At 40.0% G+C, this 559,487-nt stretch overlaps 10 protein-coding genes, 2 long non-coding RNA genes, 10 other non-coding genes and 2 pseudogenes across 54 annotated transcripts; 16 read left to right on the top strand and 8 right to left on the bottom strand.

Annotated features, from left to right (window-relative positions):
* Positions 1-15,552: 15,552 nt before the first annotated feature.
* Positions 15,553-27,772, bottom strand: ZBTB37 (zinc finger and BTB domain containing 37). Of its 7 annotated transcripts, none has more exons than XR_008714992.1 (6): positions 27,658-27,772; positions 26,928-27,126; positions 24,957-25,913; positions 23,194-23,293; positions 22,915-23,044; positions 16,428-16,564 (listed from the first exon to the last, which is right to left on the bottom strand). XR_008714992.1 is itself a non-coding variant. In XM_055582704.1 (5 exons), the coding sequence occupies exons 3-5, from the start codon at positions 25,877-25,879 to the stop codon at positions 16,076-16,078; spliced, it is 1,512 nt and encodes a 503-aa protein (XP_055438679.1). In that variant the 5' UTR covers positions 25,880-25,916; positions 26,928-27,126; positions 27,658-27,772; the 3' UTR covers positions 15,553-16,075. The 7 variants fall into 7 exon arrangements, 5 of the variants coding, with proteins under 5 accessions (XP_055438679.1, XP_055438678.1, XP_055438681.1 ...); XR_008714993.1 differs by lacking the exon at positions 16,428-16,564 and adding an exon at positions 22,354-22,626; XM_055582704.1 differs by lacking the exon at positions 22,915-23,044 and having other exon boundaries at positions 15,553-16,564; positions 24,957-25,916.
* A 544-nt stretch (positions 27,773-28,316) lies between these two features.
* On the top strand, positions 28,317-28,396 carry LOC129654382 (small nucleolar RNA SNORD74). The gene has a single exon (XR_008715461.1). It is a non-coding gene; the product is annotated as a small nucleolar RNA SNORD74 (small nucleolar RNA).
* Positions 28,397-28,749: 353 nt separating this feature from the next.
* LOC129654407 (small nucleolar RNA SNORD75) lies at positions 28,750-28,812 on the top strand. Its single transcript, XR_008715484.1, has one exon. It is a non-coding gene; the product is annotated as a small nucleolar RNA SNORD75 (small nucleolar RNA).
* A 159-nt stretch (positions 28,813-28,971) lies between these two features.
* On the top strand, positions 28,972-29,053 carry LOC129654365 (small nucleolar RNA SNORD24). The gene has a single exon (XR_008715446.1). It is a non-coding gene; the product is annotated as a small nucleolar RNA SNORD24 (small nucleolar RNA).
* A 294-nt stretch (positions 29,054-29,347) lies between these two features.
* Positions 29,348-29,416, top strand: LOC129654402 (small nucleolar RNA SNORD77). The gene has a single exon (XR_008715480.1). It is a non-coding gene; the product is annotated as a small nucleolar RNA SNORD77 (small nucleolar RNA).
* A 268-nt stretch (positions 29,417-29,684) lies between these two features.
* LOC129654383 (small nucleolar RNA SNORD44) lies at positions 29,685-29,745 on the top strand. Its single transcript, XR_008715462.1, has one exon. It is a non-coding gene; the product is annotated as a small nucleolar RNA SNORD44 (small nucleolar RNA).
* Positions 29,746-29,988: 243 nt separating this feature from the next.
* On the top strand, positions 29,989-30,053 carry LOC129654404 (small nucleolar RNA SNORD78). Its single transcript, XR_008715482.1, has one exon. It is a non-coding gene; the product is annotated as a small nucleolar RNA SNORD78 (small nucleolar RNA).
* Positions 30,054-30,298: 245 nt separating this feature from the next.
* On the top strand, positions 30,299-30,379 carry LOC129654377 (small nucleolar RNA SNORD79). Its single transcript, XR_008715457.1, has one exon. It is a non-coding gene; the product is annotated as a small nucleolar RNA SNORD79 (small nucleolar RNA).
* Positions 30,380-30,548: 169 nt separating this feature from the next.
* LOC129654384 (small nucleolar RNA snR60/Z15/Z230/Z193/J17) lies at positions 30,549-30,629 on the top strand. Its single transcript, XR_008715463.1, has one exon. It is a non-coding gene; the product is annotated as a small nucleolar RNA snR60/Z15/Z230/Z193/J17 (small nucleolar RNA).
* Positions 30,630-31,306: 677 nt separating this feature from the next.
* On the top strand, positions 31,307-31,383 carry LOC129654381 (small nucleolar RNA SNORD47). The gene has a single exon (XR_008715460.1). It is a non-coding gene; the product is annotated as a small nucleolar RNA SNORD47 (small nucleolar RNA).
* Positions 31,384-31,515: 132 nt separating this feature from the next.
* LOC129654376 (small nucleolar RNA SNORD81) lies at positions 31,516-31,592 on the top strand. Its single transcript, XR_008715456.1, has one exon. It is a non-coding gene; the product is annotated as a small nucleolar RNA SNORD81 (small nucleolar RNA).
* A 2,411-nt stretch (positions 31,593-34,003) lies between these two features.
* DARS2 (aspartyl-tRNA synthetase 2, mitochondrial) lies at positions 34,004-63,227 on the bottom strand. 4 transcript variants are annotated; one of them, XM_055582699.1, is made up of 18 exons: positions 63,089-63,227; positions 62,494-62,654; positions 61,752-61,851; positions 60,431-60,497; positions 58,545-58,646; positions 58,059-58,154; positions 56,501-56,624; positions 54,791-54,837; positions 52,532-52,638; positions 51,660-51,729; positions 50,530-50,709; positions 49,139-49,246; positions 46,209-46,271; positions 42,335-42,487; positions 38,619-38,837; positions 38,304-38,414; positions 36,321-36,396; positions 34,004-35,418 (listed from the first exon to the last, which is right to left on the bottom strand). In XM_055582699.1, the coding sequence occupies exons 2-18, from the start codon at positions 62,612-62,614 to the stop codon at positions 35,204-35,206; spliced, it is 1,959 nt and encodes a 652-aa protein (XP_055438674.1). In that variant the 5' UTR covers positions 62,615-62,654; positions 63,089-63,227; the 3' UTR covers positions 34,004-35,203. The 4 variants fall into 4 exon arrangements, with proteins under 4 accessions (XP_055438674.1, XP_055438675.1, XP_055438673.1 ...); XM_055582700.1 differs by having other exon boundaries at positions 63,101-63,227; XM_055582698.1 differs by having other exon boundaries at positions 62,494-63,227.
* Positions 37,952-56,710, top strand: LOC129653232 (uncharacterized). Of its 2 annotated transcripts, none has more exons than XR_008714994.1 (3): positions 37,952-38,103; positions 39,239-39,325; positions 56,508-56,710. It is a non-coding gene; the product is annotated as an uncharacterized LOC129653232 (long non-coding RNA). The 2 variants fall into 2 exon arrangements; XR_008714995.1 differs by lacking the exon at positions 56,508-56,710 and adding an exon at positions 41,423-41,637.
* A 136-nt stretch (positions 63,228-63,363) lies between the features above and the next one.
* Positions 63,364-85,706, top strand: CENPL (centromere protein L). Of its 5 annotated transcripts, none has more exons than XM_055582714.1 (6): positions 63,364-63,679; positions 69,993-70,008; positions 71,340-71,516; positions 79,695-79,946; positions 83,291-83,833; positions 85,047-85,706. In XM_055582714.1, exons 3-6 carry the CDS (start codon positions 71,343-71,345, stop codon positions 85,116-85,118), a joined length of 1,041 nt encoding a protein of 346 aa, XP_055438689.1. In that variant the 5' UTR covers positions 63,364-63,679; positions 69,993-70,008; positions 71,340-71,342; the 3' UTR covers positions 85,119-85,706. The 5 variants fall into 5 exon arrangements, with proteins under 5 accessions (XP_055438689.1, XP_055438685.1, XP_055438684.1 ...); XM_055582710.1 differs by lacking the exon at positions 69,993-70,008 and adding an exon at positions 66,464-66,665 and having other exon boundaries at positions 63,364-63,947; XM_055582709.1 differs by lacking the exon at positions 69,993-70,008 and having other exon boundaries at positions 63,364-63,947.
* On the bottom strand, positions 73,782-74,141 carry LOC129653231 (40S ribosomal protein S20-like; annotated as a pseudogene).
* A 13,680-nt stretch (positions 85,707-99,386) lies between the features above and the next one.
* KLHL20 (kelch like family member 20) lies at positions 99,387-168,353 on the bottom strand. 9 transcript variants are annotated; one of them, XM_055582681.1, is made up of 12 exons: positions 156,581-156,793; positions 155,402-155,465; positions 138,252-138,825; positions 123,670-123,828; positions 122,876-122,970; positions 120,259-120,374; positions 113,964-114,147; positions 112,933-113,076; positions 107,569-107,702; positions 106,749-106,957; positions 103,096-103,202; positions 99,387-100,930 (listed from the first exon to the last, which is right to left on the bottom strand). In XM_055582681.1, the coding sequence occupies exons 2-12, from the start codon at positions 155,422-155,424 to the stop codon at positions 100,846-100,848; spliced, it is 1,830 nt and encodes a 609-aa protein (XP_055438656.1). In that variant the 5' UTR covers positions 155,425-155,465; positions 156,581-156,793; the 3' UTR covers positions 99,387-100,845. The 9 variants fall into 9 exon arrangements, with proteins under 9 accessions (XP_055438656.1, XP_055438655.1, XP_055438653.1 ...); XM_055582680.1 differs by having other exon boundaries at positions 156,586-156,793; XM_055582678.1 differs by lacking the exon at positions 156,581-156,793 and adding an exon at positions 156,387-156,539.
* Positions 168,354-168,388: 35 nt separating this feature from the next.
* On the top strand, positions 168,389-219,492 carry ANKRD45 (ankyrin repeat domain 45). 2 transcript variants are annotated; one of them, XM_055582688.1, is made up of 7 exons: positions 168,389-168,448; positions 172,877-173,246; positions 183,281-183,448; positions 196,863-196,957; positions 199,714-199,852; positions 215,215-215,287; positions 219,074-219,492. In XM_055582688.1, exons 2-6 carry the CDS (start codon positions 172,892-172,894, stop codon positions 215,241-215,243), a joined length of 786 nt encoding a protein of 261 aa, XP_055438663.1. In that variant the 5' UTR covers positions 168,389-168,448; positions 172,877-172,891; the 3' UTR covers positions 215,244-215,287; positions 219,074-219,492. The 2 variants fall into 2 exon arrangements, with proteins under 2 accessions (XP_055438663.1, XP_055438662.1); XM_055582687.1 differs by lacking the exon at positions 219,074-219,492 and having other exon boundaries at positions 168,390-168,448; positions 215,215-219,057.
* TEX50 (testis expressed 50) lies at positions 188,320-190,092 on the bottom strand. The gene is made up of 2 exons (XM_055582689.1): positions 189,752-190,092; positions 188,320-188,868 (listed from the first exon to the last, which is right to left on the bottom strand). Exons 1-2 carry the CDS (start codon positions 190,073-190,075, stop codon positions 188,653-188,655), a joined length of 540 nt encoding a protein of 179 aa, XP_055438664.1. The 5' UTR covers positions 190,076-190,092; the 3' UTR covers positions 188,320-188,652.
* LOC129653505 (putative 60S ribosomal protein L32') lies at positions 206,957-207,411 on the bottom strand (annotated as a pseudogene).
* A 3,997-nt stretch (positions 219,493-223,489) lies between the features above and the next one.
* SLC9C2 (solute carrier family 9 member C2 (putative)) lies at positions 223,490-317,722 on the top strand. The gene is made up of 27 exons (XM_055583805.1): positions 223,490-223,686; positions 230,762-230,862; positions 234,682-234,810; positions 236,859-237,024; positions 246,082-246,198; positions 247,316-247,477; positions 250,871-250,970; positions 255,054-255,197; positions 257,467-257,635; positions 262,740-262,821; positions 268,563-268,729; positions 269,299-269,397; positions 275,470-275,567; positions 276,789-276,908; positions 282,582-282,780; positions 283,488-283,676; positions 287,428-287,577; positions 288,303-288,354; positions 290,304-290,452; positions 292,509-292,634; positions 298,375-298,473; positions 303,317-303,484; positions 306,164-306,295; positions 313,051-313,236; positions 314,074-314,158; positions 315,576-315,631; positions 317,603-317,722. Exons 1-27 carry the CDS (start codon positions 223,551-223,553, stop codon positions 317,720-317,722), a joined length of 3,501 nt encoding a protein of 1,166 aa, XP_055439780.1. The 5' UTR covers positions 223,490-223,550.
* Positions 317,723-321,777: 4,055 nt separating this feature from the next.
* On the bottom strand, positions 321,778-333,561 carry PRDX6 (peroxiredoxin 6). Its single transcript, XM_055582676.1, has 5 exons — positions 333,373-333,561; positions 329,188-329,344; positions 327,186-327,332; positions 324,194-324,340; positions 321,778-322,897 (listed from the first exon to the last, which is right to left on the bottom strand). Exons 1-5 carry the CDS (start codon positions 333,465-333,467, stop codon positions 322,769-322,771), a joined length of 675 nt encoding a protein of 224 aa, XP_055438651.1. The 5' UTR covers positions 333,468-333,561; the 3' UTR covers positions 321,778-322,768.
* A 94-nt stretch (positions 333,562-333,655) lies between these two features.
* On the top strand, positions 333,656-490,027 carry AADACL3 (arylacetamide deacetylase like 3). 8 transcript variants are annotated; one of them, XM_055582671.1, is made up of 8 exons: positions 349,561-349,635; positions 352,053-352,159; positions 358,653-358,710; positions 411,030-411,267; positions 480,329-480,462; positions 483,257-483,473; positions 485,500-485,563; positions 486,736-490,027. In XM_055582671.1, the coding sequence occupies exons 4-8, from the start codon at positions 411,258-411,260 to the stop codon at positions 487,508-487,510; spliced, it is 1,200 nt and encodes a 399-aa protein (XP_055438646.1). In that variant the 5' UTR covers positions 349,561-349,635; positions 352,053-352,159; positions 358,653-358,710; positions 411,030-411,257; the 3' UTR covers positions 487,511-490,027. The 8 variants fall into 8 exon arrangements, 6 of the variants coding, with proteins under 6 accessions (XP_055438647.1, XP_055438646.1, XP_055438649.1 ...); XM_055582674.1 differs by lacking the exons at positions 349,561-349,635; positions 352,053-352,159; positions 358,653-358,710 and adding an exon at positions 410,443-410,646 and having other exon boundaries at positions 486,736-486,787; positions 486,965-490,027; XM_055582673.1 differs by lacking the exons at positions 349,561-349,635; positions 352,053-352,159; positions 358,653-358,710 and adding exons at positions 410,443-410,646; positions 465,119-465,197.
* On the bottom strand, positions 409,472-412,291 carry LOC129653222 (uncharacterized). 3 transcript variants are annotated; one of them, XR_008714990.1, is made up of 3 exons: positions 411,354-412,285; positions 410,329-410,449; positions 409,472-410,001 (listed from the first exon to the last, which is right to left on the bottom strand). It is a non-coding gene; the product is annotated as an uncharacterized LOC129653222 (long non-coding RNA). The 3 variants fall into 3 exon arrangements; XR_008714991.1 differs by lacking the exon at positions 409,472-410,001 and having other exon boundaries at positions 411,354-411,505; positions 412,035-412,285; XR_008714989.1 differs by lacking the exon at positions 410,329-410,449 and having other exon boundaries at positions 411,354-412,291.
* Positions 490,028-506,015: 15,988 nt separating the features above from the next.
* Positions 506,016-545,471, top strand: CFAP107 (cilia and flagella associated protein 107). The gene is made up of 4 exons (XM_055582668.1): positions 506,016-506,129; positions 530,745-530,858; positions 543,386-543,563; positions 545,107-545,471. The coding sequence occupies exons 1-4, from the start codon at positions 506,016-506,018 to the stop codon at positions 545,289-545,291; spliced, it is 591 nt and encodes a 196-aa protein (XP_055438643.1). The 3' UTR covers positions 545,292-545,471.
* Positions 545,472-559,487: the final 14,016 nt, after the last annotated feature.

The following is a 559,487-nucleotide window of genomic DNA, read 5'->3' as shown; positions in this document are numbered from 1 at the left end:
ATTTCACAGGGTCTGCCTAGGGTTCTCCCTCCTCAACTCTCCTCCTGAAGTAATCTGGCTTCGGGGCCAGGAACAGCCACTCTCCTTAGGAATTAAAGTGCATTTTTTTCAGTAAAAGTGGGGATAGGGGGAGGTGTGGTTTACACTTAAGTGATAATGATTACAAGAGGGTGGGGTGAAAATCCTATTCCTATATATAGGTATTTATAGTTAAGGGCATAATAAAAACAGATATTCTCTAAGGAAATAAGATGTACAAACCCAGTCCAGCACCCTCAGGGGCATGAGAGTGCTAGCCTTGGCTCACTGACTGTTCTGAGACATCTTTATGGAGTAATCATTGCAGACGAAAGACACAAACCTCAAGTGTTATAGTTTTTTCAAAGGGAAAAAAAAAACAGGTTCTTCTAGTTAAAAACTATCTCATTCCCTTTCAGGGATAACAACATTTTAGAAACTGATTGTCGGTTTTAATATGAATCCTTGATTAACAAGTTGTGGAAAAAATGTTAGATAACTTTGTTGCTTAGAAATATTATGCTATCCTTAGAAACTGAGGATGAGGAGGCATAGTTGGTCCTTGCTATAATAAATATCATCTGAGGGGAAGCTAAAATGTTCTTGTCATCTCTTTGATAGCTACCACCAGAATCGTACTTTTCCTTTAAATGCTTTACTATTTCTTGGGGGGGTCAAACCCAAGAATTTTCCAAAGAGCAGTATATGCTACATTATTAGCTGTATGAAGAAGTGATGAGAAGGGGGAAATCGTCCTGGATTCTGGCCTCTGAGTCCAGTGTGATCTGCTTTTCACAGTGACCAGTGGGAAGGCACAGTGCCAGGGACGGGAAGATGGGAGACAGCTGTCACCCATCATGTAAGCACCATTGAGAACAGCTGGACAGATGTCTTTGCGACTATGTCCATCTGAAGGAAACCACATTTCGACTACATTGACTTTTCTATCTTTGAACCCTCTGTCTTTTCTTCTCAGACACAGAGCGTAAGTGGGTCCCACCTGAAATTATGAGAAGCCAGGAAATCTAAGTGGCTTGCAGGATCCTATCAGTTCCTCAACCAGGGATTGAACCCCGGCCCTCAGCGGTGAAAGCACGAAGTTCTAACCCCTGGACGGCCAGGGAATTCCCTGTGTTCTTTCAACGTACTTCTCCCTTTACTCACTTGTGCTGACAAGCCAAAGATTGAGAGTTCTGGTGTTAAGATTTCTTAAAGAAGCCAATGGTTCCTGACTCATTATGTGGCAGATCTATTTAAGTTCTGCCATTATATTGCAAAACAATGCAATAGGCTACAACAGTGAACACAGACCATAAAGGATGAAAAGTTAACGTACTGAGACTTTTTTTTTTTGCCTATAGTTTGGGTATGTTTTTCTTTTGTTGTGAGTAAGGGAATGGGGCAGGGTGGTGAAACTGCAGTCAGACCAGTTTCTGTTTAGCTCTTTCAGAAAGGATTACTTAGAGGTTTAAGAGGAATCAGCAAGCCTATCAGTAGGACAGAAGAATATGGCTGGTTAGTCCTGACAGAGAATTCCTGATAGGGAATTTGTTTAATTACTTGTGTAAAATATAGTACAAGTTCATATATATATACTTTACCATTAATTACTTCCCCTTCTCCTCCTCTACTCTCCTTCCCCTAAATCTTAAAATCCAGTGCGATGTGATCTGCATAAAGTTCAACAACATTTCACAGTACTCTACAAGGTTTCTCAGTATGAGAACCCTAATGGGCTTCTCTCTGGATGCAGACAAGTCTCCAAGGCTACTATTGCTTTTCTGTTCCACCCAACGTTAAGGAAGCCTTCTCAGATCTTCTAAGGCATAGGAGGCATTTCTGACATTGCAGCATATACATGCTAAGCAAATAAGTCAGGCCTAAATGTTATTTTAATGAAATGTCAGAGTCTGATGCTAATTCAGTCCTCTGCACTTAAACAATCTTTCCTTCCACCCACTTGTTTCTTCTCAAACACACCTATTTGAAATTTAAATCATCGATTATTTGCAGGCAGTATAGGAATCAAAGTTTCCACAGTGCCAGCAGTCTCTCAGATGTGACCATCACATTTGAACTTGCTCTTGAACACAAATTTCTTTCATGAATTAGAAATCACTTGGTAGTTTATTAGTTTGAATGGTGGCTCTCACTTTTTAAAGGCTAATCAAACAGTCCTCCTCTGCCCATTACCACACTGAGGTTGCCATGGGCAGGTTTTTTACACCTGGGTGAGTGAATGAATTGACGATATGAAAACTTATTTGGGAATTACTGGGTTAAGTCTTTGACATCCTGGAACAAAGCTGCTAAAAGGACTCATTTCACATTTCATGTAAAACTCAGAAATATTTACGCCTTAGCTAGTGCATTTAATTCACAAAGGAACATGGAAAAGTGAAAGTCACCATACACTGAAATCCCACTTAGAAGACAGGCTAAGGGACAAATAATCAACTACATCACCATCACACCAGGAAGGACCCTTCTATTTCTTCATTAACTTTAACAATGCTACCTGATTATTTTACAAATAAAAATCACCCTAGGTGGCTTGGGCCTGGCTCTTTTTTTGGGGGGGGGGGGGGCTGGCTCTTTTAATAAGTTCAAGTGCTCTATTTTAGCTAGCAGAGTTTTAAAAATCTCCACTTAAATCACATATGAAAGGGAAAGAGGATTCTAGGGAACGGACTCAGAAAATGTCTTTTGCTGACTTGTGCAGACTTTGGTACAGAGAGGAAACTGGGTGCATGGCAACAGCTCTCTGCTGAATGACTCTGAGGACAAACGGATGGTCCATTTTACCACCTGAGCCGTGGCCCGTGCTAAGTTTTAAATGCCAAGCCATGCCTGTGATACTGATAAAGGAACCTCTGACAAAAGACAACCGGGTGGAGGTTATCCTGCCACAGACCCTTCAGGACTACTTAGAAAATGATTCTCAACCTTGGCTGCCCATTAAAATCACCTGAGCAGCTCTTAAAGCCCAGGCTGCACAGCCAGCCAATTAAAGCCCAGGCTGCACAGCCAGCCAATTAAACATGCATGTCGGGAGGGGGCCCTAGGCGGCAGTCATTTTGTAAAAGCCCCAGGTGATTCTAATGTGCAGCCAAAATTGAAAACTACTTGCCGAGGTCAACTAGCTCTGTAGTATTTTAATAGAAAGCATTAAAGTCACTGTTCACCCAAGCCAGATAGAAGATAAGACTCTATGCTTCCTCCCAGATTCATAGGTTGATTCAACTTGCCTCCAAGAAATGACCTAGGCATCTCTCACTTTTTTTGTTTTGTATTTCAATAAATCACTTTGGCTATAAAACAGACTGCATGGCTGACAGTGTATTATCGACTTAGGTAAGACTGCACCTTAAGTATGTGTTTGTAGCAAAACAGCTGGGGACAGGTCTAGGCCAAGACTCTGGGCACAAACAAAAGATAAGCCAGAAGGAAAAATTTTCCTAAGCAGGAGTTAATTCCTGAGTCTAGGTTTTTAGTAGCATGGCTTATAGGCTGACAATTATTCTATAGTTAGAAAAAAAATAGCTGTGGTGAACAGATTCACATGATTTTAGTATCTCATCTCCTTACAGAATTCATACTGTTACACGGATGAAGGTTACTATTGGGCTGGCCAACCCAATACACCAGTCGTCACCAATGAGTACTGCTTATTGAATTTGGAATTTCACACTGTCAGTACTGTCACTTGCCCTATCCAGTCAACAGGAAAAGTAAACACTTATCAGTTAGTACCTAAAACATGGATGTGAAAACTCTCAAAGTCTGCAAATAGATCGCTCTCTCGTTTTCACTCCTAACCAGTGAGTCCCTGTTTGGACATTACAACCAGCTATTCTAACCAGTGCATTTGAATGAAAAGGTGGAAAGCATTCTGAGATATTTCTGAAAGGCCCAAAGTCCTTTTTCAGCTGTAACAAATGTTCAAAAGGTAGGTAACCTGATTTGGCTCGGTGGGCTAGGGTGCCCCCAACAGCAAATCAGCTGAGTGCTCCAACTGCATTTAAAGATTAGGTGGTCTGCCTAGTGGCATTTACTACTGAAACTGAATTTCCTGACACCCACAATAGGCCATCCTAACTATTATAACATTCTTGGCATTATAAAGAGAAGAATTTTAGAGTGTCTAAAAGCAAAATAGGTCATCCAAAAATCCAGGTCATGCAAAACTGCATGTCAAGATACTGGCAGAAGGCTCAACATCAGGAAAATATGATTGATATTCCAGTCCCCAAAATGGGCTGCAAATGGCAATTAAAAAATAAAAAAAGCAGGATTCAAACAAAATTTTCACATCATTAAAAGGAACTGAGTGCATCTTTAAAAACAGCAGAAAGACTCCACTTCCAAGGGCTACTCTTGCCAAACAGAGGCCAGTGGATAAAAGTACTAAACCCAAGTGTTCTGACACTGATTTGGGCAACAAAACCAAACATTAACATGTGAAGATGACAAAGAGACATGAGATACTGCAACCTCCATATTTCGGGTCTGGCTTTCCTTTGCTTGCTACAGAAAGCTACACTTTCTTCAGCCAAGTGCTCAGAGGTAGAGGAGCTAAAGCGAGTACAAAAGAGAATGAGGTGGACAGTGGCTGAGGAATCCAGCCTCCTGCGTAAGGGGCTACAGGGCAAACTTGGAATATTCTGTCTTTAATGGGAGGTAGAATTTTCTACACTGACTTATCTGCCTTCACCAGACATTTTTTTCTCACACACATACACACAATCGCATACATACAGCGGGCAATTCATAATGATATTGCAACCTGCAGTGACTGCACACCTATTCCAACATATATTTTCAACCTAAATTTTCTATTAACCCCCAGCTTTTCTCCGGTAGATGCAAGCCAAATTTGTTCTTTTGAGAACCCTCCTTTTGCCGGGCTTCTAAACATACATTTCACTTTAACGCCTACATCTTTTGTCGCTAAAGAACAGCTGCACTAAGTGGGTGCAAAGTGTTATAACATCTTTATAAATACAAAGTGCAAGAAATAATTTTCTTAGCCAAAATACAAACAAAGCAACTAAAAGCTCTCATAGCCTACTATGCCAAGAAATTGATTTTTATAATCAATGATACAGCTAACAAAATGTTTCTAAAGCTACCAAGGTTATAGTGGATGAGTAAATATATTTATAAACATACATTTATGAAAAAAAGATATTAAGAAAATAGCCAAACTTCCCACAAAAGTTATTTGCATGAACTATCTTTAGTATACCACTCTGTGTTCAATGCACATGCATATACAATTGAATTATATTAGTGTTATTTTTATTGGCCCACTTTTCCAAAAAGAAAACAGGCTCACTTTTCAAGTTACATGATTTAAAATCATTTTTGTAAAAATAGAAAATACCATATAAATTTTACATATCTTTGCTATCTGACTGATAGCCATTCTTGAAGTGGATTTCAGCCACACTCTTAGTGACCCCTGCTTTAGCATCTTGGCTTCCAGAGGAAACACATTTTAAGTTTTGTTCCCTGTGTTGTAATTCGGTTTTGCAATAGCTCTTTAAGAACCACTAGAGTTAGGACTCTGTTAATTTACAGGAAACTCAGTAGATCATCTTCAAATATGTCAAAAATATCTGCTTTAAGATGTGCTAAATGCAAAAATCTAAACCATAGTAATTTCTCAGGTAGTTGTTATTAGCTTTAATAGTTTAGACTTATGATGCTGAAAAGAAAAAATAAGTATTTTGAAAAAAAAAAAAAATTTTGTCAATCTACAGGTTCCCTTTCTTTTTTGTCCTCTTTTTCAATTTGAGACCATAGTACAGTTGACCCTTGATCAACATAGGTTTGAACTGCATGAGTCCACTTATACCCATGTTTTTTTCAATAGTAAATGCTACATTACTACACCTCCAGCAGTTGGCTGAATCCCCAGATACAAAGGAACCTCAGAAACAGAGGCCCAACTATTACGATATAGGTGGATTTTCCACTTGCAGAGGGCTGCATCCTAACTCCCACATTGTTCAAGAGTCAACTGTACTTAGTTTTTGTGCAACCACCAGATGATTTCAAATTTAAGAGTCAGAGAATCTAGAGGAGGGCCCAAAGGACTATAAGACACCGAACAAGAGGCATCTTCATCGATTATCAAAGATTTTTCAAGTAACCAGTATTTTTGCTATGAGCTTCTTTGCTGCAAACATTTTTGCACCATGACTAACTGGCCATAAGACAATTTTGCCACAGAAGATAAAATAACTGGGTGACAGTTTTGCTTTGATAGTTTGGTTTTGACAGGCATGTCTCCCAGTTAGTGACATTACTGATGGTTTTATTGAGCTGACAGATGATGATGATTGGCCCCATGAGTTGGTGTCTTATTTTGAAATACACTACACTGGAGGATAAACAGGCCAAAAGTCTCAGGTGTAGAGCTGAACCCACATTTCCTATACAACTATGGAAAGTATGAACAGACATGTGACAAGATGCCAAGATCAAACAATAGTGCAGAGGCTTTCAAGACGCGATAGAAAGAAAGCATGGTTACGAATACGCATCCTGGCTTTTTGGAAACTGACACCTCTCTCAATGAAAGAAGAAGTTTAAGAAAAAAGAAAATGCACAATGCTGATGAGGAGATGATCAAAATACTCAATACTAAGAATGAAAGACCTGGAAGACAAGTACTTAGGTACAACACACAAAATATGAAAATCAAGTTATTCGTGCAGGATTGTCATGAACTACACACATTTTAGATGTATTCAAATATTCTGTAATTTGCTTTCAAGTTTTCTAAAAAAACTGTCATTCATTTATCATGTTTCATTATGTCCTCTTTAATATCCCTCTTTTATTTTTTACAATTTTATCTTTTACAGGAAAATTGCCTTGCAGTGAATTAGTAATTAAGGTGAAAATGCCTGCAGCAGAGATGTCTATGGCGAAGATGCTTAGAGCAAAAGTACCTAGAACCAATTTTTCATTCCCTGGGAATATATTTTCAAAGGTTTTCTCTGTCACAATGGGCAGACTTTGAGGTACAGCAGAGCGGAAAATGTTAAGGCTCACTGATTTTTATTCATCAAAATTTGCCCCAATCATGATATAAAATCTAATGAATCTGGATGCCTAAATGACTCAAACATTCCATACCTGGTTATTCAACTACAAATACCAAAGTCCTTTTTTCCTGTCCCAGGATTTTCTAGAGTCCTAAATTTTCAGCCCTGAGTACCCTTTTTATTTCCTGTATTTGTAATTCCTGAGGCCTGACCCAAGAACAGAGATCCCTTCGACCATATGATCTAATTGGGACTGACCAACAAGAAGCCCTCACAACTAATTCTCTAAGAAACCACTGCAGATGGAACGCATAGATAACACCAAACCTTTCTTCTCTTAGAAAGTTGATTTGGGGATGATCATTTTTCCAACATAATTATTCTTTGCCCTTATTTCTTCTGAAAGCAATAAAAGTCCTTTTATAAGGCAGCAGGAGTTAAAGCATCCTAAACTTGACAAATCTAACCCCAAATCATAACACTTCAATGATATGTCATTTCAGACAACAAAAGCCAGTAGCAACTGATAATTTTTAAAGGATTAACAACTATAAAATGGAGCAACAGAGTGTACAAAATGCAAGGTAATATAAATGGAATGAACTTCTTCTCCAGCACAAATTTGTGCCAGAGGTGGCAGTAAAGATAGGTAGGGGGCTTCCCCAGTGGCTCAGTGGTAAAGAATCTGCCTCCCAATGCAGGAGACACAGGACATGAGGGTTCAATCCCTGGGTCGGGAAGATCCCCTGGAGGAGGAAATGGCAACCCACTCCAGTATTCTTGTCTGGGGAATCCCATGGACAGAGGAGCCTAGTGGGCTACAGTCCAAAGGGTTGTTGCGAAGAGTTGGACATGACTGAGAGACTGAGCACAGAACAAAGATATGTAGTATATGTAGGCAAAATTTTCAATTATGTCAAAAATATAATCCATCTAGCCACTTAATAGAAACTCCTGTTGAAACAGATTTAGCAGCTATATGAATTTTCCATACCACAGGAGTTTATGCCTATTTGAAAATGAACTGCAGCTGACATCTCTAATAAATCAAGGTCTGTAACAGCAAGGTTTTTACTCCCTCTATAGATTATTTCTGGTTTAGCATGGATAATTACTGTTGCTTCACAGAAAAAAACAAAGGGCAAATGCAATAATTTGGAACTTGTACAAAATAAAACATGGAAACTTTGCTGTAAGTGAAACTTGGGGGTGGGAAGCTAATGAAATCTGTTCCAGATATTTGTTTCATTCTCCTTCTAGCTTCTTCTAACCCATGGTAAGTAGAAGAAATGGTTTCTTACAGCACAAACAACTGACCTAAATGAACACACGAGTTAAGACAAATCCAGAACACATACTGCTGCCTGTAACAGATTAAAGATGGTCTCAAATTCTTGACACATCTTCCATCAAGTGGTAAGGTATCTCCTCTCCTTTCGAATCTGGGCTGACCAGTGACTTCTTTGACCAATAATGTGTGGTGATGACTCTTATGAAAGCTCTGGGCCTGGCCTTGAAGAGGACTTGGAGGCCTGAGCTGCCATCTCCTAAATTTGACTACTCTGACAGAGAGATCAGATGGAGGGTCCCCGAGGCTCCAGAGATGCGGAGGAGGCCTGCTGGGCCAAGTTTTCTGGTCAACCAAGATGTCAGGACCGTGAGCTCATCTTGGACACCCTGACCAGTCCAACCACCTGCTGAATACTATCAGATGACCTGAATCGTCACCACAGAGAACATGAAACTGCGTGGACAAGCCTTTTCTGAATTTTTGATTCACAACATCATGAAATACATAAAGTAGTTGCTGTTTTAAGTCACTGAGGTTTAGAGAGTTCGTTACATGGCAACAGGTAACTGGAATGCGATCTTTCAATTTCTGCCTTGGTAGTAGTAACTCAAGCAGTTGTTCACAATTAGAACCACCAAATGGGTGACTCCTCTAAATTGGTGGGCAATATCCCCAGAAAATGTTCACCATGCAATATCTGCTCGAAATCAACTGCATTATCTCTTGGAGAAACCTTCCGATCACTTATTCCTGAATTTAAAGTTCACTAAGACCAGTGCTGTTACTGGCTATGGTATATTCTAGTTCACTCCAACTCTGTTAAGTAAACAGAGTTAACATGATGTACTGGAGATATAGTCTGGGCTTTGGAATCAGATTGGTAAGTATTGGCTCTGCGATTTATTGATCGTATAATCTTGGGCTCAACAGTTTCCTCATCTATAAAATATGGTATAATTATACCTGTTAAAGGCAACATAGTCCATTAAGAGTGTCAAGTCCAGAGAAAGACTGCCTAGGTCAACTTCTCTCTTTTTAAAGCGAGGATAGTAACAGCATCTACTCTAACAGGTTTGTCTAAGGAGCAGCAGAGTTAATTAATGTGAGGAACATTAAACTGTGCTTAACACATAGTTAACACTCAAAGTCAGTGATTTTTAGCTACTTCTGTTACTACCTCAGAGAGTTATTTTGAGAATTTACTGCAGTTATGTCTCTAAAGCACTTAGTATGGTTAATTCCATCCCCTTCTTTTTGACCCTCATGGCTTTTAAACACATATATCAGCCTCTAACCAAGTGGGTTTAGGACTCTCAAGTACAGGAAGCCACATCTAAACTATGTATAAAATCAGTTTTGCTGTATACAAATTCCAAGCACACTGTCTGGTACCAAAAATTACTTAATGGAACAAAAATGTACTTAACAGATTCTCCTCTTGCTACCTACCATATAAGTGATTTCACAGGGTAGGAAATATTTCCCCATGAGATACATACTTTGACTTCCGGCATTATGGATTAATTCAGATTCTAAGATTCACAGTATATTAAATTATGCTGTTGGTCGTATGAGATGCTGAACAAATATCTTAAGTGGGTGGTGAATTCTAGTTTCCTTAACAGGACTTACTGAGTCGACATAAAAAAAGCAAGCATTAGAAAAGTGGTTTTTCCCCCCTTAACTGCTCTGCCTTTGTAACTAAGCTTTGTGTTTAAAGCTTCCACTATTTGAGCTAATGGACCTTTCTTAATTACGTTACAGATAATGGGGAAGGTGTAAGATAAATTTATTTATATGTGTACCCACTGTGAATGTAATGCATATTTCAGGCAATGCTTGCCTTCTAAGCCACTGCTGTTCTTCACAAAGGGAAGGATAGTCTGCCTACACAAAACCAGATAGTCTGTACAGATATCTTGCAGGTGTGGAATGTAATTAAGTCAGGTTTGAAAGTATGAAACTACCCAACTTTGGTTTGTCCTGAGCAAGAAAAGTTACTTAATGCAAAGTAAAAAGACTGGTCCTAGGAAAAGCACCACTTAATAATAAGAACAGTGAAAAACAGAAAGACACTAGAAAGCAAAGGAGGCAAAATCACATTAAGACTGATAGTTATCAAAGAAGTTATAATGCTCGGCAAACTCCATTATTTTCAACAGATTCTTATTTAAATGACATCTGTTACCAAGACCTCAAATGGAGGTGTATACAAATAATTCACTGGACTACCTAAATACAATTTCTTTCAAAGTCCTATACCCTAAATTAACCGGAATCCCAAATTAACCAGGAAAACAGTACTCTAAAATCTCAAGAACTCATTATTAATATAAGTGCTCCAAGACAAAGCAGATCTGACCTATGCAAATATACTGGAACCTTCTAGATGAAGATTATTACTGAGAGTATAACATATAAAACCTGATTTCCAACTTAGAAAAAGGCAACTTTAAGAATAAAATGTATAGTGAAGAGGTGCCGTATATGGGGCTAGGTAACTCATCCAAACTTTGCATGTGTTGGTAGAACTCACAACAAAGAATCAAACTCACTGTATTGTATGAGTGTGGCCTAGAACACTTTGCCCAGATAAACTTAACTCAGAAGTCCATGCACTGTTTACAAATGGGGAGCCATTATATTTTCCTCTTGCAAGGAATTATGTTTATTATCATCCTAACATTTTCCATTTACTTTTCCACATCTAGCATAAACTAATTGAACAGTTAAGAATGAACATTCACAAAGCAAATATATAATGTCCCAATATATATTGAGAATTACAAACAATAACAGAAATTGGACAATAGTTCTAAAAAGAACTTTCAATCTTCAGATGTTTAAGTTTTAAAATATTCTTTTCTTTTTTTAAAAAATGAAGATTTTGGCTTTTTACTACTCCACATAGAACAGAGTGAGTTTACCTGAGTAAATTAAAATGAAGATTTATAGTAAAGAAATGGATAGTTTCTAATCTAGAAAAACAGATTTTGGATAGGAATCAAACCACTTATTCTTAAGAGAAATTAATTTTAATACTAGAGAGAATAAATCCATTCTGGCCATCATCATCTGTTAACTTAGAGAAATGGCAAAATTTACTTATAAAAACATTACTTCTCTTCCCCAGTATTTTCTCTAAACATGATATTCATTTAACTTTATGTTATTATGCATGGGAGTTATTTTTTAAAATTACTTTCTTAAATCTGTAATTACCATCCTCAACTTAATCTACCTTAAAGGAAAGGACAAATCATAAGGCCTGCTCGAAATGCTTTAAAGCAATGGGATTCAAGAAGGAGCACAAATGAGACAAGCATCTAGAAAAAGATGGCAACTTCTTTCAAGAAACTGATGGACACACGGCAGTACAAACTTAAAACCTCAACCAACCTGTTATAAAGGCAAAATGACAAAAGCGACAAATTGAGGGGGATGGCATAATTTTTTCAAATCTATTAATAATTCTGGATGTGGCAACCTTTTCTGTCAAGAGCCAGACAGCAGGCCCTGTGGTCTCTGTCAGCTTTGCCAGGACTGTACAAAGGAGCCGTTACACCTAAATGAATAGGGGTGGCTCTCTTCCACTACCACTTTCTTTATACATAAAGGTGACCTCAGGATTTGGCTTGGGGACTGTGGTTTGCTGAATCTTGATCTAATTCCTAAATCCTAGAGATATACTTTGCCCCCTTAGGACATCCTCTCAAATGGAGGGATTTATCTGGCTTAATTGCTCTTCTTTTTCTAAATCTCAGCAACCAAAATACTGAATGAATGAATACAGATAAGGAGAACATCTGAGGAAGAGAAAAAACAAAACAAAACAAATCCACATGCCGGGTTACAGCTGAAAAAATAAAACCTTCCAAGATTCCAACTCCTCCCTGATTAAACGCCTTTCCACTATGACTAAGACTTTTTAATCTTTGTTCAAATTTAATTTCCTTTCTATTGCTCATTGCTTTCATTTCTTTAAATTAGATCTTTTAGTCAAACAAAATGTTTTTACCAGTTAAAATAAAATTAATGTTAAGAAACAGTTAAAACTTTTGAAAGTTATTTCCTGACCAAAGACTATTCAGCTATTATAGATGAAGTTCGCTATTTCACTCTTCTATCAAACCACTTCCAACCAAGGTCAGATTTCAACTATGAAGTTAGTAGGAAAATGGTTTATTTCTATTGTCATTCCATCTTTGGAAAACCCTGTTTCACTGATATAGAGGGAATTGGAAACACTAAAAAAAAAAACAAACCCCAAAACTTCTCTTAACTGCCATCTCCCTTATTTACCAATCTTTATCCTTTAGGAACTAATTCATGCTTAGATATCCAAGACTAGCTTTGACCCTCTGGTATAATGAATAACTAGGGGGTAGTTTGCAACTCACAGAAAACTCAACTCTGTTCAGAGGTAAATACGGTTCTGAGTAAAGAGAGAACAAGTCATTAGAAAGAGCCTTCTGCCTAAAGTACAGTATTACTGTTCATGCCAATGCCATATTTTAAACTGGTATCAGAATTCTGAGAGAGAAATAAAAGGTACCTTTTAGAATGAAAGTAGATTAATGTCATCTCTCTTCTTTTGCTGAGAATATTAGGTAGCTCCTTTGCTATTAAGCGCCACTCAACAAATCAAAACAGTCCCAGTGTTTGCTATTTCACGGCATTAGAGTATTTAATGATGATTTAGCTCTCAATGCTAATGCTGTTCCCTTCACAAGGTGACACGTGCAAGTTAAAATTTGGTAATGAGTTTTCAGCGTTAGCTAAAAGTCCATGTAGTACATCCTTAAGAGAGGTATCCTCTGTGCACATACCTATAGAGCTTTTCATTAATGTAGATAGAACACTACTAACTCCTATGTCCCTACAAGGATGTTAGCTAAGAACTAAGACAATGTCACAGTGAATCTGGGTAAGAATCTTGGATAGTTATTTCGAATAATAATATCTCTTCTAACTAAAATGAAGAAATTGTTTTCAGAAACTTCTATCTGTTTAAAAGTTAGGCTGGTTTGAGTTTTCATGAATTTCATGGCTCTGCACTAGGCCAATTAAGAGGCGAGAACCAGCAAATGTGATTGAGCTGCAGTGGTCCCAGACAACCGAAAAGCACTCTGTTCACAGTATAGATACAGCAAAAACCTGTTAGCAGTGAATAAAAAGGGAGGGGGGAACGCATCAAACCCTCACAGCATTTCCACGTCTATCGAACAGTTCCTAGTTCACTTAAAATGTCTGTTGCTCACCCTGGATGGAGCACTGACAAATGCTGAAGTTCCTCTTCACAGAAATGACTGCACCTCACTTTTACAATTTGGTAATAGTTTTAAAAGCTGTATTTTCTCATATAACATCTAAAAAACTAACAAAGCAATACAGAACTTTCCAGCCTACTTCTCAAAAGTAAGATGGACGTATATATTTTTGGTAGGCTTCAACAATCCTTCTAAAGCAGCATATTCTGTACCTCTCACCTCCGGCCTATTTAGTAACGGCAGAATCTGTCCACTGAAAACCTTGACTGCCAGCTAAAATGAAATCTTTAAAGATTTCAGTCTAATTTCAGCTCCACTTTTTCTATGCCACAGAGCACAGTTGCTCCCTAAGATGGCCCGCGGCGGCAGTTTTCACCCTATCATGCTGTTGCGCAACTAAAGAGAATGCCAAAGTCTGTTTTCTGAAGACAAACATGGCTTCAACATGACTTTTAAGGGTAGGCGCTGATCAAATGGTAGTAGCCTCATTACATTCCTATTAAAAGACGCATTCTGTTTTTCCAGAAGAGAAAAATAACCATTCACTAGTGATAGGGTACAGCTGTATGTATATATACAGGTCTCAGATTGCTTAAAAGTTACCCTCTGCATTCTAACTTCCGATCATCAAAGCAAGGCCATTCTTTCCTACCCACTTTTCCACATAACCAAAGCTTTCCCAGGAAGGGGACGCACCGCTAATGTTCTCATGAATGGCTCACCACCAGTGCAGGCATGATCAAACTCTCTCCCAAATCTCTTTTACAATCATCTATGCCCCTGTACCAAAACAATTTCTTAAACCACTATGTATTTAAATACTCTCTAAAAGATCAATGATCAATTATGAGAAGCCAGAGTTCTCTCCTTTCTATTTGCACTGTAATTTGTAAGCATCTACTTGCCTGCATCCCTTAATGATCCTCCTTCATTCTCTGCATGCAAGACAGGGCATCCGAAGCTCTACATTTGGTAAACTCTTTCTGACTCTTGGTGCTGGATTAAGAATTTCAGAAATACCCAGAATTACCAAAAAGGTCCCTTGAAGTTTCAAAAATCTTAGGAATGATTAAGTAACCAAACCTGATCAAAATTGATCCCCTTGATCAATTTATTGCAACATGATTGTGCATGATGTTTTCTGGTAAATGCCCTGTAGTGTATTATTAAAAAGCAAAGCTCTTGGAGTCACCAGCAATTTGCTAATGGTTGGTTTATGAATTACTAGGTTTGCAGACGCAAGACATGGATTAGTGAGGTTCTTCTATTGGACTGAAAATATAAACTATCACATATGCAGGAGGAAATGGAATTGTGGCTGCAGTAAGAACCATAGTGTTGAATTTCTACAACCACAATATTGCAGAAAAAATGTTTAAAATGTCATATAAAAGTTATCAAATATGGAGACCTGTGAATTTAAAAATAGAATCCAGGCTCATTTCACTGTAAAGTGACATTTTTGATGTATAATATTGCTGTTATGTGAAACTAGGAGCCGAAGAGACTAGATGAAACTTTGGTAGTCAGCCTTACACGTTTATCCATCTGGACTAGAGCCATTTCTTAACACCCGAAGATATGCAAGCATTATGGCTTACAAACACTGATCAGGAAGTTGCAGTACAGCTGGCTCTGTGTTACTCGATATTCGGTAACTGCGAAACAAAAACACTTCCTTCCCTTGCTCCCCTCTTGCTCGACACAACACTCAAGCCCCCAAATGCAGGAATACCTATTGTAAACACTTCGCTGCTCATTTCATTTCCAGGTGCCTAAAGTGCTTCAGATGATGCTGCCCATTAGAATACTGCTCCAAGATGGCCAATTGCGTGAAACAATCAGGCAAAGTATCCGGTGCCCTGCCTGGGCAAAGATTAAGTCTAATCTTTCAAAACAAAAAGAACTACCAGGATTCTTTTTTTTTTTTTCCTTGAAATATGAAACTGCAAGTTCTGGCAGGGAAGGAAGAAGAGAAGCTCCCCTTTATCATCACCATCATGACGACTTCCTTCTCTTTCATGGCTGGCTGGTTCAGATGACCAAGGCTCCTGCTTTGTGTTTTACACCTGGGCAATGACAGCCACCAGGGTGATATGGACCAAAGTACAGTGTTCAAACATGACTGGTAGAGAAATGATCATTTGTCACTGTTTAGTTAAAAAAACTTTTATAAAGTTAACAAACCAAGGCTGTTGATCCCTGAATTACAAAGTTGATTTGCTTGATTATTTTCCAAGTGTGAGGTGGGAAGAAAGAGGGGAAGAGCCTCTAGTGCTTTTGTGTATGTTGCTGATGCTCTAGTTTGGCAACATCTTGGGAGCATCTTCTGATCTGGTGATGTGGCATTTCATGAATTTAAGTACCAGTCCATGGCCCTGATGCTGGTTACTTATGGCCCAAAGGGGAAGAGGGTCTGCCCCCTTCCCCTCACTGTTTCAATCTGGTCCAGTAGTGGACACAGAGCCCTGGGCAGTTTCCCCAGAAGCAACTGTCTCTTCTTGTGAAGGTGATTCTTCCTCGGCTTGTCCCCGAGATGTGACAGTCGTTTCAGGGGAGATGCTATGAGGCCCCTCCAGGGGTATACAGCCAGGGTGGTTTTTGCGAAAGTGCTGATTCAAGATGGCCTGAAAGGGGAAACTTTTGCCACAAACATGACAGTGAAAAGGCTTGTTGCCTGTGTGTTTGCGGATGTGGTATTCCAGCTGATCTTTCCGGGTATATTTCTTGCCACACATGCGGCAGACAAACGGTGTGATCCCCATGTGCAGGCGCATATGGCGGTCCAGGCTCCCCTTCTGGTTGAAAGATTTGGCACAGTAGATGCAGGTGAGACGGGGGTTGTACCGGAACCACCGCTCAGATACTTCCTGCTCTCGGAGATACTCCACATAGCCACTTACTCCCATCATTGCTGACTCTTCTACCTGTACCAGGTGAGGACAACAAGCAAGGGAAACTGTGTAAGTATACACAGTAAAAGACATCAAATCATTTTTTACTTCTGTCTCTACGCTAAATAATTTTTAGCAGAGATCCAAACAGTGAATTAATTACTACCCAAAAGTAAAGATTTTAAGATAGGAATCTTTTAGAACACTGAGGCCACTCTACTCTATCACCATAAAAGAACAGGACAAATGAGTTACTTTCTGGCTGAAAAACCTCACGCTTATTAACCTCCTGCTAAATTTTTAATTTACAGTGATAGGAGAATCTAAGCCCCCTCTTACCATCCATTTGGACTCTAATTTGCAATCAGAATCTAGACAACCAGGTAGGTACTTTGGCAGTGTTGGTCCAATAGAACTTTCTGTGATGATGGAACTATTTGATAATCTGCACCATCGAATATAGTTGTCATCAAACACATGTGGCTATTGAGCATGTGTAATATGTAGTGTGACTGAGGAACTGAATTTTTCATTTTAAATGCTTTCAATTAATTAAAATTTAAATAGCCACATGACACGGCTAATGGCTATTATATCTGACAGTACAGAATACACTATGGCAAGCACATCATAAATCATATTTTTGGCATTATCATTAATACCAAAATTTAACCCAGCAGTAACTAGCTTTATAAAAATGTATATAACTTGTAGGTGACAGTATTCCTTTTTATCCCAAAATATTTTAGTACCACATCAACATATTTTCTTTATTCTAAAGACTGATCAAAGTTTAACTGACCTCAGAGAAAATTAGCAAAAGAACTGGGAAACTAGGCTGAGATATAAATTTACTAACTTAGTTATTCCTTCCTATAACCTCTTCACAATTTGATATCCAGTAAGTATTTAGCAACTGGCTATTGTCTACCAAATACAATGACAGGTGCCACAGAGAAAGAAGTACAAGACCTGATTTCTGATTTTGCCTTCTGAACAGAAAGATAAAACTGAACAAAAAACAGACAAAACAAAGAGAAAGGGAATACATATTCCTAATGGTTTTGCTAGTTCACTCTAATCGCTCTTAGTTTATAAAGTATCTCCCTACCTAGTTACATTTCTTGCATTGTGAATTACTTAAGACATTCAAAAAAAGCAATTACTGTAAAAGCATTAAACCTCTGCTGTTGCTACTTAGATAACTAAGCCTTTACATTATTGAAAAATAAATGCTTTCCTTTTCTGATTTAATTTTTAAATCTCACTTATTTACTTATGGCTGTGCTGGGTCTTCACTGCTGCATGCAGGCTTTTTCTAGTTGTGGCGAGCAGTGGCTGCTCTTCATTGTGGTGTCCAGGTTCTAGGCATATGGGCTTTAGTAGTTGTGGCACACAGGCTGAGTCTCTCCATGGCATGTGGGATCTTCAGGGACCAGGAATCGAACCCATGTCCCCTGCATTAGCAGGCAGACTCTTAACTAATGGACCACTAGGGAAGTCCCTAATTTTTTTTTTTAATTAAAGAGGAAATAAATATAGTTTAAAACTTTTTATTAAGTTTTAGACACAACAGTATATTGAATCCTCATCACCCAACAATTTCAACCCATGCAATTTTGTTTTTTCTTTACCTTCACCTATTTGTCTTTTTCACATTATTTTTTGAAGAAAATCTCAGGCATAATTTCATATGTAAATATTCTAGTATGTATTTTTAAGAGATAAGGATTCTTTTCTTCTTAATGTAATTAAAATACCACTATCACACCTAAAAACTTCCCAGTAATTCCTTAATACCAAGTAAAATCTTAATTTTGTTTTACCTAATCTGAACATAATCTAAATAGTTAAAGTATTTAATATGTGAAATAAACAAGTCTTCCTCCTATCTGAAAGCTAGAAGGGAAAGGAAATACTATATTCTTTTGAATGAATAATTGAAAAACCTTGCATTTAAAAGCTTTGCATTCAAAATTCTGTATTAAAATATCACCACTCATAAATTTCTGATTTATCCTGATGACTTCTGAAGTCATTGTGTGTGTGTGTGTATATATATAACACATGTATGTTTTATGTATAATATTTTGAACAAAAATTATATACATATACACAAATATATATAAGCACTTAAAGTATGTAGGAGGGAAACACATATATCTAGCAGAGGCAAAGTACCAATGCAAAGAGGAGAATATGTGAAAGCTGACTCTGGATTAACTGGAGAAAGATGAATCTAGCAATTAATCTTACATCCTTTTCTTGAACTTCTAAAAATGCATTTTATCTCCTTTCACATTTGTTAGCCAATAGTGCTCTTCAGTATTTCCAACAAAAAAGAGGCACTTCTCAGCAGGTTTGGGAAGCAGTATGTAAAGAAAAGCATGGACTGGTAAGGCTTTAGATGATTCTGATTTATTTCATGTAACATTTCTGCTCTAATTCACTGGATAATCAAAACTGAACTCACATAAAGAATGAGGGATTATCCCAATAAAAGGTCCTGGATGAGCACTGACAAAGTACAGAACAACTTCTCTGAGGCTTAGTTTCCTCATCCATAAAATAAAGTTAGTGTATGTTTTGCCAATTCTATTATATTCTTATGAGAATCAAATATGATAACAGTATACCTTGAGATGTCCCTGAAAGCCTCTGGTTATACTTTACAGCAATTTAAGAATGCTGGAACCTGGGTTTAAATCTGGGAACTTCCCTGGTGGTCCAGTGGATAAGACTCCATGCTTCCAGTGCAGGGGACCCAGGTTCGATCCCTGGTCAGTGAAGTAAGATCTCACATCCTGCAACTAAGCCTGCACGCTTCACCTACTGGTCCTGCACACTCTAGAGCCACCACACCACAGGGAGGGAAGTCCATGCACCACAACGAAGGCCCAGCGCAGCCCCATCCCCCAAAAAGGAACAAGCAAACAACAAATCTCCATCCTACTTATCATTTGATTTTGAACAAGTTATTTAAGTACTCTGTGCATCAGCCTCTCCATTTGTAAAATGAATATAATAATAGCATCTACCTTGAGCAGATGCTATGAGCACTGAATGAATTAATAAAGTGCTTAGCATAACTCAATGTTAGCTATTATTAAACATTACAAAAATTGCTAATAATATTCATAATCTTGAGGATACCAATTCCCTAAAAAATAAAGGCCTAACTTTAAGGAAAATAGTGTCATAGCAGTACTGTCCACAAAAAGAAAGTAAATTTATTCTAGTTATCTATCATGAACCATAATCAGAAAACTCACACATTATGATCAACTTCACCTAAAAATCACTGCAATAAAGTTGCAATAAAAGAGCAAATAAATGAGCATAAAATGTAGATTGGTCCTTGTCATAGGAAACAATGTCTCTTTGGTAGTTTTATTCCTTTGAACTCTAAAAAGAAGCAAGGACAAAAACGGCTGCCACCTGGTTGTCTCTATCACAAAGAGCTGGATCAGGCTTCCCTGGTAGTCCAGGGGTTAAGAATCTGCCTGCCTACATGGGACACACGTTTGATCCTGGTTTGGGAAGATTCCACATGCCTTGGAGCAACTAAGCCCTCATGCCACAACTACTGAGCCCACAGGCTGCGACTAATGAAGCCCGAGCGCCCTAGAGCCCAGACTCTGCAATGAGAGAAGCTACTGCAGTGAGAGGCCCGAGCACTGCAACTAGCAAGGAGCCATGCTTGTCGCAACTAGAGAAAGCCCAAGCACAATGATGAACACCCAGTGCAGCCATAAATAGATGAATAAATAAAAAGTGGAGTTTTAATGAGGTGGATGAAACTGGAGCCTATTATACAGAGTGACATAAAAGAGAAAGAAAAACACCAATACAGTATACTAACGCATATATATGGTATTTTAGAAAGATGGTAACGATAACCCTGTATGCGAGACAGCAAAAGAGAAACAGATGTATAGAACAGTCTTTTGGACTCTGTGGGAGAGGGAGAGGGTGGGATGATTTGGGAGAATGGCACTGAAACATGTATAATATTATATATGAAACGAATCGCCAGTCCAGGTTCGATGCATGATACAGGATGCTTGGGGCTGGTGCACTGGGATGACCCAGAGGGATGGTACAGGGAGGGAGGTGGGAGGGGGGTTCAGGAAGGGGGACACGTGTATACCCATGGCGGATTCATGTTGACATACGGCAGAACCAATACAATACTGTAAAGTAATTAGCCTCCAAGTAAAATAAATAAATTTATATTAAAAAAAAAGTGGATAATTTCACTTTTCCCACTTGGCAATTCCCTAGTAGACTGTAAACTCTTTACACACAGGGACAATCCTACATTGCTGAATATGCTAGAACCTGACAGTCCCTGATATGTAGCTAGTGTTCAAGAACTGTTTTCTAAATGAATTATTCCATACAATGAATAAATTCCATATAAATGGATGCTTTCCATATTTTCTAAAATAAATACCCGTCTAGATTCTTGACAAGGGCTTCATAGCTGTCCACAATCCCAATAGACTCGAAGAACTGAAGGGAATTAAAAAATCATCTGATTAGTTCTTAATTTTATTTAATGATCTCTAAAACTGAGGACTTAATTTAGTAGCTGTCTCTTTACTGGGCCCCTTTTCAGTAATTTTAGCTATTCAGAACTACTTAGAGGTAAAATGACTCCCATTTAGTGGCACTTGATAAGACAACATGAGATACTAAGAAGATCAGAAAATGTGGGCTTTGCTATCAAGGAGATTTCAATTTAGGAGACAAATTAATGTAAATCAGAAAAGAATCATTTATACGAGTCAGTAGAGAATTAGGAAAAAATTACACGTTGCCACGTGTAAATGCTATAGTGGTTTAAGAAGGGGAGATCAAAGGGGACAGTCAGGACAGATGGAACTAAGAGTCGGGCCTTGTGTGGACCCAGATGCCTGGGTGAGTATCCCTGACTCAAGAGGCAGAGACAGAAGTTTGATGTGGTTCTGAGGCATAGAATCTGTCTGTTTGGGATGGTTAATGCTGATGAATGGTAGGAAAAGCCAGGTTTGAAAGATTATAAATGACTTAGAAAATCAGGCCAAGTATTTTAACCTTCCTGTGAAAGAAAAAGGAAAAACACAGAATGTTTAGAATAAAGGAGTGCCCTTAATAGTCTTTTCCAGTCAAATCACTCTTATAATCAAGTAGCGCTTCAAACCTATCAAAATTTGTTCTTAGTATAATGTAAGTCATGTCCTGTTTTGGTTCTCTGTGGTGAGAAAACAATAACCGGTGAGTAGACTCACCATAATAAACTTTCATGCATGTGAAGGCATATATTAAACTCGTCTCTTAATATCAATTCCAAACAATACTACTTATCTTCTATTTCTTTACAGCCTGTACCTTCTGTTTCAGTCTGGTAAATACCCTTGTAGAATTCCAAGTTTTACTCCTATCCTATTCACATATGGAATAAATTATCTCTTTCTAGTTACTTTAAAAACCACACTTAAACTCTCCCGAGTAACACTTCCCTTAAGCAGACACTGATTCCTATAACTGCATTTTAAGCACTCCTATTCCCACAACACCATTAAGTCTATATAGTCTTATCTGTATGTGTTTTGTGTATTTGTTAGTTTGTCTTATGCCCACATTAAATTGTACGGTTGGTCTCACTGCTGTTATTTATTTTTACAATAGTTTTGGTCACATAATCATCACATTCTATTGGAGAGATGAGGAGAAAAAGAGCCCTAATAATATGAGTAAATTTACTTTTCCTTCAAGTTCATAAACACTTTTTATGACACCTTACTAAAACTAAAAAATTCTTTAATGATTACAATTCCTTTTCTGGTACCAAACAGCATGATAATATACACATAGATACAGTTGATAATAATGTCTTGCTGCTGTTACTACACTATATACATAATAAACATCCAATGGTTTAGATAAAAATTTAAAAAGATACTATCAGTATTGTGCAGAAGATAAAAAATTAGCTATGCAATCTTAATCTACCAGTGTTTCCTTTTAAAGGGCCACAGTGTTTATAATTTATTGTGCTCTACTTGGTGAGTTCACCAACTTTTTAAAAACCAATCTTCAATGATAGACACCTGTGAGAAAATATGAACAAAAATATCAACCAACTACATACTTATACTATTTGCTAAGGAGTCACAAATTAAAGACATCATTTCTATCCTCTCTCAAACATTTTAGTCTAACAAGACATTTAGGAAGAAAATAGATGAAAGGATACAAACATACTAAAAAGCAAGCAGGATATAAAAGGCATAAGCAATTTGTTTACAAATACATAATACATATAAACTAGTAAATATGTAGTCTTATAACCACATATGTACAAAATCAAACTTTCTCCATCCCAGGTCCTAAATTACCTGCATGAAGTTTTCAGAGGTTATTTTTATTACTCTTAGGACTACAGACTGGCTCCTATAATCAGCAAAGAGTTCCACAATCTTATCCTTTTCTACTTCCCAAACTCTGCTGACACCAAAAGTGCATTTCCTGCATGCTCACAAGCAAAAATAAAGAGAAAAGTAATCAAATGCAGCATTTATTTAACAAAACATCTTTCCTTTCTTATTCATTATACTATGTTCACACACAGTGGCAATTTCTTCAACCACCGCAGCAATCTCAAATCCACTACATACCTGGGAAGTGGGTTGCTTAGGTTCATCCATTCTCCCAGGAGACTCACTTCTGGCTCTGTGTCTCTCCGTCAAGGGAACAACACTGCCGGAGGGGCTAAATCTGTTGGAAGAGGAGCAAAAAGGGGACTAACAGGAAAGTAGTGTGGAGGAGCTTAAAAACTGCTGATGTCTGCCTCCTTTATAGTCTAGGAAGGGGGAACAAATCGAACAACAGATTTCTAAGAAGTCCTTTCATGGAGTCAATATAGAATCATATGCAATAAGAAGGCTTCTCAGGTGGCGCCAGTGGTAAAGAACCTGCTTGCCAATGCAGGACACATAAGATACACAGGTTTGATCCCTAGGTCAGGAAGACCCCTGCAGGATTGCATGGCAACCCACTCCAGCATTCTTGCCTGGAGAATCCCACTGACAGAGGAGGCTGGCTACAGTCCATGGGGTCACACAGAGTTGGACACGACTGAAGCGACTTAGCACGCTGGCATGAAATAAGACAAGTTTGCCCTACTAAATTTTTAAGAAATAAAAAATGACATAGCTGATAGACCATATGATCTGGTGAAGCTAAGGCTAAATATAAGCTTCTATCCTTATGTTAAGTACTAGAAAACTAGAAAGGAATAAATTAAAACTAGGTCTTTTGTTTCTTCTATGTAAATTTTAGGTTTTTGGTTAATCCTTTCCCCAAGTCCCATGATAATTTGCTATATATTTCAGATACAGACCGTGGAGATCAAAAACCTTTGCCTTTAAAGCTATTTAGTTCCTGATACAGTTCTAACAGGGGGACAACAATGCTCCTACAGGTGACAGTAAGTATTAGGCTCAAGAGTATTTTAACTATTAAGGACAGAAGGAAAATACTCAAACCAACTGAAGTAGATACAGAAAATACTCTCCGAATTTATGACACATTTCTCTCTCAAGACCAGATGCAAACCAAAGGAACAGCTTCTTTAGTTACCACTGTTCATTCACTCAATTTTAAACTTTTAAGAAAGGAAAAGAATATTACCAATCTAAGTTGGTAATACTTTTCTCTTTAAGACTTTCTTTCAACTTAGATTAAAATTATTGTTATTTCCCCTCAAAAGAAACAATCGCAATGTATTAGAAAGAGAAAAGTAAGGCATAGCGCCTAGGAGCGCTGGTGAAAAAAAGAAACTCAGGTTTATGGTGCAGCTGTCATCAATGAAAGAAATGGAAAAGATACAGTCAAATGACAAGTGAAAAAAAGGGATGAAAAACACTCAAAAAGCTTTTCTTTGGAATTACTGTGATTACACTAAAAAGAACCATCACTGCTCGTACCATACTTCCTCAACTTTGGTAGCAGGGGAGGCAAAGAAAGGTAAACTGCTACAAAGGAAAGTGAGACTCCCAGAGGCCACCTGCCTGTGTGAGACCATACCAAGGAAGGGCAATGCTGTCAGATTCACAGCTGATGATCAGCTCTCTTCCTGAATTCTGAAGAGGCCCTGGCAATTACTGATCCTAGTGTGACTGCAGATACTATTCTGATTCATGAAGTGTCTAACTTTACCAGAGTTCTCACAACACTGTGAACACTTCAGGAGTAGGAGCTTCCTGCTTTAAAAAAATTAGAATGCAAGTCTTTTGGCACACTTTCAGTTTCCCCAACATGAACTTATTTTGATGAAGAACATCAAGTAAGGAAGAAGATGCTCTTTGTGTCACACAGAGGGCCTGCTTTAGCTATGTCTACACAGTAAGCCACTAGATGGGCAAACAAAACAACTTACCTGTCAATCTCACTGCTTGTTGGCCTAGCCACCTTGGCTCCTGAAGATCCTAAAGCATAATTTTCCTGTCCTACAGAACCATGGCCTGTGGTGTCAATCACCATGGCCGTGACTTCCTCTGCACTACTCCCATCTTCTCCGGAAGGCTGATTCTCAGGCCCAAGCCACTCCTCTAGATTTTCCGTTTTGATGTGTACTGCTCCCAGGACTCTAACTTCATCGTCACTCCGGGCTCCTCGGTCTGCTACCCCTGTCTCCACGTACCACTGTCCTGCTCGGTTGATTCGAAGAATGGGTTCCCGGCTCTCTATATCAGAACTCTGTTCAATAATCTGCGGGCTGGTGGACTCCTCGGGAGGACTGAGCTCCCGGATATCCAGGACAGCACTCACCTGACCTCGCCGGTTTCCCTTGGGGGTATTATGTCGGGGGCTGAGGGAGCGGTTTAGATTTGGTGTAACTCTGTGAGACTCCGGAGGTCCCTCTGCATGCTTGGTCCTCGTTTGACTTAATTCGGCTTCAACCTCAGCCACGTTAATTTTGAAATGAATGCCCTCCAGGATCTGGGTACATTTGTCTATAATGTGCTGCATCTGCAGAAAACTGGCAGCGGTCAGGTAGCTGATGATATCCGCCAGTTGCAGGCATATCCGCCCCGTGTAACAAAAAGAAAGGAGCTGTTCAAAAACAGTAGGGTTCTTGATGACTGATATGGAGACAGTACTCATCTCATTCAAGGACATATGATCCCGGAAATAGGGGGAGCTGGCAGCCAGGACCACTTTGTGAGCCCGAAAAGCTTGTCCTTGCACGTTGACCACGATGTCACAGAGACGGCCCTGCATGCGCAGCTGGTTCAGATGGCTCAGGACAGAGTTGCTGAAGTCAGGGATCTCCAGTTGTATGTTCCCACTTTTCTCCATGGTCGTGCCTGAGGGTGTAGGCAGGCATTCAACCCTGCTGCGAGAGAAAACCGAACCCTCATCAGTAATTATTTGCAATTCAAACCTATTTTAAAATATTATTCAGAGAAATTTCAAAATCTCCAAGTAGATTAAGATACCTTCCTTATGTTTAAATATGGAAAAGAAATATCAACAGGTTTAGTAGGTTAGGTTTCATAGCAAGATACCATTACAACCAAAAAAGATTGTTAGACTTCTATAAATTCAAGTTATGCCCACACTTTCCTTATTAACAAATTATGTAACATCAAAACTGAAGTTCAACAGAATAGAGGGGGTTAAAAAAACCAGTGTGACAATTTTTACTTTCTAAATGTTGATCATAACGTATTTGCATACAATATAAGGAAGGAGCTTTCTGAATAAATTTAATTATACACAGGTGGGAGATCAAATACCCCTCTGAACATTTTACTACTTGCTGCCATGAATTAACGTTTGCTATTTTACAAAGTGACCAATATCCCACATAAACCATTATTTCTAAGCTGAAGAGTCAGAGCCCACACAAAAAGACTTTGGGTTTAGCACTTGGAGGGAGACTCTAGGAAAAACTCCAAGTTTTGTCAGCATGAAAATTTAGATTACTTGAAGAAGTTCACCCTCAGAATTAGGAATGGGTAGATAAAGCTGCCTCTATCTAAATCCAAAGTTGGAATTTTCAGGGTGGTAATGATACTTTGATTCTAAAGTTTAGTTGCCCAAAGCTGGTGAAAAACGGCATTTACCAAGTATGGCCAATATTTTTACTTTAAAAGATTTTTTAAAAAACATCTAAACCAGTAAGCCTGTAACTGCATCCAATAATCTTCACCGGTTGAGAGTAGTTTGTATAAATCCCATTAGAAAGACACTGACTTGAGCACACGTAGTTACCTAAGATCTGAAAGTTCAGTAAGTTATCCTGACAAGCTCACAGTATTGCCCGAAATTACAACACACTTATCAGTAAATAGGGAAGTGTATGTATACACTGCATTCAAGAACCAACTTTAGTCAATCTGACCTTTTTCCAAAGCGTTTTTGTTTGTTTTGAAACTTTTAATCCAATAAGAGCCTCTGTCGATGCCATCATGAATTCAGATGTTTATTTTGGAGCCTACACCAGCGCCTTTTTTTTGTTTGTTCTTTCCGGCAATTCCCCAGTGAGGAGGAAGCCCCTGGAGTAAGGTCTTTTTCTACCGTCGGCACTGGAGGGGTGAGAGCTGCAAGAGGGAGAATCGGGAACGGCATGGGGTTGGCCACTCCGGTATTCAAGTGGCTTTAGTCCGCGGTGGGAAGCGTGGGGAACGGAGAACAGGCAAAGGGGCGAAATGTCACTGAGGTGCGGGGGCGAAGAGCAGAGGAAGGCGAGCGGATCGGGAGCGAGCAATCAGGTGAGGGTAGAGGACCGGGAAGGGGGCGGCGCCCCGGGACCCGGTCCAGGCGGCAGGCGTAAGCGGGCGGGGAGCTGCCCAGAGGTGGGTGTGTGTATCTGGGTGTGTCGGGCTGCCGTGGGGGAGGGGGCCGCCCATCCCGGGGTCCTGAGGGAGGGGCCCACGAGGGGGCGGGTCCCGCAGCTCGACGCGGCCCGGGGCCAAGAGGGTGGAAGGTCTCCGGGTTCCTTGAGGCGGGGTGGAAGGAAGTGGCTGAGCGCCCCAGGGGTAGGCTGCGGCGGAGACCGGGCGAGGCGGCCCCAGTGCAGGGCAGCGGGACTACCGTGTGGGGCCCGAGCCCAGTCAAAGAGCAGCACCTACCTCCGGGGGTGGAAATGGGCCGGAATGGGCCGGAACACCGTCCCGGAAGTGAAACCCCCCACCCCCTCCCCCGGAGCGGGCGACGTGCCGGAAGGAAATCACTCACCCTTATACCGCCCCCCTTCCCCCTCCCCCAGCGCTTTCCGTCCCTCGCGCCCCCTCCCCTCTCTTCCCCTCCTCCTCAGTCTGCAGGAGGGCGGGAATCCTGCATCACGTGGGCAACTCTATCCCCGCCCACAACGTCGAGGTGAGGCGGGGCCGAGGGGCGGGCTTGGAGGACTGGACGGGGGTGCGGATAGAAGAGGAGGAGACTGAGGCGGGGGGGAGGGGCTGAAGCCGTCTCTGGCAGAGAGCGTGCGTCATGACGTCATGGCGCAGAATACTTATATACAGGCGCCTGGTCGCCATCTCGGTCTTTCGTGGCTGCGAACCGGCTGTTCCTCTCGGTTGTTCTATGCTGCTAAGTAAGTACTTAGTCTGAGTCCTCTAGACCTTAGCAGTTTGGGTATCCTTGAGTTGGCTGGTATGCCTAGGCCACTGGCAGGCCTTCGCAGGGCTCTCTCAAGATGAGATGGTGGAGGATTGCGAGTTGAGTGCGGGGAGGATCTAGTTTATACTCTGTTCATTATAGGGCCTAACTGCGGGAAAAACCGCAGCTCGTTCTCTGCCTCTGATGAAGCCTGTGTTGGTAGGGACATCTGAGATTGTTGATGAATGCCAACGGCTCTGATGGCGGCGTAACCCGACTCACCGAATGGGTCTTTGTTAATACCTGGGAATGAACCTTCCTCGGTCTCCTGTTCTCGGGAAGGCCACGTGGTTCTTTAAATGGCGGCGTTTCGCATTGCACCATTTTGTCATCGTCTAACCTTAATTTTGAGGGGTTCTCATGCAGTTATGGATGTGTAAACGATTTGTGTACATGATATGTAAGTGACGTAAACTTAGAGGAAAATACATTTTTAAAATTCCTCACCTTTTCTTAGGAACCGCGGCAGGCATGATTCCAGTGTGGATTTTGATGGCTTCTGGTGGGCAGGTAAGAAACTGCTGAATACGGTGGGAAGCGTGAAATCTTAGACGTGATCTTTAAGCCTGTGATGGTTTACAGAGTAGTGGACAGAAGGGATTTCTGAAAATTTCTATTCTGAGGCTTAAATACTTGAGGCAATGATTAGCTTAGCACCACGGTATGTTTCATTGGATATTCTTTGTCTGTTTTCTAGTTGTGTACCAGAAGGATGACAACTACTGCTGTGGTGAGTTACTGCAATTCTCTCGCAAGGGAAAGTTAGGTTGAAAGTCCACTGAATGTGCCACAATGATGAGAGTTTATTTGCTACTCTTGACTGTGAGGATGACGAGAATTATTACCACCATTATTCTAACTGAGGCACACGAAATGGCTGTTCAGAGAGCGCAGAGATTGCACCTATCTTGACGTGAAACTTTCTTCCCAGGTCTTAAAGCACAAGCTTGATGCTGTATCTATGAGCAGACAGGTGAGAAACCATTTTTTAATTATAATCCATGTTTACCTACTACTATGATTTTTTTTTTTTTTTTTCAAAAAGGGACTAGTGAGTGCCAGGCGGATACTGGTGCTTATATTAGGAACTTCTCCCTTTTCAAATGTTAATCTTTGCGTTCTTTTATTATAATGAATACTAGGGGGAATCTGAAGAAACAGATACTGTGATGGTTGCATAGTTCAACAGATATGAATCATGAAAGAGAAACCATTTTATCTGATGTATCTGATTTAGTAAAACTTGCTGATAGTAGATGTAAACTACTACTACTAATCTGGTTTCTCTTTGTTTGTAGCCATTAAGCAGACTTGACTGGAAGTTGAAGAGGTAAGTAAAATTTCCAGTGAACTAGTGACTGGGCAAACACGACAGAATGCCACTAATGACTTTAGGGCTGCCTTCAAATGCACAGAAAGCAGTCCTACCTTGAAATGTTTGAAAAGTGTACTGAAAGCATTAAATAAAAGCCAGGTCCTTGTCCTTTCTTAAAAATAGCCTGTGTGATGATAAGCAAATGCTGACTGAATATGAAGGTCTTAATTAGCTCTATCTGATTTCAGGCATTTTAAAAATTTGTGGGGAGAAAATTTATCTTTGGCTATTAGAAAACCACTCTCTTATTTCTTAGGTGAAACTTGAGTCCTTGACCTGTCAAAAGCAGTTGGCCTTTTTGGTGAGTATTAATGGCAAAAACATTGTTACAGAGACTGCTGATGAAGTTGAATGTTTAACTACCAAGCTAATCTGCCTGGTTTGTAATTGCATGTTGAGCATGGTATGAAAAGGTTGGAGAGGGTTTTTGCAATGATGTTGAGCAAATGTCTGACCTGAAATTAGCATGTTGACAAGTCTAACTCTGAAGAACCCTTTGACAAAACACTTGAAAATTTAACAAAAAGATTGACGTTTTAATGAAAAGGTCTTTTTCCTTACAGGATGATGGCTACATGTTTTTTTCTATGGATGACTTCTTTGGGGTAAGACACGAAAACACTGACTACTGGCATTTGGGCTTACATTGTTTCTGAAATGTGCTGGTCCAAGTAGTTGACCTTTGATAGTGTTCTCTGATGTTGGACAAATCAATCTTGCCTAATTACTAAGCAAGGTACTGTTAGTGATGATTTTTATAATAAAACAGATGGGAATCTCTCTGAAAAAGAATGAAGTTTTTAAAAACTGAAACAGTATCTTGAATCAGTATCAATAGTATTTTGAAATCTATTACTACTTATTTTAAAAGTAATTTAATTCTGCAGGTGTGAAGAGAGGTAGTGACTACTTCAATGCAAGGAACCAGGAGTTCCAACCAAAGGTATGGAAGTCTCAAATTTGGTTTTTGTGTTTTGTGATTTAAAGCCGATACAATGATGAAAACATAGTTCAGCAGACTAACAGTGATGAGCAAATACTGTCTTTCGCTCCTATCTGATGTATCTGGCTGCAACAATTCTGTTTTATACCCTTGAAAGTGGAAATTAGTCGAATTAGTCCTTGTCTCACTGAAATGTTCAGGATTTGGATAAGTATAATGTAAATATCCTATATAGTTAATTTCAGGATTAGGAGTTAACATTTTGATAAGACGGGCTAAAACGGAGGAAATTTCCATGTCATAACTGTAGACAACACCAGAATGAGTAGTTACTCAGCTGATGTTTGATAGTAACTTTTTAGAGCAGTTCAGGTTCACAGCAAAATGGAACAGTAACTTCCTAGGTAGCATCCTCGTCTCACTATCAACATCTAGCAGGAGATTGGCACGTCAGATTCTGAATCTAGGGCTACAGTCCGTGTGATCACAGCTGAGCTTGCACACTACATATTGACTTACACTGGAGTTAAGTCAAGGTGTTGTATATTCTGGGTTTGGCCAAATGTATCATGAGAAAGATTCACTTTGCCCAGGACAGACTCACTGACCTAGAATTTTTTTTGAAAAATGTTAAAATGGGAGAAAGGGCAAATTTTTAAATGAAGATTTTAATGGCATCGTATATACAAGGCCATGTTGTAAATGAAAGTCTTTATTGTTCATTTTTAATCAGGCAGATGTTTTGTTGTCCTGAAGATTTCAAGGTAAGTTATTTTCTGGTATTTTTGATGAGTTATAAGGTAACCAGTGATGTGATGATTCTGCCAAATGAATAGAATGATATCAACCAAAAAACCGTTCCATTTTGATTCTGAGGTTACTTTAGCAACAAGTATCACACATTTTTTTTTTAGTTTACTGTGATTTAACATATGGTTGTGTCTTTTCAGGGCATTTATGATACCAGTCAGACATAACAGGTGAGCCTTGAAAATAACTACTGTTTTGTTTAAGAATATGTGATGATCTCAGCCCAACTTGAACTCTCTCACTGATGCCTTGATGATGTTCAAAGATCTGATATTCTGTGTGTATCCCAAATGGCATTAGAATTGAAACATGGAAAGGGGACTGAAAATGGCTTCTCTCTTCTTACAGGCAGCCCGATGGATGCACATGGGATAGAAGAACAAACAACTGTTAATTGGCTGCTGCTCTGCACAGCTTTTGGGAACCTAGCTTCCTGACAAGGGATCAAACCTGTGACTGCTGCAGTGGAAGCTCAGCACTAACCATTGGACCCCAGGAAATTCTCTAGCTTTCTATTTTAATAAATGTTTATAAATCATTCTGAAGTATGCTCATTTTAATTTCATAAGGTGTAGGTAGGAAAATGGGACACTCGTAATCAGGAAGATCCCATGGCATGTTTTTTGAGATCTTGAAGGTAAATACTGCAGTTGTAACATCCTTCTCTTTAGAAAATGGATACTGGTTTTGCAGATGTTGGGGGTGAGTGTGGTTCAAGTTAATGAGAAAATTAGCCAGTGAGTTGCTAATTCCTAAATTACCAAGGAAACCATTAGCTCTGGCAGCATCCAAAAGTGTAAGTACCTGCTAATCAAATTTAAGCTTTATAATTTGGCACTCAGGTGTGTAGCAACATTAAGTTGGGGTTTTAAGTCTTGGTTGGTTGCCAAAACATTTAAGTTCCCACTAGCTAAAAGAGCCAAAAATTCAGTTAATATTAGAAAGCTTAGCAGTTTGGGATTTACTCCTGTAAAAGGTTGACAGTATTTTTTTTTGGCCATACTGGTTGATCACTGTTGACCCAGGGATCAAACCTGGACCAGGATGGTGAACCTGAGTATCCTATATTACATGCAGATTCTTTACTGGCTGAGCCACCAGGGAAGCCTCAAGTCTCATTACCTAGCACTAGGGGTCCACTATAGACCCTCAGATTCAATCCCCGAGTTGGGAAGATACCTTGGAGAAAGAAATGGCAGCCAGCTCCAGTATTGCCAGGTGTGCTGTGGCCCATGGGGTCACAAAGTTGGACAGGACTAAGTGCATATAGTACTACAGTAGGTCCTACGAGGATTTTGAAACTTCCAGTTTGAACATGTTTATTTCTTGGAATATTCTAAACCATGACAGTTTGAATTAGCTTTAAGATATTCTGGGCATAAAGATCTTCATGATGCAGAAAACAATATATTGTAAAGCAATTATCCAATGTCCAGAAGGCTCTTCCCTGGTGGCCGAGAGGAAAGAATGCCCTTGCAATTGGGAGATAGAGTTTGATCCCTGGGTTGTGAAGATCCCCTGGGGAAGGAAATGGCAACCCACTCCAGTATTATTGCTTGGAGAAGACCCACAGACCATGCTTGACAGTCCATGGGGTCCCAGACATGCCTCAGGGAGTAAGCAAAGCATGGTTATATGCTCTTCAATCCATGAGATTTTCCAAGCAAGAAAACTGGAGTGGGTTTCCTTAGCCATTGTTGGCTCTAAGATACTGAGAAAAACCCCTGGTGTTGGTGGTTTAGTTGCTAAGTCGTGTTCGACTCTTGAGATTCCATGGACTGCCCGCCAGGCTCCTCTGTCCATTGGATTCTCCAGGCAGGAATACTGGAGTGGGAGAGAAAAACCCCTAAGCAAACATAAAGGTATTTTGGGCCAAGTTACTGAAACCTCGCTTATAGTTTACAATTAGCTTGTGTGCTTCAAAACCCTGGTTGTGTTATTTCCGATTTATGATCCCCTGTGTTTTAGCATAAGCCTCTTTTTGCCCTGACGGGACTGAACGACTGATGGCAACATGGCATTGTATGAACCTCTGAGGACTTGGGGTGTGGTGTCTAGGCTACAGTAATTCTTTGGATTTAGGGAGTCACTTGAAACTCATTTTCAGGACAGAAAGACATTATTGTGGTCAGAATTAGGCTCTAAACAAGGAATTGTAAGTTACATTTAGAAAGGTATTGTACTTGTGGGATAAATAAATGTAAAATTGCATTTACTTAACTAACAAAGGGCATCTATAAATTACACTGAGAAAGGGTAGGCAGAGCTGGACACCTTTCTGCCAGCAAGGATTTTTCTGGCTCGAGTACATCCACAAATGGGAAAAGATAGGGTTAAGGGACAAACTAGGGAAAAGCTCCACCTCCCTGATAAGCTCAGCTGGAAAAGAATCCGCCTGCAATGTGGGAGACCTGGGTTCGATCCCTGGGTTGGGAAGATCCCCTGGAGAAGGGCAAGGCTACCCACTCCAGTATTCTAGCCTGGAGAATTCCATGGACTAGAGTCTATGGGGTCCCAAAAGTTGGACACGACTGAGTCACTTTCACTCACTCAAAAGACCCTGATGCTAAAGGCGGGAGGAGAAGGGGATGACAGGATGAGACAGTTGGATGGCATTAACGACTCAATGGACATGAGTTTGAGCAAATTCTGGGAGCTGATGATGGACAGGGAAGCCTGTCCATGTGTGTGCTGCAGTCCATGGGGTTCAGAGTTGGACACAACTGAGCGACTGGACAGCGTCATGAAGGACATAAACACTCTTCACAGCCTACTGAACATCATAAATTAGACCTGGACAGATGATTACTGTATCACACTGCTTATGGCAATGTGAGAAAAACAGACTGGAATGTAAGAATATTTGGTATTTATAAATTGTAAATCAAAAGAATGTCAAGGCAAAAGGTAAAGTAGAAAAGAAAATCAAGACCTTATTCCCGTTTTATAAATCTATTTGTGTCAACAGAATGTGTAAAAAAATGAGTAAATTCCAGTTTTCTACATTTGAGGTTGGTTTAAGGTTAATATTTTCAGTTATAATTGAGGAAAATTTGTTCAGGGATTCCTGATTGCTTTAAAAAATAGAAATATAAACAATAATGATTAGTGAGATTACTGTTTTCCTTTTTACCACAGATGTCAGTTTTCGTAGTATTCTAATACAAAATACCAGTATTCTGTTTCCAGGTGGATAATATTTCATTTAAATAATGCCTGAAAGATTTTCAGAGCATATTTACTCACATTATCTTCCACATATATTTATCTCCTAAGATTCTGACAAGAAGAGAGATTCAGGGAAAGTACCATTTATATTTCATGTATGCAGAAAGGGAGGCCAAGAGAGATTTACACAACTTGTGGGGTAAAGCACTGATTAACATTTGTGACCTTTATTTCAGTGATTTTTTTTTGCTTTATGTCATGTTGCTTCTCACTATATTACATTGATAGTATAAATGTCATTATCCAGGTTATTTTATAGGATTCTTTTGGTGAAGCTGGTTGCATTGACCCCTCCATCAACTGACCAGTCTAATGGAGCAAGAATTTTTCCACATTTTTACATGTGATTTGACTACCTCTGTCCTAAGGAACAGTCTACTATTTAAGTATAAAAAATGTGATTAGAAAATACTATGCCTTTATGTTACTCCAACAAAGAGCCATCTTTCACACCTTTCCAGGTAAAAAGAAACTTTTAAAAAGTTCCAAATAATGCTAGTATTGCAGGTTATCATGAAAACTGGATACCTTTTATCTGTTTCTTCATTGAGATGAAGAATGTAGCCTGGATTTCTTCTATCTAAAAACTTGAAGTCAGATCTGTGGCCGAACTCCAGATCTGATTTTAGCCTTGGGGAAACAAAGGACAAAATTCAATAGCTCAACTTTCTGAACGGCATGGATGATTCGATGAGCTCTTTTCTGTTTCTGCATCCGTTGGCCAGGAGACCTGGATGTGATATGGCTTCAGTTCCTCAGGAGGGATAGAATCTGGGGCATTGCTCATGAGGTCGTGCCCCCGGAAGGATTTGGGGAAGGCTATGACATCTCTGATGCTTTGTGCTCCAGTGACAAGGCACATCAGTCTGTCTAACCCTGTAAAATACAAAGTTGATAACTGAGAACATAATCTAAGGTTGAGGGTGACTTAGTTTTTCTTAAAGGTTGTATAAAACAAATAAGAGCCTTTAATAAGTTGCAGCTAATCACAGTTCCCTGGCCTTTTTAGGGAACTTCTGTTTGTGAGGTTCTTTTCTATCTCATTCTAGAAAAGTGCTCAGGACTAATATTCACATGTGACTGGGATTAATAGTCACAGCAATTAATGAGACCTTAGCAAGTGCTCACTGAAGGCTGAAAAAAATTAGGTACTGTGCACAGGACTCGAAAAATACAGAAGGACGTCCCTGTTGTTGGGGGCCTACAATCTAGGTAAGCTGCCTAGAACCTCTCACACTTTTCTTGTTTGAAAAAACTAGCAATGTGAGCAACCAGGGCCATCAGAAAGGCACTGGCATATTCCTAATTTCATATAAACTGAATACTGTGGAGCAGTACTTTTCATACTCCTATGAACATGTCTGAGCCTCCAGGGAAGTGAGCAATATTGACTTAAGACTGTCTGGTTTTATTCTATTAAAAAACATTTTCAAATGTAAATGATCAGTTAAGTTTTATCTTTATAACTGGTTAAATATATTTTAAAAAATATATCATCAGGGAATCGCCTGGTGGTGTAGTGGTTAGGACTCCACGTTTTCATTGCTCAGACCAGGTTCAATCCCTGGTCTGGGAACTAAGATCCCACAAGCCCCATAGCATGGGCAAAAAAATATCAAAATGAAAAACACCAAATTCTTTTAGAACTCTTGGGCTCACCTCATACCCTCTTTACTCCTCCACTTCCCCAACCCCACCCTTCCTCATAAGCTGAGAGCCCAAATTTGACACTTAGGCAATGGACTGAAACAAGGCTTAAAAAAGGATAGATTGTTTACCTAAGGCAATTCCTCCATGAGGGGGCGCCCCATAATCTAAAGCCTGGAGCAGATGGGAGAGCAATTTCACATCTTCCTGAAATTCAAAAAATAATTTAAATACATACTGAGGGCCCACTAGGTGCCAGAATAATATAATTAGTTGCTAAAGGGAAAATAAAAGTTGAATTTAAAAAGTACCTTTAGAGGCCTATATTTAGCAAGAGAATATGACAAATCAGGGGTACTACAACATGCAGAGAAATGCCTGGGGCTCAGTAAATGCAGCTATTATGCTGATAATGCAGACAGAGTTAAGACCAATTAAGGACATGAGATGTGGCCTCAGAAAAAGGGTGAAGAGGAGGACCTGGTCCTGTCACATGGGCTAAGAGGCAAGATTATCAGGAAGGCAACAGTGCAGATGCTGCCAGAAGATAAGACAGCTTGTGGGCCAACAAGAGGCTGCTGGATCTGATGACCACGGGCAAGATAGCTTTTATGGGCAATGCCTGTGGAAATGTTGCAGCTGTGTCTGAAATGGTTCCCCAACCAGACTACAGGTCACAATCAACTCGGGGAGACTTCAAGGAACAAATGTCCAAATCTCACATCTAGAGCTTTTTTATTTTAATTGGTCTGCTGAGGAAAAGTGAGTGGTTTTCTCGTTTTGGTTTTAATGCTTTACCGGTGATTCTATTCTAATGTGCAGAAGGGCTGAGAGGCACTAGTGTGTATGAAGAGAAGTTCAAGCAATATATTCTCACTGACATTTTGAGAAGCTTGAAAGGAATTCCCACTAGTGGGAAACTAGTGGTTAGAGGTTTTGACTTAAGAGGAGAAAAGTTAAGGGAGTTTGTAACGTTTTTAAAGCTAGAGTGTTCTAAGTTCTCCAATGCTGTTTTCAAAGTTCCTCAATCCCAAATAACCCATTCCACAAAATGATCTTTTAGGATCAGACTCTCTTGGACTTCCTGGACCAAAGATTTCCAAGGATTTCTTGGGCCTCCTGAAATCCATCCTAGCCTCCTGAAGAGTCATCAACAAACCACAGATTCTTAGGCTTGCATCTATACAGACTCTTCTGAAAATTCTGATTAACCCACTCTCCATCAGTATCATTAAAATCTACCCCACCTCAAATACTAAGTGACATAAAATTCTTTCAAATCGCTCTCCTTTTCTCTAGCAGTATCAATATTTTCAGGACTTCCCTAGTAGTCCAGTGGTTAAGATTCTGTACTTCCACTGTAGGCAGCATGGGTTCGATCCCTGGTTGCAGAACTAAGATCTTGCATGCCCTGTGGTGTGGCCAAAACTGCACCCTCCCACCCCCCCAAACAACACAATTTTCAGCCACTTCAGACTGCATCCATTTTGGAGCAGTGCAGTGATTAGGAGGTTGGGAGCTTGGGAGCTTGGGTTCAAGAGCAACCCTGCCTGGGCCTGAATCCTGGCACTGCTTGTTTCTGTGCTATGTGACTTTAGGCTAGGTTCATTAATCTGTTTATCTTTAAAATAAGTAGAATAAGGGTCTTAATTTAAAAAGTAAGTGTGAGGGAACTACCCTGGTGGTCCAATGGTTAAGAATTTGCCTTGTAACACAGAACATGTGGGTTCAATCTCTGGTTGGGGAATTAAGGTCCCACATGCTGCCGAGCAGCTAAGCCCTTGCACCACAAGTACTGAGCCCATGTGTTCCAGAGCCCGTGCCTAATGACGGAGAGTGGGTAACTATAGAGTCCACAGCTAAGCTGACACAAAAGAAATAATTGTGAGGATTAAATGTGTCCATGCATATAAGGTACTTAAACAGTGCTTGACATATAGTAGTCACTAAAAAATACCCATTATTTTAATTTATTTTTCAAAGTCTAACACTAAAGGTAGAGAAATAAGCTGACACTATTCTGTAGCTAGTGAATGCTCCATTCATGACAAATTTTAACAAAACAGACAAATAATAGGGTTTTAAAAAAAGGCCAGGTTAGAAGATGATGTTACCTTTAGTACTGTGGCCAGGACGTAATGCTGAAGCTCTGAATTATGAATTCGGATAGAACCACCTCCTATCTCATTGCCGTTTAAAACCAAGTCATAGTGTTGGCTACGGACCTAGAAGATTCAAAGAGCCTTTGTGTTAGAGAAAAATCTCTGATTTTCTGTTTTGTAGGTTGAAGAAACTGTAGCTACTTAGGGACAATGGCTCAAATCTGACAATTTCTTCTGGGGCTTCTGGAACTGGGTCAGACCATGAAACCTGAAGTTCTCTGCCTTGTTTCCATATTTCCGTTTAATTTGGAAGTATAGCTATCATACCTTGTGGGGCTCAGTGTAAAGAAGGTGAATGTCACTCGGATGGGGAGCAGTAAATGGGTGGTGGGCTGACTCCAGCTCTTGGGGATTTTCCTCCTTGGGAAGGAAGAGGGGGAAATCCACCACCCAAAGGAAAGAGAACAGAGCTGGGTCACGAAGCACCACTCCTCTTGCTTCTAGAAGGTCAGCACACTCCAGTCGTAATTTTCCCATCAAAGAGCACTGCAAACAGAAGATACAAATGTTAACTGCTGTGACAGAACAGGCAGCAAATGACACATGTGGATTCTAAAGCCAGGCCTTTCTCTGAGAGGTGAAAGGCGCTCAGTTGTGTCCAACTCTTTGTGACCCCACGGCCTATTCAGTCCATGAAATTCTCCAGGCCCGAATACTGGAGTGGGTATCCCTTTCCTTCTCTAAGGGATCTTGCCAACCCAGGGATTGAACCCAGGTCTCCCGCATTGCAGGCAGATTCTTTACCAGCTGAGCCACAAGGGAAGCCTAAGAATACTGGAGTGGGTAGCCTTTCCCTTCTCCAGGGCATCTTCCCGACCCAGGAATCGAACCGGGGTCCTCCTGCATTGCAGGCAGATTCTCTACCAATTGAGCTATCCAATTTACAGATGAGACACTCTCTGCCTCTCAGGAGAGAAGGATCTGAGGATGATCTGCGACATTGCTGAGGATGATGGCCACACTCAGCAGATTTGGTGAGTATTTGCTAACACAGTGACTTGAGAACACAGGTACCAGAGCTTGATTAACATGGGTCTGTATCTCAGTTTGGCTACTGACTAACTCCTGTGCACCTTTCCCCATAGTAAAATGGAGATAAAATATCTACTCTAAAGACTGTTGTGAAGATCAAGTCAGATAAGCTCTGTAATATGAACCAGCCATTATGATGAGTATTTCCTTACTGTGCCTGAAGGAATGTGGGGAGGAGCTGATGAGAGGCTGTATAAACTTAACATTCAATAAATGTTGGCCATTATTAGAGAGGCAGTATGGGTTAGAGGTTACATTAAGAGTGTGACTTCTGGAAACAGACTTTGTGGGTTAGAAGTCAGAGTCCTCCACCTCCTAGCTGTGTGAGTGTGAACAAATTCTTAATCTCTGTGCCTCAGTTTTCTTGTTGTTGTGTAGTCACTTAGTCGTGTCCAACTCTTGCAACCCCATGGACTGTATGTAGCCTGCCAGGCTCCTCTGTCCATGTGATTCTCCAGGCAAAAATACTGGAGTAGTGTTTATCTATGACTGATTCATGTTGATGTTTGGCAGAAAACAACAAAATTCTGTAAAGCAATTATCCTTCAATTAAAAAATAAAAGAATACTGGAGTGGGTTGTCATTTATTTCTCCACTCAAAGTTTTCTTATCTTTTTTTTTTTTCCCGCACAACATGTGTAATTCCCTGGCTAGGAATCAAATCCATGGCCCCTGCAGTGGAAGCACAGAGTCTTAACCAACTAGACCACTGGAGAAGTCCAAGTTTTCTTACCTTTAAAATGGTAACAATATCAGCACTTCTCTCAATAGGGTTGGCATGAGGGTTAACTGAGTTAATATACACCAAGTACTTTGAACAGTGCTAGGCAAGCAGAGCGAGCTAACTGTGATAAGTGCTAACTGTGACAGGCAGGCCACTCCTGAGAAACAGCAGTTAGAATAGGAGACACGCTTGCATACGTGCATAGGTCTCACTCTACAGCCTATTCTGACACTTAGATAGCCACACCGGGCACCTTCACCGTGACATATTCAGAATGCTAATGTTAACCCTCATAAATCAGGTTTCCAGTGTTCTCTCGAGGAAGTCCCAGCAGGAATCAGAGCAATACCTTGCTGAGAGGAGAACATGAGCAGTTTTCAGTTCCTATCGAGGAAAAGTTTAATAGTCAAAAGAATCGGCAGCAGGATTTTTAATACAAAATTCCAAATTCTTTTTTAAGAAATGCATTGACACACTGTAAAACAATCATCAATCAACTAAAGTAAGTATTAAAAAAAAATGCACTGACAATAAAATTTGTAATTAACTGGTGAAGCCCCCAGCAAATTTAACAGTACTGGCTCATGGCTGGTATTCAAAAATAATGTTCATAAATGAATTAATTTAAAAAATGACTGTAGTTTCAAAAAAAGTTGTAATTAAATACTTTCTTCACTCTTACTGCAGGGAAAGGGAAGGGTAGATTAACTTAGGCTTGTAGCTGAACCCTGAAACTATTCCTCTGGAAGAAATAATGATAAATAAGCAGAGAACAAATATAAATTAGTAGAATAAACTTGATAAAGTACAAATTAGGCACTATAAAGATATACTATAGGGCAAGAATGACTTTTTATCATGCTTGACAGTTACTGTATATTTAGTATATTTTCTTTCTTTTTCTTGGCTGTGCCATGTGACATCTGGGATCTTAGTTCTCCAACCAGGGACTGAAACTGGTTCCCATGGGGTGGAAGCACAAAGTCTTAACCATGGGGCCACCAGAGAATTCCCTACAGTATATTTTCTTTTTAAGTATTTCTTTTTATTTTTTGGCTGCATGGAACATGGGATATTAGTTCCTCAATGAGGGACTGAACCCATACCCACTACAGGCATAGAGTCTTAATCACTAGCCCATCATGGAAGTCCCCCCCCCGCCCCCCATTATATTTTCAATATTCATGTTTGAGTTTTATACCACACTTTGTATATTTTACAATGAGGGCACAATACAGTCCATAGGGTCACAGAGTTGGACACAACTGAAGCGACTTAGCATGCACACACAAACCACACTTTGTATATTTTACAGTGATCTCTAAAGTTAAATCCACTGTTCCATATATCTCCTGAAGAATGGTGATTTAGCCAGTGTGTGGCAGCATGTAACACCTGCCAGTTGCTGCTCCTGAGGAAAAAGGATTCTGTTTCAGCTAAGTAGGACCAGGAGTGTCTGCCAGCCCAGCAGCCCTTCAGCAGTCTGATCCGTCCCTCCACATTTTCAGAAATGCATTCTGTACAAAAGTTTGGGACTACCAACTTTTCTTAATCTGCTAAACTTCAAAACTGAAAAATTTTTTCACAGTTGTACAATGAGTATCAATAGCCCTCTCTCCACCTAAGTGGCTTTCCTAATCAGCCAAATCTAATCTATGTAAGCAATGCCAATGGAGGCTGGCAGATGATGCAAAAACTATAGGTTTTACATAATGCATTATAAAATGCCAAAAGACATTTATTAATATAAAAACTGGCCTTCTCTATTGGCGCACTGGATAAGAATCCACCTGCCAATGCAGGGGACACATGGAACTTTATCAATAAGACCAGAATCCTGGTCTGGGAAGATTCCACATGCCATGGAGCAACTAAGCCTGTGCACAACAACTACTGAGCCCGAGCTCTACAGACTGCGAGCAGCAAGAACCAAGCCTGAGTGCTGCAATTACTGAAGACTGCATGCCCCAACTGTATGCTCCACAAAAAGAGAATCCTGTGCAATGAGAAGCCCCTACTGGCTACAACTAGAGAAAAGCCCATGCAGCAACCAAGACCCAGTGCAAATTAAAAATCAATAAAATTATAAAATATATATATAAAACCATGCAGAGCAGCTCCATTTTATGAAATTAACAGTCAATTTCAAATATGTACTATACACATAGGAGAAGAGAGGCATCACTCAATACCAACAGCACAGAAGCCTAGAGGTAATTTTCCTTACCGCTTTCTTGTGCTCTCCAGCAGTGAGCAGGACCACGTCCTCCTCTTGGGTCTCCAACAGTTTGATGAGTCCCAAGCCTTGCTCCTCCATTATGAACTTAGCAACTGGAGAATTCCAGTTTTCATTGGTTTTCAGGAATATAGGTAAGACTTCCTGATAAAGAAAAAGACTTACAGTTTTTAAAAAGCAGGGGTGATTTATTTTTCCTGTAGTACAAAGATTTCTTGTCTCCAAAAGAAAAAGAAGAGGTTATCTTGAGATTATCTCTATTTCCTCCCTGATACTAAAGGAATCTAAAAAGTAATCTCACCAAAACGAAAAAAAACAAAAAAAACAAAAAAAAAAAGGAAAGAAGGATGGGAAGGGATGCTAGCAAATAAGAGATTTGTGAAAATTTTTGGCAGGTTGCATGTGAATGAAATAGGAATGACCAAAGAAGCAAGATGAAGGAAACTCTAGCCTAGAGAACACTGGAGAAGCTTCAGCACAAGAAGGAATTGATATGGCCTAACACGTGGATCGGAGAAGGCAATGGCACCCCACTCCAGCACTCTTGCCTGGAAAATCTCATGGATGGAGGAGCCTGGTAGGCTGCAGTCCATGGGGTCGCTAGAGTCAGACCCGACTGAGCAACTTCACTTTCACTTTTCACTTTGATGCATTGGTGAAGGAAATGGCAACCCACTCCAGTGTTCTTGCCTGGAGAATCCCAGGGATGTGGGAGCCTGGTGGGCTGCCATCTATGGGGTCGCACAGAGTCGGACACGACTGAAGTGACTTAGCAGCACCAGCAGCAGCAACATGTGGATACACCCCTATCTTCATCCCATGCAAGGAAGAAGCTCATTTCTGTCCCCTGCCCACCCTGTCCCCATCCTCCAGCGAACAAACAATTAAGGGAAACTGTCGTTTGTTTTTGCTCCCCTCTGTTGCAGCAGGGGCCCCAGTAAAGAATTGCCTGAATTTTTTTTTTTTAAAAAGAAGGAACTGATCTCACCCTGCAAAATTCTGAGGCACAGGGCCCCCGGGAAACAGGCAACCATCTTGCTGCTCACTTGAAAGTAAACCTAACCATTTACAAAGGGCCCTTTAAACAGCTTTTGAAATAGCTCATTCTTAAATATGTATAACTTATAATCACTACACATTGAATAAGCTATAGCATTAAAAAAAAAAAAGACCCTTCGAGGAAAGAGATAATTTAGGAACCAAAAAAACCCTGAATCTTCAAAGGTATTAAAAAAGATACTTTATCAATAAAACCAGAATAAAATGCAAAGAAGCAAGCAAGAACTAATAGGATATAAAAATATGACTACTTAAATTTCAACAAGAGAGCTGAAGAAATCTTCCTGAAAGAATAAAAAAGACAAAATGATGGAAAGGACATGAAAACAAAAGAGACAGGCAAGTTACAAAGAGAGGTCCAACACACAAGTAAAGATGAAAGAAATTAAGCTTCATATTTACAAGGCCCCTCAAGTGTGCAACACACGGAATGTTACTTCCATGTCTTGGTTATTGTCAATAGTGCTGCTGTGATCACTGGGGTGCATGTATCTTTTCAAACTAGAGTTTTCCTCTTTTCTAGAGATATGCCAGGAGTGTGATTGCTAGATCAAATAGTTAACTCTATTTTTAGTTTTTTAAGGAAAAAACTCCATACTGTTCTACATATTGGCTGCATCAATTTACATTCCCACCAACAGTGTAGGAGAGTTCCCTTTCCTTCACATCCTCTCTGGCTTTTATTATTTACATAGACTTTCTGATGATGGCCATTCTGACTGGTGTGAGGTGATATCTCATTGTAGTTTTGGTCTGCATTTCTCTAATAATTGGTCATCTGTATGTCTTCTTTGGAGAAATGTCTACGTAAGTCTTCTGCCCAGTTTTTGATTGGGTTCTTTGGTTTTTTGATATTCAGTTGTATGAGCTGTTTGTAAACTTGGAAAATATGCTCTTGGTGGTCACATCATTTGCAAATATTTTCTCCTAGTCCATAGGTTTCCTTTTTGTTTTGTTTATGATTTCCTTTACCGAGCTAAAGCTTGTAAATGTGGCTAGGTCCCATTTGGTTGTTTTTACTTTTATTTCTTTTGCCTTGGGAGGCTGATCCAACAAAGAATTGCTACAATTTATGTCAGAGAAAGTTTTGCCTATGTTTTCTTCTAGGTGTTTACAGGTGTCATGTCTTATATTTTAAATATTCAAGCCATTTTGAGTTTACTTTTGTTTATGGTGTGACAGTATGTTTGAAGTGTGTTTTTACATGTGACTGTCCAGCTTTCCCAATACCACTTGCTGAAGATACTGTCTGGGTAGTCCATTTTCAATCCACAGAGTTTATACAGTTATGATCAGTGAATATATATAATTCTGTATTCTCCTTTTCTTACAGATCATTATAACCTGAACATTTCCCCTACGTTACAAACTTCAAAAAGGAACTTTAATATTTATTTCCTTAATTCTTCCTTAATTAAGCAACTCCCATATGATTTCATTTTATTCCTGTAAGTAATACTGAGAGGGTAACAGGCAGGAAGGCCAGGGGTCTCCAACAAGTGTCAGACATTTTTCTCTCTCTTAAGCGGCAGGAGGGAAAAAAAACTAGTGATATTTTTTTCCTTCTCTATACAAATTTAAAAGGAGGTTTCTCTTAAAATACTGTGTTGCCATATGACACCTGGTTTCACCTGAAGTTAACTATTCTCAAACCTTGAGATAACCAATGCATTTTTCTATGGAAATGTTTGTCTTAAGCTATGCTAATGTGTTATGCATTTATCCCAAACTCTGTCTTCAAGTCGGTTCACCTCATGGCTCAGAACCTACTTGACAAACCAGTATGTTATACTCAGATATTGTTGCCCTAATCTATGTAAATGAAACTATTTGTATGGTAATCTGTCCTTCTACAAGATTCAAGTTAATCATTTTATGGCCCAGGATGAACCATTTGGTGCCAAGATTATTCCAAAATGCATCTTATGGATGAGGGGCCTGGTACCATTCTGAGTTTTAAGACATTCCTTTCTTTCATTAACAGACTGCTAGTGACTATATAACATCCAGCTGAAGACTAGCAGCTGGGTACTCTTTCTGCCCCCTTCTGATGCCTGTGTCAGAAGCTTTCTCTATCTCCTTTATACTTTAATAAAACTTTATTACACAAAAGCTCTCAGCGATCAAGCCTCGTCTCTGGCCCCGGATTGAATTCTTCTCCTCTGGCGGCCAAGAATCCCGGCGTCTTTTCATTCAACAACAACCTTTCAATACTGTCTGTAAGTGTCCTCATATCCAAGATCCTTCCTTTAAGGTATAGAAAATTACTGACTCAAAGAGCATGACTATTTTTAAAGTTACTGATTCCAAAATGATTGAGGCAATTCATACTTCCAGTGACAGTGTAAGAATGCCCATTTCCTGCTCCTTTTCCTCCAGATTTTAGTGTTACCATTCACCAAGCCAAGATCACAAAGTATATCTAAGGACAGGTATATTCAGAATTTAAAAAAAGGGTATGAGAAGAATAATGAATATTGGCTTTCTTTCACACTAACCATGCTTCATTTAAACCTTGGGCACATTAAACCTTGGGCTTTATTTAATCTTCCCAACTGCATTAAAGTACTATTATTTATTTTAAAAGGCTATGGTTGAAATTTGCATTCTGATTAATGGTAAATTCAACTAAGTTGGAGTCTTGGAGTTATACCCAGGGGTAAGATTAACTCTCAAAAGAAAAAGAAAAAAGTAGAAGACTGATGTGAAATAACAAACCTCAAGACTAATGATAGCATAAGAGTACAAGCAATTAATAGTTAAAAATATTGAATCCCTAAAAGAAAGGAAAAAAGCTGCTCCTTACCTCATTAAAATGGTCAGCTGCAAATTTTCTAATGGACTCAATGTCCTTCCTTTTCAAGTATTTCTGATGAAAGAAAAAGTAAATTCATCAATATGACAGCTTCACAAACATGTCTATGAAATGGGAAAGATAAGATTCAATAAAGATTTAATTTCTATTGTCAAATGACAAAATTTTAAGGCTTGTTTCAGGGTGTATTCTTTCTAATTATGTAGGTCCAATGGAAACAGCTGTGAATGTATTCCACAGAAGACTGTGCATACATAATATGTTCAAAATGTATCTTTACAACTGAATTGTGAAAGATCAACAAAATCAATAAGAAGGCACAGAATTTGATTATTTCAGGTCACTTAAAACTCTGTATATCTTATTTCTTTAAATTATCCCAATGTGTTTCTAAGTGAGACACTATGGCTATCATCATTACTAATACTCATGGAGCTCAGGTACGGGAGATATAAAGAGGTGAAAACATGGCTCATGACCTTGTAGTTTACATGCAGTTCATGACCCTTCCAATCTACCTGGGAAAGAATGGATATACTCAAATTGGGATAAATAATATCAAGCAATATATGTTATACTGAGCTTACCTGAACACATTCAATATATCTGGACTAGAGTATGGGCACCAAATTACTTTCCACTGAACATATGAAGTGAATAAAAAGTAATGAGACTGAATTCTTATACCCATTTTAAATATAATAATATGCTTATATATTCAACTGAGTAGTCTTTCAAAATAGTCATCCTATTCAAAATACATTTGGAATTCCTCTTTCTAAATTATTTCCAAAGCAGATGTGCTAACTACAGAAAAAAGACACGTCCCATTACTAAAGAGCCCATGCTTACCCAACCCAACAATTCTCCTACTCTCATTTCCACTCCTTTTGCTTTTCATAGCTCCACCTCCTTTCTCTTCCTCTGTTATTAATACAATAGACCCCAGAGCCTCAGAAAACCCGAACCAACAAGCAACGGCTATGCTAAAACTGATACAGAACTGGGAGCCTTTGGACAAACTGAGGCTGGAAACAGAAAAATAATCCCAAAGGAAGTACAGAAGAACTTTACATCATTAAAAAGAAAAATAAAAGCGCTAGATCTTGAGAGTGTAAACTCAAATTCATAACGTTTTATCATTCTCTCCTTATAGTTCTAGAGACACTCAGTTCAGTTCAGTTGTTCAGTCGTGTCCAACTCTTTATGACCCCATGGACTGCAGCACGCCCGGCCTCCCTGTCCATCACCAATTCCTGGAGTTAACCCAAACTCATGTCCATTGAGTCGGTGATGCCATCCAACCATTTCATCCTCTGTCGTCCCCTTCTCCTCCTGCCCTCAATCTTTCCTAGCATCAGGGTCTTTTCAAATGAGTCAGCTCTTTGCATCACATGGCCAAAGTATTAGAGTTTCAGCTTCAACATCAGTCCATCCAGTAAACACCCAGGACTGATCTCCTTTAGGATGGACTGGTGTGATCTCCTTGCCGTCCAAGGGACTCTCAAGAGTCTTCTCCAACACCACAGTTCAAAAGCATCAGTTCTTTGGCGCTCAGCTTTCTATATAGTCCAACTCTCACACCCATACGTGACTACTGGAAAAACCATAGTTTTGACTAGATAGACCTTTGTTGGCAAAGTAATGTCTCTGCTTTTTAATATGCTGTCTAGGTTGGTCATAACTTTCCTTCCAAGGAGTAAGCGTCTTTTAATTTCATGGCTGCAGTCACCATCTGCAGTGACTTTAGAGCCCAGAAAAATAAAGTCAGCCACTGTTTCCCCATCTATTTGCCATGAAGTGATGGGACCGGATGCCATGATCTTAGTTTTCTGAATGCTTTAAGCCAACTTTTTCACTCTCCTCTTTCACTTTCATCAAGAGGCTCTTTAGTTCTTCTTCACTTTCTGCCATAAGGGTGGTATCATCTGCAAATCTGAGGTTATTGATATTTCTCCCGGCAGTTTTGATTCTAGCTTGTGCTTCATCCAGCCCAGCGTTTCTCATAATGTACTCTGCATAGAAGTTAAGTAAGCAGGGTGACAATATACAGCCTTGACGAACTCCTTTTCCTGTTTGGAACCAGTCTGTTGTTTCATGTCCAGTTCTAACTGTTGCTTTCTGACCTGCATACAGGTTTCTCAAGAGGCAGGTCAGGTGGTCTGGTATTCCCATCTCTTTCAGAATTTTCCACAACTTATTGTGATCCACATAGTCAAAGGCTTTGGCATAGTCAATAAAGCAGAAATAGATGTTTTTCTCGAACTCTCTTGCTTTTTTGAGAATCCAGTGGATGTTGGCAATTTGATCTCTGGTTCCTCTGCCTTTTCTAAAACCAGCTTGAACATCAGGAAGTTCACGGTTCACATATTGCTGATGCCTGGCTTGGAGAATTTTGGGCATTACTTTGCTAGCGTGTGAGATGAGTGCAATTGTGTGGTAGTTTGAGCATTCTTTGGCATTGCCTTTCTTTGGGATTGGAATGAAAACGGACCTTTCCCAGTCCTGTGGCCACTGCTGAGTTTTCCAAATTTGCTGGCATATTGAGTGCAGCACTTTTACAGCATCATCTTTTAGGACTTGAAATAGCTCAACTGGAATTCCATCACCTTCACTAGCTTTGTTCATAGTGATGCTTTCTAAGGCCCACTTGACTTCACATTCCAGGATGTCTGACTCTAGGTGAGTGATCACACTATCCTGATTATCTGGGTCATGAAGATCTTTTTTGTATAGTTTGTGTATTCTTGCCACCTCTTCTTAATATCTTCTGCTTCTAAAGACACTATTAGACTCTATATGACAAATTACATTTTTATTTAAAGAGAATGTTTCTCTCTGAAGCTTAAACATGCCAATGTTGAACATATTTACTTCCCAAATACAGATTCTAGAGAAGACATAGAACTGGCTCCACTTACTGCTCCTTTATGGATACATATGGCTTTGACAGTTCCTTGGGGTTTACTAAGGGCATCTTGGAGAAATCCAACTTCTGTGTTTCTGAACATGTCACTGATATCTACAATCTGGAAAACAGAAGAGAAGAAGGTAACTCAACGTGAGGTCATTTTTATCACAAAACCTTTTACAAACAAGATTTTAAAGAGGAGAGTAGATCTTAACATTTACAGAGCACATTCATCCAGTGTTTACTGCAGGTTGGGCACCATAAAAATGTTAAGGTACTAATGTATCAGTAATAGTTCATTTCATCTGTACAACAGGAGTATGAGGTAGGCCCTCTTATTATCTCCATTTAATAAAGAGGAGACCAAGGCACAAAGAAATGACTTGCCCAAGATAACACAGCCAGTAAGTAGCAGAGCCAGAATTTAACTTAGGCAGCCTAACTTAGGAAGAACCACCATTTCATGTTACAAAAGAAACAAGGAGTAGTTAACCTGGCTGCTGTAAGCAGGTAGGTAAAACTTTTTCTGTGTTACATTTTTTTCATTATAAGAATTAAGTGCTGCCTAGTTGTGGACCAGGCAGAATTCAGTTTCTAAGGAATCTACACTGAGAACCAAGCTAAATGTCATCAGCATTACAGCAATGAAGAACTGGTGCTCTCTAAGAGGAAATAAAAAGCGGCTTCCTAAGGGAAACTGCTCTGTGAATAAATATTTCCCATGTTTGAGCTCTTTATAGACCAGGGAAAGAGAATAAATAACCCTTAATCATTTGCCTTCCAAGTCCATTTTAGCTTAAGAAAAATTCAAGAGGAAAGAGTAAGTTTTTTTTTCTTTCAAGTTACCATTCACATTTATATAACTAATAACTTGTCAGTAGCAAAAACCTTGCTCTTGAAAATGGATCTTGGAACACACTAGATAGAGAAAAGGTATTGTAATGTTGCTGCTGCTGCTAAGTTGCTTCAGTCATATCCGACTCTTCGCGACATCATAGACGGAAGCCCACCAGGTTCCCTCGTCCCTGGGATTCTCCAGGCAAGAACACTGGAGTGGGTTGCCATTTCCTTCTCTAGTGTATGAAAGTGAAAAGTGAAAGTGAAGTCGCTCAGTCGTGTCTGACTCTACGCGACCCCATGGACTGCAGCCCACCAGGCTCCTCCATCCATGGGATTTTCCAGGCAAGAGTACTGGAGTGGGCTGCCATTGCCTTCTCCGATTGTAATGTTAACATGCTATTATTCTCTCTTGCTGTAGCTGGGTAACAACAAAAGTAACAAGCTAAGGGAACAGCAAAAAATATGATATAACAGTGTAACTGGTTGTAAAGGTTAAAGTGGTTCAAAATTGACTACAGGACCATTTGGGGGCAGAGTCCTGGGAAAAGTGAAGAAAAGTACCTTCATCCCAAAGCGAGTGTCAGGTTTATCAGTTCCATAGCTGGCCAGTGCCTCAGCAAAAGGCATAGAAGGAAAAGGGACCACCAGAGGATCTTTGTCACTGGGCCACGAATACTGGAGCAAGCCCTCAATTAGACTCTGGATGCCCATCTGGTCTACAAAGGACATCTCTATGTCAATCTGAAACCGAAACAACATATGGAAATTAACTTGAAGAGCCACCATATTAATATAGACATACACAGTTATGTATTCCTCTTGTTTCAAATTACCATTGGATTCTGTTCTTACTACGTGGGGGAGCAGGTTAAATATAGTAGTATGTCTATTTTGCGCCAGGCACTGTGCTAATGCTCTACATACATCCAACTGTTAGTTCCCACAGCTATCTCATGGCTGAAGGCTCAGAGAGGCTAAGTGACTTCTGAGTGTGTGCAGTTAAACTGTATTCGATCTTAATGTCTGTCCATCTCTAAATCTTACGGCTTTTGTGCTTCACCTACACTGGTTAATATGATATCACATAGAAACTAAATCATAATAGCTTTGTTCACACTGACTAGATCTGTTAACAGATTAAATATCAACACAAGAAATTGTTGGTTTTAGTGCACAAGAGATTTTTTTAAAAGAACTTTATCATATCATGATCATTGAAACACTTTAGGAATCTGTCCGTCCTTAGTTTATGACCATATTCTTTTTCTTTTAATTTATTTTTTAATTGAAGGATAATTGCTTTACAGAATTTTGTTGTTTTCTTTTTTTTTTTTTTAAATTTTATTTTATTTTTAAACTTTACATAACTGTATTAGTTTTGCCAAATATCAAAATGAATCCGCCACAGGTATACATGTGTTCCCCATCCTGAACCCTCCTCCCTCCTCCCTCCCCATTCCATCCCTCTGGGTCATCCCAGTGCACCAGCCCCAAGCATCCAGTATCGTCAAACATCAAATGGATCAAAAATGGATCAAATGGATCAAAAATTAAATAATTAATGCCTTAACTACAGGTTGGTTTAATTAAATATCTGATAGATAAAATGGAATGAGAAGAAAATATAATTTCTGTCCACATTCTTGGGTGTAGCAAGGCTGAATCGATAAGAGACGAATGAATATAAGTACCTGAGTAAATTCGGGCTGTCTGTCTGGTCTCGAACCTTCGTCTCGATAACATCGGGCAACCTGAAAATATCTACAATTGGAAAATAGCATTAATTCAGTCAGGATTCTAGAAACACACATACACTTTCCCCTAATAGTTCCTGGCAACGCAGGCTATGAAATAATAATAATACTAAAACAACGTAAGAAACTGTAAAATCCTTAATGATGCTCTAACCTAATCAGACATATGGTTGACCCATGAGAAGTTAACTACTCTGTATATTTTCTTAAAAACATACAATGGCACCTTTGGTTGTCCAAATATTAGACTGACACACAGGACAGTCCATGCTTCTTTATATACATACTCTTTTGCTTCAGCCAAACAGAAATACCCACTGCTCCATGAATACACTTGAGCCTTCCTGGGCTATGCTGTTCCAACTTTCATTTTCACCTGCAGAAATGCAGCTCTGTCCCAGAAGGCCTAGATCACAAAGTTTTTAATGATATTCCCCAAAACAATATAATTTCCAACTACTTAATGCAACCAGTTTGCAACTCTCAGCATACTTATTTTTGGTTTACGTCACACTTCGTTTTATTATCCTGTTTTGTCTTATTAGATTCATCAGCTCAAGAGCAAAACCTATTCTTTTTTGTTTTTAACCCCTTGTCCCATCTATTAGCGTAGAGCTTTGTACATAATGGACACCTAATAAATCTTTACATAATAACTGCACATTTTTAGGGTATTTTACAAGTATTTTCCAAACTCTCACACATTTTTGAAACTTCTTTTGAAAGATTAGACAATTTTGTGTTTCCTTTCCCCTCTTTCCCCTCTCTTTTCCTTTTTTCTGACCACTGCTAGCATAAAGAAAGCTCACCTGTCTAGACCACCAACCATCAGAAGCTGCTTAAACTGCTGAGGACTCTGAGGGAGAGAATAAAACTTCCCAGGTTCCCTGGATGGTATTACAAACTCTTTTGCACCCTTTGAATGAGAGAGAGGGAGTGCAGAAATATTATTAAAAAAACATATCCAACAACTGGTAGAAGTCAATACTTCAGTTCCTCAATGAAATCAACTAAAGAGTAAAGTTCCCACAAATGACAGTTCATTTCTTACTCATCCTTCAGTCCCCAAAAGGTTGGCACATAGTAGGCTTTAAATAATATTTGTACATATTAAGTGTAATAATATTTGTACATATTAAGTATACTTAATATTCAGTTCAGTTGCTCAGTCGTGTCTGACTCTTTGAAACCCCATGAACCGCACGCAGCATGCCAGGCCTCCCTGTCCATCACCAACTTCCGGAGTCCACCTAAACCCATGTCCATTGAGTCGGTGATGCCATCCAACCATCTCACCCTCCGTCATCCCCTTCTCCTCCTGCCCTCAATCTTTCCCAGCATCAGGGTCTTTTCAAATGAGTCAGCTCTTCACATCAGGTGGCCAAAGTATTGGAGTTTCAGCTTCAACATCAGTCCTTCCAATGAACACCCAGGACTGATCTTTAGGATGGACTGGTTGGATCTCCTTGCAGTTCAAGGGACTCTCAAGAGTATTCTCCAATACCACAGTACAAAAGCATCAATTCTTTGGCGCTCAGCTTTCTTTATATCCAACTCTAACATCCATAATGACCACTGGAAAAACCATAGCCTTGACTAGACAGACCTTTGTTGGCAAAGTAATGTCTCTGCTTTTTAATATGCTATCTAGGTTGGTCATAATTTTCCTTCCAAGGAGTAAGCATCTTTTAATTTCATTGCTGCAATCATCATCTGCAGTGATTTTTGAGCCCCCCAAAATAAAATCAGCCACTGTTTCCCCATCTCTTTGCCATGAAGTGATGGGACCAATGCCATGATCTTAGTTTTCTGAATGTTGAGCTTTAAGCCAATTTTTTTCCCTCTCCTCTTTCACTTTCATCAAGAGGCTCTTTAGTTCTTCACTTTCTGCCATAAGGGTGGTGTCATCTGCAAATCTGAGGTTATTGATATTTCTCCCAGCAGTCTTGATTCCAGCCTGTGCTTCCTCCAGACCAGCGTTTCTCATGATGTACTCTGCATATAAGTTAAATAAGCAGGGTGACAATATACAGACTTGACGTACTGCTTTTCCTATTTGGAACCAGTCTGTTGTTCCATGTCCAGTTCTAACTGTTGCTTCCTGACCTGCATACAGACTTCTCAAGAGGCAGGTCAGGTGGTCTGGTATCCCCATCTCTTTACGAATTTTCCACAGTTTATTGTGATCCACACAGTCAAAGGCTTTGGCACAGTCAATAAAGCAGAAATAGATGTTTTTCTGGAGCTCTCTTGCTTTTTCGATGATCCAGTGGATGTTGGCAGTTTGATCCCAACTTAGTATTATGCTTTTTGAGATGAATGCCCAATTGTGTTACTAGTTAAAAGTTTTTTTTTTTTTTTAATTTGAATCCTGTTTATTTATTATTTTTGGCTGTGCTGGGTCTTTGTTGCTATGCGGTGGTTTTCTCTAGCTGCAGCAATCAGGAGCTAGTCTCCAGTTGTGGTGTGCAGGCTTCTCATTGCAGTGGCTTCTCTAATTGCAGGGCATGGGCTCAGGGTGCATAGGCTTCAGTAGGTGTGTTGCATGGGCTCAGTAGTTTCAGTACGTGGGCTTAGTTGTTGCGCGGCATGTAGAATCTTTCTGGACCAGCGATAGAATCCGTGTCCCAGCACTGGCAGGCCGATTCTTAACCATTGGACCAGCAGGGAAGTCCAACTAAAAGGATTTTGTGCATCAGTTCCTATGCAAATAATTCTTAATTGCTTATCTAAACTTAAACTATAATTTTATAAGTCCATGGATTGTATAAATACCAGTGTTTGGAAATGTCAGTTCTTAATGAACATGTGATTTAGTTTTAAAGAACCAATTCATTATTGATTGGTAGCTATAAAGCTCAATGGAAAGAAAATGATATAGGATTAAAACATTCTGACTAAAAGTACTAACCCATATTATTTTCTCAACTCTAAAAATACCTAGTTAATGTGACCATCATAAGGCAGTAAAATAAAAGAAACAGAACTAAGGCAATATAAAAGCAAAGTGGTCTAGTTTCGTAACTAGCAGGACATTATTAGTAGGTTGACTTAAGGAATATACATACCCCTGGAGTCCTCTTGAATAATGTTGGTGTTTCTACATCCACAAAACCTAAAAAAGAAAGAAATGTCAGAATTTAATAGATGGGAATTTACCAAATATGAATTTACCAAGTATTGTCCAACAAATCTGAAGCCACCATTTAATTAGGAATTTTGACTGTAATTAAGTTACCGAGCACATTAATGCTGATTTCTACCAGTTTAAGAGGGAAGCTGAAGATTTTCTATTCTGTTCATAAAGTTTGTACTCTTGTCCTGAAATAATTCTGTTGACGGATTCTTGTGTATTGAACTGTTCTGGTTTTCCTGTTCTGCTAGCATAGCAAATATAACACAAATATAGTAGAAAAAAGTCCAGGGCTGATTGAAAAGTCTGGCTTCATTCACATGACATTTCTTCTTCTTCTTCTTTTCTTAAATTTTATTTAATTGGCTGCCTCAGGTTTTAGTTTGGGCATGTGGGATCTAGTTTTCTGACCAGGGATCAAACCTAGGCCCCCTGCTTTGGGAGTGCAGTCTTAACACTGAATCACCAGGCAAGTCCCTCATGTGACATTTCTGAGCTCCCAATAAATGATGTATAAGCATGAGAAACAATTAAGAAAACTTACAGATTAAAACCAAAGGGCTGGTCCACCTCAATGTGATGGACAATATATAGCCGATGTACACAGGCACTATCACCTTGAAAAGTCTGTATTTATGACCCAGGTTCCAAATAGGAAAAGGAGTACGTCCAGGCTGTATATTGTCACCCTGCTTATTTAACTTATATGCAGAGGACATCATGAGAAATGCTGGACTGGAAGAAGCACAAGCTGGAATCAAGATTGCCGGGAGAAGTATCAATAACTTCAGATATGCAGATGACACCACCCTTATGGCAGAAAGTGAAGAGGAACTGAAAAGCCTCTTGATGAAAGTGAAAGTGGAAAGTGAAAAAGTTGGCTTAAAACTCAACATTCAGAAAATGAAGATCATGGCATCTGGTCCCATCACTTCATGGGAAATAGGTGGGGAAACAGTATCAGACTTTATTTTTCTGGGCTCCAAAATCACTGCAGATGGTGACGGCAGCCATGAAATTAAAAGATGCTTGCTCCTTGGAAGGAAAGTTATGACCAACCTAGATAGCATATTCAAAAGCAGAGACATTACTTTGCCAACAAAGGTCTGTCTAGTCAAGGCTATGGTTTTTCCTATGGTCATGTATGGATGTGAGAGTTGGACTGTGAAGAAGGCTGAGCGCCGAAGAATTGATGCTTTTGAACTGTGGTGTTGGAGAAGACTCTTGAGAGTCCCTTGGACTGCAAGGAGATCCAACCAGTCCATTCTGAAGGAGATCAGCCCTGGGATTTCTTTGGAAGAAATGACGCTAAAGCTGAAACTCCAGTACTTTGGCCACCTATGCGAAGAGTTGACTCACTGGAAAAGACTCTGATGCTGGGAGGGATTGGGGGCAGGAGGAGAAGGGGGCGACAGAGGATGAGATGGCTGGATGGCATCACTGACTTGATAGACATGAGTCTGAGTGAACTCCCGGAGTTGGTGATGGACAGGGAGGCCTGGTGTGCTGTGATTGATGGGGTCGCAAAGAGTCGGACACGACTGAGCAACTGAACTGAACTGAACTGAGGGAACTAAATTATGCTTTATGTTACTAAATTATACTCTAGGATACAACACATGGAAATTACTGTTTCTTTCCTTACCATGTAGATTACAGAGATATTCCCGCATTTTCATGACCATCTGGGATCTCAGTCGCAGGTTATACTGCATTTGGACACTACGCAAATCTAAGTAGCGGTACTGCAAACGAAGAGTCTCTGTTTTCTAAACAAATGTAAAGATTTTTATGTTTAAATATGCTTCAAATGTTAAAATATTTCAAATGTTTCAATCATTAAAAAGATATTAACTTTAGACACACACTGAATTTTCAAAAACTTTAGCTCTGTCTTTAGCTTCTACCAGTTGCATATACACCAGCATCCTTAATTCTCACAATTTCTAGGCTTGTTACTAGTACAGATTTTACATTTTTCAGGGAACCACACTTCACTGACTGAAATTTATCTACTTTTCTAAACTTGTATCCATTCATTTCCACCCCCCCCTCTTTTTTTCTTTTTTGACCACACCATGTGGTTTATTGAAATCTCCGTTCCCCAACCAGGGATTGAACCTGGGCCATGGCAGTGAAAGGATTCTGGAATCCTAATCACTAGGTCACCGGGAACTCTCTATCCGTTCATTTTTAAGCCTGGAGTTTGATCTTCAAAAAACAGAAGAAGTAAAGATTTCAAAGATTATTAAAAAATCAATAGCAGAGCCAAAAACAGCCACGACTTTATCACCTGAATGGGAGAAGTGTAAGAAATGAAGGGGACGAGGACGGCACTACAACTATACTAGCGGGGACATAACGAGGAGGTCTGCTTACTTTTTAAGACGGTGAATCTCTGCCTCCCTCTTGTGCTGACAACTTTTTTTTAAAAAGTCCTTTCCCCAGAATAGGTTATTTCTTTGATACTAAAATAGAAATAGAAGAACTGTCTGCCACTTCTCTTTTTAAGAGCTTATAGCTGGGGGAAAACTGTACATTTCCTCCCCCCCCCCCCATAACAAGGTCAACTCTGTACTTACATTGCTTTTTCTAATTAAAATATTAAGTACTGGGAACTCAAATATAAGACAAAGTGGCCATACAATTTAAAAATGTTTTATAGGTTAGTTTACAAATTAGGTATTATACAGGTAGCTATAGATTACTTGTGACAATTGTAGATAATTGTCACAAAGCTGAAAAGTAGCTGGGCTTACATATTCAGGGCTGTCTAGCTTTCTCAAAGAATATCCTAAATTAAAGTAATCATATTTGTATGATTTATAAACATTTTATCATTGTTAGAGGCTTAAACTTAACATGTGCATTGCTCAATATATGCCATTTGGCCATTCCAATGGTAGGTATAAATTTCCTTTCAAAACGTAAAACCATAGCAACAAAAAAACTTGAACAAAATGACACTGAAGTCTTAAAGAGAACCATGTTTCCAACTGTCTGAAAAAACATTCTAGCTTAATGAAATGTTGATATTTAAGAACAGTTTACCAGGACATTATAAAACTAGAAGAATATTCACGACATAGCTATAACAGAATGCTTAATTTCGTAGAAAAACTTTTTCTTAAAATTCCAAAAACACTTTGCTGGTTACCAACATTTTCTAGACACTCTATTTTATTAGTAACAGAGGAGGGCACCTTCATAAAGTCCTTAATTTCAAAGGGCAGCTTCTTGCAGGAATTCAGAAGTTTAGCTGTCTTAACTTTGATTTCAATCTCACCTGTTGGCATTTTCTTAAAGAGAGAGAGAAAAGACCTATTTTAAAACTCATTCAATCAATCATGTACACAATGAATATTTATGAAACGCAAGCATTTATTTACATATGTAAAATGCATGGGGTGCTAATAGTGCATAGTCTAAAACATAAATGTCTGTGTATGACTCTGACGTTCTTATGCGTCTTTGTGGCTGATGAGCTCATTAACAAATGTCTTAACATGCATATTTATTTAGCTGCTTATGTTCGCAGTGATGATTTTTAAATCTGTAGGTTCATCTGTAGAACCTGCAGAGCTTTAGTGCTAGATATCTAATAGATACACAGTCTCTGTTGCTTGAATGTATTGATTGTGCAAATGTACACAGGTAAAACTTAAATAGACAGTTTCTAAATTACTAACTGGATTCTTTTGTCCTGGAGGTCGGGAAATTACTGTCCCAGACACTTGCACCACAGATTCCATGGGGGCTTCACATAAAATCTTCTTCACCGAAGCAGCAGACTACAGAGTAAGAGGGAAAAACAGTTCCAACAAACAAGTGAACTTAAAGAACTCTGCAGCAACTAGATTATGGCTGAGAAAAATGTTAATACTCATAGCTTAATTACCATAAATACCAGGGCTGCCGTTAATGACTTTATTAAAGAATTTGGTTAAAAAAAAAAAAAAGAACTTGATAAATTGAATCCCCATTTTGATGCCATATAACCGAGCATATAAAACTATTAGTTAAGAATTAAATTTGTTTTTCCTTAAGAGAAACTAAGAAGAATGATTAATGCAAACAAGCCCCACATAAAGGCAACTGTCTCCAAATTTTTTTTCCTTAATAGAAAGTAAGAAGAATGATTAATGCAAACAAGCCCCACATACTTGAAAGGCAACTGTCTCCAGGGTTAAACTTAGGGACAGTTAAATCCAGAAGCAATGAAAGACTTCTCCTAGGTTAGCTATGCTCATCTCTGATACCTGAAAGATAACCCATGACTCTTTACTTAATTCAAACATTAACAGCTGAGTAAATCTTATTTTTCCCAGGCATATAAAAATTTGTAAATATGACCACATTAGAAACCAATTGGCCAAGAAGCATGGCGAGAATTCTTTATCTAATTTTAATGGTAATTATTTCTGGAGCAGGTAGTACTTCATATGGCTCAATCTCAAAGGGTACAAACAGATCTACAGTGAAAAGTCTCTCTTCTATCTTTTCCCTCCACCCCTTAATTCCCCTCCTCAATGTTATGTGTCCTTTCAGGTATATTTCGTAACACACACACACACACACACACACACACACACACATACACACATACACACGCCCTTTTTAGTACAGATAATATCACTCTACATGCTCTTCTGTATCCTGTTTTCGTATCTAACAATACAATTTGGATTTTTTCTTGTATTAGTATATAAAGAGCTTCTTCCAGCTTTTCCTTGCTGTGAGGATGTACGTTAATTTTTATACCAGTCTCTTAATGGGGAACGTCTAAGTTATTCCCAACTTTCTTTCAATTAAAAACAATTCAGCAGTGAATAATCTGGTATTATATTTGTGTCATTTTGCATCTATGTTAGTCTGTTTGTAAGATAACTTTAAGATAATTGATTGGAACTGGAATGAATGGTTCAAAGAATATATGCATTTATGATTTTGATATTGCCAATTGCCCTCCATAGTGCTAGTGCCAATTTGTACTTCCTCCAGGAATGTATGAGCATTTATTTTCCCAAACACTGTGTGTTGTCAATCTAATGCATCAAAAATAACAATTCTGTATAATTTTTTTTTTTTTTTGCCATGCTGCATGGCTTGCAGGGTCTCAGTTCTTCAACCTTGGGCCATGGCAGTGAAAGTCTGGAATCCTAACCACTAGGCCACCAGGGAATTCCCCAATTCTGTGCAATTTAATTCACATTTTTCTGCCTATGAGTGAAGTTGGCACATTTTCATATGTCTACAGACATATAAAAAAACAGCCATTTATATCTTCTTTTCTATAGATTTTCTGTTCATATTCTGCATTCTGTTCATATTCTGCATATTTCTACTGGATCACTGGTCTTAAAAAAATGTTTTTATTGATTTGTAGTAGCCTTTAGGTATTAGAGAAATTAGTCCTTTGTCTGTAACATGAATTGTACATATTTTTCCCCAGTTTGTCATCAGTCTTAATGCTGCTTACAGTAGTTTTAACAAAAACCTCAAGCACACTGATCCAACATGCTTTGTTTCAAAGCATCAAAGAAACTTTCAAATAATAGGAGGACCCTTCTATTACCTCATCCTGGGGAATGACAACTTGAACAAGTCCATGGAAATCTCTTAGGACCAGGAAGATATTTTGCCTGATTAATGAAGAAAATGAACATATTAGGATAAAATCTCTGAGACCAAAATTTAAGCAGGCAAAACAAACTAAACAAAAAACCCATGCAATTTCTCACGTTCTTTTTTTATAATAAATACTGTGCTTCATAGCTATCTATATTCATGCAATTATCTATGTAGGTTATTAAGGAAAAAACACTTTTTTCATTTGCAATATCAACTTTTATTAGCTGTATGTACAGCTTACGAATACTATCCAGATGACTTATTAATAAAAAGGCAGATTTTTAAAAATTTTATTAGCTTAAGTCTTTATAAGAAGATTTAACTAAATTTGGAAACTTTCCACATATTAAAATCCAAAAGTAATATTTTAGGATATTAGAGACATCTGATTGGTCATTTTTTTAAAATGCAGCAATATAAAATCTTACCTTTTTCTAAATATAAGACTCAAGGATATGTGTTTGAGCAAACCCTGGGAGATAGTGAAAGACAAGGAAGTCTGGCATGTTGCAGTCCATGGGGTCGACTTAGCAACTGAACACCACCACCAAATATGAGATGCAATCTAAAATTTTCTAAAAGAGGTCTAATACTAACTTAAACCTCTACAAACCATCAAAAGGTCCCCAAATCCCAATATTTTAGCATTCAACCTACATTTCTCACGTTTTTAGTACCAAGAAGAGGTACAGAAAAGGCTCCTCAGATTTTCATTTCAGGAGATAGAAGTCACCAAAGGTATGGGTCAAATATCCACCCAATGGGGACATATTTTTTAGGAAAGACGCAATCTATGTATTTTGGAGCTCTTCATTGTGAATTACTGTGCTATTCACATATGTTCTAGAAATATAGAGCCAAACAACAAAAAAATGGACTCAACATCAAGGAATCATTGTTCATATTTTTAGGCTTTTCTCTACCTAAATTTAGAATAAAATATGCTTTTTTATGCTATTGATGCTTATCAGCTTACCCAATTACTGGTCCTAGGAACTCTTCAGTCTTAGTAAATCTAGAGACATTTCTGTCCTCTGGTGGATCATACTTCATTATTATACCCTTCAACAGATGTTACTGGTACTTACTGAGTGACACTATTTGAGTTTTTCAAAACAAAATAAAACTGAAAACTCAATGACTTCTGAGAATCCTGCAAGAGTTGCAAAGCTTTTATTCTTCTGACGGTTAAAAATTAATAAGGGTTTGAAACTGCCTTGGGAAAACCATCATCATGTGTTCTTACACCACTTGCCTCTATCTACCTTCGGAACTGAATCCATCCACACAAGGTGACTTCTTGGCCTAAGTGAGAAGAACGCAACTCTCCACACGTGTTGGTCCGGGCAACAAAGCTACTGAGTTCTTTTGAAAAAGAAGGGGAAAAAGGCAAGATTAAAAATATATCATTTGCAAATTTCTGAGAATAGACTCTTAAATCATACCATCTTTGGTATTTCATGTCAATGGATAAAATCTAAAGTTGAAGAATGTAATCAATCACTATTAAAATTGCCTGCAAATGTGTCAAAATCCAAGTGAATAACTGTCAATGTAAAATTTTGCCTCCTCTTAAGACTATAAATATTTTTGATCATTCAGTGTTTGCACCGATCTGTTCTTTATAGTGCACATTCTTCCTCAAATGAAGTAAAAGTCCTGGAAATTACAGAAGTTTGTTGGTGCAGTAATTGGTTTTAGTATATGAATCTAGAGTGAAACAGTCACTTGTACACTAGAAAACCCTATTTAAAGTATTCTCAAGTATGCAAGAATATTTTAGGCTTCTTATTTAGGCATCAACTAAATGAATAGACTATTCATGTGATTACTCTACTGGTCTTTTTAAACTTCAGGGGAAAAAATAAAAAAGGAAGAGGGTGAATAATGTGCTTCTACACATAAAGCTAGCCAGTCAAGACTTGTGGGGAAATGGAATAAAGCACTCTGGCTGCAGAGAACAAGAGGCAGTGCTGTTCAGAGGACAAAGTTCCATACTGCATTCACCTGGAATTCTCTGTGAACTCAGTACCAGACTTCGGGCGGCAGAACTCCAGATCAACTGGGTGGTCCTTCTGGTGGGTGTGGATAATTCCCCGCACAGTCGACTTAACCAACAGGAGAACATGTTGGAACCGCAGGATGGTAAAACGCTCAGGAATCTCACGCTGCAGGTGTTGGATGGTGGTCAAAAGTCAGTTTAGGAACTGTAACAAATCCCTTAAAACGCCAGGAGTTCCCACTCTTTTTAATATTGAAGCCCTTGTCCGCTGAACATTCAAATGCTCGTGTAGGTAAACTAGCTAAATCTGCAAAGTCGTTGGGGCCTTTGGGGAAAGTGAGTAGGGTAAAGATTTTTTAATACCCTTTCCCCCTTCTCAATGCATCCGTTTGCACTTCTATTAACAAAGGTAGGCCAGAAGCGACAAGCGAATGACTCCACACAGCAGCGCAAGGCGGGATACCACGACCGTGCAGAGGCAGCAAGGGGCCGGTCAGCAGGCGCACGCCCTTCCCGTCTTTCCACGCTTTCCTGAAGGTTCCCTTAGGCAGAACCGGAAAACAGGGAAGAAATCAACCCCACATTTCAAATCTCCCAAACCTGTCGGCCGACCTCTAGTCTTCAGAAGGAGGAAGGCAAGCAAATCCACAATGTTTTTAGGAACTGGAACCACACACACATGCCCCTGAGCGCCATTCACTCCTTAACCCACCCCGCGACGAACCAAAATTACGGTAGAAGGAGTCAACCAATCAGAGCGCGGGGGAGGAGGCAGGGTGTAGTCGCAGCCATATTTACTACGGGAGGAAATTGGAAGGAATGCTTAACGCCGGTAAAAAAGGAAGACAGTGAGAGAAGGGAAGTAGACGGTAACGGTTAGGTCGTTCCCCTGCCCTCAGTTAAAATGGCGACCGTAGTTGCTTCATTAACTTCACAGACTTGGTATCGGCACCGCGGAGACGTCCTGCGTCCGGCCGCAGAGCGAGTCGGGAAACGATTTTAAACGAACGAGGTGGCTGAACGCCAATTTGCCGCTTCTCAAAGGCGGGATTTCCGAGCTGGCGTTGGCCTCTGAGGGCTCAAGTGGAGAGGGGCGAGGTGGGACGCACTGTCCCTTGCCCTTTCCCTCCGCGGGCTGGAGCTGACTCCTTATGAGCGAGGGTCGCGGAGCTGGTGGTTGAGGCAGCGGATATATCCCTTCCGGCTTGAGGTGCCAGGCTGGGCTGGCGTCTTTGGGAGCGGAGGTCTTTCTGGGCTCGTTTGCGTCCGTCTTGAAGCGTCTTGTGGTGGAGCTTGAGGGAATTTGGGAGGGCCAGGGGTTCCTCTGGACTTTCTCTTTGCTGTCATTTTGGCGGCTTTTTTACCTCGAGGGATTTCAGTTTTGATGGAGTTTTGGATCCCGGCTTGAAGAATGATTCGTGAAGGGAATGGGTGACAGCGTCATCACGGCATTTTATTGGTAAGATACTTCGTTATTGGTTCAGCCACAGCAGTAAACTTTGTGTTTTGCCCTGTCGTGTGGTCGTTACCTTTACAATACTTGGCTGCTCAAGTGCGTTTCACAGGACCTGCTTAGCTCTGGGCTAAGCATTTGTTGCAGGGTAAAGCCAGTTCTGATTCCGTGTTGAAACTGTTTCTTTGACTTGCTTTTAGTTGCTTTTGTTATTGTAGTACATAGTGGCCTGCCTCAGAATTCTGCACCTCTGCCTGACTGTTATTAAAGTGCCTTGGTTTAGAACCCTGCCCGCCTGTAGATGACAGGAAGGAAGAAATTAGTACATCCCCTGCCTAAGGCTTGTTCTTCTAGGAGATACTTTCAAGATTAATGGCCTTTTTACTTTGTTTCCTCACCTCCTCCCATCTCTAATCTATAAAAGAACTGGCATCTAGCGCCAGATAAGATGGTTATTTTGAGATGTTAGTCTACCATCTTCTTGGTCAACTGGCTTTCCGAATACAGTCATAAAATAAAGAAAATTTATTTTCTTTATTGGAAAATAATTGGCTTCCCTGAACACCTCATCTCTGAATCATTGACCTGTCTTGTGGTGAGCAGAGGGAGCTTGGATTTGGTAATACATTGGTGTTATTGGGCGATTGGACTTAGGTGTTGGTGGCAAGGTACAAAGGTGATTTAAGTAAGGGTCCATTTCTTCACAGACTTAACCACAGGGAAAACAAGACCTTTCTTCACCCCCTTCTCCTACCATTTACACATGCATAAAACATTTTGCATTCAACCTTAGAGGGCTGTTAGATTTTGGGAAGACCGTTTGTCCATGGATCTTTGGCGCTCAGCATTCTTTATGGTCCAAAACTCAATTCCGTACCTTACTACTACTGAAAACATAGCTTTCACTAAACAGACTTTTGTTGGCCAAGTGATGTCTCTGCTTTTTAATACACTGTCTAAGTCTAATACACTGTGTCTAAAGAGCAAGTGTCTTTTAATTTCATGTTTGTAGTCACCGTCCGCAGTGGCTTTGGAGTCCAAGAAATCTGTCACTGCTTTCACTTTTTTTTTTAAATTTTATTTTATTTTTAAACTTTACAATATTGTATTGGTTTTGCCAAATATTGAAATGAATCCACCACAGGTATACATGTGTTCCCCGTCCTGAACCCTCCTCCCTCCTCCCTCCCCATACCATCCCTCTGGGTTGTCCCAGTGCACCAGCCCCAAGCATCCAGTATCGTGCATTGAACCTGGACTGGCGACTTGTTTCATACATGATATTTTACATGTTTCAATGTCATTCTCCCAAATCTTCCCACCCTCTCCCTCTCCCACAGAGTCCATAAGACTGTTCTATACATCAGTGTCTCTTTTGCTGACTCATATACAGGGTTATTGTTACCATCTTTCTAAATTCCATATATATGCGTTAGTATACTGTATTGGTGTTTTTCTTTCTGGCTTACTTCACTCTGTATAATAGGCTCCAGTTTCATCCACCTCATTAGAACTGATTCAAATGTATTCTTTTTAAGGGCTGAGTAATACTCCATTGTGTATATGTACCACTGCTTTCTTATCCATTCATCTGCTGATGGACATCTAGGTTGCTTCCATGTCCTGGCTATTATAAACAGTGCTGCGATGAACATTGGGGTACACATGTCTCTTTCCCTTCTGGTTTCCTCAGTGTGTATGCCCAGCAGTGGGATTGCTGGGTCATAAGGCAGTTCTATTTCCAGTTTTTTAAGGAATCTCCACACTGTTCTCCATAGTGGCTGTACTAGTTTGCATTCCCACCAACAGTGTAAGAGGGTTCCCTTTTCTCCACACCCTCTCCAACTGCTGTCACTTTTTACCCTTCTATTTGCCATGAAGTGATGGGACCAGATACCATAATCTTAGTTTTTTGAATGTTGAGTTTTAAGCCAGCTTTTTTCACTCTGCTCTTTCACCATCATTAAGAGACTTTTTAGTTCCCTTTCACTTTTTGCCATTAGAGTGGTATCATCTGCATATCTGAGATTGTTGATATTTCTCCAGGTAATCTTGATTCCAGCTTGGTATTCATCCAATCTCGCATTTCCCATGATGTACTCTGCATAGAATTTAAATAAGCAAGGTGACAATAAACAGCTCCTTTTGTTGTACTCCTTTCCCAATTTTGAACCCATCCTTTGTTCCATGTCTTGTTCTGATTGTTGCTTCTTGACCCACATACAGGTTTCTCAGGAGACAGGTAAGGTGGTCTTGTGTTCCCATCTTTTTAAGAACTTTCCACAGTTTGTTGTGATCCACACAAAGGCCTTAGCATAGTCAGTGATACAGAAGTAGATGTTTTTCTGGAATTCCCTTGCTTTCTCTGTGATCCAGTGAATGTTGGCAATTTGATTTCTTGTTCTCTGCCTTCATGTACTGTTGAAACTTAGCTTGAAGGATTTTGACGTCATCTTACTAGCATGTGAAATGAGTGCAATTGTATGGTAGTTTGAACATTCTTTGGCATTGCCCTTCTTTAGGATTAGAATGAAAACTGACCTTCTCCAGTCCTATGGCCACTGCTGAGTTTTCCAAATTTGCTGACATATTGAGTGCAGCACTGTAAAAGCATCATTTTCAAGGATTTGAAATAGCTCAGATGGAATTCCATCACCTCCTCTTGTTTGTAGTAATGCTTCCTAAGGCCCACATGACTTCACACTCCAGGATGTCTGGCTCTAGGTGAGTTAACACACCATTGTGGTTATCCAGGATCATTAAGACCTTTTTTGTATAGTTCTGTGTTTTCTTGCCACCACCTCTTAATCTCTTCTGCTTCTGTTAGGTCCTTGCTGTTTCTGTCCTTTATCATTCCCATCCTTATGTGAAATGTTCCCTTGGTATCTCCAGTTTTCTCTCACCTAGATAGACTTTAATGATTTTTTGGAATTTATAGCATTTCTCTTTTAAGAGGAGTCAAATTTAGTTAGGCTTATTTTGTCTTGAAATTGATGCCTACTGAAAAGTGGCATGAAACAAGGAGGTAAGAGCACCTACTCTGGTGTTAAGACTGCATTTAAATTCTGGCTTTTGCATCTTTAACTACATGACTGTGGCAAGTTACTTGATTTCTTTGTCTTTGCATCTGTCAGCTGGGAATATATAACTCACCTCATAGGATTGTTAAAGGGTTTAGGAAAGTACCTGGCACATGATGAATACTCAATAAATGTTAGAAATTATTCCAAATAACAAATTTGAAAAAGAAAACATTCTCTGTAACTGATATTGATTGAAATTCCTTTCTGAATAGAATTCTGTGCAAATTTAAAGCTAGATTGCTTTGCAGTAGCTGCTATTTAAATTGTATGGTATATAATCTTGCTCTGGGCATTATCACTCAGGAGCTTTGAGAACTATGTACTTTATGTATGGAGTTTTGTGCAAGATAATAGAGTGTGTCATACTTTGACCTAATGAAATTTAAATATAGTAATAAAAACTCCTGTGAAAAAAATTTTAAAAGGGTAACTATGCCAATTGTAGTTTAGTTGCTAAGAGTCCAACTCTTGTGGCCCCATGGACTGTAGGACACCAGGCTCCATGGGATTATCCAGGCAAGAATACTGGAGTAGGGTGCCGTGCCCACCTCATGGGATTTCCTGACACTCATCTCTTGTATTAGTGGGTGGATTCTTTACCACTAGCCACCGGGGAAGCACAACTATGCCAGTAGTTGGAAATAATTTTTATAACTTTTAAATCATCAGTTCAGTTCAGTTCAAATCCTCAGTCGTGTCCGACTCTTTGCGACCCCATGAATTGCAGCACGCCAGGCCTCCCTGTCCATCACCAACTCCCAGAGTTCACCCAAACTCATGTCCATTGAGTCGGTGATGCCATCCAGCCATCTCATCCTCTGTTGTCTCCTTCTCCTCCTGCCCCCAAGCCCTCCCAGCATCAGAGTCTTTTCCAATGAGTCAACTCTTCGCATGAGGTGGCCGAACTATTGGAGTTTCAGCTTTAGCATCATTCCTTCCAAAGAAATCCCAGGACTGATCTCCTTCAGAATGGACTGGTTGGATCTCCTTGCAATCTAAGGGACTCTCAAGAGTCTTCTCCAACACCACAGTTCAAAAGCATCAATTCTTCGGCACTCAGCTTTCTTTATAGTCCGACTCTCACATCCATACATGACCACAGGAAAAACCATAGCCTTGACTAGACATACCTTTGTTGGCAAAGTAATATCTCTGCTTTTTAATATGCTATCTAGGTTGGTCATAACTTTCCTTCCAAACATGGCTGCAATCACCATCTGCAGTGATTTTGGAGCCCCGCAAAATAAAGTCTGACACCGTTTCCACTGTTTTCCCATTTATTTCCCATGAAGTGATGGGCCCAGATGCCATGATCGTAGTTTTCTGAATGTTGAGCTTCAAGCCAACTTTTTCACTCTCCTCTTTCACTTTCGTCAAGAGGCTCTTTAGTTCTTCTTCACTTTCTGCCATAAGGGTGGTGTCATCTGCATATCTGAAGTTATTGATATTTCTCCTGGCAATCTTGGTTCCAGCTTGTGCTTCTTCCAGCCCAGGGTTTCTCATGATGTACTCTGCATATAAGTTAAATAAACAGGGTGACAATATCCAGACTTGACGTACTCCTTTTCCTATATGGAACCAGTCTGTAGTTCCATGTCCAGTTCTAACTTGCTTTCTGACCTGCAAACAAGTTTCTCAAGAGGCAGGTCAGGTGGTCTGATATTCCATCTCTTTAAGAATTTTCCACAGTTGATTGTGATCCACACAGTCAAAGGCTTTGGCATAGTCAATAAAGCAGAAATAGATGTTTTTCTCGAACTCTCTTGCTTTTTTGTTGATCCAGTGGATGTTGGCAATTTGATCTCTGGTTCCTCTGCCTTTTCTAAAACCAGCTTGAACATCTGGAAGTTTGTGGTTCATGTATTGCTGAAGCCTGGCTTGGAGAATTTTGAGCATTACTTTACTAGCGTGTGAGATGAGTGCAATTGTGCGGTAGTTTGAGCATTCTTTGGCATTGCCTTTCTTTGGGATTGGAATGAAAACTGACCTTTTCTAGTCCTGTGGCCACTGCTGAGTTTTCCAAATGTGCTGGCCTATTGAGTGCAGCACTTTCACAGCAGCATCTTCCAGGATTTGAAATAGCTCAACTGGAATTCCATCAGCTCCACTAGCTTTGTTCGTAGTGATGCTTTCTAAGGCCCACTTGACTTCATATTCCAGGATGTCTGGCTCTAGGTGAGTGATCACGCCATCGTGATTATTTTGGTCATGAAGATCTTTTTTGTACAGTTCTTCTGTGTATTCTTGCCATCTCTTCTTAATATCTTCTGCTTCTGTTAGGTCCATACCATTTCTGTCCTTCGGAGAAGGCAATGGCACCCCACTCCAGTACTCTTGCCTGAAAAGTCCCATGGACGGAGGAGCCTGGTAGGTTGCAGTCCATGGGGTCGCTAAGAGTCGGACATGACTTGAGTGACTTCACTTTCACTTTTCACTTTCATGCACTGGAGAAGGAAATGGCAACCCACTCCAGTGTTTTTGCCTGGAGAATCCCAGGGATGGGGAAGCCTGGTGGGCTGCCGTCTGTGGGGTCACACAGAGTCTGACACAACTGAAGTGACTTAGAAGCAGCATTTCTGTCCTTTATCAAGCCCATCTTTGGGCTTGAAATGTTCCTTTGGTATCTCTAATTTTCTTGAAGAGATGTATAATCATAAGGAATTTGATTTAGGTCATACCTGAATGGTCTAGTGGTTTTCCCTACTTTCTTCAATTTCACTCTGAATTTGGCAATAAGGAGTTCATGATCTGAGCCACGGTCAGCTCCTGGTCTTGTTTTTGCTGACTGTATAGGGCTTCTCCATCTTTGAGTGCAAAGAATATGATCAGTCTGATTTTGGTGTTGACCATCTGGTGATGTCCATGTGTAGAGTCTTCTCTTGTGTTTTAGATCATAACTCCTTTCAATTTCGGGGTTCTATGAAATACTTCTGTTCAGTTAAACCAATACTTCCTTAACAAAGAGTATTCAGCATTATAGTAGGGTAAGTATACAAGATAAATATAAAAAGCACAGTTTCAAAGTAGTTTAGTCTTACCGGGAAAAGAGGAAATACACACCAAAAAAATAATACAAGGAAGTATGAATTTGGGCCAAAATTAGTGGTATAGACTATGTGATCAAAGAGAGCTATATGGGCTGGTTTAGTCATTAAGTCGTGTCTAACTCACTGTGACCCCAAGGACTGTAGCCCACCAGGCTTCTCTGTCCATGGGATTTCCCAGGAAAGAGTACTAGACTGGGTTGCCATTTCCTTGTCCAGAGGGTCTTCCTGATCCAGGGATCGAACCTGTGTCTCCTGCATTGGCAAATGGATTCTTGACCGCTGAGCCACCGGGGATGGGCTGGTGCATTATTAATCTCCAAAGACTTTGTAGAATATTCTTGAGGGATTTTGTTAGAGTCATCTAGAGGGCTTTGGGGCTTTTTCAAAATATTTACCCCTGAGACCTCATTCTATACGCACATGTACACTGCTTCCGGGAATGAGCCACTGATACGGACACAGAAGTGTGTAACATAGGTCTTCTGGGGGGTGGGAAATGGTTAATAAAACCATGCTGTTTGAAAGGAGATTAAATTCAAACATAGTCTTAATGGAGATGGAATGGAAAAAGAACACTTGAGATAGGGAATATAGTTGATAGGCAGACACATGACGATGAGAATGTGTTTATGTCTAGGAGAAGGGTAAGAACAAGCTGCATTATGAAATAAAGAGTACCCAGCAGAAGAGGAGACTTTATCTCACCACTGTAAAGTGTTTGTACAGGTCACTAATAATAAAGTGTCATTTCTTTTTGTTTGTTTTGTTTTTTCATTATTTTAAAAGTGCCATTTCCGAAAAATGGATTGCCCTCAGATATGGAACGCTCAGTTGTGGTAATAAGCCCTGGTTAAGGAAGTAGCTTTGGGAATGAATGGGGAAACTGAGGGAGAAAAAAACTGAAAAGAATATGCTTAATGACTGTATGTTAAAAAGTTGAAATGGGAGACTACGTAAATAAATTTAAATTAACTTAGAAAGTTGACAGGAATTTGAAAATGGACCAGCTAGCTTTTAGAAGGAGGAGAATGGAAGGAGTTGAATTTAGTTTTGAACATACTGTGTTTGAGGTATCAGTAAGATGTTCATGAAGATAGCCTGTTAGCTAATGAGAAATACACGATTTGGTTACAAAGCCAAAACTTGAGGCAAAGAGAGGGAGGGAGAGAGAAAGAATTCCTTTACAGGAGGGAGAAGAATCAGTGAAACTACAGGCATGAATTAACTTCTTAGTGTTTGGAATTCTGGTTTTATTTCTTTTTATGCAGACCATGGATTCTTATGATGCACCGGAATTGACTCCTAGACAAGACGCCTCCTCAAGGCTTAAAGATTTCTTTATAGGCGCCACCCCTCTACAGAAACGATTAGAATCAGTCAGGAAGCAGACTTCATTTATCCCAACTCCACCACGAAGGAAAATCCCCCAGGGTTCACAACTGCAGGTATGTTTTTTGTGTTCCTTGGTATTCCCAGTAACTGAGAATGTCTGTGAGCAAAACATTTAAAAATTTTGTTACTATTTATTATATATATATTATAAATATTTGCAACTAAAAGATACTTTTAGTATCTTATTACTCCCGCAAGTAATGAATGAGAAATGGTTAAAACAATTATTTGTACTATCAGTGCCATATGTTTTTTAACTTCCTTTAATTTGGAATGTTTCCACAATATTTCTCTCTTACAATACTGACAGTTTTGAAGAATATGTTTCCTCCTCTTCCTTTTTTAAATAGAATGTCCTTCATTTTGTATTGGAGTGGGTGGCCAGGCCCTCTGCCAGGGGATCTTCCCAGTCCAGGGATGGAACCCAGGTCTCCCGCATTGTAGGCAGATTCTTTACTGTCTGCGCCACCAGGGAAGCAATACAAAATGAGGAATATTGTAGTTGTCTGATGTTTTCTCAAGATTAGACTGAAGTTAGGTATCACTAACTGGAATATCGTATAGGTGCTGTTGTGTCCTTTTTGGGGGGATAACACCTGATAGCACATAGGTGATGTTAATTTTGATCACACTGTTAGAAAGTGTTGCCCCAAAATTATTGTTTTATTTCCCCTGCAACTAATAAGCAGTCTGTGGGGAGACATTTTAAGATAATACATATATCTGGTGCCTTGTCAAAATTTCACCTTAAACTTAACATCCCTTATCCATTGATGTTTTTTGCCTGATCCTATTTTTTAAAATTAGTTTTTATTTATGTTTTAATTTTTTCAGTCTTACTGGTTTTCTTTTTAAAATTAGTATTTATTGGAGTATAAATTGGAGTATAAAGTTGCTTTACAACATTGTGTTAGTTTCTGTTGTATAGCAAAGTGAATCAGCTATATATATACGTATGTCCCCTTTTTGTTGGATTTCCTTCCCATTTAGGTCTCTACAGAGCATTGAGTAGAGTTGCGTAATTCCATCTTTATCATAATGGTTGCAGAATAATGATTTTCCATCTCTATTTGCTCCGTATTTTCCAGCTAGCTTTTGGCATTATATTTTAGGCCCTTCTCATTTCTGTTCCATTTGTTTATCCATTTATCAGTATGGATTCATTAAATATTGTTTATTTATTATTTTAAATTTATTTTTTTGTTGGGGTATAATTACTTTACAATGTTGTTAGCTTCTGCTGTACAACAAAGTGAATCAGCTATATGTGTGTATATATATGTATCAGCCATATATGTGAATCAGCTATATGTGTGTGTATATACATGTATCTCCACTCCCTCTCGGAGAAGGCGATGGCACCCCACTCCAGTACTCTTGCCTGGAAAATCCCATGGACGGAGGAGCCTGGTAGGCTGCATGCAGTCCATGGGGTCGCTGAGAGTCGGACACGACTGAGTGACTTCACTTTCATGCATTGGAGAAGGAAATGGCAACCCACTCCAGTGTTCTTGCCTGGAGAATCCCAGGGATGGGGGAGCCTGGTGGCTGCCGTCTATGGGGTTGCACAGAGTCGGACACGACTGAAGTGACTTAGCAGCCACTCCCTCTTGGACCTCTCCCCACCCCATCCCACCAGAGCACTGAGCTGAGCTCCCTGTGCTACACAGTAGGTTCCTACTAGGTATCTCTTTTATACATGGTAGTGCACATACATCAGTCCCAGTCTCCCAGTTCATCTCAGCTCCCCCTCACAGCCATGTCCACATGTCCTTTCCCTACATCTGCATCTCTATTCCTGCCCTGCATATAGCATCTGTACCATTTTTCTAGATTCCACATATATTCGTTAATATACGATATATTTTTTTCCCTTCTGATTTACTTTAGTCTGATTTACTTCAGTCTGTATGACAGATGCTAGGTCCATCCATGTCTGTACAGATGACTTGATTTCATTCTTTTTTATGGCTGAATAATATTCCATTGCATATATGTACTACATCTTTATTCACTTGTCAGTGGACATTTAGGTTGCTTCCATGTCCTGACTATTGTAAACTGTGCTGCATTGAACATTGGGTCTTTTTGAATTATGGTTTTCTCAGGATATATGCCCAGAAGTGGGATTGCTGGGTCATATGGTAGTTCTGTTTTTAGTTTTTTTAAGGAATCTCCATACCGTTCTGCACAGTGGTTGTATCAATTTACATTCCCACCAATAGTGCAGGAGGGTTCCCTTTTCTCCACATCCTCTCCAGCATTTATTTATTTATTTATTTTTAACAACTGATTATCAGTTTACTAAAAAGTTTGATTTACGCGTCAGCAGTGGGGACTTCCACCTCGACTCTTGGCTCAATACTGACAGAAGTGATCTGCTTGACAATCTCACAGGGACTGTGCAGGTCAGTGAGTCATTTTTGGATCCTCATCTGGAATTGATCCCAATTCTTAGAACCTTCACCACAAGGAGTTTTCCCTGTAGTTATTCTCAGAGTCTCGGTAGGCATCCGAAGAGGTCCTTTCACTTTGAGAGTCTTTTCCTTCATGCCTCTGATCAGGTAGGCACATTCCTTCTCTAGAGACTTGAGTCTGTGACTGGTGAGGGTAATCCTAATCTGGTGAATGGCCACCTCTGGCTCCTCAGGAATCTTGCTGGTGCCTTTAAAGGCCATGGCTGTGATGTGGCTTCCTGACCTACTTGTTTGTCCACAAGAGCACAGTGATGAATCATGGGCAGGGGCAGGTGGCAAGGGCTCTGCTGCAGTGGCAACCATCAGAGATCAGATCAGATCAGATCAGATCAGTTTCTCAGTCGTGTCCGACTCTTTGCGACCCCATGAATCGCAGCACACCAGGCCTCCCTGTCCATCACCAACTCCCGGAGTTCACTGAGACTCAAGTCCATCGAGTCAGCGATGCCATCCAGCCATCTCATCCTCTGTCGTCCCCTTCTCCTCCTGCCCCCAATCCCTCCCAGCATCAGAGTCTTTTCCAATGAGTCAACTCTTCGCATGAGGTGGCCAAAGTACTGGAGTTTCAGCTTTAGCATCATTCCTTCCAAAGAAATCCCAGGGCTGATCTCCTTCAGAATGGACTGGTTGGATCTCCTTGCAGTCCAAGGGACTCTCAAGAGTCTTCTCCAACACCACAGTTCAAAAGCATCAATTCTTCGGCGCTCAGCCTTCTTCACAGTCCAACTCTCACATCCATACGTGACCACAGGAAAAACCATAGCCTTGACTAGACAAACCTTTGTTGGCAAAGTAATGTCTCTGCTTTTGAATATGCTATCTAGGTTGGTCATAAGTTTCCTTCCAAGGAGTAAGCGTCTTTTAATTTCTTGGCTGCAGTCACCATCTGCAGTGATTTTGGAGCCCCAAAAATAAAGTCTGACACTGTTTCCACTGTTTTCCCATTTATTTCCCATGAAGTGATAGGACCGGATGCCATGATCTTCGTTTTCTCAATGTTGAGCTTTAAGCCAACTTTTCACTCTCCACTTTCACTTTCATCAAGAGGCTTTTTAGTTTCTTTTCACTTTGTGCCGTAAGGGTGGTGTCATCTGCATATCTGAGGTTATTGATACTTCTCCTGGCAGTCTTGATTCCAATTGTGTTTCTTCCAGTCCAGCGTTTCTCATAATGTACTCTGCATATAAGTTAAATAAACAGGGTGACAATATACAGCCTTGACATACTCCTTTTCCTATTTGTAACCAGTCTGTTGTTCCATGGCCAGTTCTAACTGTTGCTTCCTGACCTGCATACAAATTTCTCAAGAGGCAGGTCAGATGGTCTGGTATTCCCATCTCTTTACGAATTTCCCACAGTTTATTGTGATCCACACAGTCAAAGGCTTTGGCATAGTCAATAAAGCAGAAATAGATGTTTTTCTGGAACTCTCTTGCTTTTTCCATGATCCAGCGGATGTTGGCAATTTGATCTCTGGTTCCTCTGCCTTTTCTAAAACCAGCTTGAACATCAGGAAGTTCATGGTTCACATATTGCTGAAGCCTGGCTTGGAGAATTTTGAGCATTACTTTACTAGCGTGTGAGATGAGTGCAATTGTGCGGTAGTTTGAGCATTCTTTGGCATTGCCTTTCTTTGGGATTGGAATGAAAACAGACCTTTTCCAGTCCTGTGGCCACTGCTGAGTTTTCCAAATGTGCTGGCATATTGAGTGCAGCACTTTCACAGCATCATCTTTCAGGATTTGGAATAGCTCAACTGGAATTCCGTCACCTCCACTAGCTTTGTTCGTAGTGATGCTTTCTAAGGCCCACTTGACTTCACATTCCAGGATGTCTGGCTCTAGGTCAGTGATCACACTATCGTGATCATCTGGGTCGTGAAGATCTTTTTTGTACAGTTCTTCTGTGTATTCTTGCCATCTCTTCTTAATATCTTCTGCTTCTGTTAGGTCCATACCATTTCTGTCCTTTATCAAGCCTATCTTTGCATGAAATGTTCCTTTGGTATCTGATTTTCTTGAAGAGATCCCTAGTCTTTCCCATTCTGTTGTTTTCCTCTATTTCTTTGCATTGATCGCTGAAGAAGGCTTTCTTATCTCTTCTTGCTATTCTTTGGAACTCTGCATTCACATGCTTATATCTTTCCTTTTCTCCTTTGCTTTTCACTTCTCTTCTTTTCACAGCTATTTGTAAGGCCTCCCCAGACAGCCATTTTGCTTTTTTGCATTTCTTTTCCATGGGGATGGTCTTGATCCCTGTCTCCTGTACAATGTCACGAACCTCATTCCATAGTTCATCAGGCACTCTATCTATCAGATCTAGGCCCTTAAATCTATTTCTCACTTCCACTGTATAATCATAAGGGATTTGATTTAGGTCATACCTGAATGGTCTAGTGGTTTTCCCTACTTTCTTCAATTTAAGTTTGAATTTGGCAATAAGGAGTTCATGGTCTGAGCCATAGTCAGCTCCTAGTCTTGTTTTTGCTGACTGTATAGAGCTTCTCCATCTTTGGCTGCAAAGAATATAATCAGTCTGATTTCAGTGTTGACCATCTGGTGATGTCCATGTGTAGAGTCTTCTCTTGTGTTGTTGGAAGAGGGTGTTTGTTATGACCAGTGCATTTTCTTGGCAACACTCTATTAGTCTTTGCCCTGCTTCATTCCGTATTCCAAGGCCAAATTTGCCTGTTACTCCAGGTGTTTCTTGACTTCCTACTTTTGCATTCCAGTCCCCTATAATGAAAAGGACATCTTTTTTGGGTGTTAGTTCTAAAAGGTCTTGTAGGTCTTCATAGAACCGTTCAGCTTCTTCAGTGTTACTGGTTGGGGCGTAGACTTGGATTACTGTGATATTGAATGGTTTGCCTTGGAAACGAACAGAGATCATTCTGTCGTTTTTGAGATTGCATCCAAGTACTGCATTTTGGACTCTTTTGTTGACCATGATGGCTACTCCATTTCTTCTGAGGGATTCCTGCCTGCAGTAGATATAATGGTCATCTGAGTTAAATTCACCCATTCCAGTCCATTTTAGTTCACTGATTCCTAGAACGTCGACATTCACTCTTGCCATCTCTTGTTTGACCACTTCCAATTTGCCTTGATTCATGGACCTGACATTCCAGGTTCCTATGCAATATTGCTCTTTATAGCATCGGACCTTGCTTCTATCACCAGTCACATCCACAGCTGGGTATTCTTTTTTGCTTTGGCTCCATCCCTTCATTCTTTCTGGAGTTATTTCTCCACTGATCTCCAGTAGCATATTGGGCACTTACTGACCTGAGGAGTTTCTCTTTCAGTATCCTATCATTTTGCCTTTTCATACTGTTCATGGGGTTCTCAAGGCAAGAATACTGAAGTGGTTTGCCATTCCCTTCTCCAGTGGACCACATTCTGTCAGATCTCTCCATGACCTGCCCATCTTGGGTTACCCCACAGGCCTGGCTTAGTTTGACTGAGTTAGACAAGGCTGTGGTCCTAGTGTGATTAGATTGACTTGTTTTCTGTGAGTATGGTTTCAGTGTGTTTGCCCTCTGATGCCCTCTTACAACACCTACCATCTTACTTGGGTTTCTCTTACCTTGGGCGTGGGGTATCTCTTCACAGCTGCTCCAGCAAAGCGCAGCCATTGCTCCTTACCTTGGACGAGGGGTATCTCCTCACCGCCGCCCTTCCTGACCTTCAGCGTGGGATAGCTCCCCTAGGCCCTCCTGTGCCCGTGCAGCCACGGCTCCTTGGACTTGGGGTTGGTCCTCCCGGCAGTGTCAACCATGTCTTCCTCAAAGAGTCAGCATGTGATACTTAGATATTTTTTTGATGATGCCTGTTCTGAGCAGTGTGAGGTGATACCTCATCATAGTTTTGTTCTGCATTTCTCTAATAATTAGTGATACTGAGCATCTTTTCAAGTGTCTGTTGGCCATCTGTATATCTTCTTTGGAGAAATGTTTGTTTAGGTCTTCTGCCCATTTTTGATTGGGTTGTTTTTTAATATTGAGCTTCATGAACTGTTTGTATATTTTGGAGATTAATCCCATGTCAGTTGCTTTGTTTGTAAATATTTTCTGCTGTTCTGAGGGTTGTCTTTTTGTCTCATTTATGGCTGTCTTTGCTATGCAAAAGCTTTTTAAGTTTAATTAGGTCCCATTTGCTTATTTTTGTTTTTATTTTAATTATTCCAGGAGGTGGATCAAAAAAGATCTTGATATGATTTATGTCGGAGAGTTCTTGCTCTGTTTTCCCCTTTGTGATTGGTCTTACATTTAGGTCTTTAATCCATTTTGAGTTTATTTTTGTGTATGGTGTTAGGGAGTATTCTGATTTCATTCTTATGAATTCCTGTTTTTGTTTTTTTTAATTTTTCTAATTCCTTACTAAATTATTTTGGTTTTTATATTGTCCCAGATTTGTCTAGTGGCAATATGCTGTTTTGATCATTCATTAAAAAACCCTAAACCTTGTATATAACATTCATAATTTTTAATTTTATTGAAGCATGAAATAAAGCCCTAGTGGATACAAGTTTGATGGATGCTTCTGAGTCACTTAGCAAGAAGTCTGACCAAGTCACCCACACCTTCCTTACAACTTTGTTTTCTTTTCTCTGTTGTAGGTCTAGTATCTTTTGGAATATGGGAAAATTTTTGCTTCTTAATGAAAACTTCCTTAAAAATTCCTAGTCCTGGTAATGAAAGTGATAGCTTTTAACCAGAAAACAGAGATTGTATATAAATTCAAGAATGGAATGCCTGGTTCAGTGTTTCCTTTTCTCTATGTGATACAAATGATTTTGCCAAATCTTTTTTTGGTTGCACCAAATGGGCTTGTGGGATCGTAGTTCCCTAACCAGAGGTTGAACCTGGGCCCCTGCAGTGAGAGCACCAAGTCCTAACCATTGGACTGCCAGGGAATCTCCCCCCAGCCTTTTTTTGCCCCAAATCTTTTGAAGTAATAAGAAAAAAGTTTTATGACTTTTCCGTGAGTACTTCAGTCAGGACAAATATTTTTGTCAAGTGGACAACTGTGTTGAAAGTTCTAAAAGAGGTGGAACTGTGAGACTACATCAGGAAGTATGGATTCTATAGAAAATTTCAATTCAGGATACACTAGAAGCTTATATGGGGGTGTATGTGAAGACCCTCAACAATGCCCTAGGGCCAATAGAAATGAACTATTTTGTTTTTAATGGTACCTGTGATTCCAAAAATATAGACAAATACATAATGTTACATAATAAATGCTGTGGGGGGAGGGGGGAAGGCCGGAAACATGTTCAGGAGATACAGAGTGACAAAGTTGGAATGGATACAGGTGCTGCTTTAGATAGGGTGCCCTCTTGAGTGAAGTTCGGGCAGAGAAAGGGAAGGACCATGTCCTGTAAACACTCTGGGAAGAACATCAAAAAGGGAAGGCACAGCAGATGCAAAAGTCTGTTCAAAGATCTTCAAAGAGTCCTACAAACTCAGTTTGACTGGAATGCGAAGATTGGGTATCCAGTAATAGATCTGTATTAAATACTTAAAATACTGTAATTAAGTTCTTAGTTTCCAAATTCTTTTATTTAATTTAATTTATTTATTTATTTATGATTGCACAAGCACAGGGGCTTAGTTGCTCTGTGGCATGTGGAATCTTCCCAGACTGAACTGGTGTCCACTGTATTGCAAGGCAGATTCTCAGCCACTGGGCCACCAGGGAAGCCCCTAATGTTTCCTTATTCTCTGACTTCTTTTGTCTTGATTTTTTTTAGGAAGATGTTGATCCTCAAAAGTTTGCATTCCTTCTGCATAAACAATGGACTTTATATAGTTTAACTCCCTTATATAAATTCTCCTATACTAATTTCAAAGAGTACTCTAAACTTCTGAATGCATTTGTTGCTGCTGAAAAGCAGAAAGGACTTGCTGTGGAAGTGGGAGATGACTTCAACATCAAAGTGGTTTTCTCTACTCTCATGGGAGTGAAAGGAACACAAAGAGATCCTGAAGCATTTCTTGTCCAGGTATATCGTAAAAGTCGTACTTGCTTCCTAGGAGAAAGGAATGTGCATTGTTTTGGTTTAGAAATTGTACTATATTCTTACTGTTTTTAAAATTCTCAAGTGTGTGATTTATAACCTATGTTATATCTTGTTTGATCAAATTACAGCAATTAGATTTTTCCTTTTACAATATAACCCTGTTTCTTTTAAGAAAACTTAAATATTTAAGTACAAACAAAGTTAAAAACCACAGGATAACATTTTGGTATACATCTATTTGGCAGTAGACAATCTGAATAGACCTAGGCCTAGTAAAGAAATGGAGTCAATAATTAATAACCTTTCAAAACAGAAAGCAACAGGTCTGGATGGGTTCACTGGTGAATTCCACCCAACATTTAGAGAAGAGGTTATACCAGTTTCCTACAAGCTTTTTCAGAGGCTAGAAGCAGAGGGAATACTTCCTAAGGGGAAGGCCAGTATTACCCTAATACCAAAACTAGGCAAAGACATTGTAAGAAAACTGCAGACTCCATCATGAACCTAGATATGTCTGTTTGGCTATTTGTATCTATTAAAATCGTGATCATATTGTCCATATTTTTGCAGTATGATTATGGCTTCTTTTTAAACTAATAACCTGCACTGTAACTAGTTAACTCATGTTTGAGTAACTAAATGTAAATTTTGCATTTTTGTAAATTTATCTGTATATTTCTATGGTTTTTACTGGGATTAAAATCCTAGAAGTAGACATATCATGCCAAATTACTCTTAGAAATGTAACATTTTATATTTCTTCCTATATGTAGTGTATAAAAGTAGTATGACTATCCTTTGTTTTATTAAGAAACCAGATTTATTTTATTATTTATGCCTGCTACTTCTGTTTCTGCTGAGTTAACTCATTTTAGTCATTGGTAAGTTCTGAAACAGTTAAAATTTTGTTTGTTCGATAAGGGGTCAGCAAACTATGACCTGAAGCCCAGATATAGCCTGCAGCTTGGCTTTGTAAGTTATGTTTTCTTGAAATAGATCCCCATTCATTTGTTTCCATAGTCTATGGCTGCTTTTGTGTTACAACAGCAGAGTTGAGTAGTTGCTACAGAGACCATATGGCTTGCAAAGCCTAAAGTATTTACTTCTATCTGACCCTCTACAGGAAAGGTTTGCTGACCCCTGGTATAGATCATGGTATTGGCAAGGTTTTCAGGATTATTGGGATTAGGTTCAGGTGCATATAACAGAAAGTCTAAATAACAGTGATGATAGAGGTTTAGTTATTTTGCAAAAAAGTGTCCAGAGGTAAGCTTTTCAAGGCTGATAAATGCTTCATGAAATTATTAATAATCTAAGCTCCTTCTGTCTTCTCTATCATCCTTGGTGCGTGGCTTCCATGCTTATGGTCTCATTGTAATCTAAATTGGCTCCTGGAGTTCTAAATATTATATGTAAGTTCAAGGCAAGGAGGAGAAGGAGGATGGGAAGGGCAAACAGGTTGCCTGCCACTGAGTAAATTTTGAATGAGACTTGCTGAGAGCCAACAGTAACTTCTCTTTACATCCCAGTTGGAAGGGAGACTAGAAATTTTTTTTGTAGGTACTTTGCCAGCCCAAGTAAAATCTCTGTATTATTGTGGAAGGAAGAATAGATACTGGGTAGATAATTAGCAGTCTGTCATGTAAAACGGTTGAGGCCTTAAGAAGTTACATGGTTTGCATGTCATCAGGCAAGCAAATATTCTTGTGAGAAATATAAATGACCTCTTGAATTCCTATTGTAGTATCCTAATAGTTTTCAAATTAAATCTATTTCTTGACAGAGTTATAGGACTTTTAGATTATGAAAATATGATAGACATACTATATCTGGGCTTTAAATGTATTTTAAAGTCTCTTATAACTTTTTGAACAAGGAGGAGAGTGGTCAAAATAATTGTTTACATGATTGTCTCTAAAGGGGTATAATATAGGGCTGTGATCTTCACCTTGTCCTGGTTGAACTTAAATTAAAACTTCTGTAACTATCTGGAAGGTATGTTTGTTATATAATTTGAAGATTTGACATTTGAGGGGTTAGTCAATCTACTGGAAAATATAATCAAGATTCTAGAAGATCTGAATGGATTGGCACAGTGGGTCAAATTGAAAGAGATTAAATTTTTAATAGGTATACGTTTATTGCCTTAGTATAAGTTGTGGGGGGTGGGAGATTTACTTATTAACAATGAAAATGAGTATGTAGGGCTAATTTATGTAACGTTTTCAACTAAAAACCAGAAAACTACTGCAATCTAAGGTAGATTAGTAGGAGTATAATATAGGTTAAAGGTGTTAACAGTCCTGTAATCAGATGTTTTTGAAGTAATTATGTTCACTTACGAATGACTCTTGTGCCAAAGGTTTTCAGAGAAGTGTGTCCAAATAGTGTGAGAACTTGAACGTATGTCATAGGAAGAATGGTTGAAGAAACTGGAGATATTGACCTTGGCAGCATATGATAGAGACCATCAAATATTTGCAGGGCTTTTTCTGTAGAAGAGAGATTAGATCAGATTTGATCTATATGCATGTAAGGAAAAAAGTAGGACCAGTGGTTGGAAACTATGGGGTCTAACACACAAAAGAGCATTTTAAGTGGATAGACAGAGCTGCCTTAGGAAATAGTGGCATCTTTCCCAGTGGAATAATTCCAGCACATTGGATCTGGTGAACTTTTTACTTTACAGTCCCTTCTCAGGTTGAGGTTTTTTTTTTCGGGATACTGTACCTGATTATACCTTATTGGTATTCCTTATTTTGCATTTGATTGCGCCAAGATCTTGCCATATACTTTGTCATAATCAGAGTACTAGGAGAAAGGTCAATTAACTTGAATAAACCCTAATAATGATTAGGGAGACAATTCTTTGTGTGGTTTTTGGCAGGTAATATTAATTCAACATATCTTCTTATTTTTAAATGTACTATATTAATTAACAGTGAGACGATGTAGTTTAGGAGTAAATGTACTTTTGTTTTTTATTTTATTTATTTTTGGCTACATTGCTACTCCTCTACGAGGATCTTTGTTGCTATGTGAGGGCTTTCTCTAGTTTTGGCGAGTTGGGGTTATTCTGTAGTTGGCAGTGTGAGGGCTTTTCATTTTGTGGCTTCTCTTGTTGCAGAGCATGGGCTCTAGGGCACAGGTCCAGTGGTTGTGGCTTGTGGGATTAGTTGCCCCAAGGCATGTGAAATCTACCCTGGCCAGGGATCCAACCCCTGTTCTATGCATTGGCAGGCGGATTCTTAACCACTGGACCACCAGGGAAGTCCAGAATAAATGTACTTTTGAATTTAATGAACCTGTTTGATTTTCCTTCATAGATTCTGTCAAAATCTCAATTGCCATCTGAGCACAAAGAAGGGAAAGTGTTGTGGACTGGTTGGTTCTGCTGTGTATTTGGAGACAGTCTTCTGGAGACTGTTTCAGAAGATTTCACCTGTCTACCCTTATTCCTTGTAAATGGTGCAGAGACTAATACAGCTATAATTGGAACCTGGTTTCAGAAAACTTTTGACTGTTACTTCCGTCCCTTGGCAATCAATGCATTTAATCTTTCCTGGATGGCTGCTATGTGGACTGCATGCAAAATGGACCATTATATGGCAACTACTGAATTTCTTTGGTCTGTACCCTGTAGCCCTCATAGTCTGGACATTTCTTATGCCATACATCCAGAAGATGCAAAAGCTTTATGGGACAGTGTTCACAAAACACCTGGGGAAGTTACCCAGGAGGAAGTTGACTTGTTCATGGACTGCCTGTATTCACATTTCCATAGGCATTTCAAAATTCATTTATCAGCCACAAGATTGGTTCGTGTTTCAACATCTGTAGCTTCAGCACATACTGATGGAAAAATAAAGGTTAGTTTGAACAAATCTAGTTATTTTTCCTTATTTTTGCATAGTTTTCAGAATGCATAGCAGTTATATAACGATGAAGGAATACTTTGGAATACTCAGAATTCAATTTCATGAAGTCCTTGTATATTTTTAAATTTTACTTCCATATGCTCACATTCTATTAATAAGTATATTTTCAAACTATTTTATATAGTGTGTTTGTATCCATCTGTGAATATGAGGGTGGCCCTGTTTTATCTGGACTATTCTAAGAACCTCTCTTAATGATGTAAGACAGTAATTGTGGTTCCTAGGTTCAAATAATGCCAGATGATAGCTAACATTTGTCAAGCACTAACTGTGCCAAGCATTAGTAAGCATTTTTATACATATTGTCCCATTTAGTTTTCACAACAACCTGCTTGCATAGGTTGTAAAGAGGAAATTGTGGCACAGAGGATAAATAGGCTCCCTAAGGATCACACAGCTAATAAGTGGAGTTGAAATTTAAACCCAGGCATCTGACTCAAAGACATATATTTTTAACTGCAACACTGTACTGCCTCTCAGAAGTTTGAAATTAATGTGTTAACTAAGTTTCTGCCTCTGGTTTGTTTCTACAAAACATTTTTGGCGTTGTGTATAACTTTGAGAGGTGGCCCTAGTGGTAAAGAACCTGCCTGCCAAGGTAGGAGACATAAGAGACGTGGGTTCAATCTCTAGGTCAGGAATATCCCCTGGAGGAGGACATGGCAACCCACTCTAGTATTCTTGCCTGGAAAACCCCATGGACAGAGGAACCTGGTGGACTATAGTCCATCAGGTTGCAAAGAGTCAGACACGGCTGAAGCATCTTAGCACGCACGTACATACCTTTGAGAAGGAAGCTATGAAACTTTTTCTAGAAAGTAGAGATATATACGTCCAAGGAGTTCATAGATACCCTTCCCCTACCCCCCTCTCTTTAAGCAGGTAGGTAGCTAATCAGTGGAAGCCAGGATAAATAAGAACCTTAATCTAATTCCTTCTAAGCACCATTGACTAATAGTTGCAAATTTATTAAAGTCAGGCATCTTTATTAAGTAGTGTTTGGCTTAGAATAACAATAGTTTAGGTTCCTATTCATAGCTTAGCTTATAGATACGGAATTTAAAATAAGTCTGGAATATTTATCAGATATCAAGCTATATTATAATTAATTGTATTTTAATTTAAATGTCTTTTTTTTCCCCAGATTTTGTGTCCTAAGTACCTTATTGGAGTGCTGGCGTATTTGACAGAACTGGCGGTTTTTCAAATTGAGTGAGGTCTTATAGGGACTATAAGTTATGGATTAAATACCTTTTTCTCACTGACTGTCTGCTTAATTGCCAAACTGAGAGGGACTAGAGGAGAAATGGGCATCTGTCCATCTGTTTTCCTCACAGTGCCTTGGAGTTACCCAGATGAAAGCCAAGAAGGATCTAGAAGAACCAAGAAGGTGGTAGTGGATGAACCACAGCCAGTTGCCTGTGTAATAGTCATGATTGTCTGGGATTCTAGTCTCTAGACTATGTGGAGTTGTTCATTTGTTGGCCATCTTCCTCACAAATATATTTTTATTATGTCAAACATTTTAGGATTCAAATCAAATACCTCTAATACTGGATACTTCTGGTTTGCATCTTTAAAACCTTTAATCCCTATTTTTAAGCATTTTAGACTTGCATTCAGAGAGATTTTCTGTCTTCTACAGACATTTTCCTAGCATCGTTTTGCTGTAGACAACCGGCAATCAAAATCCTGTCCAAAGGAACTAAAGTTGCTGTCCTTTTTAAGCCACTAATATGCTTCTGTTTTTAACTGTTTAATTCTTATTGCAATGTTGAATTAAATATTCACTTTTAAAATGAAATCTTGTGTTTATCAGTGTCTTGATGACAAACCTTTATTTAATGTCCCAGGAATGGGAAGTTACAGGCTTTTTCTCTGTAAAGGTTACACAATGGCTATTGTGGAATCATACAAATCAGAGAGTTGAAAGACAGCTGTGAGTCTCTGTTGAGGGCAGGGATTATTTTATGTAACTTTCATGTCCTTAGTTTTGTTTTAGCACAGTGCTTACTAAATATCTGTAGATGAAGTGAATTAATTTTAACCTACTTTTCCATTTTACAGATGAAAACTGCAAAATAGTGCAACATAGACTTGCATAAGATGTTATGTCTAAAACTGCTTTTTACTCACTGAGCAGAGGAACAGTTTGTTTAACTTAAGAAAAAATGTTTTTTAAAATCTTCTCGGAAAGAAAATAACTTTAATAGGCTGTGATTAAAAAGCAAAGACTAACTTCTGGAATGGGTTATTGTTTCACGTATACTAGGAACAGCAGAGGTAGTGAAACAAGCATGGGCTTTGGAGTCAGACATTTTTTGATTCAACTAATATTAAGCTCCTACTCTGTACTTAGAATTGTATTGGGTTATAAGAGATTTAGTAGTGAGCATAAAAAAGAGCCCTGGCTTATGAAAATTATATTCAAGGAGAGGAAGGCAAAAAATAAATAAATTCAGGTACAGATAAATGCTATAAATAAAGCAGTGCAATAAGAAGAGTGACTGGGATGGGGCCTATTTTATATACAGTTGTCAAACAATGTCTCTATGAGGACATTGAGCTGAGTCCTAAATGATGAGAGAGAACCAGCTGTATGAAGATCTGAGGAAGTGTGTGCTAGACAGGTGAAACTGCAAGTGCAAAGGCCTTGAGAAAGGTAAGAGCTTGGCTTCTTTGAGGAATGAAGGAAGTCTGTGTGGCCGTAGCGTGGGGAGTTTGGGTGGAGCAGCATGGGATGAAACTAAAGAGTGTTCATCAGAGACTTACTTAGGCAATGGTGTTATGTCTCCCAGTTTTCACCTGGGCATGTGGCTGCCCAGTATAAAGATGACATTTTTAGCTTTTCTCAGGTAGCTATAGTCAAATGACTTGAGTTCTGACCTATGGCATAAAAATGCAAGTGTCATATAGATCTTCTAGGAGCTTAGTAAACAGGCATGCACCCCTTGCCCTTTTCTTATTTTTCTTCCACTTTTGCTGTTTGGAATGCATATAATGACTGGTTCTCTAGCTGCTTTTTTAGGTCATTAGGGTGAGTGTCAGGTCATAGGGATGGCAGAGTATGGCCTGGAAGGAGTTTGTGCCCTGAGGACTTTTTTTTGGCTATGCTTGGTCTTGGGCCTTCCCAGATGGCTCAGTGGTAAAGAATCTGCCTGTCAATTCAGGAGACACGAGTTTGATCTCTGGATCTGGAAGATCCCCTGGAGGAGAAAATGGCAACCCACTCCAGCATTCTTGCCTGGAAAATTCCATGGACAGAGGAGCCTGGCAGGCTGTACTCCATGGGGTTGCAAAGAGTCAGAAATGACCGAGCACACATACACATATGCTGAGTCTTGGTTGAGGTCTGTGGGCTCTTCTTTGCAGCACACAAACGTTTCTAGTCATGAGGGCTTCTCCAGTTGTGGCATGCGGCCTCAGTTTCCCTGAGCTGTGTAGGGTCGTAGTTTCCCAACCAGGGATCCCAGTCCCCTGCATCGGAAGGCAGATTCTTATCCCCTGGACCACCAGGAAAGTCCTCCTGAGAACTTCTTGAAGCTGAACCCCAGTGCCATCCTTGGATGATCTTTATCCAGACTTATGTATCAGAGATGTAAACTTCTATCTTGGTTAAGTTCTTGTTACTTTGGTTCTCTTGCCTATAGTCCAAACCTAATTCTAAGTGATAGAAGAGGGATACACATCATTTACGTTTTTACTGGTACTGTGAAGGAAGTGGATTTTATTCTAAATGCAATGGAGAGCCACTGATGTTTTAAGCAGAAGAGTTAATGTGACCCAATTTGTATCCTACAAGATTTTATAAGATATAATGGAGAAAGAGTTGTAGGTACGCAAGAGTGGAAAAGGGAAAAAAGTTTGCTAGAAATGGTGCTGCCTCATGGGGAAGTTAGCAGTATCTAGCAAAATTATGTATGATTTACCTTTTGGCTAGCAATCCCACTGTGGGATTCTGTCTCCAAAATTCACTAGCAAAAATACAAATTGAAGTGGGAATGAGGCTATTTATTACAACAGTATATGTAATAGCAAGACTAAAAAAAAATCCAAATGCTCATCAGAGAGGGATTGTTTGAATAAATTATGCTACGTCTGCATAGTGAATTACTACTATGTAGTTACAAAAGGGTTTGAGGAAGATAGCTAATATTGCCATGGAGTTGTCTCTGCTTCTGCTGCTGAGTCGCTTCAGTCATGTCTGACTCTGTGTGACCCCATAGACAGCAGCCCACCAGGCTCCCCTGTCCCTGGGATTCTCAAGGCAAGAACACTGGAGTAGGTTGCCATTTCCTTCTCCAATGCATGAAAGTGAAAAGTGAAAGTTAAGTCATTTAGTTGTGTCCGACTCTTAGTGACCCCATGGACTGCAGCCTTCCAGGCTCCTCTGTCCATGGGATTTTCCAGGCAAGAGTACTGGAGTTATCTCTAGGATATAGTTATGTGAAAGAACAAGATGAGGACAGAGTGTATCGTATGCTTTTATGGAAGGAATGGGGTGGGGAATATGAGTATGTGTGTGTATTTCCTTCCATTTTCAGAAACAGTGGAAGGATAAACCAAAAACTAGTAAAAGTCATTGCTAGTGGAATGAGGGGAACCAACTGGGTAGAGAGGGGACAGGAATAAATTTAGAAGTTTTCTGAATATTCCTTGTTTGTAGTTTGGAACCATCTAAGTGTTTTATATAATTACAAAACAAAATTAGATCAAAATGAAAAAAAATCCTTAAAACTTGAAAATGAACCTAACTATATGATGTTTAGGCCATAAAGATACAAAGAGTTATTTTTAGTATCTCTAAATCCTTGTATTTTGACTATACATTTGAGTGCGCTATATCCTAGGAAAAGATTCCTAGCAAAGGAATCTTTTTTTTTGTTTGTTTTGTTTTGCAAAGGAATCTTAAATTGCATTCAGTTACCTTATTATTAATAATATCAGTATTGTTATACCAATATTCACAGGTGGCTTAGTAAAGAATCCACCTGCAATGCAGGTGACATGTGTTCAATCCCTGGGTTAGAAAGATCCCCTGGAGAATGAATGGCAACCCTCTCCAGTATCCTTGCCCAGAAAATCCCATGGAGAGAAGAGCCTGGCAGGCTACAATCCATGGGGTCACACAGCTGGACATAATTTAGCAACTAAACAACAACAACATTGTTATTTTATCACTATTCATAATAAAATATATGTAATTATAACAATGTTAGAAACCAAGATTTTCAGTGTACAAGTGTATAATTTAACACAATTATAAAATCAAGTTAAGTAGAAACTATAGTGTTAACTTTGAATTGGAAATAACAGAACTCATTTATTTTTGAAGTGGAGAAATTTTAAATTTTGAAGAATCCCAATTTGTCAATTTTTTTTCCTTTTTTATTTTGTGCTTTAGGTGTGGTATCTAAGAAATCATTGCTTAGTTCAAGGTCCCAAAGATTTATTCCTATGTTTTCTTATAAGAATTTTATAACTTTGGCTCTTAAATTTAGATCTGTAATACATTTTGAGTTTTTATGTATAGTGTGAGGTAAGCATTCAAATTAATCATTTTGCATATGAATATTCATTTGTTCCAGTACCATTTACTGAAAAGACTATTGTTTTCCTATTGAATTATCTGTTACCTTTCTTAAAAATCAATTGACCATAAACGTTTGGGTTTATTTCTGGACTTTCAAACTTATTTCATCGATCTAAATAATCCCTATGCCAGTACCACACTGTCTTGGTTACTGTAGCTTTGTAGTCTGTTGAAATCAAGAAGGTGAGTCTTCTAGCTTTGTTCTTTTTCCAAGATTGTTTTGGTTCTTGTTTTTTTACATTGTCATAAGAATTTTAGGATCAGCTGGTCAATCATTGTAAAAAAGCTGGGATTTTGATAGTAATAGCTTTGAATCTGTAGATTAATTTGGAGAGCATTGCCGTCATAATGGTACTAAGTTTTCTAATCTATGAACATGGGCTACCTTTCCATTTATTTAAACCTTTCAAGATTTTATTCTACAGTGTTTTATCATTTTCAGTGTCCAAGTATTGCACTTTTTTGTTAAATTTATTTCTAAATTGTTTCTTCGTGCTATTGAGAATGGAATTGTTTTCTTAATTTCAATTTTGAATTGTTTGTTGCTAATGTGTAGAAATGTAATTGATTTAGTGTCTTGTTCTTGTATCCTGTGATCTTGCTGAACTTGTTTATTCTAGTAGTTTTTTCGGTGAATTTCCTCAGATTTTCTATATATGAGTATGTCTTTTGTGAATAATGACAGTTTTACTTCTTTTTTTTTTTTTTTTTTTCCCAGAAAGGTAACCTTTATTTGCACCTTCTCTCTGAATGGAATTCATTTAACAAATATTTACTGGGCATGTACCCTCCCTCTTCTGGACACAAACTGCATCCTCAACTACAAACTCCCTGGCTGTTAGAGCCAGGGGCTGAGGTCTTGGCTGGTCACTACGTACTGCTCTTTACCTGTGTTAAGTGAGGACAGCAGACTGCTGCTAAGTCGCTTCGGTCGTGTCCGACTCTGTGCGACCCCATAGACTGCAGCCTACCAGGCTCCTCCGTCCCTGGGATTCTCCAGGCAAGAACACTGGAGTGGGTTGCCATTTCCTTCTCCAATGCATGAAAGTGAAAAGTGAAAGGGAAGTTGCTCAGTCGTGTCCGACTCCCAGCGACCCCATGGACTGCAACATACCAGGCTCCTCCGTCCGTGGGATTTTCCAGGCAAGAGTACTGGAGTGGGGTGCCATTGCCTTCTCCACAGTTTTACTTCTTAATGCCTTTTAGTTCTTTTTCTTGCCAAATTGCTGTGGATAGAATTTCTAGTCCAATGGCAAATAGAAGTAATGAGAATGTACAGTCTTGTCTTTTTTAAAATTTATTTTTATTTATTTATTTTTGGCTGCACTGGCTCTTTGTTGCTGCGCGTGGGCTTTGTCTAGTTGGAGAGCAGGGCCTACGCTCTAGTTGTGGTGTGCATGCTTCTCACTGCAGTGGTGCCTCTTGTGGAGCGCAGGCTCTAGGCTGCAGGTTTTAGTAGTTGCAGTTTAAGGGCTCTAGAGTGCGGCCTTAGTAGTTGTGTTGCATGGGCTCAGCTGCTCTCCAAACCTGAACCTGTGTCACCTGCATTGGCAAGTGGATTCTTATCCAGTGTGCCGCCAGGGAAGTCCACAGTCTTGTACCTCATCTTAGTGAGAAAGCATATTTCACCATTACATATGATGTTAGCTGTAGGTTTCTGTCTTTTTCTTTTTTCTATTTTTTTAATTTAAGTGAATAGTTGTATTTGACCAGTGGACATTGCATCTTTTTTTAATACATGTTTTTAAATTGGAGGAAAATGCTTTACAATGTTGTGTTATTTTCTGCCATACTGCTGCTAAGTCGCTTCAGTCGTGTCCGACTCTGTGCAACCCCATAGACGGCAGCCCACCAGGCTCCCCTGTCCCTGGGATTCTCCAGGCAAGAACACTGGAGTGGGTTGCCATTTCCTTCTCCATTTTCTGCCATACAACAATGCAAATCAGCCATAATTATACATATATACCCTCCCTCTTGAACCTCCCTCCCCTCGCCCTATTCTCACCCCTCTAGGTCATAACAGAGTGCCAGGCTGGGCTCCCTGTGTTATATAGGAACTTCTCTTCTATCTGATTTACACATGATAGTGTATATATGTTAATACTACTTTCTCCATTCATCCCACTCTCTCCTCCCACTTTGTCTGCAAGTCCATTCTCTACATCTGCATCTCCATTTCTCCCCTGTAAATAAGTTCATCAATACCATTTTTCTAGATTCCATATATATGCATTAATGTATGACACTTGTTTTCCTCTTTCTGACTTCACTCTATATAACAGGCTGTAGGTTCATCCACCTCACTAAAACTGACTCAAAATTTATTACTTTTTATGGCTGAGTAATAGTCCACTGATACATGTACCACATCTTCTTTATCTGTTCATCTGTGGATGGACATCTAGGTTGCTTCCTAGGTTTTTCATAGAATCCCTTTATCAGGTTAAAGAAGTTCTTTTCTATTCCTACTTCATTTAAGGTTTTTTTTGTTTTTTTTTTGGCCTTGCTGCATGGCTTGTGGGCTCTTAGTTCCCCAACGAGGGATTGAATCCGTTCCTTCAGCAATGAAAACTTGGAGTCTTAGCCACTGTACCACCAGGGAATTCCTCCTGAAGGTTTTTTTTTTGTTTGTTTGTTTTAAGTTATGAATGGATGGTGGATCTTGTCAGATTATTTTTTTGCATCTATTGAGATGATTCATGACTTACTATTTTTTTAACTTAAAACCACACCTTTCATTTCTGGTTTTCATTTCTGCATGTAAGGATCCTGAAAGTTGCCACTCTGTCCTAACAAGTCATTAGATCAACAGATGGAAAAATGAACTATTCTTGGATCTGTTAGAAGTGGGAGGACAGAACAAACAGCTGCCCCAAGTTTGGGGAGACAAACAGGCCAATACAGGGAGTTATGGCTTGCAGGAGCAGCAACTCATGAGCAAAAACCAGTGTGGAACCAGTGCCTGGGTCAGAAAACCTGAATTATAATGGAATTTCTGGAGCCTCAGTGTGGATAAACCTCAGAACTCCAGGGGCACTTGGTCATAGGGGAGCCCTCACAGTATTGTGAGATTTACCTCCAGGAGCTCAACCAGGTTTTCACAGTAAATATCGGAGAAAAATTCTCTTAGGTTTCTGGTAGAGGGGAGGGAAAAAGAACATTTTGAAATATATCAGAGCACTTGGTTTTTCTTAACAAAGTCTGCCCTCAGGGGAGATTAGTTAAGCAGAGCCCAACTGACCTGGGGAAAGGGAAATATCTAACACTAGCCTACTCTAGCCATCTTCTCCCACCTCAGCCGGGACAAAAAACTGAGAAACTTGTGTGAAGTTCACAGTCCATAAACATAGGCTCGCTACAAGGCTGAGACCTAATCACAGAACTGTACAGCATTTCCCTTCTCCCAGTACCTCACTACCACATTACTAAAAGCCTTTTTATATTAATAGCCGTTTCATTTACCTGGTTCATCATGTCTGACTATCAAGAAAAAAATTACAAGGTATGCCAAAAGGCAAAAATGAAAAACATAAAAAACAAACACAGCAATTTGAAGGAACAGACATGGTAGATGTTAGGATTATCAGAGTTTAAAACAATCATGATTAATATGTTAAGGGATCCAGTGGATAAAGTATTTCCATGCAAGAACAGATGGGCAGTGTAAGCAGAAAAATGGAAATCCTAAGAACCAAGAAGCAATGCTAAAGATAGAAAAGATTGTAGCAGAAATGAAGAATGCCTTTGGTGAGCTTATTAGTAGATGATACAGCTGAGTAAAAAATCTCTGAGCTAAAGAATATATCAGTAGAATCCTTGAAAAGCAAAGAGAACAAAGATTGAAAAAACAAACCAACCAACATTCAAGGTCCGTGGGACAATTGTTAAAGGTCTAACATGCAGTTGACTGAACAGCATGGGTTTGAACTACAGTGGTTCACTTACACACAGATTTTTTTCAGTAGTAAATATTGTAGTACTACATGATACAAGGTTGGTTGAATCTGCAAATGTGGAATGGCAAATACATGGATATGGAGGAATTGTGTATATGGAGAGCCAACTATAAGTTGGCCAGTTTTCAACTGTGCAGAGGGTTGGTGTCCCTAACCCCCTGTGTTGTTGCTAAAGGGTCAACTGTTAACATACAATGAGAATACCAGGAGAGAGAAAGACAAAATATGGGAAACAATAATGACTGAGGATTTCCTCAAATTAATGCCAGACACCAAACCACAGATAGAGGAAGCCCAGAGGACACCAAACAGAATTGAAAAACAAACAAAAAACAGCACAACTGTATTGAGGCATATAATATTCAAACTACAGAAAAATCAAAGATAAAATCCTGGAAGAAGCTAAAGGGAAGAAAACACCTTTCCTATAGAGGAACAAAGATAAGAATTATATCTGACTTCTCAGAAACCATGCAAACAAGACTGTGGAGTGTTTAAAGGAAAAAACCACCAACCTAGAATTCTGTGAAATTATCTTCAAAAGTGAAGGAGATGCAAATATTTTTCTGGACAAATAAAAGTTGAAATTTGTCATCAGTAGACCTTTCTTGCAAGAAATGTTAAAAGAAGTTCTTCAGAGAGAAAGAAAATAATATAGATAAAAACTTGGATCTGTGTAAAGTAAGAGCATCAAAGAAGGAATAAGTGAAGGCAAAATAGTTTATTTTTCTTATTTCTGAATTGATATGACTGTGTTCAAAATAATAATGCAACAATATATTTTATTATGTGTCTATGTAATATATGTAATATAAATGTTATATATATGTATATATACATATAAACATTTATTTATGGAGGTCTATATATAAGTGGGTGACAGTAATGTTATAAGGGACATAGTGGGCTGTTTAGATATTACATATGCCCTGATTGATGCAATAGAATGCTTATGAAGTATTTACAAATATTTAGATATTTTTATAGAGAAATAGAGGTTTGACTACTTTTACAATGGGGGATACACACATATACATAGAATAGAGACTACAGAGGCTAAAGAAGAATTTCAAAAAATGATTGAGCAAAGAAACAAAAGAGCAATTTAACCAGATGAGTAAATGGAAGGACAGGAAAAAAGAAAACTCCAGGGTATAATTGTAGAGATAAATGGTAATTAGGGAAATTTTAATATGGACTGGGTATTAGGGATGTTAAGGAATTGTTAATTTTATCAGATGTGATAGTATTATTGTAAGTAGATCTTACCTGCTAAATATTCAAGTATGAGAAATAATATGATGCCTGGAATTTGCTTTAAAATTCTCCAGTGGTGGTGGGAGAAGTGAGAGTGGGAGGGAATAGTAAAACAAGATCAGCAAAGTATTAATTTTTGAAGCTGAATGGTAGGTACATGGACATTCATGGATTTGTTGAACCTGAGTTGGACACAACTGAGCAACTTAACACTTTCACTTATATGTAGATTTTTTTTCGATAGTAAAGACTACAGCATTATACTGTTGAGTTTGGTTGAATCCAAGTTTATAGTAATTGTATCATTCAGGGTTCTCCAGAGAAATAGGATCAACAGGATTGATATCTCTGTCTCTATCTGTCATCTGTCTCTATCTATCGATTTATTATGGGCATTGGTGCATGCAGTCCTGGAGGCTAAGCAGTCCCACAGTCTGCCTCTGCAAGCTGAAGAACCAAGAAAAGCCAGCAGTATAAGGAGTCCAAGTCTAGGGGCCTGAGAACTAGTAGCTCTGATGTTCAAGGGCAGGAAAAGATCGACATCCCAGCTCATGCGATAGAGAATTCTGCCCTCTTTTGCTTTTTTGTTCAGTATGGCCTGAAATGGATTTCATGATTCCCACCCACCTTGGTGAGTGTGGAAGTCTACTCGGTCTACTGAATCAAATGCTAATCTAGAAACATCTTCACAGACAACAAGAAAAAATGTTTTACCAGCTATCTGGGCATCCGTTATCCAAGTCAAATTTGACACAAAATTAACCACCACAGTGGGTCCATACAACTGTCCCCAAAATTTCTCTTGAAAACTTGAATTTTATTATTGATGATAAATGTTGTCAGTTGTTTTCCTTGAAGTAACAGCCTCACTTTGTTCATTTTCCAGGAAATGTCTACCAACACATCTGAATAACCATGTCATCCTTTCAAAAAGAAGTGGCTTGTTAAGCTTGTAACTCAAGACAATCACACAAGATTTTTCTTTTGACAATCACTGTGTTTTGGTATTAGCAGAAACATTTCATATATCCAAAGGTTGAAATTTCTTAGATGCAATTGACTTTCTGTCTTTTGAACTCTAAGTGGATGGTGGTGAATAATTAGTAGTAGCCTTTGAATTATGCTAATACCTCAGCAGTTTTATCTACCATTGTTTTTGTGACAGTGCAAATGTCATCACAGTAAAAAAAAAAAAAAGTAAAAAAAACTTCCTAGAATTACTAAAGAAAAAGCTTTGACCTATGGATATTCTGAAAGAATCCTGAGGACTTCAGGGTTCACTTTGAGAACCACTAACGAAACTCAAAAGTGTGAAGCTAAGCTTTTTGAAGGCAAGGACTGTACCTCTTTAGTAGGAGTCCAAATGTACGTTGATCTAAATTCACACCAGAGATATCTGTCCTCTTTTCCTAGGAGTTTGGAGTACCTTTAGTAAATATTCTAACTTTCTAGGATATAAATAGGTTACTGACAGTTATTGGTACACTGAATATTTGATGTTGTTATAATACTCAAATGGTAAAGAATCCACCTAAAATGCAGGAGACCCAGGTTTGATCCCTGGGTCAGGATGATCCCCTGGAGAAGGAAAGGGCAACCCTCTCCAGTATTATTGCCTTGAGAATCCCATGGACAGAGAGGAGTCTGGTGGGCTGCAGTCCATGGGGTTTCCAAGAGTCAGACATGACTGAGTGACAGTTTCATTTTTTTTAATACCATCCATCTTCTACATTTATAAGAATGTAAGTTCCTAACCCAAAATGACTAAATAACTTAAAGATTACTATTGTTAAGGACCCTTGAGGCAACTAAAGTTGAAGTTTTGTCATTTCTTATGAATCACTCCCAGTACAGAGACTTCAGAGCAATATACAGAGCTAATGTCATAAACTACTTAAGACAACCAGCCAGTGATATTTGGGCTTACTAAAATGGCAACCCACTCCAGTGTTCTTGCCTGGAGAATCCCAGGGACAGAGGAGCCTGGTGGGCTGCCGTCTATGGGGTCGCACAGAGTCGGACACGACTGAAGTGACTTAGCAGCAGCAGGCTATTTTTGCTTCTTCCATCTTCTCTTCTCTCCTGTATTTCTTTCCTTATCCCATCCCCTCCATCTGCTTCCTAAATTAATATAAAATTTAAAATGCTTTTTCCTTACTTTCACCTAAATATTGTTCAGGAAGGACCTTTTCTACTTCATACTTAAGAACTAGTCTCTGCAGTGTAGATATTTGCAGGTAAGATATTGGAGAACAAAACGGGAACAGTGACATCAGTTATGGGAAATGTGGAGCATAGAATAAAGAAGAATGTATTTGGAATCAGGAAATGTGCATTTGAGGTTCAGCTTCTACCATGTCATTTTACTTATGAAGTTAACCACCAACCCAATTCCAAGTTTACGGTATAGAGTTGTGAAGTTCAGTTCAGTTCAGTCGCTCAGTCTTGTCTGACTCTGCGACCCCATGAACCGCAGTATGCCAGGCCTCCCTGTCTACCACCAGCTGCTGGAGTCTACCCAAACCCATGTCCATTGAGTCGGTGATGCCATCTAACCATCTCATCCTCTGTTGTCCCCTTTTCCTCCCCTCAATCTTTCCCATCATCAGGGTCTTTTCAAATGAGTCAGCTCTTTGCATCAGGTGGCCAAAGTATTGGAGTTTAAGCTTCAACATCAGTCCATCCAGTGAAAACCCAGAACTGATCTCCTTTAGGATGGACTGGTTGGATCTCCTTACAGTCCAAGGGCTCTCAAGTTCAACACCACAGTTCAAAAGCATCAATTCTTTGGCGCTCAGCCTTCTTTATAGTCCAACTCTCACATCCATACATGACTACTGGAAAAACCATAGCCTTGACTAGACGGACCTTTGTTGACAAAGTAATGTCTCTGCTTTTTAACACGCTGTCTAGGTTGGTCATGACTTTCCTTCCAAGGAGTGTCTTTTCATTTCATTGCTGCAATCACCATCTGCAGTGATTTTGGAGCCCCCCAAAACAAAGTCAGCCATTGTTTCCACTGTTTCCCCATCTATTTGCCATGAAGTGATAGAAATCACTATGCAAATATTCTATTTTATACCAATGTCTTCTGTAAAATACATACATTTCACTTAATAAAACTGTAGCACCTTCAGGAAGGAAGAAAAAACCCTTTAGGCTCCAACAAACACTCTGGGTGTTCATTCATGGGTCTCTACTCATGAATTACTGCCATGTGAATTGCTCTTACCGGGGACTTCCCTGCTTACGGACAGTCTAATTCTTAGAATTTTGTTCCTGTTATCATTCCTCTTCTTTCCTTCAAATATATGAAACAGTCTTAGGAAATGTGATTTTTGTCTTGAAGACTGACTATTAATGATGCAGTACCATAAGGATCTCATACAAGTTTTTATACTTTTTCAATGTTGCATACTAGAATTAATTTTAGGTCTATTATTATATTTAATTCCAGACCATGTTTCGGGTCCAGCAGTGGCTGTGTGGCACAGAAAGAGACATGGAGTAGGAGTTTGGGGAACTGATTTTAAATGTTGGTCTATCATTGACTATTTACTTGTAGGTAGGATTTCCTTGGTTTTCAGTCTTAAATCAGAGAAATAAATCGGCTTGGACCAGATGATTATTAAAAGAATGTGTAGCTCAAAACTGAACGATTTTTAAGTTCAGAGAATGAGTTTAGAGGTTAGGTAATACATAGCTATTATATAAAATAGATAATCAGTTCAGTTCAGTTCAGTTGCTCAGTCATGTCTGACTCTGTGACCCCATGAATTGCAGCACACCAGACCTCCCTGTCCATCACCAACTCCTGGAATTCACCCAAACTCATGTCCATTGAGTCGGTGATGCCATCCAGCCATCTCATCCTCTGTTGTCCCCTTCTGCCCCCAACCCCTCCCAGCATCAGGGTCTTTTCCAGTGAGTCAACTCTTCGCATGAGGTGGCCAAAGTATTGGAGTTTCAGCCTCAGCATCAGTCCTTTCAATGAACACCCAGGACTGGTTTCCTTTAGAATGGACTGGTTGGATCTCCTTGCAGTCCAAGGGACTCTCAAGAGTCTTCTCCAACACCACAGTTCAAAAGCATCAATTCTTTGGCACTCAGCTTTCTTCACAGTCCAACTCTCACATCCATACATGACCACTGGAAAAACCATAGCCTTGACTAGACGAACCTTTGTTGGCAAAGTAATGTCTCTGCTTTTGAATATGCTATCTAGGTTGGTCATAACTTTCCTTCCAAGGAGTAAGCGTCTTTTAATTTCATGGCTGCAATCACCATCGGCAGTGATTTTGGAGCCCCCCAAAACAAAGTCTGACACTGTTTCCACTGTTTCCCCATCTATTTGCCATTAAGTGATGGGACCAGATGCCATGATCTTAGTTTTCTGAACGTTGAGCTTTAAGCCAACTTTTTCACTCTCGTCTTTCACTTTCATCAAGAGGCTTTTTAGTTCCTCTTCACTTTCTGCCATAAGGGTGGTGTCATCTGCATATGTGAGGTTATTGATAAAATATATAATAAAAATTAATAATTCTAGCTATCAATCCCTTTATTCCTTCAGGTTGAAAGTACTTATAACTTTACATATAGAAAATATAAATGATATAGAAACAGAAAAACCTAAATTAACTAGTAAAGATACAGGCATTAAAAAAGCATTAACCAGAAATTTTTATGGTAAGTACTACCTTTATTTTAAAAAGTTATACATGCTAGAAAAAAGCATAAATGATACATGTAAACAATTATTTACCAAATACTTATATTTTTCCTTGTAAAGGTGCAAATGATCTTTAAATGTAAACACAAATGTTGCCAAACATTTCTGTAGTGAGGGGAGGGAGAAAAGATTATTCCTTTTGGTTGTGGTTAAAGTCTTATTCAAAGATTTTCCTGTAAAATACATTGAAAAAAACTGATCTATGAACACAATAACAAAAAAACTTAAAGCACTGTAATATGTATCTTTTTTTCCTTAAAAATGTTAGCTTTTTACCAGAAAGTGCAATTTGAGAGTAGTAGTAACAGTGGCTGTATAGTATGAGGATAATGATATATAGTTTTTATAAAAGAACGAAGATTTTGTTAATAAAATGCCTCAAGTGACTTTACACTCGTTAGCGTACTATTAGACGAACTGAAGAATTCATCCCCTTGAAGGCTATGATTACAGGTAAGCCTCAGCTTCAGCAGGCCTGAGCATCAAGTGTAAATTGCATAACAGTATTCACTGCTGGGGAGAGGACATTTCTCCCTGCTGGTCCTTAGTAGCAATAAGAAATAGAAAGGAAAGTTGCTTCAGTCAGTAATGTTTTTGAGCAAAAACTCTTGCAGAGTTGCACGTGATTCTACCGGGGGATTCTCAAGACAGTATAAGAATTGTGCACTGTTTTGTAGAGGCACTGAGCAGAGCTCTAGATCTAGCAGAAACTCAATGAAAATATTTGAAAAAAAGACTTTAAATATAGCGGCAAACAAGTTTTATATGGAAGGAAACAAGATGTGAGCTTCCACTGATGAGAACTTTGGCATGTGAGTCCTGGTTTTATCGATTTAATATTCCTTTTGAATTATCCTAGTTAAATGAGATGTTTGTTTTTTAGATTTTTCAAGTCTTCTGGTGCTTAGTGCAAGAATGATGGCTAACTAATACACTTTGTATTCCTATCTTTGTCATTGGTATGTCTCTGTAAGTAGTAAAGAGTCTTGTGGATGGAGTGCTCAGAACTGACAACTAGATCACATATAGCCCTCTTCCCTTATTGGTGGTTTCAAACTTAATATCTTAAAAATAAGGTTTTACTGCTTGAAATTTTTTTTTTTGTCTTTTTTTTCTTTTGATGGGAGGAAGGCTAAATCCAAAAACAGAAACAAAAAACCACCCCCCAACAACAAAAGTCCCATGATAAATTAAAACCGAAAATAAATATTTTCCTGCACAGAACCAAAAATTATTGTGCAAAGGTGGCATCTTGCAGGTGAAGTACTTTCACTGTATTTGCATTTCCACATGTTGAGGCACCGGCAAAGAATAAGATTTGTTTAGTGTTTTCTAGAGCTGTACAAAGCTCCAAAGTCAAAGCGCTCCAGAATACAGAGGAAGATATACATGACCGTCTTCTGTGTGTTCACCATATATGGGATTCACAATGTGTCATTTTTATAACTCCTACACCACCCCCAAGCCGACGGTAATTCATCCCACCGTACAACCTGCAAAGAAAGAAACACAATCAGAAAAAAAAAAAAAAAGAAACACCATCAGATTTCCAATTGAAAAAAGCATTGTTTCTTCCATAACATAAATGTTAATAAAACATTTCTTTGTCTATCACAACTAATATTTTTAGCTTTGTACATCTCTTCCAAAGATTAAGAGCTGGAACTGAGCACTGGAAAGCAGCAGAATTATTTGAGACACCAACTAAATCCTCTGACTTACAGAATACTATTTTAAGAGAAGTGCCATATACACTTTTTGCCTTATAACTTTATAACTCTACATCTAGACTGAATAACAATTATGCAGTATCACATATTCTACATTTTTGTGGCTAATTTTGACCCTGGCTATAATATTTCCCCACCTACATTTTCCTTTTGCCTAACCTTTGGTTAGTTATTTTTATCCTTTTGTTCTGTATGGACTCTTAGAAGTCTTGTCAAAGCTTTATGGAACAAAACTGGATATGATTATAAAGAAAACTTTATAATCCCTCAACAGTTGGTCCTTAAGAATTTCATGAATATCACTTGGTCAAATACTACAAACATATATTAGTAATAGTTGCTGAGAAACAAGTCCTTACATAGGATCATGGTCAGAAAGTGAGAAATAAATTTGGCTGTCTTCCCAAATTATGCTTACTGTTTTGTTCACCTTTGTATCCCTAGGGTCTAGAACACTCAGTAAACCTTTACTTTATGAAGGAGGTTGTGAAAATGGGAGGTAGAAGCAAAGAGTGCGACAATGTTATAAGTCTGACTTTAGTATTGTGACCACTGAGCCTTGCAGAGCATGAGAGAGATGCAGAATCCAAAGAATGTCATTCAGGTATCTGTCAAAGTGGTTTTCCCAGGGATGAAAGAACCCAGTAAACCTATGAGTTAAATCTTATAAACTAATGGCAAAAACCTGGGTGGGTAGTTACAGGTTCTCAATTAGAAATACTTAGAATGCAGCAGGAATGGACTTCCAAGACTGTCCCTTCTGGAATAGTGACTATAGAGGACGTCAGCTTATTTTGCATGGTCATGAAAAAGTCTTTCAGAGCTGCCTCAGATCTCATGTCCAGACTGTTATCTGTGGTTAATGTGCAATCTCAACTGCTGAGATGGTTACACAGACTTGTTTAGGCAAGTAAGTCCGTCTTACTGAGAAAGAAACCTGCAAATGCTTCAGAGGTCAAACTATTTTCTTAGAAAAGCTAGTATGTAGAATAGATATTAGTATAAAGTACCTCAAACCCATACTCCTAATGTTTTATATTAAATTTGAGAATTAACTATATATTAGACCTTTTAAGATCTTGTAGTGTTTTAAGAGACTTTGGAATATTAAAGCATCTATCAGATTAGCTTTGTGAATGAAGAAAAACTGCATGACTGAACAAAGATTGACTTCAGATTTTAAGTTGAAAGGTTTAAGAGAATTTTGCTAAATTTGTAAACATTTTTGAATATTTAAAATCAATTCAAGAGTTACCTGATGATGTGAATTTGTAAGAACTACTTAATTAGTTGGGAAGGATTTGTTAAGACAACTGACGATTTAAAAGCAAAGTCAAGTCAGACCTATAAATACAGTTTAGCTTAGTTAAACTCTCCTAAGATGTAGCCTCTTCTCTAAAAGTGACTTAAAATTTGCCAGACTTTAAAATAGAATAATAACATATTTAAGTATTTTTAAAACTCAAGGAAAAATATCAGTTTTAAAATGAAACATTTTTTAAAGAGTAACTGCGATTTGTTTTTCCTGGGCATAAAAACTGCAATGACAGATTGGGAGACAAAAGTCCAGGTTCTAATTCTAATGCTCACTAACTTGCTTAGGCAGGTCATTTTGTTTCTCAGTGCCTTAGTTTCCTGAGCTGAACACGGTGTGGCTAGCAAGGAGATTGTTTTTTTCGGTCTTTGCTATCTCTAATTTTAAAACTGAACAGTTACCAAAGAGAGGGATTTTGTATGATATCAGCCCCTTTACAGCAATGAGGTCAAAATAAGCCATCGGATGTGGGTAACTTTGAGTCCTTTTCAACATATTGCCAGAGGTAATTCAATGTACTGACCATCCTGATTTTGATGGTCATAGACTATTATCTCAAGCCCATGAATTTCAGGTCAGCAGTGAGGTGATTTGAACATAGCTTAAAAGTTACCTCCATGTATTGGCATCGGGATCAAAAACTTCAATTGTCTTCAAGTACGTTGTGCCATCAAAGCCTCCCACAGCCATAAGCTGTCCATTCACTACTGCCAGGCCAACCTATGGGACCAAAACATGGTGGCTGCTGCAGAAGCTAGACAATCACTACGAAATTTAGACTGGTTTCTAGATAAATCTCTTTAATAACAGATAAGTCTTTATGGCCTTACATTCTGGTTTACTTGAACACAGAAGGAAAAAAGTAATCACAAAAGTTATTTAATTATGAGAACTATAAAATTATATCCCAACTAGAATATTTACACAGAGTTGAAAACATTTATTTCTTGAATGTTAGGTAAAACATTCACTGGGAGTGAGCAAGAACCTTCAAACTGCTCTCAGTTCTTTTAGTATTTGCCTGTTCTGATCCACTACCTAAGTTGTCAATAAAATTCTCTTTTAAAAGATAAATTTAAAGTCCTTATTATATCAGGACCTTCAGAAATCGATACTTTCCTTCCTTTTAACCTCACTTTCTAATGTAATCTATGTTGCATTAATATCAGATTAGTTGCTAGTCCCAGAAAATAACATACTTTTTAAATGCCTCCATACTTTTGCATGTTTTGTTCCCTGATATTTTCTTTCCCTCTTTCTAGAAAGTCTTACTCTTCTTTCATGGTACTTTACGTGTAACTTACTCCGGTAAATCTCTTCACTGTTCCAAAAGTGTTAAGCATACTCTCCCATGTTCTCCTATAACGCACAGGCCGCTAGTAGAGGATTTGTCTTCTGTGTTGTTTAGTCAGTAAGTTGTGTCTGACTCTTTTGTGACCTAATGGACTGTGGCCCTCCAGGCTCTTCTCTCCTTGGGATTTCCCAGCCAAGAATACTGGAGTGGGTTGCCATTTCTTTACCCAGGGGATCTTCCCAACCCAGGGATCAAACCTATGTCTCCTGCGTTGCAGACAGATTCTTTACCACTGAGCCACCAGGGAAACCTTAGTTAGCTGTAAACACTTTAATTTCCTTTACTAAATTGGGAACTCTTTGAGGATAGGAATCAAGTTATACTGAACATCAGTTCAGTCACTGAACTGTATCGGACTCTTTGTGATCCCGTGGACTGCAGTATGCCAGGCTTCCCTGTCCATCACCAACTCCTAGAGTTTGCTCAAACTCACATCCATCGAGTCAGTGATGCCATCCAACCATCTCATCCTCTGTCGTCCCCTTCTCCTCCAGCCTTCAATCTTTCCCAGCATCAGGGTCAGCTCTTCACATCAGGTAGCCAAAGTATTGGAGCTTCAATTTCAGCATCAGTCCTTCCAATGAATATTTAGATTGATTTCCTTTAGGATTAACTGGTTTGATCTCCTTGCAGTCCAAGGGATTCTCAAGAGTCTTCTCCAATGCCACAGTTCAAAAGGATTAATTTTCCAGTGCTCAGCTTTCTTTATGGTCTAACTCTCACATCCATACATGACTACTGAAAAAACCATAGCTTTGACTAGATGGACCTTTGTCGGCAAAGTAATGTCTCTGCTTTTTAATATGCTGTCTAGGTTGGTCATAGCTTTTCTTCCAAGGAGCAAGCAACTTTTAATTTCATGGCTGCAGTCACCATCTGGAGCCCAAGAAGATAAAGTCTGTCATTGTTTCCATTGTTTCCCCATCTATCCGCCATGAAGTGATGAGACTGGATGCCATGATCTTCATTTTTTGAATGTTGAGTTTTAAGCCAGCTTTTTCACTCTCCTCTTTCACCTTCTTCAAGAAGCTCTTAAGTTCCTCTTTGCTTTCTGCCATAAGGGTGATGTCATCTGCATAATTCAGGTTATTGATATTTCTTCTGGAAATCTTGATTCCAGCTTGTACATCATCCAGCCCGGCATTTTGAATGATGTACTCTGCATGTAAGTTAAATAAGTAGGGTGACAATACACAGCCTTGACGTACTCCTTTCCCAAGTTTGAACCAGTCTGTTCCATGTCCGGTTCTAACTATTGCTTCTTGACCTGCATACAGGTTTCACAGGAGGCAGATAAAGTGGTCTGGTACTCTCATCTCTTGAAGAATTTTCCACAGTTTGTTGTGATCACACAGTCAATGAAGCAGAAGTAGATGCTTTTCTGGAATTCTCTTGCTCTTTCTATGATCCAACAGATCCTTGCTATTTGATCTCTGGTTCCTCTGCTTTTTCTAAATCCAGCTTGAACTTCTGGAAGTTCACGGTTCATGTACTGTTGAAACCTAGCTTGGAGAATTCTGAACTACTTTACTAGTGTGTGAGATGAGTGCAATTAATTGTGCAGTAGTTTGAACATTCTTTGGCACTGCCTTTCTTTGGGATGGAATGAAAATTGACCTTTTCCAGCACATAGTAAGCACTTGATAAAGAAAAGTGAAGTCGCTCAGTCATGTCTAACTCTTTGTGACCGCATGGACTGTAGTATACCAGGCTCCTCTGTCCATGGGATTTTCCACGCCAGAATACTAGAGTGGGTTGCCATTTCCTTCTCCAGGAGATCTTCCCAACCCAGGGATTAGAACCTGGGCCTCCCGCATTGTAGGCAGACGCTTTACCGTCTGAGGCACCAGGGAAGTACTTGATAAGTATTGGCTAAATGAGTGGATATATAATCAACACAATGTAGCAGTGAAAACAATAGGAACATGACAAAGAAGCTGCTGTTGACACTAATAAAGAGCCACAGGCATGTGAATGCTTTGACTAGCTGATGCCCACTGGTGGTGTTCTTGGATCTTTGCAAACCAGAATTCACTCCCTTTTATCAGATTATGAAATTGTTAGCTAAAGCTGGGTTATCCCACCTGTTAATCCTGCATTGATGAGCTCCTGTTGGGATCAATGGTTTATTGGTTAAATCTCCTAGAATGGATAACTTCTACACTTCACTCTGGAAGTTTCTTGTAGTTACAGGTCATGGTTCATGGTCTAGACCACGACACAGGTCATCTATACTATAGATGGGATGGACTCAAACCAGTCTGTGTAGACTGGGGGTGGGGCCAGATGTGTTTTTGCCTAAACATTTCATTGGTATGTCAACTACTTAGAATATCACCTAGAAACATTAGGTAGGAATATTTACCTTCATTAGGTATAGATGAACCCATATATCTGATAGATATCAATGAACATGAGTAAAATTAGGAAACGTAGTAGACAGACAGGGAGATGGCTTTCAAAGAAGCAACTGATTATAAGATAAAACATAAGATGCAAATTATTACATATAGAATGGATAAACCACAAGGTCCTACTGTATAGCACAGGGAACTATATTCAGTAGTCTGGGATAAACCATAATGGAAAAGAGTATTAAGAATATAACTATACACTTTGCTATACGGCAGAAATAAACAATGTAAATCAACTATACTTCAATAAAAATAAGTCATAAAAAGGAATTCTCTAAGTAAAGATATGATTGGATATAAGTTACGTATCTTCTTGGGATAACAGTAATCAAAAGAAATTAACATTTTTTTTCCAGTACAAAAGTAATAGGGGTTGTTCTGCGTCCAGAGTGCACCCCCTCTGTGCCCCTTGTATTATATTTTACAGATCAGACTTCTTCTGCACAGCCCTCCCTCTTTTGGTGCTTGCTTTTCAGTTTCCAGTAGCCAGGCACTTACTCCACTACGGCGGGATGTCATAGCCACCACCGGAGACCACTGGTTAGTTCTGGGGTTGTATCTCTCAGCACTGCTAAGCTCTGTAGTGTCATCTCTGCCTCCTACGGCATAGATCATATCCTGATACACTGCACAGCCTAGGTGTTTCCTCCGGGTCCCCATAGGGGCTATGGTGTGCCATCTGTTTTCCTGAGGATTATAACGCTCCACTGCAGGGAAAAGAAAAACCAGTAAGTGACTGTTCAATCATTTCCTCCCACCTCTAGTTTTCTTCATAGCTACTCTGCTTTTTGATAACATGTTTGTTTGTTTTTTTTCCAATAAGCAGTCTGATTTTTGCTTTTGAGAAAGACTCATCTACCTTTGGACAATACCACTATACTCTCATCAGGGACTGATTTCTTTTAGGTATGGTTGGTGGAAAGGACATGTGTTGGAGTCAAAGTACCTAGTTCTAAGCTAGGTGACTTGTGGCATCTCTTTGTATGTTTAAATGAGAGGATAGCTATAAAATGGTTTATAGTAATAAGTTTCTCTCTCTAGCTTTTATATAATGTTAATTTATATAGCATTATATAAATGCTATAAATTCCCAGTAACTTGTGAAACTAAGGGAGAAAGAAATACTTAGGAAATACACCAGTAGACTATGGCTGCAGAAGACCTGATGAACAGCTATGAGTTGCACTCTCCTAGTGGAAAAATAATTTTCTTAATAAATTATAGGATAACATGGACGTCTTATACTTTTTGTGAGGGGACTCTCCTAAGAAAGATGTGTTGATTTGGGGGAACCAGACTGACTTTGGAAGGGACTAACCTGTGTTGAGTGGAGATGTCCCATCAGAGCCACCTACAGCATATAAGAACCCTCCTAACACAGCCACAGCTACGCCTAGTCTTCTGGTACTCATAGAAGCCACCCGAGTCCACTTGTTCTCCTTTGGATCATACCTGCAGTAAGAGAAACCAAAGACTGCACGCATGTTTTTGTTAAGTGAAGCTGTTTCCATAAGGTATGAAACCATGCTAAAGATATGTTAGATATATAGATTTGCTACGGTTCAGTGTATAGTGATTATCTAACATATTTTCTATTGTTATTAGTATTCTGACTTATGATGCTGTGGCTAGAAATCTGAAAACTACATTTGTCCTTTGCTAAGGTGGCTCTCTACTAGATTTTGCCAAAAGGAAAGACTAGACACTTTCCGTTTGTTTGCCAACCCTGTCGATATTGTCTCAGCAATGGCCCTTCACTCTGGCTGTCACAGTTAATTTCAGCTTCTAGACTTTTTCTCAGAGAAGGCAATGGCACCCCACTCTAGTACTCTTGCCTGGAAAATCCCATGGATGGAGGAGCCTGGTGGGCTACAGTCCACAGGGTCACACACTGAGTCAGACACGACTGAGCTACTTCACTTTCACTTCTCACTTTCATGCACTGGAGAAGGAAATGGCAACCCACTCCAGTGTTCTTGCCTGGAGAATCCCAGATATGGGGGAACCTGGTGGGCTGCCGTCTGTGGGGTTGCACAGAGTCGGACACGACTGAAGCAGCAGCAGCAGCAGCAGCAGCTTTTTCTGGTACTTCCAAAGCTAAGCCTTGTTGGAAGTTTTAGTCACAGCTCTGAGAAGCAGTTCCAGAGTTCCTGAGATAACAGTACCAGTGCTCCAATTATCTACCACTGTGTAACAAACCACCCCAAACTCAGTGACTTTCCACACTAACCATATGTTTCCATGAATCAGGAATTTAGGAAGGGCTTCACAAGGAAGTCTCTTCAGTAAGTGGTACTGAGAAAACTTGAACAGCTACATGTAAAAGAAGGAAATTTGAACACAACCTAACACCATACCCCAAAATAAAATGGATTAAAGACCGAAATGTAAAACCAGATACTATAAAACTCTTGTAGGAAAACATATAGGCAGAACACTCTCTGATATAAATTGCAGCAAGGTCTTTTTTGATCCACCTCCTAGAGTAATGAAAATAAAAACAAAAATCAACAAATGAGACCTAAACAAACTCAAAAGCTTTTGTACAGCAAAGGAAACCATAAACAAAATGAAAAGACAACTCTTAGAATGGGGGAAAATATTTGAAAATGAAGCAACTGACAAGGGATTAATCTCCAAAATATACAAACAGCTCCCTGCAGCTCAATTAAAAAAAAACAAAACAACAACTCAATCAAAAAATGGGCAGAAGATCTAAACAGACATTGCTCCAAAGAAGACATACAGATGGTTAAAAAGCACATGATAATATCTGTAATTATTAGAGACGTGCAAATCAAAAGTACAATGAAGTACCACCTCACACCAGTCAGAATGGACATGATCAAAAAAATCTACAATAAATGCTGGAGAGGATGTGGAGGAAAGGGAACCCTCCAATACTGTTGGGTGGAATGTAAACTGGTATGGCCACTATGGAGAATAACATGGAGGTTCCTCAGATAACTAAAAACAGAGCTTCCTTATGATCCAGCAATCCCCCTCCTGGGAATATATCCAGAGAAAATCATAATTCAAAAACTTACATTCACCCCAGTGTTCACTGCAGCACTACTTTACAATAGCCAGGGCAAGGAAGCAACCTAAATGTCCATCAGTAGGAATGGATAAAGAAGATGTGGTACATATATACAAAGGAATATTGCTTGCTTGCTTGCTAAGTCACTTTAGTCGTGTCCGACTCTGTGTGACCCCATAGACGGCAGCCCACCAGGCTTCCCTGTCCCTGGGATTCTCCAGGCAAGAATACTGGAGTGGGTTGCCATTTCCTTCTCCAATGCATAAAAGTGAAAAGTGAAAGTGAAGTCGCTCAGTCATGTCTGACCCTGAGTAACCCCATGGACTGCAGCCTTCCAGACTCCTCAATCCATGGGATTTTCCAGGCAAGAGTACTGGAGTGGGGTGCCATTGCCTTCTCCAACAAAGGAATATTACTCAGACATAAAAAAGAATGAATAATGCCATTTGCAGCAACATGGATGGACCTAGAGATTGTCATACTGAGAGAAGTCAGAAACAGACAAACTTCATATGATATTGTCTATATGTGGAATCTAAAAAAAGGGCTACAAATGAACTTATCTACAAAACATAAACAGAGTTACAGATACAGAAAATGAACTTATGATAACCAGGGGGTAAGGGCAGGGGAGGGATAAACTGGAAGATTGGATTGACATATACAGACTATTATATATAAAATAGATAATTAATGAGGAACCAGAGATCAAATTGCCAACATCTGCTGGATAATGGAAAAAGCAAGAGAGTTCCAGAAAAACATCTATTTCTGCTTTCTTGACTATGCCAAAGCCTTTGACTGTGTGGATCACAATCAACTGTGGAAAATTCTGAAAGAGATGGGAATACTTGACCACCTGATCTGCCTCTTGAGAAATCTGTATGCAGGTCAGGAAGCAACAGTTAGAACTGGACATGGAACAACAGACTGGTTCCAAATAGGAAAAGGAGTACGTCAAGGCTGTATATTGTCACCCTGCTTATTTAACTTATATGCAGAGTACATCATGAGAAATGCTGGACTGGAAGAAACACAAGCTGGAATCAAGATTGCCGGGAGAAATATCAATAACCTCAGATATGCAGATGACACCAGCCTTATAGCAGAAAGTGAAGAGGAACTCAAGAGCCTCTTGATGAAGGTGAAAGTGGAGAGTGAAAAAGTTGGCTTAAAGCTCAACATTCAGAAAATGAAGATCATGGCATCCGGTCCCATCACTTCATGGGAAATAGATGGGGAAACAGTGGAAACAGTGTCAGACTTTATATTTCTGGGCTCCAAAATCACTGCAGATGGACCTGCAGCCATGAAATTAAAAGACGCTTGCTCCTTGGAAGGAAAGTTATGACCAACCTAGATAGCATATTCAAAAGCAGAGACATTACTTTGCCAACAAAGATCCATCTAGTCAAGGCTATGGTTTTTCCAGTGGTCATGTATGGATGTGAGAGTTGGACTGTGAAGAAAGCTGTGCCAAAGAATTGATGCTTTTGAACTGTGGTGTTGGAGAAGACTCTTGAGAGTCCCTTGGACTGCAAGGAGATCCAACCAGTCCATTCTGAAGGAGATCAGCCCTGGGATTTCTTTGGAAGGAATGATGCTAAAGCTGAAACTCCAGTACTTTGGCCACCTCATGCGAAGAGTTGACTCATTGGAAAAGACTCTGATGCTGGGAGGGATTGGGAGCAAGAGGAGAAGGGGATGCCAGAGGATGAGATGGCTGGATGGCATCACTGACTCGATGGACGTGAGTCTGAGTGAACTCCAGGAGTTGGTGATGGACAGGGAGGCCTGGCGTGCTGTGATTCATGGGGTCGCAAAGAGTCGGACACGACTGAGCGACTGATCTGATCTGAAGGACCTATTGTGTAGCACAGGGAACTCTACTCAATACTCTGTAATGCCCTATATGGAAAAAGAATCTAAAAAAGAGTGGATATATATATATGTATAACAGGTTCACTGTGCTGTACACTTGAACGTAACACATTATAAATCAACTGTCTTCCCAGAATCCCCTTGCATAGAGTTTTCAAAGTGGAGAAGTAAGTGTCCTGACAAACATAAAAGGGAACTGGCATTGCTTTCAAGAGTTACCTGTAACTTTAAGACAGAGTTAAACTCGTCCACTTAATTATGATAACACTATTAGTAAATGCTATTTCAAAACATTTCTTTTTAAGAAGAGAGGATGAAGTCTAACACTGGTCAGAATGGCTGCTATCCAAAAATCTACAAACAATAAATGCTGGAGAGGGTATGGAGAAAAGGGAACCCTCTTACATTGTTGGTGGGAATGCAAACTAGTACAGCCACTATGGAGAACAGTGTGGTGACTCCTTAAAAAACTGGAAATAGAACTGCCATATGACCCAGCAATCCCACTGCTGGGCATACACACCGAGGAAACCAGAACTGAAAGAGACATGTACCCCAATGTTCATCACAGCACTGTTTATAATAGCCAGGACATGGAAGCAACCTAGATGTCCATCAGCAGACGAATGGATAAGAAAGCTGTGGTACATATACACGATGGAATATTACTCAGCCATTAAAAAGAATACATTTGAATCAGTTCTAATGAGGTGGAAGAAACTGGAGCCTATTATACAGAGTGAAGTAAGCCAGAAAGAAAAACACCAATACAGTATACTAATGCATATATATGGAATTTAGAAAGTTGGTAACAATGACCCTATTTGCAAGACAGCAAAAGAGACATAGATGTAAAGAACAGACTTTTGGACTCTGTGGGAGAAGGAGAGGATGGGGTGATTTGAGAGAATAGTATTGAAACATGTATATTATCTTATGTGAAATAGATTGCCAGTCCAGGTTCGATGCATGAGACAGGGTGCTCAAGGCTGGTGCACTGGGATGACCCTGAGGGATGGGATGGGGAGGCAAGTGGGAGGGGGGTTCAGGATGGGGAACACATGTACACCCATGGCAGATTCATGTCAATGTATGGCAAAAACCACTACAATATTGTAAAGTAATTAGCCTCCAACTAAAATAAATAAAAAAAGAAGAAGAGGGGATGAAGCATAGTAAGCTCTTGCCAGTAATTAAGTGCATGAGATTCCAAGACCTAATCTTTACGGTAGAATGACAAAAAAATGAGGGAGCAAGAAATTAAGAATAGAATCTATTTCACCAAAATTCACTGATCTATAAAAGTATAAAGTAACTCAAGGCAGCCCACTAATATTTCCCTAAGTATACTTCAAGAATTAATGAGAATCTATATACAAAATACTTTATAGTCCTTATAAGATATATGCTGCACCAAGAATTAATCATTTTCCTGAAGGAACTCTGAGGAAAGTCATTCTAAATATTGGGGGAAAAAATCAGAACAGATTTCAGAAGTGGTATGCTTGATATCATACATAAAATGTAATTTAAAGTATGATTCCAACATTTCAATGTTAGGCTCAGCCTATATAACATATAAGTTTAAAAACTGGGTTATATCTTTCATCTTCCTAGACTATACGGTTAACTGAAAACCTTTTCCTCACAGCTCATGGGAAATCTACTGGATAGTGAATTTCTAGTGTTCTAAATTATTCCTTTAAAAAAGCCCTCTATATTCTTTAAAAAAAAAAACTGAAAATGAGTTAAAACATTCACCTTTCAACAATGTTGAGGCAGGACACGCCATCCTGGCCACCCACAGCATAGAGAAAGCCGCCAAGCACAGCCACACCTACACTTGTCCTGCAGGTGCTTGTGGGAGCCACATCGCTGCTCCACTGGTTTGTTTTGGGGTCGTACCTATGGAGAACACATCAAGACAGGGTCTGTGTTACACAAAGAAAATGTGGCTAGGCTTATAAATGCGGTGACATATGATATAGTTAATATTTAATCATTTCCACCCTATTTAATTCAATTTGTTTTTAAGTGTGTGTTTTTTTTTAACTTCTATGGCACTGATTCTTCTGACGTTCATGTTATTTTCAACTACAGAATCTGTATCTCTAGATCTTGATACACTGAAATGTTTCATAGATGTATTTCATAAGTATTGGTGGGCTGCCGTCTATGGGGTTGCACAGAGTTGGACACGACTGAAGCAACTTAGCAGCAGCAGCAGCAGCAGGAACATGGCTGAATGAAAAAGGGTAGGTGACAAGAAGCTAGAAGTTATTAAAAAATCAATTATTGTATGTTTCCAGTGTGCCAGGCATTGTGATAGATATGGGAGAAGATATTTTAACAATTATAGCCAATGTGACATGTATAAGTATATTCAAAATACTTGTGAAAGATCAGAGGACTGAGTAATTAACTAGTCTGCATGGTGCCAGACAAGGCTTTATATAATAAGTAACCCTTGAATCTTTAAGAGAGATTCCAGGGGAGAACGGCATGCAAACATATAGGCAAAAAGGACAAAAGGGGATAGCATGTCCAGGAACTGCAAGCAATTTGGTGGGTCTGCACTAGAGTGTTTAAGAAATAGTGGTGTGCTGAGGAAGACAGACTGGAAAAATAAGTGGAGGTCAGATCATAAAGGACTTATTTGTTACAGTAAGTGGTTTAGGCTGCCAACTAGTGCCACAGACACAAAACTAAATCAACAAGTTACATCAGTTTCTAATTAGTATCTCAAACAAAACAATATGGATAGTAGAGAAAAAAATTCAAATTGACCTTACCTTTCAACACTGTTGAGATAAGAGGATCCATCATGGCCTCCTACTGCATATAACAGGTCATCAAGAACACTGACTCCAACTCCACATCGCCTTTTGCTCATTGAAGCCACCATTCGCCATTCATTAGTCTGTGGATCATATCGTTCAACACTAGAAATGGCATCTCCACTGCACCAACCACCAACTGGGGAAGTAACAGAAACGGTCAGGAGAATATCTGTCCTAAAGCATATCACTCACTGCTAACCATTAAACAGCCCTAATGCTTGAACACTCCAGCACTCTTGCCTGGAAAATCCCATGGACGGAGGAACCTGATGGGCTACAGTCCATGGGGTCGCAAAGAGTTGGACATGACTGAGCGACTTTAGCTAGCTAGCTAATGCTTGGACTTGCCAGATGCCTCTAGAAGCAAGTTAAAATATAAATTATGATTTTTGCTTATTCCACTGGGATTACCTTAATCTTATTCTTTTTGGGGAGGGATTTTTGGCTCATCTACTCATGATCTCTTTATAGACTGTCTTGTGACTAAAAATAATACAAATTCTTATGACATATTTCAAAATATTTGCTTTCTGTTTATCTGGTCTGTATTGAATTCTACAATATCCAACATGACATTTAAGATCAGAAAACATTTTGAATAAATTTTTCAAAAGTAACACTCAGAATAAAAGGTTCAAACAGAGTTCAGTAAAGCTCTGAGTGCTCCCTGAAAAAAAAATAAAACTAATTATAGCAGAAAATTTTAATTTGTTATTCTTTAAAATCATCTCTATTTCAATCTAAAATAAGAGCTAGATTCTGGAGCATAGAGGGTGAGGTCTAAAGATAACTTAACTTCAAAACATTTGAAAACTAATGGTTTCAAGGAGGTCTCTAACTTCCTGCTGCTGCTGCTACTGCTGCTACTAAGTCACTTCAGTCGTGTCTGACTCTGTGCGACCCCATAGATGGCAGCTCACCAGACTCCCCTGTCCCTGGGATTCTCCAGGCAAGAACACTGGAGTGGGTTGCCATTTCCTTCTCCAATGCTTGCAAGTGAAAAAATAAAGTGAAGTCACTCAGTCATGTCCAACTCCTAGCGACCCCATGGATTGCAGCATACCAGGCCCCTCTGTCCATGGGATTTTCCAGGCAACAGTACTGGAGTGGGGTGTCATTGCCTTCTCTGCAATAACTTCCTGAGCCAGAATAAAATGAGAATGTCTCTAACCATCTTCTGCTGGATTTGAAAACTCACTTCCTTATTTCAAATCTCAATATGTTGTATACATTTTATTATGGTTTCATTTAAATTAGGATATTGCCAGTCCAGGTTCGATGCACGATACTGGATGCTTGGGGCAAGTGGACTGGGACAACCCAGAGGGATGGTATGGGGAGGGAGGAGGGAGGAGGGTTCAGGGTGGGGAACACATGTATACCTGTGGCGGATTCATTTTGATATTTGGCAAAACTAATACAATTATGTAAAGTTTAAAAATAAAATAAAATTTAAAAAAATAAAATAAATTAGGATATTCAACTAATACTAAGTATTCAACTAAGTCACAGTAAGTTTTGTATATATCAGTTTGCTTCAATTTGAATTCTGTTCTGGGATATATGCCTGGAGTTTCAATATCAGAGAAAGCACCTTCACTTCTAACATAAGATTTGGCTGCAAATATGAGGGTTATAAGCACCTGAGACAAATCAAACAACCTAATTATTAAAACTCAGGCACAATTTTATAATGAAAGCCATTGAAACCAGCTTTTTATTGGATTTCATGGCTGCAAATGAAGTTAATATCACTTCATAAACTGTGTTCTTTGATACAAAAGGGAAAAAAAGATAAGCCATTAAGAAATCAAATTTATACCTTTCTTGTGACCTGGGGAAACAAGAAAAGGAAAGAGCTGTTCAATTCCACTGCCTCATGGCAATTTTATGTGAATTATAATTTCCAAAGCAGCAGGTGAGTGCAATAACTGGGACTGAACTAAGTTATTATTAGAAGTCAAGCACACTGTGCGTGGGGCATCCCAGGTGGCTCAGTGGTAAAGAATCCGCCTGCCAGTATAGGAGATGTGGGGTTCAATCCCTGGGTATGGAAGATCCGTTGGAGGAAACGGCAACCCACTCCAGTATTCTTGCCTGGAAAATTCCAAGGACAGAGGAGTCTGATGGGCTACCATACATAAGGCTGCACAGAGTTGGACATGACTGAGTGACTGAGCACACATACATGCACATGGTATTTAGCAAGATAAAGTGTATGCACAGTTTCTGCTGTGAGAATTATCAATTTGTGTGAAGTGATGTACTTAAGGAAAAATATTGCTGAAAAGGGGACATATAGTTTTATATGTGTGAGATGCTGACTCTAAAAAAAAATTACTTCAAAGACAGATTTGGTCAAAAAGTGTTACCTTAAAGTAGGCAACTTTCATAAAGTACCTGCGATAAAGATCAAAGAACTGTGAACACTAAAAAAAAAAAAAAAAAAAAAAAAATAGAAACACAGAATTGAGAAGCATCAAGAAACCTAATGGAAAACAAGAGGAAAAGCCAGAAGACATCAATAGGAGTAAATGCTTCTGAGTAAAAAAACTACTGAGGTTATAGATTTGATCTTAGGCTTCCAGGATGAAGAAAGGAAGACTAAATTTTCCAAAGTTAAGTGAGAACTGGTAATTTGCATTCCAAAGATAATGTAAACAAAACTGCAATAATAATCAAAGAATAAGGATTAAGTTTTAAGTAGAGACAGATGAGTCAAGATCTAAAATATCAGTGTAATAGTATGACTCAAGAACAAAGGTCAGATCTGGCATAAAGAGACTAAGAAAGCAGGGAAAACCAATACCAGTTGTAGAGAAAAGCCATTAGAAAAGATCAGCCATTAGAAAAGACCTAATGGCTTTTCTCTACAAATGAAAATAGAAACCTTGATAGTGTAAAGAAGTGATAGATGTTTTAACTTTTATTCTTTACATTTTTCTGTTAATCAATTTCTATATTGCATGTGTGAGTGAGTGAAAGTTGCTCAGTCATGTCTGACTCTTTGTGACCCCATGGGCTATACAGTCCATGGTATTCTCCAGGCCAGAATACTGGAGTGAGTAGCCATTCCCTTCTCCAGGGGATCTTCCCAATCCAGGGATCTAACCTAGGTCTCCTGCATGGCAGGCAGATTCTTTAGCAGCTGAGCCACCATATTGCACGTGTATTCACTTCTATGTTCAGAAAAAGAAAATGTTACTCAAAAATAAATCTTTCATTTACAAAGTGACATTAACAATCCATTATTCTTTCCAAATTTTACTTTTCTATTCATTATGATGGGTCAATGCTAATTTCTCACTAGTGTTCAGCAGGATCAACAGCATGCAATTAATCTTTATTTAGTGTCTGTTCTGACAAGATTGCTATACAATCTAGAAACTACAAAGATAAATAAGAACTGGTCCTTGCTCTGAAGTAATAACAATATAGTGGAGGAATCAGATACCCAATCAGCAATATGAAATTATGAGATTACTAGCAAGAGTTTGAGATCATAAAATTGATCCAATTTAAATGGCTTCTAAAGAAGGCAAAGTGTGATTCATTAATACCATTATACAATCAAAAGAGGCGAATGAGATTTTAGTGAAGATGGTTACACACTGAAAACACGGCACCTGACAATTTATAATCATGCCACATTGGAAGAAAATGGTGGGAACCAGCAGGATAAAGATGGCAGTTGTTGAATAATCCAAGTGAGAGAAAGAAAGAACAAAAGAAAGAAAGAAAATTAAGTTGCTCAGTCATGTCTGACTCTTTGTGACCCCATGGACTGCAGCCTACCAGGGTGAAGTCAAGTTTAAATCTGTATTTAATAGAGCTACATTATTTTCTCTCAGCATCCCCAAAGGTGTACCTTGTCTAGTTCCACTGGATTGGTACCTTCCCACCACTGAATCCAGAAAGAACCCTAGATGTGAAATATACTTCCCATACACCTATTTGGTTTAGCCTCTAGGTTTTGATCATATAGGGGTTCTCTTCTGTTCCACTTTCCCCTGAGTTTCCATTATCCTCCCCTCTTCCTTAATCTAGTTGTTAATCTCTGCCAGAATGTTCTGAGGCTCATGGAGCAGTAGTATATTGTTATCCCTACTTCAGGTACTATAACAGCCAGGTAAAATATTTAATAGATCTTGATAACAATGTATATACCTCCACAAAGATGGCCCTACTACTAGAATTCCTGAAACCAATCTGATATCATGAAAATAAACCACAGGTATCAAATAATTAGGTCTTGCATCCTTCTAATTAAAAAAAAAGTAGACAACCAACTTTCACAATTGGGGAAATAGAAACTCTGATGTTTATAGCATTCTTATATGTACAGGGAGCTGGCACAACAAACTGCTTTTATAAATAAAAGACCTTTAACAATATAATTTATCTAGTTTAACCAACAAAGCTAAACTAATGTTATAAAGATTTCCCTGGGAACTTAACCAGATCTGGCAATAATTTATTCACCAACTAACGGCAACTATAGATGCTATGTGGGAGTGAAGAGGCAGACGTATATAGGTGTGAGCATGCAAGCAAGTGTCTGTGTAAACCTATATGAGTATGTGAATACATACCTGAGCGTGCATATATAGGAATGAAAGTCATAGGAATAAATAAGAATGATAATAGAAATAAATTTGCTAATAACAATGAACAGAGGCATTAGGATACTAGGAGTATAGGAGAATTCAGTACATGATAAATTAATAATTGAGTTTGAAATCTAAAACAAGAATGAAGGAATGCTTTCAAAAGAGAGAAAAAAAAGCCTGATGAAGATTAGAGAGAAAAAGAAAACTTGGCATCCATTTTCTTCTTGAAGAAATACAGCAATACTCTATGTGAAGAACTTGAGATGAAAAAATTTAAAAAGGAGAAATTAAACATAAATTGTCAAACTTTTCCTCTAAAAATGTAAGGGAAAATATATTCCCACATACCAAGAGAAAATAAAACCGAAGGGGAAAAGATAGGCAACTGATTAGGTTGATGGGAAAGGATACTATGACCCAGTGATTCTACGGGATTTCCTGATGAAAAGTGACAGAACACTTCACACATCAAACAGAATCCCAGGAAGCCTATATTTAAGAGTAATGGAATTCTGAAATGTGGGAACCATAAATAAAAAGATTACCATAGGTTGCATTTTCTCCATGAATCAGGATTTGAAAAGAAAAATTGAAGAGAAAGAATTTGCTATAGATTGAATATGTCCCTCCGAAATTTATATATTGAAATCTAATCCTCAATGTGGTAGTATCAGGTGGTGAGGCTTTAGGGACGTACTCTGTCCTCATGAATGGAATTAGTGCTTTTATAAAAGAGACTTCACAGAGATCCTGTGCCTCTTTCTCTACCTGAGGACATAACAAAAGATGAAAAGATGGAGTCTATGAAGAATGAAGCGGGCCCTCAAGAGACACCAAAATACTTCCCAGCCTCCAGAACTATATGAAATAAATAAATTTCTACTGTTTGTAAGCCACCCAGTATATGCTTTTCTATTATAGCAGTCTGAGTGGACTGAGACAGAACTAGTGAGAAAATGTTTTACCAAACATTGTGAGAGTTGTTATTCAAGTGACTAAGGGAGCTGAATTTATGTGGATAGAAGTAAAACATCTAAGATTGAAAGTTCTCAGATATTTAGGGGCAGAGGGCAGCAGCAGAATGATACAACATGATGTCTTGGGCTCAATCTAGCTCAGGAGAGCTACAAAAGAGTGTAATTGTCTGATGTAAGACAATGTTTTTTGACAGTTCCATGTACTTATGAGGTGACTTGCATACTGGAATATAAAGTCATGCATATGATTTATTATAACAAAACATCCACTGCATGACATTTTTAGGTTATATAAAAATACAGCATTCTTTCGAAAGTACAAGTGTTGGATCATGAGTTAAGAGGCAAGATACATAAATTATTTTTTGTTTCCAAAAGGGGTGTACATTTTTTTTAACATTAAAAAAATTTTTTTAATTTATTTCTTAGCCACACACTGTGTGGCATGCAGAAGCTTAATTCTCCAACCAGGGATTGAACCTGTGCCTGCTGCAGTATAAGTGTGGAGTCTTAACCCCTGGACCGCTAGGGAAGTCCCCATGGTAAGTCATTATGTATTTCTTATGACAGTGGATATCACAACTGTCCAAAGGACTGCTCAAATGACAATTTCTCATGTGGAAAATATTCAGTTTAGCCACAGTATATTAAGATCCAAACCTGCAAAGAGTACTTCTCCACATCGAATAGGTTTCCGTGGTCTTGTCCTTGGTCCTTGCATTAATGGTCGTTCTTGAGGCAATAGGAGATAGTTTTTAGCCTCATCTACCAAGTCTCTGTGAAAAAAATTCTGCCTTTATTCCAAATGTCTAAATAATATTGTTAGTCAAATCCCAATATGGTTAAGGCATATGTAAGATGGCAAAGGGGAGCAGCATAAATCAAACCAAATCATGAATGCCAGCTAGCACTTTTATTAATTTAGGCTAGTTATTTATTTTTTTGGGCACATGGCATGTGGGATCTCAGAGATTGAACCCGTGTACCCTGCACTGGCAGCCTGGAGTCTTAACCACTGGACTGTCAGGGAAATCCCGCCAGCCAGTATTATAAAGGTCACAAACATGACAGCAGTGATGCCAGTCACACTAGGAATTGTGAATTGACTGGTATTTCCATCATGACTTCATCTCTTACTGCAAAGTAGTCTAAAACTCAACATACTTGAGACTAACAATGACTTATGGGAAACTAAAAATTACAGCTTAATTACCCGTCTGCATAGTTACTGCCTTCTAGTGAATTTGATTGGCTTTTGCAGGATACTGGCAAAGGAGCACATCAGCCACAACTCTAGATATTTGCTAGATTAATTTAAGTAATAAAACTAGGTCAAAATTTGGATTGCTAAAAAGAAATACCCTACTATCATTGAATATTAATTTTCTATTTGGGACTGTATGAGTAGTTCACTTTCAATAAATCTACTGAGGATGAACAGTTTTGTCTTTTTCTATGAAGGTACTTTATGAGAAGAACCTAGTAATTACACTTGTTAAATAAAGTATCCTAACTTAAACTATTAATGTACTTACTTCACTTGAGTCCTTTGAGTGATTCAGTATCTGACTATACAAATTCAATCTGTTACTCTGTTCTTTCTCAACTCTGAAAGTGAAAGTGCTTCCTAAATTACACTATATTTCCATTTCTCTATTTATATTACAAGTAATTTATTTCTGCTGGACCAGTGCCAGGCGTGACCCAATGATGTACATCCAGTATATGATTTTGCTAAGGCCTCTTCCAAATTTATGCTAAAAATAAAAACAAACCCCCTCAAAATCCCAACCTGATGACCAAGAACTTATTCTAGCTTCCTCAGCTAAATACAAAAGACTGTGATCTCCTTCTTGCTGGTTTTTAATTAAGTTGTTCAAGCGTTCCTAGAAAGAATATTATAGAGCTAATACTTAGGGGCAAACACAAAATTAATAGTAACAAGAATAACAGGGGCTTAATACATATTAACTCATTTATTCTCCACAACAGCCCTATGGAATAGGTACTGTTTTATAAATAAAGGAACTGTACCAGAAACAGGTTCAAGTAACTTGAATAAGGTCACACAGCTAGTAAATAATAAGGTCATGATAAAAGGAACAGGCTGCTTCCTTTTTTAAAACTTTTTATTTTGTATTGGGGTGTAGCCAGTTAACAATGTGGTGATAATTTCAGGTGAACAGCAAAGGGACTCAGCTATACAGTAGGTCCTGTTGGTTATCCATTTTAAATATAGCAGGGTATACATGTCCATTCCAAACCTCCATCTCTTCCCCTCCTCCCACCCCCAACAACCTTTAAGTTCCTTCTCTATGTAGGAACAGGCTTCTTTTAAAAGTAACTTTGTGAGTATTCAGGGGAATTAATTACCATTTCTCTTTAAGTTTAAAAGGTAAACACATAAAAACCCTCTCTAACACCTCCTGTTAAGGGAACAGGCTTCAAATTATTGAAGAAATGCAAATGAATCTATTATGTTCTATCTCTGCTTTAGAGATCCCTGATTCTGGAACAAGTTTCTTTAGTCACTAAGGGAGATCCAAAGGTTTGTGTAGTTTAAAGAGAGTTCTGACTTCCCATTTCTGGGAAGAAATGGTTAAAAACACCATGAGGTTTCATATTTGAAAATAAACCATAAAATCTGTCAAATGGAAAAGTAGTTTATTAAATTTTATATACACTGTAGTTCAGAGACAGACCAATAAAATAAATGTTTTGTCTTGTAAAAACATTTAGAATTTCTTTCAATCAAAAAAAATTTATGAAACTGTGCCATCAAACTCTAGTGGAAATCTTTCCACAGCTGCTTTAAGGGTGTAGCAGACCTTTAACTCTGTCTACAAACTCAGAAAGCAAGGCTGGTCCTATTCCTAACAAGGCATATGTGATGGAATGAAAAAGTGCTTCTGCACACTTTTATGATGGAGTCAACAACATTATTTAACTTATCTCAAGAAAAGATATACTAGCAGAGAATTGTCTCTTCAAACTCAAGCTTGCACGAAATCTTAGAAATCTACCTCTTTATTGCCACTTGTACATGAATAAATATCACGCATTAAAAAAAAAAACTAACTAATGGAATGGAATACTGGAAATTCAGTCTTCTCTTCTTCCATCTCCTCTTGACTCTGGCCCAGAAGAAAAATCTGTTAAATACTGCCTTGATTACACCACTAAAAAATATAATATTTAGGAAGCAATACAAATAAGGAAATTAGGAGAGAACAAGAATGTTTAGTTGTCGATTTTTCCCATCCAGGACCATTCATACCTGCATTCTTCATCACTTTTGATGAGGGGATCAGAGCCTACAGTGCCCACCAGGAACTTGGGACTAAGCAAAGGCAAGCGCACATGCTGCAGCACCTATGAGATAATAGACACTATTAGAGGCACAAACGCCATCTGTAAGGTATTTAAGAAAATATATAACTCATGCTCCCCGATTGTGTTTCCAACTGTTTTGCGATCTAATTGGATTAATTAATTGATCTAATAAATAATGAGGGTAGAAGGCATAAATGCAAAACTAAATTTATTCCAACCACCAGTTCAGTAATTAGAACAGTCAGTATCACTTTAGCATGCTTCTTTATGCTTTCAGCAGTATAAGCTCTTTGAATAACAATCTAGAAGAATATACTATCAAATTGCTAAGGACTGTAATCATAATAACAAGAACATCAAACATGTCATTTAGTGACCACTTATGACCCATATCATTCCTTTACTCTTCAAACTGTGGTGGGATTTCCAAATCATAGAGAAGGGAGACATGATAACAGCCATCCTTGTTTTCTTTTGTTCATTATGTACCCTTTAGGTTCTGATTTATGCTACAGCCCAAACCTAGAGTTGATGCAAAACAGAGGAAGCAAAGGAGCAAAAAGTTCATAATGATAAACACTTAAAATGCTTAACACTTAATCTCCTTGGTTATTTGGAAAGAGATGGTCTTTCTTAAAGTCTAATACGAATGACAGTGATAACTGTTTTTTGCAAATCAAGTATGTATTATTTTATCCAGTACAAAACAGTTACTTAAAGAAGCATTTCCCTGCATACCTGGGGTAACTGAGGACGTCTTTCTTGAATACTGTATTTAACCCAGGCCATCACTGCATTGAACACCTGTTCTTCACTGCGAACATTTAGTTCATCACTAGATATTATATCAATGAGTTGATTGGCTGGAAGCAACATGAACTCTTCACTTTCCATCACCTGTTTGAAGTTAGGTAAGAATAAAAGGGAAAACACCCTGTGATCAGATTTGACTGTTTCAATATTTTCCTTCAGGGTTGTAGGGCAAAGCTTTATTTCACAATGGAGATGAAGTTCAATATAGTACCAGAGGACAAGAAAAGGTTAAAAAGAAAAAAAGATAGGTAGAGCACAGAAGGTTTTTAGAACAATGAGACTATCCTGTATGATACTACAGTGGTGGACACATGTCAAAACTCATAGAATGTACAATACCAAGAGTGAACCATAATGTAAGTCATGGACTTTGGATGCTAGCATGTCAATGCAGGTTCATTAGTTGTAACAAACATATTTCTCTGGTGCAGGATGTTGCTATTGGGAGAGGTTATATGTGTCACTTACTAAATGGACATGAATTGAGCAAACTCCAGGAGACAGTGAAGGACAGGAAAGCCTGGTGTGCTGCAGTCCATGGGGTCACAAAGAGTTGGTCATGCTTAGCGACTAAACAACATGCGTGTGTGGAGAGAGTATATGGGAACTGTACTTTCTGCTCAATTTTCCTGTGACCCTAAAACTACTCTAAAAAATAAAGCTTATTCATTTTTAAAAGAGGGAACATAGGAGAATACAGATGGCACAATTAAAACTTAGGAAAAATAGTAATTTGTGATTTAGACAATTTAAGAAAAAAATGATGCTTTTTTTCCCTCAGTATGAAGTATCAAGAGGAAAATTTATATTCAAAATATAAACTATACCAAATTATAACTCCAGAAATTAAGAGGCATATAAAAAAATCAGGGAAAACTTTCAGAGGAAGGTTAGTTGCTGAAAGGGCAATGTCTAGGACAGAAACACCAAGGGGCCAGTTTGAAAAAAGAATGAGGGTGGCAGCATGTCTATAAGCAAGAATAACACAATGATATAAGCCATTAGACCCAAGAAAACCCCTCGAGGACTGCACCACTCAGATATATTCATATTCTCATATGTATATATGAAACTATAAACACATATAATTTATCTGTATCCAAGATTTGAAGAACTGTCAGAATGCAGATGAAATGGCAACAAGGATGTTATCTGATTGTGCAGTTCAGCCACAAATCCCCCAATCTTGTAAATCTTGTCAAGATTGTATGTAGAGTAAAAGGGACAGGGTGCAATGCAAACAGTCACTGCTACACTTCACGGGGCTTCTGTCTCATTCAGAACATTGTTCTGCCTGTGACGTCTATTAGTGTAGGAAGGATATAGTTTAAGAGCTTGAATTCCCACCATGCAACCTCTGATGCATATGCTATATTCTCTCAGGACAGGGCTATTTACATGCTCATGAAAAAAATCAGAATATTTAGCAGGATTTGAGATAAGCCATAACAAGTTGACTACTTGGTTAAGAATATTTTCCCAAGGACATCAGAAAAAAATACAAATCTCAAAACAATTAAGGGCCATAAAAAGTCAGCTGTACTTATAGTAGAAAATACTAAAGAGCACTTCAATTTTTATGGCACAAGTCTTCATATCATCTGAGCAAGAGACCCTCTGGGGCTCAGGAAATGAAATTGGAAACCTTTAAATTTTACATGAAGTTGCTTAGCCAGGTCACTTAGTAGTTAGAATGCCTGCACTGTATCCTCTGTAGCAGTATTATTGGATTTAGCAAATAATATATGGCATGATTATACTAAAAACTACTTGTTCATCTGGAATAAATTCAACTGGGCACCCTGTATTTTGTCTGGCAGACTTATGTTGGGGGGTGTAAAGTTAAGGGCCAGATTTGGGGCCTAGTTCCAGATGAAGTATGCTGACCTTCAGCATGCAAAACTTTAGCAAGGTTGTATGTTTCTTCTTAATTTTTCTTCAGTCTGATTTCTTTACTAAAGATATCTTTGTGAAGTTCCTTAACATTCTTTTAGGATCTTGTCAGAGTATAAAAATTTCCCCCAATTTAGTGATTATAAAACAAATATTATATAAATATCAAGGATCACCATGTTTAAAGTTTATGAATAAACTACTCTGATATTAATGAGTCACTTAATGGAAACCTTAGAGGACAAGAAGACAAAAACATCTGTGTGAGAAAATATTTTTTGGTATTAAGAGTAAAAAGAATACTTTTGATGAACAAAGATATTAATGATCTACCATTAGGGCAATGACTGAACTGACTTAGCAGCAGCAGCAGCACTAAATTCTATTCTCGAACCAAACAACCAGGTTAAGAAAATACTGCTTTAAAATATCCGCTTTTTATTTATTTTTGAAGTTTTTTTTTTTAATGTGGATCATTTAAAAGTCTTTACTGAATTTGTTACAATATTGCTTCTGTTTTGTTTTGTTTTTTGGGGGCTGAGGCATGTGGGGTTTTAGCTCTCTGACCCATGTAGGATCGAACCTGCATCCCCGACATTGTAAGGTGAAGTCGTAACCATTGGGCCACCAGGGAAGCCCCCAAATAACTGCTTTTTAAATAAGAGTTTGCAGGAAATTTTAAGTCCCACACTATTATGGCAAAAGCTTACTTTTAGTTTCTTCAGATAAACGTAGATGCAATTTGAAGAATTAATAAAGCTGAAAACAAGAAGAATGAATAAGGAAAATATTCTAGAGTTGTAACAGAAATGAATGGTGAACTCAGTGGCATTGAATTGAAAGAAAAAAATTATGTTTATGAGCAAGCATAACACTGTATGAATTAAATTTGTTGTTGTTTAGTTGCTAAGTCATGTCTGACTCTTTGTGACCCCATGGACTGTAATCCACCAGACTCCTCTGCCCATGGGATTTCCCAGGCAAGAATACTGGAGTGGGTTGCCATTTCCTCCTCCAGGATGAATGAATTTAGGCATAAGAAAATAGAAGGAAATTAAATAGAGATTTTAGTCTGAAAATAATTTAAATGAATCACAAGTGGTAAGCTCTAAGTGGTGACTTATTTTGCATCTACACAGAACCATTCTAGTCCATGAACAAAGTAAGGTTTTTCTTCACTGGAATTTCATTATATCAGGTTCACTTTGGAGGCAGGGTTAGAACTGCAAGGGATTCTAAAACCTTCTGTACTATTAAGAATATTCTTCAGATATTTGTAACTATCTTAGAACTAAAACTCAAGCTATGTTTATAGCAAGAAAATTTAAAAAATCAACTTTATTTAAAACATCAGATCAGATCAGATCAGTCGCTCAGTCGTGTCCGACTCTTTGCGACCCCATGAATGGCAGCACGCCAGGCCTCCCTGTCCATCACCAACTCCCAGAGTTCACTCAGACTCACGTCCATCGAGTCAGTGATGCCACCCAGCCATCTCATCCTCTGTCGTCCCCTTCTCCTCCTGCCCCCAATCCCTCCCAGCATCAGAGTTTTTTCCAATGAGTCAAGTCTTCGCATGAGGTGGCCAAAGTACTGGAGTTTCAGCTTCAGCATCATTCCTTCCAAAGAAATCCCAGGGCTGATCTTTGATAAATGTACACACGCATGTAACCATTACCACAATCAAGATATAGAACATTACCATCATCCCCAAAGATTCTAAAGCAGGGATTTCTTAATCTGGGGTCCAATGACTTTGGCAAATTATTTTGGAAATCCTCAATGATGGCAAATCTTTATTTTTTGCAGAATGGAACTGATTTTTAAAAATAGTGGAACAAAGTTAAATCTGTTAAAGAAGTAGTAGGAAGTTTACTCTGAATGAAAAATTAAGTTTGACTATAAAATACTGATGCAATTAATTTTAATGAAGTATAAACTCCATTTAGTCATGGTTATTCCTCTTTTATATTTTGTTGGAATCAATATTATATTAAGGATTCTCCCATATAAATTCATTAGAGGTACTGATCTGCAGTTTTCCTCTAGTGTTTGTGGTTTGCACATTAGGGTAAGTTTGACCTTATTTGGCAACCTCCTGCACGTTTTTCTGGAAGATTTTATATAGGGTTACATTATTTCTTTCTGACATGTTTGACAGAATTCACCATTTGGGATTGCTTTTTTGTGGGAAGGTTTTAAAATTATTAATTCAATTTCTTTCATAGATACAGAGTTATTCAGGTTTTCTGTTTCTTAAGTTTTTGTAATTTGTGTTTTTCAAAAAATTTGTCAATTTCATCTCAGTTGTTGAACTTAGCAAAATATTGCTCATGATACTCTGTTTTATCCTTTTTAATGTCTGAGGGATTTATAGTACTGTCTTCTTTTTTATTTCTGATACTGGTAATCTGTATCTTCTTTCCTTTTTTTCTTGATAAGTACAGCTAGAGGTTAATCAGTTTTTTTCAAAGTAACATTGATTTTTGCTCTATCTTTTAAACTTTGTTCCTTCTATTTTGGGTTTAATTTGCTCTTCTTTTTCTAGTTTACAAAGGTAACCATCAGAACAAAAATACAAACCTTCCTATATACTAAAAAAATTAAGGACTTCCCTGGTGGTCCATTGGTGGGGAATTTGCCTGCCAGTGCAGGGGACACGGGTTCAGTCCCTGGTCCAGAAGATCCCACATGCCACAGGGCAACTATGTCTGTGTATCACAACTACTGAGCCCATACTCTAGAACCCAGCAGCTGCAACTGCTGAGCCCATGAGCAGCAATTACTGAAACCCACATGCCCAGAGCCCATGGCTCTGCAATAAGAGAAGCCACTACAATGAGAAGCCCAAGCACTGCAATGAAGAGTAGCCCCCGCCTGTTACAACTAGAGAAAGCCCATGTGCAGCAACGAGGACCCAGCACAGTCAAAAATAAAACAAATATATCTTTAAAAAAGAGAATCTATAGGAAAGAGAAAATCATAATAGGAAAAGCAAATATATAAAGGGATTGTAGATCACTTAAATAAACCAGTACAGAGGTTTCTTTTTAAGTAAAAAAAAAATTATGAAATTGATTATAAATACAACAGCAAAAGGATTAACATGAATATGTAAAATAGGACATCGAAATGATAAAATATAGGTGAAGGAAGTAAGAAAATGTAAAAATTTTTAGAATGTGTTTGAGATGATATAATTACCAGTTTAAAGTAGATACAGTAATGGGTTAACATACTTGAAAACCAAGGTAACCACAAATCAAAAACATACAATAGACTCACAAAAAGCAAAAAGAGAACTCACGCATAATACAAAAGAAAACCATCAAACACAAAAGGAAAAAGAAAAAGAAAAGAATAAAGAAATACAAAATCAACTGGAAAATAAGGTTTAAAATGGAAATAAATAAATATATGTCAATAATTACCTCATATGTCAATGGACTAAATGCTCCAGTCAAATGACACAGAGTGGCAGACTGGATAATAAAACAAAAGCCTAAAATATGCTGCCTATAAATGATGCACTTTAGAAAGAAAGATACACACAGAATGAAAGTGAGGGGATAGAAAAAAGATTCTTCAGGCAAGTGGAAATGATAAGAAAGCAGGGGTAGCAGTACTCATATCAGACAAGATAGACTTTAAAACAAAGACCACAGAGAAAGATAAAGACATCATAAAAAGACATTGATAAAAAGATCAATATAAGAAAAGGATATTATACTTGTTAAAATATAAGCCCACAATATAGGAGCTCCTAAATACATCAAATTAATACTAATAGACATAAAGGGAGAAATTGCAAGGAATACAATAATAGGAGACTTTAACATCCCACTGACATCAATGGACAGATCATCTGCACAGAAAATCAATAAGGCACCAAAGGTGCCTTAGGTCAGTCTACTAAGGCAAAAGCAAAAATATACAAGTAGAACCTAATTAAAGTTATAAACTTTTCCACAGCAAAGAAAACCATAAACAAAACAGAAAGACAGTCTACAGAATGGGAGAATATATTTGCAAATGATGCAGTTGGCAAGGGCTTAATTTCCAAAATACAAAAATGGCTCATATAGGTCAATACAGTAAAAAAATGAGCAATCACATCAAAAAATGGGCAGAAGATCTAAAAAGACATTTCTTCAGAGAAGACATACAGATGGCCAACAGGTATAAGAAAAGATATTCTACACTGTTAATTATTAGAGAAATGCAAACCAAAACTACAATGGGATATTACCTCACAATGGTCAGAATGGACATCATCAAAAGTTCTACAAATAATAAATGCTGGAGAGAGTGTGGAGAAAAAGGAATCCTCCTACACTGTTTGGAGAAGGCAATGGCAACCCACTCCAGAACTCTTGCCTGGAGAATCTCATGGATGGAGGAGCCTGGTAGGCTGTAGTCCATGGGATAGCTAAGGGTCGGATGTGACTGAGCGACTTCCCTTTCACTTTTCACTTTTGTGCACTGGAGAAGGAAACGGCAACCCACTCCAGTGTTCTTGCCTGGAGAATCCCAGGGATGGAGCAGCCTGGTGGGCTGCCATCTATGGGGTTGCACAGAGTTGGACATGACTGAAGTGACGCAGCAGCAGCAGCAGCAGCAGCCTACACTGTTGGTGAGTATGTAAATTGATGTGGCCACCATGGAGAGTATGGAGGTTCCTTAAAAAACTAAAGATAGAGCTATCACATGATCAAGCAATCCCAGTTCTTGGCATATATCCAGAAAAGATGAGAACTTTAATTCAGAAAGATACAGGCAGCACAGGGTTCACAGCAACACTATTTACAATAACCAAGACATGGAAGCAACCTAAGGATCCATCAACAGATAAATGGATAAAGAAGATGTGGTGTGTGTGTGTATACACAAAGACAATGGAATATTACCCATCCATAAAAAATGAAATAATACCACTTGCAGCAACATGGGTGAACCTAGAGATGATCATACTCAGCTAAACAAGTCAGACACATAAATATTATATGATACCACTTACATGTGGAATCTAAAAAAAGGATACAAATGAACCAATTTACCAAACAGAAACAGACTCACCTCACAGACATAGAAAGCAAATTTATGGTTAGCTAAAGTGGAAAGGCCAAGAGAAGGATAAATTAGGAGTTTAGGATTAACAGATATATCCTACTATATATAAAATAGATAAACAACAAACAATAATGTCCTATAGTATAGCACAGGGAACTATATTCAGAATTTTTTAATAACCAAAATGGAAGAGAATCTTTAAAATAACCAAATATGTAGATATATAAAACTGTCTCTCATATATATGTATATAAACTTATATGCTATATCATATATTTTATCTACATAAACTGAATCACTTTGTTATACACCATAAAATAACATAAAATTGTATATGAACTACACTTCAATTAAAAAAAAAAAGGGAAAGGGCCCAAATCAATAAAATCAGAAATGAAAAAGAAGAAGTTAAAACTAACACCACAGAAATACAAAGGACAGAGACTGTGATGAACAGCTCTATGCCAATAAAAGGTACAACCTAGAAGAAATGGACAATTTCTTAGAAAGGTACAGTTTCCCAAGACTGAACCAGGAAGAAACAGAAAATATGAACAGACCAATTACCAGTACTGAATCAGTAATTAAAAAATTCCCAAAAAACAAAAGTCTAGGACCAGATAGCTTCAAACATACTACCAAATATTTAGAAATGACTTAGTACCTATACTATTCCCAAAAACTGCAGAGGAAGGAACACTTCTGCAATCTTCTGTGAAGCCATCATCACTATGACATGAAACCAGACAAAGATATCACACATACAAAAGAAAAGTACATGTCACTATCACCAATGAACAAAGATGCAAAAATCCTCAACAAAATAAAACTGGCAAACTGAATCCAACAATACATTAGAAGGATCATCTACCATGATCAAGTGAGATTTATCCTCGGGATGCAAGAAGTTTCAAATATCTGCAAATCAATCAATGTGATACACTATATTAACAAACTGAAGAACAAAAACTATATGATCATCTCAGTAGATGCAGGAAAAGCTTCTGATAAAATTCAATGTCCATTTATTATAAAAATTCTCCCAAAGGTAGGCATAGAGAGAATATACTTTGATATAATACAAACTGTATAAATGAGAAACCCATAGCTAACATCATCTTCAATGGTGAAAAGCTGAAAGCATTTCCTGTAAGATCAAGAATAAGACAAGCATTACCACTCTCACCACTGTTATTCAACATAGTTTTGGAAGTCCTTGCCACAGCAACCAGAGAAGAAAAATAAAAGGAATCCAAATTGGAAAGGAAGACATAAAACTGTCATTGTTTGCAGATGACATACTATACATAGAAAATCCTAATGAGGCCTTCAGAAAACTACTAGAGCTCACCAATGAATTCAGTAAAGTTCCAGGATACAGAATTAATACACAGAAATCTGTTGCATTTCTATAAACTAAGAGTCAAGTATCACAAGGAGAAATTAAGGAAACAGTCTCACTTATCATCACATCAAAAAGAATAAAATACCTAGGAATAAGTTTGCCTGAGAAGTAAAAGACCTGTGCTCTGAAAACTATAAGATACTGATGAAAGAAACTGAAGACAAAATAAATAGATTGAAAAATATATTGTGTTCTTGGATGGGAAGAATCAACATTGTTAAAATGACTCTACTCCCCAAGGCAATCTATAGATTCAATGCAATTCCTATCAAATGACCAATGACATTTTTCACAGAACTAGAACAAATATTTAAAATTTTGTATGGAAACATAAAAGACCTCAAAGAGCCAAAACAATCTGAAGAAAGAACAGAGCTGGAGGAATCATGCTCCCTGACTTCAAATTATACTACAGAGCTACAGTAATCGAAACAGTATGGTGTGTGTGTGCTGTGTGTATGCTCAGTTGCTTAGTCATGTCCAACTCTTTGTGACCCAACGCACTATAGCAAGTCAGGCTTCTCTGTCCATGGGATTCACCAGGCAAGAAACTGGAGCAGGTTGTCATTTCCTTCTCAGGGTATGTTCCTGATCCAGGATTGAACCCATATCTTCTCTGTCAAGCAGGAAGATTCTTTACCACTGAGCCACCTGGGAAGCCCAATCAATACAGTATGGCACTGGCACAAAACAGACAAATAGGTCAATGGAACAGGACAGAAAGCCCAGAAACACCCACACATTTATGTTCAATTATGGTTTTTGCAGTAGTCATGTATGGATGTGAGAGTTGGACTGTAAAGAACACTGAGGGCTGAAGAATTGATGCTTTTGAACTGTGGTGTTGGAGGAGACTCTTGAGAGTCCCTTGGCCTGCAAGGAGATCCAACCAGTCCATTCTGAAGGAGATCAGCCCTGGGATTTCTTTGGAGGGAATGATGCTGAAGCTGAAACTCCAGTACTTTGGCCACCTCATGCGAAGACTTGACTCATTGGAAAAGACTCTGATGCTGGGAGGGATTGGGGGCAGGAGAAGGGGACGACAGAGGATGAGATGGCTGGATGGCATCACTGACTCGATGGACGTGAGTCTGAGTGAACTCCGGGAGTTGGTGATGGACAGGGAGGCCTGGCGTGCTGCAATTCATGGGGTGGCAAAGAGTAGGACACGACTGAGCAACTGAACTGAACTGAAACTGAAGGAGGCAAGAATATACAATGGCGAAAAGACAGTCTCTTTAATAAGTTGTGCTGGAAAAAACTGTACTGCTACATAAAAGAATGAAATTAGAACATTCTCTAACATCATATACAAAAGTAAACTCAAAATGAATTAAGAGGTAGGGATTCAAATACATATAATATTATATATAAATGGAGAAGGAAATGGCAACCCACTCCAATATTCTTGCCTGGAGAATCCCATGGACAGAGGAGCCTGGTGGGCCATGGTCCATGGGGTCACAGAGAGTTGGACATGACTGAAGTGACTAAGCACGCACTATATATAAAATAGATAACCAACAAGGACCTATTGTCAAGCACTATATTCAATACCTTATAATTTATAATGGAAGAGAATGTAAAAAGAATAATAATGATTACTTTGTTGTACATCTAAAACTAACATAACATTGTAAATCAATTACATTTCAATAAAAATTAAAAAAATAAACACCCCCCACCAAAAGTTCTATGAATAATACTATGAATTAAACTGTTTTTGAAAAAAATAGAAAAAAAACCTTCAAAATGGATTAAAGACCTAAACATAAGACCAGATACTATGAAACTCCTAGAAGAAAATATCAGTAGAACACTCTTTGACATAATTGCAGCAATATTTTTTTGGATCCATCTCCTAAAGTAAAGGAAATAAAAGCAAAAATAAACACATGCGAGCTAATTACACTTAAAAGCTTTTACACAGCAAAGGAAACCACTGACAAAACAGAAGAACAACCTACTGAATAGAAAGATATTTGCAGATGACACAACTGATAAGGGATTATACACGCTGAAAAGTTCAGGAGTAAAGGAATATGATGTATGCAACATACCCTCAACTGCTGAAAGAAAAATATTAATATAATAAGGAGAAAATGATAAATAAAAAGTGGCAAAATGTTAACAAGTGATGAATCTCAGTAAAGGGTACGTGAAAGTTTCTCCTTTTTCCTACAGTTTTTTATATGTTTATATTTTTTTCTTTTGTTTTTTCAAATAAAATTTAAAAATTATTTTTTCCAATCTGATAGGTTAAGAAATGTTGTTTTAATGTATTTTTTTTTAGTTATGTGTAATGGTATCTTTTCATGTTTATTTTACATTTAATATTTTTATACATTGCTTATTCATATCTTATTTTTCTGTTGTGTTTTTTTAATGGTTTTTCTCATTCAATTTGTATGCGTCTTTTAAGAATTCATGTTTCTTCTGTCATGTATGCTCCAAATAGGTTTTCAGAGTTGGCATTATTTAATTTAGTTTAAGGTGCTTTTTGCTTGTTACTGTTGTTATGAACAATAATATTTAACTTTTATGCAGTCAAATTTATCAGGCTTCTGGTTTATACCCTGCCTGCTGCTGCTGCTGCTGCTAAGTCGCTTCAGTCGTGTCCGACTCTGTGCGACCCCATAGACGGCAGCCCACCAGGCTCCCCTGTCCCTGAGATTCTCCAGGCAAGAACACTGGAGTGGGTTGCCATTTCCGTCTCCAATGCATAAAAGTGAAAAGTGAAAGTGAAGTCGCTCAGTCGTGTCCGACTTTTAGCAACACCATGGACTGCAGCCTACCAGCCTAGAAAGTCCATTTTTACCCTAAGCCTAGTAATGTTTTCTTCTAGTACTTTTAGAATTTAAATTTTTGGGTTTATTTATCCATTGAGAATTCCATCTGTTTAAAGAGTTTATCCCCCCCCCCAATTAACCAGTTTTACTAATGACATATATTAAACAATTTTACCTTCCTCCACTGACTTGATCAAACCAGTCAATCCTAAAGGAAATCAGACCTGAATAATCATTGGAAGGACTGATACTGAAGCTGAAGTTCCAATACTTTGACCACCTGATGCAAAGAACTGACTCCTTGGAAAAGACCCTGATGCTGGGAATGATTGAAGGCAGGAGGAGAAGGGGACGACAGAGGATAAGGTGGCTGGATGGCATCACCGACTTGATGGACATGAGTTTGAGCAAGCTTGAGGCATGCTGCAGTCAGGGAAGCCTGGCATGCTGCAGTCCATGGGGCCGCAAAGAGTCGGACATTACTGAGCAACTGATCTGATCTGAACATGGACAATGGTCCTGATTTGAAAACCACTATTTTTGGACTCAGAGCTACACCGATTTGCTCTGTCTTTAGTTTCAAAATGTTTTCATATTTCTTAAAGACAGTGATTCTAATATTAAATTTTAGAAACTTCCTGGATGTTCTAGCATAAATAGTTTTTCCTTGGTATCTAAGGAAGATTGGTTCCAGGACTTTTCCCTATTCCACCTCCTCCATGTCCCCAGGATACCAAAATTCCTAGATGCTCAAGACTCATATAAAATGGCATAGTATTTACATGTAACTTACACACATCCTCCCATATACTTAAGAACTCTAGATTAATTTTAATACCTAATAAGACTCTTGAGAGTCCCTTGGACTGCAAGGAGATCCAACCAGTCCATTCTAAAGATCAGCCCTGGGTGTTCTTTGGAAGGAATGATGCTAAAGCTGAAACTCCAGTACTGTGGCCACCTCATGTGAAGAGTTGACTAATTGGAAAAGACTCTGATGCTGGGAGGGATTGGGGGCAGGAGGAAAAGGGGACGACAGAGGATGAGATGGCTGGATGGCATCACCAACTTGATGGACGTGAGTTTGAGTGAACTCCGGGAGTTGGTGATGGACGGGAGGCCTGGTATGCTGCCATTCATGGGATTGCAGAGTCGGACACAACTGAGCGACTGAATTGAACTGAACTGAATACAATGTAAATGATATGTGAATAGTTGCCAGCACCTGACAAATTCAAATGTTATCTTTCAGAACTTTATTAAATTTTTTTTCATATTTTTGATCCATGGTTGGTTCAATCTGTGAATGCAGAACCAGCAAATATGGAAGGCCAACTGTGTGTGCGTACGTACATATGTGTGTGTGTATATCCTCCTTCCTATACGGTCCCTGCCTTTGCATTTCATGATGCCCATGCTGGTTTTTCTCCTCTCTCTCTTCTAGTTATTCCCAGTTTTATTTGCCAATTGCTTTTTCACTAATCATTCTTCAATACTGGAAAAACTTGAGGGCTTTTCTCTCCTCCTACTAGGTGATCACATTGGCATTGATTTTTTTAACCTTGTTTATGATGCTTTTTGTTATAAAAGTTTTAAATTTATATACAATCAAACTTATCAGCCTTTTCTTTTATGGCTTCAGGGTTATATCCTGCCTAAAAAGGGCTAAGACACATTTCAATTATTATATCTTCATCACTATGTTCTTGTCTTGTGCTTAGTCACTCAATCGTGTCTGACTCTAGTGACCCCATAGATTGTAGCCTGCCAGGCTCCTCTGTCCATGGGATCCTCCAGGCAAGAATAATGGAGTGGGTTGCCACTTCCTTCTCCAGGGGATCTTCCCAACCCAGGAATCGAACCCAGTTCTCCTGCATTGCAGGCATTACTATGTTGATAACTACTAAATTTTAATCTCAGCCTAACCTCTTTGCCAAGATACAGACTTATATAAACAGTTACTTGCTCAATATCTCTATGTAGATATTTCACAGGTGTCTCAAACTGAATATATCTAAAATGGAACCCATGGTTTTTCCTCCTCAAGCTGTTCCCCTTTCCATTACATCTATAGTACAGATTCCCAGAAATGGGATTGCCAAGACAAAGAGCATGAGCAAAATGTGTGTAATTTTGATTTACTGCCCAATTTCCTTTCAGAGGGGTTATATCAGTTTATACTTATGCTAGCAATTAGCTATTTCTCCATGTTCTTGTTAACAGGGTATGTAACCAAACTTCTGGATATTTGTAATCTGGTTGATTACAGATTTGTAATCTGATAGATACAAAATAGTACTTTGGTGTAGTTTTAATTCATGTTTCAGTTATTATGAATAAACCTGAGCAGATTTTCATGTTTAAGGGCAATCTGAACTTCTTGTTTACTACCCATTTTTAGGTCATTGGCCTAGGTTATTGACCAATAAGGAGCTCTTGATGTATTAAGGAGATATCATCTGTAATATGAGATGCAAATGTTTTTCCTTAGTCTTTAATTTTTTGTCTTATTATTGTTTTACCATGCAAAATTTTTAAATATTTATATAGTCAAATTTATCAATATTTTCTTCTATGCTTTCTGGGTTAGTCAATTAGAAAGGCCTCTTCAAGATTATAAAGGAATTGTTTTGTGTCATCTTCTACTATTTTCATGGTTTCACTTTGTATTTTTTAAATCTTGGATCCATTCACTGGACGTTATCCTGTTGGACAGAAGAGTGATACTAAAGAATAAAATGGACATGCCATTCCTTTGCTTAAAATCCTTTAATGGTTTTCTATTGGTCTTAAGATCAAATTTCAAATTCTTAACACGGTCTATTAACTCCAATGTGATCTGGCCCTGTTTCTTCTGTAAAATCATTATGTAACATTCTTTATTGCTCTCTGGATCTCATTGGGTTTCTTTCAGTTCCTCAAACTTGTTATGCTTTTTCATGTCTCAGAATCTTGGATGAACTGTTCCAGAACCAAAGTTAAATCTCTCTGTAATACATTGTTAAATTATCCAGGGCTTCTTTGTAGCACTCATTAACTCTAATTATTTACGTAATTATGAATTCAGTAGCTGTCTTCTGTGCCAGATTATAATTCTCCACTAGAACAGACACTCTAGGCATCTTGTTCACTACTGTAGCTTCTGTTCCCAAGCACAGTGGTGGAAGTATAGTAGCTTCACAGATATTTATTAAATGAATGAATAAATGAAAAATAACAGGTTTAATAAATTCTTTGGTAACATCTAATTTCATTTTTCTGATTATTAGCTCACCAAATAATCTGATATACTATATTGTTCTCCTAACAAATATATTGTGGATGCATTCAAACCACCAAGTACAACTCACCTCTTGAAAATTATGTTGAGTGAACTTGTCTGCTATCCTTAGCAACTCACGACATGAATGTGTGTCAGCAAAAGCCCGAATGCCCAGGCAGTTTGAAGGATCTAATTGTCTCTTCAGGAATTCACAACAGGCTTCTTGTATTTCTGCCAGCTGGAGGAGGCAAGCAGCTGGTAGGAGGGTCTGAACATTGCCCTCTTCCACAGTTATCTGGGAGGTATATGCAAAGTCTATCAGTAGTTCCATAGCCCTCTCATCTATGTCTCGGATCACTACTTCTGTCTGACGGCTCTCTGCCAATTCTCCTGTAAACATAGCTCGGAAGTAGGGACTACAGGCTGACAAAATGACTCGATGGGCATATATCTTCTTAGCGCCCACAACTAGCACCACATCGCATAGCTCCCGGTGTTTTCTCAGAAGGTTAATCACTTCCAAGGTTTGTCGAGGGTGCTTGTCTGAGATATAGGGCATGCGGGCAGGTTGGGGAACCCCTTCTGGCAATTTGTTGGGGTCTCCAAGGGTGCAGCGGCTTGTTACATCCATTCCAGTCTCTCCTGGCCGAATGTTGGTACACCTGCAGGAATGGGGGTAGGAGAGAGAAAAGAAGATGGCAATATTTTTAGAAGCTCCTTCCAGCATTTCATTTGTATTTCATATGTAGAGATTCAGGTGTTAATTTAGTAAGTAAATGCCACAAACAAATTATTGACAAATAATTAGAACTAAAATATTTGGATTTTTATAACCATCACACTGTATCAACATGGAGAAAAAAAGAGAATCTGTGCCCCTCAGTTAAGATGGTAACTATGTTTTTGACAAATATTTACTTTTTTTTTTTTTTACTATTTTTTATAGTTTACAAAGCATTTAGCTATGGACTAAGGAAAATTCAAAGGACTATAAAGAGGCAATCAGGAAACCTAATTATCTAGAATAAGGAGATATACATGAATAGCCAGAAACAGGGTAACCAGGATAAAAAATGTGATTCAGAAAGGCAAAATCTATGAAATATTTGTTTATACTGGAACATATACATGACTGGCATAAGCTCTCAGTTATTACAAGGGTATGTATTTGTGTGTGTGTGTGTGTGTGAAGTAGGAATATCACATTGGGTTTTTCCAGAGTTTAGGTGAAATATGCAGCACACATGCTTCAGATCACTATACTTCTGTTTCTGATTCTATACTTGCTAGGCAGTCTTCTGATGTACAATTCTTTCAAAGGTATCATGTTATTTAAAAGGGAGGTAGGTGACTCCAGTGTCCTGATCACTGGGTTTCAGGTCAGCCTAAAGTTAGTCTCAGAAACTAATCATCTATGACTGTACTGAGATAATTTAATATCTGGTCCACAAGGGACAGTATTTTTTTAGTTTACTACCTCTAAAGCTGTAGCACCAACAAAACCTACAATATAATAAAACACTAGAGTGTTAAAAGAATCCCCTGGAAAGGAAAGGAGACTCTAAAAGAACATTTTAGGAAGAAGAAACTACATTCAGTTCTTTGCAATCTGTTTTTCCAAAGCACTTATAAATTTAATCTATGCTTGGCCTGAGCCTACAGGTAAATGTATTCTACAGTACAAACTATTCATAATACCTGACATCTGGCAGAAACAGCACTATTTATGCCTGACAATTTAAAACTGAAACTGAAAGCTGAGCAGCTAAAAAATAATTTTTACCACCCACATAAACAACCAAAAGAGCCTTTAGCCACAGTACTTTATTGGTGTCGTTTGTAGTAGATGCTGAAAGAATAAATCAAGAGGTTAACAGTGGTGCACTCCAGCTTTAAAAAAGAACCACCATTAAAGACAAGACCAATTCAAAAATTCCCATTATAACACTGACATTGTATGTTGAAATTAAAGAGTTTTTGTTGCAATCTTAATTATGTACACAAAGATGGTACTGTTGAACCCAGATATAAACAATTTTTTATTTCACCCAAGTACAACATGGAAGCTAATTTCTACATATCTACATAAGTTCTGTTTTCTATGCTCTCTATACACATTCTTGAGAAGTACATTTAATCTCATGGTTTCCATCGCCCGTATATAAATGAAGGATTCTTAACTCCTACCTGGGTAAGTTCTGAATTCAGATCCATATGGATGTCCCCAAATCACTCAAACTCAATACATCTCAAATACTAAAACTGATTCCTTGACTTCTTGACTACTTTCACCCAAGTACATGTCTCTCCTCTAGTCTTCCCAGATCAATTAAAGATAATTTCATTGTTCTACAAACATTTTGGAGCCCCTTTCCTTCCACATACCCTCAAATGCAACCCATCAGCCAATTCTGACATCCAAATACCTAGAATCCAACTATTTCTCTTTATTTTCCACTAGTCTCATCCTAATTCCTGATCCCTGGGTTGGGAAGATCCTCTGGAGAAGGAAACAGCAACATACTCTAGTATTCTAGCCTGGGAAATCCCATACACAGAGGAGCCTGGTGGGCTACCGTCCATGGGTTTGCAAAAAGCTGGACACAAATGAGCAACTGAACACACACCCTAACTCAGGCTATCTTCACACTTCTTTATATGGTAATAGCTGCCTAAGTGATCTGCTTGCTTTCACCTTTGCTGATTTATATTCTCTTCTCTAAACAACCAAAACAATCCTTTAGAAAATTCATATTGTACCATTTCTCTGCTCAAGATCTTTTAAACACTCATAGTAAAAAACAAAGCCTGTAGAGCTTACGAACTTCTGTATGAGTCCTCCCCAAGCTAACTCTCTGAATTCATCTTCCATTCTCCCCTTGCTCATGGTTTTCTAGTCACACAGACTTCCTTGCTGTTTCTGGGACATGCCAAGGCCTTTCTTGGCTTCAGAGCCTTAATTCTTCTTCCTGAAAGGTTCCTTCCCAAATATCTGCAGAGCTCATTCCCTTATTTCTTTCAGATCTCTGTTCACATGTCAACTTATCAGACCACCTTACATGAGAAAGCATCTCTTACTTCTACTATCCTGTACCCTTTACTGGGCTCAATTTTTCTTCTTAAATAATAATTTCCTGATAAAATGTATTGGCTTTCTCTCCCAAACAGAGCATAAGCTCCATGAAAACAAAGCCTTTGTTCTCTTTTGCTCAATGCTATACCTCAACACCTGGATTTAGTGCTCATTAAATAGTTGTCAAATGAATTAAACTGTTCTTCCTGCCAAAATAAAACTATACCCTCCAAACTTTCTTGTCTGGTTCTCCTGAAAGAATGCCTAGTCTGTAGCCAGGCAAACATAGACTCAAATCTTAGTTCCATCATTTACAAGGTATAATCTTGGGCAAATTGTTTAACTTCTCTGATCCTCAAGTTCATCATTTGTAACGTGGGAATAATGTACACTTACCTCACAAGGAAAGTGACAGTGTTGGAATTTGTCTAAATGTATTAATAGGTACTAGGTACTCTGACTCCAAAGGCTTCCCTTGTGGCTCAGCTGGTAAAGAATCCGGCTGCAATGCGGGAGACCTGGGTTTGATCCCTGGGTTGGGAAGATCCCCTGGAGAAGGGAAAGGCTACCCACTCCAGTATCCTGGCCTAGAGAATTCCATGGACTGCATAGTCCGCGGGGTCAAGAAGAGTCAGACACGACTGAATGACTTTCATTTTCACTGACTCCAAAGTCAGTGCTTTATCCTGACCTGTTTTGGTCAATTGGATGGAGCATTTGAAATGGAAATGATCTTGGCAATCTGGTTGACATGACTGTTGTTCTTAAAGGGGAGAAAAAGCAAGCATGCTGCCACATGCTAGAGTACACTGCTCTTTTAGGAGCAAGAACAGGGATTACCAAGACTGTAAGAGGTACCTCATTGTAAATCTCCTGAGAAGTTATATTTAATTCTAGAAGTTATAATTAATTCTATACATTGTTATTTCTTCTGTGGTTCTGCTATTTGTTTTTGTAAACGTATACTTAAAAAAAAAAAAAACAACTGCTCAGCCCGCATCCTGCATCATTCTCATCACCTCCAAAAAGTTCTGCTGGCAAAGATGCTCCCCATCCTCAACACTCGCCATACATACCTGTACGTTTTTCTGGGCAACTTTGAAGGGAAATTATAATAAGCATCTTAGAAATGGATTGCATTCACACCTTGTCACATCTATATTCATATCTTTGTTTGGATTCTGATGGATTAAGTATTCTAATGATTTGAGGGGTGGGTGATAAACTGAAGTGTGAACTGCTCCCCCAAAGAGGAAAGTGCCCTAGGAGAGCTTTTTTTAAAACCGTTTTTTAAAAACTGAAGTATAGTTAATTTACAATGTTGTGTTAGTTTCAGGTATAGAGCAAAGTGGGCTTCCCTGGTGCCTCAGACAGGAGACCAGGATTTGATCCCTGGGTAGGGAAGATCCCCTGGAGAAGGAAATGGCAACCCACTCCAGTATTCTTTTTTTTTTTTTTGCTCTCTGGTATTCTTGACTGGAGAATCATATGGACAGAGGAGCCTGGTGGGCTACAGTCCATGGGCTCGCAGAGAGTCATACAGGACTGAGCGACTAACACACACACAGCAAGGTGATTCAGTTGTACATACACACTCATGTATATGCATTTGCAGATTTACATACCTATATGTTCTTTTTCAGATTTTCCATTATAGTTTATTATGTGCTATACAGTAGGTCCTTGCTGCTTATTTTAAATATAGTTAAGTGTATATGTTTATCTTCTAAACTTCTAATTTGTACCTCTCCCCCCAGGCCCCCATCCCTGGTTATCCTCTTTGGTAACCATAAATTTGTTTTCTATGTCTGTGAGTCAATTTCTGTTTTATAAGTAAATTCATATGTATCTTTTTTTTTTTTAGGAAAGCCTTTAATTAAAGGTTTGGGGGAGCAAGCCTGACTGTCCAAGTGAAAATTCATCTAGAGAAACCAGAGGATCTCAAACTATTTAATTTCTCAATCTGTGGATTTCTATCCCAATAGTGAATGAAGGATATTACAATAAATATATGTATAATATATTAAATAAAGAAGTTGAACTCAAATAGTATTTTTATTAACTTAATTTGCAAGAATAATCTACATGTGTCTTAAGGTTGAAGAAGCTAAGTGGAAGGATTTTTCTGGATTCTATCCAGTTAACAAACTATGGAGACCAAACGGAGCTTTTGCCTTCTCCTACAAAAGGACTGCTAATTCTAAGAAAGAGTTAGTCTTTCTAAAACCAAAAGGGTATAAAATTTGCCAATAAGTTTAGTAGACTTTGTATTCACTAAACACTTATGAAAAGCAGAACTTCAAGATAAAGTCTGTAAATGGCATGCTGCTGCTGCTGCTGCTGCTAAGTCGCTTCAGTCATGTCCGACTCTGTGAGACCCCATAGACGGGAGCCCACCAGGCTCCCCTGTCCCTGGGATTCTCCAGGCAAGAACACTGGAGTGGGTTGCCATTTCCTTCTCCAATGCATGAAAGTGAAAAGTGAAAGGGAAGTTGCTCAGTCGTGTCCGACTCTTAGCGACCCCATGGACTGCAGCCTACCAGGCTTCTCCATCCATGGGATTTTCCAGGCAAGAGTACTGGAGTGGGGTGCCATTGCCTTCCCCGCATATTTACCATCAATTCTCTCAAACCTTAACATAACCTTAGTTTGTTCTTTACTAGCCATGTACTTCAAGGGAAGCTGATCATGTACCCAGCTATAAGGATGAAGCCTGAATTCTCTTGCAATCTTAGGTTAGGATGAAGCTAATGGCACCCCACTCCAGTACTCTTGCCTGGAAAATCCCATGGATGGAGGAGCCTGGTGGGCTGCAGTCCATGGGGTCGCTAGGAGTCGGACACGACTGAGCGACTTCACTTTCACTTTTCACTTTCATGCATTGGAGAAGGAAATGGCAACCCGCTCCAGGGTTCTTGCCTGGAGAATCCCAGGGACGGGGGAGCCTGGTGGGCTGCTGTCTATGGGATCACACAGAGTCGGACATGACTACAGCAACTTAGCAGCAGTAGCAGCAGCAGCAGCAGAAGCTAATATTGAAGAGGTTACACTGGAGACACAGAGAAAACTTGGGTCCAAGATGGTACTATCAAGTCATGCATTGACCAACCCTGGAGCCCACCTTACTTCTGGCCTTCTTGTTAGGTAAATAAAAGACTGCTATATTGATTAAGCCAGTTTGAGTCAAGAAACTGTTAATTCTAACCCCAAACTTTCTGATACCAAAACCAAGTAGTTAATATGTGAAATTAGCCACATATTCTAAATTTACTAACCAACTTGAATATAGATAATAACCCTTGCTTTGACTGGCCAACTACTTCTGTATATTATAGAGACTCTTGCTCCATTATTATCCAATTTTCTAAAAATGGTATTGGTAAATTTAGAAGTATGGTTTAAATTTGTATCTTTTCTTTCAAATGAAGTAAAAATGTTGGAAGAAGACTAGATACTCTTTCTTCACAGTGGCTGGCCCAATTCCTATTGGGCTGTTACATTAAGTATTAAAATACTATTTCTCTAACACCAGCTAGGGAGAAGGCAATGGCAACCCACTCCAGTACTGTTGCCCAGAAAATCCCATGGATGGAGGAGCTTGGTAGGCTGCAGTCCATGGGGTCGCTAAGAGTCAGACATGACTGAGCGACTTCACTTTCACTTTCTACTTTCATGCATTGGAGAAGGAAATGGCAACCCACTCCAGTGTTCTTGCCTGGAGAATCCCATGGACAGAGAGGCCTGGTGGGCTGCAGTCCATGGGGTAGCACAGAGTCGGACACGACTGAAGCGACTTAGCAGCAACACCAGCTATGTGAGGGTGCTTGGTAAAAACACAGATTCTTAAGAGGGGGCTAGAGAATCAAAATCTCTGAGGGTATGGTTCCAGAGTCTGCATTTGCAAGTGCATTATTTTAACACAAATTAAAGCTTCATTAATAACTGACTAATGATTCCAAATAGGAAAAGGAGTACATCAAGGCCATATATTGTCACCCTGCTTATTTAACTTATATGCAGAGTACATAATGAGAAATGCTGGACTGGAAGAAACACAAGCTGGAATCAAGATTGCCGGGAGAAATATCAATAACCTCAGATATGCAGATGACACCACCCTTATGGCAGAAAGTAAAGAGGAACTAAAAAGCCTCTTGATGAAAGTGAAAGTGGAGAGTGAAAAAGTTGGCTTAAAGCTCAACATTCAGAAAACAAAGATCATGGCATCTGGTCCCATCACTTCATGGCAAATAGATGGGGAAACAGTGTCAAACTTTATTTTTTGGGGTTTCAAAATCACTGCAGATGGTGACTGCAGCCATGAAATTAAAAGACGCTTACTCCTTGGAAGGAAACTTATGACCAACCTAGATAGCATATTCAAAAGCAGAGACGTTAGTTTGCCAACAAATGTTCATCTAGTCAAGGCTATGGTTTTTCCTGTGGTCATGTATGGATGTGAGAGTTGGACTGTGAAGAAGGCTGAGCACCGAAGAATTGATGCTTTTGAACTGTGGTGTTGGAGAAGACTCTTGAGAGTCCCTTGGACTGCAGGGAGATCCAACCAGTCCATTCTGAAGGAGATCAGCCCTGGGATTTCTTTGGAAGGAATGATGCTAAAGCTGAAACTCCAGTACTTTGGCCACCTCATGCGAAGAGTTGACTCATTGGAAAAGACTCTGATGCTGGGAGGGATTGGGGGCAGGAGGAGAAGGGGACGACAGAGGATGAGATGGCTGGATGGCATCGCTGACTCGATGGACGTGAGTCTGGGTGAACTCCGGGAGTTGGTGATGGACAGGGAGGCCTGGCGTGCTGTGATTCATGGGGTCGCAAAGAGTCTGACAGGACTGAGCGACTGAACTGAACTGAAAGAATTTGACTAATAAATAAAATTTCTTAGTGGAAGCTGTCAGTTTTTACAAAAAGAATGTTGACCTAAGATGAAAGGAAAAAACAATGTGAAAAAAAGTAATGATTCAAAATGCAGCTATAAAGAGAAAAAAATGTAACAGCAAAGTCACTGACAAACACATAAAATAAAACAATAAGGATTCGGATTTACCAAAATGTCAGTAAACCTAAAAACTTCTGTAAACAGGCATCAGACATTATATATGAAATAATTTAAAGAAATAATTCCTACACTTGAATTTCTATATATAATGGGCACAAAAAAGGTGTTATTAATTTTTTTAAATTATTCTTTCACATTCTGTGGGAATGGGCAACATTTACTTCAGAGACAGATGGTGCTTTAAAAAAAAATATCTGTTTAGGCCTTTTAATTATAAAATGCAAGGTGACAGCCCTTGGAATGATCATTAGATGTCCTTCATTTGCAGTACTTTTTGGTTTCTTATGTTTTGAAATTTAAATTGAATTTAAATATGATTAGGAGGGCTTGGAATCTTAGTTCACACAGTCCCCACCACTCTCTGTCTTACATGAATTTATGCCATGCACTTACATGAACTATCTAAAAGATATATGAGGACTTTGTTTTTTAGTCTCTGTTTTTATTCTTGCCAGGAAAATCCCATGGACAGAGGAGCCTGGAAGGCTACAGTCCATGCAGTCACAAAGAATGAGACATGACTGAAGTGACTGAGCACAGAGCACTAGAGGTATCAAGATTGGAACAAAGAGACCCCAACTACTCAGTATAAAAAAGTAACGGTAATTTCAAAGGGAGAAAGTTTTAGGGGGAGAAAGAGAGAATTAAAGCAGAAAGAACTGCCATACGACCCAGCAATCCCACTGCTGGGCATACACACCGAAGAAACCAGAATGAAACGTGTACCCCAATGTTCATCACAGTACTGTTTACAATAGCCAGGACATGGAAGCAACCTAGATGTCCATCGGCAGACAAATGGATAAGAAAGCTGGAGTACATATACACAATGGCATATTACTCAGCCATTAAAAAGAATGCATTTGAATCAGTTCTAATGAGGTGGAAGAAACTGGAGCCTACTATACAGAGTGAAGTAAGTCAGAAAGAAAAACACCAATACAGTATACTAACGCATATATATGGAATTTAGAAAGATGGTAACGATGACTGTATATGCGAGACAGCAAAAGAGACACAGATGTAAAGAACAGACTTTTGGACTCTGTGGGAGAAGGCGAGGGTGGGATGATTTGAGAGAACAGCATTGAAACATGTATATTATCATATGTGAAACAGATCACCAGTCCAGGTTTGATGCATGAGACAGGGTGCTCAGGGCCGGTGCACTGGGATGACCCTGAGCGATGGGATGGGGAGGGAGGTGGGAGCAGGGTTCAGGATGGGGAACACATGTATACCCATGGCAGATTCATGTCAATGTATGGCAAAAACCACTACAATATTGTAAAGTAATTAGCCCCAACTAAAATAAATAAATTAATTAAAAAAAAAAAAAAACAGAAAGCAAAAGAAATGAAGACTGGTTAAAAATGGTGGCAGGTTGTGACTTAAGGACAGCAACAGCCAGTGAAAAAAATGTTGAATGGCTAAGAACTTTTATGGCTTCTTTCATTATTCCTAAACATTCAGTAAAAATCTGATGTATTTGATGGCAGTTCTCAATAAAGGCAAAGAAAGCAACAATGGGTATGCAGTATTTCTAAAAAGAAGCTTGGCTGTGAAAAGAGACATAAAGTTCTATGTCTACTTAAAGAGAGTAACAGCAGGAAAACAATTATATATTGAAGCAATGAAGCAGAAGGAGGGAGAAGTTTTAAAATATATGTAAAGAGGGAGAGAATAAATGATGGAGCAAAATTCTTGAACAGTGGAATATAATGAAATACAGAAGGATGGATCATAGATAAAAGGAAGAAGGGCTCCCCATAAGATATCAGGGGACAGGAGTGGGAGGAAACACAGTGCGGAAATGGATAGATATTTTTGGGTAAGGAGGTGTCAGAGCCGGAGAAGTTCATACCTGATGGCCTCTATTTTTTTGTGAAGTAGGAGCTGAGGGAACAGATCACTTGCTGCTACTGAAAGGAGTGTTAAGAGGGTCATGAGAGGACTGGGTGAGGATGTGGAACAGCTGCTGTGGGGAATGAGCAAGCATTGATTTTGGATAACACTGTTGGCTCAATGATATTAAAGACTCTGACTACAGTAGCATGAATTCCCCGTGGCTGGTTTTATCCAGCAACAATCTGCAGCCCAAATTAGAGAATATAAATGTCTGCATTAATCTAGAATCGAGAAATGCCATGTACAGACTCAAGAGTTGAGTGAGTAGCAGCCAGAAAATGGTTGAAGTGGTTGTAGGAGTAAACTGTGTAAAAACACAAGAGACAAAAGCCATGTTGATTATGACTAGGTCAAAGAACAGATGGAGTGAGCATTCAAGAGGTTACAGTCAGAACACAAGTTATTAGGACTTAGCGATTTCAGAGAGAGCCTTTCTGAGTGAGAGTAGGAATGAATTTTTGAAGTGAGTGAAGGTGAAATTCCTAAGAATTTTTAGGAGGTTAAGGAAATGCAGGCTAGGTAAATGGATGGGTCATTCCCATGAAAATAAAAATCTCCTTAAAAGACAGAAGAATCAAGTAATGTGCATGTAGAAAACATAAACCAAACAACAAGTAAAATATTTTAAATCTTCTTCATTTTTACTAAAGGAATATTACAGTTTTAATACCTTTCTATACCACTTCCCAGGTAGCACTAGTGGTAATGAATCTGCCTGCCAATGCAGGAGACACAAAAGACACAGGTTCAATCCCTGGGAGGGAAGATCACCTGGAGGAGGAAGGAAATGGCAACCTGCTCCAGTATTCTTCCCTGGAAAAATTCCATAGGCAGAGAAGCCTGGTGGGCTATAGTCCATAGGGCCATAGAGATGGACATGACTGAGCGACTAAACAAAAAGTACATTCAAAAAAAGCCTTTCCACATATCCAAAATGTGTGAGTCAACTTAAATTGCAAAGCTATCATGGCACTTCTTCCTCAGATCTACTTCAAAAGTAAGTCTTAACTGAGGAAAGAGTCATTTTCTCTTTCTTTAGCTTGGAATTGTGCTCCCTATCTACTAAACAAGCATCTCTCCTTTTATACTTTAAAAATTTGTCTTAATTTGGACCCAGATTACCTCTCTTGGGGCTTCCCCAGTGACCCAAATGGTAAAGAATTTGCTTGCACTGCAGGAGACTCAGGTTCGATCCCTGGGTCAGGAAGATCCCCTGGAGAAGGGAATGGCAACCCACTCCAGTATTCTTGCCTGGAGAATTCTATGGACAGAGGAGCCTGGTGGGCTACAGTCAATGGGGTTGCAAAGAGTTGGACTCGACTGAGTGACTAACACTGCCTGCTGTTAAAAGATTCAGCTGAGGTCACCTTCATTTAAAGTCCCAAGCACACCTGGATAGAGAGAGCTAGAGATTTGTGCACACAAATCCTTAAAACAGAAATAACATCTCAATGCTCCAGTGCTGCTTATTAGAAGAACATCCACTAGGCACTACATTCCAGACCTGATTCTGTACCAGAAAGCCAGGCTGTTAATTCCTTAATCTGAAAATAGGTCATGAATACTTCAATTCTAAGACATCTCATCTCTGTTTACTGGATGAAACAAGGGTCAGCACTAGGTGCCTTGGCCCAGCAATCAAGGCAAGATGGAGGAAGGTCATGCAAACAAGCTGGTTTCTCCCTTTTGTCAGAAAAACAAATCTTCCTAGGGTGCCTCTCAGCAACTTCCACTGACATCTCATTGGCAGCACTGCGTTACACGTTTTTCTTAGTTGCTAAGTCATGTCTGACTCTTTTGAGACCCCATGGACTGTAGCCTGCCAGGTTCTTCTGTCCATATGATTTTCCAGGCAAGAATACTGATATGGGCTCGAATTTCCTTCTCCAGGGCCTCTTCCCAATCCAGGGATCGAACCTGTGTCTTCTGCATTGGTTACTTTATCAGTGAGCTACCAGAGAAGTCCCATACGTGTTACATAAGCCATCCCCAAATGAAAATAATATTAAAGATATAAAGTATAACATTTATTTTTCTTGTGTCTAAATAGGAGGAGGAGGAAAGGGAGATGTGTTGAGCAAGCCAACCTACAGGGCATGCCACACCAAGAAAGAGCCAAATCAAGCTGGTGTATCTTATAATTTATTTTGAGGAATACATTTTAGACTGACTAGAATAAATCAGCAGAGAAGGCAATTGCACCCCATTCCAGTACTTTTGCCTGGAAAATCCCATGGACGGAGGAGCCTGGAAGGCTGCAGTCCATGGGGTCGCTGGAGTTGGACACGACTGAGCAACTTCACTTTCACTTTTCACTTTCATGCACTGGAGAAGGAAATGGCAACCCACTCCAGTGTTCTTGCCTGGAGAATCCCAGGGACGGGGAAGCCTGGTGGGCTGCCGTCTATGGGATCGCACAGAGTTGGACATGACTGAAGCGATTTAGCAGCAGCAGCAGCAGAATAAATCAGAAATTCTAAAGACAAGAGATCTGAACGGGATTTGCCTTTTGATGTTGAACTCAAGGAGCTCATCTGATCTTCACCATGAGTGCACACTGTCAATAAAAACTCTAGATACAACTAAATAAGACCCAAAGAATCTAAAGCTTCTTACCCACTGATGAACCTTCACTGGGTTTTCATCTTAGGCCCCACCTGAGACACCCCTGGTACTCCCTAGGATTCTGTTTTTGGCATCCTCCTTTTCTGTTCTACTCTCATTCACACATACAACTTCAAGAATCTTCTGCATACTGGTGACTCACAATTTTCAAACCATTCTTCTGCTATTAGACCCATATTCCAATTACATGCTGGCTATCTCTGCCTGGCTGTTTCCTAGACATAATAATCTAAAGAATGTAAGAGAGAATCTATTCTTGGCTTAGTGAAATCTGTTCTCTTTCTGTATTTTTTATTTCATTATGGCAGCACTAACCTGAGATCTTTGGAGTTGCTTGTATCATTACCTTTTCCTCACTCTATATTCACCAAATCCTTTTGATTTTACTATTAAACAATTCTCAATTCCAAACTCTTCTCTCAATCCCTACTGCCATATATCTACTTCAGGCTCTCATCAGCTTTAACTACCACAGCTTCTTTTTTCCTTCATTGCTGAACAGCTTGTGGGATTAGCTCCCCAAGCAGGGGTTGAACCCAGACCCTCAGCAGACAAAGTGCAGAGCCCTAACTTCTAGACCACCAGAGAATTCCCCACAAACTCCTTTAAATTAGTACTTTTTGCTATCCTTTCTTCCTTCTTTCTAGTCCACATTCTATCTTCTTAAATATCAGCCCAAAGAACAAATCTCAATTGTATAACAACATCCATTGGTTCTTAAATACCTAAAGAGTATAGACTCTTTCCAGTGGTTGTAGCCTCACTTTTCATGCTCTTTTCCCCTACCTTCCTTTCCCTTCTTCCTCCCTCATATACTCTATACTCCAGATATACTTACCATTCTATACATGTCATACAGTTTCAGATCTTGGGGTCTTTTTGTTTTTTGGGCAGCACAGCTGTTCCTTCTGTTTATGGCATATTTTACTATCTCCCTTCTTTAATTCTTATCCTTTCAAGTATATTCTTTACTTTAAAACAAATTCTTATCCTTTCTAGAAGATCCAGCTCAAATATCACCACCTCTGTGAAGCTTTCTTCATCTCTACAAAGCAGAGGTGTACACCTCTATTAAAATCCTTCATGATGCATTATAGTATCTATTTACATGTCTTTCCATCACTTTACCTGTATATATGCAGTATACAAACATAAAACGAGTACGATATAAATGATGAGTGAATAAACCAATTCATAATAAAATCGGGCCCAGTTTCCTATATTTAAGATGGAAGAATTACACTGCAAAATATTTTAGTGTTTCTAAATTATACCAATGATTAAAAAATAATATCTTGGGAACCAGTCACACTGTTGGTTAGACTATAGACAGGTATAATCTCTAAGGATGGGAATTTGTAATTCAAAGTTTTAAAATGCACATACTCTTGGGGGAATTTTATATCTAAGAATCTATTTTATACTTACACAATTGGTCAAAAACCACATACAAGGACATTCATAGAAGAACTGGTTGTAACAGCAAACTATAAAATAACTTAAATGTCTCTCAAAGGGACTGGTTAACAGTACCTACAAGTAACAGGTGGGTCTAAATGTATTTGTCATAATTTACTGCTTATTTAACTTATATGCAGAGTACATCATGAGAAACGCTGGGCTGGAAGAAGCACAAGCTGGAATCAAGACTGCCAGGAGAAATATCAATAACCTCAGATATGCACATGACACCACCCTTATGGAAGAAAGCAAAAAAGAACTAAGGAGCCTCTTGATGAAAGTGAAAGAGGAGAGTGAAAAAGTTGGCTTAAAGCTCAACATTCAGAAAACGAAGATCATGGCATCTGGTCCCATCACTTCATGGCAAATAGATGGGGAAACAGTGGAAACAGTGTCAAACTTTATTTTTCTGGGATCCAAAATCACTGCGGATGGTGGTTGCAGCCATGAAATTAAAAGACACTTACTCCTTGGAAGGAAAGTTATGACCAAGTTAGCATATTCAAAAGCAGAGACATTACTTTGCCAACAAAGGTCCATCTAGTCAAGGCTATGGTCTTCCCAGTAGTCATGTATGGATGTGAGGGTTGGACTATAAAGAAAGCTGAGAGCCGAAGAACTGATGCTTTTGAACTGTGGTGTTGGAGAAGACTCTTGAGAGTCCCTTGGACCCCAAGGAGATCCAACCAGTCCATCCTAAAGGAGATCAGTCCTGGGTGTTCATTGGAAGGACTGATGTTGAAGCTGAAACACCAATACTTTGGCCACCCAATGCGAAGAGCTGACTCATTTGAAAAGACCCTGATGCTGGGAAAGATTGAGGGCAGGAGGAGAAGGGGATGACAGAGGATAAGATGGTTGGATGGCATCCGGCTCAATGTTCATGGGTTTGGGTAGACTCCAGGAGTTGGTGATGGACAGGGAGGCCTGGCATGCTGTGGTTCATGGGGTCGCAAAGAGTCGGACACGACTGAGCGACTGAACTGAACAAGATAATATGTGAAGTGAAAAAAAAATAGAGAAAAATGTGAATAATTGCAAATATCAGTGTTTTTTAAAAAGAGGAGATGTTCTACATATGCATTACAATACTGTGAAAGAATATGTAAGAAATTGCTTTCAAGTGGTTCCTCTGGAGAGGAAAATTCGGAGCTACAGTCAGCACTGGGAGACTTAAGTTTTACTGAATACCCTATTTTATCTTGGAAATTCTGTAGCATTTACACATAATAGCTAGTTAAAAAAATTAATGCAATGAAGCTTTGCTAACAAAATGCTAACTGGCTTCATAAAACTTTATGATTAAGCATCAGAATACCCTAATGTTTTTGCAATCTTTTCCTGTTCGTAGCTTTTTTCCCCCTCATGGGAAAAGTCTGTAGGTACTTCAGCTATTCAGTCATTCAACAATTATTCAGTGATCACCAGGTGCCAGGGATACAAAGATATAGAAGACACATGAGACTCAAAGAGCTTCCACTGTAGCAGAGAGAATGAACACATATTCAGTATAAACAGTTATTGCTCATTCAAAGCTTCTCCAATACCTGGTAAGCAGAAACCCAACCTTCTTTCCAGAGACTGCTGTCTGGGTTGCTGGCAGCAAGAATCACAGCCCAATAAGGAAAGGGTAGGGAAGTGTGACCACAACTTAACGCAGGTAGCAGGTAAAAGTAAAACCTGGGAGCAATGATAGGCCAGGCTCTGGCCAAGTGATGGTGATGAAAAAAGAACAGTAACTTAACAATTAATGGCACCAGAATTCTCCAACATGATTTTAAACAACTGGCAATATTTCATAATAAAGCAAGACAGAAAAAAGAATAGGTATGAGTGATTAAGTAAATATTTTATACAGGAATTACTGACAAACTAAAAACATCCCCATGCTGCCTTCTCTTTTTTTTAAAAAATAAGTTCCTATTTTAACAATTACATATGACATTTATGGCAGCTGAGGATGAGAAGCCATCAGTGGTTTTTGCAACCCCGTTAGAAGCTGAAGTGATGAAGCATTTAATATACATGTTGTTAATGTCTTCATGTACTTGCAGTCAAATATTATTTCTACTTTAGAGTAAGATACAAATAAGATTAAGTGTACTATGATTTTATATCCATAACATCTTTACATCTGGAGATCTCAAATCATTTGCAAGCATTCATTAATTCCCAATATCCTGGTCAGGTACATTAGGGAAATAAACTGGGGTGACTTCTAGCAAAAGTGACACAATGAAGGTGACTAGGTCAAGGTGAATCAATAAATCCTTAACAGATTTGGAAAAAATATTTATATTCTAGTTCTTCCTCCTGGTTCTAAGTCATACTCCTATCACAACATGTTTCTTCTAAGGGTCTGCTAGATATATTTATCTTTGATGTTAAACAAAAAAGATTAAATACAGTTAAATAAATGTAAAATGAGTTTTAAAAATGGAGGACTAGAACTGGGTGATTTTCAATAAGGATTTGAGTCCTGTTTGTTAGAACAGATTGACAAAAAGCATTACTAAATTCTAGGGTTAGGAAGGCCTAAAATTGTCTATATTTTCCCATACATTGTTCTATTTTTCTATGGACTAAGTTATTACGTCCAATACCTTTTTTAGTCCTCAAACAATCTTCCCTGCAATGCAGCTCTTTTAATTAATAGAACAAATGTACATTGAACATCAATAAAATAACCAAAACCATAATTACACATTCAATACAGTGTATTATAAGTAATCATTAGTCTTATATGGCAAAAGAAACCTCTACATTCTATAGGTAATTGAAAACCATAATCAACTCATATAGTATTATAGTATTTAATGATTACCACAAAAAATTACCATGTGAAAAGGAAAGTTGAAATGTTAACTACACAAACCTCCTAGCACTCTTTAGAAATTTAACTTTTATATTTTACTCTATTTAAAAAACTATTAATTTCTGACATTACTTTTGATTTATTTTACAACAAGAATCATTAGTTCCAAGCAGAATTTGGTAAGATTTGAAAAGCTTTAAAAATTTTTTTAAATGAAACCCTGGATTATTATGTGAATTTCACTTAGTGAAACTGAAGGATTTCTTCCTAAATGCCTACCTGCGCATTGGCTTTCCTTCCATGCACCATGAAAAGTACCCTTCACCACACTCTAAAGCCGAACCTAAGACAACAGAAAAGCAGTAACTTAATAAAAACTATTTCTGATCTTTCCAGTAACAATCTCTGTACAATGATTTCGTTCAGTGATAAAGAATTTTATATCCTATTATATTACACGACAGGCCTTTTGCAGAAGCACACTCATAACCCTTACCTAGTTCCTTTAAGATGACCATCTTTACTGTGAATGCTAAAAACGATTATACGTAAAGTTGAGGGAAAGTGCGCCAAAAAGCCCCAATTGCTAGGCTACTCTTGTCTCTCTCCAAAAAGTACTCCGGAGACATTTAACTCTGACCGCACTATCAACGATTCCGTACAGAGTATTCACCAGATAGCCACAGCAATACTAGCATGATGGATCGGGTAGGGAACACGCTGGCTTAACAACGGATCTGAAAGCTGGTGACTTGTCCCGCAGCGATCAAGAATGAGCAGGTACTTGCCTTTAAAAATAAACAACTCCCTTTCCGACAGCCCAGACAGAACAGCAGAGAAACTATGGCTCCAATACTCTCTTTACCAGCCCTTCCCTCAGTTCCCGAAACGATGTCCACCACCCACCTGGCAAGATCTCGCTGGTCCCCGGGTTAGGCGGGACGCACAGTATCCACTTCCTTCCCCCCAGATTTCAACCTCTGTCTAGGGAAGCTGTCCAGGGTTGGGAACCTCACGCCCTCAGGCAGACCAGCCCAGCACCTTCCGTGGCTCCGGGGCAGGGCTGCAGCCCGCTTGAACGCCGTCTGGTGCCCCGCAAGGCCCAGCCCCAGTGCCCCAACAGTCCCTTCTCGGTGCCCACTGACAGGTGGCGGGCGAAGCACGGCCCCTACCCAATGGCCAGCCCCGCAACTTGAGACCACAGATTTGCAAAGCGAGTCCAGGGCGCTGTCCACTGTCCTCTGCTCTAAGACTGCTAACCTACCAGCTCCGACACTTTCTCCTCTGCCTTAGTCTCCTCTGCCTCCTCCGCCCGCCGCCTCCTCTCTGGCTCCTTCTCTGCCTCAGCTAGAGCAAGGAGGATGCCGCTCCCCCAGCTATTTCCTCCCCACCCCTCGCCCCACTTTAGCCGCAGGAAGTGGTCCTGTTCCTAAACCGTTCCCTCTGGAACCCACATACTTTACCAAGAGGTTCCGGCCCAGATCAGATATAGCTGCGCTCTTTGTTGGGGCTTCGGTCCCCTCAAAGACTGCCTGTCTTTGTACCCAGTTCCTTGTATCCCGAGGATGTGCGAGTTCATTGCTGAACTGGCAGTATTTGACTACTGAAGGCTTCTCCTTTCTGCTTTGTTTTCCTCAACAGAAGTCAATAGGAAGATGGGAGGAGTCACAGAAAGCCAGGAATTGTGATTTATTTGTAGCTGGTACGTCTCCTGTTGGCACGATTTTTTCCCTAATTGTGGGTTGAATGATTGACACATGTCTACATGTGGTTGACATATATCTATGAGGCCACTCCCGTGTGCAAGCTGCTGAGGATCCTCAGACAGATCAGAAATAGACCTGATTTTTCCAGATTTCCCAGGTTGGCTTTCAAGACCCCAGGGTTTTAGTCAGGATTTTAAGGTTATGTCAAATTGCCCTTTCACTTAGTATTCTATAACAAACACTTCACCAAACACTGCTCTGAATTCACTTTAGCATTAGGGAGGAAAATAAATTTTTTTTTTCAATTTGTCCCTTGCCTGATTTTCCCACAGCACATAGCCATCTATTTTTCACTATATAAGTGATAGGGTGGAGGATACAATGTCAGTAATATTAGTGAAAGGCTGCTGCTGGTTTCCTGAAAACTATTATAGGCTAAGCATGAACTTAACCACATTTTCTTTAGCTGTTCTTCACAATGGAATCTACACAGATTTTTGCAGTTGTTTCTGAAAGGGAAAGAATATCTTTTGTTAATTAGCTTGTAGTGGGAGATGCATGGTCTTTAGATCCAGACACCCATAGTTTCAAATCCTAGCCCTACGACTCACTAGATTGGTGGTCTTGGTCAAGTTTCTTAATCTCTTAAATATTAGTTTCTTTTGTGTAAAAGAGAAACAATACCCTTTTTTACACAATTTTTGAGAGGGGTAAATTATAATGAAGATCATGTTCTGTGTCTGGCACTTAGTAGGCACTTAACATATGTCAGTATTCTCTCCTCTTACCTTAAATGGACTCATTAATTGAGCACTTATTGCATGTCAAGTACCATGCTAGGCTTTGGAAATGGTCGTGAACAAGATAGACAGCATCCTAAAGTTCTAGTGCTCATTCATGTGGTTATTGTGGTGCCCTGAGGACAAAAGAACAAGATGAGCAAGAAAGGTGTTGGAATGTAGGAACAGAAAAAACCAGACCCTTATCACCCTTCCCAGCATGTTGTAACTGTTGTGGAATTTTTGAGCCCTCTTGAGTAGCGTGGCCTGTCCCCCTCTTACCCCATGTAAGGAAAGGTATTTGTCTTACTCTTCTCCCAGGCCTGTATAGGGAATGTATACATACCTCATTCAATCAGCAAATGACTCACAAGACCCCTAACCTGTTCCTTGTCCCCTGACTATAAAAACAGACCAAAGACCAACATTCAGAGTCAGCTCTCCCTGACTCTCAGGAAGCTGGCCCATTTTACTGGCAGTACCCACCTCTTCCCCCACTCTAATAAACTCTATTCTCCTTTCATTCTGCCTCGTGTTTGGAAATTCTTTTCCAATCTGTGCATGGACCACGACATTTATGATAGTTGATTTTCCAACATGTTTTTCATTATGAGTAATTAGTGTAAACCATCTCCACGCAAATGACCAATACAGACTAATAAGAAATCAGAAGAAATCTAATGGGGACTGTGGGATAAGATTCCCTAGCATTTTTAGAAGAGATACAGGAAGAGATAGCATCTTTTCCCTTTGGCCACTGTTATGTCTGGATGAGACACCTGGAAGCACCACAACAATTTTGTAACCATGAGGGAAGGCAGAGGAGAATGAAGCTAGACAATAAGGGAGGTAGAACAGAGAGACTGAAATAATTTGGGTCCTTCAATGTAATTTTTAAACTACTCATTCTCCCTTGCCCACAGACTTTCTTGTTGCTGGATTGTAGTTATATGAAATAATAAATATCATATTTTTAAATGGGGGTTTCTATTACTAGCAGCCAGAAGCATACTAATGTGTGTAAAAGGATATAGACAATAATCAAGTAAATAACTAAGTAAAATAATTTCAGCCACTGGCAAATGCCATCTAGGAAGGAGCCAAACAGGTGATGGTATGGAGATTGAGTATTTTGAGACTACTTTAAATAACATGGTCAGGGAAGCACTCTCTGAAGAGGTAGGTTGAGATCTGAAAGGTGAGGGAGAAACATCCAGGTGGAATGCTGGGAGAAGAGTGTTTCAGGTAGAGTGAATAGCAAAGGGAAAGGACCTGAAGCATAAATGAGCTCTTCCTGTTTAATGAACATAGAAAAGGCCAGTTTGACTAGAAATAATATTAGACATGCTGCTGCTGCTGCTGCTAACTTGCTTCAGTCGTGTCCAACTCTGTGCAACCCCAGAGACGGCAGCCCACCAGGCTCCCCCTGTCCCTGGGATTCTCCAGGCAAGAACACTGGAGTGGGTTGCCATTTCCTTCTCCAATGGATGAAAGTGGAAAATGAAAGTGAAGTTGCTCAGTCGTGTCCAACTCTTCGCGATCCCATGGACTGTAGCCTACCAGGCTCCTCCGTCCATGGGGTTTTCTAGGCAAGAGTACTGGAGTCGGGTGCCATCGCCTTTTCTGAATATTAGACATGAGGTAAGAGAAATAGGTATTTTGGTCATCTGATGCGAACAGACGACTCATTGGAAAAGTCTCTGATCCTGGGAAAGATCGTGGGGAGAAGGAGAAGAGGGTGTCACAGGATGAGATAGCTGGATGGCATCACTGATGCAATGAACATGAACTTAGGCAAACTCTGGGAGATGGTGAGGAACAGGGAGGCCTGGGGTACTGCAGTTCATGGGGTTGCAAAGAGTTGGACATGACTGGGCAACTGAACAACAACAACAAAGAGAAATAGGCAAGAACAAGGTCATATACTGTCTTCTAGGCTATTGTAAGAAATTCTGATTTTATTTTAAATTCTCTGGAAAAATATGTGGAGATATTTCAGCTCAATTTAGGTTTAACAATTGATCCTAAATTCAAAACCTTGAAAATTAGAAGAGGAAAATGCAGATGTTCCATTATTAACTATAGGGACAATCACATGTGGGAAAGAATATGGACGAATATTTCCAGAAATGTTCTTGCTATGATTGATGGTAAATAAAGGCTGATTTTATTTAAATTTGGGAACTTTAATAAAGATATTTTTCCTTTGTATGAATCAATCATTTAATTAATGGCTATAATACAAAATAGCTGCCTTTCATAGCTAATCATTAGGCCTAGAGTGTGCGAATGACCTATAAAGGAACCAAATGTAGACACTAAGATGCTCTCAGTTTTTACTTCTCATCTGGGAATTTGAGGCAGACTTCGAGTGCAAAGTAATAAGACTAAGCCAGAAAGCAGTGAATTTTGAGAGGGGGTATAGGACATCCTAGGGATTTTTAGGATCTTTGAATTGGTATATGGTTGGTTTTAGGTAACATCAATTTAAATCTATGATTTAACAGTGATGAACATGGATCTTGAGTAAACAACCCAGTTGTACTTATATAAACTCCTCTGTAAAATGGAAAAAAAGCACATTAAAATATTCATGGTGCTATAGGAAGTATTAGATAATCACCACAAATTCTACAAAAACAGCCTTAAAAACAAAACACTAGAAGAGACAGATTATCCCCACTCTACAGATGAGGATGTTGAGGCATACAGGTAATTAAATGACTGACTTAAGATTCTGCAGCTAGTTAGTGTTAAGCTAGTAGGTAATGAAGTATTCACTTACATAAAATCAATCTAACACCACTCCCCCTCATCTTAAAATTTAAAAATCTATCACTATGAATTGTGGGAAAAGCTTCTGCACAAAGTGAAAAGGCAACCTACTAAATGGGAGAAAACATTTGCAACACATATATCTGATAAGGGGTTAGTATCCAAAATATAAAAAGAACTCACACAACTGAACAGCAGAAAACAAACAAAAAGCAATCTAATTTAAATGGGCAGATGATCTGGATACACATTTTCCCAAAGACATACAGACGGCGAACAGGCACATGAAAATTTGCTCAGCATCACTAATGATCAGGGAAATGCAAATCGAAACCACAATGAGATATCACCTCACACCTTTTAGAATGGCTGTAATCAAAAAGACAAGAAGTAACAAGTGTTGGTCAGCTCCCCTGATGGTGCAGTGGATCTGCCAGCCAATGCAGGAGACAGTTGGATACCTGATCCACATGGTGCATGATCCCACATGGATCCCACATGGTGCATGATCCCACATGAGTCTATGCACCACAACTATTGAGTCTGTGTGCTGAAAATACTGAACCCATGAGCCACAACTACTGAAGCCCAAGCACCCTAGAGCCTGTCCTTTGCAACAAGAGAAGCCACTGAAATGAGAAACCTACACGCTGCAACTAGAGAGTAGCCCCTCTCTCTGCAACTAAGGAAAAGCCTACACAGCATCCAAGACCCAGAGCAGCCAAAATATCAGTGAAAATGTGGAGAAAAGGGAATACTGTGTACTGTTGGTGGGAATGTAAACCAGTGCAACCATTATGGAAAACAGTATAGAGGTTCCTCAAAAAATTAGAAACAGAGCTACCATATGATCCAGCAATTCTGAGTATTTATCTGAAGAAAATGAAAACACTAACTTAAAAAGATATATACACTTCCAAGTTCATTGCTGCATTATATACAATAGTCAAAATATGGAAACAATCTGTGTCCATTGATGTATGAATGGATAAAGAAAATGTGGAGGGACTTCCCAGATGGTCCAGTGGCTAAGACTCCGTTCTCCCAATGCAGGAGGCCTGAGTCTGATCCCTGGTCAGGGAACTAGATCCCAACTAGGTATTGCTTTTATCTTTAAAATATGTATATGAATTATAGGCAAATTGTTACTGTTTGAATGGTGAATATGTTAATGTTTGAACCTCCTTTAAATGATTTAATTATGCTCTTTAAAAACTATAACTTAATCACATTCCACCCTTGCTTAAAATATAATATGGATTCTCAGTTATCCACAGGATAAATTTAGACTCATAATTAAAGCCTATCAAAATCTACAGGACTAGTCAGCACCTAATGCAGAGGTTCTAAATCTGAGTTGGGTGTACGCCTTCAATATACTGTGAACCCTCTGCATTTAAATGTGAAGGCATGTGATGTGATTGCCTCCAGAGTCCCACTGCTTTCATTAAGGAGAAAGTGACCTAAATTAGTTTCAAATTCAAATCTGTTCCCTGCCTCCTACTAACACTCCAGTCATATGATGAATAAGTTATTAGCTAGGGTAAAGCAAAGTCATTTCACAAAATGGGATTATTTTGTGGTAGAGAAACAATCTAACATTTAAGTAACACCAATCATAAATGGAATCACCCCTGGATATTCATTGGAAGGACTGATGCTGAAGCTGAAGCTCCAATACTTTGGCCACCTGATGTGAAGAGCCAACTCAGTGGAAAAGACCCCGATGCCAGAAAAGATTAAGGGCAGGAGGAGAAGGGGACGACAGAGGATGAGATGGTTGGATAGCATAACCGACTCAGTGAACATGAGTTTGAGCAAACTCTGGGAGATAGTGAAGGACAGGGAAGGCTGGCGTGCTGCAGTCTATAGGGTTGCAAAGAATTGGACAAAACTTAGCAACTGAACAACAACAACGACAAAATCACAAATGGGTACAATTTTATTTCCTTATTAATAACTTAGGAGGCAATAGGTAACTGAGGTCCATAAAAATGCAGGCAGACTGTAGAGCTATTCCCATAAGTGAAGAAATGGAGATTAAATAACAAAAAGGATACCTCTAAGCATGCTGTGAACATATTACTGAGGAAAAGAGTAAATTCTCTTAGATGAGTTCTATTCAGATACTGGGTTTTCCCAGTGACTCAGTGGTAAAGAATCCACCTGCAATGCAGGAGAAAGACATTCTTTTTACTGGGGAAGACAACTCAGCTTTATAGAGATGACGGTGCTCCATAAATACATTTATAAATTTAATGCAATTCAAGTAAATCAATATTAGAGTTTTGACAGAGTTAGTTGAGTTGATTATAACATTCATATGGGAGAATAGACAAATGAGAATATCCAGAAATAGACTAAAAATGGAAGCAGGAAATGGGAGGGCTCACCCTAACAGATATTAGTACAACATGTTCTAAAACCTCTATAGTTAAAACTATGATTTTGGTGTATGAACAGACAGATGAATAAAGCAAGGTAGAAAAATCCAGAAATAAACCAAAGAACACATGGAAATTTAGCACCTGATAAAGCTGTTATCTCACATCAGTCAGGAATATATGGACTGTTTAATAAATGATACAGTGTAACTATAGAAAAAGGTAACATTGAATGTATTCTGCATAAGGAGCTGGACCCCACTGTAGTCTCAAAAAAGACCTCTATGAGGGTCTATGGAGACACTATGGGAAGTTCAGAAGCAGGGATGGCCCTTCAGAGTTGTCACAAGTTGGAATAAAGGAGCTGGGTCTTTCTACCTCACAACAACCAGATGTATCAGAAGGTTAAATGCAAGTAATGAAAGTCTAAAAATAGTACAAGAAAACAAGGATGGACTTTTTTTTATTAAATATGCAGGAAAACTTCCCTGACTATAAATAAAAATCTAGAGGCAAAAAGATTGACAAATTTGAATGCATAAAAAAGTTTCCATGGAAAAAATATTACAAATGAAGTTAAGAAAATGACAATTAGGAAAAACATATTTGCAATATAGGATTCATAATGTATTACATCCTCTAAAAATGGAGAAAGAAGAAATAATACAGATAGTCTGGCAAACATACGGACAGGCAGTTCACAGAAATAGAAATGATCCTTAAACTCTTGCAAATATATTCAGTCTTGCTCACAATAAGATAAATTGCAAATTATAGCTACACTAAGGATGAGATGGCTGAATGGCATCACTGACTCGATGAACGTGAGTCTGAGTGAACTCTGGGAGATGGTGATGGACAGGGAGGCCTGGTGTGCTGCGATTCATGGGGTTGCAAAGAGTCGGACACGACTGAGCGACTGAACTGAACTGAGTCTTGTCTACCAGCGGCTTCCCTGGTGGCTTAGATGATAAAGAATCTGCCTGCAATGCGGGAGATCTGGGTTCCATCACTGGGTTAGGAAGATCCCCTAGAGGAGGGCAACCCACTCTAGTATTCTTGCCTGGAGAATCCCAATGGACAGAGGAGCCTGGTGGGCTATAGTCCATGGGGTCACAAAGAGTTGGGTATGACTGAATGACTTTTCACTTGTCTACTAGGGCTTGCCTGGTGGCTCAGTGGTAGAGAATCTGCCTACTAATGCAGGAGAAGCGGTTCCATCGCTGGGTTGGGGAGATCCCCTGGAGAAGGACATGGCAACCCACTCCAGTATTCTTGCCTGGGAAATCCCACGGACAGAAGAGCTTGATGGGCTACGGCCCATGGGAGTCACCAAAGAGTCAGACATGACTTAGTGACTAAAAGACAACTAAGTCGTGTCTACTAAGCTTTGGATTCAAATAATATGTTCGATGATATCAGGCAGACTGATATATCTACCTTTATTTTTTACAACTGAACTCATTATCCTGGTTCTGTCCCTGTCCTTTTTCAAAATCCATATTTAGGAAACCACAAGCCACCTGGTCACAAGAGACAGAAACCCAGGAACAGCTTAGGCTCCTCTTTGTCTACAATTTTGTCCTCTCCAAACCATTCTCCCCACTGCTGTCTGACCTCTTCCAATGTCTCTAACTACATCTCTTACCTCTCTCCCAAACACATACTCTCTTGCTGTTTCAACCCACTTAGGTTTCACTAATGCACTTTGCTGTTTACTTTGTGCCTCCGTGAATTTTACATTTCTTTTGGATTGCCTTTTCCCACTCCTCTGCCTGTTGAATTTCTAGTTATCTTTTGAGTTTGGATTTTCACTCTGCCATCCGCTATCATATTATTCATTATTACAAGCCTTTGGTTATCTGATAAGTATGTCTTATATATTTACACTTAAGTCACTAACTCAAAGATGTTGAAATCAAGAGGGTGACAGAATATTAGGGCATTTTACTAGAAACCTGCCTCCAGATTAACATTGATCAACTAACCTATAATATCAAGCACAGTTGTTCATCTGTAAGTGAAACACATAACTGCAATATTATCCATTCCAAATTTCAGGTATTTACCCCTAAGGATAGCATGTTTCTAAAATAAAGCCATCCTATATATTCCCCCTCCTGCCTCCTCCATATTATGGGGCAATGATGTTACAAGTAACAAAAATCCAATCTCTTTTGGATTAATTAGAAAAAAGTAATTTATTGACTTACACAATTGAAAAAGGAAGGTAAAAAATGGCATTGGGTATTCTAGCTCCAGAGCTCAAGTGGCACCCTCAGGATTCACTTCTTGGCTCTTCCGTTGCTCTGTCAAGCTCTCTCCACATGGTGGCAAGATGGTACTGGCAACTCAGCCTGACCTCCTTTCATCAAATCTTGCTGAAAAAAGAATGCCTATTTACTTACTGCTCTGGCAAAAATTCAGGACTAGCTTTGATTACACTGATCTGTGTTCCATGCTTTTTCCTGATCTAATCACTGCGGCCAGGGGTGAAGAAAACACTGCTTGGCCAGGACTTGATCTGGAGTGGGATCAGCCCCATCTAAACAACACAGGCTGAGAGTATGAGAAAGGGATTCTGTACTAGAAAACTGTGTGCTGTTACCAGAAGAGGAAGGAGGGGCAGGCACAAACAATGGATGTTCGGTACCTCCTTCCTCAAGTTTCAGCTGTGGAGATTAGCTATATGCAGAAACAGTCCTGTCGTCATACATCAGGAGTGGCACTATTATCTAATCACTGCCAAAATAATGGCTCAAGATATTTTAAAATTAACTTACCAGTTTGGACAGGCATCCTCTAACACGTAATTAGTCTATAGCTAACAGGTGGCAATCCTGTGGTAATTTAAACCCAGACTGACCTAGGTTCAAATTCTGGTTCAGCCCTTTCCTTGCTGTGTGGTCTTAGGTAGGTGACTCAACTTTGCCGAGTTTGCTTAGTTTGAAGAATAAAATACCACTTTCATTGAGGTGCTCTGAGGATTGGATACTATTTATATGAATCACTTAGCACAGTATTCAGCACATAATAGGACTTCAGTAAAAAAATATAAATATTAATATAGCACATTAAGAGGCTTCCCTGGTGGCTCAGTGGTAAAGAATCTGCCTACCAATGCAGGAGACGTGGGTTTGATCCATGGGTTGGGAAGATCCCCTGGAGGAGGGCATGGCAACCCACTCCAGTATTCGTGCCTGGGGAATCCCATGGACAGAGGAGCGTGGTGGGCTGCAGTCCATGGGGTTGCAATGAGTAGGACACAACTAAGCAACTAAACAAAAACACAGTACATTGAGTTACCTTAGAGTAACTTTCTCAACTAGTTAACTTATCCTATTATTTTATCAGAAATAAAATTGTATAAAGAGTATATTCTGGGACTTCCTTGGCAGTCCAGTGGTTAATCTCCAAGCTTCCAACATATGGGATGTGGATTCAATCCCTTGTCAGGGAACTAGAATCCCATATGTCATGTGGTGCGGCCGATAATTTTTTTAAATAAAAAAAATATTTTAAAAAGAATGCAATTCTTAGTATAAAAGTATGGAATTCAAGAAATATAATAATTAAAATAATTTAAATTCTACTCCAAGGACCCATTCTCTTAGAGTAGAAAAAATTTAAATTCAATCAATTTGGAAAGCTTTCTACCATAATTTCTTGAAGCTGACCTAATTTCAGGGGGGCTTGAAGAGTGCTTCTTTTCTCTGTTCCTTAAGTCTTCTGTACAACAAGCCTTCACTGTATTCCTTGACCCCCATTGATAGCACTCACAGGTTGTTGCTGATATGCCTCTGGTACATTAATTTGTCTCCTTCAGATCCAATGCTCTCTGTTCAATACTCTCATCCTAAGCTTTTGGTGAGGGGCATGGGAGTTAGAAGTGATGGTAGGAGTCTATCTGCTGCACCTGGTCCATGGTAGGGGCAGGAATCTCTTTCCTAAGGCCAGTTTCAAACCTGCTGCTGCCGCTGCTGCTAAGTCGCTTCAGTCGTGTCGACTCTGTGCAACCCCAGAGACGGCGGTCCACCAGGCTCCCCCATCCCTGGGATTCTCCAGGCAAGAACCCTGGAGCGGGTTGCCATTTCCTTCTCCAATGCATGAAAGTGATAAGTGAAAAGTGAAGTCGTGTCCGACTCTTAGCGACCCCATGGACTGCAGCCTACCAGGCTCCTCCATCCATGGGATTTTCCAGGCAAGAGTGCAGGAGTGGGGTGCCATTGCCTTCTCCGAGTTTCAAACCTAGCCTGCCCCAATGAATCATGCAGCTGTTTCTGACATGAAGTTAAGAATAGAACAAGGCTCCTCTGTTTCTAGTATTCTCAGACCTATTTAATGTCTTCCCATTCTTCCTGGCTTTCAGAGTACTACAAATAATCTTTAAGCACTCTATTTATTTTTTAGTTATTTAATTCAATTTTAGACTTTCAAGAAACACTTGTATTTGGGAATACACAAATACATCCAATGAAGATTAATTAAAAACAGAATCATGCACAATCATGCATCATAAGTCATCTTGCATCCAGACACTAAAAGACTCTCCTGAAACTAAAGACTACGAAAAGGAACATATTAAAAGTGAAACACCTAACATGTCTTGCTCTTCCACCAACTTCAGTAGGAAATGAGTGTTTAGTAAAGCAAATGTGCTATATCAGTGATCGCAGGAGCAAGCCAAGAGCTGACAAAGCTACTAGACTATTGTTTCCGACTGCAATGTCAACTCTACAATTCTGATTACCAGAACTTATTTGAATAAGAAATTTTAGTATTATACTTCAAATTTTTTTTTTTCAAAATTACTCTTGTATTCCAGAAGTTCAGAACTATGATAGTGACCATTTGCTTGGGCCTAAGCCAAATATTCGCTTTAACACTAGGCTATTTAGCCTCCAGCTAAAATGTCTATAGAGTTCCTCTAAAATTACCCCCTCCTTAATTATTTCCTTGTAGAAATAGTAAAGAAATGAATGTTTTCCTCTTCAGTACAAAAACTTCCTGGTTTTCACTCCGTGATCGATGTGAATATTTACATAATTTCTGGGCAAGCTTTGCCCTTCTCTGCTGGTTTCTTTCGATGCTCCTATCCCACCTCCATCATTCTCCCCTTTTTAAAAAGTCAACTGTTTTGTATCTTAAATTCCTGAATCAAGAGAAATGGTGTCCAAGGTGCTTCCGCTCCTGCCATAGTTGGCACTTGTGAGGTCTCTTGTAACGTTTCTTGTTGGTGACAATGACCATAAATCATAGGAGAAAGAGCCTCAGTAAACCAGAAAATTAAGCAAGTTACCCGTTATAATTACAACCTTTCGTAGTTTAGACTGCATCCTCATATTTCCCGAAAATTCTTCCGTTTAAAGGCCAAAGGTCAGACTAAGACTGGCTGGCAACCAACACATGTATCTCATTTTAAATTTTTATTTTTTAAGTTGTAAAATAAATACGGACCATATAACTGTAAACTTACAAAATGCAGAAAAATCCCGCACTCCACCGTCCAAACACAGCAAATTAAATAGTTTTGACGAAATCTCCCGCGTCTCTCGCCTCTCGCTTCCTGCACCTTGCAACCTTGACGTTTGCGCGCCGCAGTCGCAGCGCTTGGGGTGGCGCTGCCGCGCGCCGGGTGCGCCGTCGCCATGGTAACCACGCAATCCTGGGGCCTCGGGAAAGGTGAGTCTGAATCCGAAGGTCCTGGGTCTGGGTCCGCGGTCAGAGGGGCGAGGGTCGGCGCACCGCGTGGGTGTTGAGGAGAATTAGCATCTCCCTGCCACTTTGTTCGGTTTGGCTAGAGGAGAGTGGGCGCCACCGCGGCGTCCTCAGGCTTTGCCTCAGAACCGAGCGCTGCGTCGCGGGTCGCTCCCCGAGGGCCGACCCTCTGCTTCAGGTGTCCCCTCCGGCCCACTCCCAGCTCTTCACTGAGGCCGCCACTCTCCGCATCCTCGTCGTCCGGCGTTCCCTTTGTTTAACCCTAGGAGCCCTTTGAGGCCTTCTTCTTGAGCTGGCACTTAAAATCCTCAAGGGACTACATTTTTCGAAGAAAAAATTCAGTTGGTTTAAAAGGCCCTTGAGATTTATCCCTCTACAACTTCATACAGCCTTGTCTGCCTTCCTGCCCCTTTGTTTTTGCTTATCCCATTACCTTCTTTTAAGGCTCCTGCTCTTCAATACCAAGTGTCACCTCTTCTGGGAAGCCTTCCGGGGAGTCCAGTTTCTTTCCTTTCCAAGCACCCTTTACTTATCACGTCCTTTATCCCACTGCATCATTGCTGATTTGCTTGTGTCTTTCCCACCAGACTCTGATGTCTGTGAAGTAGAGACCTATGTGATTTTATATTAGGAGTGCATTGTTGTTGTTTAATTTCTAAGTGGCATTGAACTCTTTGAGGCCCTATATACTATAGCCCACCAGGCTCTTCTGTCCATGGGATTTCCCAGGCAAGAATACTAGAGTGGGTTGTCATTTCCTTCTCCAGAGGATCTTCCTGACCCAGGGATGGAGCCCACATCTCCTGCATTGGCAGGTGGATTCATTACCACTGAGCCACCCAGGAAGCCCCATGAGGGCCTTAGCAGCCTCCAAAGAATGCAACTTTTATAGTTAAAATTCACACTAATTTAGTAAGGCAGAGCTATTCTCAATTCATTGTTGAGAATGAGTTCAGAAAAGTTGCATTATTAATAAACCAGGACTAAAGCATGGGTCTTCTGACTCATAGTCTGCTCTGCCATTCTGCCTTCAGAGTTCCAGACCTCCTTTCCTCTCCATGGTCATGTTCTGTATGAAGTGTTGGTTATATGTGGTGGGGTTGCAGTTTTGATTCATGTTAGAACTTTTCTGGGCCAAGAAAATATCTATCCATACAGTAACTATTACAAATCTATTAAGAATTAGAACTTAAAACAGAATTTTAAAAAAGATATATTAATTATTTTAACAATAGCATAAACCCAGTGCATAGTAAACATAAGTTACATATTTCTTATGGGAAAAACTATTATCTAAAACAAACATATTAGTTTTTTCAATATCTAAAAAGTTGTCTGAGGAGACTTTACAAATAGCCAAGGAAAGAAGAGAAGTGAAAGGCAAAGGAAAAAGGGAAAGATATATCCAACTGAATACAGAGTTCCAGAGAATAGCAAGGAGAGATAAGAAAGTCTTCTTAAGTGAGCAATGCAAAGAAATAGAGGAAAAAAATAGAATGGGAAAGACTAGAGATCTCTTCAAGAAAAATAGAGATACCAAGGGAACATCTTATGCAAAGATGGGCTCAGTAAAGGATAGAAATGGTATGGACCTAACTGAAGCAGAAGATATTAAGAAGAGGTGGCAAGAATACACAGAAGAACTATACAAAAAAGATCTTCATGACCCAGATAATCATGATGGTGTGATCACTCACCTAAAGCCAGACATCCTGGAATGGGAAGTCAAGTGGGCTTTAGGAAGCATCACTACAAACAAAGCTAGTGGAGGTGATGGAATTCCAGTTGAGCTATTTGAAACCCTAAAAGATGATGGTGTGAAAGCGTTGTACTCACTATGTCAGCAAATTTGGAAAACTCAGCAGTGGCCATAGGACTGGAAAAGGTCATTCCAATCCCAAAGAAAGGCAATGCCAAAGAATGCTCAAACTACTGCACAATTGCACTCATCTCACATGCTAGTAAAGTAATGCTCAAAATTCTCCAAGCCAGGCTTCAGCAATATGTGAAATGTGAACTTCCAGATGTTCAAGCTGGTTTTAGAAAAAAAAGCAAGAGAGTTCCAGAAAAACATCTATTTCTGCTTTATTGACTATGCCAAAGCATTTGACTGTGTGGATCACAATAAACCGTGGAAAATTCTGAAAGAGATGGGAATACCAGACCACCTGACCTGCCTCTTGAGAAACCTACATGCAAGTCAGGAAGCAACAGTTAGAACTGAACATGGAACAACAGACTGGTTCCAAATAGGAAAAGGAGTACGTCAAGGCTGTATATTGTCACCCTGCTTATTTAACTTCTATGCAGAGTACATCATGAGAAACGCTGGGCTGGAAGAAGCACAAGCTGGAATCAAGGTTGCCGGGAGAAATATCAATAAGCTCAGATATGCGGATGACACCACCCTTGTGGCAGAAAGTGGAGAGGACCTAAAAAGCCTCTTGATGAAACTGAAAGAGGAGAGTGAAGAAGTTGGCTTAAAGCTCAACATTCAGAAAACGAAGATCATGGCATCCAGTCCCATCACTTCATGGGAAACAGATGGGGAAACAGTGGAAACAGTGTCAGACTTTATTTTTTTGGGCTCCAAAATCAATGAAGATGGTGATTGCAGCCATTAAATTAAAAGACGCTTACTCCTTGGAAGTAAAGTTATGACCAACCTAGACAGCATATTAAAAAGCAGAGACATTACTTTGCCAACAAAGGTCCATCTAGTCAAGGCTATGGTTTTTCCTGTGGTCATGTATGGATGTGAGAGTTGGACTGTGAAGAAAGCTGAGTGCCGAATAATTGATGCTTTTGAACTGTGGTGCTGGAGAAGACTCTTGAGAGTCCCTTGGACCTCAAGGAGATCCAACCAGTCCATCCTAAAGGAGATCAGTCCTGGGTGTTCATTGGAAGGACTGATGGTGAAGCTGAAACTCCAATACTTTGGCCACTTGATGCAAAGAGTTGACTCATTGGAAAAGACCCTGATGATGGGAGGGTTTGGGGGCAGGAGGAGAAGGGGACTACAGAGGATGAGATGGCTGGATGGTATCACCGATTTGATGGACATGAGTTTGAGTGAACTCCGGGAGTTGGTGATGGACAGGGAGGCCTGGCGTGCTGTGATTCATGGGGTCGCAAAGAGTCGGACACGACTGAGTGACTGAACTGAACTGAAGCAGAGGATATTAAGAAGAGGTGGCAAGAATACACAGAGCTATCTGTGATCAAAATAGATCTTCATGACCCAGAGAACTACAATGATGTGTTCACTCACCTAGAGCCAGATATCCTGGAGCGTGAAGTCAGGTGGCTCTTAGGAAGCTTTACTATGAACAAAGCTAGTGGAGGTGATGGAATTCCAGCTGAGCTGTTTCAGATCCTAAAAGATGATGATGTGGAAGTCCTGCACTCGATATGCCAGCAAATTTGGAAAACTCAGTAGTGGCCACAGGACTGGAAGCGGTCCGTTTTCATTCCAATCCCTAAGAAAGACAATGCCAAAGAATGTTCAGACTACCACACAGTTTTGCTCATTTCACATTGTTGTTCAGTTGCCAAGTTGTATCCAACTCTTTGCAACCCCATGGACTGCAGCATGCCAGGCTTCCCTGTCTTTCACTATCTCCTGGAGTTGCTCAAACTCATGTGCGTTGAGTTGATGATGCCATTCAACCATTTCATCCTCTGTTGCCCTTTCTCCTCCTGCCTTCAGTCTTTCCCAGCTTCAGGGTCTTTTCCAGTGAGTCGGCTTTTCACAAAGGGTGGCCAAAGTGTTGGAGCTTCAGCTTCAGCATCAGTCCTTCCAATGTATATTCAGGATTGATTTCCTTTAGGATTAACTGGTTTGGTCTCCTTTTTGTCCAGGGGACTCTCAAGAGTCTTCTTCAGTTCCACAGTTGGAAAGCATCAGCCTTCTTTCTGGTCCACCTCTCCCATCTGTACTTGACTCCTGGAAAACCATAGCTTTAACTATATGGACCTTTGCTGGCAAAGTGACCTAATTTTTAAGGTCTTAATAATCTGGCTTCAATGATCCAACTGTATTGATTACTTCTCCCCAACATGGATCCTTGTTTAAACAGATGAGTCCCTTTAACATTCTCTTTCAATCTTTTCCTAATGAATCTCACCCACATTGATGTTTTTTCTCCTGTTCCTATTGAATTTACTGTTTGCATCACACATTCAGCATTTTAATATGTACTCAGGCAGTCTATTGGTGCATGAAAAACTTTACTGATTGAATGAATGAAGTATCTTATTTTATAATTATTTTGAACCAATTAAGTATTTTCATTCCATTCATATTGTCAGTTGACTGATCAAACAAGTAAATAAACAAATGCTGATTTGTTTGAGTATGTTTCTATTACTTTTTCTCTTTTTTGGTCTCAGGTATTTTTGGAGTTAATGGAGTCAGAAATACCCCCAGAGTCAGAGAGTTCAGAAAAATTAATATTTTCCTCACCACAAGAAGAAGAGGAAGAAGAAGATGATAGTGAAGAAGAAGAAGAATCCAAAGAAGCAGAGGAAACTGCCACCATTAACCCCCTCTTACCACCTGCTCTCACAGGGGATGTAGAAGGTTTGCAGAAGATTTTTGAGGATCCTGAGAACTCTCACCATGAGCAGGCCATGCAGCTACTCTTGGAGGAAGACATCATTGGGAGAAATTTGTTGTATGCAGCTTGCATGGCTGGGCAAAGTGATGTGATTAGAGCTTTGGCCAAATATGGTGTGAATCTGAATGAGAAAACCACCAGAGGTATTTTGTCTTTTTTCTCTCATCGCTATTACTTATAGCTACCTAAAGATACCATGTATTGTCTTTAAATTTGGATAAATTTGATGTCCCCGCTTTAAATTTTGCATATGTTATGTGTGTGTGTATGTATATATATATGAATGTGTGTATATGCATGTTATTATAGTATAGCTTAGTAATTAAGAATACAGACTTTGATATTTATTAACTGGGTGACTTGGGCAAGTTACCTAATCATTTTGTGTCTCTGTTTCATCTACTAAATGAGGATGATTGTATTTTCTTTATAGGGTTTTCCTTGTAGGTTATGAGGATTAAGTATGATAATATAAAGTTGGTATATAGTAAATGCTCAATAATCTTATTACCTATTTCCTTGGAAGATTTATTCATTTTTATATCCATTATTCAATTAGCTCTTTAAGTTAAGTCACTGTTTTTTTCAGATTGGACCTATAAGACATGGTCATTGTAGAAAATGAAACAGTGGTCTTTAGCAAATAGCAAATATACATTTTCTTCATGCTTAAATGGAACAGTTAAAAAAACTGATCATGTGTTAGACCATAAAGGAAGTGTCAACAATTATCAAATAAACTATAGCATGCAGTCTGTGGTCTCTGACCACAGTAAAATAAAATTAGAAAATAGTGACAAAAAAGATAACTCAAAATCCCTATAATTTTGGAAACAGGAACATACTTTCAATTATGTTGAAATATTATTATACTTTCTGTCTTGGTGACAGAAAATATAATAGAAATTATGAAATATTTAGGTGGCAACAGGATTGCTATGTCAGACCCTGTGAAATAAAACTAAAATTAAAATTCTAGTTTAATGCATATATTAGAATAAAAAATATTGAAAATTAGAAAGCAAAGTATTTAACTCAAGGAGTTAGAAAAATAACAACTGAAAATCCAAAGAAACAAGAAGATAAATAATAGAGTAAAATAATGACATTGAAAATAAAGAAACAATAGAGAGGGAATTCCCTGTCAGTCCAGTGGTTTGGAGTCCACCTTGCACTGCAGGGTGCCAGGTTTGATCCCTGGTGGACTGAGATTCCTGATCTGTAAGCTGCACAGTGCAGCCAAAACAAACAAGCAAACAAACAAACACAATAAAGAGAATCAACAAAACCAAAATCTGGTTTAGTGAAAAAAAGTTGAAAAAACATTTGATAATATTGATAATTTTTGATATGTGATATTATAAGAAGGAGAGAGTGTAAATAATATTTGGAATTTTAAAATGAAGCATTCACACAGGAAAAGATAAGATTTAAAAAATTATTAGAAAATACAATAACTAACTTCATGATAATACATTTGAAAACATGGATGAAATGGACAGTTTCTTCAATAAAATATATATTATCAAAATTGAGTCAAGAAAAAAAATAGAAACTTGATTAGATCTATGATTATTTTAAAAAATTGAATAAGTAATCAGAATCTGCCTGATTCTCCCACCCTTTCCAATTCCTAACTCAAATGTTTTAAAAGATATGGTTTACTACCCTTATAAGGAAGAAATAATCTCTAGCTTATACAGATTTTCCATAGAATATAAAGAGAGTTGGACAACTGCTTATTTTATGAAATAACTTTTATAGCAAAACTAGTTAAGGACAAGCATTAGAAAGGAAAATTATAGGCCAATCATTTAATAACACAGATGCAAGCATCTTAAAATATTAACAAATTGAATCTAATGTTGTGTGTTGAAGCATTTATTGGACTAGCTTGGGTTTATCCCATTTATGCAAGAATTTGCTTTTTTAAAAAAGAATTATCTATCAATTTTGGCTGCACTGGGTCTTTGTTGCTGCTCGAGTGCTTGTGGAGAGTGGGGGCTCTTCTCTCGCTGTGGTGCATGGGCTTCTCAATGCAGCGGTTCTCTTGTTTTGGAGCACAGGCTCTAGGTGTTCTGGCTTCAGTAGTTGTGGCTCCTGGGCTCTAGAGCGCAGGCTCAGAAGTTGTGGTGCATGGGCTTAGTTGCTCCGCAGCATGTGGGATCTTCCTGGAGTAGGGATCAAACCTGTGTCCCCTGCATTGGCAGGCAGATTCTCAACCACTGGGCCACCAGGGAAACCTCAAGGATGGCTTTAACATTAGAAAAATTGTTAGTATAATTCACTACACTAAAAGATTATATAAACAAAACCACCTGATCATCTCAATAGATGTAGAAAAGTCTTTTGGAAGAAAATGTAGCATTCATTCATGATGAAAGCTTTTGGGTAAATAGGAACAGAAGAAGCCTTTCTTAAGGCTGTGGAAAACTTGTAGCAAAATTTATCTAATATCGAATTTTAAACTATTTAACTTGGGCAAGTTATATAACCTTTCCATGCTACAGTTTCTTCATCCATAAAAATGGAACTAATAGTAATATCTAATATTACATCCATAAAAATGGGACTAATAGTAATGTCTGAAAATCATACTATATAAAAGAAAATGAGAGCCCTAAATCAAATATCTGATAGTGTACCTCCAGCACTCCAGGGAGAGGGTGCTCTGACTAACTGATATGGGTATTGCCATCCTCTTGTTAGGTATTTTCCAGTGTGTGAAGATAGGTGTAGTCTTTTGATTTTGATGATGTACTCTAAGATAATCCATATCTTCATTCTGATTTCATGCTTACCATGAAATCTTCTCCGTTAGCAGAAGTTGAAGGTGCATCCTGCTTTTTTCTTGCTGCTTATAGTAAAATGCCAGAGGAGACAGAGAAATTGAGAGAAGAATCACTAAATTAAAAGGAACCAGGACTTAGATGATATATGATGTTCTGGGAAATTGTAAGCCTGTTTGCCATTTCAATGATTTTGTAATGAAATGTTTGCATGAACTGGCTAACCTAATTGTACCAGTCAACTTGGTGATTATTACTTCAGTTCAGTTCAGTCACTTAGTCCTGTCCGACTCTTTGCAACCCCATGGACCGCAGCAGGCCAGGCCTCCCTGTCCATCACCAACTCCCGGAGTTTACTCAAACTCATGTCCATTGAGTCTGTGATGCCATCCAACCATCTCATCCTCTCTTGTCCCCTTCTCCTTCTGCCTTCAGTCTTTTCCAGCATCAGAGTCTTTTCAAATGAGTCAGCTCTTCACATCAGGTGGCCAAAGTATTGGAGTTTCAGCTTCAGCATCATTCCTTCCAATGAATATTCAGGACTGATTTCCTTTAGGGTTGACTGGTTGGATCTCCTTGCAGTCTGAGGGACTCTCAAGAGTCTTCTCCAACACCACAGTTCAAAAGCATCAATTCTTCTGCACTCAGCTTTCTTTATAGTCCAACTCTCACATCCATACATGACCACAGGAAAAACCATAGCCTTGACTAGACGAACCTTTGTTGGCAAAGTAATGTCTCTGCTTTTGAATATGCTATCCATCTAGGCAGGGGCTTTGGAGCCCCCCAAAATAAAGTCAGCCACTGTTTCCACTGTTTCCCCATCTATTTGCCATGAAGTGATGGGACCAGATGCCATGATCTTAGTTTTCTGAATGTTGAGCTTTAAGGCAACTTTTTTACTCTCCTCTTTCACTTTCATCAAGAGGCTCTTTAGTTCTTCACTATCTGCCATAATGGTGGTATCATCTGCATATCTGAGGTTATTGATATTTCCTCCAGCAATCTTGATTCCAGCTTGTGCTTCATCCAGTCCAGCATGTCTCATGATGTACTCTGCATATAAATTAAATAAGCAGGGTGACAATATACAGCCTTGATGTACTCCTTTTGCTATTTGGAACCAGTCTGTTGTTCCATGTCCAGTTCTAACTGTTACTTCATTTCAGTTCAGTTCAGTCACTCAGTCGTGTCCGACTCTTTGCGACCCCATGAATCACAGCACGCCAGGCCTCCCTGTCCATCACTAACTCCTGGAGTTCACTCAAACTCATGTCCATCGAGTCGGTGATACCATCCAGCCATCTCATCCTCTGTAGTCCCCTTCTCCTCCTGCCCCCAAACCCTCCCATCATTAGGGTCTTTTCCAATGAGTCAACTCTTTGCATCAGGTGGCCAAAGTATTGGAGTTTCAGCTTCACCATCAGTCCTTCCAATGAACACCCAGGACTGATCTCCTTTAGGATGGACTGGTTCGATCTCCTTGCAGTCCAAGGGACTCTCAAGAGTCTTCTCCAACACCACAGTTCAAAAGCATCAATTCTTCAGCGCTCAGTTTTCTTCACAGTCCAACTTTCACATCCAGACATGACCACTGGAAAAACCATAGCCTTGACTAGATGGACCTTTGTTGGCAAAGTAATATTGCTGCTTTTCAATATGCTATCTAGTGTAATGTCTCTGCTTTTCAGTATGCTGTCTAGGTTGGTCATAACTTTTATTCCAAGGAGTAAGCGATTTTAATTTCATGGCTGCAGTCACCATCTGCAGTGATTTTGGAGCCCCCCAAAATAAAGTCTGACACTGTTTCCACTGTTTCCCCATCTATTTGCCATGAAGTGATGGGACCAGATGCCATGATCTTCGTTTTCTGAATGTTGAGCTTTAAGCCAACTTTTTCACTCTCCTCTTTCACTTTCATCAAGAGGCTTTTTAGTTCCTCTTCACTTTCTGCCGTAAGGGTGGTGTCACCTGCATATCTGAGGTTATTGATAATTCTCCCGGCAATCTTGATTCCAGCTTGTGCTTCCTTCCAGCCCAGTGTAAATAATGAATTACATTACAGTTTTTCAGTAAATTTCTTGTTTGGTTGGTATTGATTCAGCTCTCATGAGCTTGTTTACATGGGAGAACAGATCAGTGCAAAGATTTTTTTTTTTGTCAAAACATTTGAGTTCTATTCTCAGGAAATTTCAATTATATAGTACAGTTATTAACTATAGTCATTGTGTTATATATTAGGTCCTGGGATCTTTTCCTCTTCTAACTGAAGTTTTTACCTTTTTTCCAATCTCTCCCTATTTCCCCTATTCTTCAAGCCCCTGGTACCACTTTTCTACTCTATTTCTATGGGTTTAATTTTTTATTTTATATTTCCCCACATAAGTGATACCATGAGTATTTGGCTTTTCCTCTCTGACTTATTTCACTTTGAATAATGCCCTTCAGGTTCATTCATGTTGTTACAAATGATAGAATTTTCCTTTTTTAAGAATCTGTGAACACTATTGATTTTTGCAACATAAAGAAGCCATTGGCCTAAAATTAAGGGACTTTTGGGTGAAGAACTGTGGTAGATATCTCTTTAAGAAGATGTATGCCATTTATTTGTGGATGATTCTCAGAGATAACATTTGTATTCAGGATTTCCTTTCCTTTTAAATATTGGAGAATTGGACAATTTTGATTCAAAGGAAGGATGAAACAGTTCTTACAGTTTCATCTCTTTGATCTGAAGGAAGAAGGGTGAAACAGTTCTTACAGTTTTAGCTCTTTGATCCAAAAGAAGGAGGGTGAAGCTCTCTGTACTACTGACTTCTGGACTGTTGGGAAGTGCCTTGTTTTCTGTTTGAGCCAAGGACATTTGTGTGCAGTTTGTAGGTTACTGATGGAACCACCTTTGGTTCTGGTAAGGCTTTGGTTTCTCAACCTGGCCACACTCAAACAAGCATGATTGAAACTGAATACTGTTTTAAACTCGGCCTTTCCCTACAATCAGTAAATATTTGTTAAAGTGAAGAAATAGCCAGGTCTTGAGCTGGGAACTGGGGATAGAAAGATGAATGAATTCCGCAACCTTGATCAAGTTCACAGTTAGCAGAAAACAGATGTGTAAATAGATGATATATGATGAGACAAGGTACAGTGATAGCTCAGAGGAGAGGTCAATCAGATTTACCTGAAAGTGCTGGACATGGTCAAGGAATGCTTTATAGAAGAGGCAATATGTTGAGCTTTTTTTTGGCTGCACCACGTAGCACTTGGGATCTTAATTCCCTTACCACGGATTGAACCCATGTCCCCTGCAGTGGAAGTGTGGAGTCTTAACCACTGGACCACCAAGGAAGTCTAATATATAGAATCTTGAATAATGACCAAGAGTTTATCAGACAAAGGAAGTTGAAGGATAAGGTGTGGCAGGTGGCAGTAGCTGCAGTATCAGATAGTAACTGCAATAGCAGATTTTAGTGTTAAAATATTTTTGCTATCCTGGTGTATTTACCCAGTATTTTAGGTGATGAAATACTGGCCTTTTTATAGGTATAATAGTTTTATTTGGTATTTTAAACATATGAAATTAGAGTCATTTTTGGATTGAGAAAAATTTCAATGATTTAATTGCTCAGTGTATATAAAAAGACAAACTGAAGATTACAAATGTAGATGGTCCATATTGTGGTATTGCAAATTCTATTGTAAGAATAATTCTTGAGTTCACAAGCCTCCCAAACCAGTAGAATGTGAATCTCACAGCTTTGAAATTGATAAGGAAACTGAAATGGACTCTCTCTCTTTTTATGTGGAAACTAAAAAAGACAAATATGAACCATCAGTGTTTTCTTTGGAGAAAATGATTACAGCCTACTCTCAATAGAAAGATTGCAATTCTATTAAAAAAGCAAAAAACAGTTCGGACATATCTCTGTCTTTTAAAATTAGAAATGAGATAATTTGAAGGAAAGTGTTTGGTGTTGGTTTATAACTACTTTCAACTAATGTTGAGTGAGAAAAACTTTAATAGCTGAAAAAATTTGCATAGAAATGTCCTGTTGAAACCATTGACCCACTTAAAAAATAAAATAATGTTTTATTTGTGATTTTCATGATTATAGTTTTTCATTTTTAATAGTATTTGCTTTTTATTTATTTTTTTTAATTTTATTTTATTTTTAAACTTTACATAACTGTATTAGTTTTGCCAAATATCAAAATGAATCCGCCACAGGTATACATGTGTTCCCCATCCTGAACCGTCCTCCCTCCTCCCTCCTCCCTCCTCCCTCCCCATTCCATCCCTCTGCTTTTTAATCTTTAATTTTTATTAGTTTTATCTGACAGTTTATATTGCTAATAGAATGACAGTATATACTTAACATTTGTTTGATAGTTATGCTTTTATCTGATATTTTATGTTTATATATTTTTGTATTTAAAATGTATAAGTCTTGGACTTCCTTGGTAGCTCAGTGGATAAGAATTCACCTTGCAATGCAGGGGACATGGTTCGATTCCTGGTCTGGGAAGATTCCACATGCCATGAAGTAGCTAAGCCTGTGGGTCACAACTACTGAGCCTGAACTCTAGAGCCTACAAGCCACAACTGCTGAAACCTGTGCACCTAAAGCCTGTGCTCTGCAATAAGAAAAGCCCCTGCAATGAGAAGCCTGCACATAGCAAGAGTACTCCCTGCTCACTGCAACTAGAGAAAGCTCATGCAAAGACCCAAGGCAGCCAAGAATAAAAATAAATTAATTTAAAAAAGTGAACAAAAAATTAAAATGGGTATTAGTTTCACTAATTTAAAAAATGAATTCTGAACTCAGTTTTACAAATACTGGTATTAATGCTAAATAAATATAAAATTTATACTTAAAAAATTTCTCAGACAGAAAAAACCAGCATATGCAAAATTATAGAGGCATGAAACAATATGATTTGGAGAATTCAGAGTCTGGTACTGCTGGTGGTAGGCTGCTGCTGCTGCTAAGTCGCTTCAGTCGTGTCCGACTCTGTGCGACCCCATAGATGGCAGCCCACCAGGCTCCGTTATCCCTGGGATTCTCCAGGCAAGAACACTGGAGTGGGTTGCCATTTCCTTCTCCAATGCGTGAAAGTGAAAAGTGAAAGCGAAGTCGCTCAGTCGTGTCCGACTCTTTGCGACCCCATGGACTACAGCCTATCAGGCTCCTCCATCCATGGGATTTTCCAGGCAAGAGTACTGGGGTGGGGTGCCAGCAGGTTGTGAAAAATATTTTAGCTAAGTGAGTATTTTGCTCCATGGCCTATTACTTGTTTGTGACTATCATCATCTCAATTTTGGGATTTTGACCTTATCAATGACCTTCCTCAATTTAAGCAACCTTGAGAAAAGTTCTTATCCTCTCTGTGCTTTTTTTTTAATCTATAAATGAGAACAATACTACTTTGTACATCATAGGACTGTAGAGAGGATTAAATGAATTGATACTTGTGGAGCACACAGAACAGTGCCTGTATAGAGAAGAAGATTGCTTTTCCTCTTGTCTGATCTTTTGCCTTGCTGTGAACTGCATGCTCAGTTGACTCTATTTAGTAACCAGTAGTGCAGCAGTCTTCCATGTTGGAGAAGGCAATGGCACCCCACTTCAGTACTCATGCCTGGAAAATCCCATGGGTGGAGGAGCCTGGTAGGCTGCAGTCCATGGAGTTGCGAAGAGTCGGATACGACTGAGCGAGTTCACTTTCACTTTTCACTTTCATGCATTGGAGAAGGAAATGGCAACCCACTCCAGTGTTCTTGCCTGGAGAATCCCAGGGACAGGGGAGCCTGGTGGGCTGCCGTCTCTGGGGTCACACAGAGTCGGACATGACTGAAGTGACTTAGCAGCAGCAGCAACAGCAGCAGCAGTCTTCCATGTCGGAGAAGGCAATGGGAACCCGCTCCAGTACTCTTGCCTGGAAAATCCCATGAACGGAGGAGCCTGGTGGGCTGCAGTCCGTGGGGTCGCTAAGAGTCGGACAAGACTGAGCAACTTCACTTTCACGTATTGGAGAAGGAAATGGCAAGCCACTCCAGTGTTCTTGCCTGGAGAATCCCAGGGATGGCAGAGCTTGGTGGGCTGCCGTCTATGGGATAGCACAGAGTCGGACACTACTGTAGTGACTTAGCAGCAGCAGTCTTCCATGTAGAGATTATTTTTCTCTTGGAACCAATTCTGATTTTTTGGTATTCCATTTATGGTCCCTTTCTTCCTGCTGAGATTTCTATGCCTCGCTTCTGGGTTCAATTATTCATTGCCAATATCATGGGAGAACTTTAGGAAAATCCCCCCTCTTGTCTGGATGCTTTCGAAATCATCTTATTTAAATGTTCTTCTTCTGGGAAGGCTATGGAATTAATGTAGTACAAAGATCTGTGTGTTTCCTTCTAGAAAACACACCGTCTCCCACAAGGGGGAAAAAAACCACATATGAAGATTTCAAATTCTTTGGCAAAAGCCTCTCTGTGTTTAGAAATCATGTTTTCTTATTTTTAAACTATGTATATTAAAAAATAGGAAAAATTTTAGATGTTACCTCTGGCCTTTTTTGTGTGTGTGTGTGCTATTGGCCTAAAACATTGTATTTAATAGTAACTTCAGCCCTGAGAAAAGCAATGTAAGGACCGAGAATATCTCATTTGAAATGGCCTCCTGCTCATGCTATCGTGGTGTCTTTTCCATAGATGGTGTCCCCTTTCCCAACAAATCAGGGGCCGCGGGCCATTTGGCTGAAGAAATACATCTTCGGGAAGGTGATATCTGGGTATTTCTTGGCTCCCAGTTTTGTGGGGTAGTTGCCTCAGTAAATCTAAGAAATAACTTTCTAATTTGATAGCTCACAATTTCAGTTTTAATTCAAATGATTAATTTCCAAATCAAAGGCATGCTACTGCTACTGCTAAGTCGCTTCAGTCGTGTCCGACTCTGTGCGACCCCATAGGCGGCAGCCCACCAGGCTCCCCCATCCCTGGGATTCTCCAGGTAAGAACACTAGAGTGGGTTGCCATTTCCTTCTCCAATGCATGAAAGTGAAAAGTGAAAGTGAAGTCGCTCAGTCGTATCCTGCACTTAGCGACCCCATGGACTGCAGCCCACCAGGCTCCTCCGTCCATGGGATTTTCCAGGCAAGAGTACTGGAATGGGTTGCCATTGCCTTCTCCAGGGGATCTTCCTAATCAAGGTATCGAATCCAGGTCTCCTGCATTGCAGGCAGATTCCCTACCATTTGAGCCACCAGGGAAGACAGAGGATAATACTTGGCCTGTAGTAATTGTTCAACACCTGATTACCATTATTATCTTCTACTCTGTAGAAGAGCCTGAAACAATGTAGTCTTTTTAACCTGACCATCCTCATTGTGTTTGTTAGGTTACACACTCTTACACTGTGCTGCAGCCTGGGGTCGATTGGAAACTTTGAAAGCACTGGTGGAACTGGATGTTGATATAGAAGCTCTGAACTTCCGGAAGGAGAGAGCTCGAGATGTTGCTGCTCGATATTCCCAGGCTGAGTGTGTTGAGTTCCTGGATTGGGCAGGTAAGGAAGCTTACAAGGTAGTAGTAGCAAACTGACTGCTGGGTTCCCTCCTGTAAGTTCAGAGTTACAGGCTGTGTCACTAACAAAGCAGAGAGGTGATTAACATTTTCACCTAACCAAATGAAGTGAATTAAATAATCACTTTATTAGGATTTTTATTTGTAGACATAACCGTAGTCACCGTTGGTGATAATATATCAAATCTGCCTTTTTTTTTTTGCTATTGGCCTAAAACATTGTATTTAGTAGAAACTATATTCAAAGCTGGTTGATTTACCACCTTCTAACAATTTCTCCAATAATCTTCTATAATAATGTATATATAATATACATACATGGTTCAAGGCCATTTTCTGAGAGACCTCAGCAGAGTGGACCATTCCTTAAATGTTTAAAAGAAAAGCATACTTGAGGAATATGTTTGATTCCCCAAGTAGAAACAGTTGTAATAATTTAAAATGGTTTGCTGTGCAGAATTAATCCGTGGTGTTAGAAGTCTGAAGAGCAGGTTTCATTATGGCATGAGGGAGGGTACTTCTGGGGCATAATACTCTTTTTTCTTAATTTGGTGACTGCTAACGTGGTGTGCTCATTTGTGAAAATTCATTGAGCTGTACCCTTGTAAATTTTGCACTTTTCTGTATGTGTTTTGTGCTTTAATCAAAGGTCAAAAAACTATGTACTATTTTGAGTTTTACTGTTTTTCTTACAATATTTCCTTAACCTGTAGAATAGAGCTTAGAGATTTCAGGAAGATACACCTGTGTAATTATGTATGTGACAAACATTGGTTATAAAACTAGTACCAAGGACATTCATGGCATTCATTTTATGTAGTTCTCTGCATTTGTGTTTCTAGGACTACAAGCACAACATTGTTGTGGTACATAGATTGTTCCTGCTCTCTGGACATTTGTTATATGTGGGGTGATAAACTATTGATGCATCCTACAGTTAAATAACAATATCAGAAAGACTATAATTAAGAGTTAAAATTGGCAGAGCAGATGGGTCATGCTATGGGGTGGTCAGAGAACATGAAGTCAGAGTATGGTGGAGTTGAGATGGGCCTTGAAGAAATGGTGGGATTTGTATACACAGACTGAGGAGAAAGGGTATGAGCAAAACCTTATGACTGAAAGTGACATGTTGGGGAACCAGTGATGAGCTTGCCTTACTGGAAGAGCAAGTCAATATAATTTACACAAGCAGGCTACAGCACAGGCAGGTTACTAAAAGAGAAGTAAGTACATGGGCTCTTGAATCAAACTGCTTGAGTTGAAATACTGGTATCTCTACTTGAAACCTATGTGACCTTGTGCAAGATACTTAAATTCTTTATACTTCAGTCTTAATTTCCAGAAAAGGGGGCCCATAATAGTCCTTATCTCTTGGAGGAGTTGTGAGAATGAGATGAGATGCTATAAACCATGTCTTAGCACAGTGCCTGTTGGGTGATCACACTTTAAGTATGATGCTGCTATTATTCCAGTCAGATTTTACCTCCAAATGTCAGGCTAAGGTGTTTACATTTCATTTTTGTAGCCACTGGGAGCCATTGGAAGATTTTATGTAGAAGAGGAAGAGGATTAAAGTGATATTTAGGAAGAATCATATGGCAGCCTTAAGGAGTTGTTTATCAGTAAAATAAAAAGGGAACTGGGAGGATTAATAGAAGTAAGGAAATTGAGGGAAGATAACATATTTGGGAAGAAAAAGATGAGTTATACTTTGTAGATTATTTGGTATATAATTGTCCACTTGCACTAAATATTTTTGAGGGGCCATATTTCTGTCAGTTACCTTCAGTTTTATGATCAGATGCATAAGCAAAAAGAAAATAGCAAAAAATTTAATTGATCTCCTCATGAATAGTTCTAGGTGAAATTCACATTCATGCATGCTAAGTTGCTTCACTTGTCTCCAACTCTTTGCCACCCTGTGGACTGTAACTGCCAGGCTCCTCTGTCATTGCGATTCTCCAGGCAAGAATACTGGAGTGGGTTGCCATGACCTCCTCCAGGGGATCTTCCTGACCCAGGGATTGAACCCATGTCTCTTATGTCTTCTGAATTGGCAGGTGGGTTCTTTATTACTAGCACCACCTACTGCTGCTAAGTCACTTCAGTCGTGTCCGACTCTGTGCGACCCCATAGATGGCAGCCCACCAGGCTTCCCCGTCCCTGGGATTCTCCAGGCAAGAACACCGGAGTGGGCTGCCATTTCCTTCTCCAGTGCAAGAAAGCGAAAAGTGGAAGTGAAGTCGCTCAGTCGTGTCCGATTCTTAGCGACCCCATGAACTGCAGCCCACCAGGCTCCTCCGTCCATGGGATTTTCCAGGCAAGAGTACTGGAGTGGGGTGACCTGGGAAGCCTAAATTCACATTATATAATTTTTATTTATTTATTTTAAAAATTAATTTATTTGGAGGCTAATTACTTTACAATATTGTAGTGGTTTTTGCCATACATTGACATGAATCAGCCATGGGTGTACATATGTTCCCCATCCTGAACCCCCCTCCCACTTCCCTCCCCATCCCATCCCTCAGGGTCATCCTAGTGCTCTGGCCCTGAGCACTCTGTCTCATGCATCAAACCTGGACTGGCAATCTACCAAAATTCACATTATATAATTTAAAATCCAGTTTTGAAGAATGACCCATGGTACTTAAAAAAATACAATCCAGGAACAAACTTTGCTGTAACTTTTCTGAAAGTTGGGGCTTATGAGCGTAGATTTCATTGGTTTTTGTCACTGAGCGGAAGTCCACGGGCCCAACATGCAGTGAGACCAAACAATACCAAAACGTGAGTCTGGAGCAGAGAAAGGTTTAATGGAAGTCCATATAAGTAGATGGGTGGCTCATGCCTTAAAAAACCCGGGAGCTACCTGAAAGCTCTCAGCAAAGCCCTTTTATAGGAAAGGCGAAGGAGGGGGCGTGGTTAGTTGTTGCAGACTTCTTGGTGTCAGATCCTTTATTCTTGAGGTCAGGTCACAGCTAGGTAAAACTCTACCAAAGCAAATGTTATTCTCTATTCTACAAGAAAGGCCAAAGTCCCGATCCTCAACTTTTGCCCTCTAAGATCCAGGCCCTGGCTAAGAGGAGTGGTCACTGCATGGGCCAGTAACCCTACCCAGGAGTGTTCATCCAGCACCCAGTCTGGGTCCTCCTGCCAGTGCTCAGGTCCAGCTGAGGAGTCAGATCTCAGCGGGTGGCACCCTCAGGGCCAGGTCCCCAGATCCCACCCAGCTGTCATCACTGTGGGAGCTAGGTGCCTAGGACCAACTGGCCCTCAGTCTGCCCAAATGGGGGCCAGGTCCCATGGACTACGACCTGTGGAGACCACCACCCTTAGGTTGGAGAAATAGGGATGGGTCAGCAGCTGCTTCAAGGCCTGAGCCTGGCCAGTGGGCGCTGTGGGGAGGGCTCTGGAGCTCTGCAGGACGCAGCCCTCAGCCTGTACCTGGACCCCCCAGCTCACCAGCTTGAGGTTGGAGGGCCTGGAGGGCCTGGAGGGCCCCGAGGAGGAGGCTGCAGTCTGCCTCACACAGCACACTGTGCCCTGAGGACCACTGTGTGCCCTTCCCACCCAATTTCAGTTTCCTTCTCACTAATGTCCATCTGTTTAGTTTGGGTCCTTACCTGATGCTGGGAAGGATTGAGGGCAGGAGGAGAAGGGGACGACAGAGGATAAGATGGTTGGATGGCATCACTGACACAATGGACATGGGTTTGGGTGGACTCCAGGAGTTGGTGATGGACAGGAAGGCCTGGCATGCTGCGGTTCATGGGGTCGCAAAGAGTCAGACACGACTGAGCAACTGAACTGAACTGAACTTACAGTCTTGGAAGAATTAGACCTACCATTTCCTAGTAATGAAGATAAAAGACTATAATGTTATAAACTAGTGTTCTGTTTCCAGATCAGTGATGAAATTGTAAGGATTCATGGTAATGTAGCTGTGGAGTGTCAAAAATGCTCACTACTCAACATAAAGTTAAACATTTGTTTAATTAAGACTTAACAAGAATATAAACCACTTCCATTTCTTGCTCTAATGATCAGAGTAGGAGTCACCTGGAGAGGTTTACAGGGTTGAGGACTCCCTACCCCAGAGACTCCTCCATGCTACTGAAAATTTGACTATTAGAGATCAATTTCTTTGGGTTTTCAAGGTTTATAGACTTTTTAATTGTTCAAGGGTCCTATATTAAAAGAAATACATATATATATGTACACACACACATATATGTAGAATTAGTTGATCAGAACTCTGAAGGTATGGAACAAATATTCATGGAAATGTGGGAGTAACGTTGCGTTAAGAGTGAAAGTAAGGAGCAGATTCTGAAAAGTGGAACTATAAGTAAACTTTTAATAATCCACAATAACGCAAGGCAGAACTTATTCCTTTCTGTTATTTGTTAAGACTATTGCATTATCTGTTACTTACAAAGGATTTAAGTTTTTTTTCCTTTTATTGATGGGAGGTATATTATATATCTGTCATGTTTTTCTGGGATTCTTTTATATGTTGTTAAGAAAATCTGTCGGTCTCAGTCTCTCAGTTTTTTTTTTTTTTGAAAAATATAGAAACCATACTTTAAGAAATGAGGTGACTTATCAACAAAAGTGAAATATTTTAAAAACTGATGTGTCTTATCAATAGAAGTTTGAAATTAAAAAAAAGTATTGATACTTAATTCTTCATTTATTATACTGAAAAGGGGAACATTTATACTTAGAAATTAATCTGTTCCTTATTATTTACATACTATTTTAACAATTTGAGATGGGAAATTAAACATCTCCATGTGGCCATAAAATTTGCTCAGGAAAGTAAGAGAAATCACAAAAATTGCTTAAATCAGAGATTTATTGAACACTAAATCAAGATTCTGTTCTACAGTGTGCTTAATGATTAGCAATCTAACACATTAAAAAAAACAGAACACTTAAACATGAAACGGTGGTTGTATATGGTCTTTCCCCTAGTACTCTTTAGTAAGCATGGATGCTATTTTAGCTGAATAGAAATAACTTTTCAGTACAGACTTCGTTGGAAAGTTTCAGTAAAGAGTTTAGCCAAAAAATTACAAAGCATCTCAAAGAATCACTTTTGTCCTTCCATGATTTTCCTCAATAGATTTCTTGTGTAGTCTCCACAGTGGATTGAGTTATATTTGCATATGGATGTGTCTAATATACTCTGCCTCCTTCTCCTCCTTCAGTCTTCTTTCTTTTTAGTTTTTGGTGCTTGGCTTTCTTAGCCTGAGGGTGATGGGACATCTGATTTAGGTACTTGGTCATCATTGATGTTGTGGCCACCAGTCTGCAGAGTATTTGATCAATGTCATAGACAGACTGGGTTTCTAGATCGTTACCAGGTGTATCCAAGGAGACTTGTTTCTTTAGCTAAAAGAAGAAAAACAAATGATATTACAGAATTTTTTCATTACTGTAGTTCAAATTAAATTTGTTTTCTGGATATATATGCTTAAGCTCCAAATATCACACTTTACTTATTTATACAAAGAAAAAATTGTTATAGAAGAGAGGTAAAAATGCAGAAAAAATGCTCGTTTTTATATGCCCTTGTGTAAGGTTGTAGTGATCAGGATCACCATTCAGCAAACATTTAATAAGTACTTTCTATGATTATTAGAGTATTCTGCGGGGAGAAATTATTTGAATGTTAGTAGTACATTATTTTCCTTTACTAAATCGCCTTAAGATGTAATGTGATAAAATCATAGACATTTTATAAATATATAGTTGTTGCCTCAAAATATAGTAACACTGGCAAAGTGGAGAATCAGTTTGAGTGTTATTTTCCAGAAAGTTATCCTAAAATTAGAAATTAGTTTACAGTACATTAAAAAATATACACACCAACTTTAGTATACTTAGTTTTCTTAGATAGACCAGGAAGGGATCTAACAAGATCTCTTGTTCTACATCCTTCATTTTATTGATCAGAGAAAGATACAGTGATTTACCTAAAAGCCCAGACAGATAACTGCATTTCCTATACATTCTACTCATTGTAGCTCATTACTTTCTTAATGTGTTTTGCAACTTTAAACTATCTAAAATAATAGGTTATTTTAAAGACCTTCTAGTTCAGTACACCTTTGTTGAACACCTGATAATGTGCAAGAAAGTATGATAGATGCTGGGGTGAATGGTGGGAGTGGGGAAAGTTATGAAGAAGAAGACACAGTTCTCTCTCCAGAGAAGATGATCATCTTATCTTTTAAACGCTTTGATATTCTATAATTATTACTATTAGCATCACCTTTTTTTTGTGTTTCTTCCACTTCATCCACAGGTAATGTGCAGATAAAACAGAGAGGATTAAAAAGAGAGCTTGTATTAAAATATAAATAAGATTTAAACAACCGTGAAATATATCCATATTAGCAAAATTGCAGCATAGTTTGTCCAGAGGGTAAGGTAGACAGTGAGATGGAGCTGTCTTAACTTTCAAATAATGCATTTCTTCTGGAAAAATCTCCCATCCAACCTTTGTCCAGGTAGTACCATCACAAATGCAGAAGCTCTCCCTGAAAAAGCAGATAAACAACAGAGTAAAAATCAGGGATAGTCCTTGAGTAGACATCTTTCTTTCTCAAATGGAAAAAAAATTACAGCCAAAAATTTTTTTAGAGACAGAGCAGAAATGCCCTGGTACTTCAGTCAAGGCACTCAGGATAACTAGGCAGCAAAATATACACTGATGATCATTGTAACATCATCAGCCATGGTGACTCAGGGATAAATTCAGTGATGTCATAAAGAACCACACTGGGACTAAAAGATGTTGGTTAACCAATCACTTTGGGTTTCTTAGGGATACTTTTTTCTTGCCTTTTTTTTTTTTTTTTTTTTTTTGCCAGAATGGTTTGAGCCTCTTCAGTTTTCTTTCTTTTTTTTTTTTTAAACTTTACATAACTGGATTAGTTTTGCCAAATATCAAAATGAATCCGCCACAGGTATACATGTGTTCCCCATCCTGAACCCTCCTCCCTCCTCCCTCCCCATTCCATCCCTCGGGGTCGTCCCAGTGCACCAGCCCCAAGCATCCAGTATCGTGCATCGAACCTGGACTGGCAACTCGTTTCATACATGATATTTTACATGTTTCAATGCCATTCTCCCAAATCTTCCCACCCTCTCCCTCTCTCACAGAGTCCATAAGACTGTTCTATACATCAGTGTCTCTTTTGCTGTCTCGTACACAGGGTTATTGTTACCATCTTTCTAAATTCCATATATATGCGTTAGTATACGAAAAAAATGAAGACTTGCTAATATTTTGATAGCCAATAAATTTAAATCATCATTATATTAACAGAATTTCATGGAAACCATTTACCTGTATCCTTTCCAACCCTTTTGAAGTATGGTACTTTAGCATCTACTTAAAAGCTTGTGTGTATGTGTGTGCACTCAGTTGTGTCCGACTCTTTGGGATGCTATGGACTGTAGCCTGCCAGACTCCTCTGTCCATAGAATTTTCCAGGCAAGAATAATGGAGTGGATTGCCATTTCCTACTCCAGGGGAGCTTCCCAATCCAGGGATCAAACCTGTGGCTCTAGAGTCTCCTTCCCCACTCATTGGCAGGCAGATTCTTCACCACTGCACCAAGTAGCTACAGTCATATATCATGGTAATATCATTATCATGGTAATATCATACAACCTAGCTTCTGCTTCTGTTTTTTATTATATTCAGGAATGTCCTTCTCTTCATTTAGTCAAGGAAATACTGAGTGACTCCCCCTTTTGACATATCTTTTTGGTGACAGTGTTGTAACTACCAGGTAGTGGGTGAGGGGTGGGGAATTTGGCATGATTGTATGAAAAAGAGATGGTGGATTAGTGTGGTGTATGATAAGGTGAGACGGACTGCTTTTAAAGAACTTAAAGTCTAGCAGTAGAAGCAGAAAACAGAAAAATAAAAAAATTACAGGACAGATTATCAGTTCAGTTCAGTCAGTCTTTGTGACCCCATGAATTGCAGCATACCAGGCCTCCCTGTCCATAACCAACTTCCGGAGTTTACTCAAATTCATGTCCATTGAGTCAGTAATGCCATCCAACCATCTCATCCTCTGTCGTCCCCCTTCTCCTCCTGCCCCCAATCCTTCCTAGCATCAGGGTCTTTTCCAATGAGTCAACTCTTCGCACAGATTATCAGTTCAGTTCAGTTCAGTTCAGTCTCTCAGTCATCTCCGACTCTTTGTGACCCCATGAATCTCAGCACGCCAGGCCTCCCTGTCCATCACCAACTCCCGGAGTTCACTCAGACTCATGTCCATCGAGTCAGTGATGGACATCCAGCCATCTCATCCTCTGTCGTCCCCTTCTCCTCCTGCCCCCAATCCCTCCCAGCATCAGAGTCTTTTCCAATGAGTCAACTCTTCTCATGAGGTGGCCAAAGTACTGGAGTTTCAGCTTTAGCATCATTCCTTCCAAAGAAATCCCAGGGCTGATCTCCTTCACAATGGACTGGTTGGATCTCCTTGCAGTCCAAGGGACTCTCAAGAGTCTTCTCCAATACCACGGTTCAAAAGTATCAATTCTTCGGCGCTCAGCCTTCTTCACAGTCCAACTCTCACATCCATACATGACCACAGGAAAAGCCATAGCCTTGACTAGACGGACCTTTGTTGGCAAAGTAATGTCTCTGCTTTTGAATATGCTGTCTAGGTTGGTCATAACTTTGAGTAAGCGTCTTTTAATTTCATGGCGGCAGTCACCACCTGCAGTGATTTTGGAGCCCAAAAAAATGAAGTCTGACACTGTTTCCAGATTATACTCAGGGCTAAATCAAATTATAATCATGTAATGGATGATAGAGCACTCAGTTCTACCAGGGGGAATTAGGAGTTTCACAGGAGTGCGTTTTGAGTAAGCTTTGAAGAATGAGTAGAATTTTGGTGGATGGCAGAGAGGGCCATCTAGGTTGAGGAAACATGATAAGCAAAGAAATTCTGTGTAAACCATTCAGTTTAGTTCAGTTCAGTCACTCAGTGGGACTCAGTCATGTCCCACTCTTTGTGACCCCATGGACTGCAGCACACCAGACTTCCCTGTCCATCACCAACTCCCAGAGCTTGCTTAAACTCATGTCCATCAAGTCAGGGATGCCATCCAACCATCTCATTCTCTGTCTTCTCTTTCTCTTCCTGCCTTCAATCTTTCCCAGCATCAGGGTCTTTTCTAAAGAGTCAGTTTTTTGCTGACCCTCTAATGAGTCAGTTTTTCATCTCACCCTCTCCTCCCCTCTACCACATGTCCATAAGTCTGTTCTCTATGTCTGCTTCTCCATTGCTGCCTTGCAAATAAATTCATTAGTACAGTTTTCCTAGATTCCATATATATGCATTAGTATATAATATTTATCTTTTTCTTTCTGACTTACTTCACTCTGTATAATAGACTCTAGGTTCATCCACCTCATTAGAATTGACTCAAATGCATTCCTTTTTATGGCCGAGTAACATTCCATTTCAGAGGAGGCAACCGCACCCCACTCCAGTACTCTTGCCTGGAAAATCCCATGGACAGAGGAGACTGGAAGGCTGCAGTCCATGGGGTTGCTGAGGGTCGGACACGACTGAGCGACTTCCCTTTCATTTTTCATTTTCATGCATTGGAGAAGGAAATGGCAACCCACTCCAGTGTTCTTGCCTGGAGAATCCCAGGGACGGGGGAGCCTGTTGGGCTGCCGTCTATGGGGTTGCACAGAGTTGGACACGACTGAAGTGACTTAGCAGCAGCAGCAACATTCCATTTATAAATATTTATTGAGCACCTCCTATGTGCTAAATACTGTTCTAGGGGCTGAGGATACTTACACACCTAGGCATAAAACTATGTTTATGGAGTTTACTTTCTAGTAGGGAGATACATAAAATAAAATGATCTAAATCTATTTATCTGTGAAGTGCTATGAAGAAAAATAGAGTGGTAAGGAGGTTATGAAGTTGCCAGCAAGTGAATGAGTGAGTGTGTGCTTACACTTACAGGGGGCCATCAGGAGAGGCCTCTCCGATAAGGTGATGTTTGAAGACAGACCTGAAGAACTAAAGGAGTGAGCCCTATTGATATCAGCAGGCAGAGGGAACAGGAAGTAAATGATTGATAGGGTCTCTGGATGAATGTAGGAAGGGATGAAGCTGGAAAGATTGTTTGTGGCTAGATAGGTCTTGGAGGGCCCTGCATTTTATTCAGTAGCCAGTAGGGAGTTACTTACAAAGTCTGGAGGAGAGGAGTGACTTAATAATAAACTTACTGAGTACTCTTCTGTGTGCCAGGCACTGTGTCAAGAAATTTGCATGTATTATACTATGTTTTAATTCTTAGAACAACCGTATGTGGGTGGTATTATAATATTTCCACTTTATGGATGGAGAAACTGAGATTAGAGGGGTTAAGATACTATTATGGTCTGAATGTTTGTGTTCCCCCACAAATGCATATGTTGAATTTCTAATGCCTGATGTGATGGTGTTAGGACATGGGGCCTTTGAGAGATGCTTAGGACATGAAGGTGGGGCCCTCATAAATAGGATTAGTGGTCTTATAAAAATGTGTCCCCGCAGAGTTCCCTGGCCCCTTCTACCATGTGAAGGCACCTTGAGAAGGTGCTGGCAGTGAAGGAAGAGGGATCTCACTAGACTGCAACCATGTTGCAGCTTGATCTTGGACTTGCCAGCCTCCAGAACTATGAAAAACAAGTTTCTGTTGCTTATGAACTTCCCAGTCTGTGGTATATTGCTGCCTGAATGCTCTGATAGGTCTGGTGGCATTAGAAGATGCTTGCAGTAAGCTGCTTTCTCTACCAGGCCACCCAAAATAAATATATGCACTCAGTAAAATCAGCATGCTTATTATACAAATACAGTTTTATGACAAGTCCCTTAGTCTCCTCTTCAAACTAATTCCTGTACTAAATTTCCTCCTGTACTGAAATTCTGGAACCACCACTGGCTCCAGGTCACCAACTAGTGGAGCCAAAACCTAAACCTTAGATTCCAGTTTAGAGAATTGATTCTGCTTGCAACATGAATGGTAGATTTGAAGCTGTAATTGACAAGACGGTTCAGCTGCAAAAACTTTTCATCTTTCATGAAAAAGGAAGGATGACTGAGGCTGGAGCTGCAGGCCAAGAGATATCACTCCCAGGCTATGATACCTCATAGAATTTGCCTTGTGGGATTTCAGAATTGCTTGAGACTGAGGTGACTCCTTTTTTCCTTCTAATTTCTCATGTTTTGAATGGCAGTATCTATAACTGTTGCTTTGTGCCTGTCCCACCAGTGTATTTTGGGATAGAAAACTTGTTTTCTAGTATCACAGGTCTGCAGATATAGAGGAATTTTACCCCAGGATAGATGGATCATACCAATGTCTCACACATACCTTGTTTGTATGAGGAGATGAGACTTTTGAGCTAATGATATTTTAGATGAACATTTGAACATGAGTTGATGTTGTAATGGATTGAAACTTAGATGCTGGCATGGAGTAAATGTATTTGCATGTGGGATAGATGTGAGTTTGGGGAGGTCAGAGGGCAGGCTATGGTAGGCTGAAAAATGTCTACCAAAGATATCTAGGTTCTAACCCCTGGAACCTGGGCATGTTACCTCATATGGGATCTTGTTGATCCTTAAACTAAGGATCTTTAGATGGAGAGATCATCATGGATTATCCAGCTGGGACTTAAATGTAGTCACAAGTGTCTTTATTATAAGTGAGAGGCAGGAGATTTGACACAGAAGAGGAGGTGATTTGATGATGGAACTAGATATTGGACTGGTGTATTTTGATTGAAGAAGGAGCCACCAGCCAGGAGTATAGGCTGCAGCTAGAGGTGGAAAACAGCAAGGAATAGATTCTCCTTTCAGAACCCATAGAAAGAATCTTCCCCACCGACACCTTGATTTTCACTTAGCTAAACTGATTCCAGACTTGTGGCCTCTAGAATTTACTCAGGATAAGCTTGCATTGTTTTAAGCCACCAGATTTGTGGCAATTTGTTACAGCAGTCACAGGACATGATCAATTGTTAAATTAATTTGAAGTATTATTAATACTTTGCTAATTCTGTTTTGTTGTTCAGTTGCTAAGTCCTCTCTGACTCTACATGGGCTGGAGCCATGTATAAGCCCCAGGTGGCTCAGCTGTAAAGACCCCTCTTGCCAATGCAGGATATGCAGGTTCGATCCCTAATCTGGGAAGATCTCCCAGAGAAGGAAATGATAACCCAGGCATTCTTGCCTGGGAACTCCTATGGATAGAAGAGCATGGCGGGCTGCAGTCCATGAGGTTGTAAAGAATCAGACACAACTGAGCAATTAAACAACAACAACAAATCTACTGTTTATTATATTCAATCTGTCCATCTCTATATTTCTTTCAGTGTTGTGATTTTGTTTAAACAAGTCTTGCAAATTTTGTGATGGGTGTTTATAGAGAATGGAATTATTTTAAACACTTTTTTAAGAGGGAAGCTATTTTTAATTTATTTTGAAGGGTAAAACAAATGGCATTTACTTATTTGGCTACACTGAGTCTTCGCTGCAGCATGCAGACGTGCAAACTCTTAATTGTGGCATGTGGGATCTGGTTTTCTGACCAGGGATGGAACCTGGGCCCCCGGCATCAGGAGCTTGGGGTCCTAGCCACTGGACCACCAGGGAAGTCCCAATAATTTTTCTATTGGAAATACTTTTTGTTCCTTTTTCCAGATTAGCTCAGCTGGTAAAGAATCCACCTGCAGTGCGGGAGACCTGGGTTCGATCCCTGGGTTGGGAAGATCTCCTGGAGAACGGAAAGGCTACCCACTCCAGTATTATGGCCTGGAGAATTCCACGGACTGTATAGTTCATGGGGTCGCAGAGTCAGACACGACTGAGCGACTTTCACTTTCACTTTCCAGAGTAGATATTTTGATAGACTGTAGTTTCTTTGGTGTCACGTTTTGTATTTATTTGCGCTTTAAAATTTTTAGCACAATTGAAGTTCTACTGGAATAGGATATGGCAACCCATTCCAATATTCTTGCCTGGAAAATTCCATGGACAGAGGAGTCTGATGGCAATAGTCTATGCGATTGCAAAGAGTCAGACATGACAGAGTGACTGAGCATGCACGCGTGCGCGCGCGCGCGCGCACACACACACACACACACACACACACTAATATAGTAAGTACCCCAAATCACTGTGTTAGTTAAGTGTTATCTTTCTTGAATTTCCCCAAGGAAAACTGTAACAAATCTCCTATACAGTCTTTATAAAGCTCTGGATTTATAAAATTACATTATAAACTGTGGAGTGAATTTTCTTGGTCTTTGCCTTATTATTAAGCATTTTACTGTCCTGTTCTTTCAGAAGCAAGGCTGGCACTGAAAAAATATATTGCAAAGGTCTCTGCAACTGTTACAGATACAGAAAAGGGACCAGGGAAGCTTTATAAGGAAGACAAGGTATAACATTGTGCTTATATTTTGTTCTGAAGTCTTTTGAGATTTTTCCCCCTTGTATTTAACTGCTACACTTAAGCACTAGAGGTAGGTGGTGATCCTCACTGCTCCGTTCTCCTTCCCTTCCTTCCTTTTTTTTCCCCTTTCTTATTAAACTGCTGACAGAAGCAGCATTAACAGTACTGGCAGCATTCTTGTTCTTCTGTTGATTAGTGGGGTCCACTGATACTCATTTCATTAGTTTGCTTCAAAGCTTATATATACATCATATATTTTGGTCTATATGTTTACATATATACTTATATACACTGCCTATTTTTTCATGTATCAAAATTTACATGATAGAAAAATACACAGGTGTAAAGATAGCTAATTGTAAAGCCAGCTTGCCACATTTGTCATATACTAAGTACTACATGTGAACTAGTTGATTTCTTTTGATGTATACTAAAAAAAAAGGTATGCTAAAGGTATTAGAAATATGTTTGGGTTTTAAATTATTTCTTGCATTTCTGGGCAGGACATTGTATGTATTTTCTGTGACTTTTAATTCTGATGAAAAAAAATTAGCTACTGCTAAAAGTGTAAGACAGCAGCAAGTCTGAGAACATGATAAAACACACATTTCACCTGTTTGTAAAACATTTTACAAAATCTCTTATGAAACAAAGTATAGATAGAATTCTATTAGAAGAGCTACTGTATCTATAAGATTTGCAAAACAATCTTTCTGGCACAAACAGTGCTTTGTCAAACTAGTTATAATGAAAGCCTTTTTAATTTCAGTTTTTAAATATTTGATTATTTGAGCTAGAAAATATTATGTACCTATACTAATGGTTAGAATAAAACAAAACATCTAAAGTAGACTTAATAATTATCTTTTTACCCTATCAAGTCTTATTACTCTGTGATTCTAATAGCAATTTTGTGCTAATCTCAGTATACTTTTCCTCACTTATATAAATATATGTATGCATACATATAGTTTTATTAATATAAGAGATTTTGCTTTTATAAAAATAGGATCATACTATACAAATTATTCTTTAATTTTCTCTTTTCCTTTAAAGAATATATTATGGACATCTTTACAAATCCACTTCATTCTTTATACTTCTGCATATAATGTTGCTTATTTAATAATATGGACAGGACATGTAATAAATTATTCATGTCTCCTTATTATTACAAATCATAGAATAATGAACATCTTAAATCAGATACCAGCAGTTTGCTGCTCATGTGCAAAGAGATGTTTTGAAATGCAAATTGAGAGGTTTTCAGTGAGGTTTTGCTCATTTCTTGCACTTCCTCCTCCTGTGAATCACCCAAGAAGGAATAAATATTGCATTGTCTGTTGAGTTGCATGAAGTGCACACCATCCACCTACTTTTTCCAAATTTTGCAAACATCACAGTTCAGTTCAGTTCAGTCGTGTCCGACTCTTTGTTCAGTAGTGTCCAACCCTTTGCAACCCCAAGGACTGCATGCAGCATGCCAGGCTTCCCTGTCTATCACCAACTCCCGGAGTTTACTCAAACTACGTCCATTGAGTTGGTGATGCCATTCAACCATCTCATCCTCTGTTGTCCCCTTTTCCTCCCGCATTCAATTTTTCCCAGCATCAGGGTCTTTTCCAATGAGTCAGTTTTTCACATCAAGTGGCCAAAGTATTGGAGCTTTAGCTTTGACATCAGTCCTTCCAATGAACACCCAGGACTGATCTTGTTTAGGATGGACTGGTTGGATCTCCTTGCAGTCCAAGGGACTCTCAAGAGTCTTCTCCAACACCACAGTTCAAAAGCATCAATTCTTCCCCGCTCAAGCTTTCTTTATAGTCCAACTCACATCCATACATGACTACTGGAAAACCCATAGCTTTGACTAGATGGATCTTTGTTGGCAAAGTAATGTCTGTGCTTTTGAATATGCTGTCTAGGTTGGTCATAGCTTTTCTTCCAAGGAGCAAGTGTCTTTTAATTTCTTGGCTGTAGTCACAATCTGCAGTGATTTTGGAGCCCAAGAAAATAAAGTCTGTCACTGTTTCTATTGTTTCCCCATCTATTTGCCATGCAGAGCTCACTGAAAATAAAGAAATAGGGAGAGGATGTAGACTGGCCCAAGGCATCATGACTCTAGATTAATGAGTTTCATTATACACACATTTCACTAGTGTTAGTACTGCACTGTCAGATACAGTACCCCCTAGCCTCATGTGACTATAAATTAGAATTAATTAAAATTAAAAATTCAACTCCTCAGTCACACCAGCCACTTTTCTAATGCTCCCTGGCTTATATGCATCTAATGGTGACTGTATTAGACTGTGCAGATATTTCTGTGATCATTTCCATCATCATAGAAAGTTCTGTTGCAGAGTGCTGGTTTAGAGATACTATAGAGATTCATTTTTTTTTTTTTCATGAACGGGATTTATTATTTAAAGTTTCATATATTCTTGATGTGTTTCTAATCATTCTTTTTTTTTTTTTAGTTTTTTTATTTTTATTTTTATTTTTTTTCCAGCTCATTACTTTTATTTATTTATTTTTTATTTTTTTATTTTTTTTAATTTTATTTTATTTTTAAACTTTACATAATTGTATTAGTTTTGCCAAATATCAAAATGAATCCGCCACAGGTATACATGTGTTCCCCATCCTAAACCCTCCTCCCTCCTCCCTCCGCATACCATCCCTCTGGGTCATTTTTTTAAATAAACAAGTGGAAAGTAAATTCCTTGTTTCTGTCTCTAGAATATCCTCCTCAGTGCATGCCGTGTAAAAAATGAATGGTTGGAAACCCATTTGGAAGCTTCCATTAATGAGCTGTTTGAGCAGAAACAGCAATTGGAAGACATTGTGACTCCTATCTTCACAAAAATGGCTACACCACGTAAGTTTTGAATAAAAATGATTTGAAAGTTGCATAAAAATTAGATGCAGTGTTGTTATTTCTGAGATAATCAGATTTCAACAATCTTCATGAAGTAGCCATTAACCTTATTATAAGCTCTAATCCATAACTCAGTTTCATTCAGTTCCAATATTAATAATAGTTAAAAATAATGACTGAGTTATTTCTATAATGTCTAGTACTAATCTTATTACCATCACTAATCATTTAATTTTATGCAATTTTCTATGGTTTTGACTAACGATTTTCAACCAGAAAGTATGTCTTTCAAGGAGACAGAGAGGCAGAATTTGAAAAAAAAATTTTTTTTTCAGTGATGGAAGTCTATACTTTCAAAAGCCTGTTGTGGGAATACTGTACTGTCATTGGAGAAGGTACACTGTCAGAATCTTGGTGGCACGTGTACCTAAGATTTTAACGCTATCAGCTTTATTGAGATAGAATTCTCATACCATGAAATTTACCATTTAAAAATGTCCATTTCAGTGGTTTTCGGTGTATTTTCAGTTATATAATCATCACCACTGTCTAATTTTACTGCATAATTTCTCCATTTTATTACTCCCAAAGAAACACCATACCCGTTAGTAGTCACTACCCATTCCTTGGTTCCACAAGTCCCTGGCAACCACTAATCTACTTTTTATCTCTATGGATTCCCTGTTCTGAACATTTCATAGAATCATACAGTCTGTCACCTTTTGTGTCTGTCTTCTTTCACTTTGCATAATGTTTTTAAGCTTCATCATGTTGTAATATATGTCAGTATTCCTTTTTATTGTTAAATCATAGTCTATTGTGTGGATTCAAATTTATCTATTCATTAATAGACATTTGAGTTTCTGTTCATTTGACTATTATAAATAATGCTGCTGTGAACTTTTGTGTACAAATTTTTATGTGGCTGCATGTTTTCATCTCTCTGGGTCTGTATTTAGAGGGGGAATTGCTGGGTCACATGGTATCTCTATTTCTGACCTTTGGAGGAATTACCAAACTGTTTCCAAATTTCTATAAAGCAATATAGAAAAGGATTCTAATTTTCTCCACATTGTTATCAACATTTGTTATTATCTTAAAAAATATTTTTTAGCTCTTCTAGTGGGTATGAAGTATCTTAATGTAGTTCCCATTTGCATTTCCTTAGTTACTGATGATGTTAAACATTCTTTCATGTGCTTACTGGCCATTTGCATATTTTCTTTGGAGAAATGTTTTTTGAATCTTTTGCCTATTTTTAAGTTGAGTTGTCTCCTTGTTTTTTAAATTGAACTATATACTTGATTTATAATATATTAGTTTTAGGTATACAACATAGTAATTCAGTATGTTAATAGAATTTAAAGTTCTATTAACAAAGAAGCAAATGGCACCCTACTCCAGTACTTTTGCCTGGAAAATCCCACGGATGGAGGAGCCTGGTAGGCTGCAGTCCATGGGGTCGCTAAGAGTTGGACACAACTGAGCGACTTCACTTTCACTTTTCACTTTCATGCATTGGAGAAGGAAATGGCAACCCACTCCAGTGTTCTTGCCTGGAGAATCCCAGGGACGGGGAAGCCTGGTGGGCTGCCATCTCTGGGGTCGCACAGAGTCGGACACGACTGAAGCGACTTAGCAGCAGTAGCAGCAGCAGCAATGACTATACTTCCCTGTGTTGTTCAGTATATCCCTGTTGCTTGTTTATTTCATGTGTAGTAGTTTATATCTCTTACTGTTCTACCCCTATTTTACCCCTCTTGTCTTTCCCCTCCTACTGGTAACCACTAGTTTTTTCTGTATATCTGTGAGTCTATTAGTTTTATTACTTTCATTGTTTTTTGCAAAAAAGTTTTAGATTCCACATGTAAGTAATTGTATGTAGTATTTGACAAGACTTTCTGAGATACAGTCTATCAGAGATATTGACTTGTAATTTTCTTTTTTTTGAAGTTATTTTTGGCTGGTTTTGGTATCAGGATAATGATGGCCTCATAGAATGAATTTGGGAGTATAGGAATTAACTCTTCTTTGTATGTTGGGTAAAATTTTTGTGAAGTCATTCAGTCCTGTCTTTTGCTTTCTAGAAGTTTTGAAAATTACAAATTCAATTGCATGACTGCTGATTGATCTGTTCAAATTGTTTCTTTTTGATTTAGTGTTTGAAAATTTATGTTTCTAGAAATTTGACCATTTCTTCTAGGCTGTTTAGTTTGTTGGCATGTAACTGTTCATAGTATTCTTTTATGACTTTTTTATATCTCTGTGATATCAGTTGTTATTTCTCCTCTTTCATTTCTTATTTTGTTTATTTGGGCTCTCTTTTTTTCTTGATTTGTCTGGCTAAAGGTTTATCAATTTTATTTATTAAAAAAAGTACTGATTTCATTGATCTTTTATACAGTCTTTTGGTCTCTATTGTATTTATTTCTTCTCTGATTTTTTTCCTTCCTTCTGCTGATTTTGGGCCTTATTTGTTTTTCTTTTTCTAATTCCTTTATATGAAATTAAAGGAAGGTTAGGTAAGTTAGGTTGTTTATTTGAGATATCTTTTGTTTTGTGACATATTCCTCTATTGCTGTAAACTTTCCTCTTAGAACTTCCTTTTCTACATCCTGTAGATTTTGGAAAGTTGTGTTTACGTTTTCATTTGTTTTGAGGTATTCTCTGTTTTTCTCTTTGACTGACTCATTAGCTCATTGGTTTTTTTAGCATCATGTTGTTTAGTCTCCACATGTTTGTATTTTTCTTCTTATTTTTGAATTGTAAAAGTTCTTTGTATATCTTGGGTATAAAGCTCTTATCAGATATATAACTTGCAAATATTTTCTTCCATTATGTGAATTATTGTTTCATTTCCTTAATTGTGTTCTTTGAAGCACAAAAGGCTTTAAGTTTGATGAAATCTAATTTATCTATCTTTCCTTTTGTTGATTGTGCTTTCAGTGTCATATCAGAGAAACATTGCCTTGTCTAAGTTCTCCAAGATTTACTTTTATGGGTTTTTTTTTTTTTTTTTGTAAGACTTTTACAGTTTTTTGACCCTTATGTCTAAACATGTCTGTGATTCATTTTAAGTTATTATTTGTTTATGGTGTCAGGTAGGAATCCAACTTCTTTCTTTTGAATGTGAATACCCAATACCTAAGATATTTATGTTTATCAAAAGGAACTGTGGTTTTTCAAAAGTGAAGGTATTGAATGTATCCTCAGTAGTATGACAGACTGTCCCTTGCCATCTGTATCTAACATTGAATGAGCATACCCACTGCACTCTCTTAGGTCCCTGAAGGGAAATAGATACCTTTACATTGTTCTTGTCTTTCAGGAGTCCATTACCCAGTTTGTGAGTAAACAAGTATTCTTGAAAGGATAAGCTAAATGCTGTGTAACTCGGGGAGGCCTAAACATAAAGAGAAAGCATGAAGAAAGGAATTTCCTGGAAGGATAGGTAGCCAGGGTGGAGTATATAGGGAATTATGAAATGAAAATACAATATGATGATGAAAAATTGAAATATGAAAATAGGGAAGTGGTCAGTATCCATCTGGCTGATTGTAGTTGAGTCTGAATTGGGGAAGAGTAGAAAATAAGGTTGAAAGTTAGCTTATGATCATTTCATTAAAAGTACTGAATTAGAAGCTTAGATGTTTGGGCTTTACTTTCAGGGCCATGGGTTGCCATTAAGGGCTTTGTTTGGAGTAGGAAAAATGAGGGATTATGTAGTGGAAAATAATCTGGCTTTCCTTGCAAAATGGTTTGGAGGGAGAAGAGACCAGAGGGAGTGAGACCAGTGTAGTCCAGGAAGGAGATGGTCAAGATGCTTATACAGTCAATTCCCACCTTTCCCTGAGCTATCACTATTGTTAGTCTGGCCCCTCTTTCCCTTATCACCTCTGGGAAAGAATTGCAGAGGCTTCAATCAAGATGGTGGTATAGAAGGACATGGAGCTCACCTTTTCCCACAGATACATAAGAAATACATCTACATGTGGAACAGTTATCACAGAATAACTATTGAACACTATTGAATGGAAAATCTCAGATACCTAGAAGTGCAGGGAAGATCTCCATGTAACTGGGTAGGATAAAAGAAAAAGAAGAAAGGAAGCAGGACAGGATCTGTGCCCCTGGGAGAGAGCTGCAAAAGAGGAAAGGTTCCCATGCCATAGGAAGTCGTCACACTGGAGGTGAGATCACCCAGGACAGAAAGGGAGCTTCAGAGGCTTGGAGGAGAACACAGCAGTCAGTTTGTAGCAGGCACAACAGAGAGAAACCAGCACAGAGGGCCTGTACCACCTTGCTGCAGTCCCCAGCCAGAGATATGCACCTGCTGGTGTGTGCATAGGCTGTGTGCTGAAACTCATGCTTCAGAGGACAGACTTGGGGAAAGAACTGGGGTTAGCCTTGCGAAGACAACCTGAAGGGGCTAGAGTGTTGTATGGACCAAAACCAGAGGTGTATGTGGAAGAAGCCCAGCCTGCCATAGAAGTGAAAGGCCATTGTTAAGAGGTGCACAAAAGGAAGGACGGGGCCCGTCACAGCAGCCTCACTTTTGACAGTCTCATGGCTGGCCTGTGCCACCTTTGAAACCCCATTGTTAATGCAGGAGTGAAGGGGGTGGTGGGGTCTGCCATAGGTGCTTCTTTCTCAGAGCTGCCTGTGTGAACTCTGGGGGTATGTAAGGATGCCCACTCTCAGAGGCAGAGTTGAAAGCAGAGCCCTCTCCCCAATGGCTATATGATCCACAACACTGTTGCTAGCTTTGTAACTCAGTGCCTCTGGGACATGCAAGTGGATAGTGGGTGCTCCTGTGGCTGGGATAGGTCTGGCCTTAGCAGCTGTGGGCTTTGTGGGTGCATGCACATGAAGGTGGGGCTGGGGTCTGGGCTGCTTCCATATCTCCCAGTTGTGCAACTGCTGTGGTCCTGGTGCTTGACTTCAGTGGATTGGCGCCTGTGGATCTGCATTAGTGGCTTTTTGAACATAGTGTGTGAGGGACACAGGGCTGATTGTCTGTATTCCCACAGTGGAGGTGGGGCCCAGGGTAGTGTACACAATAGTGTACTTTGTCAGCCCCCACAATGTGTGCTCCCTGGTGAACAGCTCCAGTGGAAGAATGCTCAGTTGCTCCTCTTGCAGTGGGAGCACTCCAATCCTGCCTACCACACAGTGAAGCTTAGAAATGGATCTGGGGGCTTCTTTTCTAACAACTAGGGAGCAGACCCTGACTCTAACAGCGCTGTGACAACCACAGAGCAAAGAAGAGGCCCCATTCAGCATCCAGTGCAGGCTATGGTCACCACATCATCAGTCATACCTTCTGTCAACGGGATAATGGCCAGCACACACTGAGGAAAAATGCTGCAGGCATCCATACTAAAAAAACAGCCCTTGTACCAAAAATATTAAACAGACACAAGCTACGCAGGGACACTTTTACATAAAAATAGCCCTTCAAGACCACAGTAGATAATTGTTTATCCTAAACTCATAGAGTAAGAGAAATATAAGTAAAATGAAGAATCAGAGGAACCACTCCCACTTTTAATCTTTGATTGAAAGATCAAGAGAATTCCCCTGAAAGAACAATGAAACAGACCTCTTCAGCTTAATAGACACCAAGTTAAAAAAGGAAATATGAAAATGCTGAATGAATTAAACAGGGCTTTCATTAGAAATGCTGCTGCTGCTGCTGCTAGGTCGCTTCAGTCGTGTCCGACTCTGTGCGACCCCAGAGACGGCCGCCCACCAGGTTCCCCCGTCCCTGGGATTCTCCAGACAAGAATACTGGAGTGGGTTGCCATTTCCTTCTCCAATGCATGAAAGTGAAAAGTGAAAGTGAAGTTGCTCAGTCATGCAGATTACTGTAAAAAAAGAACTAGAAACTATAAAAAGGAACCAAGAAAAATTAGAAAATTCATTTGCTGAGATAAAAACTGAATGTAAGGCAATATGTAGCAGATTGATAATGTAGAAGAATGAATAAGTGATCTGCAAGTTAAAATAATGGAAATCTCCCAGTCAGAAATTTCCCAGTTTGATTCCTGGATTGGGAACATCTGCTGGAGAAGGGATATGCTACCCACTCCAGTATTCTTGGGCTTCCCTTGTGGCTCTGCTGGTTAAGAATCCACCTGCAATGCAGGAGACCTGGGTTCGATTCATGAGTTGGGAAGATTCCCTGGAGAAGGGAAAGGCTACCTACTCCAGTATTCTGGCCTAGAGAATTCCATGAACTGTGTAGTCCATGGGGTCACAAAGAGTCACACATGACTGAGCGACTTAAATACTTTCACCCAGTCAGAAGAGCAGACAGAAAGAAAAATTAAAAAAAAAAATGAAAGCAATATAAAAAGATCTTTATATTATTTTGTTGTTCAGTCACTAAGTTATGTCCGACCCTTTGTTACCCTATAGACTGCAGCACGCCAGGCTTCCCTGTCCTTTACTATCTCCCAGAGTTTGCTCAGATTCTTGTCCATTAAGTCAGTGATAAAGTGTGCCAACCTACACATAATAGGGGTCCCAGAATCAGAAGAAAAAGGGGAATGAAAATGTATTTTAAAAAGTTATGGCTGAAAACTTCCCAAATCTAAAGAAAGAAACAGATATCCAGGTACAGGAAGCACAGAGGGTACCAAACAAGATGAATTCAAACAGACCAAAACATAATTAAAATGGCAAAAGTTAAAAATAAAGAGAGGGTTCTAAAGGCAGTAAGAGAAAAGTGGTGGTTTAGTCGCTAAGTCATGTCCAACTCTTGAGTTATTTACAAGGGAACCTCCATAAAGCTATTAGCTGATTTCTCTACAGAAATGTTGCAGGCCAGAAAGGAGTAGCAAAATATACTGAAAGTCCTAAAAGGAAAAATTTGCAATCTAGGATACTCTACGCACCAAGATTATCATTTAAAATAGAAGGAGAGATCAAGAGTTTCTCAGACAAGTAAAAGGTAAAACAATAGAGCAACACCAAACCTGTTCTGAAGGAAATATTGAAAGATTGTCTCTAAATAGAAAAGAAGCAAGAATCTATAGGAAAGAGCCAATCACAGGTGGAAATAAATTAAATGAGTCAGTAACAGATTTTTTTTGATGAGTTTCATGGTTTTATTAACACAAACACAATGTGTACATGAGCTGTCTCTTCATTTTATTTGCTGCATAGCCTGATGTTGGGATTGCTGACTCTAATAACCAGCTGGACTGCTCTTTCCACAATGGCTTTTCAGTCTTTTCAGTTCTTGGAGGAGATGTGAGCAATCTCAGCATAGTTAAGATTTGTTTCACATCAGCAGCACTTCAAACTCTTCGATGTTGTGTCCAGGAGCTTCCAGAGTCTCCTGGGCAACATGTGCCCTGGTTTCTTGTTGCTCCTGTAACCAGTATTAGGCATCAAGATGTGGCCCTTGAATCTCCCATACACCCTGTTGTCCGTGTTTCTGGGTTTCTGCCAGTTCCACTTAATTTTGACATATTGATCTGACTGGTGTCGGATGAACTTCTTGGCCTCTTTTTGAAGATCTTGAACTTCACAAGGGGCCTGGGGGCAGCCATGATGCCAAGTAGGAGATGGCTGCCACTTCTGTATGCATAGCTGAGGAAGAGAGCAGTACACAGATTTTTAAAAATGCAATAAATTTTTTTCTATGAAAGTGATAACTGCAATGAACAGCAAAAGGATAAATGAAGATGTAAAATAGAACATCAAAATCATAAAATGTGGGGGAGGAAAGTAAGAAAATGATACTTTTTTTTAGAATGTATTTGAACCTATTTGACTACCAGTCTAAAGCAAATGGGCTTCCCAGGTGGCTCAGACAGTAAAGCATCTGTCTGCAATGCAGGAGACCTGGGTTCAATCCCTGGGACAGGAAGATCCCCTGGAGAAGGAAATGGCAACCCATGCCAGTACTCTTGCCTGGAAAATCCCATGGATGGAGGAGCCTGGTAGGCTACAGTCCATGGGATCACAAAGAGTCAGACATGACTGAGTGATGTCACTTTCACTAAAGCAATTAGATGTAGGAAGGGGTTAACATACTGAAAACCAGGGTAACCACAAATCAAAAACATACACTAGATTCACAAAAACCAAAAAGAAGAGAGCACAAGAATAATACAAAAGAAATCAAGCCACAAAAGGAAAAGCTAAAAGAAAAAGAACAAAGAAGAAATACAAAGTCACCAAGGTGAAAAGACAGCCTTCAGAATGGGAGAAGATAATAGCAAATGAAGCAACTGACAAACAACTAATCTCAAGAATATACAAGCAACTCCTACAGCTCAACTCCAGAAAAATAAATGACCCAATCAAAAAATGGGCCAAAGAACTAAATAGACATTTCTCCAAAGAAGACATACAGATGGCTCACAAACACATGAAAAGATGCTCAACATCACTCATTATCAGAGAAATGCAAATCAAAACCACTATGAGGTACCATTTCACACCAGTCAGAATGGCTGCAATCCAAAAGTCTACAAGTAATAAATGCTGGAGAGGGTGTGGAGAAAAGGGAACCCTCTTACACTGTTGGTGGGAATGCAAACTAGTACAGCCACTATGGAGAACAGTGTGGAGATTCCTTAAAAAACTGGAAATAGAACTGCCTTATGATCCAGCAATCCCACTGCTGGGCATACACACTGAGGAAACCAGAAGGGAAAGAGACACGTGTACCCCAATGTTCATCGCAGCACTGTTTATAATAGCCAGGACATGGAAGCAACCTAGATGTCCATCAGCAGATGGATGGATAAGAAAGCTGTGGTACATATACACAATGGAGTATTACTCAGCCATTAAAAAGAATACATTTGAATCAGTTCTAATGAGGTGGATGAAACTGGAGCCTATTATACAGAGTGAAGTAAGCCAGAAAGAGAAACACCAATACAGTATACTAACGCATATATATGGAATTTAGAAAGATGGTAACAATAACCCTGTGTACGAGACAGCAAAAGAGACACTGATGTATAGAACAGTCTTATGGACTCTGTGGGAGAGGGAGAGTGCCGGGGACCAGCCCCGGCTGATCCAGGGTATTCGAAGGAGAGACGGCTAGGCGAGGGTCAGGGAATAACTGCTTAATTACACTTTAATTAAGGATACAAAGAGTAATAGAATAAGGATAGCTCAGTGAGGAAATTCAGTGGAGAAAAGCGGCTGAAATAAGGATAGCTCAGTAGGAAAATTCAGTGGAGAAAAGAAGCTGAGTGGCTTGGTTTACGCGGAAAATCAATATAACCCGTGACACCAAGTTAGCTCTGACCACGGAGGCCGCAGGCGCCCTCTCGAATAGCGGAAGGTGCCCCACCTTAGACACCTTCTCGAGTGGGTCTTAGAAGCCCAGGCAAATAAATGGTCGCAGAGGACATCCGCGCTCCAGATGGACACTCAGCTGGAATTTGGGAGAGAGAGTGACATGGGGAGACCAAGTTTCAGTGAACAAGGCCCGCACTTTATTTTCCAAAGTAGTTTTTATACCTTAAGGTATGCATAGAGGATAATGGGGGAAGGGGTAGAGTCATGCAGCAAGCCAGGCTTTCTTCCTGCAAACTTATCATATGCAAAAGTTCAGGTGATTGACATCATCTTCTGGCCCGGAGGCCTGTTAACATTTTAAGAAACTTATTTTTCTCTAAAGGTGATTATTCCAAAGTCAGGCACCAGCCTCCAAAAAAGCATTGGACAAAGCTGCATTTTACATTTCTATACACCCATTATATCAATCAATACACTGCCAAGGACACAGTAGGTAAGGAGTATGGAGACTTAGCAGCAAACATTGGCCCAACAAGTGAAAAACCCTTCACCAATACAATTTCTAATCAATCTTTTAACTACTCAAAGGAATCTGTGTTTAGGCAGTTTAGAACATCTCCTGCCTCTCACAGTTGGGAGGCTCTGAACAATCACATGTGGCCGGAAAAACCCATTCAGGCAGGCTAGAGGATTTCCAAAGGAGTTTGTAGGTTGAAACACTGTCACATCCAAGAATTATTAACTGAAGCTGTAAGCTAACTCTTTTTTCAGAGAGAGGTAGTGGGAGACAGCCCCCCGTAAAGTCAGAGGTGTAGGTGAAAGCACAAAGCAGAAAGTAGGCAGACTCTGGTTTTGGGGGTAGATGCTCGAGAATTTCCAGGGGGACTCCTGAGGCTCGATCCCGCCTTTGCGTATGCCGAGCCTCCTTCCTCATGACCTTTGTCATGGGCGGAGTGCCTCACGCTGGCTCCCAGCAGTGATAGAATTCCAGTTGAGCTATTCCAGATCCTGAAAGATGATGCTGTGGAAAGTGCTGCACTCAATATGCAATATGCACTCAATATGCAATATGCCGGCTCCCGGCAGGAGAGGGTGGGATTATTTGGGAGAATGGCATTGAAACATGTAAAATATCATGTATGAAACGAGTTGCCAGTCCAGGTTCGATGCACGATACTGGATGCTTGGGGCTGGTGCACTGGGATGACCCGGAGGGATGGAATGGGGAGGGAGGAGGGAGGAGGGTTCAGGATGGGGAACACATGTATACCTGTGGCGGATTCATTTTGATATTTGGCAAAACTAATACAATTATGTAAAGTTTAAAAATAAAATAAAATTAAAAAAAAAAGTCACCAGGAAAAAAGTTTAAAGTGGCAATAAATACATACATATCAATAATTACCTCAAATGTCAATGGACTAATTCTCCAATCTGAGGACATCAGTGGTAGATTGAATAAAAAAATAAGAGCCTACAATACGTTGCATTGAAGAAGTGGGGAAAACCACTAGGCCATTCAGGTATGACCTAAATCAAATCCCTTATGATTATACAGTGGAAGTGAGAAATAGATCTAAGGGACTAGATCTGATAGACAGAGTGCCTGATGAACTATGGACGGAGGTTCATGACATTGTACAGGAGACAGGAATCAAGACCATCCCCAAGAAAAAGAAATGCAAAAAGGCAAAATGGCTGTCTGAGGAGGCCTTACAAATAGCTGTGAAAAGAAGAGAAGTAAAAAGCAAAGGAGAAAAGGAAAGATCCAACCAGCTCATCCTAAAGGCGATCAGTCCTGGGTGTTCATTGGAAGGACTGATGTTGAAGCTAAAACGCCAGTATTTGGCCACCTGATGCAAGGAGCTGACTCATTTGAAAAGACCCTGATGCTGGGAAAGATTGAGGGCAGGAGGAGAAGGGGACGACAGAGGATGATATGGTTGGATGGCATCACCGACTCAATGGACATGAATTTGGGTGTACTCTGGGAGTTGGTGATGGACAGGGAGATCTGGTGTGCTGTGGTCCATGGGGTCGCAAAGAGTTGGACACGATTGAGTGACTGAAAACTGAATATGTTGCATATGAGAGACCCACTTTAGGGCAGAGGACACACATAGATTGAAAGTGAAGGTATGGAAAAAGATATTTCATGCAAATGGAGATGACAAGGAAGTGGTTGTAGCAATGCTCATATCTGACAAAATAGACTTTAAAGGTCATAGAGAAAGATAAAAATGAAGATACTATATAATTATAAAAGGAACAATACAATACAGTCAATCCAATACAAACAATCCAATCCAATCCAATCAATCTAATACAAATAATACAATACAATCCACCTGACATAGAAGCACCCAAATACATAAATACTAATAGATGTAAAGGGAGAGATTGATGGCAATACATCAATAGTAGGAGACTTTAACACCTCACTCACATCAATGAATAGATGTTTCAGGGAGAAAATCAGTAAGGCAACAGAGATCCTAAATGATAAAACTCAACATGCTGTGTGTGCATGTGTGCTGTCACTTCAGTCGTGTCTGACTCTTTGCAACTGTATGGACTGTAGCTCGCCAGGCTCCTCTGTCCATGGGATTCTCCAGGCAAGAATACTGGAGTGGGTTGTCCTCTTCTAGAGTATCTTCCCGATCCAGGGATCAAACTGGTGTCTTCTGCATTGCAGGTAGAATCTTTACTGCTGAGCCACTGGGGAGACCAAAATCTAACAGACAATTGATTTTGTCCAGAATATTATATCCAAAAACAAACAAACAAAAAACCAGAATGCACATTCTTTTCAAGTGCACATGGAGTATACTCTAGGATTGACCACATACTAGGGTACAAAACAAGCCTGAATACATTTAAGAGTATACAAGTTATTTCAAGCATCTTTTCTGACCACAATTTCATTAACTAGAAATCAACCATAGAAAAAGAAAAGAAAAAAATCAATTACATGGAGCTAAGTAACATGCTACTAAAAAATGAATGGGTCAACAATGAAATCAAATAGAAAATAAAAAAACTACCTTGAGACAAATGACTATGAGAACACCACCATATAAAATCTGTGGGATTCAGCAAGAGCAGTTCTTAGAGGGAAGTTCATAGTGATACAGGCCTTCTTCAAGAAACAAGAAAAATCTGAAATAAATAAACTAAACTACCACTTAAAACGCTGGGCTGGAAGAAGCACAAACTGGAATCAAGATTGCCAGGAGAAATATCAATAACCTCAGATATGCAGATGACACTACCCTTATGGCAGAAAGTGAAGAGGAATTAAAAAGCCTCTTGATGAAAGTGAAAGTGGAGAGTGAAAAAGTTGGCTTAAAGCTCAACATTCAGAAAACGAAGATCATGGCATCTGGTCCCATCACTTCATGGGAAATAGATGGGGAAACAGTGTCAGACTTTATTTTTTGGGGCTCCAAAATCACTGCAGATGGTGACTGCAGCCATGAAATTAAAAGATGCTTACTCCTTGGAAGGAAAGTTATGACCAACCTAGACAGCATATTAAAAAGCAGATACATTACTTTGCCAACAAAGGTCTGTCTAGTCAAGGCTATGGTTTTCCTGTGGTCATGTATGGATGTGAGAGTTGGACTGTGAAGAAGGCTGAGCACTGAAGAATTGATGCTTTTGAACTGTGATGTTGGAGAAGACTCTTGAGAGTCCCTTGGACTGCAAGGAGATCCAACCAGTCCATTCTGAAGGAGATCAGCCCTGGGATTTCTTTGGAAGGACTGATGCTAAAGCTGAAACTCCAGTACTTTGGCCACCTGATGCGGAGTTGACTCATTGGAAAAGACTCTGATGCTGGGAGGGCTTGGGGGCAGGAGGAGAAGGGGACTACAGAGGATGAGATGGCTGGATGGCATCACTGACTTGATGGAGGTGAGTCTCAGTGAACTCTGGGAGTTGGTGATGGACAGGGAGGCCTGGAGTGCTGTGATTCATGGGGTCACAAAGAGTCGGACACGACTGAGCGACTGAACTGAACCATTTAAAACAGAAAAAGAACAAGCAAAACCTAAAGTCAGCGGAAGGAAGGAAATAATATAGATCAGAGAGGAAATAAGAAGATATAAATTTAAAAAGCAATAGAAAATCAATAAAGTCAAGAGTGGTTCTTTGAAAAAAGTAAACAAAATTAACAATCCTCTAGCCAGACTCACCAAGAAGAAAAGAGAGATGATCTAAAAAAAAACAAAAACAAAAACAAAACAAAATCAGGAATGAAAGAGGAGAAATCACAACTGATACTGCAGAAACACAAAAACCTATGAAAGAATACTGTAAACAATTATATGCCAACAAATGGGACAACTTAGAAAAAAAGAAGACATTTCTAGAAACATATAGCATACCAAAATTGAATCAAGAAGATATAGGTAATTTTAACAGACCAATCTCTAAAGTGAAATACAATTTGTAATAAAAAGCTCTCTACAAACAAAAGTCAGGACCAGATGGCTTCACAGGAAAATTCTATGAAACATACAAAGAAGAACTTACATGAATCCTTCTCAAACTCTTCCAAAAGAGTGAAAAGAAGGGAACAGTCCCAAAGACATTTTATGAAGCTGCTATTACCCAGATACCAAAAGTATACAAAGATACCACCAAAAAAGAAAATTATAGGCCAATGTTTTTGACAAATTAGATGCAAATATTCTCAACTGAATACTAGCAAACTGAATCCAGCAACACATAAAAAAGATCATACACCAAAAAAAGCAAACAACCCAATCAAAATATAGGCAGAAGACCTAAATAAACATTTTTCCAATGAAGACATATGGATGGCTAATAGATACATGAAAAGATGTGTATCATCACTAATTATTAGAGAAATGCAAATCAAAACTATGAGGTATCACCTCACACTGGTCAGAGTGGCCATCATAAAAGGTCTACAAAGAAAGAAATGCCAGAGAGGGAGCAGAGAAAAGGAAGTCCTCCTGTACTGTTGTAGGAATGTAAATTGATGCAGCCACTATGGAAAACAGCATGTAGGTTCCTCGAAAAACTAAAAATAGGGTTGCCATATGATCCAGCAGTTTCACTTCTGGGCATACATTCAGAAAAAATTATAATTCAAAAAGATACTTGCACCCCTATTTTCATAGTAGTGTATTTACAATAGCCAAGATATGAAAACAACCTAAATGTTTATTGACAGATGAATGGATAAAGATGTGACACACACACACACACAATGGGATGCTACTCAGCCATGAGAAGGAATGAAATAATCCCATTTACAGCATCATGGATGGACCTAGAGATTATCGTACTAAGTGAAGTAAGAAAGAGAAAGATAAATACCATGATGATACCACTTATATGTGGAATCTAAAATATGACACAAATGGATTTATCTACGGAACAGAAACAGACTCACAGACATAGAGAACAGACTTGTGTCTGTCAAGGTAGGGGAGGGGGTTTGGGAAGGGATGAATTGGGAGTTTGGAATTAGCAGATATAAACTATTATACATAGTATGGATAAACAACAAGGTCCTATTATATAGCAGAGGGAATTATAGTCTGTAAGAAACCATAATGGGAAAGAATATGAAAAAGTTGTTTACATACACAGACACACACTGAATCACTTTGCTGTATGGCAGAAATTAACACAACATTGTAAATATACTATATTTGAATTTTAAATATCGCCTCTTTACCCAGGTCCTCTGTATCCCCTCCGAGCACCTCAGTATCTTACACCTTCATATTAGATCTTGATGGAACCTCTGAAACGACCCCTTTGTTTTACAGCGAAGAAAGTGCAGACATGTGAGGTTAAGCAGTTTACTCAAATGGCTCAATTAGGAACAGTAATACTGTTTATATGAGAAGTGTGACTTCACAGCTTTAAATATTGTGGGAAAAGAAAAAGGTTGGGGGAGAATTGACCTACCAACATCAGGATTTCATCAATGACTGCTTCAGGCTTGGATATACTGATTTATTTCATGCCCAGTGTTTTAAAAGCTGGCTTCATTTTTGTTTTCTGTAGCATGCTAATTAAATGTAATTTAAAAATCTTCTTCCTTTCAGGTCAAGTGAAAAGTGCCAAATCTGTATAGTAAGCCACGGTCAGAAAAGAAGTCAAGATCATATCTTCTATTGAGTATGTGTTTTAATAACAGGCCACATCGTCTTCTATGTCTATAAAGGCAAACTAATCTGTGCTCACTGAAGTTAGGAAAATAGATGTGGGGTTTTAGAAAAATGTTTAAATATGAAATTAAATCATGCTTGTTTTGTTTTATCCCATTCAGCATGCTTATGTCCAGACTTTCTGGCCTTGCCTCTGCCCTTGCAAATCAGTCTAATGTGAGTTCCAGAGAACACTTGAGTATGAGTCACTCACAAAGACCAGATGGGAGTTATAAAAGCCGCTTAGAGAATCTGACAGTTTTCTATGTAATTGAGGCAGGGAGTTTCTCTTCAATTGAGGGTTTTTTGTTTTTTTTTTTTTTTTTTTTTAAGACACGTTGACCATTTCTGGAGGAAAAATATGTTCTCCCTTCCTCAAAAGGAAAGCTATGGGATGACATTCTGGAGCAAGGAAATATTAAGGATGGTTCAGATCAGAGTCCTCTGCTTATACAAATATTACTTTCTTACCTCCAAAATAAAATTCACCTTTAAGGTGGGATGTGGTCTCCTAGTGGGCTTCCCAGGTGGTACTAGTAGTGGTAAAGAACGCGCCTGCCAATGCAGGAGATGGTAAGAGGTGTGGGTTCGACCCCTGGGTCAGGAAGATCTCCTGGAGGAGGACATAGCTACCCACTCCAGTATTCTTGCCTAGGGAATCCCATGGACAGGTAACAGTTCACAGGGTCACATAGAGTCAGACACGACTGAAGTGACTAAGCGCGCATGCATACACGTGGTCTCTTAGTAAATCTTCTTGTTTCTTTAACCTCCTTCTGTCTTTAAATTGATAAACAGAGATCTGTTTAGTTTTATATTTAGATTTTGCCTAATCTGTAGGTTTGGCAATCGGTTCAGTTCAGTTCAGCTGCCCAGTCGTGCCCGGCTCTTTGCGACCCCATGGACTGCAGCATGCCAGGCTTCCCTGTGCATCACCAACTCCCAGAGCTTGCTCAGACTCATGTCCATTGAGTCAGTGATGCCATCCAACCATCTCATCCTCTATTGTCCCCTAACTGTATTGCATGTCATTTTCCTTCTGTTTTATATTACTTAGGTTTTAAATATAATTGTTGGTTTCATGTTAGTGATTTGAAACGTCATTTTTTCTAGTTTGTCTAAGAGCCCCTGAACCTTCTGCTACTCTGTGACTTTCTAGAAAAGTTCTATAGGAAGAAAATTATTCTCTTCTTTGTCCCACCCTAAAAGCTAGTTTTTCATTGTTGAAGGGAAGGAAAAGAAATGAGCAGTTCAGTAATTCCTTGTCAGTTGACATTTTCTCAGGCACAATTTTGAGATAACACTGTATCACAAATGTAAAAGTTTTGAGATTTTTTTTTTAATGTATGAGCTATTCACGTTTAGTTGCCTTGAGCAGAAGAGCAGGGCAGTGCCTCTCAGCCCCCTCATTGATAGATCTAGTGGGTATTTATGGAGTAGTGCAAAAAAGGAGACCAGTGTTTGTTCCATTCTCTCAATATTATAGATTGTGAGAAGTCTATTCCCTTTAAGCACGGCAATAATTTGGGCAAAGGCCAGATGCCATTTTTGTCGTTTCTGCTCCAATTCTACATTTTCTGAGCCTTGATCGTGAATATGACACTGCTTTCCAGTCATGTAGTTCTAGTGATGAGGAAAGGATTTCTGAATCTCACTTCAAAGATTCCTAGATAAGACCGAGTAGAAAATAAACTCTCTCCTTTATTTATCTTTATATCTTGTTCTTGAAATTCACATTGGCACCTTTATGTCATTATGGTTCCTTTACTTTCTTACAGACTACTTTTCTCTTTTCAGCAGCTGCTATGAATATGTTTGTGTCCCCTCCTCCAGATTACTATTTTGAAACTTGATGCCCTCTGTGAGAGTATTAGGAGGCAAAGCCTTGGCAGGTGATAAGGTCAGTGAGGCTGCTGATGAGGCCCTTTATATAAGAGTCCCTAGATGGCTCCCTTGCTCCTTGCACCATGTGAGGTTACAGCAGAAAGATATCCATCTAGAAGGCACACTCAAGAGAGTCTACTTGTGTCATGAACTTGGCCTTCCCAGCCTCCAGAAATATGAGAAGTAAATGTTTGTTTATAAGTTACAACAAACCTTATGATGGGTTTGTTACAGCAGCCTGAATGGGCTGGGACACCAGCTCTTCTTTTTCATCCGGCTTCAAGATAGGGGAACTTTTCGAAAGTCAATGCTATCTTTCAATTTTACTTGTCAATTGTACCTCAATAAAGCTGAAAAAAGTCAATCCCAACCTTTGGGAAAGCAATCTGTAATTCTCTATTCCGTGATCTCTATCCCCAATGTTAGTAAGAACTAATCCCTTGGGGCACACATAACATTAATAGCTCTGTACTATATTCTATGTAATTGTTCATATATGAACTATAAGCTTTTTTTAAAAAAACATATTTAATTGTTTATTTGGCTGTATCGGGTTTTAGTTGCAGCATTCGGAATCCTTTGTTGTGGTACATGGACTCTCTAGTTGTGCATGGACTCAATAGTTATGGCACTCAAGCTTAGTTGCTCTGAGGCATGTGGGATATTAGTTTCCTGACCAGGGATCGAACCAGTGTTTTCTGCATCGCAAGGAGGATTCTTAACCACTGGACCACCAGGAAAGTCCCAACTGTGAGCTTTTTCAGGGTAGGGACTTTGTCTTGTTTTTCTTCATTCCCAAAGAGCCTGTAACATAGTAAGTTAGTGAATAATAGTTTTGGCACCACCTTATTCATAGAATTCACTAGTCTTCATTCATTTATAGAGCTTGTTAACCTTTGTAGAAATGACTCCTGAATCTTGTCTCCATATTTTGCTGTGCCAATGCTCCATGTCAACTTCTGCTCCTCCAGAAGATAAGCCACACTTACATCCAGAATTACGATTGTGTATTTAGTTTGTTCTCTATTTCTAAGCTTTCTTCTTGAGTCCCCTATTACTTTTTAGTCATGTGATCCTAGTGATTATCAAGGAATTCCTGAATCTCATTTTAAGCATTTCACTAATGTGAGGGTCTGAATATATGCTTTATATCTATAGATCTGTAGCTTTAGTAAGTTTTGAGAGACATGGTGTATCTTGTGACCTAATGTTACATTGAATTATAGGTATATTTACAGGAGTGTCAAAGGTCCTGATACTTTTTGAATCCTGTCTGAATTCTGTTTGAGCTGTTATTCTGGTAGCTGCATGACTTTGAGCTGTACTCAGGTAGCTGCATGACTTTGAAGATGAACACCCACAGAGTAATTACTTACTATTTCAAAGTACATACTAGTAAATTAACTCACATTATTTAAGAGGTAGTAAAAGGTACATAAGAGTGTTCTGATTACTTTTAGATGGCGGTTCCTTAGGCTTTTGTGTTTTTTCATTGATTGGAAAACTGTGAAAAAAAAAAAAGACGAGGGAGAGGAGATTGGTATGACATCATTAAGAAAACAGCTAATGTCTGTTATGACTATCATTTAATAAAAGAAAAGAAATATTAACTCCAGAAAAAACAGGAAGATATGACCTCAGTATAAGGCTCTACCCTTTAAAATTGAATAAATTAACTTTTAGTATAGACTTCTATGTTTTTCATTTTTCCATGTATGAGGGAACTCATATAATGAATTACAACAACTGGCATATGGTCTAGCCTTTGAGATATGTTGCTCTAGACTAAGCTAAAGCAGTCGGGTGCTACTTAGGTTACCATAATTGTGAAAGGCTGACAGTCCATCCCAATGTTTCATCTAATTTGTGATAGATTGCATTTTCTAAGATGGCTGCATCTCTCATCCCACCTGCTCTTCTTCAATGTGATCGTGACATTCCTCACATAGAGAGGTGGGTCTCTGTTCTCTCATCATGAACCTGGGAAGGCCTGTGACTACAGTAGAAGTAAAACTATGTGACTTTCATAGATCATAAAAGATAAAGATGATACAGTTTCTACCTAGTTTTCTTGAGATGCTGTTTCGTGGAAACCAACCTGTGGAGAGACCTATATGGACAGGCACTGAGGCCCAGCTGGTAGCCCTGGCTGAGCTCCAGCCAGCAGTCATCAGTGATGTGGGTGAATCATCTTGGAAACAGATCCTCCAGTTGACCCACCACAGCTCGTGCTGTATGGAGCAGAGACAAGCCTCTGTTGAGCCTTGCCAAAACTGTAGATTTCAGCCAAATAAATAATTAATGTTTTAAACTACTAAGGTTTGTGTCTGTTTGTTATGCGGCAATTTATAACACATAAATTTTAGAACTTGGAAGTGAGAAATCCACATAACAAACCCTAAAACATATGGCATTGCCTTTTGGGACTGGGTAGTAGACAGAAGCTGGAATGGGCTAGAGGAGAGTGTTAGTGAAAGCCTGCAGAGCCTTAGATTATTCGAAGAATCTTTGAGGCTGTCTGGGAGGCTCTTGGGGCTTCCCTGGTGGCTCAGATGGTAAAGAATCTGCCTGCAATGTGGGAGACCCAGGTTTAGTCCCTGGGTCAGGAAGATCCCATGGAGAAGGGCATGGCAACCCACTCCAGTATTTTTGCCTGGAAGATTCCATGGACAGAGGAGCCTGGAGGGCTACAGTCCATGGGGTCGCAGAGAGTCAGACACGACTGAGCACAAACTCATGCACAAGAGGCTTGTAGTGGGAATTTTTAGGAAAGAGAGGAAAATGTTATTAGAAGCTAGAAAAAAGGTACCCTTCTTATGTGATGGTGGTAAGTTTGGCCACACTTTTATCCAAGTAATGAACTCAGTGATCCTGCTCAGGACTTTTCCAAATAGTGTTCAAGTGCCACCTGTATTCTCCTACTAAAATTGGAGAGAGATGAGCCTAAAAGGAACAGTTCAGTTTTCAAATAAAATTTAAAAGAAATACAAAGGATTCAGTACTTACTAGGTTTGAAAATAAAATTAGTTCTCATTCCTAGCCTTTGTAGATGGCAAAAAAGTTATCAAACTGAGAGATGGCTTCTGGGAAAAGATAAAATCTCAGGCAGGATTGGGAGGTCATTGGTTAAGACCTCAGTAATATTTAGCTGGTATGTCATGGAAATGTTCAGACTCAGAAAGGCTTTGCTCAGCTTCAGATTTGAGGTCGGCTTTCTCAGTGTAGCTGGAAAGATGGCCTGTAGCTTCACTAGGGGTTATCACCACAACTAAAGTCAAATGGAAAGAGACCAGCTGTCTCTCGATAATAGATTGGTTTTGAGTCTCATGCTCTGAACCAACCATAGTGTTAGGGAGACAGAGAGCTATGACTAACCAACCTGTTTTGTGCCTGTCTCTGACAGACAGTGTAGTCTATCATCAGAGGATGGAGTTTGGGTGAGACTGACTGGGAAGCCTCTCAGCTCTCAACTCTCAAAGCCATCAAAGTATTCAACTAGCTCTACCACAAATCAGAAGTATAGAAGTTTTAGTCATTCAGTCCTGTCTGACTCTTTGTGACCCCATGGACTGTAGCCTGCCAGGCTCCTCTGTTCATAGAATTCTCCAGGCAAAGATACTGGAGTGGGTTGTATTTCCTTCTCCAGGACATCTTCCCACCCAGGGATCAAACCTGGGGTCTCCTGCATTGCAAGCAGATTCTTTACCATCTGAGTCACCAAGGAAAGTACTGTACCAAAAAAGGTGAAATATAAATTTATTATTGCTTTTTTTTAAGCTTTATGGGAAATATTGTTGTGAGAGAAATTTGATCACCTCTTCAGGGTTTCTTGAGGTATGGGTATTTTTCCAAAAGCCATGGAGAATCTGACTTTTAAAATGTAAAAACTGCATGACTCTTACCTGGAGGGTCTGGATGAACCCAGTGAGCCTGAGGGGATAGCACTGGGATAAGAACTAGACAGAACTGGAGGGACATTACTCAGAGTGATGTGAGTCATGGCAGTTTAGGAGAGAAATCAAGGTGACAAGCAATAGAGATGAGGTTAAGATGAATATGGGAGAAAGAGCAGTGAACTTGGTAACCAGAAAGGCTCAGTAAGGGCAGGTTGGGAATGAGTAAGGAATGGGTCTCTCAGGAGACAGCCTGTGTACAAGACAGCTTTTAGAAAAACATAATCCTCAGGATTTATGGTAGGAATGGGTCCAGTGACATAAAAGAACCACACCAGACAACAGCAACAAACCATTGTAAAGGAAATATTTTGGGAGAATGGTGTGTGAGTGCTAGTCGTGGTTGTTGCAGTCAAGGCAGACGTGGAGCTGTTGACTGAAACCAGTCAGTCTCAAGAAGGAACGGGGGCTTCTATGTGTCAAAATTTCCTTGATACAGTGATGGAGAAGATCAACAATCGGTGAAGTCATCTCATTGTGGTGGTGTTATCCTTGGTGCCCTGATTAGTGTGGCACAGGAATGAGAGAGTAGAATTTCATTGTCATAGAATAACTCTCTTCAAAGTAAACTACAAGTTGATTAATAACTGGTACATTTGTTTAAATTTATACTGTATTTGATTTTATTGATTGGATTTGGCATAAAAAAAATCACATTGGGTATCACAGAATTTGGGATGCATTTGTCCTATGAAGAATGGATGATATTGTTTCTTCAAATCAAGGACCAAAAGCAAATGACAAATAGGAGTTAAGGAGAAAAGGGGGAGTGAGAAACTCCATGGAAAATAAAGGAGAGGCAGAAAAAGAGAAAATAGAAAAGGATGAATGGAAAAGTCAGAGAGGAGACAAGGCAGTTGAAAAGGGTTAGAGTTGAAGAAAGAAAACCAGAGTATATATTAAAAAACCATATAGGAGGAAGTTCTGTCTACACGGTCAATGACCATTTCAGCCATTACACCAGGCAAAGAAAATCAGTTAAAACAGTTATGTGTATAGACACAACTTGAGCATTAAGAAATGCAAGTTTCCCTGGGAACACTTAAGCTTCTTCTGGATTGGGGGTGGGCATAATGTTTGTAGCCAATCAGAATGAAAGTAAGTTGGGAAGCAACCAATAGGAATTAGGTATGGAAATAGCTTTCAGTGTGATATCAGTTGGCAGTACTGTCCCTGGCAAACAGATGCAGAGCTGAGCATTTTTTATAATTTTCAGTGCCTTCACCTTGGTTTCAGCTCTGAACCTGCTTAGCCTTGGCTGAAGGTATTGCTGGTTTTGAAAGTTTGGAGAACTTGATTTGGGAGCAAGGCTGTCCTGACAAGTTGAGTAGAGGCTGTGAAGGTGTGGAGGATGTGAGGTGCTGCTGGAGGGACTGGTTTCAAGATACAGTGTTTTGAATCCCATTTCTGGGCTATCCTCCACTTCACGTCAGAATCACTGTGACTTTCAGACCCAACAGATGCAAAGCAAAGATCCAGATATTATTGGGGATACTTCAGGAACCTCTAGGAATTTTAGGTTAAGGCTAGCTGCAAGGGAGAGAAAAAGAGAATGAGTCCTCAGGACCTTCACATGTATTTATGCAGACTAGGTTCCACACAAGGGCAGCAGCTTGAGGGGGTGGGTTGGGTCCCGGGGTTGAAATCTAGCCTGTTATTCATGTGCTAAGCTGTGTGCACTATTGTTAGCAAGGGGGAACTTTTTCTAATTCACTCAAAGCTACCATATGATCAGACCTCAACTTTTGTCTTTTTCCTTTGTTTTTAGGTTATTCACATTCTTCTGCACCCCCATCCTTAACCAATAGGATTCAACTTTGACCTGTTTCCCACTTGCCATTTTGCAGTTGGAGGGGCCTGAGAAATTAAAAAGGGGCAAGAAATGGCAATAGTAGAAGAAAATTCTAGAATGATTTGTACTCCCAGAGAAAGAGTTCTCCCTCAAAGAGTTCATCCAGTATTTATGGAGAGCCTGTTATGTGTCACACGCTCTGTGCATAGCCTTAAGGGAAATTAATAGTTGGCCCCAACCCTCAAGAAACTCACTGTTCCATGGGGAAGACAAACATTACCATATTGTACAACAAATGGTACATGCAAAAATCGATACCATCTCTCCCCAGTACATGTATAGCAGTATCAGGAAGAAACACAAACGCTGCTATTAATGTTCCCATAGAACGTTCTTGGAGCAGAGGTGGAACAGGAGGTATTAATTTGTACCTTGTGGGCTCAGATCTGAGTGTAGTATAATCTTAGGTAGAAAGAATGTGGATGGATTGGATCCTGGCCAGTCACATGGTCTTCTTTTTTGTGTATCATAACAGGTTAGTCTGTACTAGTGAAAGTGTCAACAGTAAATCTCATCCAGGTTCATCAACTGGGACTGATAAAACAATGTCAAAAGCTAATGTGTCCTTCTGGGTACAAAAAGAAGGTAACAGACCTGATTTACTCTGTGGAAGGGCCGCTGACTACACTGTTGGGAAGGGACATTTCCTGATTCTTGTATGGTCCACGCTTGTTTTGGGAGGTAGGTGATTGTTTTTACATCTCATCTTTCCTCTGACCTCTGAATCTTTCTGCAGAAAGCGATCACAATTACAACAAAAGAAGAAAACCAATGAAATTATAAGATGTGAGTGAATGATATCAATCTTGTTTCATTTATTTATAAGTCTGATCTCTACTATGCTCCTTCATTCATTCATGACATTTGCTGAGCATAGCAGTGTGGAGAATATGAAAGTTCTTAGCCTCAAGGAGACTTTTCGTGGGGGAGACAGGCAGACACATAATTGCAATGCAGTGTCATTATTATAACTTTAAAGGTATAGTCCAGAATCTCTGGTAACAAAGGAGAGGGAGAGCTTTACACTGCCTGGCTTCCTTCTTGCCTGCCAGGCCTGCTGCAGCTGCTGCTGCTAAGTCGATTCAGTCATGTCCAACTCTGTGTGACCCCAGGGATGGCAGCCCACCAGGCTCCCCCGTCCCTGGGATTCTCCAGGCAGGAACACTGGAGTGGGTTGCCATTTTCTTCTCCAATGCATGAAAGTGAAAAGTGAAAGTGAAGTTGCTCAGTTGTGTCCGACTCCTAGCGACCCCATGGACTGCAGCCCACCAGGCTCCTCCATCCATTGGATTTCCCAGGCAAGAGTACTGGAGTGGGGTGCCATTGCCTTCTCCGGCCTGCCAGGCCTAACTTGACCTAAATATCTGGGATGCTGCTGCTGCTAAGTCACTTCAGTTGTGTCCGACTCTGCACGACCCCATAGACAGCAGCCCACCAGGCTCCCCCGTCTCTGGGATTCTCCAGGCAAGAACACTGGAGTGGGTTGCCATTTCCTTCTCCAATGCATGTAAGTGAAAAGTGAAAGTAAAGTCACTCAGTCCTGTCCAACTCTGAGCGACCCCACGGACTGCAGCCTACCAGGCTCCTCCGTCCATGGGATTTTCCAGCAAGAGTACTGGAGTGGGGTGCCATTGCCTTCTCCATATCTGGGATGAGGGGAGGGCAAATAGAACCTAGATACATGGTTCACAGTTTGCTTAGTTAACATCCTTTTGTCCATTCTACTATGACTTTTGATGTGCTTTTTCTTTAGGGAAGATGTACCATTCCACTCACTGTGGGGGGGTGGGATTAGGAAAAGTTTTACCTATAAGGTCTCTTACACAATGATAAAGTATTCAATAGGCATGAAGAATGATATTCATGCAGATAAAATAACGTATTAAAAAACACAGATGCTTTATTCCATAATTCAACACTAGTGATTAGAGAACATTTTCTAGTTCCCTTAAAATTTTTTTTCATTTGGGCAAAATGTCAGCTGGTTTAAAATGCTTTCTGGAACAAAAGTGAAAGTTTTAGTTGCTCAGTCGTGTCAAACTCTTTGCCACCCCATGGTCTGTCTGTCCATGGAATTCTCCAGGCAAGAATACTAGAGTGGGTTGCCATTCCCTTCTCTAGGGGATCTTCCCATCTCAGGGGTTGAAGCTGGGTCTCCTGTATTCCAGGCACATTCTTTACCAGGGAAACCAGTACAAAGACTACAAAGAAGCAACAAAGCAAACACCCATGAAGAACTTCAATTTTACTCCCATTAGGGAGTGAAATTGCTTTCTCTGGGGTCTTTAAAATGCTCATCATCAACCTTGGTCCCTTTTGGTACAATAAAGTGCTGCTGACCATGAATCTCACTAGCTTTAGATCTTTTATGATTACATAGAGACAGGTGCTCCAAGCAGTAAAGGGCATTGCAGAAATTGCTTGAGAAACATTTCTTTGGCTAACCTTATGCATAAGTATTCAAAAAATATTTACTGATTTGTCATGACCTGTAGGTGAAAGGCAAGAAATACAGACTCTGAGATGCCAATGAGTCTCAACTTAGACACAAGTTAACTGGATTGTAGTCTATATAGTGCCTCTGGAAATGATGAGCTGAATAATCATAGAGTAGGAAGTTTTAGGGGCTTCCCAGGTAGTGCTGGAGACATGGGTTTGATCCCTGGGTTGGGAAGATCCCCTGGAGGAGAGCATGGCAACCCACTCCAGTATTCTTGCCTGGAGAATCCCATGGATGGGAGAGCCTGGTGGGATACAGTCCATGGGGTTGCACAGAGTTGGACATAACTGAAATGACTTAGCACGCATGCATGGAGGGAGTTTTAAGGCAAGAAGATTCATATAAACAGAATAGCTAGTGTCCTTTAACACTTAATTGGTAAAGGAAGTTTTCCCTATGATTAGATTTCATTTAAAAGTATTTCTGGTGTTTAAGAAAACTACAGAATATATGTTACTATGGCTTAGGATGAGTAGTGATTAACATGTAGTAAGACATTACAAGATGGCAAAGTAGGAGGACGTGTGTTCATCATCTCCTGCGATAACTCCAAAATTATAACTCACTGCTGAACAACCGTTGGCAGGAGAATGTTGGATCCCACCGAAAAAAGATACCCCATGTCCAAGGGCAAAGGAGAAGCCCCAGCAAAATGGTAGGAGGGGTGAAATCGCACTTAGAATCAAACCCCATACCTGCCAGAGATGCTTGGAGGGCTCAAAGAAAACATTCTGCGTACCAGGAGATGCCACACAGACTGAGCCAGATCTGCCTTTGAATGTTTGAGTGTCTCATGTGGAGGTACAGGTCAGCAGTGGCCTGCCACAGGGGCAGAGGCTCTGGGGTGCAGCAGACCTGGGTATGGCATAAGCCCTCTTGGAGGAGGTCGCCATTAACCACACCATAGAGCTGAAGGAACTTAGAAAGGACTGGGGAAACAGACCCTTGGAGGGCACAAACAAAACCTTGTATGCACCAGGACCCAGGAGAAAGGAGCAGTGACCCCACAAGAGACCCAGACTTGCCTGTGAGTGTTCAGGAGTCTCTGGCAGAGGCTTGGGTCAGTGGTAGCCTGCTGCAGGGTCAGAGGCACTGAGTGTGGCATTGTGTGCATGGGACCTTTTGAAGGAGGTCCCCATTATCTTCATTACCTCCACCATAGTTTGGCCTCGGGTCAAACAACAGGGAGGGAACACAGCCCCACCCATCAACAGAAAATTGGATTAAAGATTTATGGAGCATGGCCCCACTCAATAGAACAGACCCAGTTTCTACCTCAGTCAGTCTCTGCCATCAAGAAGCTTCCATAAGTCTCTTTCTTATCCAGGAGGGCAGACAGAATGAAAACCATAATCACAGACAACTAATCAAGCTGATCACATGGACCACAGCCTTGTCTAAGTCAATGAAACTATGAGCCATGCCATGTAGGGCCATCCAAGACACATGGGTCATGGTGGAGAGTTCTGACAAAATGTGGTCCACTGGAGAAGGGAAGGGCAAACCACTTCAATATTCTTGCCTTGAGAACCTCATGAACAGTCAGTTAGTCAGTCAGTTCAGTCGCTCAGTCGTGTCCGACTCTTTGCGACCCCATGAATCGCAGCACGCCAGGCCTCCCTGTCCATCACCAACTCCCGGAGTTCCCTCAAATTCAAGTCCATCGAGTTGGTGATGCCATCCAGCCATCTCATCCTCTGTCGTCCCCTTTTTTTCCTGCCCCCAATCCCTCAAAAGGCAAAAAGATAGGACACTAAAAGATGAACTCCCCGGGTTGGTAGGTGCCCAATATGCTACTGGAGATCAGTGGATAAATAACTCCAGAAAGAATGAAGAGATGGAGCTAAAGCAAAAACAACACCCAGTTGTGGATGTGACTGGTGATGGAAATAAAGTCCAGTGCTGTAAAGAGCAATATTGCATTGGAACCTGGAATGTTAAGTCCATGAACCAAGGCAAATTGGAAGTGGTCAAATAGGAGATGGCAAGAGTGAATATCGACATTTTAGGAATCAGTGAACCAAAATGGACTGGAATGGGTGAATTTAACTCAGATGACCATTCTATCTACTACTGTGTGCAAGAATCCCTTAGAAGAAATGGAGTGGCCATCATAGTCAACAAGAGTCTGAAATGCAGTACTTGGATGCAATCTCAAAAACGACAGAATGATCTCTGTTCGTTTCTAAGGCAAACCATTCAATATCACAGTAAGCCAAGTCTGTGCCCCACCAGTAATGTTGAAGGAGCTGAAGTTGAGTGGTGCTATGAAGACCTACAAGACCTTCTAGAACTAACACCCCAAAAAGATGTCCTTTTCATTATAGGGGACTGGAATGCGAAAGTAGGAAGTCAGGAGATGCCTGGAGTAACAGGCAAATTTGGCCTTGGAGTACAAAATGAAGTAGGTCAAAGGCTAATAGAGTTTTGCCAAGAGAATGCAATGGTCATAGCAAACACCCTCTTCCTACAACACAAGAGAAGACTTATACATGGATATCACCAGATGGTCAATACTGAAACCAGATTAATTATATTCTTTGCAGCCAAAGATGGAGAAGCTCTATACATTCAGCAAAAACAAGACTGGGAGCTGACTGGCTCAGATTGTGAAGTCTTTACTGCCAAAGAAAGAAAGTGAAGTTGCTCAGTTGTGTCCAACTCTCTGCGACCCCATGGACTGTAGCCTACCAGGCTCCTCTGTTCATGGGATTCTCCAGGCAAAAGTACTGGAGTGGGTTGCCATTTCCTTCTCCAGGGGATCTTCCCAACTCTGGGATTGAACCCAGGTCTGCATTGCAGGCAGACGCTTTGCCATCTAAGCCACCAGGAAAGCCCAATTCAGACTTAAATTGAATAAAGTAGGGAAAACCACTAGAGTCTTCAGGTATGACTTCAGTCAGTTCCCTTACAATTATATAGTAGAAGTGAGAAATAGATTTAAGGGATTAGATCTGATAGAGTGCCTGAAGAAATATGGATGGGGGTTTGTGACATTGTACAGGAGGCAGTGATCAAGACCATCCCCAAGAAAAACAGATATGCAAAAAGGCAAAATGGTTGTCTGAGGAGGCCTTACAAATAGCTGAGAAAAGAAGAGAAGTGAAAGGTAAAGGAGAAAAGGAGAGATATACCCATTTGAATACAGATTTCAAAGAATAGCAAGGAGAGATAAGAAAGCCTTCTTTAGTGATCAATACAAAGAAATAGAGGAAAACAACAGAATGGGAAAGACTAGAGATCTCTTCAAGAAAATTAGAGATGCCAAGGGAACATATCATGCACAGATGGGCACAATAAAGGACAGAAATGGTATGGACCTAACAGAAGCAGAAGATATTAAGAAGAGGTAGCAAGAATACACAGAATAACTTCACATAAAAGATCTTCATGACCCAGATAACCACAATGGTGTGATCACTCACCTTGAGTCAGACATCCTCGAATGTGAAATCAAGTGGGCCTTAGAAAGCATCACTAGGAACAAAGCTAGTGGTGGTGATGGAATTCCAGTTGAGCTGTTTCAAATCCTAAAAGATGATGCTGTTAAAGTGTTGCACTCAGTATGCCAGCAAATTTGGAAAACTCAGCAGTGGCCACAGACTGGAAAAGGTCAGTTTTCATTCTGATCCCAAAGAAAGGCAATGCCAAAGAATGCTCAAACTACCACACAATTGTGCTCATCTCACACACTAGGAAAGTAATGCTCAAAATTCTCCAAGCCAGGCTTCAACAATACATGAACCTTGAACTCCCACATGTTCAAGCTGGTTTTAGAAAAGGCAGAGGAACCAGAGATCAAATTGCCAACATCCGCTGGATCATGGAAAAAGCAAGAGAGTTCCAGAAAAACATCTACTTCTGCTTTATTGACTGTGCCAAAGCCTTTGACTGTGTGGATCACTACAAACTGTGGAAATTTCTTAAAGAGATGGAAATACCAGACCATCTTACCTGCATCATGATAAATCTGTATGCAGGTCAAGAAGCAAGAGTTAGAACTGGACATGGAACAACAGACTGTTTCCAAATAGGAAAAGGAGTACATCAAGGCTGTATATTGTCACTCTGCTTATTTAACTTACATGCAGAGTACATCATGCAAAATGCCAGGCTGCATGAAGTACAAGCTGGAATCAAGATTGCCGGGAGAAATATCAATAACTTCAGATATGCAAATGACACCACATTTATGGCAGAAAGCAAAGAAGAACTAAAGAGCTTGTTGATGAAAGTGAAAGGGGAGAGTGAAAAAGTTGGCTTAAAGCTCAACATTCAGAAAACTAAGATCATGGCATCCGGTCCCATCACTTCACGGCAAATAGTTGGGGAAAGAACGGAAACAGTGACTGACTTTATTTTTTGGGCTCCAAAATCACTGCAGATGGTGACTGCAGCCATGAAATTAAAAGACCCTTGCTCCTTGGAAGAAAAGCTATGACCAACCTAGACAGCATATTAAAAAGCACAGACACTACTTTGCCAACAAAGGTCCATCTAGTCAAGGCTATGGTTTTTCCAGCAGTCATGTATGAATGTGAGAGTTAGACCATAAAGAAGGCTGAGTGTGGAAGAATTGATGCTTTTGAACTGTGGTGTTGGAGAAAGCTCTTGAGAGTCCCTTGGACTTCAAGGAGATCCAACCAGTCAACCCTAAAGGAAATCGGTCCTGAATATTCATTGGAAGGACTGATGCTGAAGCTGAAACTCCAATACTTTGGCCACCTGACGCGAAGAGCTGAGTCATTGGAAAAGGCCCTGATGCTGGGAAAGATTGAAGGCAGGAGGAGAAGGGGATGACAGAGGATAAGATGGTTGGATGGCATCACCGACTTGATGGACATGAGTTTGAGCAAGTTCTGGGAGTTGGTGATGGACAGGGAAGCCTGGCGTGCTGCAGTCCATTGGGTCGCAAAGAGTCTTATACAACTGAGTGACTAAATGAGTAAGCTGATACTTTGAGGATATGAAATTTCATTTTCATAATTTCTCTTCATCAGATCCAGAAGCAAGATACCCAGACAGTGCCACTGGGTAGGCAAATGGGAGGTTGTTGGAACTTCAAAATTTTCCAAATTCACATGAGTGCTGTCTCACTATGTGTGTCTTATACTAAGAGATAGGTTTATGTAACAGTTGTCAGTTATTCATAATATGACATTCAGAGGAAGTTTAAAATCAAATACCTAAAGAGAGATAATAAATTGTTTTTAAATTATACCTTATGCCCAAATAACACATACTTTTTTTTTTTAGGACTTCTGAGGGCATTTTTAAAGAATTCTGAAGTCATCGTCTTGACGATTCTTTCTCTATTTGGATTTTTGATAGGACAACTGGCCTACAATTTTGTTGAGGTAACTTACATACGATAAACTAGAGGATAGACTAAAGATCAAAGACCAAAAACAAGGTCAACTCCTGTCCCCATTCCTGAATGAATGGATTTTTTTTAATGTGAACAGCTACTGAGAAAAGTTTATCTGGTATTAAAATTTTTGAAAATGAAAAACCATCCAAGAAAGGAAACATGAATTAGAGAGGCTTAAAATAGTACTTTGAAAGTGAGTAAATCCAATTGCCTTCTTGGATTCTTCACCATCTGCCATTGGTCCTTGCTCTTGTATCCTTTCTCTGTACATACAACTGGACTCTCTCATGTTACTGTCTTCCACACCTGCAGGGACTCTAGTTACAAAAGGCTCAGTTACTGTCGTGATGAATTATGATTACTCTTTTCTAATTGCCAGGTTAAGTGCAAAACATGCATCCTACAAAAGATTACTTAGATCTAAGAAAAACTTTGTTAATTTATTGACACAATTTTAAATGTATAGCAGCAGAGTAATGAATAAACAATTTGAATCCACTCATTTTTTATTAAAAACAAAATGAAGACAGTGCTTGTATCTGTTAAGGATTGTAAAGTTCAGTTCAGTTCAGTCGCTCAGTCGTGTCTGATTCTTGCAACCCCATGGACTGCAGCATTCTAGGCTTCCCTGTCCATCACCAACTCCCAGAGCCTGCTCAAACTCATGTCCATCAAGTTGGTGATGCCATCCAACCATCTTATCCTCTGTCGTCCCCTTCTCCTCACACCTTCAATCTTTCCCAGCATCAGGGCCTTTTCCAATGAGTCAGTGCTTCATGTCAGGTGGCCAAAGTATTGGAGTTTCAGCTTCAGCATCAGTCCTTCCAATGAATATTCAGGACTGATTTCCTTTAGGATGGACTGGTTGGATCTCCTTGCAGTCCAAGGGACTCTCAAGAGTCTTCTCCAACACCACAGTTCAAAAGCATCAATTCTTCCACACTCAGCCTTCTTTATGGTCCAACTCTCACATTCATACATGACTGCTGGAAAAACCATAGCCTTGACTAGACGGACCTTTGTTGGCAAATAAATGTCTCTGCTTTTTAATATGCTGTCTAGGTTGGTCATAACTTTTCATCCAAAGAGTAAGTGTCTTTTAATTTCATGGCTGCAGTCACCATCTGCAGTGATTTTGGAGCCCCCCAAAATAAAGTCTGTCACTGTTTCCATTGTTTCCTCATCTATTTGCTGTGAAGTGATGGGACCAGATGCCATGATCTTCATTTTTTGAATTTTGAGTTTTAAGCCAGCTCTTTCATTCTCCTCTTTTGCTTTCAAGAGGCTCTTCAGTTCTTCTTTGCTTTTTGTCAAAAGGTGGTGTCATCTGTGTATCTGAGGTTATTGGTATTTCTCCTGGCAATCTTGATTCCAGCTTGTATTTCATCCAGCCTGGCATTTTGCATGATGTACTCTGCATATAAGTTAAATAAACAGGGTGACAATATACAGCCTTGACATACTCCTTTCCCAATTTAGAACTAATCCATTGTTCCATGTCCGGTTCTAGCTGGACATGGAACAATAGATTAGTTGTTCCATGCTTCTTGGACATGCTTCTTGTCCTACATACAGGTTTCTGAGGAGACAGGTAAGGCGCTCTGGTGTTCCCATTTGTTTAAGAATTTTCCACAGTTTGTTGTGATCCACACAGTCAAAGGCTTTGACGTAGTCAATAAAGCAGAAGTAGATGTTTTTCTGGAATTCTGTTGCTTTTTTGATGATCCAACAGATGTTGGCAATTTGATCTCTGGTTCCTGTGCCTTTTCTAAATCCAGCTTGAACATCTGAAAGTTCACAGTTCACAGTACTATTGAAGCCTGGCTTGGAGAATTGAGTATTTTGAGCATGTAGGATTGTAAAAGCCTCTTGTTATTCTTTGAAACACCACCACTACAACTAGTATCTTTTGAGTGTTAACTGTGTGCCAGATTCCCTTTTAAGTTCTTTGGTTTTTAAATTTTAATAATTTATTAACTTACTCTGCATCCTAAGTCACTTCATTGTGTCTCTTTGCAACCCTATGGTCCATAGCCCATCAGGGTCCTCTGTCCATTTGATTCTGCAGGCAAGAAAACTGGAGTGAGTTAGCATGCCCTCCTCCCAGGGTTCAAACCCACATTTCTTTCTCTTTTTTTAATATAAATTTATTTATTTTAATTGGAGGTTAATTGCTTTACAATATTGTATTGGTTTTGCCATACATTGGCATGAATCCGCCACGAGTGTACATCTGTTCTCCATCCTGAACCCCCCTCCCACCTCCCTCCCCATACCATCCCTCTGGGTCATCCCAGTGCACCAGCCCCAAGCATCCTTTATCCTGCATTGAACCTGGACTGGCGATTCATTTCATATATAATAATATACATGTTTCAATGCCATTCTCCCAAATCATCCCACCCTCCCTCTCCCACAGAGGCCAACAGACTGTTCTATACATCTGCGTCTCTTTTGGCATACTAGGTTATCATTATCATCTTTCTAAATTCCATATATATGCGTTAGTATACTGTATTGGTGTTTTTCTTTCTGGCTTACTTCACTCTGTATAATAGGCTCCAGTTTCATCCACCTCATTAGAACTGATTCAAATGTATTCTTTTTAATGGCTGAGTAATACTTCATTGTGTATATGTACCACAGCTTTCTTATCCATTCATCTGCTGATGGACATCTAGGTTGCTTCCATGTCCTGGCTATTATAAACAGTGCTGCGATGAACATTGGGGTACACGTGTCTCTTTCAATTCTGGTTTCCTCAGTGTGTATGCCCAGCAGTGGGATTGCTGGGTCATAAGGCAGTTCTATTTCCAGTTTTTTTAAGGAATCTCCACACTGTTCTCCATAGTGGCTGTACTAGTTTGCATTCCCACCAACAGTGTAAGACAGTTCCCTTTTCTCCACACCCTCTCCAGCATTTATTGCTTGTAGACTTTTGGATAGCGGCCATTCTGACTGGCGTGAAATGGTGCCTCATTGTGCAAACCCACATTTCTTAATATCTCCTTCCTGGCAGGCAGAGCCTTTACCACTAGTCCCACCTGTGAAGCCTGTATTAGCTTTACCACTAGTCCCAGCTGTGAAACCTGTATTAACTTATTAACTCTTGAGTTAATTAATTTATCCTCAGAGCAATCCAATGAAAGTAGATACTCTATTCCCATTTTACTGATGAGGAAACTGAGGCACAGAGATGTTAAGTGGTGAAGATTAAACTGTTAATTGGGCCAAGGACTTTTTAGGATATATTTACTACACTTCAGTCATTGTTGCTGTGTTTTCTATTCATCTGTATATAACCTTCATGATTTACATCCTATGTATACAATCTATACTATTATCCATGTATTATTTTTATCTACTTAATTCACTGAAATATTTTAAAATCCTAAGCAAATGTCTGTGAAATCACAAGTACCCATGCAAAGGTCTTTCTCCCACTCTTACACAAATGAAAATAATTACCTAATGGTCAAATAAAAAAGCACCACCTAAAATCACCTCAGGGGTAACCAATGGTGAAGTACCATTTTTGAAAACACTAATTAGTTATCACAAGCAATCTTTACATAGCCTAAAGTCACACATATTTCTGGTGAATAGAGGACTATGCATTTATCTCATGTGGATGGTTAGATCAAGAAATCTACCACAAGACTCCCAGGACTGGCATTGTAGATTATCTCTCATTAGTTACAAATTAGAATATTGTAAAATTCATATTAATTGGCAGATCATAAACCTAATTTCTAATACTTCAAAATGGTAACAAAGTAATTTTTTTTTGCCTTTGTTTATTTAGATGCACCAAGTCGTCTACCCTCTTCTAAGAACATCAAGTTTTTCACTTTATTGTTATTTTTCACCTTTAATTATATTTATGGCTGCTTTGGATGTGGACTTCTATATACTCAAGAATGTGTTTTGGCAGGTAAGAACACATTTTAAGACAAAGTATGGTCCATTATTCCTTATTCATGTTGACAGAGAATCTGTCTAGAGAGATTAATAATTCACCAATCTCACATTAATATTTCACCAATCTCACATTTTTAGTTGACTCTTTTTGCTGTACAGAATCATTAATTAAAGAGAGTTGAGGGGAGGGAGAAGGAATAAATATTTGCTGATCTGTAACTAAGATTAGTTACTGTGACTAAGGCACTGAGTTAATATCATCTCCATTTCACATATAAGCTGACTATAGTTCAGAGGTCACAAGACTGACCAATGGCAAAGCCTGGGTCCAAACCCACCTCTGACTGCCTCTCAGCTGTGTCTGTAGATTTGTCCATTTTCACTGCTATGGTGGTTTTATTAATGCCTTCCTCTTTTTTTGTTAATCATGCTTGCCAGATTATTTTCCTTTTCAAGCTGTTTTATTTTCTTTGATTTTATTCTGTACTTTTTCTAATATCTTGAGCTAGGTATTAGTTGATTGACTTTTAGCTTCTTTTATTGTTGTTATTTTGTGCATTTAAAGTTTGAAGTTTTCCGCTAATAACTTTTTAGCTTCACCCCACATGTTTAAGTCTTTAGTGTTTTCACTCAGCAATAAAAAAGAAACAGAATATTGATAAGTAGAATACGGAAGAATTTCAGATGTATGATGATAAGAGACAGAGAAGTCAATGGCAACACTCTCCTGTATTCTTGCCTGGAAAATCCCATGGATGGAGGAGCTTGGTGGGCTGCAGTCCATGGGGTGGCTACGAGTTGGACATGACTGAGTGACTTCACTTTCACTTTTCATTTTCATGCATTGGAGAAGGAGATGGCAACCCACTCCAGTGTTCTTACCTGGAGAATCCCAGGGATGGGGGAGCATGTTGGGTTGCCGTCTATGGGGTTGCACAGAGTCAGACACGACTGAAGCGACCTAGCAGCAGCAGCAGCATGATAAGAGAAAGAAACCAGGCTAGAAGGGTACCTATGGAATAATATAATTCCGTACATAGACCTTCCTTCTAGCAAAGGCAAAACAATACTTTGGAAAACAGATCATTGGTTGCCAGGGAGCAGGATGAGGGAAGAAATAAAGTGGCAGAATGAAGAAATTTTTTGGTGTGTTGGATCTGTTTTGTTTTTTCATTGTGATCATGTTTACCTGACTACATGCATTTGTCAAAACTCATATAACTATACAGAGAGTTAATTTTACTGTATGTAAGTTAAAGATAAATTTTTTAAAGATCAAAAGAAATAGATTTGTATTTATCTGTCCCATGTGATTTTGTACTTTTAATTTATAATGCTTTTCCTTTGCTTTTCCTCATTCTTTTTCCCTTTCTCAGTCAATTGATTCAATTTTCTTTATTTTTTAAGAAAATTTTTTCTTTATTCTTTTTTTTCCGCTTCTGCTGGTTTAAAAGTTTTGCATTCTGTTGGTCTTTTTAAGGCAGGCATTGTTGATTGCCCGTCCCTTTCTCTCTCAATAATGGAGTGACTTACTGTATGTATAGTATGGTAGCGGGCCAAGTGTGAAGTAGTGCTACATTTCCTGGCATCCCTGACAGGTGTGGTAGTGTTAGAAACCTATCGGGCAACGAAATGTACACAACAGTTTGCTAACTATGGATTTTTCCTGAAAGCCCTTAATAAGGGGACCAAGTCAACTGGCATATAGTTTTCATCCATTGTTGCCTGCCTGGAGCCCTGTAGATCATCACTGTGGAAACAAGGAAATGCTTTGTATGGAAGCAAGAAAAATTTGCACTCCATCTTAGAGCGTTTTGATGTGGAAAACTATTAATCTTGAATAGCAACAAGAAAGATGGGTGCATTTGTCTTCTCATAGCCAGGTAGAATCGTTTGAAAGGGATGGTTTTGTGGAGGCAGGTAAACTAGAATACCTTTTAAAGTTATCTTCCTGAGTAATTGTATAAAATATATAGCAAGATCTGATTCTTACATGAATAAATGGAGTCATGCCATGCTTAGGTGTTAAATTTAATACTGTATTGTGAATTGGTTTCGCAGGTCTTCTTAACCGGATTAATTAGCTTTGCTACAACATTCATCATAATTGGATATGTGGTTCTGAAATTCAATAAGTATTCATGGGATTTGCAGTCTTGCCTCCTCTTTAGCATGGCCCTTGGCATTACAGATCCTATTTATTCTGTGAATTCACTGAAAACTGTTGGTATGTTGGATTTATTTCTCTCTCTTATTTTGAAGATATGAGGATAAATTTCCTTTTGATAATATTCTTGAGTGAATTGTGCATCCACCAGAGTAGCCATTTTATGCTGTTTTTCTTGGAGATGGAGTATGCAAAGTCAATAAAGCAACCCAGGACCTGGGATAAATGATCTCAAATAATTTTTTTCAAGGAGAAAATGTTATCTTTCTAGAAGGTGATTAAAATTGGTATTCAGTTCCATTCCATTGAGTTCTAAGCCACAGGCTAGAGATTTGGCACTATATCTTTGCAGCACTTTTCTAAGTCCTGGGTTCTTCTTGTTAGAAAGGCCTTTATTTTAAAGCAGCTGACTTTGGGCAGGTGGGAGAGGGAGCTTATTTAGAAGAAATGAGGTGAAAGTATACTCTGGCAAATATGTTATTCAATAAAAGCTTATTCCCAAGAGGGCTAGGGGTTCTGAACTACTTCCCATATTATTTGGTAAAAGATAATTTCACTCTGAAATATCTGTTGTCATGTTTTATTAACACAGCAGTAAAAAAACACATAACATGGTTAGATGCTGTTATTTCTGATTTTGACTCAGAAATATTTAATTAACCAATTTTAAGGTTTCAGTTATATTTAGTGGAAATATATCACCTTATGATTAGGGTGGGACACCTACCTTCTGGCAGGTGATATCCCCTTCTATACACATTTATACTTACAGTTGAGGAAACATAAAAGGTTTTGACACTTTTGCTGGTGATATAAATTGTTGCCAGATATTTTTCAAAGAGTCTGACCCTATCTTCTTTTTCTCTCTCATTTTTTCCTGTAGGTGCAATATTTTTCTGTCTTTTCTCCATCTGTTTTTCTCTCTAAGCCATTTGTATTTGCCACTTGTTTTATTCACCTCATTATCTTGCTGCTCCCCTTTCTGCAATCTCTTAATTGTAAGAGGCTGTAATAAACTATATTTATTGCAGTTTCTATATTAAAAATTTTTTTCAAAAAGAGAGTAGAAAGTCTTCTGTTTCTTTACAAGAAAACTATTAAAGGTATTTGACTCTTAGTTGATATTTTCTTAATGCCAGTTATACTCAGATGGTACATAGTTCTGGATTCTATGATGTCTTTACCTTTGTGTGGATTAGATAAGAAGGATCCTCTATCTAATTGTTGTAATACATTATCTTTTTTAAGGAAAAAATATATTTTTTGCCATGTGCCTAAAATTGCCAGAATAATATACAAAACGGCAGTTCCTACAGTGTGAGTGTTTCTTCATTTGATGTGGTGCTCTGGAGCACTATGAAACCTGCACAGTCTGAGTCTGAGGTGGATTGACTCACTGAAAAAAATAATGGATGTTCACATACATCCATTAGTTAAAGGATCCAGTTAAAAGGAACCTGTCTATTACCTGTTTTAAAAGAACGCAAAGGCTCAAACAGTTTTTACTTTAAAATGAATCTGGACTGGGAGCTTGTAAAGGGATAAAATACCAAGTTTTAGTATGATCTCAGTTTAAGTAAAAGGAATTATATGCTTTGAAAAAGTCTTCAACATTCAAATGGTTTTATCTGGGTCATGGAATTACAGATGATTTTCTGTTTTATTATTTCCTTTAAAAAATTTTACAGTGAATTAATAAAGTTAGTTTACATTAAGCCAATAAAAATGTGGGGAGTAATTCTTGTGGTATTTTACTATTAAAAATAACTATACATCAAATTCAAAACTTTATACAATAAACCTTATGCTCTGTTTGCTCCTGGTTGACTTATTGAATCTGAGGGAAGAATTAAAGGATTTCTTGACCAGCTAAATCAAATGTGCCAATAATCTTCAAACCTGTTTAACCAGTATTTTGTGTCTTCTGTCATAGTCAAAATTAATAGCAAGTAGTAGTATAAGATAATTATAATTTACCTTGCCTTTTATTTTCTTTGCTTTCTAAAGAAAGAAAGCAAATTAGAATTGGCTACAATAATGAGGCACAAAGAAAAGAAATAAACAGCCCGAATATTGATCCATAATCAGGCACTGAGTTATCAGAAATTCTATATTATCCTGGTATCTATCCTATCTTTCAGAGGGTTTTTGTAAAGATAGATAGACTCTTTATAATCTGATATTTCATATACTCAGATCAAACACTGGAAAGCAGAGATCTGCTGTCTTCTCAACTATGCATAGTATCTTAGAAATAATAATAATGAGAACCCTCAGCTATATATTTTTAATTATTTTGTGTTTCAAAATATCAAAGGGAAAAAAATAGAATCTTCATAAGATCATTTCTGCTTGCATTAAAAAAGTATCATTTAATGTGATCAGTTTGGATTTTAGTGCAATGGAATGTATTAAATAGCTGCTTTTAAAAAACTATGTAGTTGTATAATTCTTTCTATATTATTTTGTATTTACATTAGGCTCCATAATGCACCACTGTGTGTCATATGTTCTTAAATTTGAGTTTATGCTTTTAAGTAAAAGAAGTCCAGGGCTGGCCTGCAATTCCATGAAATCATTGAGGACACTGGATTCCTCTATATAACTCCTGTAGTTCAGATGGAGTAATAGGATCAGGTCTGTGAAGGATGGGTGCTGGAGACGAGTTGGTTGATGACATGTTGTAAGTTGACCAAGATGAAAAGGGAACATATTTCCCAAGGACAGAAAAGGCTCTGAGGTATATGAGAGGGTAATGATGACAAAATACTAGTTAATATATGTTGAGTGTTGACTATGTGACAATCACCATACTTAGTATTATATACTTTGTTCATTTTTGTGCTCACAATAGCACTTTTTGGTTAGTACTATGGAAGGCAGAATAACTTAGTGTTTTGGCTAGTAGATGGGGAAGTTATAACCCCACCTCTACCCGTTACCAACTATATGCATGTGTGCTAAATCGCTTCAGTCATGTCCAACTCTGTGTAACCCTATGGACTGCAGCCTGCCCGGCTCCTCTGCCCATGGGATTCTCCAGGCAAGAATACTGGAGTGGGTTGCTATGCCCTCTTCCAGGGGATCTTCCCTACCCAGGGATCAAACCCAAGTCTCTTGTGTCCCCTGCATTGGCAGGAAGGTTCTTTACCACTGGTGTCACCTGGGAAGCCCCTACCAACTCTGTGATCTTGGGCAAATATCCTAACCTATATTTACCTCAGTTTTCTCATCAGTAAATGAGGGTAATAACAGTTTATACCTCATGAAGTTGTTAATGAGTAATCAATGAGATTATGTAAATCTTAGAGAATTGCTATTCCTATTGAAGTACTTCAAAAGTAGATAACTGAGGCTCTCCACAGTCTTAATTTAACAAAGATTCAGAATTGGACTTGAATTTATTTTATTTTTTTTAATTTTATTTTATTTTTAAACTTTACATAACTGTATTAGTTTTGCCAAATATCAAAATGAATCCGCCACAGGTATACATGTGTTCCCCATCCTGAACCCTCCTCCCTCCTCCCTCCCCATTCCATCCCTCTGGGTCGTCCCAGTGCACCAGCCCCAAGCATCCAGTATCGTGCATCGAACCTGGACTGGCGACTCGTTTCATACATGATATTTTACATGTTTCAATGCCATTCTCCCAAATCTTCCCACCCTCTCCCTCTTGGACTTGAATTTAAAATCTCCACTGTTAATGCCATCACTGTTGATTTAGTTTCATGTAAACAACATTATATGTCTTTTAATTAGTATTCTTATTTGAAATGTGTCTTCAACACTTAACTTGAATTTAATTTGTATCTTTATTAAAGTTTTAGAGTTAAATGATATATTAGTAAATTTGCTAATAAATTTGCTACTCACTCAGTTCAGTCACTCAGTTGGGTCTGACTTTTTGTGACCCTGTGGACTGCAGCACACCAGGGTGCCCTGTCCATCACCAATTCCCAGAGCTTGCTCAAACTCATTTCCATCAAGACAGTGATGCCATCCAGCCATCTCATCCTCTGTCGCCGTTCTCCTCCCACCTTCAATCTTTCCCAGCATCTGGGCCTTTTCCAATGAGTCAGTGCTTTGCATCAGGTGGCCAAAGTATTGGGGTTTCAACTTCATCATCAGTCCTTCCAGTGAACAATCAGGACTTATTTCCTTTAGGATTGACTGGTTTGATCTCCTTGCTGTCCAAGGGACTCTCAAGTGTCTTCTCCAACACCATAGTTCAAAAGCATCAATTCTTCGGTGCTCAGCTTTCTTTATGGTCCAACTCTCACATCTATACATGACTACTGGAAAAACCATAGCTTTCATTAGACAGACCTTTGTTGGCAAAGTAATGTCTCTGCTTTTTAATATGCTGTCTAGGTTGGTCATAGCTTTTCTTCCAAGGAGCAAGGGTCTTTTAATTTCATGGCTGCAGTCACCATCTTCAGTGATTTTGGAGCCCCAAAAATAAAGTCTGTCACTGTTTCCATTGTTTCCACATCTATTTGCCATGAAGTAATGGGACTGGATGCCATGATCTTCATTTTTTGAATGTTGAGTGATTTCATTAATATTTGCTATATAAATAAATATCTTTGTTAAATTAAAAAATATGGAGTAACAGTGGCTAGACTTACCTTTCTGCCTGAGCCAACTAAAAAGCCAGACAAAATATATGAAAATGAAAAATAGTTCTCAGATAATGGACATCAGGCCATGCGGGACAGTAATACTCAAGAAAGGAAAAAAGAAGTATGTTCTTGATTGCCCTTACCATAGCTTATTACCTGGAGAGAGTTTCTAGGTCTTTGTGCAGGGAAAGGTAACCTAGGTGGAGCTTGGTAGTTTCTTTGAGTTGAGGAGACCTAGAGTTTGGAGTCTAGGAAGGCCAAAGCAGTTAAAGTTCATGGGGCAAATTGCTGCAGAAATGAAAGCTGTACTGAAGAAGGAATTTTGAGAGCTACCCACTTGAGTCTTTGGGTGAGTGAGTGCTCATTAGTGCATGCATGCGAAGAAGCTGCACAATGCTGGGAATGAAAACACTCAAAGGATTAAAGGGAAAAATCCCTTTCATGTTCACTACAGCCAAAGTGGAAAACCATCATAATTTGTAGGACATCAGGTAAAGGACTCAGAAGGTTATTGCTTGAGTAGTGGGGAAAATTAACCTTTGACTAAAGGCTGCTCTGGCCCTACCTAACAAATCTAAAAAACAAGCCTCAAAAGGGTCAAATTCTTTCAAAGTAACAACTGCATTACAAAGCAAAGCTCAAGAATATGAGACTACAAAAACATATAGCACCTAATTAGGTAATACATACAGTTATGTTACCTTAATAAAAAATTGGAAGACATGCAAAGAAGCTGAAAAAATGGCCCATAAAGAGTACATAAACAAGTAGAAATAGACCTAGCAATGCTGCAGATGGTAGACTCATTTAGTTCAGTTCAGTTCAGTTCAGTCGCTCAGTTGTGTCCGACTCTTTGCGACCCCATGAATCGCAGCACTCCAGGCCTCCCTGTCCATCACAAACTCCCGGAGTTCACTCAGACTCACGTCCATTGAGTCAGTGATGCCATCCAGCCATCTCATCCTCTGTCGTCCCCTTCTCCTCCTGCCCCCAATCCTTCTCACCATCAGAGTCTTTTCCAATGAGTCAACTCTTCGCATGAGGTGGCCAAAGTACTGGAGTTTCAGCTTTAGCGTCATTCCTTCCAAAGAAATCCCAGGGCTCATCTCCTTCAGGATGGACTGGTTGGATTTCCTTGCTGTCCAGGGGACTCTCAAAAGTCTTCTCCAACACCACAGTTCAAAAGCATCAATTCTTCAGTGCTCAGCTTTCTTCACAGTCCAACTCTCACATCCATACATGACCACTGGAAAAACCATAGCCTTGCCTAGATGGACCTTTGTTGGCAAAGTAATGTCTCTGCTTTTGAATATGCTGTCTAGGTTGGTCATAACTTTGCTTCTAAGGAGTAAGCGTCTTTTAATTTCATGGCTGCAGTCACCATCTGCAGTAATTTTGGAGCCCCCCAAAATAAAGTCTGACACTGTTTCCACTGTTTCCCCATTAGACTCATTTGACAAATATATTAAGACACTTGTAACTATATTCCATTGGTTCAAAAAGTTAGAAAAAGATTGAGTATGGGGTAGAATTGCTCCTGTCAGCTTAAGAGAGCCAATTTTTAAATCAAGAAGAATTTTGCAAGCCAGTGGTTAAACTTTTGGTAGCTTTGAATTAGTTATGGTAGGAGTGTTTACATATGACGTTGGCAAATGCTACAAATCAGTACAAATCAGGCCTTTTTTAATTTTGGAAAGCTGGTTTATCAGTACACCACTGGACATGGTAGATATAAAAGAGACCTTAAATAAAATTTCTAGAGATGAAACCTACAATGTCTGAGATGAAAAATACACTGGATGGAATTAACATCAGATTAGACAAAGCATAAGAAAGGATTAGTGAACTTAAAGTTCAAAGCTCAGTCGTGTCTGACTCTTTATGACCCCATCGACTGTAGCCTGCCAGGCTCCTCTGTCCATGGGATTTTCCAGGCAGTATGGATTTTCCATACTGAAGTGGGTTTCCATTTAGTGAACTTAAAGAAGTAGTAATAAAAACTATCCAAGATGGGCTTCCCAGGTGGCACTAGTGGTTAAGAACCTCCCTACCAATGCAGGAGACATAAGAAATGCAGGTTCAATCCTTGGGTCAAGAAGATTCTCCTGGAGGAGTGTATGGCAACTTACTCCACTATTCTACCTGGAGAATCCCATGGACACAGGAGCCTGGCAGGCTACAGTCCATAGGGTCACAAAGAGTCAGACACGACTGAGGCGACTTAGCATGCACAAGATGAGGCACAGACAGAAGAAGGCTGAGAGAATAAGCAGAACGTTAGTGAGCTGTGGGGCAACTTCAGTGCCTATATTAAGGCACAAGTTCCTAAAAGAGAGGAGAGAAAAGGAAGCAACAAGAACTATTTGAAGAAATAATGGATTAAAATTTTCTAAATTTGATGAGAACTATAAAGCCACAGACTCAGGAAGCTCAGCAAACTCCAAGCCCAAGAAATACAATTGAAAACTATACCATGGCACATAAAAATCAAACTCCTAAACACCAGTGTCAAGAGAAACTTTCAAAGGTAGCCAGAGGAAAAAGACACATTATATACAGAGACACAAAACTGATAATGATAACAGACTTCTCTTCAGAAACATTACAAGCCAAAATATGGTATGTAACACTTTTAAAATACTGAAAGAAAAAATACTGCCAGCTTAAAATCCTCAGTGAAAATATCTTTCAAAAGTAAAGGAGAAATAAAGAGTTAAATATAAAAGCTGAAAGAATTTATCACTAACAGACCTGCACTACAAAAATGTTAAAGAAGCCTTTCAGGCTGAAAGAAAATGGAACCAGATGGAAAATTTCATCTGCAAAAAAAAGAATGGAAAGCACCATAATTTTAAACTGATGGGAAAATATGACTTTTTCTTATTTTTACTCTTTTAAAAAGATAATATTTAAAGCAAAAACGGTTGCTGTCTATTGTGGGGTTTATTTATCTGCTCCTCCCTTTTGTGTATGGCATCCGTCATCAGTATTACAAGTTGACTGCTAAAGTTCCAACTATCATTCCATATTTCAGGCAGGAAACGGAAGAACAAGGGATGGAAAGATGTTCCTTGCAGCCAAGTCACCTCTCCCTCCAAGGAGTTTCCCAAAAGTTCCACTCAGTGACTTCCACTTATATGTCAGTGGCCACTCTTAGAAGCCCAGGAGTTGGGGAACAGTTGTCATTTAGCTGAGCCCATTGCCACCCTGAGTAAAACCAGTCTTGTTACCAAGAACAGAGGATAGATACTAGATGGGCAGGTACCAATCACTATCATCCTTCTTACAAGTTGTATAACAGTGGGCTGTTAATTTGATTATATTTTCTATCAAAATGTTGGTAAATGTTAAATGTCAATAAAATTTTATATTTAATTTTAAAATACCAGCCTTATTGATATGTAACCCACACATCATAAAATTTAGCCTTTTAAATTATAAAATTCAGTGGTCTTTAGTAGATTTACAGTTATGCAAGCATCTTCACTACTTAATTTTAGAACATTTTCACTAACCTCAAAAGAAATCTCATGCCTGTTAGCAGTCATTCATTCTCATTCCCTCATCCCCCAAGTTCCTGGCCACCAGTGTTCTATTTTCTGTCTATGAATCTGCATATTCTGGACATTTCACATAAATCAAACCATACAATATGTGATTTCTGTGTCTGGCTTCTTTCACTTTGTAATTTTTTTAAGGTTCATCTATGTTGTAACATGTATCAGTCAGTGCTCCCTTCCTTTTTGTGGCTGAGTAATATTCCATTATGGCACCCCACTCCAGTACTCTTGCCTGGAAAATCCCATGGATGGAGGAACCTGGTGGGCTGCAGTCCATGGGGTCAGTAGGAATCAGACACGACTGAGTGACTTCACTTTCATGCATTGGAGGAGGAAATGGCAACCCACTGCAGTATTCTTGCCTGGAGAATCCCAGGGACGGGGGAGCCTGGTGGGCTGCCGTCTGTGGAGTCGTACAGAGTCGGACACGACTGAAGCGACTTAGCAGCAGCAGCAGCAGCAGCAATATTCCATTATAGGGATAGATCACCTATAGATAGACTGTCCATGTACAAATTTTTGTGTGGACATATGTTTTCAGCTCTTTTGGGTATATGTCTAGGAGCAGAATTGCTAAGTCATATTTTATACTTATTTCTAAAATGTGGTTCTTTTGGAGTCTAACGATTCATATTTATTCAAGCTAAATGTAGTGACCTGAGAAGTGCTTTGTCTCAGTTTGAAGTTCTAGTATGCTTTGAGGCAATGGACATTTCAGGATGTGCCATCACCATGTGCCTTTGCCATTGGAGATACAGAGGCACAATGGAGAAGTTAAAAAATGGTGATCGTGATTATCTTACAGATCTATCACAGTAATGACTGCCTTCTTTTTTTTTTTTCTAGCATATTCCTTCTCTTCTGTTTTTGTATTTCCTGTGAAAGAGCATCATTATCATGTACCATACTAAATTATGTTTTTCCATTTCCAGGCATTTCTAAGATGTATACTGATATCATTAGAGGAGAATCAATGATCATCTGTGGCTTCACATCCATTTTTTTTGCAATTTTTAAGACAGGCATACTTCAAATGTCCAACTTTAGAGGTAAGAGCATTATTTTTCTCTATTTATTTATTTATTTTTTATTTTTAAAATTTTGGCTATCCTCCATGGCATGTGGAACTTCAGTTCCCTGGCTGGGAATTGAACCCATGCCCCCTGCATTGTAAGGTGGAGTTTTAACTGCTGGATCACTATTGAAGTCCCATCTGTGTATTTTCTAAAATCATTCTTATGTAGTCCTTTTTAATTCATACCAAAATTAAAATATATTCAAGGTGTCTTAACTTTGCTGCTTCCCCTATTCTTTACTTATGGACCAATTAAAATAGTATATCAGGTAACAAGAAAATAATTGCCACTGTGTGTTTCCTTAGATTAGAGGGGAAAGTTGTGAAAGAAATGATTTCATATCTCTCAACATGCATCGCACACACACATGCAGTTGTGTCATCTAGCTCAGATTAACCTCTTTCCTAGACCAATCTGGATCTCAGTGAGTGACTGTTGAGAATTGATTCTCACATTGTTATACAAACAGAAAGAAACAACACTGTAAAGCATTTATCCTCCAATTAAAAAAAAAAAAGTGGCTTGGTCCTGAGTTTGAGTCTGAGGGTGAAAGTAGTGCCGTGGAGTCAGGTTCTAGAAGTGATAATGAGCAGAAGTCGCAAACAGGCTGCAGCTTGGCGGGGATCCTGAGCACGGTGTGCTTGGCCCTGATGTAGTTTGTAAAAAAAATATATATATATATATATTTAAATATATTTTGGCTCATTGTTCACTCACCAGGTGAGTTTTTCCACATTTATCGGTTCAGTTCAGTCACTCATTCGTGTCCACCTCTTTGCGACCCCCGACAGACTGCAGCACACCAAGCTTCCCTGTCCATCACCAACTCACATTTATGCTCTTTGCCTAACTCCTGAGAGCATTTGAGTCTGCTGTCCCCAGATAAGCAAACCTCAAGCTGCAGACTGTGGGGTAAATGTATCCCCAGAAAGCCTCTTTTGCCAGGCTTTCATGGGAAACTTCCATCTGCTGAAAAACAAGGTTCTCACTCAGAATCTCAAGAGCAAACTGACGGGAATTGCCCAAATGCAATTAATAAAAGAAAAAATATATATTTTCACCTTTCTTTTTTCTTATTTCCTTTTTCTAGAGTTACATGTAATCATGGGCCTCACCTTGGACATTTTGGGGAGCATAGCATGTGGATATTGGTGTGCAAGGATCATTCAGTTTATATTGACTGACCTGTTCAGCAATACACTGACCAATATAATTTTTTGCATCTCAATGGTGTACATGACTTTCTACATTGGTAAGACAGAAACAGATACAAAAATTCCATCCTTGATGTATATTTTATGTTTTTAAATTTTCCCTTGTTTTTGAATCCAGCTTCCTCCCAACAGCTTTTCTGCTTTTTTTTTTTTTTTAATGTGGCTCCTTTGTGTGTCTTGTCATACTAACTTTCTGCCACCTCTAGCTCTTTCCTGGATTGTCTTAACATTCCCTAAATTTCAACTCCATGTTCCTTCTCTTGCATTCCTCCTCCATGTGGTTACTCTCTTATTCTTTTTTTAACTCTACCCTTTGACCTTACATTTATTACCTGACAGTCCCCTGGAACAGGAAACAGACCTGAGCCAATTTCTGCTCTGACCCTTAGCAACCCATCTCTAAAATGAGAAAGCTAGGAGAGAAGCTCCTGAGATCTTTTCCAGTTCAGCAGTACCCATTCCATGGGTACCAGATTGAGGGGACCGTAGAAATGGTGGCCCTTACCTGACGCTAGGAGGCAGGAAAGGAGTTGGAGAAATCAGGTATATCTACCTCTGGAAGAAAAGCAGGACAGAGGACTAATCACAGGAATCAGAGTACCTAATGCTGGGAGACATTCAAACAGTCATCTTCTAGTTTAGTCCAGTGAGCTTGGGAACTAAAGTTTTTACCCCATTAAAACTGAGGTAACCAGTCCCCCAAAGCCATAGTAACTATGGCAAAAACACAGCCAAATCCTGCTTCTCCTCTTAGCTCACACAGTGGAGCAATTCCATCCATGAAAGGCCTCAGGTATTAAGAGGTTAATTACTCCTCTTTTCACCTCCATTTACCAAACAGCACTGCTTTCTCTACGATAAAGTGCTACCTATTGTTTCTCACCACCCCAAATTAGTAAAATTACAGAAAAACGTTCACTGAAAATTCATTTCCTTGCTCTCTTCATTTTTCTCCTCCCTTATGTCCCTGTTATGAATGCCTTAAGTGCCTGAAGAAATAAAGTTAATTTAATATTTCCTTTTTTCCCCCCTTGGACCATAAGTTCCTTGAGACAGAGCTGTCTCTTATCCATCTTTATATTTATTATCTTTTCTATGTTCCCCGAGTCAAGCCCAATGCTCACCATAGGCCCAAATAATTAAACACATGTTGGTTGAATAAACTATTAGTCGTTAAAGAGCTTGAAAGTTAGGGAGAGTTCACTTCAAACCTGAGCTTTACGATTTATTAGCTTGGTAACTTTGGAATATTTCTTAACCTCTTTAAACTTCAGTTAGTTCCTCATCTATAAACATGATATAATACAGCCTAATTTAGAGGGGCGTGCCAGGCGTTAGTGAGGTAGTATGTGTCGTGTGACTCACTCATGCTGGCGTCCTGGAGGTAACTTTGACTGGCTCACGAGAGCTGACTGTTCACATCTCTTCCCAGCACTTTATTCAAGTGACATAACGTGGGTGTAGCTTAAAATAGGCCATAGTGGGACCATGGAAATTGGCAGACACAATCAATTTTTTTTTTTTTTTTTTAACCACCCAGACTGCTGCTGATAAACATTTACCAGCATGCCACTAGGCTCAAGGTAGGGCAGCCAATAAATGGTGATTCCTTTCCCCTTTCCTCCTAATTCACGTAGGTGCTCTCGGTCAAGTGCTTGAGAGGTCTGGAGTAGATGCTCCCTCACTTGCTCTCAGAAGGAATCTGCTACAAAGCCTTGATCTTGGACCCCTAGCCTCCAGGCTGTGAGATAATACATTCTTGTTGAAGACACTTTGGTAACAGCCCTAGGAAGTGAATGCCCGTTCCCTCATCCATAACACTTTTTATGCTTCAGGAATTAAAAACAATTTTCTGGCCGTTCTCCCCCTGCTTGTACATTTAAAATACTATTTAAAGTAATAACATTTGTAATTTTCAAAAGATTTTGTTTTTCTAATTTTAAAACTAACACATGTTCCATGTAGAATTTTGGAAAAAATCTGAAAAGTCAAAGAAGAAATCACCCATAAATTCACCAATGATACATTTTGTTATATGTACTTAGTTTTCAAAAAATACATATGTACATATTAATGTATGCATTTACACTATACATTCTTGTTACATTGGGATTATGCTAAATAATATCAGTTTAAAAATGAAGTTACTTAGTGGTTTCCTTGTAGCAGATGTTTCTTCTAAGTAGTGACTGTTATTTAAAAAAACCATAAGCTTTTAAATCCCATAGTTGGAGTTATAGGAAGTTGGAAATAAGATTTCGAGGAATAATTTTCCTATTATCACAGTCCCTAATACTGCTGGTTTATTGTCATTGGTTATTTATGCTAAATTCAGTTAAATAAAGAGGTTAAAAGAAATCTAAAGTGGCTTTAAGTGATTAGATAAATCAAAAGAATAATATAATCCTCTTCAAATTAATAAACAGTAAAGTGAACATTAAAAATAATAATGCAATAATAATGATGACCATTTATCCCTTGTTTTAAAAGTAAGCCAAGCACTTTTCATGTAATCTGATTTTATTCTCACAATTCTGTGAGGTATTATTCTTTTACACTCATTCTACAGATACAGGGACACTAATGGAGAAAAGCGAGGTGACATTCCCAGAGCAACCAGCTCTGCCCTGCTTAAAGGGCTTCCACTCTGACCTTGCATGTACTTTCCCTTCCTTCTGTCTGACATTTATAATGTGCTATTTGAAGGCTCTGTAACCTTCAGGACTGTTTGTATTGATGGTGTTCAGCCACTCTTCATAGTTGGTTTTCCTGCCTCAGACTGCACTGACACATTTGTTTAGAGCCCAGGGAATTACATAGGGGAGCCTATATCACGCAAAAAACAGTAGGCTTGAGGACCTGCAGTCACCAAGAAAGCACTGAGCTTGGGCCCCAACCCCTAGGACATGCAGCACAGAGTCCTTGAGGTGCTGGGTCGAGGCTGTTAAACTTATTTTTCATTAGCTCTGTCCTCAAGGATGGTCTATGGCAGGGGTTGGCAAACTATAGCCAAATATGCCTATTATTTTTGCATTGCCTATGAGCTAAGAATAGTTTTTACATTAAAAAAAAACCCAAATAAAAATATTTTGCAGCATGCAAAAATTATTTGCAGTTAAAATTTCAATGTCCATTTTTTATTGGGTGCTCATTTGTTACGTATTACCTGTGGCTGCTTATGCACTAGAACAGCTGAGGTGAATAGTAGCAACTAGGACCATGTGACCTGCAAATACTAAATATTTACCATATGATCCTTCACAGAGAAAGTTTGTCAATCCCCAATCTAAGGATTAGGCCAACCCCTTTAAGCAACTTTCTAAGAAATTCAATTACTGACTGTTTTAAATTTCCCAGTTCATCACTCAAGAGAAGTAGCTCCATGTACAGATTTGAACACGACTAATTTTATTCTTTTTTTTTCTCTTCAGTGGAATTTTGGGGAATGTCAGGTACAGTTGCTTTAGCCACTGTAGGACTAAATTTAGATTCCTTAAGCTTTAAACCGAGGATCAAGTTGATAATTACTAAGTAAGTCTCATATTTTGTACTTGGTATAGGTCTCATAGAAGTTTAGTGCTTAAATGCCTTCACAAAAATAATAAAATTTCTTTTTATAACTTTTCTATCTTTTAATTTTTAATTTTACTGCCAGTCATATTTGAAAAGAACTTAAGTTACCAATAATTATTGACATTCCTATTATGAATTGATATTCCTATTATGAATAATGTAATATCAGTGGCTCAGAGATCATAGTACTTCTTAGAACTCTTTGATAAAAATTGAATTGTGAGAAGTTTAAAAACTACTTTATTCCTTTGTTTTCTACATAATATACCTGAATGACAGAATCATAGTACAGAAAGAGCTGGGAAAAGAAAAGTAGCAGAAAGGTGCAATACCAGCAGACTCTAATCTACCTTTACCTCTGGTGTAATAATGATATCTGTGGACAGAGTAAAAGCCATTTGCCTGTCTTCTCAGACAAATGCATTAGCCATTCTCTGAGCAGCTGTGCTAAATTATAGAATTGTCTCAGGATTATTTCATACCAATTCATAGTCTAGTGTATAAATTCTCACATTGGATGAAAGCCAGTGTTGAGAAAAATAAGCCATTATCCTGAGTTTTCCTGTGAAGATTTGTTGCTTTAATATAAAGGACTATTTTTTTGTTCTGGAATTCTGTCCTTCATACTTTTTAGATGTTTAAAATGTTTTAAAAAAATTACTCTGCAAACTTTTTTTAAAATGGCCTCTGTAGCTTATTTTAGTCTTGTGTATATGTGAATGATACTTTACTAGTTTTCAAAAACCAGAAGCTTAGAAATAACTAGTTCATAGAACATATCCTTTTTGTCTGAATTTTGGACAGTTTTCTGAGCTCTGTCATGCTATTTGTCAGCATCATTATAAATTACTCATTCTATTCATTCAACTGTTTATTCTTTTATGTATTCAACCAGGCCTTTCTTATTATCTCCTATGGCCTGGACATTGTATCCTAGGTTTGGGGCTTTGAAAATAAGTCCCTTCTCAGAAGACACTCATTGTTAAATGATGGATGTGTTTATTTAAAAGACTATGAATAAGTATAAATAATTATATCTTTATTGGAGAAGGCAATGGCAACCCACTCCAGTACTCTTGCCTGGAAAATCTCATGGATAGAGGAGCTTGGTAGGCTGCAGTCCCTGGGGTTGCTGAGAGTTGGACATGACTGAGAAGCTTCGCTTTCACTTTTCACTTTCATGCATTGGAGAAGGAAATGGCAACCCACTCCAGTGTTCTTACCTGGAGAATCCCAGGGATGGGGGAGCCTGGTGGGCTCCTGTGTGTGGGGTCGCACAGAGTCCGACACGACTGAAGCGACTCAGCAGCAGCAGCAGCAGGAGCAGCAGCAGGATCTTATTATATGTAAGGCATTTCTTAAGGTCCTGTGGAGACATTTAAAAAATTCTTCTACTCAGTCAGTTATTCCATCATTTCTGAATTTTGATAAAACTAAGCTGTGGGGTTTGAGGTCCCACTGATACCCTTTTCTGTTACGAGTTCTGAATCAACTGAATCAAGTGACAGAAGTCAGGTAGAGAGTTGGACTGTCTGCTTGATTGGAGTAATGCTGTATCAGAGAACATGGTTTCTATCTGCAGCTAAAATGAGGCTTCCTAACGCTTCTTTCCCAGTGTAGATCTTGAGGCTTACCTATAGGGAGGCTGGTTTGTGGGTCAGACAGACGGTCACCCAGTCCTCTGAAAGGGGAGGTCTGAATAGAGGGGTTCACGAAGGGGCAGGATTTGAGATCTGACTGTACAAGTCAGACCTGGCTCAGACCCAGCTGTGATACCACATGGAGCCAGAGCAGCCCCATGCCCTAAGCACTGAATCTTTGGAGGTGAGGCTAGATGTCTATATTTTTGTTTTTGCTTTTTTTAAGGGTTTTTTTTTTTTTGATGTGGACCATTTTTAAAGTCTTTATTGAATTTGTTACAACGTTACTTCTGTTTTATGTTTTGGTTTTTTGGCTGCGAGATGTGGGTTCTTAGCTCCCAGACCAGGAATCAAACCCATACCCTCTGCATTAGAAGGAGAAATCCTAACCACTGGAAGGCAAGGGAAGTCACAAGACATGTAGATTTTTGGAAAGCAATTTGAGTGGTTCTAATATGCTTCTCTGCTTGAGAGCCATAGTGTTGTAGATGACTGGGACTGTGGGGACTCAGAGGAGTATCATGTCCAGCGAGCGTGCTGAGGATATTTTTCCTGAAGAGTATGGGATTAGAGTCAGCCTCACAACATCTTTAGGAATTTGGTAGATTAGAAATCAGACAGAAGAGACCTTCAAGATAAGGGCATGAGTGTGCCCATATGACCCAGCAATCCCACTACTAGGCATATATTCTGAGGAAACCAAAATTGAAAAAGACACATGTACCCCAATGTTCATTGCAGCACTATTTACAATAGCTAGAACATGGAAGTAACCTACATGTCCACTGACAGATGAATGGATAAAGAAGCTGTGGTACATATATACAATGGAATGCTACTCAGCCATAAAAAGGAATGCATTTGAGTCAGTTCTAATGAGCCTATTATACAATGTGAAGTAAGTCAGAAAGAGAAATATAAACATCATATACTGATGCATATATATGGAATCTAAAAAGATGGTACTGATGAGTTTCTTTTCAGGGCAGCAATGGAGAAACAGACATAGAAAACAGACCTATGGACCCGGGGAAGCGGAGGAAGGAGAGGGTAGGATGTATGGAGAGAGTAACATAGAAATTTACATTACCATATGTAAAATAGACAACCAATGGGAATTTGCTCTATGACTCAGGGAACTCAAACAGGTGCTCTGTGACAATCTAGAAGGGTAGGATGGGGAGGGAGATGGAAGGGAGGTTTGGAAGGGAGGGGAGATGGGTGTACCTATGGATGATTCATATTGATGTATGACAGAAAACCACAAAATTCTGTAAAGCAATTATCCTTCAGTTAAAAAAATGAATTAAAAAAAAAAGATAAGAATGTGAGTGTGCCTGCTCAGTCTCTCAGTCATGTCCAACTCTTTGTGACCCTGTGGTCTGTAGCCCGCCAGGTTCCTCTCTCCATGGGATTCTCCAGACAAGAATACTGGATAAAGGACTTTCATGCAAATCACAAAGGGAGAAGTAGTGCAGAGCGTGTGGAGGGGATCCAGTCAGCTATTACAAAGTCAGGGTTAACCAGACAGGGGGCTCCTTGCAACAGCCTCAGCTATGGTTTCAGTCATGCGTCTGACATGGATATGCTGCCAACTCATCTCAGCAAAATCACCACATCACCAACTTGGTGGGAGGTGAAATCTTTATTTTTCTGCCTTGATCTTACTACTCTGCTGCGAGAGAGGCAGCCCACAGATATTGGTGTGATGTGGGTGATGGGAATATGAAATGATGTATTTTAGTTCCAACAAAATACTTTTAATGAAATTCATTAATTTTTATTTCAGTTCAGTTCAGTTTAGATGCTCAGTTGGTCCGACTCTTTGCAACCCCATGAATTGCAGCACGCCAGGCCTCCCTGTCCATCATCATCTCCTGGAGTTCACTCAAACTCACATCCATTGAGTCGGTGATGCCATCCAGCCATCTCATCCTCTGTCGTCCCCTCTTCCTCCTGCCCCCAATCCCTCCTAGTTTATTTATAATATTTATTAATATCAACATAATACAATGTAGTGACTCAATATTTTTATAGTTTTTACTCCATTTAAAGTTATTATAAAACGATGGCTATATTTTCCTGTGCTATATATCTTTTTCGCTTATTTATTTATTTTTGCTTATTTATTTTATACATAGTAGTTTTTTTCTCTTAATCCCCTACTCCTATCTTGCTCTTCTTTTTCCCCACTGGTAACCACTAGTTTGTCCTCTATATCTGTGAATCTGTTTCTGATTCCAACAAAATAGTTTTAAATGTTGATAGTAGCGGTGATAGAGGCAAAGACCTCTACTAAGACAAGAATGGTAGATATGTGATAGATGCTTTTATGTGAAAAGGAAACTATTAAAAAAAAAGCACATCCCTTAAAGTGTGATTTCCTTTCCATTTATCCTAGGTTTCTAATAATGTTTTCATGTATATTCCAACATTTAATATACACTTTCTTTGGCATCGTAATTGGATGTGGAGAAGTCAAATATTTTCAATTTCACACTGTAGTTTTCATGTTTATCTTATTTGTAACAGTGAATTTTGTAAGGTAAGGATTATAATTTAAAGTTTGCTTACTGGACTCAGGTTCTCAAGTCCAGAATTAGAATTGAGAAGTGGGTTATAGCAAAAGGAGCTATGGACATGCAGTCAGGAAACCTGTATTGTCAAGGTCCTGACAATAGCTTGCTGTGGAACTGAGGGAAAGTCTGTTTACTCTTCAAGGTTTCATCTGTAAAAAGAGAAGGGGCAGAACAGCAGCATCAGCATAACCCATGAGCTTGATAGAGATGCAAATTCATGAGCCCATCCCATTTAACTGATTTGAATCTCTGGAGATAAGATGCAGGGAACTGTTTCAACATGTTTAAGTGTGAGCACCCCAGGAACCAGATTAATGGCTCCTAACATTTTGTTGACTTCATCATCATTTATTATTGTCATAACTATGATAAAGCCATTTATTTAACATTAACTGTGCATAGTATGTCACAAGAAAATAAAGTGTCACGGTTTCCATTGTTTCCCCATCTATTTGCTGTGAAATGATGGGACCAGCTGCCATGATCTTAGTTTCTTGAATGTTGAGTTTAAGCCCGGTGTTTCACTCTCCTCTTTCACCTTCATCAAGAGGCCCTTTAGTTCCTCTTTGCTTTGTGCTGTAAAGAGACTTATTGAGAAAAATGTTTTGGAGATGGTGAGTCAAACAAAGGCCTGGATGTCATAATCATTGCTAGCATGTGTTATATGCGGACCACCCTCTAAACACCATTCTAAGCCCTATGAATGTTACTTCATTTAGTTGAATCTTCATGAAAGTCCTTTGAGGCAATTCAGTGACTATTATTTTTCCATTTTATAGATGAAGAAATTGAGGCTTGAAGAGATTAAATAACTTGCTTAAGGTTTCATAGTAATAAAAGTCTAAATTTGAACCTAAGTAGACTGACTCCAGAGTCTTTGCTAAGCTGCCTTTTTCTTTTTGATATCAGGAAATTACATTAGTTGTTCTATTTCATCTGCCCTCAATGGTATTTTAGAGAAAAATCGTTTAGTAAGGCTGAAAATGTTGCTAATTACTTTGTGAAAGACTTAAATGCAAGGTGGAGGTGCTGAGCTGTGCTAAGTCGCTCAGTCATGTCCGACTCTTTGCGACCCCGTGGACTGTAGCCCACCAGGCTCCTCTGTCCATGGGGATTCTCCAGGCAAGAATACTAGAATGGGTTGCCATGCCCTCCTCCAGGGGATCTTCCCAACCCAAGGATCGAGCCCAGGTCTCCTGCATTGCAAGTGGATTCTTTACTATCTGAGCCACTGACAAGCTCCTTAGAAGGTCATGGCAGGATTCAGAAATTAGACCAGGAGAACCTGTAGATCATGAAGAGTTTGTCCAAATTAATTATATATATTATAGATGGCAAATTGTAGATAACAGGAATCCTCTAAATTGTCTTATGAAATTCATAGCTAAGTGACTGATACACAATATCTTTTTTGAAGCTGAAATATATCAATTGTATTTCTGTTGAAATCTCATTTGAAGGACAATGAGATGCAAGTCGATTACAGATGGAATTTAAATTTTAGCATAAAGTCCTATAGAAGAATAATCTATAGTGAAAGGAGGCAGGAATTGAAATTATTTGTGTGATTTAGTGTATGATTCTTAGGGTGGCTCAGCTGGTAAAGAATCCGCCTGCAATGTGGGAGACCTGGGCTCAATCCCTGGATTCAGAAGATCCCCTGGAGAAGGGAATGGCTACCCACTCCAGTATTCTGGCCTGGAGAACTCCAAGGACTGTATATCCATGGGGTTGCAAACAGTCGGACATGACTGAGTGACTTTCACCTTCACTTTCTTGTAGCAGCTCAAAAAAATTTGGTTGAGCTAAATTTATTAAAGTGTCTACAATGATTTTACTTTTTCCTCATGACAGGTCCTCCTGGTCTAATTTCTGAATCCTGTCATGACCTTCCAGGGAGCTTGTCAATGTTATCTGAAGAAGTTTCCCTGCAGGGATTTACTACTAAAATCCTAAGCAGCACACACTAGTATTAATGATAATTTCTTATACTTGTATAGAACTTCTAGCCTTATTTTTCAAGATTTGAGTATTATATGCAAAATTTAGATAGTAGATTTGGTTAGTCCCAGAAAGTTTGAACAACTCATCAATAAACTGGATTGACTTCTTTTTTCTGAAAAAATTTTCATGAAATTTAGTATTTACTACATAATATCAACCATATTAAAAAAAAACCCCAAAACACATGAATACATAAAGTGTGATTTAAACTAAGTGTTTTTCTTTCAATAGGTTTGTTACTGTTGTGTTAGTGAGCCCTATTCTGATGCATTCAAGTTATGAGTACAACTGGAGGTGGGGAATTGTTATAGCATGGTCTGGAATTAAAGGAGTTTTTAGCTTACTCTTTGCTCCTGAAGTTCATAATCTGGCTGAACAAAGAGTAGAGTCACCACAGCTGGTAAGAAAAATCATATCCCATGATTATTCATATTTACTCATTTTTATTTTGTAGCACTTTCGTAGTACCCAGTAATAAAAGCTAACCATTTAAAAAATTAGATTTGGAGAATGCGTTATTTTAATTAGAAAGGAACTTATGGAGGAAAGTTTATGTTGATGGTGTGAAAGGGACCAAATATCAAGTAATGGTGATGGCTGTGGGAGTGAGATACACTTGGGATTTGAATTTGGGCCCCACCATTCACAGGTTGAGTGATCTTGGGTGAGTTTTTTATACTTGTGGGACTTCAAGTTGAGGATCGCAATGATGCTTAGTAAAACACTTGACAGCTTAGTAAATGTTCATTGGTGTTGAACATAAAAATGCTGTTTTTCAAGAGCTGTCAGAAAGTATGAAAAAACCAGTACCTTGTCTAGAGCATTCCAGTTCCTATAGCGTCAGAGTGAAAACTGAAGTGCTTATTAAATATACTAAGGAAAAAAAGATTTTATAAATGTTTGAATTAAGGATCTAGTGAATATTTATATCTTTTCAGTTCAGTTCAGTCGCTCAGTCGTGTTCAGCTCTTTGCAACCCATGGACTGCAGCATGCCAGGATTCCCTGTCCATTTCCAACTCCCGGAGTTTACTCAAACTCATGTCTACTGAGTTGGTGATGCCATCCAACCATCTCATGCTCTGTCATCCCTGTCTCCTCCCACCTTCAATCTTTCCCAGCATCAGGGTCTTTTCAAATGAGTCAGTTCTTCACATCAGGTGTCCAAAGTATTGGAGTTCCAGCTTCAGCATCAGTCCTTCCAATGAACACCCAGGACTGATCTCCTTTAGGATGGACTGGTTGGATCTCCTTGCAGTCCAAGGGACTCTCAAGAGTTTTCTCCAACACCACAGTTCAAAAGCATCAATTATTTGGCACTCAGTTTTCTTTATAGTCCAACTCTCACATCCATACATAACTACTGGAAAAACCATAGCTTTGACTAGATGGACCTTTGTTGGCAAAGTAACATCTCTGCTTTTTAATGTGTTGTCTACATTGATCATAACTTTTCTTCCAAGGAGGAAGCATCTTTTAATGTCATGGCTGCAGTCACTATCTGGAGTGATTTTGAATCCCCAAAAAATAAAGTCAGCCACCATTTCCACTGTTTCCCCATCGATTTGCCATGAAGTAATGGGACCAGATGCCATGATATGTTGAGCTTTAAGCCAACTTTTTCACTTTCCTCTTTCACTTTCATCAAGAGTGTCTTTAGTTCTTCTTCACTCTCTGCCATAAGTGTGGTGTTATCTGCAGGTTGTTGATATTTCTCCGGGCAATCTTGATTCCAGCTTGTACTTCATCCATTCAGCCCAGCATTTCTCATGATGTACTCTGCATATAAGTTAAATAAACAGTGTGACAATATACAGCCTTGATGTACTCCTTTTCCTATTTGGAACCAGTCTGTTTTTGCTTCCTGACCTGCATACAGATTTCTTAAGAGGCAGATCAGGTGGTCTGGTATTCCCATCTCTTGAAGAATTTTCCACAGTTTATTGTGATCCACATAGTCAAAGGCTTTGATGTAGTCAATAAAGCAGAAGTAGATGTTTTTCTGGAACTCTCTTGCTTTTTCAATGATCCAGCAGATGTTGGCAATTTGATCTCTGGTTCCTCTGTCTTTTCTAAATCCAGCTTGAACATCTGGAAGTTCACAGTTCACTGTTGAAGCTGGCTTGGAGAATTTTGAGCATTACTTTACTAGCGTGTGAGATGAGCACAATTGTGTGGTAGTTTGAGCATTCTTTGGCATTACCTTTCTTTGGGATTGAAATGAAACTGACCTTTTCCAGTCCTGTGGCCACTGTTGAGTTTTTCCAAATTTGCTGACATATTGAGAGCAGCATTTTCACAGCATCATCTTTTAGGATTTGAAATAGCTCAACTGGAATGCCATCACCTCCACTAGCTTTGTTCGTAGTAATGCTTCCTAAAGCCCACTCAACTTCACACTCCAGGATGTTTGGCTCTAGGTGAGTGATCACAATATCCTGATCATCTGGGTCATGAAGATCTTTTTTGTACAGTTCTGTGTATTCTTGCCACTTCCTCTTAATATCTTCTGCTTCTGTTAGGTCCATACCATTTCTGTCCTTTATTGAGCCCATCTTTGCATGAAAAGATGCATAGTATCTTTCCCTTGGTATCCCTCTATCATTTGAAGAGATCTCTAGTCTTTTCCATTCTATTGTTTTCCTCTATTTCTTTGCATTGATCACTGAGGAAGGCTTTCTTATCTCTCCTTGCTATTCTTTGGAACTCAGCATTCAAATGGATATATCTTTCCCTTTCTCCTCTGCTTTTTACCTCTCTTCACAGCTATTTGTAAGGCCTCCTCAGACAACCATTTTGCCTTTCTTTTTCTTGGTGATGGTCTAGATCCCTGCCTCCTGTACAATGTCACGAACCTCCGTCCATAGTTCTTCAGGCACTCTGTCTATCAGATCTAATCCCTTGAATCTATTTCTCACTTCCACTGTATAATCGTAAGGGATTTAATTTAAGTCATACCTGAATGTTCTAGTGGTTTTCCCCATTTTCTTCAATTTAAGTCTGAATTTGGCAGTAAGGAGTTCGTGATCTGAGCCACAGTCAGCTCCAGTCTTGTCTTTGCTGACTGTATAGAGCTTCTCCATCTTTGGCTGCAGAGAATTTAATTAATCTGATTTCAGTGTTGACCATCTGGTGATGTCCATGTGTAGTCTTCTCTTGTGCTGTTGGAAGAGGGTGTTTGCTATGACTGGTTCGTTCTCTTGGCAAAGCTCTATTAGCCTTTACCCTGCTTCATTCTGTACTCCAAGGCCAAATTTGCCTGTTACTCCAGGTATTTCTTGACTCCCTACTTTGTATTCCAGTCCCCTATCATGAAAAGGACATCGTTTTTGGGTGTTAGTTCTAGAAGGTCTTGTAGGTCCTTCACAGAACTGTTCAACTTCAGCCTCTTCAGCATTATTGGTTGGGGCATAGACTTGGTTTACTGTGATACTGAATGGTTTGCCCTAGAAACGAACAGAGATCATTCTGTTGTTTTTGAGATTGTATCCAAGGACTGCATTTTGAACTCTTTGGTTGAATGTGATTGATACTCCATTTCTTCTAAGGGATTCTTGCCCACAGTAGTGGATAGAATGGTCATCTGAGTTAAATTCACCCATCCCAATCCATTTTAGTTTGCTGATTCCTCAAATGTTGATATTCACTCTTGCCATCTCCTGTTTGACCACTTCCAACTTGCCTTGGTTCATGGACCTAACATTCCAGGTTCTTGTGCAGTATTGCTCTTTACAGCATTGGACTTTACTTCCATCACCAGTCACATCCACAACTGGGTGTTGTTTTTGCTTTGGCTCCATCTCTTCATTCATTCTTTATGTCCTTTAGGGCTAAATAAAAAATTAATTTCTTAAAAATTTTGGCCTAGGCTACATTATCCACAGTGCAAGACAGAACTTGGTTCCTTTCTACTCTCTCTCAAAACCTTTTCCCCATGGGCCACCCAGTGGATTTCCAGGCCAGTGGGAAATCAGGCAGTGGCAGCATCAGTGAGATGCCAGGGAAGGTCCAGAGAGCGCAGAACATCTGCTGACAGTGTTAGCGTACCTTGGTATTTGTGACAGTACTCTGTGAGCTCGCTGGATAGGTTGTTAGAAGTTTCTAGAAGTCCCAGGATACCCCTGCCACTTCCTGGTGAGATGAATCTCAAACCTACTCCTGGGAAGGCAAAAAGCACCTAAATAATGTGAGTTAAGAACACTACCCATCAGGACTTCCCTGGTGATCCACTGGTTAAGTCTTTACCTTCCAATGCAGGGGGTGTGGGTTCGATCCTTATTCAGAGAGCTGAGATCCCGCTTCCACTGGGGCCAAGAAGCCAAAACATAAAACAGAGACAATATTTTAACAAATTCAATAAAGACTTTAAAAATAGTCCATTCCAAAAAAAATTCTTACATAAAGAAAGAGTACTACCCACCTCCCAAGGAACCTTAATCTGGAGGTAAATGTACAGAGTTTTTTGATATTATCCTACTGCAAGTACAGAATTTTCTCTTCTTTGCTCTTTTATTCCTGTCCTAGAAGATCCTAGGAGTACGGTAGTTTTCAGATGTCTTTTCTGGAAGGAGCAAATATCACCTCCCTCATCTTGTATGTGAGGAAACCAAAACCAAAGAAAAATAGCATGTTAGTGAAAGAACTCAGGCACCCTAACTCCCCAAAGAGAAAGAGCTGATTTTTTAATGGTGCTTTAAAAAATAATGGAGTATCATAATCCTCGCCATCTTTCCTGAGGATTTACACTCTATGTCTGTGGGCATGGTCTGGAAATGCATTTGGAGTCCAAATATACCTGTGGTTTTGCAGGGAGTTTGGGTCCTTTTATGATCCAGAGGAAAAGAATAATGACCAATATTTGAGTTCCCTCAGTTTTCTTTTGTGCAGGGAATTGGCCTAAAACCAAGACAATGAAATGTTAACTAACATGTGAGTATCATTTTCCAGTGTTTCCCAAATTTGTCTGATGTTATGAATCTGTTTGATGCCACCCCAGACCTACAGAGTCAGAATCTGCAGGGAATTAACCTGGGAGTCAGTGTCTTTAAGAAGCATTTCAGGTGCTTATTAAATAAGATTAGTCATTTGGGATATACTCTCTGAAGACACACTGCTACTAACTCCATGTTTCTGTAAAGGACGTTGAGACTCAGAGTAGTTAAGTTCACTGGCCTCAAATTCCATGGTTAGTAAATGGCAGAGCCAAGATCTACAAATGTGGTTATGCTTCTGTGCGGTGCCTCTCTGAACCCCACTGCAGTTCCTGTCTGCTTCTTCAGAGCTTCTTATAAGGCTTTATGTAGTAACTGCTTGTGGTAGGTGCACTTCCTTGTCACCACTGCCTGCTGTTGCTGAACTTCCTGCACCAAAACAGCCCTTTTGCCTCTTCTTACTTATCAGAGGTAGGATTTAAAAATGTGGATTAAGGTCGAATTTTGTTGGAGATTAACTGAACAATGATTCCCTTTGGAGAACTTATTAATGTGTGTCTGTTTTGTCTTTCAGTTTATATTGTACATACAAGTAATATCCTTAATGACCTTGGGAATAAATTCATACGTGATGACTCGTTTGGCCAGGACATTAGGTAAAGTCTACTTAACCAGGAAGAATAATACAAATAGATTGTTGAGGGAGAGGGTGGGATGATTTGGGAGAATGGCATTGAAACATGTATAATATATAAGAAACTAATTGCCAGTCCAGGTTCGATGCAGGATGCAGGATGCTTGGGGCTGGTGCACTGGGATGACCAAGAGGGATGGTATGGGGAGGGAGGTTGTGGGGGGGAGGGCGTTCAGGATGGGGAACACGTGTACACCCCTGGAGGATTCATGTTGATGTATGGCAAAACCAATACAATATTGTAAAGTAATTAGCCTCCAATTTAAATAAATAAATTTAAATTAAAAAAAAAAAGAGGTGAGGAGGGAAGGCCTAGGATGGAATGGTCAGCCCTGAGCCAAAGAACATGGAGCAGTGAACTTGAAAAGGAGCTAAGAAGCTTAGCTCAATCCCATTTATAGACTGAAAAACACTCAAATCAACTTTTGTGGTGATTTTAATGTTTTCTGTAACTCACTAAACCTGCCATTTTTGCATCTCTGTCTTTTTCCCAAAGTTATAAAAATTTTTAAAAAACAACAAAGTTTTCAAATTTTGGAATAAAGTATAGAAAAAGAAAAGATTGTTGCTGGAGGTGGGACATTTCTTCTGGAGCTCAAGGAATTAATCATGAAATCACTCAGTTTTCATTCACTCCCTGTTAATAGAAACCACATTAAGAGTGACTTAAACAAGATAGAAGTTGTTTCCCACCACCCCCCATCAGAAAATCAAGAAGAGTGGGATGGTTCTGTTCTACGAGGTTGTCCAGAGATTTCAAATCCTTCTCTTTCATTCCTCCTCTGCTTCCCAGAGTGTTGCTCTTGTCTGCAGGGTAGAAGTGGGCTCACAGTCACAGTTGTCTTCAGTCCAGTCAACTAGAAAGGGAAAATGGGGTGGGAGTGATTGTGGTGGTGATGGTGTCAATGGAGAGTAAGGAGCTTATTTAAAGAAGCTTCCTTCTGCCTCTAGAAGTTGTACATATCATTACCACTCACAGACCATTGGCCAGAACTTAGTCTCATGGGCACACAACAGCAAAGGAAGATGGGAAGTACTATCTTAACTGACTGGTCATGTGCTTAGCCAAAGCATGGAGATTCTATTGGGGAAGAAAGAAGAGGAGAATGAAGGGGAGCAGTAAGCAGGCTCTGCCAGAGTTGCCTGTTTCTAGAAAATATGTGAAGCTGTTAATAATAAAATATATAAATATAATAAAATCACAAAAAGGCCCATGATCAATAGAGAAATCAGGATAAGATAATCAGTGGTTTAATGGCAACCCACCGCAGTACTCTTGCCTGGGAGATCCCATGGATAGAGGAGCCTGGTAGGCTGCAGTCCATGGGGTCTCAAAGAGTCGGACACGACTGAGCGACTTCCCTTTCACTTTTCACTTTCAGAGAAGGAAATGGCAACCCACTCCAGTGTTCTTGCCTGGAGAATCCCAGGGGCAGTGGAGCCTGGTGGGCTGCCGTCTATGGGGTCACACAGAGTCAGACACGACTGAAGTGACTTAGCAGCAGTGGAGTCCATGAGGAGAGAGAGGGTGGGGCGGAATTACACAGAGTCTTGGAGGAGTAAGGCCTTAATATCATTCAGTGTCCCATGGCCTGATCCTCAGCTTTGCTGGTGCAGAGACCTGATTTTGTCAGAGTGTCTAGAATTAATCAGATGGCTGAAAATTTACATCTGTTGCACTCCCAGGAGAATAGAGAAGCAGCAGAAAATCAATTTATTAATTTATAATGAGGATGATTTCTATGTCTGAAATAATTGTGATCATTATTCAGGGTATTCACCTCTAAATACCAATTTCCTTAATAAATCAAATTAGTAATCAGAAGGTTTTTTGGAAGGTGTGGAACTTGGGAGAGGTTGATAGAAGGGTACTGAGGAAGGAGAGTTCTTATAAATAGAGAAATAGCTTGGTGAATTCAGCTTCTCTGCTTGTGTCTTGCCATAGTTCTGCCCACTCCTGAAACTGTGCCATATCAACACTATGGCAGAGCTTCTTGTGAAAGCTGACCTCAAAGTCCAGGGCTCCGGTATATGAATAGGACTAGTAAATGGGGCAGAGTTTTGGCAGCGCTCCTTCTCCCCCAGTCATGGGATTCCCTTGTTTGCAGTGGAAAGTTGTGCTCGGGCCAGCACGAGCTTGCTATGCTGGAGTGTGAGTGAAGTTAACTCGATCCCTGAAGGTTTGCTTACACCTCCCTTCCCACCAATTTTCATAGGGTTTCAGGGATCCAGTCCCACTCTGCTCTCTTGGCTTATGACATGGCATCTGGGTTTCTCCCGTGCTTGTTTGCTTGAGGTTGCTCTTACTCTGATACTCAGAAACAAGATCAAGAGGTTTTACTATCATGGAAAAAATTTTTTCTTCTCCTTTTTTTCCCATACAATTTTTTTTTTTATTGTATTTACGTGAACTGTGAACTTCCAGATGTTCAAGCTGGTTTTAGAAAAGGCAGAGGAACCAGAGATCAAATTGCCAGCATCTGCTGGATCATCAAAAAAGCAAGAGAGTTCCAAAAAAACATCTATTTCTGCTTTATTGACTATGCCAAAGCCTTTGACTGTGTGGGTCACAATAAACTGTGGGAAATTCTGAAAGAGATGGGAATACCAGACCACCTGACCTGCCTCTTGAGAAACCTATATGCAGGTCAGGAAGCAACAGTTAGAACTGGACATGGAAGAATAGATTGGTTCCAAATAGGAAAAGGAGTAGGTCAAGGCTGTATATTGTCACCCTGCTTATTTAACTTCTATGCAGAGTACATCATGGGAAACACTGGGCTGGAAGAAGCACAAGCTGGAATCAAGATTGCTGGGAGAAATATCAATAATCTCAGATGTGCAGATGACACCACCCTTATGGCAAGTGAAGAGAAACTAAAAAGCCTCTTGATGAAAATGAAAGAGGAGAGTGAAAAACTTGGCTTAAAGCTCAACATTCAGAAAACGAAGATCATGGCATCTGGTCCCATCACTTCATGGGAAATAGATGGGGAAACAGTGGAAAAAGTGTCAGACTTTATTTTTTGGGCTCCAAAATCACTGCAGATGGTGACTGCAGCCATGAAATTAAAAGACGCTTACTCCTTGGAAGGAGGGTTATGACCAACCTAGATAGCGTATTCAAAAACAGAGATATTACTTTGCCAACAAAGGTCTGTCTAGTCGAGGCTATGGTTTTTCCAGTGGTCATGTATGGATGTGAGTGTTGGACTGTGAAGAAGGCTGAGCGCCGAAGAATTGATGCTTTTGAACTGTGGTGTTGGAGAAGACCCTTGAGAGTCCCTTGGCCTGCAAGGAGATCCAACCAGTCCATCCTAAAGGAGATCAGTCCTGGGTGTTCATTGAAAGGGCCGATGCTAAAGCTGAAACTCCAATACTTTGGCCACCTGATGCAAAGAGCTGACTCATTTGAAAAGACCCTGATGCCGGAAAAGACTGAAGGCAGGAGGAGAAGGGGACGACAGAGGATGAAATGGCTGGATGGCATCACCGACTTGATGGGCATGAGTTTGAGTGAACTCCGGGAGTTGGTGATGGACAGGGAGGCCTGGCGTGCTGTGATTCATGGGGTTGCAAAGAGTCGGACACAACTGAGCGACTGAACTGAACCTCAGAATTTTCATTATGAAACAAATATGTATGGCACATACTTTATCCTCAGAATCGATGCTCATCCTTTCTGGAATTACTCTCATGTTACCATGTAATTGACAAAACTGAATTTTATCAGGAAGAATTTCAAATTAGCTTCTTCCACCTGGTCTAATGCTTTTAAGAGATCCATCCTCTGAATCTAGAGCTTGTCATACTAAGTGAAGTAAGTCATTAAGAGAAAAACAAATACCATATGATATCACTTATATGTGGAATCTATTAAAAATAATACACACATGAACACATTTATGAAACAAAAACAGGCTTATGGATATGGAGAACAGACTTGTGGTTGCCGGGAGGGAAGGACTGGGAATTTGGGATTAGCAGACACAAACCTTTACATATAGGATGGATAAAAAGCAAGGGCCTACTCTATAGCACAGGGAACTATATTCAATATCCTGTGATAAATCATAATGGAAAAGAATATGCAGAATGTGTGTGTGTGTGTGTGTGTGTGTGTGTGTGTGTGTGTATGTATATTAGAGCAAGGCCTCCCTTGTGGCTCAGCTGATAAAGAATCCGCCTGCAATGCAGGAGACCTGGGTTCTATCCCTGGGTTGGGAAGATCCCCTGGAGAAGGGAAAGGCTACCCACTCCCAGTATTCTGGCCTGGAGAATTTCACTGGACTGTATAGTCTATAGGATCTCAAAGAGTTGGACGCGACTGAGCAACTTTCACTCACTCGTGTATATATATAACACTATCACTTTGCTGTCCAGCAGAAATTAAACACAACATTGTAAATCAACTATACTTCAATAAAATTTAAAAGAAAGGAGAGAGAGGGAAAGATTCATCCTCATATTCTTCCAGAATCATCTTAAACACAGGAGTTCATTCAAATGTACTTGTACAACCAATCAGTCCCCTCATACCCGTGTTTTCCCAGAGCAACTGGAAAGTGGCTGTTGCTCATCCTAATGGGTGGGATGCAATTACACAAATGAATAAACTTTCTCCTTGTGTGCTCTATGCTATGGGAATTTTAAATCCAAAGCTAATACATTCTAACTCTTTAGCATGCAGTCAAATGCATCTTTGCTGTGGACCATAGAGAACTGAGAGGGATGTGATTTCAAATCTTTTTGAATTCCTGAAAATTTCAAATATCAAACACCACGGTGTCCTGTAGAGAATACAATAAAGTTAAACTGAAACATTTTAATAACGTTTTAAACTATTTGAGATCTCATATGCAGTTATGAAGAGATTAACATTTAATTGATGTATAGTTGATTTAGATGTTTTGTTAGTTTCTGCTGTACAGCAAAGTGATTCATTTATACATATGTGTACATTCTTTTTTATATTCTTTCCATTATGCTTTATCATAGGATGTTGAATGCAGTTCCCTATGCTATACAGGAGAATCTTGTTTTTTTTATCGAGAACAGTTTTATTGAGATGGAATTCTGAGTGTGTAGGCTGAGCTCACTAATTAAATTTCTCCTTTTGGTAAGCAAGCTTGATAGCTGTAACTTCAAATTGATACTTCAGGATGATACAAACTGCCACAAATTTTGGTCGTAAAGATTTGCTGGTCAGGAAACAGAGATGTTAAATTGGAGGCATCTCTATTGCAGTGGTCTTTAAATTTTATTATGTATAAGAATCAGTTGGAGAAGTTGCTAAAATGAAAATTCTCAGGCCAGTCAGATTCTCCAGACATGGGGCAAAGCCCAGGAATAATTCAACAGGCAATTCTTCTACCTGTAGAAGGTACAGGTAATTTTCCATACTTTGAGAAATACTGACTGGATGACTTGAAATAGCGAGTCATGTTTCTAGCTATAGGAAACAAAAAGAAACTAAGAAAACATTCTTTAGCAGTTGAGTCAGATAAAGTTGAGCTGCACAGCCAAAAGGAAATGGGTATTTGGGTAATTTTCTGGAAAATTTTGGGTAAATAGTTGTCCTTGCTCTAAGCACTCTGATTTGGCTCTGCAGGTGATGCCAAGATTTCACTACATCATGCAACATTTTGATTCCCTGTGCATTCTTCACTATTTTATTAAGGTCCTTCCTTTTCTTTGTCATAGATTTGTGTGTCCTTTCCATTCCAAGACAGATGGCCATGCAAAATGCCATTAAGCACATCCAGGAGATGATACAGAGCAGAATAACTTTATTTAAAACAGAAAAACTTTTGACAAATGTTAATTGGACCTTAGTAGAAGAAAAAACAAAGATTGAATACATCATTCCTGTGAGTTGATTCCTGGCAAAAACTAGTCCTTTCCCTTTCTATTTCTTTTGTTTATTATGCAAAACTTGATTCTGCTGGTTATAGGTCAGGATACTGAAGAGAGATACATTTACTAGCTTTTTTCTATCAGCCAAAATACTCTGAATTCTGTCTCTGAACAGATGTTGGTGATCTAGCCTTATTTGCCAAATGCAAGAGAACTGGTGTTTTTACAAATAGGCTGATTGAGTAACTATGAATGGCTTCTGCCAGGGTGATATTTTCCAGCTGGTTGAGAAAGTGAGCGCTCTCTCCCTATACAAGTACTATTCAAAAGCAGAAAACACAGGCAGCTTCAGAGAGCAGTCAAACATAGACCAGTTTGGGGAAGAATTTGGTTTCTAAATCTCCCCAAATGAATAGTTACTTCACCACAATTGAAATCAACATTTCTAACATGAGAATGTTTTTCACTTACACACAGCCCTTCATTTTAGCAATTCTGATTTGAGTTATTGGAATCTTGGTCAAGCAGAGTATTTGACAGCTCCTAATCCTTTTTACTTATTTTTAACTCTGTCTCTGTTCAGACTCCTCATGTTTCAAGTGACAATAAGGCGAAGAAGGAGTTCCCAACAGATGAAGTTTTAATAGAAGAAGCCCGATTGCATGTGGCTATAATCCAAATAGTTAGTATCCTTTACATAATCTGCTTTTTATTTATGTATTTTATTCTTGCAATGTTTTTAATTCTTACATATGGTTTTCAGAGGACTAGAAAAATTTTCACCTTTTGGTTGGTTGTTAAACTTTAAGTTTGATTTATGAAAGTTAGAAAAATAAATTTCTAAGGCTTTAAATTCAAGTTACAAACCTTATTCTATTTCTAAGTCTAGCAAATTTTAGCAGTTCACTTTTATGGAGCCTTTGAATAATATTTTGTGCCATTTACACAATTAAACATCTTCAAATATTTGAAACTGCTTTCACAGATTTAAGTATGTTAGCTCCTTTTATATAAAATGTTCTCAAGTGCTTATTTAACTCTTGTAAATCTAATAAGCTAAAATCTAATGAATCAAACATTCTCTTAAAATATTTAAGATTTAATATTTGAATGTTATAATGTAAACATAGATTATGAGATAAAATCAAGTTTGAATCAACTTATCAAATTGTACATTTAAAACTAGGGTTTTATCCTAATAGTACAATTTTATTCAAATTTATAAGTATATAAAATGCTCATTATGCCCAGAATCCTTCCTTTTTATTTTCAATTTAGAACCTATTATGAAGAATTTCTAACGCATACAAAAGTAGATAAAATAGTGTACCAAACCTCCACGTACCTATCACTCAGCCTTCACAAACATCCACACATGACCAGCCCTGCCCCGTCTGCACCCTCAGTCACTCCCTCATCTCCCAGTTTATTTTGAAACAAATCCCAGATGTTATTCAATATATCATTTCATCTGCAAATATTTCAGTATGTATCTTGAAATTTTAAAGTCTTAAAAAACAGTAAAATACTAATATTGTGCCTAAAGATTAATTCCTTAATAACATCAAATACTGGTCAATGATCAGTTTTCCAGTTATCTCATAAATGTGATCAATGCATAGTTCCAGCTTACATCTTTAAATTGCATTTCAATGAAATCATATATTGCAATTAATGAATATGTACTTTGCTTGCATGCGTGCTATCGCTTCAGTTGAATATGACTCTGCAACCCTATGGACTGCAGCCCACCAGGCTTCTCTGTCCATGGGATTTTCAAGGCAAGAATACCAAAGTGGGTTGTCACACCCTCCTGCAGGGGATCTTCCTGACCCACATCTCCTGTGGCTCCTGACTTGCAGGTGGATTCTTTACTGCTGAGCCATCGGGGAAGCCCAGAATATGTACTTTAGGTCTCTTTTAATCTATAAATTCTTCTTTTTTTTTCCTATTGAAAAAAGGACATATTTCTTCTTAATACAAAAACACTAACACTATATTGATTTAAAAACATTTCTATAGTTAATTTAAAATGTTCTCAGAATTTGCAAGGTTCTTACCCAGAGATATAAAGTATGGTCATGAATTCTTTGTAGAACCAATCTCCTATTGAGAGGTAGTATCTATATCCCTCCCCATCATTGAACTTGGGTTGCTCTTATGACTTGTTTTGACCAGGAATATATAGCCAAATGACTTTGGGAATGTACTGGAGCCTTGAGGAGAGTTACAACTTCCCCCTTCTTCCACTTTGAATACCACCCTGAGATTGTCATGTGAGGAAGCTGGCCTAGCCTTTGAAGAATGAGAGGCATACAGCGGAGAGTCAATACCCTACTACCAGACTTTGCAAATGAAGCCACTTTAATTTAAGGCTTGGGATAGTAGACTCAAACTCTTGATGGTAAGAGATGCAAAGAATCTGTGACCATATATAATGCACCATGTTCTGCTCACTGGCCACAAATATTTATATCCCTCCTACGGCTTCCCTGATGGCTCAGTGGTAAAGAAACTGCCTGCCAAACAGGAGACATGGGTTCAATCCCTGGGTCAGGAAGATCCCCTGGAGAAGGAGATGGTAACCTACTTCAGTATTCTTGCCTGGGAAATCTCATGAACAGAGGAGCCTGGTAGACTACAGTTCACGGGGTCACAAAGAGTTGGACATGACTTAGCTTTCAGAGGAGGTACAAAGCAAAACACACTCATCTTTTTCTAAGACACATCCCACCCCCAACCCAGATAAGCTTTATCGCATTATGGTAGCAAATTCAAAGTCTGGTATCTCATGATGTTCATTTAGTCTAGGATTGCTCAGGCTCCTTGGTTGTATCTCTTTAAGTATGATTCCTCTTGATACACAGAACAGTGGACTAAAAAGAGAAGTTACCTGTCTCCTCAGCCTCCACCTCTACCACCATCCCTAATCCCAACTTTCAGTGGTAATCAACAGACACTTCTGTTCAAGAAGGAAGAGGACAGGAAGCGTTGATTAATCACTGGTCCTTGGCAGCTCTGAAATCCAGCTGGGCATATGACCTAGTTCTCCTCATTCTGTTATCATAGGAGGTAACCCATGTTTGAGCTTCCCATGTGGCACTAGTGGTAAAGAACCCACCTCCCAATGCAGGAGATGTAAGAGATGAGGGTTTGATCTCTGTGTTGGGAAGATCCCCTGGAAAAGGGAATGGTAACCCACTCCATGCATTGGAGAAGGAAATGGCAACCCACTCCAGTGTTCTTGCCTGGAGAATCCCAGGGGCGGTGGAGCCTGATGGGCTGCCATCTGTGGGGTCGCACAGAGTCAGACATGACTGAAGTGACTTAGCAGCAGCAGCAGCAACCCACTCCAGTATTCTTGCCTGGAGAATCCCATGGACAGAGAGGAACCTGGCAGGCACTGTCCATAGGGTCACAAAGAGTTATACACGACTGAAGTGACTCAGTATGCATGCATGTAATCATGTTTGTAACAGTGTCTTTTAAGCCCACCCTGATACAATTTCCTTAAAAACTCTGTGTTTTCAATGAGTCTGGTTCTACTCTATTCTACTCTGTAATTCCTTTTCATACAGACCACATACCAGACAACATGGGTCTGAGAAACCCTTTAGTCTGCTTGAGAGGGTAAACTAAGCACTACCTTTAACCTCTAAGTGGTCTTATCCAGGGGTCTTGAGCCACAACCTTGACTTGATCTTGAAGCTGAGGCCATATTTTACCGGCAAAACTCTAGATTTGATTTTCATTCCCTGATATTTTACCACCTGGAGAGACTGCAGATGGAAAATGGGTTTGGGTTTTCAAACCAATCATGGCCTCTTTATATTTTCTGTAATATCTGCTTACAGATTGAACTGTTACCCTTTGGTTTACCTCTCTCTTCTCATACATTATCACATGCTGCTGCTAAGTAGCTTTAGTCGTGTCCGACTCTGCGCGACCCCAAAGACGGCAGCCCACCAGGATCCCCCGTCCATGAGATTTTCCAGGCAAGAGTACTGGAGTAGGGTACCATTGCCTTCTCTGATTATCACATGCAGCTAGAGATAAAAACAAATCTTGTATATTAACACATACATGTGCAATCTAGAAAAATGGTACAGATGAGTCATTTCCAAAGCGAGAATAGAGATGCAGATGTAGAGAAACAGACATGTGGACACAGGAGGGGAAAGGGAGGGTGGGACAAATTGGGAGAATGGGATTGACATATATACACTACCATGTATAAAATAGTTAGTGGGAATCAGCTGTATAGTATGGGAGCTCAGCTTGGTGCTCCATGACAACTTAGACAGGTGAGATAGCAGGTGGAGGTGAGAGGGAGATTTAAGAGAGAGAGGATATATTTATCCTTATGGCTGATTCATGTTGTTGTACAGCAGAAACTAACACAACATTGTAAAGCAATTATATTCCCCCCAAAAGTTTATTTCTAGAATATTTGAAATCCAGAAATCTCTTTAGCCAGATTCATAAATTTATTAGGCACATCTGCTTTCCAAGTTGCCTTAGGTGACAGTATGGCCAGTTGTGCTGACTCATCATAGCTCAACTGCCTCCCTCCAGCCTTCTGCATCAGTTTTCTCACTGCTTTTCCTACTTCCAGTCTCCTCATTGCCCTTCGAGCCTCTGCTCACCACCTAGTCCCAAAACTAACAACACATGGTTTAGCTTTTTGTTGTGGAGACTCTCCACAATTGGTACTCATTTCTGTTTTGGTTAGCCTTTGCTCTACTACAAAACTTAGTGGCTGAAAACAATGATTTGGTATTTCTCACAGTTCTGTGGGTTGGCAATCTGGATGATTTTGTTGCTGGTCTTGCCTGGGACCACTCATGTGTCGGCTACCATCTTAGTTGAATTGGGGTTGGAGGGTCCAACATGTCCTTACTCACCGATTTAGCAGTTGACTGTGTTGTATTGCAGGGCACTTTGGTTCTCCGCCACATGGCCTCCTATCTTCCAATAGAGTGAACTGGGCTTCTTCACTACATGGTAATCTCTGGGTTCCAACAGGGTTAGAAGAGGAGCTGCAAGGCCTCTATCTCCTAGGCTCTGGAAGTTGAATAACATCATTTTCACTCCCATTCAATTAGTCAAAGTAAATCCCAAAGCTAGCCCAGATTCAATGAGTAAAGAAAAGCCTGCCTTTGAAGGGAAGAGCAGCAATGTTAGTTACAAAGAGACATGGGCAGCTATGTTTCATTGGGACCATTGTTACAATGCCCTACCACATTTACTTTTCAAAGCAATAATCCCATGTAGTGATCCACTCCATGTTATTTTTTTTTAAGAAATTGAAATATATTTGATTTACAATATTGTACTAGTTTTAGGCATATAGCATAGTGATTCAGTTTTTCAGATTATATTTCATTATAGGTTATTACAAGATGTTGAATATAATTTCCTTTGCTATACAGTAAATCCTTGTTGCTTATCTGTTTTATGTATTCTAGTTTATATCTATGAGTATCATATTCCTAATTTGTCCTCCTCCCTTTCATTTTGGGTAACTATAAGCTTGTTTTCTATGTCTGTGAGTCCATTTCCATTTTGTATGTAGATTTCATTTATATTATATTTTAGATTCCACATATAAGTGATATAATATTTGTCTGACTTGCTTCACTTAGTTTGATAATCTCTGCTGCTGCTGCTGCTGCTGCTAAGTTGCTTCAGTCGTGTCCGACTCTGTGTGACCCCATAGATGGCAGCCCACCAGGCTCCCCAATCCCTGGGATTCTCCAGGCAAGAATACTGGATTGGGTTGCCATTTTCTTCTCCAGTGCATGAAAGTGAAAAGTGAAAGTGAAGTTGCGTCCAACTTCTAGCGACCCCATGGACTGCAGCCTACCAAGCTCCTCTGTCCATGGGATTTTCCAGGCAAGAGTACTGGAGTGGGTTGCCATTGCCTACTCCATGATAATCTCTAGGATGACCCAAGTTGCTGCAAATGGCATATTTCATTATTTTATATGGTTGAGTAATATTTCATTATATATATATTCTATTATATATATATTCAATGATATATGTATGTTCCATGATATATTTATGTGTATATATATAATATAGTTATATCTTCTTAAGCCAACTGTGTTAGCGGGCACATGGGTTGTTTCTGTGTCTTGGTGATTATAAATAGTGCTGCTATGAATGTTGGGGTGCATGTATCTTCTTGAAATAAAGTTTTGGGGTTTGGTGGCTATATACCCAGAAGTAAGATTACTAGATCATATGGTAGCTCTATTTTTTATTTTTTAAGGAACTTGCATACTGTTTTTCATAGTGGATGCACCAATTTACATTTCATACCAACAATGTACAAGGGTTCTGTTTTCTCCACACACTTTCCCCAACATTTATTATTTGTAGCCTTTTCTGATGACAGTCATTCTGTCCAATACGAGATGATACTTCACTGTGGTTTGGATTTGCCTTTTCTCTAATAATTAGTGATGTTGAACATTTGAAGTAAACTCTTTGAGTTGTACAGATTTTGAGTTTCCTGAAGCCAGAAATCTTTGTGTCTTTTATAATATCCAAGGGAGTACTTTGCAAAAATTGAATATTCCATAAATATTCAAATTGAATGAAATTTATTTCTTGCTATAGTTTTTGAAAAGTATATTTTCATATACTGAGTTCAATAATAATAATGAGGGCTATGTAAAGGTCAAGAAGAGTATATTTCACTAATGATTTTGTCCTTTGTAATTTTTATTTAAAATTTTATGTTTAGAGTAGCTTTGAAAAGCAGTGTAATGATGGAGTCCTCAGTGTTGAGGCAGCCCGGACATTAATTGGTGCAACCAAAAGCTATTGCCACATCCAAGGAAAGTAAGTATAATACTTCTTTAATTGATATTTCCAAAATTGAATGGGTATGTGATAAAGAATGAAGTCAGCTGAGTGTCCAGATTGATCAATCTTTTTTTAATTTATTTTTTAATTGAAGGATAATTGCTTTAGATTGATCAATTTCTAAAAATCTTATCTCTCTGTCCATCCATCTACTTCCTATTTTACTTGTTTATACTTTTCTCCCTGAAGATTCATGAGTTTGATGACATTGGGAGTTTCTGGAGTAAGATTTAATTGCAAAGCAATTATATGAGAGGAAAGGGGAGCCATTAAAAAGAACCCACGTAGTTTTAATTATGATTATAATTCTTTTATCTTTATGTCGTATTCACTAAATTACTGCATAGGGGAGGTAAGAAGGCCTGGAGCCTACTATTAAATTGCTCCCTGGTGTGGAGCAGGATCTGGAGGAATTGATCCAGCCTGTGAAACTGATAGGGGCTTCCTAGGTGGCTCAGTGGTAAAAAATCTGCCTGTCAATGCAGGAGACGTGAGAGATGCAGATTCACTTCCTGAGTCGGGAAGATCCTTTGGTGTAGGAAATGGCAACCCACTCCAGTATTCATGCCTGGAGAATCTCATGGAAAGAGGAACCTGGCAGGTTACAGTCCATAGAGTCACCAAGAGTCAGACACAACTGAGCATGCGTGTGTGCATGGACCTGATAGATGCAATTAAATATGATGGGAAAAGCTCAATATCTTAGAGATATATTGATATCTGGTTACAGTTCTGGTAAACATTAAATAATGAATGTTCTAAGACAAAGTTGTAGAGCAACTTTAGGAGATTCTTTCTGGGTGATAGTTAACATTTCATCAGCCTGGTGATATATTTGGGAGATGTAGCATCAGTTCCTACATAAAGTTTGGGAAGAATAGGGAGTTCAGGGCCAAGGAGAATCTTGGGCTAGGCAAGGCATGACAAAAGGAAGCTTGATTCTGAACCTCAAAGAATTGGACTGGAGAAGTTTTAATTATATTCTACCTCAGGTCAGAAAAGTTTCAGGGACATGGACTTTAGGAGTCTCATGCTAAAATTGTTTCTGTTCCATGACCATGGGTGGTTAGGTGGGTGGATACAGAGGCATATTTAACAAATGTATATTATATTTATATTTAGTATAACTTTTCATTTTATATTACCCAAAGGTATAGCACTTGGTTTTCATCATGTATGTATATTTTTCTTTATTAGATTCATGAGTATTTATGATGTTTCAACTTATGTAAGAGCTAGAAGTTGGCTTGTGAAGTTTAAAAACATGTTAACTTTCTTGGAATATCATAAAGATAAGACACCTCTTATTCTATATGGGTAAGTACTGTGAACCTTTAATAGCAATGTACTTGAAAATATGACCTTTTCTACATTGTTAAAATCGGCTACCTTGATTTTTCCTAAGGAAAAACCTCAACTAATATTACAGTCAACTCTTATTGATTGAGTAGGGAAGCAGCAGAGTGCTTACTTCTCTTTTTCCATTCTGTTTTAGCAATTTCACTGACACCTCTAGTAGAATGTGGGTAGAAAAAAGAAGAAAAAGATGGTTACATTTGGGTTCTTCAAGTCCTAACAGTCTTGTCTTAGTGTCACATTACATGTTGGACTTCTTTCATATTCTTCTGGGGTGCTTGTGGGTGAGAAATAGCAAACTCAAAGACTAGATTTAACTCTCAACTTAATTTCACCTGTGGCATGGGATGGTTCTGTTGATGTCTATATTTAGGAAAAACACAGCCTGGCCTTAATAAACACCTACAGCCAATGTCCAAAATATCATAAGATACGTATTTTACTAACTCGTGTAGACTCTTTTGTTATATAAATTGTAAACTTACACACTTTTTAGACTAGAAAGACAATATTTTTCTACTAACAAAGCATGACAGATGAGAAGATACTGAGACCATTAATGTTAATAAATTTTAAATGGATGTTAACATACTTTTCATAGTAAATTATGGTCATTTTTTTTTACTGTCTTTGATTTATTAAGTTTACAGAAAAATATAAAAAATTAAAACCCAGAGGGATGGAATGGGGAGGGAGGAGGGAGGAGGGTTCAGGATGGGGAACACCTGTATACCTGTGGCGGATTCATGTTGATATATGGCAAAACCAATACAATATTGTAAAGTTAAAAATAAAATAAAATCTATATAAAAAAAAGAAAAAGGATGCAAAGATGGTTCAATGTTTGCAAACTTATTGGTGTGATACACCACATTAACAAATTGAAGAATAAAAATCATATGATAATTTCAATAGATATGGAAAAAACTTTTGACAAAATTTAACTCTCAGCAAAGTGGGTATAGAGGGAACACACCTCAACATCATAAAGGTCATATGTGACAGTCCCATAGCTAACATCAAACTCAACAGTGAAAAGCATTTCTTCCAAGATTAGGAACAAAACAAAAGTCCACTCTTGCTACTTTTATTCAATACAATATTGGAAGTCTTAGCCACAGTAATCAGATAAGAAAATAAAAGGAATCCAAATTAGAAAGGAAGAAGTAAAACTGTCACTGTTTGCAGATAATGTGATACTATACATAAAAAGTCCTAAAGATGCCACCAAGAGACTACTGGAACTCATCCCTGAACTTGGTAGAGTTTCAGGATATAAAAATAATTTTTAAAAATCTGTTTCACTTCTATATACTAACAATGAACTATCAAAAAGAGAAATTAAGAAAATAATCCAATTTGCAATTATGTCAAAAAAGAATAAAATACCTAGGAATACATCTAATTAAGGAGGTAAAAGAGCTGTACTTGAAAAGTATAAGACACTGATGAAAGAAATTGAAGACAATGCAAACAAATGGAAGGATTCACCATGTTCATAGATTGGAAGAATTAATTTTGTTAAAATGACCATACTCCTCAAAGCAATCTATGGATTGAGTGCAATCCCTATAAAATACACTTTCCCCAGAACTAGAACAAATGATTCTAAAATTTATATGGAAACACAAAAGACCCTGAATAGCCAAAACAGTATTGAGAAAAAACAAAGCTGGCGGTATCATTCTTTCTGACTTCAGAATAATACTATAAGGCTACAGTAATCAAAACAGAATGGTACTGGCATGAAAACTGACAAATGGATCAACGGAACAGAATAGAGAGCCCAGAAATGAACCGACACCTATATGGTCAATTAATCAATGACAATAAGGCAAGAATATGCAATAAGGAAAGACAGTTTTTTAAATAAATGCTGTTGGGGAAACTGTACAGTTATAACCAAAAAAATCAATCTGGACTACTCTTTTACACCATACATAAAAATAAATTCAAAATGGGTTAAAAATTTAAATGTAATACCTGACACTGTAAAACTTCTAGGAGAAAACATAGTCAGTAAACTCGTTGACATTTGTCTTATTAACTTTTTTGTGCGTATGTATGTGGCCTCAGGCAAGAAAAACAAAAGCAAAAATAAACAAATGGGACTACATCAAACTAAAAAATTTCTGCACAGTTAAAGAAACTATCAACAAAATAAAATAAAAAAACCCACCTACTGAATGGTAAAAGATATTTGCAAACAATATATTCTGTAAGGGGTTAATAGCCAAATTATCCAAAGAACAGGTTTCCCAGGTGGTGCTAGTGGTAAAGGATCCACCTGCCAATGCAGGAGATGTAAGAGATGTGGGTTCAATTCCTGCATCTGGAAGATCCCTGGAGAAGGGCATGGCAACCCACTCCAGCATTCTTGTCTGAAGAATCCCATGGACAGAAGAGCCTGGTGGGCTACAGCCCATAGGGTTGCAAAGAGCTGGACACAACTGAAGCAGCTTAGCACAAAGCGCACATACAAAGAACATTGAAAAAAATAGCCAAATAACCTGATTTAATAAGGGCATAGAATATGAATAGACATTTTTCCAAAGAAGACATACAGATGACCTGTGGGCACATGAAAAGATGCTCAGCATCATCAATCATCATGGAAATGCAAATCAAAACCATAATGAAATATCATCTCACACTTGTCAGAATGGCTATTATCAAAAAGATAAATAACAAGTGTGGGGAGGATATGGAAAAAAGGGAACCCTCACGCACTGTTGATTGGAATGTAAACTGGTGCAGCCACTGTGGAAGATAGTATAGAGATTCTTCAACAAATTAGAAATAGAACTACCATTTCCACTCCTGGGTATTTATCTGTAGAAAATGAGATCACTAGAAAAGATATGTGTACCCCTGTGTTCATTGTAGCATTATTTATAATAGCCAAGATATGGAGACAACCTAAATGCCCATTGATAGGAATGGATAAAGAAGATGAATGGACATATCTAGATATATAATAGGCATGGCATCCAGTCCCATCACTTCATGGCAAATAAAAGCTGGGAAAAGTGGAAACAGTGACAGACTATATTTTCTTGGGCTCCAAAATCACTGTGGCTGGTGGCTGCAGCCATGAAATTAAAAGATGTTTGCTCCTTGGAAGGAAAGCTATGACAAACCTAGACAGCGTATTAAAAAGCAGAGACATCTCTTTGCTGACAAAAGTCCATATAGTCAAAGCTATGGTTTTTCCAGTAGTCATGTACCCATGTGAAAGTTGGACCATAAAGAAGACTGAGGGCCAAAGAATTGAGGCTTTCAAACTGTAGTGCTGGAGGAGACTCTTGAGAGTCCCTTGGACAGCAAGGAGATCAAACCAATCAATCCTAAAGGAAATGGAAAGGTTGTTGTTGAACCATACAAAGACGCTGGGATTCTTGGCCTTCGGAGAAGAAGAATTCAATCTGGGGCCAGAGACAAGGCTTGATGGCTCAGAGCTTTTGTGGAATAAAGTTTTATTAAAGTATAAAGGAGATAGAGAAAGCTTCTGACATAGACATCAGAAGGGGGCAGAAAGAGTACCTGCTTGCTAGTGTTAGCAATGGCGTTATATACTCTCCAATGAATCAAAAGTATGTCTGGAGGTTGTAAAGACCGCACCAGACCTACTCCCATAATTTACATTTTAAAATAACCAGATTAGCCAGAACAGAAATCCAGAGACTGTCCTCAGGCAGGATACATTATTGTTATATAATCCTAAGGAATGTAGGGGGAAAAAAAGTTTGTCCTTTCTTCCTCCTTGAGAATTCCAGACCCCTCTCTCCTTGGGGACCCCTAGACTTCTTATCAACCTGCCTAGGAAATGACTCTCTCAAAGTCAACCCTGAATACTCATTGGAAGGACTAATGCTGAAGCTGAAACTCCAGTACTTCGGCTACCTGATGTGAAAAGCTGACTCATTGGAAAAGACCCTGATGTTGGGAAAGATTGAAGGCAAAAGGAGAAGAGGGTGGCAGAGGATGAGATGGTTAGATAGCATCACTGACTCAATGGACATGAATTTGAGCAGACTCAGAAATAGTGAAGGACAGGGAAGCCTGGTGTTCTGCAGTCCATGGGGTTGCAAAGAGTTGGATACAACTTAGTGACTGAACAACAACAACAAATGTATATTCATGTGTTTGTATAATGAAATATTACTCAGCCCTAAAAAGAAGGAAATCTTGCCAAATGGATGGACCTAGATGGTATTATCAGAGAAGGCAATGGCACCCCGCTCCAGTACTCTTGCCTGGAAAATCCCATGGACAGAGGAGCCTGGTAGGCTGCAACCCATGGGGTCGCAAAGAGTTGGACACTACTGAGCGACTTCACTTTCACTTTTCACTTTCATGCATTGGAGAAGGAAATGGCAACCCACTCCAGTGTTCTTGCCTGGAGAATCCCAGGGACGGGGGAGCCTGGTGGGCTGCCGTCCATTGGGTCACACAGAGTCGGACACGACTGAAGCGACTTAGCAGCAGCAGCAGCAGCAGATGGTATTATACCAAGTGAAATCAGACAGAGAAAGTCAAATACTGTATGATTTCACTTATATGTGGATTTTAAAAAACAAAACAAATGAATAAACTTAGTGAAAGAGAAATAATCTTAGATAAAGAGAATAAATATGTAGTATCCAGAAAGGAGTGGTTAGGAGAAGAAAGAAATAGTGAGGGAAATGAAAGAGTACACAATTCCAGTGGCAAAATAATTGAGTAACAAACATGAAACGTACAGTGTGGGGAATGTAGTCAGGAATTATGTAATATCTTTGTATGGTGGCATATCGTAGCTAGACTTATTTGAGTTATTATTTTGAAATGTCTAAAAATAATTGAATCTGTGTTATGTAATAGGAACTAGTGTGTTGTAGGTCAATTATATTTTAAAAACAAAGCAAACTCTTAGCAAAAAAGATCAAATTTATGCTTACCAGAGGTGCGGGGTAGGGGAGGTGGAGTTGGACGAAGACTGTCAAAAAGTACAATTTCCATTTATAAGATAAATAAGTACTAGGATTGTCATATGCAGCATGATAAATATAATGAACACTCCTGTATGTTATATATGAAAGTTGTTAAGGGAGTAAATCCTAAAAGTTCTCATCTCAAAGGAAAAAATGTTCTGATTCTTTAATTTTATATCCATATGAGATGAAGGATGTTCACTAAACTTATTGTGATAATCATTTCATGATGTACATACGTCAAATCATTAGGTTGTATACTTTAAAACTTATACAGTGCTGTATGTCAATTATATCTTAAGAAACTGGAGGAAAAACACCCCTTCCCCAAAATACTACCCCTCCCAAATGAATATGTATTTACAGTACTTAATGTTTTTACAGAGGTAATGAAAGTGTTTTTTCTACTTATGTGAATGATAAGTATAAGATATTAACTTAAAAAAAAAGCTCCCCAGCCTTGATATAGATTACCAAGAGCCATATTTTTATCTTTTTCCCTTATGAATTTTATGTATAGAAAGTATGTTTTAAATTTTAATTATCTGTTATTTTATATCTTTCTGCAAATAAATGTTAATATTTACTTAAATAAACTTCAGATTTTAATTTTTGTACTTTTAAAGTGACCTGACATTTTATTTGATCTCTTTTTTTTCAGGCATAATAAATTTCTGATTTTTATATATCACATTGTATTTTCAGAAGAATTTGAAAATGCAGAACATATTATAGGAATAATGTACATTTATCCTATGATAATGCATCTGTGGCCAACGGCAAGAAAATTAAATGTGTCAGGACTGATATTTGTAAACTACTATTTTGTATTTTTATATCTGTTAGAATCAGCATTGAAGGTATCATTTAAAATAGAAATGTATCCTATATAAAAAGAACAATTTAGATAGCTTGAATCTATTTTGTCATTTTATTGGAGTAATTCCTACCAGAAGCCTTTTGCTGTAATAGTTGATAGGATTATGGAATTTTAGTACTCTTTTTGAGTTTTCTGAGTGAAATCAGTATAATAGTCACAGTCTTGAATATCAGATAAGAGAAGTATCATAAAAGTGGAGAGAATCTCAAAGATCAGATAAAAGAGAATTGAAAATCTAGGCATTTGATATTTTCCTCAAATACTCCTTGTAACAATACAAAGAATAAATAAACTAATAAAAGAAAAACAGGTTGCTAGGTTCTTATCATGATGTAAGATGAAGACCACTTTTTAGGATAAATGCTTCAAAGATGATTTATCAGCATACTGTTTCATACTTCAATTATAATTAATAGTGTTTCAGTGAATTAATTCACTATTTTTCATTGCTTTTCTTTGGTGTTCCAGATTCATAATAGATTATATATATTTTAAATCAAATTATACCCTTTGATGTCAGACATTTATAAAGGATTTTTTTGAATTTCAAATGAATGACTTAAAACCCAGCTTTTGGAATGTAATGCATTTGTAGTTGAGCATTTAACTGTTAATTTTTAAGAGTCCCTCTCCCCACCTTTGTATACTGCTATGAAATGATGTATGTTCTATATGTTTTCTAAACAGATAATAATTTTGAAAAGGAAATATTTTCATCAACACTGGAATACTTTGGAATTTTTTATTGTGCTTATTGGAATTGTTGATATATTTTGTATATACTTTGTGAGACTGAGACCAGACAACTTGATTCTTATTCAGTTTACAGTAATAATAGGTTATTTCAGAATAATTAGATTTTTTCCTCTTCTCAAGGTAAAACTTCACATTAAAAAAATTTTTTTTTCTATACTATTTGTCAACTGAATTAAGAAAACTCATTATTTTAGAAGAAATGAGGGAGGGAGCTGCCTTTTCTCCTGGAACCCTCCCCCCACAGGTATCTGCTTGGTTCACCCTCTCACTCCTTCAAGTCATCACTCAACTCTCACCTTCTCATGGAGAAGGCCTTCCCTGACCATGCTACGTAAAATGGCAACCTGCCCTCCATACTCCCAGCTTTCTATCCCATCTCCCTGGTCCCTCTTCATTTGCTTAAATTAATTTTTTCTGCATAGCATTTACCACCTTTTTACTATATGTTGTATGTACTTTCCATGAGGTAAGTGTCTTTGTTTTGGTTACTGATGTAACCTAGAATGACACCTAGTATATGAAAGTAAAAGTATTAGTCGCTCAGTTGTGTCTGATTCTTTGCGATCCCATGGACTGTAGCCCACCAGGCTCCTCTCTCCATGGGTTTCTTCAGGCAAGAACACTAGAGTGGGTTGCCATTTCCTACTCCAGAGGATCTTCCTGACACAGGGATCAAACCTGTGTCTCTTATGTCTCCTGCACTGGCAGGCAGGTTCTTTACCACTCGTGCCACCTGTGTAAGTACTTACTAAATCAGGTATTGAATGAATAAATGAAAATGATAGCTCCACTTGAAGCAGGATAACCTGGAAACTAGTTCTCCAAGTTTTAGTAAAATTTTCTCATAAAGCCATAACTGCAGAAACATAAAATATTTACTCTAGAGTACACACTACTTCCTTAGACTACTGCCTATGGAGTTCAGTTTTACTGTGGCCTTCAATCTCCTTCAGTTCAGTTCAGTTCAGTCACTCAGTCGTGTCCGACTCTTTGCAACCCCATGAATTGCAGCACTTCAGGCCTCCCTGTCCATCACCATCTCCCGGAGTTCACTCAAACTCATGTCCATCAAGTCGGTGATGCCATCCAGCCATCTCATCCTCTGTCGTCCCCTTCTCCTCCTGCCCCCAATCCCTCCCAGCATCAGAGTCTTTTCCAATGAGTCAACTCTTCGCATGAGGTGGCCAAAGTACTGGAGTTTCAGCTTTAGCATCATTCCTTCCAAAGAACACCCAGGACTGATCTCCTTTAGAATGGACTGGTTGGACCTCCTTGCAGTCCAAGGGACTCTCGAGAGTCTTCTCCAACACCACAGTTCAAAAGCATCAATTCTTTGGCGCTCAGCATTCTTCGCAGTCCAACTCTCACATCCATACATGACTACTTAACAATGACCATTTCTTCATTTCTTCTTTTCGTGGCTCTCATTTTGATTCTGAAAGTAGATCTTCAGATTTTTCAGTCTCAGTTCTTAAGCTTCCTTTCTCTCTTTCCAATGGAGTTGCATGATATTAATATAGGCTTTTAACTTGGGAGCTTTAGATGAGTTCTCTTGCCACTCCATATTTTTGAGTTCTTAATTCTTATTAGGGAGCTTCTGTGGTGGCTCAGTGGTAAAGAATCTGCCTGCCAAAGCAGGAGATGCAGGTCCCATCCCTGGGTCAGGAAGATCCCTTGGAGAAGAAAATGGCAACCTATTCCAGTATTCTTGCCTAGGAAATCCCATGGACAGAGGAGCCTGGCTACAGTTCAGGGGATCGCCAAAGAGTTGGACATGACTTAGTGAATAAACAACAATTCTTACTACATTAAATAAATCTATTAGTATGTATTGAAGATATATAAACTTAATATTAAAAAATATTGCTCTAAACCCTGACGGTGAAAGGCAGACATTAGAATCCTCCACCTGGTCCCTATTTGCCAAGAATTTAATAGTTGTCTTAGGTAGAATTGTCTGAATTCCCAGACATGTGCTTGTTGATTTTCCTTTTTTTGTTCCTTCCTTGATTCTATATTAAGTGTATATACACTTAGGGCTTTCTTGGTGGCTCAGTCAGTAAAGAATCTGCCTGCAATGCAGGACACCACCTGCAGTGCAGGAGACTTGGGTTCTATTCCTGGGCCGGGAAGATCCCCTGGAGAAGGAAATGGCAACCCACTCCAGTATTCTTGTCTGGAAAATCCCATGGACAGAGGAGCCTGGTGGGCTACAGTCCGTGGGGTTGCAAGAGTCGGACACGACTTAGTGACTAAAACACCACCATATATATACTTAATATAGAATAGAAATAAAGTATGTTACCATTCTTTAATATTCATAAGAATGACTTTAATAGTTATATACATAAAACCTGTTTCAGGGGTAATTTTGATTATTATTTTTTCCTTATGAGCTGAGTTTAGAACAAAGTGCCCACTTAGGGTATAATCTCATTATAATACAAACTATTCTAGGATATGTAGAGTGAGGCTAAGTCTTAATATAGAAGGTAGAGGCTTTCATAAGTAATCAGTTTTTACACTGGGATCTTATTCAGATGAATGTAAAATAAGTATTTTAGAAGGAATACTTTGCAAAAAGTCTCTCTGAGTGAAATAAAGATTTAAAGGTGTGTTAGTACAGAAGTCAACCCTGTTTACAGTGTGAACCGTTTGCTATTTCTGTTCAGCGTGCTCTGAAAAATCCCAGTGGAGTGCAGTTAAGTAAATATAATCATGAGTAGCTTTTTTATTTTTTTTTTTAAACTGAGCACTTACTGTGTTCTAGGATCTGTGCAGACCACTTTACATACGTATCTAGTTAAATTGTTAACAATACTGGGAAGTAGGTGTCCCCGCTTTATCAAGTTAGGTGTCCTAGTAGCCAGTCTCAGCAGAGTGAAGCTTTCAAAAAAAGCAAATCTGTAACCTGGAAGAATATTGAAGAACTTTACTTTAGATCAGCCAGTGCTTCATGGAATAAAACTTCATATTAAAAAAATCCTCTTCAATATGTCCCCTTCTCCCCAGTTTCACAACCAAAATAACAGTTTAAGAAAAGCTCTGCTTTCTCTGCTTGTGTGATTCCTTCGCTGTGATGTTCTTTTCCTGATCACGTCTTCCCCTTGTGTTACTTGGCCCCTCACCACCCTGCCTGTACTCTGTTGTGCCTCTGTGATTGACTACATTGCTTGTGAGGGGCAGCTCCTCGGGAATCCTGGTACTTAGGTGTTATCCTCATTGAACAGATGAGGACGCTGAGTCCTTGGAGTCCCTAAGTAACTTGTTCAAGGTCACAGCACTGTGAGTAGCAGAGAGCTGGTATTTGAACTCAGGGAGGTTCTTATTTAAAAATCCCGCTCCCTTTAGTCACTATACTCTCCTGCTTCAGCTTGTCATTTGAGAAATTTAGAGTTAAGGAGAATCTCAGATGACCCTAAGTTCCTTATCTTGCAAGTGAAGAAACTGAGGTGTAGAGAGATTTATTCTGTTGGTAACTACTGTCCAGGTTATTGGGGTGACCTCTCTTGTCTTCTGAAAACTGGGAGTATGGAAAATAAGGGAAGAGGCAGTGAGTGGTAAGCACTTTGCCTTAAAGCTACAGAACCAGTTATTCATTGAGCTTTCTTTTCTTTAGAGAGGGGCTCTCAAACTTGAGTGTACATAGAAACACCTGGAAGACTTGTTAAAGCATTGATTTGGGGGCCTGTCCCCAGCATTTCTGTTTCAGCAGGTCTGGAGTGGGGCCTGAGAATTTGTGTTTCAGCAGTGGATGTTTCAGTATTTGTATTCTAACAAGCTTGTTAGAAATGGCATGTTGAGAATATCTGCCTGAGAGGGTGCCTTTCCTCATCAAATTTTCATTTTTTCCCCCTCTCCATTGTTCCAGATAATAATACCACTGCTGATAAATATTGTAGATGTGCAGATCAAAAAGCGCCTCAGCTTGACATATAGTATTACAAAAGGCTATGTCAAAAGTCTAGAGGATACCAAGTTTTTAATAAGACAGATTTCTAGCCGAAAGTCAATAGATCAGGTGAGAGACAAGTACTGGTCATTTGGGAAAAACATCCCTTAGGTGTATTGATTTAATTTAAGACCATTTCTGCATGTATTTGACTCAAAAGATAAATTATGTTAAGTGAAGGGGATTCAGTTGTTTATTATGTGATACGAGGTGCTGCAGAGAACAGTTTCTGTTCTTTAAATTTCAGTTCTGATTATCAAACTTCAGGAAGACCCAAAGCTCAAGAGCATGCCTCGGCCATGGTGGGAAGTTGACAAGTAACAATTGTATGATTGAACAGAAATTGTTTAGCCCAGAGTGGAGCTATTTCTTCAGTTATGTCAGGAGTTATCTGTAGGAAACATGACCTACCTGACACCATATTTTTCATTATTCCACTTGTTTTTGCACTCCCAGTAGATTGGCTCCCCAGTTGGCTGCTCTGTTTGACACCCTCTAGTGGGGTGCTATCTCTGAGGATTCTCTTTGGCACACAATGAAGTGCACACTAGTCTTTTCTGAGAAATATTAGATACAATACTTATGTACTTATGTAAGCTACTACACAGCATTCATTGCACTATGAGAATGAGCCTGGGAAAAGCAGGTGAATTTACAAAGAGAGAAGAATTAAATATCTCCCCCAAATGATAATTAAGTGAGATTTTTCTACCATCCTTTTTTTCCCTCAAATTTTAAAGCCAGTAACGTACTTGGTATAATTAGAAATTAATACATTTCTTAATTTGTCATAGAAATTATATGAAATTTTGGAAACCAACAAACGGGATGCTGTCAAAGAACTAGGTAAGTAGTTGGGATATCTAATTTCCTGAAATCACATCTTATCATCCCATAATTTAACCAAAGGAAGACAAGTTCATGCTTTCATTCAATCACAGACTCATTCATTTATTCATTCAATAAGCATTTATTGAACACATATAATGGGCCAGGTGTACCTAAAATTCAGATCCTGGTGGGAGGTGTGAGCGTATCAAGAGATAATTGCAAAAAGTTAGAGGAGTTCTGTTATTCGCTATGGGAGCATAAAAGCAAGAATGGAAAGTGCAGAAAGTGTGTTAAGGTGGCAAGATCATATTCCTTAAGGTTGTAAGAAAAAGATACACAAAGGATTACCTATGACAGAGAGTGTTGTTTTTGTTTCGCCCTACTTTGTTTGCAGGGGTACTCAAACAAAGTGAGTTTGTGAGGGATGAAGTTTTTTGAGCGTCTTCTGCCACTCTGCTTGAGTTGAAACATTCGGGGGAGCCCTAGGATTTTATACAAAACTCCTTGGATCTGCTTTCCTCATAAGGGGGCTGTGGACCAGGCTCTCAGTGTTTGCCAGAATATAGTTCCTGGTAGAGAGCCTGGCACCTGATATGCCCTTAACAAATGGATGTTACTGTAAAAGAAAGAAAGCAAAGCCCCTTTGTTTTTATAACCACATTGTAAGATGCCATATGGATTTATGAGGATCACACTTACCTTAACAAAACTGAAAAAGCATGGTCTAAGGAATGAAATTGTAAATTTGGAGACAATAGGTCAGAATATTTTGTCACCGTCTCAGAAAATCCAGGACCCAGTGTTTCCATTCACATATCAGGCGGGTTTTTATTTCCATGCTTTTAAAGGTCAGGGGCCTAGGAGCTGCTGTCTTATGTTTTAGGTCAGTATGGAATATTACACAGTGTTCTTGATTCAGTCATGCGAAAGAGTGCCTGTTTCTGTATTGTTACTGCAACCTACTATTGAATGCTTATTATGTTAGGAATTGTGTTAATGGCTTTATATGCATTATTTCACTTGATCTTTATAACTCCATGAAGCAAATACTACTATCATCTTCATTTACAGATAATGAAACTGAGGGTTAGAAAATTTAACTCCCCTGAGGTGCTATGGCTGGTAAGAGGTGAGCTAGATCTCACACCAGGTGAGATCTCCTGTGCTCTCCACCATGCTGTCCTTCATTTCACTGCTCAGCTTATTTCAGTTCAGAAATGACTGAGTCCCTTCCAGATGTCAGGCATTGTGCTCAAGATGAGTATTACAAGGATGAAACAGATGCATTTTAAGCCTTGACTCCCAGTTCATCTCATGACTTCTCATGCTCATTGAAGAGGAAAAAATAAGCAGTTCGATTTCAGAAAGACCCACAGTGCAAGTCCAGGCACACTTTCAGTCATTTATTCATCCAACCAATAAGAATTACACAATACGAAGGATGGACAAATAAGGAAGAATGATAATACTACCACGTAATGAGTTCTGTAATGAAGATATGTAGGAGATACCTTGGGAAAAAGATGGAGTGAATTTCTCTTAATTGGTGAAAGTGAAGTCACTCAGTCATATCCGACTCTTTGCAACCCCATGGATTGCAGCCTAAGAGGCTCCTCTGTCCATGGGATTTTCCAGGCGAGAATACTGGAGTGGGTTGCCATTTACTTCTCCAGGAGATCTTCCCAACCCGGGGATCAAACCCGGGTCTCCCGCATTGTAGGCAGACGCTTTACCATCTGAGCCACCAGGGAAGTCACTAATTGGTGAAGGAAGCCTTTTTTCAATTTTCTCATCTATAAAATGGAGATGAAAATAACTGTAGTCCTACTGGCCTCACAAGTTCTATACAAAACAGGAATGAAAAGATATTGAGTAAATGCTTTGGAAATTGTAAACTTATGCAAATATTCATTACTATTGTGGTTATTGAATTGTTTGCTTACTGATACTTTTATTTGCTTCAGGACTCATAGAGCATGAGGGTCGTGATGTTGTCATTGCTTTGAAGACCAAGCAGGCAATCCGGAATGTGATTGCTAAAGCTCTGAAAAGCCTCACCTTCCTTTCGTCAAGAGGCATTATTGATAAATATGAGAGCATCGAGATGAATAAGGTAAGTAAGCAATTTCCCATACTACTTGATTCCTAGGGAGATTGGGAAAAGGGTGAGTCAGGACAGTTGTTAACTCTGTAATTGTTGAAGTCTTTGTTAATGCCAGTGGCAACTAGTGCCATTGCTACCTGGTTCCCTCTATGTCAAAACCACTTGGTTTTTCTGAACCAACCTGAGCTAGGTTTGGTTAATTAAGCTAGGTTAGTTAAGCTAGGTATCTCCTACATATCTTCATTACAGAACTCACAAAGAAATGGAGCATTTATCATGAGGACACAGAGTATCTTACAGATCTCATGGTAACCAGACCACACGGCCAGGCCTCAGAAAGGGACTTGAGCTTTCAGCTTCTCCATTTCCTATCAGGGTTGCCCTCTGTGGCATCTTCTTTTGGCTCTCTACAAACTCATTAGATTTTTCTGCTTCTCTATCCACTGGTGGAATATCTACAGTCCAGTCCCAGTAGCTGTAGCAAGGAAAGTGGTAATTACATAATGTTAACATAGGTGGGAGGGGACCCACGTGTGTGTGTGTGTGTGTGTGTGTGTGTGTGTGTATGTGGAGATCAGGGAGGGAAGAGTTTGAGAGGAACAGGGGAGACACCCTAAGTGGTTGGCTGATAAATGGACTTGGAAAAATTACAAATTTGCAAAAAATTAAGACCATAAGAGGAAAAAATGTTTAATATTTAATTCTACCAGGCTATCACATCCACTGTCTAGACTGCGAATTGTGCAAATAGTAATGCTTTTTTCTCTCCTGTACAAGGAGGGTCTTATCTGCTTCATACCATAAAGAAGAAAAATAGAAGTTCTGGTCCCACATTCTGCCTGTGTTTCCAATGATAAGCTCTTCCTGGGTGTCACATGCTCATTCTTGTCCCTGGCACTTTTCAGCCACATGCCACCTGGGCTGTGCTTCAGGACATTCTCTGAACGTAGTCCTCTCTCCATGGCCCTGGCAGGGAAGTGGGCATGGGACAGGCCAGCTTTTCCCGTTTTAATTCTGCCTCATTAGTCTCTATAAGGTCACGGCACAGGACTAAATAGTAATATGATTTTTCCTTAGTATCTGTCAGAGGGATGAGAAGGGCCACTTTTTAGTTTTCTTCAAGTTACACCTCTGTTCATGTTGTGTTTTTTTCTATTTTTCCTTTATTACTTTGAAGATTGTATAAGGTTCAATTGAATGATTGATACCCATTAGTTAAATAAACAATAGCCTTTATGAAGAGAGAGACTTATTTTTTCCTATAGGTTTATTTAGAAAGGTAATGGACAAATCAATCATTCAACAGTTATTTGTTGAATGCCTATTAATTAATTGCCTAATTGTTAGCTGAAGAGGTATAATTATCAATCCCAGGTTGTAAGGAGCTAGGTAAGTCTAACCAATTTAGCTGAGTAAATATATGTTGAATACCTACTATGTCCCATGACTCTTGAGGAGACTTGGATACTTAATGAGTACAACATTGATTCCAAAGTCCATGGACACTCTTCCTCTTTTTTTCATTTAGTCATTTATCCAGGCAATCAACAAAAGTTACATATCACAGATAAGTAAACATAATAATACTACAATGTAATGAGTTCCATAAGGGAGATTTGTAAGAGATACACTGGGAATAACGCAAGTAAGTGATTACCTCTTACTTGGGGAAGTCAGAGAAGACTTCTAAAAGGCCTCAAAACTAGAACCTTATCCTCCAAAACTAGAAGAATGTAGAGAAGCAACTCACTCACATGTAAAAAGAATTTGAGAGAATGTGGCATTAAGTCATATAGTAATCAACAGTTAAGTTTGAGACTAAGACAGGGTAGAATATAGCTATTAATTGGATTATAAAAAGGATAAATTCAATATGAGTTAATATACTAGTGAAAATAGTAAGTGGAGAAAAAGAACCCCCCCCCCCGCAAAAAAAAAATTAGAAGACAATTTAAAGAAGAAAAGCTCTGCAAAACAGTATTTTATTTAGATTTCCTTCATTTTTACCTGATGTCCCTTTTCTGTTACAGGATCTGATCACCATTATTTTGATTGTTTGTTTTAGGTACTTCTTGAAAAAATAAAATCATTGAATAACTTTCCAATGGCAATCCCTCTCCCTACTCCTGACAAGTATCTTCATAATATCATTTGGCTAGAAAATAAAGATGTTCTCATTGAATTCTTCAAGGTAAAGATTCTGTCTTATATTCTAGCTCATGTTCAATGATAATTATTTTTCATTCCCTAATATAAGATTAATAATAATAATAAAAAAAAACATATCCAAGGCAAGACTCCTGTAATGGGCAGTAAAGGATGTCAAAATGGAGGCCCAGCAAAACCAAGTAGAGTGGATTTCATTTTGAGCCTAAAGCACAAAGATTTTTTTTTTTATAATTGCTTATCTGCTTAGGATGATATGTTTTTTAATACATTACCCAATTATTACCAGTCCCAGTCCCATCTTATTTTCTGATGAAGAGCCCCAGACTTCCAGATGCACACTCTATAAAAGACTTTTTTAGATCAAGGGTCTCATATTTAAGTTACTTTGCAGGCCAGGCAGATAATATAAAAGTAAAACCATCTGGGTGTAATATAAATAGGGAACAGGACTGTAGTATATTCCAGAGTTCATGCTTTATCTGAAGTCAGCTGAGTATTCCTACAGGAATGTGTACTCTTTCAATAGATAGCTATTGAGTAGCCTCTTTGAGCCAGAGAATGTTCTAGGTTTGGGGATATGGTGGTGAACAAAGTAAATAAATTCCTGCTTTCATTGACTTTATGTTATATGGATGGAGACGGACAATAAACATACCCATGCATAAATATATAGTCTGTCAGGTGGTGACAAATGCTATATGGAGAAAAGGTGAAAAAGGAGAATATAGGTAGGCAGCTATTTTATATCGATGGTTAGAGAAGACTGCTCTAGTACCTTTCCTCTGGACAGAGATCTGAAATAAGTGAGCGAATACACCATTTTGATATCTGGGAGAAGGCAGATGCAGTGCCCTGAGATGGATATGCTTGCTGTGTTCAAAGTGAAGTCGCTCAGTCGTGTCCAACTCTTTGTGACCCCATGGACTGTAGCCCACCAGGCTCCTTTGTCCATGGGACTTTCTAGGCAAGAATACTGGAGTGGTTTGCCATTTCCTTCTCCAGGAGATCTTCCTGAACCAGGGATCAAACCCTGGTCTCCCGCACTGCAGGCAGACTCTTTACTGATGGAGCCACCAGGGAAGCCCTGACTGCTCTGTTCAGGGAACATCACAAAGGCCCCTGTGGAAGGACCAGTGCTGGAGGGAGGAGATAAGACTAAGCATTTGTGGCAAGCTTGAGTTTGTAGAACTTTGTAGGTCATTCTTAGGATGTTGGCTTTTACTCAGAATTAAGTGGAAACATGTTGAAAGGTTTTGAAGAGAGAAGTGACATGATCTAACTTACACTTAAAAATGATCATCTGCTGATGTGTTAAGGATAGGCTGTAGGGGGTCAAGGGCAAGCCAGGGCATCCAGGTAGGACATGATTATGATAATGTAGGCAAGAGATGATAGTGACTTGGATGAGTGAAAGTGATGAGAAGAGTTCAGACTCAATAGGCTTTGAAGAGACAGCATATAAATGTTGATGGAGTGAGTGCTAGAGAGAGAAAGAATGACTTCTAGAATTTTAGGCTGAAATAGAAAATAATCTGAAAATGGATTAGCCCTTTATTTAGATGGGGAAGAGAAGATTTATATAGGGTGGGAGTTGGGCAAGAGTTTGATTCTGAATAGGTTAAATTTGAGAAGGCTATTAGACATCCAAGTGGAGCTGTTGAGTAGGCAGTTAGATACATGACTAGAATGTAGGTGGGAGGTCAAATTGGAGAAAGACATTTTGGAGTTGTCAGCATAGAGATAATATTTAAGACCTTGAAACTTGATAACTCAAGGAATTGTTATGAACATCCAAGGGTTGAGTTGTGAGCTATGAATCAGATTGATGGTTGCCAGAGGAGGGGAGTGGAAGCTGGGTAAATTAGACAAGTGGGTTAAAGGGTACAAACTTCCAAGTTACAAGATAGAAAATTACTAGGTATGCAACATGATGACTATAGTTATATAGTCATATATGTACAGTATATTTGAAAGCTCTAGGAGTGTAGAATCTAAAAGTTCTTGTCACATGGAAAAAAATTTTTATAACTGTATGAAGTGATATATGTTAACTAAATTTATAGTGATAGTCATTTTGCAATATGTGCATGTCAAGTCATTATGCTGTATACCTTAAACTTATATTGTGTGTGTGTGTGTACTCAGTCACTCAGTTGTGTCTGACTCTTCACAGCCCTATGGACTGTAGCCTGCCAGGTTCCTCTCTCCACTGTATTTTCCCTGGCAAGAATACTGGAGAGGGTTGCCATTTCCTCTTTCAGGGGACCTTCCTCACCCAGGGATTGAACCTGCGTCTCCTGCATTGCAGGTGGACTCTTTACTGCTAAGTAGTTATGTCTCAGTAAAGCTGGAAAAGAAGAATTGAGGAGTTATCCATCAAATAGGAGAAAAAAAAAAGAATGGTGTCCCACAGCTAAGTGAAGAAAGTATTTCAAGAAGGAGAAAGTGATCAACTATGTCATATGAGGCTGAGAGATCACATAAGATGAAGTCTGAAAATTGACTATTAGATTTAATAATGTAAAAGTCAAATTTTTAAAGGAGAATCCATACATTTGTGTTTTTATGTGAATTTTAAAACTTGGCAACCAATTCAGAATTTTAAAGATACTGTGCAAGCCAAACAAAATATATCTGTGGACTGGATATGACTCATGGACCACCAGTTTGTGGTTTTAGTTTTAAATGGCTATTATATGAGTGAAAGTCACTCAGTCATGTCTGACTCTGTGACCCCATGGACTATACACTCCATCCCTTTTCCAGGGGATCTTCCAACCCAGGGATCGAACCCAGGTCTCCCACATCGCAGGTGGATTCTTTACCAGCTGAGCCACAAGGGAAGCCCAAGAATACTGGAGTGGGTAGCCTATCCCTTCTCCAGCAGATCTTCCCGATACAGGAATCGAACCGGGGTCTCCTGCATTGCAGGTGGATTCTTTACCAACTGAGCTATCAGGGAAGCCCTGATAATTATATGAATTATATCATAGTTAAATGAATTATATGAATAATAACTGTTTCATCAACTTGCTGAAATCTATTGGAATCAGGAAAACTCTGTGACAAAGAGTGGTACTTGTTTTGCTGTAAATTTGGTTGTGCTCTACCTTGTGATCTAGACACGGAGATATATGTCATCTGTTTAACTATGAGGGAACATTTTCCTTGTTTTCTATAAAGAGAGCAGTCATAAGAGGGTTTTACTGAGCTTTGAAGATCTGATTTCATTTAGGCCATAGTGTTTACTTTATGCCAGAAATTTTTGAATTTTCCTTTTGAAATTAATTTCAAATTTAATTAAAGTAAGACTTGTATGGTTGAAAGTAACAAAACCCTATCTGAACTAGTTTAAGCAAGAGGGCATCTTACTAACAATATATTGCAGTGGTATATGAGAAGAAAAGGGCAGCAGGGAATGAGATAGATAGCATCACCCACTCAGTGGACATGAATCTGAGCAAACCCTGGATGATAGTGAAGGACAGGAAAGCCTGGCATGCTGCAGTCCATGGGGTCGCAAAGAGTGAGACATGACTTAGCGACTGAACAACTGACACCAAGAGACAGTTGACAGACTAACCCTGAACAGGGCAGGAATCAGGCCAGCTCTGGAATGTCAGTGGTGGGAATTTGTGGACTCTTCCTCTAGCACATGGCTATGATGACCCAGTTCTCAGTCCCAGGCTCTTTGTCCTTTAGTTCAAATTCTTGAGAGAGAAATCCAACTAGCTTAGCTTGAATCAAACGTCCAGCTTTGGGGAGTACAAGTGTGACTGTGAGAAGGGGGAAACCTAATGGTCAGGGGCCGTTGAAGGTAGTCTGGGGAATAGAGGGTGGGAGGTGAGGGGTGGGCTTGGACTGGGAAGAAGGTATCTAAGGTGTGTTGATTACAATCTGCATCCTCTTCAGTTTTTTAAAATATCCAAGTTTAAAATTTGAATTTGGTTCTTTATAGGTAATGCTCTCACAAGTATAATTAACTGACCATCCTGCAGTGAATGGGGGAGGAATGGGAAAAACAATGGGTAGGAACTCCATAAATTAATGATTTCCATACACCTGAGATGAATCTATAACCAGGGCACAAGCTTCCTCCACTCCTTAGCCTGCCATGCCTAAGCAAAGCTGTCAGACTCTCTCCACTCCCTTTCAGACATGACTCACTGTTTTTTAAAAAATGTTTATTTATTTTTAGTGGTGCTGGGTCTTCACTGCTGTGTGGATTTTCTCTAGGTGCGGAGAGCAGGGGCTACTCTTCATTGCAGTGCTGGGGCTTCTCATTGCGGTGGCTTCTCTTGTTGCGGAGCACAGGCTGTAGAGCACACGGGCTTCAGTAGTTGCTGCACGTGGGCTCGGTAGTTGCGGCTCTCCGGCTCTAAAATGGTTCACTCATTAAGTGGCCCTTTTCCTTAATATGTTGGTTATTGGTAGCCACTTAGGTCAGATTTCACTGGGATAAAGAAAAATGTAATGAACTGGGAGCACATGAGCATTATTCTCATCAGGGTTAGCCCAGGGAATGCATGGAAAAATCCTTATAGTAAACAAAAGAAACACCCCCTTATTATAGATGTTAATTTCAATCTTGGTCTCTATCGCAGCAGCAACAGTTAATTTTCACTACTCCTTCCTCCTTTCATCCTTCAACTGTTGTGGTTAATTAAAAAGGTGATAGTATATGAGGATAAGCCTAAAGACAACAATTGAAAAAAATAAAGATCTGAATAATACATAAGCTGGATATTATAATAAAAAAATTTATTTGGATGTGTCAGATCTTACGTGGCACATGAGATCCTCATCGCTTCATATGGGATCTTTCCTTGCAGTGCATAGACTCTAGTTGTGGCACATGGATTATCAAGTTGTGGTGCCTGGGCTCCAGAGTGTGCGGGCTTTTTACTGTGCATGTGAGCCCCTTGGAGTCCTGGCTCCGGCTCACCTCTCCAGTCCTGCATCCACCCGGACTCCAGGCACTTCTAGCTTTTCCTCCATAAAAAAGCACCAAAAAATTATACTTTGTGATTTTGTTACTATAAAGATGACTATATTAGCATTAGATGCTTTAGTATTAAGACATTTTACTCTACCTAAAAGTCGTCTTATTTTCTTCTGATTTTAAAAGAAACTAAAGCACTGTTGTGAATCCCTAAAAGTACTGTGAACTCTGGACACTGTGCCTATTGATGCCTAATGGAGAGCTCCACCCTGGTCTCCATCCCTCCCTGCCTGAGATGTATTGAATCTTCTGTGTTACCCCACAATGCAGTTATTCTATTTGCTAATGGGTCTTTGCGTAAACTGAAACCTCTGCCCTGAATGGTCTTCAGTTCATGGTATCCTGGCTGCCTTGTTACTCTTCCTTCAGGTCTCAGTTTAGCTGTTCCTTCCCTAGACACCCAAGTCAGGGTTTCTGTGGCCTTTCTGAATTTGTTTCCCAGAGCGCCCTGCCCCTGTCTCCTTGACCAGAATTATTATACTTTATTGTAAACATTTATCCAACCTAGCATTTATTGGGTGTTTCTGCCAGTCACTCTGCTAGGTCCTAAGCACAAAGTCTGCAGTTTGCTTACTTGTCCCTTTTTTCCCTAAAAGTTAATGAGATTTGTCAAAACATTATAACTCATTAACAAACCAAAGAATATAGTTTGTTTTTATGCTACTTTTTAGCTTTTAAAATCTTATTTCTCTTTAGAGAAGTAGATTATGAAGATTTGTGTTGATTCTTTTTCTTTCCTTTCCTGTTTCTTTTCTTTCAGGAAAGAGCTAAACTTGCCTATTTTGACTATGGAGATGTCATTTGTAAAGAAGGTGAAATGCCACAAGGAATCTACTTGATTATTTCAGGAATGGCAATAGTAAGGAACTAGTCTTGAAATTTGTAATTATCACATAAGGAGAAATTTAGGAACCAAGAAAATTTCAAATTTTTAACATAATTTCTTTTCAAATGAAACCATTTCTGTTTGGAGCTAACACAACAGCTGAGAGATAATTAGAACACCCACCATCTTAAAGGTGCTTCCCATCTTACAAAATGTTTTCATAATTATTACTTATTCTTCACAACAATCCTGGCAGGGACAGTCTTTTCTGTGATGGTCATATAAGGAACCCAGTACTTGGAGTGGTTGGGTTACTCATCTAAAGGAAATGAGAGTCAAGGTTGAGGAAATAGACCGCAGTGTCACTTTCTCCCAGAGGTCAAATAGGGATGAAGAACATACCATTTTTAACTTATAGGAGGTCTTTATCCTCAGTAAGAGTGATAGGGACAAGAAGCCTTTAGAAACTGAATACCAGTAGCTGGATCCATGGGTGAGCCCCAGCTATGACAACATAATTAATAGAGCCTATATGACAGTTACGAGTGACAAACCCTTATTATTAGCGCAAATATATTTGGCTTTATATTTTTAGAATGAGTGTTTCAGACCTTAAAAAAACCAAAGTTAATCATGGAAATAAACTATAATTATAAACACTAACTAACACATGTATCAGTTCAGTTCAGTTGCTCAGTCGTGTCTGACTCTTTGCGACCCCATGAATCGCAGAACGCCAGGCCTCCCTGTCCATCACCAACTCCCGGAGTTCACTCAGACTCACATCCATCGAGTCAGTGATGCCATCCAGCCATCTCATCCTCTGTCGTCCCCTTCTCCTCCTGCCCCCAATCCCTCCCAGCATCAGAGTCTTTTCCAATGAGTCAACTCTTCACATGAGGTGGCCAAAGTACTGGAGTTTCAGCTTCAGCATCATTCCTTCAAAAGAAATCCCAGGGCTGATCTCCTTCAGAATGGACTGGTTGGATCTCCTTGCAGTCCAAGGGACTCTCAAGAGTCTTCTCCAACACCACAGTTCAAAAGCATCAATTCTTCGGCGCTCAGCCTTCTTCACAGTCCGACTCTCACATCCATACATGACCACCGGAAAAACCATAGCCTTGACTAGATGGACCTTTGTTGGCAAAGGAATGTCTCTTTTTCAATATGCTAACTAGGTTGGTCATAACTTTCCTTCCAAGGAGTAATTGGAAGGAAAATTTTAATTTCATGGCTTTAATTTCATGGTCTTTTAATTTTATGGCTGCAGTCACCATCTGCAATAATTTTGGAGCCCAAAAAAATAAAGTCTGACACTGTTTCCACTGTTTCCCCATCTATTTCCCATGAAGTGGTGGGACCGGATGCCATGATCTTCGTTTTCTGAATGCTGAGTTTTAAGCCAACTTTTTCACTCTCCACTTTCACCTTCATCAAGAGGCTTTTTAGTTCCTCTTCACTTGCCATAAGGGTGGTGTCATCTGCATATCTGAGGTTATTGATACTTCTCCCAGCAATCTTGATTCCATGTTGTGCTTCTTCCAGTCCAGCATTTCTCATGATGTACTCTGCATAGAAGTTAAATAAACAGGGTGACAATATACAGACTTGATGTACTCCTTTTCCTATTTGGAACCAGTCTATTGTTCCATGTCCAGTTCTAACTGTTGCTTCCTGACCTGCATACAGGTTTCTCAAGAGGCAGATCAGGTGGTCTGGTATTCCCATCTCTTTCAGAATTTCCCACAGTTTATTGTGATCCACACAGTCAAAGGCTTTGGCATAGTCAATAAAGCAGAAATAGATGTTCTTCTGGAACTCTCTTGCTTTTTCCATGATCCAGCGGATGTTGGCAATTTGATCTCTGGTCCTCTCCCTTTTCTAAAACCATCTTGAACATCAGGAAGTTCATGGTTCACATATTGCTGAAGCCTGGCTTGGAGAATTTTGAGCATTACTTTACTAGTGTGTGAGATGAGTGCAATTGCGCGGTTGTTTGAGCATTCTTTGGCATTGCCTTTTTTTGGGATTGGAATGAAAACTGACCTTTTCCAGTCCTGTGGCCACTGCTGAGTTTTCCAAATTTGCTGGCATATTGAGTGCAGCACTTTCACAGCATCATCTTTCAGGATTTGAAATAGCTCAACTGGTATAACACTTATTAAGTGTCTGGCACTTTTCATTCATTCATTTACTCATTCATTCAACAAATATTTGCTTCATTACTATCATGCAGTAGACACGTTCATTCTAGGCATAGAACTGAGAAAACATAAAAAAGCCCTGTCTTCTTAGAAGTTAATTTCTTGTAGAAGCATAGAAGGAGATGGAACAATGGACAAAATACCTAAGTTAAATACGTAGTATGTTAGCAGTGATCAAGAGTTGAAGAGGCTAGTTGTGACATTTAAAAAGATGATCGAGAATGGCAATATGTTATGACATTTTGTCCTTCTATCAACCTCATGAGAAAACTGACGGACAGAGAAATCAACTCATTTGTCCCTCTCCAGTCTTGATGACTACTTCCTTTTCTACTTGGAGGGCTCATGTGATTACATTGGAGCCCATAGGATAATCCAGAATCATCTCTTTAAGTTTAGCTGATTAGTAACCTTAATTCTATCTGCAAAATCCCTTCACAGCAGTTCATAGATCAATGTTTGATTGAATAACAAAAAGATAGGAACCTTGGAAGGCCTTCTTTAAAATTCTTCTTGCCACAAATGTAATCGTCTTTCCTTGGTTTGTAAAAAGCAGAACCATTCTTCTTTACTGTTAAGTCCCCTGCGTACAGACCTTCAAGTTGCAAACTTTCAAATATACAAGTATGTCCCTGTATGCCAGCTGTACTGCTGTACTTTTCAATATACTGTACTGTAAGCTTAGAAATGTTTTCTTTATTATTTGTGTTTGTTTTCATGCGTTATTTGTGTGAAAAGTATTATAAACCTATTACAGTACAGAACATATAACCAATTGTGTTAGTTGGGCACTTAGGTTAACTTTGTTGGACTTACAAACATATTGGACTTAAGAACACACTTTCAGAACGGAACTTGTTTGTGTGTAGGGGACTTGTACTCAAAAGGCTTTTGGACTTCATTAAAAATTAGTATGCAGGTCAGGAAGCAACAGTTAGAACTGGACATGAAACAACAGACTGGTTCCAAATAGGAAAAGGAGTATGTCAAGGCTGTATATTGTCACCCTGCTTATTTAACTTACATGCAGAGTACATCATGAGAAATGCTGGGCTGGACGAAGTACAAGCTTGAATCCAGATTGCCAAGAGAAATATCAATAACCTCAGATATGCAGATGACACCATCCTTATGGCAGAAAGTGAAGAGGAACTCAAAAGCCTCTTGATGAAGGTGAAAGAGGAGAGTGAAAAAGTTGGCTTAAAACTCAACATTCAGAAAATGAAGATCATGGCATCTGGTCCCATCACTTCATAGCAAATAGATGGGGAAACAGTGGAAACAGTGTCAGACTTTATTTTTGGGGGCTCCAAAATCACTGCAGATGGTGACTGCAGCCATGAAATTAAAAGACGCTTACTCCTTGGAAGGAAAGTTATGACCAACCTAGACAGCATATTGAAAAGCAGAGACATTCCTTTGCCAACAAAGGTCCATCTAGTCAAGGCTATGGTTTTTCCAGTGGTCATGTATGGATGTGAGAGTTGGACTGTGAAGAAGGCTGAGCGCCGAAGAATTGATGCTTTTGAACTGTGGTGTTGGAGAAGACTCTTGAGAGTCCCTTGGACTGCAAGGAGATCCAACCAGTCCATTCTGAAGGAGATCAGCCCTGGGATTTCTTTGGAAGGAATGATGCTAAAACTGAAACTCCAGTACTTTGGCCACCTCATGCAAAGAGTTGACTCATTGGAAAAGACTCTGATGCTGGGAGGGATTGGGGGCAGGAGGAGAAGGGGACGACAGAGGATGAGATGGCTGGATGGCATCACTGACTCCATGGACATGAGTCTGAGTGAACTCCAGGAGTTGGTGCTGGACAGGGAGGCCTGGCATGCTGTGATTCATGGGGTCACAAAGAGTTGGACACGACTGAGCGACTGAACTGAACTGAAAAATTAAATTAAAAAATGTCAGAGTTCTTTGGAAGCATGAGTGACTCTACAAGTTTGAATGGTGGAACTCACTAGGAGAGGGTACAACTTTCACAGCAATTCCTTCAGTGACTTTTTTCCATTTCTTGTGTCTTGGGCAATAGCCTTCCTCTTTGGCACTTACAACTAAACTTTCTGGAAAGTTCTGTAATCCTTCTGGTTAATTCTTGCATCTTCCTCCTGAAATCTGATGACTTTCTTTTACCCCCACCCATGCCTATCAGTTCTTTTCCTGAAGTAACTCAACTATCCTGTGTTAATCCTAAAACCTTTTTCTGCTAATGTCTCATGGTGATTACCCTTAAGCATCTTAAGGGAGGCAAGATTTCTGCTGATATTATGACTTGGCTTGGGGGCATATTCGTTCATGAAATCTGGTTTATGCATCTATACCATCAAAAATTTTTTCCACCTGAGGCACTAGCCCATTATGCTAAGAATATCTAATAGACTTAGAGGGGGTACTTGCATTTAGTGACTACTTTTGGTGGAATTTTTATATAAGGCAGGTAAATAGGGGTCATCTGTAAAGCTAAAGATTAGAAACAGTCTCAGCTTGGAGAGTTGAAATGTGAAAGAAATGATTTTTGGAAGCCCAATTCCTCCTTCCCATCTGAAGGGATTCATAAAGAATCTTTTCCTTTTATTGTAATAATTGCAAGAAACACTGGGAGCTCCTTAGGTTTGGTCAAGGGCTCTTAATTTTGTATTTCCCTTTGCTCAATTATTTCCCCATTGCAGTTGGAGAGTTCGCCTCCTACTTTTGGAATAGACAGGAGCCTAAGGCCTGACAGAGAGTCCACAACTAGGTTTACAGAGTACTGTACCAGTGGAGACATAATTGGAGAATTGAGCTGTCTACTTAAGCGTGAAATTGAATATACTGCCATCTGTGAAACTATTTTGCAGGTAAGCACCTGGATGTGTCTGTATTGTGCGTGTTAATTCTTCCTCAAGTTAGTAAGGAGTAGCAGCACTTTTTTTTTGTTTTGGTTCTATTATCTTAGTCAACCCAACCAGCTATTGTAAAGCAGTCTAGCTGAGACAGGCCAATTTGATGTCTCACATCCACTATGGTGTCTGAAGGGAGATTTTTTTTTAAAACAGTTAAATTTATTTATTTTTAATTGAAGGATAATTGCTTTACACTATTGTGTTGGTTTCTGCCAAACGTCAACATGAATCAGCCATAGGTATACCTATGTCCCCTCCCTCTTGAAGGGAGGCAGATGTTTTAACCAAAGAGTCTTTGTCACTTTTTTTAATTAGAAGAGAAAATATCTAACTTCTGATGTTATAAAGATAAGGAAAACACATAGATAAGATGCCTGGCATGTTTAGGTGCTCCATAAATGGCTACCATTATGGGAGTAGTGTTTTTAAAGAATACTTGTGTTTCACATCTCTTTCTTCCATTTTTCACTTGCTAAGTAAGAATTTTATTTAACAAAGAAGTGATCTGATAGTGGGCTAGCTGTGGGCAATTCAAATAGAAATTAGTGAAAGTTCCTACTTACAAAGAAATCTCAAGCTTTGGGGACTGTTAGATGCAATGGAGCAAGGAGCAGAGTCTTAGGAGTGTGACAGACAGAAAGGAATGTTGCTTTATCAGTTTCATACCATTTCACTTTTGGAAGAGAAGAGAAAGCATGAATGTATTCACAAGGCTGAACTGAATTCACTGAAGTTCAGGTAGCTTGAATTCTGAGAGTTATCTTCTTTGTTTGGATTGGCACTTTGCTCTGAAAGCAAATACTATGAATGAGTCCACGTTACCTACTGTGGCAATAAAAATAAATAAGTTTATGTGGCTTAGTTCCATAATCTTGGGCTCATGATTATCCTCAGTTCAGTTCATTTCATTTCAGTCGCTCAGTCGTGTCCGACTCCTTGCAACCCCATGAACGGCAGCACGCCAGGCCTCCTTGTCCATCACCAAACCCATGTCCATTGTGTCGGTGATGCCATCCAACAATCTCATCCTTTGTCACCCCCTTCTTCTCCCACCTTCAATCTTTCTCAGCATCGGGGTCTTTTCAAATGAGCCAGCTCTCCGCATCAGGTGGCCAAAGTATTGGAGTTTCAGCTTCAACATCAGTCCCTCCAATGAACACCCAGGATTGATCTCCTTTAGGATGGACTGGTTGGATCTCCTTGCAGTCCAAGGGACTCTCAAGAGTCTTTTCCAACACCACAGTTCAAAAGCATCAATTTTTCGGTGCCCAGCTTTCTTTATAGTCCAACTCTCACATCCATACATGACTACTGGAAAAACCATAGCCTTGACTAGATGGACCTTTGTTGGCAAAGTAATGTCTCTGCTTTTTAATATGCTCTCTAGGTTGGTCATAACTTTCCTTCCAAGGAGCAAGTGTCTTTTAATTTCATGGCTGCAACCACCATCTGCAGTGATTTTGGAGCCCCCCAAAATAAAGTCTGACACTGTTTCCACTGTTTCCCCATCTATTTGCCATGAAGTGATGGGACCAGATGCCATGATCTTAGTTTTCTGAATGTTGAGCTTTAAGCCAAGTTTTTCACTCTCCTCTTTCATTTTCATCAAGAGGCTTTTTAGTTCCTCTTCACTTTCTGCCATAAGGGTGGTGTCATCTGCATATCTGAGGTTATTGATATTTCTCCCAGCAATCTTGATTCCAGCTTCTGCTTCCTCCAGCTCAGCGTTTCTCATGATGTACTCTGCATATAAGTTAAATAAGCAGGGTGACAATATACAGCTTTGATATACTCCTTTTCCTATTTGGAACCAGTCTGTTGTTCCATGTCCAGCTCTAACTGTTGCTTCCTGACCTGCATATAGGTTTCTCAAGAGGCAAGTCAGGTGGTCTGGTATTCCCATCTCTTTCAGAATTTTCCATAGTTTATTGTGATCCACACAGTCAAAGTCTTTGGTACAGTCAATAAAGCAGAAATAGATGTTTTTCTGGAACTCTCTTACTTTTTCAATGATCCAGCAAATGTTGGCAATTTGATCTCTGGTTCTTCTGCCTTTTCTAAAACCAGCTTGAACATCTGGAAGTTCATGATTATCCTAGCTATTGATTAATATGAAATTTTCTGGACTAGTATTAAGTCTATAGCTTTAATTGGACTGTACATTTTATCATCTTATACTTAAATAGCAGAGTATCATAATTAATATACTAGAGTTGATAGTTTTTCTAGGAGTTTAGCTGAAGATGAAACCTACAGGCTTTTTAAAAATTTTCAGCTGTGCTAGGTCTTCATTGCTGCTGAGGGCTTTCTCTAATTGTGGGGAGTGGGAGCTACTTTTCTTTGCGGTGCATAGGCTTCTCATTGCTGTGGCTTCTCTTACTGCAGAGCATAGGTTCTAGGCACAAGAGCTTCAGTGGTTGCAGCGTGCAGTCTCAGTAGTTGTGGTTCATGGGCTTAGTTGCTCTGAGGTACATGGAATCTTCCTGGACCAGGGGTTGAACCTGTGTCCCCTGCATTGACAGGTGAATTCTCATCCACTGTACCACCAGGGAAGTCCTACAGGCATTTGTTTTTATAATAATTTAATAATTTATTTTCAAGTCAAGCATACTGTTTGATGCCTTGTCATTTCAGGTCTGCTTTATCTCCCTGGAGGATTTATATGAAGGCTTTGATTTCTTCTGGCCATCCCTGGAATATAAAATATGGCTGAAGCTTGCTCTCAGTATTGCCTATCAGTATTTTGAATCAAGTCTTGTTGATGAGGTAAGTTTCATGATTAAAATATGAATTAAGTTTTATTTCCTGTTTTTTTTTACAAAATAAATTTCATATTTTGGAAACAGAGAAAAGAAGGTATGTTTAATCTTTCAAAGTAAGATTTCAGAATCTTTACCACTCTGTTAGTCTGAGTTCCTATAGGTCATCGGTCCCCTTGTGACAGCTGATTTTTCCCAGGCTACCCCAGTCATACCTTAAAAATAAGAGAGTAAGCAAATCTTAAATAGGTAGATTCCCCAAGAATCAAGCATAGTATTAATTAGTGAGTTACTGAGCACAAGTTTGGTGTTTATTAGTCTATTCTATCTACCTATCTACCTATGTTATTATAAATTATTTGCCTTTTCAAATTTTTATTGAGTTTACCAAGCCTCATCTATGAACTTTCTCTTGAAAAAGTAGCGGTTCAGGTCTATTCTTGGACTGGTACAATTTACAACCTATATTTGCATTCCATTTAGTAATTTTTTGAGCCCCTACCATGAGTCAGGAACTGGGGAAATGACAAACCTGAAGTTTAAGAACATTCATTGAATTGTGATACTGAATATAAATATTGGGTTAAAAATGAGCAAATATCAAGAGAATTAGAAGACAAACCACAGACTGGGAGAAAATATTTGCAATAGACATATCAGATAAATAACTATTATCCAAAATATACAAGGAGCTTTAAAACTCAACAGTAGGGAAAAAACCCAGCCTGATTAAAAAATGGGCCAAAGCTGATAATAGATAACTTCACCAGAGAAGATATATGAATAGCAAATAAATACAGGAAAAGATACTCCACATCATATGTCATCAGTTCAGTTCAGTTCAGTTCACTCACTCAGTTGTGTCCGACTCTTTGTGACCCCTGACAGGCACGCCAGGCCTCCCTGTCCATCACCAACTCCTGGAGTTCACCCAAACTCACGTGCATCGAGTCGGTGATGCCATCCAACCATCTCATCCTCTGTCGTCCCCTTCTCCTTCTGCCCCCAATCCCTCCCAGCATCAGGGTCTTTTCAAATGAGTCAACTCTTCGCATGAGGTGGCCAAAGTATTGGAGTTTCAGCTTCAGCATCAGTCCTTCCAATGAACACCCAGAACTGGTCTCCTTCAGAATGGACTGGTTGGATCTTCTTGCAATCCAAGGGACTCTCAAGAGTCTTCTCCAACACCACAGTTCAAAAGTATCAATTCTTTGGCGCTCAGCTTTCTTCACAGTCCAACTCTCACATCCATACATGACCACTGGAAAAACCATAGCCTTGACTAGACGGAACTTTCTTGGCAAAGTAATATCTCTGCTTTTGAATATGCTGTCTAGGTTGGTCATAACTTTCCTTCCAAGGAATAAGCGTCTTTTAATTTCATGGCTGCAGTCACCATCTGCAATGATTTTGGAGCCCAAAAAAATAAAGTCTGACACTGTTTCCACTGTTTCCCCATCTATTTGCCATGAAGTGAGATGGGAATACCAGACCACCTGACCGGCCTCCTGAGAAATTTGTATGCAGGTCAAGAAGCAACAGTTAGAACTGCACATGGAACAGACTGGTTCCAAATAGGAAAAGGAGTAGGTCAAGGCTGTATATTGTCACCCTGCTTATTTAACTTATATGCAGAGTACATCATGAGAAACGCTGGGCTGGAAGAAACATAAGCTGGAATCAAGATTGCCAGGAGAAATATCAATAACCTTAGATATGCAGATGACACCACCCTTATGGCAGAAAGTGAAGAGGAACTAAAAAGCCTCTTGATGAAAGTGAAAGTGGAGAGTGAAAAAGTTGGCTTAAAACTCAACATTCAGAAAACGAAGATCATGGCATCCGGTCCCATCACTTCATGGCAAATAGATGGGGAAACAGTGGAAACAGAGTCAGACTTTATTTTTTGGGGCTCCAAAATCACTGCAGATGGTTACTGCAGCTATGAAATTAAAAGATGCTTACTCCTTGGAAGGAAAGTTATGACCAACCTAGACAGCATATTCAAAAGCAGACATTACTTTGCCAACAAAGGTCCGTTTAGTCAAGGCTATGGTTTTTCCAGTAGTCATGTATGGATGTGAGAGTTGGACTGTGAAGAAGGCTGAGTGCTGAAGAATTGATGCTTTTGAACTGTGGTGTTGGAGAAGACTCTTGAGAGTCCCTTGGACTGCAAGGAGATCCAACCAGTCCATTCTGAAGGAGATCAGCCCTGGGATTTCTTTGGAAGGAATGATGCTAAAGCTGAAACTCCAGTACTTTGGCCACCTCATGCGAAGAGTTGACTCATTGGAAAAGACTCTGATGCTGGGAGGGATTGGGGGCAGGAGGAGAAGGGGACGACAGAGAATGAGATGGTTGGATGGCATCACTGAATCGATGGACGTGAGTCTGAGTGAACTCCAGGAGTTGGTGATGGACAGGGAGGCCTGGCGTGCTGCGATTCATGGGGTTGTAAAGAGTCGGACATGACTGAGCGACTGAACTGAACTGAACTGATGGGACCGGATGCCATGATCTTAGTTTTCTGAATGTTGAGCTTTAAGCCAAGTTTTTCACTCTCCTCTTTCACTTTCATCAAGAGGCGTTTTAGTTCCTTTTCACTTTCTGCCATAAGGGTGGTGTCATCTGCATATCTGAGGTTATTGATATTTGTCCCAGCAATATTGATTCCAGCTTATGCTTCTTCCAGCCCAGTGTTTCTCATGATGAACTCTGTGTATAAGTTAAATAAGCAGGGTGACAATATACAGCCTTGACATACTCCTTTTCCTATTTGGAACCAGTCTGTTGTTCCATGTGCAGTTCTAACTGTTGCTTCCTGACCTGCGTATAGGTTTCTCAAGAGAACAGTATGTCATCAGGGAAATGCAAATTAAAACAATGTGATACCATTGTTGTTGTTGTTGTTGTTGTTCAGTTGCCCAGTCACGTTTGACTGTGACCCCAGGTACTGACTACAGCTTGCCAGGCCTCCTTGTCTCTCACCATCTCCTGGAGTTTGCCCAAGTTCATGTTCATTGCATTGGTGATGCCATTCAGCCATCTCATCCTCTGACACCGTCTTCTTCTTCTGCCCTCAATCCTTCCCAGCATCAGGGACTTTTCCAACGAGTCATCTATTCACATCACATGACCAAAATACTGGAGCTTCAGCTTCAGCATCAGTCCTTCCAGTTAATATTCAGGGTTGATCTCCCTTAAGATTGACTGGTTTTATCTCCTTGCTGTCCAAGGGACTTTCAGGAGTCCTCTCCAGCACCACAGTTCGAAGGCATCAGCTATTTAGCATTCTGCCTTCTTTATGGTCCAGCTCTCACAACTGTACGTGACCACTGAGAAGACAATAGCCTTGACTAAATGGACCTTTGTCGGCAGAGTAATGTCTCTGCTTTTCAACACATTGTCTAGGTTTTTCATTGCTTTCCTGTGAAGAAGCAATCGTCTTCTGATTTTATGACTGCAGTCACTGCCCGCAGTGATTTTGGAGCCCAAGAAGAGGAAATCTGTCCCTGCTTCCACCTTTTCCCCTTCTATTTGCCATGAAGCAATGGGGCTGGATGCCATGATCTTAGTTTTTTTTTTAATATTTAGTCTTAAGCCGGCCCTTTCACTCTCCTCCCTCACCCTCATCAAGAGGCTCTTTAGTTCCTCTTCTATTTCTGCCATTACAGTGGTATCCGCATATCTGAGGTTGTTGATGATTCTCCTGCCTATCTTGATTCCAGCTTGTAACTCATCCAGCCTGGCATTTCTCATGATGTGCTCAGCGTATAGGTTAAGCAAATAGGGTGACAGAAGACAGCCCTGTTGTACTCCTTTCTCAATCTTGAACCAATCAGTTGTTCCATACTTCTATTGCTGCTTGACCCGCTTACAGGTTTCTCAGGAGACAGGTAAGATAATCTGGTATTCCCACCTCTTTAAGAGCTTTCCACAGCTTGTCATGGTCTACACTGTCAAAGGAAACAGAGAGAAATGTTTTTCTGAAATTCCTTTGCTTTCTCTATAACCAGCAAATGTTGGCAATTTGATCTCTAGTTCCTCTTCCTTTTCTAAACCCAGCTTGGACATCTGGAAGTTCTTGGTTCACATAAGGTTGAAGCCTAACCTAACACGCAAGATTTTAAGCATGAACCTTACTGGGCTTCCCTTGTGGCTCAGCTGGTAAAGAATCCACCTGCAATGCGGGAGGCCTGGGTTCGATCCCTGGTTGGGAAGATTCCCTGGGTTGGGAAGATCCCCTGGAGAAGGGAAAGGCTACCCACTCCAGTATTATAGCCTGGAGAATTCCATGGACTGTATAGTCCATGGAGTCACAAAGAGTCAGACATGACTGAGTGACTTTCACTTCATTTACTAGCATGGGAGATGAGTGCAATTGTCCAATGGTTAGCACATTCTTTGGTACACTTTTTGGGAATTGGGATGAATATTGACCTTTTCTAGTCTTCTGGCCATTGCTGGGTCTTCCAGATTTGCCAACATAATGAATGCAAAACCCTGATGGCATCATCCTTTAGGGATTTGAATAGTTCTGCTAGAATTTCATCTCATCCACTAGCTTTATTAACAGCAATGCTTCTTAAGGCCCACTTGATGTCACGCTCCAGAACGTCTGGATCTGGGTGACTAAACACACCATTATAGTAATCTGGTTCATTAAGATCTTTTTTATATAGTTATTCTGTGTATTCTTTCCATTTCTTCTTGATCTCTTCTGCTTCTATAGATCTCTAGCATTATTGTGCCCATCTTTGGGTGGAATGTTCCCTTGTTTCCAGTTTTTCTGAAGAGATCTCTAGTCTTTCCCCTTTTGTTGTTTTCTTCTATTATTAAGCACTGTTTATTAAAGAAGGCCTTCCTTGTCTCTTCTAGCTATTTTTTGGGACTCTGTGCTTATTGGATGTACTTTCCCCTCTCTCCCTTGCTTTTTGCTTCTCTTCATTCTTCCACTATTTGTAAGGCCTCCTCAGATAACCACTTTGCCTTCTTGCTTTTTTTTTTCTTTGGGATGGTATTGTTTGCCGCCTCCTGTACAGTATTACGGATCTCTGTCAATAGTTCTTCAGACACCCTGTTAACTAGATCTAGTCCCTTGAATCTATTCATTACTATTGGTAATTCTCCTCTGCTCTTCCCCAGTAGCATATTGGATGCCTTCAGACCTGCAGGACTCATCTTTTGGTGTCAATATCTTTTTGACCATTTAAAGAATTAATGAGGTTCTCGTGGCAAGTACACTGGGGTGGTTTGCCATTCCCTCCTCTAGTGGATCACGTTTTGTCAGAACTCTCTGCTATGACCTGTCTGTCTAGGGTGGCCCTGCAGAGCATGGCTCATAGCTTCATTGCGTTATGCAAGCCCCTTTGCCAGAACAAGGCAGTGATCCATGAAGGAAGTGATACTGTTACACACCTATTAATTGGCCAGTGACAACACCACATGCTGGCAAGGGTGTGGAGCAACAAGAACTCTTCATTGCTGGTGAGAATGCGAAATGGTACACAGCCACTTTGGAAGAGAGTTTGGTGGTTTCTTACAAAACTAACATGCTGTTGCCATATGATCCAGCAAGCACTCTCTTTGATATTTAACCAAAGGAATTAAAAAACTATGTCCACACAAATACCTACACAGGGATATTTTTTAAACAAATTGAAATATATTTGATTTATAATGTTTTGTTATTTTCATGTGTACAGCAATGTGATTCAGTTATATATATATTTTTTCATATTCTTTTTGCCTTATAGATTATTACAAAATATCAGTATAGTTCCCTGTGCTATATAGTACATACTGCTGCTACTGCTACAGCTAAGTCGCTTCAGTCGTGTCCGACTCTGTGCGACCCCAGAGACAGCAGCCCACCAGGCTCCCCTGTCCCTGGGATTCTCCAGGCAAGAACACTGGAGTGGGTTGCCATGTCCTTCTCCAATGCATGAAAGTGGAAAGTGAAAGTGAAGTCGCTCAGTCATGTCCGACTCTTAGCGACCCCATGGACTGCAGCCTACCAGGCTCCTCCGTCCATGGGATTTTCCAGGCAAGAGCACTGGAGTGGGTGCCATTGCCTTCTCCTATATAGTACATACTTGTTGGCTATCTATTTTATATATAGTAGTGTGTATGTGATTATCCCTCCCTCACTCTTTGGTAATCATAAGTTTGTATACAAGTTCATGTGTATCATTTTTTAAGATTCCACATAATAAATGATGCCACATGTTGTTTTTCAATGTCTGGCTTCTTTCACTTAGTATGATAATCTCTAGGTCCATTCATGTTGCTGCAAATGGCATCACTTCATTCTATGACTGAGTAATATTCTATTGTATATATGTACCACGTCTTCTTTATCCATTCCTCTGTTGTTGAACATTTAGGTTGTTTCCATGCCTTGGCTATTGTGAATAATGGTCCAGTGAACATTGGGATGCATGTTTCTTTTCTCTGGATATATGCCCTGGAGTGAGACTGTAGATCATATGGTAGTTTAATTTTTAATTTTTTGAGGAACTTCCTACTATTTCACATAGTGGCTGCACCAATTTACAGTCTACAAAAGATTCCCCCTTTTCTCTACATCCTTGCCAATACTTGTTACTTGTTGTCTTTTTGATGATAGCCATTCTGTTGAGCTGGTTTGCATTTCCCTGATGATTAACAATGTTGAACATCTTTTCATGTGGAATATGCCATCTTCTTGATATCATGTGTTATTTTCTATGATTTATAGAAAAAAATCTAATTTTATTGTAGGACCTAAAGTTTCAGAAGTGTGTGATGCTCAATCATGCATATGTGGAGACTTTATCAAGCTATAATGAAATGATTATTGATAACGTGAACATGAAATTTGTTATTCTTGTGTATGGCAGTGTTATTGATACCAAGACGGAGGTACCATATTTTGCACCTTGCATTTTACCTAAAACCTGTGAACAGGTAAGGAGGGTCATTTCTTAAGAGTCTTCTGCTTTTCATGGTGCCCCATAAGTGACTTTAAAAACTCAACTAACCACCTTAAAGAAATTTAGGTTTCTCTAAACCTAGAAAGACCCTATAGTTCTCACCTGCCCTTAACAGAACAGTCAAAATGTCCCCAGGGCTTGTGTGCTGTGTTGTGCAAGTTGTGCCCTGCATCAGAGTGTACCTGAGGGGCCAGTGGGGCAGGAATCTGCCTATTCTCTGCTTGACAAGCTTAAAATGTGGTAATATCTAGAAATGATAGTTATATGTGACTTACGTATGCTGCTTGCATTCTGGGAGGGCAGATTTTGTGGCAGTTGGGCAAAAGCTCAGGGAAAAAGCTTATTTTTTTCCTGTCTGGGAAGGCTAGGGCCTGAGCCCTTGAATGTCAATGTCAGAATAAAAGTAACTCAGTGGATGCTGGGGATTCCATTTTCCAAATTGGTTACAAGTAAGGTGTAGACATTTCCTTTCTGATATTTATAAAAATGCAAAAGATAATTTCCTGGTCCAGGACTTCTTAAAATTATTTTACATTTTTGATCACTTACTTTTTCACGTATTAAGCCATGTAAGAATCCATTCATTCATCTGTTCTTCCATCCTTCCATCCATCCATCCACCCATCCCCCACCTATCCAAGACTCTTTGAAACAAGGTAAAAGAGGATTTGAAATGAAAAAGCTAGCGCTTAGGTTGGAGGTTAGTTCTATGTTTTGGCTTATTTTTTTATATTCTTTGGAAAGGCTAGGAGGCAGACAGTTTAGAGGTCAAAGAATGCTCTTTTGACTGATTTTGACTTTTCTCCTTTAGGTGCAGGGAACTTCAGATTTAAGCAAGCTGTTGGTTATCCAAGCACCTGCGCCTGACAAAAATGATGGCAATGCCAAGGTCATGGGTAAGGGGGTAGCTCTTTAGTGGTAGGCAAACCACTGAGAAAGAATTTTGATACGTGAGCTTCATTGTATTCTAAAAAATGATTTGAGGGCACTATGTGCGTTTGTCATCTGTCTCCATTCTTGGGCCCACCCTGGCTGCCACACTGCTTCTGGGAGGTCACATTTCAGAGACTTTCACACACTGAAGTCCAGGTGGCTCTGATTCTCTTGTGTGTCTCCTTCCACAACCCTTTTGGGGGTAGCAGCTGCTACCTTTACTCTGATCCTATAGGCTGGAGCCCCGTAGTGCTGCTGGGAGACAAAGCAGGAGTGGGGGGTGGGGGAATAGACTCACACAGCAGGCCCAGGTGTGGGATCCGGTTTTCTCTCAGTGACCAAAGGGAATATAGAATCTAACCCATGCTCATGGAATAGTCCAAGCCACGGTCACAACCAAAACTCAAATGACTTGCTTTGAGGTGACTTTGATAGTCACTACTGAATTATTGTCACTAAGTGCATATGAGTGCCCATTTGCTTATATCATGGTGCTAAGCATACTGTAAAGAAGACTTTCTAGGAAGGCCTTGCTGCAGGGAAAATGCATTCAAGATCTTTCGTTCAGTGCTTAGCATCCTGCCTTACCAAGCCCAGGGTCACCATTTCCCCAGCTACTTCAGCTTGAAAACACAACCATCCTTGATTTGCTCCTCTAATTTAGCCTTCACAGTGTCTTTAGGTCTGCCACTCTGCTGCTTTCACAGCACTCCTGGGGCACAGGAGTATATGGCAAGGCTGGGAGCTCAGGGTCTAGTGTCAGCCCCCATAGGGCACCCCAAGGGCTATTGAGTTGGCGGAACTTTTAGAGTGAGGGAAATATATTATCTGCATTCCCCAGTGAGTCTGGGATGAAAGTCACAAGTGGCAGTCCCATGGACTTGATCCAGCCAGTACCTGTATTTGGCTTACATCTGTGTTTTCTTTTAAAATTGTCAAGTATAAACATCCAGAAATTTCACATTTAAAAAAATACAAATTTTGAGCTTTTCTTAAAAAAAAAATTGGAAAGTCTTTGAACACTCAGTCCTTTTATCTATGTGTGGCAACAACCAGATAGAGCTGAGCATCGCTGGCTCCTACACAGGAAGCAGATGCTCTGTGGTTTGCCACAGTCCACACCCTCCCTCTTGTGTTATATCCAAACCACTCGGTCTGTGTGACCTGCCTGTTCTCATTTGGATTTGCCAGCCCCTGTATTGGAATTTCGGGAGCCTAGTTCACAAATCTCCTTGAGGGAAAAATGTAAAAAGCCCATTTGAATGGGGAGACTTACAGGGAGGGAGTGAACTGAGATTTCAGAATATCCTCTTGCTACCAGTACTCTGAAATTCCTAATGTAATTTTTCTCTTTTATGCATTTATTTTGAATTGGCTCAGGCAACACTGGTCTTGGAATGACTAAGAGAAACTACCAGTGGAAGAAAAAAGATGAGGTAATTAACTTGACACTTTGGATTTTTCTTATTGTGACTATTCAACTACACAGTGAAAATAAATTGTGAAGTCAAGTAGCAACACGTAGGTGGCGAGAAAAGAAACTCTTAGTGGCAACGCTTTAATATGGGAAAATTGGGATTAGAGTTCACCTGAATTACTTAACAGTTAAAATTATAAAATATTTTTGAAAATCCTAATTTTGCCGTGATTCCCTCTCCCAATTTTTCCCCTCCTAATTCCCTTCCCTGTTATTTATTTACTTTAAAAAAAGTTAATTCTGGCTGCACTGGGTCTTCATTGCTCTCCGTGGGCTTTCTCGAGTTCTGGCAAGCAGGGACTGCTGTCATTGTGGTGTGCGGGCTTCTCACTGCAGTGGCTTCTCTTGTTGCAGAGCACAGGCTCTAGGCATGCAGGCTTCAATAGCTGCAGCTCCTGCGCTCTAGAACGCAGGCTCACGTAGTTGTGGCACACAGGCTTAGTTGTCCCTCGGCATGTGGAATCTTCCCAAACCCAGGGATCACTGGCAGGCAAATTCTTAACCACCGGGGAAGTCCTCCCCTGATATTTAGTTCAAAAGTAGGGATCAGGGATCTGCGATCAGGGATGGGGAGGCCCATCCGTCATGCACACAGTGAGACACTAGCATTTAATTATGGATGTTTCTCTTTGGAGTGTGTATTCCCATGGATCTGTAGGTCTCTGGTGTGGGTGTGTAGAGCACAGGTTGATCATGGGCATTTTCCTGGGGTTTCAATTTTATCTGACAATCTTTCAAAGGGAGACATTAACTCATTTTACTATTAGGTTATTTAAAATGTATATTGAAATAAACATACTATGGAGTAGGATGACAAATTTGCATGAATTTAAGATAAAACAAGAGGCCTCAAAATATTTTATTAGGGAGAGTCACTTAGGTGTTGCCCTGATGACATTTTTTCCTAGTTTCCTCATCAATCAGAACTAATTTAGAAAAGTCTGAGAAGTGCTGGAAACTGTGCCTCGAGTTAGGGAGGGAGAGGGCTGGTCACACTGGGCAAGGACAATATGGAGGCAAGTCTGGTGGGGAGCAGGGTAGCCTGCAAAGCTTGTTACTCAAGGGATCCCTGTGAGGGCCCCTAAGAGAGTTCACCTGGGCCAGAGCCCACTGCTGAGCGGAGTGGATTGGAGAAGACAGCTATGACAGAGCAACGGGACGGTGGGCAGACGCAGGAGTGGGCCATGTAGCAACAGCGGTGCCAAGAATGGGCTTCAGGAGCCTTCAGCACCCTCCCCCCCCAGTTGCCAAGTCACTCCAAAAACATGTCTTCTATGAAAAAAGGATGTGCTGTGGAAATGCAGCTTCGTAAGTCCCTTTATCATCACACCCCCAACCAGATCACCACCCTAAGAAACTTTTAATAGAAATTCTGGGCCTATGACTATCATTTATGACAATCAGGGTGGTCTGCAGTGTGTCTGTTGGGGAAAGGAAAGTTGCATTGACCAAACTGGTGGTTATTGGTTCCTCTAAACAAAGCCATTGAATTCCTTGTAGGCCGCCTTCCTAGGTCATCCTCTCGTCTTTCTTAAAGGGATCTATTTCACAAATGTGACACCTCATTAGGCATCTAGCGATTTGGCTTGTCCCTTGCCAGTCTCTTCCAGGTCCCCTTATTTAAAAAATCCTCATTACAATTTAGGAGAAAAGTTTCCAGTTTACCTTGCAATCAGTCACAAAGTTAACAGGAATTTAGCTCTCCTCACATTTCTCTTTAAGTGAACTTTGATACACTACTCTAACTAAGTGAATGTATCTCTTTACAAGATAATGCTTGTTGGGATAGTGATGCACACCTACTTAATTACTCAAAGTCTTTAATATGTAAGCTCTTCTAAAGAGAGTGTTCCAGATAATTAAATGGAAACTTTTCAGTAAGTTTTCCGATTGCTCTTACTGTTTTTCTTTTTTTCTGAAATGCTCATAGTCTCATATTTTACTTTTGACTTTCTTTTATAGTTGGAAACTGGATCCCATTTTAGAAAAGGACTTTAATGGCGCTTACGTGATATGTGGAGTCAGTTTAGAGACCGAGCTAATATCCTGACTCAAGTGCTGAAACATTACCTGGCAAGTTTACTCACACACTGCTAAAACAATTTACCTCTGCGTTTATTTTACAAACAATTTTGATGGACTGCTGCAAAAGCTCTAATTTTAAGTAGTTGCATTTATACTTGAGATGTTCAAAATCCTTCAGATACCTTAAACTTACGGTTTAGCAAATGAAATCCTGCATCCAGCTGAGAGCAACCTATGATAGAGTAGAACTTATCAAAAGCATTGTACAATTAACCCACTACTATCTAAAGCATAAGAACTATAATTTTGACTTGTGTTATTACTACAACTAGTGCCTCCCTAACATTTTACAGAGTAAAATCTAGTAAATCCTCAATCTAGTAAATACTGAAAAATGGAACCATGTTCCATAATCTTAGTTATTAAAAGCAGTTTAGGAGAAATTAACAATCTTACATTGCATAGTACTATTTAATATCACTTTTCATTTTACTTTAAAAAGTCAAATAAAATTGAATTTTATGATGTTTAATATTTAGGGTCCATTATTCCTTTTCATTTCAACAAGATTTTAAAAGAATACACGATTCTCTACTCCACGGAAAACCATAATAGAAGAAAGAATAGAAGAAAACACAAGAGAAAAAGTCAAGCCCCTCCAGATACCTAGAACAGGGCAGTATTTCTCAGAGTGGCTCGTGGAGCACTTAGGTGTCAACAAACGTTAGGTGCAGCCACACCGAACAGCAGTCCTGCAGCCGGGACTGTCTGCTGTCTAAGGAAGTTATCACAGACCCGGTTTCCTTTCAGATTCCCTGTATTTCATCCTTGGCCTGTGACTTTAATCCTCAGGGTGGCAAAATGACATCTGTAACTCAGTCATCCCATTTGCTTTTCAGTGAGGCAAGGCACTTTCAGGAAGAGACCCCACCACAGGCCAACACTGTCACATGACCACACCCACCTAGCATCTTAGGATGAATTTTAACTGGCACCTCAACTTGCCACCCTTAATACAATCTGGGTATTTTTCATGAAGAATAAGGGGAGATAGCTATGGTGAACTGCAGCGTCTGCTGTATACTGCATCACGATCACCTGGGTTGTGACAGATGAAGAACTTCTGGCCACTTGTGGAACCCATGTCTGGGGGAAGGGCCCTGGCCGGCTTATTTTAACACACTCCTCATGTGGTTTAATGCATATTGAAGCTTGAGTTCCACAAGATAGGGGGTAAAGAAGTAGCAAAAAAACAGACGTCTGCTCTACAATCTTATGAGGCACATTATCATGTTATTTGAAATAACTAGAGAACACTTAATTCTATGTGTATCAGTTAGGAAGCTTTTGTCCTCGTACCAGAAAACCCAACTCAAAAATGCTTAAACGCTAAGGTGATTTATTTTTATTACTTAAAAAAATTTTACTTATTTTTGTCTGTGCTGAGTCTTCATTGTGCGCAGGCTTTTCTCTAGTTGCGGAGAGTGGGGACTGCTCTCTAGTTGCGGCGTGTGGGCTTCTCACTGTGGTGGCTTCTCTTCTGGAGCCCAGGCTTCAGTTGCTGCGGCAACAACGTGGGCTCAGTAGTTGCAGCTCCTGGGCTCTGGAGCACAGGCTCAATAGTTGTGGCACACGGGCTTAGTTGCTCTGTGGCACGCGGGATCTTCCCGAATCAGGGATCAAACGAGTGTCTTCCGCATTGGCAGACAAAATTCTTTACCACTGAGCCACCAAGGAAATCTGGTAATTTATTATTTTGTGTTATAGTAGTCCAGAGGTAGGATGGGTTCACACTTGTTAGACCCAGTGAAGATCATGAAAGGTCAGATGTTTTCCTTTCTCTCAACTTGGCTGTTGACCTTTACAGCCTCATTCTATGGCTAGATCCCTGCTCCCAGGTTGTAAGTTAGCTGCAGCAGCAGTGTCTCATGTTTTTTTGTTTATATTCAGTGTGTGAGAGAAAAACAGCTTCTAGTTGCTCTTGTTTGAGAAAGAATTCTTGTAGAAACTCATGATCCTCTGTGTCTCAGTGCTCATTGCTGAACCAATCACTGACAAAGTGGCAATGCCTTTTTAAGTAGTTAACGTATCCTTTAAGTTTGAATCAAAGTTGTATTTCCTCAATTTGCATTGCCCAAAGCGGTGGAGGTCAAATCCAGTAAACACGGTGGCAGTTCACTGCATCCAAGTGCCAGATCTTGATATGCCCCTTTAGACCCAGCCATTCTAGCTCCTTACCCCTTCCTGAGCCTCTCAATGAGGATTCTTACCCTCAGGGGAATGGTTGGAGGTAAGGTCAGACTTTTGGCAAGACCACCCAGGAACCTCAAGTCACTCTGCCAATCTTAGATGGCTATCTCTTCTAGCCAAAGCATTTGCTGATTCTTTGAGAAGGCACCCAGTAGACTGCCTCTTAAATTCTTAAGCTTCTCTCATAGCCACAACAGCCATATAATTCATTTTCACTTAATAAATTATTGGACTTATTAAATCTATTCTCCCTATAAAGTTGAGAGCAACAATTCTGGAAAGGGGAATTCTCCTATCCATGCCAAGTTTAAAAAAAAAAAAAAAAAAGGACTTATAATCACTGCTACCCCCTCAACATACATTCATTATGTAACATTTTACATTTGGAGAATACTCTCACACTCCCATGGCCTCATGGCTGCTTTGTGATAGAACCAGAAGTTAATTTGTGGGTACATGACCTCCCTTTTCCTTGAGTTTTTCAGCATTTTTATATGGACATAATCTATGTGGGTAGGGTAGATACAGCTAAACAAAACATCAAGGTTTGGATGCCTGAGTGATAAGAGGGGCAATGTATTTATTGAGGGAATAATTGATGAATTTGATTTTAAATTTATAAACTTAATGGCCAATGTCCCATCAATCAGTAAAGGTAAGACTCATGTGTGAATAATTAATGTTGGAGATTTAGACTTAAGCCAGACCCTCTCTGAGAGGCAGGACTGAAGATGAATAGCCAAGGGAAGAGAGCAGTGAGGAACCTAGCAGGGAGGTGACAAGATTTGAGGAGCCAGGGGTTACTCAGAAGAGATGTGCCAAAGAGCACCAGATAGTCTTGGTTCTTTACATACAAAACACAGTGACTTGGAGAAAAGGTGACAGCAAGATGCCAGCCCAGTTAAATCTCTCAGACCAGCATTCCCAAGGATATGACTTGGAATTTTCACCTTCCTTCTCAACCTTCTTAGCATCACCCAAATTTTACATGTGGTGAAATCAAGGAAATGAAAAAGTAATGACTTCTCTAAAACACGGCACCAGGGATCAGATTTTACGTTATTCTACTCAATAAAAGTATAGAGGGCTACATGCAAGAGATTATACCAGGTATGGGACCCTTCTTTCTAAACCTAGGACAGTATACTAAGTCTGAGAGACTCTCGAGTTGGGAATCCTTCATACTCTTTCCAGAGAAGGCAATGGCAACCCACTCCAGTACTCTTGCCTGGAAAATCCCATGGATGGAGGAGCCTGGAAGGCTGTAGTCCATGGGGTCACGAAGAGTTGGACATGACTGAGCGACTTCACTTTCATGCATTGGAGAAGGAAATGGCAACCCACTCCAGTGTTCTTGCCTGGAGAATCCCAGGGGCGGTGGAGCCTGGTGGGCTGCCGTCTATGGGGTCACACAGAGTTGGACAAGACTGAAGCAACTTAGCAGCAGCATACTCGTTCCAGAAAAGCAAAAGATGTCCCATCACCCTCAAGATTGGTATACTTAAATCTAGCACCCCTGTTAAGGTATTAGGTTAGAGGAGCTCTTTGTTGCAGGGGTCAGAGATTCCACAGGGCCCAGTTAATACAAAGGTGCAAAGTAGGCCAGGAGATGTGGCAGGATCACATTTTCATCAGCAGCTCCTCCATTTTCATTACATGAACTTTTATATACCTGTCTTTGGAGAGAAGCATCAGTGTCAGTCCTAGCGAGGAGACGTCTTGCCTTCAGGACATGAGTCTGAACTAGTACTTCAAAATGTGACAAATTTGATATTTGGCAAAACTAATACAATTATGTAAAGTTTAAAAAAAAAAAAATGTGACAACAGATTTCTCTGATCACGTTTTTGACAAAGGATTTATTTGCTGATCCCTAAGAAGCAAAAATCAGAAAAACATCTCCATCCCCCACTGCAAGAATAGATAATAAAACATTTTCAGTCATCCTCTTCCCTCTTCCCATGGTGGGCCGTTTCACATGCACATCATCGTGGAACAGACTGACAGCCAGAAATTCTCCAAAAGGCACCTGGCACCATCATGTTGCTCATGCCTTCTGCTCCACCTCTCTGGCAGGCAAGTGGAGCCTTTTCTGTAGCTTCTCGCTTTCAATAGAAATTTATTGAAAAATTTTCTTGATAGCAAAATATTTAAAGATTCTCTCCCCAGGCTCATCTTTCATTTATCTACTAGAGAAGTACTGAATTGAAAAGGTTTTTTCTCCCAGTTGTGATCAAAACATGGAAAACTGAAGAACTTGCGGGTTACTCTAAGTTCTTAGGTTACACACGTAGATATGTACAGAGGAAGTTGAACCCCAAGTTCTATTCCTTCCCAAAATGGGTAACAGAGGATTTGATTAGAACAGAAAAAAAAAAAAAAAGAAAAAAAAAAAACCCAAACCTGATAGTCATTCTATTGGCTTGGCCAAAACGTTCGTTCAGGTCTTAAAAAGCCAAATGAACATTTTGGTCAACACAGTATGATGGAGCAAAGCAGGCTTTTTCAACCGTAAACTGATACCACCTCTTGGTCATAAACCCTGCAGAGATCCAAGATAAGTCCCAAATTTCAAAGAAAGTCAGCAGAGAGTGTGAAGATATATGAACAGAGGAGAAAGCTGCTGAAGGCACAAAGGATCCCAAGGAATTTTTAGTGCTGTTTTCATTTAATAAGCCAGTAGTATAGCAACCTAAAGACCTTGGCTGTGATCACACCAGAATGTTTTTAATGGACTGCTGCGGGGAAACATGATGGACAGTTGGCATCCTCTGGCTCATGGTGCTAAGTGGGCAGCTCCAGAACCAACTCCGTGGCGAGCCTATGGCTGGGGTGTGTAGCGGAGGTATTTCTTGCCAGATGGGAGCTCTTTGGTGAAGACTCCTTTAGGGAAAAGTTTTTTGGCTTCCTCTTCAGGGATGGTTGGAAGGACCATCACGCTGTCCCCATTCTATTGAAAAGACATTGAGAATGGTGAAGTTCAATCTTTCATGATGAGAATAATCAAGTCTCCTTTGCTTTGCTCTCTCCCCCTGAGGAATTTTGCTTTCACAAATTGATCTTTGACACTTTTGGGAAGAGAAGTGTTTCCCCACCTTAATAAGAAATAGTCCTGCTTTAAACCCAGTAATGGTTTGCTATTACATTTTAAAATTTATTCTAAATAAGTCCTTTTCACTACCCTGTGTGACTGAACCCAGCTTCCTCTTTCACCCTTGGTCCCTACCTTCACCTCCTGCTGCTGCTTTTCCAGGCATGTTGGCTCTCCTGTTCCTTGAACGTGCCAAGCTCACTTTTAGGAAAACTCCTTAGCTGTTCCTTTAAGCCTGCAGGGCTCTTCCCTCCTAAAGATGCATGACTTGGTCTCTTGCTTTCTTTACGTCCTCCCCAAAGGTCTCTTCAGAGAAGCTTCCTTCCTTGACAGCCAAATATAAAAGCAACTCCTCCCACCTCTGCTCCCCTTCTCCCCACCTTTGCATGATTACTCTCTGTCATACACTGTCACCTAAGATACTGTAAACTTTACTGTTGGTCTTTACCCACCCACTTTACCTATCAAGTTTTGTGAGGGCAGGGACTTTACACTGATTGTTCACTGCTAAATCCCAGTGCCCACTGTCTGGGCTCAGTAAACATAGGTTCAATGAATGGACACAGAATTTCAGTGGTTTGCCAGTCAGAAGAAACAAAATAACAAGACCAGGTATTCAGGTTATTGAATTAAAAAATGTAGTGACGTTAAGAAACTCTTGTGGTATTATCCATGTCCTACATATTGCTGGAATAATAGAGATTAAAAATTCATGAACAGGTTTCAGAGAATTCTACATAGGTTTAAAAGACTGGAGCTTAAGAGAAATATTTCAAGACATTAATACACCAAATAGTTTTATACCCATGACTTAAGTGGTCAAACTAAGTTCTGCTATAAATATTTGCCATCAGGGAAGAGTTCAAGTTTTTTTTTTTAAATCCTTTTATTTAGGAAAAGGAATCATTCTAACCAATTAATCTGTCCAAATAACCTAAAAGTTAGAAATATAGGAGTTTGTATTTTGTATAAAAGGTGTTAAAGACACTGAAAAATGGCCTCGCAGTAAATCCTAAACTCAGCCAGGAGGAAAAATCCTCCCAATATATCTGCATGCCAGAAACAGAGCCCTAGATAACACCCTAAAGGGAGCCATTCAGATGGCCCCATAGGCCTTCTAGGCAAGATGGGTTTCTGCCCTTTTAAGATCTTTACCTTCCAGTCAACTGGGGTGGCCACCCTCTTTTCTGCCGTCAGCTGGAGAGAGATAATTACTCTGAGAATCTCATCAAAGTTCCTGCCAGTGGTAGCTGGGTAGAGGATGGACAGTTTCAGTTTCTTATCAGGACCAAAAATAAACACCTGCAAAGTACACAGACACATAAACAGGAAGAACTCTCTGAGTGTTTTTGATATTAAAGCCTCTTATAAGGCTCTTTAGTCATTAAAAATATTCAAGGGTATAACAAAACAAAATAACAAAAGCCCCCAAGTATCTAGAAAGACATGCCAAACAAACTGGGTAGTTGGAATAGTTATGATTTTCTTCTCTATATTTCTAAACTTGAAGGGAATTATATTTGGTTTTGGCTGTCTCAGTAAGAAAAACTAACTTGTGAACTGAATCCAGAAAAGGCCTCAGGAAGGTACTATGTTAACTATGGAAAATGATCATAAAAATAATAATAATGGGAGTTGATGGTGTTGTTTACTCGCTAAGTTATGTCCAACTCTTTTGTGACCTATGGACCACAGCCTGCCAGGCTCCTTTGTCCATGGGATTTCACAGGCAAGAATACTGGAGTGGGTTGCCATTTCCTACTCCAGGGGATCTTCCCAACCCAGGGATCAAACCCACATCTCCTGCTTTGGCATGCAGATTCTTTACCACTGAGCCACTTGGGAAGCCCTATGGGAGTTGACACTGGTCCTCAAAATTTTGTATATTTTTGCAGATGTGGGAATAAGTTTGTTCTCTGGTGGATAAGGACAGAACAAATAAGAATTCAAAACGAGAGATGCCTTAAGAAGGCTATGACCCACTGCTTTAAAGAGGGCTGTCAGGAGAACTATAGCAAAAGATTTCACTATTCTAGATGACAGGATAACTTTTAATGTAGATTTTCAAAAGCTGTGAATTAAGCAGTTTATGTCTGGGAAGGCCTTACAAATAGCTGTGAAAACAAGAGAAGCGAAAAGCAAAGGAGAAAAGGAAAGATATAAACATCTGAAAGCAGAGTTCCAAAGAATAGCAAGAAGAGATAAGAAAGCCTTCTTCAGCGATCAAAGCAAAGAAATAGAGGAAAACAACAGAATGAGAAAGACTAGAGATCTCTTCAAGAACATCAGAGATACCAAAGGAACATTTCATGCAAAGATGAGCTCAATAAAGGACAGAAATGGTATGGACCTAACATAAGCAGAAGATATTATGAAGAGATGGCAAGAATACACAGAAGAACTGTACAAAAAAGATCTTCACGACCCAGATAATCATGATGGTGTGATCACCGACCTAGAGCCAGACATCCTGGAATGTGAAGTCAAGTGGGCCTTAGAAAGCATCACTACGAACAAAGCTAGTGGAGGTGATGGAATTCCAGTTGAACTATTCCAAATCCTGAAAGATGATGCTGTGAAAGTGCTGCACTCAATATGCCAGCAAATTTGGAAAACTCAGCAGTGGCCACAGGACTGGAAAAGGTCAGTTTTCATTCCAATCCCAAAGAAAGGCAATGCCAAAGAATGCTCAAACTACCGCACAATTGCACTCATCTCACATGCTAGTAAAGTAATGCTCAAAATTCTCCAAGCCAGGCTTCAGCAATATGTGAACCGTGAACTTCCTGATGTTCAAGCTGGTTTTAGAAAAGGCAGAGAAACCAGAGATCAAATTGCCAACATCCGCTAGATCATAGAAAAAGCAAGAGAGTTCCAGAAAAACATCAATTTCTGCTTTATTCAATATGCCAAAGCCTTTGACTGTGTGGATCACAATAAACTGTGGGAAATTCTGAAAGAGATGGGAATACCAGACCACCTGATCTACCTCTTGAGAAATTTGTATGCAGGTCAGGAAGCAACAGTTAGAACTGGACATGGAACAACAGACTGGTTCCAAATAGGAAAAGGAGTTCGTCAAGGCTCTATATTGTCACCCTGTTTATTTAACTTATATGCAGAGTACATCATGAGAAACGCTGGACTCGAAGAAACACAAACTGGAATCAAGATTGCCGGGAGAAATATCAATAACCTCAGATATGCAGATGACACCACCCTTATGGCAGAAAGTGAAGAGGAACTAAAAAGCCTCTCGATGAAAGTGAAAGTGGAGAGTGAAAAAGTTGGCTTAAAGCTCAACATTCAGAAAACGAAGATCATGGCATCTGGTCCCACCACTTCATGGGAAATAGATGGGGAAACAGTGGAAACAGTGTCAGACTTTATTTTTTTGGGCTCCAAAATCACTACAGATGGTGACTGCAGCCATGAAATTAAAAGACACTTACTCCTTGGAAGGAAAGTTATGACCAACCTAGATAGCATATTCAAAAGCAGAGACATTACTTTGCCAACAAAGGTCCATCTAGTCAAGGCTATGGTTTTTCCTGTGGTCATGTATGGATGTGAGAGTTGGACTGTGAAGAAGGCTGAATGCCGAAGAATTGATGCTTTTGAACTGTGGTGTTGGAGAAGACTCTTGAGAGTCCCTTGGACTGCAAGGAGATCCAACCAGTCCATTCTGAAGGAGATCAGCCCTGGGATTTCTTTGGAAGGAATGATGCTAAAGCTGAAACTCCAGTACTTTGGCCACCTCATGTGAAGAGTTGACTCATTGGAAGAGACTCTGATGCTGGGAGGGATTGGGGGCAGGAGGAGAAGGGGACGACAGCGGATGAGATGGCTGGATGGCATCACCGACTCAATGGATGTGAGTTTGAGTGAACTCTGGGAGTCGGTGATGGACAGGGAGGCCTGGAGTGCTGCGATTCATGGGGTCGCAAAGAGTCAGACACGACTGAGCAACTGATCTGATCTGATCTAGCTGAAAATTTTACTTTGTACCAGCATTTAGATAAAAAGTGAGAGTGTCAGCACAGAGTTATTTCCTAACTGGAGATATTCACTCATTTACTTGAGTTGCCCCAAGCATTTACTGGGATAGATGTTGCCTGGTCAGATTATCTAGTAGTATACAACTCACCACACGAGCAGTCACAGGCATGCCCTTTTCGTCTTTCTCTGCTGGGTCCAGCATGCCCAACTGGATGGCAAGGTCCCGATTCTTATCATCAATGATGGGAAAAGGTAACTTTTCTGTGGGCTCTTCACCATTGTAAGCGTTGATATCCTGAAATGCAGGGGAAAGGGAAAAAGGGAAGTCTAAAGCAGGCATATTCTCTAAATGCAATCAGTTACCAGCCATCATTTTGTAAGACAGGGAAGAGAGGACCATAATCATAATAATTTCTCTACACAATTTTAATAAGAAAATTAATAAATGAACACTCCTTATCCCAACTGTTCACTGACAGAAATAACAGTAGGGTATAGTACTTAGGTTATAATCTAGAGCCTTTTCATGCCCAAGGCTCTTCAAATTCAGCGTGTTTTTATTGCTTTGAGAAAGCAGCATTAAACTCTCTAAAAGTGGAATAATACAGAGTTAAGACATCAATCCCAGGTACCTCTGGGTACCCAAACACTGTAAAAAAAAAATCAGTAACAATGAGTTCATATCCAGAAATTATGGCACAGGCAAAGATAATTCTGTAGATATGGTACTGATCTGACCCCTGCCTCAAAAGCACCCTGACTCAGACATTAAGCTACTGAAACAAAGATATTAAGAAATGAGAAGAAACACAAAGCTTAGAGCAAAAAGAACAGAGAGTTGAATATTCACTTCAGGAACAAGTCAAAGGTAAATCTCTTATGGGTAAAAAGGCAGAGGTGAGTTTACACTAGGGTGAAATGCACATAAAAAGCAAAGCATTCCAAGTCTGAATTGAAGGACAATATACTTGCTTCCGCTCTATGCCTTCCTCCCCTAGTGAAAAAACTTTATTCATTTTTCTATCCTGGGAAGTTTTTTGGGGAGAAAAAAAAATCTAGCTTTATTATTTGATCTGGCATTGAAATTGCACTTGAGGTGGGCTAGGCATTATGGTAAGTACATGTGGGATACAGATAAGTAAAGTTCCTGCCTCTAAGGGAACTTCTAATTTGGTTAGATGATTTCCATAAGAAGCTACAACAAATACAAGACGGTAATATGCAAAAGGCAGAAGCTGAAGTACACCAGCCTCCCCATGTGTAAGACTGCTGAGCTAGGAAAGGGTTTAAGGATGGGGTATGACTTTGAACTGGGCCTTGAAGGATGGATACAATTTTCACAAGGCAAAGGAAGGCATTCTAGGGAAAGGGAGCAATATTAATGAAACATGTAGGCAAGTTTGAGTATAAACTATTGACTGGAGAATGAGGAATTTATCTGGGTAGAGTTTTAGGAAGTAAGGAAAAAGAGTTAATGCTGGAATAAGGTCTATGTATTCTGTGGCACCGTGAAAGTAAAACAAGAGTTGGTGGCATCACAGATTAAGAACCTCTGTGGATTTCGCCACAGAGACGCCACAGGATAAACGTAGCATTCATGAACTTTGAAATGGATAAGAAATTATACCATGTTTCTTAATTCTATTAGCTTAACTTTCTTCCTTCTGTCACTAGCAGTCTATCATGTCACCACCACTAAAATAACAACGGATATGGTTTCATGCTGCAGGCACCCTGAGGTTTCCTATATAACCAGGTGTAAAGTTGGGACTTGTTTCCTATTTAATGTGATCACAATTCTGAAAATTCTAAGGCACAAGCTCACCAGGAAACATGAACCTGGGTGTGTTCCTATACTTTAAAGAGTATCATATCATTGGCTATAAACTCTTCTTTCTGCCACCTTGTAGTCTCAATGATTGCTATGCAGTAACTCTCAACCCTGCTATTTGCATGACAGGCATTACATTACACTCATGAAAAGCAAAGAACCATATGCTTTGGCTTTATTCTATATTAAATCAAGCTAATTCCTACCCTCTATCATTTAGTATCAAAGAAAGTATCACCTTCATCTCAAAAAAGCCAAGCTACTCTATAAAATTTATAACATGATCTGTAACCTCAAAGCTTCTGCCAACAGGTAATACCTTGCTCCATGCAAGATGGTCTTCCACACTGTCTATGGAAAGAGCAATCATCTTAACATTTCTCTTGGCAAATTCTGGTGCCAGCTTTGCTGCTCTGCCGAGCTCCGTGGTACACACTGGGGTAAAGTCCCGAGGATGGGAGAAGAGAATGCCCCATCTGAGTAAGGAAAAGAAGGTCACAAGTGAACGAAGAGATGATCACCAACATCATGTACAGTGAAAACTCACACATCCAAGATCAAAAACGGCTTTCTTTTTAAAAATGGATGCTTATGAAGACAACTGGGGCTTCCCAGGTGGTGCTAGTGGTAAAGAACCTGCCTGCCAAAGCAAGAGATGTAAGAGATGTGGGTTCCATCCCTGGGTCAGGAAGATCCCCTGGAGGAGGGCATGGGAACCCACTCCAGTTGGGATACAGCTGAAGCGACTTAGCATGCACGCATGAAGACAATCACTTTTAAACTTTTTTGTTGAGGAATGCTTTTCAATTATCCCCAGAAAAACCTGTTTCATGCCCAATTCAATCAAATATATGAAATTCAATAAGGTAAATATTTAAAAAGACCGTCAGGGTATTGCTACTTTAGTAACTCCAGAGCTACCCTGAGTCCTTTTCAGTTAAAAAAATCTGTGCTATTCAAACTAAATACTTACTAAAATAGCTTCCCCCCTCCTTTACACTTTCTACATTTTTTTCTAAGCGCAGATATTCTGACATTCACCTCCAATAATGGATGAGCCAGTATGCCTGAATCTAGACCAATGCCTGACTTAAATAATAAACACATTATGTAACCTGAAATAAATAGGCTTCTATCCTCTATTTATATGTAAAGTTAAAGCTGACACTTGGCTTCTTTTACATGAACAGATATAAAAACTTTTGTAAAACTAGTTTACTGATCTAACCTGCTACACAGGACACCCAATATTTGTACCCTGACAAAACAACAGCATTTTAAGAGTTTCACCTATCTCTTCACGTGCAGTTTCTTCTTCCTTTAGACCAAGTGTGTAGAAAAAATATAGCCTTTGATGTTGATTTCTACAACTACAGATTCTTAGGGAAACAGTATTATTTAAATCATCATTGCCTAAGATTAAACTTGTATGAATTTTAAGCACATTTCAAGCTAAGTCACCAAGAATCTTTGGAGTATTGTCTTCTCCTGGGCAGCAGAAACTATTCTTTTAACTGAAAATCTAACACTCAGTTTCCACACTCGAGTCGACTTAACAACATTAAAGCAGGACCTTAAACTAGTAGATTTCTCACGGTAGCCTAGACACCACGCTGTCCTCCTCGAAGTTTGCCAAATTTCCTGAAGCACAAATAAGAAAGCAGAGACAGGGTACCTAATTCCCACCTACATCTGCCACTCAGCTCCCAAGGTTTCAGGAAAGGAAAAGACTTTCTTATAAAAAGGATGGATGGCTCTGTGGCAAAACTGGGAAGAGAAAGGTAATATTTTTAAGATTGTGGGAGGGTGTAGTATGTTTTTATATATATATAAAGGGCAATAAGATTTATTTAAAATGTTTAAAAATAATCTAGTTATGAATACAATCTAGGCCTTAGAGTCCATGGTGAAGGATCTATTTAAGGGTCTGATGAGACTTAAGGAAAGTCTCCAGAAGTTGAGGAAAAAAATGAACAGGGCAGTTCCTCTTGTATTGTTAAAGAGGTGATTAGTTAGAAAAATCAGGCCTTCTCTTTGCATTGTGAGTCAAGAGACTGTTTTGCTGAATCATGTTAAGAAAACTTGTCTGAAGCCACTTCACATCCTCCCCTTCAGAAGCCACACTCTATAGTTTGCTCCAGGCGAGGAACAGGATAACCCCTGAGAATGTCTTACTGTGGCCTGTTCCCTTCTAAGTCTCCCTACTGCTGCTCTTCAGAGGAATACAATTACAGTATCCCCTTTCCTTCCTTCTTCATTTTCAAAAGACAAAAAGGTTTGATGGTCCCAACTCACTAACCCCCTGGAAAAACCCATGTTTTGTTTGGTGAAGATGTACTGGGAAGAAGCTGCTTCTGTCACATATATATGGTGACTGGGCTCAATAAACTCATTAAATAAGCTCCCAAACCCCTTGGCTGTTTCCAGGTGTCCAGGGGAAGGGTAGGTACCCATAATGTTTGAAATTGTAATTTTTTTTCTTCAAAACACATCTGATCAAAAATTGACAGTCTGAACTGAAATCACATGAAGAATGGAGTTGGGAAAAATTCTGTTTGGCACAATCCATTTATTATAGTGTTATAAAAGGCTCAAACTTATTTTGGGGGTAAGGCAGGAAATAGTACTCTTCCATACTTGACCCAAGGCAGACTTGTGTATTATTTGTTTATAGATGCAGTTTTCTCTCTCATCTTCCTCCTGCTGATTCCCTGAGAAGGTACCACTTTTAATCAGATCAACAAAAAATCCAAACAATTAGGGTTAGCTTAAATGGTGACATCATTTATAACTATTGCTACAATCAATATGCTTCATAATAATATTTAGCTTTAACCTATACAACTTAAGAGCTTTGGCAAGATTTTGTTTTATGTGGGTGGGGGCTGTAGGTAAGAATGGGAAGAAACATTCTCTGAAAATCCCATGGAGTTTTGGAGAAATACTAATAACTAGATACTTGAGTATGAGACCGGACATGGTCTGTATTTCTGGTCTTTGCCTGCTTTTAAGGTCTGAGTGTTCCATTTCTCATCCTTTTTCTAGCCTAGTCCTCTCTTTCAAAGAACTTAGCTTTTCCCTTAATCAGTGGTTGGAAAAAATCCCCAGTGGCTCAGGTGGTAAAGAATCCACCTGCAATATGGGAGACCCAGGTTTGATCCCTGGGGTGGGAAGATCCCCTGCAGGAGGGAATGGATACCCACTCCAGTATTCTTGCCTGGAGAATCCCATGGATTCTCCCTGGCAGGCTACAATCCATGGGGTCACAAAAAGTCAGACACAACTGAGCAACTAACACACTTAGAAGAGGTTGGTTAGGCCTAAGAATCTCTCCCAGGTGGGGGTATGTGTGTGTGTGTGTGTGTGTGTGTGTCTCGGGGGGCGGGGGGTGGGGGGAGAGGGGTGCAGGCACTGGAATATAACTAGACACAGCTGGGATGTTTCATATTAAATCTAATCATCTTGACGTTTGCTGATTCAGAAGCTGTAAAACCACAGTTCCACCAATATACTCCTAGTCATAATTTAGTATGATTGCCAGGCTAGATCACGGGTCACCAGTTTGGCCAGACTGCGTGCGGCTGGGAGCAAGGCAGAAGGGGGAGGGGCAGTAAGAGGCACTCTGCTGTGAAACAAAAGGGCCTCAAAGTGGGAGGTGTTGGTGTCCATGACCTACCCATAGTTACTGCAAACTGAACAACCTCAGAAAGCCCTTCCCTCAGGGTGCTGCAAGTTCTGGAATAAAGGACACACCCGCAAACAGAGTGTTCTGGGTTCCTCCCAAAGCCGCTATCAAATCAAATTCTAGCAGCTGGGGGAGGCTCTGGACAAAAAGTCTTTCAGCCACCAATTTGGCAGCTGGTGGTCTAAATTTTTTTGTGCTGAGAAGCCTGCAAATACCACTGCAGCAAGCAGAACCCTCAGATAACACGCTGGGCCCTTCCTAAACCTTCAGCCAGCAGCAGTGCCCTTTGACTGGCCTTGGCTACCCACCTTCCCCCGAGAATGAACTGCAGAACGGAGAGAGGGAGGGAGGTACGACCCTGGGCACGAGTCCCAGGAACTGACCGCCGATGCTGCCCGGCCCCTGCCCGCTCCGGGCCTCGGCTGGACCATGCTACTCGCACAGTTTACCCAACAGGAAGTAAATGGACTTAAACTCTCCTCCGCACCGGCCTCCCGTTCCTGGGACCCGCGGGAACCCAATTTTGCTTCCCCTCCCCCTTCGTCATCCGGGAGCCAGCCCAACCACGCGGGGGCCGAGAAGCGAGAGGCGATCAAGTGGCCGGTGCAGGGTGAGCCGGAGGGTCGCTGCCCCTCCGCAGCCCCGCCGCGAAGAAGCGGCCAGACAACGAGACGCACGTGCAGGAACCGGTGCGGGGAGGAGACGGGCGACGAGCTGGGGGCCGAGCGGTGAGGAGGACCGAAGGGAGGAAAAAGGGAAGGCACCTCTGAGTTCGGGCGTAACCCGAGGCTAGGGCAGGGCGACGAAGTGGCCACTTACGAGTCTCCCAGATAGTCGTGGAAACGGATGCGGCCGATGGTAGTATTTGCCTCGAAGTTGGGAGCCTCGTCCCCGAGGAGGAGACCTCCGGGCATGGCGGCAGCAGTGACGCGGGGAGTAAGAGGAGGTGCAGTACCGACAGCCACTAGCCTGCGGGTTCTGGCGATGTAGGTGCTGGGGGCGGAATAAATAGGGCTTTCAGGGGCGGGACCAAAGCCGAGTCCAGATAGGCGGGGTCGTGGCGGGAGCTATGGGCGGGGCCAGGTCATTTGCAGGATGGGCGGGGCCGCGTCTGGCGTCTGGCAGCGGCGGCGACCCGGGCGAGAGTCTGGAACCGGCGGGAATCTGAGGCAGGGCTCGGGGCGGGTTGTTCTGGGCCCGGTCCAGCACCCCGCCAGGCCTCTGCCCTGCCGGGAGCCTGTGAACGCTGTCGCGCCTTCCGTGTGACAGGGGACTCAATGACGTTGCCCTTTGGAGGCTTGGAGGTGCGTTCTGGGCTTTGGAGGTAAAGGAAGAGGAACGCAATAGGAAGGGGTGCCCCTAGGCGGACAGCCGCCCTACGGAGCGGCCAGAATCCGCGGAGACCCTCCTGCCCACCTCTTCATGGCCGACTGCAGGCCGAAGCGGTCCAGAGACCCCTGCACTCCCGGCTCTGTTAGCATGAGGGTCTGGAATCCTGACCGCCCCAGCCAGCCTAGCCATCCTGAATTCTGTTATCAGAGGATGTGGCAAGACGCAGGCATGTGGGCCACCTTACGTCAGAGGAAGTGGCTTTCTTGTTGCCCCAAAAATTCCAGCAATCATGTCAGTACGTGCTTGGGGGAATGTGACGAAACTTTTAGTTTTATTCCACTCCCAGAATTCATTATGGACCATAAGATATTCAACACAATTATCCTGAAATTTAAGCATAAATATAAAAACCTACTTGTGATCTACTGTGTGCAAGTCAACAGGGCCACCCAAGGAAATGGAAGTTTAGATTCATTTATTTAACTTTCTACCTGCCAAGCCCAAGTTAGGCAAGATGACTATTCTCTTGGAGCTTTCATTATAGTGAGGGAGACATCATTAAACAGGAATATATTAGACAGTAGCATGTGCTGGAGGGTAACAGGTGCTACTTGGACTGGATGTTCTGCTCAGGGAAAGCCTCCAGGATAATGTAGATAAACTGTAAGTAGTTAACCTCTGCCATAGTGCGCCAAGGGCTCTTTCGTAGGGATAAGACCCTCAACTTCCAGGCCAGTAATACCAATTGCAGGTGCATCTGTTTTCATAACTATGTAAACTACTAAGATAAGTAGTTTACATAGTAAGTGCTCTGGAAATGGTAGCTATTACTTGGATGATAGTAGTTTATGCAATAACCCTTGCTTTGCCAACTGTGTTCTATGTGCTATGCTAGGCCTGGTGATACAGAAGAGAGAGTCTTTCCTCTTAGAAGGAAAGCAGGTATACATACAGTTATGATAAAAACAGTAAATGCTGATGGAGGTTTGGGGGAGGGCAGGATGCCAAATTGTTAAAAGGTAGGAAGGAAAAAGTGAAGGGTTTGGCAATGGCCGTTTGGAAGAACAATAGTACATTACGATTGTGAACTCCTAAAAGTTAGACCATATTTTACTGATAAATGTTTGTGACCTGTTAGATGTAATGGGTGTGGAACTAGATTGCACAAAGTATTGGAGAACCATTTGGCCACCTTCCTGCAGCCACAACAGCAAAGTTTCTTGTCCATTTTCTGCTGGGAATGAAAGAGCAATGTATCTCTAGTTATAATAGTAGCTAGGCAAAAATTCTTACCCACTTTGGGCTTCCCTTGTGGCCCAGCTGGTAAAGAATCCGCCTGTACTGCGGGAGACCTGGGTTGGGAAGATACCCTGGAGAAGGGAAAGGCTACCCACTCCAGTATTCTGACCTGGAGAATTCCCTGGACTGTTTAGTCCATGGGGTTGCAAAGAGTCGGACACGACTGAGTACCTTTCACTTTCACTTGGGAGGAAATACTTAAAACTTGAAATTAATGTCAGAAAGGTGGGATGATGTTTTTAAAAGTAATTCTTATAAAGCTTTCTTGTTAAATTAGATTTTCTTTTCAGAAAAAATATAGAGGGCTGGAGTACAGGAAACTCTTGATCAGGGCAGTACTATCAAGCTGCTGTGTGAGTGGGGCTGATAATCTCCACTGCTCTTCTGTATCATATTTAATGTGGTTACTCCTTCCTGTCATGTCTGCTACAAGACATCTACAATCTGGAAAGAAAGCAAAATAGGACATGTGGGAATAAAAATGAAAAGACAACAGCTTATGAAATGCTAGAATGATGAATCGTTCTCAGAGGGACATGGGAGCAGTAAATTCTGACACTTCTTTCCCCAAATACAGCACTCTTCCTGAAAGTTTACTGTTTACAATGAAAGAGACTGTTTAGTAGGTTTCACAAATAATGATTTGGGGGGGGCGGTGGATTTTTTTCATTAATGGTTAAAGAATTAGATTTTAAAACATAATAGAACGAAGACCAAGTTAACATAATAGAACGAAGACCAAAAGTCAACTTGGAATTACTTAAAGGATGATGAATTAAGTTACCAATTTTCTTAACTGCTTTTAGTTAAGCATAGGAGACTTGATGCTATAATGGAAACAAATTAATATTTTTAAAGAGTGAGCAGTGAATATCAAGTTGTGAAGCTTCATATCTGTATATCTACAGAGATTATCATAGAGAGGAGACGGGAAGGGTAAAGAGGGAGAGAAGAGAAAGCAGATAGCAGACAAGTAGTAAGAACTGAGAAAGGGAAGAAGAAAGAAAAAGGAGAGAAAAAGAAGTGTTTGGGGAGAGGAACCAATTTGAATGCCTGCCTTGCCCTGATTTCTCCTCAGCAAAGTCAACCACATGGCCCTGCCACTCTGGCTTTTGGTGGTTGCCCAGGACTGGGTACTTGACTCAAAGGCAATCAACCTGCAGACTGGGTAATAGCCTGTGGGAGCCTGGTACAAAATGTTTTGTTACTGGTTCTTCTTTTGATGACTGGAATGCAAGACAGCCAATTAAATTAACAGTTCAAAGTAGTTCACAGGAAAGGTAGAAGCTGAAAAATGGTTAAGTAAGGTAGTAAGCAGAAGCCATGAGATGGCCCAGAGAAGAGTGGAAGTGGCAGAAACTCTAGAAGCAGAACAGCAGATGACTGATGCTGAATGGTACAAGATAACCCACGTAGTCATTAAGGGATACTTTATACAGGATACTAACTAATAGCCTCCTAGCTTCCCAACTTAAATTCTTTGAGGCTTACTGCCAGGGTGAACTTGGAGAAGGCAATGGCACCCCACTCCAGTACTCTTGCCTGGAAAATCCCATGAATGGAGGAGCCTGGTAGGCTGCAGTCCATGGGGTGCTAAGAGTCGGACACGACTGAGTGACTTCACTTTCACTTTTCACTTTCATGCGTTGGAGAAGGAAATGGAAACCCACTCCAGTATTCTTGCCTGGAGAATCCCAGGGATGGAGGAGCCTTGTGGGCTGTCGTCTATGGGGTCGCACAGAGTCAGACATGACTGAAGCGACTTAGCAGCAGCAGCAGCAGCCAGGGTGAACTAAAGCTAGGTGGTGAGAGAAGTCCTCCCCAGGTACAGGCAATCAAGCTATGAATTTTCTGAGAATTTAAAGATGATGATGATTATAATAATATCAGGCTGCTTGTCATTAGCACCAAGATCTGGAACTTCTAAGCAATGTTCATGATAAAATACTTAGAAAAATCTTAATGTTGGTCTAAATTGTAAACAATTGCTTCAGTCACTGGTGAGTATTAATAATGTAATATATACCTTAGCTCTAGGTTAGCACATTTAACTTATTTGTGTTCTGTGCTTAGTCGCTCAGCTGTGTCCAACTCTTTGTGACCCCATGGACTGTAGCTCACCAGGTTCCTCTGTCCATGAAATTCTCTAGACAAGTCTGTCGCCATGCCCTTCTCCAGAGGATTTTCCCAACCCAGGGATAAAAACTGGGTCTCCCACAATGCAGGCAGATTCTTTACCATCTGAGCCACCAGTGAAGCCCACATTTAACTTACTTATCCTTTTTTTCTTTTTAAGAAAGTCTTCTACATAGAAGTTAATTTGGAGAATTCTCCACTCTTCAGTCAGCTCTCTCAGTATTTGTAGACCTCATTTATTTCAATTATAAATTCATTGTGGTTCAAGCTGTTTTCCAGCATTGTTTCTGTCTCTGAGTCCTGAGGTAATAATTCTTGCATTTAAACAACAGGTTTGAAGTAAGCAACAATAGCTCAATGATTATAAAGTTAAAGTAACAGAACTCAAGTTATGTCATTGTGAGTGACCACTTGGAATTTTTGTGTATAAAATGTGTAGGGTATCATGTCATCTGCAAAGAGTGATGGTTTTACTTCTTCTTTTCCTACTTGGATTTCCTTTATTTCTTTTTCTTCTCTGTTGTGACTAGGACGTTCAAGATTATGTTAAATAAAAAGGGTAAGAATGGACATCATTGTCTTGTTCCTCATCTTAGAGGAATTGTTTTCAGGTTTTCACCGTTAAGTATGATCTTTGCTCTGTGTTTGTCATGTATGGCCTTTATTATGTTGAGATCTGTTCTGTCTGTGCCTGCTTTCTGAAGAATTTTTATCATAAATCGATGCTGAATTTTGTCAAAAACTTTTCATGCGTCTATTGAGATGATCATATGGTTTTTATTCTTCAATTTGTTAATGTGGTATATCACATTGATTGATTGGTGGATTTTGAAAAATCCTTGTATTCCTGAGGTAAATCCCACATGATCATGGTGTATGATCTTTTTAATGTAAAGATATAACCAGAGATCAAATTGCCAACATCCGCTGGATCATCGAAAAAGCAACAGAGTTCCAGAAAAACATCTATTTCTGCTTTATTGACTATGCCAAAGCCTTTGACTGTGTGGATCACAATAAACTGTGGAAAATTCTGAAAGAGATGGGAATACCAGACCACCTGACTTGCCTCTTGAGAAACCTATATGCAGGTCAGGAAGCAACAGTTAGAACTGGACATGGAACAACAGACTGGTTCCAAATTGGAAAAGGAGTATGTCAAGGCTGTATATTGTCATCCTGCTTATTTAATTTATATGCAGAGTACATCATGAGAAACGCTGGGCTGGAAGAAGCACAAGTTGGAATCAAGATTGCCGGGAGAAATATCAATAACCTCAGATATGCAGATGACACCACCCTTACGGCAGAAAGTGAAGAGGAACTAAAAAGCCTCTTGATGAGAGTGAAAGAGGTGAGTGAAAAAGTTGGCTTAAAGCTCAACATTCAGAAAACGAAGATCATGGCATCTGGTCCCGTCACTTCATGGCAAATAGATGGGGAAACAGTGGAGACAGTGTCAGACTTTATTTTTGGGGGCTCCAAAATCACTGCAGATGGTGACTGCAGCCATGAAATTAAAAGACGCTGACTCCTTGGAAGGAAAGTTATGACCAACCTAGATGGCATATTCAAAAGCAGAGACATTACTTTGCCAACAAAGGTCTGTCTAGTCAAGGATATGGTTTTTCTAGTAATTATGTATGGATGTGAGAGTTGGACTGTGAAGAAAGCTGAGTGCTGAAGAATTGATGCTTTTGAACTGTGGTGTTGGAGAAGACTCTTGAGGGTCCCTTGGACTGCAAGGAGATCCAACCAGTCCATTGTGAAGGAGATCAGCCCTGGGATTTCTTTGGAAGGAATGATGCTAAAGCTGAAACTCCAATAGTTTGGCCACCTCATGCAAAGAGTTGACTCATTGGAAAAGACCCTGATGCTGGAAGGGATTGGGGGCAGGAGGAGAAGGGGATGACAGAGGATGAGATGGCTGGATGGCATCACTGACTCGATGGACGTGAGTCTGAGTGAACTCTGGGAGTCGGTGCTGGACAGGGAGGCCTGGCATGCTGCGATTCATGGGGTCGCCAAGAGTCGGACAGGACTGAGCAACTGAACTGAACTGAACTGAATGATGCCACCAGAAAACTATTAGAGCTAATCAGTGAATTTGGTAAAATTGCATAGTTGCATCTCTATACACTAACAATGAAGTACAGAGAGAGGAATTAAGGAAACAAGCCCATTTACTGTCACATAAAAAAGGGTAAAATACATAGGAATAAACCTAAGTAAGGAGGCAAAAGACCTATACTCTGAAAACTAGAAGACACTGATGAAAGATATTGAAGACAACACAAACAGATGGACAGATATACCATAGTCTTGAATTGGAAGGATCAATATGGTAAAATAATACTACTCAAGCAATCCACAGATTCAATCCAATCCCTATCAAAATGGCAATGTCATTTTTCACAGAACTAGAACAAATAATTAAAAAAATTTTGTATGGAAACATGACCCTAAATAGCCAAAACAATCTGGAGAGAGAACAGAGCTGAAGGAATCACATGTCCTAACTTTAGGCTATATTACAAAGCTACAGTGATCAAACAATATGGTACTGGCACAAGAACAGACACATATCAGTGGAACAGGGTAGAGAGCCCAGAGATAAACTCACACACTTATGGTCAATTGATCTATGACAAAGGCAGTAAGAATATACAGTGGAAAAACAATCTCTTCAATATGTGATGCTGGGAAAACTGAACAGCTACCTGTAGAAGAATAAAATTAGAACATTCTCTAATACCATATACAAAAATAAATTCAAAGTAGATTAAAGACCTAAATGTAAGACTGAATACTATAAAATTCCTAGAATAAAACATAGGCAGAGCACTCTTTAACATAAATTGCAGCAATTTTTTTGGATCCATCTCCTGAAGTAAAGGAAATAAAAACAGTTGGAACCTAATTAAACTTAAAAGCTTTTGCACAGCAAAGGAAATTATCAGTAAAATGAAAAGACAGCTTACTGAATGAGATAAAATATTTGTAAGTGATATGACCAATAAGGGGTTAATATCTAGCATATATAAACAGATGATACAGCTCAACATTAAAAAAAAAACAAAAACTGAGCAGACATTTTTCCAAAGAGGAAATGCAGATGGCCAACAGGCACATGTAAAAATGTTCAGCATCACTAATCATTGGGGAAATGAAAATCAAAGCCACAATGAGATAACACCTGTGATTTTATTTAATCATACATTTTGAGCCTTTGACATTTTTGACAAACTTCCCAAATTCAAATTCTGAATGAAGTTTTTTGACCATAAACTAACTTTGGGAATTTATCAGAGAGCCCCAGAATATATCAAGAAATTTCTTTTCTTATAAAAAGAGAGATAATAAACTAATTAGGCTTACTTGACATGTTAAATTACATGAGAAGTGTTGTCAAGTAAGACGTGATGTTTGACTTTTTTGGGTTATATTGTGTATAAATTATATATTATTCATGTAAGTGTTACAGAAATTACATGAGATTCTGAGAAATCTCATATGTCCTGGTATAATGTTATCAGTTAAATTCCAGTTATCATCTTAAAACGTTGTATGTCTCAGAAATAACCATTTTTTCCCCAATTGTATCTAAATAGACTCTTATTAAGTCCTTCACTTTGGATATTTTTAAATCTTTTGTTATTCACAGTTATTGTTTTACTCTGATGCCTTCCTGAAAACTTGCAAGCAACTATGATCCAAAATTGCTTGTCCTCAAAGGTTAGTGGAAAGGACCTTGATGAATACTTTAGAATACAGAATTCTGATAACTTTTAAGATTGTGCCATTGAACTGGGTGTAAATTTCAGAACTCAAATAGGGAAATTGATGGATTCTTCAAACTGCAAACCCAATATCAAACATCAGTTCAGTTCAGTTGCTCAGTCGTGTCCGACTCTTTGCAACCCTATGAATCGCAGCATGCCAGGCCTCCCTGTCCATCACCAACTCCCGGAGTTCACTCAAACTCATGTCCATCAAGTCGGTGATGCCATCCAGCCATCTCATCCTCCTTCGTCCCCTTCTCCTCCTGCCCCCAATCCCTCCCAGCATCAGGGTCTTTCCCAATGAGTCAACTCTGCATGAGGTGGCCAAACTATTGGAGTTTCAGCTTTAGCATCATTCCTTCCAAAGAACACCCAGAACTGATGTCCTTTAGAATGGACTGGTTGGATCTCCTTGCAGTCCAAGGGACTCTCAAGAGTCTTCTCCAACACCACAGTTCAAAAGCATTAATTCTTCGGCCTAATAACAATTAATTATATGACACTGAGTGAACTGGTGAGAATGATTATAATTTTTATGAATTTTTGTTTGGAACATTACTAGTTCTTTAATATTTTGTTTTTCAGATTTAAAGAAACCTTTTCCTCTCTTCCCTGAGCTACCTCTAACTTACAGCAGCTTGGTAAATTATACCTCTAACTTTCAGCAGCTTGGTCAATTATACCTTTGTGGACAAGGGTGAAACAATTACTCTTTTCCCCTATATGATGCCTCCAGAATTTGGAAAAGCTTATTGAATGTTTTTATTTTCATGATAATATATTTTCATAAATTCAGTAAAAATCTGTTCTTATCAGTTCAGTTCAGTCACTCACTCGCATTTGACTCTTTGCGACCCCATGGACTGCAGCACATCAGGCTTCCCTGTCTATCACCAACTCCTGGAGCTTGCTCAAACACATGTCCATTGAGTCAGTGATGCTATCCAACCATCTCATCCTCTGTCATCTCCTTCTCCTCCTGCCTTCAATCTTTCCCAGCATCATGGTCTTTTCTAATGAGTCAGTTCTTTGCATCAGGTAGCCAAATATTGGAGCTTCAGCTTCAACATCAGTCCTTCCAACGAATATTCAGGACTGATTTCCTTCAGGATGCACTGGTTGGGTCTCCTTGGTGTCCAAGGGACTCTGAAATGTCTTCTCCAACACCACAGTTCAAAAGCATCAATTCTTAGGCACTCAGCTTTCTTCACAGTCAAACTCTCACATCCATACATGACCACTGGAAAAACCATAGCCTTGACTAGATGGACCTTTGTTGGCAAAGTAATATCTCTGCTTTTTAATATGCCATCTAGGTTGGTCATAACTTTCCTTCCAAGGAGTGAGTGTCTTTTAATTTCATGGCTGCAGCCACTATCTGCAGTGATTTTATAGCTCCAAAAAATAGTCTGACACTGTTTCCACTGTTTCCCCATCTATTTGCCATGAAGTGATGGGACCAGATGCCATGATCTTCGTTTTCTGAATGTTGAGCTTTAAGCCAACTTTTTCACTCTCTTCTTTCACTTTCATCAAGAGGCTTTTTAGTTCCTCTTCACTTTCTGCTGTAAGGGTGGTGTCATCTGCATATCTGAGGTTATTGATATTTCTCCCAGCAATCTTGATTCCAACTTGTGCTTCTTCCAGCCCAGCATTTCTCGTGATGTACTCTGCATATAAATTAAATAAGCAGGATGACAATATACAGCCTTGACATATTCCTTTTCCAATTTGGAACCAGTCTTTTGTTCCATGTCCAGTTCTAACTGTTGCTTCCTGACCTGCATATAGGTTTCTCAAGAGGCAGGTCAGGTGGTCTAGTATTCCCATCTCTTTCAGAATTTTCCACAGTTTATTGTAATCCACATAGTCAAAGGCTTTGGCATAGTCAATAAAGCAGAAATAGATGTTTTTCTGGAACTCTGTTTGCTTTTTGATGATCCAGCAGATGTTGGCAATTTGATCTCTGGTTCCTCTGCCTTTTCTAAAACCAGCTTGCACATCTGGAAGTTCATGATTCACGTATTGCTGAAGCCTGGCTTGGAAAATTTTGAGCATTACTTTACTAGCATGTGAAATGAGTGCAATTGTGCGGTAGTTTGAGCATTCTTTGGCATTGCCTTTCTTTAGGATTGGAATGAAAACTGACCTTTTCCAGTCCTGAGGCCACTGCTGAGTTTTCCAGATTTGCTGGCATATTGAGTGCAGCACTTTCACAACATCATCTTTTAGGATTTGAAATAGATCAACTGGAATTCCATCACCTCCACTAGCTTTGTTCGTAGTGATGCTTTCTAAGGCCCATTTGACTTCATATTCCAGCATGTCTGGCTCTAGGTGAGTGATCACACCATCGTGATAATCTGGGTCGTGAGGATCTTTTTCATATAGTTCTTTTGTATATTCTTGCCATCTCTTCTTAATATCTTCTGCTTCTGTCAGGTTCATACCATTTCTGTTCTTTATCGAGCCCATCTTTGCATGAAATGTTCCCTTGTTATCTCTAATTTTCTTGAAGAGATCTCTAGTCTTTCCAATTCTGTTGTTTTCCTCTATTTTTTGCATTGTTCGCTGAGGAAGGCTTTGTTATCTCTCCTTGCTATTCTTTGGAACTCTGCATTCAGATGCTTATATCTTTTCCTTTTCTCCTTTTCTTTTCGCTTCTCTTCTTTTCACAGCTGTTTGTAAGGCCCCCTCAGACAGCCATTTTGCTTTTTTGCATTTCTTTCCATGGGGATGGTCTTGCTCCCTGTCTCTTGTACAATGTCACGAACCTCCATCCATAGTTCATCAGGCACTCTATCAGATTTAGTCCCTTAAATCTATTTCTCACTTCCACTGTATAATCATAAGGGATTTGATTTAGGTCATACCTGAATGGTCTAGTGGTTTTCCCTACTTTCTTCAATTTCAGTCTGAATTTGGCAATAAGGAGTTCATGATCTGAGTCCTGGTCTTGTTTTTGATGAGTATAGAGTTTCTCCATCTTTGGCTGCAAAGAATGTAATCAATCTGATTTCGGTGTTGACCATCTGGTGATGTCCATGTGTAGAGTCTTGGGTTGTTGGAAGAGGGTGTTTGCTATGACCAATGCATTTTCTTGGCAACACTCTATTAGTCTTTGCCCTGCTTCATTCCGTATTCCAAGGCCAAATTTGCCTGTTACTCCAGGTGTTTCTTGACTTCCTACTTTTGCATTCCAGTCCCCTATAATGAAAAGGACATCTTTTTTGGCTGTTAGTTCTAAAAGGTCTTGTAGGTTTTCATAGAACCGTTCAACTTCAGCTTCTTCAGTGTTACTGGTTGGGGCATTTACTTGGATTACTGTCATATTGAATGGTTTGCCTTGGAAATGAACAGAGATCATTCTGTCGTTTTTGAGATTGCATCCAAGTACTGCATTTCGGACTCTTTTGTCGACCATGATTAAGGAAGTAAAGTTGACTTAAAAAGCCAGAAAAGATAACTTTGAAAATCCAACTTGTATTTTGCTTATAGGGTTCCCACATCACAGTGAGTGAGGGAGGTCACTACCTCGTAGGGCAGGAACCTCAGAATATTTGGGGGACTTTAGAAAGAGAGGAATTCACCCAAATCAATATGTGTTGTAGGCAAAGTCTTGTGATGACTCCTTGACTTGGCTTACTAGCCTTGAGAAGCTTTTAAAAGTCCAATCTGAGATTCCTTATGAAAAGTTCCAGCAAAGAAAAATCAGAAGAACTTTGGTCAGTCTTGCTGCTCTTATATAAGTAATGAGGCCAAATCTAGTGAGATTAGACTATTTTGCCAAACAAATTTGTCTTACTTTAGACAGAAAAATTATCAGTGCCATAAAAAGTGGCACATCTGTTTGGGTATTAGATTCTAGCCCTTTTCATTGTCTTTGAGGTTTTAGTCCCTACCTGTAAACTGTACTGGTTCCTGAATTCTTCAGGTTTTCTCAACACCTGGCTACAACTCACCAAATTATTATTTTCATTTTTTCTCCCAACTTTCTGACTTGGAATCACTAAGAACTACAACTGCCCTTTTCCCAGAGCACTGCAAACTAGATGAATTGGTTATAAATTGAAGAGAAATCAGTACAACAGATGTGATGTATGGACATTCTTCATGCCTGCTGCTTTGTGGGTCACTCAGAAAGTTTACTAGAACATCCAACACCAACATAGGCATTCAAACTGCAAACCAGGAAATTCATCAAAAATTGACACTGCCATTCTTACTTTAAAGAAAGGATGGGGTTTACTGAAAGAAACCCCATATCTAGATATATTCTCTACTGCTTGGTCTCCAGACTAAAAAAATTGGTTTGTAAGTTTTCTCCTATCATTAAACTTTGTTTTTAAAATTTCTATAGGAATACGTTTTATTCAATACCTGATTGCTTGCACCATACACAGAGACCATGTTTAGGTGGAAACCTGCAACATTGCCTCCTTAGATGAAACACAATTGTTTAACTGGACTGACCTATTCATAAGAGACTGAAGTAAGATATGGGACATTGTAATTAGATATATTCTTTTCTGCTTTTTCCAATTTTTTTTTTTTTTTACCCTTTGACTTGATCTCTTATTTCACAATATCTAACTCAAGTCTTTCTGCAGCTTCAAACTCAGCCTTAATACATGAAACCTCCTGAAGATAAAGTTTCAAATGGGAAACGGAAGAAAATCAGAATGTCACCTCAAAATATGCTTCTTTGACATGAAAATTATTTGAGCTGAAGGCAATTAAGAAGCATCAAAGCCAGACAAAGCTGCTCCCTTTCTTTCTAAAGGCAATATGTAAATTCTCCTTTTGCTGGAGACAGACTTTTATCAACTCAGAGATGGCACCAGAGAAATCTGCAAGCAAACTTAACTCCATTAGTTTCCTCACATATATTTACCTTCCTTTGGCTTGCCAGTCTTGGAAGCCTAAAACCACTGTCCTCTGTTCTGGCATTTCTGTTCAAATTTATTCCTCCTTGTTGAAAATGCTACATAAGTCACACTTCTAAGCAGGTATCTCTCCATCCTCAGGGCAGCCAGATGCCTCAGGGAGGCTGACCTCACCTTCAGCTCCAGAGATAGTCCTAATTTGTCCAAGATAATCAATATTAGCATTACCTGGGGACTTACAAGAAATACACATCATCAGGCTCCATGCCAGACCTACTGAATCAGAAACTGGGGATGGGACCCTGTGATATGTGTTTAAATAAATCTTCCAGGGGATTCTGATGCTACAGACTAAAACAATACCTTGTCATTTATTGGAATTGGCCCAGGAATAGACATTTGATCTAGTTCTTTCTACTGAGACATGACATCTGCTAAGAGAGCTTCTGGAAAAATTGTCCTTTCTCTGAAGTGAAAATCAAAGGGAGTCATTTTTCCATCTTCCTCTGAGAATTGTGCCTGGATGCTTGAAAATACTGCTGTCATATTTCTACAAGACTAGCAATGACATAACACCAAGAATGGCACAGAAGAGACATGGAAAAAAAAATCTGGATTCTTAATAACATCATTGAACTGCAGCCTGTCCTAAAACTTAACTGTACCTCTAGACTTCCGTCTGAGTCAAGAAATACTCATGTGGTTAAAAATAATTTGAATCACGGTTTCTGTTGGCTGCTGTCAAAAGTATCCTATAGTGTGGTAAATTAGATTTGTTAATATTTTACTTTGGATTTTAAAATTTATATTCCTTGGTGAAAATGACCCAAGGTTTATTTTATTTTTGCTAGCATTGTTAGTTTTTATTTATAATTTTTTATGATTTGTTTGGTCGCACCGTGTCTTCCTTGCTATGCGAGGGCTTTCTCTAGTTACGGTGAGCAGGGGCTACTCTTTGTTAGGGTGCACGGGCTTCTCACTGTGGTGGCTTCTTTTGTTGCCAAGCATAGGCTCCAGGCCCATGGGTATCAGTAGGTGCAGCATATAGGCTCAGTGGTTGCAGCTCTTGGGCTCTAGTGTGCGGGTTTAGTAGCTCCAAGGCATTTGGAATCTTCCCAGACCAGGGATCGAACCATGTCCCCTGCATAGGTAGGCAGATTCTTACCCACTCTGCCAGCAGGGAAGTCCACATAGTCACTTTTTAGAGTCAGGATAAACTTCTTAAAAAAGTAAATTGGGAAGCTTGTCATAGTTTTTATTATCTGAATGATTTAAATAACTCAGAAATTATCTGTTCTTTAAAATATATTGGACTTTCTGGTAAAACAGTCTCAACTAGTGCTTTTTTGAAGTTAGAACTTTTGCTACATTTTTAAGTTCTTCTCTAATTATTAGGCTAGTTTTCACTCTTAAAGAGTCAATATTAGTTATTTATATCTTTCTAAAATACGTCTATTTCATGTGAAAGTAAGTGAAAGGAAAGTGAAGTCGCTAGGTCGTGTCCGACTCTTTGCGATCCTGTGGACTGTAGCCCACCAGGCTCCTCCGTCCATGGGATTCTAATTTATTGGCATATGTTGGAAATTTTAATTTTAGTCCATTTTTGGTTATATTCACTTTCTCACTGTATATATTTTTATTTCCGCTTCCTTTTTTCTTGGTTCTGCTAACTAATGGTTTTTATGTTGTAGTATTTAACAACAAAACAAAAACAAAATTACTGTTTTATCAGGTTTATGCAGTTTTCCTATGCTTTCTAGTTCATTAATTTCTACTTTTACTTAGTTTCCCCTATTCTCTGTTGGTTTATTTTGATGTTCTTTAATTGTTGTTCAGTCACTCAGTCATGTCTGACTCTTTGCGACCCCATGGACTGCAGCATGCCAGACTTCCCTGTCCTTTATCATTTCCTGGAGCTTGCTCAAACTTGTGTCATTGAATCAGTGATGCCATCCAACTGTCTCGTCCTCTGTTGTCCCCTTCTCCTCCTGCCTTCAATCTTTCCCAGCATCAGGGTCTTTTCTAATGGGCTGGCTCTTTGCATCAGTTGGCCAAAGTATTGAAGCTTCAACTTCAGCAAGAGTCCTTCCAATGAATATTAAGGATTGATTTCCTTTAGGATTGACTGGTTTGATCTCCTTGTTGTCTGAGGGACTCTCAAGAGTCATCTCCAATACCATAGTTCAAAAACATCAATTCTTCAGTGCTCAGCCTTTTTTATGGTCCAATTCTCACATCCATACATGTGTACAGGAAAAACCATAGCTTTGACTATGACTATATTGACCTTTATCAGCAAAGTAATGTCTCTGCTTTTTAGTATGCTGTCTAGGTTGGTCATAGCTTTTCTTACAAGGAACAGTGTCTTAATTTCATAGCTGTAGTCACCATCGGCAGTGATTTTGGAGTCCAGGAAAATAAAATCTGTCACTGTTTCCATTGTTTCCCCATCTATTTGCCATGAAGTGATAGGATCAGATGCCATAATCTTTGTTTTTTGAATGTGAGTTTTAAGCCAGCTTTTTCACTCTCCTCTTTCACTTTCATCAAGAGGCTCTTTAGTTCCTCTTTGCTTTCTGCCATAAGGGTGGTGTCATCTGCATATCTGATGTTATTGGTATTTCTCCCAGCAGTCTTGATTCCAGCTTGTGCTTCATCCAGCCTGGCATTTCTCATGATATACTCTTTGTGATCCCCTCGAGTATGCAGTCCATGGAATTCTCCAGACCAGAATACTGGAGTGGGTAGCCTTTCCCTTCTCCAGGGGATCTTCCCAACCCAGGAATCAAACCCAGGTCTCCCATATTGCAGGCGGATTCTATACCAGCTGAGCCACAAGGGAAGCCCAAGAATAATGGAGTGGGTAGCCTATCTCTTCTCCAGTGGATCTTTCTGACTCAGGAATCGAACTAGGGTCTCCTGCATTGCAGGCATATTCTTTACCAACTGAGCTATCAGGGAAGCCCTGGTGTACTCTGCATATAAGTTAAATAAGCAGGGTGACAATATACAGCCTTGACATACTCCTTTCCCAATTTGGAACCAGTCCATTGTTCCATGTCCAGTTCTAACTGGTGCTTCTTGACCTGCATATAGGTTTTGCTGGAGGCAGGTAAGGTGGTCTGGCATTCCCATCTCTTTAAGAATTTTCCATAGTTTGTTGTGATCCACACAGTCAAAGGCTTTAGTGTAGTCAATGAAGCAGAAGTAGATGTTTTCCTGAAATCCCCTTGCCTTTTCTGTGATCCAGTGTATGTTGGCAAGTTGATCTCTGGTTCCTCTGCCTTTTCTAAATCCGGCTCGTACATCTAGAAGTTCTCAGTTCATGTACTGTTGAAGCCTAGTATGGAGAATTTTGAGCATTACTTTGTTAGTGTGTGAGATAAGTGCAGTTGTGCGGTAGTTTGAATATTCTTTGGCATCGCCTTTCTTTGAGATTGGAATGAAAACTGACCTTTTCCAGTCCTTTGGCCACTGCTGAGTTTTTCAAATTTGTTGGCATATTTAGTGCAGCACTTTAACAGCTTCATCTTTTAGGATTCGAAATTGCTCCACTGAAATTCCATCAGTTCCACTACCTTTGTTCATGGTGATGCTTCCTAAGGCACACTTGACTTCGGGTGGCACTCCAGGATTTCTGGTTCTAGGTGAGTGGTCACACTATCATGGTTATCTGGGTCATTAGATCTTTTTGTTAGTTCTTCTTTGTATTTCTTCTGTGTGTTCTTTTATTAGCTTCTTGATTTGAATGCTTAAGTCATTTAGTTTGTCTTAAGTATGTTAAGAAAATCACTAAAATTCTGAATGTTTCCTTCTGTTAAGGCTTTGGTGGGATCAGATGAATTTTGAAATGTAGTTTTTTGTTTTTTTTTTTTAATTTCTAAACATTCTGTATTTTAGTTTTGACTTCCAGATAACCCAAGAGTTATCTAGAGAACTGTTTTATATGGTTCATGAGGTTAGATTGAGTTTGCTGCCTTTTTCTTGTGAATTTCTTATTTTCTTGCAATGTGAACTGTACCTTTGAAAGCATATTAAGATTTTATTTGCAGCCTTCAGTTCAATTCAGTTCAGTCACTTGTTTGTGTCCAACTCTTTGCAACCCCATGAATTGCAGCACGCCAGGCCTCCCTGTCCATCACCAACTCCCGGAGTCCAGCCTAGACCTTGGTAAATGTTTATTAATGCTTCATAGCCATATATAAAGATTGGATAGCCTCTGTTTACTGGAGAAGGAAATAAATGGCAACCTGCTCCAGTATTCTTGCCTGGAGAATTCTATGGATGGAGGAGCCTGGTGGGCTACAGTCCATGGGGTCGCAAAGAGTTGGATGTGACTGAGTGCACACCGTTTCTTTTTAAAGGATATGAGAAATATTTGCAGGTGTACATCTGTCTTTCTCTCTGTCTATCAATCTATGGTTGTTTCCCCACTTCTCCTTATCTCTTAAAGCTTATTTATGATTTCCCTCTTCTGCTTTCTCTTTCTACATTTATCAATCTCTGCTTCTCCCCTGCTCATTCTGTTAGCATGCAAACATGCCCTAATACAGTTCTCTCTAATAGGAATATAAAGTGAGCCATGTATGTATTTAAAATTTTATGATAGCCACCTTAAAAAAGTGAAAAGATGGATATTCCTGGTGGTCCAGTGGATAAGAATCCGCCTGCCAGTGCAGGGGACATGGGTTTGATCCCTCATCTTGGAAGATCCCACATGCCACAGGACAACTAAGCCCGTGCACCACAACTACTGAGCCCTCAGACCTAGGGCCAGTGGTCCACAACAGAAGAAGCGGCGACAGTGAGAAGCCTGAGCACCACAACTAGAAAGTAGCCCCTCCCCCTTCGCTTAACTAGAGAAAGCCCACACGGTGCAGTGAAGACTCAGCACAGCCAAAAATTAAAATACATAAATAAAATTCTACCAAGAAAAGTGAAAAGAAGAAAAACTAATTGTAATACACTTTATTTAACACATTATATACAAAATTTACCATTTTAACATGCAAGTAATATAAAAATTATTAACAAGATATTTTATACTTTTTTGTACTAAGTTTTAAAAACTTGGTGCATTATTTATACCTGTAGCACATCTCAATTTGCACTAGTCATATTTCAGGTGCTCAGGAACTACCTGTGACTAGAGGCTCTCATATCAAACAGCTCAGTTTAAAAGTCCTACCTTGACCCACCGTTTCCTCTTGCTACAACTCACTTCTCTGCTCCTTTCTCTTTTCCTCTGTTCATTTAAACTCATCTTATTAAATCCAGTGGAATTGGTATTTGACAGAATTGACTACTTTGGGGGTAAGCCCTTCTTACTCTGCCTCCATAACCCCAAATTCTCCTGATTTTTTCCCTCTTCTCTCACTGGCTAATTTGTCTCCTTTACTCGCGCCTCGATCCCTTCTCTGATTTCTATAAGTGTTCGAGCTTCTCAGAGCACACTTGTTGCCCTTTTATCTAAGTACAGTTTCTCTGTAAGTGATGTCCTCTAGTCCTTTGACCTGAAATAGCATCTACCTGCTGATGATGCCCATTTTTATCTTCAGCCAGCCTCAAGTTTTGCATTGCTGTCTGCCATTTGACACCTTGACCTCTGTCATAGATATATGGAATATGCCCAAAATGTAATTCTTAATTCCCTACCTCCCCCACCAAACAAAACTCATTTGATACAAGACTGAACATCCCCAGTTTTCCCCCTTCTCTCTTAGGAGAACATCATCCTGAGCCCTCCTTTTACTCATTTCCAAAAGGACTCAAAATCAAGTACAAGTGCTTCTGCCTCTAAGTATATCTTGTAATTATTTACCTCTTTCCATCTTTCCTCCTAGTGTTTATGTTCAGGTATTCCAATTGCTCATTCATTTTCCTTTAGCTCCACATCTGCCTTTCATCATACTGCTATATGATCCTGGAACTGTACTCTTGCAAGCTACAGTTTTTTCTCTGCCAGATGTTGGGTTTGACCAACTGGGGGTGAAGGGTGTGCTGATGGGATTCTCCAAACTGGAGAATGAAGGACTCATCTTGATTGTTTTTCTCCACATGACAGTGAATGAATCAGGCCACAGCTGGCCTTGTCAGTATTCCTTGTGGTGGTGAATTGCTCCCATGGCTCCAGCTAGTGAGTGTCCTCTAGGTTTACTCTTCATCCAAGTGGTGAGTGACGTGTTTCTTTAATAGCTGAGCCATCTCCTTAGAGACCCAAATCTTAGCCTGGAGCAGCTTTTCTCTACATTTTGAAGTTTCCTCCTTATTTATCCTTCCCTCAGCTCTGAGAATAATAGCTGTATTCTGTGGTTGCCATTTCTATTCCCATAAAATTCTCTTACACTCTTTTAGTAGCTAACTACCTTTTCACCAAGTGAATAATTCATTATATTATGCTTTCCCTGGTTGAATTGCTGCAGTTTCTGCATCTTAACTGAACCCTGACTGAAATAGAAATTGGTATTAGGATTAGTCCGAGGAGAGAAACTCTTTTGAAGATTGTTTCTGTGGTTGGGTTGGTCTGAGCCCCTCGCCAAGGGGAAAGGTGATGCTACTTATACATGACACTCAGTGGCATCACAATCAAATAGCCACATGTGGTTGATGGTGATGAAACACATGTTCTTTGGGGGCCCAAGTGGCTGCCGCACCTGTTACAGAAGCAGCAATCACTGCAAGGACCTTGTTCCAGATTGGCTGTTACTGAGTACAGTGGAGGGCTTACAGAAAGAAAGTGAAAATCTCAGGATCTTAAACTCTTAAACAACTTAAACAACTTCATTTCTTGGCCTGAGAACCAGAGAGTTTCCACAGAAACCCTAAAAGGATCTTTTATTTCTTATAGTCGTAGGCATGATATTATTGAAAATCAAATGCAAAATTTGATTGTGCAGATTGCAGAATTACATCAGTTTAGTTCACAGCCTTGCAAGGTGTTCCATGGGAAAGTAGGTCATTGATAAGGAAGGAATGAGGTCCCAAAACTTGAAATAAGGAGTTTTGGTTGAACTTGAAACTTGAGAATCTTGAGTCACTCTTAGTCTCCCTTGCCTGCACCTCTGTATCTGAGGAGTCTTTTTCTCCCTCAAAAACCCTACAGTTACCTCACCTGGAGCAGATAGCTTACAAAAGAGAAGATGCCCATCCTCCTTAAAACCTACCCAAGGGATTTCCGTGGTGGTACAGTGGTTGAGACTTCTTTCAATGCAGGAGGTACAGCTTTGATCCCTAGTTGGGACGATAAGATCCCACATGCCTCATGGCCAAAAAACTAAAACATAAGAAAAGAAGCAATAAATTCAATAAAGACGTTTTAAAAAGCTTTAAAAAACCTACCCCAAACACTCCTATTGTCATTAGACCCATAACTAGGGTTACATTTCAGCATGTTCTAGTGGCTTGGAAGTGGGCAGGTCTCTGCATATAACTGGTGCTGAATCCAGGTTCCCAGTTTTGCCCCTTCTTTCAGAAATCACTATTTGCTCTGTAGAGTGAAGATGGATCAAATAACCTCAATAAATACTAGGTTCCAGATTCTCAGCCAGTGTGTTTTAAAACCATGATTTTGAAAACTAAATTTGAGAGGTACTTTTCAGGCTCTTGAGTAGAGGAATTCTCCTTAAATATATCTGTGGTAACTATCGTTCACTTCTGGACCGATCAGCATTGTCTCTTTGATGGCTTTCAGACTACATGGGTGATACTTAGGTGGCATGTAAATATTGGGTGGGAGAAGTGGGGCATTTCACAGAGGCAGTTTCTCTTTGAGATTTGTTCTCCTGAGCTTTCTGGGCACTGAGTCATCTTTAGCATATGGCTGGAATTTAGTTGTTGAAATAAAAGATCTCTGTGTTCCTAGGAGAAGGAATGTAGTCCTTAGATACTGAGCTCAAATGTCTCTGAACTAAATTCTTTCATTTTTCAGGAAGCCAGACAATTAAGATTATTTATGCAAAGTATTTATATATATTATCCAGTCAGTGACACTGTTTCCCAAGGGTCTCCATGGGCAAATAGGCTTATTTTGCAATTAACAATAAGATCTTTTGTGAAATTTTTGTAGATTGGAAGCCCAGAATTTCATCTTATACCTTTGGTTTATTTTTTTTTTGTATATGCACTAGGTATGTAGTCAGTTCTTATAAATAGGCATTCAGCCTTCATTTCCGTCTCATGTTAGTTGAGAGTATAGTTCCACTGGAAACCAAATTGTGGGTTCAGATCTAATAGGCATCTGTTGCTCTTTTCCATTCTGGGATCAACATCCTGGTGATAAAGGGAGATGGGTAGGATATATGGCTGATTCATATCCAATAGAGGATAAACAATAGGAAGTACATATTTCTGATTGGAGGAGCTTGGAAGGAGTATCACTAGTGTTATCTTTTTATATAAAGGCACATGTGCTTAGTATTTAGAGAGTTAAACCTATTCATAAGTTAACATATTCATGTATCTTGTTTCTCTCTCATTTTTCATGAATGTTCATTCATTCATTCATTGAATAAGCATTTCCCTCTCTAAGTGCAAGGTACTGTACAAGGTATTGGTATATGGCCTCAGTGAACTTATAGGGTAATGTTCTCCTTCCTTATTTCTTCTCTCTTTTTTTAATATAAATTTATTTATTTTAATTGGAGTTAATTACTTTACAATATTGTATTGGTTTTGCCATACATCAACATGCATCCGCCACAGGTATACATGTGTTCCCCATCCAGAACCCCCCTCCATCCTCCCTCCCCGTACCATCCCTCTGGGTGGTCTCAGTGCACCAGCCCCAAGCATCCAATATCATGCGTCAAACCTGGACTGGCGATTCGTTTCATATATGATATTATACATGTTTCAATGCCATTCTCTCAAATCATCCTTCCCTCTCCCCCAGAGTCCAAAAGACTGTTCTATACATCTGTGTCTCTTTTGCTGTCTCGCATACAAGGTTATCATTACCATCTTTCTAAATTCCATATATATGCATTAGTATACTGTATTTGTGTTTTTCTTTCTGGCTTAATTCACTCTGTATAATAGGCTCCAGTTTCATCTACCTCATTAGAACTGATTCAAATGTATTCTTTTTAATGGCTGCGTAATACTCCATTGTGTATATGTACCACAGCTCTCTTATCCATTCATCTGCTGATGGACATCTAGGTTGCTTCCATGTCCTGGTCTACTTTTTCATCCCTTTGTTGTTCTCTTTCCCCTAAACATCTCTCCTTTCTCATCCCTTTTGCCCTTTACATTATTATTGAAGTATATGATTAAAATATATATATATATATATATATATATATTTTGCTTAAAGAAACAACTCAAATCAGGAACATTTAAGTAGTTCTTATAGCAGTGATGGGCTTTACTCCTGGGGTTTACCTTGTCACCAACAATACCTGCTGGTGGGATAGTTGGGGACTTGGGGTAGCACAAGCAATGAGATCCTTACCTTACTGAGATCAGTTCCATGATGTTGGACACTAACCTCTAACCACCTGCTCTTTCAAAGTCTATCTTTATCCTCCTCCAGCGTAAGTACAACCCCTATTTCCCTTAGAAACAACGGAATTGAGTTTTAGGAGATTCTCTGCCTAGCTACCTTGCGCATATGAAGCCTAGAAACTTTAGTCACACAGAGGCATGCCACCCAATGAAAAGAGTTTGGAATTGCTCTGTAAACACAGTCTGTGAAAACATTAAGGTATATGCTTACTCTTCATCAAGAATGGACTGTGCACAAATCTGGCTTTGTGTCTTCTCGTGGTTGCATACTACATGATCAACTTTAATTGCACAATAAATCTCTTGTGATTACTTAATAGATATTTACTGATTGCAGTGAATAAAAACTGAGAATCTGAGCTGGTTATTTCAGTGGTCATGGGGACAGATTCTGTGAGAACAAACATTTCTACCTTCCCTTCCAAGCTGGAGTTTGCTTTTATACTTCAGCTTTGGGTCCTTAGTTGGAGCCAGAAACTGTGGGTCAAAGGATTATATAACCACTGAAAATAAACAAGGCCAGAGATGGGAGCTACACATACTGCAGTCTTTTTTTTTTTTTTTTAATACTTATTTGTCTTTATTTGATGTAGTTGCAGCATGTGGGATCTAGTTACCTGACCAGGGATCAAACACAAGTCCCCTGCATTGGGAGCCTGGAGTCTTATCCCCTGGACCACCAGGAAAGTCCCACCTCAGACTGTTTTATAGCAGGTGTTTAGTGAAGGCATAATATATAGATTATTTTGGTCCATACTTATTCTGAAGAATAGGTAGTGCTTCCTTGGAAGAAGGGGCAAATCTGAGAACCTGCACTCAGCACCAGTTGTACCCAGAGATGTGCTACCACTTCCAGGCCACCAGGACATTGCAGAAATGTAACCTTTGTTATGAGACGAATGAAAATAGGGATATTTGGGGTAGGTTTTAAGGAGGATGGTCATCCTCTCTTTTGTGAGGTTTCTGCTCCAGATGAGGTAATTGTAGGGTTTTTGTATATTGGGGAAGGTTCCTTAAATACAGAAGAGCAAGCTAGCTACGTGTTTTTTTTTTTTTTTATGCTGAGGTATAATTGACACATAACATTAAATCTAGTCACCACAAAAAATCTAGTTAACATTGTCACTGGACATAGAGAATTTTTTTGTTCTGATGAGACTGCAAGCTACTTTTTCTCCCTAGAATTTTATTAGTTTTAGATTTTTCATTTAGGTCTGTCAGTTGATTTTGTATAAGATAGAGGGTATTTGTCAAGGTCTATCTTTCTTACATAATATGTATATACACACACATATATATACATATATGTATAATACATATATTATTAGCTTCTAAATGTCCAAATGTTCCAGCACCATTTGTCAAAAATAGCATAATTTCTCTGTTGAACTGTTTTGTAACTTTGTTAAAAACCCACTGACCATAAATATAAGGGTTTATTTCCAGACTCTCAATTCTGTTTCATTTATCTATATTCCTATCTTTTAATTTCATGGCTACATTCACTGTCTGCAGTGATCTTGGAGCTCAAGAAAATAAAATTTGTTACTGTTTTCACTTTTTTCCCCTCTATTTGCCATGAAGTGATGGGACCTGATGTCATGATCTTAGTCTTTTGAATGTTGAGTTTTAAGCCAGCTTTTTCACTGTCCTTTTTCACCCTCATCAAAGGGCTTTTAAGATCCTCTTCACTCTCTGCCATTAAAGTGATATCATCTGCATATCTGAGGTTATTGATATTTCTCCTGGAAATGTTGATTTCAGCTTTGCTTCATCCTGGCATTTTACATGATGTACTCATACAAGCATGGTGACAATATACAGCCTTGACATACTCCTTTCCAAATTTTGAAGCAGTCCATTGTTCCATATCTCGTTCTTACTGTTGCTTCTTGACCTGCATAGTAGTTTCTCAGGAGACAGGTAATGTGGTCAGGTATTCCCTTCTCTTTAAGAATTTTCCAGTTTGTTGTAATCTACAGTTAAAGCTTTAGTGTAGTCAATGAAGTAGAAATAGATGTTTTTCTGGAATTCCTTTGCTCTTCTTCTATGATCCAACAGATGTTGGCAATTTGATCTCTGGTTCCTCTGCCTTTTCTAAATCCAGTTTGTACATCTGGAATTTCTTGGTTCATGTACTGTTGAAGCCTTGCTTGAAGGACTTTGAGAGTTGCCTTGCTAGCATGTGAAATGAGCACAATTATACAGTAGTTTGAAAATTCTTTGGTTTTGCCTTTCTTTGAGACTGAAATGAAAACTGACCTTTTCCAGTCCTGTGGCCACTGCTGACTTTTCTAAATTTGTTGTGAGTACATACAGGCAGCGTGCAGATTAAGGTACATGCAGTTAACCAGAGCTATGGGAGCCCCCTGATCCTGAGGTTGAAAAGTTGGAGGTGGCATCCAAGCTAGTTCCTGAAATGTGAAGTCAAAGGGCTTCTCAGCAGGGAAGTACAGTCGGACAGACCAAGTGGAGCTAAGGAGACATGTGCTTGGAGAAAAATGCTTAAGTCGGTCTGGGCAAAGGAGAAGTTATTGGAGACGAGGTGGAAAGGCACAGTGTGACAGACCTTGATGAAAGTGATGATTGAGGGAGGCTGAGCTGGTGGCAAATGGCTGTGTTTGGTGCATCACAGGCACCAAGAAGATTTTTTTCTGTTGACGAAGTGCGGTCTTTCTACACCAATGCCAACATATAACTGGATAAGAGGAGGTGACTTTCCTCAAGGAGGTGTGTGGGAGCTGGCTTGTACCAGTTTATGAGAACAAAATGTTACATTTTCAGAAATTTTGCAAGCTAGTTGTCCAGTATAGCCATTATTAAAAAATAAATTATGTATTCTTAAACTTAAATAAGTTAAACTGTGAACAAAGGTAAAAATACTAAAACCCCATTACTTTCTAATTATTTTAGCAAAATTTAGTATTATCTGTCCTTGAGGTTATTTACATCTAGTGTATCTGCATGGTAGAAATACTGTTTAACAGTGGGCTTACTGTGCATTGACTCTCAACTCCGTGTTCAGTGATGCCATGGTAGTAGCTTGAAATTGGTCATGATGGGAGCATTTACGCCATAGTAACCAGCAAGTGCTACAACTCAGATTTTACCCTTGACCAAGTTAAATATTACTGGCATGACATGACTTCTCATTCCTCAGTTTGCCAGAGCAATTGGAAACTCCAGCCATCTTTTGGGGGATGCTTCGTGTGAACCTGGTAAGAACGCGTCAGCCCCCTCCTCAGGACTTTATCTTCAGGTGTCTGTGCATCCAGAAGAGATAAGTGAGTTCAAGCAGATTTGAAACGGCTTGTCCCAATGTATTATAACTCTAGAGCATATATCCTTTTTCTCTTTCAAGGTCCACTGATCCTCATGGGGAACACTGTGAACACCTGTAGGCACAAACACACATCCGTGGGAAAAGTAAATGTTTATTTTAGAGTTAAAAATGGAAAATATTCAAAGCACCCACTTTAAAAATGAAAACAAACAGTTCTCAAAACAAACAATAGCAATTTGTGTTTGGACTTCATTTTATAGCCTTTGAATGGCAAGGAATGAGAGGTGCAAGGGAGGGCAGGGAAAGACTGAGTTAGAGAATGGGGGAAAGAGGAGGGGGGAAATGGAGGAAAAAGAGGGAAAAGATAAGAAAAAAATGTGCAGAGAGGAAAATATGTAAAGGGCAGGTAGGAGAAAAGGTAGATGGTGAGATAAAGGATGAGGATGCTGCTGGTGGTGTTAGAGTTAATTCTGTTCTGGTTTCATTTAAATAAAAAGATAGGATATGTGTTACTGTACTCTGAACAGCACTCCAGGGGTGAGCAACAATAGAAGTAGCTTTAGTGTTTTTGTTTCTTTTTTTCAAATTGAAGTATAGTTGATTTACAATATTGTATTAGTTACAGGTGTACAACATTAGTTTCAGTATTACGTGGGAGCCTGCTGGGCTGCCGTCTATGGGGTCGCACAGAGTCAGACACGACTGAAGCGACTTAGCAGCAGCAGCAGCAGTCCATTTAAACTTACTATAAAATATTGGTTATATTCCCTGTCCTGTACCATTATACCTTATTTATTTTATACATAGTACTTTGTACCTCTTAATCCTCTACCCTTATCTTGCCTCTCCCTTCTTCCTTCTCCCCACTGATAACCAATATTTTGTTCTCTATGTCTGTGAATCTGTTTCTGTTTTCTTATATTCATGCAATTTATTTTACGTTTTAGATTCCACATGTAAGTTTTATCATATGATATTTGTCTTTCTGTTTGACTTACTTCTTAAAGCATAAGGCCCTCTGAGGTTCATCCATGTTGTTGCAAATGGCAAAATTTCATTCTTTTTTTTTATGGTGAAGGAAAATGCAGCATTTATTGTTTTGTTGTTTAGTCATCAAGTCTTGTCCAACTCTTGTGACCCCATGGACTGTAGCCTACCAGACTCATCTGTCCATGGGATTTCCCAGGCAAGAATACTGGAGTGAGTTGCCATTTCCTTCTCCAGGGGATCTGCTCAACCCAGGGATCAAACCTGTGTCTCCTGCATTGGCAGGTGGATTCTTTACCTCTGAATCACCAGGATAGTTAGTGCTCAAAGAAACTCTAACTTCTCATTTTTTTCTTATGGCTGAGTAATTTTCCACTGTGTGTGTGTGTGTGTGTGTGTGTGTGTGTGTATCTCAATTCTTTATGCATTCATCTGCTGAGGAAGCTTTTATTCTTTTTTGGGGAGCTTTGATTCTTATTTTCCATTTTATTGTTTATTTTTGACAATGAAGGTATTTTCTCACAGAATTTTGAACGTCTTCACTTTGTGGCAAAATTATTTAGAATTTAAGATTTTAGTAATTTATATTACATTATATAAATATAGGCTGCATTTTGGTTTGAGGGATTTTAAACTTGACAGATTGTATTATTTTAAGAGAGATTTAAATGCCTCATCTCACAGTATCTATAGATTATACCTGAAAACAATGTTTATTTAAAAATAAATCTTAAAAAAACTCTGTTTTTGGTCTATTTAGGACTCGGTATGAAGAACATACAATGCAAACAAATATAAATGAGAAGAGGTATTTCAACAGGAGGCTTCACTGGCTTATTGTTTCATTAATGGCTTTGAATGAAATGCTTGGTTCTTACTTAAATGAGAAAGTGAATGAGACTCAGGTATCTACAAGGATGAAAATTAGATTCTGATTGAAGCTTCTGCTGCCAGACAACACTGTCTCCTCTAGCATGGATGAGCAGCACTGTCAAGCAGGTGAAATTAAGAATGTACAGAACTGGGTTTCCCACCACGGAGGAGTGTACATTTGATTGATTATTTACAAGTTGTGTACTTGATGGTGGTGGTAGGGGTAGGGGTCGTACTTGCCTCTTGATCACAAGCAAGTCTCTAGAATCATTCAGCAGCTTTTCTGGCAGACTTAGCCTGTGTCTCAGGGTCACTGACTTTCTCCTGAAGTCATAATTGGTGGCCCTTAACTTCTCATCATATATGACGCATGGGGTGTGTCTCTTTTCTTCTCAGGCTCCTTCTCAATTTCTGTGAAAGATAATGAGATCGTGGCCACTGACTGCCACTTGGGGTGTGTGAGAATGATGCATGGGGTGGCATGGAATCCCATCTTGAGGAGATGGGGTTGGTGGAGGCCGCTGATACCCCTGTTTGCACATGCTGCAGGCAGTTGATCCATCAAAAGGAAGGCAGCTGTGATCAGCAATGGCAGAGTCTCACTATGGAGAGAGTAGAGGATTCCAGAGAAGAAAAGTGTCAGCTGGTGCTGAGTCAGTAGGAATTGATGCTGTAGGTGGCAAATGGCAGAGCAGGAAAAAGAAAAGCAAGATAATGCAAGCCTGAACAGGGAGTAATTGGAGTGAGAAGAGTCCTGTTGGCTGTAACAATCTCAGATATTTGCATGTACAGCACGTTTCTGGTTAGAAAAGAAGGTCTTTATTTTGAAATGTCTTCATCAGTTAAAGTCAAGGAAATGAGCTCAGCAGGGACGCAGTGAACACAAGTCCTCTCCTCTTCACTGATGAGGTGTCAGGACTTGTCTGCAGAACTCAAAGTTACCTTCTGCAACAGCTTTTCCTGGCTCTCAGCCTACACATGCTCCTCTGTCTCTCAAGTTCCTGCAGTCCATCAGCTTAGCAGGCGTTGATGATTGATGGTGGGAGCAGTCTCAAATTGTTTTCCAAGTTTTTACTCTGTTAGATCAAAGATTATGCTTTATATTTCCCCTGTACCCCCATTTATCTGTCATATAGTCGGTGTGTTGCTGGCTAAAATCTTGTCTTCCTCTGCCCAATGAAGCTGAATGAAAAATGTGGAGACAGAGTTTGGAGGAAATAGAAAGGGCTTTAATTCTCAGCCAACGGAGAGGGGAACACAGTAGGCTCCTGCCTTGAAACTTGTGCCTGCCCCCCCCACCACCCTGCCACCTTGAGGAGTCTCGGTTCAGTTCAGTTCAGTCGCTCAGTTGTATCTGACTCTTTGCAATGCCATGAACCACAGCACGCCAGACCTCCCTGTCCATCACCAACTCCCGCAGTTCACCCAAACTCATGGCCATTGAGTCGGTGATGCCATCCAACCATCTCATCCTTTGTCGTCCCCTTCTCCTCCTATCCCCAATCCCTCTCAGCATCAGGATCTTTTCAAATGAGTCAGCTCCTCACATCAGGTGGCCAAAGTATTGGAATTTCAGCTTCAACATCAGCCCTTCCAATAAATACTTAGGGGCTTATATAAGATAAGGGCTCACAATCAGAAGTTGGTGATGAGGAACAAAATGCTTACAGGTCTAAGAAAACATATACCTGCTTAGTCTTCTCTTTATCTTCTTTGTTCTCAGGAAAGGGATAGAAAAAACTCATTTGTTGAGTTCCTTTAATGGACCAGAACCTTGTGGTCCAGAGTCGACAATAAGAAAGTAAAAGAGAAAGAGGCTGATATTCCTTGGTTTACGCAGAAAACCAATAAAGCCCTTGCCATGGGGCTTGCACTGCTTCACGTAGGCACAGGGCGCCCTCTCACGAGGGTCTTGCAAGCCCGGGCAAAAAGTGAGCTCAGAGAGCTTCTGTGCTCCAAAGAATTAGCCTGAGAGAGAGAGAAAGAAAGAGAGAAAAAGAAAGAAAGACACGGGGACCCAAGCTCGGATGGAACAAGGGTGTTTTATTCAACACAGTGTGGGTATATATACTGTCTTACAAGGTAGCTTTGTTCAGCAAAGATAAAGATCAAAAGTCCAGACTTACAAATTATCAAGGAAACATAAGGAAATCAATATCAAAGAGAGAGGGTTGTAAATAATCACTTTTACCATATGGTTCATAAAAAGGAAGAGGGTCGTAAATAGTTACTTATCACCGTATGGAAAAACTAACGAAGGAAATGCATGCATTCCTCAGCCCTGGGAGCAGTTTGCCACTCCTTTTAATTCCTGAATATTCAGGAATTAATAAGGAACAGAGGATTCATGACAGATCCAAAATAGCCACAGGAAGCCTCCTGTTAAATGATTCCTGACAATTGCCCCTATTTTATTATATTTGTAAAAAGGGTCCTGACCAATTGAGTTTGCCAACCTTATAGAAAGGCAACGATAAACAACAAATATAATTACCAAGACAATCATCAAAGTTACAGTTCCAGACCCGATGCTGTGGGTAATACTTTGAAACCATCCTCGTGGTCTAGCCCAGATAATTGATCAGCTAGTTGTTCAGCTAAAGTTTCCAAATTAGTGGAAGAGGGCAGACGTTTAGAAAAGGTTTCAAAGATTTCCTTTTGCAGTAATTGTACATTCAGAGAGGCATTATCATGTATGTTTTGTAAATGAAATTTGATTTGTTCCCAGTTGTAGGCACTATGATTGAAATGAACAGGAGTAACACAAAATTCAGTAGAATTCCAATCACATCTTAGTATCACTTGTTTTTGCAAATCTATTAATTGATCTCCAACCCATTTGATGGCTCTTTTTAGTTCCTGTATTTCCTCTTGAATATCCTCATCTTCCTGAGGCTGAGTAGCCCATATATTATGAGCATCTTCAGTCCAATTTTGGATAAAATTATGTGTTTGAATCGAGGTATATAAAGCAGCACCGGCGACAGCAGCAGTGGTGCAAATAGCTATTAACCCCAAATGCCAAGAATCAGCCATCCAATGAATTGTTTAGATTGTTGGAGCAGCTTAATAAATAATCTGGAAGCAAGTCCAGCCATGGGACCTTCTTCCCAGGGTCGTTGGAGATTTATTGGTAACCACAAATTATGTTGATATCGAAGAATCAAAAGCGAATAATTTCTTAAAGAAATAGAGGAGTTAAGACAAGTATATAGTTTGCAATTAATACAAGTTACAGAACGTAAAGTCTTATTAAATTGTAAATTTCCCATGGCTATAACAAAAGGAAGTGGGACACAGGCCTGTATAAAATATGATTGATTGCAGCGAAAGAAATAGTTACTATGACTATGACCGCTCCCTGTGAAATGTCCGGTCCAAGTCCCAAGTTCTTCAGTGCTCCCAGCAAGTTTCAAAATGTCCCATTGTTCAGGCCCACTCTGTTTATCAAGGACGATCCTAGGACGATGTGGGGCTAATCCACCGTCAAGCCACCCAAGAAGTCCTTTGTCATGGTAATGCTCCATCCTAGTGTCAGTGACCTCCCATGTCCCTTGAGTAGCATAGTCACACACACAGTGCTGTTAATATCATCTGAGCAGTTAGATAACCACATACCATGGGGTCCCCAATCAACAATTGTATGATTAGCCACAAACATTAATTTTCCTGATTTGGCTTGACATTTGTCCCAACGAACAGGAGTATATGTAAAGTTCTTATAAGTAAACCCTTTGTATAATGTTTTTTGTTTTTTCCCTAACTCTTTCCCTAAAGTCTCAGTAGTATAAATGTGGTTCACAGACAAAGAAAGGACAGTAAATAATCCAATCAACTTCCGAAAGTCCTTTTTGGGAGGCAGGGCAAAAGCCCAAGTTTGTCGGCTAACGTTTATGCATAATTCTGCTGGGCCCATGCACAAAGGAAGGACTTCATAACCTAGAGAAATATTAATTAGCTTTCCTTCTTCTTCAGGGTGTGAGGGCCCTTTAATGCTCCAGGGAGAAGGCATATGTATAGAGTCATTGGTTGAAACGATTGGTCCTCTCTCCATCCATTCGACCACCTGTAGTAGAGGGGTGTTGGATATGTAAGCTCAGTAAGTATGATTAGTTAGAGCTCGAATGGGGGAGGCACAGGCAAGCAGACAGTATGCCAGGAGAATGTATTCAGGACTCCAAGGCATTTCCTGTTGAGAGACCAAATTTTCAGCTCGATTAGTAAGGGTTTTTATTTGTCCCCACATGGAGAGATCATAAGGTTGATGTCGTCAAGGGTGGTGCTTCCTGGAGATCTTTAGAGCTGCCATGGCCCGTATTGGAATTTCTTCCTCCTGGGGTTTTTGTTGTTTTGTCTCTATTTTGAAGGCCGGGGGCCCCCTTGGGTTGAATCTCCTGAAGAGGAAGCCATGATTCATTGGATACATCTGGGGAAACACAAGCATACCCCTTTCCCTGTAAGATTAGTTTCCCAGATTTCCATTGTTTTATTAACCCGTCTTGGTACCAAATGGGCAGAGGAAGAGAAGTATCCTTCAATTTCTCGAAATGCTTTTCTGCTCTTGTTAAGATATCTCCCTGTGGTATGTTAAAAAAATTAAAACAAATAAAGCTGTATTAACAATAGTTACAGGTATAGAAATTATCTAATGTTGGAATCTAGTAAAGTCTGTTTTAGATAAGGAAGACTGTAGTGTTCCTGTGTATTCCCCCTTTAAAAATTTTTTTATTTGCAACTTTAGTGTGTGATGTGCTCGTTTGACTATTCCTTGTGCCTGTGGATTATAAGGAATACCTGTAATATGTTTAATAGAAAAATATTGTAAAAATTGTTTAAAGTGTCTAGAAATATAGGCAGGGCCATTGTCTGTTTTTATAGAACTAGGAGTTCCCATTACAGCAAAACGTACAGCTAATAAGTGAGTTATAACATGTTGTGTAGCCTCACTGTGAAGAGGTGTGGCCCAAATAAAAGAAGAATTAGTGTCGATACGGACATGCAAGAAAGAAAATGGAGAAAATTCAGGACAATGAGTTACATCCATTTGCCATAGTTCATTAAGTTGCAAGCTGCGAGGATTAACACCTTGTGCAATGGGTTGAAGGTGTAGGCATCTACAAGTAGAGCAATTACTAATAATTTCTTTAGCCTGGCGGTATGGGATTTTCCATAGCTGGTATAGGGAGCCAGCAGTGTTATGCAACAGAGCATGCTGTTCCTCCGGAGTAGCAAAGGAAATCAGTTTATCAGCCTGCTCATTACCATGAGTCATGGGGCCGGGAAGGCAAGAATGTGCTGAAATATGTGTAATATAAGTGAGAGAATTGCAGTTTCTAACAACAAATTGTAGTTCGAAAAAGAGTTGTTGGATAATAGGTTGATTGGAGTTTATGGTGGAGATTTCTATATTTTTTAATACAAAAACTGAATATATAGAGTCAGAGACTATATTAATGGGGTAAGGATGTAAGCAAATAACTTTAATAAGAGCGTATAATTCATTTTGTTGAGCAGAATGAAATTTAGTATAAAAGACTTTATATTCCTTAAGAGACCAGAATGAAGCTTTGGCGTTTTTCAGTCAGTTCAGTTTGGTCACTCAGTCATGTCCGACTCTTTGTGACCACATGAATCACAGCACGCCAGGCCTCCCTGTCCATCACCAACTCCCAGAGTTTACACAAACTCATGTCCATCGAGTCGGTGATCCCATCCAGCCACCTCATCCTCTGTCGTCCCCTTCTTCTCCTGCCCCCAATCCCTCCCAGCATCAGGGTATTTTCCAATGAGTCAACTCTTCACATGAGGTGGCCCAAGTATTGGAGTTTCAACTTTAGCATCATTCCTTCCAATGAACACCCAGGACTGATCTCTTTTAGAATGGACTGGTTGGATCTCCTTGCAGTCCAAGGGACTCTCAAGAGTCTTCTTCAACACCACAGTTCAAAAGCATCAATTCTTTGGCACTCAGCTTTCTTCACAGTCCAACTCTCACATCCATACATGACCACTGGAAAAACCATAGCCTTGACTAGATGGACCTTTGTTGGCAAAGTAATGTATCTGCTTTTTAATATGCTGTCTAGGTTGGTCATAACTCTCCTTCCAAGGAGTAAGTGTCTTTTAATTTTATGGCTGCAATGACCATCTGCAGTGATTTTGGAGCCCACCAAAATAAAGTCTGACACTGCTTCCACTATTTCCCCATCTATTTCCCATGAAGTGATGGGACCAGATGCCATGATCTTAGTTTTCTGAATGTTGAGCTTTAGGCCAACTTTTTTACTCTCCTCTTTCACTTTCATCAAGAGGCGTTTTAGTTCCTCTTCACTTTCTGTCATAAGGGTGGTGTCATCTGCATATCTGAGGTTATTGATATTTCTCCCAGCAATCTTGATTCCAGCTTGTGCTTCTTCCAGCCCAGCGTTTCTTATGATGTACTCTGCCTTAGCCGCCCGTAATTTCTCTTTCGTGAGGGGCTACTGCTCTGTCTAAATAGGCTCGTCATTCTTTCAAGTTATTTTAATAATTGTATTGTTTGTTAAATGAGCAGTGGCCCCTAGGAAAAATGTGGAATGTATATCTGAGTTTGCCATTGCGTAAGTAAGTCACTTCCTATTAGATTAAGGGGTGTATCTATCACATAAGGTCTTAATGTTGCAGGTTGGCCTTCTGGTCCCTCACATGGGTAAATTTGAGTACTCTGATAAACCTCTTGTACTTTGGTTTGAGAAATCCCTGGAATTTGGCAAGAAATTTTTTGTACAGGCCAGGATTTGGGCCATAAATGTTTGGAAATAATAGTAATATCAGATACAGTGTCAAGGACACCAGAAAATCTTTTACCATTAATTTTGATGTTTATAGTCGGTCGGGCAAATTCAGATACTAATGATGTCCAAAAGGACTCTTTTTGATCTGTACTGCTGAATCTGCCCATCCGTACATCATTAGAGGAGTTAATAGAAATGTAAGATAAAAGAAATAATTGAGCAATTTTATCCCCCTTTTTGAATTGCCATAAAATCTGAGATGACATCATAATAGGAATTTCTCTTTTATAATCTGAATCAATTACTCCAGGGTGAGCAGTAATTCCTTTAGAAGTCAAACTAGATTGGCCAAGTAAAAGACCAAAGGTTTGTGGGGGCAGGGGTCCAAAAAGTCCGGTAGGTATTCTAGAGGGGACTGCTTGAGGGTAAAGGAGAAAGTAATTTAGGGCTGGTATATCAATGGCAGCACTGCCAGATGTTGAGGGTTTGAGGGAAAAGATGAAATTTGCCCCTGGATTTTATTGAAGGGGACCTGTGGGGTCCCCTGCTTGGAGTTTCCCAGAATAGGTTTCCTTTCAATGTCAAATTTAGATTTACAATCTTTGGCCTAATACATTCCTCTATGGCAGTGAGGGCAGATTTTTGGAGGTGTTTTTTTGTTAGCTTTCTTAGAGCAGTCTCTTTTAAAATGGTTCTTATCTCCACATGTAAAGCATCCTTCATTTCCCTTTCTTAAGGCAGCAACCATTGTTTCAGCTAGCATTTGCATCTTTTAAGTTTCTGATCCTAGATTGTGACAAGCCTTCAAATAATCAATAATAGTCCCTGTTTCATGAATTGGAGCTATAGCCTTTTGACATTCCTGATTTGCATTTTCATAAGCAAGTAATTTCGCTAGTTGCCTTTTGGCTTCTTCTCCAATTACAGTACAGGAAATAGCAGTTTCTAAGCTAGCTAAAAAATCAGCATACGTTTCATTAGGTCTTTGCAATATTTTAGTGTGGCTACCTGTAGGCTTCGCTTGAGGAGTAATTCGATCCCAACCTTCAAGGGCCACTGTTTTTAATTGTTCATGCAACAAAGGAGGGCACTGTATTTGAGCTTCTATAGCATCAAATTGTCCTGTACCAGTTAGCATCTCAAAAGTAATTTGATTTTGGGGAGCGCCAGCTCGAGCATTTCTGTTAGCATGATCTCTGGCTATATCATGAAACCACATTATCCATTGAAGATATTCTCCTGGTTTAAGGAGAGCTTTTATTGAAGTTCGCCAATCATGGGGAATAAAATTTCCAATACAGGATGTTATAGAATTTAGAAGTACTTTGGTAAAAAGCGAATGTGCGCCGTACATAGTTATAGCTTTTTTAATTTGTTGCATGTGATAAAAGTTAATACCCTCATATTGAGGTATTATGTGCCCTTGAACGTCAGGATTTCTAAAAACTGGAAAGGTGGAGAAACCATCGGCTTCAGAGACTTGTGATTGCAAAGCCAGCAATTCAGAGAGCCTCTGTCATGAAGGAGAGTGAATAGGTAGCACATTCTTACAATTAAGAGTATGTGGTAAAAACTTATTATTGTTATTCAGAAAGGTGTTGTCGGTTTTAATGTCAAAGGGTGTCTTAGGGGAGTTGTTGCCAGAATCATTAGGTTCTAGCAAGGGAGAGACTTTGGGATTTGTGCCCACTGGCAGGGGAGGAGCACTTGGAGCAACTGGGGCAGGGCTTGTAGGAAAATTCTGGAATATTTTATGTTGTTCTAATGGGGCCTTCTGTAAGATTTCATCATCTGAATCATATTCATGTAATAAGTGTTCTGCCTGTTGCCGAATATCAGGAGGGCTAGACTTACCTTGAAATGTCAGAATCACAGCTTTAATGAGAGCCCATAGGGGCCAGAAATCTATCGGAATATTTTTTCCCTGTCTGGTGGCTCGTTTAACATTCTCTTTCACCCAGTGCCAAATTTCTAAATCAAAACTAGCTTCATCAGGGAACCAAGGGTTACATTCAACCACTGTCTGAAGGCAAGCCTCTATTCGCTGGCACGAAACTGAAAGTCCCTGAACTTTAAATACGTGATGAAGTAAAATAGAAAAGTGATGGGGCTTTCCAGCCGTTTGACCCATGTCTTAATACTTACCGACCTCAATAGGTCCTTAAGTCACTCTGTCCGAATCTGCCACGTGTACCAGGCCTGTTCTGGGTGCCACTTGTTGAGGTCCTTTAATGGACCGGAACCTGGTGGTCTGGAGTCGACGATAAGAAAGTAAAAGAGAGAGAGAAAGAGGCTGATATTCCTTGGTTTACGCAGAAAACCAATAAAGCCCTTGCCACGGGGCTTGCAATGCTTCACGTAGGCACAGGGCGCCCTCTCACGAGGGTCTTGCAAGCCCGGGCAAAAAGTGAGCTCAGAGAGCTTCTGTGCTCCAAAGAATTAGCCTGAGAGAGAGAGAAAGAAAGAGAGAGAAAAAGAAAGAAAAACACGGGGACCCAAGCTCGGATGGAACAAGGGTGTTTTATTCAACACAGTGTGGGTATATATACTGTCTTACAAGGTAGCTTTGTTCAGCAAAGATAAAGATCAAAAGTCCAGACTTACAAATTATCAAGGAAACATAAGGAAATCCATATCAAAGGAAAAGTGTTGTAAATAATCACTTTTACCATATGGTTCATAAAAAGGAAGAGGGTCGTAAATAGTTACTTATCACCGTATGGAAAAACTAACGAAGGAAATGCATGCATTCCTCAGCCCCAGGAGTGGTTTGCCACTCCTCTTAATTCCTGAATATTCAGGAATTAATAAGGAACAGAAGATTCATGACAGATCCAAAATAGCACACAGGAAGCCTCCTGTTAAGTGCTTCCTGACACTCATTCTTTTTTAAAAATTCTTTTTCACTGCAACAGGTGCACAAAAATACATTCTAAATGAAACTGGAGAATGCAGAGGGTTTTGAACTTGGAGGCAGATGACCTGGACTTTAATTCAGTTTTATACTTGTCAACTGTCTCATCTCTATGCAGAGAATACTGAGATCTGCTTTGCCTGCTTCACTGGATTAATGTAATAATTCATAAAAAATGCTGTTGGTTTGCAAACTGGTACCTGTACATGAAGGGCAAGGAGAGACTGAAGAAAGAGACAGAGCACTCCAGATGGGCAGGTGATGTTTTTAATAAGCAAGGGAACTTACTTGTAAGGCTTGCCTTGGGGGAGGCCACTAAATGAGTAGATCTCCGTACCTGCTCACCAGAATCTTAAAAAGTTTTACATATAGCTGGGTTTGTTACCCAGTCCAAGCTCACTCTCCTTGCCATGTGATGGGCCAATAAATCTGAGAGATGAGGGGTTGAGGCAAGGAAGAACCTTTATTCAGGGAGCCATCTGACTGAGAAGATGGCAGGCTAGCACCTCAAAATAACCATCTTATTGGGGTCTGGATGCCAGGTTCCTTTGTAGAGTCAGAGAGAAAGAAGCAACTAAAGTCATAAAGCAGAATAGAGAGGGAGAGACAGTGGGGAAGAAAAGTGAAAGAGTCTTCAGTCTTGAAAAACATCTCCAAGAAAATGGCCAGCCTTTGGAAGGGGTGTGTTAATCTCTTCTCTCAGCAGGGAGCTTTCTGGGAGCAAAGGAGGAAACAGACAGAACAGGCTCCATCTTGAAAGCAGGACTCCATCTTGGGCTGGACTGTGGAGTTTGAGCTATATGCCCAGTATCTATGGAAACAACATACCAACTGCAAAACCAGACCCCTGGATGGAAGAGCCCCAGGGCTTGCACCTAGACTCTCCATTGCCTGAAAGAATACCCTAAATGTCTGTGTAATCGAATAGAATCATAAATTCTATTCTGCTTATTGGGGTATGACCACAGGCCTATTGATAATTGTCCACTGTTAACACCTAGGCCTAAGGCATATGATCACAGGTTAGCTTTGATTGTATCTTTCTTTTCCTTTGTTCACACCAGTTTCAGGGAATTTGGGGAGGTAGATTTGGGCCTGTACACTTAGGATATATAAGGTTTTCACAAAAACTGGTTGGGGTCCTTGGCTAAGAGGAGACTCTGCCTTGGGCCTGCCAGTGTAATAAACTGGACTCCACTATCTGCATTGTCCTTCTGAGTGAGTTTGTTTCCTGGAACATGTGGCTATAACAGGAGAAATATCAATAAGCTCAGATATGCCAATGACACCATACTTATGGCAGAAAGGGAAGAGGAACTAAAGAGCCTCTTCATGAAGGTGAAAGAGGAGAGTGAAAAAGTTGGCTTAAAGCTCAACATTCAAAAGATGAAGATCATGGCATCCAGTCCCATCATTTCATGGAAAATAGATAGGGAAACAATGGAAACAGTGACAGCCTTTATTTTCTTGGGTTCCAAAATCACTGCGGATGGTCACAGCAGCCATGAAATTAAAAGATGCTTGCTCCTTGGAAGAAAAGCTATGACAAACCTAGACAGAATATTAAAAAGCAGAGACATTGCTGACAAGGATCCATCTAGTCAAAGCTATAGTTTTTCCTGTAGTCATGTATGGATGTGAGAATTGGACCATAAAGAAGGCCAAGTGCCGAAGAATTGATGCTTTTGAACTGTGGTGTTGGAGAAGACTCTTGAGAATCTCTTGGATTGCAAGAAGGTCAAACCAGTCAATCTTAAAGGAAATCAACCCTGAATATTAATTGGAAGGACTGCAACAAAGGTCCGTCTAGTCAAGGCGATGGTTTTTCCTGTGGTCATGTATGGATGTGAGAGTTGGACTGTGAAGAAGGCTGAGTGCCGAAGAATTGATGCTTTTGAACTGTGGTGTTGGAGAAGACTCTTGAGAGTCCCTCGGACTGCAAAGAGATCCAACCAGTCCATTCTGAAGGAGATCAGCCCTGGGATTTCTTTGGAAGGAATGATGCTAAAGCTGAAACTCCAGTACTTTGGCCACCTCATGTGCAGAGTTGACTCATTGGAAAAGACTCTGATGCTGGGAGGGATTGAGGGCAGGAGGAGAAGGGGATGACAGAGGATGAGATGTCTGGATGGCATCACTGACTCAATGGATGTGAGTCTCAGTGAACTCTGGGAATTGGTGATGGACAGGGAGGCCTGGTGTGCTGCGATTCATGGGGTCGCAAAGAGTCGGACACGACTGAGCGACTGATCTGATCTGATCTGATGCTGAAGCTGAAGCTTTGGCCACCTGATGTGAAGAGCTTACTCACTTGAAAAGGCCCTGATGTTGGGAAAGATTGAAGGCAGAAGGAGAAGGGGATGACAGAGGATGAGATGGTTGGATGACATCACCAACTCAATGGCCATGAGTTTGAGCAAACTCTGGGAGCTCGTGAAGGACAGGTAAGCCTGGCATATTGCAGTCCAGGGTGGTCAAAAAGAATCGACACAACAGAGCTACTGAACAGCAACAATCTTTTCTATTCACAAGTGGGCAGGGACAGATTATCTGTCTATGAGCTGAACAAAGGCACTTCAGTTTACAGTCAGGCAGAAGGATAGGGTCCTCTGAGGCAAGTTATTAAGTATGATTATAATAACAAAAGCAATGACCATCACGTCAAAGAAACAGTTTCCAACATGGAGTCAGAATTGGCTTCCTCTCTACAAGAGGTTCCATTACATATACTCTCCAGATGATCTCAACAATGCCTTAGTCCCTCAAGGCTATGTCTTTGAAAATGGTTCTTAAGCAGAAGTGTATGGAGTGTACGCTCTAAGGACAGGGGCATTGAATAAGAATCCTGATTGCCTGGGTCCAACTCTAGGGTCAGCCCGAGGTCACATCCTCTCAACAAACTTCTCCAACAAATGTGAATCTCCTTTTGTGAGCTTGTGTACTGAATCTAAGCTCCTTCTGCTCACTGCACAACAGGGCAATAATTGGGAGGTGAGGTTTGTGGCAAGAAAGAGCAGCTATTCAGAAAACTGAGCTTCTGAAAAGATGGTGGATAGGTGTCCTAAAGCAGTGGTCCCCAACCTTTTGGGCACCAGGGACCAATTTTGTAGAAGACAATTTATCCACGAACTGGGGGTGGGGGGGATGGTTTCAAGATGATTTAAGCACATTACATTTATTGTGCACTTTATTTCTAAGCTAATGAATGCTGCCACTGATCTGACAGGAGGTACCAGTCCACTGCCTGGAGGTTGGGGACCCCTGTCCTAGAGTACCATCCATTGGGGTCTGGATGCCAGTATCTTTTATACAACACAGAGGTGGAGGAGGTGAGGAAGTCAAATAAAAAGGCCATGAGTCTGGCAGAATATCTCCTGGCTTAGTTAGCATTGGGAATTGGATGTGTTAATTTCTTCTTTTCTGTAGCCATTCACAGGTGGGCAGGGTCAGAAAGTCTCCCTGTGACCTGAACAAAGACATTTTAGTTTAACATTCAGGGAGAGGGGCAGGGCTCCTTGAGGCAGGTTGTTATATATGCTTAAAGCTATAGACTCACATGCTAGCAAAGTAATGCTCAAAATTCTCCAAGAGAGGCTTCAACAGTAGGTAAACCAAGAACTTCCAGATGTTCATGCTGGATTTAGAAAAGGCAGAGGAACCAGAGATAAATTGCCATCATCTGTTGGATCATAGAAAAAGCAAGAGAGTTCCAGAAAAGCATCTACTTCTGCTTTATTGACTATACCAAAGCCTTTGTGTGGATCAGAACAAACTGTGGAAAATTCTTCAGGAGACAGGAATTCCAGACCACCTTACCTGCCTCCTGAGAAATCTGTATGCAGGTCAAGAAGCAATAGTTAGAACTGGACATGGAACAACGGACTGGTTCCAAATTGGGAAAGGAGTACATCAAGGCTGTATATTGTCACCCTGCTTATTTAACTTATATGCAGAATACATCATGAGAAATGCCAGGCTGGATGAAGCACAAGCTGGAATCAAGATTGCAGGAGAAATATGAATAGCCTCAGATATGCAGATAACACCACCCTTATGATACAAAGCGAAGAGGAAGTAAGAGCCTCTTGATGAAAGTGAAAATGAGAGTGAAAAAGCTGGCTTAAAACTCAACATTCAGAAAATGAAGATCATGGCATCTGGTCCCAACACTTCATGGCAAATAGATGAGGAAACAATGGAAACCGTGACAGACTTTATTGTTTTGGGCTTCAAAATCACTGCAGATGGTGACTGCAGCCATGAAATTAAAAGATGTTTGCTCCTTGGAAGAAAAGCTATAACCAACCTAGACAGAATATCAAAAAGCAGAGACATTACCTTACTGACAAAGGTCCATCTAGTCAAAAGTATAGTTTTTCCTGTAGTCTTGTATGGATGTGAGAGTGGACCATAAAAAGGCTGAGTGCCAAAGAATTTATGCTTTTGAACTGTGGTATTGGAGAAGACTGTTGAGAGTCCCTTGGACTGCAAGGAGATCCAACCAGTCCATCCTAAAGGAAATCAGTTGTGAATATTCATTGGAAGGACTGATGCTGAAGCTGAAGCTCCAATACTTTGGCCACCTGATGGGAAGACGTGACTCATTAGAAAAGGCCCTGATGTTGGGAAAGATTGAAGGCAGGAGGAGAAGGGGACGTCAGAGGACGAGATGGTTGGGTGGCATCACCAACTCAATGGACATGAATTTGAGCAACTCTGGGAGATGGTGAAGGAAGGGAAGCCTGGCGTGCTGCAGTCCATGGGGTCACAGAGTCGACATGACTGAGTGACTGAACAACAACTAAGCTATAGATAGCATCCTTTCAGTGATTATAGTAACAAAAGCAATGGGGAGAAAAGCTTAAAATGAGAGAAACAGGTGTAACTTGGAGTCAGGTTCTCTTCTTCCTTGTTACACTTGGAACTAATACAGAGACATACTCTACCCATCCTTTAGGGTTTTTTTTTTTTTGTTTTTTTTTTTTCAGCTGTCACCTTCACTGTAAGAACTTTCTGGTTCTTTAGACAGATCTAGACTTGGGGAAGTGACTGGCCTGAAGCCTGGACTTACCTTTGCCTGTCACACCCTGTCCTGTGAATGAGTTATTTGCAAAGGCTCAACTGTTTCCCTAAATTCAGCTTTTTATTGTGGACGCTTAAGAGGTGTACGCTGCTGAGGTGGTACAATCTTGGTCTGTGTTGTTTATAGGGAGCAGGCAGGCTATGTTTCTTGTTTATTTATTTATTTATTTGGCAAATTGTGTCAAATGTTAAAGAATCAGAAATCAATTTTTAAAGAAGACTTACAGTCCAGTGAGGGAAACAGAACACAAGCAAGTAGACAAGTATATGATTACAAATTGTGATAAGTGCCAAGAAGGAAACTAACAGAGAGGATATAGTTGGAGGGAGGTATCCTCTGTTAGCAGGGACCTGAGGGAGAAACATGCCAGCCATGCAGAGAGCTGTGATAAGAACATTGTGGGCTGAGAGAGCAGAATGTAGGAAGGCCCAGAGGCTAAGTAAATTTTCTAAATGAAGAACTGAAAGGTGGCTGGCAGGACTGGAGTCTAGTGCAGAGAAGCAGAAAGAGAATGCCCCAAGTGAGTTGGGAGGGTGGACTAGGGTCAGGTCACAAGTGACTGAAAACTGTAGAGTGTGTAGTTCTAAATCACCTCATTGTCTGAGTCCGAGACATTCTCTGTCTCAAAGCCAAACTCAGAACATTGCCTTTGATGCTCACACTTTCATACTCATTAAAACCTGGGAGATATTCTCCTCTTGTTAATGATTTCAAACTCGCTCTGTTTGCTGCATGAGAGGTCGATGAATCCAAGATATGAAGTGTTGAGGCAAGGAATACGACTTTATTCGGAAAGCCTGCTGATGGAGAACATGGTAGACTAATGTCTCAAGTTAACCATCTTGTGGGTTCTGGATGCCAGGTTCTTTCATAGAGCCAGAGGGAGAAAAGCAATAAGGAAATAAAGTCAGAAGGCACAATAGAGAGGGAGAGGCAGTGAGGAAGTAAAGTAAAAAGGGGTGTTCAGTCTTGCTGAACATCTCTGGGAAGGGCCAGCCTTTAGAAGGGGTGTGTTAATCTCTTTTCAACAGGTGGGCAGGGTCAGATTATCTCCCTGTGAGCTAAACAAAGGCACTTGAGTTTAATAGTTGGGCAGAGGGGCAGGGTTCTCTGAGGCAGGCTATTATATATTGTTGTAATTTAAAAAGCAATAAAAAGCAAATCAAAGAAATAGCTCCAACATGGAGTCAGAATTGGCTTCTCCCTACAACACTCTCTCGCCTCACCTTGACCACCCCATCCCATGTCCAACCTGTCAGCACCTCCTGCTGATTCCATCTGTAAATAACTTTCCAAACCCATCCACTTCCCTTCACCTCCACTGTCACCACTCTGGATCACACTGCCTCTCTTCCCTGATCCCCTGTAGAAGCTTTCTAGCCTCTCCAGTGCTGGTAAACTGGCTCTGGAGGGTGGACAGGTAGGGAAGTCCTGATTTGTAGTATTTGCAGGTTTATTTGGTATAAATATTCACACCATGGCTTCCTTCAGCCTACCAACCTGAGGCCACTACATGTGGCTTTGGGAAAATTATGGACACAGTCAACTTTCTTGAGCCAGAGCAAACCAGCAGCTGCATGCCACCATGTAGGCATACCTGCTCCCTTCTTACAGCATTCCCCTCCATTGTCCATACAGCAACCAAAGTTCTTTTTTTCTTTTCAATTAAGTATAGTTGATTTATAATGTTGTGTTAGTTTCATGCATATGACATATATACTATATATATAAAAATATATATATATAATAAATTCTTTTTCATATTCTTTTCCATTATAGGTTATTATAAGATTCTGTGCCATACAGTAAGTAGATCCTTATTGTTTATCTGTTTTATATATAGTAGTGTGTATCTGTCAAACCCAAACTTTAAATTTGTCCTTAACCCTCCCCACAACTTTTCCTTTTGTTAACCACGTTTGTTCTCTATGTTTGTGAGTCTAGTTTTTTTTATAAATAAGTTCATTTGTAAAATTATTTTTAGATTCCACATATAAGTGAGATCATATAATAGTTGACTTTGACTTCCTTCACTTAATATGGTAATCTCTAGGTCTGTCCATGTTGCTGCAAATGGCATTATTTCATTCGATTTATGACTGAGTAATATTCCCTTGTGTATATATACCAACATCTTTATCTGTTCATCTATCATTGGACATTAGGTTGCTTCCATGTCTTAGCTGTTGTAAATGGCGCTGCTACAAACATTGGAGTAAACGTATCATTTCGAATTATGATTTTCTCCAGATATCTGCCCAGAAGTGGGGTTGCTGGATCATATGGTAACTCTGTTTTTAAAGAAATATCCATACAGTTCTCCATAGTGACTGTACCAAGTTACATGCCCACCAACAATGCAAGAGGGTTCCCTTTTCTCCACACCGTCTCCAGCATGTTATTTGTAGACTTTTTCATCATTGCCTTTCTGACCATTATGAGATGACACCTAATTGTAACCAGAGTATTCTTTTTAAAGCACGGATCTGATCATATCCCTCCCTTCTCAATGCCTTTCCCTTGTGTGTTTTTTAAAAAACTTGTTTATTCGATGCACAGGCTCTCCATTGCTGTGCGTGCGTGGGCTTTCTCTAGTTGCAGCAAGTGGGGGCTACTCTCTAGTTGCGGTGTGCCAGCTTCTCCTTGTGGTGGCTTTTCTTGTTGAGCACAGATTCTAGGGCACGTGGGTTTCAGTAGTTGCAGCATGGGCTCAGAAGTTGTGGTGCATGGCCTTAGTTGCTCTGTGGCATGTGGGATCTTAGTTCCCAGACCAGGGACTGAACTCATGTCCCCTGTATTAGCAGGCATATTTTTAACCACTGGACCACCAGGGAAGTCCCCTCCCATTATGTTTTGACTTTATCCAGACTTAGGCAGTTTCCCTGAAAGAAGAGCCCAGACTTGGTCCTGGGTTCATGTCAAGAATTTTGAACCTAATTCTTATAGGTACACAAACACATCTTTGAGCCAGCCAAACTTTTTTATTTAGTTGGCTGCACCAGTTCTTAGTTGCCCCATGTGGGATGTAGTCCCATGACCAGGGATTGAACCCAGGTCCCCTGCACTGGGAGTGCAGAGTCCTAGCCACTGGACCACCACGAAAGTCCCGAGCTAGCTAAACTTTTAAATCATTTTACAAGTATCCCATTGACTCCACCCAACTTGTATGTAAATTTATCTCACTTTCTCAGTCCTGTAACTGCCCAAGGATGAGAATGTAGTTAGTTCATACTTGCAAACACCCTCTGGCCTATGATATATGTGCCAGTGATATTTGTCCATAATGAATCGTTATGGACCTCATGAGTCTGATACAGTGAAAATTAAAGCAAAAAGTGCCAGGACTGGCCTCATGTGTCTCTATTTTGCTAGCATATCTTTCAGTGCTCCACATATGGTAGGTACTCAATAGATGTTATTCCTCTTTTTCCTTCCTAGACACAGTGCTTACTTTCTTGAAGGCTCCAGGCTTAAGCTAATGTACTCTCTGCCCTGGGAAGTGCTATGGGCAGGAAGCATGCATGGTTCAGAGGTGGGGCATGACTCGAGAGGAGGCAGTGGGTGTCCATATAGTGTTTCCCCAGGACAGGCTGAACAGGCCAGGGACAGCAGGTGTTACCTTCTCCTCTTGAATTAGAAAAGTAGAGTAAGTTCAATTATAGGCTAATTAATAGCTACTAATGTTTGGACCTGTGCATTACAGTTTACATAATATATCCCTATAATTTTTCTCATTTAGTTTTTGCAGTAGTCCTATGAGGTCACCCGTTTTATAAGAGAGGAAATTGAAACTCATTAAAATGATTTATGAAGATCAAATCACTGGTGTTGGAACAAAGACTCCTGGCTTTCAGACATTCAATATAATGTTCCTTGTACTGTACCGTATTTGATTTCGAGAGAGGTTTCTCCTGCTTCTTAGGTTTGCTGTGTTGATAGTACATTGCTGGAAATCTTGAACCAGATCTGCCAAACACATTTGATTTCTCAGAGAGTTTTGTTTCCCTTTGGTTGTAAGAATGCCAAACTTGTGAGTGTAAATTAATTCTCTGTACCCTTGGGGGATTGAGCCTTCCAAGTGATTTGTAGCAACACATTTTTACAGATGGTGCTGGTAAAACAACCTCTTTAGCTCTTTGCAACTTTCAGAGGACTCAGGAAAGTCCTAATGCTATGGCAAGTAGCAGTTGAATGATACACAACATTCTTTAAGCTAAAAAGTATCTTGTTAGATACACTAGAGAAGGCTTCAGCTGTAATTGCTTAAATTCCTTTCATAATGAGAACATTTTATTACTCCACTGAAATGTGTGCCAAGAAATTCTGTACTTAAAAATTACTAAGTAAACCAAATCACTTTGACACAGAATAACTTCCAAAAAGAGAATGACCATGGTTCAATATACAGACTTAAATAAACTAATCCCTAAAACTCAAAATGAATCCCAGGCTTTATTTCATTTTTACTATGTGTGTGTTAGTTGCTCAGTCATACCTGACTCTTTGAGACCCAATGGACTATAGCCCTCCTGGCTCCTCTGTCATTGAGATTTTCCTAGCAAGAATAGTAGAGTGGGTAGTCATTCCCTTTACCAGGGGATCTTCTGCACCTAGAAACTGAACCTGGGTCTCCTGCATTGCAAGCAGATTCTTTACTGTCTGAGCCACCAGGGAAGCCCATTTATATCATAAACATAAAATCAATGTAGATTTGGGAATTAAAATTTAAACAGAAGAATATATACATGACTATAAGAAAACAGACACAAATGTTATATGATCTTTGAATTGGAGGACTTCCTAAGTATAAGTGAAGAAATTGTAAAGAATAGATTTACATAGATAGAAAATTTTAAAATTCTATATATCCAAAAACATAATAAACAAAATTAAGAGGCAAATGATGTACTGGGAAAAATACTTCCACCTGGGGAATCAAAGTATATTATTCTTAATATAAAAAATAGGCAAAAAATAAAATAGGCAAAAGTTCACAAAGAAAGAGATACAACTAATCAATAAATATGTTCAGAATCATTCAACCTCATGAAAAGTCAAAGAAGTGCACATTATATCTATAGTGAATACTTTTTTTACCTGCTCAGACTGGCAAGAGGGCATTTTCAGTTTTATATTTTGTGAAAATTTTGTGGAGATAAATAATGTAGCGATGTGCATTAAGAGCCATAAAATTTCTTATTTCCCTGAAGTTAACAAGAAACTTGCTGGACCTATATGAAGAACATCAACATTTTTTAATGTATTTATTTTTACTGTGGGACATATCATATTTCTGCCTGGACAGACTTAGCCTTATAAATGCATATACCAATTTTCCCCAAATTTTTAAGTTTAATGTAATTCCAGTGAAAACCTATATTAGTATTTTATTTTGGGAGGTCGATGGGAATTGACAAACTGATTTTAATTTTTCTTTTATGTTCTGAGTAAAACATTTTCTTGGGACACAGAAAATTTTGTTGTGGAAGAATAAATAGGAAAGTAAGCCAAGAAGATTTTAAATATGAACATTAAATAGGAAAGATGCCTGCAGGGGGATATTAATACATGTTATGAAGCCAAGAAATCTAAAAGCAGGATGGTGCAAGAAAAGATAGCCATATAGATCCAACAGAATAGATTGACCACATGCAAACCCTAATATATGTGGGAATTTTGCATGTGGGAACAAGGTAGAAAAATATGATTATTCAAAAGCTGTTGCTGAGTCAATTGAGAAACTGTATGGGGAAAAAAGTAACAACAGATTTTTACTTAGTAGCATATGGAACATAAACCCCAAATGAAATTAGTTAATAAAGAGAAATAGTACTGTAAAAAACTAGAACATAAAGATATAGGAGCATGAGTTGGGATTCTTGGTGTCCCCACTGGCATAAGCTTCAGTGTGATGCAGGGAGGACCAAGGAAGCAGAGGCAGCTGGTGCCAGAGCCAGAAAAGAGAGGAAGAAAATAAAAATGAATGCCTATTTCATTTTCTAGTGAAAAAGGCCTTTTTAAGTAAACAAAAACTTTAACGGGAAAGATTGATAAAGCTGATTACACAATAGTTTAAAACTACCACAAGTTAAATTAGTAAGTAAATAACTATTTACTACAGAATAAAAGACAAAGTTAAAATCCTTAAAAAAGAAAAAAACCTAAAGAGCCATGACCATCCTCAGGTTTCGTAACTCACTAGAATGACTACAGAACTCAGGGAATCACTATAATTATAATTAAACTTTTATTGTAGTAAAAGGACAAAAGAAAAACACTAAAATCAACAGAAGGAAGAAACAAGTCAGGGCAGAGTCTGGGAGGGGTCCAAGCATGAGGCTTCTGATTTTCCTTCCCCCCCTGAGTCATGGATGGCATTGCTTCCTGGTCACGATATGTGACAACAGTCACAGAATACTGCCAATCAGGAAAGCTCACCAGAGCTTTTGGCGTCCGGAGTTTTTAGTGGAGCTTGATCACATATTGTCCACAGGGCTGACTCTGTTTTCATCCACTCCAGGGGCTCAGACTAATGCTTTTAGTCTCTAATTCCTACAGCATGGCTCAAAGCTCCTATCATAATCACATCATTAGACTGTCCTCCAGGAAAACAAAGACACTCTTGACTGTAAGGGCCCTTCCTGGGGCCCGGAGATCACCTGCTGCTGCTACTGCTGCTAAGTCGCTACAGTCGTGTCCGACTCTGTGCAACCCCATGGACTGCAGCCTACCAGGCTCCCCCGTCCCTGGGATTCTCCAGGCAAGAACACTGGAGTGGGTTGCCATTTCCTTCTCCAATGCATGAAAGTGGAAAGTGAAAGTGAAGTCGCTCAGTCATATCTGACTCTTTGCGACCCCATGGACTGCAGCCCACCAGGCTCCTCCGTCCATGGGATTTTCCGGGCAACAGTGCTGGAGTAGGGTGCCATTGCCTTCTCCGGAGATCACCTACCAGCTGCCAAGCACAAAATTGAGGTGCCAGTGGATTCCAGTCCTGGTGAGGGCCCTCTTCCGACCTTGCAGATATCCACCTTCTTCCTGTGTCCTCATGTGCTGCGGAGAGAGAGTGTGTCTCCGCTAATAAGAACACTAATCCTGTTGGAACAAGGCTCCATCCATATGATCTCATTTAACCTTAATTACTTCTTTACTCCAAATATAGCCACAATGGGGGTGAGGGCTTCAACACAAGAATTTTGAGGGGATACAATTCAGTCCACAGCATATATTAATAAATAGCTCAGTTATTTAGTGAGTTCTAGAACTTTAGTGTTTGCTCTGCCTTGGCCATTTCCAGCTTCCCGTGTTATATCTTTTAATTAGTATCTCTAGTAAGCATGGCTCTGTTCTCTTGTCAATTTCTGGATCCATCAGAATAGGGGCATTTGATGTCATTACCCAAAAGATTCAGCCTTGCTTCCTATCCTGTGGTATCAGAGTGCCAGAAATGACCATGAGTACCCATGAAGCTTGGAGTCTTAGCAGTCCCCACAGACTTCATTTGCTGTGTCTTCCCACAACCCTGGAAAATTCCATGGACAGAGGAGCCTGGCGGGCTACACTCCATGGGGTCTCAAAGGGTCAGATATGACTAAGTGACTGAACACATGCCCCAACCCCCATCCTGCTTTGGTGGTCCAGCCTACAGGTGGAACCTCAGTATTCATGTTCAGCATTCCAGTCTTCACCCTAGGGATGAACCTAGGCTAGTTGATGAGGGTTCTGTTTATTTAGTGTTTCCCCATCTCCCATAGGAAATGGCAACCCACTCCAGTGTTCTTGCCTGGAGAATCCCATGACAGAGGGACTTGGTGGGCTACAGTCTATGGGGTTGTAAAGAGTTGGACATGACTAAGCAACTAACACACACACACATCTCCCATAGGAGTACTGGATGCTCTCCCAGAAAAGAGCACACCTATCATCAGAATTTCCCTGTATTTCCTTCTTTTGTCTGCCAGGTTAGAAATAATAATAATAAAAAAACATGTGATCTATGCCTATATTTGCCACTTTCTGCGGACACTGTATCAGTTACTCAGATGGCTTTATGTGTGCCAACCTCTGCAGAGGCGACTCTTTGCTGTCATCCCTCATTCGGTCCCTGTGTCATTGAATGCCTGCACATTTTAACACCTACTCCATTTCATGGCCCTAAAATCTCCCAAACATTAAATTATAACTTTTGAAAACTACTAAGTAGTTTGAAGAGTCCTGCCTATCCCTCCCGGTGCATCCACGGCCTCTCAGCCTATCTCTGCTTGCACCCCATCTTTCACCCCATTCCCATGTTGAGTCTCAGTGGCATCATCTACTTATTCAGCATTTGGTGATAAAAAAGGTGAAAGGTTAGTGATCAAATTGGCTACATCAAAATATCCTATTTTGTTGCAGTGCACCCATTTTTGCTTACTCACCGATTTTTCTACTAGGTCTCCAAAGTGATTTTTGTACAAAAAGAAGAGAAAATGCCACAAGGTAATTTATGGGGCTTAACAGGGACTAAAAAGCAACTGAAAGAAAAGAAGTGAAAGTGTTAGTCTCTCAGTTGTGCCTGATTCTTTGCCATCCCTTGGACTGTAGCCCACCAGGCATCTCTGTCCATGGGATTCTCCTGGCAAGAAGACTGGAGTGGGTAGCCATTCCCTTCTCCAGGGCATCTTTCCCAACCCCATGGATCCAACTTAGGTCTCCTGCATTGCAGGCAGATTCTTTACCATCTCAGCCACCAGAGAAGCCCCCCAGTAGCAACTAGATCATAATAATAACAATTACCACACACAGGTAATATCATAATTAGACACAAGGCAAGAAAATGAAAGGTAAAGTCATCAAAAATTTTTGTGTGTTAGTTTTCTAAGACTACCATAACCGATTACCGCAAACTGGGATGCTTGAACAACAGAAATTACTGTCTCAGAGTTCTGGAAACTGGAAGTCTTAGAACAAGATGTCAGCAGACTTAGTTTCTGTTGAGCCTCTCTTCCTGGTTTGCAGGTGGCCACCTTCTCACTGTATCCTCACATGGCCTTTCCTCTGTGTGCAGAGAGAGCCTCTGGTGTCTCTTCCTCTTCGTGTAGGACACCAATCCTATAGGATTAGGTCCCTACCCTTTAACCTTAATTACCTCATTAGAGGCCCCATTTCCAAATACAGTCACACTGAGGGTTAGGGCTTCAACATTTGAATTTGGGGAGACACAACTCAGTCTATATAACTCTGGTTCTAACTGTAATTTTCTAATAAAGACCTAGCTATCTTGGGCTCAGTGGTGCGTTACCTTACTTATTTCTCATATAGCCCATTCTACCATGAGGGTCAGAGATTCTCAAAGGTTAGGTGGTGTCCTCAGGCCACCTGCAAGTAAGTGCTTGGCCAGGATCAAAACTCCAAACTTCATCTAACATCAAAATAGTTTATGGTCCTGAATGCTCCTTTTATGCCATGCATCCTGAGACCATGGATTCCTGTCAGTCGAGGACAGCATGTAGGGTAATACATTTGAAAGCAATTTGCGAACTGTGAAATACTTTATTCAGAAAGCAAGTACTGGCAAAAATAATCTTTTTAACAGCCAACCTTCTTCCTGGGGAGAAAGCTCAACTGAGTTTGGTTCTCTAAAGATAGATGAATTGGCACTTGCAGCTGAGGTCCAATGAAGGGCAGTATTTCTCTGTGCTGGTAGGAGGCCCCAGCAGGGTGCAAAGCCCAGAGGACAGGGTGAGGTTTCTCTTCTGTTGCACTTCTAACAATTGCTGCCCCAGGATGCTGAAAGCACCCTTTATGACCCAGCATCTTAAGAAGGTAAAGACCTTTAAGAACCTTAAGCTGGAAGGCACCACAGTATTTCTGAATTTCAAGCTCAATTTGAAGGTTACTGTTTAAAGGACCTTTCTTAAAAGGATCTTTCTTAAAAAAGAGATTGTATTTGGAGATATTCAGAATGTAAAAGTATTCTCTAAAGAAAGTTGAAACAACTATAGTAATTCATCCACTTTACGTCTATAAATAAATATTCATTTAACAATATAAATAACATGCTCTTTGGCTCTTTGGAGGATGGCAGTGGGGAATACCTAAAAATAATGATTGGCTAAATAACATTGTAAGAAATCTTACTAACATGAAAGGTGAAAATTCAAACATATCCCTTTGGAGGCTGGTATTCACATTATAAATGGATCCTTCATTTTACAGAAGTCTTCAGCATAGGTCTAGGGTTGATTGCCAATTATCTTCACCCCAGCAGAGCTCTGAAGATCTGAAAAAGTGGGGGTTTGTGGGCTCTTGGGGCACAAGGGGAAGACTTTTTTGTCTTGGGTTTTGTTTTGTTAAATTAAGTATACAGCCTGAGTCATATCTGACCTAAGTGACAAATTATATAAAATATTGGGATTGCATATGTTGTATGTGTGTGTGTCAGTCACTCAGTCATGTCCAACTATTTGGGACCCCATGGACTGATTGACTGTAGCCTGGCCAGGCTCCTCTGTCCGTGGAATTCTTTAGGCAAGAATACTGGAGTGGGTAGCCATTCCCTTCTCCAGGGGATCTTCCTGACCCAGGGATTGAACTCAGGTCTTACGCATTGCAGGCAGATTCTTTACCATCTGAGCCACCAGGGAAGTAGTACAATGATTTATTTGTTCATACAGAGTATGAAGTTAGTTCCTGCTGTGAATATCTTCATAGTCCCTTTATCTTAAGAGTGAAATCATATTTACTATGCTCACACTCTTTAAAAGAATCTGCTAGGAAATATGAATGCCAAGCTAATTATTCTTGTAACAAGCAACAAGAAGAAAACAGTGAAATGCCTATTCTATCTCTTCCCCCATGATAGTTCCACTCTCCTTTGCTAAAAGTGTCTCCTCTTGTAACCAAAAGTAGGATCTGGTTACTCGCTACTCAGAAGCCAATAAAAGGCCAGGCAGATGGATAGCAAAGTTTGCTTTATTTTGGATGCCAAGAGGTTGAGGGGGGATTTCTGTCCAAAGACTGACTCCCCATCAGTGATAGTCAGTGATCAAGAGCTTTTGTAGACGAAGGGAGGAGGCTACCATGCAGAAACAGCACAGTCAGCTCAAGTCATCTTGAAATTGGTCCTGTGGTGGTCTGATCAGCATCTTCTTGATTGTTTTAGGTACAGTAACTCTTCTAGGGTTTGTTTGTGCCCATTTCCTTGAAGCCAGTTCTCAGGATTGTGGCAGTTTATGTCATGTGCCCATTGTCTGGTCATCCCGCACCTGGTGGAGGTTTCAGTATCTACAAGACAGCTCACAGGATATGGCTCAGAATATTATCTATAGCCCTTGAGAAGGAACTAAAGGTCCTTGACTATGTTTACTGACTATCATTGTTTAGTCTTTTTGAACTGTTTTCCTTTGTTTCTGCATTTTCTCGCTTCTCTGATTAAACTTATTCTTTGGCTAAAGTTTTTGCACAGACAAAAGGCAGGCAGAGGATGGGGGGTGGGGAAGGACCATAGGGTCTTGCCTGGTTTTATTCTGGCATTGTCTCCTTTAAGCCAGATGGCTATCAAATGTTTGTTTTCTCAAGCATGCTAAGTTTCGTAACATCTGCTCTCGATACAGAACGTGGAAGACTTTTTAAGAAGTCATTTATATTAAACAGGAAAATATGAAGAAAGTTTGGTAACCAGCAGAGTGTGCCAAGGAAGCATTTGTGAATTCTGTACCCTCAGTATGAAATATCTTTGTGTCTGATAGATAGATCTTTGTCTGGGTAAATAAACACCATTCTAAACAGCAGGCTGTTCTTTCTCAATGCTGGCTGAATATTGGGTTCCCTGTAAACCTGTTGTGTTCTTTGACCCCATGTTCCTTTGAATAGCAAGCTCAGCAATGCTTCTTTATTGAGGTAGGATTGTTAAACAACAAACTATACATATAGTTGTCTCTTGAACAACTCAAGGCTTGGGACACTGACCCTCCTGGGTGCTGAAAATCCAACATAGAGTTGGCCCTCCTCATCAGTGGTTCCCCTGTATCCTTGTTTCCCCCTTATCTGTGGTTCTACACTGGCAGATTCATCCAACCACTGATCATGTATTACTGTAGTATGGATTATTGAAAAAAAAATTCTGCGTACAACTGGATCTCGGCGCTTCAAACCTGTGTTCTTCAAGGGTCAACTGTGTTTAATGTATACAGTTTAATGAGTTTGGAGATAGCTGTGAGACTATCACTACAATATATGCCATAACATATCCGTCTCCTCCCCAGAGTTTCCTCCCACCTTTATTTATGTATTTATGTAATATGTTTATTTGTTTGTAATAAGAACACTAAACAGGAAATCTACCCTTTTAGCAAGTTTTTAAGTATATCGTGCAATAATGTTACTTCTCTACTGTACAGCATAGCTGCTGTATAGCAACTCTCTAGCCCAAGGTAAGGAGGGGTGGGGTGAGCTTAGGGGTGACTCAACAGCTGTGGGCGAGACTTTCCACATCTTACCTTGAGAACTGTGATAAAGGTTAAAAATAAGGTGCACTGGAGTGGACTTGTGAAGAGTAGCTATTTAAATATAGGATTTGTCTTACAAAGCAGCACCTGACAGCTTTAGCTACAGCACCTTCCCAAAAAGTCCCTGCTAAGACAGGAAACTCTACATCTGTGGTGGTGAGGTCACTTTACGGGCATGATGGTTGTAAAGCAAAGACATCTGTGGAGGAATGGAGGATATTTCTGACATGCCATAAAACATGTTATCCATGTTCACTTAAAGACTAAACCTGCTCAGGGCTTCCCTGGTGGTCCACTGGTTAGGAATGCACCTACCAGTGCAGGGAACACAGGTTCGATCCATGGTCTGGGAAAATCTCACATACCTGAAGGCAACTAAACTCATGAGCCACAACTGCTGAAGCCAGGGGCCCGAGAGCACATGCTCCACAAGAGAAGCCATTGCAGTGAGAAGCCCACACATCATAACTAGAGAGCAGACCCGATTCTCACAACTAGAGAAAGCCCACACACAACAATGAAAACCCAGGGCAGCGACACACACACAAAAAAGCCACCCCTCCAAAATAAAATACTAAAAACAAAAAACAGAACAACTAAACCTGCTAAATCAACCCCCTCCTTCTCTGCCTTCCAAATATGTGCAGTATGCCCAAGTGCCAGCACAGTGCCAGGGGCTGATGGTAAGAGATGAATGCGGCGTGTAGTCTTTTTCCCCACAGGTGGTGGAGGTGGTAGCCCAGCCCGTGCCCAGTCCTGGGTCTCAGCTTTTTGAGCGTCGTTTCCTCCATCTGCTCTGTTTTATAAGAGCCACAGAGAGCTATTGGAATCTAACACAGGACAGGGGCCCTCCCAGTTTCTCTCTTCACAAGTGAATCCACACACTTGAAACTGGAATATTTTAAATGTATTTAGCACCTAATTAATGGCAAGTGAACTCTGAGTATGTTTTCTTCTGTTTTGATCCAGAGTACATTTCTGAGCATGGCAAATGTGAACAGATAATTTGGAGCAATGAGGGAATATAGGAAAAGGGGAGAGACATTCTCTCTTTCTGAAAAATAGACATATTTAAAGTAGAAACAGATAGTTTTGTAATATTCTTTTAAAAATGCTTTAATATGGAAAATTTTAAACATGCTTTAGAGAGAATAGCATAATAAACCCTCCTTGTGCCCTTCATCAACTTCAGCAATTATCAACTAATGGCCTAATCTAGTTTCAAACACAGCCCCTCTCCTATATTATTTTGAAGGAAATTTGATATACTGTTTCATCTGTAAACATTTCAACATGTAGTTCTAATAGATAAGGACTCCATTAAAAAAGTAGCCACAGGACAACTCACCTAAATTAGCAATAATTCTTTTATATAATACATCATCTGCTGCTGCTAAGTCGCTTCAGTCGTGTCTGACTCTGTGTGACCCCATAGACGGCAGCCCACCAGGCTCCCCCATCCCTGGGATTCTCAGGCAATAACACTACAAATATATCATCTAGTCAGTATTTAAATTTCTAATTATCTCATAAATGCATATGTGCATTTTTATAGTTTGTTTGAATTAGAATTCAAATCATCTCCATATATTCCAATTGGTTACTTTGTCTCGTCTCATTTATTCCTTAGATTCCCCCCACCACTCCCCCACCCCTTCCATTTCCTTTTGTTTTTTATTACTCTTGCAGTCTGTTGAAAAACTTTGTCCAGTAGATTTTACTGATTGGATCCCTGGATGCTATATAACAGAATCGTCCATTCTTTGTTTCCTGTAAATTAATAAATTAATAGTTGGATCTAGAGACTTGATCAGATTCAGGTTTCATTTTTCTCTCAAAATGACAGTGTAAGTAGACTAATCACTCTTTTTATCCCCCATGACATTCTTTTTTTTTTTTAATACTTGTGTTAATTTCTGCTGTACAGCAAAGTGATTCAGTTACACATATATGTACATTCTTTTTTAAATATTATTTTCCATTATGATTTTTATAGGATATTAAATATAGTTCCCTGTGCTATAGAGTAGGACCTTGTTGCTTATCCTTTCTATATATAATAGTTTACATTTGCTAACACCAACCTCTCACTCATCCTTCCCTCAACCCCCTTCCCCTTGGCAACCACAAGTCTGTTTTCTATACCTGTAAGTCTCTTTCTCTGTCATAGATAAGTTTATTTGTATCAAATTTTAAACTCCACTTAAAAGTGATTATTGTTGTTATTCAGTCACTGTGTCATGTCCTACTCTTTGTGACCCCATGGACTGCAGCACACCAGGCTCTCCTATCCTTCACTGACTCTAAGTGATCATATGATATTTGTCTTTCTTTTCCTGACTTACCTTCACTTAGTATGATAACCTCTAGTTGTATCCATGTTTTTTCAAATAGCATTATTTTGTTCCTTTTTAATGGCTGAATAAAGGCAATGGCACCCCACTCCAGTACTGTTGCCTGGAAAATCCCATGGATGGAGGAGCCTGATAGGCTGCAGTCCATGGGGTCGCTAAGAGTCAGACACGACTGAGCGACTTCACTTTCACTTTCCACTTTCATGCATTGGAGAAGGAAATGGCAACCCACTCCAGTGTTCTTGCCTGGAGAATCCCAGGGACGGGGGAGCCTGGTGGCTGCCGTATATGGGGTTGCACAGCGTCGGACACGACTGAAGCAACTTAGCAGTAGCAGCAGCAGCAGTATTCCATTGTGTCTTTGTACCACATCTTTACCCATTCATCTGTCAGGGAACATTTATTTTATTTTTTTTTAATTTTTACAAAAGCATATTTTAATTGACTGCATATTTCATTGAGTAGCTTTACCATGGTTCAATTAACCAATATTCTCTTATTGATTACTCTGTTTTCCTATGATAAACAATACCAAAAGATACATCTTTGTGCAATAAATATTTTTTCCACATTTAAAATTATTGACTTTTGCAAATAATACCAAAAACAGATTTTCAGAAATGAAATTATTTGATCAATGAGTATGAATATTTACAGGACTTATGTGCATCTTTTTTTTTTTTTTACTTTACAATATTGCATTGGTTTTGTCATACACTTACTTGAATCCGCCATGAGTGTACATGTGTTCCCCATCCTGAACCCCCCTCCCACCTCCCTCCTCATCCCATCCCTCTGGGTCATCCCAGTGCACCAGCCCTGAGCACCTTGTATCATGCATCAAACCTGGACTGGCGATTCATTTCACATATGATAATATACTTGTTTCAATGCCATTCTCCCAACTCATCCCACCCTCGCCCTCTCCCACAGAGTCCAAAAGACTATTCAATACATCTGTGTCTCCTTTGTTGTCTTGCATACAGGGTTATTGTTACATTCTTTCTAAATTCCATATATATGCATTAGTATACTGTATTGGTATTTTCTTTCTGGCTTATTTCACTCTGTATAATAGGCTCCAGTTTCATCCACCTCATTAGAACTGATTCAAGTGTATTCTTTTTAATGGCTGAGTAATATTCTATTATGTATATGTGCTACAGCTTTCTTATGCATTCATCTGCTGATGGATATCTAGGTTACTTCCATGTCCTGGCTATTATAAACAGTGCTGTGATGAACATTGGGGTACACGTGTCTCTTTCCCTTCTGGTTTCCTCAGTGTGTATGCCCAGCAGTGGGATTGCTGGGTCATATGGCAGTTCTATTTCCAGTTTTTTAAGGAATCTCCACACTGTTCTCCATAGTGGCTGTACTAGTTTGCATTCCCACCAACAGTGTAAGAGGGTTCCCTTTTCTCCACACCCTCTCCAGCATTTATTGCTTGTAGACTTTTGGATAGCAGCCATCCTGTCAGGGAACATTTAGATTGTTTCCATGACTTGGCTATTGTGAATAGTACTGTTGTGAATATAGGGTTGTGTGTCTCTTTTTGAATTAGAGTTCTGTCTGGATGTATGCCCAGGAGGGGGATTGCTGGATCATATGATAATTCTATTTTTAAATTTCTGAGGCGCCTCCATACTGTTTTCCATAGTTGCTGCACCAACTTACATTCCCACCAACAGTGTAGGAGGGTTCCTTTTTCTCCACACCCTCTCCAGCATTTATTATTTATACGCTTTTTAATGATGGTCAATCTGACCAGTGCACGGTGGTACCATCTTGTAGTTTTGATGTGCATTTCTCTACTAATTAGCAATGTTGACCATCTATCTGTGTGTCTTCTTTGGAGAAATGTCTGTTTAGGTCATTTGCCTATTTTTTTGATTGGGTTTTCTTTTTATTGTTGAATTGTATAAGTTTTTTGTGTATTTTGGAAATTAAGCCCTTGTTTGTTGCATTGTTTGCAAATATATTCTGCCATTCGGAAGGCTGTCTTTTTGTCTTGTTTATGGTTTCCTTTGCCGTGCAAAAGTTTCTAAGTTTAATTAGATCTCATTTTTAAATTTTTGTTTTAATTTCTGTTGCTCTGGGGGACTGGCCTAAGAAAACATTGGTATGATAAATGTTTTGCTATGATCTCTTCTAGGGGTTTTATGGTGTCATGTCTTATGTTTAAGTCTTTAAGCCATTTTAAGTTTATTTTTGTGCATGGTGTGAGGATGTGTTCTAACTTGGTTGATTTAAATGTGGCTGTCTGACTTTCACAAAGCCACTCACTGAAGAGACTTTGTTTTTCCTGTTGTGCATACTTATCTCCTTTGCCAAAGATTAATTGGCTGTAGGTTGTTGTTCAGTTGCCCAGTTGTCTGACATTCAACTCTTTGCAACCCCATGGACTGCAGCATGCCAGTCTTCCCTTTCCCTCACCATCTCCCAAAGTTTTCCCAAGTTCATGTCCATTGTATCAGTGATGCCATCCAGCCATCTCATCTTCTGACACCCTCTTCTCCTTCTGTCCTCAATCCTTCCCAGCATCAGGGACTTTTCCAGTGAGTCAGCTGTTTGTATCAGGTGATCAAAGTACTGGAGCTTCAGCTTCAGCATCAGTCCTTCCAGTGAGTATTCAGGGTTGATTTCCTTTAAGATTGACTGGTTTGATCTCCTTGCTGTCCAGGGGACTCTCAGGAGTCTTCTCCAGCACCACAGTTTGAAGGAATCAATTCTTTGGTGCTCTGCCTTCCTCACAGTCCAGCTTTCACAACCATATGTGACCACTGGGAAGACCATAGCCTTGACTATACGGACCTTTGTAGGCAGAATGATGTCTCTGCCTTTTAATACACTGTCTAGATTTGTCACAGCTTTCCTGCCAAGAAGCAGTTGTCTTTTAATTTCATGGCTTCATTCATCATCCGCAGTGGTTTTGGAGCCCAAGAAGCGGAAATCTGTCACTGCTTCCACGTTTTCCCCTTCTATTTGCCGTCAAATAATGGGGCCGGATGCCATGATCTTAGTTTTTTAATATTTAGCTTTAAGCTGGCCTTTTCACTCTTCTCCTTCACTCTCATCAAGAGGTTCTTTAGTTCCTCTTTGCTTTCAGCCATTAGAGTGCTATCACCTGCATATCTGAGGTTGTTGATGTTTCTCCTGCCTATCTTGATTTCAACTTGTAACTCATCCAGCCTGGCGTTTCTCAGGATGTGCTCAGCATATAGGTTAAGTAAGCAGAATGACAACAACATGGTGTCATGTCTTATGTTTAAGTCTTTAAGCCATTTTAAGTTTATTTTTGTGCATGGTGTGAGGATGTGTTCTAACTTGGTTGATTTAAATGTGGCTGTCTGACTTTCACAAAGCCACTCACTGAAGAGACTTTGTTTTTCCTGTTGTGTATACTTACCTCCTTTGCCAAAGATTAATTGGCTCTGTTGTACTCCTTTCTCAGTCCTGAGCCAATCAGTTGTTCCATACAGGATTCTAACTGTTGCTTCTTGACCCGCTTACAGGTTTCTCAGGAGACAGGTAAGATGGTCTGGTATTCCCATCTCTTTAAGAGCTTTCCACAGTTTGTCGTGATCCACACAATCAAAGGCTTTAGTGTAGTCGATGAAACAGAGGTAGATGTTTTTCTGGAATTCCCTTGCTTTCTCTATGATCCAGTGAATGTTGGCAATTTGATCTCTGGTTCTACCTTTTCTAAACCCAGCTTGGATGTCTGGAAAATCTTGGTTTGCATAATGCTGAAGCCTAGCATGCAAGATTTTAAGCATGGCCTTACTAGCATGGGAGATGAGTACAATTGTCCAGTGGTTTGAACATTCTTTAGTTCTGCTCTTCTTGGTAATTCAGATGAGGATTGACCTTTTCCAGTCCTGTGGCCACTGCTGGGTCTTTCAGATTTGCTGACATATTGCGTGCAACACCCTGATAGCATCATCTTTTAGGGTTTTGAATAGCTGTACTGGATTTCCATCACATCCACTTCTTGACAGCAGTGTTTCCTAAGGCCCACTTGACCTCATACCCCAGAATGTCTGGCTCTGGATGATTGAGCACACGATTGTAGTATCCAGTTCTTTAAGGTCTTTTTTTGTGGAGTTCTTCTTTGTGTTCTTTCCATTTCTTCCTGATCTCTTCTGTTTCTACTAGGTCTCTACTGTTTTTGTCCTTTATTGTGCCCATCTTTGGGTGAAATGTTCCCTTGATATTTCCAACTTTCCTGATGAGATCTCTAGTCTTTCCCCTTCTGTTGTTTTCCTTAATGTTCATTGAAGAAGGTCTTCTTGTCTCTCCTTGCTATTCTTTGGAACTCTGTGTTTAGTTGGGTGTATCTTTCCCTTTCTCTCTTGCTTTTTGCAAGGTATGTTGGTTTATATCTGAGCTCTGTATTCTGTTCCATGTGTCAGTTTTTGTACCAAAAGGTTTTTGTACCATGCCATTTAATTACGATAGCTTTGTAGTATTGTCTGAAGCCAGGGAGGGTTAAGTCTCTTGTATTGTTTTTTTTCTTCAGGATTGCTTTGGCAAGCCTGGGTCTTTTATGGTTACATATAAATTTTAGGATTATTTTTTTCTGGTTCTGTGAAAAATGTCATGGATAATTTAATAAGGATCACATTAAATCTGTAGATTGCTTTGAGCAGTGTGGCCATTTTAGCAATATTAATTCTTCTAGGAGATGGGATATCTTTCCATTTCTTTGAGTCATCCTCAGTTGCCTTTATTAATGTTCTATAGTTCTCAGGATGTAAATCTTTCACTTTCCTGGTTAGGTTTATACCTAAATATTTTATTTTGTGCAGTGCTATTGTTATTTTAAAAGGTATTTTTTTTTACATTCCCTTTCTGATATTTCATTGTTAGTGTTGAGAAATGCAACAGATTCTGTATGTTAACCTTGTATCCTGCTACCTTGCTGAATTCATTTAAAAGTTCTAGTAGTTTTTGTGTGGAGTCTTTAGGGTTTTTTGTATGTATATATATATAATATTATGTAACCAGCATATAATGACAATTTTACTTCTTCCTTTCCAATTTGGATATCTTTTATTTCTTTTTATTGTCTGATTGCTATAACTAGGACTTCCAATACTACTTTTAATAGAAGCATTCAGAGTGGGCACTCTTGTCTTGTTCTAGATTTTAATGAAGGCTTTCAATTTTTCACCAATGAGTATTATATTGGCTGTGGGTTTGTCATAAATAGCTTTTATTATGTTAAGGTAATACCTACTATAGTAAGAGTTTTTATCATGAATTGATGTTGAATTTTGTCAAATACTTTTTCTGCATCTATTGAGATGATCATGTGATTTTCCTCTTTTCTTTTTTTTGATGTGGTGTATCACCTTTTTTGATTTGCGTATGTTAAACCATTCTTGTGAACTTAGGAAGAATTCTGCTTGGTCATTGTGTATGATCTTTTTGTGTGTATTGTTGAATTTGGCTTGCTAATATTTCATTGTGTATTTTTGCATCTACATTCATCAAAGATATTGGCCTGTAATTTTCTTTTTTGGTGGTGTTTTGGACTGATTTTGGTTTCACAGTGATAGTAGCTTTGTAGACTGTTATTTGAGAGTGTTTTCTTCTCTTTAGTCTTTTGGAAGAGTTTGAGAAGGATTAGTATAAGTTCTTCTTTGTATGTTCAGTAGAGTTCTCCTGTGAAGGCGTATGGTCCTGGACTTTTGTTTGTAGGGAGTTTTTCTCTTTTTGTTACAGATTCTATTTCACTTCTCTTGATCAGTCTCTTCAAGTTATCTACATCTTTGTGATTCCGTTTTGATGGACTGTATGTTTCTAGAAGCAAAACATGTCCATTTCTTCTAGGTTGTCCAATTTTTGGCTTATAATTGGTCATAGTATTCTCTTAGAGTTTTTTGTCTTTCTGTGGTATCAGTTGTGATTGCTCCTCTTTCATTTCTTATTTTGTTTACTGTCTCTCTTCTTCTTGGTGAGCCTGGCCAGAGGTTTGTCAACTTTGTTTGCTCTTTCAAAGAACCAGCTCTTGACCTTATTGGGTTTTTTTTTCCTATTTTTTTTTAAGTCTCTATTTTATTTCCTCTCTGATCTTTATTATTTTGTTTCTTCTGCTGAGTTTATATTTTGTTTGTTCTTCTTTTTCTAATTCTTTTAGGTAGAAGATTAGATTGTTTGAGATTTTTCTTGTTTCTTAAAGAAAGCCTGTGTTGCTATGAGCTTCCTTCTAACAGCTGCTTTTGCTGCATCCTATAGATTTTGTCAGAGAAGGCAATGGCACCGCACTCCAGTACTTTTGCCTAGAAAATCCCATGGACGGAGGAGCCTGGTAGGCTGCAGTCCATGGGGTCACTAGAGTTGGACACGACTGAGCGACTTCACTTTCACTTTTCACTTTCATGCATTGGAGAAGGAAATGGCAAGCCACTCCAGTGTTCTTGCCTGGAGAATCCCAGGGACAGGGAAGCCTGGTGGGCTGCCGTCTGTGGGGTTGCACAGAGTCAGACATGACTGAAGCGACTTAGCAGCAGCATAGGTTTTGTATGGTAGTGTTTTCATTGTCATTTGTCTCAAGGTATTTTTAAAATTTTCTCTTTGATTTCACATTGTTGATCCACTCGTTTTTTAGTAGCATGTTGTTTACTTTCCATGTAATTTGTTTTTTTATCTTTTATTTTTCTGTTATTGATTTCTAGTTTCATGCAACTGTGGTCAGAAAAGATGCTGGAAATAAGTTCTATGCTCTTAAATTTGTGGAGGCTTGTTTTGTGCCCTAGTATGTGATCAGTCCTAGAAAATATTCCATGTACAGTTGAAAGGAATGTATATTCTGTTTGTTTTTTTTTATGTAATGTCTGCAGTGATACCCACCCTGTGGTCATGACCATCAAATATATCTCAGGCTTTCACAATGTCCCCTAGGGAGAGGAGGGCAAAATTCCTCTTGTGAGAACCACATTTAACATTCTTAAATGTTATCTGTCCACAACCTTCCATTTCTCAAGTGCTAATCAACTGAATAGCTTAGGCCATTCACCACACCTATTGTATTAGTTTCCTATTGCTACTGTGACAAATTACTGCAGAAATAGCTTAAAACAATACAGATTTGTTATTTTATAATTCCAAGGGCCAAAAGTCTGAACTGAGTTTCACTAGCCTAAAATTAAGGTGTTAACATGGCTGTATTTCTTTTAGACCGTCTAGGATAGAGTCTGTTCCCTTGCATTTTCCAGCTTCTAGAGGCTGTCCGAATTCATTGGCTCATGCCCCTTTCTTATCTTCAAAGCCAGCAGGCTAGTCACATCTTCCAACACATCTTCCATCTCTCTCTGTCTCTCTGACTCTCTGCTGCTGCTAAGTCACTTTAGTCGTGTCCGACTCTATGTGACCCCATAGACGGCAGCCACCAGGCTCCCCTGTCCCTGGGATTCTCCAGGCAAGAACACTGGAGTGGGTTGCCATTTCCTTCTCCAATGCATGAAAGTGAAAAGTCAAAGTGAAGTCACTCAGTAGTGTCCGACTCTTCGCGACCCCATGGACTGCAGCCTACCAGGCTCCTCCATCCATGAGATTTTCCAGGCAAAGTACTGGAGTGGGGTGCCATTGCCTTCTCCACTCTGACTCTCTATACCCCTTTTATAAGATCACTTGGAATTACATTGGGTTTACTGGAATTGTCCAGAATAAGCCATCATTTTTTTTTAAAAATTTAAACTTAATTAGGGTTACAAAGTCCCTTTTGTCCCACAAGGTAATATATTCAGTTCAGTTCAATTCAGTTCAGATGCTCAGTCATGTCCGACTCTTTGCAAACCCATGAATCGCAGCGTGCCAGGCCTCCCTGTCCATCACCAACTCCCAGAGTTCACTCAGACTCACGTCCATCGAGTCAGTGATGCCATCCAGCCATCTCATCCTCTGTTGTCCCCTTCTCTTCCTACCCCTAATCTCTCCCAGCATCAGAGTCTTTTCCAATGAGTCAACTCTTCGCATGAGGTGACCAAAGTACTGGAGTTTCAGCTTTAGCATCATTCCTTCCAAAGAAATATATTAATAGGTTCCAAAGATTAGGACATAGACATCTTTGGGAAGCTGTTGTTTTGTTATAATGTCCATATAATTGAGAGTCAGAAAGAATGGAAAGTTTTCAGGAGGTTTACAAAGCGTGATTTTAATGGAAAGACACCAAAAGTGTCTAGAATGTAGAAACAGTCCATGATTTAGTCACAGTATGCTGACTAAGCCTCCCAGCTTCTGGTGTGAACATACAAAAGGCTGTGTAAATGTCAACCCTCTAGTTCTCCCTAAACAGGCTGAATTCTTAACTGCTGTTAAAAAAAAAAAAAAAAAAACAGAGATGAACATAAAATGGTAAAAATAGATTTTATTTAGAAAAATTATTGCAATAGGAGAAAAAGATCTTGGTATAAAACTTAGCTCATTTCAAAACAGAAGAACAAGTGGGAAGGAGAAGAGTTTGGGTCAGTGGATGGACAGTTATAAGAGGAAACCTCAAGGAGGAGGGGGTGGGTTCTGGCTAAACTGACCTAACAGGATTCTTGCTGAAGGCAGACCAGGATGATCAGAGATCACATGGAGGATGAAGAACCCAAATAGATATTGAGGGTGATCACATAGGGAGGATGGGGTTTCTGGCTAACCTGACTTAGCAGGATTCTTGCTAAAATGCAGAGACAGACATGGAGTCTGAGCAGAGTTTGGTCAAGGAGAGAATCTATAAAGAACTCTCTCTTTCTTATTTTTTCCCTGCCTGGTTACACTATTACTGGCCCCTAACTGAATGTGTCCCAACACATTCAGTGATTTTCTTCCAAATCTGCTCCTTTTTTCCCTCCTCACTAGTTCTGTTAGTGACAGTAAAGTCCTCGTAGAGCCCAGATTTCAACCTCTTCCTTTACTTTATTTCACACATTAGTTCTTTGCCAAGTCCTCAGGATTCTATTTCAGTGAGAGCTTTTAAATTTATCCTTTCTTCTCTATCCCCACCACCTTTCTCTTATTTCAGGCCTTCAGATTTTTTTCTTGGATTATGTAATAGTCCTCCTAAATTACCTCTTAGCCAGTCTCCATTACTTCAGTTTCTCCTCCTTCACTTTGTCTCTCAGTGATAACTATAGCTATTCTTACAGAACACTCAATTTTTGTAATCTCATTAATCCTTGTAAGCATTCTTTGAACAGAGTTGAGCCAAGGGGTGGGCCAGAAGGGCATAAGTTCAAAATCACAGCCTATAAGGGATATTGAATTCACCAGAAACTCCTATTGAAGGGTCCGAACATAGTTCAAAGAGAGGAGAACACTCATATTAACTACAGGGTGTTGTTTGACTGCCTGGAACTTTGAAATTGCTTGAGACAGTAGAAGAAAGGCAGGTGTCTCTACCTGCCTCAGTGCTCAGCCTGTCTTTTAGAAAATTTGAATCCATATTTAAAGAATATCAGATAGAAGGGACATCACATTATTGCTTGCCTGGGGACCCTCCTGTCTGGTCCCATTTTACAGATGAGGTAACTTGAGTAACTGGCATTCAGGAATTTAAATAATTTGCCCAAGACCACATAAGCAGGAAATGATAGAATAGTAATTTTTTCACAGGACTCCAAAGTTTCATGTTCTTTTCACTCCATGATATTGCTTCACTTGTGTTTTAACTTAATTTTCCACTCTTTGTATCTACAAGATTGCAGTAAAATGAGACCCCTTACACATCTTTGCTGGATTTGAACTTTCCTACCTTTCTTTTTGTGTGTGGGTTTCTCTGCCTCGTGGAACAGCCTGGAACGCATCTTCATCTTTGCAAATCCTATCCTCCTTGCAAAGCTAGCAGCAACACCATTGTTTCTAGGAAGCTATCAGAAAGACCCCCACCTGGAAGTGATAGGTTCTTCTAATGAACCATAGCAGTCCATATCTTGTTTATGGTTGTTTCAACTTTTGTACATTTTATTAGAGATATTTATGTATAGGTCTTCCTCTCCTTGCAAGCAGGAGAAGATAGGTCTGTGAATAATTCATCTTGGTACCTCTCACAGAGTCTTGTCCATAGAAGGCCCCCCAAAAAGAAGCACATATAAGATGATTCAATCAGAATTGTTTATTTCTCTCTAATAATCAGAGATTTGGCAAAATATAACATTAAAGCCAGAGACCTAGAAGATAGATGTAATATTGTTTTTCCCCTTCCTACCCCAGATGCATTTAGTAATTCATAGCTTCCACTGTCTTCAAGACCTGGGTCAAAGCCTGTTGCTGCTAAGTCGCTTCAGTCGTGTCTGACTCTGTGCGACCTCATAGATGGCAGCCCACCAGGCTCCCCTCTCCTTGGGATTCTCCAAGCAAGAACACTGGAGTGGGTTGCCATTTCCTTCTCCAATGCATGAAAGTAAAAAGTGAAAGTGAAGTCATTCAGTCATGTCCAACTCTTAGCGACCCCATGGACTGCAGCCTACCAGGCTCCTCTGTCCATGGGATCCCCCAGGCAAGAGTACCAGAGTGGGGTGCCATTGCCTAAGCCTGCTGCTGCTGCTGCTGCTAAATCACTTCAGTCGTATCTGACTCTGTGTGACCCCATAGACAGCAGCCCACCAGGCTCCCCCGTCCCTGGGATTCTCAAGGCAAGAACACTAGAGTGGGCCTAGCCCTTCACATAAGACTTCTCTCCTGAGTCCAGGCTGCTGTGGTTGCTCTTTTTCCCATGGTTACATTGTACCCACACAGATCAGCCCTTGCTAAACAATCATTGATTATCATCTTCAAACATTAAACTGTTACTGAGTGCTTGGCCTATGAAAGGCTGTGTGTGCTGTAGCAGAGGCCAGAGAAAGCTTTGCAAGGAGGTGGGATTCAAGCGAGGTCTTGAAAGCTGTATTTTCATTAAAGAGGTGGAATGGAAGGGGAAATAAAATTATGCATACTATTGAAATTCAGTTCCTGTTCTTTCTGTTAGTGGCTGTGATCTTGAGAAAAATCATTTAATGTCTTTGGGGATCAGTTTCCTCATCTTTATGGTGGGATAATAAAATCTATGTTAGGATGGTTATGAGGGTTAATGTGGAAGATCATGTATTGATTAGGTCTCTTTTGGTTGCAAGTGATATTAATACAGTTAAGATACAACATGTAACAATATCTTCAGTGGTCAGTACGTGAAGCAGACAAAACTTTCTCCATGTCACCAAATCTCCATCTTGTGGTGTTCACCCTCTTAACTCAGGTTGGCTAGCGATGCGAGAAGTCTTCTTTCTTAGGGGACCTTTGTGGGGTGTATATAGTTCTAGTAGCTACATGTTGCTCAATAATGGACTGGTTTCCCAAGGCAGAGGGGAACTGAAGTGTTCCCACTTCCCCTGTACACATTTGGCTGCTTTAAGTCTGTGTCTGCTTAGTGTTCCTTTTTTACCTGGAATGGTCCATCTTCCCAGCTTTAGCCTGGCCAGCTCTCACTGCCCCAGAGAGGCAGCTGTGGAGTCATTCTAGGACATTTCCCTGACCCCTGTTTGACCTCCTCAACTGGCTTTGGTTCCCTTTGTCTGTGCTTCCCTGCTGCACTGGGCATCACTCTTTCATTGCAATCATCACATTGTACTATAAAGACCTGCCTCCCTTATCAAACTCCTCAGCCTTTGAAAACTGGCATGTAGCACTCATTTGCTAAATGGCTATTGAATGAATGAGTGGACTTTCTTCATTCTCTCTTAATCTTATCTTTCTTTTTTTTTTTTTTTTGCCTCTGGCACCACCATTCCTTCTGTCCCTTTCTGCATTATTTATGACTTACTAGTTATAAAATCACTTCCTGATCTAACCATCCATTTTGTCCCCAGGTATTGAAACTAGCTTACATCTACTGAGCACTTATTCTTTGCCTGGCACTGTTTTAAGCATTTTATGGGTATAAATGCCTTTAAATGTTTGCTTGTTGTCAAATGTTTCCACTAGAAAATGAAAGTCACTCAGTTGTGTCTGACTCTTTGTGACCCCATGGACTGTATAGTCCATGATATTCTCCAGGCCAGAATACCGGAGTGGGTAGCCTTTCCCTTCTCCAGGGGATCTTCCCCACCCAGAGATTGAACTCAGGTCTCCTGCATTGCAGGCGGATTCTTTACCTGCTGAGCCACAAGGGAAGACCAAGAATGCTGCTACTGCTGCTGCTAAGTCGCTTCAGTTGTGTCCGACTCTGTGCGACCCCATAGATGGCAGCCTACCAGGCTCCCCATCCCTGGGACTCTCCAGGCAAGAACACTGGAGTGTGTTGCCATTTCCTTCTCCAATGCATGAAAGTGAAAAGTGAAAGTGAAGTCGCTCAGTCGTGTCCGACTTTTTGCGACCCCATGGACTGCAGCCTACCAGGCTCCTCCATCCATGGGATTTTCCAGGCAAGAGTACTGGAGTGGGGTGCCATTGCCTTCTCCGAAGACCAAGAATACTGGAGTGGATAGCCTATCCCTTCTCCAGAGGGTCTTCCTGACCCAGGAATCGAACCAGGGTCTCCTGCATTGTAGACAGATTCTTTTCCACTAGAAGTTAGCTTTAACCTTTGATGTTCTGCCTGTTATAGTCTCACCATAGCACAACAGATTGTGTAGTAATGCACAAGCTTAGTAAATCTGTTATCATTAGGCACTTAAAGATATGACTAGAAAAAACAGAAATGAAGTGTTGAACATGTGGTATCCCTATAGTGCAGTAACACTAGAGTTTTTATGTTTAGGTCTAAATTGCTATATTATGTTTTAGGTAATTTAAGCCAGATGCACAAGTTGGGTTTGGCTATTGTATTAAAATTTCAGTTTCCCAGAGACAGAAAGAATTATAGAAACATAAATATCAGTATGAGAAAAATTAGGCGATTGTTATTGTTTTTCTAAAGGAGGTAAATTAGCTGGGGTCTCTATTGTCCCATTGATCTATATGTCTGCTTTTATGCCAGTCCCATACTGTTTTGATTACTATAGCTTTGTAATAATGCTTGAAATCAGGAAGCCTGATGCCTCAGCTTTGTTTTTCATTCTCAAGATTGCTTTCACTGTTTGAGGTTTTACACATTTTCGAATTACTTTTTCTAATTCTATGAAAAATATCATCGCAATTTTGGAAGAGACTGGATTGAATCTGTAGATCACTTTGGTCAGCATGGAAATTTTGATAGTATTACTTCCTCCAATCCATAAGCATAGAGTACCTTTCATGTAATTGTGTTTTTAGTTTCTTTCACCAATATCTTATAGTTTTCATGAGAGATCTTTAACTTCCTTGGTTATTTTATTATTTTTTATGCAGTTTTAATGGGATTATTTTCTTAATTTCTCTTCCCTTTAGTTTGTTAATAGTGTATAGAAGCACAATTGATTTTTCTGTATTAACTTAATCTATATTTTTAATTGCATCCTAAAACTTCACTGAATTTATTATTCTCATATTTTTTGTTGTTGTTGAAATATTTAGGATTTGCTCTATATAATGTCATGTCATCTGCAAATAGTGACAGTTTTACTTCCTTCTTTCTAATTTGGATATCCTTTTTCTTGTCTGATTGCTCTGGTTAGAACTTCCAGTGCTAGATTTAAAAAAGTGGCAAGAGTAGGCATTCTTATCTTTTTCCTGATCTTAGAGAAAAAGCTTTCAGCTTTCCCCATTGAGTATGTTAGTTATGGCTTGTCATATATGGCCTTTGTGTTGTATATACTCATTTGTTGAGAGGTGTTTTTTTTTTTGTTTGTTTTTTAATCATGAAAGGATGTGGAATTTTTCAGATGCTTTTTCTGCACTGTTTGAGATGATCTTATGATTTTTATCCTTCATCTTCTTAATGGTTGTATCACATTGATTGATTGTGAATGTTGAACCTTCCTTGCATCTCTGGAATAAATCCCATTTGGTCATGGTGTCTGATTCTTTTAGTGTACTGTTGAATTATATTTACTAATGTTTTTTTGAGAATTTTTGCATCTATGTTAGTTGGGGATATTAACCTATAATTTTCCTTTCTTGTAGTATCCTTGTCTGGTTTTGGGGTCAAGGTAATACTGGCCTTGTAAAATGAGTCTGCAAGTGTTTACTCCTCCTCTTTTTCTGGAAAGAGTTTGGGAAGGATTGGTATTTATTCTTATTTAAATGTTTGTTAGAATTCACCATGAAGCCATCTTTTCTTGAACATTTTTTTTTTTTTGGTAGGAGGTTTTTGATTACTGATTCAAGCTCCTTACCTCCTTAATAGTAATTGATCTGTTCAGATTTTCTATTTCTTCTTGATTAAGTTTTGGTAGGTTGTATATTTTTAGGAATTTATCCATTTTCTCTAATTTGGCTAATTTGTGGGCAAATAGCTGTTTATAGTCGTCACTTATGCTCATTTGTCCTATGTAATGTCAGTTGTAATGTCTTCTCTTCCATTTATAGTTTTATTTATTCAAGCCCTCTCTTTTTCTTGTTGAGTCTAATTAAAACTGTGTCAATTTTGTTTTTCTTTTCAAAACCTACCTTTGAATTTAATTGATTTTTTTCTATTGTCTTTTTTAGTCTCTTTTATTTATTTCCACTCTTATCTTTAATAGTTTATTCATTATACTAATTTTGGACTCAATTTGTTCTTCTTTATCAAGCTTCTTGAGGTGTATATTTAGTTTTTTTGAGATATTTCTTATTTCTTAATGTAGGCATTATTATTAAACAATAGTATATTGTGTAATATCCACATATTTGTGAGTTTCCCAGTTTTCCTCTTGTAATTGATTTTTAATTTCATTGTAGTTAGAAAAGGTACCTGATTTGATTTCAGCCTTCTTAAATTTATTAAGACTTGTTTTGTGGACTAACATATGATCTTTCCTAGAGAATGATCAACGTGCAGTTGAGAGGAATTTGTAATCTGGTGCTGTTGGATGGAATTTTCTGTAAATGCCTGTTAAGTCTACCTTGTCTAATATGGTTTTAAGTCCCATGCTTTCATATTGATTTCAGTCTGCATGATCTACTCATTGTTGAAACTGTGTATTGGATTCTCTAAGATCTATTTCTCCCTTTAATTCTGTTAATATTTACTTTAAATATTTAGTTGCTTCTATGTTGGATGCATAAGTATTTACAAATGTTACCTCCTCTTGTTGGATTAATCCCTTTGTCATTATACAATGACCTTCTTTGTCTCTTACTAGTCTTTGTCTTAAAGTATTTATTATAATATGCTACTCTTGCTTTGCTTTGGTGTCCATTTGCATAGACTATCTTTTCCCAACCATTCACTCTCATTGTGTTTATGTATATTTAAAGCTAAAGTGGATCTCTTTAGGCAATATATAGTGGAGTCTCTCTCTCTTTCTCTGGTACGGAAGTTAAAATGGAGGAAGTCTTGTTCAGGCTTCAAAAGCAGGCAGGTGGACCTTTGACCTGCTTCTGACCTTCCTGGACACTGCCTGGATTCTATGCCTGCCTGCAAGCACAGCAAGTTATGCAGACTTTAGATAAGAAAGGGGGGAGTAGGTCTTGGCATTTTTGAGCCCCTGAGGGTCTGGCCAACCCTCTGGGGTATAAGAAAATCCTATGATTTACCAGGTGAAACAAAGAGCTTTGTAAAAGTTAAGAAAAACCAGAGCTGCATTTTTGCAGAAAAACTGATGATAATAACACTTTACAGCCTGGGATTATAAGCAGAGTCCCCAAAACTGCAATTTGAAGTCTCACATGTGGGGTGGATGAACCATCTGGGACATTTTCCCAACTGGGACTCCAGCTTGCTGTTAATGAGAGTATTTCCAGCACTCTTCAAGACTAGATGTAGGTTGCCCCAATTTTGTGATGTATGTGCTTTTGCTTCTCTCTTTTCTCATCTTTTAATGACTGTATATTGAAATTAAGTCAAATGATCCTCTACTAAATATTGAAATTGTTTGGGGTGTGTGTGTGTGTGTGTTTAAGAGTGGTTTCTTTTGTTAGTGAATCCTTTGGACCTAAAATGAAAGTAAAACTTTTGGGAAAACACTCTTCTTACCACAGAGCTACTCTATGTATTCTGATTGGAGAATTTAATTTATTTATATTTAAAGTGATTAGTGATAGTTATGGACTTAAATTGCCAGTTTGTAGTGGTTTTCTGGTTACTTTGTAAGTCCTTTTTTCCTTTCTTTTTCTCTTGCTCTCCTCCTTTGTAATTTGATGAGTTCCTGTAGTAATACGCCTATATTCCTTTCTCTTTCTATTTTGTGTATGTACTGCTGCTGCTGCTGCTCCTAAGTCGCTTCAGTTGTGTCTGACTCTGTGCGATCCCATAGATGGCAGCCCACAAGGTTCCACCGTCCCTGGGATTCTCCAAGCAAGAACACTGGAGTGGGTTGCCATTTCCTTCTCCAATGCATGAAAGTGAAAAGTGAAAGTGAAGTCGCTCAGTCATGTCTGACCCTCAGTGATCCCATGGACTGCAGCCTTCCAGGCTCCTCCATCCATGGGATTTTCCAGGCAAGAGTACTGGAGTGGGGTGCCATTGCCTTCTCTGTATTTTAGGCTAGTAACAGTTTATTTTTGAACATGTACTAAAACCTCTCCCTTTTTACTGTCCCTCACACATTTTTCTTTGTTTTCAGTGTAACAATTTATTTTTTTAACCTTGTGTATCCACTAACAAATTATTATAGTTATAGTTATTTTTACTACTTGTGCTTTTAACCTTTATACTAGATTTATAAGTGATTTATCCATTACCTTTACAACATTAGAGTATTTTGAATTTCATTATATATTTAACTTTAGAGTTATACTTTCATGTTTTCCTATTACTAATTATCATCCTCTTGCTTGAGCCTGAGGAAGTCCTTTTAACATTTCTTGTAAGACTGGTCCAGTGGTGATGAAAACTTAGATTTTGCTTCTCTAGAAACTGTCTCTCATTCATTTCTGAAAGACAGCTTTGCTGGGTAGTATATTCTTGGTCAGCAACCTTTTCTTTCATCACTTTGACTATATTGTGGCACTCCCTTCTGGCCTGCAAAGTTTCTACTGAAAAATACGCTTATAGTCTAATGGGAGTTCCCATGTACTTAACAGGTTATTTTTTCTCTTGCTGCTTTTAAGATTTTCTTATTTTTAACTTTTGAAAATTATAACATGTCTTAGTGTGGGTCTCTTTGAACCTTTTTTTGTATTGTCTGGGCTTTCTGGATTTGGATATGTATTTATTTCCCAGGTTAGGAAAGTTTCAGCCATTATTTCTTTAAATATGTTTTCTTCTCCTTTCCCTTCTTTATTTCCGGGACCTCTGTGATGAATAGTTGATCTTCTTCATGGTATCTCCTAAGTCCCATTAATCTATCTTTACTCTTTTTCATTCTTATTTTTCTCCCTTGTTTGGATGAATGCCACTGCCTTATTTTTGAGTTTGGTGATCCTTTCTTCTGCCTGATGTGGTCTGATGTGGAGTCCCTCTATTGAATATTTCAGTTCAATTATTGTATTTTTCAGCTCTGTGATTTGTTTGGTACCTTTAAATATATTCTTTGTTGAAATTTCATTTGGTTTATGCACTGTTCTCTTGGCCTCAGTGGTCCTTGTTTTGAACTTTCTATCCAGTAAATCACTTATCTCCATTTCATTAAGATCTATTTCTGAAGTTTTGACTTGTTCTTTTATTTGGTACATAATCTTGTTTTCTTCATTTTCCTTGACTCTCTGTATTGATGTCTGTCCATCAGCTAAAACAACTGCCTTTCCCCAGGTCTTGCATAGGGGATGAACTTATCATTCAGCTTGGTCCGAGCTGTGGGTTGTTTCTCAAACCTTCATGATGTTGTCCAAGCTGTTCTCAGTGACTCGCAGTAGTTGAAGATATGTTGAGCTCCTTTTATATGTGGGTATTTTGTTATTCAGCCAGTGTGTAGTAGTCACTCTGCTGATTTCTGGTTTTCTTTCAGAGGGAGTTGCCTCATGTGTATCTGCAGGTTTGGTGTGTCCATGAGAGGAGGTGCGTTCAGGTGCCTTCTATGTGCCATCTTGTACTGGAACCCTTTCAAGAGCCTGTCAGTCCAGCTCCTACCTGAAAACCTTCTCTGAACCCTCCAGCCCACAGCAGCAAAGTCTCGGTGCATCTTATATCTTTAGTTTTATTTCATGTTCTGAGCACACTGCTTTCAGAATGAGGTACTTAAATATTTCCTCCTCAGCAGAGACACAACTCAGCAAGGGACCCCAGCATCCATGAAGTCCTTTAAGTGGGAATATGCCTTACAGGGAGCCCTTGGTGAAAGTTTCTGAATCTAATTTAGGGAAAGGTAAATTATAAGTGAAATCTGGGAACAAGATTTAGAATCACATGGTATTAACTCGGAGAGGGGGAGAATTGATAAATTATGTCTTTATTTAATTACTTCGGAGATTTCTCTTTGAAAGTTTGTTCCCTACTAAGGCAGACTTTATTCAGGACTTTATTCAGAATACAAAGTTTTATTCAGAATACAACTTTATTCAGTTGTAATAGATACAGGGACCACTGCAATATGGGCAAGTGGTATCTATAGCCAAGAAGCAAATGGGGGTCAGTGTATGGAAAATTACTAAGAGGAAGATGGTTAAATCGACTAACAGGAGTCTTGCTAAAGACAGCCAGGGTGATCAGACATTACCTCAGAATGCTGGAGGATGAGGAACCTGATCAGATATTGATGGTGATCAGATGTTGAGGGTGGGGTTTCCGGTTAAACTGATTTATTAGCATTCTTGCTAAAACTAGATTTTACAAGGACATTTACAGATGGGCCTAAAAAAAGTTTCAGGAGTCTGACTAAACTTTTAAATGTTTATTAGCATCATTAAAAAATATATATGTATGCTAGTCAGATTGATGTTTTTAGTGTCATGTATTTTTTTGTTTCATTTTTAAATAGAGGGAAGGCATATTTAACTTTCTGAAGGAAATTTAGCATCTTAGGGAAATTAAGTAGTCTTAATATTAACCCTGATAGTAGGCTCTTCTGACAAGGAAAAAAGACCTTTACCGCCACCTGATGGCCATATCATCTTACCGCAACATTTCTAAGAGCAGCCCTAGAGGAAAGTCAAGTGTTTGAACTTTGCCAAATTCAGAGAACCCTGACTGTGTGGTGACAGTAAGAGCCGTGAACAACTGTGTCTTTACCCCCAGTTCCCTCCCTCCCAACACCTCAGGTTGAGAATTAGCAGCTAACTAGAGGAGGTGAAGAGGCAAAACAAGGGAAATAGTGAAGTCCATGCACTCCTCCTCTGTACAGTGGGTTTCCAAGACTGAAGAAACAAACTGGAGAGGAAAGCTTTGCATCGAGTGGGGTGCTATTATTACTTTGGGCTGGTCTTTTAAAGGAAGACAAAGGACCTCTTTGTTTCACGCCTAAGAGTGGTTAGAAAATCCATGTATTGTTCAGGTTTCATCCAAACGGCAGGGAAAACACATATCCAGATCAGATCAGTCGCTCAGTCATGTCCGACTCTTTGCGACCCCATGAATCGCAGCACGCCAGGCCTCCCTGTCCATCACCAACTCCTGGAGTTCACTCAGACTCACGTCCATCGAGTCAGTGATGCCATCCAGCCATCTCATCCTCTGTCGTCCCCTTCTCCTCCTGCCCCCAATCCCTCCCAGCATCAGAGTCTTTTCCAATGAGTCAACTCTTCGCATGAGGTGGCCAAAGTACTGGAGTTTCAGCTTTAGCATCATTCCTTCCAAAGAACACCCAGGACTGATCTCCTTCAGAATGGACTGGTTGGATCTCCAGATAGTGGGGCTGAAAGGGCCAAGGGAAAAACAAGGGCTTTTTACTTGCACTCTGTTGCGTGCAGCTCATTCAGTACACACATGTCATAGGTGTGTCATGAGGGAAGAACCAGTGGGAAAAGAAGCATAGGGATGCTGCCAAAGGACAGGCCAACTGAATTGTGTTTGGATCCAGCTTTTCATCTTAAACATGAACAAACTGAGGTTAAAATCAGAGGAGGATTGAGGCCAGGGTAACATTAACAGTGGAGTTAGAAGCCTATTTAAAAAAAAAAATCTTAAAAAATCCTTCAGTCCATTATAGCAGAGACATGAGGGGAGTCCACTCCTGGCCCACCTGACCCGACTCTGGCCTGTAGCTGTTTTCTCTTGTCCTCTCTTCCTTTCCCCATGGATCTTTTGCAGGCACTGTAGAGAGTTGTGGACTTCCCAGGTGGTGCTAGTGGTAAAGAACCCACCTGCCAATGCAGGAGACATAAGAGACACGGGTTTGATCCTGGGTCGGGAAGATCCCCTGGAAGAGGGCATGGCAACCCACTCCAATATTCTTGCCTGGAGAATCCCATGGACAGAGGAGCCTGGTGGGCTACTGGTCCATAGGATCGCAAACAGTCAGACATGACTGAAGTGACTTAGCACACATGCATGCAGCAAGGTGTGGAAGCTGGTTCAATCAGTGTCTCTTCCCCAGCATTCATCCTTCTCTCTTTTCTATGAACTCTCTGTCTTCTGCCTCTGTAGCTGGAAATAATGCCTATCTTTGAATACTGCCTGGCAGTTGGCCCAGGCTCACACCCACTAATCTTCCCCACCTCCTAGGGAGGCATTGATATCTCTCTTCACATGGGAGGATCCTGAGAGCAGGGGCTGACTTGCCCATGGAACACCTGGAAGTGGCAGGGCTGCCTGGGAACTTGGGTCTTTGGTTTATGTTCAGGCCTCTCTCTGTTATATTTGCTGCCCTAGCCTCTCTACCCTCAATTTCTGGCTTCCCATTTTGGACTGACGACTTTCTCAACTCTTTTTTTTCTTTTTTAGTGTGAAAGTTTTCAAGACGCCCACAAGTGGAAAAGGCACTCCCCCCAGCCAAATAAAACTTCGCCAGATTCTTAACAGCTGTGTGCATTGAAATGACTAATAAAAGATCCCTCTGCTGCCTGTGGAACTTTCACACAAGGCATCGTCTCTGCTGCTCACCAGGACCAGGCCCTGAGTATTTGCATACTGGACGTCACTCCAAAAGTCTGTGACCAGGGGATTTCCAGGATGTTAATAAGTAAGAACGCTGCTCTGGGCCTTGGAAGGTGCACTGTCTGAGCATCCCTACTGCAGTGAGGAGGTGGATAGCGTTTCAGACCCTACCTGTCTCTTGTTGAGGGCCTTTCTCCTTGGGAGATGTCCAGATTCAGTTGTAGATCCGTCAGTGCCAAAGTATTGCCTGTCAGCTGTGGAATGAGCTGCTGGGAATACCTCGAGGAGTAAGTCAGGGCCCCAGCATGCCTGAAGCTTGATATCTGGTTAAGGCAAATGAGACAAACACTTGGATAATTTCAGCTGGTAGAGTTGGTATAGAGGGGTGTTCTGGAAGCTCAGGAGAGGGGTACCTAAGTTGGGGGTGGTCAGGAAACACTTTCTGGAGCTTTTACTAACTGAGCAGAGTCTTTAATATTTTTTAAAGAAGTGTTTTGCTTTTATATCTAGTTACTAAGGTATTACCTTTCATTGAAAATAAACCTTACAGAAACAGGCTTCTTTAGAAAAAGTTCAGGGAGTGACGAGGAAGAAAGAAAAGTAGATTAGTAGGATCTCTACTCAACTGGAGCATATGGCTTTCTTCCTAGGAAGGATTTGTGTATGTGTGAGTGTGTGTGTGTGTAAAGGGGAGGAGGAGTGCCCAAAAGAGGGAGGTGAAGACTCTAGCTGGAGGGGGAGGTGTTTTGTCCCTGTGGCCCTAAGCTCTATGCCATGATGCCAGCCTGAGTGAGAAATCAGTCGACCCCTTACTGGGGACCCACCCACTATGGGACCCTGGTTTTTTCCAACCTCTTTTTCCAGGTTTTGGTCTTAGCTATTACTGTCTTATAACTTCAGTCTCATCTCTGCCCACTCCTCCAAGTGGTTTATCAAGGTGTTTTCTTAACAAAATCAATCTCCTTGTTAGAACTAGAGGACCAGGTTTACGGTGTTAACAGTATTTAACCTGCTGCAAAGCCAGTAAGAGCTCACATTTATTGAGGATTTTATTTGTGCCAGCTTTGTGTCACAGCAACCTTATGTAGTTGGTGTTTTATTATTTCCATTTTACAGATGAGGCAGTCAAGTCTGCTATTTGCTCAAGCTCCCTGGCTAATAGTCAGCAGAACCTGGCCTCAAATCTAGGTCTCTGTGACTCCTAAGTCTGTGCACATGAACACGAGACTCTCTAACATTATTTTTCAAATGTTTGGCTACAGAAAATTTTTTTAATCCTCTGCCCCTCATTGCTCAGCACTATCATTACCATATCATGGATCACAATTTGGCAAACGCTGACCCAAGAAACTACCTTGCTCTGTCTGTAAAACAGAGATAATTACACAGCCTCAGTGGTTGCTGTTGTCTGTTTGCAGTCTCAGTGTTATGACGATTACAGAAGTTTTAGAAACTGCGTGCTGAGGATGCTCACCTTCCACCAGGAATGTGTGTGTTTCAAAAATAGCAGTCGTAATGCCCTGGATGAAAGGACACAGTATTTTGATGACAATGAAGATTGTTGGTTGCTAGGCCTGGAGACCTTCCAGCCCTGGGTGGGGGGGCAGGCTTTTGCACGCTGCCCCCTCCCGCCACAGTCCCTTTGGTGGCCTCTTCTTCCCGTCCTCAGATTCCCTCCCATCCCTTTACAATGCTTTTGTTTGTTCCACAAATAGTGGTTCAGTTAGCTGCCACCAGGGGCTGGCGCCTTGCTCTGCATCACACTACTGCCCCAGAACCCCTCTCCTGCAAATCGGACTGTGTCCTGAGCCCCAGCTGCAGGCCGGGCCCCTGTCACAAACTGGTCAGACCACCCTCAGCCCTGCAGCCGCCACCCGCCCGATGGCCTGGCATCTGTCTGCCCAGAGAACTATGCTGCCGCTTCTCCACTACCCACTACGTCCCAGAGACTGCCCACCGTTTTTGGAGATAAGGATGAACCCAAAAGATGGCTGAGTTGGCTTCACCCGCTAGATGCAGATTTGGGCAGCACACCAACCCGCAAAGGGTCCACTCCTACAGCTTTGTTTGTTCTCTACCTGCCCCCATCAGACTGCTGTGCGTACATGTGCCTCGCAGCCAAATCGTGACAGTGACATCTGTTGTCTCCTATGTACCAGTTTTACATAAATCACTCTTCTTTCAAAATTTCAGCAGGCCTGCAGATGTGCACATTTGGAAAAAGTCTACTGAGAAGAGAACAAACAAAAACATGCCCTCTGCCCAGGTCCTTCATTCTACCTGGAAAAAGCATTTACATTCCTTTCAATAAGTTATTGCTGCTGCTGCTGCTAAGTCGCGTCAGTCGTGTCCGACTCTGTGCGACCCCATAGACGGCAGCCCACCAGGCTCCCCCATCCCTGGGATTCTCCAGGCAAGAACACTGGAGTGGGGTGCCATTTCCTTTTCCAATGCATGCAAGTGAAAAGTGAAAGTGAAGTCGCTCAGTCGTGTCTGACTCTTAGCGACCCCATGGACTACCAGGCTCCTCCATCCAGGGATTCTCCAGGCAAGAGTACTGGAGTGGGGTGCCATTGCCTTCTCCGTCAATAAGTTATTAAGCACTACTAAAAAAGAAAAAAAAATCTTTTTACATATTTCTCTCCTTGCATCTGTGCTGCTAAGTCACTTCAGTCGTGTCTGACTCTGTGCGACCCTATAGACGGCAGCCCACCAGGCTCCCCCGTCCCTGGGATTCTCCAGGCAAGAGCACTGGAGTGGGTTGCCATTTCCTTCTCCAATGCATGAAAGTGAAAAGTGAAAGTGAAGTCGCTCAGTCGTGTCCGACTCTTCAAGACCCCATCTACAGCAGCCTACAAGGCTCCTCCACCCATGGGATTTTCCAGGCAAGAGTACTGGAGTGGGGTGCCATTGCCTTCTCCGCCTTGCACCTGTGAGGAAGCTGTTACTCTCATTTCACACATGGAGAAGATCAGCTGTTCAGCGTCATACAACTAAAAGTAGCAAAACCAGGGCCAGAGCAGTCATCCTGTGTTTGTTCATCTGCCAAATGCTGCCTCTTAGATCTGGGGTTCTCAGGCCCAGCCCAGGGCTGGGGGACCTTCAAGGTTGGGGCCCTTTGTATCTGGAGTGGCCCAAAGCGGCAATGTAAGGTGGTTCCCTTTGATTTTTTTTTTTTTTCGTTTCATACATGATATTTTACATGTTTCAATGCCATTCTCCCAAATCTTCCCACCCTCTCCCTCTCTCACAGAGTCCATAAGACTGTTCTATACATCAGTGTCTCTTTTGCTGTCTCGTACACAGGGTTATTGTTACCATCTTTCTAAATTCCATATATATGCGTTAGTATACTGTATCGGTGTTTTTCTTTCTGGCTTACTTCACTCTGTATAATAGGCTCCAGTTTCATCCACCTCATTAGAACTGATTCAAATGTATTCTTTTTAATGGCTGAGTAATACTCCATTGTGTATATGTACCACAGCTTTCTTATCCATTCATCTGCTGATGGACATCTAGGTTGCTTCCATGTCCTGGCTATTATAAACAGTGCTGTGATGAACATTGGGGTACACGTGTCTCTTTCCCTTCTGGTTTCCTCAGTGTGTATGCCCAGCAGTGGGATTGCTGGATCATAAGGCAGGTCTATTTCCAGTTTTTTAAGGAATCTCCACACTGTTCTCCATAGTGGCTGTACTAGTTTGCATTCCCACCAACAGTGTAAGAGGGTTCCCTTTTCTCCACACCCTCTCCAGCATTTCTTACTTGTAGACTTTTGGATCACAGCCATTCTGACTGGTGTGAAATGGTACCTCATAGTGGTTTTGATTTGCATTTCTCTGATGAGTGATGTTGAGCATCTTTTCATGTGTTTGTTAGCCATCTGGATGTCTTCTTTGGAGAAATGTCTATTTAGTTCTTTGGCCCATTTTTTGATTGGGTCATTTATTTTTCTGGAGTTGAGCTGTAGGAGTTGCTTGTATATTCTCGAGATTAGTTGTTTGTCAGTTGCTTCATTTGCTATTATCTTCTCCCATTCTGAAGGCTGTCTTTTCACCTTGCTAATAGTTTCCTTTGATGTGCAGAAGCTTTTAAGGTTAATTAGGTCCCATTTGTTTATTTTTGCTTTTATTTCCAATATTCTGGGAGGTGGGTCATAGAGGATCCTGCTCCCTTTGATTTTGACGTGTGCCAGGCACCCCTGTTTTCTCCCCTTTGTTCTCCTCCAACCTTCTGTTTCAAGTTGATCCTATCTGCCACTCTTCATAGGTATCAAGGTGCTTTTGATTTTTTTCTGTAGCTGGTCCCTGGAGTTCTTTGCTGTCACTTAACTACCTGCGCATTGCTCACCTCTTGACAAACCCCTAGTTGGGCCACTTGCTAAGTTCCGTGGAGGTATGTAAAGAGAAATGTGAGATGTAGGTCTCACCCCTAGTAAACTGTTGAAGAAAAATTATCCTGAGATTTAAAATGGCAAGGAAGACTTTAAGTTTACTGCAATAGTGAGAGAGATTGAATTCAACTTTTTAATGTAACAGTGGGGACTTATAGCCAAAGGACAGGTGTGGGAATAGATGGAAATTTATTGAGAAACTTGATTAAATGCCAAAGGTAGAAGAACTAGTTTTTGTTGTTCAGTCGCCTGCTGCTGCTAAGTCACTTCAGTCGTGTCCGACTCTGTGGGACCCCATAGATGGCAGCCCACCAGGCTCCCCCGTCCCTGGGATTCTCCAGGCAAGAACACTGCAGTGGGTTGCCATTTACTTCTCCAATGCATGAAAGTGAAGAGTGAAAGTGAAGTCGTGTCCGACTCCTAGCGACCCCATGGACTGCAGCCTACCAGGCCCCTCCGTCCATGGGGTTTTCCAGGCAGGAGTACTGGAGTGGGGTGCCATTGCCTTCTCCGTGTTCAGTTGCCTAGTCATGTCCAACTCTTTGAGACACATGGACTGCAGCATGTCAGGCCTCTCTCTCCCTCACCATCTCCTGGAGTTTGCCCAAGTTCATATCCATTATATTGGTGATGCTATCCAACCATCTCATCCTCTGTCACCCTCTTCTTCTGCCTTCTATCTTCATTGGATATAAAAGGTGAGCTGATTCTTGATTGACTGGCTTAGTGTATTCTTTGCTAAAACTGGACTCAGCAGGCTGAAGGAGGCTTGGTACAGTGGCTCTGAAGGAACTTGACTTTTCTGTCAAAGATAGAGTTTTTGTCAGCATTCACAAAGTAGTGTGAGAGTAAGGCCCCGAACATTGGACCCAGAATGACGAGATTCAGGGAAAAACAGGTGCCAGCCATGGATACAGCTGGAGATTGGAGAGGCGCCAGTGGGTGAATTTGGGCTATCCCAGTCACTGACGTCAGGGCTGAAGACTGGACAGGCACACTGACATCATCCCGTGTTTGTTCGTTTCTTACTACTCTGTGTCAACCACATACTCTTCATCTGGCAAGCTTGTGTTTCTAGGATCTGATACTTTCTGCTGCTGCTGCTGCTGCTAAGTCGCTTCAGTCGGGTCTGACTCTGTGCGACCCCATAGATGGCAGCCCACCAGACTCCCCCATCCCTGGGATTCTCTAGGCAAGAACACTGGAGTGGGTTGCCATTTCCTTCTCCAATGCATGAAAGTGAAAAGTCAAAGTGAAGTCGCTCAGTGTGTCTGGCTCTTAGTGACCCCATGGACTGCAGCCTACCAGGCTCCTCTGTCCATGGGATTTTCCAGGCAAGAGTACTGGAGTGGGGTGCCATTGCCTTCTCCATGATACTTTCTACCATAAGCCATAAGTGAGCTTCATGGTAGCTCAATCAGTAAAGAATCTGGCTGCAATGCAGGAGACCCGGGTTTGATTCCTGAGTTGGGAAAATCTCCTGGAGAAGGAAATGGCAACCCATTCCAGTATTCATGCCTGGAGAATACCATGGACAGAAGAGCCTGGCAGGCGATGGTCCATGGGATCTTGAGAGTCACGACTTTGCAACTAAACCACCACCACCACAAGTGAGGCTGAGAGGTGCAAAGGCATCATTCAGACCTTAGACAAGGGCTTTAACCTCATGTTTCTCTTCTTCAGTGTTGGGACAATACCTGTAGTAGACTGAATTGTGTCTCCCAAAATTCATATATTGGAACCCTCAGCACTAGTGTAACTTTGTTTGGAAATAGGGCCTCTAAAGACGCTTACTCCTTGAAAGGACAGTTATGACCAACCTAGATAGCATATTAAAAAGCAGAGACATTACTTTGCCAACAAAGGTTCGTCTAGTCAAGGCTATGGTTTTTCCTGTGGTCATGTATGGATGTGAGAGTTGGACTGTGAAGAAGGCTGAGCGCCAAAGAATTGATGCTTTTGAACTGTGGTGTTGGAGAAGACTCTTGAGAGTCCCCTGGACTGCAAGGAGGTCCAGCCAGTCCATTCTGAAGGAGATCAGCCCTGGGATTTCTTTGGAAGGAATGATGCTACGGCTGAAACTCCAGTACTTTGGCCACCTCATGCGAAGAGTTGACTCATTGGAAAAGACTCTGATGCTGGGAGGGATTGGGGGCAGGAGGAGAAGGGGATTACAGAGGATGAGATGGCTGGATGGTATAACTGGCTCGATGGACGTGAGTCTGAGTGAACTCCGGGAGTTGGTGATGGACAGGGAGGCCTGGCGTGCTGCAATTCATGGGGTCGCAAAGAGTCGGACACGACTGAGTGACTGAACTGAACTGCACTGAACTGCAGGAGGTAATATGGTTAAATGAGGTCATAGGGTTAACCTGTCATAATCCAACAGGACTGAGGTTCTTACAAGAAGAAGAGATACCAGAGACCTCTGTTCTCTGCTTCTCTATCTGTGTGTCTCTGTCTCTCTCTCTCCATGCATGCAACAGAGAAAAAACCTTATGAGGACACAGTGGGAAGGTGGCTGGCTACAAGCCAGGAAGAGAGACTTCACTAGAAGCTGAATTGTCCAGCACTTTGATCTTGGACTTCTCGCCTGTGGGATGGCGAGAAAAGAAATTCTTATCATCTCAGCCATCCAGTATCTGGTATATTATGGCAGTCCTAGTATAAGGATACAGTACCATCTGTTGGGTCTATTACAAGAACAGAACATAATACAAGAGGAAGCCCTAACAGTCATTTGCATCTATTAGCTCCATCCCTTCCCTCTTGTCATGTGATTTGTGGGCTGGAAAATCCCATGAATGGAGGAGCCTGGTAGGCTGCAGTCCACGGGGTTGGAAAGAGTTGGACACGACTGAGCGACTTCACTTTCACTTTTCACTTTCATGCATTGGAGAAGGAAATGGCAAGCCACTCCAGTGTTCTTGCCTGGAGAATCCCAGGGACGGGGGAGCCTGGTGGGCTGCCATCTATGGGGTCGCACAGAGCTGGACACGACTGAAGTGACTTAGCAGCAGCAGCAGCAAGCAAATGGAAACTGAGATCCTCTCTGGTCTGCAGTAGCGGAGGCTTTAGGAAGCCCACATGAGTCAAAGGGCCACAGCAGACCAGTGTCAGTAGGGGGGAGTCATAGGGACTTCCCCCAAGTCCTTCCTGTCAAAGAAAGAAGCATTAGAGACCTTCACAAAGGAAAAAAAACATCTCAAGTACTATTCCCAACTGGGGAAGTGTCTCTTAGTGGGGTGGTAGCCCCTTGAGTTTTCCTCCAGGACAATGGGCTTCATCCTTCAGCTCTAGGAATCTGGGATTTAAAGCAGGATCACTCAGCTTCAAGCAAGTCCTCAGCCAAGGCTCAGTTCCAAGGAGGACCAGGCGGGAAGCAGGGAGGAAGTAATGGACATTTGGATGCCTTTGAATTTGTGGATGAACTGGAGGCCAGCAATATGGTGAACTGGTGACTCCAGGAGGTCTCTTCTTACCTTCTCTGCTCCTGTGTCCAAGTTTCCCTAAATTAGTGTAAGAACCAACATGTACAAGGGCTCATTTAGAGGTGCTCATAACTGTTAAAGCATCATTAGGGTCTTTATACTGACCACATCCCTTCACAACAAACATCTTTTGAATGTTCCCCCACATTATTAGAGGAAGGCAGTGGTTCCTAAATTCAGTTGGGTGGACTGGTGGCAGGCTGGACTGGTGGCAGGTGTAAGAATCACAGTTGTGGGTCTTGGCTTGGGCCTAGGAGTTTATGATTTTAACAAGCCTTCCAGGTGATTATGATAAACAAATGATTCAAAATCTCATTTTGCTATTTTTGTAGTTTGGGATCTGACAGATCTGGGTTTCAATCCTGGCTCTGTTTTACCACTTAAAAATTGAATTTCCTTGCACACAAATAGCCTCTTGGGCTTAGTTTTTCTGTCTAAGTGAGTGATAACAATAACGCCTGCCTCACAGTGGTGTTACGGAGTGAGTGAGATGACGTGAAGTGTCAGCATGTGAAGCTGAAGTACAGGGTTGGCCACTCAGTAAGTCATATTAATATTCACTGTGATTTTTATTTGTCATCATTATTATTTTGCTTGTATATGTGTTTTACCTTTTCTCTCCATGATTGTGGCTTCTTTTTATGCCCTAACTATCTATTAACATTGCTTAGTTATAAAAGAGTGCTCAGACTAAGTTTTACTTAATATGCACAGAAAAAAGTACACATTATTATTTTGATTTATAGATGAGGAAAGAGGTACAAAGATGTGAAGTATTTTGTCCTAAATCACATAACCTACAGGTTCCAGAGCCGAAGTCTAATGCAGAACAATGGGATTCCTATAGCCAAGAAGGGCAAAGTTGAGTCATCCCTTTGTATCCACAGGGCATTTCATCCTTGGATGCTCACACCACTTGTAGTTGGCTGTCTGAGGCTGTGGATTCTGATCTGCAGATTTGACCAACCAAGGCTGGAGTATTTTTACAGCAGTGGGAAGAGACACTATCTACTCTCACCCTTCTTGATGGCTTCATTATTATATGTTTTGAGTATTTGCATAGTCGTAGAGAAGCTCCATTGATTCCTCAGTGCACTTAAAGTTTTACCAGCTGAACCCTTCCCCACAAAGGGGAAGCAGATTGATGAAATAAATGAGGGCTGGTTTCCCATCACCTGGCTGACTAGAGGAGGCTGCTGATCAGCAGCACTGGCACAACCATGTTAGAAAGCTGAATTGCCTGCAATCCCAGTCGAAACCTGTGTTTTAACAAGGTCCCTAGGTTGAAATCTGACAAGTACTAAGAGGAGGCAGAACCATCCTGTGGAGTAAAAGTCCTGATCCAGGTAGCAGGGTCCACATGCTTGCACAGTTGTGCTATTTTCCTGATTGAGGGAGTTGGAATTTCTAGGGTAAAATGCCTCACCCTCAGTGAGGAGGAAAGGGCTGCTACACTTAGATGGGAACGTGTGTTGGAAGTTTATCCCTGCTACATCCATCATGCAGGAGTAGATGGGCTCCTGCCTTTATTTTTATTCACATCCTTCGGAGTCCTGCCGACATCATTGTTTAGGTGTAAGCACTACGTGGGCTCACTCGGATAGGCTTGTAACTATTAAAGAATATGGGGGTCTCCCCATTGACCAAGTCCCTTTACCATAAACATTTTGAATGTTGCCTCGCATTGTTGGAGGAAAGCAGTAACAAGGAGTAGTGAAATTGGATCTTGATTTCCATCTTCCACTTTTGTATGAGAAGATGTCATGAACAGATAGTGAGTGTATTTTTTTACTACTAGGGCCCCCAGTAACTTTCTCTCTTGAATTTTTGTTTACTCACCAATTTAGAGCTTCTTAGGTTAGTTTTATGGTTCACTGTTGATTTGTGAGAGTTAGATATGCAACTCTGAGAAATTGGCATCATCTAGAGTATATAGCGGAGAAGGCGATGGCACCCCACTCTAGTACTCTTGCCTGGAAAATCCCATGGGCAGAGGAGCCTGGTAGGCTGCAGTCCATGGGGTTGGGGAGAGTTGGACACGACTGAGTGACTTCACTTTCACTTTTCACTTTCATGCATTGGAGAAGGAAATGGCGACCCACTCCAGTGTTCTTGCCTGGAGAATCCCAGGTACGGGGGAGCCTAGTGGGCTGCCGTCTATGGGGTCACACAGAGTCAGACACGACTGAAATGACTTAGGAGCAGCAGCAGCAGAGTATATAGTGGATTGTGGATTTTTAAAAGTTAAAGATTATGTCTTTTTTCATTTACATTTAAATTTTATTGAAGTATATCCTTGCCTGGAGAATCCCAGGGGCGGGGGAGCCTGGTGGGCTGACGTCTATGGGGTCACACAGAGTCGGACACAACTGAAGTGACTTAGCAGTAGCAGCATATCCTGCATACAGAAAAGAGCACAGATCTTATGTGTGCAGGGTGAGGAAATACATAAAGGACACATAGCTAGCACCCAGGTTAGAAAACAATACTTGAACAGCAGAAACTTTTCACCACTCTTTTCTAGTCACTGTTCCCCGTTATTCTCTCACCAGGGTAACCAGTGCCCTAGCTTCTCATACTGTAGATTAAGTTTGCCTGTTGGAGCCATATTTTTATATCAGAAAAAATACTTGATTTAAAAAATGTTATAAATCAATAAAAGCAAATGTTTTTTGAGGAATACACAATAGTTAAATAACAAATTCTGTAGTCCTTGGTTTTAATTTTGTCTTCTTAGTTTGAAATAATTTCAAACTAAAGTTTCAATAATAGTATAATAACCTGGTTTCCTGAACAACTGAAGAGGAAATTTCTGGCATGACTACTCTATCACTCCAGGCCCCCACCCCATATTTTAGTGTATCACTCACAGGGACATCCTACTACCGAATGATAATACAGCCATCAAAATCAGGAAAATAACATTGATATAATCAATGCAATATAATCTGCAGATACCTTCAAGTTTTACCCACAAGTCCAGGATTGTATATTGCAATTAGTTGTCATGTCTAGCTTTCTTCCAATAAGGGACTTTCTCAAGCTTTCCACGACTGTCAGAGCCCTCACAGTTTATTAAATTGCAGGGCAGTTATTTTTGTTGAATGTACCTAAGTTTGAATTTGTCTGATGTCATTATTAGATTTCAGTCAGGCTTTATTTTATTTATTTATTTTATTTTTTCCAGGCTAACAATTTTATTTATTTATTTTTTACTTTACAATATTGTATTGGTTTTGCCATACATTGGCATGAATCCACCATGGATGTACATGTGTTCCCCATCTTGAACCCCCCTCCCACCTCCCTCCCCATCCCATCCCTCTGGGTCATCCCAGTGCACCAGCCCTGAGCACCCTGTATCGTGTATTGAAACTGGCGATCCATTTTACATATGATAATATACATGTTTCAATGCCATTCTCCCAAACCATCCCACCCTCGCCCTCTCCCACAGAGTCCAAAAGACTGTTCTATACATCTGTGTCTCTTTTGCTGTCTCACATACAGGGTTATCGTTACCATCTTTCTAAATTCCATATATATGTGTTAGTATACTATATTGGTGTTTTTCTTTCTGGCTTACTTCACTCTGTATAATAGGCTCCAGTTTCACCCACCTCATTAGAACTGATTCAAATGTATTCTTTTTAATGGCTGAGTATTTTTCCATTGTGTATATGTACCACAGCTTTCTTATGCATTCATCTGCTGATGGACATCTAGGTTGCTTCCATGTCCTGGCTATTATAAACAATGCTGTGGTGAACATTGTGGTACACGTGTCTTTTTCAATTCTGGTTTCCTTGGTGTGTATCCCCAGCAGTGGGATTGCTGTGTTATATGGCAGTTCTATTTCCAGTTTTTTAAGGAATCTCCACACTGTTCTCCATAGTGGCTGTACTAGTTTGCATTCCCACCAACAGTGTAAGAGGGTTCCCTTTTCTCCACACCCTCTCCAGCATTTATTGCTTGTAGACTTTTGGATAGTAGCCACTCTGACTGGCATGAAATCACCTCATTGTGATTTTGATTTGCATGATGAAAGTGAAAGTGGAGAGTGAAAAAGTTGGCTTAAAGCTCAACATTCAGAAAACAAAGATCATGGCATCTGGTCCCATCACTTCATGGGAAATAGATGGGGAAACAGTGTCAGACTTTATTTTTTTGGGGCTCCAAAATCACTGCAGATGGTGACTGCAGCCATGAAATTAAAAGACGCTTACTCCTTGGAAGGAAAGTTATGACCAACCTAGATAGCATATTCAAAAGTAGAGACATTACTTTGCCAACAAAGGTCCATCTAGTCAAGGCTATGGTTTTTCCTGTGGTCATGTATGGATGTGAGAGTTGGACTGTGAAGAAGGCTGAGTGCCGAAGAATTGATGCTTTTGAACTGTGGTGTTGGAGAAGACTCTTGAGAGTCCCTTGGACTGCAAGGAGATCCAACCAGTCCATTCTGAAGGAGATCAGCCCTGGTATTTCTTTGGAAGGAATGATGCTAAAGCTGAAACTCCAGTACTTTGGCCACCTCATGCGAAGAGTTGACTCATTGGAAAAGACTCTGATGCTGGGAGGGATTGGGGGCAGGAGGAGAAGGGGACGACAGAGGATGAGATGGCTGGATGGCATCACTGACTCGATGGACATGAGTCTGGGTGAACTCCGGGAGTTGGTGATGGACAGGGAGGCCTGGCGTGCTGCGATTCATGGGGTCGCAAAGAGTCGGACACAACTGAGCGACTGAACCGAACTGAATAATGAGTAATGTCAAGCATCTTTTCATGTGTATGTTAGCCATCTGTATGTCTTCTTTGGAGAAATGTCTGTTTAGTTCTTTGGCCCATTTTTTTATTGGGTCGTTTATTTTTCTGGAATTGAGCTGCATGAGCTGCTTGTATATTTTGGAAATTAATTCTTTGTCAGTTGCTTTGTTTGCTATTATTTTCTCCCATTTTGAAGGCTGTCTTTTCACCTTGCTTATAGTTTCCATTGTTGTGCAAAAGCTTTTAATTTTAATTAGGTCGCATTTGTTTATTTTTCCTTTTATTTCCAATATTCTGGGAGGTGGATCATAGAGGAGCCTGCTGTGATTTATGTCAGAGAGTGTTTTGCCTATGGTTTCCTCTAGGAGTTTTATAGTTTCTGGCCTTATGTTTAGATCTTTAATCCATTTTGAGTTTATTTTTGTGTGTGGTGTTAGAAAGTATTCTAGTTTCATTCTTTTGCAAGTCGTTGACCAGTTTGCCAGCTGCTGCTGCTGCTGCTAAGTCGCTTCAGTCGTGTCCGACTCTGTGCGACCCCTTAGATGGCAGCCCACCAGGCTCCCCTGTCCCTGGGATTCTCCAGGCAAGAACACTGGAGTGGGTTGCCATTTCCCTCTCCAATGCATGAAAGTGAAAAGTGAAGTGAAGTCACTCAGTCGTGTCCGCACCACTTGTTAAAGAGATTGTCTTTTCTCCATTGCATATTCTTGCCTCCTTTGTTGAAGATAAGGTGACCATAGGTGCATGGATTTATCTTTGGGCTTTCTATTTTTTTCTATTGATCTATATTTCTGTCTTCGTGCCAGTACCATACTGTCTTGATGACTGTGGCTTTGTAGTGAAGTCTGAAGTCAGGTAGGTTGATTCCTCCAGTTCCATTCTTCTTTCTCAAGATTGCTTTGGCTATTTGAGGTTTTTTGTATTTCCATACAAATCGTAAAATTATTTGATGTAGTTCTGTGAAAAATACTATTGGTAGCTTGATAGGGATTGCATTGAATCTATAGATTGCTTTGGGTAGTATACTCATTTTCACTGTATTGATTCTTCCAACCCATGAACATGGTATATTTATCCACCTATTTGTGTCCTCTTTGATTTCTTTCATCAGTGTTTTATAGTTTTCTATATATAGGTCTTTTGTTTCTTTAGGTAGATATATTCCTAAGTATTTTATTCTTTCCGTTGCAATGGTGAATGGAATTGTTTCCTTAATTTCTCTTTCTGTTTTCTCATTGTTAGTGTATAGGAATGTAAGGGATTTCTGTGTGTTAATTTTATATCCTGCAACTTTGCTATGTTCATTAATTAGCTCTAGTAATTTTCTGGTGGAGTCTTTAGGGTTTTCTATGTAGAGGATCATGTCATCTGCAAACAATGAGAGTTTTACTTCTTCTTTTGCAATCTGGATTCCTTTTATTTCTTTTTCTTCTCTGATTGCTGTGGCCAAAACTTCCAAAACTATGTTGACTAGTAGTGGTGAGAGTGGGCACCCTTGTCTTGTTCCTGACTTTAGGGGAAATGCTTTCAATTTTTCACCATTGAGGATAATGTTTGCTGTGGGTTTGTCATATACAGCTTTTATTATGTTGAGGTATGTTCCTTCTATTCCTGCTTTCTGGAGGGGTTTTATCATAAATGGATGTTGAATTTGTCAAAGGCTTTCTATGTATCTATTGAGATAATCATATGGTTTTTATTTTTCAATTTGTTAATGTGGTGTATTACATTGATTGATATGCAGATATTGAAGAATCCCTGCATCCCTGGGATAAAGCCCACTTGGTCATGATGTATGATCTTTTTAATATGTTGTTGGATTCTGTTTGCTAGAATTTTTTTTAAGGATTTTTGCATCTATGTTCATCAGTGATATTGGCCTGTAGGTTTCTTTTTTTGTGGCATCTTTGTCAGGTTTTGGTATTAGGGTGATGGTGGAGTTTGGAAGTTTACCTTCCTCTGCAATTTTCTGGAAGAGTTTGAGTAGGATAGCTGTTAGCTCTTCTCTAAATTTTTGGTAGAATTCAGCTGTGAAGCCATCTCATCCTGGGCTTTTGTTTGCTGGAAGATTTCTGATTACAGTTTCAATTTTTGTGCTTGTGATGGGTCTGTTAAGATTTTCCATTTCTTCCTGGTTCAGTTTTGGAAAGTTGTACTTTTCTAAGAATTTGTCCGTTTCTTCTGAGTTGTCTATTTTATTGGCATATAGTTGCTGATAGTAGTCTCTTATGATCCTTTGTATTTCTGTGTTGTCTGTTGTGATCTCTTCATTTTCATTTCTAATTTTGTTGATTTGATTGTTCTCCCTTTGTTTCTTGATGAATCTGGCTAATGGTTTTTCAATGTTATTTAACTTTTCGAAGAACCAGCTTTTGGCTTTGTTGATTTTTGCTATGGTCTATTTTGTTTCTTTTGGATTTATTTCTGCCCCAATTTTTAAGATTTCTTTCCTTCTACTAACCCTGGGGTTCTTCATTTCTTCCTTTTCTAGTAACCTTAGGTGTACAGTTAGGTTATTTATTTGACTTGTTTCTTGAGATAAGCCTGTATTGCTATGAACCTTCCCCCTTAGCACTGCTTTTACAGTGTCCCATAGGTTTTGGGTTGTTGTGTTTTCATTTTCATTCATTTCTATGCATATTTTGATTTCTTTTTTAATTTCTTCTGTGATTTGTTGGTTATTCAGCAGTGTGTTGTTCAGCCTCCATATGTTGGAATTTTTAATAGTTTTTCTCCTGTAATTGAGATCTAATCTTACTGCATTGTGGTCAGAAAAGATGCTTGGAATGATTTCAATTTTTTTGAATTTACCAACGCTAGATTTATGGCCTAGGATGTGATCTATCCTGGAGAAGGTTCCATGTGCACTTGAGAAAAAGGTGAAATTCATTGTTTGGGGGTGAATGTCCTATAGATATCAATTAGGTCTAACTGGTCTATTGTATCATTTAAAGTTTGTGTTTCCTTATTAATTTTCTGTTTAGTTGATCTATCCATAGCTGTGAGTGGGGTATTAAAGTCTCCTACAATTATTGTGTTATTATTAATTTCCCCTTTCATACTTGTTAGCATTTGTCTTACATACTGCGGTGCTCCTGTGTTGGGTGCATATATATTTATAATTGTTATATCTTCTTGGATTGATCCTTTGATCATTATGTAGTGACTGTCTTTGTCTCTTTTCACAGCCTTTGTTTTAAAGTCTATTTTATCTGATATGAGTATTGCTACAACTGCTTTCTTTTGGTCTCTATTTGCATGGAATATCTTTTTCCAGCCCTTCACTTTCAGTCTGCATGTGTCCCCTGTTTTGAGGTGGGTCTCTTGTAGACAACATATATAGGGGTCTTGTTTTTGTATCCATTCAGCCAGTCTTTGTCTTTTGGTTGGGGCATTCAACCCATTTACATTTAAGGTAATTATTGATAAGTATGATCCCATTGCCATTTACTTTCTTGTTTTGGGTTTGAGTTTATACACCCTTTCTATGTTTCCTGTCTAGAGAAGATCCTTTAGCATTTGTTGGAGAGCTGGTTTGGTGGTGCTGTATTCTCTCAGCTTTTGCTTGTCTGTAAAGCTTTTGATTTCTCCTTCATATTTGAATGAGATCCTTGCTGGGTACAGTAATCTGGGTTGTAGGTTATTTTCTTTCATCACTTTAAGTATGTCTTGCCATTCTCTCCTGGCTTGACGAGTTTCTATTGAAAGATCAGCTGTTATCCTTATGGGAATACCCTTGTGTGTTATTTGTTATTTTTCCCTTGCTGCTTTTAATATTTGTGCTTTGTATTTGATCTTTGTTAATTTTATTAATATGTGTCTTAGAGTGTTTCACCTTGGGTTTACCCTGTTTGGGACTCTCTGGGTTTCTTGGACTTGGGTGACTATTTCCTTCCCTATTTTAGGGAAGTTTTCAACTATTATCTCCTCAAGTATTTTCTCATGGCCTTTCTTTTTGTCTTCTTCTTCTGGGATGCCTATGATTCTAATGTTGGGGCGTTTAACACTGTCTGAGAGGTCTCTGAGGTTGTCCTCATTTCTTTTCATTCTTTTTTCTTCTCTGTTTCATTTATTTCTACTATTCTATCTTCTACCTCGCTAATCCTATCTTCTGCCTCTATTATTCTACTATTGGTTCCCTCCAGAGTGTTTTTGATCTCATTTATTGCATTATTCATTATATATTGACTCTTTTTTATTTCTTCTAGGTCCTTGTTAAACATTTCTTGCATCTTCTCGATCTTTGTCTCCAGGCTATTTATCTGTAACTCCATTTTGTTTTCAAGATTTTGGATCATTTTCACTATCATTATTCAGAATTCTTTATCAAGTAGATTCCCTATTTCTTCCTCTTTAGTTTGGTTGGGTGGGCATTTATCCTGTTCCTTTACCTGCTGGGTATTTCTCTGCCTTTTCATCTTGTTTATATTGCTGTGTTTTGGGTGGCCTTTCCATATTCTGGTAGTTTGTGGTTCCTCTTTATTATGGAGGTTCCTCACTGTGGGTGGGGTTGGACGTGTAGCTTGTCAAGGTTTCCTGATTAGGGAAGCTTGTGTCAGTGTTCTGGTGGGTGGAGCTGGATTTCTTCTCTCTGGAGTGCACTGATGTGTCCAATAATGAGTTTTGAGATGTCAGTGGGTTTGTTGTGACATTGGGACGCCTGTATATTGAAGTTCAGGGCTATGTTCCTGTGTTGCTGGAGAATTTGTGTGGTATGTCTTTCTCTGGAGCTTGTTGGCCCTTGGGTGATGCTTGGTTTCAGTGTAGGTATGGAGGCATTTGATGAGTTCCTATCGATTAATGTTCCCTGGAGTCAGAAGTTCTATGATGTTCTCAGGATTTGGACTTAAGCCTCCTGCCTCTGGTTTTCAGTTGTATTCTTACAGTAGCCTCAAGACTTCTCCATCTATACAGCACCAATGATAAAACATATAGGTTAATGATGTAAAGAGTCTCCACAGTGAGGGACACCTGGAGAGGTACACAGAGTTACATGGAGAAGAGAAAAGGGAGGAGGGAGATAGAGGTGACCAGGAGGAGAAGGGGGGAATCGAAAGAAGAGAGCAAGCTAGCCAGTAGTCATTTCCCTATGTGCTCTCCACAGTCTGTACCCCTCAGAGATGTTCACGGAGTTACACAGAGAAGAGAAGAGGGAGGAAGGAGAGAGAGGTGGCCAGGAGGATAAAAGGGGGAATTAAAAGGAGCCAGACAGATCCAGCCAGTAGTCAGTTCCCTAAGTGTTCTCCACAGCCTGGAACACACAAAGAGATTCACAGGGTTGGGTAGAGAAGAGAAGGGGGAGGGGGAAGATAGAGGTGACCTGGTGGCAAAAAAGGAGAGTCCAAAGGGGGAGAGAGCAATCCAGCCAGTAATCTCGCTCCCAAGTAAAAATGGGTACTGAAGATTGGGTCCTTAAAGGTACAAAATTTATAACAAATACCAAAAAGCAAAGATTAAAAATCTAGAGTACAGGTTAGATTCTCAAAAATACAATATTAAAGAAAAAAACAAAGTCACAAAAATTATAAAAAATATATATATATGAAGTTTGCTTTAAAAGTAGGGGGTTTTTTTGCAAAGTAATAGTAAGTTATAAAAATGAAAATTAAAGGAGTAATAGAGGACTTAAAATTTTTTTAAAAAATTAAAAAAATGATAATAGTAAAAATATATCTAGGACTTTCTCTGGTGGTGTTGTGGACACTGTGGGGTCAGTTCATTTTCAGATAGTTTGTTGATCTGGCTTACACTTCTCAAGATCTATAGGCCCATTCCTATGTAGTCCATGCTAACTGCAGAGTTTTAATCTATTGCAACTGTTACTTCCAAAGCAGTTCCCTCTGTTTAGTTTCTGTTTGCTGGCCTCTTCAGTGTCTAATTTCCACCCTGACACAAGGGGGCGGTGGTGGTCACTTTTTTTAGGCTCACTTGTTCAGAAGTGCTGTGGGGAGGGAGGAACACTGCAAACAAATATCACTGGTGTCGTGCGCTGTGCTCCCAGTGTCTCAGCCACAATGGGTTTGCCCCCACTCACGGACTGTGTGCTTTCCCAGTCTACACTGCTCAGGCTCTAGGTTGCTCTGCTGGGAACTGTCTGAGGCCGGTCCTGGGTTGAGTGCATTTCCCAGGTCAAAGCCGTTCAGGTTCTCGGGTACTCCACAAAGCCACAGATTTGATTTGGCCTGCGTTTTGTGCCCTTCCCCAGTCCAAGCAGCTCAGGTGACCAGGTGCTTGGGGAGCTGTGACTTATCGCCTCCCCCGTCCCAGCCGCTTGGTTTTCTGGGTGTACAATGGGCGTGCCTTCTCAGGTGTGCCATGTGTCTCCTCTGGGGAGCTGATCTCTGGCTGTGACCCTCCCAGTGGATGTCGGCTGTCCGCAATCCCACGGAGTCTTGATTAACAACGAAGCCTGCTTGCAGTTTGGTAGATGCCTCTCTGGGGCCGTGAGTGCCCCCATCCGGCTCTGGCTGCCCTCGCCTGCCTATCTCCAGTGGGGGATGGGCCCGTCTGCAGCCAGCTAGCTCTGCTCAGTCCTTTGTTCTCCTTTCAAAGACAATGGGCTGCCTTTCTGGGTGCCTGATATCCTCTGCCAGCATTCAGAAGTTGTTTTGTGGAATTTGCTCAGCGTTCAAATGTTCTTTCGATGAATTTGTAGGGGAGAAAGTGGTCTCCCCATCCTATTCCTCTGCCATCTTAGGACCACCTTCTCAGTCAGGCTTTAAAATTATTATTTTTTTTTTTTGGCAGGAATATCACAGCATTGATGGCCTTTTCACTGCCTCCAATAGGTGGTGCACAATTCCAGTTTGTTTTATTAATGGTGACATTTGCTTTGATCAGCCTTCCTTATTGTTGAAGTATTCTTTACCCCTTTATAGTTAGTATTTTGTGGGAGGTATTTTGAGACTATTTGAATATTCCATTCTGCATCAAATGTTCACCCCTCAGTTTTAGCATCCATTGATTATTCTTGTCTGAATCAATATTATTAAGTTGATTGCCAGATAATGATTTTCTTATTTAGCTTATTCATTCTACATTCTACATTTATCAGTTGGTATTCTGCTATGAGGAAAAGCTTTCTCTTTTCCCTATAAATCAATCAGTTAACAGATTCACTCATTTATACTGGTGTGGCCTCATGGATTCCTATTTTATTTATTGAGTTCTAATCTATTGAGTACATCATGAGAAACGCTGGGCTGGAAGAAGCACAATCTGGAATCAAGATGGCCGGGAGAAATATCAATAACCTCAGATATGCAGATGACATCACCTTTATGGCAGAAAGTGAAGAGGAACTAAAAAGCCTCTTGATTAAAGTGAAAGAGGAGAGTGAAAAAGTTGGCTTAAAGTTCAACATTCAGAAAACGAAGATCATGGCATCTGGTCCCATCACTTCATGGGAAATAGATGGGGAGACAATGGCTGACTTTATTTTTCTGGGCTCCAAAATCACTGCAGATGGTGATTTCAGCCATGAAATTAAAAGATGCTTACTCCTTGGAAGGAAAGTTATGACCAACCTAGATAGCATATTCAAAAGCAGAGACATTACTTTGCCAACAAAGGCCCGTCTAGTCAAGGCTATGGTTTTTCCAGTGGTCATGTATGGATGTGAGAGTTGGACTGTGAAGAAAGCTGAGCGCCGAAGAATTGATGCTTTTGAACTGTGGTGTTGGAGAAGACTCTTGAGAGTCCCTTGGACTGCAAGGAGATCTAACCAGTCCATTCTAAAGGAGATCAGTCCTGGGTGTTCTTTGGAAGGAATGATGCTAAAGCTGAAACTCCAGTACTTTGGCCAGCTCATGCGAAGAGTTGACTCATTGGAAAAGACTCTGATGCTGGGAGGGATTGGGGACAGGAGGAGAAGGGGACAACAGAGAATGAGATGGCTGGATGGCATCACCAACTTGATGGACGTGAGTTTGAGTGAACTCTGGGAGATGGTGATGGACAGGGAGGCCTGGTGTGCCGCAATTCATGGGGTCACAAAGAGTCGGACATGACTGAGCAACTGAACTGAATCTGTTGTCATCAGTATTTATCAAATCTGTTATCACATTGTCCCCAGTTTGACAGTACTTCCCTTGATCCACCCTGCCTAGGCTATGACATCCCACACCAGACTGTGCTAATGTCCTCCTCATCCTGCTTGGCCCCACTCCAGGCAATTTCTTCTGCTCTCCTAGCCTTCCCAGAGTACCTCCTGATCCCCAGTGGCTTCTTAATGGGTCACTGCCACCACCTAGCACCCTTGCATAGACATCTGCCCTACTCCACGCAGGCTTTGGCAGCCTGCACTGAGCAGTGAGGTCCCTCTCTTCCTGCGCTCCTGCTCAGCTATCCTGCCATCGCTATGGTGACCCTGACTCGCAACTAGATTTCCTCCTCACTCTGCTCAGATCCTAATACCTCCCACTGCTGTCCCTGTCCCTCCACACAGCTGCCTTTCTTACCCCCTCACCACAGGCACCCTCCCCCCTACCTTGGAAACTCTCAAAAATTACCCTGCAGGACTCCCACACTCTGGAATCCCACCTACCTATCTTGCTCAGCCCCTTCAATTAATGTTTAGACTGAATTATTCAGGAGAGATGGCAGGAAGACAGAGACTGTTGTGGGGCTGACCCTTTTATAAGGCACAGTGGACAGATACCCAGGGCCCATGATACTTTTGGGGGCCTACCACATTGTTGTAGTCTTAATTTCATTTAAATTCAGAAGAAGTAATGAAAATAATAATAACCATGAGTATAATGGGCTTCCCAGGTGGATCTAGTCTTAAAGAACCCACCTGCCATTACAGGAGTCATAAGAGATGTGAGATCAGTCCCTGGGTCAGGAAGATGCTCTGGAGAAGGGCATGGCAACCCACTCCAGTATTCTTGCCTGGAGAATCCCTGGGACAGAGGAGCCTGATAGGCTACAGTCCATAGGGTCACAGAGTTGGACAGGACTGAAGTGACTTAGCACACATTGCACACATGAGTATAATAATGAATCCAGTCCAAGTACGATTGTGTTTATATTAACACAAGGTAAAACTTTTAATATTGTTTTATTGGAGGAAGGGACCCATGAAGACAAAAATGCCTAGAACCCATGAGAGTTAGTATGCACCCCTCTGGTGTCTTAGCTTTGTAGGCCCAGCTCCTTGAAGAGTTTCTGTAACATATGTATTTAGTAATATGGTTGTGAAATTAGTGAATGAGTAAGTGGCCAATCAGTGGAGCTTATATTTCTTATGTTTCCCGTAACAGAAAAGACAGGAACAGAGTAAATAATACTTGTTAATGGCCTCTTTACTAGAATGCATTTTTTTTACTCTAATAGTTCAAAGTTATCCATATATTCATCCATTCATTTAAATATTTCCTGAGTTCATTTAAATATTACCTACTATATACCAAGGTCCTGTTTCTTTTATGTGTGCCAGGCTGGGACTGAGAAATGTTTGCTTTAGTCTTAGGAGAGCAGAATGTGTCTATAATCCCTGAACTAACCAGCCAGTGTGGGAATGGAACTGGCCCCACTTCCTTCGCAGAGCTCTCTATTTAATGGGGCCTACAGGTTAAAAATATGTTAACATAATCCTCCAGGTCCAATAGTACATATCTTTGCTCCATGCAGCCTTTTCTATGCCACTGAGATTAACTAACTCTTTTTTTCAGTATGAGTCGATAAGAAATGCACATGTCATCATAACTGGCTTAGTTCCTAATCCTGTTAGTTGCTATTTTTAACTTTATTTTTTCTTTGACCATGCTCTGTGGCTTGTGGGCTCTTAGTTCCCCAACCAGGGATTGAACTCTGGGCCCATAGGCAGTGAAAGTACTGACTCCTAACCACTTGACTTCCAGATAGTACCTGCTTTTTAAACAGTAATAAAATCAAATTTAAGGCTCAGGCTGGGAACTTGGTCTTCTTGGTTAGGTATAATTTGAGACCGATGAGATGTTTGGACCCAGAATTGTTTACCATCTACTATTGAAACTTGAATTTAATGTAGTCTTCACGTACCACAGAATAGTCTTCTTTTTATTTTTTCAACTACTTAAATATGTAAAAAGCACTCTTAGTTCACAGGACATACAAAAACAGGCAGTAGGCTGGATAAATTGGGGCTAGTTTGAAAACCACTGACCTACAACACTGGAAGGGTTCGGAGAGTTTACCATCTACTATTTTATTGAGCACATCCTTATTCTAGTCTCACTAATTTAAATATATTAAAAAAATAAAGATATCATAGTTCACAGTGTATAAAGTAAGTTAAATTTTCCTCTGCACTTGGAAAACACAGTAACAACATGAACATGATTGTATAAGTAATGCCTAATATACTTAAAATAATGTAGCACTTTCAAGTACCCTTGAGTACTTTGGCATAAAAGCTTCCATTAGCACCCTTACAATGTTCTAGGTCAGTGGTTTTCAAACTGACCCATGGCCAAATCCTGCCTGCTGCCTGTTTTTGTAGAGCCTGTGAACCAATAATTTTTTTTGTTGTACATATTCAAGTGGTTGAACAAATAAAATGAAGAAGGATATTCTGTGATAAGTGAAGAATGTATTCAATTCAGGTTTTAATATCCATAAATAAAGTTTTATTGGACCCAGCCACACCTGTTTGCTTGCGTATTATCTGTAGCTGGTTTCTAATTATGAAGGCCAAGTTGAATAGTTGTATAGTCCACAAGATGTCTGCCATCTGAAACTTTACAGAAGAGTTTGCCTCTTTCTGTTCTAGGTATTTGGGATATATCAGTGAACAAAACAAAGATCTTTGTATAAGTGGAGGACATCGCTGCTGGTTGACCCAAGAGCTAGACCTCGACAATTGAAAGCGCCTTACTTCCTGCCCTGTACTTGGAATATGTTGGGTTGGCCAAAAAGCTTGTTTAGGTTTTTGTAACATTTTACAGAAAAATCTGAACAAACTTTTTGGCCACCCCAATATGTTCTACCCACACCATCCCATAGTTAGGGCCATTTCAAAGATGAAACCTTATAAATGTAAGGTTTTGTTAAGACCATCTGTCTGAATTGTGTATGTGGCTGAACCCCATTAAACCTCTATGTAAACTTTGAAAGTTCTGGTACTGTGAGTTGACATTGGGTTAGAATTCCTTATCACCTGACTCGCATAAGCACCTGCTCAAACTGGTATACTGTAGAGTGGTGTTATTGGTTATAAGAAATTAATGTTAGCTCAGCATTTGTGGCCAACATTCCCCAAAGATTTGGGGGTATTTTTCAGGTAAATGGCTTGCAGCCCACTTGGGCAAAGTCATGAAATTGAAAGGTTTTGATACTAGAGTATTTTGGCTTATATAAAGTATTTGTTTGTAAAATTCATATTTTTCTATCTTTGTAATAAGAGTCACTCAAAACTCTAAATTTTATCCTTGGAAACCCCTTGGTCTATATGTCAGAGTTAGGCATCTCTGAGCATCAGGCCACTGATTACTATATCAGATCAGATCAGTCACTCAGTCGTGTCTGACTCTTTGCAACCGCATGAGTCGCAGCACGCCAGGCCTCCCTGTCCATCACCAACTCCCGGAGTTCACTGAGACTCACGTCCATCGAGTCAGTGATGCCATCCAGCCATCTCATCCTCTGTCGTCCCCTTCTCCTCCTGCCCCCAATCCCTCCCAGCATCAGAGTCTTTTCCAATGAGTCAACTCTTCACATGAGGTGGCCAAAGTACTGGAGTTTCAGCTTTAGCATCATTCCTTCCAAAGAAATCCCAGGGCTGATCTCCTTCAGAATGGACTGGTTGGATCTCCTTGCAGTCCAGGGGACTCTCAAGAGTCTTCTCCAACACCACAGTTTAAAAGCATCAATTCTTCGGCACTCAGCCTTCTTCACAGTCCAACTCTCACATCCATACATGACCACAGGAAAAACCATAGCCTTGACTAGACGGGCCTTTGTTGGCAAAGTAATGTCTCTGCTTTTGAATATGCTATCTAGGTTGGTCATAACTTTCCTTCCAAGGAGTAAGCCTCTTTTACTTTCATGGCTGAAATCACCATCTGCAGTGATTTTGGAGCCCCCAAAAATAAAGTCTGACACTGTTTCCAGTTTCCCCATCTATTTCCCATGAAGTGATGGGACCAGATGCCATGATCTTCGTTTTCTGAATGTTGAGCTTTAAGCCAACTTTTTCACTCTCCACTTTCACTTTCATCAAGAGGCTTTTTAGTTCCTCTTCACTTTCTGCCATATGGTAATTGATAATCATCCTCACTTTATTTAGGGGTTGGTTTAGACATTCCAGCTGGGTCACTAGGATGGAATGGGTTAGACTGAGGTAGAACAAGGAGGAGAAGCTGTCAGAATTGTAGGGAGAGGGAGATAAAACTTGGCTTTCTAGTGTGGTGGGAAGGGAAAGAGATGAACTACCAGTTCAAGTTCAAGAATGAACAAGGTCATAGTAGATTTATGAGAAGTAATTCTCAGGATATAGAGCTGAGATGGTATAGGAGATTTTTTTTTTTTTTTTTTTTTTTTGCTTTCTAAGGAAGATGGAAAAATGGGAAAGCCTTAGATATGTTGAACATCTAGATGAATTTTCATATGTTCATTTAGAAAAGGAACCAGACAGAGACATAATCTGGAGTGAACTGGAGGGAGGGAGGGAGGGAGGGAGGAGGCACAGGAGAAAGAGAGAGAGAAAATGAGGGAGAGAGAAAAGCTGATTTGAAGCTGAGGCTGGGGATATGTAAACAAGGAGGGAGAAAAAGTGGCCTGTAAGACCAGGTGCTGTGCAAGGGAAGGCTAGAGCAAGAAGCCTCTGATGGCCAGACTGCCTGGAAGGCTGAGAAGAGAAACGTTGAATATAGATTTTTGACATTGGCTGTGATTATGTATTCTTTAGTAGTCAAGGGAAGAGGAAAACATGACTAATTCTACAATTTACAGTTTTTCATAAGAGAGGAATGTGGAAATTAGGTTGATAATAATAACTTTGACACGGGAGTCTGCCTTTCCATTGTCTTACAAAGTTTGAGAAATATGGTGATTTGTATTTGAGAAGAGAAATAATTTGGAGGATAAATTTGGTTTTGTCTTCAGGTGACCTAACCTTGATCAGTAAAGTATGATGAAGACTTCTGTTTCTAGCAGTATGGTGGGCTAGAGTATCTGGTACCTTTTCCAATGCAAAAAAAAACCGAGAAATGCTGGACAAACTACAACAGGCATTCTTTTCAATGCATACTTACAAGAATTTGCAAGAAAAGAGGGGCAATTCCCAGGGCCAAAACTCAAGAGTAAAATGAAAACTAGAAAGGGTTTGCAGGTCTCAGTAACCCATGTGCTTAGTTTTTAATGGCCTTATAAGATCAGGAGACATGGCCTTATGTCTCCTAGAGATGACATTGAGATCTTTGTGCACAAAGCAGATACCTGCAGTGGCAGCAACAGTGAACAGGGTGGACTAGAAAATAACTTTTTCAGTCCAGTACCAACTGCAAAAAAGTGTTTCATGATGAATGGTACATACAGGATTATTCTTACATGGTTTAGGGGTTCAAATTTATATTTTCCACATACTTTAGTAAAAACCAAACCAATAAATTACCATAAAAGTGAATCCTTTGACACCTGGTAGAAGCAAATGCTAAATTTGTTTGGAAGGACATACCCTCAATCCATGTCCTGCAAGACAAATCACAGGAGTTAATTCCCAGGAACTTCAGATACCAGAATTATTCAAATTTCTAAAGTAAATATGTCCCATTGAGTAAATAAACCAATGAAAGAATAAAAATATAAAAGAGAAACAGGGCCTTACAAACAGAAGAGATTAGCTATTTGAAAAAAAAATCAAATAGAGTTTTCTAAACAATATAGAGTAATTGATAGTAAACTCATTGGAGAGAAATCAGCTGATAGACTTATGGGAGTTCTCTTGTAATAGCACAAGGAGCTATATTCAATATCCTGTGATAAACCATAATTTTAAAAAATGTAAAAATGGATATATGTATTTATATAACTGAATCACTTTGCTGGGCAGCAGAAATTAACACAACATTGTAAATCAACTATAATAAAAAATCTCAATGGAAGGGTTAAATTTCAGATTATATGCAGATTAAGGAAAGAATAGAAACTTTAATTTAGAAATAATTAAGAATGTACCAGAGACAGTTAAAGAAGGATATTTTCTTTGGCTAGATTTCATACATGTCTTTGGGTTACATTCTGGTTATGTTGGCATTGTTACTACACTCCTAAAGAGAAGAAAGTGACTTAGTGTTCTAATTATTTAGAACTGTCTTACTAGCTCAAAGATAAGGTGATATTAAAAATATTAAAAATGGAAATTTTCTTATAATCATACATACGATATACATTTTTCTCACCCTGTCATTGGCAGATGGGCATCCAAAGAGAAGTGTGTGTGTCTTTGAAAGACTCAGTAATTTCTGGAAGAGTAGACACACAATGTGTTTCCAAGGACATGGAGAAGGAAGAGTTGAAAAGTGTGATGAAATGATGGTAACTACTTTTCCTCATTTCAGAATTCTCGGTCAGTGTGCATAATAAACTGCCATTTATAAAAAGAAAAAAATACATGATACATTTACTTACATATGCATGTAACACATAGGAAACTATCAAGAGGGGTTGCCTCTGGTCAGGGAAACTGGTGACTGGAGGAATAAATAGGTAAGGGGAAGAGACTTATTTATATGTGTATATTAGTGATCCCCAAACTTTTTAGTTTGAGGACTCCTTTAATATTTTGAAATTACTAAAGTTACCAAAGAGTTTTTGTTTATTTGAGCAATACATTTATTGAAGAGATTATCCTTTCCCCATTGTATATTCTTGGTTCCATTGTTGTATTAGTTGGCTATATATGGGTGAGTTTATATCCGGGGTCGCTATTCAGTTCCATCATTTCAGTGTGTCTGCTTTTATGCCAGTACCATGCTGTTTTGATTACTGTCAACAGAAAACCAGTAAGAGAATATGGACCTTAAACAACATATAGTAAAATTTCTAATATTTTCTATATTAGAAAATATAGACTTAACAGACCTATGCAGAACATTCTGTTCAAAAGCAACGGAATACACATTCTTAAGCACACATGGAATGTATTTCAGGGTAGATCATATGTTAAGCTATAAAACAAGCTTTACTAGATTTAAGGTGATTGAATCATATAAGTATCTTTTCCAACCCGCAATGGTATGAAACCAGAAAATAATTACAAGAAGAAAAAAGGAAAATTCACAGATATGTAGAGATTAAACAACATACTACTGAACAACTAATGAGTCAAAGGAGAAATCAAAAGGGAAATTAAAAAGTACCTTGAAAAAATGGAAACACAACATACCAAAAATTATGGAATGCAGCAAAAGCAATTCTAAAGGGAAATTCAGAGTGATAAATTTTTTATTAAGAAATTTGAATGATATCAAATAAACAAATTTTACACCTCAAGGAACTAGAGAAAGAAGAAATGAACCCTAAAGTTGGTAGAAGGAAGGAAATTGTAAAGATCAAATTGAAGTAGCTCAGTCATGTCCAACTCTGCGACCCCATGGACTGTAGCCCCCCAGGCTCCTCCATCCATGGAATTTTCTAGGCAAGAGTACTGGAGTGGGTTGCCATTTCCTTCTCCAGGGGATCCTCCTGACCCAGGGACTGAACCTGGGTGTCCTGCATCACAGGCAGATGCTTCACCTTCTGAGCCACCTGGGAATCCCTAATAAATGAAATAGGGACTAGAAAAGAGCAATGAAATGAAGAACAATAAAAAAAAAATACCCCAAATATACAAACCTTTAGCTAAGAAAACAAAGTATATAAACTGTCACCAAAATAAGAGAGGACTCAAATAAAATCAGAAATGAAAGAGGAGATGTTCCAATAGGTACTATAGAAATACAAAAAATTATGAGACTACATAGACTGGTTCCAAATAGGAAAAGGAGTACGTCAAGGCTGTATATTGTCACCCTGCTTATTTAACTTATATGCAGAGTACATCATGAGGAACGCTGGGCTGGAAGAAGCACAAGCTGGAATCAAGATTGCTGGGAGAAATATCAATAACCTCAGATACGCAGATGACACCACCCTTATGGCAGAAAGTGAAGAGGAACTAAAAGGCCTCTTGATGAAAGTGAAAGTGGAGAGTGAAAACGTTGGCTTAAAGCTCAACATTCAGAAAACGAAGATCATGGCATCTGGTCCCATCACTTCATGAGAAATAGATGGGGAAACAGTGGAAACAGTGTCAGACTTTATTTTGGGGGGCTCCAAAATCACTGCAGACGGTGACTGCAGCCATGAAATTAAAAGACTCTTACTCCTTGGAAGGAAAGTTATGTCCAACCTAGATAGCATATTCAAAAGCAGAGACATTCCTTTGCCAACAAAGGTCCATCTAGTCAAGGCTATGGTTTTTCCCAGTGGTCATGTATGGATGTGAGAGTTGGACTGTGAAGAAGGCCGAGCGCCAAAGAATTGATGCTTTTGAACTGTGGTGTTGAAGAAGACTCTTGAGAGTCCCTTGGACTGCAAGGAGATCCAACCAGTCCATTCTGAAGGAGATCAGCCCTGGGATTTCTTTGGAAGGAATGATGCTAAAGCTGAAACTCCAGTACTTTGGCCAGCTCATGCGAAGAGTTGACTTATTGGAAAAGACTCTGATGCTGGGAGGGATTGGGGGCGAGAGGAGAAGGGGATGACAGAGGATGAGATGGCTGGATGGCATCACTGACTCGATGGACATGAGTCTGAGTGAACTCCGGGAGTTGGTGATGGACACGGAAGCCTGGCGTGCTGCAATTCATCAGGTCGCAAAGACTTGGACACGACTGAGAGACTGAACTGAACTGAACTGATGACCAATTATGTGTCAATAAATTGGGCAACCTAGAAGAAATAGATAAATTCCTAGCAACATACAATTTTCCAAGACTGAATCATGAAGAAATAGAAAATTTGAACAAACTAATAATGAATAAGGAAATGGACTCAGTAATCATGAGCCTCCTGACAAAGAAAAGACTAGATGCTTTCACAGTCTAGGATGCCCAGCTCTAGGTGAGTGACCGCACCATTGTTGTTATCTGTGTCATTGAGACCTTTTTTGTATAGTTCTGTGTATTCTTGCCATCTCTTCTGCTTGTGTTAGGTCCCTATTGTTTCTGTCCTTTATCATGCCCATCCTTGCATGAATGTTCCCTTGATATCTCCAGTTTTCTTGAAGATATCTCTAGTCTTTCCTATTCTATTGTTTTCCTCTATTTCTTTGCATTGTTCATTTAAGAAGGCCTTTTTATCTATCCTTGCTATTTGCTGGAACTCTGCATTCAGTTGAGTATATCTTTCCCATTCTCCCTTGCCTTTCTTCTCTCTTCTTTCCTCAGCTATTTGTAAAGCCTCCTCAGACAACCACTTTGTCTTCTTGCATTTCTTTTTCTTTGGGATGGCTTTGGTTACTGTCTCCTATACAATGTTATGAACTTCGCCCATAGTGCTTCAGGCACTCTGTCTACCAGAGCTAATCCTTTAAATCTCTTGATTACCTTCACTGTAGAATCATATAGAGTTTAATTTAGGTCATACCTGAATGGCCTAGTGGTTTTTCCTACTTTCTTCAACTTAAGCCTGACTTTTGCAATAAGGAACTCATGATCTGATCCACAGTCAGCTCCAGGTCTAGGATCCTTTGGACTGCAAGATCAAACCAGTCAATCCTAAAGGAAATCAACCCTGAATATTCGTTGGAAGAACGGTTGCTAAAGCTGAAGCTCCAATAATTTGGCCACCTGATGTGAAGAGCCAACTCATTGAAAAAGACCCAGGTGATGGGAAAGATTGAAGGCAAAAGGAGAAAAGGAGTAGCAGAGGATAAAATGTTAGATGGCATTACTGACTCAATGGACATGAACCTGAGCAAACTCCAGGAGTTAGTGAGGACAGAGGAGCCTGGAATGCTATGGTCCATGGGATTAAAATAATTGGAAATGACTTAGCCACTGAACAACAACAACAACAAATGACTTCAGTGGTGAATTCTACCAAACATTTAAAGAATTAATATCAATTCTCAAACTCTTCTGAAAAATTGAAGAGCATAGAATACTTTCAAACATTTTACAATACAAGGATTACCTGGTTACCAAAACCAGCCAAAACACCCCAAGAAGACAAAATTATAGCTCAGTATCTCTGATGAACATAAATGCTAAATACTCAACAAAATATTTAGCAAATAAAATTCAATAATACATTAAAAGGATCATATAGCATAATCAAATGGAATTTATTCCAGGTATACAAGGATAACTCACCAACTGTGAATCAATCAAAATGATAAACCACATTAACAAAATAAAGGATAAAATATGATCATCTCAAGATGTAGAAAAAATATTTGACAAAATCAGCATCCAGTTATGATAAAACTTTTAAGTGTGGGTATAGAGGGAACATATCTCAACATAATAAAGCCATATATGAGAAGTCCATAGTTCCTTTAAGCTTGGGAACAATACTATGTTGAATAAAAGCAGTAAGAGTAAGGATATTGACTCTTACTGCTTTTATTCAACATAGTATTGTTAGTCCTAGGAAGGGCAATTAGGCAAAAATAAATATATAAATAAACAGAAGGCATCAATCAGAAAAGAAGAAATAAAACAGTCAATATTTGCAAATGACATATTATAGATAGAAAACCCTAAGGACTTCACCAAAAAATTATCAGAACTAATAACAAATTCACTAAAATTGCAGAATATAAAATCAACTTACAAAAGTCTGCTGCATTTCTATTCAGCAAAACTATCAGAGAAATTAAGAAATCAATTTCATTTACAAATACAGCCAAAATTAAAAAATTTAGGAATAGATTGAAAGATCTGTATAGAGAAAAGTATAAGCTATTAATGAAAGGAATCAAAGAAAATACAAATGAAAGATATATTTCATGCTTATGGGTTAGAAAAGTAATAGTGTTAAAATATCTGAAGTACTATAGATTAAATTCAATCCCTATAAAATACCCAATAATATTTTTCACAAAAATAGAATTAACAATCCTAAAATTTGTATAGAACCACAGAAAACCCCAAATAGCTGAAGAAAGTGTGTGAAAGAAGAACAAAACAGGGGACAACAGGATTCCTAATTTCAAAGTGTATAACAAAACTGTGGTAATCCAAACAACATTGTATTGGCATAAAAACAAACACAGAGATCATTGTTAGAAATAGAAATCCCAGGCAGATATACATGTCAGACAGATATAAATTCAGATATACATGTCAATTAATTTATGACAAAGGAGCAAGGAATACAATGGGGAAATGATAGTCTCATATATATGTATGACTATACATATATAAAATGGAATATTACTCAGCCAAAAAAGGAAGGATATTTTGCCATTTGTATGGTCTCACTTATTTGTAGAATAAACCTCCCACACCCACCTACACCTGCCCCCGGCGCAATGCTCAGACTCATAGATACAGAGAATATAGGTTGGTGGTTTCCAGATGTAGGGTGGTGGTAGGTGAAATGGATGAAGGTGGTCAAAAGGTACAAACTTCTGTTTATTAAATAAATAAGTTTCGGAGATGTAAAGTACATGATGGTGACTATAGTTAATAAATACTGTATTGTATATTTGAAAATTCCTAGAGAATATATCTTAAAAGTTCTCATCACAAGAAAAAATGTGTACGTATTCTTGGTGATAGATGTTAACTAGACTTATTGTTGGAGAAGGCAATGGCACCCTACTCTAGTACTTTTGCCTAGAAAATCCCATGGACGGAGGAGCCTGGAAAGCTGCAGTCCATGGGGTCGCTAAGAGTCGGACACGACTGAGCGACTTCCCTTTCACTTTTCACTTTCATGCATTGGAGAAGGAAATGGCAACCCACTCCAGTGTTCTTGCCTGGAGAATCCCAGGGACAGGAAGCCTGGTGGGCTGCCGTCTATGGGGTGACACAGAGTCGGACACAACTGAAGCAACTTAGCAGCAGCAGCAGCAGCAGACTTATTGTGGTGATCACTTCACAATATATACAAATATTGAATCATTTATGTTGTGCCCTTGAAACTTATAGAATATTATATGTCAATTATATATTAATAAAAAATAAGTAAGAAAACAAATTCTAAAAAAGAAAAAAGAGTAGCTGGCTAGGAAACAGGAAAATGTAGGAAAATAGTATTATAGAAACATATAATTAATAAAAAGTTATTTTCTGGATTATGTCATTGTATTTTTTGGCTTTCTTTTACTTTTTTTAAAATAATTGCTCTTATTTTTCTTAATAAATATTCACTTTTTACCTGATTTTATTTTCATATTTTAAAAATTCTGTTTCTTAAATGAGACCTCTCCTGTATAAGCTTTGGGCCCCACATAACCTGGTTCCAGCCTTGCCTGTTTGGTATAGAATGTGGATCTCCTGGAAAAACTAGTGATATGGTTAGTGATGCAGTATTCCCATTTCCCTAGATTTATTTTTTTCTCCAATTTTTAAAATAAATATATATAATTTATTGAAGTACAATTGAAATGTTTCAGGTACGCAGCATGGTGATTGTTATAAAAATACGCATATTATTTTTGAAGTTATTTTCCATCATAGGTTATTATAAGATATTGACTATAGTTCCCTATGCTATACAGTAAACCTTGTTGCATATCTATTTTTTAATTAGAAATCTAGCATTCTATTCATACTAGATCAAACAAGTGGAATCAAAATGTCATAATTTTTTTAATTAGGCAAAAACTTATAAGTTTTGTAAAAGATATATATATATTATACATATTTTTATATATGTATACAAAAGCTTTTCTACTACACTTAATAAAGGCTTAAAAGAACATCAAAAAAAGAGAAGAGATGGAAAAATTGGAGAACATAAAAAATGAAGCACTGCATATGAAATAAAGTGAAACAAACTAGATAAAAGTAAAAGGTCATCATATAGTCTAGTTGTTTTTAAACATAACAGCTCATTAGAAACATATCTGGAGCACTGGGGGAAAAAGCAATACCTGAGCATTTGTATTTTTCAAAAAATTTCAAGATAATTCTGATATGCATCTGGATTTTAAAAAGTGATTGCAGGTCTTTCTATTAGATCCTAATTTTGGTGATAATGGGCTTCCCTGATAGCTCCTAGAAGCTAGATACCTGCATAACTTATCTCCTCAAAGCTAAGCATTGTGCCTTAAAATATTTTTCCTGTGTCACTTAAGTTGACAGATTAATATGGATTCAACCTTCTAAGCCGTATATCTTTTCCTTTCCAGACACAAAGCCACTTATCTATAGGAAGCAGAAAGTGGGGGGCAAGGGGAGCAAAGCATTCACATTACACTCATGCAGCAGTATTCAAATACAGTGTGATTGTGTTTTTTTCTGGATAAATCTCTAGTAGCTCAGCTGGTAAAGAATCTGTCTGCAATGTAGGAGACACTAGTTCTGTTCCTGGGTCAGGAAGAGCCACTGGAGAAGGGTTAGGCTACCCACTCCTGTATTGGGCTTCCTTGGTGGCTCAGCTGGTAAAGAATCTGCCTGCACTGTGGGAGACTGGGTTCGATCCCTGGGTGGGAAGATTCCCTGGAGGAGGGAAAGTCTACCCACTCCAATATTCTGGCCTGGAGAATTCCGTTGACTGTATTGTCCATGGGGTCACAAAGAGAAGGGTTTGGCTACCCACTCCAGTATTCTTGGGCTTCCCTGGTGGCTCAGCCAGTAAAGAATCCGCCTGCAATGTGGGAGACCTGGGTTAGGAAGATCCCCTGGAGAAGGGGACACGACTGAGGGCCTTTCACTTATAATTTCACTTTTGCTTTTGACTCTCAGTTCAGTTCACATTGCATACTCAGTTCAGTCACTCAGTCATGTCTGACTTTTTGCAACCCCATGGACTGCAGCACACCAGGCCTCTCTGTCCATCACCAACTCCCGGAGTTTACTCAAACTCATGACCGTTGAGTCAGTGATACCATCCAACCATCTTCATCCTCTGTCATCCCCTTCTCCTCCCGTCTTCAATCTTTCCAAGCATCAGGGTCTTTTCAAATGAGTCAGCTCTTCGCATCAGGTGGCCAAAGTACTGGAGTTTCAACTTCAACATCAGTCCTTCCAGTGAATATTCAGGACTGATTTCCTTTAAGATGGACTGGTTGGATCTCCTTGCAGTCCAAGGGACTCTCAAGAGTCTTCTCCAACATCACAGTTCAAAAGCATCAATTCTTCTGTGCTCAGATTTCTTTATAGTCCAACTCTCACATCCATACATGACTACTGGAAAAACCATAGCCTTGACTAGACAGACCTTTGTTGGCAAAGTAATGTCTCTGCTTTTGAATATGCTATCTATGTTGATCATAACTTTCCTTCCAAGGAGTAAGCGTCTTTTAATTTCATGGCTGCTGTTACCATCTGCAGTGATTTTTGGAGCCCCCAAAAATAAAGTCTGACACTGTTTCCCCATCTATTTGCCATGAAGTAATGGGACCAGATGCCATGATTTTAGTTATCTGAATGTTGAGCTTTAAGCCAACTTTTTCACTCTCCACTTTCACTTTTATCAAGAGGCTCTTTAGTTCTTCACTTTCTGCCATAAGGGTGGTGTCATCTGCATATCTGAGGTTATTGATATTTCTCCTGACAATCTTGATTCCAGTTTGTGCTTCATCTAGCCCAGCGTTTCTCATGATGTACTCTTCATATAAGTTAAATAAGCAGGATGACAATATACAGGCTTGACATACTCCTTTTGATATTTGGAACCAGTCTGTTGTTCCATGTCCAGTTCTAACTATTGCTTCCTGACCTGCATACACATTTGTCAAGAGGCTGACTCTCAGAGCAGATCAGAGCAGATCAATCCCTCAGTCGTGTCTGACTCTTTGTGACCCCATGAATCGCAGCACGCCAGGCCTCCCTGTCCAGCACCAACTCCCGGAGTTCACTCAAACTCATGTCCATTGAGTCAGTGATGCCATCCAGCCATCTATCTCATCCTCTGTCGTCCCCTTCTCCTCTTGCCCCCAATCCCTCCCAGCATCATAGTCTTTTCCAATGAGTCAACTCTTTGCATGAGGTGGCCAAAGTGCTGGAGTTTCAGCTTTAGCATTATTCCTTCCAAAGAAATCCCAGGGCTGATCTCCTTCAGAATGGACTAGTTGGATCTCCTTGCAGGCCAAGGGACTCTCAAGAGTCTTCTCCAACACCACAGTTCAAAAGCATCAATTCTTCAGTGCTCAGCCTTCTTCACAGTCCAACTCTCACATCCATACATGACCACAGGAATAAACCATAGCCTTGACTAGACGGACCTTTGTTGGCAAAGTAATGTCTCTGCCTTTGAATATGCTATCTAGGTTGGTCATAACTTTCCTTCCAAGGAGTAAGCGTCTTTTAATTTCATGGCTGCAGTCACCATCTGCAGTGATTTTGGAGCCCAGAAAAATAAAGTCTGACACTGTTTCCACTGTTTCCCCATCTATTTCCCATGAAGTGATGGGACCGGATGCCATGATCTTCGTTTTCTGAATGTTGAGCTTTAAGCCAACGTTTTCACTCTCCACTTTCACTTTCATCAAGAGGCTTTTGAGTTCCTCTTCACTTTCTGCCATAAGGGTGGTGTCATCTGCATATCTGAGGTTATTGATATTTCTCCCGGCAACCTTGATTCCAGCTTGTGTTTCTTCCAGTCCAGCGTTTCTCATGATGTACTCTGCATATAAGTTAAATAAACAGGGTGACAATATACAGCCTTGACGAACTCCTTTTCCTATTTGGAACCAGTCTGTTGTTCCATGTCCAGTTCTAACTGTTGCTTCCTGACCTGCATACAAATTTCTCAAGAGGCAGATCAGGTGGTCTGGTATTCCCATCTCTTTCAGAATTGTCCACAGTTTATTGTGATCCACATAGTCAAAGGCTTTGGCATAGTCAATAAAGCAGAAATAGATGCTTTTCTGGAACTCTCTTGCTTTTTCCATGATCCAGCAGATGTTGGCAGTTTGATCTCTGGTTCCTCTGCCTTTTCTAAAACCAGCTTGAACATCAGGAAGTTCATGGTTCACATATTGCTGAAGCCTGGCTTGGAGAATTTTGAGCATTACTTTACTAGCATGTGACATGAGTGCAATTGTGCAGCAGTTTGAGCATTCTTTGGCATTGCCTTTCTTTGGGATTGGAATGGAAACTGACCTTTTCCAGTCCTGTGGCCACTGCTGAGTTTTCCAAATTTGCTTGCATATTGAGTGCAGCACTTTCACAGCATCATATTTCAGGATTTGGAATAGCTCCACTGGAATTCCATCACCTCCACTAGCTTTGTTCGTAGTGATGCTTTCTAAGGCCCACTTGACTTCACATTCCAGGATGTCTGGCTCTAGGTGAGTGATCACACCATCGTGATTATCTGCGTCGTGAAGATCTTTTTTGTACAGTTCTTCTGTGTATTCTTGCCATCTCTTCTTAATATCTTCTGCTTCTGTTAGGTCCATACCATTTCTGTCCTTTATCGAGCCCATCTTTGCATGAAATGTTCCTTTGGTATCTCTGATTTTCTTGAAGAGATCTCTAGTCTTTCCCATTCTGTTGTTTTCCTCTATTTCTTTGCATTGATCGCTGAAGAAGGTTTTCTTATCTCTCCTTGCTATTCTTTGGAACTCTGCATTCAGATGCTTATATTTTTCCTTTTCTCCTTTGCTTTTTGCTTCTCTTCTTTTCACAGCTATTTGTAAGGCCTCCCCAGACAGCCATTTTGCTTTTTTGCATTTCTTTTCCATGGGGATGGTCTTGATCCCTGTCTCCTGTACAATGTCACGAACCTCATTCCATAGTTCATCAGGCACTCTATCTATCAGATCTAGGCCCTTAAATCTATTTCTCACTTCTACTGTATAATCATAAGGGATTTGATTTAGGTCATACCTGAATGGTCTAGTGGTTTTCCATACTTTCTTCAGTTTAAGTCTGAATTTGGCAATAAGGAGTTCATGGTCTGAGCCACAGTCAGCTCCTGGTCTTGTTGAGGCTGACTCTACTCCTTAGGAAAAAACAAACCCTGGTTTTTTTTGGTGTAGTCATATTTTCCTTTGTTCTCACTTAATTATCATTACAAAGGGTCACTGGATTAACTGAGACTGCCTCTATTTGACTTTTTGAATCAAAGGGCTCCAGATTAAAGTAGTTTCTCTCTCTTTAAAAGTACAGTGAAAAAAGTTCTTTCAGCCATAAAAAGCAGAGATGTTCCAAGGAGAGAGACTGAACCAACTCTTTGAAGAGCTATCTCTATTTCTATATGTGGCTTTGTCAATAATTCAGTGGCAGTGATCGTGATGAAGTCCTAAGTGAACATTGACAGTTTGTATTAAACTTTCAAAATTTATTTTAGTTTTTGTGAGTTAGCTAAATTTAAAAAGTAATTTTTAATTACTAATTTAAGAGTACATACTCTCTTCCCTCCCATTTTCTAATAATACATTTGGTCTCTAGATGTTAAAGTTAGAAATACTTTTCTCTGGGAAATAAAACTAGCAGTATGCATTACAACATGAAAAGCACACAAATATAAAAATGAGGCTGATAGAAATTTTAAATCTCTGCCAGACATGAACATTGGACTAAAAGAGAAGGAAGCCAAATGATACTGTTGAAGCTCCTAATATTCTAAGTTATCATTGTAGATGTTTTCCCTTATATTATCTCATTATGTCTCTTTAACCTTAAAAAGTAGGTTTTATTCTGTGTGTGTGTGTGTGTGTGTGTGTTTCTCTCTTTGCAAACAAAGACAGTCAAGTTTACAGAATTGAGATAGTTTTCTCAGGGTCCCAGATATCTAGATGCAAAGCTGGAATCGAGGACTCTTTGACTTAGAAGCTCTTGCACTTTTCTCCAATGTCTGCTTATGTCAGGGGGACAGAATTATTACATTCTTAGCTATTGTTACAGAATATGTGGAGCAGTAATTTAAAATGTAAAGTTGTAACATACAGTTTACAGTGGAAGCAAAAAGCTGTGAAATGTCTTGTGTCTTACATTCTGTGTATTTACGCAACTGATTAGTCTGTTATTGACTTCTCTCCAGCCAGTTTGCATCTGTAATCCACAAAGATCTGAGCAGCTGCCCCATTAGTCTCTCTGTATTATCACAGTTTGGTTTAAATAAACTATATAGTAACAATGAAAAAGTCCTGCATGTTCAGCTATACAATACTACCATCAAATATTACTTCAGTACAGTAGTACTATAGCCTTGCTTTGTATAGTCTTATACCTATATATGACTTTATTTGTTTGGGCTCCAAAATCACTGCAGATGGTGATTGCAGCCATGAAATTAAAAGATGCTTACTCCTTGGAAGGAAAGTTATGACCAACCTAGATAGCATATTCAAAAGCAGAGACATTCCTTTGCCAACAAAGGTCTGTCTAGTTGAGGCTATGGTTTTTCCTGTGGTCATGTATGGATGTGAGAGTTGGACTGTGAAGAAAGCTGAGCGCCGAAGAATTGATGCTTTTGAACTGTGGTGTTGGAGAAGACTCTTGAGAGTCCCTTGGACTGCAAGGAGATCCAACCAGTCCATCCTAAAGAAGATCAGTCCTGGGTGTTCATTGGAAGGAATGATGCTTAAGCTGAAACTCTAATACTTTGGCCACCTCATGCGAAGAGTTGACTCATTGGAAAAGGCCCTGATGCTGGGAGGGATTGGGGGCAAGAAAAGAAGCAGACGACAGAGGACGAGATGGCTGGATGGCATCACCGACTCGATGGACATGAGTTTGAGTGAACTCCGGGAGTTGGTGATGGACAGGGAGGCCTGGCGTGCTGCGATTCATGGGGTCGCAAAGAGTCAGACACGACTGAGCAACTGAACTGAACTGATACCTATACATCTTATAGTCTTTGTATAGTCTTATACCTATATACTTTAGAGAGCAGACATCTTGATTATCAGTCCTTTTTCTTATCAGTCCTTATCACAGTTATAGAGTACAGGCTCCAGGCACATGGACTTCAGTAATTGTAGCATGTGGGCTCAGTAGTTGTGGTGTGCAGCTCCAGGGTGTGGGGGCTTCAGTAGTTCCAGCACACAGGCTCAGTAGTTGGAGCTTATGTGCCCTAGAGTGTGTGGGCTTCAGTAGTTGTGGCTCATGTGCTTAACATTTAGAAACCAAATGTGTTATGAGGAAATGGGAGGGAAGAGAGTAGGTACCAAATTACTTTTCATATTTATCTAACTCATAAAAACTAAAATATGTTTGAAAGTTTTATACAAACTCTCAATGTTCACTTAGGACTTCATCATAATCACACGTTTCCACTGAATCATTGGCAATCATTATCACAGGGAGTGAAATTTAGAAAAAGTTCAATAAAAGGCTGCTAAAATGGATGAATGAATTAGACTTGGTGATTATAATAACTTTTCCAAAGAAGCTCCTCATATAAGAATTCCTATTTTTCTTTTCTTTTTTGTGTAAAATAATTTATTTTAATTGGAGGTTAATTACTTTACAATATTGTAGTGGTTTTTGCCATACATTCACATGAATCAGCCATGGGTGTACATGTGTCCCCCATCCTGAACCCCCTTCCTACTTCCCTCCCCATCCCATCCCTCAGGGTTGTACCAGTGAACCAGCCCTGAGTGCCCTGTCTCATGCATTGAACCTGGACTGGTGAGCTGTTTCACATATGGTAATATACGTGTTTCAATGATATTCTCTCATATCATCCCATCCTCGCCTTCTCCCACAAGAGTCCAAAAGTCTGTTCTTTACATCTGTGTCTCTTTATCTGTCTTGCATATAGGGTCATTGTTACCATCTTTATAAATTCCATATATATGCATTATTATACTGTATTGGTGTTTTTCTTTCTGACTTACTTCACTCTGTTTAATAGGCTCCAGTTTCATCCGCCTCATTAGAACTGATTCAAATGCATTCTTTTCTGTAGCTGAGTAATAGTCCATTGCGTATATGTACCACAGATATCTTATCCATTCATCTGTCAATGGACATCTAGGTTGCTTCCATGTCCTAGCTATTGTAAACAGTGCTGCGATGAACAATGGGGTACACGTGTCTCTTTCAATTCTGGTTTCCTTGGTGTGTATCCCCAGCAGTGGGATTGCTGGGTCGTATGTTAGTTCTATTTCCAGTTTTTAAAGGAATCTCCACATTGTTTTCCATAGTGGCTGTACTAGTTTGCATTCCCACCAACAGTGTAAGAGAGTTCCCTTTTCTCCACACCCTCTCCAGCATTTATTGTTTGTAGACTTTTTGATAGCAGCCATTCTAACTGGTGTGAGATGATACCTCATTGTGGTTTTGATTTGCATTTCTCTTGTTAAGCATCTTTTCATGTGTTTGTTAGCCATCTGTATGTCTTCTTTGGAGAAATGTCTGTTTAGTTCTTTGGCCTATTTTTTCATTGGGTCGTTTATGTTTCTGAAATTGAGTTGCCTGAGCTGCTTGTATATTTTGGAGATTAATTCTTTGTCAGTTGCTTCGTTTGCTATTATTTTCTCCCATTCTGAAGGCTGTCTTTTCACCTTGCTTAAGTTTCATTCGTTGTGCAAAAGCTTTTAAGTTTAATCAGGTCCCATTTGTTTATTTTTCCTTTTATTTCCATTACTCTGGGAGCTGGGTCATAGAGGATCCTGCTGTGATTTATGTCAGAGAGTATTTTGCCTATGGTTTCCTCTAGGAGTTTTATAGTTTCTGGCCTTATGTTTAGATCTTTAATCCATTTTGAGTTTATTTTTGTGTGTGGTGTTAGATTCTAGTTTCATTCGTTTGCAAGTGTTTGACAAGTTTTCCCAGCACCACTTGTTAAAGAGATTGTCTTTTCTCCATTGTATATTCTTGCCTCCATTGTCAAAGATAAGGTGTCCATAGATGTGTGGATTTATCTCTGGGCTTTGTATTTTGTTCCATTGATCTATATTTCTGTCTTTGTGCCAGTACCATACTGTCTTGATGACTGTAGCTTTGTAGTAAAGTCTGAAGTTAGGTAGGTTGATTCCTCCAGTTCCATTCTTCTTTCTCAAGATTGCTTTGGCTATTCGAGGTTTTTTGTATTTCCATACAAATTGTGAAATCATTTGTTCAAGTTCTCTGAAAAATACCATTGGTAGCTTGATAGAGATTGCATTGAATCTATAGATTGCTTTGGGTAGTATACTGATTTTCACTGTATTGATCCTTCTGATCCATGAACACGGTATATTTCTCCATCTATTTGTGTCATCTTTGATTTCTTTCATCAGTGTTTTATAGTTTTCTATATATAGGTCTTTTGTTTATTTAGGTAGGGTTTATTCCTAAATATTTTATTCTTTTCATTGCAATGGTGAATGGAATTGTTTCCTTAATTTCTCTTTCTGTTTTCTCATTGTTAGTGTATAGGAATGCAAGGGATTTCTGTGTGTTAATTTTATATCCTGCAACTTTACTATATTCATTAATTAGCTCTAGTAATTTTCTGGTGGTGTTTTTAGGGTTTTCTATGTAGAGGATCATGTCATCTGCAAACAGTGAGAGTTTTACTTCTTCTTTTCTAATCTGGATTCCTTTTATTCCTTTTTCTTCTCTGATTGCTGTGGCCGAAACTTCCAAAACTATGTTGAATAGTAGTGGTGAGAGTGGGCACCCTTGTCTTGTTCCTGACTTTAGGGGAAATGCTTTCAATTTTTCATCATTGAGGATAATGTTTGCTGTGGGTTTATCATATATGGCTTATATTATGTTGAGGTATGTTCCTTCTATGCCTGCTTTCTAGAGTTTTGGGGTTTTTTTTATCATAAATGGATGTTGAATTTTGTCAAAGGCTTTCTCTGCATCTATTGAGTTAATCATAGGCTTTTTATCTTTCAATTTGTTAATGTGGTATATCACATTGATTGACTTATGAATACTGAAGAATCCTTGCTTCCCTGGGATAAAGCCCACTTAGTCATGATATATGATCTTTTTAATATGTTGTTGGAGTCTGTTTGCTAGAATTTTGTTGAGAATTTTTGTATCTATGTTCATCAGTGATATTGGCCTGTAGTTTTCTTTTTTTGTGGCATCTTTGTCTCGTTTTGGTATTAGGGTGATGGTGGCCACATATAATGAGTTTGGCAGTTTACCTTCCTCAGCAATCTTCTGGAAGAGTTTGAGTAGGATAGCTGTTAGCTCTTCTCTAAATTTTTGGTAGAATTCACCTGCGAAGCCATCTGGTTCTGGGCTTTTGTTTGTTGAAAAATTTTTGACTATGGTTTCGATTTCCATGCTTGTGATTGCTCTGTGAAGATTTTCTAGTCATGCTTCAGTTTTGGAAGGTTATACTTTTCTAAGAATTTGTCCATTTCTTCCAAGTTGTCCATTTTATTGGCATATAGTTGCTGATAGTAGTCTCTTATGATCCTTTGTATTTCTGTGTTGTCTGTTGTGATTTCTCCATTTTCATTTCTAATTCTGTTGATTTGATTCATCTCCTTTTGTTTCTTGATGAGTCTGGCTAATGATTTGTCTATTTTATTTATCTTCTCAAAGAACCAGCTTTTAGTTTTTTTTGATTTTTGCTATAGTCTCCTTTGTTTCTCTTTCATTTATTTCTGCCCTAATTTTTATGATTTCTTTCTTTCTACTAAGCCTGGGGTTCTTCATTTCTTCTTTTCCTAGTTGTTTTAGGTGTAAAGTTAGGTTATTTATATGCTTTTTCTCTTGTTTCTTGAGGTAAGCTTGTATTGCTATGAATGTTCCCCTTAGCACTGCTTTTACTGAATCCTGTAGGTTTTGGGTTGTTGTGTCTTCATTTTCATTCGTTTCTATGCACATTTTGATTTATTTTTTTATTTCTTCTGTGATTTGTTGGTTATTCAGAAGCGTGTTGTTTCGCCTCCATATGTTTGTATTTTTAATAGTTCTTTTCCTGTAGTTGACATCTAATCTTACTGCACTGTCATCAGAAAAGATGCTTAAAATGACTTCAATTTTTTGAATTTACCAAGACTAGATTTATGGCCCAGGATGTGATCTATCATGGAGAATGTTTCATGTGCATTTGAGAAAAAGGTGATATTCATTGTTTTAGGGGTGAAATGTCCTATAGATATCAATTAGGTCTAACTGGTCCATTGCATCATTTAAAGTTTGTGTTTCCTTGCTAATTTTCTGTTTAGTTGATCTATCCATAGGTGTGAGTGGAGTATTAAAGTCTCCCACTATTATCGTGTTACTGTTAATTTCCCCTTTCATACTTGTTAGCATTTGCCTTACATATTGCGGTGCTCCTATGTTGGGTGCATATATATTTATAATTGTTATATCTTCTTCTTGTATTTATCCTTTGATCATTATGTAGTGTCCTTCTTTGTCTCTTTTCATGGCCTATATTTCAAAGTCTATTTTATCTGATATGAGTATTGCTACTCCTGCTTTCTTTTGGTCTCCATTTGCATGAAATATCTTTTCCAGCCCTTCAATTTCAGTCTATATGTGTCCTTTGTCTTGAGGTGGGTCTCTTGTAGACAGCGTATATAGGGGTCTTAGCAATCTAAACAAAATGAAAAGGCAGAGAAATATTCAGCAGGTAAAGGAACATGATAAATGCCCACCAAACCAAACAAAAGAGGAGGAGATAGGGAGGCTACCTGAAAATGAATTCAGAATAATGACAGTAAAGATCCAAAATCTTGAAAACAAAATGGAGTTACATATAAATAGAATAGAGAGAAGGATTAAGAAGATGCAAGAAATGTTTAACAAGGACCTAGAAGAAATAAAAAAACAATCAATAATGAATAATGCAATAACTGAACTCAAAAGCACTCTGGAGGGAACCAACAGTAAAATAACCGAGGCAGAAGATAGGATAAGTGAGGTGGAAGATAGAATGGTGGAAATAAATGAAGCAGAGAGGAAAAAAGAAAAAAGAATGAAAAGAAATGAGGACAACCTCAGAGACCTCTTGGATAACATTAAATGTCCCAACATTGAATCATAGGCGTCCCAGAAGAAGAAGACAAAAAAGGTCATGAGAAAATACTTGAGGAGATAATAGTTGAAAACTTCCCTAAAATGGGAAAGGAAATAGCCACCCAAGTCCAAGAAACCCAGAGAGTCCCAAACAGGATAAACCCAAGGCAAAACACCCCAAGACACATATTAATAAAATTAATGAATATCAAACACAAAGAGCAAATATTAAAAGCAGCAAGGGAAAAGCAACAAGTAACACACAAGGAGATTCCAATAAGGATAATAGCTGATCTTTCAATAGATTTTCTTCAGACCAGGAGGGAATGGCAGGACATACTTAAAGTGATGAAAGAGAAAAATCTACAACCCAGATTACTATACCCAGCAAGGATCTCTTTCAAATATGAAGGATAAATCAAAAGCTTTACAGACGAGCAAAAGCTGAGAGAATTCAGCACCACCAAACCAGCTCTTCAGCAAATGCTAAAGGATCTTCTCTAGATAGGAAACACAGAAAAGGTTTATAAACTCAAACCCAAAACAACAAAGTAAATGGCAATGGGATCATACTTATCAATAATTACCTTAAATGTAAATGGGTTGAATGCCCCAACCAAAAGACAAAGCCTGGCTGAATGGATACAAAAACAAGAATTCCTATTTTTCTTAAGCCTTCCATTTACTAGAACCCATGAGATCATTCAAGGGACTTTTTCTCTTTGGCTACTTTAATATTCATAAATTTATCAGATATATCATTTAAAGTTTTTTTAAAAGTATTTATTTATTTATTTTTGATTGCACTGAGTCTTTGTTGCTGTGTTCTGGCTTTCTCTAGTAGTGATGAGTGGGGGCTACTCGTCTTTGCAGTACATGGGCTTCTTATCATGTGGCTTCTCTTATTATGGACTACAGGCTCTAGGCACGTAGGTTTCAGTAGTTGTAGCATGAGGACTCAATAGTTGCAGTGTGTGGCTCCAGGGTGTGAGGGCTTCAGTAGTTGCAGCACACAGGCTCAGTAGTTGCCACTTACATGCCCTGGAGTGTGTGGGCTTCAGTAGTTGTGGCTCATGGGCTCAAGAGTTGTGGCTCATGGTCTCTAGAGCAGGGGCTCAGAAGTTGCAGTGCATGGGCTTAATTTCTCCATGGCATGTGAAATCCTCCCAGAGCAGGGATTGAACTGGTGTCCCCTGCATTGGCAGGTGGATTCTTATCTACTATGCCACCAGGGAAGTCCCAAAAATGTCATTTTATGTTTTAAATGTCTATAACACCTGACTCTTTTTATTTTCATTGTCACTACTTCTATTCCATATCTCCTCAGGGACTGTTTTCTGTACTTCAGTTCACTCTGTCTTTTATTCTATTTATCCATCCATCATTTCATTTCTCCAGCAAAGATTTTGATAGCGTTTGTTCAAAACACAGTAAGCAGAGTATCAAAATACAGTGTGATAAGTGCTGTAAGAAAAGATTATTTATGGTGCTATGTGATCACAGAAAAGGATAACTTTTACCTAATTTGGGAGGGAGATTCAGTGACAGCTTCTTGGAAGAGATGTTATTTGAGTTGATCTTCAAAGAATCAGTTGAGTTAGAAAGGCAAAGAAGATGGAAAAGGGCAAAATAACAACAGTGTTCCTTGTTCCTCCCCTGTTGTATAACCATTTATTATTTTTTTCAATTAAGAATTGATGTATAGTTTGCTTGCAATATCATGTTAGTTGTAGGTGTTTGTACGTTCATGCTCAGTCACTTCAGTTGTGTCCAACTCTTTGTGACCCTGTGGACTATAGCCAGCCAGGTTTCTTTGTCCATGGGTTTCTCCAGGCAAGAATACTGGAGGGGGTTGCCATGCCCTCCTCCAAGGAATCTCGCTGACCCAGGGTTTGAACCCATGTCAACCACATCTCTGCCTTGCTGGCAGATTCTTTACCACTGAGCCACTGGGGAAGCCCCAGTTTTAGGTGTACAAGATAGTAATTCTATGTTTTATAGGTTAGGAACAATACAAAGTTATAATATTACTGACTATAGTCCCTATGCTGTACATTACATCCCTGTGACTTATTTTTTTTTCTCCTTTGTAAAAAACCAACTTTAATTTTTTTTTAATTTTATTTTATTTTTAAACTTTACAAAATTGTATTAGTTTTGCCAAATATCAAAATGAATCCGCCACAGGTATACATGTGTTCCCCATCCTGTGCTGTACATTACATCCCTGTGACTTATTTTATAATTGATAGTTTGTACCTCTTAATCCCCTTCATCTATTTTGTTCATCACCCTTCTAGCCTCCCCTTTGGCAACCAATAATTTGTTCTCTGTATCTGTGAGCCTGATTTTGTTTTGTTATATTTCTTCATTTGTTTTGCTTTTTAGATTCTATTTAATGAAAGAAAAATACACTGTCTTTCTTTGTCTGACTTATTTCATTTAACGTAATACCATCTAGGTCCATCCATGTTATCACAAGTGGCAAGATTTTGTTCTTTCTATGGCTGATTAATATTTCATTTTATATATACACAACATCTTCTTTATCCATTCATCTGTCAGTGGACACAGATTGCCTCCATATCTTGGCTATTGTAAATAGTGCTACAATGAACAGTGAGGTACATACAAATTAGTGTTTTCATTTTCTCTGATAAACACCCAGGAGTGGAATTGTTGGATTGTATGATAGTTCTATTGTTAATTTTTTGAGGAATCTTCATATTGTTTTCCAGAGTTAGCTGCACCAATCTACATTCCCATCAGTGCACAAGGATTCCGTTTTCCTCACAACCTTGCCAACACTTGTTATTTCTTGTCTTTTTTATGATAGGCATTCTGACAGATATGAGGTGATATTATTATGGTTTTCATTTGCATTTCTCTAATGGTTAGTGATGTTGAAAATCTTTTCATGTTCTTGTTGGTCATCTGTAGGTCTTCTTTGGAGAAATGCCTGTTCAGGTACTCTGCCTATTTTAAAATCAAGTTGTTTGATATTGAGTTGTATGAGTTCTTTTTTAATTTTGGATATTAACTCCTTATATATAATTTTAAAATATCTTCTCCCATTCAGTGGTTACCTTTTTGTTTTGTTGATTGTTCTCTTCATTGTATAGATGCTTTTTAGTTTGATATACTCCTTTTTGTTTAATTTTGCTTTTGTTTCTCTTGTCGGAGGAGACAAAACCAGTTTTCTTCTAGGACTATTATGGTTTCAGGCCTTACATTTAAGTCTTTAATCTACTTTGTTTCTTTTTGTATATGGAGTTACAAAATGTTCTGTTTTCATTCTTTTGTGTAATAACTGTCCAATTTTCCTAGCACTGTCCAATTTTCTTTTTCCCATTCTAGTCTCTTTTGTCATGTGTTAGTGAAAGGTTGTTGTTGAATCACGTGAATACACCGGGATTCTTGGCCCCCGGAGGAGAAGAATTCAATCCGGGGCCAGAGACGAGGCTTGATCGCTCAGAGCTTTTGTGTAATTAAGTTTTATTAAAGTATAAAGGAGATAGAGAAAGCTTCTGACATAGGCATCAGAAGGGGGCAGAAAGAGTACCCCCTTGCTAGTCTTTAGCTGGATGTTATATAGTCACTAGCAGTCTGTTAATGAAAGAAAGGAATGTCTTATAATTCAGAATGGCACCAATGGTTTATCCTGGGCCATAAAATAATTAACTTGAATCTTAAAGAAGGGCAGACCACCATACAAATAGTTTCATTTACATAGATTAGGGGAACAATATCTGAGTATAACATACTGGTTTGTCAAGTAGGTTTTGGGCCAAGAGGCGGAACCGACTTGGAGACAGAGTTTGGGGTAAAGGCGTAGTACATTAGCATAGCTTAAGACAAACATTTTCATAAGAAAAAGGCATTGGTTATCTCTAGGCTCAAGAATAGCTAACTTCAGGAGAAACCAGGTGTCTTTATGGCAACACAGTATTTTAAGAGAAACCTCTCTTTAAATTTGTATAGAGAAGGAAAAAAATATTGCTAGTTTGTTTCCTCCTGCCGCTTAAGAGAGAGAAAAATGTCTGACACTTGCAGGCTATTTCCTCCATTTGGAGACCCCTGGCCTTCCTGCCTGTTACCCTCTCCTTAGTTAACTATATGTGGTGGGTTTATTTCTGGGTTTTCTATTCTGTTAATTGATCCATGTGTCTATTTTGTGCTAGTACAATACTAATTTGATTATTACATTTTTGTAGTATAATTTGAAGCCGGGGAGTGTGATACCTCCTGCTGCTTCTTCCTCAAGATTGCTTTCTTTATTCAGGGTCTTTTGTGATTCCGTACACATTTTATGATTATTTGTTCTAGTTCTGTGAAAAATGCCATTGATATTTTAAGAGAGATGGGTTTGCCATAGATGACTTTTATTATTTAAGGTGTGTTCCTTCTGTACCCACTCTGTTAAGAGTTCGTATCATGAATGGATGTTGAATTTTGTTAAATACCTTTTCTCTATCCAATGAGCTAATCCTATAATTTTTATTAATGTTATGTAGTGTATCATGTTGATTGATTTGCAAATGTCCCTGGACTGAGTCCGACTTGATTGTGATGTATGAACCTTTTAATGTATTGTTGAATTTGCTTTTCTAATATTTTGCTGAGGGTTTTTGCATCTAGTTTATCAGGGATGTTGGCCTGTAATTTTTTTTGTAGTGTCTTTGTCTTGTTTTGGTATCAGGATAATGCTGGCCTCGTGGAATGAGTTTGGAAGCATTCCCTACAGTCTTTAATACTTCAGAATTGTTTGAAAAGGACACGAATTAACCTGTCTTTAAATGTTTGGTAGAATTCCCTGTGAAGCTGTCTGTTCTTGGACTTTTGTTTATTGGTAGTTTTTTTTTTAATTACTGATTCAGTTTTATTACTGGTCCGTTTGAATTTCCTGTTTCTTCCTGATTTAGCCTTGGAAGGTGGTATGTTTCTTGGAATTTATCCATTTCCTCTAGGTGATCCAATTTGTTGTTGTATTATTATTCTTAATATTCTGTTATGATTGTTTGTATTTCTATAATATTGGTTGTAACTTCTCTTATTTCTAATTTTATCCATTTAGGTCCACTCTCTCTCTCTTTTTTTTCTGGTGCACCGCACCATTTCTTTTCCCTTGTTTCTGTTTTTCTCCATAGCAGTTCTTTACATCTGACATATTGCATATTTCTACATATTCACCTGCCATGTCTTTTATCAGAATTATCCAGTGACTTCCCTTCTTACCCTTAAGAAAAGTGGAACCTAATCACAGTGGCTGAAAAAACTATCATGAATGGCTTCTGTTACCCTGCTGACCTGTTTTTTTCCTATGAATCTCCTCAGTCATTCTGCCTCAATCACACTGGGCTCCTTGTTCCTTGAAGTCATCAGACTGCTTTCTGCCATAGGGCCTTTGCACTTGCTTTTCCCTCTGTTCATATTGTTTTCATAGATATATGCATGGCTAACACCCTCATTTCCTTCAGGACTTATTCTCATGATCACACAGCTCTTCCTTAACTATCTATTGTAATCCCATCAACTCCCCTCCCCACCCTTTTGCACCCCCTCCCTATTCCCCTTTTACTGTCTAGCAAATATCACCTTTTATCATACCATGTGTTTATTTATTTAACTCTTTTATTCCATGAAAACTGTAAGCTTCATGAGAACAGGGATTTTTGATTCCCTTAAAATCATGTAGAAAGTCTCAACAAATAGTGGTCAAATGAATGAATGAAAGTCTGGAAATGCAAAGATGTAAGGGATTTTAAGAAAATGCTAAAACTAATTTGGCTTGGTGACTTCTGAGATCCCTGTTTGCATTGCTACAGTATTGTGGATACAGCAATGAAGCATCTCCTTCCTTAGACACTAGCTCAGTGCTGACTTTACTAAAGGGAAGGAAATATTTCACTTTAAGGGGTGGTAATGACTAACTTTCTCTCTCTCCCAGATAATGTTGTTTTGAACCTTCACCACCATCAGGGCTTTTCCATATGACCAACCTATGGGACTCTACTTCTGCAGAACTATGAATTTCCTGACTGCTGTTCATTGTCACATTATATAAGGATGTAGAGGAAAGGGAAGTTGGAGTTTTCAATTAATGGCCTCTTGGTGTGTAGGAGGCAAAACCATCTGCTGTGAAGGGATGAAAGTAGGGTAGAGATGATGAAATATAAACTGTCATTGAAGAGATTGGGAATGGCTGAGGAGAGAAAACAGAGTGGTTGAGCAGAAAGAAGTGTTTGGGAAATACATAGTATGTCAGGTATTGGATGTTGGTTTTTGCACTATGCATTATTTGTGCTATTGTTTTGTTAGGAAGATGAATGAATGAATTGAACCCCAATTCCTACTGTTAGCAACTGACAAACAAGAAATAATAACGTATTGTGATTTACCTATAGGAATCCTTGTTGTTCTCAAATTATAGGAGCTGCTAAAGTTGGGAGAATCCCATAAGACCAGCTAATCATTAGCATTTATGAAATGACCAAACATCTGATAAGTTTATAAAGAATGAGCATAGGGACCCTGGGACTTCCAAAAGGCAGGTCTTGGGGTTATTTTCTAGTCCTAGAGAGATTAACACTGAGACTGTGATTTACCAAGGATTCCTTGTGTGAGCTGTGCCTATTACCAGGCAAAGCCTCAGGAAGAACATCCATACTCAGAGCATCACTCAGGTCCCTTCCCTCTGGAATCAGGAGAGACTGCTGGAGATCAAATGTCTTAGTTCCTACCTTCATTAGACTCCCATAACATCAGCAATGAGAGTTACTTTTCAGAACAGAAAGTTGGATTAGAAGAATGTCCATGGGTGTGATATGATTATACTCTATATAAGCAGAATAGGGGTACAAGTAATCAGGAAAGGAGAGGAGCAGGAATTTTAGGGGTAAGCCTAGAGCCATTAAGACTTCCAGAAGAGGTGAGGAGACATTTACGAGATCCAGGACCTGGGATTCAGGACAGGAATTCAGGGACAGGAAATGGTTAGAACACATCTACAATGGAATATGAAAAAAATTTCATATTCAATTGGTGCCATGGAGGACCAACTGGAGCCCATACCAAAAGAGAAGGAAGTAAAATAACATTTATAGGATACTATATACCTGAGATTTGTCTAGTACTTGTTCCATGGCACTGACACATATTTATATCTCATAACAGTTCTGTAAAAGTACCATAATGCTTCGATTCTGCATATGGCAAAACTGAGGCCTAGAAAAGCAAATTAAGTTGTTCAGGTATACACACTAATAAGTGGCCATGTTGAGATTAACCCTCAGTCTCCTGACTTGACATCCAGAGCTCTCATTAGCTCATCCCACTTGGGCAGGAAATTGTAGCAGCCAGGCCACCGGGTGACAAGATTTTTGTCATAGTCTGGCAAAGGGCCTGTGTATACAAATGTGTTAAATGTCTTCTGATGGATAGATATAAAGCTCTAATGATTGTTTTCAGTTTCTGGATTCTACTTATTTCCCAGAGTCTCCTTGTGTCTTCTTTCATAGGCATTGGCCCATGGTTGATCTTCCAGTGCTGTGGGCCCTATTTGCCACATATGGCTAAGAAGGAAGGGTATTTCTCCTGTTTTACAGGCCCTGCAGCCCTAATAGACATGATAGCTCTCTGCTAGCAAAGATGGGGGATGGATAAAAAGGGAGAGGGAAGAGAAAAAGGTCAATCCCTCTATTTTGTCTCTTTCTCCCTTCCCCTCTCATAGCTGCCTTTGCCATTCTCAGGCTAGACTGGGGAAAGAGACCTCCAGAGAAACAAAAGCTTTCTCCTGTGTCTGCTTGCTCATTTTTTATCTGAAAAATATAGATTTCTTGAACTCTATATTTCCCCCATGCTCTGGGGATATGCTGAGGGCTATGTGAAAGTTGCTCAGTCATGTCCAACTCTTTGAGACCCAGTGGACTGTGTAGTCCATGGAATTCTCCAGGCCAGAATACTGGAGTGGGTAGCCTTTCCCTTCTTCAGGGGATCTTTCTAACCCAGGGATCAAACCCAGGTCTCCCACATTGTAGGCAGATTCTTTACCAGCTGAGCCATTGGGGAAGCCCAAGAATATGGGAGTGGGTAGCCTATCCCTTCTCCAGCGGATCTTCCCACCCCAGGAATCTAATGGGACCTCCTGCATTGCAGGCAGATTCTTTATCAGCTGAGTTACCAGGGAATTCCACTGAGGGCTATAGACTTCTGAAAACAAACCTCCTCCCTCATTAAATCATCTAACCTGTTTTTGAAAGGTCACGATCACTGTAAATGGTGATCAAGTAGAGGGAATTCCCTCTATTCATGGAAGGGTAAACCTTTTTGTTTTATTCAGGTCTTCAACTGATTGAATGGGGCCAACCTACATTGTGGAGGGCAATCTGCTTTACTTAGTCTACCATTTCACATGTTAATCTCATTCAAATCACACCCTCACAGAAACATCCAAAAAATGTTTGCGCAGCTGTCTTGGGCACCCTGTGGCCCAATCACGTTGACACATAAAATTATGTATCACAGCTACTCTTGCCGCCCTGAAGACCTTTCTGTTCCTTCTGATCCACATCTGTATCCTACTAACCCCAGGATACCACATGTAAATTTGAAAGGACAAAATTGCCTCGGATGCTTCATTGGTTATTTGTGTCATCTCATCCACTAGATTCTATACTTCTAGATGGTGACAGCATAGATTTTTATTCATTAAGTAAGAGACATATAAATCTATTATATAACTGTATTGTTCTTAATGGCAAGCAGGTGGGTGTTTACTGTTTAGAACTGTGTGTTCCATCCAGTTGGAGAGCATGACCACTTGCCTTTCCATGAAAGCAGCTAGGAAAGGTGAATATTGGGAACCTTGAGACTAAAACAGGTTTCTCAGACCTTCCCTCAGCCCTCTGCATGTCCTCACCCTGGGGCTCTGCCCTAGGAGAGAAAGGGAAGCCTGCTTTGCTTCTTCACTCTTGCTGAGTGAGAAAATCTGGATATGAGAAGCTTTGTTTCAGGGTCACAGTCATAAGGCACACCTAGAAGATTTCCTGGGTCTGAGGCATTGGTTGGCGAAGCTCTGGATAGCTGACATTTGTCTGGAGCAGATATCATCCATCTTGTGACTACCGATATTGGGGCTGGATAATTCTTTTTTTTTTTTTTTTTTAATTTTTATTAATTTTTACAATGTTGGGTTAGTTTCTACTGTACAGCAAGGCAAGTCAGTTATACACATACGTATATTCTCTTTTTGGATTTCTTTCCCATTTAGGTCACCAGAGAGCACTGAGTTCCCTGAACTATGCAGTATGTTCTCATGACTGATCTATTTTATACATAGTATCAAAAGTGTAAGTATGTCAGTCCCAATCTTCCAAGTCATCCTCCCACCTTTCCCCCTCTTGGTGCTCATGTTTGTTCTCTATATCTGTGTCTCTATTTCTGTTTTGCAAATAAGATCATCTATACCATTTTTTCTAGATTCCACATGTATGCGTTAACATATATTTGTTTTTCTCTTTCTGACTGACTTGACTCTGTGTGACAGTTTCTAGGTCCATACACATCTCTACAAGTGACCCAGGTTTTTTTCCTTTTTATGGCTGAGTAGTATTCCTTTGTATATATGTACAGTCAGGCATTTCATTTGCTCAGTCATGTCCAACTCTTTGCGACCCCATGGAATGCAGCACGCCAGGCTTCCCTGTCCATCATCAACTCCCAGAGCCTACTCTTAACTCCATCACATCAGTGATGCCATCCAACTATCTCACTCAGTCATGTCCGACTCTTTGCAGCCCCATGGAATTCTCTAGGCCAGAATACTGGAGTGGGTAGCCTTTCCCTTCTCCAGGAGATCTTCCCAACCCAGGGATTGAACCCAGGTCTCCCACATTGCAGGCAGATTCTTTACCAGCTGAATCCGCCCATGTATATAAAGGGAAGCCTGTATATATGTACTGGGCTGGATAATTCTTTGATGTAAGTTTCTGTCCTGTACACTGTCAGATGTTTAACAGTATATTTGGTCTTGACCTGCTAGATGCCAAGTAGCACCTGTGCCCCCAGTTGTGACAATCAAAAATGTCTCCAGACATTGGCAAATGTACCCTGGGAAGAAAAGCATTTAAGACCCTCTTATCCTGGGCTTTGTTCTTTATAAAGCAGTTCCATCTATGTTACCACATCTGAGAGTCACTATATCTCTGAGAATCAGGAAGGAACCTGTTCTTTTCTCTCTTTTACACAGCTGGTCAAGTGTCAGGAAAATAAATAGAACTTACAGCTGACTTTAAACTTAGAACTCTTTCTTTTATTCATTTCTGAGGTCAGGGTAAGAAAGCTCCTTCAGGATGATTGATTTAAAAAGATAGTTTCTTGACCCCACCCTAGTGGAGATGTCAGATCTGAGTTGAGGAATAAAATCCTCATTAAATTAAAGTTTTGACAGAAGAATACTATTTAACCATTTTGCTATTTTCAGAATTTGATTCTTCATTTTATTTTGATGACCTTTCATTTCACTGCTTTGAAAGCAAAGTTTAGGCTTCTTAAGTGGCTAGTTTTATTTTTGACCACTAGGGTTTCCAAACCTTTCAAACCTTTTATGATGAAGAGGAAGGTCCTAATAAAACTTGTTCACTTCCTCTTGGGGCTGCCTCATTGTGATAACAGTGTGTAACCAGTGGTGTTTTCCAAGAAAACCAAAATACAATACTGTCTTCAAAAACAGAAGTTTATAGTAATTGTTACTGAGACTAGATCAGAAAACCAGAAGTACTGAAATATGTATCTGAAAGGCACAGACTTTCTGAGACTATAGATAATAATCTTATTTTCTGTGTTTTGAAAAGAGAAAAGGTCCTGTGTTGCTTTTAAATTGGTGTCTAAAGATAAGGAACTAAAGTTGGCTAAGTAGGGTTAAAATAAAATTGAGATTTTAATTAAATTAAAATACATTTATTTTTTCAGGATGTATTATTGCTTTGCCTTTGAAATGTAATTCAGCTTTGCTTAGGTATCAGACTTTAAGTTCATCATTTTTGAATTACATGGCAACTAATGTTTGCTGTTGTTTAGTTGCTAAGTCATGTCTAACTCTTTTGTGACCTCATGGACTGTAGCCTGCCAGGCTGTCTTCCATGGGATTTCCCAGGCAAGAATACTGGAGCAGTTTCCCATTTCCTGGGAATGGGGATCTTCCCAACCCAAGGATCTACCTTGTGTTTCCTGTACTGGAAGGTGGATTCTTTACCACTGAGCCACTAGGGAAGCCTGATTAATAATAATCAGTAATATTAAATGAGGGCCTACTTTGTGCTGCTACTGAGGCTGTTCTAGGAGCTTCAGCCTGGGAAGGCACTGTGCTGAAGCACAGAGCATGGCTAGAGAGTTGCCAAGATCTCCCTTTTCTATACGTTTAAAATGTTTTAACATTTTCTGGACATTTGGCCTTATTTAAATTATGTAGGCTCTTTGAACTTCAGCTTCCTCCATTCTAAAATGCAGTAATAATATCAACCTTATGCTGTGAAGACAAAATAAAAAATAATATGAAAGCTTAAGATTAAATTAGTATTTAATATGTTAATAATATTACTTATTAATTAATTTTGCTGAAGTTGAATGGTTCTATGAAGACCTACAAGACCTTCTAGAACTAACACCAAAAAATGATGTCCTTTTCATCATAAGAGACTGGAATGCAAAAATAGGAAGTCAAAAGATACCTGGAGAAACAGATGAGTTTGGAGTGCAAAATGAAGCAAGGCAAAGGCTGACAGAGTTTTGCCAAGAGAACACACTGGTCATAGCAAACACCATCTTCCAACAACACAAGAGACAATTTTACCTATGTATATCCCCAGATAGTCAACCCTGAAATCAGACTGATTATGTTCTTTGCAGCTGAAGATGGAGAAGCTCTATACAGTCAGCAAAAATAAGACCTGGGGCTGACTGTGGCTCAGATTGTGAGCTCCTTATTGTAAAATTCAGAATTAAATTGAAGAAAGTAGGGAAAATCATTAGACTATTCAGGTATGATCTAAATCAAATCCCTTACAATTTTACAGTGGAAGTGACAAATAGATTCAAGGGATTAGATCTGATAGACAAGAGTGCCTGAAGAACTATGGACAGAGGTTCATAATACTGTACAGGAGGTCATGACCTAAACCATCCCAAAGAAAAAGAAATGTAAGAAGGCAAGTGATTGTCTGAGGAGGCCTTACAAATAGCTGAGAAGATGAGAGAAGTGAAAATCAAAGGAGAAAGGGAAAGATATACCCAACTGTTATGCAGAATTCAAAGAACAGCAGGGAGAAACAAGAGATCCTTCTTAAGTGAACAGTGCAGAGAAACAGAGGAGAACAATAGAATGGGAAAGAATAGAGATCTCTTCAAAAAAAATGGAGATACCAAGGGAACGTTCCATGGAATGATGAGCACAATAAAGGATAGAAAGGGCAAGGACCTAACAGAAGCAGAAGAGATTAAGAAGAGGTGGCAAGAATACCCAGAAGAACTATACAAAAAAGGTCTTAATGACCCAGATAACCATGATGGTGTGATCACTCACCTAGAGCCAGACATCCTGGAGTGCAAGGTGAAGTGGGACTTAGGAAGCATCACTACAAACAAAGCTAGTGGAGGTGATGGAATTCCAGCTGAGCTATTTCAAATCCTAAAAGAGGATGCTGTTAAAGTGCTGCACTCAATATGCCAGCAAGTTTGAAAAGCTCAGCAGTGGCCACAGGACTGGAAAAGGTCCATTTGCATTCCCAAAGAAGGGCAATGCCAAAGAATGTTCAAACTCTTGGACAGTTGTGCTCATTTCTTATGCTAGTAAGGTAATGCTCAAAATCCTTCAACCTAGGCTTCAACAGTACGTGAAATGAGAACTTCCACACATACAAGCTAGACTTAGAAAAGGTAGAGGAACCAGAGATCAAATTGCCAACATCTGCAAACTTGTATGCAGGTCAAAAAATGGAACAATGGACTAGTTCAAAATTGGGGAAAGAGTACATCTGGTGACAATATTGTCACCCTGTTTATTTACCTTATATGCAGAGTACATCACAGGAAATGCCAGTCTGGATGAATCACAAGCTGGAATCAAGATTGCTGGGAAAAATATCAACAACCTCAGATACACAGATGATACCACTCTAATGACAGAAAGTGACGAGGAACTAAAGAACCTCTTAATGAGGATGAAAGAGGAGAGGGGAAAATCTGGTTTAAAATCCAGCATTCAAAAACTTAAGATCATAGCATCCAGTCCCATCATTTCATGCAAATAGAAGGGGGAAAAGTAGAAACAATGACAGATTTTATGGGCTCCAAAATCATTTCAGATGGTGACTGCAGCCATGGAATTAAAAGACGCTTGCTTTTTGAAAGAAAATCTATGACAAACCTAGACAACGTATTAAAAATAAAAAGACATCACTTTGCCAGCAAAGGTTTGTATAGTCAAAGCTATGGTTTTTCCAGTAGTCATGTACAGATGTGTGTGAGTTGGACCATAAAGAAGGCTGAGTGCTGAAGAATTGGTCCTTTTGAACTATAGTGCAGGAGAAGACTCTTGAGAGTCCCTTGGACAGCAGGGAGATCAAACTAGCAATACTAAAAGAAAATCAACCCTGAATGTCCATTGGAAGGACTGATGCTGAAGCTGAAGCTCCAATAGTTTGGTCACCTGAGGTGAATTGCTGACCCATTGGAAAAGACCCTGATGCTGAGAAAGACTGAGGGCAGGAGGAGAAGGGGGCAACAGAGAATGAACAGAGAATGAGATGGTTGGATGGCATCACCGATTTAGTGGACATGAGTTTGAGCAAACTCCAGGAGATAGTAAAGGATGGGCAAGCCTGGTGTGCTGCAGTCCATGGGGTCATAAAGGGTCGGACATGACTTGGAGACTGAACAACAACAACAGCAATTATTTAGTATTAATAATAAGTGACATAAAATGAAAATTATGTGACCATAAATATCAATATAAATGCGTTAATCATTATTTTTGAGTATATTGAGTTAGTTTTGAATAATTATGAACATTTTTGATCAATAAGGTGGGTTGATTTTTGAACATTTCCATATTTTTCTCCAAATTGGGTCAATTTATTTTTTATGTTTTTATTTTTCTGATTTTATTTTTGAGTGCTAGTGTTACTTCCCTATCCTTAAACAATCATGTGAATGGAAAATTCTAGTTCTAGACACCATTTCTCCAATGATATTTGTTTCAAATCTAACCTATCTGTAGATTTGAAACAAATATCATTGGAGAAATGGTGTCTAGAACTAGTATATCACTGATGACATTTATTTGGGGAATGATTTCAGGACTGCAGGTGATGATGGCATTTTAAAAATTATTTTAAAAATTAGATTTATTTTTTATTCAGGTAATACTGACTTATGTAACATTATATGTTTCATATATTCAACATTAATATTTCTACCTCTGTATACAGTATAGCACTATTATATTTCTACTTCTGTATACAGTATTGATGCTTTTGAACTGTGGTGTTGGTGAAGACTCTTGAGAGTCCCTTGGACTGCAAGGAGATCCAACCAGTCCATCCTAAAGGAGATCAGTCTTGGGTGTTCTTTGGAAGGACTGATGCTAAAGCTGAAACTCCAGTACTTTGGCCACCTCATGCGAAGAGTTGACTCATTGGAAAAGACTCTGATGCTGGGAGGGATTAGGGGCAGGAGGAGAAGGGGACAACAGAGGATGAGATGGCTGGATGGCATCACCGACTCGATGGACGTAAGTTTGAGTGAACTCCGGGAGTTGGTGATGGACAGGGAGGCCTGGTGTGCTGCGATTCATGGGGTCGCAAAGAGTCAGACACGACTGAGCAACTAAACTGAACTGATACAGTATAATTTCCATCTATCACCATATAGTTGACCTCTTTACCCATTTCACCCTCCACATCCTCCCTGTACCTCTGGTAACCACTACTCTAATCTCTTATATTTATGCATTTCTTTTTGTTTGGTTTGGTTTTTCCATTTATTTTTATTATTTTTATTAATTTTTATATAATATTATACATATGAGTGATATTATATGTCTTTGTGCATCAGATTTATTTCACTTAGCATAATGCTGTCTAGGTCCATTCATGTTGTTGCAAATGGTAAGCTTTCATTGTTTTTATGGCTGAGTAGTATTCCATTGTGTGTGTGTTTATATATATGACTTCATACATGCTTATATATATATACACACACACACAATGAACTACTACTCAGCCATAAAAACAATGATATCTTGCAGTTTTTCTCTGGTGACGCTAGTGATAAAGAATCCGTATGCCAGTGCCTGCAATGCAGGAGACATGGGTTCGATTCCTGGGTTGGAAAGATCCCCAGGTGTAGGAAATGGTAACCCACACCAGTATTCTCGCCTGGAAAATTCCATGAACAGAGGACTGGCGGGCTATAGTCCATTGGGTCACAAAGTATAGGATACAACTAAATGATTGAGTAGATACACATACATTTCTTCATCTGTTCATTCACTGATGGGAACTTCAGTTATTTTCATATCTCAACAATCATACATGATGTGATGAACATAAGGGTGCATGCATGTATCTTTTCAAACTGGTGTTTTCATGCTGTGTGCTAAGTTGCTTCAGTTGTGTCTGACTCTTTGCAATCCTATGGAGCATAGCCCACCAGACCCTTCGGTCCATGAGATTCTCCAGGTAAGAATACTGAAGTGGGTTGCCATACTTTCTTTCAGGGGAATCTTCCCAACCCAGAAATTGAACCTGTGTCTATTATGTCTCTTGCATTGGCAGGCATTAGTGCCACCTGGTGTTTTCATATTCTTGGATAAATACCTTGTTTGGCGTGTAACTGGATCATACAGTAGTTCTATTCTTAATTTTTTGAGGAACCTCCACACTTTCCCATAGTGGCTGCATCAATTTACATTCCTATCAACAGTGTACAAGGGTTCCCTTATCTTCATATCATCACCAACACTTGTTATAGCTTGTCTTTTTGATAATAGCCATTCTAATATGGGTGAGTTGGTATCTCACTGTGGTTTTGATTTGTATTTCTCTGATAGCTAGTGATGTTAAATGTCTTTTCATGTGCTTGTTGGTCAACTGTATGTCTTCTTTGGAAAAATGCCTGTTCAGGTCCTCAACCCTTTGGATAATGTTTGCTCTTTAGTTGTTGAGTTGTATGAGTTCTTTATGTATTTTGGATATTAATCCCTTATTAGATATATAGTTTGTGAATATCTTCTTCTGTTTGGTAGGTTGTCTTTTCATTTTGTTGTGCAGAAGCTTTTTAGTTTAGTGTTGCCCCATTTGTTTAATTTTGCTTTTGTTTCCCTTGCTTGAGGAGATGTATTTAGAAAGATATTGCTAAGACTGACATCAAAGAGCATGCAGCCTATGTGTTCTTCTAGGAGTTTTGTAGTTTTGGTTCTTACATTCACGCCTTTAATCCATTTTGAGTTGATTTCTGTGTATGGTGTGAGGTAGTGATCTAGTTTCTTTCTTTCTTTTTTGCCTGTGGCTGTCCAGTTTTCTTAAAACTATTTATTGAAGAGACTGTCTTTCCTCCACTGTATATTCTTTGCTTCTTTGGATGATGGCATTTTTGAGGAAGTGCAGAACTATGTTGTAACTCTGGGATAGCTCAATAAAATACTTCTACTTTATACCTTTCCCTTTTCCTTCCCTCTCTGCCTCTATCTATCCTTTTTTCCTTCCTTTCTTGTCAAGACTCAAATGTCTCATGTTTGAAACACGTGTTTTCCTTTTGAAATTCTTCTGTAATGCCACAAACTTCCATTTATACACAATAGAGCCTAGGGTACTGCCTGGCATTTATTAGGTCTCAATATTTGCTTATTGAACTGAACAAATTGCCCAGATTACATTAAATTTGTTATAGCCCTGAAGTTTGTTCTCTAGTTGTCATATGAATAAGAAAGAATCTTCTCACCTCTTCTCTAATATATAACTGTATTTAATGCTGTATTGTTTCCTTTTTGTAAGTTATGATTGTGTTTTAGAATAGTTTGTTTTCACTCTACTTTTATTCTTTCATATTACAGTATAATCATTTTTGTGGTTCTTTTAGATATAATTTTAAAAGTGTACATCATAGTTCCTATTCTTTTAATTATGTATCTGTTGCTGTATACTTATGTTGTTTTCCAATATTTTAATGCTATAAAAGTGCTACAGTGATTGTCTTGATATATAAGGCAACTTTCTTTAGTACTTTGCAATATTTCCTTAATATGTATTTTTAATATGTGAAATTACTGGGCCAAAGGACCCAGAGCATATTTATTAGGTTGATGAAAAAGTAATTACAGCTTTGAACCATGAATTTTAAATCATTATAACTAGACTCACACACATCTTTATTAATCAAAATAGGACCCATTACAATCAACAGATTTTTGCCAAAAAGAAATAAGTTTATATATTCCTGTAGTATGAAAATCCATGTTTCAAGATTCAACAAACTCCTGAAAAACATTTTCTGCATCCTGCTGGTTGTAAAGTATTTTCACTGCAAGAAGTTGTCAAGATGCTTGAAGAAGTGGTAGTCAGTTGGCAATAGGTTGAGTGAATATGACAGATGAGGCAAAACTTCGTAGCTCAATTTGTTTAACTTTTGAAGCATTTGTTGTGCGATGTGCAGTTGGGTGTTGTCATGGAGAATTTGGCCCTTTCTGTTGACCAATGCCAGCTGCACACGTTGCAGTTTTTGGTTCATCTCATTGATTTGCTGAGCACACTTCTCAGATGCAATGGTTTCACTTGGATTCCGAAAGCTGTAGTGGATCAGATGGGCAGCAGACCGCCAAGCAGTGACAGTGATCTTTTTTTGATGTAAGTTTGGTTTTGGCAAATGCCTTGGAGCTTCTTCTTGGTTCAACCACTGATCTTGGTCATCGTCAGTTGTCGTATAAAATTCAATTTTCATCACACGTCACAATTCGATCAAGAAATGGTTTGCTGTTATTGCGTAGAATAAGATAAGATGACACTTCAAAATGACAGTTTTTTTTTACTTTCGGTCAGATCTTGAGGCACCCAGTTATCGAGCTCTATCACCTTTTCAGTTTGCTTCAAATGCTGAATGACCATGGAATGGTTGACACTGAGTTTTTCAGCAGCTTCTCCTGTAGTTCTAAGAGGATCAGCTTCAGTGATCCTTTCAATTGGTTGTTTTCAGCTTCCAATGACCGGTCACTATGCTCCTCTTCTTCAAGGCCCTTGTCTCCTTTGCAAAACTTTTTGAACCACCACTACATTGTGTGTTCATTAGCAGTTCATGGGCCAAATGCATTGTTGATGTTGTGAGTTGTCTCTGCTACTTTATAACCCATTTTGAACTCGAATTAAAAAAAAAAATCACTGGAATTTGCTTTTTATCTAACATTTTTTCTATAGTCTCAAATAAATTTAAAATAAATAGCAAGTAATAAGTCATTAACCAAAGAACATAAAATGAGAAGTGTACATTAAAAAGATGTATAACATAACCACATTTATTTAAGAATATATTCCAATAGCAAATGGCAAATTTCAACACTGCAAAATCACAAGTACTTTTGCATCAACCTAATAGTTACTACTAATATTCAAGGTATAAAGCATTTTTAAGTCTTGTGATACATATAGCTGAATTGTGTTCTGAAAGGTTAACAGCTTTATGTACATATTCTTGCTTCCTTACCTTTGCGAGGATTGGATATTCCCATTAAAGTATTTTGGTATGAAAAAAATATATATCAATATTTAACATACGTTTTTTGTTTTTTAATTTTTACAATGTTCTGTTGGTTTCTGCCATCCAACAACATGCATCAGCCATAATTATACATATATCACCTCCCTCTTGAGCCTCTGTCCCCTCCCCCCCATCCTACCGCTCTTGGCCATCACAGAGCACCAGATTGGGCTCCCTTTGTGGTACAGCAACTTCTCACCAGCTATCCATTTTACACACGATAGTGTATGTGTGCGGATGCTACTTCTCCATTCATCCCACTCTCTCCCTCCCCCACTGTGTCCCCTAGTCCATTCTCTACAACTGTGTCTGCATTCCTTCCTTGCAAATAGGTTCATCAATATAATTTTTTCTAGATTCCATATAAATGCATTAACATACTATATTTGTTTTTCTAATTCTGACTTACTTCACTCTGTATAGTAGGCTCTAGGTTCATCCACCTCACTAGAATTGACTCAAATTCATTCTTTTTTATGACTGAGTAATATTCCATGGGATTTTCCAGGCAATAGTACTGGAGTGGATTGCCATTTCCTTCTCCAGGGGATCTTCCTGACCCAGGAATCGAACCCGGTCTCCCACATTGTAGACAGACGCTTTACCATCTGAGCCACCAGGGAAGTCCTATATATGTACTACATATACATTTTTAAAGATATTGGTGAGGCTGAAATTTTAAAATGTATTTGGTTAATCATTTAAATTTTAAACCACAAATGATGCATTTTTCTAAAACCTACTTCAAACATCTTAAATACTGTGTTTTTCCCAAACACATTTATCCTGCTCAACCACTCTCTTTTCTGTTATCAGCCATCTTTCCCAGTCTCATCAGTGATGATTCATATTTCATCATCTCTATCCTAGCTCAACCCTCTCTCAACAGATGATTTTGCCTCCTACACACCAAAGCAACAGAGGTCATTAACTGAAACTTTGACTTCCCTTTCCTCTGCCTCCAAATGCCTGTTATGTGACAATGAACAGCAGTCAGGAAATGCATAACTCTGTAGGAGTAGAATCCCATGGGTTGTCAAAGGGAAAAGCCCAGCTGAGAAATCTGGAAGTGATCCTTTGGTGGCGGTGAAGGCTCAAAACAACGTTATCTGGTAGAGAGAGGGAAAGTTAGTCACTACCTCCTTGCAAAATGTAATGGTTCCTTCCCTTTAGCAAAGTCAGCATTGAGTTAGCATCTAAGGCAGGAAATGCCACACCACTGTATCCACAATACTGTAGCAATGCAATCAGGCATCTCAGAAGGAACCAGGCCAAATTAGAATTTTAATATTTTCTTAAAATCCCTTACATCTTTGCCTTTGCATTTCCTATTTTTCAGTCTTCTGTTCATTCATTCAACCACTGTTTATTGAGACACTTTACATGATTTTAAGTGAGTCAAAAACCCCTGTTTTCATGAAACTTACAGTATTCATGGAGTAAATGAGATAAATAAATGCATGGTATGATAAAAGGTGATATTTGCTAGGCAGTAAAAAGAGAATGAGGAGTTCTGGTGCAGAGGGGAATTGATGGAATTACAAATAGGATAGTTAAGGAAGACCTGTCTGATCATAAATTCTGAAAGAAATGAGAGTGTTAGCCATGCAGATATCTGTGAGATGAACCTAATAAACAGAGGGAAGAGAAAGTACAAAGGCTCTATGGCAGGAAGCAGCCTGATGCCTTCAAGGAGCAACAAGGAGCCCAGTGTGACTGGCAGAGTGACTGAGGAGACAATGAAAAGAGGTCAGTGGGGTAACAGAAACCATTCATGGTGGTTTTCTCAGCCACTGTGATTAGTTTGGCTTTTCTTAAGGGTGAGGAGGGAAGTCACTGGATAATTCTGATGAGACATCATTTCAGTTCAGTCGCTCAGTCTTGTCCGACTCTTTGTGACCCCATGGACTGCAGCACGCCAGGCCTCCCTGTGCATCTCCAACTCCCAGAGTTTATTCAAACTCATGTCCATTGAGTTGGTGATGCCATCCAAAAATCTCATCCTCTGTCATCCCCTTCTCCTCCTGCCTTCAATCTTTCCCAGCATCAGGGTCTTTTCAAATGAGGCAGCTCTTTGCATCAGGTGGCCAAAGTATTGGAGTTTCAGCTTCAGCATCAGTCCTTCTATGACTATTTAGGACTGATCTCCTTTAGAATGGACTGGTTGGATCTCCTTGCTGTCCAAGGGACTCTTAAGAGTCTTCTCCAACACTACAGTTCAAAAGCATCAGTTCTTCGGTGCTCAGCTTTCTTTATAGTCCAGCTCTCACATCCATACACGACTACTGGAAAAACCATAGCCTTGACTAGACAGACCTTTGTTGGCAAAGTAATGTCTCTGCTTTTTAATATGCTGTCTAGGTTGGTCATAACTTTTCTTCCAAGGAGCAAGTGTCTTTTAATTTCATGGATGAGACATAGCAAGAGAATATGTAGAAATACGCATTATGTCAGATGTTGAGAATTGCTTGGAGAAAGAAACAAGAGAAAAGAAATGGTGATGTACCAGAACACAAGAGAGAGGACCGAAATGAATAAAATTAGAAGTGAGAGGAGAAGTTACAACCAATATCACAGAAATGCAAACAATCATAAAAAATACTGAGAACAATTATATGATTACAAATTGGGCCATTTTGAAGAAACATATCATCTTCCAAGACTGAATCAGGAAAAACAGAAAAATCTGAGTAGACTAGTTAATAATAATAAAACTGAATGAGTAATTTAAAAACTATCAATAAGCTAAAGTCAAAGACCAGAAAGCTTCATGGGTGAACTTTACCAATATTTAAAGAGCTAACATCAAGGGAGTGAATGCTTCCAAACTCATTCTATGAGGCCAGCATTACCCAGATACCAAAACCAAAGATACACACACAAAAATTTATAGGCCAATATCCCTGACAAGCATAGATGCAAACTGCTCAACAAAATGTTAGCAAATCAAATTTAATAATGCACTGAAAGAATTATGCATTAGGATCAAGTAGGATTTGATTTGCAAATTGACTGATTTGCAAATCAGTCAGTGTGACACACCACATAACATTAATAAAAATCACATGATCATGTCAATAGATATAGAAAAAAAATTTGACAAAATTCATCATCCATTAATGATAAAAACCCTCTACAAAGTTGGTGTAATTGGAACATACCTTAACGTAATAAAGGCTATTTATAATAAAGCTAACATCATGCTCAACAGTGAAAAATTAAAGCATTTTCTCTAAGATCACATTTTTTTAGTAGCATATGGTTTAGTCTTTACATGTTTGCAGTTTTCCCATTTTCTTCCTGTATTTGATTTCCAGTTTTATACTATTGTGTTCAGAAAAATACTTAACGTAATTTCTGTCATCTTAAATTTGTTGAGTCTTGGTTTTTTCCCCCTAGTATGTGATCTGTTCTAGAAAATGCTCTATATGCACTTGAAAAGAATGTGTGTTCTGTTTTTGGTTGGAATGTCCTGTAGACATTCCTTTCAACTTCAATTTATGTCTCACTGCTTCCTTATTGATCTTCTGCCTGGGTGATCTGTCCATTGATGTAAGTTGGCTGTTAAAGTCCCCTAATCTTATAATATTATTATCAGTTTCTTCCTTTATGTCTGTAAATATTTGCTTAATTATTTGCTATATTAGGTGCATATATGTTAATGAATGATATTCCTCTTTTTGTATTGATCCCTTTATCATTATATAATGTCTTTTTGTCTTTTGTTATAGACCTTGTCTCAGCCTTGCTCTCTGAAATGTATTGAGTGTTCCCACATCCAGGAGAAGAGGATGACAGAGAATGAGATGGTTGGATGGCATCCCTGACTCAATGGACATGAATTTGAGCAAACCCTGGGAAATAGTGAAGGACAGGGAAGCCTGGAGTGCTGCAGTTCTTGGGGTCACAAAGAGTGGGACACGACTTAGCAACTGAACAACAAAACACCCAGGCTCAGGCTAGGTGCTTACAGACACAGTGCCTTTGTTTCACCCAACAGCTCCATGGGGGTACTATTATTATCCTTCCCATTTTACAGATTTGGAAATGGGGGATCAGAGAGTATAACTTGCTCATAATCAGAATGCTGGCATTCAGCAGGATACAAATCCAAGTCTTATTAACTCAGGGTTTTTCAACCTCAATACTATTGATACATTGGACCAGAAAATTCCTTGTTCTAGGGACCATTCTGTGCACTGTACAATGCTTCCCAACATCTCTGGGGTCCACCTGCAAGATGCCAGTGCCAGTCCCCACCCCACGGAGTGGCGAAAACCAAAAATGCCTCTAGACATGACCAGATATGCCCAGGGGGGCAGGGTAAAATCCCCTTGTTTAAAAACCACTGCCCTGACATGAGGGTGGGGGAGGTAGGAGAAATGGCAGACATCATCATTATTACAGAGGATGAGGGACTGTGTTGTTAGGGAAGATTCTGAATGCTAATATCAATCTCTGACCCAATCTGGAAAGAGGTGAGTTCAGTTTTTTCTTCTCTGCTTTATGATGAAAAGAACAAAGCCTGTTCATTCATTCTTTCATTCAGTAGACATTGCTGAGCACCCACTAAGTACCAAACCCTGATCTAGCTTTTGAGGAGAAAGCAAGGAACAAAACAAAAATTCCTATCCTCACAGAGGTTACATTCAAGGTAATACGTGAACAAGTGAAGCATGTGGTATCCCAGACAATGATAAAGGCCGTAGCAATAGAGTATGCAGGTGGGCCAGGGTGGGTATAGGAATACTGGTGGGGACTTACAATGTTAAATAAGGTGGCCAGGTTTGGCCTCACTCAGAAAGTGACATTTGAGCAGAGACTCACAGTAGGGGAGCCATTGAGGCCAGCTGAAGTCTCAGGGAAGAATGTTGCACACGAATAGTAAGTTCCAAGGCTCTGGGTCCTCTGGGAGGTTGAGGATTAGTAAGCGCAACCAGAGTGGAATTAGGAGGTGGTGATGAGGTCAGAGTGTTGGTGGAAGGAACAGTGTGTATGATGTCCACAGTCACTTTGTTATTGTTCAGCCTCTAAGTTGCGTCCGACTCTTTGCAGCCTCATGGGCTGCAGCATGTTAGGCTCCACTGTTCTTCACTATCTCTTAGAGTTTGCTCGAACTCATGTCCATTGAGTCAGTGATGCCATCCAACTGTCTCTTCCTCTGCTGCCCTCTTCTCTTTTTGCCTTCAGTCTTTCCAAGCATCAGGGTCTTTTCCAATGAGTTGGCTCTTCATATCAGGTGGCCAAAGTATTGGATCTTCAGCTTCAGCATCAGTTCTTCCAATGAATCTTCGGAGCTGATTTCCTTTAGAACTGACTGGTTTGATCTCCTTGCAGTCATTTAGCTAAGGCCATTTCTAATAGCAGTGCTAGATGCAAGCTTGGACTTTGGAGTTCTCCTTTCCAGCTGGGTCAGGTTGCACAAGCCACTTTGTCCTCTGTATGGGCCCTGTCCTAAAACCAGGCCCTCACCTGAGTTTGTGACTCACCTGGCTGGACCAATGCTTGCAAGATATGGGAAGGTGGAGAGTGCAGGTGGTGGTGTATAAGTGGAGCACATCTACCGTCTCCCAGCTGTGTCAAATGGTCCTGTCCTGAGCACAGTCTCCTCTTGGCCTCTCCCATGGTAAAAACAGCAGGATGTTGATCTCATTCTTCCTCCTGCTCCTTGCTATAGCTTGTGTGGCCTCCATGGGTGTCGGACTATGGGTCTTCGGCAACCACTTCCTCACCACAGATATCCCTGCTGCCATCAGCCATCCGATGAGACTGAGGGTCCTCAACTGCATCCTCCAGCTTTTGATAACATGGGTGAGTTTTGTGTTTTGTTTGTCCCCTCCTCCAGAGAATAATATCCCTGGGTCAGGAAGATCCCCTGGAGAAGGAAATGGCAACCTACTTCAGTGCTCTTGCCTGGAAAATCCCATGGAAGGAGGAGCCTGGCAGGCCTCTGCAGTCCACGGGGTTGCAAAGAGTCGGGCATGACTGAGCAACTTCACTTTCTTTCCAGAGAATTAAGAGCAGATTAGGAAAACAAAGGGCTGCCCTGGTGATTTAGACAGTAAAGAATCAGCCTGCAAGGGCAGGAGACCCGAGTTTAATCCTTGGGTTGGGAAGCTCCCCTGGAGAAGGGAATGGCTACCCATTCCAATATTCTTGCCTGAAGAATCCCATGGACAGAAGAGCCTGGCGGGCTACAGTTCACAGGGTCACAAAGAGTCAGACATGACTGAGCAACCAACACAAACTAGAAAAAGGACATACCAGTAGCTTTCAGTTAAATTAACAGTCACATCATGGCTATGGAGGCTGATGGTGTATTACCAAACTTGAAGATTTTCTATTGGCTAACATGGTTCTTAACCTCTTCCTGATGTTTTTCAAGCTGGCCTGGGCTAAGAGCCACAACATTCCAAAAATGATTCACTTCCTCAGATAACCGAGAAATTCCACCCCCCCTCCTGTCTTATTTTCTCCATGGCATCCACCATTCTGTAGAGTGGTGAAGACAGGGATAATTGTTCTGAATTTGGGGCCTGTCTTGGCTACCTGCTACCTAGAACCCGCCAACCACAAAATAAAGAGATGCAGCAGATGAGTAAATGAGTAGAGATGAGTGCAACTCCAGAATGTGACTTCTTAGAAAAATATTTTATTGCTTTTGAGAGATGGAAAACTCTTTCTATAATATAGTCAGATTCTGCTCATTGTTGCTGGTTTGTATAATTTAATCAAATACTTGTAAGTATATCATGGCAAGGATTGTGTAAATATTGCCAATTAGTATTTGCTGTGATTCTCCAGAGGGCTGATGGAGATTGAATACAGAAGATACATTTTAGTCTCTTACTTCATGAAAAGTGATGGCAAGCACTTGTTCTCAATGTAACCTTGATGCAGGAGAACTCGGGGGCCAATTTTCTTACCTATAGGGTCAGCTTGTATGAGATGGGATGGTTCAGTCCTGTGGTTTTCCTGACCTTGACTCTCATAGTCTACACTTTGGGTTTCCAAATACAGTGACTCAGTTTCCTCATCTGCAGGATCAGGGAAAGTAATAGACCCAGTTTCATAGCACTTGGTGGGTACGTAATGAGTTAATCTACTCAGAGTGGACTTTATGTACCCAGCACAGAGTAAACCATCCATAAATATTAGCCTTATTGCTATGTTTTGATTTTTTTTCCTACAAAGTTGTGTAACTGCTATGTGTCATTCTCCCTTTCCAGCTCTGAGGATTAGTGATGAGTCAGAGAAATAAAGCCCCAGACAGAGGTGACTTGCAGGCAGTCTGAACGCTCATGGCAGTGCCAGGTGGGGAGTCAGCAATAAATAAGCAAACTTGCTACAAATAAACCAAATGACAAAGTGGGAGGTGCTGTGAGGAGAGTAAAACAGTAGGGCTACAGTAGAGTATAGTAGGGTTTCTTAACCTGGAGTTCCTAGAACCGCCAAGGGTAACAGAATGCAAAGAGTCCATGAGTTTGGATGGGGTGAAAATTGCCCCATTTTCACTTAACTGCTAATGCATATGTGGTATTTCCTTCCATCATGCATGAAGGGAACAAATCACCACTGGGACAGCAGAACCCTCAACTTTGTCAGCAAGAGGAATCACGGATATTCTCAGAGCCTATTACAGGCATAGCAGATTGCAAACAATCGCATGTGTACCTTGTTCTTTTGAAATTATGATAGTATTAGACCAGCCACTAGATCTTCTATTTAGTATGCTAATAAGGAAGTACTGAAGGTGTATTATTACAGCATACATTTACTCTAGTATTTTGATAACTATATTTCAGTAAAATGTAATAATCCTATGTATTTTATTTTATATATTCAAATGTATTCTGTGAAAAGGCCACAAACTTTGCTAAAAGCCCAAATGCCCTTGGTACAGAAAGGATGAGGAACCACTAGAAAGAGAGTGCCTGGGGGAGATCCCACATTACTTGTTTATATTTTTTATCATGCAAACTTACAGACATAACCCAGGGAGACAGAATAGTATAAAGAAGCCTCAGACATTCAACTCATATTATTCATGATTATTGATTCCCAACCAATCTTACTTCATCTGTGCCCCTAAGTTTTCCCTCATTCCCATTTCCTTATAAGTAGATCCCAGATATCATATTATTTTTATGTAAGAATATTTCTCTAGGTATCTCTAAAAAATAAGACCTCCCTCTGCCCCACCATCCCTTTAAAAAAACATAACCACTATGCAATTACCACTCTTTAAAATAGCAGCAGATGCTTAGGATGGCCATGATGACTAGAATGGTCCAGAAAGGCCTCCCTGGGAAAAGACCACACATGCAGGCTGAGGTGGGAGCCTTTCCAGGGTCCCTTGAGGGGTGACCAGAGCCTGGTTTGTGGGGCTGGGTGTCTGAAGAGAGAGGATTGAGAGGTGCTGGTACTGGAGCCGGGAGGGTCTCAGTGAGGATGGATTTTCTGCAAGTGATGGAGGCACAGTGGGGGACTTGCAGGCTTGTGGTCCAGTCTGCAGCCACTCTGCAGAGGGTACTGTGGTGGTAGAGCCCTGGCACAGCACACTCTGAAACCCTTCTCATCCCATTTCCTTTTCTCTCACCAACAGGGGCTGATTTTGGAGAAACTGAGAATCTGCTCTATGCCCCAGTTTATCCGTTTCGTTCACGATCTGCCGCCACTAAAGAAGCATCCGGATGTGGTGGTCAAGGACCTCCGGTTTGGGACGATCCCGGTGAAGCTGTATCAGCCCAAGGCACCCGCGAGCGGTCTCAGGCCTGGCATTGTGTTCTACCATGGCGGTGGGGGCATCGTAGGGAGCTTGAGTAAGAGTCCTTTCCTTAGATCCCTTGCACAGATGTCCCAGAGCACAGCCAGGTGGACACACCTTTCAGTAGGAGGTGGCACTCCTATCATCTTCCTGGGGTCTCAAAGCTGCTATTATGGCCAGGGGACACCAGGACAGTTACCGGGGCCCAGATCATATACCGGGGCCCAGATCATGGTATATGTATATATACCATGCTGCTGCTAAGTCGCTTCAGTCGTGTCCGACTCTGTGCGACCCCATAGACGGCAGCCCACCAGGCTCCCCCGTCCCTGGGATTCTCCAGGCAAGAACACTGGAGTGGGTTGCCGTTTCCTTCTCCAATGCATGAAAGTGAAAAGTGAAAGTGAAATCGCTCAGTCGTGTCCTACTTTAGCGACCCCATGGACTGCAGCCTAGCAGGCTCCTCCGTCCATGGGATTTTCTAGGCAAAAGTACTGGAGTGGGGTGCCAGTGCCTTCTCCGATATATATATTAAGGATTTCTCTGGTGGCTCAGATGGTAAAGCGTCTGCCTGCAATGTGGGAAACCCGGGTTTGATCCCTGGGTTGGGAACATCCCCTGGAGAAGGAAATGGCAATGCACTCCAGTACTCTTGCCTGGAAAAGTCCGTGGACAGAGGAGCCTGGTAGGCTACAGTCCATGGAATCACAAAAAGTCAGACATGACTGAGTGACTACACTTTCTCTGTCTCTCTCTCTCTCTCTCTCTATATATATATATACATACACACACACACACACACACACAAACAATTCACACAACATAAAATTCACCATTTTAAAGTGTACAATTTGGTGATATTTAGTACATTCAAATGTGTGACCACCACCTCTATTTAGTTGTAAATAAGGATTAAAAACAATGAAAACACAAGTGTGTTTCACAATAGGTATTGCTTGAGACAAATTTCTGGTACAGACAGACAGGAGAACCAAAGAGTAGAGGAAAATTAGTGAGGGGGGGAAGTGAGCGCAAAATTGGGTCAGTGTTATATATCTTAATTTTTTCTATTGTGGAAAAATTAGGGAGAAAAAACACCATTACATAGTACTTCTTGATCTGTGGAATGCCAGGGTCTCTTTGCTGTAGACTTTGAGAATAAGGGATTTAATACAACCATGGTTTTGTTATGGTTTGCATAATCAATGATAGTGAGCCAATATTTATTTGTTGACATTATTAATATTTACATGGCAGATACTATGGAATCTGTGTAGATGCATAATCTTTTTTGTAAATTTTTTTTAATTGTAGTAAAAGCCACATAATGTAAAACATATTTATTGGTACAGTTCAGTGGCACTAAATACATCCACATTGTTGTACAACTCTCACCATCATCTATTTCCTGAATTTTTTACCTTCCTAAACTGAGTCTCTGTCCCCATTAAACACTTAGTCCTCATTTCTCTTCCCAACACGCCACTGGACCCTGGCATCTACCAGTGTACTCTCTGACTATGAATTTGACTATTCTATATTCTACATACCTCGTGTAAGTGGAATCAAACAGTATTTGTCTGCACCGAATATATATTGGAAAGCATCTCATCTAAGTCCCCAGCAACCCTATCACTGTCATTATATCCATTTTACAGAAGAGGAAATGAAGCCTCAGGGAGGTGAAGGGACCCACCCGGTACAACTTTAGGTCAAGCTAAAAGGAGGAAAACTTGGGATCTGGACTCAGGTCTGAATCCATAGCTCACCCACTGAACTACTGTACTCCATGGTCAGACATCTTCTCAGATGCTGTGAATGCACTGTAGAATCAATAGGGTTGCAAGTGTGGGGTGGGGGTGAATCGTAGAGAAAGTTGCTGAGACAGCTCGACAGATGAGAGTGAGAAAGTCGAGAGGAAGGCTGACTACAGCTGGAGGAGAATCTGCAAACCCTTGTTAGAATCAACCCAGCCCTTTGACCTCTGAGGTTATCCTTAAGAAGGGGCAGGTGAGGATGGCTGGCAAAAGGAGCCCACTTAACCTCCCTTGCTTGAACGTTTCAAACCTTTTATTTTTTAGAAACATACCATGGCATATGCTGTAGCTTGTGCAAGAAGAGTGATGCAGTGGTTCTAGCAGTTGGGTGAGTAAGGCAAGGGTGGAGAGATGCTGGGATTCCAGGAGCCCCAGGGGCAATAAAGGGGAGGGAGCCAGGAGTCTGTGGCAGGCAGGTGTTGAGGGACGCTAGGAGCACAGGATGGGCTGTGAGATGATGGTGAGCAGGAGCCCAGGGAAGAGAGAGAGGAAAGGAGAAGCAGGGAGAGGCAGAGATGGGGCATTCCTCCTGCGGGTGGCCCTTGAGAGTGAAAGTGAAAGTTGCTCAGTCGTGTCCAACTCTGTGTGACTCCATGGACTATACAGTCCATGGAATTCTCCAGGCCAGAATACTGGAGTAGGTAGCCTTTCCCTTCTCCAGGGGATCTTCCCAACCCAGGGATCAAACCCAGGTCTCCTGCATTGCAGGCAGATTCTTTACCAGCTGAGCCACAAGGGAGGATGCCTTTAGAGCATTGCATCATCTGGAAACTGGATAGGGGGTGGTATTTGCAAAGTACATCTGGGTGGTCTTTGCAAAGTACATCCGGGGCAGAGCTTCACTACCAGTGCATGTCTGGGTGGAATACTGTACGTGAAGCAGAACAGCCCTGCACCTTCTACACACTGAGTACCTCCCTCCACCAAATGCACACAATGCCCTGCACTGTAACCAGGACAGCCTCAAACACTGCCACATCATTTCCATGCTCCAGAGAGGGAGGTCCACCCTGGTGAGACCCACTGAAGGAAGCAGGAAAAATGAAAACGCCACTGTCTCTCCTAACTGATCTGGGCGAGTCACCACACGACCTGGAACCTCAACAGGGCACAGATACCTTCCCTGGGTGTCCTGCCTGCTGCCTGACACATCATCACCCAGGGCCTGGGTGGTTCCTTCTGATGTGAAGCTGTTCCTGCAGTTTCATTTAAATGCACATGCCAGGAAGAGATATCCACTGCCAACATTTTGGTGGGGATATAACCAGTGAAGTAAGTAAAATTGACAGAAGTCAGTCCTCAGGCATTTCTGAGCCTATGTGCCTGGGCATTGAAGGCTTTGTCTATCATCTCATTTAAGCCTTCTACTTTGACTTCATGTTCTCAAGCCTCAGAAAAAGAACTTTATAGAAGAAATATGGGTAGAAGGATGTTAGACACAGGTGTTTTGGGCCCTGTAGGAGTGGTAAGTGTAAACCATATTCCTTGATTCCTTTTCAGATACCGCATGATGCCTAAGCATAGGTTTCCAGTGATAGTAACAGACTGCATGGTGGGTACAATCCACTTCTTGAAGTCCTTGGATACGTATGGGGTGGATCCAGCCCGGGTCATAGTCTGTGGTGACAGTGTGGGCGGGAGCGTGGCAACGATTCTTTGTCAAAAGTTTGTGGACCGTTCTGATCTCCCCAAGATTCGTGCTCAGATCCTCATCTATTCCGCTCTCCAGGGCCTGGATTTCCAGTCCCCTTCCCATCAGCAGAACAAAAACATACCACTGCTCAGCCACAATTTGGTCTTCTATTGTTGGTGTGGTTACCTGGACATCAGCCCCTCCTGGATAAGCACTGTATTGAAAGGCGCCCACTTGCCTGCGGAAGTCTGGGAAAAGTACAGGAAGTGGTTGGGTGCAGAAAACATCCCAGACAAGTTTAAGAAGAGAGGTTACCTGCCTGTGTCCCGTGAGCCCCTGAATGAGGCTGCCTATCTGGAGACAAAAATCACTCTAGATGTGATAAACTCACCCTTGATTGCAGACGATGAAGTAGTGTCTCGGCTCCCTGAAGCTTGCATCGTGAGCTGTGAGTACGATATACTTCGGGATGATTCGCTGTTGTACAAGAAGAGGTTGGAGGACCTAGGGGTTAGAGTAACTTGGCACCACATGGAGGATGGTTTTCATGGAGTGTTGGCCACCAATGACATGAGCTTCTTTTACTTCCCCTGCTCCTCGAGGATTCTGGATGCTGTGGCTCATTTCATAAAGGGGCTGTGACCATCTTTCCTTCCTGCTGCAGTTGCAAAAGTGTGGATGCTGCCATCATCTAGTTCTCATCGAGGGTCCCTGTTGTTCATGTAGGTGATGCTGGGTAGGGCTGGGGAGAGTGTGGAGGTTACCATGTCATCTTACTTCAGGTTCTGGAATCCTAGAATGCATGTCTCTGATGTCTAAAAGGAGAACAGCAGAAAGACAGGTTTAGGGAAAAGGTGGGTTCTCTGCCCATGATCCATGATCACTGTCAGGGAAAAATTCAGCTGACATTCTTAAGTGACCATTTGCAAGAGAGAATGAGCAAGTAAAGACCATTCATGGCCTCCTTGAGGGAGAGTTCAGGCTGCCCAGGCTGATCCAGGCTGTGGGCAACAGGAGTGTCTACTTGTCTGGACCTTGGAATAAGCTGGGAGCATCATGTGCAGTCTTGTGGGCCTCTTCCAATCTGGCTCAGAGGGCAGGGGTCCTGATGTCCTAGTGCTGGGTGGTGGTGCAGAAACTGGTTTCATCTTCCTCCCCTGGGTACATGGTAACATTTTTCCTGCCCTTTCTCTGAGCTCAGAGTCTCAACTGCCTGGACTGGAAGAGTGAAGATGGATTGAGTAGGTTTTCCATAGTGGTTGACACTTAGTGGTGGATAAAGACAGACTGGAGCTCTTGGAGTCAAAGTCAGGCTTTCAGCCAAAGGCTCGTAAGCAATATTATATGTGCTCAAGCAGCAGAGTCCAGAGGGAAGCTAAGTCCCAAGCTGGAGACCTATGACGATGAAATCTGATCAAACTCAACCATGTCCACAGTGGAAATCAAAGGAGGGCCCAAAGAACTGAAGATATGTTAGTGCAAACTATCACTACTTTAAGAAAACAGAACCAGCTCAAACTGGCCGAAATCAAAGAGAATATATTGGCTAATGTAACTACAAACTGCAAGGATAAATCAGTCATGGTTTGATCCAGGAACTCAAACAGTATCACCAGCTACGTTCTCTTTACTATAGTCTATGCTTATGAACTTCACCTTCCCCTTTCTAGATTTGGCTTGTCTTTTCCCATAGTCAAGTTCATTATAATGAATTTACTGAATTCTCAGCAGTCCCAGCAAAAATCACACTGCAATTTGATGGCTCTGTTGGTTTTCTGAGTGGTGTATCCAGTTGCTAAGACCAAGAACATGGAAGGTTATGACTGACCAGCCCCAAGTCCTGTGCCCTCCCTGGAGTGGAGGGTGGGGTCAACTCCATCTGGTGCTTGGATGGGCATGGGGGATGCATGAGTTCTCCCTCACATCAACACTTACTCTACTGTAGAAGCCCAACTGAAGCCTGAGACAAGGTCCTTGGAAGTGGCAAGAGATGTCAAGGACCACTGGGCAACTTGACCACTTGCCACTTAGGAATAAAAATTCCTTTGAAAGGGATAGCCCAGGCTCTCAGGCTGGCCCCACCTGGTCCTCAGGAGGCTCTGCTCCTGACTGGCCAGTGGCTTTTATAGGCCAAGAACCAAAGGACCTGCACAAAGTCTACTGCACAAAGGGCCCCATGTTTGCCCTTAAGTTGCATTCAGGTGAATGTTCAGGCTGACATGTGGGGCAGAGAGGAATCCCACTGGATGGCTTCTTGGTCCATTCACAGCAGGAAGACCAGCTTTGTTGGAGAATTAGGAATCACTCACTGAAAGCACATAGCTTTTACTGAATTGTCCCCTCTGAGACAGGTCTCTGAGCTGATTGGTGGCCTTGGGCCTGTACTGTGGCCTTGGTTCACCCCCAGCTCTGGAGATAGGTGGAGGGAAGTGAGCTGACCTGGAAATTTGGGTGGTCAGCTCTTCAATGGTGGGATGGTGAGGAGTGGCTGAGCCACAGGAAGATGGTGCCCAGTGGAGATAGTGGGTTACCCTTTCACCCACTTCCACTAGGTATGGAAGGATGCTGGGTGGGCTTATTTCTGAGGCTGCTTCCTTCTGCAGGCAGTGGGGGAGATGAAGCCCTTTCACTCACAATGGTTGGTTTGATCTGGGGGCATGATACTCCTCTCTTCTCCTTTATGCTTCATGGCTGTCCTTCCTGAAGAGGCTCAGGGAGTGGAAAAGGGGTAGGAATGAATGTTCACTGAGAGTCCGCTGCATGCTAGGCTCCATACAGGGCTGTTTAAATCTGCCACCTCACTGTGATGAAAAACAGCTCTGCTGGGTTGCTGCCTAGGCGTTTCGTGGCGTGACAGCTCTGCTCACACCCAGAGTCTGGACATTATGATAAAGACCCGTGCTCAGGATTTCCAGCACAAGTTTCTGCTTTTCCCCGGTCATCTTCTAGAATAACCATTTTAGAGTTGATCCTGTGAAAAGTCAGTGACCTCCACCCCAACACCTTAGAAGGAATAGGTGCTTGCTTGCTGTCCTGTTCTTCATCTCCTGCTCACTCATGACGTGGAACAGAGGACTGCGCTCCCTGCCCCTGCTCATTGCACACCCCCACTCCACCCCCATTTCTGGGATCTGTAAATAATAAATACTGTGACTTTACGTCCTTCGTGTGAGTGTATTGAAGTTGTACTTTCAGTTGAAATGACCCCTACGTGTTCACTTCCTGAAAGGGAGAGTTTGGATGTGGGGGGAGCTCCCTGTTGACCCTGTGTGAGGGGCTGGTGCCCCCTCATTCAGCAAGCCATCATTTTCAGTCTTAAAACACCAGCTATGCTGTCCTGCCCCACCCCACCCTTCACTATGTGTACACGTGAATTCTACAAAGTGTGTACTCTTAAGCCCATTTTACACGTAAGGAAACTGAGCCCAGAGATGTTAACAACACTCATTTCCTGACACTTTCTAGTAAGGCTCAAGGTGAGCTGATTCAGTAGTTTACCCAAGGCTTTGTAGTTGGTGGGACACTGAGCATAGCAGCTCTGGTCAGACAGCAAACCCTTTCTGCCAAGCCCTGTAGCCCATTAGCTCATTTCTTTCCTATCATTCAGAATTAAAATGAGAGACATGACTGAGTTACATGACCTTATGTGAGTCATTTCCCATCCAGCGAGGTATTAGCTACCCTCTGATCTGAGGCAGATTGATAGTGTCAAGTCTTTTTGCCAGCAGCTTTTTTTTTTTTTTTTTTTTTTTTTGCTTTCTTGACTTTTCTTTTCAGTTCAGTTCAGTTCAGTTGCTCAGTCATGTCCAACTCTTTGCGACCTCATGAATCACAGCACGCCAGGCCTCCCTGTCCATCACCAACTCCTGGAGTTCACTCAGACTCACGTCCATCGAGTCAGTGATACCATCCAGCCATCTATCTCATCCTCTGTCGTCCCCTTCTCCTCCTGCCCCCAATCCCTCCCAGCATCAGAGTCTTTTCCAATGAGTCAACTCTTCGCATGAGGTGGCCAAAGTACTGGAGTTTCAGCTTTAGCATCATTCCTTCCAAAGAAATCCCAGGGCTGATCTCCTTTAGGATGGACTGGTTGGATCTCCTTGCAGTCCAAGGGACTCTCAAGAGTCTTCTCCAACACCACAGTTCAAAAGCATCAATTCTTTGGCGCTCAGCTTTCTTCACAGTCCAACTCTCACATCCATACATGACCACTGGAAAAACCATAGCCTTGACTAGACGGACCTTTGTTGGCAAAGTAATGTCTCTGCTTTTCAATATGCCATCTAGGTTGGTCATAACTTTCCTTCCAAAGAGTAAGAATCTTTTAATTTCATGGCTGCAGTCACCATCCGCAGTGATTTTGGAGCCCAGAAAAATAAAGTCTGACACTGTTTCCACTGTTTCCCCATCTATTTCCCATGAAGTGATGGGACCAGATGCCATGATCTTAGTTTTCTGAATGTTGAGCTTTAAGCCAACTTTTTCACTCTCCACTTATCACCTTCATCAAGAGGCTTTTTAGTTCCTCTTCACTTTCTGCCATAAGGGTGGTGTCATCTGCATGTCTGAGGTTATTGATATTTCTCCTGGCAATCTTGATTCCAGCTTTACTTTAGCTTTCTCTAAGTCACAATGGCTTTGGAATAGGTAACCACAGCCCCATTTGGGAATGGACAGCTGGCATGCCCTGCTAACTCGGCTCAGGGAAGATGGAGCCACCTTTAAGCCCAGACACTCCAGGAGTGTTTTCTCAGTAAGTTCCCAGTATTTCCCTGCAAAGATCTGCCAGTTTGCCCATGGCAAGTGCCATCAGATAAAAGATAACGCATTGTAACCAAAATTGTTTTCTTTTGTCAGAAGGCAATTGAGGACAAGATCTTAGGGCAAAGTAAAAAAAAAAAAAAAGGTGTCTTTCTCAGGGTACTTCTCACCTCCACCCAGGACCTCCCTGCCTGTCTGGCTCTAAACCCTGTCTCCCTCTACCCTGTACCCTCTGCACTGGAGTACCTGCCTGCTCTCTCCTCCTAACTCTGTGCTTGCTAGTGATACACAGGCTAGTACAGGTCAGGCTCCACTGAAGTGACAAATGGCACCGCAGTCTCAGTATCTTATGAAGCAAAGGTCTATTTCTTGCTGAATTACATATTACAACCCTCAAATGTCAGTGACTTCCCAGGTGGCTCTGTGGTAAAGAACCCGCCTGCCAGTGCAGGAGATGTAAGAGATATGGGTTCGATCCCTGGGTGGAGAAGATCCCCTGGAGGAAGGCAACCCACTCCAGTATTCTTGCCTAGAGAATCCCATGGACAGAGGAGCCTGGTTGGCTACAGTCCATAGGGTTGCAAAGAGTTGGACATGACTGAAGCACCTTAGCAAAGGTCAGTGGCAGCATGGCTCCACATTCATCTACCCCCAGATCCAGGCTGATGGAGCAGCCTCTATTTGAGATATCTCCAGTCTCATGGCAGAGGGAAAAAGAGCATGTTGACTCACATTGGCTCCCCAAGCTTCTGCTTAGAAGTGATGCTCACTGTTTCTGCTCACCTTCTACTGGTCAGAGCAAACAAAACCTATGTTCTGTCAACTAAGCTTGATGTTGACAGAACAGAGGAGAATAAGAAGAGTGACAGATACTTGTGGTCAGTATTACAGCTAACCACATTCTCAATCATATTTTCATTTCCATTCTTGTTCAGTTGCTCAGTTGTGTTTGACTCTTTGTGACCTCATGCACTGCAGAATGCCAGGCTTCCCTGTCCTTCACCATCTCTCAGAGCTTGCTTAAACTCATGTCCATCGAGTTGGTGATGCCATCCAACTATCTCATCCTCTGTCGTCCCTTTCTCCTCCTGCCTTCAATCTTTCCCAGCATCAGGGTCTTTTCTGATGAGTTAGTTCTTTGCATTAGGTGGCCAAAGTACTGGAGCTTCAGCTTCAGCATCAGTTCTTCAAATGAATATTCAGGGTTGCTTTTCTTTAGTATTGACTGGTTTGATCTCATTGCAGTCCAAGGGACTCTCAAGAGTCTTCTCCATACATCAACATGAATCCACCACGGGTATACACATATTCCCCATCCTGAACCCCCCTCCAACCTCCCTCCCCGTACCATCCCTCTGGGTCATGTATAAAAAAAAAATTTTTTTTTTTAAAAAAGTCTTCTTCAACACCAGAGTTCAAAAGCATCAATTCTTCAGCATTCAGCCTTCTTTATGGTCCAACTCTCACATCCATACATGACTACTGGAAAAACCACAGAAAGAAAGAAAGTGAAGTTGCTCAGTCATATCCGACTCTTTGCGAGTCCATGGACTGTAGCCTGCCAGGCTCCTCCATCCATGGGATTTTCCAGGCAAGAATACTGGAGTGGGTTGCCATTTCCTTCTCCAGGGGATCTTCCTGGCCCAGGGATCAAACCCATGTCTCCTGCACTGTAGGCAGACTCTTTACCATCTGACCCACCAGGGAAGCCCAAAGCTATGGAAAAACCATAGCTTTGACTATATAGATCTTTGCTGGCAAAGTAATGTCGCTGCTTTTTAATACACTCTCTAGGTTTATCATAGTTTTTCTTTCAAGGAGCAAGCATATTTTAATTTCAAGGCTGCAGTTACCATCTGCAGTGACTTTGGAGTCCAAGAAAATAAAGTCTGTCACTGTTTCCATTGTATCCCCATCTATTTGCCATGAAGTGATGGGACCGGATGCCATGATCTTAGTTTTTTGAATGTTGAGTTTTAAGCCTGTTTTTTCACTCTCCTCTTTCACTTTCATCAAGAGGCTCTTTATGTAAGTGATGTGGTGCTAAAGAAGACTCTTTAGAGTCCCTTGGACTGCAAGAAGATCAAACCAGTCAATCATAAAGGAAATCAACCCTGAATACTCACTGAAAGGATAATTCTGAAGCTGAAGCACCCATATTTTGGTCACCTAATGTGAACAACTGACTCATTGGAAAATTTCCTGATGCTGGGAAAGATTGAGGGCAGAAGGAGAAGAGGGTGTCAGAGGATGAGATGGTTGGATGGTATCACAAATGCAATGGACATGAACTTGGGCAAACTCTGGGAGATGGTAAGGGATAGGGAGGCCTGGCGTGCTGCAGTCCATGGGGTTGCAAAAAGTTAGACACGACTGAACAGCAGCAGCAAGTGATATGCAAATATACTCTCCTTTTATTTATTTATTTTGGCTGCACTGTATTACTTGCAGAACCTTACTTCCCAGACCAGGGATGGAACCTGGCTCCTCCACGGTAAAAGCACAGGATCCCAACCACTGGACTACCAGGGAATTCCCTTTTATAAAAAGATCTCCTTTTAGAGATAAAGCTAAAGTCTCTTTGACCACCCTCCCTCAACTCTAGTCCTTTTGATCTGGATGTATCAGCTGTTACCTTCTTTGAGGTGTGCAGGGTTGGTTTCCCAACCCTTTGAAACCTGTTTCTAGGCTTTCACATGTACAGATAGGTACCTACAGAAATACAGAGTATTATTTTGTGGGATGGCTTTGCTGTATATTGTATATAACAGATTATTCTGAACCTGTTGTACCACTTGAGTTTTTTTTTCACTCAACAATGTATCTTAGAAATCTAGCCTAGCAAGCCATATAGATTCCTTTTGCTCTGTATAGCAACTGCATGGTAATCCATGGGATGGCTCTATTACAGTTCTTAGTCATTCCCTACAAATTTTTAGTGAATGTATCTGCATGTGCCTGCTTCTATATGTGTGATTCTCTGTGATAGATTCAAGAAGGACTGAATCTATCCCTGGCCTGACACAATTTTCCACATTAATAGATACTGTAAAGATGCCTGTTTGGGCTTCCCTGGTGGTCCAGTGGTTGGAAGTTTGCCTATTAATGCAGGGGACATGGGTTCGATCCCTGGTCTGGGAAGATCCCACGTGCCATGGGGCAACTAAGCCTGGGCACTGCAACAAAGAGTGGCCCCTACTCACCACAACTAGAGAAAGCCCAGACATAGCATCAAAGACCCAGCACAGCCAAAAATTAATAATAATAATAATAAAGATGTCTGTCCCATTCCCCCCTTTGCCCCAGCAGATCTCAGCTGGGAGGGAAGTAGTTGGATTGTAACCACCAATCCCAAAAGCAGAAAGAAAATTGATTTTGAAAGAAAATTGAAAATTGCTTGACACCTGGTTGCGTGGGACCTATCAGGCTGGTAGGTCTATATTTTAAAGGGAAATGTCCTTAACTCAAATGAACCTCTCCAAGAATCAGCTGAGGAATTGGGGCAGGCTGCAATGTTACTGGTGTGTTAACTCTAACATCCTTATCTTCGTCTAGCAAAGTAAAGGACACCAGAGTCAGCAGATTAGCTCCTCTTTCCCAGGTTGCCAAGACTCGCTATTGGCTAGATCACCCCTGCTCCAACATTGCAGCTGGTTTCTTGCAAATGGCTGTACAAGGTTGACTCTGATAAGGCAGTGCCTGGGGTTTAGTTTCAAAGCACTTCTTATTGCAGGGAAAAACCCACAAGTGTGGGTCTGACCTCATTATTGTGAAACAACTCCCTGCTTTGTCATCACCAAAGGATAGAGCAGTTTTAAGTTGAAGAGACATATTGCATTCTGGATTTGTTACAGCAGCTTCTGCAAAGAGGCAGAGTGATGGCAGACATGTAGTCTAGAACCAGTTGGAGGCCCGACATTTATATAACCTCCTAAGCCCTCAGTTTTCTTGCCTTGAAATGGGGATAATCATGTTGAGCACATCTGGGTGTTTGTGTAAAGCAGGCTGAATCAATGTAAGTTGTGGTTAGGTATCTGCTGTTCAGTGGACAGTTACAGATGTGCTGGTTACCAGACTCATAGCTTATCCCCTGGTGGGGATAACAAGCTGTTTTTGTGCTCAGGAATTCTCTATTCAAAAAGAATATACAATTGTTCCCTTTGGGATATTTTTGCCCCAATTTCCCAAATTCACTCCTCTAATATAGGGAAAGAAATGGACTTTGTTGCTAAAACAGGCTTGGTTTAGGCACAAAGGAAAGAGAGGATTGAGCATTTATTGACCTCTTATACGTGACAGGTATTTTATGAAGTGTTTTGTAGGTGACATTTCATTGTATTTTCATAATCTTATTTCATGAAGTATAGGATATTGACTCCCAATTTTGTTTTTGCTGTTCAGTTGCTAAGTCGTGTCTGACTCTTTATGACCCCATGGACTGCAGCACTCCAGGCTTCCCTGTCCTTCACTGTCTCCCAGACTCTGCCCAAACTAATGTCCATTGAGTCAGTGATGCCATCTAACCATCTCATCCTTTGTCACCCCCTTCTCCGAGGAGGAACTAAAGAGCCTTTTAATGAGGGCAAAAGAGGAGAGTGAAAAAGTTGGCTTAAGACTCAACATTAAAAAAAATAAGATGATGATATCTGGTCCCGTCACTTCATGGCAAATAGATGGGGAAAAGGTGGAAACAGTGACAGACTTTATTTTCTTGGGCTCCAAAATCAGTGTGGATGGTGACTGCAGCCATGAAATTACTCCCAGTTTACAGATTAGGACACCAAAGCAGGCTTGACCCAGGAACTTGGTCAAAAGGAAACAGCTGATTAGAGGTGGGACTTGAAGTGGAAGCCAAGTTTGTCTGAGTATTCAGCAACCCCTTCCCCCCATCCCCAATCCCATTCCTTGTGCAATAACCCGAAGCTGATTGCTCATCTTTAAGAAGTGTTTCTAGTATGTACTGGACTGGGAGAAGTCAGTTCATTATCCACCTGTGAGGTCCCACCATAGAAGGGTGCCACCTTCTCTGAAATTAGACCCTTCTCCTGTGGCTTGCCGAGTCTGCTGTAGCTCCTCCTGTGTGGTGCTGAGCAGACACCAAAAGTGTCTGAACCTATGCTGGATTAAAGTAATCCTGTTTCTAATAGGTACAGGTGATTGGAAAAGCAAATGGCAATTATCTCTGGAGGAAGATAGTATCATCCTAGACCTCATACCATTTTCACATTTAGTTTTTCAGATACCAGACCTATGAGAAGAGAGAAACTAGCAATAGATACCTACAGAAACAACAGGTAAAAAGAAAGGAAGCCACAGACTATAAAATAGCTCTGCTTATTATGTCCAAGTAAAATCTCTCTATATATATATTTATAAATATAATCTATATAAATAGAATATATAAATCTTTATATAATGGCAACCCAATCCAGTACTCTTGCCTGGAGAAGTCCCCAGAACAGAGGAGCCGGGCAGGCTATATAGTCCATTGTGTCACAAAGAGTCATACATGACTTAGTGACTAACACAATACATAACAACAATCTATAAGTCTAAAATATATAAATCTGTAGATTTATAAACCTACAGATTTGAACATTTGTGGCAACAAGGAATAATCTGTAATTCAGAAGTTAAAAAAAAAACCCTGGAATTATAAAAAGTAGCATATATACATAGATTATTAATCAAGTAAAATTTAGAACTGAAAAATGCAACAAATCAATGGGTGGGTTTAATTTCACATTAGGCACACTTGAGAGAGGATGTGTGGGCTGGGATATAGATCAGAAGATACTATTTAGAAGTTCAAAGAAGCAAAAGGATAGAAAATACAGAAGGAGGCCAGAGACTTTGAGGATTCAGTGAGAAAGTTGTGGCAAATATGCAGCTGGTGTTCCAGAAAGAAAGGAAGCAGAAGCAATATTTGAACATGTAGTAGCTGAGAATTTCCTAAAATAATTGAATGAGTAAATATCATATATTAATGCATATATATAGAATCTATAAAAATGGTACTGATGAACCTATTTGCAGGGCAGGAATCGCGATGCAGACATTGAGAACGGACTTGTGGACACAGGCAGGGTGGGAAGGAGAGGGTGGGGTGAATGAAAGAGCAACACTGACATATATTCACTACCATGGATAAACTAGATAGCTAGTGGGAAGCTGGTATATAGCACAGGGAGCTCAGCTCGGTGCTGTTTGATGACCTAGATGCGTGGGATAAGGGTTGGGAGGGAGTCTCAAGAGAGAGGCAATATATGTATGCATATGGTTGATTCATGTTGTTGTACAGCAGAAACTAACACAATATTGAAAAGCAATTATATTCCAATTAAAAAGACTATAAAAAGTATTTTATACTTTCCAATATACTTATCTTTATATGTATATTTTTGGCAAAATCTCTAAAATACTGATGCAAAAGGGCCGATCAACAATGCCACATTTTGGCTCTCTGAAAAGACTAATAAAATTTATCATTATCTACTGAGACCAATACAGAAAAAAATGTGCAAGAGTAAATTCTAGAAATAAAAAAGGGACTCCATCAGAGATCCTAGAAATATTTAAAAAAACAAGGGCACATTATGAACAACGTACAACCGCAAATTTGAAAATTTAGATGCAATGTGTAAATTCCTAGAAAAACACAACTCGCCAAACTGACACAAAAGGAAAGAGAAAAATGAGATTAGTTTTGTAACTAATAACAAATATTAAGTCTACAATGAAAAGCCTTTAAACAAAGATAAACAAAACAAAAATCTCCTGGCCCAGATGCCTTGACTTACTTAATATTCAGGGATTAAACACATTAATCTTATGTAAACTGTCCTGCTGCTGCTGCTAAGTCGCTTCAGTCGTGTCCAACCCCGTGCGACCCCATAGACGGCAGCCCACCAGGCTCCCCTGTCCCTGGGATTCTCCAGGCAAGAACAATGGAGTGGGTTGCCATTTCCTTCTCCAATGCATGAAAGTGAAAAGTGAAAGTGAAGTCGCTCAGTCGTGTCCGACTCTTCGCGACCCCATGGACTGCAGCCTACCAGGCTCCTCCATCCATGGGATTTTCCAGGCAAGAGTACTGGAGTGGGTTGCCATTGTCTTCTCCATGTGTCAGTATATGATATTTATATTTCCCTTTCTGACTTACTTCACTCCGCATGATAGGCTCTAGATTCCCGCACCACGTTAGAACTGACTCAAATGTCTTTCTTTTTATGGCTGAGTAGTATTCCATTGTATATATGTACCACAGCTTCTTTATGTCTTCATCTGTCAACAGATATCTAGGCTGCTTCCTTGTTCTAGCTATTGTAAATAGTGCTGCAATGAACATTGGGGTACAAGTGTCTTTTTCAATTTTGGTTTCCTCAGGGTATGTGCCTAGGAGTGGGATTGCTGGGCATTATGGTGATTTTATTCCTAACTTTTTAAGGAATCTCCATACCATCTTCCATAGTTGCTGTATCAATTTACATTCCCACAAGCAATGCAAGAGGATTCCCTTTTCTAGAAACTGTCCTAGAGAATATAAAAAGTAGGCATATTCTTTCTGTGAGGTTAACTTAATCATAATAATAAAAATCAAAAAAATTGCACAAATGAAACATTCAGGCTACAAAAGTCTTACTCATGGATATAGAAACAACATTTCTAAAAAACATTTGGCAAGCAGAATCCAGAAATATTAGAAAAAAGATACTATATCGTGATCATATATATGACAGTTTATACTAGAAATGCAAGATAGTTTAACATTGCAGAATTAATCAATATAATTTATCACATTAATGGATTCAATGAAAGAAACTGTGATTATCTTAATAGATGCAAATAATTAAATATTATTTATGAAAGCTGTCTCAGCAAATTTAGAATAGAAGGAAACTTCTTGAACTCAATAAATGGCATTTACAAAAACATCATCATTAATAGTAAACATTAAACTTTTTTCCTTACTAGGAATAGGACAAGAGTTGCTCATGTCATTTTTAATCAACACTGTACTGGTGAAAGCGAAAGTGAAGTTGCTCAGTCGTGTCCGACTCTTTGCGACCCCATGGACTGTAGCCTACTAGGCTCCTCTGTCCATGGGATTCTCCAGGCAAGAATACTGGAGTGGGTTGCTATTTCCAGCCAATGTAAAAAACAAGTATAAAACCAATTAGAATTGGAAAGGAAGAAATAGAATAGTTATTACTTGCAGATGTTATATTCCTGCATGCATCCTGCATGCAGATGCTATATTCCTGCATTCTTTGAGAGAATCTACTGGGAAAGTACTAGAATTAATAAGGAATCTACAGGGAAAGTACTAGAGTTAATAAGATAATTAACAGAGTTGATGGCTATAAAGTTATTGTTTTAAAAAATTAATTGTATTTTAATATATAGACAATAATCAGAAAATGAAATAAAAATAATTCATTTAAGTAGCATAAAATATAAAATACATAGGAACAGGAGATAGCAAGAGAGTAAAAAGAACTCACAGAATGAGAGAAAATATTTGTAAAACTTATATCTGATAAGGGATTAATACTCAGAATTTAAAGAACTCCTACAACTCACTCCCACACACATCCACAAACATCCCCCCACACACACACAATTTAAAAATGGGCAAAAGACATTTCTCCAAAGAAGATATACAAATGGGCAATAAGCACAGAAAAGATGATCAATACCCTTTGTGTGTGTTAGTCACTCAGTCATGTCCACCTCTCTGAGACCCCATGGACTGTAGCCCATCAGGTTCCTCTGTCCATAGCATTCTCCAGGCAAAAATACCATCCATTTTTTTCTCCAGGGGATCTTCCCAACCCAGGGATTGAACCCACGTCTCCTGCACTGAGGCAGATATTGGGAAAATACAAATTGAAACTACAATGAGGTAGTACCTCACACCTATTAGGATAGGTTATCACACACACACACACACACACACACAAAAGAAAGAAAGAAAAGAAACATAGCAAAAAGAAAAAATAACAAGTGTTGGCAAAGAAATGGAGAAACAAGAACCCTGTGCATTGCTGGTGGGAAAGTAAAAATGGTGTGATTGCTGTGTAAAATAGTTTTTTGGGGCTGATTCCATTCTTAGGTGAAAACTCAATAGAGTGTAGGTCAAACAGCTATCTGTAAACCAATTTTCACAGCTGTATTATTCACAGAGCTAAAAGGTGGAAACAGTCCAAATGTCCATCAACAGATCAAGAAAGTGTGATGTATACACACACACACACAAAATAGAATATTATTATTCAGCCATAAAAATCCAGCACTGAGGACTCTGCAGCAAGAGAGACCTTGTTTCAAAGATAGGTTATTTCATGCAGTTTGACTACTTAATTTCTGTCTCTTCGTGTGTCATTTTTAACTAAATAAACTCATAGAGTTTTGCATCAAACAAAAAGAAAGAATGAAATTCTGACACATGCTACAACATGGATGGATCTAGAAAACATTAAGTTAAGCGAAATAAGTTATGAGGTATGTGGAGCAGTCAAATTCACGGAGATGAGAAAGTAGAAAAGAGGTCACTTGAGGGATGATGGAATGGGGAGCAATAATTAACCATTATTGCTTAATGGGTACATAATTTCTGTTTGGGATGATTAAAAAATTCTAGAAAATGTGGAGTAATGGAAACAAAGACTTATACACTGTTGAGAGGATGCATAATAAATTGATGTAATGCTTTGGAAAATATTATTAGTTTGGCATTGTCTAGCAAAGTTAAGACACGCATACCCTATGACCCAGAAAACCTGCTCCTAGGTATATATCCAAGAGCAGAGGTTTTCACAGCTTGGTCCATGGACCCCTGGAGATCCCCAGGCTCCTTTCAGGAGATCTTCAATGTCAATACTATTCCAGGTGGCATAGTGTTAAAGAATGTGCCTGCCAATGCAGGAGACTGAAGAGACTTGAGTTCAGTCCCTTCTTCCCAAGAAGATCCCCTGGAGAAGGAAATGGTAACCTACTTCAGTATTCTTGCCTGGGAAATTCCATGGACAGAGAAGCCTGGGGAGCCATAGTCCATGGGGTCTCAAAGAGTCAGATACGACTGAGTGACTGAGCATGCCTTCTTAATAATATTAAGGTACTATTTGCCTTTTCCCATGTTTTTGGCATTTGCATTGACAGTACAAACGTGATGGTGGGTAAAACTGCAAGAGCCTGTGCATAAATCAGAGCAGTGCCGTTATCAGTTATATTCTTCACCCCCACACACTTGCAGTTTAAAAAAAAATCACTAGTTTCACATAGAGTGTCCTTGATGAAGAAGTAGAAATTATTAATTTTATTAAATCTCAACACTTGAGCAGACATCTTTTTTACATGCTGTGTGAGGAAATGGGAAGGACACGTGTGAGAAAGCACTGCGGTGGCATGTCCACATTCAATGGTTCTCTTGAGAAAGAACGCTGTGTGTGCAATTGTTTAGGTTGTGAGCGAAGTGAGTTGGGCTTTTTTTTTGTACCTTGTGGGATTTTAGTTCCTTGACCAGTAATCAACCTGAGCCCCTTTCAGTGGAAGCACAGAGTCCTAACCATTGGGCAGCCAGGGAATTCCCAGGGCTTTTTTTTTTTTTTTTTTTTTTTTAATGAAACTTTCACTTGGAAGAAAAATTGGCAGACAAAACCATGGTTATTAGAGTTGGAACATTTGCTAAATATGAATGACGAAAGGCTCTCACTTCAAAGAAAGCAATAGTCAGTAGTTACTGCCAATAACAAAACTTTGAGCTTTCAAGCTAAACCTAGAATTTTGGGAAAACTTGTATCTAGCAATGTGACTTTGTCAACTTCCTACTATGTGCTTTTCTGATGATATCAGTAGGGATATTAGCAAATGTGATTTTGGGGAATATTGTATAATGAAACATGTTAACATTTGGAAGATCTATCTACACAGCTCTATAAAATAATATTTTCCAAAAGACCACCATGATGTTACAAAATTACAAGTAGGTTAAAGATCTATCCAAAGCACAAGATCAACCAGTGGATTTTAATATAGTAGGGCTCAAAGAGTTCATTGAGTAGTAGACTTCATTCAGACTCCACAGTGCAATTAAACTTTGAAAACTGCCACTTGGGGACTCCCCTAGTGATCCAGTGGTTAAGACTGTGCATGTCCCTTGCAGGAGACATGGGTTCCATCCCTGGTCTCAAAGTGGGATCCCACACAATCCCACACACTGCAAGACATGGCCAAGAAAAAAAAACAAAACAATTTCAAAGGCTAGTGAAATTCTTCTCTCTCTTCTAACTACATATCTCTGTAAGACTGATTTTCTCCTTTAAACTAAACAGCATACTCCAATAGATCAAAAGTTTGCTGTTACTTATAAATTAATACATATTAATATATAATATAATTCATTGGATTGGCCAATTCTGTGGTGTAAATATTCCTACCATGACCACTTTCAAGTAACCAACATGACTAGAATGTAGTGTCAGCTCTCACAAACTGGTACAATCTGGCTCCAGACCACTAATATAATCCACACTTTAAGAAGTCTTATGAGTCTTCTATAGGTTGCATGAGACTAAAAATTTGAAAGAACACTGCCCTAGAAAAAGGGCAATATCTGGCCATCAGGATACTTGTTCTGTGCCCCCGCCCCCCAAACTTATAGGAACCACAGCTGCAAGGGCTTCCCTGGTGGCTCAGGTGGTAAAGAATCTGCCTTCAATGTGAGAGACCTGGCTTCAATCCCTGGGTTAGGATGATCCCCTGGAGAAGGGCATGGCAAACCCCTCCAGTACTTTTGCCTGGAGAATTCCCATGGACAGAGGAGCCTTGTGGGCTACAGTCCATAGGATCGCACAGAGTTAGTCACGACTGAGCACCTAAGCACAGCACAGCTACATGCAACACAAATGATTCTTAAAAACATTAACTGTATTGAGGAAAAGAAATCAGACTCAGATGAATACATGCTATAGGATTACATTTATGGAAAGCATGGAATTTATTATAGCTAAATTGACTATAAACCATTTCATTTATTTTAAATGTAATTTTTCATGTTTGTGTTACACTTTATAATAAGAAGTTTTTTAAAGTGGAATTATACAGAACATGTAGCTCTCCTGTGTTTTGATTGGAAGGACATCCCGTCTTACTGGCTTAAGCCCTACTCAAACTATAGTCCTGCCAAATAGAAGTTCGCTCTGTTCTATCTATCATGCCCTTTCCTTGCCACATGCTTTGTTTCAATATGGAACAAATAGTTTCCTGGAATTCCTCTACTTTAGTTTCAAGGTCATTGGAAAACACTTTCTCTGAATTGCCTGCTTGAAATCGAATGTCTTTACTTGTGGCAAGCAAGACTACTAAAAAAGAAGAACTAAAGAGCCTCTTGATGAAAGTGAAAGAGGAGAGTGAAAAAGTTGGCTTAAAACTCAACATTCAAATAACTAAGATCATGGCATCTGGTCCCATCACTTCATGGCAAATAGATGGGGAAACAATGGAAACAGTGACAGACTTTATTTTTTGGGGGGGCTCCAAAATCACCGCAGATGGTGACTGCAGCCATGAAATTAAAAGACACTTGTTCCTTGGAAGAAAAGCTGTGACCAACCTAGACAGCATATTAAAAAGCAGAGACATTACCTTTTAAAGGTCCATCTAGTCAAAGCTATGGTTTTGCCAGTAGTCATGTATGGATGTGAGAGTTGGACTGTAAAGAAAGCTGAATGCCAAAGAATTGATGCTTTTGAACTGTGGTATTGGAGAAGACTCTTGAGAGTCCCTTGGACTGCAAGGAGATCCAAACCAGTCAATCCTCAAAGAAGTCAGTCCTGAATATTCATTGGAAGGACTGATGCTGAAGCTGAAACTCTAATACTTTGGCCACCTGATGTGAAGAACTGACTCATTGGAAAAGACCCTGATGCTGGGAAAGATTGAAGGCAGGAAGAGAAGAGGATGACAGAGGATGAGATAGTTGGATGTCATCACCGACTCAATGGACATGAGTTTAAGCAAGCTCTAGGAGTTGGTGATGGACAGGGAAGCCTGGTCTACTGTAGTCCATGGGGTTGCAAAGAGTTGGACATGACTCAGAGACTGAACTAAACTGAAAATAAGACTACAGTGTGCTGCTTCTTTAAAGTGAAGCCACTTAGTTGTGTCCGACTCTTTGTGACCCCATGGACTGTAGCCTACCAGGCTCCTCCGTCCATGGGATTTTCCAGGCAAGAGTGCTGAAGTGGGCTGCCATTTTCTTCTCCAGGGGATCTTCCCAACCCAGAAATTGAACCTGGGTCTCTTGCATTGCAGACAGATGCTTTACCTTCTGAGCCACCAGGGGAGCCTACTGATTCTTTAACTTAACCATATATTGCAAGGCATCTTCCTATGTCAGCATTTTTTAACAGCTACAGGGTATTTCATCATATGATATGCCACAGTTTGTTGAGCCAGCCCTCCATTGGTATATATCTAGATGGTTGGTTCTTGATTTTTTGGCTTAATGGATAAGCAAAGTCATGGTTTTTATCCCAATGGACTGAGCTCTATTGGGATGGAGCCCTGGTCTAGCCACTGATGCATTGTACTAATAATTCCAGGTCAGTGCTCTGAATGTAGCATACACTTGATAGAATGGCTGTGGAATGAATGAATGAAGATGATCTGAATGAATCGTATTTATTAGCATTCTTCCTGGAAGCCCCTTAGGCAAAGGGGCAGACAAGCAATGATTAGAGCCCAGTGGTAAAAGAACTGAATCAGGGTGGATTTAAATCTCAGGTCTCCAGATGTGTGACTTGAGGTAGCTACTTAATCCCTCTTTACTTCAGTGTCCTCATCCATAAAATGGGTACAGTTATGGCACCTGCTTCATAGGACTCTTTGAGGGTTAAACAAGTGTGTACATGTAAAGGTCTCAGCATGGGCCTAGCACGTCAGCATTCATTAAATGGTAGAATGTAATCATCTCAGCTCATCTAGGTATAAAAATGCAGCATGCATGATACGTCTTGGTAACCAGGAAGTTACATGACATGGAAACCAGGTCCTTCTGGCTCCTGCTTTTGTGGTGACTGCTGTTGGTTTGATTTACTTTTTTAACATCAATTTTGCTTCTGAGGAATCAGCTGCCCCCTTAAGGAGAGTACTTATACTCACAGTCTATCACCATGGAGATTGTCAACAGTAGGGAATCCAAGATCACATCACCTCTTTCTGGAGGCTGAAAGTGGACTCTCAGGGCCCTTTAATCCTGCAAATTTAGCTGGGTGTCATCTACATTCTGACTGCTGAAAAGAAAAAAAGGCACCCCAAACTCAGCAGCTTCATAACATCTCCCACCCCAAAACCTTAAACTGTGTCAAGTCAAAGAAGCTTGGGACAAATGCAGTTTCTTACTGCAGTAAGTCCACAGTCATCCTCCACACCGAGCTGGAAGATTGAGACCAAGTATTCAACCAGAGTGCTCACTGGAAACTGGACAGAGGAGAGGAGGAAGGTAAGTAGAAAGAAGGTGGACAGAGGGCTCAGAAGGAGACCTGGCAGGGAGGATGAGTGAGGGCACTGTGTGCGTGTGTGTTCAGTCACTCAGTCATGGCCAACTCTCTGCAACCCTGTGAATTGTAGCTCGCCAGGTTCCTCTGTCCATGGAATTTTCCAGGTAAGAAAAGAGCGGGTTGCCATTTCCTACTCCAAGGGATCTTCCCAACTCAGAGATCGATCCCTTGTCTCCTGCATTAGCAGGCAGATGCTTTACCACTGTACCACCCGAGGGTATTATTATTTCTAAATCAAGAACCACAAATACTTGGATCTTAAGAAGGTGGCATTAGGAACTCTGTGCAGAGAGACTCCCTAACACAGAGGAGTTATATTCAAGCAGTCATCAAAGTCCCCATTTATATCTTGAAAAATCATAGTACAGGTGTCAATAAGGTTGTGCCTTGAAGTTCTATAGTCAGTGGAGTGTTTCTAGGCATCTGATATTCTCTGTTCCTAATTTAGCTGCATCTTGATTTGAAGAACATCTGCTCTCCCTGGGCTGGTCCTTCCAGATGTATTACCTGTCAAGGCAGGCTTGACACTCCTTGTCTTGATGTCCAGGTGCTCTCTGGCGCCTGTTCCACAACTTTGCCCTGCCTGTGCATTTCATCTTTCACTTTCAAAACAGAACAGGTGTGTTCTTGTTGTTCCCATGTATCTTAAAGATCATCTCAAAATACTTTTCCTAAATTGACCTGCATAAAATTGAGTATCTTCATTTGTGGCAATCAAGACTGACCCACATAAGTTTTTGCAGAGACATCTAGACATCTTCATATCTTCTTGGAAAATAGTCAAGGGAAAGAGGGTGAGACAGAATTGGTAGCTTTGGTGTAAGTGTGGGGAAGGTTAATAGTGACTTCTGAGAGCTAGAAAAGGCTCCTTTCATGTTGGAACCTTAGCATTTGTCACCCTTCTGGTCAGACATGGCTTTGGGCCATTTTTTAGCTCTGACTGCACTTGTCTTTGTTTGTGGAGTAGGTGTGTGTGTGTAATCCAAGAGCAAGAAAGAATGGTTAAGCAATCCCATTGGGCTCCTGTAGGCAAAGCAGTACCCTGGGAGATTATGGGCTGATCCTACACTGACTGAGAGGAGATTGCATAAAGAGAGCAGAGTTGGAGCAATTTCAGAAAGATGGCAGACTAAGAAGTTCCAGGTCCCTTCTTATCCCACGGAAACACTTCAGTTAAGTTCAGTTCAGCCATTCAGTCGTGTCCGACTCTTTGCGACCCCATGAATGGCAGCACACCAGGCCTCCCTGTCCATCACCAACTCCCGGAGTTCACTCAGACTCACGTCCATCGAGTCAGTGATGCCATCCAGCCATCTCATCCTCTGTTGTCCCCTTCTCCTCCTGCCCCCAGTCCCTCCCAGCATCAGAGTTTTTTCCAATGAGTCAACTCATCGCATGAGGTGACCAAAGTACTGGAGTTGCAGCTTTAGCATCATTCCCTCCAAAGAAATCCCAGGGCTGATCTCCTTCAGAATGGACTGGTTGGATTTAAAAAGCAACTATTGAGGGAGGAGCCAAGATGGCGGAGGAGTAGGACGGGGAGAACATTTTCTCCCCCACAAATTCATCAAAAGAGCATTTAAACATCGAGTAAATTCCACAAAACAACTTCTGAATGCCGGCAGAGGACATCAGGCACCCAGAAAAGCAGCCCAACTCTTCGAAAGGAGGTAGGAAAAAATATAAAAGACAAAAAAAAGAGACAAAAGAGGGAGGGACGGAGTTCCGTCCCGGGAAGGGAGTCTTAAAAAGAGAGAAGTTTCCAAACACCAGAAAACCTTCTCACTGCCGAATCTGTGCCGAGATTTGGAAGCACAGAGGGCAACATAAAAGGGAGGAAAAAAAAAAAATAAACAATTAAAAATCGCAGATTGTGAGCCCTACGGTAACTCCCCCAGCGGAGAAGCAGCACAGACGCCTGCACACGGCATTAGCAAGCGGGGCCTGGGCAGGGAAGTGCGGGCGGGCTGTGTCCCTTAGAGTAAGAATCGGGCCGAATGTCCGGAGCGCTATCTGAGCGAAATAATTTGGGCTAGCAAACCAGACTGTGGGATATCTACCACGCGAAAAGCCAGCCCTAACCTAAGACACCGCCAGGCCCGAGCACAGAACAAAGGACTGAACAGAGATAGCCGGCTGCAGACCTTCCCCCTCCGGTGACAGGCAGCCAGAGCCAGAAGGGGGCAATCGCAGCCCCAGAGAGTCACTATCTATAAAATTGTAAGCAGGCTTCTTTGCTAACTAAAACTTCTTGGGGGTCTGGACGGTCAACATCTGCCTGAGAAGGTGCGCCGGTTTTACACCCAGATAACTGAGTGGCGGGGAGGCGATAAGTCGCAGCATTGGCGCCCGTCAAACACATCACCTGAGCTGCTCGGATCTGGGAAGAGCACAAAACGCAGGCCCAACCGAGTCTGCACCTCTGAGGACTACCCGAGTGCCTGAACCTGAGCGGCCTGGACCTGGGAGCTCAGCCCAGGGCCGGCCTCTGATTGTTCCCGGCGGAACAACCTAGAGCCCGAGCAGTGTGGGCAGGGAGGCTACACGTGCCTTGAGCGGGGGCAGACCCAGTGTGGCTGAGGCACTGCGAGCGCACGCCAGTGTTATCTGTTTGCAGCATCCCTCCCTCCCTTCCCACAGCGCGGCTGAACAAGTGAGCCTAAATAAAAAAAAAAAAAAATAGTGTCCTCCACCGTCCCCTTTGTGTCAGGGCGGGAACCAGACACTGAAGAGACCAGCAAACAGAAGAAGCTATAACAGAGGGAAACGCCTTGGAAGCTACAGGCCATAGATTAAAACCCTGTGGTTACTACGGATTACATAGGAAGGGGCCTATAGATCTTGAGAAATATAAGTCGGACTAAGGAACTAGCCAAAAATGAACTGAACCCACAATACTCACAACAAAACCAGAGAAAGACCTAGATATATTTTTACTATTTTTACGATCAATCTTTCTTTCTTTCTTTCTTTTTTTTTAATTTTTAAAAAAAAAAATTTTAAGTCCTCTATTGTCCTTTAATTTTCACTTTTATAACTATTACTTTGCAAAAAAAAAAAAAAGACCCTATTTTTTTTTTCTTCTTCAGCAAACTTCATATATATATTTTGTAATTTTTTGACCGTGTTTTTTTTTTTTTTTTTCCTTCTTTTTTTAACATTGTATTTTTGAAATTCCAAACTCTACTCTAGATTTTTAATTTTAGCCTTTTGGTATATGTTATCAATTTTGTACCTATAGTTTTTTTCATAATTTCTGTGACTTTTTTTCCCCTCTGTTTCTTTCTCTTCTTCTTTTATATAACATCATATATCTGCAATTCCAAACTCTACTCAAGATTTTTAATTTATGCTTTTTGGTATTTGATATCAATTTTGTACCTGTATTTTCTTTACAATTTTTGCGACATTGTTTTTGTTGGTTTGTTTGTTTTCTCTCTTTATTTTTCTTCTTCTTTTTTTTTTTAACATTGTATTTTTGAAATTCCAAACTCTACTCTAGATTTTTAATTTTTGCTTTTATGTATTTGTTACCAATTTCGTACCTTTAAGAACCCGATCTTAAGGACCCATTTTTCACTAGGGTACGAGATTACTGGCTTGACTGCTTTCTCTCCCTTTGGACTCTCCATTTTCTCCACCAGGTCACCTGTATCTCCTCCCTAACCCCTCTCTACTCTACCCAACTCTGTGAATTTCTGTGTGTTCCAGATGGTGGAGAACACTGAGGGAACTGATTACTGGCTGGATCTGTCTCCCTCCTTTTCATTTCCCCCTTTTATCCTTCTGGCCACCTCTGTCTCCTGCCTCCTTCTTCTCTTCTCTGTATAACTCCGTGAACATCTCTGAGCGGTCCAGTTGTGGAGTGCACATAAGGAAGTGACTACTGGCTAGCCCACTCTCTCCACTATTGATTCCACCTCATCTCATTTGGGTCACCTCTAACTCCCTCCTCCGTCTTCTCTTCTCCATGTAACGCTGTGAACCTCTCTGAGTGACCCTCACAGTAGAGAAACTTTTCATCTTTAACGTAGATGTTTTATCAATGGTGCTGTATAGAAGGAGAAGTTTTGAAACTACTGTAAAAATAAGACCGATAACTGGAAGTAGGAGGCTTAAGTCCAAACCCTGACTCCAGGGAACTCCTGACTCCAAGGAACATTAATTGACAGGAGCTCATCAAACGCCTCCATACCGACACTGAAACCAAGCACCACACAAGGGCCAACAAGTTCCAGGGCAAGACATACCAAGCAAATTCTCCAGCAACAAAGGAACACAGCCCTGAGCTTCAAGATACAGGCTGCCCAAAGTCACCCCAAAATCATAGACATCTCATAACTCATTACTGGACATTTCATTACACTCCAGAGAGAATAAATATAGCTCCATCCACCAGAACATCGACACAAGCTTGCCTAACCAGGAAACCTTGACAAGCCACCTGTACAAACCCACACACAGCGAGGAAACGCCACAATAAAGAGAACTCCACAAACTGCCAGAATACAGAAAGGACACCCCAAACTCAGCAATTTAAACAAGATGAAGAGACAGAGGAATACCCAGCAGATAAAGGAACAGGATAAATGCCCACCAAACCAAACAAAAGAGGAAGAGATAGGGAATCTACCTGATAAAGAATTCCGAATAATGATAGTGAAATTGATCTAAAATCTTGAAATTAAAATGGAATCACAGATAAATAGCCTGGAGGCAAGGATTGAGAAGATGCAAGAAAGGTTTAACAAGGACTTAGAAGAAATAAAAAAGAGTCAATATATAATGAATAATGCAATAAGTGAAATTAAAAACACTCTGGAGGCAACAAATAGTAGAATAACAGAGGCAGAAGATAGGATTAGTGAATTAGAAGATAGAATGGTAGAAATAAATGAATCAGAGAGGACAAAAGAAAAACGAATTAAAAGAAATGAGGACAATCTCAGAGACCTCCAGGACAATATTAAACGCTACAACATTCGAATCATAGGGGTCCCAGAAGAAGAAGACAAAAAGAAAGACCACGAGAAAATACTTGAGGAGATAATAGTTGAAAACTTCCCTAAAATGGGGAAGGAAATAATCACCCAAGTCCAAGAAACCCAGAGAGTCCCAAACAGGATAAACCCAAGGCGAAACACCCCAAGACACATATTAATCAAATTAACAAAGATCAAACACAAAAAACAAATATTAAAAGCAGCAAGGGAAAAACAACAAATAACACACAAGGGAATACCCATAAGGATAACAGCTGATCTTTCAATAGAAACTCTTCAAGCCAGGAGGGAATGGCAAGACATACTTAAAGTGATGAAAGAAAATAACCTACAGCCCAGATTATTGTACCCAGCAAGGATCTCATTCAAGTATGAAGGAGAAATCAAAAGCTTTTCAGACAAGCAAAAGCTGAGAGAATTCTGCACCACCAAACCAGCTCTCCAACAAATACTAAAGGATATTCTCTAGACAGGAAACACAAATACAGTGTATAAATTCGAACCCAAAACAATGAAGTAAATGGCAACGGGGTCATACTTATCAGTAATTACCTTAAACGTAAATGGGTTGAATGCCCCAACCAAAAGACAAAGTCTGGCTGAATGGATACAAAAACAAGACCCCTACATATGTTGTCTACAAGAGACCCACCTCAAAACAGGGGACACAAACAGACTGAAAGTGAAGGGCTGGAAAAAGATTTTCCATGCAAATAGGGACCAAAAGAAAGCAGGAGTAGCAATACTCATATCAGATAAAATAGACTTTAAAACAAAGGCTGTGAAGAGACAAAGAAGATCACTACATAATGATCAAAGGATCAATCCAAGAAGAAGATATAACAATTATAAATATATATGCACCCAACACGGGAGCACCGTAGCATGTAAGACAAATGCTAACAAGTATGAAAGGAGAAATTAACAATAACACAATAATAGTGGGAGACTTTAATACCCCACTCACACCTATGGATAGATCAACTAAACAGAAAATTAACAAGGAAACACAAACTTTAAACGATACAATAGACCAGTTAGACCTAATTGATATCTATAGGACATTTCATCCCAAAACAATGAATTTCACCTTCTTCTCAAGCGCACATGGAACCTTCTCCAGGATAGATCACATCCTGGGCCATAAAGCTAGCTTTGGTAAATTCAAAAAAATAGAAATCATTCCAAGCATCTTTTCTGACCACAATGCAGTAAGATTAGATCTCAATTACAGGAGAAAAACTATTAAAAAATCCAACATATGGAGGCCGAACAACACGCTGCTGAATAACCAACAAATCACAGAAGAAATCAAAAAAAGAAATCAAAATTTGCATAGAAACGAATGAAAATGAAAACACAGCAACCCAAAACCTGTGGGACACTGTAAAAGCAGTCCTAAGGGGAAAGTTCATAGCAATACAGGCACACCTCAAGAAACAAGAAAAAAGTCAAATAAATAACCTAACTCTACATCTAAAGCAATTAGAAAAGGAAGAAATGAAGAACCCCAGGGTTAGTAGAAGGAAAGAAATCTTAAAAATTAGAGCAGAAATAAATGCAAAAGAAACAAAAGAGACCATAGCAAAAATCAACAAAACCAAAAGCTGGTTCTTTGAAAGGATAAATAAAATTGACAAACCATTAGCCAGACTCATCAAGAAACAAAGGGAGAAAAATCAAATCAATAAAATTAGAAATGAAAATGGAGAGATCACAACAGACAACACAGAAATACAAAGGATCATAGGAGACTACTATCAACAATTATATGCCAATAAAATGGACAACGAGGAAGAAATGGACAAATTCTTAGAAAAGTACAACTTTCCAAAACTCGACCAGGAAGAAATAGAAAATCTTAACAGACCCATCACAAGCACGGAAATTGAAACTGTAATCAAAAATCTTCCAGCAAACAAAAGCCCAGGTCCAGACGGCTTCACAGCTGAATTCTACCAAAAATTTAGAGAAGAGCTAACACCTATCCTGCTCAAACTCTTCCAGAAAATTTCGGAGGATGGTAGACTTCCAAACTCATTCTATGAGGCCACCATCACCCTAATACCAAAACCTGACAAAGATGCCACAAAAAAAGAAACCTACAGGCCAATATCACTGATGAACATAGATGCAAAAATCCTTAACAAAATTCTAGCAATCAGAATCCAACAACACATTAAAAAGATCATACACCATGACCAAGTGGGCTTTATCCCAGGGATGCAAGGATTCTTCAATATCCGCAAATCAATCAATGTAATACACCACATTAACAAATTGAAAAACAAAAACCATATGATTATCTCAATAGATGCAGAGAAAGCCTTTGACAAAATTCAACATCCATTTATGATAAAAACTCTCCAGAAAGCAGGAATAGAAGGAACATACCTCAACATAATAAAAGCTATATATGACAAACCCACAGCAAACATTATCCTCAATGGTGAAAAATTGAAAGCATTTCCTCTAAAGTCAGGAACAAGACAAGGGTGCCCACTTTCACCATTACTATTCAACATAGTTTTGGAAGTTTTGGCCACAGCAATCAGAACAGAAAAAGAAATAAAAGGAATCCAAATTGGAAAAGAAGAAGTAAAGCTCTCACTGTTTGCAGATGACATGATCCTCTACATAGAAAACCCTAAAGACTCCACCAGAAAATTACTAGAACTAATCAATGACTATAGTAAAGTTGCAGGATATAAAATCAACACACAGAAATCCCTTGCATTTCTATACACTAATAATGAGAAAACACAAAGAGAAATTAAGGAAACAATTCCATTCACCATTGCAATGGAAAGAATAAAATACTTAGGAATATATCTACCTAAAGAAACTAAAGACCTATATATAGAAAACTATAAAACACTGGTGAAAGAAATCAAAGAGAACACTAACAGATGGAGAAATATACCATGTTCATGGATTGGAAGAAGCAATATAGTGAAAATGAGTATACTACCCAAAGCAATCTATAGATTCAATGCAATCCCTATCAAGCTACCAACAGCATTCTTCACAGAGCTAGAACAAATAATTTCACAATTTGTATGGAAATACAAACAACCTCGAATAGCCAAAGCGATCTTGAGAAAGAAGAATGGAACTGGAGGAATCAACCTACCTGACTTCAGGCTCTACTACAAAGCCACAGTTATCAAGACAGTATGGTACTGGCACAAAGACAGAAATATAGATCAATGGAACAAAATAGAAAGCCCAGAGATAAATCCACGCACATATGGACACCTTATCTTTGACAAAGGAGGCAAGAATATACAATGGATTAAAGACAATCTCTTTAACAAGTGGTGCTGGGAACTTTGGTCAACCACTTGTAAAAGAATGAAACTAGAACACTTTCTAACACCATACACAAAAATAAACTCAAAATGGATTAAAGATCTAAACGTAAGACCAGAAACTATAAAACTCCTAGAGGAGAACATAGGCAAAACACTCTCTGACATACATCTCAGCAGGATCCTCTATGACCCACCTCCCAGAATATTGGAAATAAAAGCAAAAATAAACAAATGGGACCTAATTAACCTTAAAAGCTTCTGCACATCAAAGGAAACTATTAGCAAGGTGAAAAGACAGCCTTCAGAATGGGAGAAGATAATAGCAAATGAAGCAACTGACAAACAACTAATCTCGAGAATATACAAGCAACTCCTACAGCTCAACTCCAGAAAAATAAATGACCCAATCAAAAAATGGGCCAAAGAACTAAATAGACATTTCTCCAAAGAAGACATACAGATGGCTAACAAACACATGAAAAGATGCTCAACATCCCTCATTATCAGAGAAATGCAAATCAAAACCACTATGAGGTACCATTTCACACCAGTCAGAATGGCTGCGATCCAAAAGTCTACAAGTAATAAATGCTGGAGAGGGTGTGGAGAAAAGGGAACCCTCTTACACTGTTGGTGGGAATGCAAACTAGTACAGCCACTATGGAGAACAGTGTGGAGATTCCTTAAAAAACTGGAAATAGAACTGCCATATGACCCAGCAATCCCACTGCTGTTCATACACACTGAGGAAACCAGAATCGAAAGAGATACGTGTACCCCAATGTTCATCACAGCACTGTTTATAATAGCCAGGACATGGAAGCAACCTAGATGTCCATCAGCAGATGAATGGATAAGAAAGCTGTGGTACATATACACAATGGAGTATTACTCAGCCATTAAAAAGAATACATTTGAATCAGTTCTAATGAGGTGGATGAAACTGGAGCCTATTATACAGAGTGAAGTAAGCCAGAAAGAGAAACACCAATACAGTATACTAACGCATATACATGGAATTTAGAAAGATGGTAACAATAACCCTGTGTACGAGACAGCAAAAGAGACCCTGATGTATAGAACAGTCTTATGGACTCTGTGAGAGAGGGAGAGGGTGGGAAGATTTGGGAGAATGGCATTGAAACATGTAAAATATCATGTATGAAACGAGTTGCCAGTCCAGGTTCGATGCAGGATACTGGATGCTTGGGGCTGGTGCACTGGGACGACCCAGAGGGATGGAATGGGGAGGGAGGAGGGAGGAGGGTTCAGGATGGGGAACACATGTATACCTGTGACAGATTCATTTTGATATTTGGCAAAACTAATACAGTTATGTAAAGTTTAAAAATAAAATAAAATTAAAAAAAATAAATAAAAAGCAACTATTAGCCTAATTGAAACAAATATATGGGAGCTCTGGAAAAGAAAGGTCTACAGCAAAAAAATCTAATGCCCATTTTAGAGAAAGCCACATTCAAAATAGTAGGAAACTCCATGGTGTTTTTACCTTCCCTCCCCCATTCCTGCCCCAGCACAGCACAGTGCAGTGTGGGGAAGCAGTGGCCCAGCTCCCAGTTCCCTCCCTGGAACACAGAGGGAGTGGAGCAACACTGTAACTTGTCTGGGAACTGCCGGAGGGATGGGTCTCTGTTTTGCTAACTCAGAGCTCAAACAGGAAAAAGTGGATTGTTCATATTTCAGGCTAGGAAGAGCTTGGAAAGCAGTAGTTGTCAACAGCTAGTGACTGCTGCCAGGGGACTACACATTTGCAAAGGTCTGGGGGTAAGAAATTATAGGTAGATGAATGCAACAGAACATCTAAGACTCTGAAAAGAAACCAGAGAGAGGCTTCTTGGAAAAATAAAGGAATTTTAAAGCAGCTATGTATACAAGGAGAAATAAAAAGCACAGATACACAGACAGAGTCCTAGGCAGGATGCATGCTCATGTTCAGAAAAGTCCAAAGAGGAATGAAAACCTTCATACCTGACTCCAAGGCTCAGAACATGCCCACTACTTAGTAGAGATCTTTCCTTGTGTGGAGCCAGTCTGCAGAGACCAGGAGAGATGGCTATTTTTCTCTCAAGCGCTCAGTGTTAAAAAAAAAAACAACAACAAAAAACATAAGACTTATAAAGAAACAAGAAAAGATGGTCCACTCAAAGGAAAAAAATTAAGTGGCAGAAACAGTCCCTGAAGAAACACAGGCAGCAGTAGTACCAGAGAAAAACTAAAAAACTAAACAACAAAAAGAAACCTGTCTTAAATATACTTAAAAAGCTAAAAGGAAATGTGGACAAAGAATTGAAGGAAATCAGGAAAATAATATATAAGCAAAATGAGAATATTAATGAAAGAAGTTCTAAAAAGGAATCAAACAAAAATGTGTGTGTGTGTGTACTCAGTTGTGTCTGACTCTTTGTGACCCCATAGACTGTAGCCCACCAGGCTCCCCTGTCCATGGAATTCTCCAGGCAAGAATACTGGAGTGGGTTACCATTTCCTCTTCCAGGGGATATTCCTGACCCAGGGATCAAAGCCACATCTCCTGCATTCGCAGGCAGATTCTTTATCCCTGAGTCACCTGGGAAGACCAAATAAAAATAATGGAATTGAAATATACAGTAACATTTATGAAAAAAAAAATTCACTAGAGACATTCAAAAGTGGGTTTGAACAGACAGAAGTAAGAATCAGAAAACTTGAAGATAGACTATTTGAAATTATTGAGCCTAGGTAGCAAAAAGAGAAATGAATAAAGAAACATGAGCAGAGACCAAAGACTTGTGGGGCACCCTCAAGCTGGCATATACTGACTATGGGATAAATTAAAAGAGAAAGGGGCAGAGAGATTATTTGAAGAAATAATGACTGAAAACTTCCCAGACTAGATATGGATCTACAAATCCCAGAAGCTCAGTGGAGACCAAAGAAGTTAAATCAAATCCCTCGATACTCACACAGAGACAATTATAATCAATCTGTTGAAAGTCAAAGAAAAGGAGAGAATCTTCAAAACAGCAAGGGAAAAATGATTCATCGCATACAAGGGAGCCCTAATAAGATTATCATTAGATTTTTCAGCAGAAACTTTGGAGGTCAGAAAACAGTGGGGTGATATGTTTAAAGGGCTCAGTCCCCACAAACCAAAACCTAAACAAAACCAAGCCCCACACCCCAAAAAACCCCATCCCACTATTGACTGAGAATAACTTAGCCAACAAAACTTTCCTTCAAAGATGGAGAAATAAAAACATTCCCAGATAAACAGAAGCTGAGGGAGTACTGCTACATCTTCCCTACAGGAAGTGCTAATGGGAGTCCTTGAAGTTAGTATGGAGAAATGCTAAACCGTAACTTGAAGTTATATGAAAATATAAAGACCCCTGGTAAAGATAAATGCACAAATATAGACACCATCATTATTGTCATTTTGGTTTGTAATTCCATTATTTTCTACACAATTAAAAAACACAAAAGCATAAAATATTATAAATTAATGTTAATGGGTACACAGTATATCAACATGTAATTTGTGACATCAATAACAAAATGAGGGAGGGCAAAGCTATATCAGAGTGGGTTTTTATTAATGAGTTAATGCAAGATAGTATGAATTTTAAATAGATTGTTATGCAATTTGGATGGGCATAGAGATTATCATACCGAGTGAAGTAAGTCACATAGAGAAATAATATATGACATCCCTTATACAGAATCTAAAAAGAAATGATACAAATGAACTTACTTACAAAGCAGAAACAGACTCACAGACTTAGAGAATGAATTTATGGTTCCCAGTGTGGGAAGGGAGGGGAGAATGGGTAATTAGGGAGTGTGGGATAAACATGTACACACTGCTATATTTAAAATGAATAACCAACAAGGACCTACTATATAGCCCAGGGAACTCTGCTCCAGGTTATGTGGCAGCCTGGACTGGAGGAGAGTTTGGGGGAGAATGGATACATGTGTATGGATGGTTGAGTCCCTTTGCTGTCCACCTGAAACTATCACATTATTAATCAGCTATACTCCAGTATAAAATAAAAAGCTGAAAAATTAATTAAAAAATAAGATAGATCACTATAAATTTAAAATGTTATGTATAATTCCCATGATAACTACAAAGAAAATCTCTCTAAAATATACACAAGAGGAAATGAGAAAGAAAAATAGGTCACTACTAAAAATTAAATAAACACAAAGAAAAGTAGTAATGGTGAAAATGAGGGGCAAAAAGCCCTATAAGACAAAAAAGAAAACAACAAAACGGTAAAAGTAAATAACAGTAATTACTTTATTTTTTCTTTTTTTTCAGTAAGTACTTTAAATGTAAATAGATTAAATGCTCGTCAAAAGAGATTTGCAGAATGGGGAAAAAAACACAATTTTTTTTCATCCACCATCTATGAGACTGTTTTTAGATCTAAGGACATGCAAAAGTTGAAAATAAAAGACTAGAAAAAGATACTCCCTGCAAATATCAACTCAAAGAGAATGAGGTGGCACTGTATTAATTTCATAGAAAATGAAGTCTAAGTAAAAAAATGTTACAAGAGCCAAAGAAGAGGAGGGTATATTGAAGAAAGGATCATGAAGAAATAGAAAGTATGAATAGACATATAACTAGTAAGAAAATTGAATCAGTAATCAAAGAGCTCCCCAAAATAAAAGCCCAGGACTAGGTGGCTTCACTGGTGAATTCTACTTAGCTTTTAACTACTTTAACACAGGGCTTCCCTGGTAGCCAAGATCTGCCTGCAGTACAGGAGACCCCGGTTCCATTTCTGGGTCAGAAAGATATGCTGGAGAAGGGACAGGCTACCCACTCCAGTATTCTTGGTGGCTCAGCTGGTAAAGAATCCATCTGCAATGCGGGAGACCTGGGTTTGATCCCTGGGTTGGGAAGATCCTCTGGAGAAGGAAACACCCACCCACTCCAGTATTCTGGCCTAGAGAATTCCATGGACTATATTCCATGGACTGAATTCCATGGGGTCACAAAGAGTTGGACACAACTGAGTGACTTTCACTTCACCTTAACATAATAAAGACCATATATGAAAAGCCCAGCTACAATCATACCCATGCAAAGGAATGAAGTTGGACACCTACCTCACACCATATTCAAAAATTAATTCAAAATGAATCAAAGACATATATGTAAGGTCTTTAGGTCTATATGTAAGGTCTTTAGGTCTATATGTAAGACCTAAAATTATAAAACTCTTAGAAGAAAACAGGAGAAAAGCTACATGACATTGAATTTGGCACTGACATCTTGGATATGACACCCTAAACATAGGCAACAAGAGAAAAAATAGATAAACTGGACTTCACCAAAATTAAAAACTTTATGTATGAAAGAATTTATTATCAAGAGTGAAAGCAGGCTCTTGCAGAGAGATATTTGCATATTTATATTATTAACAGCATTATTCACAGGAACTGGAAGGTAGAAGTAATTCAGTGAGGAATGGATAAGCAAAATAGAGCATATACATACAATGGAATATTACTCAATTTTTAAGAGAAAGGAAATTATAAAACATGCTACCGTATAGATAAACCTTGAAGACACTAAGTTAAGTGCAATGTTCAGTTCAGTTCAGTTGCTCAGTCATGTCTGACTCTTTGCAACCCCATGGACTGCAGCACGCCAGGCCTCCCTGTCCATCACCAACTCCTGGAATTTACTCAAACTCACGTCCATTGAGTCGCTGATGCCATCCAAAAATGTCATCCTCTGTTGTCCCCTTCTCCTTCTGCCTTCAATCTTTCCCAGCATGAGGGTCTTTTCAAATGAGTCAGCTCTTTCATCAGGTGGCCAAAGTATTGGCCTTTCAGCTTCAACATCAGTCCTTCCAATGAATATTCAGGACTGATTTCCCATAGGATGGACTGGTTGGATCTCCTTGCAGTCCAAGGGACTCTCAAGAGTCTTCTCCAACACCACAGTTCAAAAGCATCAATTCTTCCATGCTCAGCTTTCTTCACAGTCCAACTCTCACATCTATTCATGATCACTGGATAAACTATAGCCTTGACTAGATGGACCTTTGTTGGCAAAGCAATGTCTCTGCTTTTTAATATGCTGTCTAGGTTGGTCATAACTTTTCTTCCAAGGAGCAAGTGTCTTTTAATTTCATGGCTGCAGTCACCATCTTCAGCGATTTTAGAGCCCCCCAAAATAAAATCTCTTACTGTTTTGACTGTTTCCCCATCTATTTGCCATGAAGTGATGAGACTGGATGCCATGATCTTAGTTTTCTGAATGTTGAGCTTTAAGCCAACTTTTTCACTCTCCACTTTCACTTTCATCAAGAGGTTCTTTAGTTTTTTTCACTTTCTGCCATAAGAGTGGTGTCATCTGCATATCTGAGGTTATTGATATTTCCTCTGGCAATCTTGATTCCAGCTTGTGCTTCATCCAGTCCAGTGTTTTTCATGATTTACTCTGCATATAAGTTAAATAAGCAGGATGACAATATACAGCCTTGATGTACTCCTTTTCCTATTTGGAACCAGTCTGTTGTTCCATGTTCAGTTCTAACTGTTGCTTCCTAACCTGCATACAGGTTTCTCAAGAGGCAGGTCAGGTGGTCTGGTATTTCCATCTCTTTCAGAATTTTCCATGGTTTGTTGTGATACACCCAGTCAAAGGATTTGGCAGAGTCAAAAAGCAGAAATAGATGTTTTTCTGGAACTCTTGCTTTTTTGATGATCCAGTGGATGTTAGCAATTTGAGCTCTGGTTCCTCTGCCTTTTCTAAAACCAGCTTGAACATCTGGAAGTTCACAATTCACGTACTGTTGAAACACGGCTTGAAGAATTTTGAGCATTACTTTACTAGCCTGTGAGATGAGTGCAATTGTGTGGTAGTTTGAACATTCTTTGGCATTGCCTTTCTTTGGGATTTAAATGAAAACTTACCTTTTCTAGTCCTGTGGCCACTGCTGAGTTTTCCAAATTTGCTGGCATATTGAGTGCAGCACTTTCACAGCATCATCTTTTAGGATTTGAAATAGCTCAACTGGAATTCCATCACCTCCACTAGCCTTGTTTGTAGTGATGCTTCCTAAGGCCCACTTGACTTCACATTCCAGGATGTCTGGCTCTAGGTGAGTGATCACACCATCGTGATTATCTGGGTCATGAAGATCTTTTTTGTACAGTTCTTCTGTGTATTCTTGCCACCTCCTCTTAATATATTATGCTTCTGTTAGGTCCATACCATTTTTGTCCTTTATTGAGCCCATGTTTGCATGAAGTGTTCCCTTGGTATCTCTAATTTTCTTGAAGAGATCTCTAGTCTTTCCCATTCTATTGTTTTCCTCTATTACTTTGCATTGATCAGTGAGGAAGGCTTTTTATCTCTCCTTGCTATTCTTTGGAACTCTGTATTCAAATGGGTATATCTTTCCTTTTCTCCTTTGCTTTTCACAGCTATTTGTAAGGCCTCCTCAGACAGCTGTTTTGCTTTTTTGCGTTTCGTTTTCTTGGTGATGGTGTTGATCCCTGTCTTCTGTACAATGTCATGAACCTCCGTCCATAGTGCAATGTTAGTCACCAAAAGACAAATACTGCGTACTCCCACTTATACAGTGTGTGCGTGTGTGCTCAGTCACTTTAGTCATGTCCAACTCTTTTCGACCCCATGGACCTCCCCCAGGCTCCTCTGTCCATGGGATTCTCCAGGCAAGAATACTGGTGTGGGTTGCCATACCCTCATCCAGGGGATCTTCCTGACCCAGGGAGGGAATCCACGTCTCTTATATCTCCTTCACTGGCAGGCAGAATTACCACTAGCGCCACCTGGGAAGATCTGAGGTACAGCAGAGTAGTCAAATTCATAGAAATAGAAAGCAGAATGGTGGTGCCAGGGGCTGAGCAAGGGAGAATGGAGAGCTGTTGCTTAAAGGGGACAGAGTTTCAGTTTGAGATGATGAAAAAGTCCTGCAAGTGGAATGAGGTGGTGGTTGCTCATCAATGTGAATGTAGTTAATGCCACTGAGCTGCACACTTAAAAGTAGTTAAAAATGGGACTTCCCTGGTGGTCCAATGGCTAACACTGCAAACTCCCAGGGGACCTGGGTTTTGATCCCTAATTAGGGACGCACCTAATTAAGTGGCTCAGTAGTAAAGAACCTGCCTGCCAAAGCAGGAGAACCAAAAGATGAGGGTTTGATCCCTGGGTCCAGAAGATCCCCTGAAGAAGGAAATGGCAACCTGCTTCAGTATTCTTGCCTGGGAAATTCCATGGACAGAGGAGCCTGGAAGCCTACAGGACATGAGGTCACAAAAGAGTTGGACATGACTTAGCGACTGAGTGTGTGTGCGCACGTGCGTGCACACGCACACACACGGAACTAGGGTCCACATGCTACAACTAAAAAGATTCTGCATGCCAAGACTAAAAATCCTCTGTGCTGCGACTAGTATGCACTGCAGCCAAATAAAAATAAAAATAGTCAAAATGGTAAATTTTATTATGCATCTTTTACTATGATGAATTTCAAAAAACAATGAAAAAATCTGATATAATAGGGCTTTTCTGGTGGCTCAGATGGTAAATAAATGCAGGAGACCTGGGTTCAATACCTGGATGGGGACGATCCCCTGGATAAGTGAATAGCTATCCACTCTAGTGTTCTTTTCTTTTAAAATTTATTTATTTATTTTTATTGAAGGATAACTGCTTTATAGAATTCTATTGTTTTCTGTCAAACCTCAACATGAATCAGCCATAGGTATACATATATCCCCTCCCTTTTGAACTTCTCTCCCATCTCCCTCCCCATCCCACCCCTCTAAGTTGAGACAGAGCCCCTATTTGAGTTTCCTTAGCTATACAGCAAATTCCGGTTGGCAATCTATTTTACATATGGTAGTGTAAGTTTCCATGCTACTCTTTCCATGCATCTCACCCTCTCCTCCCCTCTCCCCATGTCCACAAGTCTATTCTCTATGTCTGTTTCTCCACTGCTGCCCTGTAAGTAAATTCTTCAGTACCATTTTTCTAGATTCCATATATATATGTGTTAGAATATGATATTTATCTTTCTCTTTCTGACTTACTTCACTCTGTGCAATAGGTTCTAGATTCATCCACCTCATTAGAACTGACTCAAAGGCATTCCTTTTTATGGCTGAGTAATATTCCATTGTGTATATGTACAACTTCTTTATCCATTCATCTCTAGATGAATATCTAGGTTGCTTCCATATTTTAGCTATTGTAAATAGTGCTTCAATGAATAATGGGATACATGTGTCTTTTTAAATTTTGGTTTCCTCAGGGTATATGCCTAGGAGTGGGATTGCTGGGTCATATGGTGGTTTTATTCTTAGTTTTTTAAGGAGTCTCCATACTGTCTTCCTTTGTGGCTTAGCTGCTAAAGAATCTGCCTGCAATGCGGGGGACCTGGTTCGATCCCTGGGTGGTGAAGATCCCCCAGAGAAGGGAAAGGCTACCCACTCCAGTATTCTGGCCTGGAGAATTTCATGGACTATATAGTCCATGGATACAACTGGATACGATTGAGGGACCTTCACTTTCACTTCACTTTCAAACCATCTTCCATAGTGGCTGTATCAATTTGCATTCCCACAAACAGTGCAAGAGCATTCCCTTTTCTCCACACCCTCTCCAGCATTTACTGTTTGTAGACTTTCTGGTGATGGCCATTCTGACTGGTGTGAGGTGATAGCTCATTGTAGTTTTGATTTGCATTTCTCTAATAATGAGCAAAGCTATGGTTTTTTCAGTGGTCATGTATGGATGTGAGAGTTGGACTGTGAAGAAAGCTGAGTGCCGAAGAATTGATGCTTTTGAACTGTGGTGTTGGAGAAGACTCTTGAGAGTCCCTTGAACTACAAGGAGATCCAACCAGGCCATCCTAAAGGAGATCAGTCCTGGGTGTTCATTGGAAGGACTGATGCTAAAGCTGAAACTCCAATACTTTGGCCACCTCATGCGAAGAGTTGACTCATTGGAAAAATCTCTGATGTTAGGAAGGATTGGGGGCAGGAAGAGAAGGGGACGACAGAGGATGAGATGGCTGGATGGCATCACCGACTCAATGGACATGAGTTTGAGTGAATTCCGGGAGTTGGTGATGGACAGGGAGGCCTGGTGTGCTGCGATTCATGGGGTCGCAAAGAGTCGGACATGACTGAGCGACTGAACTGAACTGAACTGAATAATGAGCAATGTTGAACATCTTTTCAAGTGTTTGTTAGCCATGTGTATGTCTAAACAGAGAAATGTCTATTTAGGTCTTATTCCCACTTCTTGATTTTTTTTTTTTTTTAATGCAGACCTATGGGTTTATTTATTTATTTATTTTTACTTTACAATATTGTATTGGTTTTGCCATCCATTGACATGAATCCACCATGGGTGTACATGTGTTCCCCATCCTGAACCCCTCTCCCACCTCCCTCCCCATCCCATTCCTCTGGGTCATCCCAGTGCACCAGCCCAGAGAACCCTGTATCATGCATCAAACTTGGACTGGTGATTTGTTTCACATATGATAATATACATGTTTCAATGCCATTCTCCCAACTCATTCCACCCTCACCTTCTCCCACAGAGTCCAAAAGACTGTTCTATACATCTGTGTCTGTTTTGCTGTCTCGCATATAGGGTCATTGTTACCATCTTTCTAAATTCCATATATATGTGTTAGTATACTGTATTGGTGTTTTTCTTTCTGGCTTACTTCACTCTGTATAATAGGCTCCAGTTTTATCCACCTCATTAGAACTAATTCAAATGTATTCTTTTCAATGGCTGAGTAATATTCCACTGTGTATATGTACCACAGCTTTCTTATCCATTCATCTGCTGATGGGCATCTAGGTTGCTTCCATGTCCAGGCTATTATAAACAGTGCTGCAATGAACATTGGGGTACACGTATCTCTTTCAATTCTGGTTTCCTTGGTGTGTATGCCGAGCAGTGGCATTGCTGGGTCATATGGCAGTTCTATTTCCAGTTTTTTGGGTTGTTTGTTTTCCTGGTATTGAGCTGTATGAGCTGCTTGTGTATTTTGCAAATTAATCCTTTGTCAGTTGTTTCATTTGTTATTATTTTCTCCCATTCTGAAGGTTGTCTTTTCACCTTGCTTATAGTTTTATTTTTTGTGCAAAAGCTTTTAAGTTTAATCAGGTCCCACTTGTTTACTTTTGTTTTTATTTCCATTACTCTAGGAGGTGGGTCATAGAGGATCTTGCTTTGAATTATGTCATTGAGTGTTCTACCTATAGTTTCCTCTAAGAGTTTTATAGTTTCTGGTTTTACATTTAGGTCTTTAATCCATTTTGAGTTTATCTTTGTATATGGTGTTAGAAAGTGTTCTAATTTCATTCTTCTGCATGTCACTGCCCCGTTTTCCCAGTACCACTTATTGAAGAGGCTCTCTTTGCTCCATTGTGTATTCTTCCTTCTTTGTAAAAAAAAAAAATAATAATAATAAGGTATCCATAGGTGCATGTGTTTATTTCTGGTTTTTTTTTAATCTTGTTCCATTGGTCTATATTTCTGTTTTTATGACAGTACCATACTGTCTTCATGACTGTAGCTTGGTAGTATAATCTGAAGTCAGGAAGGTTGATTCCTCCAGCTCCATTCTTCTTTCTCAAGACTGCTTTGGCTATTCAGGGTCTTTTGTGTTTCCATTTGAATTGTGAAATTTTTTGTTCTAGTTCTGTGAAAAATGTTATTGGTAATTTGCTAGGGATTGCATTGAATCTGTAGATTGCATTTGGTAGTATAGTCATTTTCACAATATTGATTCTTCCTACCCAGGAACATGGAATATCTCTCCATTTATGTTGACTTTGATTTCTTTTATTAGTGTCATAATTTTCTGTGTACAGTTCTTTTGCCTCCTTAGGTGAGTTTATTCCTAGATATTTAATTCTTTTTGTTGCAATGGTGAATGGGATTGATTCCTTAATTTCTCTTTCTGATGTTTCATTGTTAGTATATAGAAATGCAAGTGATTTCTGTGTATTGGTTTTGTATCCTGTGACTTTGCTGAATTCACTGGTTAGCTCTAGTAATTTTCTGATAATTTCTTTACAGTTTTCTATGTACAGTATCATGTCACCTGGAAACAGTGAGAGCTTTACTTCTTTTCTGATCTGGATTCCTTTTATTTCTTTTTCTTCTCTTATTGCTGTAGCTAGGACTTCCTATGTTGACTACTGTGTTGAATAATAGTGGTGAAAGTGGACATGCTCATCTTGTTCCTGATCTTAAGGGGAATGCTTTCAGTTTTTCACCATTGTGACTAATGTTTGCTCTAGGCTTATCATATATGGCCTTTACTATGTTGAGGTAGGTTCCTTCTATGCCCATTTTTTGAAGAGTGTTCATCATAAATGGGTGCTTAATTTTGTCAAAGCCTTTTTCTGCATTATTGAGATTATCATATGGTTTTTATCTTTCAGTTTGTTAATATGGTGCATCACATTGATTGATTTGCATATGTTGAAGAATCCTTGCATCCCTGGAATAAACCCAAATTGATCATGGTGTTTGAGCTTTTTGATGCATTGCTGAAATCTGTTTGCTAAAATTTTGTTGAGAATTTTTGCATCTATGTTCATCAGTGATATTGGCCTGTAGTTTTCTCTTTTATGTGTTATCTTTGTCTGGTTTTGGTATCTGGGTGATGGTGGCCTCCCAGAGTGAGTTTGGAAGTGTTTCTCCCTCTGCAATTTTTTAAAGCATTTTAGAAGGATAGGCATTACCTCTTCTCTAACTGCTTGATAGAATTCTCCTGTGAAGCCATCTGGTCCTGGGCTTTTGTTTTTTGAGAAATTTTTTATCACAGTTTCAATTTCAGTGCTTGTAATTGGGTTGTTCCTAATTTCTATTTCTTCCTGGTTCAGTCTTGTTTTCTAAGAATCTGTCCATTTCTTCCAAGTTATCCATTTTATTGCCATATAGTTGTTCATAATAGTCTCTTATAATCCTTTATATTTCTGCATTGTCTGTTGTAACTTCTCCTTTTTCATTTCTAATTTTGTTGATTTGATTCTTCTCCTTTTTTGCTTGATGAATCTGGCTAAAAGTTTGTCAATTTTATTTATCTTCTCAAAGAACCAGCTTTTAGTTTTATTAATCTTTACTATTGTTTCTTTCATTTCTTTTTCATGTATTTCTGCTCATATCTTTATGATTTCTTTTCTTCTACTAATTTTGGGTTTTTGTTGTTGTTCTTCTTCTTTTTCCAGTTGCTTTAGGTGTAAAGTTAGTTGTCTCTTTGATGTTTTTCTTGCTTCTTGAGGTAGGATTGTATTACTATAAACTTCCCTCTTAGAACTGCTTTTGCTGCAGCCCATAGGTTTTGAGTTGTCATATTTTCATTGTGATTTGTTTCTAGAAAATTTTTAATTTCCCTTTTGATTTCTTCAGTAACCTGTTGGTTATTTAGAAATGTATTGTTTAATCTCCATTTTACAGTTTTTCTTGTAATTAATATCTAGTCTCATAGCATTGTGGTCAGAGAAGATGCTTGTTATGATTTCAATTTTCTTAAATTTACTGAGGTTTGACTTGTGACCTGAGATGTGGTCTATCCTGGAGAATGTTCCATGCGCACTTGAGAAGAAGGTGTATTCTTCTGCATTTGGTTGGAATGTCCTGATGATATCAATGAGATACATCTCATCTAATGTACAATTTAAGACTTGCATTTGCTTATTAATTTTCTGTTTTGACAATCTGTCCATTGGTGCAAGTGGGGTGTTAAAGTCTTCTACTATTAATGTGCTACTGTGAATTTCTCCTTTTATTTCTGCTAGTGTTTGTCTTATGTATTGAGGTGCTCCTATGTTGGGTACATAGATATTTACAATTGTTATGTCTTCTTCTTGGATTGATCCCTTGATCATTATGTAGTGTCCCTCCTTAATCTTAATTACAAGTGTCCCTCTTGTAATCTTCTGTATTTTAAGGTCTATTTTGTCTGATGTGAGGATTGCTACTCCACCTTTCTTTTGCTTCCCATTTGCTTGGAATATATTTTTCCATCCTCTCACTTTCATTCTATATGTGTCTTTAGGTCTGAAGTGGGTTTCTTTTAGACAGCATAAATATGGGTCTTGTTTTGTATTCATTCAGCCAGTTTGTGTCTTTTTCTTGGAACATTTAATTCATTTACATTTAAAGTAATTATTGATATATATGTTCCTATTGCCATTTTCTTAATTGTTTTAGGGTTGATTTTGTAGGTATTTTTCCTTCTCTTGTATTTCTTTACTATATAAATCCCTTTAATATTTGTTGTAAAGCTGGTCTGGTAGTACTGAATTCTCTTAACTTTTGCTTGTCTGAAAAGCTTTTTATTTCTCCATCAATTTTGAATGATACTCTTGCTGGGTACAGTAATCTTGGTGGTAGATTTTTTCCCTTTCAGTACTTTAAATATATCCTGACATTCCCTTCTGGCCTGCAGAGTTTCTGCTAAATTATCAGCCATTAAATGTATGGGGTTTCCCTTGTATGTTACTTGTTGTTTTTCCTTTGCAGCTTTTAATATTCTCTCTTTGTGTTTAGTCCTTGTTACTTTGATTAGTATGTGTCTTGGCGTGTTTGTCTTTGGGTTTATCCTGTATGGGACTCCTTGGACTTGGACTTGAGCCTGTTGGACTTGATTGACTATTTCCTTTTCCATGTTGGGGAAATTTTTAACTATAATCTCTTAAAAAATTGTCTCATACCCTTTCTTTTTCTCTTCTTCTTCTGGGGCCCCTATAATTTGAATGTTGGTGTGTTTGATATTGTCCCAGAGGTCTCTGAGACTATCCTCAGTTCTTTTCATTCTTTTTCCTTTATTCTGCTCTTCAGAAGTTATTTCCACCATTTTATCTTTCAGCTTACCAATTCGTTCTTCTGCTTCAGATATTCTGCTATTAATTCCTTCCAGATTAGTTTTAATTTCAGTAATTGTGTTTTTTGTCTCTGTATGTTTATTCTTTAATTCTTCTAGATCTTTGTTAATTGATTTTTGCATTTTCTCCATTTTGTTTTCAAGGTTTTGGATCATCTTTACTATCATTATTCTGAATTATTTTCCAGTTGTTTGCCTATTTCCTCTTCATTTATTTGGACTACTGTGTTTCTAATTTGTTCCTTCATTTGGGTAGTATTTCTCTGCATTTTCATTATTTGTCTTTTTAACTTATTGTGTTTGAGTTCTCCTTTTCCCAGGCTTCAAGGTTGAATTCTATCTTTCTTTTGGTTTCTGCCCTCCTAAGATTGGTCCAGTGGTTTGTGTAAGCTTCGTATAGGGTGAGATTTGTGCTGAGTTTTTGTTTCTTTGTTTGTTTTTCCTCTGATGGGCAAGGCTGAGTGAGGTAGGTGGTAATCCTGTCTGCTGATGATTGGGTTTATATTTTTGTTTTGTTTGTTGTTTAGATGAGGCATCCTGCACAGGGTGCTACTGGTGGTTGAAATTCAAAGGGTTCGTGAGTGCCTCTTTGGTGTTACTTGCAGTCAGCTTCCAAGCATGCTGATCAACAGAAATTCTCTGGGCTTCTATTTCAACTTCAATGATGGGGCTCCAGAGGACTAGGGCCACCTCTTCTGTGAGTCCAAGGAGAAGCTTGAGGGTGCCCAGTGTCTCTTGTAGACACAAAACCAGTGCAGAGGCTATTCTCACCCTACTGAGATGGGCCAATGCCATCCCAGGATGAGTTGGGTAAAGCCCTGGACACCATGGAAGGCATGGTGGCCCTGGCCACTCCGGTATTCTTGCATGGAGAATTCCATGGAGAGAGGAGCCTGGTGGGTTACAGTCCATGGGGTTGCAAGGAGTTGGACACAACTGAGCTTCTAACATTCATTTTCAGGGGAAAGAAAGCATAGAACTGGGAAGACTGAGAAACAAAGAAGAAAAAGAAAGGGAAGAGTCAAGCAGGAGGGAGGAGGGGCATGGAGTGAGAAGAGAGAAAGGAAACAGGTGTAGACCGTGAGCGACCAGGTGACACCAAACAGCTTTCCCAAGGGGTCTTGGACTGGAGTGCCAAGTCCCTGAACGCACTCCTTTTCAAGTACTGAAAGGGAGGGGGTACAATCAAGTCCACATTGTGCAGGACGCCTATTTACCCTTTCTCTGCTCAGCTTCTAATGGTTGGGAACTGAGGGGATGCAGCAGAAGTTTGAGAATGGGCATCACAGAAACTGTCCTGAAAAAAACATTTTTTTTTTTTTCAGTTCACAAAAGCCACTGAGAAAACCCCCCAGACCATTTACAGAAAAGAGTACGTCCCTTTCCCAGGCCACAGACCTGACCAGATCTCCAGGTGGTACAGCAAGAGGAGAGTTGAGGTAAGAGGGCTCAGGGCCCCACACTTTGCCTGGCCCCCTTCCAGTGCTCAGGAGACACTAAACAACCAGATTATTTCTAGGTTCAATTCTCTCTTGAGGACACAGGAGTGGTCTCATTAATACCCTCCCCAGCCAAGCACGGTGCAGGGAGGCTGCTGATATCATTTACCCTTATTCACTGGGTGGGCAGATGTCCACCTGATCTCATGCAGGTGGCATTTCCCTTGCTGGGTATCCCAGCACTTTTTCTGGGCCATTTTCCCCATCCTTCCACACCCTTGCAACAGGAGGTAGGCAACGGGTGTGTGAAACAAACAAAGGTTGATGTTGAGTTAGGGTAAATGTAGTCAGGAACAACACAAAGCACTCACAAGTGATGATGTTTGCATAGACAGTGTTTGTATAATATTACTGATGGCCAAGCATCCTGTTCTTTTGTATGAAAAGTCAAGGGCCATTCAGTTTGCTTTCACTCGTTGAGTGTCTACTTGTGAGTGTGGTTGAGTTCCGGGCCTCCAGAGCAGGGAGCAGGGCGCTGCAGCCTCAGAACCTGCCTCCCAGGTGCGAGACCACACATTTGAGACATTTATTAAATTAGATGAGAGAGTGTTGAAGCTCAGAAATCCTGGCCCTTACAGAAACAGGAGAGAACCTCCTCTTATATCAACCCTTGAGGGTGCCACCCACTAGGCTCAGCCTGGGAATAAGCCTGTGAGTGTTCACCCACTGGGTGCACAAGTATGCCCTTTTCTCGCTACAATCTGGGTGCTACCCCAAGTTCTTCTTCTGCCAGTCTGCTGCTTATAGAGGTGATGTCTGTCCCCTCACTTCTACCCCACATAACCCTATTGTTGTTGCTGTTGTTTAGTCACTAAGTCGTGTCCGACTCTTATGCAACCCCATGATCTGTACCCTGCCAGGCTCCTACATAACCCTCAGTTCAGTTAAGTTCAGTCGTTCAATCGTGTCTGACTCTTTGCGACCCCATGAACTGCAGCACCCCAGGCCTCCCTGTCCATCATCAACTCCCAGAGTTCACCCAAACTCGTGTCCATCGAGTCGGTGATGCCATCCAGCCATCTCATCCTCTGTCGTCCCCTTCTCCTCCTGCCCCCAATCCGTCCTAGCATCACAGTCTTTTCCAGTGAGTCAACTCTTCACATGAGGTGGCCAAAGTATTGGAGTTTCAGCTTTAGCATCAGTCCTTCCAAAGAACACCCAGGACTGATCTCCTTTAGAATGGACTGGTTGGATCTCCTTGCAGTCCAAGGGATTCTCAAGAGTCTTCTCCAACACCACAGTTCAAAAGCATCAATTCTTCGGCACTCAGCTTTCTTCACAGTCCAACTCTCACATCCATACATGACCACTGGAAAAACCATAGCCTTGATTAGACAGACTTTGTTGGCAAAGTAATGTCTCTGCTTTTCAATATGCTCTCTAGGTTGGTCATAACTTTTCTTCCAAGGAGTAAGCGTCTTTTAATTTCATGGCTGTAATCACCATCTGCAGTGATTTTGGAGCCCCAAAAAATAAAGTCTGACACTGTTTCCCCATCTATTTCCCATGAAGGATGGGACCAGATGCCATGATTTTAGTTTTCTGAATGTTGAGCTTTAAGCCAACTTTTTCACTCTCCACTTTTACTTTCATCAAGAGGCTTTTTAGTTACTCTTCACTTTCTGCCATAAGGGTGGTGTCATCTGCATAGCTGAGGTTATTCAGATTTCTCCTGGCAATCTTGATTCCAGCTTGTGCTTCATCCAGCCCAGCGTTTCTCATGATGTACTCTGCATATAAGTTAAATAAGCAGGGTGACAATATACAGCCTTGACGTACTCCTTTTCCTATTTGGAACCAGTCTGTTGTTCCATGTCCAGTTCTAACTGTTGCTTCCTGACTTGCATACAGGTTTCTCAAGAGGCACGTCAGGTGGTCTGGTATTCCCATCTCTTTCAGAATTTTCCACAGTTTATTGTGAGCCACACAGTCAAAGGCTTTGGCATAGTCAATAAAGCAGAAATAAATGTTTTTCTGGAACTCTCTTGCTTTCTTGATGATCCAGCAGATGTTGGCAATTTGATCTCTGGTTTCTCTGCCTTTTCTAAAACCAGCTTGCACATCAGGAAGTTCACGGTTCACATATTGCTGAAGCCTGGCTTGGAGAATTTTGAGCATTACTTTACTAGCATGTGAGATGAGTGCAATTGTGTGATCGTTTGAGCATTCTTTGGCATTGCCTTTCTTTGGTATTGGAATGAAAACTGACCTTTCCCAGTCCTGTGGCCACTGCTGAGTTTTCCAAATTTGCTGGCATATTGAGGGCAGCACTTTCACAGCATCATCTTTCAGGATTTGAAATAGCTCAACTGGAATTCCATCACCTCCACTAGCTTTGTTTGTAGTGATGCTTCCTAAGGTCCATTTGACTTCACAGTCCAGGATGTCTGGCTCTAGGTGAGTGATCACACCATCGTGATTATCTTGTTCATGAAGATCTTTTTTCTGCAGTTTTCCTGTGTATTCTTTCCACCTCTTCTTAATATCTTCTGCTTCTGTTAGGTCCGTAGCATTGCTCTCCTTTATTGAGCCCATGTTTGCATGAAGTGTTCCCTTGGTATCTCTAATTTTCTGGAAGAGATCTCTAGTTTCCCATTCCATTGTTTTCCTCTATTTCTTTGCATTGATTGCTGAGGAAGACTTTCTTATCTCTCCTTCCTATTCTTTGGAACTCTGCATTCAGATGCTTATATCTTTCCCTTTCTCCTTTGCTTTTAGCTTCTCTTCTTTTCACAACTATTTGTAAGGCCTCCCCAGACAACCATTTTGCTTTTTTGCATTTCTTTTCCATGGGGATGGTCTTGAGCCCTGTCTCCTGTACAATTTCATGAACCTCCATCCATAGTTCATCAGGCACTCTGTCTATCAGATCTAGTCCCTTAAATCTATTTCTCACTTCCACTGTATAATCATAAGGAATTTGATTTAGGTCATACCTGAATGGTCTAGTGGTTTCCCCTACTTTCTTCAATTTAAGTCTGAATTTGGCAATAAGGAGTTCATGATCTGAGCCATAGTCAGCTCCCAGTCTTGCTTTTGCTGACTGTATAGAGCTTCTCCATCTTTGGCTGCAAAGAATATATTCAATCTGATTTTGGTGTTGACCATCTGGTGATGTTCATGTGTAGAGTCTTCTCTTGTGTGGTTGGAAGAGGGTGTTTGCTATGACCAGTGCGTTTTCTTGGCAAAACTCTATTAGTCTTTGCCCTGCTTCATTCCTTATTCCAAGGCCAAATTTGCCTGTTACCCCCAGTGTTTCTTGACCTCCTATTTTTGCATTCCAGTCCCCTATAATGAAAAGGACACCTTTTTTGGGTATTTGTTAGTTCTAAAAGGTCTTGTAGGTCTTCATAGAACTGTTCAACTTCAGCTTCTTCAGTGTTACTGGTTGGGGCATAGACTTGGATTACTGTAATATTGAATGGTTTGCCTTGGAAATGAACAGAGATCATTCTGTCATTTTTGAGATTGCATCCAAGTACTGCACTTCTGACTCTTTTGTTGACCATGATGGCCACTCCATTTCTTCTAAGGGATTCCTGCCCACAGTAGTAGATATAATGGTCATCTGAGTTAAATTCACCCATTCCAGTCCATTTTAGTTCGCTGATTCTTAGAATGTCGACATTCACTCTTGTCATCTCCTGTTTGACAACTTCCAACTTGCCTTGATTCATGGACCTAACATTCCAGGTTCCTATGCAATATTGCTCTTTACAGCATCGGACCTTGCTTCCATCACCAGTCACATCCACAGCTGGGTATTGTTTTTGCTTTGGCTCCATCCCTTCATTCTTTCTGGAGTTATTTGTCCACTGATCTCCAGTAGCATATTGGGCACCTACTGACCTGGGCAGTTCCTCTTTCAGTATCCTATCATTTTGCCTTTTCATACTGTTCATGAGGTTCTCAAGGCAAGAATACTGAAGTGGTTTGCCATTCCCTTCTCCAGAGGACCACATTCTGTCAGACCTCTCAACCATGACCCGCCCATCTTGGGTGGCCCCACATGGCATGGCTTAGTTTCATTGAGTTAGACAAGGCTGTGGTCCGTGTGATTAGATCGACTAGTTTTCTGTGCTTATGGTTTGTGTGTCTGCCCTCTGATGCCTCTCACAACACCTACCATCTTACTTGGGTTTCTCTTACCTTGGACGTGGGGTATCTTTTCATAGCTGCTCCAGCAAAGAGCAGCCGCTGCTCCTTACCTTGGATGAGGGGTGTCTCCTCACTGCTGCCCCTTCTGACCTTGAACGTGGAATAGCTCCTCTCGGCCCTCCTGTGGCCGCGCAGCCACTGCTCCTTGGACGTAGGGTAGCTCCTCCCGGCTGCCAACCCTGACCTCGGGCGAGGGGGTAGCTCCTCTTGGCCATGCTTCTGCATGGTCCTGTTGCAGCCGGCGCACTTCTGCCGCATGGTCGGTCACGTAACCCTACCTCTGCTTAAATTCTGGGTGAGGGATGGATATTTACCAGGATGGAGCATTTTAGAACTAGAAGGGACCCAAAGGATTGTCCAGCTCAACACCCTCATTTTCAGATAAAATGTGGCCAAGAGTGGTGAGTGTCTCATCTAAAATCTGTAGCTTGTCCGTAAGGCACTGAGCAGGGGCTGATCAGCAAATCAAACAGTCAAGCAAGGAGGCTCCTCAGATCTTGTTTTATCATCTGCTAGAGCTGACTGTTCATCTACCTTGTACTGCAAGGAGATCAAATGAGGTAATCCTAAAGGAAATTCACCCTGAGTATTCACAGTAAGGACTGATGCTGAATCTCTAATACTTTGGCCACCTGATAAGAAGAGCCGACTCACTGGAAAAGACCCTGACGCTGGGAAAAATTGAAGGAAAAAGGAGAAGAGAGTGGCAGAGGATGAGATGGCTGGATAGAATCACTGACTCAATGGACATGAGTTTGAGCAAACTCCAGGAGATAGTGAAGGACAGGGAATCCTGGTGTGCTGCAGTGCATGGGGTAGCAAAGAGTTGGACACAACTTAGTGACTGAACAACAGCAATGACAACTTCTGCATCTGGAAATTCATGTTAGGATAAACAGTGTCAGATTTTCAGTTCTGTGTTAGCATCCCTGGTCCACTGGCATTCCTGGACCATACTGGTGCTGCATGGGGACCATCCTGCATGGGGCTGCCAACCACTAGAATTAGTTTGCACCAAAGACACAAATACAATTTTATTTATTTTTGTAGTTCTTTTATTTATTTTTTTATTTTTTTACAATGTTGTGTTGGTTTATGCCATACAACATGAATCAGCCATAATCATACATATATCCCTTCCCTCTTGAGCCTCCCTCCCATCCCCTCATCCTACCTCTCTAGGTCATCACAGAGTGCCAGACTGGGCTCCCTGTGTTACATAGCAACTTCCCACCAGCTGTCTATTTTAAAACACATGATAGTGTATATATGTCAATGCTACTTTCTCTATTTGTCCCACCCTCTCCTTCCCTCACTGTGTCCAGAAGTCCATTCTCTACATCTGTGTCTTCATTCATTCTCTGCAAATAGGCTCATTAATACTATTTTTCTAGATTCCATATATATGTGTTAATATGTTATATTTGCTTTCTGCTTTATTGTTTTAAAATTTATTCATTTGTTAATTGAAAGAGAATTGCTTTACAGAATTTTGTTGTTTTCTGTCAAACCTCAACATGAATCAGCCATCAGATCAGATCAGATCAGTCACTCAGTCGTGTCCGACTCTTTGCAACCCCATGAATCATAGCACGTCAGGCCTCCCTGTCCATCACCAACTCCTGGAATTCACTGAGACTCACATCCATCGGGTCAGCGATGCCATCCAGCCATCTCATCCTCTGTCGTCCCCTTCTCCTCCTGCCCCCAATCCCTCCCAGCATCAGAGTCTTTTCCAATGAGTCAACTCTTCGCATGAGGTGGCCAAAGTACTGGAGTTTCAGCTTTAGCATCATTCCTTCCAAAGAAATCCCAGGGCTGATCTCCTTCAGAATGGACTGGTTGGATCTCCTTGCAGTCCAAGGGACTCTCAAGAGTCTTCTCCAACACCACAGTTCAAAAGCATCAATTCTTCGGTGCTCAGCCTTCTTCACAGTCCAACTCTCACATCCATACATGACCACAGGAAAAACCATAGCCTTGACTAGACGAACCTTTGTTGGCAACTCCCTCGGGAACCTTCCTCCCATAAATATGTGTTAATATGCTATATATGTGTTATATATATATATTCCCATATGCTATCTATATATGTGTTTTATATATATGAGTGTGTGTTATATATATTCTAGATTCTGTATATACATGTTAATATGCTATATTTGTTTTTCTCTTTCTGACTTTACTCCATAAAGCAGCCTCTAGTTTTATCCACCTCACTGGAACTAACTCAAATTCATTCTTTTTTCATGGCAGTGTAATATTCCATTGTATATGTACCACATCTTCTTTATCCATCCATCTCTTGATGGACAACTAGGCTGCTTCCATGTCTTGGCTACTGCAAATAGTGTTGCAATGAACATTGAGGGTACATGTGTCTTTTAGAATTGTGGTTTTTCTCAGGGTTTATGCCCAGTAGTGGGATTGCTGGGTCATATGGTAGATTTATTCCTAGTTGCATTTTAATACAAAGAAGTCAAAATTAGAACACACAGTCTGAGGCTCCCTGCTCCTAACCATCAATGTACATGAGGTATGTGGCCTAGATCTCAATACACATCGGGGGCCCTTTTTTAAAGAACTTTGCTTCCCCATCACAAACCCTGATGAAAGGGATAATCAATCCACATATATAATCTCGTTTAAATTAAGATATCTCCTCCAACACACACACAAAATAGAACCAAGCAATGGGACATTCATTCCTAGGGACTCTGTTCAAATAGTCTGCTTGTGTGCCTGGACACAGCATCATTTTCACATGGCTGCTTCAGTTCTATCAGCTCTTCTGGCTCCTTCATCCTATGCTGCCCCACTGCCACAGCCTCCTTTTCCATCTCCCACCCAACTTAACTCTTCTCCCTTCAGCTCTTCAAAGTGACCATGAATCAATGGGATTTTTATCCCCTTCAGTCAGTCAGTCCAGTTGCTCAGTCTTTCCAACTCTTTGTGACCCCATGGATGGCAGCATACCAACCCTCCCTGTCCATCATCAACTCCCAGAGTTTACTCAAACTCATGTCCATTGAGTCGGTGATGCCATCCAACCATCTCATCCTCTGTCATCCCCTTCTCCTCCCACCTTAAATCTTTTCCAGCATCAGAATCTTTTCCAATGAGTCAACTCTTCACATCAGGTGGCCAAAGTATTGGAGTTTCAGCTTCAGCATCAGTCCTTCCAATGAATATTCAGGACTGATTTCCTTTAGGACTGACAGGTTTGATCTTGCAGTCCAAGGGATTCTCAAGAGTCTTCTCCAATACCACAGTTCAAAAGCATCAATTCTTCGGTGCTCAGCTTTCTTTATACTCCAACTCTCACATCCATACATGACTACTGGAAAAACCAGAGCCTTGACTAGATGGACCATGGTTGGTAAAGTAATATCTCTACTTTTTAATATGCTGTCTAGGTTGGTCATAACTTTCCTTCCAAGGAGTAAGCGTCTTTTAATTTCATGGCTGCAATCACCATCTGCAGTGATTTTGGAGCCCAGAAAAATAAAGTCAGCCACTGTTTCCCCATCTATTTGCCATGAAGTGATGGGACTGGATGCCATGATCTTCGTTTTCTGAATGTTGAGCTTTAAGCCAACTTTTTAACTCTCTTCTTTCACTTTCATCAGGAGGCTCTTTAGTTCTTCATTGCTTTCTGGCTTCAGGGTGGCGTCATCTGCATATCTGAGGTTATTGATATTTTTCCTGGCAATCTTGATTCCAGCTTGTGCTTCTTCCAGCCCAGTGTTCCTCATGATGTACTCTGCATATAAGTTAAATAAGCAGGGTGACAATATACAGCCTTGACGTACTCCTTTTGCTATTTGGAACCAGTCTGTTGTTCCATGCCCAGTTCTTTGCAGCCAAAGATGGAGAATCTCTATACAGTCAGCAAAAATAAGACTGGGAGCTGACTGTGGCTCAGATCATGAACTTCTTATTGCCAAATTCAGATTTAAATTGAAGATAGGGAAAATGACTAGACCATTCAAGTATGACCTAAATAAAATTCCTTACAATTATACAGTGGAAGTGAGAAATAGATTCAAGGGATTAGATTTGATAGAGTGCCTGATGAACTATGGACAGAGGTTCATGACATTGTACAGAAGGTAGGGATCAAGACCATCCCCAAGAAAAAGAAATACAAAAAAGCAAAATGCTGTCTGAAGAGGCCTTAGAAATACCTGTGAAAAGAAGAGAAGTGAAAAGCAAAGGAGAAAAGGAAAGATACACCCATTTGAATACAGAGTTCCAAAGAATAGCAAGGAGAGATAAGAAAGCCTTCTTCATGGATCAGTGCAAAGAAACAGAGGAAAACAATAGAGTAGGAAAGACTAGAGATCTCTTCAAGAAAGTTAGAGATACCAAGGGAATATTTCATGCAAAGATGGGCTCAATTAAGGACAGAAACAGTATGGACCTAACAGAAGCAGAAGATATTAAGAAGAGGTGGCAAGAATACATAGAAGAACTGTACAAAAAAGATCTTCACGATCAAGATAATCACGATGGTGTGATCACTCACCTAGAGCCAGACATCCTGGAATGTGAAGTCAAATGGGCTGTAGAAAGCATCACTACGAACAAAGCTAGTGGAGGTGATGGAATTCCAGTTGAGCAATTTCAAATCCTAAAAGATGATGCTGTGAAAATGCTGCACTCAACTTGCTGGCAAATTTGGAAAACTCAGCAGTGGCCGCAGGACTGGAAAAGATCAGTTTTCATTCCAATCCCAAAGAAAGGCAATGCCAAAGAATGCTCAAACTACTGCACAGTTGCACTCATCTCACACGCTAGTAAAGTAATGCTCAAAATTCTCCAAGCCATGCTTCAACAGTATGTGAATCGTGAACGTCCAGATGTTCAAGCTGGTTTTAGAAAAGGCAGAGGAACCAGATATCAAATTGCCAACATCCACTGGATCATCAAAAAAGCAAGAGTTCCAGAAAAACATCTATTTCTGCTTTATTGAGTATGCCAAAGCCTTTGACTGTGTGGATCACAATAAACTGTGGAAAATTCTTTAAGAGATGGGAATACCAGACAACCTGACCTGCCTCTTGAGAAAATCTGTATGCAGGTCAGGAAGCAACAGTTAGAATTGGACATGAAACTATAGACTGGTTCCCAATCGAGAAAGGAGTATGTCAAGGATGTATATTGTCACCCTGTTTATTTTATACCCTTGGCAGATGTATTAATCATGTTTTAAAATTTTCTGTATTTAATGATACTTTGATATTTTAGGGACCTTGCTAATCCTGGCGAGGCTCTCCCTCCCAGGGCTAATTCCTAGGGATAATACACAACTTGCCTGCCATCTGCCTTTCAGATGCAAACTAACCAATTCACAGCCCATCCCTCCAACCACCTCCTTATCTAAGGCTCACATGCTGGGCCAACATCTCCCACTCCAGAGCCAGGCACTGACAACCAGAGATACCCTGGAATTATTGGAACTTTGCAATCCTACACCTCTCAAACTTGCCCACCCTGCCTTGCCCATACTCTGTTGGAAGTGTCAACTTAAAAATATAGTCACAACCTGAATGTAAAGAGTTGTTTTATTTGGTGGACATGTTTAGGACTCTGAGCCCGGTAGACAGCATCTCAGTAGCTCTGGTAAAAATGCTCCAAGCAAGCAGGAAGCAAGTAAGGCTATATTCAAATTTGCAACAAAGGGAGCAGGCAGTCTGAACATCAGAGATCAAGTATCAAGTTAAGGAATTTAGCATTCTGTGTATGGGAAGATGCAAGCCCCTTGGCTCATTGAATCCATTCCTTTCATATGCACCTCAGCTATCTGGGGCCAATCCTGTTTTCTTGTTTCCCTTGTTTCTTGCATTCCCCTGAACTCCTCAGGAATCACCGTTGGGGGGAGGTGGTGGTAGTGGCAATATCTGCTGGATCAGTTTTGAGAGCATTTTGAGAGCCCTCATTTACATTTGGAAGGCAGAAATCCTTGATGGCTGTGATATCGCCTGTTAGTCAATATGGCAGGAGATCTTTTCATTTCACAGAAACCAGAACAAAGACTCTGGACCATGCTCTCTTCACTCCTTCTGTCTCCTGACTCACCCTGGTGCTTCCCATGTGGCCCTGTGAGATGTGACATGCTCTTCTCTTAGGAATTGTAAGTGATAATCTCTTCTTTCAAAGGCAGTTGTCTCAGACTTCCCTGGTGGTACAATGGATGAGAATCTGCCTGCCAATGCAGGGAACACAGATTAGATCCTTGGAATTCGAGAAGTTCCACATGCCATGGGGCTCTTAAGCCTGTGTGTCGCAACTCCTGAGCCCTCATGCTGTCACTGTTGAAGCCAATGTGCTCTAGAGCCCATGTTCTGCAACAAGGGAAGCCACTGCAAAGAGAAGCCTGTGCACTGCAACGAAGAGTAGTCGTTTCTCGCTGCAGGTAGAGAAAGCCTATGCACAGCAATGAAGACCTAGAGCAATAAGAAACAAGCAAACAAACAAAAAACAAAGGCAGTCCTCTGTATGTCAGCTTACAGTGGTTATTGTTGCTCAGTTGCTAAAATATGTCCAACTCTTTGTGACCCCATAGACTACAGCATGCCAGGCTTCCCTGTCCTTCAATATCTCCAGGAGTTTGCTTAGATTCATGTCCATTGAGTCCGTGATGCTATCTAACCATCTCAGCCTCTGCCACCCTCTTCTCCTTTTGCCTTCAGTCTTTCCCAGAATCAGGGTCTTTTCCAATGAGTGGGCTCTTCGCATCAGGCGGCCAAAGAATTGGAGCTTCAGCTTCAGCGTCAGTCTTTCCAGTGTGTATTCTGGGTTGATTTCCTTAAGGATTGACTGGTTTGATATCCTTGCTCTCAAGAGTCTTCTCCAGCACCACAATTCGAAAGCATCAATTCTTCAGCACTCAGCCTTCTGTATGGTCCAAGTTTCACATCCATACATGACTACTGGAAAAACCACAGCTTTGACTATATGGACCTTTGTCAGCAAAGTGATGTCTCTGCTTTCTAATACTCTGTCTAGGTTTGTCATAGCTTTCCTTCCAGTGAGCAAGTATCTTTAAATTTCATGGCTGCTGTCATTATCCACAGTGATTTTGGAGCCCAAGAAAATAAAATCTGTCACTGCTTCCACTTTTCTTTCATCTATTTGCCTTGAAGTGATGGGACTGGATGCCATAATCTTCATTTTCTGAACGTTGATTTTTTAAGCCAACTTTTTCTGACTGAAACAAAAATCTTGTCTACATGATCAAGAAGGCAGGACTGTGCCCCAAACCAAGAAAAACAGTAAGAAAATCCCTCCTGGCTTCTCTTCTTCCCCCGCTGTGTTGCCTCTTCAGAACTTTCCTTGGTTGATGGGAACACTTGGGTGATGGGAACTTGCTTTCCCTGACCTTGGAAATATACTCCAGACATCCAGATCTGGTGATGTGGATCTTAGGAACTCCGGCTTAATGTCTGTGCCCATCCCCCTTGACTTCTCTGGCATTGTGATCTGACCGGTTTATGGAGCCACCATAAACCAGTGTATTTAGTGTATTTAGGCCATAGCAGACGTGGACCTCCCCGTCTGTTCCAGACAAGAGGAGGAGCCTGGGAATCCATGTTATCCTCCCCTGTAAATCAGACCAGGCCCCTAGGATTCCCTTTTAGGATCAAGAGGATTTTCTTAGGAAAAGCAGTGATTCAGGCAAACGTCCCAGTGTCAGGAGAACACGGCTTTCTTCTCCCTGTAATTTCTCTCCACCAAAGAAATCACTCGCTGAGTTTCAGCTGAGGGAGACTTAAATCCTTTGCAGGAGAAGGCAATTTATGGAGCATTCTCTGACTCTTTCCATAGTAACTGATGGAAATAGATGGTACAGATGTCAGGCTCACCATATAGCATCCTTCACTTGCCTCAGAAATAGACACTTGGATGGATGAGACTCAAGACAAATCAAAGGAGTTAATTTCAGATCACAGGAGTGTGCAATGAGATAGCACAGGCTCTTCTAGTTCAGCTGGGTGTCTTGACTTTTATTTCAATGTGTCCCCTTAGTCATTTTCAGGGTGAGTTGACTTGGCTGGGGGCCCCTCATACAGAGACCTGACTGCTGCCAAACTGGGGTGTGTCTTTGAAGGTGAGCTGTGTCGGGGTGGGGCAGACAAGTGTGTCTCCCACTGGTGCTCCCCAGGGCTCAGGCAGACACATCTCCATAGCGGGGACCCTCTCCATCAGCACCACAGACTGCATAGCTGGCACCTTGTGCCTCCAGCCACAGCCAGATGGATGCCTTGCTCTGACTGGTAACACGTGCACTGTGTCTGTCTTTCCAGGGGCTCCCATACAAACACCTGATCACCCACCACCAGGAGCCCTCACAGCGCTATCTGATCAGCACCTACGACGACCATTACAACCGGCATAACTATCACCCAGGCTTGCCTGAGCTCCGCACGTGGAACAGACATAAGCTGCTGTGGCTCCCAGAGAAAGCTGACTTCCCTCTACTCGGTATTTTTATCTTTCGGGATCACCTCCTTTACTGGGCTCTAAGGGGTTCATAAGCACACAGGGCTGAGGTGTGCCCACCTTACTGGGAGGACCCAAGCAGATGACCCTGACTCCAGCAGAGCATTAGAATGAGAAGGGAAGGGAAGAGTCCTATTTACCCCCCAGGTCACCCACCCTCTCCCTGTGATGCTGGATGATGCTGCTGTGTGATGAAACCCTCACTTGCAGCATGTTTACCTGGAGCACAAGTGATAGAGAGCAGCATCGCTGCACACTCAGGTCCATCATCTACTTCATCAACACCGACTGAGTATTCCCCAGGTGCCTGCCCTACTGAAGCACATGGGGACACAGCAGTGACAAGTAGGGAGGAATTCCTGCCCTCAGGGAATTTATACTCCAGTGAAGAGACATAGAAGATTTTATCGAGGGGGACACATGTACACATGGCTGATTCTTGTGAATGTATGGCAAAAACCACTACAACATTGTAATTAGCCTCCAATTAAAATAAATAAATTAATTTAGAAAAAAAGAGAAGATATTATCGATGAATAAGACAACCTAAGATCTAGTAAACACTATCATATTGGACTAGGATATGTGGTACATAGAAAAGAAAACCAGCGGGTAACGGGGAGAAAGTGAGGCAGGTATGTTGATTCTCATTTGGGTGGGATGACACGGGACGGTCTTTTTGGAGGAGCTCTGAGTTGAGAAGGAGGGAGCTATGCAGGAACATGGAGGAAGAGTGTTCCTGGGGAGGGAGGGCATAGCAAGTGAAAAAGCTTCACATCAGGGGTAGAGGAGGTCCAGGTAGGGGCTCACCAGAGTGTGGATTGTGTCCTTCCTGCAGAAACAAGACTTTGCTCAGATTTGCCAGGAGAGTGACTTGATCTGACATCCATTGCAAGCTCCCACCACACTTTGCTCTTATCTTTCTGCAGTTCTACCCTTGCATATGAAGGGATATAGGGTAAAGGGCGAGCTGCTTGTTACAGTGCATTTCTCTGTAAGAGTTTCTCCTGCAGATCACTCTCCCAAGTGCATGCTCTTCCCAACTGGGCCGGGTCAGTGAGTACCCAGGAGGTGATGGGGTCATGCTCAGTCAAGTCATCGAGCTGAATTGTCCAAGGTCTCCGGCAATGTCTGGTCCCTCCTGAGTAACAGGAGGCAAGCCACACACTGAGAACTTCAGGGGTTGGCAGGACCAGCACTTTCTTGTAAACCTCTGACCTGAGTTCAATCCTGGGGTTGGGACGATCCCTGGGAGAAGGAAGTGGCATTCCCCTATAGTATTCTTGCCTGGGAAATTCCATGAACAGAGGAGCCTGGTGGGCTACAGTCCATGGGGTTGCAAAGAGTTGGACACAACTGAGAACACACCTACTACTACTCTCTCTCCGCTCAGGCACACTGACAATCCAGGTGCCTGGTCCAGCGGCCTGGGGAACCTCATAGTCCAGCCATTCATTCTCCTGTCCCGAGGATGCTGGCCTCCTCCTCTAAGCCTTGTTCACCTGGATTCTGGTTTGTCTTGCAGGTCCCCCTACAAACTATGGACTCTACGAACAGTTGAAGCAGAAATGGCTCCCACCACCAGAGGCCACCCTCCGAGAGAGCATTTACACTTCCTCCTACCCCAGACCACCAGCAGGTGCCATGTCCCGGAGGGAGCATGCGATTCCAGTGCCTCCCCCTCGCCTGCAGCCTGTCCCACACTTCTGAGATCTGTCACCCCATCACAGCACAGGTGGGGCCACCTGGAGACCCACCTGGAGACCACCTGCCAGACAGCAGGCAGCTGCAGATATACCCAGAGTTTTAAATCAAGCTCACCTGAGGGGCCTTTGAAATCATGGTCTGTGTTTTACGGTTCCAGTCCTTCCTCTAAACCTACAGGTTCCTTTCTTTTTCATTCCATAAATAAATCCTTTGACACAAGGTATCACATGTGTGCAGAAGAGACACTTGTATGTCAGGAGAAATGGAAGGACCCTTAAGTTCCCTCATTTCACACAAGGGAAAACTGAGGCCCAGAGAAGTAACATGACACCAAATTCTCACAACTTGCTACTTACCCTCCAGGAGTAAAGTTTGTTGAATGAATGACTGATGGGAGAATAGGGACTAGAGGAAGGTTGTGGTGAAGACACAAGGGACAGCTGAGCTGGAGCCAGGTGGCCTCCTCAGACCTCCTCCACCTTCCATTCATCCCACAAACCTCCCCTGGACCATGGTCAAGCCAGCCTCTGGCCTCAGAGCCATCAGTCCAGCAGGAAAGGGATGTTACACAAATACTCATGTGAAAGGGTGATGTCACGGGGGTAGGCTCACAGAGGTGGGGAATCAGCGGGCCAGTGGGGTCCTAAGGGAGCTCCCTGAGGTGTGTTGAAGTAAAGGGGTGCATGACAGTAGTCCTGGGGGCCATGAGGACATGACCTGGTTGGGGAGGGCTTCCCTGCAGAGGAGACATTTAGGCTGAGACTAGAATGCTGAGAGGGACCAACCAGGTGCAGGGACAGGTAGAAAGGGCAGCAAGGGTGGCTCAGGCTGCAGGATGGCTTGTGTAAGGCTCCAAGTTGGGAAGGAGCCTCGCAGGTTAGGTAAAGGCCCAGAAAGTACTTATTGCTGCTGAAACAAATACCATGAACTCAGTGTCTTAAAGCAACACAGATTTAGTCCCTTCAGTTTAGTTTAGTTCAGGTGCTCAGTCATGTCCAACTCTTTGCGACCCCAAGTACTGCAGCATGCCAGGCTTCCCTGTCCATCACCAACTCCCAGAGCTTTCTCAAACTCATGTCCATTGAGTCGGTGATGCCATCCAACCATCTCATCCTCTGTTGTCCCCTTCTCCTCCTGCCTTCAATCTTTCCCAGCATCAGGGTATTTTCCAAAGAGTCGGTTCTTTGCATCAGGTGGCTAAAGTAATGGAGTTTCAGCTTCAGCATCAGTCCTGCCAGTGAATAATCAGGACTGGTTTAGGATTGACTGGTTTGATCTCCTTACTATCCAAGGGACTCTCAAGAGTCCACTCCAACACCACAGTTCAAAAGCATCCATTCTTCGGTGCTCAGCTTTTTTTATGGCCCAATTCTCACATCCATACATGACTACTGGAAAAAAACAGAGCTTTAACTACAGCTCTAAAAATGAAAAGTCCACAGGAAACTTGAGGGGCTTTAGGGGTGAGTTATTTCCTTGCCTTTTCCAGCTTCCAGGGGGCACCTGCATTCTTTGACTCCTGGCCTCTTCCTCCACATCCAGAGACTGCAGCATAGCATCTTCATTCCTGTCTGTCTCCCTCACTAAGGACCCTGTGAACACATCAGGCCCACTGGATAATCAGCGTCATCCCCACATCTCAAAATCCTTCATCACAACTGCCAAGTTCCTCTTGAATATAAACAGTTTTATTCACATAGTCCAGGGATGAGGATGTGGTCATTCTAGGGGTGGGCATTTTTTCATCTGCAGCCTGGACACCAGGCAGGAGTTCTCTGGACACAGTACATGTTTCATTTCTTAGACCGCAATTCATGTAGCTAGTCCTTTCCAGGCATTTGAGAAAGTGGAGGGAAAATGGTTGGGGATGGAGGTGGGACTGAGTGTATTCCAGAGTCTATGGCTGCCCACACGTGGTCAACGTTCCATGACCTTACACACACACACACACACACACACGCACACTCTGAAAAATGGCTGTTAACACTGCAGTGACAGAAGTACTTGAGCTGGATTACTGAGCATTCAAAAGTCAAACTAAAACAGTGCTATCAGATTAACAGTTAGGCTCACCCACCTATAGCAGTGGTCTGTTTGGTGAAGGATTTCCTGACCTTCTCTGATGGAGTGTAAAGAAGGGCGGAATTGAGCCAGAGAAGATCTTTTTCCTACATCCTTGCTTTACCTGGACTCTCCAAAAAAGAAGCCTCAACATCTCTGGCAGATGTGGTGGAGGTTGGAGGAGCTACTTCCTAAAATTCCATTGTTGGTCCCGCCCTCTGAGTTTCTGGATCAACAGGTCTGCAGAGGGGAAAGAAATCACTTTTAGCACAAGTTCTCAAGCGATACTGATGCTGCTGGTTGGGGGACCAGACATTGGGAACTACTGTAGAAGGTGGAACTACTCCATTTTTATTTCATCTGGGCAGTTTCTGGAATATCAGATTCTTCAGAGAAAACAGCAAGGAAAACATCTGAACCTCATGCTCTTCCATGTTTCCTCGAATAAGACAGGAGCCTATGACTCCAGTATTTTATTAGAAAGCTCAGAAGGGGCACCATGCTGTTGGGCATTGGGACAGCACAATGCAGTATTCAAGAGCACTGACAAGCAGAACTTCCATTTCCACCACTTGCAGGCTGTGTGCCTTGGAGAAAGTCACTACCCCTCTCTGAATCTATCACTCCTGTACTGAACGGGTACCATATGATCTCTAACTCAGATAAAACCACTGAGCCCAGAGCTTGGTGCAGAATAAACCCTCCATAAACGGCAGGGCTATTGTTTGACACTGGAAGACCACAGGCCTTTGCAACAACCAAGGCCACAGCGACAACCAGAATCTGAGGCAGAAACCCACGTGCTAGCCAATTCCTCTGCCAAGATGTGATGCTTTGACTGTGGAAGCCAGCATCTTAAAAGAAAACCCTGGGTGCACCCCACGACCCGCTTTCTAGAGTTTAGCCTACTGGCTGGGACAAGCCTGCCCTCTGGTGGCGAACTTGACAATTATTTACAGCTGGTTATGGCTTCAGGGTGCAGAAGGCAATGGCACCCCACTCCAGTACTCTTGCCTGGAAAATCCCACGGACGGAGGATCCTGGTAGGCTGCAGTCCAAGAGGTCACTGAGAGTCGGACACAACTGAGCGACTTCACTTTGACTTTTCACTTTCATGCATTGGAGAAGGAAATGGCAACCCACTCCAGTATTCTTGCCTAGAGAATCCCAGGGACGGGGAAGCCTGGGGAACTGCCGTCTATGGGGTCGCACAGAGTCGGACACGACTGAAGCAACTTAGCAGTAGCAGTAGCAGTATGGCTTCAGGGTCAGGGTTTCTCTGTGCTGCACTGTCACTTCAGTTATGTCTGACTCTTTTCGACCCTATGGATGTAGCCCACCAGGCTCCTCTGTCCATGAGGTTCTCCAGTCAAGGATCCCAGAGTAGGTTACCATGCCCTCCTCCAAGAGATCTTCGTGACCCGGGAATCTAACCCTTGTCTCTTATGTCTCCTGTATTGGCAGGCAAGATTTTTTTAGTGAAAAAGCTGGCTTAAAACTCAATATTCAGAAAACTAAGATCACGGCATTAGGTCCATCACTTCATGGCAAAAGGATGGAGAAACAGTGGAAACAGTGAGAGACTTAATTTTTGGGGGCTCCAAAATCACTGCAGATGGTGATTGCAGCCATGAAATTAAAAGACACTTGCTCCTTGGAAGAAAAGTTATGACCAACCCGCTGCTGCTGCTGCTAAGTCGCTTCAGTCATGTCTGACTCTGTGCGACCCCATAGACGGAAGCCCACCAGGCTCCCCCATCCCTGGGATTCTCCAGGCAAGAACACTGAAGTGGGTTGCTATTTCCTTCTCCAATGCATGAAAGTGAAAAGTCAAAGTGAAGTTGCTCAATCGTGTCCGACTCTTCACGACCCCATGGACTGCAGCCTACCAGGCTCCTCCATCCATGGGATTTTCCAGGCAAGAGTACTGGAGTGGGGCGCCATTGCCTTTAAGATAGCATATTAAAAAGCAGAGATATTACTTTGCCAACAAAGGTCCATCTAGTCAAAGCTATGGTTTTTCCAGTAGTCACGTAAGGATGTGAGAGTTAGACTATAAAGAAAGCTGAGCACCAAAGAATTGATACTTTTGAACTGTGGTGTTGGAGAAGATTCTTGAGAGTCACTTGGACAGCGAGGAGATCCAACCAGTCCATCCTGAAGGAAATCAGTCCTGAATATTCATTTGAAGGACTGATATTGAAGCTGAAACTCCATTACTTTGGCCACCTAATACGAAGAACTGACTCATTGGGAAAGACCCTGATGCTGGGAAAGATTGAAGGTGGGAGGAGCAGGGGATGACAGAGGATGAGATGATTGGATGGCATCACCGACTCAATGGACATGAGATTGAGAAAGCTCTGGGAGTTGGTGATGGACAGGGAAGCCTGGTATGCTGCAGTCCATGGGGTTGCAAAGAGTGAAATGACTGAGCAACAGAACTGAACTGAAGCTATGGGAAGTTCTTAGGGTATGCAATTTTTAAGAACAATGAAGGCAAGCTGAACAGGTGAGGCAGCTTACAAGAAGATGGTTTTAAACAAGTTGTTTCTTTATCTGTTGTTCTGTGACACAAACTCAAGAATTTCTGTTACTTATAAGCTTCTACTAAACCTATGTGGTGGGTTTCATTTCAATAAATATTGGATCCCTGTAACTTTCACTTCCAAAACTCATTTAGGCCTTGTGGAATCCCAGGAATATAATAAATCTTTGTAAGAAATGGCCGGAAATAATGAATGAAAGAATGATTGTTATATTCACAGAGAATGTTATGCAAGAATAGATTACATTATAAAGACAATCACTTGAACTGAACTTTCCTTTAGCCTACTCTGGACAGTACCACCTACTTAATGTGTTTTGGGTGATTTGGCCAAAGGAAAAAATCATGTGGCCATGAAGACCTTACACCTTCCCATATGTTCCTTCAATCCCATTCACACATGTTTTAGTTGAATCAGGCTATCATAACAGAATACCAAGGACCGAATGACTTAAACAGAAAAAATTATATATTACGATTCTGAAGGCTGGAAGCATGAGATCAGGGAGGCACCATGGTCTGGTTGTGGAGGGAGCCAGTTTCCTGCTTTCTTCACATTTTGGGGGGTGGGGGAACACAGGACTCTTCATTCCCTTCTAAGGGCACTAAAGCTAAAATGGGACTCTACTTCCATTACCTCATCCAAATCTAGTTACCTCCTATGGTAACTCAAATCTCATCCTACTACAGATTAAAGCTTCCACATATATATTTGTGGGGTGTGTGTTGGGGTGTGTGTATGGCAGGTGAAGTAATGGATCGGGAACGAGCATTCAGTTCATAACAATCCATCACCATAAAGAGAAGACAAGGCCCTGGTGGACCAACCAACTGTCTAATGGCCACCCTCCTCTTTGTTTCCTCCACACCCACACCCAAGCCTCTTGCAAACAGTTAAGAATGTGGTGCCTCCTGTGTCAGTCCACCTCTGTGGACTGGCATGTATTGTTGTTGTTGTTCAGTCACTCTGTCAAGTCAGACTCTCTGCAACCCCAAGGACTGCAGCACGCCAGACTTCCCTGTCCCTCACCATCTCCTGGTGCTTGCTCAAACTCATGTCCATTGAGTTGGTGATGCCATCCGGCCATCTCATCCTCTGTTGTCCCCTTCTCCTCCTACCTTCAATCTTTCCCAGCATTAGGGTCTTTTCTAGTGAATCAGTTCTTTGCATCAGGTGGCCAAAGTATTGGAGCTTCAGCTTCAGCATCAGTCCCTCTAATGAATATTCCGGTCTGATTTCCTTTAGGATTGACTGGTTGGATCTCCTTCCAGTTCAAGGGACTCTCAAGAGTCTTCTCCAACATCACAGTTCAAAAGCATGTAAAATGAGTACAATTATATAGTAGTTTGAACATTCTTTGGCATTGCCCTTATTTGGGATTGGAATGAAAACTGATATTTTCCAGTGGCCACTGCCTGAGGTTTCCAAATGTATGAACATATTACAGGTAATTATAAAAGGGTTGATGATATGGGGTTTAAAGTGTCTTTTGAGTAGAATCCAATTTAACCTTATTTACACAAACGCATTGCTTCCAGGTGGCACAGTGGTAAAGCATCTGCCTGCGAATGCAAAAGAGTCAAGAGACAAGGGTTCAAACCCTGGGTTGGGAAGATCCCCTGCAGGAGAAAATGGCAACCCATTCCAACCCCATGAACAGAGAAGCCTGGTGGGCTGCAGTACATGGGGCTGCAAAGAGTCAGACATGACCGAGCACACATGCATGCAAAGCTTATTTATATCCATGGGAGAATATAGTGAAAGGAGTCTTCCCCAAAGTTACCAAGAGGGAGAACACCCTTCAGAGAGTCATCTTGGTGGCCAGAGATATACAAGAATAGTATGATCATCAAATAAATGGGATGGAAGAGAGGCATGGACAATTCTTGAAGACGGAGAAAGGATCTCCTTTTATGTACAACAATACATAAAGGAATCTTTGTGTGATGCATCCCAAAGTGAGAGTCATCCCTGAGTGTGGTAGAATGTTAAACACAAATAAGAGCTTCTGTATTTAGCACAGAGAAGGTGTTGCTATTTAAGAAGATAAAAACAATATTATTTATTTCTGTGCCTAATGGCTTCACCTTGATCAGAGTCTGTGTTGAACTTAGGTAAGTCTGAGGAAACAGTAATGAGCTGATTATAATTGGAAAGGGGACAATAAAATTATGGTTTGTCTTATAAGACCCCTGAAAAATGACTGGGGAAATTTTCCATCTGGAAAATGTCCTCAGTGAGAATAATACATAAATAAATTAAAAAACCCTCTCCTGGTAGCAGCTGTCTCTAGACGGCAGGGTTATTTGGTAATGACCCAGGTTTATTTCTTCTTTGACTCCAAGCTCCCAAGAGCCCACAGTGCCCTCCTTCAGTGCCTCACAGTCTTGGGGGAAAAGTCTTGATCACAGGATTCACAGTCTTTCCTCTTCTTACATCTTAGTTTTCATCTTTTCATGAAGTTTGCTGTGCTGATCCCAGCTTTCTGTGAAAAAACTAAGGTGACACTGTCTCCTCTGAGCCACTCTCTTTTTACTTTTTTTTTTTTTTGCTTTTTTTTTTTAAAAGAAATTATTTTATTTTTGGTCGAGATGGGTCTTTGTTGCTGAGCATGCTTTTCTCTCGGAGAAGGCAATGGCACCCCACTCCAGTACTCTTGCCTGGAAAATCCCATGGACAGAGGAACCTGGTAGGCTGCAGTCCATGAGGCCGCGATGAGTCGGATATGACTGAGCGACTTCGCTTTCACTTTTTACTTTCATGCATTGGAGAAGGAAATGGCAACCCACTCCAGCGTTCTTGCCTGGAGAATCCCAGGGACGGGGGAGCCTGGTGGGCTGCCGTCTATGGGGTCGCACAGAGTCGGACACGACTGAAGCGACTTAGTAGCAGCAGCATGCTTTTCTCTAGTTGAGGCCACTGGGGGGCGCCTCTCTACTGTCGGTACACAGGCTTCTCACTGCAGTGCCTTTGCCTGTTGAGGAGCATGGACTCTAGAGGGCATCTTCGCTGAGCAGGATCAAACCCGTGTCCCTGCATTGACAGGCAGATTCTGTACCACTGAGACACAGGGCAGCCCTCTTTTACTACCTTAATATCACTCAGAATAGCATCTTTGTGAATCAGTGAATGGATCCTTGATTACCCAGCCACCCCATCATTCTCTGCTTCCTGAATGTATATCTGATTCAATCAATTAATCTAGAGAAAAATGAAGATCCAATCAGGATCAATCCAACGGGCTCTTTAATCAGGTGTCCCTTTCTGACTGGGTTAGTAGTGGGACAGAAGGATGATGGAAATAGAAAGGCTTATAGCAGTCTGGAGCACTAGAGAAGAGATGCAGGATCTTCCTACTCTGGAGACACCAGTTGGGTTCTCCACAGCATCTGGGGTCTGAGCACCCTGCCAGACACATAAGAGTCGTGAGTGACTACCCTCAGGTAAGGAAACCCTTTTCTTACCCATGATTAATTATCTCCACAGTGTGGACAGGAGTTGAAGCTATTCCAGAAGGTCCTGGGATGTCCCAAATCCTTCAGAATCTCAAGCAGTTCAGCCCGACACTGGACAAGTCTCCCCAGGTGGAGTATTCCCTGAGAAACTCTCACTTAAACTGGGCAACCTGTTTAGGTGTGTTGCAGCAGCTTCTCCATGATGGCCATGGAGAGAAGGTTCCCACACAGACTGAAGGACATGGACTGGAAGCAGCGGCTCAGGGCAGGCAGAATGGCTTTGAGGTGGGAGTCCCTGATTCCACATTGCTCTAAGTACAACCCCTGGAGGGTGGCTGCACTTTCTCCAGCAGAGCTGGGAGGAGCTCGGGACTGGAGTAGGTCATTGTGACCTCACTCGGATCCAGGGCCTTTAGCTGACTAATTCTATCATCCTGAGCCCATCATACATGGCGGTAACACCACTGCCTAGTTGAGTGCATCAGTGAAAAATTTTCTTCTGAACACTTGGAAACTGAAATCTAGGACAAGATACATCATGAAGTGAAAATAGACCCATGGTTTTGGACATCTGCTCAATGTGAATGTGAAAAGGAAAGGTGATCCTGCAGGGGAGCCAGGACTGCAGGGGGAAATGTCGTCTCCGTGGTAATAGAGTGCTTGTGGACATGTGTCCTGTAGAGTCAGAACTAGGAACCTAAATTTCTCTAGGTGGATTGGAGCTTGAGACTCACAGGTTGGAGTCATCCCGGGGTTCAGTTGCTCAGTCATGTCCGACTCTTTGCAACCCCATGGACTGCAGCATGCCAGGCTTCCATGTCCATCACCAACTCCCAGAGCTTACTCAAACTCATGTCCATTGAGTCGGTGATGCCTTCCAACCATCTCATCCTCTGTTGTCCCCTTCTCCTCCCACCTTCAATCTTTCCCAGCATCAGGGTATTTTCCAAAGAGTCGGTTCTTCGCATCAGGTGGCCAAAGTAATGGAGTTTCAGCTTCAGCATCAGTCCTTTCAATAAATATTCAGGACTGATTTCCTTTAGGATTGACTGGTTGGATCTCCTTGCAGTCCAAGGGACTCTCAAGAGTCTTCTCCAACACCATAGTTCAAAAGCATCAATTCTTCAGTGCTCAGCTTTCTATCCCTGGGTAGATGGTTGTAAAGAAATGGTCACAAATAGAGACCCTCATTGTAAACATACTGTTGTCATCCATGATGTATTTTTCCTAATTTTTCAGTTCATACCACGGGAATTTCCAGACATTAATTTTTTTTTCTTTTAAGGCAAGCACCAGGATATGGTGAGGGACAGGGAAGCCTGGCGTACATCACTCAATGGGGTTGCAAAGATTTGGACACAACAGAGCAACTGAACAACAGTAACTTCTTACCCAGGAACATCAAAGTTTCTGGAGCTCAAGCCTTCATACTATGAACTTTAAACCAGTGGACCCTTGACTCTCAGGTCGTTGGCCCCAGACATAGAGTAACTCCGTCAGCTTACCTGGTTCTCAGCCTCTATGAGCAGGCAAGCCCTTTACCATAGTAAATCTCCTCTAATATATATAGATGACCCTGTAAAATACTGGTTTGAAATGCCCGGATCCACTTACAGATGTTTTTCAAGAGCAAATATAGCTCTATGGGATCTAGTTGGTGGAATCCAAGAATGTGGAAAAGGAGGGTAGACTATAAGTGATATGGGGATTTTCAACTGAACAAAGGGTAGTGCCCCTAACTGACACATCGCTCAACAATCAGCCGTACCCTAGTGGTTACTCAGGAGAACCCTGACAAATGCAGTATCTTACCACAGGCAAGGAGGTCACATACACCCACAGGTGTTTTGTTATACAACCTGACATCTGATGTCAAAACATGCCATTTTAGCCTTTTGTAATGGAGAAAGACAGGAGATTTTAAGGGAATAAAGACAATTTCTCATTAATATAATGTAGCCCTTGATAGAATATAATTTTAATGAGGTATAGAAACACTAAAACCATGTTATGTGCCTCTATGATTTTAGTATTTTTCTAAAAGATTTTTATATAACTTCCCTAGCCCAGTAGATTAATTAAGAAGGACCATTATCCACCTGGGTAATGAGCTGGCAAGGCCCAGAAATTCAGCTTATCTGCAGCATGGATGACTCCTTCTAGAATTGGGAGCCATGCCTTTTGAAGTTAAACCTTTTCCTCCCACAAAGAAAGGTCAAGAACTGAAACATATGGAGGAACCAGGACAACCACAAAGAATGCTCATGTCCAGGGTCATGGCCTGACTCAGCAGGAAGAGTCCTGAAAGGCTTTTCACTCAGGTGGCTCATTGCACACTAAGTATGTTCCTCTCTGTGTGTATTAACCCACTGAACTGCCCCAGAAGTAAGCAAGGAAGTCAGAGATGCTCCAGAGAGAATAAAGACCTGGTGGGAATGGTAAGGATTTGGATTATAGACAATTCAGTGTCTTAAAAGAAAAAATAACTGTCTATAGTGGTAGAATTCAGTCAGTATTTGTGAAATGGATCCGTGTATAGATCCTTGATTACCTGGCCACCCCATCATTCTCTGCTGCCTGAATGTATATCTGATCCAATCAACTAACCTAGAGAAAATGGAGATCCAACCAAGATCAATCCAATTCGAGCTCTACAATCTAATCAGGTGCCCATTTCTGATTGGCTTGGCGGCAGGACAGAGGGATGAGGGGAATAGAAAGGCCTACAATAGTCTCAAGCACTGGAGAAGAAGTGCAGTTTTCTGTCTCTGGAGACACCAGATGGGTTCTCCACAGAGTCTGAGGTCTGAGCATCCTGCCAGCTACATCCGAGCAGTAAGTGACCACCCTCAGATAAGGACACTCTTTTTCTTACTTATGGTTAGTTAATCTTGAAGGGAAGCATGTATCTCTGGATGGTAGGGAGGGTTTTCAAAAGATTGTTTCTTTCCAATGAATATATTTCAGATTCTGGTTTTGCCTCTCAGCCTAGTTTTGCCTGAATCTGAAACATTTTGATTTGTTACTTAGTTGATAACATTTTAAAGTCAAAGCTCCTCTGGAAAATAAAGCTTACTAATTAAAAAATAATGGGGAAAGGCCAGGCAAGTGTGCTTCCTTATAAAAGATTTGAGTTTCCTAAGGTCAAGGGTTCCCAAACTATGATACAAACCTGGCAAAAGCACACCATTACCTGGGGGGTTTCTGTAGTTTCCTTGGGAGAATCATTGCTAAAATGAGATTCATTCTGTTTACTGTGATATAAGTAATAAAAGTCTTTTTGGGGGGCCATGCTTCAGGGTTTGTGGGACCTTACTTCCCTGATCCTTTACAGATCATAGCCCAGTCAAGGCAAAGGGGCTTCGGTAACTCAGTGAAGACAGGAACCATTCCCTGCAGGACCACGTAAGACAGACGGGTCATAATGAAGAGTTCTGACAAAACATGGTCCACTGGAGAAGGAAATGGTAAACCACTCCAGTATTCTTGCCTAGAGAACACCATGGACAGTATGAAAAGGCAAAAAGACATGACACTGTAAGATAAGCCCCCCTAGGTCAGAAGGTGTCCAATATGCTGATGGTTAAGAGTGGGTGACCATTACTTATACGTCCAGAAAGAATGAAGTGGCAGGGCCAAAGTGGAAATGACACTCAGCTGTAGGTAAGTTTGGGTGTGAAAGTAAAGTCTGATGCTAAAAATAACCCCCCCAAAACACCAATATTGCCTAGGATCCTTGAATGTTAGGTCCATGAATCAAGGTAAATTGGATGTGGTCAAGCAGGAGATGGCAAGAATGAACATGGACATTTTACGAATCAGTGAACTGAAATGGATGGGAATGGGTGAATTTAATTCAGATGAGCATTGTATCTATACTGTGGGCAAGAATTGCTTAAAAGAAATGGAGTAGCCCTCATCCAGTTCAGTTGCTCAGTCATGTCCAACTCTTTGCTACCCCATGGACTGCAGCATGCCAGGCTTCCCTGTCCATCATCAACTCTTGGAGCTTGCTCAAACTCATGTCCATCGAGTCGGTAATGCCATCATAGTCAACAAAAAAGTCTGAAATGCAGTACTTGGATATAATCTCAAAAACACCAGAACTTAATCTTTGGTTTGATTCCAAGGCAAACCATTCAGTAACACAATAATCCAAGTCTGTGTCCTAACCATGGATGCTGAAGAAGCTGATGTTGACCAGTTCTATGAAGATATACAACACCTTCTAGAACTAACACCAAGAAAGTTGTCCTTTTCATCATAAGGAATTGGAATGCAAACGTGAGAAGTCAAGAGATACCCAAAACAATAGGCAAGTTTGACCTTGGAGTACAAAGTGAAACAAGACAAAGGCTAACAGAGCTTTCTTAAGAGAAAAAGCTGGTCATAGCAAACACTCTTTTCCAGCATCCCAAGAGAGGACTCTACACATGGACATCACCAGATGATCAATACCAAAATCAGACTGATTATGTTATTTGCAGTCAAAGATGGAATAGCTCTATACAGACAGTAAAAACAAGACCTGGAGCTGACTGTGGCTCAGCTCATGAGCTCCTTGTTGCAAAATTCAGGCTTAAATTGAAGAAAGGAGGAAAAGCCACTAGACCATTCAGTATGACCTAAATCAAATCACTACCGTGGAGGTGACAAATAGATTCAAGGGATTAGATCTGGTAGACAGAGTGCTTGAAGAACTATGGACAGAGTTTCGTAAAACTGTACAGGAGCCAGGGACTAAAACCATCCTCAAGAAAAAGAAATGCAAGGCCAAGTGATTGTGACAGTGACAAATAGCTGCAGAAAGACGAGAAGGGAAACACAAGGGAGAAAGGGAAAGATATACTCAACTGAGCACAGAGTTACAGAGAAGAGCAAGGAGAGGTAGACTTTCTTAAAGGAAAATGCAAAGAAATAGAGGAAAACAATAGAATGGGAGAGAATAGATATCTCTTTAAGAAAATTGGAGCTATAAAGAAAACATTTCATTCAAAGATGGCCATAATAAATGGCAGAAAAGGTAAGGGCCTAACAGAGCATAAGAGATTAAAAAGAGAAGGTGAGAGTACATGGAAGAAGTATACAAAAAAGGTCTTAATGACCTGGATAAAGACAATGGTATGGTGACTCACCTAGAGCCAGACATCCTGGAGTATGAAGTCAAGTGGGCCTTAGAAAGCATTTGTATGGACAAAGCTAGTGGGGGTGTGGTGAGCAGATTTTAAATAGCTCCAACTGAGCTATTTAAAGTCCTAAAATATGATGCTGCTGAAGTGCTTCACTCATATGTCAGCAAATTTGGAAAATCTCAGCAGTGACCATAGGGCTGGAAAAGGTCAGTTTTCATTCCTATCCTAAAGAAGAGCAAAGCCAAAGAATGTTCAAACTACCACACAACTGCACTCATTTCACAGGATAGCACCATTATTCTCAAAACTTTTCAATCTAGCCTTCAGCAGTACATGAACTGAGAACTTCCAGATGTAGAAACTGGGTTTCAAAGAGGCAGAGGAACCAGAAATCAAATTGCCAGCATTCCTTGGATCACAGAGAAATCAAGGGACTTCCCGAAAAACATCTACTTCTATTTCTTGACTACACTAAAGCCTTTGTGTAGATCACAACAAACTGTAGAAAAGTCTTAAAGGGGTGGAAGTACCAGACACCCTATCTGTCTCCTGAGAAACCTGTATAGGGGTCAAGAAGCACTATTAGAACCAGAAATGGAAAAATCGACTGGTTCCAAATTGGGAAAGAATTAAGACAAGACTGTATATTTTCACCCCACTTATTTACCTTCTATGCAGAGTTATTATTGTTGTTCAGTCCCTCAAGTCATGTTTGATTCTTTGAGAATCCATGGACTGCAGCACGCCAGGCTTCTCTGTCCTTCACCATTTCCCAAAGTTTGCTCAAACTCATGTCCATTGTTTCAGTGATGCCATCCAACCATCTCATCCTCTGTTAATCCCTTCTCCTGCCTTCAGTCTTTCCCAGCATCAGAGTCTTTTCCAACAAGTCAAGTCTTCCAGTCCTCAGGTGGCCAAAGTATTGGAGCTTCAGGTTTAGCATCAGTCCTTCCAATGAATATTCAGAGTTGATTTCCTTTAGGATTGACTGGTTTGATCTCT

Source organism: Bubalus kerabau, chromosome 5 (genome assembly GCF_029407905.1).
Source record: "Bubalus kerabau isolate K-KA32 ecotype Philippines breed swamp buffalo chromosome 5, PCC_UOA_SB_1v2, whole genome shotgun sequence".
NCBI lineage: Eukaryota > Metazoa > Chordata > Mammalia > Artiodactyla > Bovidae > Bubalus > Bubalus kerabau.
This window is presented reverse-complemented; position numbering and strand designations above follow the sequence as displayed.

Bases quoted from the DNA above. Each gene is read 5' to 3' on its own strand.
- ZBTB37 (XM_055582704.1), bottom strand. From the start codon at position 25,879: ATGGAGAAAAGTGGGAACATACAACTGGAGATCCCTGACTTCAGCAAC. The intron at 23,294-24,956 runs GTAAGTTGTTTT...CTCTTCCAACAG, and splicing joins ACAAGCAGTGAGATTGACAG to ATTTAGCCCCTCCGGCAGTG. The intron at 16,565-23,193 runs GTATGTAGTGGA...CACCTGGTACAG, and splicing joins CTAAGCAACCCACTTCCCAG to GTAGAAGAGTCAGCAATGAT.
- DARS2 (XM_055582698.1), bottom strand. From the start codon at position 62,614: ATGTTCTCCTGTTGGTTAAGTCGACTGTGCGGGGAATTATCCACACCC. The intron at 60,498-61,751 runs GTAGATAGAGGC...TTCATTAATCAG, and splicing joins GGATGGATTCAGTTCCGAAG to GCAAAATATCTTCCTGGTCC. The intron at 49,247-50,529 runs GTACTTTTCTTC...TCTGTTTTCCAG, and splicing joins ACACTCGCTTTGGGATGAAG to ATTGTAGATATCAGTGACAT.
- CENPL (XM_055582714.1), top strand. From the start codon at position 71,343: ATGGATTCTTATGATGCACCGGAATTGACTCCTAGACAAGACGCCTCC. The intron at 79,947-83,290 runs GTATATCGTAAA...TTTCCTTCATAG, and splicing joins CTGAAGCATTTCTTGTCCAG to ATTCTGTCAAAATCTCAATT. The intron at 83,834-85,046 runs GTTAGTTTGAAC...TTTTTTCCCCAG, and splicing joins ATACTGATGGAAAAATAAAG to ATTTTGTGTCCTAAGTACCT.
- KLHL20 (XM_055582677.1), bottom strand. From the start codon at position 155,640: ATGGTCATCTTAAAGGAACTAG. The intron at 155,466-155,618 runs GTAAGGGTTATG...CTGTTGTCTTAG, and splicing joins GGTCATCTTAAAGGAACTAG to GTTCGGCTTTAGAGTGTGGT. The intron at 100,931-103,095 runs GTAACTTTTAAG...CTTTCTTTGCAG, and splicing joins CCCGATGCCAATACATGGAG to GTTGTACGGTGGGATGAATT.
- ANKRD45 (XM_055582688.1), top strand. From the start codon at position 172,892: ATGGAGTCAGAAATACCCCCAGAGTCAGAGAGTTCAGAAAAATTAATA. The intron at 183,449-196,862 runs GTAAGGAAGCTT...CTGTTCTTTCAG, and splicing joins TGAGTTCCTGGATTGGGCAG to AAGCAAGGCTGGCACTGAAA. The intron at 199,853-215,214 runs GTAAGTTTTGAA...TCTTCCTTTCAG, and splicing joins CACAAAAATGGCTACACCAC to GTCAAGTGAAAAGTGCCAAA.
- TEX50 (XM_055582689.1), bottom strand. From the start codon at position 190,075: ATGTCTACTCAAGGACTATCCCTGATTTTTACTCTGTTGTTTATCTGC. The intron at 188,869-189,751 runs GTGATGCTAATA...TTCTTCTTTTAG, and splicing joins GGAAGAAACACAAAAAAAAG to CTAAAGAAACAAGTCTCCTT.
- SLC9C2 (XM_055583805.1), top strand. From the start codon at position 223,551: ATGTCAAAAGCTAATGTGTCCTTCTGGGTACAAAAAGAAGGTAACAGA. The intron at 250,971-255,053 runs GTAAGTCTCATA...CATTTATCCTAG, and splicing joins ATCAAGTTGATAATTACTAA to GTTTCTAATAATGTTTTCAT. The intron at 269,398-275,469 runs GTTAGTATCCTT...TTTTATGTTTAG, and splicing joins ATGTGGCTATAATCCAAATA to AGTAGCTTTGAAAAGCAGTG.
- PRDX6 (XM_055582676.1), bottom strand. From the start codon at position 333,467: ATGCCCGGAGGTCTCCTCCTCGGGGACGAGGCTCCCAACTTCGAGGCA. The intron at 327,333-329,187 runs GTATTACCTGTT...CCTGCATTTCAG, and splicing joins ACCATCTTGCATGGAGCAAG to GATATCAACGCTTACAATGG. The intron at 322,898-324,193 runs GTAAAGATCTTA...TCTTTTCAATAG, and splicing joins CCACCCCAGTTGACTGGAAG to AATGGGGACAGCGTGATGGT.
- AADACL3 (XM_055582669.1), top strand. From the start codon at position 480,292: ATGTTGATCTCATTCTTCCTCCTGCTCCTTGCTATAGCTTGTGTGGCC. The intron at 480,463-483,256 runs GTGAGTTTTGTG...TCTCACCAACAG, and splicing joins TCCAGCTTTTGATAACATGG to GGGCTGATTTTGGAGAAACT. The intron at 483,474-485,499 runs GTAAGAGTCCTT...TTTATTTTTTAG, and splicing joins GGGCATCGTAGGGAGCTTGA to AAACATACCATGGCATATGC.
- CFAP107 (XM_055582668.1), top strand. From the start codon at position 506,016: ATGCAGTTTCTTACTGCAGTAAGTCCACAGTCATCCTCCACACCGAGC. The intron at 530,859-543,385 runs GTAAGAGGGCTC...CTGTCTTTCCAG, and splicing joins ACAGCAAGAGGAGAGTTGAG to GGGCTCCCATACAAACACCT. The intron at 543,564-545,106 runs GTATTTTTATCT...TTTGTCTTGCAG, and splicing joins AGCTGACTTCCCTCTACTCG to GTCCCCCTACAAACTATGGA.